The sequence below is a fragment of the Ranitomeya imitator genome, chromosome 5, assembly GCF_032444005.1.
Source record: "Ranitomeya imitator isolate aRanImi1 chromosome 5, aRanImi1.pri, whole genome shotgun sequence".
Classification (NCBI taxonomy): domain Eukaryota; kingdom Metazoa; phylum Chordata; class Amphibia; order Anura; family Dendrobatidae; genus Ranitomeya; species Ranitomeya imitator.
Window position 1 is genome coordinate 128,795,160 of NC_091286.1, and position 576,716 is coordinate 129,371,875.

Consider the following 576,716-nt stretch of genomic DNA (forward strand, 5'->3'; position numbering starts at 1 on the left):
GGGGACGCGCATCACTAGTGCGTGCCATTTTCGATGTGCTGGTCCCTTCCTTTCATCATGGGCCTTGTTGACCTCTCTCCAAATATAATGTACTAGATGGTGGCCCGATTATAGCGCATCGGGTATTCTAGAATATGTATAGTAGTATATAGCACAGCCCATGCAGTATATAGCACAGCCCACGTAGTATATAACAGCCCACGTAGTATATAACACAGCTCACGTAGTATATATCACAACCCATGTAGTATATAGCACAGCCACGTAGTATATTGCACAGCCACGTACTATATAGCACAGCCCATGTAGTATATAGCACAGAGACGTAGCATATAACACAGGCCACGCAGTATATAACAGCCCACATAGTATATAGCAATGTGGGCACCATATCCCTGTTAAAAAAAGAAAGACTTAAAATAAATAATAGTTATATACTCATCTTCCAGCGGCCCCCGGATCCAGTCTAGGTCATTTCCAAAATGCATTCTTGGGACCGGAGCGTCGCAAGGCGCCGGAAGGTGAGAATATAATGATTTTAATTATTTTTAACATTAAAAAGTTTTTTACTATTGATGCTGCATAGGCAGCATCAATAGTAAAAAGTTGGTCACACAGGGCTAATAGCAGTGTTAACGGACTGCGTTACACTGCAGCATAACGGACTGCTAAAACCCTATGTGGCCGTTGACTGGAGGGGAGTATGGAGGGGGCACTGACTGGAGGGGAGTAGGGAGGGGCCAATTCGCAGCCAGACTGTGCCAGTCGCTGATTGGTCGCGGGCGGCTGGCCATGGCCAATCAGCGACCCGGGATTTCCACGGCAGACAGACGGAAGTACCCCTTAGACAATTATATATATATACTAGCTATTGAACCCGTTCTACGCCCGGGCGGCTAGCATCTATATTGATATATGGTCTCCATCCTGGTATGTGCTGCTCCATCCTGTGTCCCCATCCTGTCATGAGCTGCTCCATCCTGCGTCCCCATCCTGACATGTGCTGCACCCATCCTGCACCCCCTTTCTGACGTGCTGCTCTCATCCTGCACCCCCATTCTGACATGTGCTGCTCCATCCTGCGTCCCCATCCTGTCATGTGCTGCACCCATCCTGCGCCCCCATCCTGCCATGTGTTGCACCCATCTTGCGCCCCATTCTGTCATGTGTTGCACCCATCCTGCGCCCCCATTTTTTATGTGCTGCTCCCATCCTGCGCCCCCATTGTGACATGTGCTGCTCCCATCTTGCACCCCCATTCTGACATGTGCTGCTCCCATCCTGCGCCCCCATTCTGACATGTTCTGCACCCATCCTGCGCCTCCATTCTGACATGTTCTGCACCCATCCTGCGCCTCCATTCTGTCATTTGCTGCTCCCATCCTGTCATGTGCTGCTCCCATCCTGTGCCCCCGTTCTTTCATGTGCTGCTCCCATCCTGCGCCCCTGTTCTGTCATGTGCTGTTCCCATCCTGCGCCCGTTCTGTCATGTGCTGCTGCCATCCTGCGTCCCCGTTCTGTCATGTGCTGCTCCCATCCTGCGCCCGTTCTGTCATGTGCTGCTGCCATCCTGCGCCCGTTATGTCGTGTGCTGTTCCCATCCTATGCCCCCGTTCTGTCATGTGCTGCTCCCATCCTGTGCCCCCGTTCTTTCATGTGCTGCTCCCATCCTGCGTCCCTGTTCTGTCATGTGCTGCTCCCATCCTGCGCCATTTCTGTCATGTGCTGCTGCCATCCTGCGCCCCCGTTCTGTGATGTGCTGCTCCCATCCTGCGCCCGTTCTGTCATGTGCTGCTGCCATCCTGCGCCCGTTCTGTCATGTGCTGCTGCCATCCTGCGCCCCCGTTCTGTCATGTGCTGCTCCCATCCTGTGCCCGTTCTGTCATGTGCTGCTCCCATCCTGCGCCCCTGTTCTGTCATGTGCTGCTCCCATCCTGCGTCCGTTCTGTCATGTGCTGCTCCCATCCTGCGCCCCTGTTCTGTCATGTGCTGCTCCCATCCTGCGCCCGTTCTGTCATGTGCTGCTGCCATCCTGCGCCCCCGTTCTGTCATGTGCTGCTCCCATCCTGCGCCCGTTCTGTCATGTGCTGCTGCCATCCTGCGCCCGTTATGTCGTGTGCTGTTCCCATCCTATGCCCCCGTTCTGTCATGTGCTGCTCCCATCCTGTGCCCCCGTTCTTTCATGTGCTGCTCCCATCCTGCGTCCCTGTTCTGTCATGTGCTGCTCCCATCCTGCGCCCGTTCTGTCATGTGCTGCTGCCATCCTGCGCCCGTTCAGTCATGTGCTGCTGCCATCCTGCGACCCCGTTCTGTCATGTGCTGCTCCCATCCTGCGCCCGTTCTGTCATGTGCTGCTCCCATCCTGCGCCCCTGTTCTGTCATGTGCTGCTACCATCCTGCGCCCGTTTTGTCATGTGCTGCTGCCATCCTGCGCCCCCGTTCTGTCATGTGCTGCTCCCATCCTGCGTCCGTTCTGTCATGTGCTGCTCCCATCCTGCGTCCCTGTTCTGTCATGTGCTGCTCCCATCCTGCGCCCGTTCTGTCATGTGCTGCTGCCATCCTGCGCCCCCATTCTGTCATGTGCTGCTGCCATCCTGCGCCCCCGTTCTGTCATATCCTGCTCCCATCCTGCGCCCGTTCTGTCATGTGCTGCTGCCATCCTGCGCCCCCATTCTGTCATGTGCTGCTGCCATCCTGCGTCCCCATCCTGTCATGTGCTGCTGCCATCCTGCGCCCCCGTTCTGTCATGTGCTGCTCCCATCCTGCGCCCGTTCTGTCATGTGCTGCTGCCATCCTGCGCCCGTTCTGTCATGTGCTGCTGCCATCCTGCCCCCATTCTGACATGTGCTGCTCCCATCCTGCGCCCCCATTCTGACATGTTCTGCACCCATCCTGCGCCTCCATTCTGACATGTTCTGCACCCATCTTGCGCCCCCATTCTGTCATGTGTTGCACCCATCCTGCTCCCCCATTCTGTCATGTGCTGCTCCCATCCCGCGCCCCCATTGTGACATGTGCTGCACCCATCCTGCGCCTCCATTCTGACATGTTCTGCACCCATCCTGCGCCTCCATTCTGTTATTTGCTGCTCCCATCCTGTCATGAGCTGCTCCCATCCTGTGCCCCCGTTCTGTCATGTGCTGCTCCCATCCTGTGCCCCCGTTCTGTCATGTGCTGCTCCCATCCTGCGCCCGTTCTGTCATGTGCTGCTGCCATCCTGCGCCCCTGTTCTGTCGTGCTGCTGCCATCCTGCGCCCCGTTCTGTCATGTGCTGCTCCCATCCTGCGCCCGTTCTGTCATGTGCTGCTGCCATCCTGCGCCCCCGTTCTGTCATGTGCTGCTCCCATCCTGCGCCCGTTCTGTCATGTGCTGCTGCCATCCTGCACCCCCATTCTGTCATGTGCTGCTGCCATCCTGCGTCCCCATCCTGTCATGTGCTGCACCCATCCTGCGCCCCCATTCTGTCATGTGCTGCTCCCATCCTGCGCCCGTTCTTTCATGTGCTGCTGCAATCCTGCGCCCGTTCTGTCATGTGCTGCTGCCATCCTGCGCCCCCGTTCTGTCATGTGCTGCTCCCATCCTGCGCCCGTTCTGTCATGTGCTGCTGCCATCCTGCGCCCCCATTCTGACATGTTCTGCACCCATCCTGCGCCTCCATTCTGACATGTTCTGCACCCATCCTGCGCCTCCATTCTGTCATTTGCTGCTCCCATCCTGTCATGTGCTGCTCCCATCCTGTGCCCCCGTTCTTTCATGTGCTGCTCCCATCCTGCGCCCCTGTTCTGTCATGTGCTGTTCCCATCCTGTGCCCGTTCTGTCATGTGCTGCTGCCATCCTGTGCCCCCGTTCTTTCATGTGCTGCTCCCATCCTGCGCCCCTGTTCTGTCATGTGCTGCTCCCATCCTGCTCCAGTTCTGTCATGTGCTGCTGCCATCCTGCGCCCCCGTTCTGTGATGTGCTTCTCCCATCCTGCGCCCGTTCTGTCATGTGCTGCTGCCATCCTGCGCCCGTTCTGTCATGTGCTGCTGCCATCCTGCGCCCGTTCTGTCATGTGCTGTTCCCATCCTGCGCCCCCGTTCTGTCATGTGCTGCTCCCATCCTGTGCCCCCGTTCTTTCATGTGCTGCTCCCATCCTGCGCCCCTGTTCTGTCATGTGCTGCTCCCATCCTGCGCCCCTGTTCTGTCATGTGCTGCTGCAATCCTGCGCCCCCATTCTGTCATGTGCTGTTCCCATCCTGCGCCCCCGTTCTGTCATGTGCTGCTCCCATCCTGTGCCCCCGTTCTTTCATGTGCTGCTCCCATCCTGCGCCCCTGTTCTGTCATGTGCTGCTCCTATCCTGCGCCCGTTCTGTCATGTGCTGCTGCCATCCTGCGCCCGTTCTGTCATGTGCTGCTGCCATCCTGCGCCCGTTCTGTCATGTGCTGCTCCCATCCTGCGCCCGTTCTGTCATGTGCTGCTCCCATCCTGCGCCCCTGTTCTGTCATGTGCTGCTCCCATCCTGCGCCCCCGTTCTGTCATGTGCTGCTCCCATCCTGTGTCCGTTCTGTCATGTGCTGCTCCCATCCTGCGCCCCTGTTCTGTCATGTGCTGCTCTGTTGTGATAGGCAATTCAGTAACACAATGTACATAGCGATCAGAGCACATACAGTGATCTGACAATAACCCAAAATAATAGAACGAGCTCTGAGACGTGGGAACTCTGCAGACCGCAATTCCTGATCCTCTCCAAACACAACTAGAGGCAGCTGTGGATTGCGCCTAACTCTGCCTATGCAACTCGGCACAGCCTGAGAAACTAACTAGCCTGAAGATAGAAAAATAAGCCTACCTTGCCTCAGAGAAATACCCCAAAGGAAAAGGCAGCCCCCCACATATAATGACTGTGAGTAAGATGAAAAGACAAACGTAGGGATGAAATAGATTCAGCAAAGTGAGGCCCGATATTCTAGACAGAACGAGGATAAGAAAGATAACTTTGCGGTCTACACAAAACCCTAAAGAAAACCACGCAAAGGGGGCAAAAAGACCCTCCGTACCGAACTAACGGCACGGAGGTACATCCCTTGCGTCCCAGAGCTTCCAGCAAAACAAATAGACAAGCTGGACAGAAAAAATAGCAACAAATAGCAAAGAAGCACTTAGCTATGCAGAGCAGCAGGCCACAGGAATGATCCAGAGATACACAAGTCCAACACTGGAACATTGACAGGAAGCATGGATCAAAGCATTAGGTGGAGTTAAGTAGAGAAGCAGCTAACGAGCTCACCAGATCACCTGAGGGAGGAAACTCAGAAGCTGCAGTACCACTTTCCTCCACAAACGGAAGCTCCCAGAGAGAATCAGCCGAAGTACCACTTGTGACCACAGGAGTGAACTCTGCCACAGAATTCACAACAGTACCCCCCCCCCCTTGAGGAGGGGTCACCGAACCCTCACCAGAGCCCCCAGGCCGACCAGGATGAGCCACATGAAAGGCACGAACAAGATCGGGAGCATGGACATCAGAAGCAAAAACCCAGGAATTATCTTCCTGAGCATAACCCTTCCATTTAACCAGATACTGGAGGTTCCGTCTTGAAGCACGAGAATCCAAAATCTTCTCCACAATATACTCCAATTCCCCCTCCACCAAATCCGGGGCAGGAGGCTCAACAGATGGAACCATAGGTGCCACGTATCTCCGCAACAATGACCTATGGAATACGTTATGTATGGAAAAAGAATCTGGGAGGGTCAGACGAAAAGACACAGGATTAAGAACCTCAGAAATCCTATACGGACCAATAAAACGAGGTTTAAACTTAGGAGAGGAAACCTTCATAGGAATATGACGAGAAGATAACCAAACCAGATCCCCAACACGAAGTCGGGGACCCACACGGCGTCTGCGATTAGCGAAAAGTTGAGCCTTCTCCTGGGACAAGGTCAAATTGTCCACTACCTGAGTCCAAATCTGCTGCAACCTGTCCACCACAGTATCCACACCAGGACAGTCCGAAGACTCAACCTGTCCTGAAGAGAAACGAGGATGGAACCCAGAATTGCAGAAAAACGGCGAAACCAAGGTAGCCGAGCTGGCCCGATTATTAAGGGCGAACTCAGCCAAAGGCAAAAAGGACACCCAGTCATCCTGATCAGCAGAAACAAAGCATCTCAGATATGTTTCCAAGGTCTGATTGGTTCATTCGGTCTGGCCATTAGTCTGAGGATGGAAAGCCGAGGAAAAAGTCAATGCCCATCCTACCACAAAAGGCTCGCCAAAACCTCGAAACAAACTGGGAACCTCTGTCAGAAACAATATTCTCTGGAATGCCATGCAAACGAACCACATGCTGGAAGAACAAAGGCACCAAATCAGAGGAGGAAGGCAATTTAGACAAGGGTACCAGATGGACCATCTTAGAAAAGCGATCACAGACCACCCAAATGACTGACATCTTTTGAGAAACGGGAAGATCAGAAATAAAATCCATAGAGATATGTGTCCAAGGCCTCTTCGGGACCGGCAAGGGCAAAAGCAACCCACTGGCACGAGAACAGCAGGGCTTAGCCCGAGCACAAATCCCACAGGACTGCACAAAAGTACGCACATCCCGCGACAGAGACGGCCACCAAAAGGATCTAGCCACTAACTCTCTGGTACCAAAGATTCCAGGATGACCAGCCAACACCGAACAATGAAGTTCAGAGATAACTCTATTCGTCCACCTATCAGGGACAAACAGTTTCTCCGCTGGGCAACGATCAGGTTTATTAGCCTGAAATTTTTGCAGCACCCGCCGCAAATTAGGGGAGATGGCAGACACAATTACTCCTTCCTTGAGGATACCCGCCTGCTCAGATAAACCCGGAGAGTCGGGCACAAAACTCCTAGACAGAGCATCCGCCTTCACATTTTTAGAGCCCGGAAGGTACGAAATCACAAAGTCAAAACGGGCAAAAAACAACGACCAATGCGCTTGTCTAGGATTCAAGCGCTTGGCAGACTCGAGATAAGTCAAGTTCTTATGATCAGTCAATACCACCACGCGATGCTTAGCTCCTTCAAGCCAATGACGCCACTCCTCGAATGCCCACTTCATGGTCAGCAACTCTCGGTTGCCCACATCATAATTTCGCTCAGCAGGTGAAAACTTCCTGGAAAAGAAAGCGCATGGTTTCATCACTGAGCAACCAGGACCTCTCTGTGACAAAACAGCCCCTGCTCCAATCTCAGAAGCATCAACCTCGACCTGGAACGGAAGAGAAACATCTGGTTGACACAACACAGGGGCAGAAGAAAAACGACGCTTCAACTCTTGAAAAGCCTCCACAGCAGCAGAAGACCAATTGACCAAATCAGCACCCTTGGTCAAATCGGTCAATGGTTTGGCAACACTAGAAAAATTGCAGATGAAGCGAGGATAAAAATTAGCAAAGCCCAGGAACTTTTGCAGACTTTTCAGAGATGTCAGCTGAGTCCAATCATGGATGGCTTGGACCTTAACCGGATCCATCTCGATAGTAGAAGGGGAAAAGATGAACCCCAAAAATGAAACCTTCTGCACACCAAAGAGACACTTTGATCCCTTCACAAACAAAGAATTAGCACGCAGGACCTGAAAAACCATTCTGACCTGCTTCACATGAGACTCCCGATCATCCGAGAAGATCAAAATGTCATCCAAGTACACAATCAGGAATTTATCCAGGTACTCACGGAAGATGTCATGCATAAAGGATTGAAACACTGATGGAGCATTGGCAAGTCCGAACGGCATCACTAGATACTCAAAATGACCCTCGGGCGTATTAAATGCAGTTTTCCATTCATCGCCTTGCCTGATTCTCACCAGATTATACGCACCTCGAAGATCTATCTTAGTGAACCAACTAGCCCCCTTAATCCGAGCAAACAAATCAGATAACAATGGCAAGGGGTACTGAAATTTAACAGTGATCTTATTAAGAAGGCGATAATCTATACACGGTCTCAGCGAACCATCCTTCTTGGCTACAAAGAAGAACCCTGCTCCTAATGGCGACGATGACGGGCGAATATGCCCCTTCTGCAGGGATTCCTTCACATAACTGCGCATAGCGGTGTGCTCAGGCACGGATAAATTAAACAGTTGACCTTTTGGGAATTTACTACCAGGAATCAAATTGATAGCACAATCACAATCCCTATGCGGAGGTAGGGCATCGGACTTGGGCTCATCAAATACATCCCGGTAATCAGACAAGAACTCTGGAACCTCAGAAGGGGTGGATGACGAAATTGACAGAAATGGAACATCACCATGTACCCCCTGACAACCCCAGCTGGACACCAACATGGAATTCCAATCCAATACAGGATTATGGGCTTGTAGCCATGGCAACCCCAACACGACCACATCATGCAGATTATGCAACACCAGAAAGCGAATAACCTCCTGATGTGCAGGAGCCATGCACATGGTCAGCTGGGTCCAGTATTGAGGCTTATTCTTGGCCAAAGGTGTAGCATCAATTCCTCTCAATGGAATAGGACACTGCAAGGGCTCCAAGAAAAACCCACAACGTTTAGCATAATCCAAGTCCATCAAATTCAGGGCAGCGCCTGAATCCACAAACGCCATGACCGAATACGACGAAAAGGAGCATATCAAGGTAACGGACAGAAGAAATTTTGACTGTACAGTACCAATGGCGGCAGACCTAGCGAACCGCTTAGTGCGCTTAGGACAATCAGAGATAGCATGAGTGGAATCACCACAGTAGAAACACAGCCCATTCAGACGTCTGTGTTCTTGCCGTTCAACTCTGGTCATAGTCCTATCGCACTGCATAGTCTCAGGTTTAATCTCAGGTAATACCGCCAAATGGTGCACAGATTTACGCTCACGCAAGCGTCGACCGATCTGAATGGCCAAAGACATAGACTCATTCAAACCAGCGGGCATAGGAAATCCCACCATGACATCCTTAATGGCTTCAGAGAGACCCTTTCTGAAAATGGCTGCAAGCACAGATTCATTCCATTGAGTGAGCACGGACCATTTTCTAAATTTCTGGCAATATAGCTCTATCTCATCCTGAGCCTGACCAAGAGCCAGCAAATTCTTTTCTGCCTGATCTACTGAATTAGGCTCATCGTACAGCAATCCAAGCGCCAGGAAAAACGCATCGATATTACTTAATGCAGGATCTCCTGACGCAAGAGAAAATGCCCAGTCCTGAGGGTCGCCACGCAAAAAAGAATTGACGATCCTAACCTGTTGCGCTGGGTCACCAGAAGAGCGAGGTTTCAAAGCCAGAAACAGTTTACAATTATTTTTGAAACTCAGAAATTTAGTTCTATCTCCAAAAAACAAATCTGGAATAGGAATTCTCGGTTCTAACAAAGAATTCTGAACCACAAAATTTTGAATATCTTGAACTCTTGCCGTGAGCTGATCTACACATGAAGACAGACCTTAAATGTCCATTGTAACACCTGTGTCCTGAAGCACCCAAATGTCTAGGGGAAAAAAAAGACAAATCACAGTGCAAAGGAAAAAAAATGGTCTCAGAACTTCTTTTTTCCCTCTATTGAGAATCATTAGTACTTTTGGCTTCCTGTACTGTTGTGATAGGCAATTCAGTAACACAATGTACATAGCGATCAGAGCACATACAGTGATCTGACAATAACCCAAAATAATAGAACGAGCTCTGAGACGTGGGAACTCTGCAGACCGCAATTCCTGATCCTCTCCAAACACAACTAGAGGCAGCTGTGGATTGCGCCTAACTCTGCCTATGCAACTCGGCACAGCCTGAGAAACTAACTAGCCTGAAGATAGAAAAATAAGCCTACCTTGCCTCAGAGAAATACCCCAAAGGAAAAGGCAGCCCCCCACATATAATGACTGTGAGTAAGATGAAAAGACAAACGTAGGGATGAAATAGATTCAGCAAAGTGAGGCCCGATATTCTAGACAGAACGAGGATAGGAAAGATAACTTTGCGGTCTACACAAAACCCTAAAGAAAACCACGCAAAGGGGGCAAAAAGACCCTCCGTACCGAACTAACGGCACGGAGGTACACCCCTTGCGTCCCAGAGCTTCCAGCAAAACAAATAGACAAGCTGGACAGAAAAAATAGCAACAAATAGCAAAGAAGCACTTAGCTATGCAGAGCAGCAGGCCACAGGAATGATCCAGAGATACACAAGTCCAACACTGGAACATTGACAGGAAGCATGGATCAAAGCATTAGGTGGAGTTAAGTAGAGAAGCAGCTAACGAGCTCACCAGATCACCTGAGGGAGGAAACTCAGAAGCTGCAGTACCACTTTCCTCCACAAACGGAAGCTCCCAGAGAGAATCAGCCGAAGTACCACTTGTGACCACAGGAGTGAACTCTGCCACAGAATTCACAACACTGCTCCCATCCTGCGCCCGTTCTGTCATGTGCTGCTGCCATCCTGCGCCCCCGTTCTGTCATGTGCTGCTGCCATCCTGCGCCCCCGTTCTGTCATGTGCTGCTCCCATCCTGCGCCCGTTCTGTCATGTGCTGCTGCCATCCTGCGCCCCCATTCTGTCATGTGCTGCTGCCATCCTGCGTCCCCATCCTGTCATGTGCTGCTGCCATCCTGCGCCCCCGTTCTGTCATGTGCTGCTCCCATCCTGCGCCCGTTCTGTCATGTGCTGCTGCCATCCTGCGCCCGTTCTGTCGTGCTGCTGCCATCCTGCCCCCATTCTGACATGTGCTGCTCCCATCCTGCGCCCCCATTCTGACATGTTCTGCACCCATCCTGCGCCTCCATTCTGACATGTTCTGCACCCATCTTGCGCCCCCATTCTGTCATGTGTTGCACCCATCCTGCTCCCCCATTCTGTCATGTGCTGCTCCCATCCCGTGCCCCCATTGTGACATGTGCTGCACCCATCCTGCGCCTCCATTCTGACATGTTCTGCACCCATCCTGCGCCTCCATTCTGTCATTTGCTGCTCCCATCCTGTCATGTGCTGCTCCCATCCTGCGCCCCCGTTCTGTCATGTGCTGCTCCCATCCTGCACCCGTTCTGTCATGTGCTGCTGCCATCCTGCGCCCCCATTCTGTCATGTGCTGCTGCCATCCTGCGTCCCCATCCTGTCATGTGCTGCTGCCATCCTGCGCCCCCGTTCTGTCATGTGCTGCTCCCATCCTGCGCCCGTTCTGTCATGTGCTGCTGCCATCCTGCGCCCGTTCTGTCATGAGCTGCTGCCATCCTGCCCCCATTCTGACATGTGCTGCTCCCATCCTGCGCCCCCATTCTGACATGTTCTGCACCCATCCTGCGCCTCCATTCTTACATGTTCTGCACCCATCTTGCGCCCCCATTCTGTCATGTGTTGCACCCATCCTGCTCCCCCATTCTGTCATGTGCTGCTCCCATCCCGCGCCCCCATTGTGACATGTGCTGCACCCATCCTGCGCCTCCATTCTGACATGTTCTGCACCCATCCTGCGCCTCCATTCTGTCATTTGCTGCTCCCATCCTGTCATGTGCTGCTCCCATCCTGAGCCCCCGTTCTGTCATGTGCTGCTCCCATCCTGTGCCCCCGTTCTTTCATGTGCTGCTCCCATCCTGCACCCCTGTTCTGTCATGTGCTGCTCCCATCCTGCGCCCGTTTTGTCATGTGCTGCTCCCATCCTGCGCCCGTTCTGTCATGTGCTGCTGCCATCCTGCGCCCGTTCTGTCATGTGCTGCTGCCATCCTGCGCCCGTTCTGTCATGTGCTGCTGCCATCCTGCGCCCCCGTTCTGTCATGTGCTGCTCCCATCCTGCGCCCATTCTGTCATGTGCTGCTCCCATCCTGCGCCCCTGTTCTGTCATGTGCTGCTGCCATCCTGCGCCCCCGTTCTGTCATGTGCTGCTGCCATCCTGCGCCCCCGTTCTGTCATGTGCTGCTCCCATCCTGTGCCCCCGTTCTTTCATGTGCTGCTCCCATCCTGCGCCCCTGTTCTGTCATGTGCTGCTCCCATCCTGCGCCCCTGTTCTGTCATGTGCTGCTGCAATCCTGCGCCCCCATTCTGTCATGTGCTGTTCCCATCCTGCGCCCCCGTTCTGTCATGTGCTGCTCCCATCCTGTGCCCCCGTTCTTTCATGTGCTGCTCCCATCCTGCGCCCCTGTTCTGTCATGTGCTGCTCCCATCCTGCGCCCCTGTTCTGTCATGTGCTGCTGCAATCCTGCGCCCCCGTTCTGTCATGTGCTGTTCCCATCCTGCGCCCCCGTTCTGTCATGTCCTGTTCCCATCCTGCGCCTCCGTTCTGTCATGTGCTGCTCCCATCCTGCGCCACCATTGTATTATATGCCCCCCATAAGATGCTCCATTATATATGCCCCGTATGCTGCTGCCATATATATAAAAAAAAATACCATACTCACCTATGGTCGCTGGGCGCCGAGTGCTGGGGGGCCTGAGCAGGCGGGAACACCAGCGCGCTGTGGGGGTCAGGTGCCGGAGTCACCGCCAGCTCAGGCCCACAGCACTTGCTATACTCACCTGTCTGTCCCGTTCCAGCGCTGCGCGCCGCCATCTTCCCGGTCCTCTGGCTGTGACTGTTCAGTCAGAGGGCGGCGCCGGCGCGCATTAAGCGCGTCATCGCGCCCTCTGAACTGGGAACGTCACAGCAGAGGACTCGGGAGACGGAGCCGCACGCAGCGCTGGAACGGGAGACAGGTGAATATACTTACCCTCCTGGCGGTCCCTGACTCTCCGGTGGAGATCGCGGTGTGCGTTCAGTGTTTACGCATACCGCAATCTCCTGGGAGCGTCACTCTGTGAGGCCCAGACTGCGCCGGCGCTTGCGCTTGTGCAGTCTATAAAGGCTTCGGACAGAGTGACGCTCCCAGTGTTATATTATAGATATATATATATATATACATACACTAGATGGTGGCACGATTCTAACGCATCGGGTATTCTAGAATATGCATGTCCACATAGTATATTGCCCAGCCACGTAGTATATTGCCCAGTCACGTACTATATTGCACAGCCCGCGTAGTATATTGCACAACCCACATAGTATATAGCAATGTGGGCATCATATACCTAAAAAAAAAAAAAATTAAAATAAAATTATATACTCACCTTCCGTGGATCCAGGAAGCGTTTACCGACGCTCCTCGCGCGCTCCGGTCTCAAGAGTGCATTGCGGTCTCGCGAGATAACGACGTAGTGGTCTCGCGAGACCGCTACGTCATCATCTCGCGAGATCGCAATGCATGGACCGGTCACCGGAGCGTCACGAGGAGCGGGAAAGGCGCCGGAAGGTGAGTATATGATGATTTTTTATTTTTTTTATTATTTTTAACATTAGATCTTTTTACTATTGATGCTGCATAGGCAGCATCAATAGTAAAAAAGTCAGTCACACAGGGTTAATAGCAGCGTTAATGGAGTGAGTTACACCGCAGCATAACGCGGTCCATTAGCGCTGCCATTAACCCTGTGTGAGCGCTGACTGGAGAGGAGTATGGAGCGGGCACGGACTGCGGGGAGGAAGGAGCGGCCATGTTGCCGCCGGACTGCGCCCGTCACTGAATGGTCATGGGAGTTTTGCCACGACCAATCAGTGACTTGGATTTCCATGACAGACAGAGGCCGCGACCAATGAATATCCATGACAGACAGAAATACGGAAGTGACCCTTAGACAATTATATAGTAGATATGGTTGTGGCCAAAAAGTTCAATTTTGGCGTCATCACTCCAAATTACCTTGTTGCACAAGTTTTGAGGCTTGTTTCTGTGCTGTTTTGCATATGGTAGGAGAGATACTTTGAGGCATTTGCGCAACAATGGCTTTATTCTGGCGACTCAACCATGCAGGCCATTTTTCTTCAAGTGCCTTCCTATTGTGCATTTTGAAACAGCCACACCGCTAGTTTTCAGAGAGTCCTGTATTTCAGCTGATGTTATTTGTGGGTTTTCCTTTACATCCTGAACAATTTTTATGGCAGTTGTGGACAACATCTTTGTTTTTACAGAGCCGCTGATATTCCATTTGTTAATTATAATTTGAACGCTGCTGACTGGCATTATCAATTCCTTGGATATCTTTTTGTATCCCTTTCCTGTTTTATAAAAACTCTACTACATTTTCCCGTAGATCTGTTGACAATTCTTTTGCTTTCCCCATAACTCACAATCCAGAAACGTCAGTGGCTGGATGAAAGATGCAAGAGTGTCTGGATCCCAGAAACTCACTCAGTTTTTATGCACACACTGATTACAAGCAAACAGGTCATAGGTGAGGATGTTACCTCTAGTAGCCATTCAAACCCATTTGTGTCAACTTCTTTGCATGTTATCAGGCCAAAATAACCAGGGTATGCAGGGGCGGATTATAAGAGGGTTAATCTTGGCGGTAGCCCAGGGCCCAGTGGTGTAGGGTGCCCTGGGCTACCGCACAGATTGCCCGCCAGCCGCCGCCATCAGGGCATTACTACTGTCTGCACCGGCCCCTGTCAGACTGCAGTGGTGGCGTATGATCATTTATGGGCCGGCCCCTGGACCCGATGGACAGAGAGAGGGGGCCCGCACCGGGCCCCGTCTCATCTGCTCACCGGCCCCTTATCGGCGCTGCGGCGGTTTCCTATTGACGTGCGGGTGCGCGCCTGCACGTCAATAGTTAACAACAGCCGCCAGCCAATTGGAGGCAGGCAGCTGAAGTCGGCCATGCGCAGCGCACACGTCGCCGGCGTCTGACATCATTGTCAGTCGCTGGCGAGTGCGCGCTGCTGTAGGGAGCTCGCCGCCTGGAGTGCTGGTCAGGTGAGGAGAACTCAGTTTGTTTTTTGTTGTTTTTTTTTTTATAACCTAACGGTGGACACACTGGGGGCAATGCTGGAGGACACTGGAGCAGATGATTGCTGGACACACTGACTTGGGCAATGCTGGAGACACTGGGGCAGATTGCTGGACACACTGGGGGCAATGCTGGACACACTGGGGCAGATGATTGCTGGACACATTTACTGGGGCAATGCTGGAGACACTGGGGCAGATTGCTGGACACACTGGGGCAGATGATTGCTGGAGACACTGGGGCAATGCTGGACACACTGGGCAATGCTGGACAATTGGACATACTGGGGCATATTGCTGGACAGGAGACACTGGTAGTAATATGCTGGACACTGGGGGCAGTGCTGGACATAATGGGGCAGATTGTTGGACACACTGAGGGCAATGCTGGAGGACACACTGGGGCAGATGATTGCTGGACACACTGACTTGGGCAATGCTGGAGACACTGGGACAGATTGCTGGACACACTGGGGGCAATGCTGGACACACTGGGGCAGATGATTGCTGGACACACTTACTGGGGCAATGCTGGAGACACTGGGGCAGATTCCTGGACACACTGGGGCAGATGATTGCTGGAGACACTGGGGCAAATTGCTGGACACACTGGGGGCAATGCTGGAGGACACACTGGGGCAGATGATTGCTGGAGACACTGGGGCAGATGATTGCTGGAGACACGGGCAATGCTGGAGACACTGGGGCAGATTGCTGGACGCACTGGGGGCAATGCTGGACACACTGGGGCAGATGATTGCTGGAGACACTGGGGCAATGCTGGACACACTGGGGCAATGCTGGACACACTGGGCAATGCTGGACAATTGGACATACTGGGGCATATTGCTGGACAGGAGACACTGGTAGTAATATGCTGGACACTGGGGGCAATGCTGGACATACTGGGGCAGATTGTTGGACACACTGAGGGCAATGCTGGAGGACACACTGGGGCAGATGATTGCTGGACACACTGGGGGCAATGCTGGACAATTGGACATACTGGGGCATATTGCTGGACAGGACACTGGTAGTAATATGCTGGACACACTGGGGGCAATGCTGGACATACTTGGGCAGATTGACAGACACACTGGTGGTAATATGCTGGACACACTGGGGCTGATTGCTGGACACACTGGGCAATGCTGGACAATTGGACATACTGGGGCATATTGCTGGACTGGAGACACTGGGTGCAATGCTGGACATACTGGGGCAGATTGCTGGACACACTGGGGGCAATGCTGGAGGACACACTGGGGCAGGTGATTGCTGGAGACACTGGGGCAGATTGCTGGACACACTGGGGGCAATGCTGGAGGACACACTGGGGCAGATGATTGCTGGAGACACGGGCAATGCTGGACACACTGGGCAATGCTGGACAATTGGACACACTGGGTCATATTGCTGGACAGGAGACACTGGTAGAAATATGCTGGACACACTGGGGGCAATGCTGGACATACTGGGGCAGATTGTTGGACACACTGAGGGCAATGCTGGAGGACACACTGGGGCAGATGATTGCTGGACACGGGCAGATTGTTGGACACACTGTGGGCAATGCTGGACAATTGGACATACTGGGGCATATTGCTGGACAGGACACACCTGTAGTAATATGCTGGGGGCAATGCTGGACATACTGGGGCAGATTGCCGGACACACTGGTGGTAATATGCTGGACTGTTATGGACCTGGTGGTTAGGAGCACCCGGCACGACCTGATAGTTAAACTCACACAGGACTAGCTCTGGGATGTGGGAGCTCTGCTGACCGCAAGCCCTAATCCTATCACAACAACTAAAAATAGCCGTGGAGCGTTCCTAACTCTCCCTAGACGCCTCTTCACAGCCTAAGAGCTAGCTAGCCCTAGAGATAGAAAATAAAGCCTACCTTGCCTCAGAGAAATTCCCCAAAGGAAAAAGCAGCCCCCCACATATATTGACTGTGAGTAAAGATGAAAGTTACAAACGCAGAAATGAAACAGGTTTCGGCAAAGGGAGGCCAGACTTACTAAACAGACAGAGGATAGGAAAGGTATCTTTGCGGTCAGCACAAAAACTACAAAAGACCACGCAGAGTGTGCAAAAAGACCTCCGCACCGACTCACAGTGCGGAGGTGCCACTCTGCATCCCAGAGCTTCCAGCTAGCAAGACAAAATCATGATAACCAGCTGGACAAGGAAACAATGAACAAATAATAACTATCAGGAACTTAGCTTCTGCTGGAGAAGACAGGTCACCAGAAAGATCCAAGAGCGAACTGAACCAATGCAGGAACATTGACAGCTGGCATGGAGCAACGATCTGAGGAGTTAAATAGAGCAGCCAACCAAAGGATAAACCACGTCACCTGTGTAAGGAACCTCAGAAGCAGCAGCTTCACTCACAGCCACCCGAGGGAGTCCATGGACAGAACTCGTCGAAGTACCATTCACCACCACAGGAGGGAGTTCGACAACAGAATTCTCAACACTGGACACACTGGGGCAGATTGCTGGACACACTGTCTGGGGGCAATGCTGGACATACTGGGGCAGATTGTTGGACACACTGAGGGCAATGCTGGAGGACACACTGGAGCAGATGATTGCTGGACACACTGTGGGCAATGCTGGACAATTGGACATACTGGGGCATATTGCTGGACTGGAGACACTGGGGGCAATGCTGGACATACTGGGGCAGATTGCTGGACACACTGGGGGCAATGCTGGAGGACACTGGGGCAGATGATTGCTGGAGACACTGGGGCAATGCTGGAGACACTGGGGCAGATTGCTGGACACTGTGGGCAATGCTGGACAATTGGACATACTGGGGCATATTGCTGGACAGGACACACTGGGGGCAATGCTGGACACACTGGTGGTAATATGCTGGACACACTGGGGGCAATGCTGGACATACCGGGGCAGATTGCTGGGCACACTGTTATGAACAGGTGATTCAGAACCACAATGGACCTAGTGGTTAAGAGCACACAAAGTGACCTGATGGTTACTAACATAGGACGAGCTCTGAGACGTGGGAACTCTGCTGACCGCAATCCCTAATCCTATCATACCACACTAGAGGTAGCCGTGGATTGCGCCTAACGCTCCCTATGCAACTCGGCACAGCCTGAGAAACTAACTAGCCCTGAAGATAGAAAAATAAGCCTACCTTGCCTCAGAGAAATTCCCCAAAGGAAAAGGCAGCCCCCCACATATAATGACTGTGAGTTAAGAAGAAAATACAAACACAGAGATGAAATAGATTTAGCAAAGTGAGGCCCGACTTACTGAATAGACCGAGGATAGGAAAGATAGCTTTGCGGTCAACACAAAAACCTGCAAACAACCACGCAGAGGGGCAAAAAGACCCTCCGCACCGACTAACGGTACGGAGGTGCTCCCTCTGCGTCTCAGAGCTTCCAGCAAGCAAGAAAAACCAATATAGCAAGCTGGACAGAAAATATAGCAAACAAAAGTAACACAAGCAGAACTTAGCTTATGCAGGGCAGGCAGGCCACAGGAACGATCCAGGAGAGAGCCAGACCAATACTGGAACATTGACTGGAGGCCAGGAACAAAGAACTAGGTGGAGTTAAATAGAGCAGCACCTAACGACTTAACCTCGTCACCTGAGGAAGGAAACTCAGAAGCCGCAGCCCCACTCACATCCACCAGCGGAAGCTCATAGACAGAACCAGCCGAAGTACCACTCATGACCACAGGAGGGAGCTTGACCACAGAATTCACAACAGCACACTGGTGGTAATGAGCTGGACACTGGGGCAATATGTTGGACATTGGGGCAGATTGCTGGACACACTGTCTGGGGGCATTGCTGGAGACACTGGGGCAATGCTGGAGACACTTGGGCAGATTGCTGGACACACTGTGGGTAATGCTGGACAATTGGACATACTGGGGCAGATTGTTGAACACACTGTCTGGGGGCAATGCTGGAGACACTATGGCAATGCTGGAGACACTGGGGCAGATTGCTGGACACACTGTGGGTAATGCTGGACAATTGGACATACTGGGGCAGATTGTTGAGCACACTGTCTGGGGGCAATGCTGAAGACACTAGGGCAATGCTGGAGACACTGGGGCAGATTGCTGGACACACTGGGCAATGCTGGACAATTGAACATACTGAGGCAGATTGCTGGACACACTGGGGGAAATATGCTGGAGTCAGACACTGGGGCAGATTGCTGGACACACTGGGGGAAATGCTGGACACACTGGGGCAGATTGCTGGACACTGGGGCAATATGGTGGACATACTGGGGGCAGGAATGGAGGCATGGGCAGAATGTAAATACGGGGCATGATTGGAGACACGGGGCAGAATGAAAGACATGGGGCAGGATGGATACAATGGAGACAGATGGGGCAGGATGGGGAGATCATATGGGGTAGAATGGATACTCATGAGGGCAGGATGCGAGAACATATGGCTGGAGCCAGGAATGAGATAAACGTGGCCAGGATGGTGAATATTACCATAGGGGCTAATTAAGGGATATTATTACTGCAGTGATGTATTTATTTTATTTTTTGAGTATACTGTTTTAAATGGGGGGGCAGTCTTGTTTCTGTGTAGAGTGACACTATATCGCCTTTTTTTCTTCATGTGGTGTAATGTAGAAGTTGTAAAAAATTAAGTAATGTGTTCTACAAGCGGAGCTCGAGATAACTGTTATTTCCTGCAGAAACGAGTGCTGGCTGGAAGAAATGATGGCGGTCTGTGCTGGATGAAAGATGAAGGGCTTCACCTAGAGACGTCACTGGTGAGTCAGTGTTACCTATACACTGACACTATACACTGTATACTATATACAGAGCTCCTGTGAATACTGGCCTTTATGGTGATAGTATTGTGTTGTTGTTTTTTTATTACTGATCAGTATTGTAGTATTCAGTCACTATGTGGTCTGGAAATGGTGTTGTAGTATTTGTCAAGCAAAGAAAAAAGTGGTTCCAGCTTCTATTAAAATCATGAAATTTTAATCCAACATATTAAAATGGAGGTAACTCCTGGAACAACACCATGGCACTTGCGAGGTAAGCGACGCGTTTCGACCGACACAGCGGTCTTTGTCACAGCTGATCTACTTACTGGTGTCTGTATAAAAGGAATCAGACACCAATGAAATGGTGAGAAAATCCTCACATGACCCGAAGGTCCTAAATGCTAACAATAGAATTAAATGCAACATGGACAATACAATACATATAACAAATATTATATGCTAATTTGTATATCTTGCATTGATGAGTACAAAACACACAATATGTATAAAACGAATGTGAAAAATAAAAAATACTTTTATACTGTTTGTGAGAGCTATAATAGTGGAACATCAGTTCGTTCCTTTTGTTCAGACCATTTGGAAACCTTGTGCCCAGATTGAAAATCCAAAAGGCCTCTCTGGTAAGCAAAGCTCTATGGATATCGCCTCCACGTGAGGTTTTTTTTATTTTTTCAATTTCCGTCACCCTCAAAGAAACTGTACTCCGTGAGTGGTAATCAATAAAATGTTTAGCTGCAGATGAAATAGTATGGCTATTGTTAGTGGTACAAGAAATATCATACAGATGTTCCGATATGCGATTTTTTAACTTTCTAATAGTGCAACGAATATACAATTTGTTGCATAGAACGCAATCAATCTTGTATACAACAAATCGTGTATTGCAATTACCGTATATACTCGAGTATAAGCCGAGATTTTCAGCCCAAATTTTAGGGCTGAAAGTGCCCCTCTCGGCTTATACTCAAGTCACGGTAGCGGTGGGGTCGGCGGGTGAGGGGGAGAGGGCGCTGAGGCATACTTACCTAGTCCCGGCGATCCTGGCGCTCCCCCTGCCGTCCCACTGTCTTCGGGTGCTGCAGCTCTTCCCCTCTTCAGCGGTCACGTGTGACCGCTCATTAGAAAAATGAATATGGACTCCTCTCCCATAGGGGTGGAGCCACATATTCATTTCTCTAATCAGCGGTAACGGTGACCGCTGATAGAGGAAGAGGCTGCGGCACCGAAGACCAGCTGTCCGGGAGAAGGAGCCAGGGACGCCGGGAGCAGGTAAGTATCTCATATTTACCTATCCCCGTTCCACACGGCGGGCGCCACTCCATCTTCCCGGCGTCTCTCCGCTCTGACTGTGCAGGTCAGAGGGCGCGATGACGCATATAGTGCGCGCGCCGCCCTCTGCCTGATCAGTCAGTGCGGAGAGACGCCGGGACCGGACGCTGGGAGCTGCAAGCAAGAGAGGTGAGTATGTGTTTTTTTTTTTTTATTGCAGCAGCAGCAGCAATGGCAGAGCTTTCTATGGTACATCAATGGGGCAATAATAAACGGTGCAGAGCACTATATGGCACAGCTATGGGGCAATAATGAACGGTGCAGAGCACTATATGGCACAGCTATGGGGCAATAATGAACGGTGCAGAGCACTATATGGCACAGCTATGGGGCAATAATGAACGGTGCAGAGCACTATATGGCACAGCTATAGGGCAATAATGAACGGTGCAGAGCACTATAATTACCTAATGTGGTCGCTCTTGCTACAATGTTACAACCCTCATTTAAAATTTGGGCAAGAGTGGGATCTTCATGCAAAATAGGTATGGCTTTGTTGATAATAGTTTTAATTTTATTAAACTGTGGGCTGAATTGCAAACAAACAAGGTCTATTTGTGATATTGTTTTTACTAATCGTTTTGTTTTTTTCTGCGGTTGATTTTGTTGGAGATCTATTCCCGAAAAAATAAGATTTTTTTTAATCTTTTTTATTTACCAAATGTAGCGCTCTGTTGAGCATCCAATTAGGATACCCACGCTGATGAAATTTTTTGCATGATTTAATAAGGTCATTTTGGAGTCCATTATTATTGTTACAATTACGTGTTAACCTGGTGAATTCACCCACAGGGATGGATTTAACAGTGTGTCTCGGATGGCTACTCCTGGCATGTAAAATAGTATTCCCTGCTAATGGTTTTGTATAAGTTCGTGTTGAAATCAATTTATTAGAAATACCCGTTAATTCTAAATCAAGAAAAGAAATTTTTGAATCAGCATGAACATGTGTAAATTTTAAATTAAAATTATTATCGTTAATGTAGTCCACAAAATCCCGTATGGCAGATACATCGCCTTGCCAAATGATTAACGTATTGTTGATGTATCTGCCATACCAATGGATAAAAGAAGAAAAAACGTTGGATGTGGAAAATAAATGTAAATATTCCCAGTGAGCCATAACTTAATTTGCCAATGATGGTGAGAATTTGGCCCCCATCGCTACATCGGTACATTGTAAATAATATCCAGAATCAAATGAGAAAAAAGTGTGAGTTAATAAGAAAAAAGTGACCTGCAAAATATAATTAATGAGATCCTGTGAATATGAGCTGTAATTATTCAAATGAAATTGTAGTGCCGACATTGCTACATTGTGTGGAATACAGGTGTATAGCGAAACTATGTCGCAACTTAGCCAAGTGTAATCTGACTTCCACTGTTTGTGTGTTAGAATACCCAAAATATCCTTAGTATCCTTAATATACCCCGGAGTTCTTAAAACTAATGGCTGCAACAGAGAATCAAGCCACTGGCCCAAATATTCGTTAATTGACCCTATACTAGAGACTAGGGTTGAGCGATCTTGACTTTTTTAGAGTCGAGTCGGGTTTCGCAAAACCCGACTATCTCAATAGTCGGGTCGAGTGAAATCGGCCGATTATGACGTAAAGTCGGGATCGACCGAAACACAAAACCCAATGCAAGTCAATGGGGCAGCATAGTCGGCAGTGAGTGGGGGCCAGGAAAACACCTAGAGTGCCCATTTTAATGCCAAAACCATGCATTCTTCTTAATGAAGCTTGTCAATCTTAATTTCCCTTATAATAATAGTTAAGGTAAGGTAAGTATTTAAACTTTGCAAGTGCTGTGATCCTGAGCAAGCAGGGGGGGCCCACTCGTTGGCACTGGCACAGGGCCCCTCAAAGTACGGCGGTGTGTTTGCACGGCGGGGGCGCCTCCCACCGGCAGCGACACTTTTGCGTACTATGAGGGGCCCTGTGCCAGTGACGTCGCCAACGAGTATTCCTCCCCCCACCTGATGAAGGAACCTGCACTTTCATCTGCACCTTCCTCTTTGTCCCCGTGTAAGGTGGTATGGTATGCGGGAAGAGGAACCTGACTTTCAGCAGGGTCACAATCTTGCTGTGTAGCGTGCACGGGGAATGTTGCGTTATGGGTCAATGTACCAGCAGACTCATCTATCACTGGCTGGGCAATGGGCAGGATGAGGAGGAAACACAGATATAGGCCCAAAGAATAAAGTGGTTTAAATGCAGTTCAAAATTGGTAAGAGGACTAACCAGGGGGCATTGCTTTGTTCAGTGGAGGACAACTGTAATGAGAGGCTGACACAGAGAGTAGGCCCAAATCAGTAATTAGTCTAAATGCAGTTCGAAATTGGCAACAGTAGTAAACAGGCGGCACAGCTTTGTTCAGTGGAGGAGAACAGCAAGGAGCGGCAGACACCAATAGTAGGCCCCAACCCAACTAGTAGGCCAAATGCAGTCTAACATTAACAACTACTTAACGAGAGCCTGAAAATGGAATTTCAGGACAGGAAACCAGGAGAACAGCAAGGAGCGGCAGACACTGTTAGTAGGCCCCAACCCAACTAGTAGGCCAAATGCAGTTGTTCCATTTAACAACTATTTAACAAGAGCCTAAAGATAGAAGCTCAGGAAAGGCAACCTGGAGAACACCTTGGAGCGGAAGACACCGTCTCTACAACCCAGACCCAACTTGTAGGCCGAATGCAGTGTTGTTTTCAACAGCTACTTAAGAAGAGCCTCAAGATTGAAGCAATGGAGAGGCAACCTGGGGAACACCTTGGAGTGGAACACACCGTCTCTACACCCCTGACCCAACTTGTAGGCCAAATGCAGTGTTGTTTTCAACAACTACTAAACAAGAGCTTTAAGATTGAAGCAATGGAGAGGCAACCTGGAGAACACCTTGGAGCGGCAGACACTGGTAGTAGGCCCCAACCCAAGTACTAGCCCCACTGCAGTTAGATTTACAAAAAAATACTAAACGAGAGCCTGAAGATCAAAGCTCAGAAAAGGCAACCCGGAGAACACCTTGGAGCGGCAGACACTGGTAGTAGGCCCCAACCCAAGTACTAGCCCCACTGCAGTTAGATTTAAAAAAACTACTAAACGAGAGCCTGAAGATCAAAGCTCAGAAAAGGCAACCCGGAGAACACCTTGGAGCGGCAGACACTGGTAGTAGGCCCCAACCCAAGTACTAGCCCCACTGCAGTTAGATTTAAAAAAAACTACTAAACGAGAGCCTGAAGATCAAAGCTCAGAAAAGGCAACCCGGAGAACACCTTGGAGCGGCAGACACTGGTAGTAGGCCCCAACCCAAGTACTAGCCCCACTGCAGTTAGATTTTAAAAAAACTACTAAACGAGAGCCTGAAGATCAAAGCTCAGAAAAGGCAACCCGGAGAACACCTTGGAGCGGCAGACACTGGTAGTAGGCCCCAACCCAAGTACTAGCCCCACTGCAGTTAGATTTAAAAAAAACTACTAAACGAGAGCCTGAAGATCAAAGCTCAGAAAAGGCAACCCGGAGAACACCTTGGAGCGGCAGACACTGGTAGTAGGCCCCAACCCAAGTACTAGCCCCACTGCAGTTAGATTTTAAAAAACTAGTAAACGAGAGCCTGAAGATCAAAGCTCAGAAAAGGCAACCCTGAGAACACCTTGGAGCGGCAGACACTGGTAGTAGGCTTTAAACCCAAAATTTTGGTCAATGGAGTTTATAAAATGTTCCAGGGGTACACAGGCAGCATTGGTGTGGTAAGCGGAGGACAATTTCTATTTGGGACTGCAGACAGACTTAGTAGGCTGTCCCCTGTGGACCATGCATCCACAACATTAACCCAGTGCGCCGTAATGGACATGTAACCTTTCGTGGACATGCCTACTGGTCCATGCATCTGTTGTCAGGTGCACCTTTCTACTATTAGATAGCCTGAGAGCATGGACAATGCGGATTTTTACATGATGGTGGAGGGCTGGAATGGCTTTTCTTCCAAAAGAAGTGACGACTAGGTAGCTCTTACCGTGGTACAGCGTAGTCCATCTGGGCTTTATAATTATAAATTAAAGAAAAAAGTAGGCTGTATGCACTTTGAAATAGGTTCCAGGGGTACACGGGCAGCAGTGGACTGGTCACTGGAGGACTAGTGGAAGGAGGGACCGCAGACAGGCGTAGTAGGCCTAACATTATAAAATTGGGCTGTAGGCACTTTAAAATAGGTTCCAGGGGTACACGGGCAGCATTGGTCTGGTCAGTGGAGGAGTAGTAGAAAGAAGGGACCGCAGACAGGCTTCGAAGGCCTAACATAAAAAAAATTGGGCTGTAGGCACTTTATAATTGGTTCCAGGGGTACACGGGCAGCAGTGGTCTGGTCAGTGGAGGAGTAGTAGAAAGAAGGGACCGCAGACAGGCTTCGAAGGCCTAACATAAAAAAAATTGGGCTGTAGGCACTTTATAATTGGTTCCAGGAGTACACGGGCAGCATTGGTCTGGTCAGTGGAGGAGTGGTAGAAAGAAGGGACCGCAGACAGGCTTCGAAGGCCTAACATAAAAAAAATTGGGCTGTAGGCACTTTATAATTGGTTCCAGGAGTACACGGGCAGCATTGCTCTGGTCAGTGGAGGAGTGTTGTGGATTCTGTTTTTGGGCTCCCTCTGGTGGTTACAGATGGTACTGGGTGACTTGTGTTCTCTGTGGTCTCTGGTGTCCACCTGTTCTATCAGGATATGGGAGTTTCCTATTTAACCTGGCTTTCTTGTCATTTCCTCGCCGGCGATCAATGTAATCAGTGTGTCTTGTTACCTCTGCTTTCCGCTTCAGTAATATTCAGGACAAGCTAAGTTTTTGATTTTCCTGTTCCACGTTTTGCTTTATTTTTGTTTTAGTCCAGCTTGCAGTTATGTGATTCCTTGTTGCTGGTTGCTCTAGTGGGCTGATATTACTCCTCATGTTCCATGAGTTGGCACATGAGTTCAGGTAATTTCAGGATGGTTTTTTGTAGGGTTTTTCGCTGACCGCGCAGTTCACTTTTGTATCCTCTGCTATCTAGTTTTAGCAGGCCTCATTTTGCTGAATCTGTTTTCAGTACTACGTATGTGCTTTCCTCTCATTTCACCGTCATTACATGTGGGGGGCTGCTATTTCTGTGGGGTGTTTCTGTGGAGGCAAGAGAGGTCTTTGTTTCTTCTAATAGGGGAAGCTAGTCCTTCGGCTGGCGCGAGACGTCTAGAATCATCGTAGGCACGTTCCCCGGCTACTGCTAGTGTTGTGAATTAGGTTCAGGATCGCGGTCAGCTCAGTTTCCATCACCCTAGAGCTTGTTCTGTTTTTTGTGTGCTTGTCCTTTTGTGATCCCCTGCCATTGGGATCATGACAGAGGAGTAGTAGAAAGAAGGGACCGCAGACAGGCTTCGAAGGCCTAACATAATAAAATTGGGCTGTAGGCACTTTATAATTGGTTCCAGGGGTACACGGGCAGCAGTAGACAGGTCAGTGGAGGCCTAGTGGAAGGAGGGACCGCAGACAGGCTTCGAAGGCCTAACATAAAAAAAATTGGGCTGTAGGCACTTTATAATTGGTTCCAGGGGTACACGGGCAGCATTGGTCTGGTCAGTGGAGGAGTAGTAGAAAGAAGGGACCGCAGACAGGCTTCGAAGGCCTAACATAATAAAATTGAGCTCTAGGCACTTTATAATTGGTTCCAGGGGTACACGGGCAGCATTAGACAGGTCAGTGGAGGCCTAGTGGAAGGAGGGACCGCAGACAGGCTTCGAAGGCCTAACATAAAAAAAATTGGGCTGTAGGCACTTTATAATTGGTTCCAGGGGTACACGGGCAGCAGTGGTCTGGTCAGTGGAGGAGTAGTAGAAAGAAGGGACCGCAGACAGGCTTCGAAAGCCTAACATAATAAAATTGGGCTGTAGGCACTTTATAATTGGTTCCAGGGGTACACGGGCAGCAGTAGACAGGTCAGTGGAGGCCTAGTGGAAGGAGGGACCGCAGACAGGCTTCGAAGGCCTAACATAAAAAAAATTGGGCTGTAGGCACTTTATAATTGGTTCCAGGGGTACACGGGCAGCATTGGTCTGGTCAGTGGAGGAGTAGTAGAAAGAAGGGACCGCAGACAGGCTTCGAAGGCCTAACATAATAAAATTGGGCTGTAGGCACTTTATAATTGGTTCCAGGGGTACACGGGCAGCATTAGACAGGTCAGTGGAGGCCTAGTGGAAGGAGGGACCGCAGACAGGCTTCGAAGGCCTAACATAAAAAAAATTGGGCTGTAGGCACTTTATAATTGGTTCCAGGGGTACACGGGCAGCATTGGTCTGGTCAGTGGAGGAGTAGTAGAAAGAAGGGACCGCAGACAGGCTTCGAAGGCCTAACATAAAAAAAATTGGGCTGTAGGCACTTTGTAATTGGTTCCAGGAGTACACGGGCAGCATTGCTCTGGTCAGTGGAGGAGTGTTGTGGATTCTGTTTTTGGGCTCCCTCTGGTGGTTACAGATGGTACTGGGTGACTTGTGTTCTCTGTGGTCTCTGGTGTCCACCTGTTCTATCAGGATATGGGAGTTTCCTATTTAACCTGGCTTTCTTGTCATTTCCTCGCCGGCGATCAATGTAATCAGTGTGTCTTGTTACCTCTGCTTTCCGCTTCAGTAATATTCAGGACAAGCTAAGTTTTTGATTTTCCTGTTCCACGTTTTGCTTTATTTTTGTTTTAGTCCAGCTTGCAGTTATGTGATTCCTTGTTGCTGGTTGCTCTAGTGGGCTGATATTACTCCTCATGTTCCATGAGTTGGCACATGAGTTCAGGTAATTTCAGGATGGTTTTTTGTAGGGTTTTTCGCTGACCGCGCAGTTCACTTTTGTATCCTCTGCTATCTAGTTTTAGCGGGCCTCATTTTGCTGAATCTGTTTTCAGTACTACGTATGTGCTTTCCTCTCATTTCACCGTCATTACATGTGGGGGGCTGCTATTTCTGTGGGGTGTTTCTCTGGAGGCAAGAGAGGTCTTTGTTTCTTCTAATAGGGGAAGCTAGTCCTTCGGCTGGCGTGAGACGTCTAGAATCATCGTAGGCACTTTCCCCGGCTACTGCTAGTGTTGTGAATTAGGTTCAGGATCGCGGTCAGCTCAGTTTCCATCACCCTAGAGCTTGTTCTGTTTTTTGTGTGCTTGTCCTTTTGTGATCCCCTGCCATTGGGATCATGACAGAGGAGTAGTAGAAAGAAGGGACCGCAGACAGGCTTCGAAGGCCTAACATAATAAAATTGGGCTGTAGGCACTTTATAATTGGTTCCAGGGGTACACGGGCAGCATTAGACAGGTCAGTGGAGGCCTAGTGGAAGGAGGGACCGCAGACAGGCTTCGAAGGCCTAACATAAAAAAAATTGGGCTGTAGGCACTTTATAATTGGTTCCAGGGGTACACGGGCAGCAGTGGTCTGGTCAGTGGAGGAGTAGTAGAAAGAAGGGACCGCAGACAGGCTTCGAAGGCCTAACATAATAAAATTGGGCTGTAGGCACTTTATAATTGGTTCCAGGGGTACACGGGCAGCAGTAGACAGGTCAGTGGAGGCCTAGTGGAAGGAGGGACCGCAGACAGGCTTCGAAGGCCTAACATAAAAAAAATTGGGCTGTAGGCACTTTATAATTGGTTCCAGGGGTACACGGGCAGCATTGGTCTGGTCAGTGGAGGAGTAGTAGAAAGAAGGGACCGCAGACAGGCTTCGAAGGCCTAACATAATAAAATTGGGCTGTAGGCACTTTATAATTGGTTCCAGGGGTACACGGGCAGCATTAGACAGGTCAGTGGAGGCCTAGTGGAAGGAGGGACCGCAGACAGGCTTCGAAGGCCTAACATAAAAAAATTGGGCTGTAGGCACTTTATAATTGGTTCCAGGGGTACACGGGCAGCAGTGGTCTGGTCAGTGGAGGAGTAGTAGAAAGAAGGGACCGCAGACAGGCTTCGAAGGCCTAACATAAAAAAAATTGGGCTGTAGGCACTTTATAATTCGTTCCAGGGGTACACGGGCAGCAGTGGTCTGGTCAGTGGAGTAGTAGAAAGAAGGGACCGCAGACAGGCTTCGAAGGCCTAACATAAAAAAAATTGGGCTGTAGGCACTTTATAATTGGTTCCAGGGGTACACGGGCAGCATTGGTCTGGTCAGTGGAGGAGTAGTAGAAAGAAGGGACCGCAGACAGGCTTCGAAGGCCTAACATAAAAAAAATTGGGCTGTAGGCACTTTATAATTGGTTCCAGTAGTACACGGGCAGCATTGCTCTGGTCAGTGGAGGAGTGTTGTGGATTCTGTTTTTGGGCTCCCTCTGGTGGTTACAGATGGTACTGGGTGACTTGTGTTCTCTGTGGTCTCTGGTGTCCACCTGTTCTATCAGGATATGGGAGTTTCCTATTTAACCTGGCTTTCTTGTCATTTCCTCGCCGGCGATCAATGTAATCAGTGTGTCTTGTTACCTCTGCTTTCCGCTTCAGTAATATTCAGGACAAGCTAAGTTTTTGATTTTCCTGTTCCACGTTTTGCTTTATTTTTGTTTTAGTCCAGCTTGCAGTTATGTGATTCCTTGTTGCTGGTTGCTCTAGTGGGCTGATATTACTCCTCATGTTCCATGAGTTGGCACATGAGTTCAGGTAATTTCAGGATGGTTTTTTGTAGGGTTTTTCGCTGACTGCGCAGTTCACTTTTGTATCCTCTGCTATCTAGTTTTAGCGGGCCTCATTTTGCTGAATCTGTTTTCAGTACTACGTATGTGCTTTCCTCTCATTTCACCGTCATTACATGTGGGGGGCTGCTATTTCTGTGGGGTGTTTCTCTGGAGGCAAGAGAGGTCTTTGTTTCTTCTAATAGGGGAAGCTAGTCCTTCGGCTGGCGCGAGACGTCTAGAATCATCGTAGGCACGTTCCCCGGCTACTGCTAGTGTTGTGAATTAGGTTCAGGATCGCGGTCAGCTCAGTTTCCATCACCCTAGAGCTTGTTCTGTTTTTTGTGTGCTTGTCCTTTTGTGATCCCCTGCCATTGGGATCATGACAGTATCGCCGGCCAAAAAAGTGGTAATCATATTGGCTGAAGTAGGAGGAAAAGTAGTCTGAGGAAGTTTTTTTTTTTTTTTTCCTTCCCTCAGAGTTTGCTGCGTCTTACCTCCTCTTAATCCTTGAATGGCTCTGACCTCAGCTGTTTATCATGGACGTCCAGAGTTTGGCTTCCAGCCTGAATAATCTTGCTGCTAAGGTTCAAAATATACAAGATTTTGTTGTACATGCTCCTATGTCTGAACCTAGAATTCCTATCCCAGAGTTTTTTTCTGGAGATAGATCTAGTTTTCTGAATTTTAGGAACAATTGCAAGTTGTTTTTTTCTTTGAAATCTCGCTCCTCTGGAGACCCTGCTCAGCAAGTCAAAATTGTAATATCTTTCCTGCGGGGTGACCCTCAGAATTGGGCATTTGCATTGGCACCAGGGGATCCTGCGTTGCTCAATGTGGATGCGTTTTTTCTGGCATTGGGTTTGCTCTATGAGGAACCTAACCTAGAGATTCAGGCTGAAAAAGCTTTATTGGCTCTCTCTCAGGGGCAAGATGAAGCAGAATTATATTGTCAGAAATTTCGGAAATGGTCGGTGCTTACTCAGTGGAATGAGTGCGCCCTGGCTGCAAGATTCAGAGATGGCCTTTCTGAGGCCATTAAAGATGTTATGGTGGGGTTCCCTGCGCCTACAGGTCTGAATGAGTCTATGACTATGGCTATTCAGATTGATCGGCGTTTACGGGAGCGCAAACCTGTGCACCATTTGGCGGTGTCTTCTGAACAGGCACCTGAGACAATGCAATGTGATAGAATTCAGTCCAGAAGTGAACGGCAAAACTATAGGCGGAAAAATGGGTTGTGTTTTTATTGTGGTGATTCAGCTCATGTTATATCAGCATGCTCTAAACACACAAAAAAAGGTTGATAAGTCTGTTGCCATTAGTACTTTACAGTCTAAGTTCATTCTGTCTGTGACTCTGATTTGTTCATTATCAGCCATTTCCGTCGATGCCTATGTGGATTCAGGCGCTGCCCTGAGTCTTATGGATTGGTCATTTGCCAACCGCTGTGGGTTTAGTCTGGAGCCTCTGGAAGTCCCTATTCCTTTGAAAGGAATTGACTCTACACCTTTGGCTATGAATAAACCTCAGTACTGGACACACGTGACCATGCGTATGACTCCCGTTCATCAGGAGGTGATTCGCTTCCTGGTACTGTATAATTTACATGATGTCTTAGTGCTTGGTCTGCCATGGTTACAAACTCATAACCCAGTCTTGGACTGGAAAACGATGTCTGTGTTAAGCTGGGGATGTCAGGGGGTTCATGATGATGCACCTCCGATTTCTATCGCTTCATCTACTCCTTCTGAGGTTCCTGTATTTTTGTCTGATTATCGGGATGTTTTTGAGGAGCCTAAGCTCAATTCGCTTCCTCCTCACAGGGATTGCGATTGTGCTATAGATTTGATTCCTGGCAGTAAATTTCCTAAAGGTCGTTTGTTCAATCTGTCAGTGCCAGAGCATACTGCTATGCGAGATTATGTTAAGGAGTCCTTGGAAAAGGGACATATCCGTCCATCTTCGTCTCCTTTGGGAGCAGGTTTTTTTTTCGTGGCCAAAAAAGATGGTTCCTTGAGGCCTTGTATAGATTACCGTCTTTTGAATAAGATTACGGTCAAATATCAGTATCCTTTGCCATTGTTGACTGATTTGTTCGCTCGCATTAAGGGGGCTAAATGGTTCACTAAGATTGATCTTCGGGGTGCGTATAATCTTGTGCGGATTAAGCAGGGTGATGAGTGGAAAACCGCATTTAATACGCCTGAGGGCCATTTTGAGTATTTGGTGATGCCTTTTGGACTTTCTAATGCTCCTTCTGTTTTCCAGTCCTTTATGCACGATATTTTCCGTGAATATCTGGATAAATTTATGATTGTGTATTTGGATGATGTTTTGGTTTTTTCTGATGACTGGGAGTCCCATGTTCAGCAGGTCAGGAAGGTGTTTCAGGTCCTGCGGGCCAATTCTTTGTTTGTGACAGGTTCAAAGTGTCTCTTTGGAGTCCAGAAGATTTCTTTTTTGGGGTATATTTTTTCCCCTTCTACTATTGAGATGGATCCCGTCAAGGTTCAAGCTATTTGTGACTGGACGCAGCCTACATCTCTTAAGAGTCTACAGAAGTTCTTGGGCTTTGCTAATTTTTATCGTCGTTTCATAACTAATTTTTCTAGTGTTGTTAAGCCTTTGACGGATCTGACTAAGAAGGGTGCTGATGTTGCTGATTGGTCTCCTGCGGCTGTGGAGGCCTTTCAGGAACTTAAGCGCCGGTTTTCTTCTGCTCCTGTGTTGCGTCAGCCAGATGTTTCGCTTCCTTTTCAGGTTGAGGTTGATGCTTCTGAGATTGGAGCGGGGGCGGTTTTGTCACAGAGAAGCTCCGATTGCTCGGTGATGAAGCCATGTGCGTTCTTTTCTAGAAAGTGTTTGCCCACTGAGCGGAATTATGATGTTGGTAATCGGGAGCTTTTGGCCATGAAGTGGGCATTTGAGGAGTGGCGTTATTGGCTTGAGGGTGCTAGACATCGTGTGGTGGTCTTGACTGATCACAAAAATCTGATTTACCTTGAGTCTGCCAAGCGTCTGAATCCTAGACAGGCTCGTTGGTCACTGTTTTTCTCCCGTTTCGATTTTGTGGTTTCATACCTGCCAGGTTCAAAGAATGTGAAGGCGGATGCTCTTTCTAGGAGTTTTGTGCCTGATTCCCCTGGAAATTCTGAGCCCACTGGTATCCTTAGGGATGGGGTGATTTTGTCGGCTGTCTTCCCAGACTTGCGACGTGCTTTGCAGGAGTTTCAGGCGGATAAACCTGATCGTTGTCCGCCTGAAAGACTGTTTGTTCCGGATAATTGGACCAGTAGAGTCATCTCCGAGGTCCATTCTTCTGCGTTGGCAGGTCATCCTGGAATATTTGGTACTAGAGACTTGGTGGCCAGGTCTTTTTGGTGGCCTTCCTTGTCGAGGGATGTGCGTTCTTTTGTGCAGTCTTGTGAAGTTTGCGCTCGGGCTAAGCCTTGCTGTTCTCGGGCCAGTGGATTGTTGTCACCTTTACCTATCCCGAAGAGGCCTTGGACGCACATTTCCATGGACTTTATTTCGGATCTCCCTGTCTCTCAAAAAATGTCCGTCATCTGGGTTGTGTGTGACCGCTTTTCTAAGATGGTTCATCTGGTACCCTTGCCTAAGTTACCTTCCTCCTCTGAGTTGGTCCCTCTGTTTTTTCAGAACGTGGTTCGTTTGCATGGGATTCCGGAGAACATTGTTTCTAACAGGGGATCTCAGTTTGTGTCTAGATTTTGGCGGACGTTCTGTGCTAAGATGGGCATTGATTTGTCCTTTTCGTCTGCATTCCATCCTCAGACGAATGGCCAGACGGAACGAACTAATCAGACCTTGGAAACTTATTTAAGGTGTTTTGTTTCTGCTGATCAAGATGACTGGGTTACCTTTTTGCCGCTTGCCGAATTTGCCCTTAATAATCGGGCTAGTTCTGCTACCTTGGTTTCTCCTTTCTTTTGTAATTCGGGGTTTCATCCTCGTTTTTCCTCTGGTCAGGTGGAGCCTTCTGATTGTCCTGGAGTGGACATAGTGGTGGATAGGTTGCATCAGATTTGGAGTCATGTGGTGGACAATTTGAAGTTGTCCCAGGAGAGGGCTCAGCAGTTTGCTAATCGCCGTCGCCGCGTGGGTCCTCGACTTCGTGTTGGGGACTTGGTGTGGTTGTCTTCTCGTTTTGTTCCTATGAAAGTCTCTTCTCCTAAGTTCAAGCCTCGGTTCATCGGTCCCTATAGGATCTTGGAAATTCTTAACCCTGTGTCGTTTCGTTTGGATCTCCCGGCATCGTTTGCTATTCATAATGTGTTCCATCGGTCGTTGCGGAAGTATGAGGTACCTGTTGTTCCTTCGCTTGAGCCTCCTGCTCCGGTGCTGGTGGAGGGAGAATTGGAGTATGTTGTGGAGAAGATCTTGGATTCTCATGTTTCCAGACGGAAACTTCAGTATTTGGTCAAGTGGAAGGGTTATGGTCAGGAGGATAATTCTTGGGTGGTTGCCTCTGATGTTCATGCTGCTGATTTGGTCCGTGCATTTCATAGGGCTCATCCTGGTCGCCCTGGTGGTTCTCGTGAGGGTTCGGTGACCCCTCCTCAAGGGGGGGGTACTGTTGTGGATTCTGTTTTTGGGCTCCCTCTGGTGGTTACAGATGGTACTGGGTGACTTGTGTTCTCTGTGGTCTCTGGTGTCCACCTGTTCTATCAGGATATGGGAGTTTCCTATTTAACCTGGCTTTCTTGTCATTTCCTCGCCGGCGATCAATGTAATCAGTGTGTCTTGTTACCTCTGCTTTCCGCTTCAGTAATATTCAGGACAAGCTAAGGTTTTGATTTTCCTGTTCCACGTTTTGCTTTATTTTTGTTTTAGTCCAGCTTGCAGTTATGTGATTCCTTGTTGCTGGTTGCTCTAGTGGGCTGATATTACTCCTCATGTTCCATGAGTTGGCACATGAGTTCAGGTAATTTCAGGATGGTTTTTTGTAGTGTTTTTCGCTGACTGCGCAGTTCACTTTTGTATCCTCTGCTATCTAGTTTTAGCGGGCCTCATTTTGCTGAATCTGTTTTCAGTACTACGTATGTGCTTTCCTCTCATTTCACCGTCATTACATGTGGGGGGCTGCTATTTCTGTGGGGTGTTTCTCTGGAGGCAAGAGAGGTCTTTGTTTCTTCTAATAGGGGAAGCTAGTCCTTCGGCTGGCGCGAGACGTCTAGAACCATTGTAGGCACGTTCCCCGGCTACTGCTAGTGTTGTGAATTATGTTCAGGATCGCGGTCAGCTCAGTTTCCATCACCCTAGAGCTTGTTCTGTTTTTTGTGTGCTTGTCCTTTTGTGATCCCCTGCCATTGGGATCATGACAGAGGAGTAGTAGAAAGAAGGGACCGCAGACCGGCTTCGAAGGCCTAACATAATAAAATTGGGCTGTAGGCACTTTATAATTGGTTCTAGGGGTACACGGGCAGCAGTAGACAGGTCAGTGGAGGCCTAGTGGAAGGAGGGACCGCAGACAGGCTTCGAAGGCCTAACATAAAAAAATTGGGCTGTAGGCACTTTATAATTGGTTCCAGGGGTACACGGGCAGCATTGGTCTGGTCAGTGGAGGAGTAGTAGAAAGAAGGGACCGCAGACAGGCTTCGAAGGCCTAACATAAAAAAAATTGGGCTGTAGGCATTTTATAATTGGTTCCAGGAGTACACGGGCAGCATTGGTCTGGTCAGTGGAGGAGTAGTAGAAAGAAGGGACCGCAGACAGGCTTCGAAGGCCTAACATAAAAAAAATTGGGCTGTAGGCACTTTATAATTGGTTCCAGGGGTACACGGGCAGCATTGGTCTGGTCAGTGGAGGAGTAGTAGAAAGAAGGGACCGCAGACAGGCTTCGAAGGCCTAACATAATAAAATTGGGCTGTAGGCACTTTATAATTGGTTCCAGGGGTACACGGGCAGCATTAGACAGGTCAGTGGAGGCCTAGTGGAAGGAGGGACCGCAGACAGGCTTCGAAGGCCTAACATAAAAAAATTGGGCTGTAGGCACTTTATAATTGGTTCCAGGGGTACACGGGCAGCATTGGTCTGGTCAGTGGAGGAGTAGTAGAAAGAAGGGACCGCAGACAGGCTTCGAAGGCCTAACATAAAAAAAATTGGGCTGTAGGCACTTTATAATTGGTTCCAGGAGTACACGGGCAGCATTGGTCTGGTCAGTGGAGGAGTAGTAGAAAGAAGGGACCGCAGACAGGCTTCGAAGGCCTAACATAAAAAAAATTGGGCTGTAGGCACTTTATAATTGGTTCCAGGGGTACACGGGCAGCATTGGTCTGGTCAGTGGAGGAGTAGTAGAAAGAAGGGACCGCAGACAGGCTTCGAAGGCCTAACATAATAAAATTGGGCTGTAGGCACTTTATAATTGGTTCCAGGGGTACACGGGCAGCATTAGACAGGTCAGTGGAGGCCTAGTGGAAGGAGGGACCGCAGACAGGCTTCGAAGGCCTAACATAAAAAAATTGGGCTGTAGGCACTTTATAATTGGTTCCAGGGGTACACGGGCAGCAGTGGTCTGGTCAGTGGAGGAGTAGTAGAAAGAAGGGACCGCAGACAGGCTTCGAAGGCCTAACATAAAAAAAATTGGGCTGTAGGCACTTTATAATTCGTTCCAGGGGTACACGGGCAGCAGTGGTCTGGTCAGTGGAGTAGTAGAAAGAAGGGACCGCAGACAGGCTTCGAAGGCCCAACATAAAAAAAATTGGGCTGTAGGCACTTTATAATTGGTTCCAGGGGTACACGGGCAGCAGTAGACAGGTCAGTGGAGGCCTAGTGGAAGGAGGGACCGCAGACAGGCTTCGAAGGCCTAACATAAAAAAAATTGGGCTGTAGGCACTTTATAATTCGTTCCAGGGGTACACGGGCAGCAGTGGTCTGGTCAGTGGAGTAGTAGAAAGAAGGGACCGCAGACAGGCTTCGAAGGCCTAACTTAAAAAAAATTGGGCTGTAGGCACTTTATAATTGGTTCCAGGGGTACACGGGCAGCATTGGTGTTGTCAGCGGAGGCCGATTGTAATGAGTGTCTGCCAGTTAGTAGTCCCAAACAAATACATGTTAATCTCTCGCATGATAACAAAACGAAACCACAATCATTCGGTACTGGGGTGGGCTCCTCTGCGGAGTTTCAGACCTAGTAATTTGGCGCAAAGTATTTACTTGGGCAAATATAGGACACTGCCCCGGACTATGTTAAGTACCATCATACATGTCAATACAATGGTATTGTCAGTGGCTGGAATTTAAGGATGTCAGCGCATAGACTAAACATTGGTGGAACTGTGAGATATAATTGTGCAAGTGGTTTAGCAATGTTTGAGCTGGGGGTGGAGGAAATCTCTTGTGGCCGGCGGTACAGGCCCAGGGCCCCTCATGTTACAACAGTGTGTCTGACGTTGGGTGCGCACCACCACCGCCAGAGACACTTTATTGTACTATGAGGGACCCAGTGGCAGTGCCGTCGACAAAAAGCGGGCACACCCACCTCTTCAGACAAACAGCACTCTCACGGGTGCTGGCGCCAAGTGGCGATACCACGGCCCCGTGTGGGGAGTATGGCCATTTAGGGAGGTGTAAACATGTCGTATGCTGGACAATCAGGTGCTGCAAATTACGAGATTGGAAAAGTCATTCAGAATAGTCCACAGGCAAGACCTTTTCATAGGAAAGCTAGGTGTCGGCCGGGCAAGGTGGGGCAAAAGATTTCGAAATCCAGTCGTGGTTCATTTTAATGAAGGTTAGATCATCTACATTTTGGGTAGCCAGACGAGTCCTTTTTTCGGTTAATATTGAACCTGCAGCACTGAATACTCTTTCTGATAGGACACTAGCTGCCGGGCAAGCAAGCTCCTGCAATGCATTTTCTGCCAATTCTGGCCAGGTGTCTAATTTGGATGCCCAGTAATCAAATGGGAATGACGGTTGAGGGAGAACGTCGATAAGGGATGAAAAATAGTTAGTAACCATACTGGACAAATGTTGTCTCCTGTCACTTTGAATTGATGCTGCAGTACCTGTCCTGTCTGCAGTCATAGCAAAATCACTCCACAACCTGGTCAGAAAACCCCTCTGTCCAACGCCACTTCTGATTTCTGCCCCTCTAACACCTCTGGTCTGCTGGCCCCTGCAGCTCATGTGAGAACGATCACGGGCGCTGTGTGCTGGGAATGCCTGAAGCAAACGGTCAACAAGAGTTGATTGGTTGCTAATATTAGTTCCAAGTTCTCATGTGGCATTATATTTTGCAATTTGCCTTTATAGCGAGGATCAAGGAGGCAGGCCAACCAGTAATCGTCATCGTTCATCATTTTAGTAATGCGTGTGTCCCTTTTGAGGATACGTAAGGCATAATCCGCCATGTGGGCCAAAGTTCCAGTTGTCAAATCTGCGGTTGTGCTTGGTTGAAGGGCAGTTTCAGGCAAATCTACGTCAATTGTGTCCCTCAAAAAACCAGAACCCGGCCTTGCCACGCCACCAATTTCCAGTGGCCCCGGAAAAGCTTCCTCATTAAAAATATAATCATCCCCATCATCCTCCTCCTCTTCGCCCGCTACCTCGTCCTGTACACTGCCCTGGCCAGACAATGGCTGACTGTCATCAAGGCTTTCCTCTTCCTCTGCTGCAGACGCCTGATCCTTTATGTGCATCAAACTTTGCATCAGCAGACGCATTAGGGGGATGCTCATGCTTATTATGGCGTTGTCTGCACTAACCAGCCGTGTGCATTCCTCAAAACACTGAAGGACTTGACACATGTCTTGTATCTTCGACCACTGCACACCTGACAACTCCATGTCTGCCATCCTACTGCCTGCCCGTGTATGTGTATCCTCTCACAAAAACATAACAGCCCACCTCTGTTCGCACAGTCTCTGAAGCATGTGCAGTGTTGAGTTCCACCTTGTTGCAATGTCTATGATTAGGCGATGCTGGGGAAGGTTCAAAGACCGCTGATAGGTCTGCATACGGCTGGAGTGTACGGGCGAACGGCGGATATGCGAGCAAAGTCCGCGCACTTAGAGGAGCAGGTCGGATAACCCCGGATAACTTTTCAGGAAGCACTGCACCACCAGGTTTAAGGTGTGAGCCAGGCAAGGAATGTGTTTCAGTTGGGAAAGGGAGATAGCAGCCATGAAATTCCTTCCGTTATCACTCACTACCTTGCCTGCCTCAAGATCTACAGTGCCCAGCCACGACTGCGTTTCTTTCTGCAAGAACTCGGACAGAACTTCCGCGGTGTGTCTGTTGTCGCCCAAACACTTCATAGCCAATACAGCCTGCTGACGCTTGCCAGTAGCTGCCCCATAATGGGAGACCTGGTGTGCAACAGTGGCAGCTGCGGATGGAGTGGTTGTGCGACTGCGGTCTGTGGACGAGCTCTCGCTTCTGCAGGAGGAGGAGGAGGGGGTGCGAACGGCTACAGCCAACTGTTTCCTAGACCGTGGGCTAGGCAGAACTGTCCCAAAATTGCTGTCCCCTGTGGACCCTGCATCCACAACATTCACCCAGTGTGCCGTGATGGACACGTAACGTCCCTGGCCATGCCTACTGGTCCATGCATCTGTTGTCAGGTGCACCTTTGTGCTCACAGATTGCCTGAGTGCATGGACGATGCGCTCTTTAACATGCTGGTGGAGGGCTGGGATGGCTTTTCTGGAAAAGAAGTGTCGACTGGATAGCTCGTAGCGTGGTACAGCGTAGTCCATCAGGGCTTTGAAAGCTTCGCTTTCAACTAACCGGTAGGGCATCATCTCTAACGAGATTAGTCTAGCTATGTGGGCGTTCAAACCCTGTGTACGCAGATGCGAGGCTAAGTACTTCCTTTTTCTAACCATAGTCTCATGTAGGGTGAGCTGGACTGGAGAGCTGGAGATCGTGAAACTAGCGGGGGTGCCGGTGGACATGGCAGACTGAGACGGTGGGAGATGGTATTGTTGCCGCCGGTGCCCTAGATGCAGTGTTTCCTACTACGAAACTGGTGATTCCCTGACCCTGACTGCTTTGGCCTGGCAAAGAAACCTGCACAGATACTGCAGGTGGTGCGGAAAATGGTGGCCCTACACTGCCGGAAGGGATGTTGCGTTGATGACTAGCTTCATTGGCCGAGGGTGCTACAACCTTAAGGGACGTTTGGTAGTTAGTCCAGGCTTGCAAATGCATGGTGGTCAAATGTCTATGCATGCAACTTGTATTGAGACTTTTCAGATTCTGACCTCTGCTTAAGGTAGTTGAACATTTTTGACAGATGACTTTGCGCTGATCAATTGGATGTTGTTTAAAAAAATGACAGACTGCACTCTTTCTAGCATCGGATACCTTTTCAGGCATTGCAGACTGAGCTTTAACCGGATGGCCACGCTGTCCTCCAACAGGTTTTGACTTTGCCACGCGTTTTGGGCCAGATACGGGCCCGGCAGATGGAACCTGTTGCGATGTTGATGCTGCGGCCCCTCCTCCTCCGCTTCAGAACTACTGCCACCTGCACCCTGTTCCCCCAATGGCTGCCAATCGGTGTCAACAACTGGGTCATCTATAACCTCCTCTTCTAGCTCGTGCGCAACTCCGTCTGTGTCACCGTGTAAGTCGGTGGTAGAGCGTTCGTGACAGGGCAACATAGTCTCATCAGGGTCTGATTCTGGATCAGTACCCTGCGAGGGCAATGTTGTGGTCTGAGTCAAAGGACCAGCATAGTAGTCTGGCTGTGGCTGTGCATCAGTGCACTCCATGTCAGATACAACTTGTAATGGGCATGGCCTGTTAACTGCTTCACTTTCTAAGCCAGGGACGGTATGTGTAAAGAGCTCCATGGAATAACCCGTTGTGTCGCCTGCTGCATCCTTCTCTGTTGTTGTTTTTGCTGAAGAGGACAAGGAAGCGACTTGTCCCTGACCGTGAACATCCACTAACGACGCGCTGCTTTTACATTTACCAGTTTCAAAAGAGGAGGCAAAAGAGCTAGAGGCTGAGTCAGCAAGGTAAGCCAAAACTTGCTCTTGCTGCTCCGGCTTTAAAATCGGTTTTCCCACTCCCAGAAAAGGGAGCGTTCGAGGCCTTGTGTAGCCAGACGACGAACCTGGCTCCACAGCTCCAGACTTGGGTGCAATATTTTTTTTCCCACGACCACCTGATGCTCCACCACTACTACTACCCTCATTACCAGCTGACAATGAACGCCCCCGGCCACGACCTCTTCCGCTAGACTTCCTCATTGTTTTAAAAACGTAACCAAACTAACGGTATTTGTTGCTGTCAAACAACTTACACGTTGAGCTATAACTTCAGTATGATTTAGATACCCCTTTACAGGTGGGTGAGACCGCAAGGAAAAGCAGGCACAATGTTACACACTCTGTTTTTGGTGGCACCAAATGAGAGAGATGCCACACACGCAGGACTGTCACTCAAGCACAAATGTCAATATTAATCTCCCACTGTTTTTTTTATTTGTTTTCTAAATTCTTCCTGAAAAAATAAAAACAAAGTGATTTTTTCAGAGAGAATTTAGAAACCAAAAAAAAAGGCATTCTATGGCCCACTTTCTGAGAGAGAGAGATGGCACACCCAGGAGTCAGGACTGGCACACAAGCAGAAAGGCCAATATTAATCTTCCACTGGTTTTTTTAAATTTTTTCAGGGAGAATATAGAAACCCCCCAAAAAATAATGATTTTTTAAGGAAGAATTTAGAAAACAAATAAAAAAAAAGTGATATTTTCAGAGAGAATTTAGAAACCAAATAAAAAAAAAAATAGGCTTTCTATGGCCCACTTTCTGAGAGAGAGAGATGGCACACCCAGGACTCAGGACTGGCACACAAGCAGAAAGGCCAATATTAATCTCCCACGTTTTTTTTTTTATTTTTTCAGGGAGAATTTAGAAACAAAAAAAAAAAAGATTTTTTTAAAGGAAGAATTTAGAAACCCCCCCAAAAAAATGATTTTTTAAAGAAGAATTTAGAAAACAAATTTAAAAAAAGTGATTTTTTTCAGAGAGAATTTAGAAACCAAAAAAAAAAAAAAAGGCTTTCTATGGCCCACTATTTGACAGAGAGATGGCACGCTCAGGACTGGCACACAAGCCCAAAGGGCAATATTAATCTCCCACAGTTTTTTTTTTCAGGGAGAATTTATAAAACCAATAAAAAAATAAATAGGCTTTCTATGGCCCACTATTTGACAGAGAGATGGCACGCTCAGGACTGGCACACAAGCCCAAAGGGCAATATTAATCTCCCACTGTTTTTTTTTTTCAGGGAGATTTTATAAAACCAATGAAAAATAAAATAGGCTTTCTATGGGCCACTATTTGACAGAGAGATGGCACGCTCAGGACTGGCACACAAGCCCAAAGGGCAATATTAATCTCCCACAGTTTTTTTTTTTCAGGAAGAATTTATAAAACCAATAAAAAAATAAATAGGCTTTCTATGGGCCACTATTTGACAGAGAGATGGCACGCTCAGGACTGGCACACAAGCCCAAAGGGCAATATTAATCTCCCACTGTTTTTTTTTTTTCAGGGAGAATTTAGAAACCCCACAAAAAAAAAAAACAGAAAAAAAAATTAGGCTTTCTATGGCCCACTATGTGAGATGGCACTCGAGCAGAAATGCCAATCTTAATCTCCCACAGCTTTTTTTTTAGGGAGAATTAAAAAAAAAAAAAAACACAGGGACTGTCCTACAATTACTATCTCCCTGCAGTAATCTCAGCCAGGTATGGCAGGCAGCAATAAGGAGTGGACTGCTGCACAAATTAAATAATAAGTGTGGACAAACAAACAAGGTAGCTGTGCAGAAAGGAAGGAACAACAGGATTTGTGCTTTGAAAAAAGCAGTTGGTTTGCACAGCGGCGTACACACAGCAATGCAGCTATCAGGGAGCCTTCTAGGGCAGCCCAATGAGCTACAGCGCTGAGGGAAAAAAATGTAGCTTCCACTGTCCCTGCAAACAAAGGTGGTGTTGGACAGTGGAAATCGCTACAGCACAAGCGGTTTGGTGGTTAATGGACCCTGCCTAACACTATCCCTGCTTCTGAAGAAGCGGCAGCAACCTCTCCCTATGCTCAGATCAGCAGCAGTAAGATGGCGGTCGGCGGGAACGCCCCTTTATAGCCCCTGTGACGCCGCAGACAGCAAGCCAATCACTGCAATGCCCTTCTCTAAGATGGTGGGGACTATGTCATCACGCTGCCCACACTCTGCGTCCACCTTCATTGGCTGAGAAATGGCGCTTTTCGCGTCATTGAAACGCGACTTTGGCGCGAAAGTCGCGTACCGCATGGCCGACCCCGCACAGGGGTCGGGTCGGGTTTCATGAAACCCGACTTTGCCAAAAGTCGGCGACTTTTGAAAATGAACGATCCGTTTCGCTCAACCCTACTAGAGACTATAGGTCTCATTGGAGGAAATTTGGCTTGCTTATGGATTTTGGGCAATCCATACAGGATGGGCATGACGGGATGGGAGACTTGCAAAAAATCCGCCTGTTTATTGGTCAATACTCCTAAGGAAACTCCTTCCTTGATTACCTTATCTATTTGTTGTTTGAACAGAATGGTGGAATCAGAAGATAATTTTTTATAGACATTCTCATCAGAAATCAACTTAGTGATTTTGTTTTTATAATCTAGGGAGTTCATGATAACAATTATACCTCCTTTATCACTGGTTTTTATGACTATATCATTCATATCTTTGATGTCCTGAATGGCTTGTCTATATTTCTTCGACATTGTTTTTATAATTAATAACTGAATCATTATTCTTGAGAATTTTGAGTTCACATTCTACCACTTCCTGAAATTTATTCATGCAATCCGCATGTGATTGAATGGGATAGAAGAACGGATTCTTAGTCTTAAAATTATCCGATTGAGCAATACACTCAGTTTCTGTGTCCTGTCCTTGTAATTCCTGTAAGGTTAACAAAGAGACCTGTTCGTGAAAGTCTAATACATGGAAAACATTTTCGACGATATTTTTATTTTCTATATGTCCAACATTATCCTCTGACCAAAAATGTTTTTTTAATGTTAAATTGCGGACAGATTTGTTAATATCCAATATGGTTGAAAACAGATTGAAGTCCTGATCTGGTACGAAATTTAGTCCATGAGCCAGTAGCTGATCGTGTGAAAAAAACTTTGATGATAAATTAACCACGTTAGTACTTATCTCATCATGCTTTTTTGCGGTGGGTCTGCATGCCAAAGTTGTTTTCTATGCTTCCTCCCGCCGCGCCTTTTGCGTTTTTTGGTTTATTAAATTGTTTAGCAGAGCTGCAGCTTGCGGACTCATTGAGAGAAATATCAGATGCACTGAAACCATTGTCATCAGAGTCCCCTTCTCGTGAGCTGAAACTTACATATCGTTTATTATGTTTTCTTTTGTGGTTAGAAAATCGCAAGATAGATCTTGGGGTTCTGGAGGAATCATCCCCTTCATTCCAATTATAAATTTTATTAGACGCATAATCGTCCAGATCACGTTGACATTTACGCTTTTTTCTTTGTATAATTTCATCCTCTAATGTTGTTAAATCCTCTTGAATTTTCTTATGAAAGTCATTATTTTCAACATTAACATCCATAGATTTCAAAGCTTCTTTAGAACTGTCAATTTCCTTCAATATGTCCGAAAGTTTTGCCTCCTCATATTTAATAATGAGGCGCATGAGGTTTAGTGAGCAAGTACTAAGAATCTCATTCCACTCATCGGAAAATGATTGTCCAAAATCGGTGGTGGCTTTTTTCTTAATCCATAGACCTCTCGGAATCATGTCTTTAGAAACGTAATTCTGAAGGGTGGTAAGATCCCACCATATCTTGGTTTCTTGAGTCATGATTTTTTGTAACTGAGTCCACATGTTGGAAACGTCAGGAGTCAGACTAATCTCATCAGGTGTGCCAGAGAAAACCTTTGCAGCTTTTTGCATGCGGTTTCTAGCCAGGTACATCATGATGCAGTAAAAAATTGTGTGTTGTGACAAAAGTAGATGAAAACCTCGCTAATTATTCAGTGCGGTGAGTCCCAAATGAGGAGTTAAAATCGGGTGCACAGCAATCAACATTGAAAGCAAACAAAGAAAGCTTTCTTTGTTTGTGGTATTTGTCCCTTGTATGTGCTATTTGGTCACCAAGAGGTGGTAATATGTGGTCTTGACATGGTGCGGTGGTATTTGTTCCTTGTATGTGATATTATTCGAACACTGTGGTTGTAATTTGTGGTCTGGTCATGGTGCGGTGGTATTTGTTCCTTGTATGTGATATTATTCGATCACAGTGGTTGTAATTTGTGGTCTGGTCATGGTTTAGTGGTATTTGTTCCTTGTATGTGATATTGGTCAAAATATACCTAAATTGTATTGCATATTTTAACAAATATTTAATAGGTTACAGTAGAGTAGGGCCCGGCCATTTTTCTGGAATAATCTGGTTCAGGTATCACATGATCCCCGTCACATGACCGGGGGGACCCACAGTGTCTGAACAACCCGGGGCCCTGGCTACCCTTAATCCACCCCTGAGGGTATGTGAACTTTTGATCAGGGTGATTTGGATGTTTTGGGTTGTCATTATGATTTAAAAAGAGAAAACACAGTAGTGTGACAATAAATGGCTTCACCTAACCATGAGTGGAGAAAAGTTATGGTGTTATTTATATTCTCTGATAAAAGGCCAAGAAAGCAAAAATTCTGCCGGGGTATGTAAACTTTTGAGCACGGGTGTATATAAGCAGCCTGTCGATGCTGCTTAAAAGAGGCGCTGGAGGGCGTAGTCTCCTTCCTTCTCAGATAGTAGCAAAGATGTCAACAGTCCAAATTTTCCTGGACAGTCCATAAAAATAAGGCACTTTTTTCCCCAATCCATAAAAATTTTGATGCGTCTGATTTTTTGAAGCCTGAAAAACATTCAAATTATTGAGCATACTTTTCATTTTTTTTTAATTCACAGTGAATGCAGATAATGTTTTCATATCAAAATTAATGACTTTAGACATATACAGTGGGGCAAAAAAGTATTTAGTCAGTCAGCAATAGTGCAAGTTCCACCACCTAAAAAGATGAGAGGCGTCTGTAATTTACATCATAGGTAGACCTCAACTATGGGAGAGAGAAAAAAAATCCAGAAAATCACTGTCTGTTTTTTTATCATTTTTTTTGCATATTATGATGGAAAATAAGTATTTGGTAAGAAACAAACAATCAAGATTTCTGGCTCTCACAGACCTGTAACTTCTTCTTTAAGAGTCTCCTCTTTCCTCCACTCATTACCTGTAGTAATGGCACCTGTTTAAACTTGTTATCAGTATAAAAAGACACCTGTGCACACCTTCAAACAGTCTGACTCCAAACTCCAGTATGGTGAAGACCAAAGAGCTGTCAAAGGACACCAGAAACAAAATTGTAGCCCTGCACCAGGCTGGGAAGACTGAATCTGCAATAGTCAACGAGCTTGGAGTGAAGAAATCAACAGTGGGAGCAATAATTAGAAAATGGAAGACATACAAGACCACTGATAATCTCCCTCGATCTGGGGCTCCACGCAAAATCCCACCCCGTGGGGTCAGATTGATCACAAGAACGGTGAGCAAAAATCCCAGAACCACGCGGGGGGACCTAGTGAATGAACTGCAGAGAGCTGGGACCAATGTAACAAGGCCTACCATAAGTAACACACTACGCCACCATGGACTCAGATCCTGCAGTGCCAGACGTGTCCCACTGCTTGAGCCAGTACATGTCCGGGCCCGTCTGAAGTTTGCTAGAGAGCATTTGGATGATCCAGAGGAGTTTTGGGAGAATGTCCTATGGTCTGATGAAACCAAACTGGAACTGTTTGGTAGAAACACAACTTGTCGTGTTTGGAGGAAAAAGAATACTGAGTTGCATCCATCAAACACCATACCTACTGTAAAGCATGGTGGTGGAAACATCATGCTTTGGGGCTGTTTCTCTGCAAAGGGGCCAGGACGACTGATCTGGGTACATGAAAGAATGAATGGGGCCATGTATCGTGAGATTTTGAGTTCAAACCTCCTTCCATCAGCAAGGGCATTGAAGATGAAACGTGGCTGGGTCTTTCAACATGACAATGATCCAAAGCACACCGCCAGGGCAACGAAGGAGTGGCTTCGTAAGAAGCATTTCAAGGTCCTGGAGTGGCCTAGCCAGTCTCCAGATCTCAACCCTATAGAAAACCTTTGGAGGGAGTTGAAAGTCCGTGTTGCCAAGCGAAAAGCCAAAAACATCACTGCTCTAGAGGAGATCTGCATGGAGGAATGGGCCAACATACCAACAACAGTGTGTGGCAACCTTGTGAAGACTTAAAGAAAACGTTTGACCTCTGTCATTGCCAACAAAGGATATATTACAAAGTATTGAGATGAAATTTTGTTTCTGACCAAATACTTATTTTCCACCATAATATGCAAATAAAATGTTAAAAAAAACAGACTGTGATTTTCTGGATTTTTTTTCTCAGTTTGTCTCCCATAGTTGAGGTCTACCTATGATGTAAATTACAGACGCCTCTCATCTTTTTAAGTGGTGGAACTTGCACTATTACTGACTGACTAAATACTTTTTTGCCCCACTGTATAATTTCCTTGTATTTTTATGGCTTACCAATATGGCCATAAGAAATATTGGCTCTACATTATTTTTTCAAAAGCTGTCCAGAAAAAAAATGAATTTGGCAACTATTGCTTAGGCGGTTATCAGAAGTGACTAAACTTGACTAGGGCTGTGTGCTACTGGTGTAACCAGACTGGGTGGTCTCACAGCCACTGAACTGTACAGCTGCAGCAACGTCATGTGCGCCTCTTCTCCAGATATCCCATGCCATAGTTCGGGATGGATGGAGGATGCAGGCACATTCACCAGATGCCTTCACTTTAACCCGACTCTGAGTAAGATGTCCCCACAGTGCATTCTCCCTTTCACAATTAACTCCACACACAGAATAATCCCTCAAAGTGCATTTCCCCTTTTGACATTCACACAAAATGTTGCCCCATGATACAACCTCCACACAGTCAGCCCAGCATGTTTTCCCCCACACAGTATGATGCCACTGCAGTACATTTCCCCCAAACTAAGATGCCATCAGTCCCCCTCATCCTGCGATATGTAGCCACACAACCCCTTCACACACAATGATGCTGAACAATTTATCCCAGTAGTAGAAGACACGCAGTAACCCAACACATGAAGATGTCCCTATAGTCCCCCCACAAAGTATTATGCCTCCATAGTGCATTCCCCCCATACAATGTAATGTACTCACAGTGCATTCCGCCCATGCTGTACAATACCCTCATGGTTCATTCTGTTAGTTTCTCCCACGGTATGATGACCCCATAGTGCATCCAAACAGTCTGATACCCACACATTAAAATGCCCCATAAAGTGCCCCTAACATATTGATACCCATGCAGTTTCCCTCTTCCCCACTTTGAACCGTAAAAATCTTTGAATCTTAAAAATAAAATACTCACCTGAGCCATGTCCCATGATGAACTGCTCTAGTCTGTGCCGTGTGGTTCTGCACAGCCTCAGGTGTGATCGAATGACAACACTGCACCTGCTGAGCCAAGACTTCGATGCACAGGCTGAATGATGTGGGAGCCATCACCAAACTCAACTGTGTCATGTGGATGCAAGAATGCCCCAACTCATGAGCCTCATAAGCAACTGCTTGGTGGTACGCCACAGAGGTAAGATATAAACAATGAAAGTAATTGTTTTGAAACACTGGTTTTATTTTTACCAAGCATCATAAAATCCACATATTACAGATACAGCATGCTTCCAAATAATTTTTTAATCGACCTTTAACAAAACAAATGGATTTGAAATGTTCTAAATGTACAGACGTTTCTCTTATAACATATACAAAAACATAAAAAGTGCACCAGAGAAAATGAAAAAAGGCTCATCCATAGGACAAGATGTTAATTAAGGTCAACTTCAAACATGAAGCCAAAACAAACATCTATATACAAATTTTGACCTATGTATCTATACAGAATAGTGCAGGCACCCACCACAGCATATCCATCTTCTAACATGTACAGTAGGACTACAATAGTCCATTTAGGAATAGTGAAAATCTACAGCTAACTATAATACAAGTGCACAGAAATTACCGTATGTATATTGCTACTAACGTTTAAACACTTAATGCCTGAAAAGCCATTTTCCTTCACAATGACTTTTCCTACAGTCCATAAAGCCTTTTCCAATTAATGCAATCATCTAATGGACTTATATTTGCTGATCCCCCTAAAGCAAACCGGATCTACGGTATGAAATGTAATAGAAAGTTTCGAAAGTGAATCTTTAACATTTAAAGACCTTACCAGTGAATATAGAAATAATTAAAGGCTATGTGCTGAAGATATCTCATCAACCCAGTCTCTCTTACCTGGTCTCCATTTTATCCCCATGTGCTTTGTTTTGCAAATACCATAAAATGGGTTTCATTAGTTTTTTATTTATTTTTGGGGGGCGCGAAAACTTCATTACTGAATAGCAGTAACAGAAAGCAAATCTTCACTGTTTAGGTAAAAAATTCTGTCATTTTTTTCTTAATAAAGCATAGTAGTGTTTCAGTGACCGGTCATTTGCTAAAAAAAAAATTAAAGTTACATATCTTGTAAATATCCCTGGACTTCCCAATTCTGCTGCTCTTTTTTGTTTTATGCACTTTCCCTCCATTGCAGAGACTCTCACATTTCTTCTGGAACACACTGTGAAATCTCTGTTTGCAGTACAACTGGACACTTTTTCATAGTCTTCTTTGGGGCATGTGCTTTCACCCATTGCTCTCAGATGCTGCCAATCACCACTTGTCAGCTGATCTAGCAGTCTATCAATCTTAGACGCTGCTGGATTGTGATTGACAGCCTCACACAGAAAGTACAGAGCCCCAGAGAAGACTGTGAAGAAACACCAATTTGGAATGCAAGCAGAGATTTCACATAGTGTGCTTCAAATTAACAAATGGGAATATCTCTGCAAAGGATTGACACAGCACAAAACGGAAAACAGTGGTAGAATCAGTGCAGCTCAGGAATGTTAACGAGGCATTTAACTCAATTTTTGAGCAAGTGACAGGTCCCTCTTGAACATAAAAATCTAATAATTTAAACATTGACATGACTATGTATAATATAAGTGGCACTCATTCCATGAAATGAAAAAAAAAAATTGGATAACATATGCATCATTGCTCTGTTAAAGAGTAGAGAAATTAGATTCTCAATTAAATTACATAACGTGTGGTCAGTGTTCAGATATTTACAGGTTATTGTACAAAGGAATGGTAATAAAACAGTATTGACCCCTTTGTGATATGCCAGCATGAACAAAATGTGTGGAATGTATGGATATTATATCACAGTGCACAAACATGCAGAACCAAGACACGTTTAGGATTTAATAATCCCTGCAATATGGAAGGCCACAGTACGATATATTGTACAATGTACTAGGTGCTACATAGTTGCATAAGCGTGTAGATTATTATAGTATTAAAAGGTAATGTTACTACACAATAGTAAGGTGCAGTATGTCATGGTGGTTTTCACATCTATGTCAGGAACTTCCATAGCAGATTGTATCAAAATTGCAGAATGAAATAGCCAGCTTTTTGTCTGGGAGAATGACAGACACCATGAGGAAAGTCTTAGGGGCTCCATTATAGTCAATGGGGTCCATCAGGCTGTTGTGCATCTTGTGATCTATTTCGTTGTTCTATTCCTATGACCAATGTGAACATAGCCTAATAGATATACTATGCTGGCCAAAAAGGTCATAGCTGGCAATGCTCAGGAGCTGATACTTTCATTGAGGTCTTAAACAAATATATCACTTTTGTCAGCAAAGAGTTGGTGGGCACCACTCAGTTGATAACCATCAGGGGCATTGTTGTAGCTTAGGTGTGCATGCACTACTATCTCTAAGCAAAAAAGAAAAAAGGATAAATCCACAATACATCAGGAGTCCTTGTTCAAAAACTACCACTCTCCAGACATGTATCGTCTTCTGATAAAAATGCCAGAAAATGCTAAAGAGGACAACAACCTAGAACAATGAAATGTATAATATTTTGTATACTTTGTTACATTATTAAAATCTGAAGCTTTTGTTGGTGAACAGGGCCTCATCAAGTTTTCATGTCATTCTGTATGAATGGTTGAGAACATCTAGCCATAAATAAGAAATTGTATCATCAACTTGGCCAACAGGTTACAGAACTATAAATCATTGGTTTGTATGTGCTGATGAATTAGTCTTCTTCCCAACTTCTGTCACGTTTATTGTGCTTATCGTAATCCTTATGCAAGTCAGTTACTTGTACAAGTATGTGCATAAATCATATTACTGTTACCAGTATATAAATGAGAAAACTATTCATTCTAGCCATTTAGGAGCAGGCGTACAGTACAGATATATGGAACTCCATGCCAAATGTAAACAATACAATGCAACAAATGCCTACCAGTGCATGACATTAAGCTGAAATACAGAAGCTACAGTACTTTTTCTAAAATGACAAAATAATATGTTCAAGCAAAACTACTTGAGCTAAGGCATTGGAATTTTTCCCTAAGAGACTGGACAATATTCTGCTGGTTGGAAGATGGTGCCCTCCACAGATAGTCATTAAGTTTACCTACTTCATCATAACCTGCTACATCAGCATCAGGTGTCTGTTTTTCACTTAGAGACTTTACTGGGGTAGTGGGCATGCTAAAGGAAAATGGTGTACTGTTGCTGCATGGCGTTTGAACGTGTTCAGAGTGGCTACGCAAATTAAGTTTTATAGGCTTGTTGGAAGCTAACTCCAGCGCATCTTCCTCATCATCAGACTTGATCTCTACATAGTCATCATCATCATCATCTCCAGCACCATCACTGTCTTTAAAATTTGCAAAATAGTTAAGAGTGGCAATTTGAGCATTTAGAGAAGAGAGCTTGTTTAACACCAAGATCTTCTGAGAGTCTTGCAAAGTCATATCTGAATCCTCATCCGAATGTCTTTTTTCCTCCATAAAACTGCCACCAAAGTCATAAATATCTGATAATCTCTCAGGCTTTGAGTTATGCTGAGACTGTGGTGAAGCTGGGGTTTTAGTTGTTTTGACTGGCTCTTTTGACTTGTGGATGAACATGGAGGAGGATGACTGCGAGAGAATATATGGCTGAGTTTTTTCAAAGGCCACTTGCCTTCCTAAAGAATGATAAGCTTGTTGCGGAGTGGCATTTTCATCATGTTCTTGACCAATTGTACTCCACCTTTGTAGATGTAGGCTTGATGGACTAGCTTTAATCAAGGATGGAACAGAGCACGCAGAAATGATGTTCCTTTGTTGGCATTTGAGCCTATTTGCTGAAATATTAGACTTTGCTTTGAAGTCTTTTATGTCAGGCCAGGTAAAAAAATCTCCAGCATCTCCATTGAGTTGTGCAGAATGCAAACTTGTGTTACTTTGCTGCAAAGATTCACTCTGTGGAGCAACTTGGTGAATGTGCTGCTGCTTATGTTCTGGCCTGAGTACAGGGGAGTTTTTTGGACTAGTTTTTACTTCCTTAGGAGTTTTTGCTGGCGATTCACGGAAAATAATCTGGTCATACAGCTGAGAGTATTCTGCAATTCTAGCTCCTGCAAAAAAACAAAAATATTAAATTTGTAAGTTATGTATACAATTTCAAGGTATTGTGCAGGCCTTAAATTTATTGATTATCATTAACGATGCACGATGATACAAAAATATTATGCAAACATGATCATATTTTTAATCACATAATTGGCTAAAGAACATTATCTGTGCTATTTAATCATGCATAGTATAGGATAATAAAAATTTATTTTTATTATCTTTATAATAAATATTTGCAAAAATGTAAAAATATCTGTTCCTGTTAAGGCTCATTCAGATGTCCATGCAAATCAATCCAATCTCGCCAATGCACAGACTGGCGACGGCTCTCCAGACCTGAGTGCGATAGCCTTCTAGAAATACATGAAGCTCTTGTGCTCTGGTTGTGAGACTATGGCCAGTCCAAACATTGCAGTCTGAGATCAGATTTATTTGCACCGATGTTTGAAAGAACCCTTATAACCATGATCAACTGACATGCAGAATTTAGTGAATAAGGATCCCTTTGACAGTTATCTTACCTATTGCTGTCCCTCCTTGTTTCTTTTCTTCCATTATAGCTGCAAGGTCTTTTGATTTCAGTTTGTGTGATTTACAAGGATGTTCTTGTTCTGGACTTTTAATTTTTAACATTTGATTGGCTCTCTTTATCTTTTGACTGTATTGTCTAGCCATCAGGAACACCTTATTTTTGGACTTTTCAATGTTGTCCAATCCCTGAGCAGCATTCATAGAATCTGTGTAAGTTAATGTACTTTGAGATGAAAAGAAAGGGGAATCCATGAATGTCATTTCACTCGTAAGGGATGTTCTCTTCAAACTTAGCAACGAGCTGCTAGGGGAGGCTGGAGGGCTTGGCTCCTCTTTACGGACACTTGGAATGTTACTCACCATTGCCCTTGGCAGAGTTGAATTATCTGGTAAACATAGAGATGATATTGAAAATTTTGATTCTTTGCTAAAATGAGACCTGCTGACTATATGTCTCTTTTCCCGGACATCATCTTTGCTCACTGGAAAAGAAGCCAACAATTTTTCACTTTTCTTTTCTTCGTTCTTTTTTATGTAATTTTCCAAGTCATTCCAGATTTCATCTACTTCTTCAGATATCTTGTCAGCAGCTGTTTTGTGAGAAGCTGAACTTGAGTTTGAGGGAGTGTTGAGCAGATGAATATAGTCATCTCCTACTGGTACTCTGTGGTCCAAGGATTCATCCTCACTGAACTGAAGGCTTTCTTCTGAAACATAATGATCTAGATGGCCAAAACACTGAAAATCTCCATCTAAGCCCAAAAAATTGTTCCTCTCTGAAGGTGAATTCCTTCTTATATGCTCTAGAGATTGTTCTGGAACGCGTATGGAATCATAAATATTTTCTTCTATTATTCGAAGCTCATGAGAACTAGTATTAGGGGTTCCCCGTTTCAACTGTGCTCTCTCCATGTTTGGCATTGGAGTGCTCTTAGCCTTTTCATGTCCATTGGATGTCCAAACATTAGTGTTGACCTTACTTTTAATGTCTGCATTGCGCTTGGGATTATTTTGCATGTAATCAGATTCATCTCTTCTTGTGAGGCCCATCTGTTTGAGATCATCATAACTAATATTATCATAGACATGTTCAATATCATCAATTGTCAACTCCTCTGAGGAACCATGGGAGGAGGACTTTTGTTCAGGTTTACTTAAGATTTCACAATGAGTAAGCTGGTGTCTAGTGTTATTCTCTCTACTTTTCAAATTGCTAGAGCCCAATTTATTTTCTCCTACGCTGCTGGCTCTCCTGACAATTTTACAGTATGAGTTATTAGCACCATCATCTTGTATTAGACCCAAGTGCCAACTACATGGTCGACTGGATGCACCTCTTTCTTCCTGTAACCTTGATGACTCTTGTTTGGAACATTCATTCGTCATAAACATTTGATAATCATCATCATCTTCCTCATTGTCTTGAGGTATTCTTCTAGAGGGAAAGAGGGCTTGTCTAATTTGGTGATCTGTCCAGATATTTCGCAGAGCTGTAGTACCCCCAAGGATATTCATTATTATAGAGTTAGTGTGTGACACGCTTTGCTGTCTGTCCAAGGGATGAACTGCAGAACGTGAAGACAGCTGGTCTCTGCTCAGTTGTGACAACTCTTCATCTGACTGGTCTTTTGAACTCTAAGGTCAAAATACAAAATTAATAAGTCATTAAAATATGAATACAGAAAATCCATTAATTTTAAAAATTGCTTTGTAATTAGTGTTACATGTTTTCTCAATGCTTTGAATAAATATGGATTACATATTCAGATCTACGCAACAGCGTGGTGGTCTATATTACATTCGCTCCTCTCAGCCTGTGTGGCCAATCCATGGACCTGTCTAAAAATCACACTTCAAATCAAAGTAGCCCTTTATGTATGTAAAATCGCTTTTATATGTGAAAGGTGTCCATATCCTTTACACATGCTTATTTTCAAGTATATTAACCACTTCATGACCTTGGGATTTTCCGTTTTTCTGTGTTCGTTTTTCACTCCCCTCCTTCCCAGAGCCATAACTTTTTTTTCTGTCAATATGGCCATGTGAGAGCCATATTGGTTTTACCATGACGTGTACTAGAACAAAATTCCAAGTGCGGTGAAATTGCAAAAAAAGTGCAGTCCCATGCATGTTTTTTGTTTGGCTTTTTTGCTAGGTTCACTAAATGCTAAAACTGACCTGCCATTATGATTCTCCAGGTCAGTACGAGTTCATAGATACCAAACATGTCTAGGTTATTTTTTATCTAAGTGGTGAAAAAAATTCCAAACTTTGCTTAAAAAAAAAAAAATTGTGCCATTTTCCGATACCCGTAGCGTCTCAATTTTTCGTGATCTGTGGTTGGGTGTGGGCTTATTTTTTGTGTGCCGAGCTGACATTTTTAGCGATGCAATTTTGGTGCAGATACATTTTTTTGATCGCCCGTTATTGCATTTTAATGCCATGTCGCAGTGACCAAAAAAAAATGTGATTTTGGCGTTTTGAATTTTTTTCGTGCTACGCCGTTTAGCGATCAGGTTAATCCATTTTTTTATTGATAGATTGGGCGATTCTAAACGCTGCGATACCAAATATGTGTATATGTTATTTTTATTGTTTTATTTTGAATGGGGCGAAAGGGGGGTGATTTAAACTTTTATATTATTATTTATTTCACATTTTTTTTTACTTTTTTTTTTTTTTTTTTTTTTTTTTTTACTTTTGCCATGCTTCAATAGCCTCCATGGGAGGCTAGAAGCTGGCACAACTGGATCGGCTCAGCTACATAGGAGCGATCATCAGATCGCTCCTATGCAGCTGAATTACAGGCTTGCTATGAGCGCCGTCCACAGGGTGGCGCTCACAGCAAACCGGCAACAGTAACCATAGAGATCTCAAGGACCTCTATGGTTACTATCCTGACGCATTGCTGACCCCTGATCATGTGACGGGGTCGGCAATGCGCGCATTTCCGGCAGCGCTGCCAGAAGCGGTAGTTAAATGCCGCTGTCAGCGTTTGACAGCAGCATTTAACTAGTTAATAGCGGCGGGTGGATCGCGATTCAATTCGACCCAAATTGCAGGCACATGTCAGCTGTTCAAAACAGCTGACATGTCGCGGCTTTGATGTGGGCTCACCGCCGGAGCCCACATCAAAGCAGGGGTTCTGACCTCGGACGTACTATTCCGTCTAAGGTCAGAAAGGGGTTAATCAGTCAGGCATGCCTAACTACTAACCATATTAAAAGAATGGATCATACCAAGATGTACAGTGGGTATGAAAGTATTCAGACCCCTTTAAATTTTTCACTCTGTTTCATTGCAGCCATTTGGTAAATTCAAAAAAGTTCATTTTTTCACATTAGCGTACACTCTGCACCCCATCTTGACTGAAAAAAAGCAGAAATTTAGAATTTTGTGCAAATTTAATGAAAAAGAAAAACAAATATCACATGGTCATAAGTATTCAGACCCTTTGCTCAGACACTCATATTTAACCCCTTCACCCCAAAGCCTGTTTTCACCTAAGTGACAGGGCCAATTTTTACAATTCTGACCATTGTCACTTTATGAGGTTATAACTCTGAAACGCTTCAACGGATCCTGGTGATTCTGACACTGTTTTCTCGTGACATATTGTACTTCATGATAGTGGTAAAACTTCTTCGATATGACTTGCATTTATTTGTGAAAAAAACAAAAATTTGTCGGAAATTATGAAAATTTAGCAATTTTCAAACTCTTAGTTTTTATGCCCTTAAATTAGAGAGTTATATCACATAATATAGTTAATAAACAACATTTCCCACATGTCTGCTTTACATCAGCACAATTTTGGAAACATAATTTTTTTTTGTTAGGACGTTATAAGGGTTAAAAGTTGACCAGCGATTTCTCATTTTTGCAACAAAATTTGCAAAACCATTTTTTTACGGACCACCTCACACTTGAAGTGACTTTGAGGGGTCTATATGACAGAAAATGCCCAAAAGTGACACCATTCTAAAAGCTGCACCCCTCAAGGTACTCAAAACCACATTCAAAAAGTTTATTAACCCTTCAGGTGCTTCACAGGAATTTTTTGAATGTTTAAAAAAATTGAACATTTAACTTTTTTTTCACAAAATTTTTACTTCAGGTCCAATTTGTTTCATTTTACCAAGGGTAACAGGAGAAATTGGACCACAAAAGTCGTTGTACAATTTGTCCTGAGTACGCCGATACCCCATATGTGGGGGTAAACCACTGTTTGGGCACATGGCAGAGCTCGGAAGGGAAGGAGCGCTATTTGACTTTTCAATGCAAGATTTGCTGGAATTGAGATCGGAGCCCATGTCACGATTGGAGAGCCCCTGATGTGCCTAAACAGTGGAAACCCCCACAGGTGACACCATTTTGGAAAGTAGACCCCCTAAGGAACTAATCTAGATGTGTGGTGAGCACTTTGAACCTCCAAGTGCTTCACAGAAGTTTATAATGTAGAGCCGTAAAAAAAAATTTTTTATTAATTTTCACAAAAAATGATCTTTTTGCCCCAAATTTTTTATTTTCCCAAGGGTAAAAGGATAAATTGGACCCCAAAAGTTGTTGTGCAATTTGTCCTGAGTACGTCGATACTTCATATATGGGGATAAACCACTGTTTGAGCGCATGGCAGAGCTCGGAAGGGAAGGAGTGCCATTTGACTTTTCAATGCAAAATTGGCTGGAATTGAGATCGGACGCCATGTCGCATTTGGAGAGCCCCTGACGTGCCTTAACAGTGGAAACCCCCCACAAGTGACCCCATTTTGGAAAGAAGACCCCCTAAGGAACTTATCTAGATGTGTGGTGAGCACTTTTAACCCCCAATTGTTTCACTAAAGTTTAGAATGTAGCATTGTGAAAATTAAAAAATCATTTTTTCTTTCCACAAAATGATGTTTTAGCCCGCAATTTTTTTTCCCCAAGGGTAACAGGAGAAATTGGACCACAAATGTTATTGTCCAATTTGTCCTGAGTACGCTGATACCCCACATGTTGGGGGGAACCACCGTTTGAGTGCATGGCAGAGCTCGGAAGGGAAGGAGCACCGTTTGAAATGCAGACTTAGATGGAATGGACTGCAGGTGTCATGTTGCATTTGCAGAGCCCCTGATGTACCTAAACAGTAGAAACCCCCCACAAGTGACCCCATATTGGAAACTAGACCCCCCAAGGAACTTATCTAGATGTGTTGTGAGAGCTTTGAACCAACAAGTGTTTCACTACAGTTTATAACGCAGAGCCGTGAAAATAAAAAAAAATTTTTTTCCACGAAAATGATATTTTATCCCCTATGTTTTTATTTTCCCAAGGGTAACAGGACAAATTGGACCCCACAAGTTGTTGTCCAACTTGTCCTGAGAACGCTGATACCCCATATGTTGGGGGGAACCACTGTTTGGGTGCACGGCAGAGCTCGAAAGGGAAGGAGCGCCATTTGAAATGCAGACTTAGATGGATTGGTCTGCAGGCGTCATGTTGCATTTGCAGAGCCCCTGATGTACCTAAACAGTAGAAACCCCCCACAAGTGACCCCATATTGGAAACTAGACCCCCAAAGGAACTTATCTAGATGTGTTGTGAGAGCTTTGAACCAACAAGTGTTTCACTACAGTTTATAACGCAGAGCCGTGAAAATAAAAAATAATTTTTTTTTCCACGAAAATGATATTTTATCCCCTATGTTTTTATTTTCCCAAGGGTAACAGGTGTTGTGAATTCTGTGGCTGAATTCTGTGGCTGAATTCACTCCTGTTGTCACAAGTGGTACTGCAGCTTCTGAGCTTCCTCCTTCAGGTGTTCTGGTGAGCTCGTTAACTGCTTCATTACTTAACTCCGCCTGATGCTGCTATCCTTGCTCCTTGTCTATGTTTCAGTGTTGGATCTGAGCTTCTCCTGATTGTTCCTGTGACCTGCTGCTCTGTATAGCTAAGTGCTTTTTGCTTTTTTGTTGCTTTTTTTCTGTCCAGCTTGTCTTTTGTTTTGCTGGAAGCTCTGAGACGCAAAGGGTGTACCGCCGTGCCGTTAGTTCGGCACGGTGGGTTTTTTTTTTGCCCCCTTTGCGTGGTTTTGCTTTAGGGGTTTTTTGTAGACTGCAAAGTTCGCTTTACTGTCCTCGCTCTGTCCTAGAATATCGGGCCCCACTTTGCTGAATCTATTTCATCCCTACGTTTTGTCTTTTCATCTTACTCACAGTCATTATATGTGGGGGGTTGCCTTTTCCTTTGGGGAATTTCTCTGGGGCAAGTCAGGCCTATTTTTCTATCTTCAGGCTAGCTAGTTTCTTAGGCTGTGCCGAGTTGCCTAGGTAGTTGTTAGGCGCAATCCACAGCCGCTTTTAGTTGTGTTTAGGATAGGATCAGGTGTGCAGTCTACAGAGTTTCCACGTCTCAGAGCTCGTTCTTGTATTTTTGGGTATTTGTCAGATCACTGTGTGCGCTCTGATCGCTATGCACACTGTGTTTCTGGATTGCCTTCATAACACCTGTCATTAGCTAACATAACAGTACAAGGAGCCAAACTAATGATTCTCAATAGAGGGAAAGAAAAAGTTCTGACATTTTTTTTTTTTTTTTTTTCTGCTCTGTGTTCATTTTTTTTTTTTTTCCCCTAGACATTTGGGTGATTCTGGACACAGGTGTGGACATGGATATTCAGGGTCTGTGCTCTTCAATGGATAATCTCGTTATAAATGTACAAAAAATTCAAGATACTATTGATCAGAAATCTATGTTAGAACCAAGAATTCCTATTCCTGATTTGTTTTTTGGAGATAGAACTAAGTTTCTAAGTTTCAAAAATAATTGTAAGCTATTTCTGGCCTTGAAACCTCATTCTTCTGGTAATCCTATTCAACAGGTTTTGATTATTATTTCTTTTTTGCGCGGCGACCCTCAAGACTGGGCATTTTCTCTTGCGCCAGGAGACCCTGCATTGAGTAGTGTCGATGCGTTTTTCCAGGCGCTCGGATTGCTGTACGATGAGCCTAATTCAGTGGATCAGGCTGAGAAAAATTTGCTGGCTTTGTGCCAGGGTCAGGATGATATAGAAGTATATTGTCAGAAATTTAGGAAATGGTCAGTACTCACTCAGTGGAATGAATCTGCGCTGGCAGCTTTGTTCAGAAAGGGTCTCTCTGAGGCTCTTAAGGATGTCATGGTGGGATTTCCTATGCCTGCTGGTTTGAATGAGTCTTTGTCTTTGGCCATTCAGATCGGTCGACGCTTGCGCGAGCGTAAATCTGTGCACCATTTGGCGGTACTGCCTGAGGTTAAACCTGAGCCTATGCAGTGCGATAGGACTATGACTAGAGTTGAACGGCAGGAATACAGACGTCTGAATGGTCTGTGTTTCTACTGTGGTGATTCCACTCATGCTATTTCTGATTGTCCTAAGCGCACTAAGCGGTCCGCTAGGTCTGCCGTCATTGGTACTGTACAGTCCAAATTCCTTCTGTCCATTACCTTGATATGCTCTTTGTCGTCGTTTTCTGTCATGGCGTTTGTGGATTCGGGCGCTGCCCTGAATCTGATGGATTTGGATTATGCTAAACGTTGTGGGTTTTTCTTGGAGCCTTTGCGGTGTCCTATTCCATTGAGAGGAATTGATGCTACACCTTTGGCCAAGAATAAACCTCAATACTGGGCCCAGCTGACCATGTGCATGGCTCCTGCACATCAGGAAGTTATTCGCTTTCTGGTGTTGCATAATCTGCATGATGTGGTCGTGTTGGGGTTGCCATGGCTACAAACCCATAATCCAGTATTGGATTGGAATTCCATGTCGGTATCCAGCTGGGGTTGTCAGGGGGTACATGGTGATGTTCCATTTTTGTCGATTTCGTCATCCACCCCTTCTGAGGTCCCAGAGTTCTTGTCTGATTATCAGGATGTATTTGAAGAGCCCAAGTCCGATGCTCTACCTCCGCATAGGGATTGTGATTGTGCTATCAATTTGATTCCTGGTAGTAAATTCCCTAAAGGTCGATTATTTAATTTATCCGTGCCCGAACACGCCGCTATGCGCAGTTATGTGAAGGAATCCCTGGAGAAGGGACATATTCGCCCATCGTCATCACCACTGGGAGCAGGGTTCTTCTTTGTAGCCAAGAAGGATGGTTCGCTGAGACCGTGTATTGATTACCGCCTTCTTAATAAGATCACTGTTAAATTTCAGTATCCCTTGCCATTGTTATCTGACTTGTTTGCTCGGATTAAGGGGGCTAGTTGGTTCACTAAGATAGATCTTCGTGGTGCGTATAATCTGGTGAGAATCAGGCAAGGAGATGAATGGAAAACTGCATTCAATACGCGCGAGGGTCATTTTGAGTATCTAGTGATGCCGTTCGGACTTGCCAATGCTCCATCTGTGTTTCAGTCTTTTATGCATGACATCTTCCGTGAGTATCTGGATAAATTCCTGATTGTTTACTTGGATGACATTTTGATCTTCTCAGATGATTGGGATTCTCATGTGAAGCAGGTCAGAATGGTTTTTCAGGTCCTGCATGCTAACTCTTTGTTTGTGAAGGGATCAAAGTGTCTCTTCGGTGTGCAGAAAGTTTCATTTTTGGGGTTCATCTTTACCCCTTCTACTATCGAGATGGATCCAGTTAAGGTCCAAGCCATCCAGGATTGGATTCAGCCGACATCTCTGAAAAGTCTGCAAAAGTTCCTGGGCTTTGCTAATTTTTATCGTCGCTTCATCTGTAATTTTTCTAGCATTGCCAAACCATTGACCGATTTGACCAAGAAGGGTGCTGATTTGGTTAATTGGTCTTCTGCTGCTGTGGAAGCTTTTCAGGAGTTGAAGCGTCGTTTTTGTTCTGCCCCTGTGTTGTGTCAGCCAGATGTTTCTCTTCCGTTCCAGGTCGAGGTTGATGCTTCTGAGATTGGAGCAGGCGCGGTTTTGTCACAGAGAGGTTCTGATTGCTCAGTGATGAAACCATGTGCTTTCTTTTCCAGGAAGTTTTCGCCCGCTGAGCGTAATTATGATGTGGGCAATCGAGAGTTGCTGGCCATGAAGTGGGCATTCGAGGAGTGGCGTCATTGGCTTGAAGGAGCTAAGCATCGCGTGGTGGTATTGACTGATCATAAGAACTTGACTTATCTCGAGTCTGCCAAGCGCTTGAATCCTAGACAGGCCCGTTGGTCGTTATTTTTTGCCCGCTTCGACTTTGTGATTTCGTACCTTCCGGGCTCTAAAAATGTGAAGGCGGATGCTCTGTCTAGGAGTTTTGTGCCCGACTCTCCGGGTTTATCTGAGCCAGCGGGTATCCTCAAGGAAGGAGTCATTGTGTCTGCCATCTCCCCTGATTTGCGGCGGGTGCTGCAAAAATTTCAGGCGAATAAACCTGATCGTTGTCCAGCAGAGAAACTGTTCGTCCCTGATAGGTGGACTAATAAACTTATCTCTGAACTTCATTGTTCGGTGTTGGCTGGTCATCCTGGAATCTTTGGTACCAGAGAGTTAGTGGCTAGATCCTTCTGGTGGCCATCTCTGTCACGGGATGTACGTACTTTTGTGCAGTCCTGTGGGATTTGTGCTAGGGCTAAGCCCTGCTGTTCTCGTGCCAGTGGGTTGCTTTTGCCCTTGCCGGTCCCAAAGAGGCCTTGGACACATATTTCGATGGATTTCATTTCTGACCTTCCCGTTTCTCAAAAGATGTCAGTCATTTGGGTGGTCTGTGATCGCTTTTCTAAAATGGTCCATCTGGTGCCCTTGGCTAAATTGCCTTCCTCCTCTGATTTGGTACCTTTGTTCTTTCAGCATGTGGTTCGGTTGCATGGCATTCCTGAGAATATTGTTTCTGACAGAGGTTCCCAGTTTGTTTCAAGGTTTTGGCGAGCCTTTTGTGGTAGGATGGGCATTGACCTATCCTTTTCCTCGGCTTTCCATCCTCAGACTAATGGCCAGACCGAACGAACCAATCAGACCTTGGAAACATATCTGAGATGTTTTGTTTCTGCAGACCAGGATGATTGGGTGTCCTTTTTGCCGTTGGCTGAGTTCGCCCTTAATAATCGGGCCAGCTCGGCTACCTTGGTTTCTCCATTTTTTTGCAATTCTGGGTTCCATCCTCGTTTCTCTTCAGGACAGGTTGAGTCTTCAGACTGTCCTGGTGTGGATTCTGTGGTGGATAGGTTGCAGCAGATCTGGACTCAGGTAGTGGACAATTTGATCTTGTCCCAGGAGAAAGCTCAACTTTTCGCTAATCGCAGACGCCGTGTGGGTCCCCGACTTCGTGTTGGGGATCTGGTTTGGTTATCTTCTCGTCATATTCCTATGAAGGTTTCCTCTCCTAAATTTAAACCTCGTTTTATTGGTCCGTATAGGATTTCTGAGGTTCTCAATCCTGTGTCTTTTCGTTTGACCCTCCCAGACTCCTTTTCCATACATAATGTATTCCATAGGTCGTTGTTGCGGAGATACGTGGCACCTATGGTTCCATCTGTTGAGCCTCCTGCCCCGGTTTTGGTGGAGGGGGAATTGGAGTATATTGTGGAGAAGATTTTGGATTCTCGTGTTTCTAGACGGAAACTCCAGTATCTGGTTAAATGGAAGGGTTATGCTCAGGAAGATAATTCCTGGGATTTTGCCTCTGATGTTCATGCTTCCGATCTTGTTCGTGCCTTTCATGCGGCTCATCCTGGTCAGCCTGGGGGCTCTGGTGAGGGTTCGGTGACCCCTCCTCAAGGGGGGGGTACTGTTGTGAATTCTGTGGCTGAATTCACTCCTGTGGTCACAAGTGGTACTGCAGCTTCTGAGCTTCCTCCTTCAGGTGTTCTGGTGAGCTCGTTAACTGCTTCATTACTTAACTCCGCCTGATGCTGCTATCCTTGCTCCTTGTCTATGTTTCAGTGTTGGATCTGAGCTTCTCCTGATTGTTCCTCTGACCTGCTGCTCTGTATACAGGTCCTTCTCAAAAAATTAGCATATAGTGTTAAATTTCATTATTTACCATAATGTAATGATTACAGTTAAACTTTCATATATTATAGATTCATTATCCACCAACTGAAATTTGTCAGGTCTTTTATTGTTTTAATACTGATGATTTTGGCATACAAATCCTGATAACCCAAAAAACCTGTCTCAATAAATTAGCATATCAAGAAAAGGTTCTCTAAACGACCTATTACCCTAATCTTCTGAATCAACTAATTAACTCTAAACACATGCAAAAGATACCTGAGGCTTTTATAAACTCCCTGCCTGGTTCATTACTCAAAACCCCCATCATGGGTAAGACTAGCGACCTGACAGATGTCAAGAAGGCCATCATTGACACCCTCAAGCAAGAGGGTAAGACCCAGAAAGAAATTTCTCAACAAATAGGCTGTTCCCAGAGTGCTGTATCGAGGCACCTCAATGGTAAGTCTGTTGGAAGGAAACAATGTGGCAGAAAACGCTGTACAACGAGAAGAGGAGACCGGACCCTGAGGAAGATTGTGGAGAAGGACCGATTCCAGACCTTGGGGAACCTGAGGAAGCAGTGGACTGAGTCTGGTGTGGAAACATCCAGAGCCACCGTGCACAGGCGTGTGCAGGAAATGGGCTACAGGTGCCGCATTCCCCAGGTAAAGCCACTTTTGAGCTACAGAGAAGCAGCACTGGACTGTTGCTAAGTGGTCCCAAGTACTTTTTTCTGATGAAAGCAAATTTTGCATGTCATTCGGAAATCAAGGTGCCAGAGTCTGGAGGAAGACTGGGGAGAAGGAAATGCCAAAATGCCTGAAGTCCAGTGTCAAGTACCCACAGTCAGTGATGGTGTGGGGTGCCATGTCAGCTGCTGGTGTTGGTCCACTGTGTTTCATCAAGGGCAGGGTCAATGCAGCTAGCTATCAGGAGATTTTGGAGCACTTCATGCTTCCATCGGCTGAAATGCTTTATGGAGATGAAGATTTCATTTTTCAGCACGACCTGGCACCTGCTCACAGTGCCAAAACCACTGGTAAATGGTTTAGTGACCATGGTATTACTGTGCTCAATTGGCCTGCCAACTCTCCTGACCTGAACCCCATAGAGAATCTGTGGGATATTGTGAAGAGAAAGTTGAGAGACGCAAGACCCAACACTCTGGATGAGCTTAAGGCCGCTATTGAAGCATCCTGGGCCTCCATAACATCTCAGCAGTGTCACAGGCTGATTGCCTCCATGCCACGCCGCATTGAAGCAGTCATTTCTGCAAAAGGATTCCCGACCAAGTATTGAGTGCATAACTGAACATTATTATTTGTTGGTTTTTTTGTTTGTTATTAAAAAACACTTTTATTTGATTGGATGGGTGAAATATGCTAATTTATTGAGACAGGTTTTTTGGGTTATCAGGAGTTGTATGCCAAAATCATCAGTATTATAACAATAAAAGACCTGACAAATTTCAGTTGGTGGATAATGAATCTATAATATATGAAAGTTTAATTGTAATCATTACATTATGGTAAATAATGAAATTTAACACTATATGCTAATTTTTTGAGAAGGACCTGTAGCTAAGTGCTTTTTGCTTTTTTGTTGCTTTTTTTCTGTCCAGCTTGTCTTTTGTTTTGCTGGAAGCTCTGAGACGCAAAGGGTGTACCGCCGTGCCGTTAGTTCGGCACGGTGGGGGTTTTTTTTGCCCCCTTTGCGTGGTTTTGCTTTAGGGTTTTTTGTAGACTGCAAAGTTCGCTTTACTGTCCTCGCTCTGTCCTAGAATATCGGGCCCCACTTTGCTGAATCTATTTCATCCCTACGTTTTGTCTTTTCATCTTACTCACAGTCATTATATGTGGGGGGTTGCCTTTTCCTTTGGGGAATTTCTCTGGGGCAAGTCAGGCCTATTTTTCTATCTTCAGGCTAGCTAGTTTCTTAGGCTGTGCCGAGTTGCCTAGGTAGTTGTTAGGCGCAATCCACAGCCGCTTTTAGTTGTGTTTAGGATAGGATCAGGTGTGCAGTCTACAGAGTTTCCACGTCTCAGAGCTCGTTCTTGTATTTTTGGGTATTTGTCAGATCACTGTGTGCGCTCTGATCGCTATGCACACTGTGTTTCTGGATTGCCTTCATAACACCTGTCATTAGCAAACATAACAAACAGGACAAATCGGACCCTAAAAGTTGTTGTCCAACTTGTCCTGAGAACGCCGATACCCCATATGTTGGGGGGAACCACTGTTTGGGCACACAGGAGAACTCGGAAGGGAAGGAGCCCTGTTTTACTTTTTCAAAGCAGAATTGGCTGGAATTGAGATCGGACGCCATGTCGCGTTTGGAGAGCCCCTGATGTGCCTAAACAGTGGAAACCCCCAATTATAACTGAAACCCTAACCCCAACCCTAACCCTAGCCCTAACCCTAACCCTAGCCCTAGCCCTAGCACTAGCCCTAACCCTAGCCCTAACCCTAGCACTAATGGGAAAATGGAAATAAATACATTTTTTTACATTTTATTATTTTTCCCTAACTAAGGGGGTGATGAAGGGGGGTTTGATTTACTTTTATAGCGTTTTTTTGGCGGATTTTTATGATTGGCAGCTGTCACACACTAAAAGACGCTTTTTATTGCAAAAAATAGTTTTTGCATCACCACATTTTGAGAGCTATAATTTATCCATATTTTGGCCCACAGAGTCATATGAGGTCTTGTTTTTTGCGGGACGAGTTGACGTTTTTATTGGTAACATTTTCGGGCAGATGACATTTTTTGATCGCTTTTTATTCCGATTTTTGGGAGGCGGAATGAACAAAAACCAGCTATTCATGAATTTCTTTTGGGGGAGGCATTTATACCGTTCCACGTGTGGTAAAATGGATAAAGCAGTTTTATTCTTCGGGTCAGTACGATTACAGCGATACCTCATTTATGTAATTTTTTTTATGTTTTGGCGCTTTTACACAATAAAAACTATTTTATATAAAAAAATAATTGTTTTTGCATCGCATTATTCTGAGAGCTATAACTTTTTTATTTTTCTGCTGATGATGCTGTATGGCGGCTTTTTTTTTGCGGGACAAGATGACGTTTTCAGCGGTACCATGGTTATTTATATCCGTCGTTTTGATCGCGTGTTATTCCACTTTTTGTTCGCCTGTATGATAATAAAGCGTTGTTTTTTGCCTTTTTTTTTTTTTTGCGGTGTTCACTGAAGGGGTTAACTAGTGAGATAGTTTTATAGAGTGGGTCGTTACGGACGCGGCGATACCAAATATGTGTACATTTATTTATTTATTTATTTTTTACATAAATAAATGGGTTTATTGGGAAATGTTTTTTTTTTTTTATTTCGGGATTTTTTTTTATACATTCTATTTTTTTTTTTTTTTACTTTCTAACATTGTCCCAGGGTGGGACATCTCTGTATTAGATCAGATCGTTGATCTGACACTGTGCATAGCACACTGTCAGATCAACGATCTGACAGGCAGCTTACCTGGCTTTCCAGCGCCTGCTCTCAGCAGGCGCCGGCTAGCCAGGTCACTTCATGACCCGGAAGGAGTCAGGCGGCCATCTTGGATCCGGGGACTCCTTCCGGGTCACCGGAGCAACGCGATCTCCTTGCGTTGCTCCGGTGGGAGAGCGCAGGGAGCCCCCGTCCCTGCGCGATCCCCCTCTATGCCGCTGTCACTACTGACAGCGGCATCAGAGGGGTTAAATGCCCGCGATCGGCGATAGCGCCGATCGTGGGCATTGCTGCGGGGTGTCAGCTGTCATATACAGCTGACACCCGCACCCGATCACCGCGGTGATCGGTGCACCGTACTAGTACTGCTGCTGGCACTAATGCAGTGCCGGCAGCGCAGTACTAGTACGGCGCGTGTCGCGAAGGGGTTAAGTCACATGCTGTCCATTTCCTAAAGAAGAACCCCAGGATCACTGTGGCTGAGCTCCAGAGATGCACTACGGAGATGGGCGAAAGTTCCACAAAGTCAATTATCATTGCAACCCTCCACCAGTCGGGCCTTTATGGCAGAGTGGCCCGATGGAAGCCACTCCTTAGTGCAAGACTTATGAAAGCCCGCATAGAGTTTGCTTAAAAAAAAAAAACACATGAAGGACACCCAGACTATGAAAAATAAGATGCTCTGGTCTGATGAGACGAAGATAGAACTTTTTGGTGATAATTCTAAGCAGTATATGTGGAGAAAACCAGGCACTGCTCATCACCCACCCAAAACAATCCCAACAGTGAAACATGGTGGTGGCAGCGTCATGTTATGGGGGTGTTTTTCAGCTGCAGGGACAGGATGACTGGTTGTCATTGAAGGAAACATGAATGTGGCCAAATACAGAGATATCCTGGATGGAAACCTCTTCCAGAGTGCTCTGAACCTCAGACTTGGCCGAAGGACACAGCTAAAGCACACAGTTAAAATAACAAAGGAGTGGCTTCAGAACAACTCTGTGACCATTCTTGACTGGCCCAGCCAGAGCCCTGACCTAAGCCCAATTGAGCATCTCTGGAGAGACCTGAAAATGGCTGTCCACCAACGTTCACCATCCAACCTGACGTAACTGGAGAGGATCTGCAAAGAAGAATGGCAGAAGATCCCCAAATCCAGGTGTGAAAAACTTGTTTCATCATTCCCAAAAAGACTCATGGCTGTACTAGCTCAAAAGGGTGCTTCTACTCAATACTGAGGAAAGGGTCTGAATACTTATGACTAGAGTTGAGCGACCTTGACCTTTTTAGAGTCGAGCCGGGTTTCGCGAAACCCGACTATCTCAAAAGTTGGGTCGAGTGAAATCGGCCTATTATGACGTAAAGTCGGGATCGACCGAAACACGAAACCCAATGCAAGTCAATGGGGCAGCATAGTCGGCAGTGAGTGGGGGCCAGGAAAACACCTAGAGTGCCCATTTCTAACATTGTCCCAGGGTGGGACATCTCTGTATTAGATCAGATCGTTGATCTGACACTGTGCATAGCACAGTGTCAGATCAACGATCTGACAGGCAGCTTACCTGGCTTTCCAGCGCCTGCTCTCAGCAGGCGCCGGCTAGCCAGGTCACTTCATGACCCGGAAGGAGTCCGGCGGCCATCTTGGATCTGGGGACTCCTTCCGGGTCACCGGAGCAACGCGATCTCCTTGCGTTGCTCCGGTGGGAGAGCGCAGGGAGCCCCCGTCCCTGCGCGATCCCCCTCTATGCCGCTGTCACTACTGACAGCAGCATCAGAGGGGTTAAATGCCCGTGTCAAAACCAAATCCATTCTTCTTAATGAAGCTTGTCAAGCGTAATTTACCTTATAATAATTGGAAGGCATTTGAAATTGGGGGTCATTTGGCTAAAGTTGTGGTGGGTAGGGCTGGTTCAAGTAATTAGTGGGCCCAGGAAATCTGGACCACGTCACGGCAGTGGAGCAGGGAGAGGTAAGTATTTCAACTTTGCAAGTGCTGTGAACCTGAGCAAGCAGGGGGGGCCCACTCGTTGGCATTGGCACTGGCACAGGGCCCCTCAAAGTACAGCGGTGTGTTTGCACGGCGGGGGCGCCTCCCACCGGCAGCAACACTTTTGCGTACTATGAGAGGCCCTGTGCCAGTGACGTCGCCAACTAGTATTCCTCCCCCCACCTGATGAAGGAACCTGCACTTTCATCTGCACCTTCCTCTTTGTCCCAGTGTAAGGTGGTATGGTATGCGGGAAGAGCAACCTGACTTTCAGCAGGGTCACAATGTTGTTGTGTAGCGTGCACGGGGAATGTTGCGTTATGGGTCAATGTACCAGCAGACTCATCTATCACTGGCTGGGCAATGGGCAGGATGAGGAGGAAACACAGATATAGGCCCAAAGAATAAAGTGGGCTAAATGCAGTTCAAAATTGGTAACACAGGAATAACCAGGGGGCATTGCAGTGGAGGACAACTGGAATGAGAGGCTGACACAGAGAGTAGGCCCAAATCAGTAAGTAGTCGAAATGCAGTTCAAAATTGGCAACCGTAGTAAACAGGCGGCACAGCTTTGTTCAGTGGAGGAGAACAGCAAGGAGTGGCAGACACCGATAGTAGGCCCCAACCCAACTAGTAGGCCAAATGCAGTCTAACATTAACAACTACTTAACGAGCGCCTGAAAACGGAATTTCAGGACAGGAAATCAGGAGAACAGCAAGGAGTGGCAGACACCGATAGTAGGCCCCAAACCAACTAGTACGCCAAATGCAGTTGTTCCGTTTAACCACAATTTAATGAGAGCTTGAAGATAGAAGTTCAGGAAAGGCAACCTGGAGAACACCTTGGAGTGGAACACACCATCTCTCTCCACCCCATACCCAATTTGTAGGCCTAATGCAGCCTACTTTCCGACAACTACTAAACGAGAGCCGGAAGATCGAAGCTCTGGAAAGGCAACCTGGAGAACACCTTGGAGTGGAACACACCATCTCTCTACACCCCATACCCAATTTGTAGGCCTAATGCAGTGTAGTTTCCAAGAACTACTAAACAAGAGCCGGAAGATCGAAGCTCAGGAAAGGCAACCTGGAGAACACCTTGGAGTGGAACACACCATCTCTCTACACCCCATACCCAATTTGTAGGCCTAATGCAGTGTAGTTTCCAAGAACTACTAAACGAGAGCCGGAAGATCGAAGCTCAGGAAAGGCAACCTGGAGAACACCTTGGAGTGGAACACACCATCTCTCTCCACCCGATACCCATTTTTTAGGCCTAATGCAGTGTAGTTTTCTACAACTACTAAACGAGAGTCGAAGACCGAAGCAATGGCAAGGAAACCTGGGGAACACCTTGGAGTGTAACACACCATCTCTCTCCACCCCATACCCAATTTGTAGGCCTAATGCAGCCTACTTTCCGACAACTACTAAACGAGAGCCGGAAGATCGAAGCTCTGGAAAGGCAACCTGGAGAACACCTTGGAGTGGAACACACCATCTCTCTCCACCCCATACCCAATTTGTAGGCCTAATGCAGCCAACTTTCCGACAACTAAACGAGAGCCGGAAGATCGAAGCTCTGGAAAGGCAACCTGGAGAACACCTTGGAGTGTAACAAACCCTCTCTCTACACCATGGAAGGGCTGATTCTTAGGAAGGAAGGCTGTCGGAAAGAAGCAGGGCGCGTCCGAGGGTGATTATATTCTTACTAGGTATATAGTCACCCTGGGACGCGCCCTGCTTCTTTATTTGTAATGAATGTTTATTTGCAATGTGGTTTTGACTTACTCTATTTTTTTGGTAAATAATGATATTATTTTCATTGTTTTGCATCTTCTTGGCAATAATAAAAAGAAGACGCGACAGGACAACACTCGGTGGATGCCATATCTGTGTTTTAAATTGAAAAATCCTTTCAGTTAACTACTTGCAGGAGAAAGTAATTGTAGCTGGTGGCCATTTTTAGTACTGTACCAGATTTTTGTTGTATGTGTTTGTTTTTAATGTTAAAATGTCTGCATTTGATATCTCTCCAGTATTTTCTTTTTTTTGATGTTGGTTCCAGGGGTACACGGGCAGCAGTGGTGTGGTCAGTGGAGGCCTAGTGGAAGGAGTGACCGCAGACAGGCATCGAAGGCCTAAAATAATAACACATGGCTGTAGGCAATTTTAAATTGGTTCCAGGGGTACACGGGCAGCAGTGGTGTGGTCAGTGGAGGCATATTGTAAGGAGTGACCGCAGACAGGCATCGAAGGCCTAAAATAATAACACATGGCTGTAGGCCATTTTAAATTGGTTCCAGCGGTACACGGGCAGCAGTGGTGTGGTCAGTGGAGGCCTAGTGGAAGGAGTGACCGCAAACAGGCATCGAAGGCCTAAAATAAAAAAATTGGGCTGGCTGTAGGCAATTTTAAATTGGTTCCAGGGGTACACGGGCAGCAGTGGTGTGGTCAGTGGAGGCATAGTGGAAGGAGTGACCGCAGACAGGCATCGAAGGCCTAAAATAATAACACATGGCTGTAGGCAATTTTAAATTGGTTCCAGGGGTACACGGGCAGCAGTGGTGTGGTCAGTGGAGGCCTAGTGGAAGGAGTGACCGCAAACAGGCATCGAAGGCCTAAAATAAAAAAATTGGGCTGGCTGTAGGCAATTTTAAATTGGTTCCAGGGGTACACGGGCAGCAGTGGTGTGGTCAGTGGAGGCATAGTGGAAGGAGTGACCGCAGACAGGCATCGAAGGCCTAAAATAATAACACATGGCTGTAGGCAATTTTAAATTGGTTCCAGGGGTACACGGGCAGCAGTGGTGTGGTCAGTGGAGGCCTAGTGGAAGGAGTGACCGCAAACAGGCATCGAAGGCCTAAAATAAAAAAATTGGGCTGGCTGTAGGCAATTTTAAATTGGTTCCAGGGGTACACGGGCAGCAGTGGTGTGGTCAGTGGAGGCATAGTGGAAGGAGTGACCGCAGACAGGCTTCGAAGGCCTAACATAACAAAAATGTCAATACAATGGTATTGTCAGTGGCAGGCATTGAAGTATGTCAGCGCATAGACTAAACATTGGTGGAGCTGTGAGATAATTTTGCAAGTGGTAGAGCACTGTTTGAGCTGGGGGGGGAACTGTCTTGTGGCCGGCGGTACAGGCCCAGGGCCCCTCATATTACAACGGTGTGTCTGACGTTGGGTGCGCACCACCACCGCCTGAGACACTTTATTGTACTAGGAGGGACCCAGTGGCAGTGCCGTCGACCAAAAGCGGGCACACCCACCTCTTCAGACAAACAGCACTCTCACGGGTGCTGTCGCCAAGTGTCGATACCACGGCCCCGTGTGGGGAGTTTGGCCATTTAGTGAGGTGTAAACATGTCGTATGCTGGACAATCAGGTGCAGAAAATTACGAGATTGGAAAAGGCATTCAGAATAGTCCACAGGAAAGACCTTTTCATAGGAAAGCTAGGTGTCGGCCGGGCAAGGTGGGGCAAAAGATTTTGAAATCCAGTTGTGGTTCATTTTAATGAAGGTTAGATCATCTACATTTTGGGTAGCCAGACGAGTCCTTTTTTCTGTTAGTATTGAACCTGCAGCACTGAATACTCTGTCTGATAGGACACTAGCTGCCGGGCAAGCAAGCTCCTGCAATGCATATTCTGCCAATTCTGGCCAGGTGTCTAATTTTGATGCCCAGTAATCAAATGGGAATGACGGTTGAGGGAGAACATTGATAAGGGATGAAAAATAGTTTGTAACCATACTGGACAAATCTTGTCTCCTGTCACTTTGAATTGATGCTGCAGTACCTGTCCTGTCTGCGGTCATAGCAAAATCACTCCACAACCTGGTCAGAAAACCCCTCTGGCCAACGCCACTTCTGATTTCTGCCCCTCTAACTCCTCTGGTCTGCTGGCCCCTGCAGCTCGTGTGAGAACGATCACGGGCGCTGTGTGCAGGGAATGCCAGAAGCAAACGGTCAACAAGAGTTGATTGATTGGTTGCTAATATTAGTTCCAAGTTCTCATGTGGCATTATATTTTGCAATTTGCCTTTATAGCGAGGATCAAGGAGGCAGGCCAACCAGTAATCGTCATCGTTCATCATTTTAGTTATGCGTGTGTCCCTTTTGAGGATACGTAAGGCATAATCCGCCATGTGGGCCAAAGTTCCAGTTCTCAAATCTGCGGTTGTGCTTGGTTGAGGGGCAGTTTCAGGCAAATCCACGTCACTTGTGTCCCTCCAAAAACCAGAACCCGGCCTTGCCGCGCCACCAATTTCCAGTGGCCCGGAAAAGCTTCCTCATTAAAAATATAATCATCCCCATCATCCTCCTCGTCCTCCTCCTCCTCTTCGCCCGCTAACTCGTCCTGTACACTGCCCTGGCCAGACAATGGCTGACTGTCATCAAGGCTTTCCTCTTCCTCAGCTGCAGACGCCTGATCCTTTATGTGCGTCAAACTTTGCATCAGCAGACGCATTAGGGGGATGCTCATGCTTATTATGGCGTTGTCTGCACTAACCAGCCGTGTGCATTCCTCAAAACACTGAAGGACTTGACATGTCTTGAATCTTCGACCACTGCACACCTGACAACTCCATGTCTGCCATCCTACTGCCTGACCGTGTATGTGTATCCTCCCACAAAAACATAACAGCCCGCCTCTGTTCGCACAGTCTCTGAAGCATGTGCAGTGTTGAGTTCCACCTTGTTGCAACGTCTATGATTAGGCGATGCTGGGGAAGGTTCAAAGAACGCTGATAGGTCTGCATACGGCTGGAGTGTACGGGCGAACGGCGGATATGTGAGCAAAGTCCACGCACTTTGAGGAGCAGGTCGGATAACCCCGGATAACTTTTCAGGAAGCACTGCACCACCAGGTTTAAGGTGTGAGCCAGGCAAGGAATGTGTTTCAGTTGGGAAAGGGAGATGGCAGCCATGAAATTCCTTCCGTTATCACTCACTACCTTGCCTACCTCAAGATCTACAGTGCCCAGCCACGACTGCGTTTCTTTCTGCAAGAACTCGGACAGAACTTCCGCGGTGTTTCTGTTGTTGCCCAAACACTTCATAGCCAATACAGCCTGCTGACGTTTGCCAGTAGCTGCCCCATAATGGGAGACCTGGTGTGCAACAGTGGCAGCTGCGGATGGAGTGGTTGTGCGACTGCGGTCTGTGGACGAGCTCTCGCTTCTGCAGGAGGACGAAGAGGAGGAGGAGGGGGTGCGAACGGCTACAGCCAATTGTTTCCTAGACCGTGGGCTAGGCAGAACTGTCCCAAAATTGCTGTCCCCTGTGGACCCTGCATCCACCACATTTACCCAGTGTGCCATGATGGACACGTAACGTCCCTGGCCATGCCTACTGGTCCATGCATCTGTTGTCAGGTGCACCTTTGTGCTCACAGATTGCCTGAGTGCATGGACGATGCGCTCTTTAACATGCTGGTGGAGGGCTGGGATGGCTTTTCTGGAAAAAAAGTGTCGACTGGGTAGCTCGTAGCGTGGTACAGCGTAGTCCATCAGGGCTTTGAAAGCTTCGCTTTCAACTAACCGGTAGGGCATCATCTCTAACGAGATTAGTCTAGCTATGTGGGCGTTCAAACCCTGAGTACGCGGATGCGAGGCTAAGTACTTCCTTTTTCTAACCATAGTCTCATGTAGGGTGAGCTGGACTGGAGAGCTGGAGATCGTGGAACTAGCGGGGGTGCCGGTGGACATGGCAGACTGAGAGACGGTGGGAGATGGTATTGTTGCCGCCGGTGCCCTAGATGCAGTGTTTCCTACTACAAAACTGGTGATTCCCTGACCCTGACTGCTTTGGCCTGGCAAAGAAACCTGCACAGATACTGCAGGTGGTGCGGAAAATGGTGGCCCTACACTGCCGGAAGGGATGTTGCGTTGCTGACTAGCTTCATTGGCCGAGGGTGCTACAACCTTATGGGACGTTTGGTAGTTAGTCCAGGCTTGCAAATGCATGGTGGTTAAATGTCTATGCATGCAACTTGTATTGAGACTTTTCAGATTCTGTCCTCTGCTTAAGGTAGTTGAACATTTTTGACAGATGACTTTGCGCTGATCAATTGGATGTTGTTTAAAAAAATGCCAGACTGCACTCTTTCTAGCATCGGATACCTTTTCAGGCATTGCAGACTGAGCTTTAACCGGATGGCCACGCTGTCCTCCAACAGGTTTTGGCTTTGCCACGCGTTTTGGGCAAGATACGGGCCCGGCAGATGGAACTTGTTGCGATGTTGATGCCTGCTGCGGCCCCTCCTCCTCCGCTTCAGAACTGCTGCCGCCTGCACCCTGTTCCCCCAATGGCTGCCAATCGGGGTCAAGAACTGGGTCATCTATTACCTCTTCTTGTAGCTCGTGTGCAACTTCGTCTGTGTCACCGTGTCGGTTGGTGGTATAGCGTTCGTGATGGGGCAACATAGTCTCATCAGGGTCTGATTCTTGATCATTACCCTGCGAGGGCAATGTTGTGGTCTGAGTCAAAGGACCAGCATAGTAGTCTGGCTGTGGCTGTGCATCAGTGCACTCCATGTCAGATTCAACTTGTAATGGGCATGGACTGTTAACTGCCTCACTTTCTAAGCCAGGGACGGTATGTGTAAAGAGCTCCATGGAGTAACCCGTTGTGTCGCCTGCTGCATTCTTCTCTGTTGTTGTTTTTGCTGAAGAGGACAAGGAAGCGACTTGTCCCTGACCGTGAACATCCACTAACGACGCGCTGCTTTGACATTTACCAGTTTCACGAGAGGAGGCAAAAGAGCTAGAGGCTGAGTCAGCAAGATAAGCCAAAACTTGCTCTTGCTGCTCCGGCTTTAAAAGCGGTTTTCCTACTCCCAGAAAAGGGAGCGTTCGAGGCCTTGTGTAGCCAGACGACGAACCTGGCTCCACAGCTCCAGACTTAGGTGCAATATTTTTTTTCCCACGACCAGCTGATGCTCCACCAGTACCACTACCCTCATTACCAGCTGACAATGAACGCCCCCGGCCACGACCTCTTCCACCAGACTTCCTCATTGTTTTAAAAACGTAAACAAACTAACGGTATTTGTTGCTGTCACACAAATTACACGGTGAGCTATAACTTCAGTATGATTTAGCTACCCCTTTACAGGTGAGTGAGACCACAACGAAAATCAGGCACAATGTTACACACTCTGTTGTTGGTGGCAACAAATGAGAGAGATGCCACACACGCAGGACTGTCACTGAAGCACAAATGTAAATATTAATCTCCCACTGATTTGATTTTTTTTTTTTTTTTCAGGGAGACTTTAGGAAAAAAAAATAATAGAATAAAATGATTTTTTCAGGAAGAATTTAGAAACCAAATAAAACAAAAAAAGGCTTTCTATGGCCCACTGAGTGAGAGATGACGCACACAGGAGTCAGGAGTGGCACACAAGCCCAGAGGCCAATATTTATCTCCCACTGATTGATGTAGTGATTTTTTCAGGTAGATTTTGGAACCTAAATCAAGCTAAAAAAATAATAGGCTTTCTATGGCCCACAATTGGAGAGAGAGAGAGAGATGGCACACCCAGGAGTCAAGACTGGCACACAAGCAGAAAGGCAAATATTAATCTCCCACTGATTGATTTATTGATTTTTTCAGGTAGAATTTAGAACCCAAATAAAGCAAAAAAAAAAAAAAAAAGGGCTTTCTATGGCCCACTGAGTGAGTGATGATGCACACAGGAGTCAGGAGTGGCACACAAGCCCTGAGGCCAATATTTTTCTCCCACTGATTGATGTAGTGATTTTTTCAGGTAGATTTTAGAACCCAAATCAAGCAAAAAAATAAATAGGCTTTCTATGGCCCACTGACTGAGAGATGGCACACACAGGAGTCAAGAGTGGCACACAAGCCCTGAGGCCAATATTTTTCTCCCACTGATTGATGTAGTGATTTTTTCAGGTAGATTTTATAACCCAAATCAAGCAAAAAAATAAATAGGCTTTCTATGGCCCACTGAGTGAGAGATGGCACAGACAGGAGTCAAGAGTGGCACACAAGCCCTGAGGCCAATATTTTTCTCCCACTGATTGATGTAGTGATTTTTTCAGGTAGATTTTATAACCCAAATCAAGCAAAAAAATAAATAGGCTTTCTATGGCCCACTGAGTGAGAGATGGCACAGACAGGAGTCAAGAGTGGCACACAAGCCCTGAGGCCAATATTTTTCTCCCACTGATTGATGTAGTGATTTTTTCAGGTAGATTTTATAACCCAAATCAAGCAAAAAAATAAATAGGCTTTCTATGGCCCACTGAGTGAGAGATGGCACAGACAGGAGTCAAGAGTGGCACACAAGCCCAGAGGCCAATATTTTTCTCCCACTGATTGATGTAGTGATTTTTTCAGGTAGATTTTATAACCCAAATCAAGCAAAAAAATAAATAGGCTTTCTATGGCCCACTGACAGAGATGGCACACACAGGGATGGCACTCTAGCAGAAATGCCAATCTTAATCTCCCACAACAAAAAACGGAGTGTCCTACAATTACTATCTCCCTGCAGTAATCTCAGCCAGGTATGGCAGGCAGCAATAAGGAGTGGACTGATGCACAAATTAAATAAAAAGTGTGGACAAACAAAAAAGATAGCTGTGCAGAAAGGAAGGAACAAGAGGATTTGTGCTTTGAAAAAAGCAGTTGGTTTGCACAGCGGCGTACACACAGCAATGCAGCTATCAGGGAGCCTTGTAGGTCAGCCCAATGAGCTACAGCGCTGAGAAAAAAAAAAAAATGTAGCTTCCACTGTCCCTGCACACCGAAGGTGGTGTTGGGCAGTGGAAATCGCTACAGCACAAGCGGTTTGGTGGTTAATGGACCCTGCCTAACGCTATCCCTGCTTCTGACGAAGCGGCAGCAACCTCTCCCTAAGCTCAGATCAGCAGCAGTAACATGGCGGTCAGCGGGAACGCCCCATTATAGCCCCTGTGACGCCGCAGACAGCAAGCCAATCACTGCAATGCCCTTCTCTAAGATGGTGGGGACCAGGACCTATGTCATCACGCTGCCCACACTCTGCGTTTACCTTCATTGGCTGAGAAATGGCGCTTTTCGCGTCATTGAAACGCGACTTTGGCGCAAAAGTCGCGTACCGCATGGCCGACCCCGCACAGGGGTCGGATCGGGTTTCATGAAACCCGACTTTGCCAAAAGTCGGCGACTTTTGAAAATGAACGACCCGTTTCGCTCAACCCTACTTATGACCATGTGATATTTCAGTTTTTCTTTTTTAGTAAATTTGCAAAAATTACTACATTTCTGTTTTTTTCAGTCAAGATGGGGTGCAGAATGTACATTAATGAGAAAATATGAACTTTTTTGAATTTACCAAATGGCTGCAATGAAACAAAGAGTGAAAAATTTAATTGGGGTCTGAATACTTTCCGTACCCACTGTACTTTTGTGACACTTAAATTGGGTTTCTCACATACAAAATACATATTAATCAATGGATCTTGCAATAAGATTTCACAATTAGATGTATTAAAAAATGTTCTGGTGCTGAGATAATCTTATAAATGTGACCCTGATATATGCTGTTATTTGCTGTGCCTGACCAGCTCCAGGTCCGGGAAGGAAGCATAAGTCACTTATATGATAACTTAATATTCAGTCTAAACAGCAATTGATCACATCTGCTCCTTTCTCAGGTAAAATATTTCCCTGCCTGTTTATCACAGGAGCAAGAGTTGCTGCTACATCTCCAGCTTTGAGTGCATAAAAAAATCAAGTTAGTGATGTTGCAACTCCAGTGGATGCGGAGTTTATATGTCACTGACTTTATTTATCATGAGCTCACAAGAGGACTGGTGACAAGGCAGAAACACTCACTCCTCCGTCTACTAACCTTTCTCTACCTGACATTAAAATTACCTTGGAGGGTTCAACAATAGCTCCCAAGCAGCATGCCCGCTGTCTTCGGGTTATATTTGACACTCAATGTTCCTTAATTCCCTATATCCAATCACTCACTTGCTCATGTCACCTGCATCTTAAAAACATCTCCAAAATCCAACCCTTTTCTCACAGTTCAGACTGCTGAAACCCTTACTGTCGCTCTTATTCACTCTTATTCACTCTCTTCTAGACTACTGCAACTCTCTTCTGATTGATCTCCCTCTTACTAAACTCTCTCCCCTCCAGGGTCGTATTTCTGTCTATCTGCTTCACCGAAGCCTCCACTTTGTGCCAGTCATTACGCTGGTTACCCATTCCATACAGAATACAATATAAACTCCTATCTCTCACTCACAAAGCTCTCCATAGTTCTGCACCACCCTATAGCTCCTTCCTCAGCTATGTCTATCGCCCTACACGTTCTCTTCAATCTGAAACTGACCCAAGACTAACATCCTCCATAATTCGAACCTCGCACCTCCGTCTCCAAAACTTCTCCCGTGCTATGCCAGTTCTCTGGAATGCACTAACCCAAATGATCCGACTGTTACCACGTGTCTTTAAACAAGCCTATCAACTCACTAACCTAACTCTTCCCTGTTCCTTCCTTCTAAAAATTATTCAGAATCTGCTCTCTCCTATTCATTTGTCTGTACACCCTCCATGCACATGATAACTGCACTTGATAATTATACTTAAACACACTGGATGATGACTGGATCATGCAGCTTTATATGAAAATTCTGATTACAATTGCTGGATCTGAAATAACAAGCACTTTTAACCAATTGTGTCCCCCTTATTTCCTGGTAGATCGTGAGCTTGCTAGCAGGGCACTCACTCCCATTTTAACCATTTAGCTGTCTTACCTTGTATTGAATTTATTGTCTGTACCAGTCCCTGCTTAATTGTAAAATGCTACAGAATATGGTGGCACTATATAAAATAAAATTATTATTAATATTCTAGACCAGACCAGCAAGTATAGATAGATCGATAGATATTTGCACAAAGAAACAGGTCTGGCATCCTGCTATTTTACCTGTATACTCCCAATTGTGGAAACTTGTTATTTTGAGATCTGATATTTTCAGGGGAAGAACCTCTTTAAAAATGTGGTAAATCACTGGACTTCAAAGCGGGAGTGCAACCACAACTGGCAGTTGGGTTGTGTGGACCCTTAGCTCTACACCTTTGTAAGATCAGGTTGATTTTCAAGTATGAGATTTCTTATACAATAAGCTTACCATTAAATAACACTTACCTGGCCGTCACATAAGCTGAGGTTAATACTTCTACGTTTCTCAACATTTTCTGAGGACTGGCTATTCAATCTCTTTCTTCCACCTTTAATTTTTTGCTGAGAGCCATGCTGTGAATATGGAATTTAAAAGACTTGCATAAATATATGCAATTATATATGTAATTAATGAAGACATTGTAACCAAAGGTATTTTATCTCACAATATATACACATGCAATTGACATTTTCATAATATAATTTAAAAAACCATGTACAGACCTGTTCAGAATCTTCCTCATCATCAGCGTCAGTCTGTTCCCCAGGTCGGAGATGCAATTTTTTGCCCTTATAGGTATGCTGAAAAAACTCCTGTGAGCTGCTCATATCAGTACTGTGAGACAGTGCCGCTTTTCTCATTCCAGGGCTCAGGAGCATATCCCTTGATCCTAGTTGAGCTGCTTGACAAAGCAAATTGCCCTGCATGCTGATACGCTGAAATATAGAAATGCAAAAATATTCTTAGATATGAAGTATTTCCATCTACAGTCATTTTTATATCAATGAAATTACCGTAAAAACCATCCTTAAATACTATTTATGGTCCCTTATTGATATCTTGTAATAGAACTCTCAGACTTAAAGGTCACACTTACAAATCACTGATAAATTTAACAAGAGACTGCTCTAACAACCCTATACTGCCCTCCAAACAATGCTTGAACGCAGTTTTTGTGATCTGGAACCATTTTTATTCAAATTTCCTACACAGTTTATGGAACGAATTGGAAGATTGAGAAAGGAAGTAGTGTCCTCCAAAATTTTGCATGTGTGTGATCATGTGCTCATGCCAGTATCCCTGCAGATTTGAAGATTTTCTGGATTGGGTTGGGGTTTATGGAGCAGAAGTGATCAGAAGAAATGATCAAATTGTTGAATGATATTCATAAATCCATCAGCCTACTATGCAAAAAATAAGCCTTCACACAGCTCCATCGATGAAAAAAAACCCATTATGGGTCTTGGAAAATTACAACAGAAATCTAAATTATTTCTCTTTTTCCAAACTTTTGAATTTTGTTTCACGACTTAAATGAACCTTGAGAACCATATTTCAGAGTCATTATTACTGTACATTGAAAAATATTTAGAATTGAGAGTCCTCAGTCCTTTTCTATCCACTGGCTAACACGGTACCAAGATATATTTCTTTCCTGTACTGTACATTGAACACAGTAAAACAAAACCTATGGCAGAATTGTATTTTTTTCACTATTTCGTCATGTCACCAGGTGTTTGCTACCGTATGTCAGAGCAGCATGATGTGGAGACTCTGACTTTGCTGTCAGATTCTTTTTCAGTAAACTGTGTGGTCAAATGAATGGTATCATCCTAAACTACAACACAGCCTGAAAAAAAAAATTACAAAAAGTTATACCTCTCAGAAGAAGGAGAGGGAGAGACAAAAGCACGTAAATGGACTTCTGATGTATGGACTGGCACAATGCTATAGAACAAGTGGCTTATACTGTTTCTGTGTGCCAAATGTGAATCTACTATATAATTGTCTAAGGGTCACTTCCGTCCTTCTGTCTGTCCTGGATATTCATTGGTCGCGGCCTCTGTCTGTCATGGAATCCAAGTCGCTGATTGGTCGTGGCAAAACGCCCACGACCATTGCCACGACCAATCAGCGACGGCCACAGTCCGGCAGCAATATGGCCGCTCTTTCCTCCCCAAAGTCAGTGCCTGCTCCATACTCCCAACCAGTCAGCCCTCACACAGGGTTAATGCCAGCGTTACCAGAGCGCGGTGTAACGCACTCCGGTTACGCAGCTATTAACCCTGTGTGACCAACTTTTTACTATTGATGCTGCGTATGCAGCTTCAATAGTAAAAAGAACTAATATTACAAATAATAATAATTAAAAAAAAAACTTTATTCTCACCCTCCGACATGGCGCTGTCCTCGGCAGTGCAAGCGGCAGGTTCCGGTGCTAAGGATGGAATGCGAGAAGGACCTGCCATGACGTCACGGTCATGTGACCGTGACGTCATCACAGGTCCTGCGCTCATACCAACCCTGGGACCGGAAGCTGCCGCATGCACCGCACACAGGCGAGAGGACTTCAAGGCGCCCTCAAAAGGTGAGTATATGTTTCTTTTTTATTTTTTAACCTGTTACATACCTAGCTGGGCAATATACTAAGTAGCTGGGCAATATACTACGTGACTGGCCAATATACTACGTGTCTGTGCTGTATACTACTTGGCTCTGTGCTGTATACTAAGTCGCTGTGCAGTATACTACGTGCATGGGCAATATACTACGTGGCTGGGCAATATACTACGTGGCTGGGCAATATACTACGTGGCTGGGCAATATACTACGTCACTGGGCAATATACTACGTCACTGGGCAACATACTACGAGGCTGGGCAATATACTACGTGGCTGGGCAATATACTACGTGGCTGGGCAATATACTACATGGCTGGGCAACATACTACGTGGCTGGGCAACATACTACGTGGCTGGGCAACATACTACGTCACTGAGCAACATACTACGTGGCTGGGCAATATACTACGTGGCTGGGCAATATACTACGAGGCTGGGCAATATACTACGAGGCTGGGCAATATACTACGAGGGCTGTGCAATATACTACGTGGACATGCATATTCTAGAATACCCGATGTGTTAGAATCGGGCCACTGTTGTGAATTCTGTGATCAAGCTCCCTCCTGTGGTCACGAGTGGTACTGCGGCTTCTGAGTTTCCTTCTTCAGGTGATGAGGTTAAGTCGTTAGGTGCTGCTCTATTTAACTCCACCTAGTGCTTTGATCCTGGCCTCCAGTCAATGTTCTAGTATTGGTCTTGCTTCCTCCTGGATCGTTCCTGTGGCCTGTCTGCTCAGCATAAGTTCTGCTTGTGTTACTTTTTGTTGCTATATTTTCTGTCCAGCTTGCTTTTTTGGTTCTGCTTGCTTGCTGGAAGCTCTGAGACGCAGAGGGAGCACCTCCGTACCGTTAGTCGGTGCGGAGGGTCTTTTTGCCCCTCTGCGTGGTTGTTTGTAGGTTTTTGTGTTGACCGCAAAGCTATCTTTCCTATCCTCGGTCTATTCAGTAATTCGGGCCTCACTTTGCTAAATCTATTTCATCTCTGTGTTTGTATTTTCATCTTTACTCACAGTCATTATATGTGGGGGGCTGCCTTTTCCTTTGGGGAATTTCTCTGAGGCTAGGTAGGCTTATTTTTCTATCTTCAGGACTAGCTAGTTTCTCAGGCTGTGCCGAGTTGCATAGGGAGCGTTAGGCGCAATCCACGGCTACCTCTAGTGTGGTTTGATAGGTTTAGGGATTGCGGTCAGCAGAGTTTCCACGTCTCAGAGCTCGTCCTATGTTTTGTGGTTTTTGTCAGGTCACTTGTGTGCTCTGAACTTCAAGGTCCATTGTGGTTCTGAATTACCTATTCATAACAGGCCACCATGTAGTATTAACATAATGGCTGTGGGTTTTCCACAATGAAAAAAAAGTTTATCATTAAATATACCGTACTGCTTGGTTTTGTTTTTGCCAGTAATTGGTTAATTACCTTCTGAACTTCAGGGCTCACATCTGAAAAATATAAAAATGTAAATTAGACAAAGTCAAGAAAATCAAATATATGACAACTACAGGTGCCTCTCACAAAATTAGAATATCATCAAAAAGTTAATTTATTTCAGTTCTTCTATACAAAAAGTGAAACTCATATTGAACAGAGTAATTACAAACAGTGATCTATTTCAATTACTTATTTCTGTTAATGTTGATGATTATGGCTTACAGCCAATGAAAACCCAAAAGTCATCTCTCTAAATTAGAATACTGTATAACACCAGCTTGAAAAAATTATTTTAACCCCTTCCCGACCTTTGACGCACCGTATGCGTTATGAAAACCTGTGCCAATCCGACTTGTGACGCAGCATATGCGTCATGGTCGGATCACGCTCCTGCAGGCCGAGTGAAAGGGTTAACTGTAATTTCACCCAACCTGCAGGGACAGGGGGAGTGGTACTTGAGCCCAGGGGGGGTGGCTTCGCCCCCCCCGTGGCTACGATTGCTCTGATTGGCTGTGGAAAGTGACGTTTCACTTTCAATCAGAGCGATAGCAATATTTCACCAATGAAAATTGGTGAAATATTACAATCCAGCCATGGCCGATGCTGCAATATCATCAGCCATGGCTGGAGATCGCGATCTGCCCACCGCCACTGTTCTCCTCCCCTCCGTCCTGTCATCTGTCCTCCGCGGCCCTTTGTCCTCCTGTCGGCTCCCCCCGCATTCCGATCTCCCCCCCTGCTGTCCGATCCCCCCCTCATACTTACCGACCTCTGGTGTCCCTCCCGTCTGTCTGCTCCATGGGCGCCACCATCTTCCAAATTAGCGGGCGCATGCGCAGTGTGCCCGCCGAATCTGCCAGCCAGCAGATTCGTTCCAGGTACATTTTGATCGCTGTGATAGGTTCTATCACAGCGATCAATATAAAAAAAATAATAAATAACCCCCCCTTTATCACCCCCATAGGTAGGGACAATAATAAAATAAAGAAAAAATATTTACTTTTATTTTTCCACTAGGGTTAGGGTTAGAACTAGGGTTAGGGTTAGAATTAGGCTATGTGCACATGGTACGGATTTGGCTGCGGATCCGCAGCGGATTGGCCGCTGCAGATTCGTAGCAGTTTTCTGGCTAGGGTTAAGGATAGAATTAGGGTTAGAATTAGGCTATGTGCACACATTGCGGATCTGGCTGCGGATCCGCAGCGGATTGGCTGCTGCGGATTTGCAGCAGTTTTCCATCACGTTTACAGTACCATGTAAACCTATGGAAAACCAAATCCGCTGTGCCCATGGTGTGGAAAATACCACGCAGAAATGCTGCGTTGTATTTTCTGCACTCAATTCTTTGTGCGGATTCCACAGCGTTTTACACCTGTTCCTCAATAGGAATCCGCTGGTGAAATCTGCACAAAAAAACACTGGAAATCCGTGGTAAATCCGCAGGTAAAACGCAGTGCGCTTTACCTGCGGATTTTTCAAAAGCTGTGTGGAAAAATCCTCACACGAATCGACAACGTGGGCACATAGCCTTAGGATTAGGGTTGGAATTAGGGTTAGGGTTGGAAATAGGGTTAAGATTAGGGTTCGGGGTGTGTTGGGGTTAGGGTTAGGCTTGTGGTTAGGGTTATGGCTAGGGATGTGTTGGGGCTAGTGTTGGAATTAGAATTGAGGGGTTTCCACTGTTTAGGCACATCAAGGGTCTCCAAATGCGACATGGCGCCACCATTGATTTTCAGCCAATCTTGCGTTCAAAAAGTCAAATGGTGCTCTCTCCCTTCCGAGCCCCAACGTGCGCCCAAACAGTGGTTTACCCAAACATATGGGTTATCAGCGTACTCAGGAAAAATTGCACAACAACTTTGGGGGTCTAATTTCTCCTTTTACTCTTGGGAAAATAAAAAAATAGGGGCTAAAAACTTATTATTGTGGAAAAAAATGTTTTATTTTCACGGCTCTGCCTTATAAACTTCTGTGAAGCACTTGGGGGTTCCAAGTGCTCACCACACATCTAGATAAGTTCCCTCGGGGGTCTAGTTTCCAAAATGGGGTCACTTGTGCGGGGGTTTCTACTGTTTAGGCACATCAGGGGCTCTGCAAACGCAACGTGACGCCCGCAGACCATTCCATCAAACTCTGCATTTCAAAACGTCACTACTTCCCTTCCGAGCCCTGACGTGTGCCCAAACAGTGGTTCACCCCCACATATGGGGTATCAGCGTACTCAGGACAAACTGGAAAACAACTTTTGGGGTCCAATTTCTCCTGTTACCTTTGTGAAAATAAAAAATTGTGGGCTAAAAAATATTTTTTGAGGAAAGAAAAATGATTTTCACGGCTCTGCGTTATAAACTTCTGTGAAGCACTTGGGGGTTCAAAGTGCTCACCACACATCTAGATAAGTTCCTTGGGGGGGTCTAGTTCCCAAAATGGGGTCACTTGTGGGGGAGATCCAATGTTTAGGCACACATGGTGTCCGCTAAAGATTGGAGTCAATTTTTAATTCAAAAAGTCAAATGGCGCTCCTTCCCTTCCGAGCCCTGTCGTGCACCCAAACAGTGGTCCCCCCCCCACATATGGGGTATCGGCGTACTCAGGACAAATTGTACAATAACTTTTGGGGTCCAGTTTCTCCTTTTACCCTTGGGGAAATAAAAAAAATTGTTGCTAAAAGATTGTTTTTGTGACTAAAAAGTTAAATGTTCATTTTTTCCTTCCATGTTGCTTCTGCCGCTGTGAAGCACCTGAAGGGTTAATAAACTTCTTGAATGTGATTTTGAGCACCTTAAGGGGTCCAGTTTTTAGAATGGTGTCACTTTGGGGTATTTTCAGCCAGATAGACCCCTCAAACTAACTTCAAATGTGAGGTGGTCCCTAAAAAAAATGGCTTTGTAAATTTTGTTGTAAAAATGAGAAATCGCTGGTCAAATTTTAACCCTTATAACTTCCTAGCAAAAAAAAATGTTGTTTCCAAAATTGTGCTGATGTAAAGTAGACATGTGGGTAATGTTATTTATGACCTATTTTGTGTCACATAACTCTCTGGTTTAACAAAATAAAAATTCAAATTTCGAACATTGCTAAATTTTCGCCAAATTTCCGATTTTTTCACAAATAAACGCAAAAATTATTGACCTAAATTTACTACTAACATGAAGCCCAATATGTCACGAAAAAACAATCTCAGAATTGCTAGGATCCGTTGAAGCGTTCCAGAGTTATTACCTCATAAAGGGACCCTGGTCAGAATTGCAAAAAATGGCCAGGTCATTGAGGTCAAAATAGGCTGGGTTATGAAGGGGTTAAAATCCGAAATGTTGGCCTACTGAAATTTATGTTCAGTAAATGCACTCAATATTTGGTCGGGGCTCCTTTTGCATCAGTTACTGTATTGATGCAGCGTGGCATGGAGGCGATCAGCCTGAGGCACTGCTGAGGTGTTATGGAAGCCCAGGTTGCTTTGATAGCAGCCTTCAGCTCATCTGCATTGTTGGGTCTGGTGTCTTTCATCTTCCAATTCACAATACCCCATAGATTCTCTGTGGGGTTAAGGTCAGACTAGTTTCCTGGCTAATCAAGCACAGTGACACTTGTTTTTAAACCAGGAATTGGTATTTTTGGCAGTGTGGACAGGTGCCAAGTCATTCTAGGGAATGAAATGTCCATCTCCAAAAAGACTGTCGGCAGAGGGGAAGCAGCATTAAGTGCTCTAAAATGTCCTGGTAGACAGCTGCACTGACTTTGGTCTTCATAAAGCACAGTGGACCTATACCAGCAGAAGATATGGCTCCCGAAACCATCATGGATTGTGGATACTTCACACTGGAGCTTAGAAATCAAGGTCCCAGAGTCTGGAGGAAGAGTGGAGAGACAGACAATCCAAGCTGGGTGAAGTCTAGTGTGAAGTTTCCACAATCGATGTATTGGGGAGCCATGTTATCTGCTGATGTAGGTACACTGTGTTTTATCAAGACCAAAGTCAGGGCAAGCCTTCTACAAGTAAATTTTAGAGCACTTTATGCTTCCCACTGCCAACCAGCTTTTTAGAGATGGAAATTTCATTCTCCAGCAGGACTTGGCACCTGTCCACACTGCCAAAAGTACCAATATCTGGTTTAAAAAGAACAGTATCACTGTGCTTGATTGGCCAGCAAACTCATCTGACCTTAACCCCATAGAGAATCTATGGGGTATTGTAAAGAGGAAGATGAGATACTCCAGACCCAACAATGCAGACAAACTGAAGGCTGCTATCAAAGCAAGCTGGACTTCCATAACATCTCAGAAGTGCCACAGGCTGATCGCCTCCGCATTGATGCAGTAATTGATGCAAAAGAAGCCCTGACCAAGTACTGAGTGCATTTACTGGACATATATTTCAGTAGGCCAACATTTCGGATTTTAAAATAATTTTTTCAAGCTGTTTTCTAATTCACTGAGCTAATGACTTGAGATTTCATTGGCTGTAAGCCATAATCATCAACATTAACAGAAATAAACACTTGAAATATATCACTCTGTTTGTAATGACTGTATATAATAAATTTATTTCAGTTCTTCAATACAAAAAGTGAAACTCAAACTTTGTTGATATTCTAATTTTGTGAGATGCACCTGTATGCTTCCGTATGTATATACGTACATCTGCTATGAACTTACCATTAGGTTTCATGACTTTATGGATATTAGATGACGGTTCTGAAAAACAGCATCAAAGCAACAATATTAAATATTTTCTTCTACACAAATACTATTACATTGAGCTTAGAAGAAAGACATTCCTCCTCTCCTGGCTGCCTAATTTCGCGGCATACCGCGACAGAGGGACCAGAAGACCGTGATGTCTGTATTCACAAATTCCTTCACTGGCTAGAAGCACTTCACCATCCTATTAAACAATGCAGTTGTTTTCCTTGCTAGCAGTGCAAGGGTTAATCTGTTCAGTTGGAGCTCCTGGAGCTTTCCAACTTGGATTGGATTGCATTACATTTTCGGGAATTTTTCCTACATGCAGTTTAAGGAGCTGTAAAATATTTTTTCATTGGATATACAAAATCATTATGCTTTTTTTCATGATACTTGAGGCCTAATTTTCTGTCATTTTCATATTCTTATTTTTTGGAAGTATCTGAAGGATAATAAAGGAAATACGGGTATGTTTTTCATTTTTTTTAATAATTACAAAAGGACTATGGAACTTTGGGCTGTATGATGTTGTAATGTGTGATTGATTACTAAAATTTAAGAGGGGACTGGATGCCTTTCTTGAAAAGTATAATGTTGCAGGGTATATATACTAGATTCCTTGATAGGGCGTTAATCCAGGGATCTAGTCTGATTGCCGCATGTGGAGTCGGGAAGGAATTTTTTCCCCAATATGGAGCTTACTCTTTGCCACATGGGTTTTTTGTCTTCCTCTGGATAAACATGTTAGGGCATGTTAGGTTAGGCTATGGGTTGAACTAGATGGACTTAAAGTCTTCCTTCAACCCAAAAAACTATGTTACTATTAAAATACATTTTAAATTGTATATTTTTTTTTTTTCCAACAGGGGTAGGGCTAGACATGGCCATTTGGATTGGCAGCAGATGTCACTCGTTTAACGCTACAGAGGAGCCAAAAGACCGCAGCATCTGATTTCTTCTACTCCTTCACTGATTAGAAGCACTGCACCTTCTTATTAAACGGTGTATAATTATTTAAGAAATGCAGGGGTTAATCTGTTTAGTTGAGCGCTCCTGGAGCATGAGGGTATGTGCACACATTGCGGATTTTTCCTCACAGATTCTGCAGAATAAGCAGGTAAAAAGCCCTGCGTTTTACCTGCGGATTTTGTGCGTTTTTCATGTGGATTTTGCCTGCGTTTTTACACCTGCGGATTCCAATTATGGAACAGCAGTAAAATGCTGCGGAATTCGCACAGAGAATTGACATGCTGCGGAAAATAAACCGCAGCCTTTCCATGTGGAATTTTCCGCAGCATGTGCACTGTGGATTTGGTTTTCCATCGGTTTACATGGTACTGTACACCGCATGGAAAACTGCTATGGATCCACAGGACCAAATCCGCAATGTGTGCACATACCCTTAAGGCTCTCAGCAGTGCGCTATTAGCTATTCCCATCTGCTATATAATCTGGGCCCTGGCTAGCACTCAGAAATAGCTTTTGCTGCATGGCTGGAGGTGGTTGTTGGTGGTTATTGGAGAAGCTGTTTGGTGGATTTATCTGTGACTTTTGCTAGGTTTTGAGTGTGATAATTCCCTTTCTTCTTCTTTGGTTTAATTCCATCATACACGCCCTGGTACATTCCTCTGTTGTTTATGTGCGAGTATATACAGGTCCTTCTCAAAAAATTAGCATATAGTGTTAAATTTCATTATTTACCATAATGTAATGATTACAATTAAACTTTCATATATTTTAGATTCATTATCCACCAACTGAAATTTGTCAGGTCTTTTATTGTTTTAATACTGATGATTTTGGCATACAACTCCTGATAACCCAAAAAACCTGTCTCAATAAATTAGCATATTTCACCCATCCAATCAAATAAAAGTGTTTTTTAATAACAAACAAAAAAACCAACAAATAATAATGTTCAGTTATGCACTCAATACTTGGTCGGGAATCCTTTGGCAGAAATGACTGCTTCAATGCGGCGTGGCATGGAGGCAATCAGCCTGTGACACTGCTGAGATGTTATGGAGGCCCAGGATGCTTCAATAGCGGCCTTAAGCTCATCCAGAGTGTTGGGTCTTGCGTCTCTCAACTTTCTCTTCACAATATCCCACAGATTCTCTATGGGGTTCAGGTCGGAAGAGTTGGCAGGCCAATTGAGCACAGTAATACCATGGTCAGTAAACCATTTACCAGTGGTTTTGGCACTGTGAGCAGGTGCCAGGTCATGCTGAAAAATGAAATCTTCATCTCCATAAAGCATTTCAGCCGATGGAAGCATGAAGTGCTCCAAAATCTCCTGATAGCTAGCTGCATTGACCCTGCCCTTGATGAAACACAGTGGACCAACACCAGCAGCTGACATGGCACCCCACACCATCACTGACTGTGGGTACTTGACACTGGACTTCAGGCATTTTGGCATTTCCTTCTCCCCAGTCTTCCTCCAGACTCTGGCACCTTGATTTCCGAATGACATGCAAAATTTGCTTTCATCAGAAAAAAGTACTTGGGACCACTTAGCCACAGTCCAGTGCTGCTTCTCTGTAGCTCAAAAGTGGCTTTACCTGGGGAATGCGGCACCTGTAGCCCATTTCCTGCACACGCCTGTGCACGGTGGCTCTGGATGTTTCCACACCAGACTCAGTCCACTGCTTCCTCAGGTTCCCCAAGGTCTGGAATCGGTCCTTCTCCACAATCTTCCTCAGGGTCCGGTCTCCTCTTCTCGTTGTACAGCGTTTTCTGCCACATTGTTTCCTTCCAACAGACTTACCATTGAGGTGCCTTGATACAGCACTCTGGGAACAGCCTATTTGTTGAGAAATTTCTTTCTGGGTCTTACCCTCTTGCTTGAGGGTGTCAATGATGGCCTTCTTGACATCTGTCAGGTCGCTAGTCTTACCCATGATGGGGGTTTTGAGTAATGAACCAGGCAGGGAGTTTATAAAAGCCTCAGGTATCTTTTGCATGTGTTTAGAGTTAATTAGTTGATTCAGAAGATTAGGGTAATAGGTCGTTTAGAGAACCTTTTCTTGATATGCTAATTTATTGAGACAGGTTTTTTGGGTTATCAGGAGTTGTATGCCAAAATCATCAGTATTAAAACAATAAAAGACCTGACAAATTTCAGTTGGTGGATAATGAATCTATAATATATGAAAGTTTAATTGTAATCATTACATTATGGTAAATAATGAAATTTAACACTATATGCTAATTTTTTGAGAAGGACCTGTATTTGTATGTTTGGTATTTTTCATTACCCCTGTTCATATTTTCTTGCTAGTTTGGTTGGTGTACTATGGTACATTACTACTCCCCTTTTCACTGGGTGGGGGAAGGGTACAGACCGAGAGCAGATTCAGGAGCTAAGGCAAAGTACATGGTCCCGGCGTGAGTTAGGGCATTAAGGACAGGGAAGGAGCCCCTAGTCCCGGGACACTTAACATGACAGCAGTTTTTATTTTATTTTTTTCCTGCCTCAATTTATTTATCTTTTATTTATTTCACACAGTGTGTTTCCCATAAGGTCATAAAAGACATTAGAGGAGGAGTGGTGGTATTTGAACATTGAAGTACTTTTTTTTTCTTTTACCTGATTTCTGATGTAACTGAGGCTGGCATATTCACCCCAGTTACAGTGCAAATTCAGCTTCCTGGGTCTATAACAGCTGACTGGGTCCTAGGACCTTGCAGTTTCTGCTCTTTCATTACACTCCACAATCACATGGTCACTGGGTCCTGAGGAAGACGAGCTTCCTACACTAAATACACAGCAGTCGGGAAAGCAGAGATGGCAGCATTCAAAATAAAACAATAAAAAAAAAATATTTGGTATCTCTGCATTCAGATTCGCCCTGTCTATCAATATAACAAAATAATTAACCCGATCGCTAAACGGCGTAATGAGAAAAAAAAGTCAAAACGCACGAATTATGTTTTTTGGTTGCCAAAACATTGCATTAGAATGCAATAACGGGTGATCAAAAGATCGTATCTGCACCAAAATGGTTTTTTTTTGCAATTTCACCGCACTTGGAATTTGTTTTCCCATTTTCTAGTACACGACATGTTTAAACCAATGGTGTCAATCAAAAAAGTACAACTCGTCCTGCAAAAAACAAGCCCTCATATGGCCATTTTGACAGAAAATTAAAAAAAGCTATGGCTCTGGGGAGAAGGGGAGCAAAAAACAAAAATGCAAAAAAAAAAAAAAAAAACCACCTCTGTTAACACATACTTGCTTGTGCTGGGTGTGCAGATTACGGTAATTCACATGTTCATACAACTAAAACAGATTGCACATAAACCAGCTCTTCTCGGTATATCGCGTTCTAATCATATGGACGTGTGACCTCTGCAGCCTGTCCGTGGTCTCAGTGCCACATAAGTCAATGAGGAAACTACAAATTGGCTGCAGCAATCAAAGGCCCTTCCTACAGGAAAAGGAAGCAAGACGTCTAGAGGACCAGACAACGCTAGGAGAAAAGCCGGACCAAAAAAAGGTGGTAAAACCCTTTTAAGACACCATACTGTCAATGTGAGGTCTTAAGTAATCTTGATACTACCTTAAAGTAAACTTTTTTAGCTTTTTCTTCACGTCCAAATTATTCTTGCAACTGAGTCAAAAAGAACATACCGGTATATAGTATGCTTAGCACTTACCAGACTTCCTCCGGACTCTGCTGGAGACAAGCTCTTCTTTTACAATTGATGTTTTTCTTTCTCCTTCTGGAGTGTAAGAAAATCCTGGATGATCTAAGAATGAACAGCAGATTTTTAGTGTTGTAAAGCTATATGCAAACAAGATGGAAGCTTAAAAAGGACATATCACATCTTGTGAAATAGGAGTAAAAAACAACCAAATATAATCATTTTCAAACATAGAGTAAATATTATATGATATATAATAATTTTTTACTCAGAATGTGTGAAAAAAATTATATATTTGGTACCAAACTGTGTAGGGGATATTGAAAGTGTGCAGCATGTGATCTGAACTGCTATGTTATTTTACATGGAATGAAATTATATAAGAAACAATGCAAGATGGCTCCAAACAGCTGTGTCCTCTCTTCGCAGAAGAGCACTTTAGAAACAGCTATGTTTTCCTGTACTAGCAGCAGCTATATTCTCCTATGACATCGGAGCTATAAAATATACAGAGGATTTACAGTGGTGTTTGAAAGTTTTTAAAACCTTCAGAATTTTCCATATTTTTTTTAGATAAGTTTGACCTAAAACTACATCAAATGTAATCACAAGTCCAAAAACTTGATGAAAATATCCGAAACAAAAATTAATAAAAAAAAAAAAATTGGATTTTTTTTTATCCCCTTCATGACCCAGCCTATTTTGACCTTAAAGACCTGGCCGTTTTTTGCAATTCTGACCAGTGTCCCTTTATGAGGTAATAACTCAGGAACGCGTCAACGGATCCTAGCGGTTCTGAGATTGTTTTTCGTCACATATTGGGCTTCATGTTAGTGGTAAATTTAGGTCAATAAATTCTGCGTTTATTTGTGATAAAAACGGAAATTTGGCGAAAATTTTGAAAATTTCGCAATTTTCACATTTTTAATTTTTATTCTGTTAAACCAGAGAGTTATGTGACACAAAATAGTTAATAAATAACATTTCCCATATGTATACTTTACATCAGCACAATTTTGGAAACAAAATTTTTTTTTGCTAGGAAGTTATATAAGGGTTAAAATTTGACCAGCGATTTCTCATTTTTACAACGAAATTTACAAAACCATTTTTTTTAGGGACCACCTCACATTTGAAGTCAGTTTGAGGGGTCTATATGGCTGAAAATACCCAAAAGTGACACCATTCTAAAAAATGCACCCCTCAAGGTACTCAAAACCACATTCAAGAAGTTTATTAACCCTTCAGGTACTTCACAGCAGCAGAAGTAACATGGAAGGAAAAAATTAACATTTAACTTTTTAGTCACAAAAATTATCTTTTAGCAACTATTTTTTTATTTTCCCAATGGTAAAAGGAGAAACTGAACCACGAAAGTTGTTGTCCAATTTGTCCTGAGTACACTGATACCTCATATGTTGGGGTAAACCACTGTTTGGGCGCACGGCAGGGCTTGGAAGGGAAGGAGCGCCATTTGACTTTTTGAATGAAAAATTGGCCGCACTCTTTAGCGGACACCATGTCACGTTTAGAGAGCCCCCGTGTGCCTAAAAATTGGAGCTCCCCCACAAGTGACCCCATTTTGGAAACTAGACGCCCCAAGGAACTTATCTAGATGCATAGTGAGCACTTTGAACCCCCAGGTGCTTCACAAATTGATCCGTAAAAATGAAAAAGTACTTTTTTTTCACAAAAAAATTCTTTTAGCCTCAATTTTTTCATTTTCACATGGGCAACAGGATAAAATGGATCCTAAAATTTGTTGGGCAATTTCTCCTGAGTACACCGATACCTCACATGTGGGGGTAAACCACTGTTTGGGCACATGGTAAGGCTCGGAAGGGAAGGAGCGCCATTTGACTTTTTGAATGAAAAATTATCTCCATCGTTAGCGGACACCATGTCGCGTTTGGAGAGCCCCTGTGTGCCTAAACATTGGAGCTCCCCCACAAGTGACCCCATTTTGGAAACTAGACCCCCCAAGGAACTTATCTAGATGCATATTTAGCACTTTAAACCCCCAGGTGCTTCACAGAAGTTTATAACGCAGAGCCATGAAAATAAAAAATAATTTTTCTTTCCTCAAAAATGATTTTTTAGCCTGGAATTTCCTATTTTGCCAAGGGTAATAGGAGAAATTGGACCCCAAATGTTCTTGTCCAGTTTGTCCTGAGTACGCTGATACCCCATATGTGGGGGTAAACCACTGTTTGGGCGCACGGCAGGGCTCGGAAGGGAAGGCACGCCATTTGGCTTTTTAAATGAAAAATTAGCTCCAATCATTAGCGGACACCATGTCACGTTTGGAGAGCCCCTGTATGCCTAAACATTGGAGATCCCCCACAAGTGAACCCATTTTGGAAACTAGACCCCCCAAGGAACTTACCTAGATGCATATTGAGTACTTTAAACCCCCAAGTGCTTCACAGAAGTTTATAACGCAGAGCCAAGAAAATAAAAAATAAAAATTATTTTCTCAAAAATGATCTTTTAGCCTGCAATTTTTTATTTTCCCAAGGGTAACAGGAGAAATTTCACCCCAAAAGTTGTTGTCCAGTTTCTCCTGAGTACGCTGATACCCCATATGTGGGGGTAAACCACTGTTTGGGCACACGTCGCGGCTCAGAAGGGAAGTAGTGACTTTTGAAATGCAGACTTTGATGGAATGGTCTGCGGGCGTCACGTTGCGTTTGCAGAACCCCTGGTGTGCCTAAACAGTAGAATCCCCCCACAAGTGACCCCATTTTAGAAACTAGACCCCCCAAGCAACTTATCTAGATGTGTGGTGAGCACTTTGAACCCCCAAGTGCTTCACAGAAGTTTATAATATAGAGCCGTGAAAATAATAAATACGTTTTCTTTCCTCAAAAATAATTATTTAGCCCAGAATTTTTTATTTTCCCAAGGGTTACAGGAGAAATTGGACCCCAAAAGTTGTTTTCCAGTTTCTCCTGAGTACGCTGATACCCTATATGTGGGGGTAAACCACTGTTTGGGCACACGTCGGGGCTCAGAAGGGAAGTAGTGACTTTTGAAATGCAGACTTTGATGGAATGGTCTGCGGGCATCACGTTGCGTTTGCAGAGCCCCTGATGTGCCTAAACAGTAGAAACCCCCTACAAGTGACCCCATTTTAGAAACTAGACCCCCCAAGGAACTTACCTAGATATGTGGTGAGCACTTTGAACCCCCAAGTGCTTCACAGACGTTTACAACGCAGAGCCGTGAAAATAAAAAAATCATTTTTCTTTCCTCAAAAATGATGTTTTAGCAAGCATTTTTTTATTTTCACAAGGGTAACAGGAGAAATTGGACCCCAGTAATTGTTGCGCAGTTTGTCCTGAGTATGCTGGTACCCCATATGTGGGGGTAAACCACTGTTTGGGCACACGTCGGGGCTCGGAAGTGAGGGAGCACCATTTGACTTTTTGAATACAAGATTGACTGGAATCAATGGTGGCGCCATGTTGCGTTTGGAGACCCCTGATGGGCCTAAACAGTGGAAACCCCTCAATTCTACCTCCAACACTTACCCCCCACACCCCTAACCCTAATCCCAACTGTAGCCATAACCCTAATCACAATCCTAACCCCAACACACCCCTAACCACAACCCTAACCCCAACACACCCCTAACCCTAACCACAACCCTAATTCCAACCCTAACCCTAAGGCTATGTGCTCACGTTGCGGATTCGTGTGAGATTTTTCAGCATCATTTTTGAAAAATACGCGGGTAAAAGGCACTAAGTTTTACCTGCGGATTTACCATGGATGTCCAGTGTTTTTTGTGCGGATTTCACCTGCGGATTCCTATTGAGGAACAGGTGTAAAACGCTGCGGAATCCGCACAAAGAATTGACATGCTGCGGAAAATACAACGCAGCGTTTCCGCGCGGTATTTTCCGCACCATGGGCACAGCGGATTTGGTTTTCCATAGGTTTACATGGTACTGTAAACCTGATGGAAAACTGCTACGAATCCGCAGCGGCCAATCCGCTGCGGATCCACAGCCAAATCCGCACCGTGTGCACATAGCCTAATTCTAAAGGTATGTGCACACGCTGCGGAAAACGCTGCGGATCCGCAGCAGTTTCCCATGAGTTTACAGTTCAATGTAAACCTATGGGAAACAAAAATCGCTGTACACATGCTGCAGAAAAACTGCACGGAAACACAGCGGTTTACATTCCGCAGCATGTCACTTCTTTCTGCGGATTCCGCAGCGGTTTTACAACTGCTCCAGTAGAAAATCGCAGTTGTAAAACCGCAGTGAAATGCGCAGAAAAAACACGGTAAATCCTCCATAAATCCAGAGGACCAGAATATGTGTGCACATACCGAAACCCTAACCCTACCCCTAACCCTACCGGAAAAAAAAAATTCTTTATTTTTTTATTGTACCTATGGGGGTGACAAAGGGGGGAGGGTCATTTATTATTTTTTTTTATTTTGATCACTGAGATAGATTATATCTCAGTGATCAAAATGCACTTTGAACGAATCTGCCGGCCGGCAGATTCGGCGGGCGCACTGCGCATGCGCCCGCCATTTTGGAAGATGGCGGCGCCCAGGGAGAAGACGGACGGACCCCGGCAGCATCGGTAAGTATGATGGGGTGCGGGGGGAGCACGGGGGGGGGGATCGGAGCATGGGGGGGGTGGATCGGAACACGGGAGGGGTGGAACGGAGCACCGGGGGGGTGGAACGGAGCACGGGGGGGTGGAACGGAGCACGGGGGTGAGCGGACAAGAGCACGGGGGGGAGCGGAGCACAGGACGGAGGGGAGCGGGGCAGTGTACCGGGCAGATCGGAGGGCTGGGGGGGGCGATCGGTGGGGTGGGGTGGGGGCACATTAGAATTTCCAGCCATGGCCGATGATATTGCAGCATCGGCCATGGCTGGATTGTAATATTTCACCCGTTATAATAGGTGAAATATTACAAATCGCTCTGATTGGCAGTTTCACTTTCAACAGCCAATCAGAGCGATCGTAGCCACAGGGGGGTGAAGCCACTCCCCTGGGCTAAACTACCACTCCCCCTGTCCCTGCAGATCGGGTGAAATGGGAGTTAACCCTTTCACCCGATCTGCAGGGACGCGATCTTTCCATGACGCCACATAGGCGTCATGGGTCGGATTGGCACCGACTTTCATGACGCCTACGTGGCGTCATGGGTCGGGAAGGGGTTAAATCATGAAAATGATACAATATCACATGTCTGAAAGTGGCAAAAGTATATGATGATTAGCAGATACCGGTAATTTAAAGATTAAATTATAGTCTGGTGTTTTCAATCACAAGTGACCAGTTTTATTTAGGCCGGTTTCACACGTCAGTGTCTCCGGTACGTGAGGTGACAGTTTCCTCACGTACCGGAGACACTGACACACGTAGACACTTAAAAATCACTGCATCTGTTCAGATGTCAGTGATTTTTTACGGACCGTGTCTCCGTGTGCCAAACACAGAGACATGTCAGTGTTTGTGGGAGCGCACGTATTATACGGACCCATTAAAGTCAATGGGTCCGTGTAAAACTTGTACCGCACACGGACGTTGTCCGTGTGCAGTCCGTGTGCCATGCATGGGACAGCGCTACATTAAGCGCTGTCCCCCCCCACTGGTGCTGAATCCGCGATTCATATCTTCCCTGCAGCAGCATTTGCTGCAGAGAAAATATGAATAATAGTGTTTAAAATAAAGATCTATGTGCCCAAACTGTGCGCCTCCCCCCCGCTGTTCTGAAAATACTCACCCGCCTCCCTCGTTGGCTGTCACTGCTTCCTGGTCTGGCTGCATCTTCTCCTGTATGCGGTCACGTGGGGCAGCTCATTTACAGTAATGAATATGCGGCTCCACCTCCCATAGGGAGGGCACATAGATCTTTATTTTAAACACCATTATTCATATTTTCTCTGCAGCAAACGCTGCTGCAAGAAAGATTTGAATCGCGGATTCAGCACGATGCAGGGAACAGCGCTAAACTTTAGCGCTGTCTCCTGCACGGTGCGTGTGGTACCCAGTGGGCACACGTGTGCCACACTGATGTGCCACGTGAGCACACGGACACGGATAACTCCAGTACCGATTTTATACGGTACTGGAATTATCTGGACGTGTGAAACCGGCCTTAAGGAAATCTCAGAGTCTGACCTTCATAACACATTTGGAGAAGTTTATCATGGCACCAACAAAGTAGTTTTGATGACCTCACAATAAAAGTTGCCAATTCTCATCAGGTGGAAAGGGTCACAATATTAGCCCTAATAAATTTGTGCTCCACCAATCCACAGTCACACAGAATGTGTACAAGTGGAGGAAGTTGAAACCAATAATACCTTCCCCTTGAGTGGCCTAACAACAGAAGTCACTCCATAAACAACATGTGCAATAGTCTTTCACATTAATGAATGCTAATGTTCATGAGTGAGTTCGCCATCAGGAGAGCACTGAAAAACAAGTGTGTATGGTAGGACTGCAAGGAGAAAGACACTTCTCTCCAAAAAGAACATTGCTGCTTGTCTGCAGTTTGCTGTAGATCACCTGAACAAGTAAGAAGGCTGTTAGAACAAAGTTGTGTGTATGGATGAGACCAAATTAAAGGTTGTTGGTTTAAATGAGAAGAGTTATATTTGGAGAAAGAAAAACACTGCATTGCACCATACGATCTGTGACACGGCAGCTTCTTAGTTTGGGCCTTTTTAGCTGAAAAAGCACTAAAATGCTCGGGTCGAGCAAATTTGACGAACCCAATGTAAGTGTATGGGAAAACTGAGCATTTTTCATGTGACCTCCCCCCGGTCCTTTTAGGGTCTAAAAACATCTGAAATCAATGCGAACAGTGCTCAAATGACATGGTAACATCATGGGGAATGCCCGCCGGAAGAATTTCTGACTCCCAGATCACAGCTGTGAACAATGTTGTCACAGTCTTATGCCACTTTTTACAGGCACACAATAAAACATACACAAACAAAACCAAAGTGGATTTTCCTGGGAAATATGTTAAGCAACATCTTTTCCAGGGTAATGATTTGTTTGTAAGGCAAAAAAAATAGCCCAAAACAAAAATGCTCCTCCACCACTTGGGCTATGTTCACACGTAGCGTCTTTAATATGTTCTTCAACTTTAGCATTGCTTTCAACCAAGACAAATGCATTCACTGGGAAATGTCATTTTAACATTTTACAACCTTATTTAGCCATCTGGTGTGTGACACATCATCAGACGCATCCCGTTTCATTTATGAAGGAGGGACTCAATGTCACAAAGTCTATTTTTATAGGGCCAGCAGTCGGCCCTCACTATTCTTAGAGAGTGATCAGCTGGCTATGCTTTGTTGTTTCCATTATTAAACAGTGGGTCATACATAGTAACATAGTTAGTAAGGCCGAAAAAAGACATTTGTCCATCCAGTTCTGCCTATATTCCATCATAATAAATCCCCAGATCTATGTCCCTTATACTGTTTTAACATATGCAGTGAGTGGCAGGGCAACCCAAAATTTGGACGCACCCCAACAACTCATTGAACAGACGTCATGGATGACCACATGCAACTAAAGTTCCCAGTATTCATTTGGTACTCCCATACTGTTTGCTTATACATTGAATGCAAGGCCTGGCATGTCCCAAAGTTACATGCACCCCAATAAGCTTTTGAACCCACGTACTGGATAGCCACAAGAAAACAGTTCACATTCATTTGGTCTTCCCATACGGTTTGTCTATGCATTGCCTGCCCTGCCCCAGAGTTACATGCACTCCAAAAAGCCTTTGAACCCATGTACTGCATGGCCACAGGAAAACCAAGTTCCCATTATTCATTTGGTCCTCCCATACTGTTTGCCTATGCATTGAATGCAAGGCCTGCCCTGCACCTAAGTAACACACAACAATGAGACCTTTGAAATAACGTCCTGGATGTCCAAATGAAACCAAAGTTCCCATTATTCATTTGGTCCTCCCATACGGTTTGCCTATGCATTAAATGCAAGGCCTGCCCTGCGCCAAAGTTACATGCACCCCAATAACCCTTTAAACCAACGTCTTGAATGACCACATGAAAACAAAGTTCCCATTATTAGTCATTTGGTACTCAAAGTTTGCCCATGAAGCGAATGCAAGGCCTGCCACAAATTTACATGCATTTATTGGAATAAATGTGGACGATGGCCTCCTAAAAATTATTTTCCCAATTTAAAGGAGCGGGTCTCCTATACTTGTAATGCCCATACACTAAGTGTATGGGCTGACAAACATTTTCCCCTTGGGGTTAAACCTCAACATACTGTGTAACCATTTTTTTCAGGGGCATTATAAACAACCTTGGAAAAAATAACTTGGCTGTTGCATCACAGACCACAGTCACCATGGTGATTTAGTGGTGGTGGCTGATGAGGAGGAGTAGAATGAGGAGGATAACAGCAAATAGGCAAAATCTGGAAGCGTATACCAATGTGTGGGTGTGAAGAGGTGCATGGGAATAGACCTCCCAAAAAAATGACACTGGATTTGAGGTTATGTTTCGCTGTTATCATTTGGTGGTGTAGGGAAGTCAGGCCCAATCCAGCCCTTGTTCATTTTTATAAGAGGCAGCCTGTCAGCATTTTCAGTTGACAAGCGGATGCGCTTATCAGTTATAATTCCACCAGCGGCACTAAAAATCCACTTTGACAAAATGCTAGCGACAGGGCAGGCCAGGACCTCCAAGGCGTAGAGAGCCAGTTCATGCAACATGTCCAGCTTGGATACCCAATAATTAAAAGGCACAGAAGAATCACGGAGGACGTTAGTACGGTCAGCAAGGTACTCCCTCAGCATCTTCACAAACATTGCACTACTTGTGCCTCCGGGCCAGTGTGATGGGAGGGTCTGAGAAAACTCTCCCAGGCCTTTGCCAATGTTCTCCTGCCTCTGCTGGATCGGAGTTGTGCCTCGGTCACCTGTACTCCTTGGTTGTCCAGTCCAATGAACTGTGAACTCTCCCACCAGCTTTTTCAGATGGGATTTTTTTTAATAATTCCGCAACAATGGCCTTCTGGTACTGCACCATTTTAGTACACCTGTCTGCCTCTGGAAGAAGAGGTTGAAAGTTCTCCTTGTAGCGTGGATCTAGAAGTGTCACCAACCTATAATGACTGTCACCCATAATTTGGAGAATACAAGGGTCACAGGAAAGGCAGCCATGCAGTATGCAATGAAGTAAGCCACATACACTCCCTGCCTACCTAGCACTGCAATCTATATACCCCATAATTAGGTCTTAGGATTGTCAGTTTAGCTGAATTTGTGTATTTAATTACACTGGTCTACAATAAAAAAAAAAATTCTGGCATGGATTTTAAGAACAGTTTTAGACTAATTTGAGGGTGCTGAATTCAAATCTGATCTTATAATTTCTCTATCACATCACGTTTTTGCATTATAGGTATATAGCCCATTTTCATGAATTCCATGATAAATATAAGTAGTGTATGAAAAGTGCCGGTTTATACGGTTCGCTAAGATAAATTTAGTTTTCATTTAGTCTCCCAATAAATGTGAGAATATCTTTGTTTTCTTTGAACAGGCATAATTCCCATTTGTTATGATAACACCCTTGTTTTCTGTGCTACTGGGACAGTAGAGCTACAGCAGAGCATCGGGTGAAAACTGAATGGCCTCAGTGACAGAGTTTGGCATCTGGCGATAAGAATGTCAACCATGATCCTCTAGTGGATAGGAAGGACATTGTCTTTCCTCCCTTACACATAAAGCTTGGATTGATGAAGCAGTTTGTCTAAGCTCTCAATCACAGTGGAGAATGCTTTAACTATATATGTTCAACTTTTCCTGGTCTTAGTGAAGAGACAAAAAAGGCTGGAATATTTGATGGACCTCAAATAAGGACACTTATGAGAGACCCAAATTGTATCACATCAATGAATGAGACAGAAGAAAGAGCTTGGAATGCATTTTGTAATGTGGTGCAGAATTTTCTAGGGAATAAGAAAGCAGACAACTATGAAGAGATTGTGGAAAAGCTACTAATGAGTCTGCGAAATCTTGGACGTAGAATGAGTATCAAGAGTCACTATTTACACAGCCATTTGGACATTTTTCCAGAGAACCTTGGGGATGTAAGCGAGGAACAAGGGGAGCGTTTTCATCAGGACATTAAAACAATGGAAGAACAGTATCAAGGCCGGTGGTACTCACATATGATGGCTGACTATAGCTGGAGCTTGATGAGAGACAACCCAGAAGCTGTACATCACAGATCAGCCAAGAAAAGAAAGTTCACATAACTGCTATTTGTCATTCATCTGTGTGCCATATATATGTGTTTTTATATTTTGTAGTTTAATTCTGTAAGTATATTTGATTTGCTGTACATAGATTTGGTAATCTTTGTTATTCCTTGATTTAAAAAAAATACAAAATGTAGTACCGAAAATCATGTGTTTTTATCATAAAACATTAGGAGAAATTTTCATCAAAAATTGAAAATATCTCGAAATCCTGATGTGAGCCAAAAACGGAGTTCATATTTGTAATCAGCAGCCAAAATAGACTTAAAATATGTTTTAAAACCTTTTGCCAGAAAAATTATGTTGACTAGTGTTATGGTATACCCCAAGTAACTATACACCACCTATTTTGTACCTATTGCTGCAGCAACTCTCCCTACACTGGTGATTTCGGAGCTGACTGTGCCGAGCAGGGCAGCGCCAGGTCTGATATAGACCTGATGACGCTGTGCAGCCACCCAATCACTAATGCCACAACCAACATGGCTGCGGCATTACAGTGCGTGGCAGACAATCCTGCATGTTTATTGGCGCTCTAAAGAGTGTCACACATGCAGGGTGGAAAAGAAAACAGAAAACAAGTGACTAGCACACTCCTAGGAATTGTGATGCAAAATGGAGGGGTTTATTTACATATAAAGTCACAAACGTTTCGGTCAACTCTAGACCTTCATCAGTGTGCTAAGTACACCTGTATGTAAGATAGAGCCCCAAATGGAATGTAAATAAATGGCATAAAAAAATATAACTGGTAAACTCGAACCAGGACAAACAAATTGGAGATGTCTAATGGAAAGGGTTAAGCCAAGGGGAGGGGAGAAAACCCTTATAGCTAAAGAGCTTTTCTATATATCAAGGTTTGGGCACCTATCGACTGTGCACCTCCCCCCTCGGCTGTGCTTTGCATTTTCTATATCACATGCAGGGTGGAGACCTATGCTCGCACCGAATAATCCCGGAAATACTTGGCGCTCGCAGAGCACCACGAGTACAGCGATGCTCGGGCAAGTACTGAGCATTACAGAGTATGCTCGCTCACCACTAGTCATGATATCTTTCCATGAGCAGGATCTCATAACATGTGTCATACCTCAACAACCCAAAGCACGTAAGTGGTTTTAGAACAAAAAAATGGTTAAAGAAAGTAAAGGTTTTGGAATAGCCAAGTAAAAATCCTGACCTTAAGCCTATAGAAATGTTTTGGAAGGACCTGAAGAAAGCAGTCCAAAGGAGAAAACCCACCAAAATACAAGTTGAAGCTGTTTTGTATGGAGAAGGGGATAAAATTCCTCCAAGTCGATGTTCAGGATTAGTCAACATATACGGAAAACGTTTAGATGCAGCTTTTGCTGCACAATGGTGTCACATCAGCTACTGAAAGCAAAGGTTCACATGCTTTTACCACTCACACACGTGATATTGGATCATTCTCGTCAACAACAAAAATGGCAGTAATGTTTTTGACTCTTGTTTCCTTTGGTACTTTTAGATTGTGTGTGAAAATCTCATGTACTTTTAGGTCAAATGAATGCAGAACTATGGGAAAATGCTGAAGGGTTCACAAACTTTCAAGCAACACTATTGTCTGAAAAAAATAGCAAAAAGTTCAGGCTCCTAGTGTTCAGTAAGTTTTTTTTTCTGATTTGCATTTCAGATTCACTGTCCCTTGAGATGCATTATTAAATCCATTCACCAAGTTTGTGAATCAGTCTAGGTGAACTGAAGACAAAAATAAGGGAATTGATTTTCCCATTACATTCTATGGATCAGTGACTACAAAATGGCTAAATAGAATAAATATGTTCACCCCATGTCCTTTAGGTCTGAGCACAAGGCTCCATTCCCCATTCAGATGCTGTATAGTACCAGATCCCCACCACAGTTGGTGCCTCCAAAAAAAAAAAAAGAGGATAATCAGCAGATTTTGTGCACACTCTGGTAACATGAACAATTCTGCTCCTTGGTAATACTGATTTGATTTGCTAATATCTTTGATAAAATGCTTCTAACTTCATCTGCTCTTTCTTTCCGATGTCCACATATCTTAGTAGAATGCATTATTACTGTATTCCCAGAGAACACTTGTTAAAGAGAAACTGTCATCACTCCACTAAATGAATTGCATTCTTCATTTAATAAGAATTCTAGTGTCGTTTTTTCTTTACATTGCTGTGTTCCTCTGCTATTCGTCCAAGACAAGAAATTCATGACAAATTAACAAGTGGGTCCATTAATGTGTGTGTTCCTGCAGTCTGGCATTGCTAGGCCTTAGTCACACAACAATATTTGCTGCACATATCAAGATGGCCGTAAAGAGTTGTCAATACATCCATCCCCAAGGCCGTAGAAGGGCTTTTTGTTTTTTATTTTTTATACTTGCTGGTGAGATGGAGGGACACCATGCTGTGGTGATGGGGGGCACTCTGGGGACATCATACTGTATGTGGGATGACTATGCAGACATCATACTATGTGTGGGCATAATACTGCATGGAAATGAGACTGTGGGGGTATTACACTTTGTTGGAGAACTGCGGGGACAACATATTGTCAGGAATTAATGTGGAGGTATCATATTGTGCATGGGGGAAACAATGGGGGCATCATGTTCTGTGGTCATCATACTGTATTGTTGAATCACTTTGGAGGCATCATACTGTAAAAGAAGGCAGAGTGTGTGAGTGGCAGCTTTTGAGCATCATACTGTATGAAGGCCATAAAAGGGTATGAATCTGTATGGGAACACTAAAGGGTTTTTATTAGGTGAAAAATGTCTGTCTGGCAATACAAAAACCACTGGGCAGAGTTGGAGATGTGGATTAGTGGTAAAAAAAAGTCACTGCCTGATGCAAAAGGTGTCCCTCGTTCTCATACTTCAGAGATGGGAGTTATGGTAGAGCTGCTGCCGCTTTGAATTGCATTGATTTCGATCAATCACTATAAAAAACAGAATCTAGAAGTGTCACTAAAGAGTTAATCCCCAGATCATAACTTAATCCCCTTACTGCAAGTAGAAGATAACTTGCTGATCGCTGGAACCCACAGCTATCCTGAGATCAGGTAGGAAAGCTAGAGAAAGGGGCTCTAGAACCCAGTCTTGAATGGAGAAGAGGTGTGCATGCTTGACCTATGCTCCTTTTATTGTCAATGGGACTGCTAGAAATAGCTGAATACAGAGCTCACTTTTTCCAGCTGTCCCATAGACAAGGAATAAAGTGGAGGTCAAACATGTGCCCCTCCGCTCCATTCAAGAGAACCACCTTCTCGGTATTGATGGGGGTCCCAGAAGTCAGATCCCAAGCAATCAGGAAGTTGTCCTCCATTCTGTAGATGGGGAATAATTTTGGATTTGGGGAATGACCATATATTCTCTTTTAAGTATTAAAGAGTTTATCTGTCAGTAGGATCAACCCTCCTAAGCCAGCTATATGGGCATGTAGATCATAAGAGGCTGAATTCTAAAGACATACTGATAGGAATTATAGATTGTGAGCGCCGATGAGGACAGTGCCAATAGTGTTTGTAAAGTGCTGTGGAACTAATGGCGCTATATAATGAGTAAAATAAAATTAAAAAATACCATATCTCCGATTCAATGTTTTATTTCAGAGAAATCCATATTTTTCTTATATGTAAATGAGATGTTAAGATCTATGGGCCCGATACTGATCTGCATGAGAATCTGCCTCCAGAGCTTGTTATAAATGAAAGGGGACGTCACCAGTGTGAGACAAGTAACAGACAGAACAGGAGAACTGAACTTTGTCTCATTACAAGCAGGGCCGTATTTGGCCTTTATGCTGCCCTAGGCACTTTTTGTGGTCGCGCCACTTACTGATGTCACACACTGAGTCGGTGCACACCACATCTACTTAAGGCAGATCTACTCTGTAAAACGCTTTAAAAAGCTCTAATTAAACACTAAAACAATGAACGTCTGCACTTGCTGCGCATAGGTTCAGTATTTTTTTTTAACACCTTCAGCTTTTCAAAGTCATCAAGAGATTGAAATAGGTGACCTAACCATTGCTTCAGTGAGGAGAGGCCTAGTTATATAGAGACATGCTGTCTGCTCATTCACCTCTCCTCTTTACTGAAGGTGGTCAAAAGGAAGCCAATGCACAGGTAGCAGGCATCAGAGCGAGCTTTCAACCGCATTGTGTGCACCCACAATGACACTTGGAGCGCGCTGCTGCACTCATCCAGTGTCGGTGGTTTCACACTTGATTTTTTTTTTTTTTTTAAATCAGGAAATATCAGGTTTTTCAGCCAAATCCTGATCCTTTCAGGATCAAGTTTTTGCCCATTCACTTTAATGGTGTCAGGTAAAATCCAGTTACTTCAGGTTGCTTCCGGACACCATTAAAATGAATGGACAAAAAACTGGATCCTGAAAGGATCAATATTTGGCTGAAAGTCTTAGGTACTTACCGTTACCGGTATTTTTCAGAGCCCATAACAGCACCAACGAAAGAGGGTATCCGCCCTTCAAGAACAGGAAACCTACAAATACAAAAAAGGGTGGCACCTCTCCCACGCATCAGTTGGATTACAGAGCTCGAGAGGACCACCATGGTTAATGGCAAATAATATGTACAATACTCAAATTACTAACTATTTCACACAAGTGAACATCATAAGAGGAAGAAGTGCACACCCAATGTGAAAAAGGAAGGAATGTAAGGGTGCCGTCACAGGCACCGAAAAATACCGTTAACGGTAAGTAACTAAGACTTTATTCGCTTGCCCATGACAGCACCAATGGGAGAATTACAGAGAAGTAATAATTACTTAGGGAGGGATCACAGCCTGCAGCACCCTTATGCCGAAGGAGAGGTCTGAGGAGGCACCCAAGTCTAACCTATAATGATTGTAAAAAGTGGACGGAGAAGACCAAATAGCCGCCTTACATATCTGGTCAATGGAGACTTCCGACCTCTCTGCCCACAAGGCTGCTGTGGATCGAGTGGAATGCGCCCTCAATTTCTCTGGTGCTGGCCTGCCACTCGATGTATATGCTAAAGAAATATCCTCCCTAATCCACCTAGCGAACGTGCTTTTAGACACCCCAAGACCCTTCCTGGCACCTTGAAAGGAGACAAACAAGGCATTGTCTCTCTTCCAAGAATCAGTGACCAATAGGTACTTTAGAAGAGATCTCCTGACATGCAGAGTATGGAGCTTCCTCTCTTTTTGGTTAGTAGGGTTGGGGAGGAAAGATGGAAGGACTATTTCCGGAGACCTGTGAAAACCAGAAGCTACCTTAGGCAAGTAGGCTGGATCCGGCCTAAGTACTACCCTATCATCTTGGAACTGTGCATATGGTGGGAGTCTAGAAAGTGCATGGATGTCACTCACCCTTTGTGCTGATGTAACTGCCACCAGGAAGGCTACGTTAAGTGATAGTATCTTCACAGAGGCCAAAGAGATGGGCTCAAAGGGGGCCTCCATCATGGCCTCGAGTACTAAGTTTAAATCCCTGGGCATAAACTTTATTCTATGTATGGGTCTGGACCTGCCGACTGCCTTAATAAATCTACTGACCCAGTAGTTACCAGCAATTTCACAACTGAATAGGGCCCCCAGGGCTGACACCTGAACCTTTGGGGTACTGGTGTAAAGACTCATGTCCAGACCTTTCTGCAGAAATTCCAGGATTTGAGCGATTGGAATCCCCTCCCCGGCTCTAAACTCTGGAATGTAAAAATTTCTTCCAGGTCCTAGCATAGATCCTGGTTGTCCTTCCTACTTTTAACAAGGGTAACCTCTAGCTCTCAGCAGCAACCGTTCAAACTCCACGCCGTCAGATCGAGACATGCCACTTGAGGATGGTATACTGGACCCTGGGAGAGGGTCCTGAGACATGATAACCATGCCCTCTGGGCCAAAAGGGAGCAATCACTATTCTTGTTTCGTCCTCCCTGACCTTTTTCAGTACTAGAGGCAACAGGGTTAAGGGGGGGAAGCGTAAGTCAGACTGAAGACCCATTTTATCAGGAAGGCATCTACGGTCAGCGGACCTTCTCTGGGATCCAGATAACAGAATTGATTCACCTTTCTGTTCTTCCTGGTGGCGGAGAGGTCCACGTCTGGCCGACCCCATCTCCGTACAATCTGGTCGAAGATGGATTTCTTTAGCGACCATTTCCCCTGCCTTGGCAGGCTGCGGCTTAAAAAGGCTGCCCTGGTATTGTCTTTTCCTTTTATATGTAGTGCTGTCAAAGATAGAAAACGCTGCTCTGCTAACTGGAAGAGGCATTCTGTTGTTTCCATTAGAGGTCTGGAAAGAGTCCTGTCCTGGTGGTCGATATAGGCCACTGCCACCTGATTGTCGGAAAGGACTCGCTCGTGATTACCCTGCAGATATACAAGGAGTCTCTTAACTGCCAGCCTACTGCTGTTAATTCCTTTAAGTTAGAAGAACTCTCTAACTCATGGTGCTCCGATAGACCCTGGACCATGATTTCTCCCAAATGAGCCCCCCATCCCGAAGGGCTTGCGTCTGTGGTGACTATACGGGCTATGTTATTGTTCCCAGGAAGCCCTCTGGATAGGTTATCCCGATCTAGCCACCAACTAAGGGATTTTACTGAGGCCCAGAATAAAGTCACCTGACCCTGCAAAAAACCCCAAGGCTTCTATCATTCAATAAGACGTCACTCTGTAGAGTCATTGTATGAAACTGTACCCATTTGACCACAGGGATGCAAGATGATAGGGAACCCAATAGGGACATAGCTTTTCTGAGGGACATGGTAGAGTTGTTAGAAGCCCCCAGAACCTGCTGATGAAGATGAACCAATTTGTCGGGGGGCAGACGACATTCCTCAGGCGTGTGGCGAAGTAGGAGGGAGAAACATGAGGTTCTGCAATCTAATCTAGAGGCTAACTGTCCCCCCTTTACCCCCTCACAGTTTGATGTACACAAGGCTGACAACTTTTTTGGGAAAGAGTCTGGCAGGGGGCATCTACACAGTGCACACGCCCTGTGTCTCGATTTCCCAGAACATTTCTTCCCCTAGTAATACAGAAACTAAGGGGGAAACTGCATCACCGAATGTACTTTCAGGAAGATCTCTTACCCATGTTGCAGTTAATAGGTACCGGATCACTAGGGGGACATCTCTCAGCCGATGCTGCCGATTCCTCAACTCTGGAGGAGCTCCTGACGATGGATTGACCACTTGTCCGGCTACTACCCGCTTCCCAGGTTTTTTGTCAGACTGTCCGGGGCTTCTGAAACATCTGTTGCTCCATAGCCTGCTGCTGCTGGACCTCCTGCTGCTCAGAAGGAGCTTCTGTCACGCCCATCATAAGAATGGCACAGAAGATCAGATGCAGGTGTTCCCAGGATTTTTAAGGGATCTCCCCCGCCCCCCCCCCCCCCCGACATCATACCCAGTGCTGCAGCATGAATGCAACAGCAGCCTCCATGTTGAGCAGTAGGCCGGCATCTGGCTTCCAGGATGGACCCTAGGCCCCGCCCACTCGATGCATCACCATCGCGCCGAAGGATCGCCCAAGGACGTTACCAGACTGGCCACCGACATGCCATGCTACGTCACCCAGCATGCCCCCAATGCCTCCAGACCCGGAGAGCGCAGGCCAGGAGGCATCAGGACCATCAGGGGGAATACTTACCTTCCGGCGCTGGCCCACCAGAGTCGGTAATCCCCCAGACACCACTCCACCTGCTCGCTCACTGCTGTGGAATCATAACATAGTAACATAGTTAGTAAGGCCGAAAAAAGACATTTGTCCATCCAGTTCAGCCTATATTCCATTATAATAAATACCCAGATCTACGTCCTTCTACAGAACCTAATAATTGTATGATACAATATTGTTCTGCTCCAGGAAGACATCCAGGCCTCTCTTGAACCCCTCGACTGAGTTCGCCATCACCACCTCCTCAGGCAAGCAATTCCAGATTCTCACTGCCCTAACAGTAAAGAATCCTCTTCTATGTTGGTGGAAAAACCTTCTCTCCTCCAGACGCAAAGAATGCCCTCTTGTGCCCGTCACCTTCCTTGGTATAAACAGATCCTCAGCGAGATATTTGTATTGTCCCCTTATATACTTATACATGGTTATTAGATCGCCCCTCAGTCGTCTTTTTTCTAGACTAAATAATCCTAATTTCGCTAATCTATCTGGGTATTGTAGTTCTCCCATCCCCTTTATTAATTTTGTTGCCCTCCTTTGTACTCTCTCTAGTTCCATTATATCCTTCCTGAGCACCGGTGCCCAAAACTGGACACAGTACTCCATGTGCGGTCTAACTAGGGATTTGTACAGAGGCAGTATAATGCTCTCATCATGTGTATCCAGACCTCTTTTAATGCACCCCATGATCCTGTTTGCCTTGGCAGCTGCTGCCTGGCACTGGCTGCTCCAGGTAAGTTTATCATTAACTAGGATCCCCAAGTCCTTCTCCCTGTCAGATTTACCCAGTGGTTTCCCGTTCAGTGTGTAATGGTGATATTGATTCCCTCTTCCCATGTGTATAACCTTACATTTATCATTGTTAAACCTCATCTGCCACCTTTCAGCCCAAGTTTCCAACTTATCCAGATCCATCTGTAGCAGAATACTATCTTCTCTTGTATTAACTGCTTTACATAGTTTTGTATCATCTGCAAATATCGATATTTTACTGTGTAAACCTTCTACCAGATCATTCTACCTTCTACCAGAATCCTCCCTGGACCCACTGTGGTGCTTCCAGGGACCCCTCACCAGCCGAGGTAGGGGACCCCTGCTACCTAAATCCAACCGGCGGGGCCTGGGATCCTGATGAATCCTCCAGGTATCTTGTAGGAACCCAGTCATTTTCAAGAACAGGAAACCAACTGATACGTGGGAGAGGTGCCGCCTTTTTGTATCTGTAGGCTTCCTGTTCCTGAAGGGCGGTTCCCCTCTCTCATTGGTGCGGTCATAGGCGACCGAATAAAAGCCTGATTTTCCCTGCCTTGAAAAAAACACAAGTGTGAAACCAGCCTCAGTGAGTAAGCACAGACTTGCAAGCTGATTTTAGACAGCACTCACGTTTACTAACAGAGAGCTGACAATAAACACAAACTTTAGTATACAAATATGAGAGTGCTGCTAAACACCCTCATTTGCATATTAAATAAAGTAAAATTTACTTTATAGCGCCAGTAAAAACTTCTATAGGAATATGCCCCCTAATCCCCATTCTAAAGTGACAGACTCCCCTATTCACCAGTATATAGCAGCACCAACCTCCCCTGTTCCCCGGTATACAGCAGCTCCAGCCTCCCCTGTCACCAGTATATAGCAGCCTCCCCTGTTCACCAATATACAGCAGCACAGGCCTCCCCTGTTTACCAGTCTACAGCACAGCCTCCCCTGTCACCAGCCTCTCACCAGTATACAGCAGCATCCTCCCCTGTAACCAGCCTCCTCTCATCAGTATACAGCAGCAGCCTCCCCTGTCACCAGCCTCCTCACCAGTATACAGCAGCAGACTCCCATCAGCAGACTCTTCTCACGAGTATACAGCAGCAGCCCCCTCTCACCAGTATACAGCAGCAGCCTCCCCTGTAACCAGCCTCCTCTCACCAGCATACAGCAGCACCGGCCTCCCCTGTTCACCAGTCTACAGCACAGCCTACCCTGTCACCAGCCTCCTCTCACCAGTATACAGCAGCATCCTCCCCTGTCACCAGCCTCCTCTCACCAGTATACATCAGCAGCCTCCCCTTTCACCAGCCTCCTCTCACCAGTATACAGCAGCAGCCTCCCCTTTCACCAGCCTCCTCTCACCAGTATACATCAGCAGCCTCCCCTGTCACCAGCCTCCTCTCACCAGTATACAGCAGCAGACTCCCCTGTCACCAGCCTCCTCTCACCAGTATACAGCAGCAGACTCCCCTGTCACCAGCCTCCTCTCACCAGTATACAGTAGCAGCCTTCCCTGTCACCAGCCTCCTCTCACCAGTATACAGCAGCAGCCTCCTCTCACTAGTATACAGCAGCCTCCCCTGTAACCAGCCTCCTCTCATCAGTATACAGCAGCAGCCTCCCGTCACCAGCCTCCTCACCAGTATACAGCAGCAGACTCACGTCAGCAGCCTCCTCTCTCACCAGTATACAGCAGCAGCCTCCCCTGTAACCAGCCTCCTCTCACCAGTATACAGCAGCAACCTCCCATGTTCACCAGTATGCAGCACAGTCTCCCGTCACCAGCCTCTCCTGTTCACCAGTATACAGCACAGGCTCCCCTGTCACCAGCCTCCCCTATCTTCTGTATATATAATTGTCTAAGGGTTTTTCCGTCTGTCTGTCTGTCTTTGTCTGTCCTGGAAATCCCAGGCCTCGACCAATCAGCAACGGGCACAGCGACGATGTAATAAAGGACGTAGACATCTCACGTTTCTGATTCAGCGACGGGCACAGTATCGATGTAGATGTCATAATGGTTGCCATGGCGACGATGATGTCATAAAGGTTGCCTCGACCAATCAGCGACGGGCACAGTGTGCCGCGAATTCTGGAATCATCATTGTCCATATACTACGGGGACATGCATATTCTAGAATACCCGATGCGTTAGAATCGGGCCACAGTCTAGTACACCAATATACAGCAAAGCCTCCTCTGTCACCAGTCCCCCCTGTTCAACAGTATACAGCAGTAGCCTCCCGTCACCAGCCTTCCCTGTTCACCAGTATACAGCAGCAGCCTCCTCTCACCAGTATACAGCAGCCGCCTCCCCTGTAACCATCCTCCTTTCACCAGTATACAGGAGCAGCCTCCCGTCACCAGCCTCCTCTCACCAGTATACAGCAGCAGCCTCCTCTCACCAGTATACAGCAGCAGCCTTCTCTCACCAGTATACTGCAGCAGCCTCCCGTCACCAGTATACAGCAGCAGCCTCCCATCACCAGCCTCCTCTCACCAGTATACAGCACACCCTCCCATCACCAGCCTCCTCTCACCAGTATACAGCACACCTTCCCGTCACCAGCCTCCTCTCACCAGTATACAGCACACCCTCCCATCACCAGCCTCCTCTCACCAGTATACAGCACACCTTCCTGTCACCAGCCTCCTCTCACCAGTATACAGCAGCAACAGTGTCCCCTGTCACCAGCCTCCCCCTCATCTTCAGCTCTATGAGCGCTCACCTGCTCCTGTGTCCACCTTCCATGTTGTCTTCCTCCTCCTCTGCTGTAATGTCTGCAGTGAGAGATGATCTCATCCTCCTCACATGCACAGATGCTGCAGCACCTCAAATGCAGGGACCTTTTTGACCCCGCAAGTTGCGGCGCCACTACTTCCTTGGTCAGTCAGCTCCCTGCATCGAGGTGAACATGGAGGTGCGCGCTTAATCCCCCCCACCCGAAAAGACAACAGATTTCCTGGATTATCTAATGGAGGGGAGGGGGAAGTTAAAAAAATTCCCTGTCTTGGTGCCGTGCCCAGTGCCAAACACACGTACCCTTCAGTGCCTAGTGGCAAATACGGCCATGATTACAAGCGCATTTGCTGCAGCTCTCACAGCTCTGCTGTATTGCAACATTGGCTGCCTGTGAGATGGAAGCTGAAGCTGAGAGGAACCTGCAGATGTGTCAGGTATAATCATACAGCTCTGCAGTGAGATCAGGAGAGCAGCCATTACACATCACACTGTAACTCTCCCATCTATGTATATGATTTCTGGGGGCACATTCTCATGCGTGAGTGTCTGGTCTACAGTCCTGAACAGCTTAGTTACATATAAAAATGTGGAATTGTCTGGAATAAGACAACATAACGCAGGTATCATTTTATTCTGCTTCCTATGACCTACATTGCCATATAGACGACTCAGAAGGGTTGATCCCATCACAGAATCCCTTTAAATTGTCCTCAAGGTTTATAGAATCATCAGGAAAAATATAGACAACATAAAAGAACTTACGGATAGCATCCATTTCCAAAATTGCTTGTTTTGCCTACAAATAAAAAATATGAAATATTTCACTCAAATAGTAGGCAACAGTATAAATCCATATATTAAAATATAATAGCAGGTAACCGATAAGTCAGTTTAATTATATGGCATTTCTAAGCCTATAAATGTATTAAAATCATCAATAATTAAACTAAGATCTTTGTACTAGTCACTTTCCCTGCAAATGGTGCAATGAACAGACAGTATAGTATAGTATACAGCTGTAGAGCTGTGATCAGTGTTTAGCATTAGAGACAGTTTTCACCAGCCAAATAACATTTAAAGTATTATACAGTAATATTCTTTCACGTAAAGTCAGCTTTTATGGCTACAATATTTGTGTGATCTGGTTGATCAAAACTGTGTCCCTTTTATTTTTACCATAGTAACAGCAAAATTGTTTTTACCACTAGATGGCAGTAACATACTGCGGTCGTCACAACGTCAGGGAGGGAGAACTAGGGTATATGCGGTTATTTTAAGTAATAAGTCTTAAACTATAATTCTATGTCCCACGGACTAATATTTTAGAATGATGAAAAGAACAGAATGATTTTTAGATTAGCATTTTAAAGCTAAGAATTATGTATTAGAATGGTCATGCAGGTTTCACTACGGACCGCACAATCTGTCGGTTGCTTTGGCAGGGATTTCTAAAACCTGGTCTTATTTAAAGAATTGTAAACGCTGCTGGATTGATGAGAGAGCTGCAAGAAAAAGGACTTTCAAGTTTTTAGTATTTTTTCAATATTTTACTGTTACAGGTAAATCTCTGTTCATGTAACAACCCTGCTGGCATCACTGCATGGCCTCCCATTCCCCACCTGCCTTACACTTACTGCTCCAGGCCATGCTGTGAGTTCTATCTGCTGCCAGCTCCATGTTGTGTACCTCATGTCTCCTGTCTGCTCCTTGCATACTTCCTGGCTGTGTGCACAGGGCGTCTCCACCGGCACTTCCTGAGTCATAGGGTATGTTTCCACGTGCAGGAAACGCTGCGTGTCTGATGTTGCATAGAGCCGCAGCGTCAGACACGCAGCGTCCAGATGTTACAGCATAGTGGAGGGGATCGAATGAAATCCCGTCTCCACTATGCGTGGTAACGCACGCGGCGGCCCTGCGACTCCGGACATGCTGCGCGTCTTTTCAGATCGCAGCATGTCCGTATATCTTGCGGCGACGCTGCATCGCCGCAAGATATAGCACAGGGCCCTATGCGATGGGTGCGATGATGCCGGATGTGTGCTATGAACACATCCGGCATCATCGTGTCCCAGAAGGGGGCGGGGCTTACCGCAGAGCGGCAAAGCCGCTCCGACGATACCGCCTGCCATCCTGAAAGTGGACACATACCCTTATGGGGATGGTGTGCACCTTCCTAGGTGTCCCCAGCCAATTGCCATGAAGTCTCAGGTACTTAAGACATCCCCACTAGGGTTGAGCGAAACGGGTCGAACATTTTCAAAAGTCGCCGACTTTTGACAAAGTCGGGTTTCATGAAACCCGATCCGAGCCCTGTGCGGGGTCGGCCATGCGGTACGCGACTTTCGCGCCAAAGTCGCGTTTCAATGATGCGAAAAGCGCCATTTCTCAGCCAATGAAGGTAAACGCAGAGTGTGGGCAGCGTGATGACATAGGTCCTGGTCCCCACCATCTTAGAGAAGGGCATTGCAGTGATTGGCTTGCTGTCCGCGGCGTCACAGGGGCTATAAAGGGGCGTTCCCGCCGACCGCCATGTTACTGCTGCTGATCTGAGCTTAGGGAGAGGTTGCTGCCGCTTCGTCAGAAGCAGGGATAGCGTTAGGCAGGGTCCATTAACCACCAAACCGCTTGTGCTGTAGCGATTTCCATAGCCCAACACCACTTTCGGTGTGCAGGGACAGTGGAAGCTACATTTTTTTTTTTTTTTTCCTCAGCGCTGTAGCTCATTGGGCTGCCCTAGAAGGCTCCCTGATAGCTGCATTGCTGTGTGTACGCCGCTGTGCAAACCAACTGCTTTTTTCAAAGCACAAATCCTCTTGTTCCTTCCTTTCTGCACAGCTATCTTGTTTGTTTGTCCACACTTTTTATTTAATTTGTGCATCAGTCCACTCCTTATTGCTGCCTGCCATACCTGTGTGCGTCCTCTCTCACTCAGTGGGCCCTACAAAGCCTATTTTTTTTTATTTGTTTTCTAAATTCTCCCCGAAACAATCATTTCATTTTATTTGGTTTATAAATTCTTCCTTAAAAAATCATTTTTTTTTTATTATTTTTTTTTCTAAAGTCTCCCTTTTAAAAAAACAAAAACAAATCAGTGGGAGATTAATATTTACATTTGCGCTTCAGTGACAGTCCTGCGTGTGTGGCATCTCTCTCATTTGTTGCCACCAACAACAGAGTGTGTAACATTGTGCCTGATTTTCGTTGTGGTCTCACCCACCTGTAAAGGGGTAGCTAAATCATACTGAAGTTATAGCTCACCGTGTAATTTGTGTGACAGCAACAAATACCGTTAGTTTGGTAACGTTTTTAAAACAATGAGGAAGTCTGGTGGAAGAGGTCGTGGCCGGGGGCGTTCATTGTCAGCTGGTAATGAGGGTAGTGGTAGTGGTGGAGCATCAGGTGGTCGTGGGAAAATATTGCACCTAAGTCTGGAGCTGTGGAGCCAGGTTCGTCGTCTGCCTACACAAGGCCTCGAACGCTCCCTTTTCTGGGAGTAGGAAAACCGCTTTTAAAGCCGGAGCAGCAAGAGCAAGTTTTGGCTTATCTTGCTGACTCAGCCTCTAGCTCTTTTGCCTCCTCTCGTGAAACTGGTAAAAGTAAAAGCAGCGCGTCGTTAGTGGATGTTCACGGTCAGGGACAAGTCGCTTCCTTGTCCTCTTCAGCAAAAACAACAACAGAGAAGAATGCAGCAGGCGACACAACGGGTTACTCCATGGAGCTCTTTACACATACCGTCCCTGGCTTAGAAAGTGAAGCAGTTAACAGTCCATGCCCATTACAAGTTGAATCTGACATGGAGTGCACTGATGCACAGCCACAGCCAGACTACTATGCTGGTCCTTTGACTCAGACCACAACATTGCCCTCGCAGGGTGCTGATCAAGAATCAGACCCTGATGAGACTATGTTGCCCCATCACGAACGCTATACCACCGACCGACACGGTGACACAGACGAAGTTGCACACGAGCTACAAGAAGAGGTAATAGATGACCCAGTTCTTGACCCCGATTGGCAGCCATTGGGGGAACAGGGTGCAGGCGGCAGCAGTTCTGAAGCGGAGGAGGAGGGGCCGCAGCAGGCATCAACATCGAAACAGGTTCCATCTGCCGGGCCCGTATCTTGCCCAAAACGCATGGCAAAGTCAAAACCTGTTGGAGGACAGCGTGGCCATCCGGTTAAAGCTCAGTCTGCAATGCCTGAAAAGGTATCCGATGCTAGAAAGAGTGCAGTCTGGCATTTTTTTAAACAACATCCAATTGATCAGCGCAAAGTCATCTGTCAAAAATGTTCAACTACCTTAAGCAGAGGGCAGAATCTGAAAAGTCTCAATACAAGTTGCATGCATAGACATTTAACCACCATGCATTTGCAAGCTTGGACTAACTACCAAACGTCCCTTAAGGTTGTAGCACCCTCGGCCAATGAAGCTAGTCATCAACGCAACATCCCTTCCGGCAGTGTAGGGCCACCATTTTCCGCACCACCTGCAGTATCTGTGCAGGTTTCTTTGCCAGGCCAAAGCAGTCAGGGTCAGGGAATCACCAGTTTCGTAGTAGGAAACACTGCATCTAGGGCACCGGCGGCAACAATACCATCTCCCACCGTCTCTCAGTCTGCCATGTCCACCGGCACCCCCGCTAGTTCCACGATCTCCAGCTCTCCAGTCCAGCTCACCCTACATGAGACTATGGTTAGAAAAAGGAAGTACTTAGCCTCGCATCCGCGTACACAGGGTTTGAACGCCCACATAGCTAGACTAATCTCGTTAGAGATGATGCCCTACCGGTTAGTTGAAAGCGAAGCTTTCAAAGCCCTGATGGACTACGCTGTACCACGCTACGAGCTACCTAGTCGACACTTTTTTTCCAGAAAAGCCATCCCAGCCCTCCACCAGCATGTTAAAGAGCGCATCGTCCATGCACTCAGGCAATCTGTGAGCACAAAGGTGCACCTGACAACAGATGCATGGACCAGTAGGCATGGCCAGGGACGTTACGTGTCCATCACGGCACACTGGGTAAATGTGGTGGATGCAGGGTCCACAGGGGACAGCAAGTTTGGGACAGTTCTGCCTAGCCCACGGTCTAGGAAACAGTTGGCTGTAGCCGTTCGCACCCCCTCCTCCTCCTCCTCGTCCTCCTGCAGAAGCGAGACCTCGACCACAGACCGCAGTCGCACAACCACTCCATCCGCAGCTGCCACTGTTGCACACCAGGTCTCCCATTATGGGGCAGCTACTGGCAAACGTCAGCAGGCTGTATTGGCTATGAAGTGTTTGGGCGACAACAGACACACCGCTGAAGTTCTGTCCGAGTTCTTGCAGAAAGAAACGCAGTCGTGGCTGGGCACTGTAGATCTTGAGGCAGGCAAGGTAGTGAGTGATAACGGAAGGAATTTCATGGCTACCATCTCACTTTCTCAACTGAAACACATTCCTTGCCTGGCTCACACCTTAAACCTGGTGGTGCAGTGCTTCCTGAAAAGTTATCCGGGGTTATCCGACCTGCTCCTCAAAGTGCGTGGACTTTGCTCACATATCCGCCGTTCGCCCGTACACTCCAGCCGTATGCAGACCTATCAGCGTTCTTTGAACCTTCCCCAGCATCGCCTAATCATAGACGTTGCAACAAGGTGGAACTCAACACTGCACATGCTTCAGAGACTGTGTGAACAGAGGCGGGCTGTTATGTTTTTGTGGGAGGATACACATACACGGGCAGGCAGTAGGATGGCAGACATGGAGTTGTCAGGTGTGCAGTGGTCGAAGATTCAAGACATGTGTCAAGTCCTTCAGTGTTTTGAGGAATGCACACGGCTGGTTAGTGCAGACAACGCCATAATAAGCATGAGCATCCCCCTAATGCGTCTGCTGATGCAAAGTTTGACGCACATAAAGGATCAGGCGTCTGCAGCTGAGGAAGAGGAAAGCCTTGATGACAGTCAGCCATTGTCTGGCCAGGGCAGTGTACAGGACGAGGTAGCGGGCGAAGAGGAGGAGGAGGACGAGGAGGATGATGGGGATGATTATATTTTTAATGAGGAAGCTTTTCCGGGGCCAGTGGAAATTGTTGGCGCGGCAAGGCCGGGTTCTGGTTTTTGGAGGGACACAAGTGACGTGGATTTGCCTGAAACTGCCCCTCAACTAAGCACAACCACAGATTTGAGAACTGGAACTTTGGGCCACATGGCGGATTATGCCTTACGTATCCTCAAAAGGGACACACGCATAACAAAAATGATGAACGATGACGATTACTGGTTGGCCTGCCTCCTTGATCCTCGCTATAGAGGCAAATTGCAAAATATAATGCCACATGAGAACTTGGAACTAATATTAGCAACCAAACAATCAACTCTTATTGACCGTTTGCTTCTGGCATTCCCTGCACACAGCGCCCGTGATCGTTCTAACACGAGCTGCAGGGGCCAGCAGACCAGAGGTGTTAGAGGGGCAGAAATCAGAAGTGGCGTTGGCCAGAGGGGTTTTCTGACCAGGTTGTGGAGTGGAGTGATTTTGCTATGACCGCAGACAGGACAGGTACTGCAGCATCAATTCAAAGTGACAGGAGACAACATTTGTCCAGTATGGTTACTAACTATTTTTCATCCCTTATCGACGTTCTCCCTCAACCGTCATTCCCATTTGATTACTGGGCATCAAAATTAGACACCTGGCCAGAATTGGCAGAATATGCATTGCAGGAGCTTGCTTGCCCGGCAGCTAGTGTCCTATCAGAAAGAGTATTCAGTGCTGCAGGTTCAATACTAACAGAAAAAAGGACTCGTCTGGCTACCCAAAATGTAGATGATCTAACCTTCATTAAAATGAACCACAACTGGATTTCGAAATCTTTTGCCCCACCTTGCCCGGCTGACACCTAGCTTTCCTATGTAAAGGTCTTGCCTGTGGACTATTCTGAACGACTTTTCCAATCTCGTAATTTGCAGCACCTGATTGTCCAGCATCCGACATGTTAACACCTCCCTAAATGGCCAAAGTCCCCACACGGGGCCGTGGTATTGCCACTTGGCGCCAGCACCCATGAGAGTACTGTTTGTCTGAAGAGGTGGGTGTGCCCGCTTTTGGTCGACGGCACTGCCACTAGGTCCCTCATAGTACAATAAAGTGTCTGGCGGTGGTGGTGCGCACCCAACGTCAGACACACCGTTGTAATATGAGGGGCCCTGGGCCTGTACCGCCGGCCACAAGACAGTCCCCCCCCCAGGTCAAACAGTGCTCTACCACTTGCAAAATTTTCTCTCACAGCTCCACCAATGTTTAGTCTATGCGCTGACATCCTTCAATGCCTGGCACTGTCAATACCATTGTATTGACATTTTTCTTATGTTAGGCCTTCGAAGCCTGTCTGCGGTCACTCCTTCCACTAGGCCTCCACTGACCTGTCTACTGCTGCCCGTGTTCCCCTGGAACCAATTTTAAATTGCCTACAGCCAGCCCAATTTATTATGTTAGGGCTTCGAAGCCTGTCTGCGGTCCCTCCTTCCACTAGGCCTCCACTGACCTGTCTACTGCTGCCCGTGTTCCCCTGGAACCAATTTTAAATTGCCTACAGCCAGCCCAATTTATTATGTTAGGGCTTCGAAGCCTGTCTGCGGTCCCTCCTTCCACTAGGCCTCCACTGACCTGTCTACTGCTGCCCGTGTTCCCCTGGAACCAATTTTAAATTGCCTACAGCCAGCCCAATTTATTATGTTAGGGCTTCGAAGCCTGTCTGCGGTCCCTCCTTCCACTAGGCCTCCACTGACCTGTCTACTGCCGCCCGTGTTCCCCTGGAACCAATTTTAAATTGCCTACAGCCAGCCCAATTTATTATGTTAGGGCTTCGAAGCCTGTCTGCGGTCCCTCCTTCCACTAGGCCTCCACTGACCTGTCTACTGCTGCCCGTGTTCCCCTGGAACCAATTTTAAATTGCCTACAGCCAGCCCAATTTATTATGTTAGGGCTTCGAAGCCTGTCTACGGTCCCTCCTTCCACTAGGCCTCCACTGACCTGTCTACTGCCGCCCGTGTTCCCCTAGAACCAATTTTAAATTGCCTACAGCCAGCCCAATTTATTATGTTAGGGCTTCGAAGCCTGTCTGCGGTCCCTCCTTCCACTAGGCCTCCACTGACCTGTCTACTGCCGCCCGTGTTCCCCTGGAACCAATTTTAAATTGCCTACAGCCAGCCCAATTTATTATGTTAGGGCTTCGAAGCCTGTCTGCGGTCCCTCCTTCCACTAGGCCTCCACTGACCTGTCTACTGCTGCCCGTGTTCCCCTGGAACCAACATCAGAAAATATAAAAATAAGTATTTTGCTTATAAAAAAGAAAATACTGGAGAGATATCAAATGCAGACATTTTAACATTAAAAACAAACACATACAACAAAAATCTGGTACAGTACTAAAAATGGCCACCAGCTACAATAACTTTCTCCTGCAAGTAGTTAACTGAAAGTTTTTTTCAATTTTAAACACAGATATGGCATCCACCGAGTGTTGTCCTGTCGCGTCTTCTTTATATTATTGCCAAGAAGATGCAAAACAATGAAAATAATAAAATCATTATTTACCAAAAAAATAGAGTAAGTCAAAACCACATTGCAAATAAACATTCATTACAAATAAAGAAGCAGGGCGCGTCCGAGGGTGAGTATATACCTAATAAGAATATAATCACCCTCGGACGCGCCCTGCTTCTTTCCGACAGCCTTCCTTCCTAAGAATCAGCCCTTCCGTGGTGTAGAGAGAGGGTGTGTTACACTCCAAGGTGTTCCCCTGGTTGCCTTTTCTGAGCTTCGATCTTCATGCTCTCGTTTAGTAGTTGTTGGAAACTACACTGCATTAGGCCTACAAAATGGGTATAGGGTGAAGAGAGATGGTGTGTTACACTCCAAGGTGTTCTCCAGGTTTCCTCGCCATTGCTTCGATCTTCAGACTCTCGTTTAGTAGTTGTAGAAAACTACACTGCATTAGGCCTACAAAATGGGTATAGGGTGGAGAGAGATGGTGTGTTCCACTCCAAGGTGTTCTCCAGGTTGCCTTTCCAGAGCTTCGATCTTAGTGCTCTCGTTTAGTAGTTGTTGGAAACTACACTGCATTAGGCCTCCAAATTGGCTATGGGGTGGAGAGAGATGGTGTGTTACACTCCAAGGTGTTCTCCAGGTTTCCTCGCCATTGCTTCGATCTTCAGACTCTCGTTTAGTAGTTGTAGAAAACTACACTGCATTAGGCCTACAAAATGGGTATCGGGTGGAGAGAGATGGTGTGTTACACTCCAAGGTGTTCCCCAGGTTTCCTTGCCATTGCTTCGGTCTTCCGACTCTCGTTTAGTAGTTGTAGAAAACTACACTGCATTAGGCCTACAAAATGGGTATAGGGTGGAGAGAGATGGTGTGTTCCACTCCAAGGTGTTCTCCAGGTTGCCTTTCCAGAGCTTCGATCTTAATGCTCTCGTTTAGTAGTTGTTGGAAACTACACTGCATTAGGCCTTCAAATTGGCTATGGGGTGGAGAGAGATGGTGTGTTACACTCCAAGGTGTTCTCCAGGTTTCCTCGCCATTGCTTCGATCTTCAGACTCTCGTTTAGTAGTTGTAGAAAACTACACTGCATTAGGCCTACAAAATGGGTATGGGGTGGAGAGAGATGGTGTGTTCCACTCCAAGGTGTTCTCCAGGTTGCCTTTCCTGAGCTTCTATCTTCAGGCTCTCGTTAAATTGTGGTTAAATGGAACAACTGCATTTGGCGTACTAGTTGGTTTGGGGCCTACTAACAGTGTCTGCCGCTCCTTGCTATTCTCCTGGTTTCCTGTCCTGAAATTCCGTTTTCAGGCGCTCGTTAAGTAGTTGTTAATGTTAGACTGCATTTGGCCTACTAGTTGGGTTGGGGCCTACTATCGGTGTCTGCCACTCCTTGCTGTTCTCCTCCACTGAACAAAGCTGTGCCGCCTGTTTACTACGGTTGCCAATTTTGAACTGCATTTCGACTACTTACTGATTTGGGCCTGCTCTCTGTGTCAGCCTCTCATTCCAGTTGTCCTCCACTGCAATGCCCCCTGGTTATTCCGGTGTTACCAATTTTGAACTGCATTTAGCCAACTTTATTCTTTGGGCCTATATCTGTGTTTCCTCCTCATCCTGCCCATTGCCCAGCCAGTGATAGATGAGTCTGCTGGTACATTGACCCATAACGCAACATTCCCCGTGCACGCTGCACAACAACATTGTGACCCTGCTGAAAGTCAGGTTGCTCTTCCCGCATACCATACCACCTTACACGGGGACAAAGAGGAAGGTGCAGATGAAAGTGCAGGTTCCTTCATCAGGTGGGGGGAGGAATACTAGTTGGCGACGTCACTGGCACAGGGCCTCTCATAGTACGCAAAAGTGTTGCTGCCGGTGGGAGGCGCCCCCGCCGTGCAAACACACCGCTGTACTTTGAGGGGCCCTGTGCCAGTGCCAATGCCAACGAGTGGGCCCCCCCTGCTTGCTCAGGTTCACAGCACTTGCAAAGTTGAAATACTTACCTCTCCCTGCTCCACTGCCGTGACGTGGTCCAGATTTCCTGGGCCCACTAATTACTTGAACCAGCCCTACCCACCACAACTTTAGCCAAATGACCCCCAATTTCAAATGCCTTCCAATTATTATAAGGTAAATTACGCTTGACAAGCTTCATTAAGAAGAATGGATGGTTTTGACATTAAAATGGGCACTCTAGGTGTTTTCCTGGCCCCCACTCACTGCCGACTATGCTGCCCCATTGACTTGCATTGGGTTTCGTGTTTCGGTCGATCCCGACTTTACGTCATAATCGGCCGATTTCACTCGACCCGACTTTTGAGATAGTCGGGTTTCGCGAAACCCGGCTCGACTCTGAAAAGGTCAAGGTCGCTCAACTCTAATCCCCACCCCTAGGGTGGGGCCTGAGCAACGTACTCCTGTCAGTCTGTACTTTGTTGCCAAGTTGTCAACTCCTGTCCTGTCTCTGCCTTCTCTGGGGACTGCATACCCAGACCCGTTACTGTGCTTTGTATGTTTTGTTTCTGCCTCCCTGAGGGCTGCATACTCAGGTCTGTGTCTTACCCTGTTCCTGTACCTGAACTAGTCTGAACTCAGTCCTATACCTGTGTCTACTTGTTACCTTGTCTCCAGCCTTCTCTACCCTGCTGGGTGTATCCTTGTGCTCCGCTTTCTCTGTTTTCTTCTGCTCTGCTCTGTTCCGCTCCTTGCGACTCCGCTCATTTGCGGTCCTGTCTTGCTCTCGCTCCGTGCTTTGCGGTTCTGTTCTGCTCTCGCTCCGCAGTTCCGTCCCACTCTGCGTTTGTCCCCTCGCTCCGCGGTTCCGTCCTGCTCTCGCTCTGCGCTCTGTGATTGTGCCCTGCCCCAATCCTTGCGGTTCTGCCCTGCTCCGATCCTTGCAGTTCTGCCCTGCTCCTTGCGGTTCTGCCCTGCTCCAGTGTGAACAGGTCCCTGTTTCCATATACTATGCATACCTGTCTATGTTCCAGGTCTTACCCATTCCGGTTCTAGTCCCGTTAGCTGTGCCCCCCCTTGCCAGTGTCTCAGCCATGCCCGCCTGCCAGTGCCCAGCCGTGCCCGCCTGCGTCTCAGCCCCACCTGCCAGTGCCTCAGCCATGCTCACCTGCATCTCAGTCGTGCCCGCCTGTCTGCCAGTGTTCCATTCCCCAGTGGGCTCAGCAGCCACAGCCAGACTCCACCCTGGAGTGGTACTTGGTAGCTATCTGCCTCACAAGTCTGACCTCACCATCAGAGGCTCCAGTGAACACCAAGGAATCTGCTTAGTTACGCCCCTTCAAAGGAAATCTGGTTTGAGGTACAGTGGGGTCACACCCCGCGCCAACCATTCAGGGTGCGAGCATTACAATTTGCTTAGGCCATGGTCCCCGCTGAGTCCCATGGGCCATCGCTCTCTGAGCAAGAAGAACTCCTTTCTTGCCAGTTTGAGCAACAGAATTTTTTTTTTACCCGATCAGAAATCTGGACCATCAATGGACCAGCTTGAATCACAGTCTCTGATATTTAATCAGCTTTCTGCTTATGAAAAACTTCTTCCAACGCCTCCACCAAGATACTTTGGAGATCCAGAGGAGTGCATGGAGTTCCTGGAGCATTGCTTGCTGTATTTCGAATGGAATGCTTCTGATTTTCTCTCCCATCGGGTCAAGGTGAGATTCCTAATGTCTTACCTAGCAGGAGATGCTTTGAGATGGATCAACCCCCTCTGGGAAGCAAGGGATCCTATCCTATCTGACCTTGAGGCCTTCCTTAAAGCTTTTAATGTGCCTAAACCAGCTTCTCCTGCAAAGTCTTCCCTCTCAAGGTCTCAGAGGCGGTCCAGACGGGTGAAACCCGTGAGAAAACTGCCATGTCTGTGTTCCTCAACCTGTTAAAGCAGCTACCCAAGCTAAACCCAAGATGACTGATAAGAATGGACTGGTAGAGCAGCAGCCCAAATCCAGTCATAAGAAGTGAATGCGGTATCACTGTGGTTGTGAGGAACATCCTGACGGACTCTATCCAGTGAAGCCTTTACTCCAGAACCTTGGGCCTGTAGGAGAGGCTGCCCTTGGTGTGAGTACTTCCTCTCTACTCAAGTCAATTACTGTCTCTTTGTCTGTTTTGAGCTTTGGTGTAGTAAAGCAGCTAGCCATACAGAGTCGGTGTGTGATCTCTGTTCTACAGCTCCAGAACCCGGTAAGGGTATTGTCTAATGATGGCCAAGCCCTACTTAAGAGCAGTCTAGTCCTGCAAGGACAATTACAGCTCCAAGTCGGAGCTTTATACTTCCATATGCTGTCTGGTATGCCCATGGGTCATCCAGAGTCTAAGACTTTACCACCTATTCCAGTCTGGAGACCGAGAAAGGTGCTTCGTTTGGGACAACCAAGTCAGTCAGCAGTATTGTCTTCTGCTTCATCTGGTCTGCTAGTCGTCGAGTCAAGGTGTGCTGATGTCTCCCAAGAAGAAGCGGAGGCGTTCTCTCCACACATCCCCAACGACTATACCGGAAACCTGTTTCCAGTAACATCCCTGCCTCTAGAATTTTTTCCTCTGGATAACGGGCAGAAGACGGATCCTGAGAGTGTCCTTTCTGCTTCCATATGGCCGGTTGGTGAAGATACCAAGATGGAAGCTGACCATGTTGGGCACAGGAGAACTTGGTACTCTGGGACTCCTGATATCACGCCTGCCTCTTTCTACCCAAAGGATGACGTGATGGGCTGGACTGTGTGTGGTCCTACAGTCCTCCTGCAGCTCATCCTAGCAGGCTTGAAGAAAAGGGGGCATGAAGGGGGTGTACTGTAACAACCCTGTTGGCATCACTGCATGACATCCCATTCCCACCTGCCTTACACTTACTGCTCCAGGCCATGCTGTGAGTTCTGTCTGCTGCCGGCTCCATGTGCACAGGGCATCGCCACCGGCACTTCCTGAGTCTTATGGAGATTGTGTGCACCTTCCTAGGTGTCCCCAGCCAATTGCCATGAAGCCTCAGGTACTTAAGACATCACCAACCCTAGGGTGGGGCCTGAGCAATGTACTCTGTCAGTCTGTAGTTTGTTGCGGAGTTGCCAGGTCCTGTCCCGTCTCTGCCTTCTCTGGGGGCTGTATACCCAGACCTGTTACTGTGCTTTGTATGTTTTATTTCTGCCTCCCTGAGAGCTGTATACTCAGGCCTGTGTCCTTGCCCAGTATCTGTTCCCGTACCCGTTCTTGTCTGTACTGTGTCCTACTCTTGTATCTTACCCTGTTCTTGTACCTGATCTAGTCTGAACTCAGTCCAATACCTGTGTCTACTTGTAACCTTGTGTGTAGCCTTCTCTACCCTGCTGGATGCTCCCATCCCACCTCATCCCAAACCTCACCACAGTCTTCATCCCAACCCTAACCCACCTCTTCAACCTATCACTAACAACTGGTGTTTTCCCCTCAAGCTTTAAATATGCCTCCCTCACACCTATCCTCAAAAAGCCCTCTCTTGACACATCCTCTGTATCTAGCTATCGTCCTATATCACTTCTCCCTTATGCCTCCAAACTACTGAAACAACACGTTTACCTTGAACTGTCCTCCCATCTCTCTTCTTGCTCCCTCTTTGACCGCTTACAATCTGGCTTCCAGTCACACCATTCCACTGAAACTGCCTTAACTAAGGTCACCAATGACCTCTTAACTGCCAAGAGCAAGCGACACTACTCTGTCCTCCTCCTCCTGGACCTGTCTGCTGCCTTTGACACAGTGGACCATTCCCTAATATTACAGACCCTCTCATCCCTTGGCATCACTGACTTGGCCCTATCCTGGATCTCATCATACCTAACCAACCGGACATTCAGCGTCTCCCACTCACACACCACCTCCTCACCTCGCCCCCTATCTGTCGGAGTCCCACAAGGATCAGTCCTTGGGCCCCTGCTCTTCTCCATTTACACCTTTGGCCTGGGACAGCTCATAGAATCTCATGGCTTTCAGTATCACCTCTATGCTGATGACACACAGATCTACATCTCTGGACCAGATATCACCTCCCTACTAACCAGAATCCCTCAAATGTCTGTCCACTATTTCATCCTTCTTCTCCGCTAGATTTCTGAAACTTAACATGGACAAAACAGAATTCATCATCTTTCCCCCATCTCACGCGACCCCCCAAACGAACCTATCCATTACAGTAAATGGCTGCCCACTCTCCCCAGTCCCACAAGCTCGCTGCCTTGGGGTAATCCTTGACACTGATCTCTCCTTCAGACCACATATCCAAGCCCTTTCCACTTCCTGCCGACTTCAACTCAAAAATATTTCATGCATCCGTTCATTCCTCAACCAAGAATCTGAAAAAACCCTAGTCCAGACGTGTCAAACTGCATTCCTCGAGGGCCGCAAACAGGTCATGTTTTCAGGATTTCCTTGTATTGCACAAGGTGCTGGAATCATTCTGTGCAGGTGATTAAATTATCACCTGTGCAATACAAGGAAATCCTGAAAACATGACCTGTTTGCGGCCCTCGAGGAATGCAGTTTGACACCTCTGCACTAGTCCATGCCCTCATCATCTCTCGCCTTGACTACTGCAACCTCCTGCTATGTGGCCTCCCCTCTAACACTCCCGCACCCCTCCAATCTATTCTAAACTCTGCTGCCCGACTAATCCACCTGTCCCCCCGCTATTCCCCGGCCTCTCCCCTCTGTCAATCCCTTCACTGGCTCCCCATTGCCCAGAGACTCCACTACAAAACCCTAACCATGATGTACAAAGCTATCCACAACCTGTCTCCTCTATACATCTGTGACCTCGTCTCCCAGTACTTACCTACACGCAACCTCTGATCCTCACAAGATCTCCTTCTCTACTCCCATCTTATCTCCTCTTCCCACAATCGTATGCAAGATTTCTCTCGCGTATCACCCCTCCTCTGGAACCCTCTACCACAACACATCAGACTCTCGCCCACCATCGAAACCTTCAAAAAGAACCTGAAGACCCACCTCTTCAGACAAGCCTACAACCTGCAGTAACCACCGATCGACCAAACCGCTGCATGACCAGCTCTATTCTCACCTACTGTATTCTCACCCATTACTTGTAGATTGTGAGCCTTCGCGGGCAGAGTCCTCACTCCTGTACCAGTTATGACTTGTATTGTTTAAAATTATTGTACTTGTTTTTATTATGTATACCCCTCTTCACATGTAAAGCGCCATGGAATAAATGGCGCTATAATAATAAATAACAATAATAATAATAATAATGTATTCTTGTGCTCCGCTTTCTGTGTTTACTTCTGCTCTGCTTGCCGCACCCTGTGGCTTTGCTCTGCTCCTTGTGGCTCCGCTCATTTGTGGACCCGTCTTGCTCTTGCTTTGCGGTTCCGTCCTGCTCTCACTCCGTGCTCTGCGATTCCATCCTGCTCTCGATCTGCAGTTCTGTCCTGCTCTCGCTCCATGCTCCGCGGTTCAGTCCTGCTCTCGCTCCACGATTCTGTCTTGCTCTCGCTCCGCGCTCTGCGATTACATCCTGCTCTCGCTCCGCTCCTTGCGGTTCTGCCCTGCTCCGCTCCTTGCGGTTCTGCCCTGCTCCGCTCTCATTCCACACCTCGCAGGTTTTTGTCCTGCAGTCTGATTAGGTCCCTACCTGTTCCCATATATTTCTCATACCTGTCAGTGTTCCTGTCCTCCCTGAATCTGTCGCTTCTCCTCCAGTGTGAACAGGTCCCTACCTGTTTCCATATACTATGCATACCTGTCTATGTTCCTGAATTACCCGTAACAGTTCCAGTCCCTTTAGCTGTGCCTACTTGCCAGTGTGTCAGCCGTGCCCGCCTGTCTGCCAGTTCCTCAGCCGTGCCCGCCTGCCTGTGCCTCAGTCGTGCCCACCTACCTGCCAGTGACTCAGCCATGCCCACCTGCCTGCCAGTGCCTCAGCCATGCCCGCCTCCCTGTAAGCGTTCCGTTCCCCAGTGGGATCAGCAGCCACAGCCAGACACCACCCTGGAGTGGTACCTGGTAGCTACCTGCCACACAAGCCTGACCTCACCATCAGAGGCTCCAGTGAAGACCAAGGAAGCTGCTTAGTCACGCCCCTTGAAGGGAAGTCTGGTTGGCACAAGCATGGGGTGTGTGGCCCCACTGTGCCACAAACCAGTCAGGGCACGAGCGTAACCGTTCACGTGTCTGTACTGATGTGTTAGGAACAGACAAACGGAATAAGTGATCTGTTGCACCATTTGGGCAAATGAAAGCAGAGGGGTTCATTGATTATTATAGGGTCTGCTTGGTATCAGTTTATAGAACTAAAAAAAGTGTTTCCTGAAGACTTCTAAAAAAAACAATCCAGACAGATCCCATATAAAAATACTAAATATACCTTGTACCAATAATAATAATAGGAATAATAATAATAAATGGGTTCACTTTCCTTCCAGTTGCATAACTGATGCACCAGATCACTTATTCAGCTTTGTCAGGACATGTGAATAGAGCCCAACATGATCCTGCAGTAAGAATAGAATCCGTGTTTGCATTACCTGATTGCATCTATATATGAATGCAGGGTTGCCAACCTTCCAGAAATTCCTGGACAGGCTATGAAAATAACACTTTGTCCACCGGTTTATAAATATAATTGATGCGTCTGCGATACTTTTGACTCTATAGAAACTTGTCCAGATTATGACAATAATTATTTCACAGTGAATGCTGTGAATGTGTTGGGCTGGAGACATAGCACATATAATCCTAATGGTTTATTATGGTCTTCCATTGTGTCCCTAAAAATATTGCCTGTAATTTTTTTTTTCAGAAATTGTCCAGAAAAAAAAAAATGAAGTTGGCAACCCTGCATGCATGCTAAATAGCCAGCCCATCTTTATACGAGTGTCCTTTTTAGTTTACAAGGCGGTAACATCCTCCGCTAGGTCACAGGTTTGTTCCAACTTTGCAGAACCTTCAACACTCTGCAATAATGACACTCTGGCAAGGCAATATATAGGCAGAGTTGATATAATGAAGCTTGCTGCCTTCTTTCATGTAATGTTTGGTCACAAACCTCCTGATATGTTACGTTACATGTAACTTTTTTCGTGCGTCGAGTCCGCCATTTTCAACCACACATGTGCGGCCAAAACTCCGCCCTCTCCTCCCCAGACATTATAATGGGGCAGCGGTCACGTTGAAAAACTGCATCCGCTGCCCCCATTGTTTATTTATTTCACAATGTGCGGCAGTACGTCGGCCCGACCCATAACGACGGGCCCGTACCGATGCAAGTGTGAAAGTAGTCTTAGTAAGGAGGGGGAGAGGCCAATTAGGGCAGACATAATAATTATAGTTTACACTACCATGGTGGTGTAAATGACAGAATTCTACTCCAGTTACCAACTGAAGTACATTTCTTGTGGTGATGCACAGCAGCCGAAAGATGCACCAAATTACTTAAAATGCAAATTGCCTCTTCAGAGAAGAAGAGGACTTGAACTCTAGCGTCAATATAGATCCTTTAACAACCCTTGCCACACTACTTCGGATTAAAGCCAAACCAGAATCTCAGTTTGCAGACAGGGTTGTTTCAGGATGTTGCCCCTCATCAGTGCAAAGTGTGGAATCTGATTTGGTTAGGTGAAAGGCTTAAGACTGGGATCAAATGGGTAATGTTTCTCCTTGTGGAGAGTGACAAGCAAGGCCTGGCATGTCAGAGTGAGGAAACTTATATGCCATGCATGCTCCTGTGGGAAATCAAATTATGTAATTCTTAAATTCTTTAAAAGGCACGTGCCTCATTTAATTTTATCATACTGTTGATTAAAACTAGTGTACAAATCACACAAAACGTCACTCTTGATGAATCAGTCTCAGGAGTCTGCTCAATTCTTTTCAAACTCCTAGTGCAATTTTTTTTGTGCCGCTTTGGCTATTAGGAGGATGGATTCGTTGTGTAACGTATTCCCCTTTAATAAGAAATACTTTTTAAGCTGACATATCCATTTTATTACAGATTTTTATATGAAAATACTGAATCAGATCATAGAAATCTAACAAACCCCAGAAACATCATCGTCCCCTGTAACACAGGAGACCGGGCAAATCCTGTGAAATTAACATTTGCTAATTAAGTAATTATATTCGATGGAAGCAGTTTCTGTACTGGAGCTACCACAGGTTTCATCATCCCGGTGTAAGCATGTAATTTGGGAAAATATCACTATGTATTTTTCACAGTTCTGGTCCATTTACCTTAGCTGGTATTTTTGCTGGGTGATTTTCTAAAATTAATCTCTTCAAGTGTAGAATCCAGAGTCGTTTATCCTGCTGCGATTTGGCCTGCAAAATAATAGCAAAATTTACCTGAAATAATGGAAAAATGTGGTTGGCAGTACGTAAACCTACTATCCAATCACTATTGAAGAATTTTACTATGGTCTATAACTCTTTTCCAAATATAGTTTTTCTGGTTCATTTCTGTAAGTGAATGTTTAGATACCCCTTACTACTAAGAAAAGCCTGACAAAAGGTTCATAGGACACTCCATGTCTATAATTGGCCATGACCACCAATTCGATGCTTACTATTATCCTGAAGAAGTCATGATGGCAAATCACACATCAAAGCTTGTTTGTACGGGTTGTTTTGTGGTGATCTCAGCATTCTCGCCAAGTCTGATTTATGAGGCTATCAGTGATCCAGAATAGTGGAGAGGAACTGAGTGTATTTTTTTGTGGTATATAATGTGGTTCTATGGAATATAGAACATGTGGCCATGCTCTTAAATTTAACTATCAATTAATCAGTGTGGGGTCAACTTTCAGGATATTTGCCGATCAGAACAATGAAGGGGCCAATAAATAAGTTAAGCTGCAGTGCCAGGCCGCTAAAAAACATGAGAGTCACGAAACAATGAAGGCACTGGCAAATGTGTCTTACTTGCCAACATTCCCGATTTTCCCAGTGCAGCCCTATAAACCGGGACATAAGGTGTGGGGATTTGAAAAATGTTACGCTGGCAAGTATTGTTTTGCTGGAATCTTAAAGTCCAGTTTCCACCATGGTCTCCAATATCAAGTCTTATAACAGTCCATGCTAGACAGCTATTCAATCATTGTACCCTACATGTAAACATGATCTTTTATGTATTATGATCCCACAGCATTAAATATGGATATACTTTTCTGATGCGTTAGTAAAAGCATCTTAGGAATCCTGTCACTCATGATTTTTTTAAATTAATTATTAAAGTTTAATTTGGAGAATTGTAAAGAGGGGATTGTCCAGAATTTCTAGTCCCCAAAACAAGGGTGGTCATTATTCTAGGACATCACACAGGAATTCTTACATGACATTCTTTTATGTCCATGGTAAATCTACAAGACCGACCTCATTTAAATTGTCATAATAATTGGGCTGATATTTGTCCCACTTTTTTTTTCACTATAATTAATCCCTTGCTGACCAAGCCAATTTTTACAATTCTGACCACTGTCACTTTATGAGGTTATAGCTCCAGAACGCTTCAACGTATCCTACTAATTCTGTGAATGTTTTTATGTGACATATTGTACTTCATGATAGTGGTAAAATATCTTCAATAAGACTTGCGTTTATTTATGAAAAAAACTGAAATTTGGCAAAAATTTAACATTTTGCAATTTTCAAACTTTACATTTTTGTGCCCTTAAATCAGAGAGAGATGCCACACAAAATAGCTAACATAACATTTTCCACATGCCTACTTTACATCAGCACAATTTTGGAAGCACTTTTTTTTTGTGAAGAAGTTATAAGAGTTAAAAGTTGACCAGCGATTTCTTATTTTCCAACAAAATTACAAAACCATTTTCTTTTAGGCACCACCTCAGATTTGAAGTGACTTTGGAGGTTCAATATGACAGAAAATACTCAAAAGTGACACCATTCTAAAAACTGTATCCCTCAAGGTGCTCAAAACCACATTCAAGAAGTATATTAACCCTTAAGGTGCTTCACAAGAACTAAAGCAATGTGGAAGGAAAAAATGAACATTTAACTTTCTTCACAAAAAATTTACTTTAGAACCAAACTTTTTTTTTATTTTCAGGGTACCAGGGGAAAATGGACTACAAAATTTGTTGGGCAATGTCTCCAGAGTACGCCGATATCCTGTATGTGGGGGAAAGCCACTGTACGGGCACATGGCAGGGCTCAGAAGGGATAGCACCGTTTGACTTTTTGAACGCAAAATTGGCTGGAATCAATGGCGGGCACCATGTCGCATTCTGAAACCCCCAATTACAACTCCAACCCTAACACATACCTACTCCTGATCCTAAACACAACCCCAACATCACAACCATAACCCCAACACCACAACCGTAACCCCAACACCACAACTGTAACCCCAACACCACAACCGTAACCCCAAGAACACAACACCAGAACCCCAACACCAATAACCCTAACCCTAGGTCTAATACTAGCCCCAACCCTAACCACAAAGAATGTAAAAAAAATACATTTTATTACTTTTACCTAACAAAGGGGGGATTGATTTACTATTTTTTTTTATTTTGATCACTCTGATAGACCCTATCACAGTGATCAAAATGAACTAATATGAAAAATCTACTGTTACTGGCTGGCAGATCTCGGCAGGTGCACTGCGCATGCGCCCACCATTTTATTCTGGGAAAATGACACAGGGGAATGGAGCTGGAGGGTCTGGAGGTAGCAGAAGTACCGGGGGGTGCCCTGGGGACCCCATCTCTTCTCTGGTATGCTATATCATATCAGAGGAGAGAGAAATGAATGGGAAATCTGACTTTTTTTTTGCGATCACAAGACTGAGGACGGTAAAAACCAACCCGAATAATGTTCTCCGGTAACCGAGACTCAGGAGTTTTCTCAGCGACGTTAAAAAGTGGCGCTGAGGAATAAGTACCCTTAACTGCTGCCTTTAAAAGGTGTATCGTCGGATGTTAAGGGGTTAAGGTGCTACATATCTTAAAGAATCAGTAAGGGAAATTGAATCGCTCTTTGAATCCCTACATCACACAAGGTCACTTCATGGCCATTTATAACTATGCTTTCGAATGACCAAACAAATGAGAATCCTGGCTGCTCAGATAAATGGAAAAATTGGTCTTAACACATACAACCAAAGATCAGTGAACAAAAAAAGCAAAACAAAAGAAAAAAAAAAAACACATGGCATAATGAATTTATAGTCATTTGAATTGTAGTAAATGAGAAAATTATTAATTGCTATTGGTTGCAATTGGAAATATCACGACTAGAAAATAAGTGCCTGTAATTTTTCAACAGGATTGATAAATCTTCAAATTCAAAACTTGCATATGACTTATGTAACCATACTAGTAATAACTTAATGTGAATTATCTTTTCATACTTAAGGAAAATCTGCCATGTTCATAAAAAAATATATATATTAACCTGCAGATATGGGGTTAATCTGCAGAGTAATATCGTTCTGATGCTGTCGGGTGCCCACAATAAAAGCTCCGCTGCCAGGAGAAAATAAATGTAATTTTGCCAGGCAGCCTCGGACGTACAGTCATTAGGTTAACCCGTATAGTTTCAATCACCACTCAGTGAATAGTGAGCTACGGCTGTATATACATGTTCTATTTAGTTCTGGCTGTCTGTGGCCACCACTGGAGGGAGCTTCTTTGCTTACTGCATACTGGGTTATAATGGCTTCAGTGTAGATGTAAGGCCTCTTTCACACTTCCATCTTTTCTCTCCCATCGAAATCCATCGAGTTTTGAAAAAACAGGATCCTGCAAATTTTTCTGCAGGATCCTGTTTTTTCCCATAGACTTGTATTAGCGACGGATGACCATCCTTTTCATCCGTCGTGCACTGGATCTGTCGGAAAATAGCGGTCTGTCGTGCGGAGAAAACGTTCAGAGGAACGTTCTTTCTGCAAGTCGGAAAATCGCTCAGTGACGGGTTCTGCGCTGTCCATCGTCGGCTATAATGGAAGCCTATGGACGCAGAATCCGGCGCTGACCGTCACACACAGGAATCCAGCGATACATCACATTTTTTCACTCTGAGCATGCCCGGAAGGATTTTCAAGTCAGGGGAAAAATCTCTCTCTCCCTCTCTCTCTCTATCCTTCCCTGGAAATTTCTCCATTGAAATTCAGGGAACACCACAAACATCGCATCTGTCAAAACACTGGATGCGTTACACACGTTTTTCACAACGTCCGTCGATACGTCACAACAACGCATTACGACGCCCACCAGCAGACGGATGTGTGAAAGAGGCCTAACAGCATGCAGCAAGTTCTAAAGCGCCCTGCAGCAGTGGCTCCAAAAAGACATGTTTGTATCCTAAATGTATACAAGCAGGTCAGAACTTTGAATCAGAAAAAATGACGACTATGAAAAATGCTAGTACATTGTTGATTACTTTTCTTGATCGCCATGTTACAGTTTTTCAACTCATATGTCACTTCTGATTATAAAATAATTAAGTACCTGCACTGTGTGTTGGAGTTTTGGGTTCTTGTAATGAAAGACACTAAAGCTTAGAGGCTCCTTTGGAATCACTTCTACCAGCATTAGGTTGCAACACTGCAGGAGACAAGACAGATAAGTGCAGATTTTAGATGCTATTCATTAATGGCATTTCATGTTCAAACTTTTCATTCATGTTACTTGTTGGAACTAGCAGGAAATTATCTGAAAAGTGTTCTAAATAGAAATGATGAAATCAATAATAGTTTCACGTGGTCAACAGCAAAAACGCAGCACTCAGTACTAGAAGAAGACATGCACCGATTGCGGTCCTGTTGTACTCCATGAAGACGCAGCACTCACTAATCTATATAACTCCATGAAGTAGCCATAACCCCTGAGTTATAATACTTCATGAAGAGGCCGCACTCATCGACATATGACTCCATTAAGATGCTGCACTCCGTGACGTACACTACTCCACGAAGAGGTTGTACTCACAGATGTACTCTACTCCTTGAGTATGCCGAATTCACGAACATATACAATACTCCATGAAGAAACTGCTGTAGACTACTCCAAGAAGAGGCCTCACTCACTGATGTAAACTACTCCGAGAAGAGGCCGCTTTCACCGATGTAGACTACTCCGAGAGGACACAGCACTTAATTGTATACAGTAGTACTTCATGAAGACACTAGACCCATGTACATACGGTTGATGGGTCGAGTGTCTTCATGAACATTAATCGTTCATGTTGTAGACTGCATAGTCTTTTTGGCATAACTATTGTGTTCCAATATATCCATTTTTTTACCAAATAGCTCAGTTACTAAATGTGTGTCACACATTAACCTATTTCTCTTGTACGAGAAGATTCAAGAAGAATTCTGAACAAGAACAGTAGTTTATTTGTGCCATATTAAATTGGCCATATTCTCTAACACAAACTTCTGTAATGTCCGCTTTACTAATAGTTGTTTTCAAGTGTGTTACAAAAAGCTTCATGTGATCACTGAGTCACGGCTTGGCTGTCAGATCACCACAAAGGAAACCTTGTTACAATGAATGAGATATGGCACGGCAAGCACTTCAGAGCTGTGACCTACCAGGATATGGGCTTTGTATGTGTAAGAGTCGTCTCTTTTCTTTGTGATGAGGAGCAGCCTGTCAAATAGAAACAAAGTGCGCTCGTTCTTGGCTCGTTGAAAACGAAATGTGCCCTCCAAAACTAGCTCTCCATAACTTGTCAAATCTGGTCCTTTCCAGTTAGTGAGCAGGCTCTGGATCTCCTAAGAGTGACATCAAATGACATTTTAGAAATCAGAAATCTTACATTTTGTTTCATCATCTTTGTCTTATTGTAATATATAAAGCCATAAAACTCAAGACGTAAAATATTACACAGCATATACAACCATGTGCATTTATAAAAGCTTTTAAAATGTTCTAAAACCTGTACCACACTAATTTAGGAAGAGGATGTTCATATTTTATAATTGATAACGTTTGCATTACAACAAGGAAAGTCATAAGAACGAGACCCTTATTTACTTTACAAGAAATAATCCTGTCATATTTAATGTGCTGTGGGCTTCATGGTATAAAGCAGAAGCAGCTGAGCAGATGGATATTCAATAAATCTTGTATTTTATTCATTTGGATCCCTAAATATTTTGCGCTCAGGAGTCCAAGGTGTATCAGAGACTGACGGCGCTCTGTGTATGAGGGAGCACCAGGGTTGTCAACCATCCAGAGATTCCAGGACAATCCATAAAAATTGGGCACTTTTTTTGTGCGTGTAAAAAAAAAAATGAAGGTGTCCGTGCTTTTCTTGAAGCTAAAAAAACCTATGCAGATTATTTTGACTGTGATTATAATTTTAATGCTTACAATGAATGAAGCTAATGTCTTCGTATTAGAATTATGGGCTGTGGACATGTATCACTTATAATCAATATTATTTGTGTGTCCAAGAAAAAAATATTGTATGTCCATGATTTTTGGAGAACCTGTCTGGGAAAAAAATAAAAAGTAAAATTGACAACTCTGGTGAATACACTGTGGACACCCAAGTACACTAACGTGGTATCAAGCAAGATGTACACAGTAATGAGCATGTACAGTAAGTACAGCCTAAACAGCCATAGCAGGCTCAGGATTATAATGTACATTGTTGTACAAGCTACCGTACATTGTATTTTTTATAGGGAAATTTTTTTCTATATTATTCCACTATTTGGGTCCGAGTTTGGATAGAAAATTAGCTTTGCAGCGTTACAGTGCTACCATACTTTACTGTTGAATAAAAAATGGCTACACTCCCATTTGTTAAGCTCAGCTACAGTAATATATATTGTAGAAATTGAGTAAAGGAATTGTGGTACACATATTACACACATAGGTAACAGACGTAAATAAATATCAATAACTAATGATAACAAAATGTGATGTACTATGTGTGTATATAGGGACTAATTTAGCAGGGACAACTGTACAACAGAAATCCTATACAACCACAGAAAGAACACAGTCAAAATGTCCCAAAAAAATACAAATCTTTATTAAATATACATATATAAAAGACTGGATCAGAACAAGTATATATAATGCAAATGGGGCTAGTAAAAACCAACCAAATGTAGCACCACAATACACATAAAAGGGCTACATGGTGCCCCCCATAGAACAAGACACACCCAGGATATTACTAATAATCAAATGGTTAATACCGGATATACACGGAAACATGGGCCAAGTATAAAATATCCTATAGTGGACAATAATGGGGAACAACAATGGACATATACAAGAATCAATTGCAAATGCAAATGGGCACAAACGCCCCATATATAGAAATAAAATGCTAATGTAAATTGGCACAAACGCCCCACATGTCCACATTTGTCCCCATATAAATATCGAGCCCTAACCAGGACATGGCCACATGTACTCACACCGATTACCTGGTAGTGTGTCAGTAAGGGGGGAACCAGAGCCCACCCCGACGCGCGTTTCGGAGCGCTACAAAGGCTCCTTCCTCAGGGGGTGTCTGAGGAAGGAGCCTTTGTAGCGCTCCGAAACGCGCGTCGGGGTGGGCTCTGGTTCCCCCCTTACTGCCACACTACCAGGTAATCGGTGTGAGTACATGTGGCCATGTCCTGGTTAGGGCTCGATATTTATATGGGGACAAATGTGGACATGTGGGGCGTTTGTGCCAATTTACATTAGCATTTTATTTCTATATATGGGGCGTTTGTGCCCATTTGCATTTGCAATTGATTCTTGTATATGTCCATTGTTGTTCCCCATTATTGTCCACTATAGGATATTTTATACTTGGCCCATGTTTCCGTGTATATCCGGTATTAACCATTTGATTATTAGTAATATCCTGGGTGTGTCTTGTTCTATGGGGGGCACCATGTAGCCCTTTTATGTGTATTGTGGTGCTACATTTGGTTGGTTTTTACTAGCCCCATTTGCATTATATATACTTGTTCTGATCCAGTCTTTTATATATGTATATTTAATAAAGATTTGTATTTTTTTGGGACATTTTGACTGTGTTCTTTCTGTGGTTGTATAGGATTGTAGAAATTGAGTAGATATCTATTTATGTATATCTAATGCCTTGAGATGCTGATTATTTTTTTTATTTTTTACATTTGGATGGACTACTTGTATGCAAACTCCTCAACATTGAAATTGAAACATCAAGATGAAAAAGTCGTGGCGTTATGGAAATCACAAGATCAATAGGCAGGTTGATGAAATGCAAATTTTCAAAACAACTTGATTTATTCAGCCTCGGGTATCAGCTCCATGCAAAGAAATGTATACATTTACACTAATTGGGGTTATTAGAGGAACTCAAGTCTGGAGATGATGCATGCCTCATGAAGGCCTCTTTCCCATGTGGTCTCATCAGATTCGATTAATGTTGAGTATTCCATCCATTCTGACTTGCAAGTGAAGTTAGATGCCACATACCAAGCCTAAGACATCAAACAATGTCTACACGAACCATCAGAAGATGTGTGCACAACACTGGCCTAGGAGCCAGATCTCCAGCTACAAGTGTTCTACGGACCTCACACTGCCGCTATCATGATACAGAGCAAAACGGCAATGTAGGATGAAATGGCGGTTTATCCTCTACAGTGACGAGTCCCACTTTTGCCGTGCATGCAATTTGGGCAACACCATGAAGGGCTTCACTATGGAAGGTCTTTTAGGAGCAGTTTTTTTCAACATAACACCTAGGCCACATATTGGTGGTGGTATGATGAGCAGGCTGCATGGCCTAAAAGTGCTGTTCTGGCCTTAAGCATCTTCGGTCTTGTATCCCATCAAAAACATCTATGACGTCATTGGTCAGCAATTGTAAAGGGAGCTGCCAGCATCAGACCTTGAGGATTTGTGTGTCCATGTACAGTCATGGTAGAACATTTCTCAGACCACATTACTAAACTCATTGATCGCAGGGAGTCCAAGTGCATGTATTTCTGAATAAATCGAAATGTTGAAAATTAGGTTTCTGTTTTATTCATCATTTACAGTGGGGATAAAATGTATTTAGTCAGCCACCAATTGTGCAAGTTTTCCCAATTAAAAAGATGAGAGAGACCTGTAAATGACAACATAGGAAGACCACAACTAAGAGACTCAACATGAGAAAACATTCAGAAAATCACCTTGTTTGATTTGGCAAGATTTTACAAATTATGGTGGAAAATAAGCATTTGGTCATTAACAAAAGTTCATCTCTATATTTTGTTATATATCCATTGTTGGCAATGACAGAGGTCAAACGTTTTCTGTAAGTCTTCACAAGTTAGGCACACACTGTTGGTGGTATATTGGCCCATTTCTCCATGCAGATCTCCTCTAAAGCAGTGATGTTTTGGGTCTGTTGCTGGGCAACATGGACTTTCAACTCCATCCAAAGGTTTTCTATAGGGTTGAGATCTGGAGACTGGCTAGGCCACTCCATGACCTTCATATGCTTCTTACCAAGCCACTTCTTCGTTGCCCTAGTGATGTGCTTGGGATCATTATCATGCTGAAAGACCCATCCACGTTTCATCTTCAATGCCTTTGCTGATGAAGGTTTGCACTCAAAGTCTCAGGATACATGGCCCCATTCATTCTTTCATGTACACGGATCAGTCGTCCTGGTCCCTTTGCAGAGAAATAGCCCCAAAGCATGATGTTGCCAACCCCATGCTTCACAGCAGGTATGGTGCTTGGATGCTCAGGATTCTCTCTCCTCCAGACACGATTAGTTACCTATGTCCTATTATCACTGTCCTCCATCCTTATCTCTTCATCTTCCCAAGACAACACAACCTCATTATTGGTCAAGGTACAGCCAACTAACTACCTAAAAGTTCATCCACTGCATCTTTCCTGGATCATCCACCTGCAGCTGATCAGACTAATGAGGGGATAGTGAGTAACCCATCTGCCATTGCTTGTACAGAGACCTGTGCTCACATCTCTCACCTATGTATATTGGAGTCACCTAAGGCCAGTTCTCACTAATTATTGTGACTTTTCTATCAAAATAGATCGTAGGTTATAAGAATTAAGTGGTGTTTATAACAGCACGCAAAAAGGAAACTTTTTTTTTAATGAAAAAGAAAAATTATATGATATGGCCAGAATTGTAGCAGAAAAAAAATGTGCAAAACGGGGACAAAATACATATAAAATTTTGTCCAAAATCTTGGTCTTCGCAATTGTCCCATAATAAAATCCCATAATAAAATCATACAAGTTAATTATTAAAGTAAATAAACTTCAGAAAGTTGACATTAAAAGCTATAAACTATCTAGCAAAAACCAAGCCCTTCATACATCTAACCTGATGGAAAAAAAAATAAGCAAAAATGGCTAGTGAAGTGTGAGAATAAAATGATGGGGGGAAAAAACGCTATTGAAATCCAACAATAAAGAAAAAAAAAAAACAACAAAAAATCCAATCTGCACTAAAAGACTCCCAAAATGCTGGGTCCAAAGGCCTTACTTTAAAGGTATTGCTATTACTAATGCAAACCTAATAGATTGCTTTTTATTGGATGGGTTATTGTACAATTCACCTCTGTGACCAAACATCTTCCAGATTCAGTAAATAGGTTGCATTGGGAGAATTACCGTATGTATTACATAACATCTCAGTGAAAGGCCACATTTTGTACATGGAAATAAATTATCTAATTACTCGGATAGTTATCTATACCTGAAGTCTGATGTCATGTTCATGTTTCCTTTTCATGTCATTAATATGCCATGCCACTCGCTGCATTGTGTCAATTGCATCAAGGACAACATCATACCCTTCTGTATCCTTGTACAGGTGGTTGGATATCTCCTAAAACATTGAAGAAATAGCAGCATAATACATTCTTCTGCATTTTCATATGGTCTTTTATAATATATTTATATTAAATTATATTTCATTGTATACTATAAAAGTGCCATTATAATGACAACAGATAATCACTAAAAAGGGTTGTAAGAACTGGAAAACTCTACAATGTGGCCCCAGTTTTATGCTACACCGAAAATGTAGCATGAGACTTTGACAATTCAAATGAGTTAACGACCAAATAGTATAATGTCAAGGAGAATCTACATAGGGAAGAAACTTTTTGTTGAGCTTTTCCCTTGGTCTGTTAATATGTACTATAGCATATTTTAACCCCTGGTATGACTGCCACATAGATATAACAGGTTTATTATTATGATCTGGGATTTCCTTTTAGAATACAAATAAATTAATAAAATGACAATGAAAGTCTTGAACTTAAATATTTACCAGTCAGTGTTATTTCTGGCAATACTTTAATAGGTTTCAATTTTCTTGCTTTATACTTCGCACAAAAGTTAATTCTCTAAGCCGAATGATTGAAATTGTTTAGAGAGTATTGGTGGCAGAATCTCCGACACCTTCTAGCAATAATAATAAGCAAACAATGACTTGCCTTAAGTCATCAAACCCATAAGCCTTTGTAATCAAGACCATGACTTTCACTGCCGGTCACACCTAGTAACTGATCATAAGCCAAGCTGTCATACTCTCAGTCTCCATTTTAGTTTTGCAAAAATCTCTAGAAATCATTCAATAACTGAACACTTACATGTAGTAGTAGATGATACTTAAGGATCCTTTGAACAGGCTTCAGAAGGTAAGATCCCAGAGGAAGACTATGCTGCAGGACTTCTTGTCTTTCTCTGAAGAATTTTGCAAGGACTTTGTTTCTCATGCATTCTGTTAGAACGGCTACAGACCTGCAAATTAATAGCAGTTGGTTCAGGTATACAGGAGTTATGTCAGCCATTCAATCAATACCAACTACATGATGTGCAGAAAGTCGGGAACTATTACCGTGCATTCTGATAAATTACATTAGAATTGATAAGTAACAATGTCCTATATAGGGTTGAGCGAAACGGGTCGAACATTTTCAAAAGTCGCCGACTTTTGGCTAAGTCGGGGTTTCATGAAACCCGATCCGACCCCTGTGCGGGGTCGGCCATGCGGTACGCGACTTTCGCGCCAAAGTCGCGTTTCAATGACGCGAAAAGCGCCATTTCTCAGCCAATGAAGGTAAACGCAGAGTGTGGGCAGCGTGATGACATAGGTCCTGGTCCCCACCATCTTAGAGAAGGGCATTGCAGTGATTGGCTTGCTGTCTGCAACGTCACAGGGGCTATAAAGAGGCGTTCCCGCCGACCGCCATCTTACTGCTGCTGATCTGAGCTTAGGGAGAGGTTGCTGCCGCTTTGTCAGAAGCAGGGATAGCGTTAGGCAGGGTCCATTAACCACAAAACCGCTTGTGCTGCAGCGATTTGCACTGTCCAACACCACCCTCGGTGTGCAGGGACAGTGGAAGTTTTTTTTTTTTTTTTTTCCCCTCAGCGCTGTAGCTCATTGGGCTGCCCTAGAAGGCTCCCTGATAGCTGCATTGCTGTGTGTACGCCGCTGTGCAAACCAACTGCTTTTTTCAAAGCACAAATCCTCTTGTTCCTTCCTTTCTGCACAGCTATCTTTTTTGTTTGTCCACACTTTTTATTTCATTTGTGCATCAGTCCACTCCTTATTGCTGCCTGCCATACCTGGCTGAGATTACTGCAGGCAGGGAGATAGTAGCTGCCTGCCATACCTGGCTGAGATTACTGCAGGCAGGGAGATAGTAATTGTAGGACATTCCCTGTTTTTTTTTTTTTTTTTTTTTTGGTGGGAGATTAAGATTGGCAATTTGGCATTTCTGCTAGAGTGCCATCCCTGTGTGTGCCATCTCTCTCACATAGTGGGCCATAGAAAGCCTTTTCATTTTTCTGTATTTTTTTTTGTGGGGTGTATAAATTCTCCCTGATAAAAATACAGTGGGAGATTAATATTGGCCTTTGGGCTTGTGTGCCAGTCCTGAGTGTGCCATCTCTCTCACAAATAGTGGGCCATAGAAAGCCTATTTTATTTTTTTTTGGGTTTTATAAATTCTCCCTGAAAAAAAGGGAGATTAATATTGGCCTCTGGGCTTCTGTGCCAGTCCTGAGCGTGCCATCTGTGCCAGTCCTGAGCGTCCCATCTCTCTCACAAATAGTGGGCCATAGAAAGCCTATTTAATTTTTTTTTTGGTTTTATAAATTTTCCCTGAAAAAAGGGAGATTAATATTGGCCTCTGGGCTTGTGTGCCAGTTGTGAGCGTGCCATCTGTGCCAGTCCTGAGCGTGCCATCTCTCTCACAAATAGTGGGCCATAGAAAGCCTATTTAATTTTTTTTTTGGTTTTATAAATTTTCCCTGAAAAAAGGGAGATTAATATTGGCCTCTGGGCTTGTGTGCCAGTTGTGAGCGTGCCATCTGTGCCAGTCCTGAGCGTGCCATCTCTCTCACAAATAGTGGGCCATAGAAAGCCTATTTAAATATTTTTTTGGTTTTATAAATTCTCCCAGAAAAAAAGGGAGATTAATATTGGCCTCTGGGCTTCTGTGCCAGTCCTGAGCGTGCCATCTGTGCCAGTCCTGAGCGTCCCATCTCTCTCACAAATAGTGGGCCATAGAAAGCCTATTTAATTTTTTTTTTGGTTTTATAAATTTTCCCTGAAAAAAGGGAGATTAATATTGGCCTCTGGGCTTGTGTGCCAGTTGTGAGCGTGCCATCTGTGCCAGTCCTGAGCGTGCCATCTCTCTCACAAATAGTGGGCCATAGAAAGCCTATTTAAATATTTTTTTGGTTTTATAAATTCTCCCAGAAAAAAAGGGAGATTAATATTGGCCTCTGGGCTTCTGTGCCAGTCCTGAGTGTGCCATCTGTGCCAGTCCTGAGCGTCCCATCTCTCTCACAAATAGTGGGCCATAGAAAGCCTATTTTTTTTTTGGGGGGGGTTTTAGAAATTCTCCCTGGAAAAAAAAAGGGAGATTAATATTGCCCTTTGGGCTTGTGTGCCAGTACTAAGCGTTCCATCTCTCTCTCTCTCTCTTAGTCAGTGGGCCATAGAACGCCTATTTTTGGTTTTATTTGTTTTCTAAATTCTCCCTGAAAAAATCATTTTATTTTATTTGGTTTCTAAATTCTTCCTGATAAAATCATATTTTTTTTATTATTTTTTTTTCTAAAGTCTCCCTGAAAAAAAAAAAAAAAAAAAAAAAAACAGTGGGAGATTAATATTGGCCTTTCTGCTTGTGTGCCAGTCTTGACTCCTGGGTGTGCCATCTCTCTCTCTCTCTCTCTCTCTCTCTCTCCAATTGTGGTCCATAGAAAGCCTATATTTTTTTTCCTTGATTTGGGTTCCAAAATCTACCAGAGAAAATAACTCCATCAATCATTGGTAGAAAAATATTGGCCTCTGGGCTTGTGTGCCACTCCTGATTCCTGTGTGCGTCATCTCTCAGTCAGTGGGCCATAGAACGCCTATTTTTGGTTTTATTTGTTTTCTAAATTCTCCCTGAAAAAATAATTTTATTTTATTTGGTTTCTAAATTCTTCCTGATAAAATCATATTTTTTTTATTTTTTTTTTTTCTAAAGTCTCCCTGAAAAAAAAAAAAAAAAAAAAAAAACAGTGGGAGATTAATATTGGCCTTTCTGCTTGTGTGCCAGTCTTGACTCCTGGGTGTGCCATCTCTCTCTCTCTCTCTCTCTCTCTCCAATTGTGGTCCATAGAAAGCCTATATTTTTTTTCCTTGATTTGGGTTCCAAAATCTACCAGAGAAAATAACTCCATCAATCATTGGTAGAAAAATATTGGCCTCTGGGCTTGTGTGCCACTCCTGATTCCTGTGTGCGTCATCTCTCACTCAGTGGCCCATAGAAAGCATATAGTTTGTTACATTTGTTTTCTAAATTCTCCCTGCAAAAATCAATTTTTTTTTTTTGGGGGGGTTTCTAAAGTGTTCCTGAAAAAAATAAAAATAAAAAACAAATAATAGTGTGACATTAATATTAACATTTGTGCTTCAGTGACAGTCCTGCGTGTGGGGCATCTCTCTAATTTGCAGCCACCAAAAAAAGAGTGTGTAACATTGTGCCTGATTTTCGCGGTGGTCTCACCAACCTGTAAAGGGGTAGCTAAATCATACTGAAGTTATAGCTCACCGTGTAAGTTGTGTGACTGCAACAAATAACGTTAGTTTGGTTACGTTTTTAAAACAATGAGGAAGTCTAGTGGAAGAGGTCGTGGCCGGGGGCGTTCATTGTCAGCTGGTAATGAGGGTAGTGGTAGTGGTGGAGCATCAGGTGGTCGTGGGGAAAAAAATATTGCACCTAAGTCTGGAGCTGTGGAGCCAGGTTCGTCGTCCGGCTACACAAGGCCTCGAACGCTCCCTTTTCTGGGATTAGGAAAACCGCTTTTAAAGCCGGAGCAGCAAGAGCAAGTTTTGGCTTATCTTGCTGACTCAGCCTCTAGCTCTTTTGCCTCATCTCGTGAAACTGGTAAAAGTAAAAGCAGCGCGTCGTTAGTGGATGTTCACGGTCAGGGACAAGTCACTTCCTTGTCCTCTTCAGCAAAAACAACAACAGAGAAGAATGCAGCAGGCGACACAACGGGTTACTCCATGGAGCTCTTTACACATACCGTCCCTGGCTTAGAAAGTGAAGCAGTTAACAGTCCATGCCCATTACAAATTGAATCTGACATGGAGTGCACTGACGCACAGCCACAGCCAGACTACTATGCTGGTCCTTTGACTCAGACCACAACATTGCCCTCGCAGGGTGCTGATCAAGAATCAGACCCTGATGAGACTATGTTGCCCCATCACGAACGCTATACCACCGAACGACACGGTGACACAGACGAAGTTGCGCAGGAGGTACAAGAAGAGTTATTAGATGACCCAGTTCTTGACCCCGATTGGCAGCCATTGGGGGAACAGGGTGCAGGCGGCAGCAGTTCTGAAGCAGAGGAGGAGGAGGGGCCGCAGCAGGCATCAACATCGCCACAGGTTCCATCTGCCGGGCCCGTATCTTGCCCAAAACGCGTGGCAAAGCCAAAACCTGGTGGAGGACAGCGTGGCCATCCGGTTAAAGCTCAGTCTGCAATGCCTGAAAAGGTATCCGATGCTAGAAAGAGTGCAGTCTGGCATTTTTTTAAACAACATCCAATTGATCAGCGCAAAGTCATCTGTCAAAAATGTTCTACTTCCTTAAGCAGAGGTCAGAATCTGAAAAGTCTCAATACTAGTTGCATGCATAGACATTTAACCACCATGCATTTGAAAGCTTGGACTAACTACCAAACGTCCCTTAAGGTTGTTGCACCCTCGGCCAATGAAGCTAGTCATCAACGCAACATCCCTTCCGGCAGTGTAGGACCACCATTTAGCGCACCACCTGCTGTATCTGTGCAGGTATCTTTGCCAGGCCAAAGCAGTCAGGGTCAGGGAATCACCAGTTTCGTAGTAGGAAACACTGCATCTAGGGCACCGGCGGCAACAATACCATCTCCCACCGTCTCTCAGTCTGCCATGTCCACCGGCACCCCCGCTAGTTCCACGATCTCCATCTCTCCAGTCCAGCTCACCCTACATGAGACTATGGTTAGAAAAAGGAAGTACTTAGCCTCGCATCCGCGTACACAGGGTTTGAACGCCCACATAGCTAGACTAATCTCGTTAGAGATGATGCCCTACCGGTTAGTTGAAAGCGAAGCTTTCAAAGACCTGATGGACTACGCTGTACCACGCTACGAGCTACCCAGTCGACACTTTTTTTCCAGAAAAGCCATCCCAGCCCTCCACCAGCATGTTAAAGAGCGCATCGTCCATGCACTCAGGCAATCTGTGAGCACAAAGGTGCACCTGACAACAGATGCATGGACCAGTAGGCATGGCCAGGGACGTTACGTGTCCATCACGGCACACTGGGTAAATGTGGTGGATTCAGGGTCCACAGGGGACAGCAAGTTTGGGACAGTTCTGCCTAGCCCACGGTCTAGTAAACAGTTGTCTGTAGCCGTTCGCACCCCCTCCTCCTCCTCCTCCTCCTCGTCCTCCTGCAGAAGCAAGAGCTCGTCCACAGACCGCAGTCGCACAAACACTCCATCCGCACCTGCCACTGTTGCACACCAGGTCTCCCATTATGGGGCAGCTACTGGCATACGTCAGCAGGCTGTATTGGCTATGAAGTGTTTGGGCGACAATAGACACACCGCGGAAGTTCTGTCCGAGTTCTTGCAGCAAGAAACGCAGTCGTGGCTGGGCACTGTAGATCTTGAGGCAGGCAAGGTAGTGAGTGATAACGGAAGGAATTTCATGGCTGCCATCTCCCTTTCCCAACTGAAACACATTCCTTGCCTGGCTCACACCTTAAACCTGGTGGTGCAGTGCTTCCTGAAAAGTTATCCGGGGTTATCCGACCTGCTCCTCAAAGTGCGTGGACTTTGCGCACATATCCGCCGTTCGCCTGTACACTCCAGCCGTATGCAGACCTATCAGCGTTCTTTGAACCTTCCCCAGCATCGCCTAATCATAGACGTTGCAACAAGGTGGAACTCAACACTGCACATGCTTCAGAGACTGTGCGAACAGAGGCGGGCTGTTATGTTTTTGTGGGAGGATACACATACACGGGCAGGCAGTAGGATGGCAGACATGGAGTTGTCAGGTGTGCAGTGGTCGAAGATTCAAGACATGTGTCAAGTCCTTCAGTGTTTTGAGGAATGCACACGGCTGGTTAGTGCAGACAACGCCATAATAAGCATGAGCATCCCCCTAATGCGTCTGCTGATGCAAAGTTTGACGCACATAAAGGATCAGGCGTCTGCACCAGAGGAAGAGGAAAGCCTTGATGACAGTCAGCGATTGTCTGGTCAGGGCAGTGTACATGACGAGGTACCGGGCGAAGAGGAGGTGGAGGATGAGGAGGATGATGGGGATGAGTATATTTTTAATGAGGAAGCTTTCCCGGGGGCACGGGAAATTGGTGGCGTGGCAAGGCCGGGTTCTGGTTTTTTGAGGGACACAAGTGACGTAGATTTGCCTGCAACTGCCCCTCAACCAAGCACAACCGCAGATTTGACAATGGGAACTTTGGCCCACATGGCGGATTATGCCTTGCGTATCCTCAAAAGGGACACACGCATTACAAAAATGATGAACGATGACGATTACTGGTTGGCCTGCCTCCTTGATCCTCGCTATAAAGGCAAATTGCAAAATATTATGCCACATGAGAACTTGGAACTAATATTAGCAACAAAACAATCAACTCTTGTTGACCGTTTGCTTCTGGCATTCCCTGCACACAGCGCCCGTGATCGTTCTCACACGAGCTCCAGGGGCCAGCAGACCAGAGGTGTTAGAGGGGCAGAAATCAGAAGTGGCGTTGGCCAGAGGGGTTTTCTGACCAGGTTGTGGAGTGATTTTTCTATGACCGCAGACAGGACAGGTACTGCAGCATCAATTCAAAGTGACAGGAGACAACATTTGTCCAGTATGGTTACAAACTATTTTTCATCCCTTATCGACGTTCTCCCTCAACCGTCATTCCCATTTGATTACTGGGCATCCAAATTAGACACCTGGCCAGAATTGGCAGAATATGCATTGCAGGAGCTTGCTTGCCCGGCAGCTAGTGTCCTATCAGAAAGAGTATTCAGTGCTGCAGGTTCAATACTAACAGAAAAAAGGACTCGTCTGGCTACCCAAAATGTAGATGATCTAACCTTCATTAAAATGAACCACAACTGGATTTCAAAATCTTTTGCCCCACCCTGCCCGGCTGACACCTAGCTTTCCTATGAAAAGGTCTTGCCTGTGGACTATTCTGAATGACTTTTCCAATCTCGTAATTTTCTTCACCTGATTGTCCAGCATACGACATGTTTCCACCTCACGAAATGGCCAAACTCCCCACACGGGGTCGTGCTATCGCCACTTTGCGCTTGGACCCTTGAGAGTGCTGTTTGTCTGAAGAGGTGGGTGTGGCCGCTTTTGGTCGACGGCACTGCCACTGGGTCCCTCATAGTACAATAAAGTGTCTCTGGCGGTGGTGGTGCGCACCCAACGTCAGACTCACCGTTGTAATATGAGGGGCCCTGTGCCTGTACCGCCGGCCACAAGCCAGTTCCCCCCCCCCCAGCTCAAACAGTGCTCTACCACTAGCAAAATTATCTCTCACAGCTTCACCAATGTGTAGTCTAGGCGCTGACATCCTTCAATGCCTGGCACTGACAATACCATTGTTTTGACATTTTTGTTATGTTAGGCCTTCGAAGCCTGTCTGCGGTCACTCCTTCCACTAGACTTCCACTGACCATACACTGCTGCCCATGTACCCCTGGAACCAATTTAAAGTGCCTACAGCCAGCCCAATTTTGTTATGTTAGGCCTTCGAAGACTGTCTGCCGTCACTCCTTCCACTAGACTTCCACTGACCATACACTGCTGCCCATGTACCCCTGGAACCAATTTAAAGTGCCTACAGCCAGCCCAATTTTGTTATGTTAGGCCTTGGAAGCCTGTCTGCGGTCACTCCTTCCACTAGACTTCCACTGACCAGACCACTGCTGCCCATGTACCCCTGGAACCAATTTAAAGTGCCTACAGCCAGCCCAATTTTGTTATGTTAGGCCTTGGAAGCCTGTCTGCGGTCACTCCTTCCACTAGACTTCCACTGACCAGACCACTGCTGCCCGTGTACCCCTGGAACCAATTTAAAATTGCCTACAGCCATGTGTTAATATTTTAGGCCTTCGATGCCTGTCTGTGGTCACTCCTTCCACTAGGCCTCCACTGACCACACCACTGCTGCCCGTGTACCCCTGGAACCAATTTAAAATTGCCTACAGCCATGTGTGATTATTTTAGGCCTTCGATGCCTGTCTGCGGTCACTCCTTCCACTAGGCCTCCACTGACCACACCACTGCTGCCCGTGTAACCCTGGAACCAATTTAAAATTGCCTACAGTCATGTGTTATTATTTTAGGCCTTCGATGCCTGTCTGCGGTCACTCCTTCCACTAGGCCTCCACTGACCACACCACTGCTGCCCGTGTACCCCTGGAACCAATTTAAAATTGCCTACAGCCAGCCCAATTTTTTTATTTTAGGCCTTCGATGCCTGTCTGCGGTCCATTCTTTCAACTACTACTACACTGACCAGGGCACTGCTGCCCAAGTACCCCTGGAACCAATTTAAAATTGCCTACAGCCATGTGTTAATATTTTAGGCCTTCGATGCCTGTCTGTGGTCACTCCTTCCACTAGGCCTCCACTGACCACACCACTGCTGCCCGTGTACCCCTGGAACCAATTTAAAATTGCCTACAGCCATGTGTGATTATTTTAGGCCTTCGATGCCTGTCTGCGGTCACTCCTTCCACTAGGCCTCCACTGACCACACCACTGCTGCCCGTGTAACCCTGGAACCAATTTAAAATTGCCTACAGCCAGCCCAATTTTTTTATTTTAGGCCTTCGATGCCTGTCTGCGGTCCATTCTTTCAACTACTACTACACTGACCAGGGCACTGCTGCCCAAGTACCCCTGGAACCAATTTAAAATTGCCTACAGCCATGTGTTAATATTTTAGGCCTTCGATGCCTGTCTGTGGTCACTCCTTCCACTAGGCCTCCACTGACCACACCACTGCTGCCCGTGTACCCCTGGAACCAATTTAAAATTGCCTACAGCCATGTGTGATTATTTTAGGCCTTCGATGCCTGTCTGCGGTCCCTCCTTCCACTAGGCCTCCACTGACCTGTCTACTGCGGCCCGTGTACCCCTTGAACCAACCTAATAAAATATTTAAAAAATTAATTTGATTATAAAAAATAAGATCGTGTTGAGATCTCAAATGCAGACATTTTAACAATCAAAACAAACACACAACAAATATCTGGAACTGTACTACAAAGGTCCAACAGCTACAATTTCTTTCTCCTGCAAGAAGTTAACTGAAAGTTTTTTGGAGTTGTTAACACAGATATGGCATCCACCGAGTGTTGTCCTGTCGCGTCTCCTTTAAATTATTTCCAATAAGATGTTAAACTATTAATTTAATAAAATCAATAATTAAAAAAATTATTGAGTAAGTCAAAAGCACATTGCAAATAAACATTAATTACAAATCAAGAAGCATGGCGCGTCCGAGGGTGAGTAGATACCGAATAAGAATATAATCACCCTCGGACGCGCAATGCTTATTTACAACAGCCTTCCTTCCTAAGAATCAGCCCTTCCGTGGTGTAGAGAGAGGTTGTTGTTACACTCCAAGGTGTTCCCCAGGTTGCCTTTCCTGAGCTTCGATCTTCCGGCTCTCGTTTAGTAGCTGTTGGAAACTACGCTGCATTAGGCCTACTAATTGTGTATGGGTGAAACAGTGGCGCATCTGCGGTCCCTCCTTCCACTAGGCCTCCACTGACCTGTCTACTGCGGCCCGTGTACCCCTTGAACCAACCTAATAAAATATTTAAAAAATTAATTTGATTATAAAAAATAAGATCGTGTTGAGATCTCAAATGCAGACATTTTAACAATCAAAACAAACACACAACAAATATCTGGAACTGTACTACAAAGGTCCAACAGCTACAATTTCTTTCTCCTGCAAGAAGTTAACTGAAAGTTTTTTGGAGTTGTTAACACAGATATGGCATCCACCGAGTGTTGTCCTGTCGCGTCTCCTTTAAATTATTTCCAATAAGATGTTAAACTATTAATTTAATAAAATCAATAATTAAAAAAATAATTGAGTAAGTCAAAAGCACATTGCAAATAAACATTAATTACAAATCAAGAAGCATGGCGCGTCCGAGGGTGAGTAGATACCGAATAAGAATATAATCACCCTCGGACGCGCAATGCTTATTTACAACAGCCTTCCTTCCTAAGAATCAGCCCTTCCGTGGTGTAGAGAGAGGTTGTTGTTACACTCCAAGGTGTTCCCCAGGTTGCCTTTCCTGAGCTTCGATCTTCCGGCTCTCGTTTAGTAGCTGTTGGAAACTACGCTGCATTAGGCCTACTAATTGTGTATGGGTGAAACAGTGGCGCATCTGCGGTCCCTCCTTCCACTAGGCCTCCACTGACCTGTCTACTGCGGCCCGTGTACCCCTTGAACCAACCTAATAAAATATTTAAAAAATTAATTTGATTATAAAAAATAAGATCGTGTTGAGATCTCAAATGCAGACATTTTAACAATCAAAACAAACACACAACAAATATCTGGAACTGTACTACAAAGGTCCAACAGCTACAATTTCTTTCTCCTGCAAGAAGTTAACTGAAAGTTTTTTGGAGTTGTTAACACAGATATGGCATCCACCGAGTGTTGTCCTGTCGCGTCTCCTTTAAATTATTTCCAATAAGATGTTAAACTATTAATTTAATAAAATCAATAATTAAAAAAATAATTGAGTAAGTCAAAAGCACATTGCAAATAAACATTAATTACAAATCAAGAAGCATGGCGCGTCCGAGGGTGAGTAGATACCGAATAAGAATATAATCACCCTCGGACGCGCAATGCTTATTTACAACAGCCTTCCTTCCTAAGAATCAGCCCTTCCGTGGTGTAGAGAGAGGTTGTTGTTACACTCCAAGGTGTTCCCCAGGTTGCCTTTCCTGAGCTTCGATCTTCATGCTCTCGTTTAGTAGGTGTCGGAAAGTAGGCTGCATTAGGCCTAAAAAATGGGGAATGGGGTGGAGAGAGATGGTGTGTTACACTCCAAGGTGTTCTCCAGGTTTCCTCGCCATTGCTTCGATCTTCCGACTCTCGTTTAGTAGTTGTAGAAAACTACACTGCATTAGGCCTACAAAATGGGTATCGGGTGGAGAGAGATGGTGTGTTACACTCCAAGGTGTTCCCCAGGTTGCCTTTCCTGAGCTTCTATCTTCAGGCTCTCATTAAATTGTGGTTAAATGGAACAACTGCATTTGGCGTACTAGTTGGTTTGGGGCCTACTATCGGTGTCTGCCACTCCTTGCTGTTCTCCTGGTTTCCTGTCCTGAAATTCCATTTTCAGCCTCTCGTTAAGTAGTTGTTAATGTTAGACTGCATTTGGCCTACTAGTTGGGTTGGGGCCTACTATCGGTGTCTGCCACTCCTTGCTGTTCTCCTCCACTGAACAAAGCTGTGCCGCCTGTTTACTACGGTTGCCAATTTTGAACTGCATTTCGACTACTTACTGATTTGGCCCTACTCTCTGTGTCAGCCTCTCATTCCAGTTGTCCTCCACTGCAATGCCCCCTGGTTATTCCTGTGTTACCAATTTTGAACTGCATTTAGCCCACTTTATTCTTTGGGCCTATATCTGTGTTTCCACTTCATCGTGCCCATTGCCCAGCCAGTGATAGATGAGTCTGCTGGTACATTGACCCATAACGCAACATTCCCCGTGCACGCTACACAACAACATTGTGACCCTGCTGAAAGTCAGGTTGCTCTTCCCGCATACCATACCACCTTACACGGGGACAAAGAGGAAGGTGCAGATGAAAGTGCAGGTTCCTTCATCAGGTGGGGGGAGGAATACTAGTTGGCGACGTCACTGGCACAGGGCCTCTCATAGTACGCAAAAGTGTTGCTGCCGGTGGGAGGCGCCCCCGCCGTGCAAACACACCGCTGTACTTTGAGGGGCCCTGTGCCAGTGCCAATGCCAACGAGTGGGCCCCCCCTGCTTGCTCAGGATCACAGCACTTGCAAAGTTGAAATACTTACCTCTCCCTGCTCCACTGCCGTGACGTGGTCCAGATTTACTGGGCCCACTAATTACTTGAACCAGCCCTACCCCCCACAACTTTAGCCAAATGACCCCCAATTTCAAATGCCTTCCAATTATTTTAAGGTAAATTACGCTTGACAAGCTTCATTAAGAAGAATGGATGGTTTTGACATTAAAATGGGCACTCTAGGTGTTTTCCTGGCCCCCACTCACTGCCGACTATGCTGCCCCATTGACTTGCATTGGGTTTCGTGTTTCGGTCGATCCCGACTTTACGTCATAATCGGCCGATTTCACTCGACCCGACTTTGGACATAGTCGGGTTTCGCAAAACCCGGCTCGACTCTAAAAAGGTCAAGGTCGCTCAACTCTAGTCCTATATATACAGTACCTTGCGAAAGTATTTGGCTCCCTGGAACTTTTCAACCTTTTCCCACATATGCTTCAAACAAAGATACCAAATGTAAATTTTTGGTGAAGAATCAACAACAAGTGGAGCACAATTGTGAAGTTGAACGAAATTTATTGGTTATTTTAATTTTTTTGGGAAATTCAAAAACTGAAAAGTCGGGCGTGCAATATTATTCGGCCCCCTTACTTTCAGTGCAGCAAACTCACTCCAGAAGTTCATTGTGGATCTCTGAATGATCCAATGTCCTAAATGCCTAATGATGATTAATATAATCCACCTGTGTGTAATCAAGTCTCCGTATAAATGCACCTGCTCTGTGATAATCTCAGGGATCTGTTTGAAGCACAGAGAGCGTCATGAAGACCAAGGAACACAACAGGCAGGTCCGTGATACTGTTATGGAGAAGTTTAAAGCCAAATTTGGATACAAAATGATTTCCAAAACTTTAAACATCCCAAGGAGCACTGTGCAAGCGATCATATTAAAATGGAAGGAGTATCATACCACTGCAAATCTATCAAGACCCGGCCGTCCCTCTAAACCTTCATCTCAAACAAGGAGAAGACTGATCAGAGATGCAGCCAAGAGGCCCATGATTATTCTGGATGAACTGCAGAGATCTACAGCTGAGGTGGGACAGTCTGTCCATAGGACAACAAGCAGCGGTACACTGCACAAATCTGGCCTTTATGAAAGAGTGGCAAGAAGAAAGCCCTTTCTCAAAGATATCCATAAAAAGTGTCATTTAACGTTTGCAACAAGCCACCTGGGAGACACCAAACATGTGGAAGAAGGTGCTCTGATCAGATGAAACCAAATTCGAACATTTTGGCAACAATGCCAAACAATATGTTTGACGTAAAGGCAACACAGCTCATCACACTGAACACACCATCCCCGCTGTCAAACATGGTGGTGGCAGCATCATGGTTTTGGCCTGCTTTTCTTCAGCAGGGACAGGGAAGATGGTTAAAATTGATGGGAAGATGGATGGAGCCAAATACAGGACCATTCTTGAAGAAAACCTTTTGGAGTTTGCAAAAGACCTGAGACTGGGATGGAGATTTGTCTTCCAACAAGACAATGATCCCAAACATAAAGCAAAATCTACAATGGAATGTGTTATGGCTGGCAATCAGGCAACACAGCGTGCAGTAATCAGCGCACATACAGAGATCTGGCAATAACTAAAAACAATAGGACGAGCTCTGAGACGTGGAATCTCTGTAGACTGCAGTACCTGATCTATCCTCACACAACTATAAGCAGCAGTGGATTGCGCCTATCACTACCTATGCAACTCGACACTGCCTGAGGAGCTGACTAGCCTGAAGATAGAAATACAAGCCTGACTTACCTCAGAGAAATACCCCAAAGGAATAGGCAGCCCCCCACATATAATGACTGTTAGCAAGATGAAAAGACAAACGTAGGAATGAAATAGATTCAGCAAAGTGAGGCCCGATATTCTAGACAGAGCGAGGATAGCAAAGAGAACTATGCAGTCTACAAAAAACCCTAAAACAGAACCACGCAAAGGGGGGCAAAAAGACCCACCGTGCCGAACTAACAGCACGGCGGTGCACCCCTTTGCTTCTCAGAGCTTCCAGCAAAAGTTAATAGCAAGCTGGACAGAAAAAACAGAATACAAACTAGAAGCACTTATCTAGCAGAGCAGCAGGCCCAAGGAAAGATGCAGTAGCTCAGATCCAACACTGGAACATTGACAAGGAGCAAGGAAGACAAACTCAGGTGGAGCTAAATAGCAAGGCAGCCAACGAGCTCACCAAAACACCTGAGGGAGGAAGCCCAGAGACTGCAATACCACTTGTGACCACAGAAGTGAACTCAGCCACAGAATTCACAACAGGAATAGTTCACAAATAAACATATACAGGTGTTAGAATGACCAAGCCAAAGTCCAGACCTCAATCCATTCAAGAATCTGTGGAAAGAGCTGAAAACTGCTGTTCACAAACTATCTCCATCAAACCTTACGAGCTCGAGCTGTTTGCCACGGAAGAATGGGCAAAAATTTCAGTCTCTTGATGTACAAAACTGATAGAGACATACCCCAAGCGACTTGCAGCTGTAATCACAGCAAAAGGTGGCACAACAAAGTATTAAGTTAAAGGGGCCGAATAGTATTGCACGCCCCACTTTTCAGTTTTTGAATTTCCACAAAAATGTAAAATAACCAATAAATTTCGTTCAACTTCACAATTGTGTTCCACTTGTTGTTGACTCTTCACCAAAAATTTACATTTGGTATCTTTATGTTTGAAGCATAATATGTGGGAAAAGGTTGAAAAGTTCCAGGGAGCCGAATACTTTCGCAAGGAACTGTATAAGGACATAGATCAGCCATATAAATATGAGAATTCTCTCTCAGTCTAAACAATTATTTCCCTATGTAAGAAGCAGGGATTAGATTTTTTCCCATATAACATCCCAAGATGTGTCAAGTAGCTGTTTATGGAAAATTCCAACATACCCAAGATGGTCATAGCAACCTTAGATCTTTAGAAACCAAGCCATCTAGCATTAGCCCCATTGAATAACACAGAACAGGTCAAGGGGATCCCATCTACGAATGTGCAGTGCCATGTATAGTGTTATTCAATACAGACCACTGATGGACGGGTCTGGGCAAATGCCCTTCCATCAGTAGCTATGTTTAGGATTGGAGCATCGTAAAGCAGACTGCACTAACAATGAATGACACTTCACAGAGGATGACTTGGGACACAGCTGCTAATAATACATTAGAAAGTGGCACAGAGTACCATTTACAGCACAAATGTGAAATTAATAAGAAAGTGGCCATCTGTGTTATTATTCCAGCATCAACAAATAAAGCCCCCCCATAAACTTTAGATAGCTGTACGACAATGATGGTTCAGCCAGTAGCTACAGTATATCACAAAAGTAAGTACACCCCTCACATTTTTGTAAATATACAGTACAGACCAAAAGTTTGGACACACCTCATTTAAAGATTTTTCGGTATTTTCATGACTATGAAAATTGTAAATTCACTCTGAAGGCATCAAAACTATGAATTAACACATGTGGAATTATATACTTGGCAAAAAAGTGTTATATTCTAGGTTCTTCAAAGTAGCCACCTTTTGCTTTGATGACTGCTTTGCACACTCTTGGCATTCTCTTGATGAGTGAGAAGGATTGAGCAGTTAGATTTAAAAAAAATTGTAGATGACAGCTATCCAAATGTATAGCTAGTTTTATTTTATCGCAACCAAATTGGCAGCATACATACATTCAATATGATGAAGACATACCTTGGATAGTTTGTGCAATATTGTGTGTAGATGTGAAATTCTTCACTCTGAAAAAGACAATTACATAATCATTAATTGTTCAAATAAATTATTAGAATTTGTTAGTTTAAGTGGGCTGTCATTAATATTGTAACACAAAGGCCCATATCAGATCAATCAGGGTTGGATCCTAAGGCCGTGATCACATGTCCAGTTGTCATCTGTTTGTAATGGATGCAGCATTAACCCCTTAGTGACAGAGCCAATTTGGTACTTTATGACCGAGCCAATTTTTGCAATTCTGACCACTGTCACTTTATGAGGTTTTAACTCTGGAACGCTTCAACAGATCCCACTGATTCTGAGATTGTTTTTTCGTGACATATTGTACTTCATGTTAGTGGTAACATTTCTTCGATATTACTTGCGATTATTTATGAAAAAAATGGAAATATGGCGAAAATTTTTAAAATTTTGCAATTTTCAAACTTTGTATTTTTATGCCCTTAAATCAGAGAGATATGTTACGAAAAATAGTTAATAAATAACATTTCCCACATGTCTACTTTACATCAGCATAATTTTGGAAACAAAATTTTTTTTTTGTTAGGGAGTTATAAGGTTTAAAAGTTGACCAGCAATTTCTCATTTTTACAACACCATTTTTATTTAGGGACCACATCACATTTGAAGTCATTTTGAGGGGTCTATATGATAGAAAATAATGAAGTGTGACACCATTCTAAAAACTACACCCCTCAAGGTTCTCAAAACCATATTCAAGAAGTTTATTAACCCTTTACGTGCTTCACAGGAACTGAAACAATGTGGAAGGAAAAAATGAACATTTAACTTTTTTTTGCAAACATCTTAATTCAGAACCATTTTTTTTATTTTCACAAGTATAAAAACAGAAATGTAACCATAAATTTTGTTATGCAATTTCTCCTGAATACGTCAATACCCATATGTGGGGGTAAACCACTTTTTGGGCGCACCGCAGAACTTAGAAGTGAAGGAGCGCCGTTTGACTTTTTCAATGCAGAATTGGCTGGAATGGAGATCGGACGCCATGTCACATTTAGAGAGCCCCTGATGTGCCTAAACAGTGGAAACCCCCCACAAGTGACCCCATTTTGGAAACTAGACCCCTTAAGGAACTTATCTAGATGTGTGGTGAGCACTTTGAACCCCCATGTGCTTCACAGAAGTTTATAATGTAGAGCCGTGAAAAAAAAAAAAAAAAGATCTTTTTGCCCACAAATTTTTATTTTCACAAGGGTAACAGGAGAAATTAGACCTCAAAAGTTGTTGTGCAATTTCTCCTGAGTACGCTGATACCCAATATGTGGGGGTAAACCACTGTTAGGGCGCACCGCAGAGCTTGGAAGAGAAGGAGTGCCGTTTTACTTTTTCAATGTAGAATTGGCTGGAATTGAGATTGGACGCCATGTCGCGTTTGGAGAGCCCCTGATGTGCCTAAACAGTGGAAACCCCCCACAAGTGACACCATTTTGGAAACTAGACCCCTTAAGGAACTTATCGAGATGTGTGGTGAGCACTTTGAACCCCCATGTGCTTCACAGAAGTTTATAATGCAGAGTCGTGAAAATAAAAAATATTTTTTTCTTCCACAAAAAAGATTTTTTAGCCCCCAAGTTTTTATTTTCACAAGGGTAACAGGAGAAATTGGACCACTGAAGTTGTTGTCCAATTTATCCTGAGTATGCCGATGCCCCATACAGTTAGGTCCATATATATTTGGACAGAGACAACATTTTTCTAATTTTGGTTATAGACATTACCACAATGAATTTTAAACAAAACAATTCAGATGCAGTTGAAGTTCAGACTTTCAGCTTTCATTTGAGGGTATCCACATTAAAATTGGATGAAGGGTTTAGGAGTTTGAGCTCCTTAACATGTGCCACCCGTAACCCTAATGCCAACCCTAACCCTAATACCAACCCTAATCCAAACCCTAACCCTAATCCCAACTCTAACCCTAACTTTAGCCCCAACCCTAGCCCTGACTTTAGCACCAACCCTAACCCTAGCCCTAAGGCTACTTTCACACTTGCGTCGTTTGGCATTCCGTCGCAATCCGTCGTTTTGGACAAGAAACGGATCCTGCAAATGTGCCCGCAGGATGCGTTTTTTTGCCCATAGACTTGTATTGCCAATGGATCGTGACAGATGGCCACACGTCGCGTCCGTCGTGCACTGGATCAGTTGTGTTTTGGCGGACCGTCGGCACAAAAAAAGTTCAATGAAACATTTTTTTGTACGTCGCATCCGCTATTTCTGACTGCGCATGCGTGGCCGTAACTCCGCCCCCTCCTCCCCAGGACATAGATTGGGCAGCGGATGCGTTGAAAAACTACAGCCGCTGCCCACGTTGTGCACAATTTTCACAACATGCGTCGGTATGTCGGGCCGACACATTGCGACGGCCCCGTATCGACGTAAGTGTGAAAGAAGCCTCACCCTAAATTTAGCCCCAACCCTAACCCTAAATTTAGCCCCAACCCTAACCCTAAATTTAGCCCCAACCCTAACCCTAGCCCTAACCCTAAGCCTAGCCCTAATTTTAGCCACAACTGCTGTTCTCCTGCCGGCCAGCAGATGGAGACAGATGGAGGGCGCACTGCGCATGCGCCCGCCATTTTCTTTTGCCGGCGGCCAGGAGGAGCAGCAGGAGGATCCAGGGACACAGGTGAGTATGATAGGGTCCCTGAATCCCCCTATTTCTCTGTCCTCTGATGTGCGATCACATCAGAGGACAGAGAATTACACTTTACTTTTTTTTTTTTTTTTGCGGTCGCCGGTAAACAGTTAATTACCGGCGATCGCAAAACAGGGGTCGGTAAAACCGACCCCAAGCATGCTCTTTGGGATCTCGGCTACTCCCGGCAGCCGAGACCCCAAAGATTTTCGCGGGGCCGGACGGCGGGCGCACTGCGCATGCGCCCGCCATTTTGAAGTTGGTGGCGCCCACCGGGAGACACGAGGAGCACCGGGGGAGATAGGTGAGTATTGGGGGGCTACCTGGGACCCCTTTTCTCTGTCCTCCGATGTGCGATCACATCGGAGGACAGAGAAATTAAAAAGAGATCGCGTTTTTTTTTTTTTTTTTGCGATCGCCGGTAAACGGTTAATTACCGGCGATCGCAAATGCGGGGTGGGTAAAAAAAAAACCCCGAATCATGTTCTCTGGGGTCTCGGCTACCCCCGGCAGCCGAGACCCCGGAGAAAATCCGACTCTGGGGTGGGCTATTTACTTTTTCCACAGCGCCGTTAATTAACGGCGCTGTGCTTTAAGTACCCTTAGCGGCCGCCGTTAAAAGGCGTATCGGCGGTCGCTAAGGGGTTAATAAAAGAACCAAAACAAACACAAATCTACATTCATTGTAACCAATAATCGTTCTGTTTTTACTAGATGCGTTTACCGGAGCACATTCAATGTTCTGGGCATGTGCAGTACTTAAAATAAGGATCCATTAATGAATGATATAACATATGACTAACCATTATGATCTGGTTCCTAAAGACTTTAATGTGAAAAAAGGGATCAAGTTGCCATTTTTTTTTTTACTGTTAAAATAAACATTTGGGCAAACTGTTTTTGATCCAGCTAAAAATGGATTACATCTAAAATGCAGTCAAACTGAAAATATGTTAGGACATTTGCACTATTTTTAAGAGAAATGGATCTTATACTTGAAGATTTTAGTTTCATCCTTACAAAATGGATCGCAAAATCGGCAATAACTACTAGACATGTGAACATACCTTTAGTTCGGAGACCAAACAAAACTCCAGAGTAGGCTTACCAAGCAGTGCATTTTTTTACTGATAGTCATGCATGTACAATGTGTACTATCAGAATACAAAAGTACACTAAAGGGGTATTCACAACCCAAGATAATCGTGAATGAGCGTGGTTAAAAAGGTTAATTTCACAATTATCTTGCCAGTTATCTCTGTACTACTTCTAACTACAGTACATTATTTCTATGACCTGGTGCAGCATCTTCCAGATAAGGTTGTACTAATGCTTTGTAAAATATCAAGAGAGTTCATGCCTCTATTAATGGTTTTACCAGTCACTTATTGGCATTCCATGTTATTTAGTCTGTGATCTACAATCACACCAAGATCCTTCTCTACAAGTGACTCTCCTAGTTTTACTCCCACTAGAACATATGGGGCCTTCGCTGCCAAGATACATTACTTTAGATTTATCCACATTGACCCTCATCTGCCAAGTGGATGCCCAAACACTCAGTTTGTTCAAGTCAGCTCATGACTTCTGTACTAGACTATATATACGCTCTTCAACACTGAAATTGCAACACTAAAAAGGAAACATCATGGAATGGTGTGATTTTACTGTCATAAACTTGAACATTTAACATGCTCAGGCCTTTGGAGTTTGAGTTTTATGTCTTGGGTTTTCTGCAATTTTTCTTAATATTGCATGGTCAGACCTTGGATTGAGTATGGTGGAACGTCCACTCGGAGAAGATTTTTGACTGTTTTAAATGTTTTCTGCTTATGAATAATCTTTCACTGTTGAATGATGAATTTCACATTGATAGGACATGATCTTAATACCCTTCCAAGATTGATGTGCGGCATAAATTTCTTCTCTCACATTATTGCTGAAGTCTTCCCTCCTTGGCATTGTGTTAACATAAATCGGAATGCTCGAGATCAGCAAATTGACAAAACTTATGCTTGTACAGAAGTGGTCACACTTGCTGATGAACAATTAATAAACGGAATTTGATTAACAGTACCTGGCTGCTACTTACGCTCGCAATTCCTAGCAAAACTAAGGTTGTATTTAATTTGCCACACAGATTCTACATTTTTGTCTAGTTTTTGTAAAAAAAAAAAAAAAATAAAATTATATATATATATATATATATATATATATATATATATATATATATATATATATATATATACACACACACAGTATATATGTGTATATATATATATATATATATATATATATATAATGTGCACAACATATAATTTGTCCTTTTTGTGTCTATTTGCAAACTTTTAAGACATTCTGTGGACTTTTTTTTTTTATTACCCAATCATACATAAAGCCACAGAATTATCGGAGGGTATGCTTAGCTTTTCTTATGACTGTGTAAATAAGCTGGTTGCTATAAATATTGTACGTATATGCTGGTAACCTTGTGTAATAGTCTATACTGTAATCTTTAACTTGCTTAAGCAATTTTAAAGTCTTGCTAGCTAAGGGAGTGTGATAAGCACTATTCAAACACACATATACATTTGTATCATTAGATAGAACACTGAATAAAATGTGATAAATGAGAAAAGAACAAATGATTATGTCATTTAAAGTTCATTGTATTGGGTAACAGGAGATTTAAAGGTAAGAAACACATATGAAATGCTTTAGGTGTGGTTCACCAAAGAAAGAAAAATACTGTACATTGGATTCTAACGATATCCGTCAGAGAAGGGCAATATTTCTACAAAATATAATTAACTACTAAAAAGGAATATACCTTATCGTGAAAGTTAAATAAAAGGGCTGTTAAGTTTACAAAAAAAAAAATTTAGACACCACATTGGGGAATTATGGAGTTCTGTTCAGAATCTATATCAATTCAGCCAGATTAGAGATTTGGTACAAAGGGTCTTGCATGCTCTCCTTGGAGGACCGGTCCTGCCCATTCTCCTAGGAGGATCTGACCTACCCTTTGTTACAATCACTGATTTGACTGAGGACAATTACTGCTGGGTTTAATCACAACTTACAGCGGAACCTTAGGGGTCCACTTTTAGATCAACGTAATGCCAATAGAACTTTCTATCAAGGTAGGATTGTCCAAAATAGAGTTCCCCTGTAATACGCCTGCTAAGTGGCTGGAATAATTTCTAAGCTACATATATTTAAGATTCTGGAAAGTAACTTTCATACGTTCTTCAAGAAGTCATAAACCATAATATTTGATATTTTAATTGGCATCCGCTATGTCACTATATAGAGAAAGGAGGGGTGCATATAGAAAAAGAAAGGGTGCAGCTATAGATTCTCACTCATGGTTTACGTTATATATTAAGATGAGAGGCATCTGATCAACTATCACAGCTATTTTATCACTTACTTAGGAAGCTTGAAGAGATTTACAGAAATCCTTGCCTCCCATCCCCCCAAAAAGTGCAACTTAGACAAATTTTTGTTTTTGATGTTTAGACAGGTATGCTTTATGTTTAGTTGTTCTCCATACCATCTGAAATACACACATACCGGTACACAGGCGATATAAAAGAAATAAAAATAATTAATATGCCATATTTTACAAATATTAGCCAGAATGCTAAAGTTGAGATTTTCACGAGAAAATCCTATGTTGCACACTGATGACTATGCATACTAGCAAACTGAGCCAATTTTCTAGGTGTGTCTCTTGTATCACTAAGGGATTTTTCAGACACCAGTGATTTTTATTGTAAGCAAAAAATGGTCCAAGATTCATCTGTTTCTGAATAATAAAAAAGGAGGTTTCTCAAGCTTTTCCTATCAATCCGTCTGTGAAATATGGAGAGCACAAACACAAAAAGCATCCGAGTGCTGTCCGAAATTTTCATCAACCTACACGCTTACATTGTTGAGTTTGAATCGAGACTCAAATCAAAATCGGACATGTCTCCGTGGTTTTGTACGGACCACTTGGTCCTCAGAAATACTGTACACAAACATGTGAATAGCTCCACAGACTATAATAGATCTGAGCTTTATCTGTGAAAAACCATGGACAGAATGTGTATGAGAAAAACGGACATCTGAATGGACCCTAAATAGGTAAGAAGAACTTGAATTCTACACATGTGAAAATATTGGATCAGGCAATTTAACTACAAGGCAAAGAAAAGCTTTACTTGTTGAACGTATGTCTATCTGCCTATGTTCATATCATGCCACTAACGCTGATATGCTGTAAAAATAAAATGGAATAGTGTAGTAGACTCTCCTATTCCATAAAGGAATGCAGTAATAATGTACGCTTAGCAGTATACTTTTATTTGTTAGAATGAGACCATATGCCTATATAGTGAAAGACAATGCATAGTACAGTGAACAAACTGATTAATAAAATATTTATCTTATTATTTTAACCCACACATCTTTAACTGTAAGGCAAAACTATGAGGTTAATTGCTACAGACAGACAAATTAGAGCTACTCATGGCTTCCTATCTGTATATGGGAGACATTGTGAAAATTACCTTTGAAACAAAACATTCTGCAATTGCAACTGGGTCATTGTCACAGTTTTCAAGCTCTTGGAGAAGTTCACTGAGGAAAAAAATACAAAAGGATTATTTAAAAAAAAGCAAGTAGTGACTTGTTAAAGCGGACCTGATATTTCAGGTGACTTCTCATAAGGAGTTGTCATGTGTGTCTACAGGTCCCCTCTTCAGTAATCCCTACTACAACCACTGGCAAAAATTTATAATTTTTCCCCTATGCTTGGTTAAAAAAGTAACCATTACTGACTACCTCAATATTTGTTCTTGATCTCTTTTAGTGTTTCTTAAAGCCACAAAGTTGCCATTTGAAATGACTTTAGTTGTGTGCCATGGCTGTGATCTGCTTTTTTTCTAAAAAATTAAACAACTGAATGAACATCCTCCAAGGCCGGTGATTTCATAATTTTTGCCAGGGGTTTTAGTTGGTAGTGTGTAGAGAGTAGCTATCAAGAGGTCTTCCATGCATCAGCAGCATGGGGAAAATTATACCGCAGTACTGAACAGTATTGCTGCGATTCCAGCACTGGTGTGAGATGAAACACCAGTGCTGGATTCACTTCTGTTTGTAAAGCTCTACTTCTTTCTCACATCTCCATGGGCTTCAATAGGCAGCTCTAATCTGATCCTTCAATGTGTCTGCACTCCAGTTTAGTGTAGTGTTGAGCAAGATGGATCTGGGCTGTATTTCAGGCGGAGTTCAGGAGGCAAGGGGAGGAGAAGAAGTGGCTCAAAGAAATAAACATTTTACATTTCTTATATTTGCTTGTACTATTGACTTGTGCGAAAGTTGTTAAAACAATGATAGTAAGACTTTTTTTTTCTAAAGTAGAACTCATTTTGGAATTTCAGTGTGGACCACATGTCTGAGCTTAGGGTATGTTTAAAATGACGACAAGTCGCAACAAAACCAAAAAGACATCCTTTTCATACATTTATTTTACTTTATATTTAATTTATATAAGGAAACTTTGATCCCAGATAAAGCGAATACCTTCATATTTTCTCAACACACCTGTTGAAATTGTAGATATCATGTATATTTCCAAATAGGGCCGATCGCTCTTCTGCTCCTAAGGAAAGTCTTGTCTGGTCAGAGATGCAGGTGAGATAATCCTGAAAAAAAATGAATAAATAACATGGGAAATAGCAAAGTAATGGCAGTAGCCAATAGATCCATTACATGGCATATCACGTGAGATAAAAATATAAAACATTTATGCTTTCCACCAATCAAACAGCTGAAATCAAAATGTCAGGCGTTGCTCATGCTTCCCCTAGGTTAGTATTATTGATCCACAATACAGGAGTCCATGAGTAATAGTTGATCTAACGCCAAGCAATTAGTGTTAAGGTTTCCAGTGTTCAGGCGCAGGGGTGGCGCCGGAACGGTTTCAGTCATCGCTCTGTGTACAGAGACTGATAGCTGTAACCGCTGTTCGGCAGTGGTTGTGGTGGGGAGTGCAGTTACAGCCACCGCTCTCTATACACAGAGCAGTGGCCGATCCTATGCCGCCTCTATAACAAGATGCCAAATGCTGCCAGGGATAAAAGTTCACTTCCTCCTGGCGGGGCTCTAAGTGCGGGTGCCAGGCAGGATCAGAACAGTATTGAACAGCAGATTTTTAACCCTATATCTGCAGGTTAATAGTGTTTTTTTCCTCAACAGGTTCCCTTTAAATGCCACAAATTGACTAGTGTATATGCATCATACTTGCTTTATGGTAAGGTATGTACTCAGACGGGGAACTCTTGGTTTCACCACTATAAGTGACTCCACCAGATAGATATTTAGATAGATCGTGTGCACATCTATTATTAATTACATTGTAAACTTGGACAAGTCTGATCCTGTAAGTAGTTCTAAAATCTACCAAGAGAATAAGCAAAATGCAATAAAGAGCTGAACTAAAACAAATTTTACCCTTAACAGCTAAATGGCTGTAAAGATGCCCATACATCACTAGTCTAAGGTTAAAGGGGTTGTCTGGCCTTAGGGTACAAGTCTGCAATCATTCTATAAGGCTGTAGACTTGTGAATCCTCACATTGCACACATTGCCGGCGGAGTGATTTGCATACATGTGGTTACGTGGCGACTAGATGGGATAGGCACGGCCTCACTCAATGCCAGAGTATTGAGCGAGGTTGGACACAGTCTAGTCAGAATGTGGCTGGAAGTATGCAAATGGCATACATACGATCACATGACCGCCTGCTGGAGAATTCTCACAGTGTGAGGATTCACAAAGTGACTGCAGACATTTAGCTTAAGACTAGACAACCTTTTTAATGAAATTGGACAACTTTAACCTTAGTCAAGGTTTGTCAAGTGAAATTTTGTATCAAAAGACATGTTACCAGGGACGGCATCAGCACCTGGGCAAGTGTCGGGGCCCTAAGCAGGTGGGGGCCCACTCGCTGTCGGGTACATCGGCACACTATGGGGGCCTGGGACCAGCACCCACGAGTGGGCCCCCTGCTTGCTCAGTGCCCCGGTACTTGCAATACTTACCTCTCCCTATTCCTCTACTGTGTGGACCCCACTAGTGTGCACCCTCTTCTCTGAACAGTGCAGAGAGCTCGAAGACGGCGACGCTTAGGAGTCTGGATTAAAGCAGCAGTCAGCAAGGAGAGGTGAGTATTTAATTTTTTTTAATGTTTGGGAGCAATATATAGGGCCCATCATATACTGGAACAATATATGGGGCCCATTAAATATGGAGAATTATTTGGGGCCCATTAAATATGGACAATTATTTGGGGCCCATTAAATATGGAGCATTATTTAGGGCCCATTATTTATGTAGCATTATATGGGGCCCATTATTTATGTAGCATTATATGGGGCCCATTATTTATGTAGCATTATATGGGGCCCATTATATATGGAGCCCATTCTATATGGAGTCCATTCTGTATGGAGCATTATACGAGGCCCATTCTGTATGGAGCATTATACGAGGCCCATTCTGTATGGAGCATTCATTATACGGGGCCCATTCTGTTTGGAGCATTATCCGGGGCCCATTCTGTTTGGAGCATTATACGGGGCCCATTCTGTATGGAGCATTATACGGGGCCCATTCTGTTTGGAGCATCATACGGGGCCCATTCTGTTTGGAGCACCATACGGGGCCCATTCTGTATGGAGCATTATACGGGGCCCATTCTGTATGGAGCATTATACGGGGCCCATTCTTTATAGAGCATTATACGGGGCCCATTCTGTATGGAGCAATATACGGGGCCCATTCTTTATAGAGCATTATACGGGGCCCATTCTGTATGGAGCACTATGTGGTGCCCATAATACTGTATGGAGGACTATACTGTCCAGTTTCTGACCTATTGTACCATGTACAGTAGATATCACTCATGTAATGTGAGAAGTGAAATCTTTGGCATTGTACTATACCTATATTTCTCTGCTGTATCTGTGCATCATGAATTGTGGTATGTGGTAAAGGGGCCCACTGAGATGCTTTCACCCTGGGGCCCACAAAAACCTGGAGCCGGCCCTGCACGTTACACCCATAAAATCAAGTAAGCAACCTAAAAGACTGGTGCATAGAGGGAGAAGACCCTGCCTTTACCAACTTACAATCTTATTATGAAACTGCTTTTATAATTATTACTATCTGATAGAAAAAAAATTATTTGACCAAGTAAACAGAAAATGTAACATCTATGTGTGGGAAACCAAAAACAAGGCATTTTTCACCAGAAGTCACTGTGTGCTCAGACTCATTTGGAAACACAGTATACACTGACACCTGTGAGACTCTGCCTGGAGCAACTATCTTTTCAAGATCCCAAATGTGGATCTGAATTATGTATGCAAAGTTAGTCAAAAGAAATTCCCGAGGGGCAAGAGATGACCTTGCTTGTATCAGGCGTTCCTCTGAAGCACATACCGGTTCATAACAAGAATAATTTAATGGGTGAACGGAAAGACACATGACATATTCCAATACACAATGTAAAATCAGAGCACATTGAACTAGATATTTAGGATTCAGTTTCACTTACACAAATAAACCAAGTCTGGAGGTCCGATAACTTGTATTATTTAGCACTGTCAAGTTTCAGACTGTGCAGCGCTTTCATGTTATATTTTATTTATATAATTTAAGACATCTGTAACATGTTTGATATTCCTTATGCTAATGTGGCACCCAGGAGTCGGGTTGCCACAATGGCATTGTCAGCCTCACGGGGGGAGGGAGGGTGATGTCATGCCTGGAGGTAAGGAGGGATCCCCTGACTACAGTCCAGAATGAGGAGCTCTAAACCCAGTTTCAGGGGAACTTCCCTATAAGTTCTGGTCTGGAGGAGGGGTTAGAGAGAGTAGTGTGAGACAGTGAAGGGAGAGGAAGGATGTGAGGGGAGAGACTGGGAGTGGAGCTGTGATTGAGCTTTTCCCAGGAATAAGCGCAAAAGAAACCGGATGGCAGAGTCCGTGGTTGCACGGGGACTAAAGGCCCAGCAACTAGAACCAGAGGGCAGGAGATTGCAGGTCTCCTGGCCCATCTGACACCTGGCACCTCAGCAGTCTATGAAAGTCTTGTTCTGGCTCTCATAGACTTAGGCTGGTTTCACATTTGCGTTTAAAAACGCAGCGTTTTAAACGCAAACGCATTTGGTGCAAAAACGCGTTTAAACGCTGCGTTTTTTGGACGCAAGCGTTTTTGCATGTTTTAATACAAACGCGGCGTTTTGACGCGTTTACATGCATTTTTTCCTGCGTTTGCGTTTTTGAAATGCATGATGAGAAGTGTGTGACAGCTGCCAATCATCAAAATCAACAAGAAAACCCACTATAAACAGAAATAGCTAGGGTTAGGGTTAGGATCCCTAGTAACCCTAGGGATCCTAACCCTAGCCCTAAGGGATCCTAACACAAACCCAAACGCTAAGGGATCCTAACACTAACCGTAACCTTAAGTGATCCTAACCCTAAGGGTTAGGGTTAGGATCCCTTAGGGTTTGGGTTAGGGTTAGGATCCCTTAGGGTTTGGTTTAGGGTTAAGGTTAGGATCCCTTAGGGTTAGGGTTTGGGTTAGGGTTGGGGGTTGGCTTATCAGTGTGTTCTTGTGTTTTTCTATTAAAACGCATGCAAACGCATGTGCTTAAAAACGCATGCGTTTACATAGCCATCAATACTTTTGTTGCCGTGAAAAAACGCATGCGTTTTTTTGCGGCAAAAAAACGCCGCTAGAAATTACTACATGTTGCATTTCTGCAACAAAACGCATGCATAGAAACGACGCATGCGTCGTCAAAACGCGGCAAAACGCACGCAAAAAACGCATGTGTTTTTAATGTTAAGTATAGGAAAAAAACGCATGCTTTTTTTGCTTTTTTTTGCGGTAAAACGCAAAAAAAAAACGCAAATGTGAAACCAGCCTTACATTGAAAAGTGACTTCCAGCTCGTACAGCAAACTGCAGGGATACGGCAGGTCATAAACTGCAAGACTAGTGCGGCAGTGATAACACATGAAGATGGCAGCTCATAAGTAAGACTAAGGGCAGTAAAATTACATTTGTATTGAAATAAAAATAAAACCTAGAATGATGCTTTCAACATTAAGGCTGTCATGCAGGTTTACAGAGCAGTAGTGAGCTATCCATTTGAGCAAAGGCTTGGTCATTTTTGACTGGGCAGAACTGGGTTGACATTACGTTGGCTAAAGGCTATTCAGTAGGTATGGACTATCTGTCAATTGGGAGGATGCAGTTGTGTTGGGGGAAAGAATGGTTAAATGGCTGGAGAAGTTTGAAAACTAGAATCAGGGAATGGGGAGTTGTACAAAATATGGGTATAGATAAAGCAAGTTGAGAATGGGAAACAGTTTGTCTGAATGAGGATTTAGATGGAGCTGGGACTAGCAAAGAAAGTAGGTAGATGATTAGAAAAACATAGACCTTGGGGCATCACGGAGGCTCAGCGATTAGCCTGGGGTCCTGGGTTCAAATCCCACCAAGGACAACTTCTGTAAGGTGTTTGTATGTTCTCCCCGTGTTTGCGTGGGTTTCTTCCAAGTACTCTGGATTTCAACCACACTCCAAAGACATACTGATAGGGAATTTACATTGTGAGCCCCATTGGGGACAGCGAGGACAATATATTTTAAGCAATGCATAATTAATAAATAAATAATGGACTCAGGAATTATAATTGTGCAAACAGCATTAGAAGTCTGTTGGCAAATGCAAGGTCTTGCAAACAAAATGCATATACTGGAGATTTAATGCATGTCACAGATTATGATGTGCGGATGTGCGGAGCAGTACCTGGCTGGCAAGATGTGGACAAGAGCCATGACTGCCTGACAAATATGGAGAGTTTCATCATTCAGAAAAGTCAAAGAGGACGAGGGGTGTGTGCTTGAATAAAAACCAGCTTAAGAACTGTGATCATTAATGGCATTTGGGGAAGTTGTGCGAGGGTTAAAATCCATGAGTGACAATAGTGGTATGCTACTAATTAGAGTCTGCTATAGTCCTCCTAAAATAACTGAACAGGAGGAAGAGAAATGCTGCAAAGAAAAATGGCAAAGGCAGCAATAATAATAGGGTCCTTATGGGGGTAAATGATCCAGACCTTCAATGGGACAGAGTCTGTTGGTTGTGCAAAAAGCTACAAGTTGTTATCCACAGTTAAAGACAGCTTTCTCCCTCAGTTGGTTGACGAACCATCCATGTGTGATCATTTTTGGGATCTGGTCCTGTCAAACAGACCAGATTCAATATCAGATCTGCTGGTCCAAGAGCATATGGCGGCAAGAACCATAATATTATAAGTTTTAAATAAATATTCAGCAAAACATTACAAGAAGGGAAAAATAAAAACTTGAAACTTAGGGTGCACTTGCATTAACCCACTTTAAGGTGCTAAACGACCACTGACCAGAAAATATTTATCAATTGTCAGTCAGTCGTCTAAAATCTTATTTACACATGCAGACTGCGCTTCCGAATGATCCGTAATAGAATGATCTCTTTACACCGAACAATGTGCTGCAGAGAGTGATCATCTATGGAGTAAACCACGTTTCACCCAACCAGCGCTATGCTTGTTTATCAGGTGATTGGCAGCCGGTTTATTATCGTGAAACCAGCATTCCTACGAAAGATGGGTTCATGATAATCAAACAGTATAAATGCGCCTTCAGTATTGTAGACTAGAGTCCTGTCCTAATAAATGGGAATACTGAATATAAATGGGGGATTGTTAGAAGTATATTCCAAGAATCCTGCAGTAATATATCTCTGGTAACAAAATGTCCAGGAGAAAAAAGAAACGATTATGGTTAAATAGGTCAGAAATGGCTACAATGAGAAAAAACACAACAGAAGAAGGCCTTTAAAAGTTTGAAGGCTGAGAAGATAGAAATATCATTCCAGGCATACCAAGGACAAATATGAAAGAAAATCAGGCTAGCAAACTTAGAAACAGAAAAACAAATCACAAACAATAAACTAAATTTAAAAAAAAACCTATACAAATCCCGTAGAATGCAAGGACAGGGTCCTCTCCCCTCTGTACCACTGTCATTGTAAATTTGTTTACTGTAAACGTTATCTATAACCCTGTACGTAACCCCTTCTCATGTACAGCACCATGGAATGAATGGCGCTATATAAATAAATAATAACAATCTACTCATTCTAAAAAGGAAAAAAAAACATGGTCTTGATTACTTAAAAGAGGACCCTAGTAATAAAGAATTGCTGAGATATATAAAAAAAAGTACCTTTAATTTTTGATCAACAATGAGCCACTTTGGCAAAATTTTCAGCAAGGCAGTAATAAGAGTTCAAGACCAAAATATCACTACCTTAACACAAAAAGATGGCTGCCTCTGAGCACATTAAATATTGAAAAATCGCATGCGCCAGATGGGATTCATCCATGGTTATTAAGGGAGTTGAACAAAGTAATTGACAAACCACTGTATCTCATCATCTTGACTTTTTTGTAAGATGCTCAGTGCTAGGAAATTGGAAAATTACTGTTGTGGTACCGATATTCGAGAAGAGTAAGAAGGTGGATCCCTGTTCGGTAAGTTTGATATCTGTGTTGTGAAAATTTTGAGAGGGCATTATAAGACTTACAATTGAAAAATAAATTGCAGAGAACAATATAATAATGGACAACCATCATGGATTCATGAAAGGCAAGTCATTTTTAACCAACATGTTGGGTTTCTGTTAGGACCTACGTACAAATCTGGATGCTGGTCATGCGACTCATGTGATATCTGGATTTTGCAAAAGCATTTGATACTGTACCACACCACAGACTTGTACTAAAGCTTCAGAATCAGGGACAACTATATTGAGAGGAGTAAAAAACTGGTTAACTCGATGGATAGTTGATAATTTATAATAATAGGAAAACGCCTTTAATTTAAAAATTGTAAGAAACACAGAATCTCATGTGCGCATAAGAAATGTGATGGATACTTTTGGTGCTGAAATCTGAAGCAGCTGTCGGTATTTAACACTATGGAGACTCAAATGAACATAAAAATAATCCCTTCTTTCAGTTACGAGTCTAGTGTTGCCCCAGCACCACCTGTTTTCTGCTTTTACCTCTGCAAGTAACACCTCAAGGCAAACAGTGACATGAGTTTTCCTAAATGTCTCTAGAACATAAATAACACTTGAGTGTGTTGTCTTAAATGACCTCTTGGTACAAAAGAGGAGATGGTGAGAAAAATCGTTATCAGCATGACCACCGAGGTTAAAGATTTAGAGTTTCAAAATCTAAGAAGAAAAACCAATAAGAAAACAATGCACCATGTATTTAAGGATCCATTTCACTCTACAGGAAGTATTACATGCTGTGACATAGGATATTACACGTCTTTGTCATGGTGCTTTCTCATGTAACCAACTCATCATTTTTGTTTCTTACTGAAGAAATTTAACCCTCAATTGACAATGCATAGGGTGGCCTTGCTAGAGCGAAACCACAGGCCTTAACCGACAGGGCTGACTTTTAGATGAACCATACTAAGTGGGCTCAAACTAGTGTTCCTCATGTCCTTTCGCAGTCATTGTCACATGTAACTTGCAGCTTAAGGTGGTTGACCCCTGAAAAATATAAGATCACTAGAATATGGGGTTCAAAGCCCCCATTCTGTAGAAGTATAACCGTAGAGGTCATCTACTGCTCCATTCAATGTTTATGGGACTGATGGAGATGAGCATGAGGCTCCATTAACACTCCATTCACACAGGATCAGGCTGGTTCTAGTCATTTGTGGTACTCCTCGTCGTAATCAGTATGTTTTTTTTTGGGGGGGGGGGGCGAGCAAGGAGGCTTTCATTTTAAGGAGTCATTAACAGGAACATGATATAAAACTGGGAGTAAAACCACATTTACATCATTTCACATATGCTAAAGCTTTAATACTAGAGATTAGGATCATCCCGAATAGGGTCGCCTTGACATGGCGGGATAAATTTTTTTTTTTAATCAAAATTATGTTAACTAAGTATTCTGTTCGGCCCTTATTCATATTTACATCATTTTGCATAAGGTAAGGTTTTAATACTAGAGATCAGGATCATCCCGAATTGCGTTTCCTTCATATAGTAGGATGGCTTTTACATTTTTTTTTGTAATCAAAATTATGTTAACTAAGTACCCTATGTTGTTTTCACGCACTATTGCTATTTATTTACTGCAGGATATTTGCTCATTTTGTTTTTGTCTTAGGATTTGTTTCCAATACAGCATAAGGCTACCTTCACTACGTTCAAAGTTCTCTGAAATGGAGGATCAGGGTGGTTCTAGTCATTGGAATTAGTATGTTTTTTTTGGTTGGTTTGTTTGTTTCTTGGGGGCTAGGAGGCTTTACTTTTAAGGACTCATTAATAGGAACATTATATAAGACTGGAAGTTAACTAATTGAGATTAAAAATGTCCGTTACAGGTTATCAGTGATGGAAAACTAGATGGATATGATTTGCCCAATTAAAACGTAGTAAAATTAGGTCACCAGTACGATGTGCAAATAATGGCTAACCTGCAATACCACAAATAGGCTACTGACAAGAGTGGTGCTGTGTCTAGAACAAAAGAAGACCTCTTTAATTGGGTTTTACAGCTTTAGATGATGTATTGATATATCTGAATACAGAGTCCACTTTACTGTATATGCAGTCAAATTTAGGTATTTAGAAGGGTTCTCTGGACATACTGAGGACCCATCTTTTAGAAATGTCAGCAATAATCAGATAAGTGGGAATCCAACATCAGGCACCTCAACCTACCAACTGCTGGTATCCCCGAAGGCGGCCAGGAGTAAAATATTATACATAGCTCCACTGCGCATCTTGACAACTATGAAGACATTCATTATTTGTCATAATACTCAAGTTTAATATACAAAAAGGTGTCCAGAGCCTGGAAATAATTCCTGTACCTTTTATTGAAATTGTAACGTGTCTTGTAATTGCTTAAACCAAGCTCTACTTTTCCTTTTGAACTTTCAAAAAGGTGAATCAAAGTATTAATGGCAAGTAGTCAATGGAAAAATAACCTGTTAGATCATAGTTTCGCCAGACACTGTATAAACTTCACGCTTTCTGCTTAAGCAGGTGCACAAGGAACACAAGAATAAACAGGCTTACAAAGGACAATGACTTCACACTGGTCTTTCATTCATATTTTCTACTTTATGGCTCTCTGGACTGTTTACCCATTATAGTGTAACAAAGGAGTTTGGCTCCTTTCACACATCAGTTTTTTGCCGTCAGTCACAATCTGTTGGCTCATCGAATCGACGAATCTGTCGCAGATTGTGAGAAAAACTGATGCGACGGATCCGTTTCTTGGATGGATCTGACTAGCGTATCTGGCTAATTGGATCGGAGCATCCTCACTTAAAAAAAACGGAATCCGTTGCCGTATTCCATCATTTGACGGATCAGGTGTTATAGGCTTCCATTGTAGCAAACAACAGATTGCGATGGATCCGTCGCTGTCCGTTTTTTCAACGTACACAAAAACGTTACTTCGTCCATTGTTTCCGGCCACCGGACAAACAATTTGACAGATCCGGGGAACGACGGATGAAACATGAGGCCATCCGTTGCAATCCGTCGCTAATACAAGTCTGAGAAAAAAAAGGATCCGGCGGCATCAGTCGCTGGATCCGTCTTTTTCAAAATTCGACGGATTGCGACTGATGGCAAAACACTGATGTGTGAAAGGGGCCTCAAGAAGATAAACTAGGTACAGTACAGACTACATCCTTCTACAACTTGCCACAGTTATCAAAGGAAAAGCAGTACAAAATTACAATCAATAGCCAGATAAATTATAGTCATCACTTATGTGAGGGAAACTGATGATCTTTGCCTTTTTTGCTAATAATGCAAGGTAAAAAATGCTGGTGTGTTGCTCCAGCACTCTTCAGTAAACCCAATTCTACACAAATCAAACCACCAATGCATTTCTTTGTGATGACTCCAAAATGGTTTGTCATCCAGTATGGATTTAAAGGGAACTGGACAGGTGAAAAAAACACTATTAACAAATAAGCAAATATGGTGTTAGTCTGCAGATTGTTTAACAGCATTCTAAAGCTGCGTGGTTTCTGCACTGAGAGGAGGGAGGAAACAAGCTTTATCCCTTCCGGCAGTCTCCGGCTTTCAGTCATAGAGGAACTACCACCACAGTTTTTGTCACTGCTCAGTACTTTGTGAGCAGCGGCTGTAACCACCCCTGGCACTGGATGACACCGGGCTCAGCAGTGTATCTGTGCAGAGCCAGCTGTCAGTCTTAGGAGCGTAGTTACAGCTGCCGCTTACTATGTACAGAGAGAGGACTGAAGCTATGCTGGATGCACCTCTATGACTGAAAGCTGGAGCCTGTGGGAGGAATAAAGCTAATTTCTTCCCACCAGTTGGGCTTTCAGTGTGGCAACCAAACGGCTTTCGAAAGTTATAAACCTGCAGATTAGCCCCATATCGGCAGGTTAATAGTGTTTTTTTTTACATGACAGGTTCACTTTAAAGAAAGTCTAAATAGGGACATGTTAAATGTTGGTAGTTTATCTGGTCATTTCCCAACTGCAACAATTGTAGAAATAAAAAAAATGACCGTACAACAAAATATTATACATTAATATACTACTGATAGGCAAAATTTATAAAATCTAAAAATTAGGTTTTTTAGTTAATGATTTGATAAGAATGAATAAAGCCCAGCTACTTCATGACAAGCATCTCAGTGAGTCCCTAACCTTAAAGGTGCAGTGCTATGCAGTGATATCATGCCAGCAGGGTGAGAAACGCAGATGCCTCACAGAATCCATGCTGACAGACAGAGCCCCCTATGGCTTCAGGAGACACAAGCCCACTGGCACAGTCTCGTTGCTAACTGTCATGGCTTTGTTCAGCTTTTATTGACAGCTTTGAGCAGAATGCTGGAGAAAGGCCTTATGTGGGACAAGGCCAGTCTTAAGATCCCAGAGTCACGTGCATGTAAGTGCTGCCAAAAAAGCCACCAGGAAATGAAAGGACAAATAATCAATTGTTCAAATTCAGGACTTCATTTACAGCATGTCAAAAGTTGTGATCAGTGGGAAGTGGGATTTGTAAACATGACAAGTGAGCAAAACGCTGACTTATCAGGTGTTCTTATCATTCAGGCGGCAAAAAAAAAAAAAAAAATGTAAACAGGGGATATGCTGAAAAACAGGATACTGTAGTGAAACAGAATGATCATATTAACGACCAATAAATGAGCGCTAAACCACTTGTGTATAGTCAATCAGTGCTCATTAATTATGCATTTACTGGCCAAAATCAGCATGTCTAAATGCAAGATTGCCTTGTGCAGGCGTGTACTACGGAGGACAGAGAATGAACTTCAATCCAATATTGCGGCCAGCATGCAGCCAGCGGGTAAGGAAAGGGTGAATCAAACACTTGAAAACTCCGCCCATATGACCGAAAACCGGTCCCGCCAAATTCAGGTGACAGGTTCCCTTTAATGACCATACGTTGGATGAAATGTAACAATTATTTTCTCCCACTGATGACACGCCATGATCATAATATGATACCAAGTTGGTCACATTTTCATTTTTCGTTTATCAATGGCTGCTCAACCACCAAACTACTTTCATCTAATGTGTATAGCCACATTTGAAGACAACAGGTTGTAACATGTTTGCGGGTCGGACTATAGACTGGAATATTGGTGTGGTCACGAATCAAACAAGGAAACATTCTTCCAAAGTTTTGCTCTGTTTTTAAGCAGTCAACTAAAGTTCCATACGAGTCTGAAAGGACTGCTTTTATTTGCAATTCACATGAACCATTTTCGACTCTAGACGAACAGCCAGAATAATTTTATAGGACTCGGGTTCAATAGTGTAACAAAAGCTCCTAAAAGGGCCTCACAGAGTATGTGTGTAACATTACCCCGGCCCACACTAGGTGGTTATTTTCACTACATGTAATGGAAATCCTATAAAAACATAATATTTTGACTGTGGCTGTCCAACACTTTCATGTTATCTTCTCTAATTCAGAAGTTCATTTTCTGGATATCCAAGAAGTCCTCGATCTTTGATATTAACTATCTTCGTTGAAAATTACATAAACAAACAATAATGGATTAAAGAAGTTTTTCCCATATAACACAAAGTCATATTTCCTTGCTTATTTCATGCCGCAGCACATTTTCGTTTTCCATTTTTTTCTTCCCAGAGCCATAACCCTTTTATTTTTCTGTCCAGAGACATATGAGGGCTTGTTTGATTGCTGTATGAGTTGTACTTATAATTAATCCATTCCTTTTACTACATAGTATAACTCGAAAACGGGAAAAAAATTGTAAAAAAAAATATTCTGACATTGTTTTTTGGAAATTGCTTTTACGGTGTACATTTTGTGATGAAAGTGACCATGCAATAAGATTCTCCACATCAATACGGTTATGGCAATACCAAACATGTCTAGTTTTTTATTATTATTATTTTAGTGGTGAAAGAAAAATCTGAAATTTGCAAAAAAAAAATTTTTGGAGTGGTGTCGTAATTTTCCGAGACCCATAACATTTTTACAATTGAACTGTATGATAGCTTATTTTGTGAGGGAGACAACGGTTTTATTGGTGCCATTTTGGGACACATGTGATTTTTTGATCACTTGTTGCACCATTTATTGTGGAATTGTGGTGACCCAAAAACTTTTTTTTTTTTACTTTTTACATAGGGGGCTTTAAAGGGAACCTGTCACTCCCCCAGGCGTTTGTAACTAAAAGAGCCATCTTGTGCAGCACTAATGCTGCATTCTGACAAGGTGGCTCTTTTATTTCAGTGGTTACAGCAACAAGAACCAATCATTTAAGAAATTTGTCCTTCATACCTTGAAATCGTCCTGGGGGCAGGTCTTTCCCTCCTAATCCAGATGCACCACAGCTGTCACTCATGGCCTCTGCGCACCGGGCGCTGCCTCCTCAGCGTTATTCAATTGTCCTGGCGCCTGCGCTGTCATATTAGGCCTTGGGCATGTGCAGTTAGCGCTGCCCGTCCACTGATATCACTTGATGTCTTGCTTACTGCGTCTTTGCGCACACGCAGCCCGAGATCCCGGCCCGCAGTCTCTTAGGATTTATTCACACTGCGGGGCTGGGAATCTTGGGCATACGCAGTACTTATTTGCGGCTCTCCCTCTGCCTCTTTCCTACTGTGCAGTGTCATAGGAATCTGATGATATCTGACGATTCCTATGACGTTGCACAGTAGGAAAGAGGCGGAGGGAGATGAGGGAGAGCCACAGATAAGATTTTTACCTTGAATTTTCATGCAAATCCACAGTGGAAAGTTCACGGCAAAATAAAGTAATAGCAATGTGGATCTCGCCTGCAAAACTAACAGGAAGTGGGTGGATTTCAAAACACTTTGGATAGAGGTTGCTCAAACTATGTTTCGGCTGGCTGCAGTCTTGCCCGACTTTCCCATATACAGGAGTGCTAAGGCTGCCGAACAGTCATGTGTTTTCTATGAGAGAGTCACTCTGGAGTTTAAGGCTACGTGCACACGTTGCGGATTAGCCTTAGGAATTTCTGGTGCGGATTCTGCCTCTCCTGGCAGAAAACGCACCTGTGGTTTTGTCGCATTTTTTGTGCAGTTCCGCAGCGTTTTTTGTGCGTTTTTGCTGCGGTTTTCTTGCAGATTTGCTGCGTTTTTTACCCCTGCGGTTTTCTATAATGGAATGGGTATAAAAACGCTGCAGATTCACAAAAAAGAAGTGACTTATAAGTGAGATATATATATAGATATAGATATTTATTAAAAAAAAAAAATCACATTTTTAGTAGAAATTATGCCAGCTCAAGTTTGCCACATATTATTTAAAACTGTTTAAGACTTGTGTCAATACTATATGAGCATTGGCGACTGTAGTCATCTGTTATCCTCTACCTTGAAACGTATTCAGACTCCAACAAGGCCACTTGCGAGCATTACAGTCTAGACTATGCTCCAAAGAGCCATGAATTCATCATTTTACCATGGAACCCGTCACTGTACAGTATATATCTACAAGTCAATGGCTTACAGAGATTCTCAGGACAGTAATGACCTGACTCCCTTTAATCTTTGAGGATATACAGAATAACAGATACCAGCTGGAAAATAAACATCATGGTACAGTAGGCTATCACACAAATAAAAGCGGTCATCTCTACAGAATTTCTCCAGTTCACTGAAGCATTAATTTACTTGGTGAAACCATCAGGGTAGATCTTTATCTCCCACTCATCCAGCTGCAGAGATGTGCAAAGCTCCTATAAAGTGAAAACACCAGGTCAACAAACTCATTAAAAGTTCTACATTAGATTTCATTCACACGCCTGTACCATGGCCCTCTGTGCGAACCCCATAGTCCTCAGAAAAAGTGAGATTGGATATAATTTGCAGGAAGCAGAAAAGATTTTCTTAAACAGATTTGGAGAGCCCGCTAGAGCCGTGGGGATACTCTGTAGCGGACCGGTTCTTAAAGGGGACGTGTCAAGGCAGCAGTAACCCGGTCATGCCATGGGCATCCAATAAAAGGGGAATAAAGTTTATGGGATAAATGTTCATGATGCCACCTGTGGTACTTTGCAAATAAGAGATGTTAGCCGACGCTGCTTAAAGGGTCCACTGGGACTAATGGTGATGCAGCAGAGTTGGTACAGCTCTCCACAGGCAGAGCTTTAGTCCCAGGGCACTCAAGTTGTAATATGGTGGCGTTGGCAGTTGTGGTAGTTGTAGTGCAGGGTGAATGGCTCCGTAAATAAATGTGAGGACACAGCGTGGTGCAGTTTCCAAAGCTTTACTCACCGTTCTTAGTTGCCCCAGCCGGGGTGCTGTGTCCTCCAGGACTGTGGTCCAGCCAGCTCTTAAACAATTTGGGTACACTTTCCAGAACCCTCTGAGCTGGACCACAGAGTGAAGGCAAAAGGGCCAACAAGTGCTAAGCATCTCTGGGAACTCCTTCAAGATTGTTGGAAGACCATTCCCAGTGACTACCTCTTAAAGCTCATCAAGAGAATGCCAAGAGTGTGCAAAAGCAGTCATCACAGCAAAAGGTGGCTACTTTAAAGAAACTAGAATACAAGACATTTTCAGTTGTTTCACACTTTTTTCTTAAGTATATAATTCCACGTGTGTTAATTCATAATTTTGATGCCTTCAGTGTGAATGTATAATTTTCAGTCATTAAAATACAGAAAAATCTTTAAATGAGAAGGTGTGTCCAAACTTTTGGTTATATATTTCTGGCTTGGAGGAGGAGTTTGTCAGTCTGTGAGGAGTCTGTAGGAGGGAGAGACAGAGAGAGGAGTCTGTCATAGAGACAGAGAAGAGTGGAGGCAGGCGGAAGGGAAAGTAAGAAGGAATGGGGCCGTGCAGCCACGCGAGGTGTTGCAGCTCCTGTAAAGGGAAAGAACGGAACAAGTTGTAGAGATAGTGAAGGAGGAAAAGAAGCAAAGGAGAGTAAGGAGCTGGAGGGGAGCTGTGACTGGGCTCCCTCTATGTTGAAGCGCAGATACCGGTAGCCGGAAGACCAAGGTTGTGGGGGTAACCTCATGCCTCACAGCAGAAACCAGCGGACAGCTAGATTTCAAGTCACCTGTCCACCATTAACACCCAAAGACACAGTAGCACAGAGAGCCCACCGTAATCTGAGAGACCCTGTAAAAAGGCTCTAGTTACCTGTCATACGGGTAGTGTCCTACCAAAAGGTGGACAGAGAGAACGTGAGGACCTTGTGTGAAGCCTAAGGCAGCAAGGGACTACAACACAGTGCGTAGTGGAAGGCTTCCAACCCCACCTGGTTAAGGGGATTTCTGAATCGCTTCCAAGCTGGCCGGACCAGTACCTGTGATCCGGTACCCTGGACTGTGGCTGCCTTACACCACTAAAGAGGTAAAGAGACTGCAACCCTGTGTCCTCTGATTCTTTCTACACCATCTACCATCTTTATCTATACACCGGGAGCCCTGGGAACCCAGCTTCACCTGTGTATACTATCCCCACTGCCACAACATCACCCCCAGAGGACCCCTTTATGCAGCATCGGTCATCCCTGAGCGATTACCACAGGAGGCGTCACAAAGAAACTTTATTACCCATTTCAAATCCCCTTTTATAGGAGGCCCAGGGCCACGGACCGGGTCACTGCCACCATGACACGTCCCTTTAAGTACCAGCCCAGTACCGAGTACCCCACGGCCCTGGCGGGTGCTCCAACTTGGCATCACGAACAAGATGGACTGACCCAGCAAACTGGGCCTTGTGCACCTAAGAGACCTTGATTTGTTCAGAGACTATTGAATTGCAAATTGCTACCAAAACTGCCGCCATTATAGCACCATGTGGCGCACAGGAGGAGAAGGGCGTGTTGTTATGGTTGGAGCTTGGAGGAACGGTGTGGAAGCTATGGCCGCCACTAACCAATACTACTATGTGAGAGAAGTATGCCCATCAACTAGAGAAGTACGCCTCCTGGTCTGGGATGGTGGGAAGAAGAAAGAACCACCCACGAAGACAGGCATGGTGGAGTGAAACCGTGGTAAACCAGATCGAGGAGGAAGTGCTGGAAAGCAGCATGGTGGAGGGAGGTGAGCGAGGACCGGAGCATGGGATGGAGCAGGAGGACTCCCCCAGCCGGGACCCGCAAGAACCCTACCGGTCTCCGATGTTGGATCTGGACCTCCTGCGGAAGGAAGTGGAGGAACTCACCCGGCAGCTTGTGCAGCTGCAGCTGGAGGCTGTGGCCAGATGGAAAGTGGCCTTCCTCGGACACCTTACCGGGTGACCGCCAGCAACCTTGTACGGTCCAGAGCGAGAAAAGAGATCCTGTGCTCCGGAAGGAAAGGCAAGGGGTATGACCCTGGCGGCAGAAAGTCGGATGGCTAGGCCCGAGTCACCCCCACCACTGTACACACCCGACCAGGGTTTTGGGTCACCGCCCACTGAGGGTACCCTGGCCTCAAGTCCCGCTGCACCAGTAGACACCCTGGTGGGCCCCCTACTGACCCCAAGGCCTGGAGGAGTATGCCATCGGCTACACTGGGAGCGGGGGGATAAGCAGCTTGGGCCAGATGGCAGCCCTGCTAATTCCAACCTGTGGGCCCAGGGTTAACTGTACTGAACCCATGGTGTTTGTAGAGGGACCTGTGGAGGAAGACATGATTGCGCACCAAGAGGAAATTTCCATCATAACATGGCGGGAGCATTGTAGACTGCAGGAGGAGCAAGAGAGACGGCAATCCCTGGCCCAGCAGGCAGCGTATGAGGAGAGAAACCTGCAGGCAAATGCCTGAACTCAAAATCCCTTGGGCAGAAAGGGGACCACTATGGCAGGGAGAAGGAGTGGTGTTCAACCAAAAGAGAGGCTGGGGTTTCATTAAGGAAACGGCAATGATATACAAAATTTTCATTACCCGGAGAGATGTGGAATCCCAATTAATGGAAGGACACCCTGACAGGAACCATTGAGGAAACTGTTTATTGATGTTTGCCTTAAAAAAGTTGTTTTGTCTTACAGGGACCGAGAAGAAAAACCCATTAGGCGTGGCCGAAGAAGCGGTCCAGAAAGGAGACCACTTATGCCTTGCAGTCCGCCCAAGTCCTACGTTGGGGGTTTGGAACGGGTCCCCTGCATACATCCATCGCTGCTGTTGTTGGTGAGAGAGTTCTCACAGTCCACAAAATGAAACTGTTAATGAGACTTGAATGTTTGCACTTTTAAAGGTTGCCCTACCTCAGTTCCTGAAAATGTCTGGACTTTGTTGCACTTTATAGCAAGTGCTAGTATTTGATGTTGCTAAAGACAGTACCCATAAAGGGTGATCTGTTGTGAATTCTGTTGTCGGGCTCCCTCCTGTGGTCATGAATGGTACTTCAGCTGGTTCTGTCCATGGACTTCCTCTGGTGGGTGTTTCTGAGTTTCACAGGTGACGAGGTTAATTCGTTAGCTGCTGCTCTATTTAACTCCACTTAGATCTTTGCTCCATGCCACCTGTCAATGTTCCAGTATTGGTCTAGTTCACTCCTGGATCGTTCTTGTGACCTGTCTTCCCATCAGAAGCTAAGTTCCAGCTTGTATTTCTTTGGTTTGCTATTTTTCTGTCCAGCTTGCTATTTAATTTGTTGTCTTGCTTGCTGGAAGCTCTGGGACGCAGAGGGAGCGCCTCCGCACCGTGAGTCGGTGCGGAGGGTCTTTTTGCGCCCTCTGCGTGGTCTTTTTGTAGGTTTTTGTGCTGACCGCAAAGTAACCTTTCCTATCCTCGGTCTGTTCAGTAAGTCGGGCCTCACTTTGCTAAATCTATTTCATCTCTGTGTTTGTATTTTCATCTTTACTCACCGTCATTATATTTGGGGGGCTGCCTTTTCCTTTGGGGAATTTCTCTGAGGCAAGGTAGGCTTTATTTTTCTATCTTCAGGGCTAGCTAGTTTCTTAGGCTGTGCCGAGTTGCATAGGGAGTGTTAGGCGCAATCCACGGCTATTTCTAGTGTGTTTGATAGGTTTAGGGATTGCGGTCAGCAGAGTTCCCACGTCCCAGAACTCGTCCTTATTATCAGTAACTATCAGGTCATTCTGTGTGCTCTTAACCACCAGGTCCATTATTGTCCTGACCACCAGGTCATAACAGTGATCATCATTTCATATTTAATATTTAGTGTCATAAAAAGTTCTATTTTTGAAAAAGTTATTTTCTACCCTGTATTAAAGTTTTGCAACGTTCAAGGAAACAGCCTCCCATAAAGGGAAGAAAAGTTTTGTACCTGTTGATATGCATATCAAAAATGTTTTGCACATATCTTTAACCTGTTATTGTTGTTTTTGTTTTCCCAGTCTGGGAGTACTGGATTTAATGGGGGGGGGGGGTTAGCGCAGCACCCCAGGTTCCTGGTTGTTACAGTGGTATTGCCTTCTTCTCGGGGAGGGTTATGCCATGCTTGGAAGTGGGGAAGGATCCCTTTAAGGCCGGTTTCACATGTCAGTGGCTCCGGTACGTGTGGTGAGAGTTTCTTCACGTTCCGGAGACACTGACTCACGTAGACACATTAAAATAAATGTGTCTCTGCACATGTCAGCGTGTTTTCATGGACTCTGTGTCCGTTTGCAAAACACGGAGACATGTCAGTGTTCGTGGGAGCGCACGGATCACACGGACTCATTAAAGTCAATGGGTCCATGTGAACACGTACCGCACACGGATGCTGTCCGTGTGCCATCCGTGTGTGTTTTTCCTGTCATTGGGTTAAAATTGTAAATAATTTTGCAATACACGGACACACGTACAGCACACGAACCCTAAAAACGTACTCACAGATATCACACGGATCCCACATGGATGGCATACGTGAGCACACTGACACACGGACATGGATAACTCCTGTACCGTTTTCTCTGGTACCGGAATCATCTGGACGTGTGAGACTGGCCTAACAGGTATTCACATATATGCAACATGTCCTGACTCCAGGCCAGAAGGGGGAGCTCTGAACCCGGATTCAGGGAAGCTTCCCTAGATAGATATATGTATATATTCCGGCTTGGAGGAGGAGTTAGTCTGTGAGAGGAGTCTGTAGAAGGGAGAGACAGAGAGAGGAGTCTGTCAGAGGGACAGAGCAGAGTGGAGGCAGACTGAATGGAATGAGGCCATGCAGCCACGTGAGGTAAAGAGACTGCAACCCTGTGTCCTCTGGTTATTTCTGCACCATCTACCATCTTTATCTGTACACCGGGAGCCCTGGGGACCCAGCTTCACCTGTGGGAAGCTATACCATCCCTGCTGCCACAACATCACCCCCAGAGGACCAATTTAAGCAGCGTCGGTCATCCCTGACCGAATTCCACAAGTGGCATCACGAAGAAACTTTATTTCCCATTTCAAATCCACTTTTATTGGACACCCAGGGCCATGGACCGGATCACTGCCACCGTGACACGTCTCTTGTCTCTTTAAGTACCGACCTGGTACTGAGTACCCTATGGCCCTGGCAGGTGCTCCAGCATACCATTGTCACACAATCCTTGCGGCCAACCACCTTCGACACTGCTGGAACAGCGAAGACACTGAAGGGGAGGTAGTGGACAACACCTTTAAAAAAAGGTGTTACATTTATGGTATAACATGATTCAACTAAAAATTGGATTTGTCAAAAATGGTAGGGAAGAATTTTGATACATATACCTAATGTGGTTATGCTCCAGGAAGTGGCATTCTAGCCTGGGACGGCTCATAGAATCTCACGGCTTGCAGTATCACCTCTATGCTGATACACAGATCTACCTCTCTGGACCAGATATCACCTCCCTACTAACCAAAATCCCACAATGTCTGTCTGCTATTTTATTCTTCTTCGCTAGATTTCTGAAGCTTAACATGGACAAAACAGAATTCATCATCTTTCCCCATCTCACTTGACTCTCCCAATAGACCTATTCATTAAAGTAAATGGCTGCTCACTCTCCCCAGTCCCACAAGCTCGCTGTCTCGGAGTAATTCTTCAAACCATGTATCCAAGCCCTTTTCACTTCCTGCCATCTTCAACTCAAAGTTATTTCCTGGATGCGTACATTCCTCAACCTATAATCTGCAAAAACTCTAGTGCATGCCCTCATCATCTCCCGCCTTGATTACTGCAATCTCCTGCTCTGTGACCTCCCCTTTAACACTCTCGCACCCCTCCAATCTATCCTAAACCCTGCTACCTGATAAATCATCCTGTCCCCCACCCCCCGCTTTTCCCCGGCATCTCTTCTCCGTCAATCCTTTCATTGGCCCTTTATTACCCAGAAACTCCAGTTCAAAACTCTAACCATGTCATACAAAGTCATCCACAACCTGTCTCCTCCATACATCCCTGTACCTACCAGCACGCAACCTCTGATCCTCCCAAGATCTCCTTCTCGACTCATCTCTTCTCACATACGCAAACAAGATTTCTCCCGCGCATCCCCCCCTACACTAGAACTCTCTACCCGAACATATCAGACTCTACCGTGGAAACCTTCAAAAGGAACCTGAAGACCTACCTCTTCCATCAAGCCTACAATCTGCGGTAACCACCGCTTCACAAAACCACTGCATGACCAGCTCTGCCCTCACCTATTGTATCCTCACCCATCCCTTGTAGATTGTGAGCCCTCGCTGGCGGGGTCCTCTCTCCTCCTGTACCAGTCGCGACTTGTATTGCTTAAGATTATTTTACGTGTTTTTATTATGTATACCCCTCCTCACATGTAAAGCGCCATGGAATAAATGGCTCTATAATAATAAATAATAATACATTTGGTTCAAATGCATTAAAAACACATCTGCTTTCATATGTCAAGTATGTGGGCGAACCTTCAGGGCCCGGATTGGACTCATCAGCCACCTCCGGACCCATAACTATTAATTCTCTTCTTATCCTTCGAAAACGAAGGACGAACATCACTAGATGTATGCAAAATTAGACCATAAAATAAAAAATAAATAAAACTCTTATTGTGCCTAATATGGCACCAGTGGATTTTCTGTTTCCTATACAATATGGTGACACATAAGAACAATATGTCTTGATTCTTCAAGTTCTTCACTAAGGATATTGATGTCCTGACAGCTTCACACCGCCAGGCGCGGGCTGGGCCGGGTGGAAAAGGGGCATGTGCCCCCCGGCAGGCGCGGGCTGGGCCGGGTGGAAAAGGGGCATGTGCCCCCCGGGCCGGTCACCAAGCAGCTGATTCGGGCTGCTGGGCGCTGTGTTCTCTATGTACTGGCTGCTGCCTCACGGTGGAGCAGACACGCCCCCTGCTCCCTGTGTGCGGCCGGCTCCAGAGGTAGAGGAACACTGCTGCATGTAACTGCTGGAGATCTGCATGTGGATGGCTCAGATATCAGTGAGTACCTTCAGCTCTGTGTGCGGTGAGGAGATGGACGCTGCTGCTCACCTCCCGATAAGTCCAGGGCCGGTCTCTATAGTATCAGTGGCCGCTCTGCTGATGCTCACAGATTTATTGCAGGGGTCTGAACTTTCACCCTCTGTCAGTGCCAGGTCATCGGCTCCAGGGTCACCAGACTGCAGGAAAGTTCAGCCTCCTGCAATAAATCTCCCTATACCGAGAGTGAGCACAGACTGTCTACAGAATCCAGCACTGGAGTGATCAAGCCTGAACCTGGTGACCAGACATCACATGCTATATACATGGTCCTGTATATATACAGTGCATGTATGTCCTGGGCCAGGTGCAGGAATGATCCATCCAGTGTATATAACATTGTATATCTGTGCCTATGGTATACCACTATCAGGGGCGTAACTACAGAGGTTGCAGCAGGGCCCGGAGTGTTAAGGGACCCCTAAGCACGCGGAGCTACTCTAAATCCTCTGCACAGGCCCTGGTGCGTGCTCTTTTGGTGAACGCACTGACCAAGGCCGTGGCGGCCCACATGAGCACAGCCCTCATTCGTGCTTGCGTACACGGCTGCAGCCTTTGTCAGTGAAGGCAAACAGGAGAGCGCACGCACCAGGGCCTGTGCAAAGGTTTGAAAAGGCCGCCACCACACGCAGAGACACCTGAGCCTCACCGTGTCTGACCCTGGCCAGAACCAGCGTCAGAACAGTGCTCTCCTCACCAATCCCCGGCCGGCATCTGCCCCACGCCCTTAGCACCTCCGATGCCGGCTGGACAGTGGACTCTCCTCATCCTCCACTATCTCAGGTGAGAACCAAGATGAAAACTTTTGTAAGCATATGCAGCATTTGCAGTTTGACCTGTCTAATGTATATTGTATACTGTTGTATATACATTATATAGGTGAAACTGCGGTACGTACATTATACAGGTGATACCACTGTGTGTAATATACTGCAACCGCTGTGTATAGGCCATATAGGTCAGCCGCAGTGTTTATGTGCGTGTGTGTGTATATATATATATATATATATATATATATATATATATATATATATATATATATATATATACACACAGACACACACATTTGTACACACACAGCGTCTGGCCTTTATGGGCTATACATAGCGGTCGCAGTATATTACACACAGTGGTATCACCTATATAATGTACATACCGCAGTCGCGGTTTCACCTATATAATGTATGTGTGAGTGAGTGTGTGTGTCTATGTATGTGTGTGCGCGCGTGCATGTATGTATGTGTATGTATGTATATATATACCGTATGTGTGTGTGTGTGCGCATGTATGTATGTGTGTCTTTGTATGTGTATATGTGTGTGTCTGTGTGTGTGCATGCATGTATGTATGTGTGTCTATGTATGTGTATATATAGATATGTGTGTGAGTGTGTGTGTGTGTGTGTGTGTGTGTGTGTGTGTGTGTGTGTGTGTGTGTGTATATATATATTATATATATATATATATATATATATATATATATATATATATATATATATATATATATATATATATATATATATATATATATATATATATATACATACACACGTAATTGTTGGATTATAAGACGCTACGGTTTATAAGATGCACCCCAAATTTTGAGGAGAAAAATAAGAAAAAAATATTTTTTAATAAAATGGTGGTGCTTCTTATAATCCATGCGTCTTATTGCTTACTGGGTGCAGTGAAGGGGGGTCTCAGGGTCGTTGCTGGAGGAGGCAGGAGTGGGGTGATGCTGCAGGCCAGGATGAGGGGGGCACTGATGTGCGGCGTGATGGTGTGGGGGGTCTTGTGCTGGTGCATGTCTGGTGCTGCTGCTGGGTGTCTCTGGGTGCCTGGCGGTTGCTGGCCGGTGCTGCGGGTGTCTCCGGTGCCCAGCAGTGCTGCGTGGGTGTCCGGCGCTGCCATTTTGCGACAGGCAAGAGCCCCAGTAATTCCACGGTTCCCTGTGTGTGTGCGGTGGACTCCGAGAATATGGTCGAGAATATGGGCTAATAAAGAGTCCACTGCTTAAAGGGATTGTCTCCCACTAGGACAACCTCGTCTTAAACTAAATGTTCGGCCGCGATAAATTAATAAAACCTATACTCACCTGCCGTGCCAGCGCCGTTCCCACAGAGGCTGTTATGTGGTGTTATGACACGTGATGCCTGGAACCAATCAGTGCTGGTGTCACTGTCTTCGCCTTCAGACAAACTGAACATGAAGAGGAAGTGCAGGATGAGCTGCTTGATCCCGGACGTCCTCTTCATGTTCAGATTGTGCGAAGATTGAGACAGTGACACCAGCACTGATTGGTGCCGGGCATCACGTGTCATAACACCACATAACAGCCTCTGTGGGAACGGCGCTGGCACGGCAGGTGAGTATAGGTTTTATTAATTTATCGGTGCCGAACATTTAGGGGTTGTCCTAGTAGTGGACAAGCCCTTAAATATTTGGTGCTGCTCAGTTTTATATACTGTATATAGCCTGCGTGGTGTAAATCTAAGTATCTGTGTATGTATCACCTCTATGCTGACGACACACAGATCTACATCTCTGGACCAGATATCACCTCCCTTCTAACCAGAATCCCTCAATGTCTGTCCACTATTTCATCCTTCTTCTCCGCTAGATTTCTGAAACTTAACATGGACAAAACAGAATTCATCATCTTTCCCCCATCTCACGCGACCCCCCCAACGAACCTATCCATTACAGTAAATGGCTGCCCACTCTCCCCAGTCCCACAAGCTCGCTGCCTCGGGGTAATCCTTGACGCTGATCTCTCCTTCAAACCACATATCCAAGCCCTTTCCACTTCCTGCCGACTGCAACTCAAAAATATTTCACGAATCCGTTCATTCCTCAACCATGAATCTGCAAAAACCCTAGTCCATGCCCTCATCATCTCTCGCCTTGACTACTGCAACCTCCTGCTCTGTGGCCTCCCCGCTAACACTCTCGCACCCCTCCAATCTATTCTAAACTCTGCTGCCCGACTAATCCACCTGTCCCCCCGCTATTCCCCGGCCTCTCCCCTCTGTCAATCCCTTCACTGGCTCCCCATTGCCCAGAGACTCCACTACAAAACCATAACCATGACGTACAAAGCCATCCACAACCTGTCTCCTCCATGCATCTGTGACCTCGTCTCCCGGTACTTACCTACCCGCAACCTCCGATCCTCACAAGATCTCCTACTCTACTCCCCTCTTATCTCCTCTTCCCACAATCGTATACAAGATTTCTCTCGCGTATCACCCCTACTCTGGAACCCTCTACCACAACACATCAGACTCTCGCCTACCATCGAAACCTTCAAAAAGAACCTGAAGACCCACCTCTTCAGACAAGCCTACAACCTGCAGCTACCACCGATCGACCAAACCGCTGCATGACCATCTCTATCCTCACCTACTGTATTCTCACCCATCCCTTGTAGATTGTGAGCCCTCGCGGGCAGGATCCTCACTCCTCCTGTACCAGTTATGACTTGTATTGTTTAAGATTATTGTACTTGTTTTCATTATGTATACCCCTCCTCACATGTAAAGCGCCATGGAATAAATGGCGCTATAACAATAAATAATAATAATAATAATAATGTACACCGCACAGTGCCACTCCTCCTGTCCTGTATATATACACCGCACAGTGCCACTCCTCCTGTCCTGTATATATACACTGCACAGTACCACTCCTGCTGTATATATACACTGCACAGTACCACTTCTCCTATCCTGTATATATACACTGCACAGTACCACTCCTGCTGTATATACAGGTCCTTCTCAAAAAATGAGCATATAGTGTAAAATTTCATTATTTACCATAATGTAATGATTACAATTAAACTTTCATATATTATAGATTCATTATCCACCAACTGAAATTTGTCAGGTCTTTTATTGTTTTAATACTGATGATTTTGGCATACAACTCCTGATAACCCAAAAAACCTGTCTCAATAAATTAGCATATCAAGAAAAGGTTCTCTAAACGACCTATTACCCTAATCTTCTGAATCAACTAATTAACTCTAAACACATGCAAAAGATACCTGAGGCTTTTATAAACTCCCTGCCTGGTTCATTACTCAAAACCCCCATCATGGGTAAGACTAGCGACCTGACAGATGTCAAGAAGGCCATCATTGACACCCTCAAGCAAGAGGGTAAGACCCAGAAAGAAATTTCTCAACAAATAGGCTGTTCCCAGAGTGCTGTATCAAGGCACCTCAATGGTAAGTCTGTTGGAAGGAAACAATGTGGCAGAAAACGCTGTACAACGAGAAGAGGAGACCGGACCCTGAGGAAGATTGTGGAGAAGGACCGATTCCAGACCTTGGGGAACCTGAGGAAGCAGTGGACTGAGTCTGGTGTGGAAACATCCAGAGCCACCGTGCACAGGCGTGTGCAGGAAATGGGCTACAGGTGCCGCATTCCCCAGGTAAAGCCACTTTTGAACCATAAACAGCGGCAGAGGCGCCTGACCTGGGCTACAGAGAAGCAGCACTGGACTGTTGCTAAGTGGTCCCAAGTACTTTTTTCTGATGAAAGCAAATTTTGCATGTCATTCGGAAATCAAGGTGCCAGAGTCTGGAGGAAGACTGGGGAGAAGGAAATGCCAAAATGCCTGAAGTCCAGTGTCAAGTACCCACAGTCAGTGATGGTGTTGGTCCACTGTGTTTCATCAAGGGCAGGGTCAATGCAGCTAGCTATCAGGAGATTTTGGAGCACTTCATGCTTCCATCGGCTGAAATGCTTTATGGAGATGAAGATTTCATTTTTCAGCACGACCTGGCACCTGCTCACAGTGCCAAAACCACTGGTAAATGGTTTACTGACCATGGTATTACTGTGCTCAATTGGCCTGCCAACTCTCCTGACCTGAACCCCATAGAGAATCTGTGGGATATTGTGAAGAGAAAGTTGAGAGACGCAAGACCCAACACTCTGGATGAGCTTAAGGCCGCTATTGAAGCATCCTGGGCCTCCATAACATCTCAGCAGTGTCACAGGCTGATTGCCTCCATGCCACGCCGCATTGAAGCAGTCATTTCTGCCAAAGGATTCCCGACCAAGTATTGAGTGCATAACTGAACATTATTATTTGATGGTTTTTTTGTTTGTTATTAAAAAACACTTTTATTTGATTGGATGGGTGAAATATGCTAATTTATTGAGACAGGTTTTTTGGGTTATCAGGAGTTGTATGCCAAAATCATCAGTATTAAAACAATAAAAGACCTGACAAATTTCAGTTGGTGGATAATGAATCTATAATATATGAAAGTTTAATTGTAATCATTACATTATGGTAAATAATGAAATTTTACACTATATGCTAATTTTTTGAGAAGGACCTGTATACACTGCACAGTACCACTTCTCCTATCCTGTATATATACACTGCACAGTACCACTCCTGCTGTATATATACACTGCACAGTACCACTCCTCCTGTATATATACACACTGCACAGTACCACTCCTCCTGTCCTGTATATATACACTGCACAGTACCACTCCTCCTGTCCTGTATATATACACTGCACAGTACCACTCCTGCTGTATATATACACTGCACAGTACCACTTCTCCTGTCCTGTATATATACACTGCACAGTATTACTCCTGCTGTATATATACACTGCACAGTACCACTTCTCCTGTATATATACACTGCACAGTACCACTCCTCCTGTCCTGTATATATACACTGCACAGTACCACTCCTGCTGTATATATACAGTGCACAGTACCACTTCTCCTGTCCTGTATATATACACTGCACAGTACCGCTCCTCCTGTCCTGTATATATACACTGCACAGTACCACTCCTGCTGTATATATACACTGCACAGTACCACTTCTCCTGTATATATACACTGCACAGTACCACTTCTCCTGTCCTGTATATATACACTGCACAGTACCACTCCTGCTGTATATATACACTGCACAGTACCACTTCTCCTGTCCTGTATACAGTGCCTACAAGTATTATTCAACCCCCTGCAGATTTAGCAGGTTTAATAAGATGCAAATAAGTTAGAGCCTTCAAACTTCAAACAAGAGCAGGATTTATTAACAGATGCATAAATCTTACAAACCAAAAAGTTTTGTTGCTCAGTTAAATTTTTATAAATTTTAAACATAAAAGTGTGGGTCAATTATTATTCAACCCCTGGGTTTAATATTTTGTGGAATAACGTTTGTTTGCAATTACAGCTAATAATCGTCTTTTATAAGACCTGATCAGGCCGGCACAGGTCTCTGGAGTTATCTTGGCCCACTCCTCCATGCAGATCTTCTCCAAGTTATCTAGGTTCTTTGGGTGTCTCATGTGGACTTTAATCTTGAGCTCCTTCCGCAAGTTTTCAATTGGGTTAAGGTCAGGAAACTGACTAGGCCACTGCAACACCTTGATTTTTTGCCTCTTGAACCAGGCCTTGGTTTTCTTGGCTGTGTGCTTTGGGTCGTTGTCTTGTTGGAAGATGAAATGACGACCCATCTTAAGATCCTTGATGGAGGAGCGGAGGTTCTTGGCCAAAATCTCCAGGTAGGCCGTGCTATCCATCTTCCCATGGATGCGGACCAGATGGCCAGGCCCCTTGGCTGAGAAACAGCCCCACAGCATGATGCTGCCACCACCATGCTTGACTGTAGGGATGGTATTCTTGGGGTCGTATGCAGTGCCATCCAGTCTCCAAATGTCACGTTTGTGGTTGGCACCAAAGATCTCGATCTTGGTCTCATCAGAGAAGGAGAACCTTGAACCAGTCAGTCTCAGAGTTCTCCAAGTGATCTTGAGCAAACTGTAGATGAGCCTTGACATGACGCTTTGAAAGTAAAGGTACCTTACGGGCTCGTCTGGAACGGAGACCATTGCAGTGGAGTACGTTACTTATGGTATTGACTGAAACCAATGTCCCCACTGCCATGAGATCTTCCCGGAGCTCCTTCCTTGTTGTCTTTGGGTTAGCCTTGACTCTTTGGACAAGCCTGGCCTCGGCACGGGAGGAAACTTTCAAAGGCTGTCCAGGCCGTGGAAGGCTAACAGTAGTTCCATAAGCCTTCCACTTCCGGATGATGCTCCCAACAGTGGAGACAGGTAGGCCCAACTCCTTGGAAAGGGTTTTGTACCCCTTGCCAGCCTTGTGACCCTCCACGATCTTGTTTCTGATGGCCTTGGAATGCTCCTTTGTCTTTCCCATGTTGACCATGTATGAGTGCTGTTCACAAGTTTGGGGAGGGTCTTAAATAGTCAGAAAAGGCTGGAAAAAGAGATAATTAATCCAAACACGTGAAGCTCATTGTTCTTTGTGCCTGAACTACTTCTTAATACTTTAGGGGAACCAAACAGAATTCTGGTGGGTTGAGGGGTTGAATAATAAATGACCCTCTGAAAAGACTTTTCACAATTTAAAAAAAAAAAAAATAAACAAAGAAATAACATTCTTTTTTGCTGCAGTGCATTTCACACTTCCAGGCTGATCTACAGTCCAAATGTCACAATGCCAAGTTAATTCCAAATGTGTAAACCTGCTAAATCTGCAGGGGGTTGAATACTACTTGTAGGCACTGTATATACACTGCACAGTACCACTCCTGCTGTATATATACACTGCACAGTACCACTTCTCCTGTCCTGTATATATACACTGCACAGTACCGCTCCTCCTGTTCTGTATATATACACTTCACAGTACCGCTCCTCCTGTCCTGTATATATACACTGCACAGTACCGCTCCTCCTGTCCTGTATATATACACTGCACAGTACCACTCCTGCTGTATATATACACTGCACAGTACCACTTCTCCTGTATATATACACTGCACAGTACCACTCCTCCTGCCCTGTATATATACACTTCACAGTACCACTCCTCCTGTCCTGTATATATACACTGCACAGTACCACTCCTGCTGTATATATACACTGCACAGTACCACTTCTCCTGTATATATACACTGCACAGTACCACTCCTCCTGTCCTGTATATATACACTGCACAGTACCACTCCTGCTGTATATATACACTGCACAGTACCACTTCTCCTGTATATATACACTGCACAGTACCACTCCTCCTGTCCTGTATATATACACTGCACAGTACCACTCCTGCTGTATATATACACTGCACAGTACCACTTCTCCTGTATATATACTGCACAGTACCACTCCTCCTGCCCTGTATATATATACTGCACAGTACCACTCCTCCTGCCCTGTATATATGCACTTCACAGTACCGCTCCTCCTGTCCTGTATATATACACTGCACAGTACCGCTCCTCCTGTCCTGTATATATACACTGCACAGTACCACTCCTCCTGTCCTGTATATATACACTGCACAGTACCACTCCTGCTGTATATATACACTGCACAGTACCACTTCTCCTGTATATATACTGCACAGTACCACTCCTCCTGCCCTGTATATATATACTGCACAGTACCACTCCTCCTGCCCTGTATATATGCACTTCACAGTACCACTCCTCCTGTCCTGTATATATACACTGCACAGTACCGCTCCTCCTGTCCTGTATATATATACTGCACAGTACCACTCCTCCTGCCCTGTATATATATACTGCACAGTACCACTCCTCCTGCCCTGTATATATACACCGCACAGTACCACTCCTCCTGTCCTGTATATATACACTGCACAGTACCACTCCTGCTGTATATATACACTGCACAGTACCACTTCTCCTGTATATATACTGCACAGTACCACTCCTCCTGCCCTGTATATATACACTTCACAGTACCACTCCTCCTGTCCTGTATATATACACTGCACAGTACCGCTCCTCCTGTCCTGTATATATACACTGCACAGTACCACTCCTCCTGTCCTGTATATATACACTGCACAGTACCACTCCTGCTGTATATATACACTGCACAGTACCACTTCTCCTGTATATATACTGCACAGTACCACTCCTCCTGCCCTGTATATATATACTGCACAGTACCACTCCTCCTGCCCTGTATATATGCACTTCACAGTACCACTCCTCCTGTCCTGTATATATACACTGCACAGTACCGCTCCTCCTGTCCTGTATATATATACTGCACAGTACCACTCCTCCTGCCCTGTATATATATACTGCACAGTACCACTCCTCCTGCCCTGTATATATACACTGCACAGTACCACTCCTCCTGCCCTGTATATATACACCGCACAGTACCACTCCTCCTGTCCTGTATATATACACTGCACAGTACCACTTCTCCTGTCATATATATATATATATATATATATATATATATATATATATATATATATATACACATACATACATACATATATATACATACATATACATATACATGCACACACAGTCATGGCCAAAAGTATTGACACCCCTGCAATTCTGTCAGATAATACTCAGTTTCTTCCTGAAAATGATTGCAAACACAAATTATTTGGTATTATTATCTTCATTTAATTTGTCTTAAATGAAAAAACACCAAAGAGAATGAAGCAAAAAGCAAAACATTGATCATTTCACACAAAACTCCAAAAATGTGCCAGACAAAAGTATTGGCACCCTCAGCCTAATACTTGGTTGCACAACCTGTAGCCAAAATAACTGCGACCAACCGCTTCCGGTAACCATCAATGAGTTTCTTACAATGCTCTGCTGGAATTTTAGACCATTCTTCTTTGGCAAACTGCTCCAGGTCCCTGATATTTGAAGGGTGCCTTCTCCAAACTGCCATTTTTAGATCTCTCCACAGGTGTTCTATGGGATTCAGGTCTGGATTCATTGCTGGCCACCTTAGAAGTCTACAGTGCTTTCTCTCAAACCCTTTTCTAGTGCTTTTTGAAGTGTGTTTTGGGTCAATGTCCTGCTGGAAGACCCATGACCTCTGAGGGAGACCCAGCTTTCCCACACTGAGCCCTACATTATGCTGCAAAATTTGTTGGTAGTCTTCAGACTTCATAATGCCATGCACACGGTCAAGCAGTCCAGTGCCAGAGGCAGCAAAGCAACCCCAAAACATCAGGGAACCTCCGCCATGTTTGACTGTAGGGACCATGTTCTTTTCTTTGAATGCCTCTTTTTTTCTCCTGTAAACTCTATGTTGATGCCTTTGCCCAAAAAGCTCTACTTTTGTCTCATCTGACCAGAGAACATTCTTCCAAAACGTTTTAGGCTTTTTCAGATAAGTTTTGGCAAACTCCAGCCTGCCTTTTTTATGTCTCGGGGTAAGAAGTGGGGTCTTCCTGGGTCTCCTACCATACAGTCCCTTTTCATTCAGACGCCGACGGATAGTTCGGGTTGATACTGTTGTACCCTCGGACTGCAGGGCAGCTTGAACTTGTTTGGATGTTAGTCGAGGTTCTTTATACAACATCCGCACACTTGCGTTGAAATCTCTTGTCAATTTTTCTTTTCTGTCCACATCTGGGCAGGTTAGCCACAGTTCCATGGGCTTTACACTTCTTGATGACACTGCGCACGGTAGACACAGGAACATTCAGGTCTTTGGAGATGGACTTGCAGCCTTGAGATTGCTCATGCTTCCTCACAATTTGGTTTCTCAAGTCCTCAGACAGTTCTTTGGTCTTCTTTCTTTTCTCCATGCTCAATGTGGTACACACAAGGACACGGGACAGAGGTTGAGTCAACTTTAATCCATGTCAACTGGCTGCAAGTGTGATTTAGTTATTGCCAACACCTGTTAGGTGCCACAGGTAAGTTACAGGTGCTGTTAATTGCACAAATTAGAGAAGCATGACATGATTTTTCGAACAGTGCCAATACTTTTGTCCACCCCCTTTTTTATGTTTGATGTGGAATTATATCCAATTTGGCTTTAGGACAATTCTTTTTGTGTTTTTTCATTTAAGACAAATTAAATGAAGATAATAATACCAAAGAATTTGTGTTTGCAATCATTTTCAGGAAGAAAATGAGTATTATCGGACAGAATCGTAGGGGTGTCAATACTTTTGGCCATGGCTGTATATATACACTGCACAGTACCACTCCTGCTGTCCTGTATATATACAATGCACAGTACCACTTCTCCTGTCCTGTTCTCGGATAGGCGACATTGGTCTTTGGGAGTGTTAATATTGGTTTATTATTTTCAGGAATACTATGGGAAAATAAAATATATATATATATTGGAAAACACATTTAAATGGATTATACCAAGTAATCCCCTTTCCCGAGAACTTTGTAGTTGCTGGGGTCCGAACGCTGGGACCCCCATGATCTCGAGAACCGGCGCTCTAAAGAAGCGATCAATCGTGCGCACTGCGACGGCATTCAAACATAGCTCTTCCAATAACGCCTTTAAGAGGAGCGTTGAAGAACACAACACAGTATAGGAAAATCCACTGATCGGGTGTCGGGGAGTGTTATAGTCTGTGGGCTGGTGGGGTTTGTGTGGCATTGCTCCTTTTTTGTTCCAGTACGGCCCTGGACAGCTCTGCAGGGAGGCTGCCATACTTTGTACTGGTTTTATTCCCTGCACATAGTAGGGCAGCTGAAGGGTTCAGGTAGCAGTGTCATCGCCCTGTGTTGTTCTGTAGCCCACATTCCCACCCTGACTATATACAGTGGCAACTAAGGGGTAGACAGCAGTTCCTTATGAATAGTAGGGTCAGTGGGTAAATGTGTCTACCTGTTTTACAATGGTATGGCCCAAATGTGAGCTGAGGTAAAACATTGCCAGAAGCTAAGAGGCACTAACATGTCCATACACAGGCACTAATGCCCTCACACTTCTGCCAGTATGTACTGCTGTGTGTGTGGCAGTAGTTTTTCTAATAGTCTTATCACACCTGTCTGCCATACTTCCTTGAGGCGGGATGGGAACTAAAGTTGACGTGTTCTAATATTGAGCTCCCATTTCCCAGCTCTGGAAATTCACCACTTACGGTTGGAGGATTGGCAGTGATTACATGGTTTAGAGGAGCACACTTCCATTTATAAGGGGTTGACCCTGTCAGGCTGGGTTTACAGGAGGGATACCCTCCGCTAGGCTGGAGGTTGTGGTGTGTATACAGAATGTAAACTTCACTCTCGTGAACCCAGCCTACAACTAATTATGTAATGGTGCATGTATTACTAATGCAGATGACGTTTGCGTGTGTCGCCATTTCTAATTCATCTATATATTTTGGCATGGGGGGACCCCATTTGACAGTTCGCAGCGGGGCCCATAACTTTAGTAGTTACGCCACTGCTCTGTAGTAAGCTCTGTTCTGCTCCCATATCTCTGGAGTAAGATCAGTTCTGCTCCCATATCTCTGTAGTAAGCTCTGTTCTGCTCCCATATCTCTGGAGTAAGATCAGTTCTGCTCCCATATCTCATAGTAAGCTCTGTTCTGCTCCCATATCTCTGTAGTAACCTCTGTTCTGCTCCCATATGTCTGTAGTAAGCTCCGTTCTGCTCCAATATCTCTGTAGTAAGCTCTGTTCTGCTCCATTATCTCTGGAGTAAACTCGGTTCTGCTCCCATATCTCTGTAGTAAGCTCTGTTCTGCTCCCATATGTCTGTAGTAAGCTCTGTTCTGCTCCCACATCTTTGTAGTAAGCTCTGTTCTGCTCCCATATCTCTGTAGTAAGCTCTGTTCTGCTCCCATATCTCTGTAGTAAGCTCTGTTCTGCTCTCATATGTCTGTAGTAAGCTCCGTTCTGCTCCCATATGTCTGTAGTAAGCTCCGTTCTGCTCCCATATCTCTGTAGTAAGCTCCGTTCTGCTCCCATATGTCTGTAGTAAGCTCTGTTCTGCTCCCATATGTCTAGTAAGCTCCGTTCTGCTCCCATATCTCTGTAGTAAGCTCCGTTCTGCTCCCATATGTCTGTAGTAAGCTCTGTTCTGCTCCCATATGTCTAGTAAGCTCCGTTCTGCTCCCATATGTCTGTAGTAAGCTCCGTTCTGCTCCCATATCTCTGTAGTAAGCTCTGTTCTGCTCCCATATGTCTGTAGTAAGCTCTGTTCTGCTCCCATATGTCTAGTAAGCTCCGTTCTGCTCCCATATGTCTGTAGTAAGCTCCGTTCTGCTCCCATATCTCTGTAGTAAGCTCTGTTCTGCTCCCATATCTCTGTAGTAAGCTCCGTTCTGCTCCCATATTTCTGTAGTAAGCTCTGTTCTGCTCCCATATGTCTGTAGTAAGCTCCTTTCTGCTCCCACATCTCTGTAGTAAGCTCCGTTCTGCTCCCATATCTCTGTAGTAAGCTCTGTTCTGCTCCCATATGTCTGTAGTAAGCTCCTTTCTGCTCCCATATGTCTGTAGTAAGCTCCGTTCTGCTCCCATATGTCTGTAGTAAGCTCTGTTCTGCTCCCATATGTCTGTAGTAAGCTCCTTTCTGCTCCCACATCTCTGTAGTAAGCTCCGTTCTGCTCCCATATGTCTGTAGTAAGCTCTGTTCTGCTCCCATATGTCTGTAGTAAGCTCCTTTCTGCTCCCACATCTCTGTAGTAAGCTCCGTTCTGCTCCCATATCTCTGTAGTAAGCTCTGTTCTGCTCCCATATGTCTGTAGTAAGCTCCTTTCTGCTCCCATATGTCTGTAGTAAGCTCCTTTCTGCTCCCATATCTCTGTAGTAAGCTCCGTTCTGCTCCCATATCTCTGTAGTAAGCCCTGTTCTGCTCCCTTATCTCTGGAGAAAGCTCAGTTCTGCTCCCATATCTATGCAGCAAGCTCAGTTCTGTTTCCATATCTCTGTACCAGCATGTTTTTAAAGCCTGTTATGTCTGCTGCTTTAATGCAATGGCCAGAGGTAAGCAGGAAAAAGGAGGGCCACCGCAACTGAAGGGCCACTGCCTTGTGATTGCCCCCCAGGCTGAAAAGTGCCAGCCAGCCCCTGCACACCGCTCTGGGTTATAGACGTGTAAGATTTCATGACCCCTGCCCTTTGGAAAGTTTTTTATTTTACAAATGTTTCCCACCACATTGAAAAAGTCTAGTTCAAAATCACAGTCCAATAAAGCAGTCTTCATCTTGTCCACACCTGACCTACACAGTGACCCTTCACCTGAACAGCTGGTCCATTTATGGGCACAGTTTGTAGAATTACTTTTTACTGTCAATTATTTTAAGCTAGCAATTTCACCTTTCTAGAGAAGAATCCTAAAACATGAAAAGCCGTGACCAACTAATTATTTTATTGCCCCAATGTATCTAAAATGAAAAGTAACGTAGCTTTGCAATAAATACAGATTAAAAACAATTTAGATTTTTTTTCCTAAGTGAGAGGTGGAAGGTAATAGTATCATTGCAGGACCAGACTACACAAGTTTTGCTGTTACCACAGAGACTCATAGGTTTCCGTAAGTGCTGTTGAAAATTTTTAATTAAAGATATGTTGCAAAATTGTTACAGTTTTTGGATCGATTTGAGAAATAAAAATAGCAAAATTTGAAAATTCTTTAAAATTCATGAACAGTGAATGGATTGTGATCAGCAATTTGTTAGTAAAAATTGGGGCAGCACGGTGGCGCAGTGGTTAGCACTGCAGCCTTGCAGCGCTGGGGTCCTGGGTTCTAATCCCACCCAGGACAACATCTGCAAAGAGTTTGTATGTTCTCTCCGTGTTTGCGTGGGTTTCCTCCGGGCACTCCGGTTTCCTCCCACATGTCAAAGACATACTGATAGGAATTCTAGATTGTGAGCCCAATCGGGGACAGTGATGATAATGTGTGCAAAAACTGTAAAGCGCTGCGGAATATGTTAGCGCTATATAAAAAATAAAGATTATTATTATTACTGCCATAATAACTTAAATTACAAGTGCAAAATTTGGGGGTTAAAGGAAGAAGATATACAAATTCCTGATATCTGCCATTTAGTAAGACTATATTCTGTCAATAGGCAAAGACATTTCTTTTGGAGCCTTATATGGCGCATTCATTAATGCACATAACTAATTATCAGGATTAATTGGGTCCTAGTAGTCAGATTAATGCTTCTTAAAACGCGATGATGGGAACTGGTCTTGAATTTTTGCAGTGTAGGGAAGTTGCCTATGATGGTGCACATTGGCTTTAAAAGAGAAGGTCACAGATAATGTATTATACTAATAACTTTTATTCTCTAAATTACTTTTAGTTTGAGAGATAATTTCAGAATATGACAGCAGATTAGTTTAATTCCAGCTTCAAACTATTGATTATTAGTATTTTTATTTTTATTTTAAAGCACCATTAATTCTATTATTCTGTTCATGTAAAGAGGGATAACATACATACGGTATATAAAATAGTCCAATAAACATGACCTTACAATGACAGAACTTGTGAAGAGGACCCTGCTCTCATGGATTTACAAACTGTAAATTATTGGGGAAGGATTTAGTATGTTAAGTGGTTGAAAAGCTCAAGTGAAAATTAGGTGACAACAAGTTGATTGCAAGTTGTAGGCTGAAGAGATGGGTTCTCAGCTTGGGTCTGAAGTCTTCAATTGGGGAAGACAATAGGATGTGTCGAGATAGTGAGTTTTAGCGTATACGCGATGCTCAGGAAAAATCTGGGAGTTAGTTGGGTGTAGGGGCAGAAAAAAGGAGAACTTGTGGAAATCAGAAATTACGTGTGGGATGTAATGTTGAATTATATCAGATGTATGGTGGGAAGGGGTGGGGTAGCTTGTGGATGGTCTTCTAGGTTTTTATTAATATTTTCAAATGAATTGTCTACGAAATTGAAAACCATAGAAGAGAAGGGTAGAGATATGGACCATAATGTGTGTACTGGTCTCAGGTCTCCTGACCTAAACAACAGTTTTAAATGCCTAGGAGGCTGTTGAGTTCAGGTCAATAAACCCGAGGCCAGCCCTTACATCTGACCCATGAATGTCGGATATCTGAAGCCATCCTAAAAGGTGCCCATACACTTTAGATAACAGTCAGGCTGGCCATCAGCTATTCTTTCTGATTTCTCCTCCCAAAGTATGCATCTAAAAGACACATTTAGTTGCAGCTTATCTCAACTAAACTAAACTCAACTAAAGCAGGGCCGCGCTTAGTAACCCGATGTTTACCATGGTTACCAGCGTAAACATTAAAAAAACAAACACTACATACTTACCTTCAGCTGTCTGTCCTCCGGCGCTCTGCTTTCCTCTGCACTGTCAGCGCCGGTCAGCCGGAAAGCAGAGCGGTGACGTCACCGCTGTGCTTTCCGGCTGGCCGGCGCTGACCCAGGATGCAAGAGGAGTGCAGAGAAGCAGAGCGCCGGGGACAGACAGCTGAAGGTAAGTATATACTGTTTGTTTTTTTAACGTTTACTCTGGTAACCTGGGTAAACATCGGGTTACTAAGCGCGGCCCTGCGCTTAGTAACCCGATGTTTACCCTGGTTACCAGTGAAGAGATCGCTGGATCGGCGTCACACACGCCGATCCAGCGATGTCAGCGGGAGATCCAGCGACGAAATAAAGTTCTGGACTTTCCTCAGCGACCAACGATCTCCCAGCAGGGGCCTGATCGTTGGTCGCTGTCACACATAACGATTTCCGTAACGATATCGTTGCTACGTCACAAAAAGCAACGATATCGTTAATGATATCGTTATGTGTGAAGGTACCTTAAGAGTAGACTAAAGGTACCGTCACATTTAGAGACGCTCCAGCGATATAGACAACGATCCGACCTAAATTAGATCGCTGGAGCGTCGCTGTTAGGTCGCTGTAGAGACGTCAAACACAGCAACTCCAGAACGATGCAGGAGCGATCCAGTGAGGTACTTATCGTTCTCACTGGTTGTTAGCTCCATGAAAAAACATTGCAGGCATTGTTGCTTTTGCGGTCAAACATGACGAATCACGCCGACCTGACGACCAAATAAAGTTCTGGACTTTCAGCTACGACCAGCGATGTCACAGCGGGATACAGATCGCTGCTGCGTGTCAAACACAACGAGATCGCTATCCAGGATGCTGCAACATCACAGATCGTTGTTGTTCTCGTTGTAAAGTTGCCGAGTGTGACGGTACCTTAAGTCTATTTACGTAGGTCTATAGAACAACAAACAAAAAACAAGTGTGGGATTGCACTTTTTTACAATTTCACCACACATGGAATTTTTTTCCCATTTTCTAGTACAAGATATGGTAAAACCAATGGTGTCGTTCAAAAGTACAACTCCCGCAAAAAATAAGCCCTCACATAGCCATATTGATGGAAAAATAAAAAAAAAGTTATGGATCTGGAAAGGAGGGGAGCGAAAAAAGGAAACACAAAAACGAAAAAGGGCTGCGGCTTGAAGGGGTTAAACAGAAAAAGAAATAGAGGCGACCAATATAAAATGTCTATTAAATCAAGCACTGTACTCATTTATTATAGTCATGTTTTTAGATATTTTAGGGATTAATCTGTAATTTTCACATGTAAAGCGCCATGGAATAAATGGCGCTATAAAAATTTATAAAAATAATAATTATTATTGAAGTCAGCAAATGTGTATTCCAGCCTAGCTTTCCTTGTTTATCTACATGTCACCTGATTGAAGATTACCAGATCCCTTGTACCTTCACATGGGGCAATTTGACTGTTGCATACCAGCTGCTCTGGTCATATTCAAGAGCAACAAATAGTGTGGGGGTCCCACTTAGGTTTTGCATACAGCATCAAAAGTAATACATTCACAGTTTTCTTTCCCTGATGTTAATATCACAAGAAAGTAGTGTGTACAAAGAGTGGGAGGTCATTTATAGACACAAGCAAAAATTTATTGTAAATTTATCATCTATACTTCATGCCTATGTCAAATTTACACCAGAAGTAATCATTTATGCACTAGAGAATTTGAGCTAGGATATTTTGGAGTTCACCATGTACAACAATATGGAAGTATTGTATATAGATCTGCACTTGTAGCTTTACATGTTAATATTTCTGTTACTGCAAAGTGCCCGAAATGGCCAAAATGCAGCTTGTGAACATACCAATGGGCGAATTCAGTAGGTGCTAAGAGCTCTGCAACCACCTCAGATCACCTAGCCGTGTTCTTATAGAAAAACTTTTATTGGAAAACTCCAGGTCTCTCAACTCACTAGAACATGACCAAAAACTTGGCTTCACTGTTGTGTGCACGTGCATGTGTGTGAGCGAATACAGGATAGTGAAATTAGGGAATTTCAGTTCATGAAACTGCTCTCATATTATATGATGAACTGTGAGTGTTATTATTGAAAAATGTAATTGGTTAGGAAACCACAGAAAGTTACAAAGTAGAGATTGTGGAGGTTCATGATGCATAAAAATTACCAACATTCTGCTAGTTCAGTGCAAACCTTACCTAGCTTCAAAGCATAGCTTCCCATGGCCAAGAAGCTACATATGTAAGTCATACATCTCAATGCACAAAGTATCGTGTGGGATGGAATTGTATACAAGCATATTGCCACTGGACACTGGAGTGGAGGAAACCAGTTCTGCGAAGTGACAATTCATGCTTCTCCATCTGTGATAAGTCTGGACTTGGTAAACGGTAGGAGGATAATGCTGTAGCGTTTTTCAGGGGTTTTGTAGACTTCTTAGTTCGAGAAGGAAAATCCTAACCCTTCAGCATCCCAAGACATTTTGGACAACTGTATGCTTCTAACTTTGCGGCAACAGTTTTGGGGAAGCCTCTTTACTCTTCCCCATAACTATACCCCAGTGTACACAGCAAGGTTCATACTCGCATGGTAGGGTAAGTTTGGTGTGGAATAACTTGACTGGCCCACAAATACTTCATTACCATTGAAAACTTTTGGGATGAACTAGAATGAAGATTACAAGCTATTTTCTATCGTCCAACAAAAGTGTTGTTTAATGTGCAAAAATTCCCACAGACACTGCAAAATCTTGTAGAACGCCTTCCGGGAAGAGCGGTAGCTGTTTTAGCTGTAAGGTGGGAACAACGCCATTTCACGACCTATGGATTTCGAATTTTGAGGTCATAAAAACGCTAATAGGTGTAATGTATAGGGGTTACAAAAGTTTTGTCGATATAGTGTACTTTTGCATGAAATATCTTCTGGAAGTAGGATCGACATTTAAAAAATCCAATGAATTCCAAAGAGTGCATATAACAGGAGGGCACCAAATAAAGCCCTGCTGTATTTCTCTAAAAGGATCATTAGTCTTACTATTTAACATTGCCTTCTTTCGCTGTTGGCCGGAGTGACACACTGCCACTAATGGTATAGCAATTACCACTGTATGAAAACATTTTTCATCCTATCATTCAGTTCAATCAGACCACCCTTGTGTTCCACAGAAGAAGAGAGTAAAATGTATCACACCAAATCATACACGAAACACTTTCAAGTTTATCTACGGCTCCAATGTCCTTGGCATTTCGCAAAATACCAGAAAAATGCTTGACATAGGGGAAAAAAAGACAGATTTTAGGATAATGCTGACATCTACACAATCTCTATGCACGTTACATTTTGCCTGCATGTACAGAACAAAATGAGTGAAGTAATAATGATTCACGTATGCAGATCCTAGAGAATTATTGAGATACGAGATAAACCCACAAATGGACCAAATAGAAAAGATTTGATAGGGGAATCATTTACGGTACTTGAAGTTATGGCGTCTACTTCATTGGTCCGATAAGGAATACTTTAGCAGCCCTTATAAAATCACCCCTAGAGAACATACACAATTGGTACTTATCTCTACAATGATTTTAACAGTGCTTCCACTGAAACAGTCACACAACTATCTAAATAGCCAAATGGAATAGCTCTACAAAGTTTTTATTCCGGAATTCCTGCGCACAATAACACTTTACTTAGTCACCTAGCATTTCTTACACATATACTTATTAATTTCCTTGGAAGTGAGGTCATCGTTGCAGTGAGCCTTACACGATTAAGTTGATTTCTTTCCACCACATTGTTCAATATTTGTACAACTCATAACCTGGTCATGAGTCACAATATTAATATCTGCATAAAACACCAGAAACTTTCAGTACCGGAGACCTATAAATTTCAAACTGGTATCATGAAAGTGGAAAAAGGGGCCAAACAGACAAATTATTGAACATGGCGTAATGTTAATGATTCAAAGAATATTTGCCCAGACAAGTGCAAACACATCTGTGAAAGCATTTTCTAGAAACAGTGAAGGATTCATTTCCATTTTTATTTCCCTGTGGCGTCTAGAAGAACATAAAATGTTATGGTGCCAATATACTTTCAATAGTTGTTGGACTAACGCTCACTCATCTGACATATTTCTCCCAACCTTCCCTTACGCATGCATGTTTGAGTCAGCCAATAGGGGAATGTAGAATTGACTATCAGGCCCCTCTGGTGGCAGCGGCTTCTGTTCCCTCAGAACATAAGGATTGGGCGTTAAAATTCAACATGCCCTATCCTTTTCTCCATCATGAAGTCATCTGTTGAGGGGAATCTGGAGCCCCACAAACACAGAAGTTATTTAGCCAGTCCTCAGTTCTAGTTTGGCCCTAGGAGTTTGGAAAGCTTTGCTTTTATGTGTATAGGCACCTTTAACCTCAGGAAGCCTTTCCAGGCAGCCAGCAATAGAGACATATGCCACTCAAGCCCCCACCTTAGCCACACTCCTGTATTGTCTCCTATTGCAGTTTGTATTGTGTGGGGTCCAAATCGATTAGGCTGCAGTCACTCCATGTGACTACAGAGTTATGAATCCCCAGCGCACGCACTGTGTGCTGCGGGGATTCACTGGTTTCTAAGGCAGAACGGAGGGTACGTATGCGCCATACTTGCTTTCGGCCAGAGTCAGTCTAGTGGGCGTGGTCTTGCTCTATATACTTGCATTGAGCAAGGCCACGCCCAAACTATTGATGCGGCTGTCCACTGGGCGTGGCCGACTAGAGGGCATGACCTTGCCACATACAAATGTATGGCGCAAGGTGCGTCCACTGAACAAGCTCTTACATATACATACATTATATATATATATATATATACATACATTATATATACATACATTATATATATATATATATATATATATATATATATATATATATATATATATATATATATATATTCAAATTCCCACAGTGCACGTGTTGGGGGAAGTCTGTAGTCACACAGAGTGAATGCAGACTTATCTATTTGGACCAGACAACCCCTTTAACGACCAGAGGTAGTTTTGGTTTTGCATTTTCATTTTTTGCTCCCCTTCTTACCAGAGTCGTAACTTTTTTATTTTTTGGTAAAAATGGCCATGTGAGGGCTTGTTATTTGCAGGATTGAGTTGTAGTTTGAATGACAACTTTGGTTTTAACATATCATGTACTGGAAAACGGGAAACAAAATTCCAAGTGCGATAAAATTGCAGAGCAGTGCAATCCCGCAGGGTTTTTTTCTCGTTTTTTGAACCATGTTCACTAAATGCTAAAACTGACCTGAAATTATGGTTCCCCGGGTCATTATGAGTTTATAGACACCAAAAATGTATAGGTTCTTTTTTATTTAAGTGGCGAAAAAAAAAAATTGCGCCATATTTGGATACCCGTACCATCTCCATTTTTTGTGATCTCAGGTTGGGTGAGGGCTCAATTATTGCATGCCAAGCTAACATCTTTAATGATACCATTTCGGTACAGATATGACCTTTTGATTGTTCGTTATTGCATTTTAATTTAATGTTACGGCGACCAAAAAACCGTAATTCTGGAGTTTTGACTGGGGCGGGGGGGGGGGGTGGGCGGTCCGATTTAAACTTTTTTATATTTTTTATATTTTTAAAAAACAAAACTTTTTTTTAAACTTTTGGCATGCTTCAATAGTCTTCATGGGAGACTAGAAGCTGCCATAATCCGATCGGCTCTGCTACATACAGGCAATGATCAGATCGCCTGTAAGTAGCAGAATTGCTCACTTGATATGAGCGCCAACCATCAGGTGGCGCTCATAGCAATTCTGCAGTGACAACCATAGAGGTCTGCTGGAGTCCTCTGGTTGTCATGCCAACCCATCGATGACCCGCGATCACTTGACGGGTCACCGATGGGTGGGATTTCTGGAGTACTTGCCAGAAGCAGACGTTAAATGCCACTGTCAAAGATTGACAGCGGCATTTAACTAATTAACAGTCACAGGTGGATCGCGATTCCACTCGCAGCTGTTCGAGTCACATATCAGCGGTTCAAAACAGCTGAAATGTGCCGGAAAAGATGTGGGCTCAGCCCCAGAGCCCACATCAAAGGCAGGGAGTCTGACATCAGCATACTATTCCCCCCAATGTCGGAAAGCGTTTATTAGTCACTTTGGCACAATATAATGTCAAAGGAATATTTAAGCTTAAGAACATGTTTTGTTTATGATTATTTTTGCAGAATTTATGAAGCCTTACCTCAACAATGCTTTTCAAGTCTTGTACATATGTCCTCTCAGTCTGGAGGATTTCTTGGACTACTCGATCAACATACATGAGCTTTGGGCTGGTGGACTCCACAACTTCAGCTTTTGAACAGTTTTTTACAGATCCTTTGGATTCTTTCCATGGTGTAGTCCTTTTATCAGAGAATATTTCCCTATGACTTTCATGGTCCTGTTCTCTGGTGTGGTTAGTCTGAATGTCATCATTTAACAACTGTCGGGAAGGTACAAGCTCAAGTTTTATTGCTCCAGCTTCCTTATCCTGGAGAAATAAACCCATGTGGCTGTTTGATGCCAAGGTCATTCGACTCCCAAATGAACAGTGACTATCCCGAGAAGAGGCAGATGAGGAAGTTGAACCGAAGCTAACTGGTCTATCACTGTCTGAGAGCTCCATGTTTTTGGTTCCACAATAATGGAAATGTCTGTTTGTCCGCTGCAGATCTACCCCTGTCGTTCTGGGACTTGGAGGTTCTGTAACAGACGTTAAAGGATTAACTGGTAAGTGGTAGTCATCTGTAAAATAAAACAAAAATGACATTAATATTAAAATCCTTTATGAAATACAGTTAAATTTTTTATTGTCATCAAAATCCACTTTATTCTTTGAGAAACCATAAAGGTATGTGCACACGTTCAGGATTTTTTGCAGAAATTTCCTGACAAAAACAGGACATTTCTGCCAGAAATCCGCATGCGTTTTTACGCGTTTTTTTTCCCGGAGCTTTTAATGCATTATTAAATAGCGGGAAAAACGTGAAAAATCCGCAAAATTAATGAACATGCTGCTTTTTTTACCGCCATGTGTTTTTTTTCCCGGAAAAAAACACATCATGTGCACAAAAATTGCAGAATGCATTCTAAATGGTAGGATGCATATGTATGTGTTTTTTATGCATTTTTATCTCGAAAAAAACTTGGAAAATCCTGAACGTGTGCACATACCCTAAAAGTTCCAAATCACACCTCCATTACTAGATTAGGCAGATGAGAGAATTGTGCTCCATACTAGAGTAACAGTTCCCTCTTCTTTTTTTTTTTTAAGCCAGACACCCCCTTTCAAATATATTACGTACAGTACCTTCAAGGGAATCATAGCATCTATTCCTCACACATTGTAATTACCCCCTGGAAAAATTACATTTACACTCCTGGTATACAAAAAGTTTTTAAGCTAGGCTGTACATTACATCTAATTTTTCAGGAGAATGTAAAAACGAGGGGTTGGTTTTCACCAGTCAGATAACTGCTCCTTCGCCCAATTTCTACTGCCACCCTCCGTTGCTCTCCCTTCTTTTGAGGTACACTCTATGCACATCTACTCCCCCTCCAACCTTCAACTGACAGTCATTTACCAACTCCCAAGGCCAGCGAACATCTTTATCGACCACTTCATGACCTCTCTACTTCACTTCCGTTCCGCTGATTTCCCCACTATTATCATGGGTGACTTCAAGATCCCCATTAATGCTTCCCACTCAGCTGTTTCTAAGCTTCTCTCACTTCCTCCTAAGGTCTTGCTCAATGCTCTTCCACAGACCTCATAGTCACCTGCCTCTGTTCTCTATCTAGCCTCTCTAACTCACCTCTCACTCTTTCTGATCACAATCTACTTACGTGCTTTTCCCTGTGTTCTCGGGTGCATAATCCCCTCTCCACAAACTTGCGCAACCTCACAGAAATCTTAAAGACTTTGATCTACACTATCTGAATCCCTTCTCCCTCTTGCAAACATACTGTATATACTTGTGTATAAGCAGAGCTTTTCAGCATATTTTTTGTGCTGAAAATGTTCCTCTCGGCTTATACACAAGTCATTGTCCCAGAAGATGGCGGGGGAGGGGGGCAGTGGAGCCGTGGGTCACAGGAAGCAGGAGCCGGCGGCTGCGGCTAGAGCCTGTGCCCGCTGCTAAAGCGAAAAGAATATTCACAGCACTGGCAATGAATATAATTTCTCTTATAGCGCGCACAGTTACAGCCGCAGCCTTCCATCAGCTGCCGGGCTATCACGGGTGCTCGTTCATTAAGGTAGTGAATATTCACCTCTCTCCACTCCCATAGGTGTGTAGAGAGGTGAATATTCATTCCCTTAATGAGCGGGGACACATGATCGCTCGGCCACAGGAGCTGTTGGCACCGGAACGAAATGCTGCGAGGGTGCACAGGGAAGGTAAGTAAGATCTTTTGCTTTTTTTATGTTTTTCTCATGGGGGGCCAGACACATAAAAAAGTTGGGGATGAGGAGCCATGCAGACAAGGATGGGAATAAAGAGCCATGCAGACAAGGATGGGAATATGGAGCCATGCAGACAAGCATGGGAATAAGGAGCCATGCATACAAGGATGGGGATGAGGAACCATGCATACCAGGATGGGGATGAGGTGGCAATGCATACCTGGCTTATACTTGAGTCAATAAGTTTTCTCAATTTTTTGTGGCAAAATTAGGTGCCTTGGCTTAATCACAAGTATACGAGTATAGATGGTACATTCCTTATACAATACAGAGGCTTCCACTTTATATAACACCACAACAGCTGCAGCTCTCAAATGGGTCACCACTAAAGTTGAGCGAATTTGATAGGGTCCCTGCTTATTCAGCAAGATATAGTGCTATAGCAGGGACTCGATCAAATTCGCTCAACTCTAGTCACCACCTCACACATACCAAAACTTGCACAATCAACAGGCAATTTCTTGACCGCTTACAATCTGACTTCCGGCTGCATCACTCCACTAAAACTATGCTGACTAAAGTCACCAATGACCTACTAACAGCCAAATCAAAGCAAAGCTCTGTCCTCCTCCTCTTGGACCGGTCCTCTGCTTTTGACACAGTGAACCATTCCCTCGTACTACAGATTCTGTAATCTCTTGGTATCAGAAACTTGGTCCTATCTTGTATCTCGTCATACCTAACAGATGGCATTTTCTGCATCTCCCACTCACACACCACCTCCTCATCTGGCCCCCTATCTGTCACTGTCCCCTAAGGTTCAGTTCTAGGGCCCCTGTTCTTCTCAGTTTACACCTTCAGCCTGGGACAGCTAAGAGTCCCAAGGCTTTCAGTATCACCTCTATGCTGATACCTTTCTGGACCTGTTACCACATCATTACTAACCAGAATCCCACAATGTCTGTCCACTATTTCATCCTTTTCTGCTAGATTTCTAAAACTTAAAGAGACTGTCACCTGAATTTGGAGGGAACAATTTTCAGCCATAGGTGCCGGGTTTTTGGGTGTTTGATTCACCCTTTCCTTACCCGCTGGCTGCAATATTGGATTGAAGTTCATTCTCTGTCCTCCATAGTACACGCCTGCGCAAGGCAAGATTGCCGTGTGCAGGCATGTACTACGGAGGACAGAGAATGAACTTCAATCCAATATTGCAGCCAGCATGCAGCCAGTGGGTAAGGAAAGGGTGAATCAAACACCCGAAAACCCTGCCCCTATGGCTGAAAATTGTTCCCTCCAAATTCAGGTGACAGAGTCCCTTTAACATGGATAAAACAGCATTCATCATCTTTCCCCCATCAGACCTATCCATCAAAGTCAATGTCTGCTCACTCTCTCAAGTTCTGCATGCTTGCCGCCTCAGTATAACCCTGGACTCTGATCTCTTCTTAAAACCACATATCTAAGCCGTTTCCACTTCCTGCCGCCACTAACTCAAAAATATTTCCCGGATGCGAACATTCTTTATTCAAGAATCTGCAAAACCTCTAGTCCATGCCCTTATCTCCCGCCTCGAGTACTGCAACCTCCTGCTCCGTGGTCTCCCTTCTAACACTCTTGTACCAATTTATTCTAAACTTTGCTGCCCGACTAATCCACCTGTAACCCCGGCTATTCCCCAGCCTCTCCTCTCTGTCAATCCCTGCACTGACTCCCTATTGCACAGAAACTCCAGTTCAAAACTCTAAACTCTAGCTCAAAGCCATCAACAGCCTGTCTCCTCCATACATCTGTGACCTTGTCTCCCGGTACTTAACTACATACAACCTCCAATCCTCACAAGATCTCCTTCTCTACTCCCCGCTTATCTCCTCTTCCCACAATTGCATACAATCTCCTGTGCATCACCCATACTCAAACTCTCTACCTCAACATATCAGAATCTCACCTACCATGAAAACATTCCAAAGAAACCTGAAGTCCCACCCCCTCCGACAAGCCTACAACATGCAGTAACCCTTGGTCCACCAAACCGCTGCACGACCAGCTCTGCTCTCGCCTACTGTATCATCACCCATCCTTGTAGACCGTGAGCCCTCGCGGGCAGGGTCCTCTCTCCTCCTGTACCAGTCATGGACTTGTATTGTTTAAGATTATTGTACTTGTTTTTTATTATGTACACCCCTTTCACATGTAAAGCACCATGGAATAAATGGCGCTATAATAATAAATAATAATGTATTGCGATGAATAGTACGAAATATACATTGAATCATTGTCATGCAAACTGATCATGTGAATGCCATTAACTCGATCTATAGCTTATTTAAAAGGCCTAACAAAAGACAATGTAATCTCTATTTAAACAAGGAAAATGTGCTTATTTAGTCAAGTAAAACAAAATCTATACGTGTTTTATCTGGCCATTGATAAGAGGGTACACACTGTACACACACCAGTAAGTGACATTACATTTTACCGAAATGGACACTGGGAACCATCAGAGTTGCAATAAGATAGCATAAACTATTCGACTAGATGAAGGACAAATATTTGTTACAAGACATTGATTCAAGTGAGTAGTCAGGAAAATGACATAATTGCTATTTAAGCAGCACTCAGTATCCTTGTGGCGGACTGCTCCCACTCCACCAACTGAATAGCACAAAGATGGACATTATACGCTTTTGTGTATGTCTACATTTATAGCACAGAAGGAGATTGTACTGTTAAAAGTCAACAAAAAATTGCTACATGAAATCAACTGTCTGAGGTCACCTACCAGAAACACTACAGCTGACCTTGTTTGTTTATTACATGATACCCCTTGGCAATTGTTTTCATGGGGTCATGTCATGGCCATTTGTTAAAAGAAAGTTATAACTAGGATGACTGTAGCTTTGTTTGGGAAAACCAGTTGTTAGATGTATTAATGAGGCCAAGTTATAATTTACAGAATTTAAGGAGTTTAAAGAGAACCCATCACCAGGTTAAAAGTGGTCATTTTTTATTTTATCCCCACTGCGTCACTAAGTATTCTACTATCTATATCGATCTCTATATCTATCTCTCTCTATATATAATTCCAAATATATGAACCTTTTTAGTTAGTGCGTTTTTTATGGTCTTTACAAAAGGGCGTGACTCTTAGGCTTTTCTGGAGCATTGCTCCCATGGTAATAAATGTGGGGCAGCCCAAGTACACACTGCAGAGAAGCCTAGGATCAAAGCCTCCCTGGTAAAGACCATAAAAATTCTTGGGAGCCTCATGTTGGATGTTAAAATAGAGAAAAAGCTAAAATTCCCAGGGAAGCAGCAGGAATAAAATAAGAGCAACAACTTGCTAATTTTGACCTGGTGACAGGTCCAATTTAAAGCCTACAAGATTTGTATGCTGTTGGTCTAGTAAGGCTTTGTGCATTCAGAGCAACAATTCAAAAAAAGATGCCAAGACGTTATATAAATGAATGCCCAATACATTTATCATTGATCACTTTATTATTATACATTTTTATAGCGCTATTTATTCCATGGCACTTTACATGTGAATACGGGGCAAAGATAGACAAATACAATAAACATGAGCAAAAAAAAGGCAATAACAGGTACAGAAGGAGGGAGGACCCTGCCCGCGAGGGCTCACAGTCTGCAGGGGATGGGTGAGGATACACTAGGAGAGGGTATAGCTGGTTGAGGATCACTTTTTCCATTTACACTCATCAATTGCTGCAATTTTTGGTACTTGGAAACAGGACCCCCTCACACTAAGGCTAATGCTCGATATTCTCCATACAATGAAATACAAAATAAAGCCTTAAAGAATTGAGTCATAATTGACATTTCTTCCTCATTTACCTGCAGTGAGACTCTGCCGCAAAAAGCGACACACAATCGCCATGTGTTACATTCAAATCTTTGCTGAACTATTGTTTTGATTGTGGATTTGCTGTGAACTTGTAGGACATTTCCCTTGCAAGTCTGCGTGTAACACATTTCAACAGTATCACAGAATGGGTTAGCGCATGTAGCCCTTGGACCTCCCTCCTCCTGTTCTTAGACTCCATTGGTTATTTTTTTCAGCCCTTAAAAGGGTTATATATTTATTGTGTTTACTTATATAGCGCCATCATATCACACTTTACAGATATTGTACTCGCTGTCCCAAATGGGGCTCACAATCTAACCCCTATCAGTAGGTCTTTGGAATGTGGGAGGAAACCCACGCAAACACGGGGAGAACATACAAACTCCTTGCAGATGTTGTCCTTGAGGGATTTGAACCCAGGACCCCAGTGCTGTAAAGCAGCAGTGCTAACTTGTAGAAACGAGAATCTTTGCAATTTACTGCTTCTTAAAAATCCTCTCCATTCTGAAAAATACATAGATAGGACCTTCACTTTTTCTTGCTCAAGTTTTCATAAACCTTTCACATAACCAGATTAACCTCTGCCCCAATTTTGCCTTCACTCTACACATACAAATTGTATGAAAATATAGCAAGATGTCTGTCAGTTTGGGACAAACAATGGCGTAATGAGCTGCTCAGACACATTCCCAAGGAAATGTCATGTGTCCCTAAAATAAGTCTCATTATTGTTTCAGTCTTCCATGAATTTAGTTACACTTCCCACCCTTGGCAGGCTACACCCTTTGCTAGGCCATATAGCTGAACAGAAAGCCTCTTGAAGGATGCCACAGTTACACAATTGTATCCTTTGGGGATGCATTCATGCCTGAATGATTTATTCTGCACCTTGAGTTAGCCCATACAAAACAGGTGAACTTGTTCATATATCTTAGAAGTCAGGCAAGACCAGTAAGAAAGGCAAAAATCTGCACAACCTGCCAGAGCCAAGTTACTAGGAATAATGCAATATGCAGCTTTGTGTGGAACTCCGTAATGGGATTCCCCGTCTTTTTATTCTGGACAGTGGAAAATGGGATTAGAACTTCAGATCAAGCGGAAAGTATTCTTTTGACTTCTCTGCACAAGAAAATTCAGATGGGTCCTGTACTGTATTTAGAAGAATAAAATAATTCAATAGTGTTTAGAATTGTACATTATTCAGTTATTTATCTATTCTTCACCACAACGGGTGTGAATCAAAGGAACCGTCATGGCTGACACTGTAGCAACGCTTGATCTTTGGACAATCTTTTCAAAAGCCAAGCTATTTTTACTAGCATTATTCTTCACTTTGGAAGGACATTATTACACTTTGTTTTCTTTCATGCTTTTTGTTTGCATACATTCCATAAAATTTTTTTTTTTAATGCCTCACGTGCAGTATACAGTGGCTTCCAGAATCACTAGGTTTTGGATTATAGGTCCCAATTCATCATTTACATTTTTTTAAGTCACGTTTCATTTCTGGCTTGTGGTATACACTAACCTTGACAGTACAATATTACAAAACAATCTGGATAAGATGTCTGAATGGGCAAAAATTTGGCAAATGAGATTTAATGTTAAGAAATGACTGCTTTTAAAAAAAAAAGGGCTGGATGATTCCCTCAGTACACACAACATTGTGGGTTATAGATAAATTTAGTGACAAAATGTTTAATTGGTGGAGAAAAGTTGAACTTTATGGACCTAGGTCTTTTTTCAACCTATGCAACTACGTATCAGCTGATATATATTGTGCCAAATTCATCAAAATGGCAAAAGTGGTTCATGAATTTCGCATGGTCTTTTTTCCCAAACCTGAACTTTTTTTTTTTTTGCATCTTTTCAAAATGTCACAAAAATTAGGATTTTTGCTTATATTGTAGGTGGGTATAGGAGTAGAGTTGCACCAAATTTTTAAAAAAGTTGTATATACTCGGGTGTCCTCTGAGTATTTGTAAGTGCTCGGAGATTTAGTTTTCCTTGCAGCAGCTGAATGATTTACGGTTACTAGCCTGCTTGATTACATGTGGGGGTTGCCTGGTTGCTAGGGAATCCCCACATGTACTTATGCTGGCTAACAGATGTAAATCATTCAGCTGCGGTGAAGAAAACTAAATCTCCAAGCACGAAAAAATACTCGGAGGACACCCGAGCGTGCTCGAGAAATCTCGAGTAACGAGTATATTCACTCATCACTCGTTAAAATAACAAAAAAATGCATTGCTTGCAGACCTCAAATAATGCAAAGAAAACAAGTTCATAATCATTTAGAAACAACAATACTAATGTTTTAACTCAGGAAGAGTTCAGAAATCAATATTTTGTGGAATAACCATGATTTTTAATCACAGCTTTAATGCTTCTTGGCATGCTTTCCACCAGTCTTTCACACAGCTTTTGGGTGACCTTATGCTCCTGGTACAAAAATGTAAGCAGTTCTTCTTTGTTTGATGGCTTGTGACTATCCATCATCCTCTTGATTACATTCCAGAGGTTTTCAATGGGGTTCAGATCTGGAGATTGGGCTGGCCATGAAAAGGATTTGATGTGGTGGTCCTTCATCCACATCTTGATTGACCTAGCTGTGTGATATGGCGCGTTGTCCTGCTGGAAAAACCTGTCCTCAGAGTTGGGGAACATTGACTGAGCAAAAGAAATCAACCGATTTTCCAGGATAACCATGTAAGCTGCTTGATTCATACGTCCTTCGTAAACATCAACCTGCCCAATTCCAGCCTTGCTGAAGCATCCCCAGATCATCATCGATTCTCCACCAAATTTCAAAGTGGGTGCAAGACACTGTGGCTCGTACGCCTCTCCAGGTCTCCGTCTAACTATAAGGCTATGTGCACATGTTCAGGATTTCTTGCAGAAATTTCCTGAGCAGTACCGGACATATTCTGCAAGAAATCCGCATGCGTTTTTCTTGCAGTTTTGTCGCGTTTTTGACACGTTTTTTGTGCGTTTTTTCCCCGGAACTTCCCAATGCATTTAATAGTGGGAAAAATTTGAAAAATGCACAAAATTAATGAACATGATGCGTTTTTTATGCGCTTTGTGCACAAAAATAGCGGAATGCATTCTAAATGATGGGATGCATAATGTATGCGTTTTTAATGCGTTTTTATAGCGAAAAGACGCAACAAAAACGAAAAAAATCTGCAACGTGTGCACACAGCCTTAGACGACCAGTTGTTGGGCAAAGCAGAAAATAAGACTAATTAGAGAAGATTATCTTACTCCAGTCCTCTATGGTCCAATCCTTATGGTCTTTGGAAAACTTCAGCCTGGCTCTCCTTTGCTTCTCATTGATGAAAGGCTTTTTTTCTAGCTTTACATGACTTGACTCCTGCCTCTAGGAGCCTGTTATGAACTGTTCTTGGCGTGCACTTCACCCCAGCTGCGGTTTGCCATTCCTTTTGGTCACTTGATGTCATCATGTGGTTACTGAGTGACATTCGAATAAGATGACGGTCATCCTGGTCAGTGGAGAGTCGTTTTCGCCCCCTGCCGGTCTGTAGCTTTGTTGTCCCCAATGTCTGCTGCTTCACCTTGTTGGAATGGACTGCAGTCTTAGAAATTTTAAGGATGGAGGCAACATGATGCTCACTGTGTCCCTCTGCTAGTAAAGCCAGAAGTCAGCTCTTTTTTTTCCTCACTCAAGACTTTCCTTTTCAACTCCTTTGGTTAAAAGTTATTTTTTCATTCCTATTACTTTTGGGATATTACTAGTACTTGTTTTGCCGTTCAGCTTGTCCTATTGCATGAGGACTGTGAACACCACAGCAGGGTTTATTATACTTTCCTTCATTAAATAGGATTTGGTTCAGGTGATCACCTAATCAGAAGCACATTAAGTAGAATGAGGTGCACTCTGGTTGGAATTCAACTGACAATGGATTGGAATGGCTGTCAGACATGCAGAGAAGCTGATTTTAATAAAACTGTGCAGTGGTCTCTTACTTTTTGCCAGAGCTGTATAAAACAGACTTAAAAACAGGTGCAATGGCAATCACAGTCATAGTGTCAATCTTTATACCACCATAAGGGAAGAGTAAGATGGCCTTATAACTCGGACGATGATTGCAACACAATGCTCAGACTGGCCGGTGCCTCTCCCGACCCGAGCATGATAGCTGCAGAGAAATAGACGCTTGGGTCAGGAGAGCCGCTGGCCAGTCTGAGCACTGTGTTGCGATCACCGTCCAAGTTATACTTCCATATGACTCTTCCCTAGTACTCATTTTATATCTGCCCAAAAAGTAATACTTCTATGGAAGAAGACTTTCATAATATATAATCCAAGAGAATATTTTGACAACCGTGCATGCAAAAAAAGCGAGATACAGTTGGGTCCATATAAGACAGACCTTGTATAGAGAAATAACTTGGTTGTATTCAGGAACATAATCACTTCCATTTTTTACACCATCACCTACATACAGGTTTGTACTGGCCTTCCACAGGGCCTTCCAATGTGTCATCACAGAATGACGACACATCACTAACGCATGCTGATTATGACATGCGTTAGCGGTGTGCTACATAATGGTAGTCAATGGGTGCGCTAACGCATCCGTGACATTAAGTCAGTGCCGCTGTGTAACGGATGCCGTCAGCGCATTGCCATTGACGCAATGTGAACCCTGCCTAAGTCTCCTGTACACTGCTGGTCACTGAGAAAGGAAAACTCTGGCACCATCTGCATCCCGAGACTAAAGCCCAGCATCAGGACACGTGAATTGTAAGCAGAACATCGTAAAGCTATCTAATCTAATAACAAACTCTCTCTATGGCCACAATGGTGTCACGTTATGCATAGGAATTCTTGAGTAGGAATGAGCGAATATGTTCAGAAAACGATCACCGAATCTGAATGAGCCATATTCGTGCCGATTTTATGTTTGATGATCGTTTCCATATATTCATTCATCTGTACTTCCATTGACTCCAATGGCGTTCGGCGAATATTGCAGATACAGCAATTGCATTTTGAACCGAATATTGAAATATTCACTCATCTCTATTACTGAACTGCTAGACAGTGTGCGAGTCCCTAAGAAAAAAACTTTGAGAGTTTTGCTCATGAATATTTGAGCGCCTTCAATAAAGTTCAAGCCACTAATGGATATTGGAGCGTCAGCCACAAATGCCTCCATGGGTAGGGTCCGGTCCCATGTCGGACTATAAACTATGTAACTCAAATGCTGTATTAATATATGGGGCACCGTAAAAATTACTTTTAAGTTACAAAGGGTGTCTGGCAAAGAAGGATCGTGAGTTAAAAGCTCAAAAAAAGAAGAATCCCAACCAAACAATTTCTCATATTTTTTTTGCATTCTTGACCGATAAATCCAAAAAAACAGTTAAAAATAAAAGCTATTAATTGTTATAATTAAATTCCATTAGACTTTAGGATTAGAAAAAAAAAGGAAAGCGTTAATGTCATTTAGATAAAGGCTTTCTGTTTCCTATCAAAGGTTTACACATGGCCAAACAGCCTTGTACATAGAAGAGGGAGAGGGTTTGACTGTATCTCACCACAGAGGAATGTCCTTGTACAGTGAAGGAATCAATCCCACAATCCCAGGCCACATCATAAAGCTCCTCTACAGCGGCCTGCTGTGATCTAGCAGCCTACAGCAAGCGCTATGGACAAATCAAACCTTGCCTTCATCTGTGCCAGAATTACCTCATTTGGCTCTCTGGTAAATCGAGAGTCCTCAGCGAGCTCAACCTGTTCACCATTGGGACAGAATATATGACAGAATATAACATGAGTCAGCTTTTACTTAGGAGAATGGCAACACAATAGGTTTGAAAAAAAAAACGATTTGCAAACCAGCTTTCCACATCTCCTAATACCAGCACCACCTCCCCTTAATGTGAGGAACTTCAGACTTCAGCAAGGATAAGAGCCTTAAATGAAACATGACATCATTGAATTCAGCACAGAACAATAGCCATCACTGTGGGTAGCCTTAAATAATACACTTCACTGAACACCACCCTTCCAGATTCTTTCCTGCAGAAGGCTGTGCTCCAAAATCTTAGGCAATTTAAGTTCCCCAGCTTCATTTTACAGTAAGTGATAAGAAGCTTTCAGACATTAGGAATGTCTACTACACCTGGGCCATGAGCAATGGTCATTATTAACAATGCCACTCTGTATCTGCAATGTGCCGGCATCTAATGAGCAGCTATTACATTACAGTATATTTCATACTTTACTGTTAACCCATTATTTTACTTCCCATTTACATGAACCGACCTAAATGACCACCGATCAAAATTTTTTTAAATCGATCGACAATCGTTTAATAGCCTGATTACAGAGGCAGAACGTAGTTTATATGCCGACGATAGTTTATATGCTCATATATGCTCTTTTAAAGAAAAGTCCAGCAATACCTTTACATTACTGAGAGATTAGTTTTGAATTGTTATGCAAATAAGGCTCAGTGCTATTGTAAAGCTGAAGCCTCTGTCACTCCAGCTCTATTCTTCCCCCAGCACCACATCCTCCTGATTGACTACTGATGACTTTTTGCCTGAAGTCACACAGCATAGAGCCTGTCAATCAAGCAGGAGGTGGCAGCACTGGGCAGGGTATAGAGGAGGAGTGACAGAGGCTTCAGATGACCTCTTCAATGACCTCTTAACCGCCAAGAGCAAGCGACACTACTCTGTCCTCCTCCTCCTCGACCTGTCGGCTGCCTTTGACACAGTGGACCATTCCCTATTATTACAGACCCTCTCATCCCTTGGCATCGCAGACTTGGCCCTATCCTGGATCTCATCATACAGACCGGACATTCAGCGTCTCCCACTCACACACCACCTCCTCACCTCGCCCTCTATCTGTCGGAGTCCCACAAGGTTCAGTCCTTGGGCCCCTGCTCTTCTCCATTTACACCTTTGGCCTGGGACAGCTCATTGAATCTCATGACTTTCAGTATCACCTCTATGCTGACGACGCACAGATCTATATCTCTGGGCCAGATATCACCTCCCTTCTAACCTGAATCCCTCAATGTCTGTCCACTATTTCATCCTTCTTCTCCGCTAGATTTCTGAAACTTAACATGGACAAAACAGAATTCATAATCTTTCCCCCATCTCATGTGACCACCCCAACGAACCTATCCATTACAGTAAATGGCTGCCCACTCTCCCCAGTCCCACAAGCTCGCTGCCTCGGGGTAATCCTTGACGCTGATCTCTCCTTCAAACCACATATCCAAGCCCTTTCCACTTCCTGCCAACTTCAACTCAAAAATATTTCACAAATCCGTTCATTCCTCAACCATGAATCTGCAAAAACCCTAGTCCATGCCCTCATCATCTCTCGCCTTGACTACTGCAACCTCCTGCTCTGTGGCCTCCCCTCTAACACTCTCGCACCCCTCCAATCTATTCTAAACTCTGCTGCCCGACTAATCCACCTGTCCCCCCGCTATTCCCCGGCCTCTCCCCTCTGTCAATCCCTTCACTGGCTCCCCGTTGCCCAGAGACTCCACTACAAAACCCTAACCATGACGTACAAAGCCATCCACAACCTGTCTCCTCCATACATCTGTGACCTCGTCTCCCGGTACTTACCTACACGCAACCTCCGATCCTCACAAGAACTCCTACTCTACTCCCCTCTTATCTCCTCTTCCCACAATCGTATACAAGATTTCTCTCGCGTATCACCCCTACTCTGGAACCCTCTACCACAACACATCAGACTCTCGCCCACCATCGAAACCTTCAAAAAGAACCTGAAGACCCACCTCTTCAGACAAGCCTACAACCTGCAGTAACCACCGATCGACCAAACCGCTGCACGGCCAGCTCTACCCTCACCTACTGTATCCTCCCCATCCCTTGTAGATTGTGAGCCTTCACGGGCAGGGTCCTCTCTCCTCCTGTACCAGTTATGACTTGTATTGTTTAAGATTATTGTACTTGTTTTTATTATGTATACCCCTCCTCACATGTAAAGCGCCATGGAATAAATGGCGCTATAACAATAAATAATAATAATAATCCCCCTTTTCCTCATAGTTTGCAAGCTTGCGAGCAGGGCCCTCATTGCTCTTGGTATCTATTTTGAACTGTGATTTCTGTTATGCTGTAATGTCTATTGTCTGTACAAGTCCCCTCTATAATTTGTAAAGCGCTGCGGAATGTGTTGGCGCTATATAAAAAAATCTACCATCACTATTTCCATATCAATTTAAACACGGATTTCTCAATAATGGAGAAACAGACCGGCTATGTAAAAGGTATTGCTCGACTTGTCTATGAAAAAGAGATACATGAGCACATAAATAGTTTATGGTGTGAAATCTTGCTGACAGATTCCCTTTAATAAGTTCTCAGCACTCAACCTGTTTTTTAATGTTGGATTTTTGTATTATTATTATTGTAGTTTGGAATACAGGGTAGTTATCCATTTTTAAGCCTAGGTATAGCATAATCACTGTGAAGTGCACCATTCTATGATTGACCACCACGACCATATCTATCCACAAATCTTTATTGCCATAGCAACCACAGCACAGCTTTAATTTCATAAGTCACCGGACAACCGCATGTCCGAATAGTCTCCCATGCGGCTCGGTTCCCAGCAGATATTAAACTATGCTTTTCTCTGAAATGCCGCAGTATTTCAGAGATAAACCTAAATGGCTGGCATCATGCAGCCCATGGATGAGGTAACACGTTTCAGCCTTTATCACCTGTCAGGTTCCCTTTAATAGGAGATCCGCTCAGCTTCCCCTCAGTGTATAGAGAGCGGCGGCTGTAACTGCATACACGGCACTGACTGACAGCTGGCCCTAATGCTGAACTGCTGTCAGTCAGTGAGAGGGGCGTGGTTACAGCCACCGCTCTCTATACACTGAGCGATAACTGAACCCGCACCAGTGCCACCTCCGTAACTGACAGCTGGCCCTAATGCTGAACTGCTGTCAGTCAGTGAGAGGGGCATGGTTACAGCCACCACTCTCTATACACTGAGCGATAACTGAACCTGCACTAGTGCCACCTCCGTGACTGAACACTGCCAGAAGGAATACATTTCATTTACTCCTGCAGAGGGATTTAAATGCTGATGCCAGGCAAGTTCAGAATGCTAATAACCAGCAGATTAACCCCATATATGCACGTTATAAGCGCTTTTTCACGTGATGGATTCTCTTTAAACCATATGTTAGATGCCAAAAATACAATAAAAAGATAAAAACGTCATATGTAATTCAAAATGGTATGAAAAAAAAAAAAAAAAAAAAAAAGTACAGCAAGCACGCACCCAGGTCCATAAATGGAAGGTTCTGAATTTATTTTAGAATTTTTTTTTAAAAAAAGTATAAAACTTTGGTTTCACCGTTATTGTATTGACTTGGAGACTCGACCTATAGCCAGGTCATTTGTACCACACAATGAACGACTTAAAGATAAAACCCAAAGAGAATGTCAAAACTGAGGCATTTTTTTTCTTCACCATTTCAATTTGTGTCTGTTTTTAGGATATTGTATGGTAAAAAGAATGGCGTCATTGAAAACTACATCTCATCCCACATCTCATATGGCAATGGAAAAATAATGAAAAAAAATTCTCGAACTTAGAAATAGGGGAGGGAAAAAGGAAAAGAACCAAAACACAAAAAAAAACAGCTATTTAAAGGGTTAATTAGCAGATCATATCTATATTTGTATAACGGTTAGGGCAGACAGCCTTTTTTTTCCCTGTCAGACTGCGATCTGACAAAACATTGGATTGAACTTGGACCAATGCCATTTTATGGGGTCATGCACATTTCAGATCTCTCCAGAAGGAGACTGTCCGAGGAAAAAAAAATTGCAGCATGCTTGATTTGCATTAAATAGTTTGATCGCACTTAGCCATGCAAGTCAAAGACTCGGTGGTAAACATCGGACTGCACTTGGATGGCATCTGAGTGCAGTCCAATTTTCATGGGCTGACACAGTGGAGAAGACAGAACCCCCCATCATCTCCTTATCCTAGAAAATTGGATCCCACTATGATCAGAGTGCGATCAGTGTGATCCTAGCCTAAGAAAGAAAAATTAACTGCATGTCAGCCAGAATAAATTTAAAGGGACTCTGTCACCTGAATTTGGCGGGACTGGTTTTGGGTCATATGGGCGGAGTTTTCGGATGTTTGATTCACCCTTTCCTTACCCGCTGGCTGCATGCTGGCTGCAATATTGGATTGAAGTTCATTCTCTGTCCTCCATAGTACACACCTGCACAAAGCAATCTTGCCTTGTGCAGGTGTGTACTATGGAGGACAGAGAATGAACTTCAATCCAATATTGCAGCCAGCATGCAGCCAGCGGGTAAGGAAAGGGTGAATCAAACACCCGAAAACTCCGCCCATATGACCCAAAACCAGTCCCGCCAAATTCAGGTGACAGGTTCCCTTTAAGTTCTTCTTGACATCATTGGGGGCCATAAGTACACTGCAGCCTGGTTTACGACTGCTTTCGTTCCCATCTTCAATGCTTTTGGGAACAGGTTAAAAAGTATGAACCCAAATTCTTCTAATTTAGTCGTTAATATTGTGTGCTGTATTGTCTAGTGCTGCATTAATATAAGTTCAGAAAGATACCATTACTCATGAGAATAAAATGAATCATTCAGGAGTCACAAAAAAAAAAATCCTGGTTCTTGTTGCCTAACCAAGGTCACCTTGACGTCATGTGCCGCCCGTACTCGGTTCTGCAGCTTTGTCTGCAATGCAGCACTTGCTTGTTGCAGGAGATTTCGTATAAACATGCAACCGCAAAGTAGGAAGAGCCGATCCATTAAAACCAACCCACATCATCCGTCAGTCATCCATTCCTTCCATGGTGAAAAAGCAAATGGGTCGTGATAGTAGCACTTAGTGATGACCATATGCTAATTCTGTAACCCCGAGCCTCCAAATATAAGCTCTCAAATAAAAACAAACAATTGCCTTTTGCTATAGGAACGGCTCATAAAACAGTCTGCAACAATCTGGCCGTGAAGGGTTTATAGGGACAAGTATTCATCTAACAGCGGTGAACAAATGGCGCTAGTTCACCTCCCATTGAGCTCTGAAGTCTGTCTAGTCCCCGTTGTTTTTGGAGAAAACGGTCTCTTCCAGCTATGAAGTTTATACCCATCCCTGCATTGGCTGCGAGATAAAACTCCCACGTACCAACATGTAGGTTAGCTTAATGGACTGCGAATTGCGCCCTTATGAGCCAGTGGTTAGCAAATTATTTGGAAAGTTCAACTCCGACAAAGATTGATTTCTCTGAAAGGTATATGTGGCAATCAAAAACCCGCTACAGCATCATCTGCTGATGGCCTGACATCATGATATGGCCGACGAGGAAAGCTGCAGAATAAACCTTACAAATATACAGGTAGTCTTCTTGATCCCGATACTTTGATGCATAATACTACAGCTGCGGCATAGGGGATGTTAATTGGTAGATAGATTTTGGGCATAATGGATGCGGAGAATTTTTAGAGGCTTGTGCATCAATAAGCCACCAATATGGTAGGTTCCAGGATTTCCAAATCTTTCAAACCCAATCATCTGATCTAGGCCAGGTGGAGATGAGCGTAATCTCCTTCTGAGTGCAAAGCCTGGGATTGTCTCAAACCTATGATATTCCATAGGGCCGCGCACATGTCCAATTTTGACCTCGGATACAGTGAATCCAAGGAAAAAAAAATTTGCAGCATACCCAAGCTTGATCGGATATTTGGATCACACTCGGCCATGGAATTCAATAAATGAATGAAAAACATCAGACTGCATTTGGATGACAACGGAGCGCAGTCTGATTTCCAGGGACTGATAGAATGGAGAAGATGGAAACTTTTTTTTCTCCATCTTCTACCCATCAGAGAGAGCAGGTCAAACTCTGATCACATTGTTTAGAGTGTGATTTGCATTATCAGCCTGATTCGGATGAGAGAATCTACGCTCGTCTGCATCTGGCCTTATATTATCTATTCAAACTCTGTATAAGTGGGCATGCACATAGATTAATGTTGGCTTAAGCCGCACATCGCCCAATGTGGCATTAAACAACCAATCAGCTGATGTTTGCTGCCGACAGGTGGTTGTTTAACAGCCTGTTTAGCCTGGCCAACCGGGTGCATAGGCCGCCATTGTTCCCAGCAGCACAGATCCTGGTTACAAAGGACAATGTGCTGCTGAGAACATGATTTTTTTTAAGCAAGTCAAAAGGGCATTTCACCCAACAAATGAGCTTTTTGATGGATCATTGGATGATCCGAAACCTGATGTTACAAATAGAGATGTTCGGAGTGCTTCACTCAACCCCGGTCCAGCTCAGCGATCTCTGGCCGTGGACAGGAACGGTGAAAATTTCCTGAGCTTCCAGGTTCCTCCAGACAGTGTTCGATTTACTAGCCTGGCATGATGTCTTCTGTGTGGCTAATCATATGTTAGACCCTGGGGGTAAGGAAATTCTTGCAGCTCCTGTCAATGGCCAGAGTGTAATGACCTGGACTGTGGACCAAGGTTGCATAAAGCGATCTGCTCATCTCCATCTGCAAGTTTATCTGGAAACAAGAATTCCCAATAACGTTGCAGTTTTTGGCTTATTTTACACTTGCCGTGATTTTGCGGCCTCAATAGATTTCTATGGGGCCGCAATAATTCCACGACGTGCCATGCGCCGAATGGCCGTATTTACGGCCATGAAAAAAGTTCGAGCCTGCTCGATCTTTTTCACGGCTTACCGACATGGCCCCCATTGTAAATCAATGGGGCCGCAAAAACAGCGGAAGGTTGTTTTTGCGGTGCGCCGTGACTTCCGGTTTTGCGGACCTCCGTTTTTCTTTCCCAATACTTTTGGTATAGTATTGGGAACCTGGAAAAAGCAATCCACAAGTTTTTGGCGGCCCGTTATTGCAGCAGACCATAAAAATTGCGGAGATAAGGCTCGCAATAACAGGCCGCAAAAAACACGGCAAGTGTAAAAGGAGCCTTAAGTGCAGCCAAAGTCACTGTAATATCAATACAATTTGGTTATTATTGATCTATTCCAAACAACTAGGAGCGAAGCCTATAATATAACATAGACTTGCAAGTTGGAAGCCATACCGACATGGAGATGGGTGAAAATGTGACATCTGATGTGTGAAATTTGTATAAAGCGTGAACAGATAAACAAGACCATTTGTGAGGGGTCAAAGTTCAATATGTAGCTACAGAACAAAGTACTTACGCTGGAGGACCTTAAGAAGGGCATGATTTTCACTGACAACTAATGTGGCAAGGTTGATAGAAAGGGTCAAGAAGGAGTCAATAAACAAAATATATGGTCTAATAACAAAAAAAAAAAAGACAAAATTCTCAAGCGGGGCACATACGAGTTAACATAATCATCATTTTTTTTTATATATAGCGCTAACATATTCCGTAGCGCTTTATAGACATTATCATCACTGTCCCTGATGGGGCTCACAATCTAAATTCCCTATCAGTATGTCTTAGGAATGTGGGAGGAAACCAGAGAACCCGGAGGAAACCCACGCAAACATGGAGAGAACATACAAACTCTTTGCATATGTTGTCCTGCAAGGCTGCAGTGCTAACCACTGAGCCACCGTGCTGCCCCTATTGACATTATAAAAGCCACAAATGACAGCTCGTGGTAATTTTGAGATCCATGAAATGCATAACCACCCAGTGCGTATATTGTAGTGCCAACTAGGAACCTCTGTGGCGGAGATGTTTCACCAATACCTAGTGACTACCGATTCTGGACTCCTCAGTCTATAGACAGCGATATTACTGAGAAATGTTCGGAGGGGCGTGGAGCTTCTGCGCATATAGAGCCAAGGAATAAAACACAATTGTTGATAGGGTGTTGATCCAGGGAACTAGTCTGATTGCCGTATGTGGAGTCGGGAAGGAATTTTTTTCCCCAATGTGGAGCTTAAGGCCCCTTCACATTAAGCGACGCTGCAGCGATACCGACAACGATCCGGATCGCTGCAGCGTCGCTGTTTGGTCGCTGGAGAGCTGTCACACAGACAGCTCTCCAGCGACCAACGATGCCGGTAACCAGGGTAAACATCGGGTTACTAAGCGCAGGGCCGCGCTTAGTAACCCGATGTTTACCCTGGTTACCATCGTTAAAGTAAAAAAACAACCACTACATACTTACCTACCACTGTCTGTCCTCCAGCGCTGTGCTCTGCACTCCTCCTGTACTGTCTGTGTGAGCACAGCGGCCGGAAAGCAGAGCGGTGACGTCACCGCTCTGCTTTCCGGCTGACCGACGCTCACAGCCAGTACAGGAGGAGTGCAGAGCACAGCGCCGGGGACAGACAGCGGTAGGTAAGTATGTACTGTTTGTTTTTTTTACTTTTACGCTGGTAACCAGGGTAAACATCGGGTTACTAAGCGCGGCCCTGCGCTTAGTTACCCGATGTTTACCCTGGTTACCAGTGAAGACATCGCTGGATCGGTGTCACACACGCCAATCCAGCGATGTCCACGGGAGATCCAGCGACGAAATAAAGTTCTGGACTTTGTTCAGCGACCAACGATGGCACAGCAGGGGCCTGATCGTTGGTCGCTGTCACACAACGATTTTATTAACGATATCGTTGCTACGTCACAAAAAGCAATGATATCGTTAACAATATCGTTATGTGTGAAGGTACCTTTACTCTTTGCCACATGGTTTTTTTTGCCTTCCTCTGGATCAACATGTTAGGGCATGTTAGGTTAGGCTATGGGTTGAACTAGATGGACTTATAGTCTTCCTTCAACCTTAATAACTATGTTACTAGATTTAGACATCCATACACTTACGGTAATTGTCAGTAGGGCACCATTTCCTTCTACAGGTCTATAACTGTCAATTTAGCACCGGACGGGTATCTTAAAACAAGGACCAACTTATCAAGTAGTTGGAAGATCAAGAACATTTTAGAGTCAAGTACCTGATAATGCTCTTAAAGAGACTGACCTTATAGATTTGTCAAGAGCCCACATAAAGCAAAAACACCTGGGGACAGTGACAATCCTGACGGCACATTACTCAACAATGAATATTACTTAAAGGCAATGCCAGATCTCACAAAACTGACCCTAATGTTCAGGCAATTCCTAGAGTGTGAGGATTTGTCCGAAGATCTAATTTCTGGTTTCTAACTAATGATTACTTTCCATTAACATTTCCTCTCATGAGTGCTTGGTTCAGCAGTTTCTATCATACAATATAAAAAATATTGAATTGATCATTGAATTTTAGACATTGGAAACTGTGCCAAATTCCTTTATTTCTGCACTTTAAGAGACATGCAACAAGACTGAAAGCCATTGTCAGAGTATCCCAAGTAGTTGAAACATGGCATGTCGGATAAGTATTTTCATTAATAAAGTTTAACACCTATAAATATTCAGATAACCTCTTCAGAGACTTGAACTCTAGCGCCACCTATTGGAGACAGCAGTACCAAAAGTCAATATCGACCATTTAACGCTCTACACACGGAGAAGCGTTTTTCCCTTAGCTCCCCAGTCAGAGGACACTCACATTGCCAAGTCAGATCTCATGCTTTGCACATAGGATGGGCAAAACCCCCAAACATGTGTCTGCAAATGGAGTTTTTGGTTTGGCTTCTTATCCTAAAGGTACCTTCACACATAACGATATTGTTAACGATATCGTTGCTTTTTGTGACGTAGCAACGATATCGTTAATAAAATCGTTCTGTGTGACAGCGACCAACGATCAGGCCCCTGCTGGGTGATCGTTGGTCGCTGAAGAAAGTCCAGAACTTTATTTCGTCGCTGGATCTCCCGTGGACATCGCTGGATCGGCGTGTGTGACACCGATCCAGCGATGTCTTCACTGGTAACCAGGGTAAACATTGGGTAACTAAGCACAGGGCCGCGCTTAGTAACCTGATGTTTACCCTGGTTACCATCCTAAAAGTAAAAAAAAAAAAAACAGTACATACTTACCTACAGCCGTCTGTCCTCCAGCGCTGTGCTCTGCACTCCTCCTGCTCTGGCTGTGAGCGTCGGTCAGCCGGAAAGCAGAGCGGTGACGTCACCGCTCTGCTTTCCGGCCGCTGTGTTCACACAGACAGTACAGGAGGAGTGCAGAGCACAGCGCCGGGGACAGACAGCGGTAGGTAAGTATGTACTGTTTGTTTTTTTTACTTTTAGGAAGGTAACCAGGGTAAACATCGGGTTACTAAGCGCGGCCCTGCGCTTAGTTACCCGATGTTTACCCTGGTTACCGGCATCGTTGGTCGCTGGAGAGCGGTCTGTGTGACAGCTCTCCAGCGACCAAACAGCGACGCTGCAGCGATCCAGATCGTTGTCGGTATCGCTGCAGCGTCGCTTAATGTGAAGGGGCCTTAAGTCATGTGGCAAGGCTCAAAGAGTTAATATTGACTTTTAGGATTGCTACATCCAATAGGTGACATCAGAGTTTAAGTCCCATCCTCTCTGAAGAGGCTATTTGCATATTTATATTCCCAGAGGAACATTGCATGGCGCAAACGCTGCGTTGTTTATTCCGCAGCATGTCAATTCTTTGTGCAGAATTCCGCAGCGGTTTACACCTGCTCCTCAATAGGAATCCGCAGGTGTAAAACAGCAGGTGGAATCCGCGGAAAAAACGCAGTAAATCCACGGTAATTCCGCAGTGCGGATTTACCAGAATCAGTGCGGACAAATCCGCACACAACCCACAACGTGTGCACATAGCCTCAAAAAGAATCTCTCATTAGTTTTTTGCCACCTATTCTGAGTGCAACATAACGTAGAGAGAGACCCTGATTCCAGTGATGTGTCACTTATGGTACCTTCACACATAACGATATCGTTAACGATATCGTTGCTTTTTGTGACGTAGCAATGATATCGTTAAGGAAATCGTTATGTGTGACAGTGACCAACGATCAGGCCCCTGCTGGGAGATCGTTGGTCGCTGAACAAAGTCCAGAACTTTATTTCGTCGCTGGATCGGCGTGTGTGACACCGATCCAGCGATGTCTTCACTGGTAACCAGGGTAAACATCGGGTTACTAAGCGCAGGGCCGCGCTTAGTAACCCGATGTTTACCCTGGTTACCAGCGTAAAAGTAAAAAAAAACAAACACTACATACTTACCTACCGCTGTCTGTCCCCGGTGCTGTGCTCTGCACTCCTCCTGTACTGGCTGTAAGCGTCGGTCAGCCGGAAAGCAGAGCGGTGACGTCACCGCTCTGCTTTCTGGCCGCTGTGCTCACAGCCAGTGCAGGAGGAGTGCAGAGAAGCAGAGCGCCGGGGACAAACAGCGGTAGGTAAGTATGTAGTGTTTGTTTTTTTTTACTTTTACGCTGGTAACCAGGGTAAACATCGGGTTACTAAGCGCGGCCCTGCGCTTAGTAACCCGATGTTTACCCTGGTTACCGGCATCGTTGGTCGCTGGAGAGCGGTCTGTGTGACAGCTCTCCAGCGACCAAACAGCGACGCTGCAGCGATCCGGATCGTTGTCGGTATCGCTGCAGCGTCGCTTAATGTGAAGGGGCCCTTACTGGGCTGCTTATCGCAGTTTTGATAATCTCCTGCTAATTAAACAATGATTTTATCACTAGAGGACCAGTAAACCTGCAGCTGTGCAGTCCTCCATATCCTTGAGCTCTGAACAACCCCGCCCCCATCACTGACTGGCAGCTTTCTGCCTATGCACAGTGTACACAGAAAGCCACCAGTCAGCACCGTGGGTGGAGTTATACGGAGCTCAGTATTCAGAGAACTAAGAGTAAGGTTAAAGTACCTCTGAAGTCACGCGCTACACTTCTGGGGACACCAGTGAAGCAAGCAACGGCCACGGATAGGAGGCAATGGAGGCCAGCTGTCACACTGTACGAGCGACACTGGCTCCTCCATAATATGCATGCACAGTGCTGAGCTTGGGGCTCAGGCAGCGCTTTCTCTGGCAATGTGAGATCTGTCAGCCTATTTGCCTGACTTGCCTTTGAAATAACGACATGCGCATATAAATAGTTTCCGTGGTGAAATCCTGCGGATCCCTTTCAAGTAGACCTGGAACCCAGGAATTAAACACAAAAAAAAATACATGACTATGGATAAGTTAAAAAAATGTATTAAGAAATCAATTAAAGGGGTTTCAGCACTGCTTCAACACCGCACTAGTGCCGCTGTGTCATTTTTTTCTTTTCAGGCTGCAGTGGTGACGCTATGGCTACGGTACACATTACTACTGCTAGCGTCACACTGTGATGCCAAGGCCCCATCAGTGACTGCGGACCCACTGCTCAGCTACATGCAAATATTACATTACCCTAATTCAAAAATGTTCTTATGTTTCTATGTCATGATACACTCGGGAGTTTTTTTTTAACCCCTTTCTGCCAGCTGACGGAATAGTATTTCAGCTAGCAGTATCCCCCGCATTGAGGTGGGCTCCGGCGGTGAGACCACCTCAAAGCCGCGACATGTCAGCTGCTTTCAACAGCTGACATGTGCCTACAATGGGCGCGAGTGGAATAGCGATCCACCGATGTCAAACTGACAGCGGCATTTATCAAGCGCTGCCAGCCGCGCTGCCGGAAGTACACGCACCGCTGACCCAGGTACGTGATCAGGGGTCATCGGTTCGTTGCCATCACAACCAGAGGCCTCTTTGGGACCTTTATGGTTGTTGATGACTGATTGCTGTGAGCGCCACCCTGTAGTCGGTGCACATAGCAATGCTGTAAGGCTACGTTCACATTAGCGTTGCGCGCCGGTTTGTCGGCGACGCAACACGCGACGCACCAAAAACGTGCGCAAAAACGCTGCGTTTTGCGACGCGTGCGTCGTTTTTTGACGAAAATCGGACGCACGAAAAATGCAACTTGTTGCATTTTCGTGCGTCCGACGCTAGCGTCAAACGACGCACATGTCGAAAAACGCTAACAAAAAAACACACGCGTCCGCTATGTTAAACATAGGGGCGCGTCGCCGCTGCGTCGCCGACGCAACAGCGATGCACATTAGCGTAACGCTAATGTGAACGTAGCCTAATTCAGCTACATAGAGGTGATCTGTGCATCACCTCTATATAGCAGAGGCGATCGAGTTGTGCCAGCTTCTAGCCTACCATGGAGGCTATTGAAGCATGCCAAAAAAAAAAAAAAAAGTGTTTAAAAAAATTGAAAAGTTCAAATCACCCCCCTTTCGCCCCAATCAAAAAAAAAAAAAATCAAACCTACACCTATTTGGTATCGCAGCATTTAGAATCGCCCGATCTATCAATAAAAAAAAAGGATTAACCTGATTGCTAAATGGCGTAGCGAGAAAAAAAAAAAATGAAAAAGCCAAAATCACATCAATCAAAAGAACATATCTCCACAAAAGTGGTATCATTAAAAACGTCAGCTCGGCACGCACAAAATAAGCCATTACCGACCTGAGATCACAAAAAAAGGAGACATTAGCGGTATCGAGAAATTGCGCATGTTTCTTTTTTTTTTTTTTAAGGGAACCTGTCACCCCCAAAATCGAAGTTGAGCTAAGCCCATCAGCATCAGGGGCTTATCTACAGCATTCTGGAATGCTGTAAATAAGCCCCCAATGTTACCTGAAAGATGAGAAAAAGAGGTTATATTATACTCACCCAGGGGCGGTCCCGCTGCGGTCCGGTCCGATGGGCGTCGCAGTCCGGTCCGGGGCCTCCTATCTTTTTACGATGACGTCCTCTTCTTGTCTTCACGCTGTGGCTCCGGCGCAGGCGTACTTTGTCTGCCCTGTTGAGGGCACAGGTAGGGCGGCCGCACAGGCGCAGTCAGATAAACTGCATATGAGGACAGACGGGCAGCGCTCACTGCGCCTGCCCAAGGCATGACAAAAGAGCGCAGGCGCCGGGTGATTTCAAAACAGCGCTGAGGAGGCGGCACCCGGCGCCGAGAAGACTTGAGTGACGGCTCTGAGGCGTCTGCAGCGGGGGGGGGGGGGGAAGACCTGCCTCCAGGACTGAAGACAGGTATTTCCGACAAATTACAAGACGGACTATTTCTGCATTTACAGCACCAATAACTAAAAGAGCCACCTTGTCAGAATGCAGCATTACTGCTGCACAAGGTGGCTCTTTTAGTTTCAAACGCCTGTGGGGGGGAGGGGTGATACTTCCCTTTAAGTATAAAAGGCTAGTTTTGATAAATCGGGCACAGTCAGACGGTTATATAAATTGGAGAGAAATCAGTGCACAGACTGGTCGGCAACTCTGCGGCCCGAGCGTGACAGCTTCACGTATTTCTATGCAAGTACACAACTGTCATGCTCGGGTCCGTGCACTGGGTTCCAATCTCGCTCTGATTTATATGGCTGTCTAACTGCGCCCTCATAGTGGCCTCATCCGAATCTATGCCCCTGTTAGATACTAAGACATATACGGTACTTGGATTCTTAGAGGCATAGCCCATAACCATGGGAGTAGATGTAAGAAAAATGCCACCCTGGTCAACAACTAAAATGACAAGAACAGACAGCATCAGTCTATTGTGTGACGGTACACAATTTCTTCTGGGAAGGCAGGGGTAAATGGAGAATGTTGCGCAGCATTTTATAGCAATGTTAAATTGTGAATAATTAAGATAAGTGGAAAATAAGGCACATGACATTACAGATGTAATGCTGCATGATTGCCATGGTACTCTATGAACAGGACAGTGTTCATATAAACAGACAAGAATCAAAACAGCAGCCCCTGCAAAGCACAACCGGGCATGGATGGAAAAAACAACCCACCCTTTAACACTCAATTCTAAAGTGTCTAAACAAAAGCTATCAAAGTAAAGTCATGGCTATAAATAGGGGAGAAATACCCAGCAGAGGAACAGAGGTGAAAAGCAAGCAGTAAAGTGATTAACAGGAGGCAAAACCTGGCACCACCATAGCAGACCACTATAAAACGTGATAGAAACCGGGTGGGAGCCAGGAGGGTGTAGGACAGAAACAACAAAAAAAAAATGAACTCTTTAAGAGTATGTGCATTTTTTTCTGCAGTAACATTTCATGTGTTCCATGTGGATTTTGCTGCTGACTTTGTAGTCAATGAGCATTTTGATGTTTGAGCGCTCCACCTTGCAGACACCGCATGAAAATAGTTGAAACTCATCTGCTTAGCTATACAGCAAAAGCACAATGTGAACATGGTTTAAAAAACAAAACAAACAAAAAGAAAACAGCTTCAGCTCTACTATAACAGGTTCTTCATTCATTTTAGAAAACCACACATAATAGAATGATAGGGACAGCATGGTGTCTCAGTGGTTAACGCTGTTGATTTGCAGTGCTGGGGTCCTCTGTTCAAATCCCACCAAGGACAACATCTGCAAGGAGTTTGTATGTTCTCCCCGTGTTTGTGTGGGTTTCCTCCCACGCTCCAAAGACATACTGATAGGGAATTGATATTGTGAGCTCCAATGGGGAGAGTGATGATAATGTTTGTAATGTGCTGTGGAGTATGGTGCTAAATAAGTGAGCAAAAGTAATGATATAGAACATTATTGCAAACCCATCTGTATTATAGGTAGTAGTGGCCGTAGACCAGTACTATGCTCTATATACTTTACTATTATAGCTGACAGTAGGCTCCATAGAGTCTTTCTACATAACTGAAAAAATAAGGACCAGGGAGCAAATTGTACAACCGGGCGATAGAAATGCAAATGAACAGAAATGTTCCTGCAAACGTCTCTAATTAAAACACTGCAGGAGGCTACGATGGCTCAGAAGCCACAGGATCCTTGAATGCTTGCGCAAATAATTACTCCTCATTTGCTACAAAAGATTATTGCAGCTAATCTTTAAAACGATGACAATTATGCACAACAGGCGCCAGACATAGGGCGCCAGCGCATAGTCTAGAAAAGGGCAAAATCTCAATTTATATCCAAAAATAAGAAGTGGAACTCCAAGGCGGACCTCTTCCCATTAAACGTGTTCCTTTTCAGTTTACAATGGGATAGGGCAGAAGCCAGCTAACAAAGGGTCCACAACTTTCATACTTGGCAATCTTTTATTGCTTCGACAAGAGTCGAGAGCAAAAAACTGTCAAAATTGTAGTCCAAACATAAGACTATAACATTTACAAAGAAGAATAAAAATAAAAAAGGAGAAAAATGTAAAGTGCAATCTGGTGCAAAAACTAGGTCGCCCTCCTACAATAAGTCACTACTCACCTGTAGGCATTTTGGTGTCAGATCAGAAATGGGGTCTTCTAACAAGGGGCTATCCTTGCATTGTGTCTATACATTCATATCGCTAGGTAGTTCAGCCACAGGTGCTTTATAGTAAAAACGGAGTCAATTTTAACATTCCACGAGGATTTTAGAACAGCTCGACTGTCTTCTCAGCTTTCTTCAGACCAACATAGGCAAATCCCCCTGGAGGAACTCTCCACAAGACAAGCAGAAACCATATGAGTGGTGAAAAGATACCCAACCTGTTTGAGATTGTAAAAGTGAATAGTCAGGCCTCCCCTCCCCCGGCCTATCCCTCCCACCCCTAAGAAAAGCTGCCAGTTCCCAATCCATCTCTCTCGCCCAGCCTAGACATATTTGTAGCTGCCCAGGAACTTTTTCTAAGAGATGAACAATGCGGCACATTGAGCTGTGAGATGCAAGGCTTGAAGGCCTAGCCAATGGTGTTATGTCTGTCAGCCCGGGCCTATGACAACAGCCATTAGGCGACATGCTCACTTTTCAAACCATAATCTCTGTGGAAACCTCTCTCTACCATTGTTCCAGCACAAAGCGACACATGTTAGAAAGGGAAAGGGTTCACTTGATTGTCCTGCCTTTTTCTATTCCACTCAACACTCTAAAAAAGGAATTCTATTTTAATGGCTAAAAAGTGCGCTTTGCCCCTAAAGGTAAAGGAGGCTCATTAACATAATGCAGATTTATAATCGATTAACTCCCTGTGAATTAATAGCTTGGTTTTATTAGAGAGTTAACATCAGTAAAAGCAATTAGGCATCGCACTTAATAGCTGTTTGTGGAAGCAATCAGGGATAATGGCCTGGGGTTTCATTGCCGCCCTTCATGTTTGTAAAGGAGGCACTGACTGCTGGGTCCCTGTGTCCTAAGCAGTGAAGTGCTTTAGGCTGGAATCACACAGGCCGTTTTCAATGCAGTTTTTTTTTTTGCAGTTTTTTTTTCCACCAAAAGCCAAAAGTGAATGTGACAAATATTAAGGAAAATACTTCTATGTCCCCTGTATGTTGGATTCTCTTCTGGCTTTATAAAACTGCATTAAAATATGTGAATATTAATGGAAAAACGGCTATGGATTTTGCTGCACATCCACTGCAAAATCCGCATGAATCCATGACAACCACAGATCAGTGCTGACCCCTGAGGAAGCCATATTTGGAGGGTGATACACATGGGGCAGCTTGTGCTCGACACTCAGTCATTGGTATCTCTTTTATGACTAGATTTAATGTTTCTGGCTCCAGGATGGAGAAATACATTGTCAATATGGTAATAGCTCTTCGGTATTCACTACTATATTTTCTTGCATTGCTATTAAACATTTATTTATTATGTCATCCTGAATGGTGGTTGTACTAGGTATTTATTGAATAAGTTACTATCTATACTAGCTATTGTATATTTTGATTGCATCTTATAATATTTCATTGGTTATGTGTATAGGGAGGTTCATGCAGTTTTTAATTGTTTTTAGTTTCTCTTAATTTAATTTTTTTTCTGTTTTTATTAGGTTTGCCTTTGCTAGCATTTCTTCTGCGGTGTTGCTATCAGTGTGTCAACAGTGGGAGAAGAGGGTTGCATTGAAAATCCAACACAATGGGCAGCACTTTGAACACATTTTATAAGCGGTCATAAACTTGTAAATAACTCATGAAAGAATAAAGTTACATTAAAACCAAGCACACCATTGTTTTTCTTGTGAAATTCTAAATAAGTTTGATGTGTCACATGACCCTCTTCCCTTTGGAAAATATAAAGTTGGATCCAAAATAGCTGACTTCAAAATGGCCACCATGGTCACCACCCATGTTGAAAAGTTTTCCCCCTCTCATATACTAATGTGCCACAAACAGGAAGTTGATATCACCAACCATTCCCATTTTATTTAGGTGTATCCATATAAATGGCCCACCCACCCAGAATAATAACACCAGCCCACAGCTGTCTACTTTCCCTCAGCTGGTTATTAAAAATAAAGGGGACGCCAAGTTATTTTTTTAATTGTAGATTTATTAGCTAAATACATGTATAGTAAACTCCACACTACACTAATTATATATGTCACTGACATTTTTCTATCTATTCTATTCTCTTGAGTCACGTTGTACTTGGATGAAATGTCAGGCTTCCTATGAGATGTGTGCGGAAAAATTGGACGGCGCACGGTCCATGTGGCGTGTGATTTTTTTTTTCTCTCACCCATTGACTTGCATTGGCAAGTCTCACCCGATATAAGCAGCCACTCGCAGCATTCTGCAATTTTTTTCTCAGTCCGATCCGAGCGGAGAAAAAAAAAATCACAGATGAACAGTGAATCGGTGAATAACAATGGTCGGAGTGCAACTCGATTTTTTTATTGGATTGCTCTTGTCGGATTTATACACAGATGAATATGAGCTCCCATGATGAGCTTTTGGTGAGTTTTTGATGTAGATTTTCTGAACAATTTCTGCACCCATTAAGTAAAATAGGTTACTTACAATTTTTTCGAAAATCCACAGCATAAAAAAGTCACCAAAAACTCATTGTGGGAACGTAGCCTTATGCGTGAATTTTCCCCAAAGAATTGGATTAGATGCGCCAAATCTGCAGGTAAAAAAAAACGTGCGTTTTTACTGCATTTCTGTTGCGCTAAAAATGCATGCAAGCCGCAAATTACCGGTATGTTTTGTCAAAGTCAAATACAGAAACAATAAGGCCGGCTTCACACTCAGCGTATGAAAATACGGTCCGTATATTACGGCCGTAATACGCTGAAAAGTCCCAAAAATAGTGGTCCGTAGCTCCTCCGTAGGCAGGGTGTGTCACTGTTTTTTGCGCATGGCATCCTCCGTATGTAATCCGTATGGCAGCCGTAATGCGTGTTTTTATCGCAGGCTTGCAAAACCGACATACGGCTATACAAGGGATCCATGTGTTATAAAAAAAAAAAAAAACATATATACTGTCTATATATATATATATATACAGTGGGGCAAAAAAGTATTTAGTCAGTCGGCAATAGTGCAAGTTCCACCACTTAAAAAGATGAGAGGCGTCTGTAATTTACATCATAGGTAGACCTCAACTATGGGAGACAAACTGAGAAAAAAAAATCCAGAAAATCACATTGTCTGTTTTTTTTATCATTTTATTTGCATATTATGGTGGAAAATAAGTATTTGGTCAGAAACAAACAATCAAGATTTCTGGCTCTCACAGACCTGTAACTTCTTCTTTAAGAGTCTCCTCTTTCCTCCACTCATTACCTGTAGTAATGGCACCTGTTTAAACTTGTTATCAGTATAAAAAGACACCTGTGCACACCCTCAAACAGTCTGACTCCAAACTCCACTATGGTGAAGACCAAAGAGCTGTCAAAGGACACCAGAAACAAAATTGTAGCCCTGCACCAGGCTGGGAAGACTGAATCTGCAATAGCCAACCAGCTTGGAGTGAAGAAATCAACAGTGGGAGCAATAATTAGAAAATGGAAGACATACAAGACCACTGATAATCTCCCTCGATCTGGGGCTCCACGCAAAATCCCACCCCGTGGGGTCAGAATGATCACAAGAACGGTGAGCAAAAATCCCAGAACCACGTGGGGGGACCTAGTGAATGAACTGCAGAGAGCTGGGACCAATGTAACAAGGTCTACCATAAGTAACACACTACGCCACCATGGACTCAGATCCTGCAGTGCCAGACGTGTCCCACTGCTTAAGCCAGTACATGTCCGGGCCCGTCTGAAGTTTGCTAGAGAGCATTTGGATGATCCAGAGGAGTTTTGGGAGAATGTCCTATGGTCTGATGAAACCAAACTGGAACTGTTTGGTAGAAACACAACTTGTCTTGTTTGGAGGAAAAAGAATACTGAGTTGCATCCATCAAACACCATACCTACTGTAAAGCATGGTGGTGGAAACATCATGCTTTGGGGCTGTTTCTCTGCAAAGGGGCCAGGACGACTGATCCGGGTAAATGAAAGAATGAATGGGGCCATGTATCGTGAGATTTTGAGTGCAAACCTCCTTCCATCAGAAAGGGCATTGAAGATGAAACGTGGATGGGTCTTTCAACATGACAATGATCCAAAGCACACCGCCAGGGCAACGAAGGAGTGGCTTCGTAAGAAGCATTTCAAGGTCCTGGAGTGGCCTAGCCAGTCTCCAGATCTCAACCCTATAGAAAACCTTTGGAGGGAGTTGAAAGTCCATGTTGCCAAGCGAAAAGCCAAAAACATCACTGCTCTGGAGGAGATCTGCATGGAGGAATGGGCCAACATACCAACAACAGTGTGTGGCAACCTTGTGAAGACTTACAGAAAACGTTTGACCTCTGTCATTGCCAACAAAGGATATATTACAAAGTATTGAGATGAAATTTTGTTTCTGACCAAATACTTATTTCCCACCATAATATGCAAATAAAATGTTAAAAAAACAGACAATGTGATTTTCTGGATTTTTTTTTCTCAGTTTGTCTCCCATAGTTGAGGTCTACCTATGATGTAAATTACAGACGCCTCTCATCTTTTTAAGTGGTGGAACTTGCACTATTGCTGACTGACTAAATACTTTTTTGCCCCACTGTATATATATATATATATATATATATATATATATAATGTCAGTAGACACATATATGTATACTAGATTGTGGCCCGATTCTAACGCATCGGGTATTCTAGAATATGCATGTCCCCGTAGTATATGGACAATGATGATTCCAGAATTCGCGGCAGACTGTGCCCATCACTGATTGGTCGAGGCAACCTGTATGACATCATCGTCGCCATGGCAACCATTATGATATCTACGTCGAAACCGTGCCCATCGCTGAATCAGAAACGTGAGATGTCTACGTCCTTTATGACATCATCGTCGCTGTGCCCGTTGCTGATTGGTCGAGGCCTGGCGGCCTCGACCAATCAGAGACGCGGGATTTCTACGTCGATGCTGTGCCGGTCTCTGATTGGTCGAGGCCTGGCGGCCTCGACCAATCAGAGACGCGGGATTTCTAGGACAGACAGACAGACAGACAGACAGACAGACGGAAAAACCCTTAGACAATTATATATATAGATATATTAATATTTCATCCAGCTCGATATAGCAGAAAGCCGATAATTCAATTACCGGCTTTTGCTTTCTCCTTCCTAAAACCCGACATGATATGAGACCTGGTTTACATACAGTAAACCATCTCATATCCCCATTTTTTTTTTGCATATTCCACACTACTAATGTTAGTAGTGTGTCTATGCAAAATTTGGCCGTTCTAGTTAGTAAATTAAGGGGTTAAATGGCGGAAAAAATTGGCGTGGGCTCCCGCACAATTTTCTCCACCAGAGTGGTAAAGCCAGTGACTGAGGACAGATATTAATAGCCTGGAGAGGGTCCACGGTTATTGGGCCCCCCCCTGGCTAAAAACATCTGCCCCCAGCCACCCCAGAAAAGGCACATCTGGAAGATGCGCCTATTCTGGCACTTGGCCACTCTCTTCCCATTCCCGTGTAGCGGTGGGATATGGGGTAATGAAGGGTTAATGCCACCTTGCTATTGTAAGGTGACATTAAGCCAAATTAATAATGGAGAGGCGTCAATTATGACACCTATCCATTATTAATCCAATACTAGTAAAGGGTTAAAAAAAAAAAAAAACACACACATTATTAAAAAATAATTTAATGAAAAAAACACAAAGGTTGTTGTATTAATTTATTTTACTCTCAATCCACTCACTGAAGACCCTCGATCTGTAAATAAAAAAAATAAATAAACCAAGAATATACATACCTTCCGAGGATCTGTAAGGTCCAACGATGTAAATCCATCTGAAGGGGTTAAAATATTTTGCAGGCAGGAGTTCTGTTAATGCAGCGCTACTCCTGCCTGCAAAACCCCAGCGAATGAAGGTAAAGTAGGTCAATGACCTATATTTAGCGTCATTTGCAGTGAGGCGCCCTCTGCTGGCTGTTCCTAGATCGTGGGAACTTTCCTAGAAAGCTCCCTGGCTCGAGTTCATATGAGGACAACCAGCAGAGGGCGCCCTCTTTTATTGTTAAATCTATCTAAAAACTGGTGCACACAAAACCATCACCAAAAGAAAAATAATATTTAATAGAAAAGACCTTAGGGGGTGCCTGACCTTAATGGCCTAGCACTCTTTTGCACCCTGCCTTCCAGTGGAGGTTGGCACCCTTGATCCTGCGCACTGGCGCCCAAGCTCACCGTTGGCTATCCCTTCTACTCTTATAGTCCCTATAGGGAATGGGTGGAAAAACAGGAGCGTTATAACAATGTGGTTGATTAAATTAGGGTGTTATGATCCACGGGATATGAGTAAGCCTTCATTGTGACCCTGACTCACAGCGGGGGTTGGCACCATAAATTATTCACGATATGTGGTGCCCCCACTCCTCGCCGGCTGTCCCAATGCTGACCCTAATAAAACAGCATTCAAAGGGACTATCAAAAAAGTGCTTGAGTGCTAAAAAAATGTAGCCAAAAATAGTGGCCAGAGAAATGGGCTTATGGTTGTTAATATATTCAAAGTGCAATAGTATTAACAAACTATTCTCTTATAAAACAGTAATATTATTAAATATCATGGTAAATCACACAAAAATCCATAATGAGGATGAAAAAAATTTGGCCCTTGTTAAAAAGTGGTCCCAACCCGAGAGAATCCAATGATCAATATCAAAAATCAACCATGCCCCAAAGGGTCCAATGTACCACACAACATGTATATACGATAGAACTCAACGCGTTTCCCCTCTACACAAGGTTCATCAGGAGTAAATACACACCTTGTTAATGACTGCTGCTTAGCTTAGGTGGTATCAGATGTCCTTAGGGTCACAAGCACATAGGGTAGGTACCCTCAAGATAACGTGCCCAGGGTAAAGTGCCCAGACCACTCAAAATATAGACTCCGCTGGTAGGCAGGGTGCAAAAGAGTGCTAGGCACCCCCTATGGTCTTTTCTATTAAATATTATTTTTCTTTTGGTGATGGTTTTGTGTGCACCAGTTTTTAGATAATTATTGAACATGTAACTGTTTTCTCTGGTGCAGATCTACCAGTTCTCTAAATGCTGAGCTCCGCATAAACCCGTTGGTTGGCAGCTCTTCTGTACACCGGGCATAGGCAGAAAATTGATAATCAATTTTGTGGATGGGGTTATACAGAGCTCATGAATAGGAAGGACTACATAGCAGCAGGTTTACTAGTCCTTTTGCACATAGCACAAGAGGATATGGGAAGTACACTTTCCCTTTAAGTAAGTCATTAACCAAAGCAGATCAACTGCCTGGCAGGAAAAAGAAAACACGTACAATAAATAAGTAGAAAAAATGATTAAAAAAGTTGTCCATGTGGAGTTGGATTTGCAATCGGGGTAATTGAAATATTTATCTAAGTGATAATATTATTTGGTTAAAGACGTCCCAAGGTCGAGCTTCACTTTATTGTAAAATGATGGAATGTTGCAGCACCGTTACTACACTACTTTCTTATATTGTAACCCACCGCAAAAGAAGCTTATGCCGCACTGAGCCAGCTCTTCGACCATATGGTGCCTTCCATTACACTGCAAGAATGTTTTGCCTTATGTCATTTAGCTGAATAAGCCTTATATAAACATACTGGAAAGGTGAGCGGTGGAGGCGGCCTTCATTTGGTGGCAGCACTCGGAGCACATGCTCTATGTCACATACCCGCTACCCCACCTTTTAAGTACACCACTCACAAGTAGCACTTCTTATACTTGTCATCTGAAAGCATGACTAAAATAACATAGGATGAGTGTGAATGTGTGTTTCTTAGCACTTCTCATTGAGAACAGGTTATGACTAGAAATCACCCATGTTCCACTGATGGAGCATAAGGAATGTGTCACAGTTAGGGTGGACAACTAGGCTTTTTTAGACTGTCCATAAATCTGGGCATGCTCTTCAGGTATGGTGGGACCAGCAGATGGACAATGAGACATCTGAGGCAAGGTTAAGACACACAGTTCTATCCTCTGAACTCTGTGTCTGGGTTTTGGCTGGAATCCCCAATGAACAAGATTCTGACAGTAGCCCTGATGGAGCCATTGACTATTACGAGACTGATAATCATCTTGGACACCGTCTATCATTCTACTTTGGTAGTTATCATCTTTTTCAGATGTACAAAAAAAAATATTGAGACCCGTAGAAGGGCGGAAGCGCGAAACGGCCGTCGTCTTTTGTCCACATTCTCCCCAAGTGTGCCTGCACATGTTCTGAATAAAGGACTATCGCACAAGAGACCGGTGAGTGCATTTCTGTTTTTTCTTTTTCTTGGAAAAAAAAATATTTTTCTGCATGTCTGAAAAACAATCACTGTTTGAATGAAGGCCAGTGTCCGAAGTGACTCAAAACAGTGACCGGTTCTGTCGGGGTTTTCGTCAGAATTATGTCTTCTAATGGCTTTTGTGGAATATATCAACAATACAGACAAAACCAAAACCTGGCTTTGACCTAGTGTAGGAAGGAAATACTTTATCAAGGTAATGTAAGATGATTGGAGTCATCTTCCTGTGGGATGCCCCTTCTGCTCTAAAAGAGATCTTCCTGTCTGCATCTATTGTATCAAATGACAAGACTTCCTGTCTTAGCGGCATCACAGTCTTGTCATCTAATAGACCATTGTGATTGCACTGAAGCAACAGAAGGCTCCAGACCAGAAGAAGTGACAGAATATGACGCCTTGTCATGGACCAAGATGGGAGGGTGTGATCTAAAACATGGATTGAAAATAAGTAAAATTAACCATCTCCATAGAGCTAATGGTTCTGTTAGATTGGTAAATTGGAGGTTTTAGTTGGGAATATTAGCTTTAAAGTCACCACACATAAGGCACTAATAACATTAAAGCCACACAACTTAAATGTATGTAAAATTTTTATCAGATCTCTCATAATACTGTAATTTCCCTATAAAATGATCCCCTGCTTTTTATTTGTCGAAGACAATGAAAAAATGTTATTAGCATTTTACTTTTGCTTTCAATTATGTGAACGATCAATGTGAGAGCTGTATAGTTTCTGCCAGAAGTAGGATTGAATCCTAGTAGTGGGATGCAGGGAAGATCCTCCAGATCTAAAGCCTCCCTGCTTCCTTTTTTTATGAAATATGGAAGACACTATGGCTCTCCCAAATATTTGTGAGAAATGTATCGCCCATGGTGAAGATTTTTCTAATCTCTTAGAGTTGTGATTGTCCATGTGTTAGTATCCAAGTACTCCTCTACAAATAACTATTATACTATCATTGTAATAGTGTCATAAGAGCTCTTAAAAGCCACTATATGATCAGGTAAGGACCTGTTTTTCTTGTTTAGGTTGACTGCACCCTTTCTCCTCTGTTGGTTTGTTCAACTCAACTTGACATCATTATTAGTTGGGTAAGGATATATTCACCTGCTTCTATCACAATGTATGCCCCCTTGTCTTGTCATAGAGGTTTCTAGCCTGTAACAATGAATCTATAGCTTTACAAGATGGAACTGTTTTTTTATTCATTAAATATGTGTGTATAAATGCATGTAATGTAGTGTGAGGATATTTATTTACTCACCTACCCCTGCTCTCTCCGGTGTCCAGCGCCGTTCTTCTCCTCTTCTCAGTGACGTCTGGACAATGGAGAGAGCAGCGGGTGATTATACAACCACTTTTTGCAGTTTTTTCATTGTATTAGAAATGTATAGTATTTTAGTGTCCTGGAAAATGATGTTGAGATGCCCTCATGCTTTTCTGCTCCATATATTATGGCTTTTTTGTTGCAACCAACTTTCACTTTAGAATTAATAATGATGGCAGCAAATGCTAATTATATGCTGAGGTATACAGCAATGTTCGGCTATGATATTATTTGGGTTATCAGCTAGTACGCTGTTGCAGCCCGTCATTGGTTAAATAGTCCATGTGTAGAAGCCAAGCATGGTGCTACACTGCTCTTGATAAAGAAGGAACTCAGGCTACAAAAACAAGCTGATATTGTGACATTTGTGGGAGTGATACAACTGAAAAAAGAACACTGTCTAAGGCCACATTCACATGTTGAGTATTTGGTGAGTTTTTGGCCTCAGTATCTGTAAGCCAAAACCAGGAGAGGCACAATCAGAGGAAAAGTATAATAGAAACACGTCACCACTTCTGTATTTATCCTGGTTTTGGCTTCCAAATCCTGAAGTAAAAAAACTTACGAAAATGCTCAACGCGTGCACGTGGCCTAACAAAGATGCACAACCCATTAAGCACCAAGTCCTGATGGTGAAATTGCCAGGCAGGGTAGACGTTTCCAACTTGTCTAATGGGTTAGGAGCTACATTTTTGAGTGCCACAAAGGTTAGAGTTAGTAGAAGAGGTCCAGCCAAGACATGAGATGTCAGATACAGTTGAGAGAGAGAGAGAGAGTGAATAGTACCACAGGGAGTGACAACAATTTGCTATGCGTATAGTGGTCACAATTGCATTATTGATGGCCGGTGGGATTGAAGGAAAATTATTCTGCACAGTAAGCCTAAGACCCCTAAACTGTCACTATAGTCCTACATAAGGCCTACATAGGTTTGCACCTTGTAACAATCAAGAGTGTAGCTCCAATGAGTTGAAAGCATAAGTGTGTACAGCAGCTTTTGCAACCATAAAGATCTGTGCTCTTTGTAATTGACAAGCTTGTGCCTCGTGTTAACTTCTACGCTCTTCCTTCACTACTCTGCTTTAAGTGTTCGTTTTCAGTATCTACATGCATAAGAGAATCACCCACTACCCATCTTGCTTACTAAAAGCCTCCACGGAGGATACATATATAGAAGCCTCTGAATATCTTGTCGGTGGATAAACAAGTACAACAACAATTCTACTTCAAGTCTTTTAAAATATGCTGTCAGAGACTATGTTGCTGTTGTAAAACATATGGCACATAGAGCGCTACAGTTGTTCCATCAATTACCGTAATAGTATTTTGTATATGCAGACCCATAATGACCAAGATCATTAGGTACATATACAGTACAAGCCAGGAAAGGACACCTGAAGGGATAAAAGGACTCAAGTCTTGTACATTCATTATCATGGGAAAGGCAGCTTAAAAAATGTGAAGAACTTAACACCCTTTTGGCAGCAAGGCAGTTGGCCTATATAAACAGATCTACCAGAAGGCTGGCCATTGTGCAAACTGATGAGTCTAACAGCTGAGATATTGGGTACAATGTAAATACATATGTCGGAGTATAAACCATATACTAAACTAAAAAAAATGCAATTAAGGTGCATGAATGATGTTTTAGGGAGCAATGTATAATCTTTTTCACTTTTTCTTTAATTTTGTTACATTACTTATTTTAAGGCCCTATGCATATTAAAATAAAGACATCCGAAATCGCCGATAGTGACTGGTTCAAAAGACGGTCATATGTGTATGGGCGGTGCCAATAACTGATGGTCAGGGGACATGTCTGTGATGGCGGTGGGTGTGGACTCATTGCAACACTGACCGGGCTTACCCTGGAGGGGTGTAGCTAAGTAGCTACCTGGTCCTCACTAGAGCCTCTGATGGTGAGGTTAGGCTTTGACCGTTACGGTAATCACCAGGTGCCACTACAGGGCAGTACCCAGATCTGAAGAAGCTGACCGAAAGGTCAGAGGCACAGATGCGAAGCACAGAGGGCGTAACCAGAGACAAGGTTAGGAAGTCCAAGGTTGGAGTGGGCAGCACAGGTTCAGAATACGAAGCTTCTGTTAGGGGCGGTGAGGACAGGCAAAACGAGTACACAAGCCAGGTTAGTAACGGGAGAGTCAAAACAGGAATGCTCTAAGATCGAATACTAGGAAGGAACTGCAGCTAGGGACCTCCGTTCAGGCAAGGTGTAGATGGAGGAGTTGCCTAATCCCCTGCTGGCGCTGGATTGGCCAGGGAAGCAAAAAACTGCAGGACACAGCAGAGTTAAATTTCTGCAGTGTCTGGCTGCGCTGTACCTCCCTATAGCCAGGTATAGAGAGAAGGAAGAAGTAGCAGTGCTGAGAATACTCCCAGAGGCAGCTCAGTTGAACGGCCTGTTATGAGGAGGAGCAGAGTGGAGAAAGCATTGAGTAGGAGGGAGCTGAGAAAGCTGTGTATTACCGGAGTGACAATGTTGGTCACGCATGTCCGATTTTGCACTTTAATACTACTACCCACACAAACATTAAAGGGAATCTGACAGCAGTTATTTCCTATGTAATTAACACTTTAATACTACTACCCACACAAACATTAAAGGGAATCTGTCAGCAGTTATTTCCTATGTACGGTAATTAGATCAGCAATGATGTAGGGTCCAGAGACCCTGATACCAGTGATGCATCACTTAGTAGACTGCTCGTTGGGCCACATGCACACGTTGAGTATTTGGTGAGTTTTTTACCTCAGTATTTATAAGACAAGACCAGGAGTGGAACAATGAGAGGAAAATTATAATAGAAACATATGCACCACTTCTGGTTTTGGCTTATAAATACTGAGAGAGAAAAACTCACCAAATACTCCCCGTGTTCATGTGGCCTTGTAGTTTAAATAAAATCAGTGTTTTATCAGAAGGAAATTTTCACTACCGGGATAATTGTCTTGTGAAATGTAGTCCTCCTGATCCCTATAACTTTGCTCCATTACTAATTGGTAGCTTTCTGCCTATACACAGCGTAAACAGAAAGCTGAAAAATCTGTAATGTGGGAGGAGTTATGCATGGCTCAGCATTCAGAGAACTGCTAGATCTGTAGCAGAGAAAACAGGGATTTTATGAAAACTTCACCAAGCAGCCCAGTAAGCGATACATTGCTGGAATCAGGACATTATGCTGCTCTCGGATTACATAGCAAAAACTTGGAGACAGATCCCTTTTAGCTAAGTAAGAGATGCTTTATGAAGCATCTTAACATAAGGCATGTGGTTGATAATTTGGGGTTAAACCTGGGCAATAACAATGAAAGGTAATAAAACCCTAAAAGTATAATACGATAGCTTTGGACGATAGATATAATATTTCTATTACGAGTATTGTTAAAAATGCACTGCAATGAATGAAGTAAGATGAAAATGGAGGAGTCTGCGGCACTGCACTGTGCCTTCCAGCATTCACCTTATTGGTTAATATAATGAAATGCTCTACTTAGTAAATTACATTTCCTGTAAAGGCACTCTGCTTGAGTAAGATCTGAAGTAATTGTCTATTCAGGGAGACAGGGCAAGCAATCAGTGATCACAGTGGGAGGTTTATAGTATCACTGCAGGCGCCTGTCATTGCCACTTTATGCATCATAAAAGCAAAACAAAAACAGTTTGTTACAACTCGTGCTTGCTTCTTATTATTGATCATCAGAAACCCAGAAGAAAAAGTATAAAAGAGGCCATGGATGAAAAGATTAGTTACTTAAAGGGAACCTGTCACCCCGTTTTTTGAGATTGAGATATAAATACTGTTAAATAGGGCCTGCGCTGTGCGTTACTATAGTGTATGTAGTGTACCCTGATTCCCCATGTATGCCGAGAAATACATTACCAAAGTCGGCGTTTTCGCCTGTCAATCAGGCTGGTCTGGTCAGGTGGGCGTGTTCACAGCGTTCTTTTCTTCCCCAGGTTTCCGTTGGTGGCGTAGTGGTGTGCGTATGTCCAAGGTCCGGATTCCCTGTGCCCACGTGAAGACACAGCGCGCGATCTGCGCTGTCATTCCTTTCATCGGTGCGGGCGGCCATCTTCCTGGGGCCGCGCGTGCGCAGATGTAGTGCTCTGCTGCACGGGGCTTCAGGAAAATGGCCGCGGGATGCCGCGCGTGCGCAGAAGAGATCGCGGCGGCCATTTTCCCAAAGCCGAGTTTGCATCTCGGCTTTGGGAAAATGGCCGCCGCGATCTCTTCTGCGCACGCGCGGCATCCCGCGGCCATTTTCCTGAAGCCCCGTGCAGCAGAGCACTACATCTGCGCACGCGCGGCCCCAGGAAGATGGCCGCCCGCACCGATGAAAGGAATGACAGCGCAGATCGCGCGCTGTGTCTTCACGTGGGCACAGGGAATCCGGACCTTGGACATGCGCACACCACTACGCCACCAACGGAAACCTGGGGAAGAAAAGAACGCTGTGAACACGCCCACCTGACCAGACCAGCCTGATTGACAGGCGAAAACGCCGACTTTGGTAATGTATTTCTCGGCATACATGGGGAATCAGGGTACACTACATACACCATAGTAACGCACAGCACAGGCCCTATTTAACAGTATTTATATCTCAATCTCAAAAAACGGGGTGACAGGTTCTCTTTAAAAAGAACTAATAAAAAAGGCATGCGAGGAGGTATAAATAGCTGGCCTTAAATATTTCTAGCAGACAAAAATAAATCCCATTGCTATGAAGACAAGGCAGACAGCAGAGGGTTAATGTGCACAAATGGTATATAGACCACGTGTTAATACACATCTTGCACTGTGCACGGTCATAAACTGAAATCGAGATTTTCATTATCATTTTGGCTATTTTCTGGTCTAGCGTATGGTAGGACCATAACTGGCCCACCAACTAAGGCTACGTTCAGATTTGCGTTGTGCGCCGCTGCGTCGGCGACGCAACGCACAACGCAAATAAAAACGCACCAAAATGCACGCAAAAACGCTGCGTTTTGCGACGCATGCGTCCTTTTTTGCCGAAATTTGGACGCAAGAAAAATGCAACTTGTTGCATTTTCTGCGCCCAACGCTTGCGGCAAAAAAACCGCATGCGTTGCACAACGCAGCACAACGCATGTCCATGCGCCCCCCATGTTAAATATAGGGGCACATGACGCATGCGTTGCCGCAGCGTTTCCCGACGCAGCGTCGGGAAACACTAATGTGAACGTTGCCTAATTCTCTCCCACATTTTAGCAAGAGTGATGTAACATATAAATTCACAAAACACTTTTTTAATAACAAAAAAACCCACAGAAATATATTAATATATAGCATAAATGATTCCCCCAATAGTTTTGAGGCTTTAAGTGTTGTTAAGGGATTGTCCACGACTGGGTAATCCCCAAATCTATCCTCATCTCCCAGATCAGCACTTCTCCTCTGCGCTCAGCCCTATTTCAACTCTTGGTCTCCTGACAAACAATATCTTGTGCCCGCTGCAGCCAATCACCTGTTGATGATTGACTGCAGCCTTCATATTTCCGTCCATGAGGAAAAAACACTAGAGTGAAATATCCCTTTAATCCTGTTGACGTTTTCTTTTGTAAGTTAATTTATATTTTTTGACAGAAAGCTTTAAGCTGAATATTCCGTATGATAATAAAAGTAATTTACTGCTAAAATCAATATGTTATTCTGCTTTGGAATATTTTGCATGTTAAAGATTTTGGTTGTTTCATCATCAAAGCTGTCAATCACACTAGGAAGTCAGTCCCACCATTATACAACTGTTGACATAGTTCAGTACTAAATAGGAATTATTTTATTTCGCATGCGTTTTCATTTACCTACTGTATAATTGTATATCATATCGCAAAAGTTACACCTTCAATAACAAATGGTCAAAGGCAGACCTGGGCAAAGTGCGGCCCGCGGGCCACATCTGGGCTTCTGGCTGCCTCAGTCTGGCTCGTGGACCGAGACAGCTGTGGGGCTAAAAACCTGAGGTCCGCACCGTGCCCGCCCGCTCGCTCGCTGTTTCCCACAGTCAGCATTGAACAAACACAACAAGGCAGCCTATGGTATGATATACTAATAATGATTAATATAAAAAAATTATATATATATATATATATATATATATATATATATATATATGTGAGCAATAATTCTAATACCATACCGATCCTTCAGACGGAACCTGAAAACCTATCTCTTCAGGAAAGCCATTCTGCCGCCTCACCAACTGCCCGAGCTGCCGCCACATCACCGACCACCCGAGCTGCCACCATGTCACCGACCACCTGAGCTGCCGCCACGTCACCGACCACCCGAGCTGCCGCCACGTCACCGACCACCCGAGCTGCCGCCACGACCACCCGAGCTGCTGCCACGACCACCCGAGCTGCCGCCTCACCACCACCAGTGCTGCAGCACACCAACCTCCTGTCTCTTCCCCACTATCCTGAAGAATGTATGTCCACAAGGACAGGGTCCTCTCCCCTCTGTACCAGTCTGTCATTGTAAATTTGTTTACTGTTAACGATATCTATAACCCTGCATGTAACCCCTTTTCACATGTACAGCACCATGGAATTAATGGGGCTATATAAATAAATAAATAATAATAATAATAATAATAATAATAATAATAATACCATATAGTCACCGTGATGTGCAACCAAATAACTGGAAACCACTCCAGGGGATAAGTGAAAAACCAAGCTCCGAATTAGATACGACCAGGAACAGACAAAGCAGAAAATAATAAGGAAAATATATATTTTATTTCATCTCATATTATTAATGACAATAGAGCAAAAAATAAATAAAAAAATTGGGCACGTATCCGAATTATAACAAGAGAATATATTTAATTAACCATATATAAAATATTTATATATGTATATATATATATATATATAAGGATCAATGTATCCTATGGCAGACAAGGTACAGTATAGAGGGTGTATAATTTATCTCATATCCCACCATATTTGTAGCTTCATAGACTCACAAATAAATGACACACACATCTATATGTGAAATAACCAAATCCAAAGTTATGTATAGCCAAGTGGCTACAAAGCTAGTGCAAGTGTTTGCAAAAAAGTATATATATAAATTAGAGGGTAAAATGAAAAGGGAACTCCAAATACTAAAGTATACCCATGTACAAATGCATACTAAGTGAGAAAAGTGCTATAAAAGTGACATGTGCATGATGCATAAAAGGATTATAAAAACGGCGGATAAGACTATACCTTTCAATATTGCCCAGTCCGGATACTGTGCACCCCGACGCGCGTTTTGGACTGAAAATTCCCTCGTCAGCGTGTGAAACAGCAGGCGCAATGACGTGTGTACTGCCGGAGAGTCAGCGCATCGGAGACAGCAACAGAAGCAGAAGCATGGCACCTGGGAATGGTACCGAGGTGAGTATGTGGTGTTTTTTTTTTCATGTGTATGAACATGGGGATTCTATGGGGTGAACATGGGGATTCTATGGGGGCGAACATGGGGATTCTATGGGGGCGAACATGGGGATTCTATGGGGTGGACAATGGGATTCTATGGGGGTGAACATGGGGATTCTATTGGGTGAACATGGGGATTCTATTGGGGTGACATGCAGCACATGGGGAGGCTATGGGGGTGACATGGTGCACATGGGCAGGCTATGGGGATGACATGCTGCACATGAGGAGGCTATGGGGGTGACATGCTGCACATGGGGAGGCTCTGGGGGTGACATGCTGCACATGGGGAGGCTATGGGGGTGACATGCTGCACATGAGGAGGCTATGGGGGTGACATGCTGGTCATGGGGAGGCTATGGGGGTGACATGCTGCATATGGGGAGGCTCTGCGGGTGTCATGCTGCACACAGGGAGGCTAGGAGGTGTCATGCTGCACATGGGGAGGCTATGGGTGTGTCATACTGCATACAGGGAGGCTATGGTGGTATGGTACACATGGGGAGGATATGGGGGTGACATGCTGCACATGGGGAGGCTATGGGGGTGACATGCTGCACATGGGGAGGCTATGGGGGTGACATGGTGCACATGGGCAGGCTATGGGGATGACATGCTGCACATGAGGAGGCTATGGGGGTGACATGCTGCACATGGGGAGGCTCTGGGGGTGACATACTGCATATGGGGAGGCTCTGCGGGTGTCATGCTGCACACAGGGAAGCTATGAGGTGTCATGCTGCACATGGGGAGGCTATGGGTGTGTCATACTGCATACAGGGAGGCTATGGTGGTATGGTACACATGGGGAGGATATGGGGGTGACATGCTGCACATGGGGAGGCTATGGGGGTGACATGCTGCACATGGGGAGGCTATGGGGGTGTCATGCTGCACACGGGGAGGCTATGAGGTGTCACGCTGCACATGGTGAGGCTATGGGAAGGCTGTAAAATGTCATACAATATATGGGGAGGCTGTGTGGGGCTCAATCAGTATATGGGGAGGCTGTGGGGGCCTCACGCAGTATATGGGAGGCTGTGTGGGGCCTCAGTCAGTGTGTGGAGAGACTGTGGGGCTCATGCTATATATAAGAAGGCTGTGTGGGGCTCATGCAGTTCATGGGGAGGCTGTGTGGGGCCACATGCAGTATATGGGGAAACTGGGGCTCATGCAGTACATGAGGAGGCTGTGTGGGGCTCATGCTGTACATGGGGAGGCGTTGTGGGGCTCATGTTGTACATGGGGAGGCTTTGTGGGGCTAATGCTGTACATGGGGAGGCTGTGTAGGGTTCATGCTGTACATGGGGAGGCTTGTGGGGCTTATGCTGTAAATGGGGAGGCTGTGTGCTGCTCATGCTGTATATAGGGAGGCTGTGTGGGGCTCATGCTGTATATAGGGAGGCTGTGTGGGGCTCATGCAGTTTATATAGGGAGGCTGTGTGGGGCCCACACTGTACATGGGGAGGCTGTGTGGGGCTCATGCTGTACATGGGAAGGCTGTGTAGGGTTCATGCTGTATATGGGGAGGCTTGTGGGGCTTATGCTGTAAATGGGGAGGCTGTGTGCTGCTCATGCTGTATATAGGGAGGCTGTGTGGGGCTCATGCTGTATATAGGGAGGCTGTGTGGGGCTCATGCAGTATATGGGGAGGCTGTGTGGGGCCCACACTGTACATGGGGAGGCTGTGTGGGGCTCATGCTGTACATGGGAAGGCTTTGTAGGGGCTCATGCTGTACATGGGGAGGCTGTGTGGGGCTCATGCTGTACATGTGAAGGCTGTGTGGGGCTCATGCTGTCCATGGGAAGGCTGTGTGGGGCTCATGCTGTTCATGGGGAGGCTGTGTGGGGCTCATGTCGTATATATAGTAGGCTGGGTGAGGCTCATGCTGTATATAAGGGGCTGTGGGGGGGTTCACAGATATACAGGGGGTGTCAGCATACTTAATTATGCTCAATATTAAGTGATACAATTAATATTAATAAATTAATATTGAGTAGAATTAATTTCACGCTATTAGTTTGGGCCTCCACAACAGTCATGGTCTCTCATGTAGCCGCTCGGGAAAATTAATTGCCCACCCCTGGTCAGCATAAAAGAGCTTGCTTCTTCAAATAAAACATTTGTTATTTACTTTTCTCAATAGCCAGTGCCAAATTTTGATATAAGAGTGCAAATTAAAAGTGCAACAGGGGGTCGTGACGAAACTGCAGAGACGGTGAAACGCGCGTTGAGGTGCGGTTACAGAACTTTATCCTACTCATCATGGTCACAGGTAATGGATCCTAGGATCTATTGATATTACTCCACATTGGTAAAGTGTGTTAGCTCACTGTGGCTATTAGATCACTGCAACTATACATATTTTTGCACATATAGCTGTGACTGTGTGGCCTCATATCCACCTATGAACATCTATATCAGCAACAACATTAAGCATATTAACTAGTTATTGATAAGGACTACTGTATAACCTTTTTATTATGATTTTATACTGATATCCAAGATCATGGTGCTATTTGAGAATTTATTTCAGTAGGATATAATGGTCTGATCTCTTAGTATTTCTGTCACTGCCTGCATGTTCCATGTATGACAAAGAGTACCAGGCTTGTCATTTTTACATCGTATTTTGTATATTAAGTTTCATTAGCATTATGTAATAAAATGTTGCATATTTTAATAAAGACATTACATATTCGTCATTCTATGTTGTGATGATTCAATAATGAGCAATTGTGGTCATCAACACTACTTTGTTAACACCAGACATGTGGTGTTAACAAAGTTTTTGTTACAAATATATGACATCTTGGCACTTGAAGGGATAAAGTAACGCAAAGAAAATATCCAATGAATCCAGATAAACAATCCAGAGTAATGAACAACACCATTCAACCAGCGGTGCATGTTGCACCAACCACAGAGCTATACTTTTTTTAATATGCATCTTCCCCAGCAAGCCGTTCCATTCTGATGAAGGTCCAGACATAGGATTGAAACATTAATCTTACTAATACTCTGTATTGGATTGCATAAATAAATATTTTCTATTTTCTTTGCTTCACTTTATCTCTTTGATCGCCGAGTTTTCATATCTTTATCAACATGGATTGGAACCCTCATGCACCAGTTCATCTTCATGGAGGGAGGTATATTACCATTTATTAACTAAGCTGGTTACGTTTGTTGTAAATTCAAACATAAAACCATGGTGCACCAAAATGTTTCCCCAATATATTGGCACCTTCAGGGGCACATAACTTCCAAACTCTCAGGAGCTGCAAAACCTTTTTAGTCCTTCTATAACCATGTCATCAGAAAGAGATCTATTCAACAGGCACATTACCCAACACAAGTCTATATGCCTCTACACTTTTTCTTACGTGCTGGTAAAACTACAAATGTGCCAGATAGATGCAATGACATTTATGCTTATAGTCACAGACTCAAAAGACCAGTCTACTGTAATGGCTCAAAGACTCAGTCTTTTCAATATCTGGATAAAACTTGGTTATACACCTAGATTGTGCGTTTGTTCAATCCTCCAAAAAGTAGGCTCTATGATAGAGGGGCTCACTCGGTTGTGCAAGGAGGTAGACAAGGGTACACTGTGGCTTTAAGAACTTCCTTTGGTTTATTATAGGCAGCATAAACCAAGGTGTAGTAAAGAAAATACAGCCCTCTGGGAAAACAGGAAAGCAAAGCAAAGTGGTGGCAGAACAAACACAAACACAGTTATTCTGTGAGCAGGGTCCCTTCCGCTCACGGCTGACAGAACACACGCTGTTCAGGTTCACTAGTCCATGCAGCACTTTCCTTCTCAAGGCGCACACACTGAACTCTGAAAGCTCTTTCCCTCAACCATTTAAGCTCAGATCATGTGACTCCAGAACCACGTGACTGATCACATGACTGTTACCTCACCAAGGTCCAATCAGCACACAGTGGTGCCGACTCTGTAGGTGGAGATATGGGGGGACACTCTCCCACCCGCTCTATGAATGTTCCCCTAAAAACCAGTCCATTACATATGTTAACTTAACTCTCGCAACACTTACTCTGCTGGAGGAAATACAACTCTGGATTTTATATCACTGATGCCATTAGGTGTAGTGAAACATATATCCCCTCTATTACATTACCAGTGACTCTGTCACAGCTCATATACCTAGAATAATAAATCCTAACATCCTAAACTTTTGAAACGGTCACAAAATAGAAATTTCCACTGAATGGGGAATGTTATAGTATTGTATGTTAACTACTGACATGGCTTGAGTCAGCCAGAGTAATAACGATTGATTGTAAGAAACTTTTCAATCTGCAAACCTTCATTTTCATTTTCATGAAACTGCATAGTGGTTGGTTGCTACCAGACCATGGTGTGCAGTCTTACATCTGAAACCATTGTGACCATCTTGCAAACATGCACAAAATATAGCTGAATCTCCTTTTTTCTAACAGATGACCTTTAGTGACTATTGTAGCACAAAACCCCATAACTTTTTAATGAGATCAAACTTGTCTTTACAAATAATGTTATCTTTTTAACTTTGACCATTAAGGAAAAAAACTTCTTAAGGATTTATGAGAACTATAAAACTAATGGCACACTAAATCAATTGATGTGTCTGTAAATTATTACAAGGTTAACCAATCGACCTTCCTCAAAGCGACAAATCATCATTTGCTTCTGCTCAGTAACTCGATTATTTAATAACTTATAATGTAAGGGCATAACAATATCTCAAGAATAAGTTCCACGTCTATGTAGTCTTAATATATACACTGGTTTATAGAATATTTGGTTAGGTTTCTGCTGCAAACAGTAGAGTAATAAAGCTAAGTCGGGCCCTAATTTACTAATTTTTGTGGTATTTGCCCTCATATTGTAGATCGGTTGTGGTTGACATGACGAGACAACCCTTTCAATAATAATGTGGCTCCAGATTAAATTGCAACCACATTAATTAGCTGACAGGTTGGCACCTGCTTTACACTACTTTTGCCTATTACTTTGTTGGCATATTTTTCATGCAGTTTTCAGCATTCCTTTTTAATCACGTGTTCATAATACCTTTCGTGGCAACATGCCAGTTGTGCTACTTTATTAATGATGACAGCCATGAACAAAAGTGTAACGAGGTGAATTTCTTCCATTATTTGCAGCCTCTGTTTTAAAGTAGATGTATCAAATGTTATTAATAAGATGTGATTTGCTGACGATGCGCACTGGGTAGCACGCAGAAGACTCAATGCCAGCTTACTATACCAATCAGGAAATTAATCTTTAGATTAGGAGATTATGTCTGAAATATGCCTCAAGTCATGCTGAATTTATGATTGCTTGGGTTTGGACTAGCACATGACAGATTTAATTCATCCAAACGAGAGCTGGAAGTTATTAAAGTCAAGTGCCGAGTTAAGAAATGACATGTGGATAGCAGTAAATGCAACATTTGAATTTTTTTTCTTGAAGAATATTTAATAGTTCAAAAATTAAAGATCTTTGAGATATTGGAGGAAAGTTAAAAAGATTGCCTTGTTTAGAAAAACTATTTTTAATGTCACAGTAATTAGAAGGGGGGTTCCTTATTAGGACCCTCATCTTTTTAACAAATATAGTTGGCCCACCATATGGGAAATTGATTTAAACTGTAGTGGTGTTTAAAGACATCACTTTCTCAAAAAAATTGAGTTAAATACATTGTAAAAAAACATATATTCCCATGATTCTGCCAGTTTTTATTTAGTTTTTTGTTTCATGCTCCACTACAGAGGAATTCATGTTTGTTGCATTTGGAATGCAGTATGTGAAATTTCTACTTACAGCCCAACTAGGAATTTCATTGGAATTTTTTTGGAGAATGTACTTTCACACCTCCCTCCCAGACACTGCCAATCATAAGATGCTAAATCTGCTGCTTAGCTGTGATTGGCAGTGTCTGGGTGGGAGGAGTTAAAGAGCATGCCCCAAAGAAGACTCTGAAGAAACACTACAAGCAGAACTTTTAGATACTTCACTTTAGAGGTATCAAATGTGAATATCTATACCATGGAGTGCAAAATAGAACAGAGTAGCAGAAGCAGGGGAGCTCTGAAATGTTCCCAAAGTATTCAACTCAATATTTTAAGTAACGGGTCCACTTTTAAGAGGAAAATAAACAATTTGATTTCCCTATAGAAGTGAATATGTTCTGCATTTTTTACAGTGGTGCTTGAAAGCTTGTGAATCCTTCAAAATATTCTGTTCATAAATTTAGCCTAAAACTATTTCAGATTTTCGCACAAGTCCTAATAGTAAATGAATAAATCCAAATAAAATAAATGAGTCAAAAATATTACTTTGTCATTATTTATAGGGATGGGCAAATCCGAATGGTAAAGTTTGGGGTCCGTAACGAGCACCTAGTGTCCATGCATGGACCCTGAACACGGACTTCTCCGTGTTACTGTTCGGATTTGGCAGCCTGAACAAAGCTTGTTGAAGCACTGTGTAATGAAAAAAGTGCATTCTTGTCTATTTTTGACAACCAGTGCAGGCAAAGCCGACAGCTATGGGCTGCAGACCCCAAGCTGTGAGCTTTATCTTGCATGGTTATCAAAAATACAGGGGTCCCCATGCTGTTTTTTTAGTATTTACATGCATAATAAAAAACCAAGTACGATATCTCCCATCCTGTTGGCTGACAACCAGCCAAGCTAAAGCTGGCAGCTGGGGGCTGGTATTCTCAGACTGGAAAGGGGCCACGGATATTATTGAATAAAGACAGATATAAAGTCCTTTAATTTAAATAAACACACAGACTTCTTTATTTGAAATAAAAAACTCCTGCCGATCAGAGCCGTGTTTCTCACGCTGTCACACAACAGTGTGGGCAATGCCGGATGCTTGGGCTTCCCATTCATTTGAATGGGGTCAGTGTTCAAGATCTGGTACCAGAACTTTTTTAATGTTCGGCCTAACCCGATGGACACAAACATCTATGAGTCTGCCCTTCACTAAATATTTACATTAGGAAAATTATCCAATATCACGTCTGTGAGTGGCACAAGAATGTGAATATTTAGCAGTAGCAGATAATAATAATATAATAATATTTATTTATATAGTGCCAACATATTCCGCAGCGCTTTACAATTAAACAGTTTCAAACACAACACTCATAAGTAACAGCGTTAACAATAATATAATGATTAAAGCAAAATAAAACAACCCTGCTTGTGAGAGCTTACAATCTACAATGAGGAGGGGGAGATACAAAGTAAAGGTGTGTATTTACAATGATGTATTTACAGTGAAGGTCCAGCCATCTTCAGGGGGTGGGGGATAGGTGGAGATAGTGAATGGGCTACACACGCACACTTCCACATAAAATGACTTTGATTAGGGAATGTGATAGCCCGCTCTGAACAAATGTGTTTTGAGGGAGCGCCTAAAATTGTGCAAGTTGTGGCTGGTCCTAATTTCTTGGGGTAGAGCATTCCAGAGGATTGGCGCAGTGCGGAGAAGTCTTGGAGGCGGGAGTGGGATTTACGGATTAGAGGAGAGGTTAGGCTGATAGACAAAAATGAGGGAGGAGATGTAAGGGGGTGCCGCACTATGGAGAGCTTTGTGGGTGAGAACAAGTACTTTGAATTGGATCCTATAATGAATTGGCAGCCAGTGTAATGACTGGTGAAGAGGAAACGCGTCCGAGTAACGATTAGCCAGGTAGATGACCCTGGCTGCTGCATTAAGGATGGACTGGAGAGGGGGAAGTTGAGTAAGGGGGAGGCCAATTAATAGAGCATTACAGTAGTCCAGGCGGGAGTGGATCAGGGCGACAGTGAGGGTTTTTGTTTCCATGGTGAGAAAAGGGCGAATTCTAGAGATGTGCTTTAGGTGTAAGTGGCAAGAGTGGGCTACAGATTGTATATTGGAGATGAAGGACAGATTGGTGTCAAACATAACACCCAGACAGCGCACCTGCTGCCAGGGCGTTATTATGGTACCAGATAAATTAAAGGTGAATTTAGAACTTGGTGTTTTCAATCAATGGAATGACAATCAGGGCGACCTCTTTTATTCCAAGAACTGGTACCTATCAAAGTCTTATCTACACAACACATTTGTAGAAGTGTGTCGTGGAATGAACAGTAGAATTTTCAGGACATCAGAAGGCTGAAAACAAGGTTATAAAACCATCTTTAAAAAGATTGGAGTCCATCAATCCACACTCGAGCATATTGTGTATAAATGGAGGAAATTCAGGGTCCTTTATTAACCTCTCAAAGACTGGTCCACCAACAAAGATCACTCCAAAAACAGTGTATATAGTAGTCCATGAGGTCACAAAGGAACCTATGGAGTAAGATTGCTTACTGCAGCCGGAATGCATCGACTGAGTCATGTCGACCATGCAAATTTTTCTTTTGTACGCACTATATTTTCTTTTGAAAAATAAAAGGAAAATCCAGTCCTGTTGAGCTGGACTTCAATTTTTTCTATTATCCTTGATTTGAGGCCAGGGCGAGGCCGATGTCTGAGCCCCAGCTGGATCAGCATAGAGCAACTAGGTGAGCTGTAATAAAGTTTATATAACCCAAGGTAACCTCTAAGCAACAAAAGGCCTCTATCATATTAGTTAATGTTAATATTTATGAGTCCACCATCATGACACTGAACAACAATGGTGTGCATGACAGGATTGCAAGGAAAAAGCTACTGCTCTTCAAAAAGAAAATTGCTGCCCATCTGCAGTTTTATCAAAATCACCCGCACAAGTCAGAAGGTTAACAGAACAATACTTTGTGGAGAAACATTGCATAACAGCATAAAAACCTCATAACATCTGTTAAAAACTATGGTGGTAGTGTCATGGTTTGGGCCTGTTCTGATGCATGTGGGTCAGACGACTTTCCTTCATAGATGGAACAATGATTTCTGAATTATATACCGCAATCAAATTCTAAAAGAAATGTAAGGACATATGTCCATGAGCTGAATCTCAAGAGAACGTGGATTATACAACAAGACTGCAACCCAAAACACAAGTCCATCTACAACAGAACAAAGTAAAAGTTACTCACAGACAAAGTGATATTGGATCATATTTTTAATTGGACAAAGTCTAATATTTTTCATTTATTTATTTGATTTGAAACTAATGTGGGCAAATAATGCACTTTGACAACAATTATTTGAAATTTTGATTCACCTCTTTATGGTCATTTATTAAATTGAATTGGAAGTAAATTTAATTAGTGATTATTTGGAAAACATTTTTAAAGGATTTCTCTCAACAAATCAAAACATTTCTTTAACCATTGGTTAGTTATCAGAATATCTTGACAGAAATTGAAGAGGTTTAGAGGTCAGACAGAATATATACCATGTAAAGTGCAAAGTCCTGGTTTCATGTAGTTTTTTGGTAGGCCATTGACAGTAGTATTAATCTTAGACATTAGACAGATAATGTATGAACCATTTGATCTCTGAACCACTGACTTTACAGCAGTGCGTTATCTCCTTTGTGACATTGGAAATTTGTTTATCTTGTGTAATTACTGGTCTGACAATTACACATCAAAACACAGCACATGTGAAATGTACATATTGTAAATTAGTCACTTGGATTGCCATTTTCCATGTTTGCAGATATAATTTGCTTACAGCAATTAGAGCAGACTTAAAATCATTTACAGTATGTTAATATGACTTTGAAGATCACGCTTTACTTAAGTTACAGATACAGTATTAAAAACCTAATAATTTTTTGATTGTTTATTCAAATTATACATTTTACCATTTATATGCCATACAACTATTTGTATTCATTATTTCAAAAATTGTGTATTATCCCCTTCATGGCATATGATGTATATTTAAATCGTATGTCATGTCACTGCCTTTGAGGTGGGCTCACAAGATGAGCCTGCATCTTTTCCCACACATGAAATCAGAGTTAATCAGTTGTTATATGCCTTTAACAGCTGCACGTGGATCAGAGCTCCACCCTCCTCTGTTAACTTGTTAAATTTGCTGTCAATCACTGATGGCAGGATTTAACACGTACCGGCCAGAAGCGTGTCATATATCCTGCCGATCGGAGCCCCTGTCACGTGATCACGGGGCACTGATAGGTTGTCATGACAGCAAGGGGTATGCAGATGACCCTGGTACCTGTCGTTACAACACTCCTGTGAACACCGGCTCTCTGCTGGCGCTCATAGGAGATCATCATTTCTGCTCTACATAGCAATGCTGAAGCACTTCCCTGTATGGCACAAGCGATCGGATGATCACAGCTTAAAGTCTCCTATTGAAGACCATAAAAAGGGAAATAAAAGTTTTTATCCTCTTAATATATGGCAAGCATCATACTATACGACACTGTGTACTTACAATTGCTCATTTTGCCTTTCTACCCAGCTAATTCTTCTGTTCTCCATTATGATGATTGAAATATATTCAGAGGACAAGAACTTTGATGTGTTCTTGTAACGCAGTTCATGGAATTAATCACAGGAAATGGAAAATGAATGTGAATAAACTTAAACTTGGCATGCTCTGGTCCTGCCTCTGTTTCCCCAGTATGATTGTCACGGGGTTACCACAACAGAGAGGAGCCAGAACACCACAGCGTCTGATTGTCCCTATGTCTACACTGAAAAGAATCACTTCTCCTTTTTGGCGGAACAGGGGTTAATCGGCTATGTTGGAAACTCTGGGAGTATGAGCTCTCAGCTGAGCTCGGTTAGCCCTCCAATCCCCTTTAAAATCTGGGTCCTGATTCAAACCTATGTCAGAGCTAGGTTTGGATGCATGGCTTGGAGGAGAGGTGTTTATAAGAGAATGAGTTTTGGAGGGGTTATCTGTGACTGTTGCGTGGTTTGTAAGTGTGATAATTCCCTTCCCTCCTCTTACTTTGGTTATTGCCATGTCCTCAACTCTCTGATGCATTCCTCTGTTATATGCGAGCAAATATTTATATGCTTGGTATTTTCAGTTTACCCTGGTTTGTGTTGCCTTGTACTATGTACTGTGGTGCACAGTAGCTCCCCTCTTACCTGCGTGGGGGAAGAGAACAAATGGAGGGCTGATTCAGGAGACAAGGCAAAGGGTGGTGCCCCTACCTGGCATCTTTACCTTCAGAAGTATCCCGGAGAAAAGGACAAGCTAGGGCATCCGCTAGTGGTAAGGACAGGGAAGGAGCCCCTGGTCCCGGGTCACCCGACAGCTGGGTCATGACAATGATTGTACAGTGACATAATGTGATAGTGTGCCAAAATGTCTTCCTATGTAGCATCATGATCTGAGTCATGGGGGAAGCCCTGAGAGACTAGGAGGGTATGAAGAGTAGGTGCAAAACAGGTACATTACTTTTCAAGGAAATCCACAACAATATACTCCATGAATGGAATGCTTGTACGGTATAGTTTTTCCCACACCACAGCACCCTTTATGAACACGGCCTTAAACAGGCAAAATTAAGAACATAGTTTCATAGCACAATGACTATTACACATTATATAGTTATTATTTATTAACATTAACATCAATCCATCTAAACACACAACAGCTTAGACTTCTTTCACACTTCCGTGTGACGTGCCGACGGAAGTCGATAAAATAGTGATACAATGGAGGCAACGCATCCAGTGTTATGACGGATGCGTCAGCTGAGCTTTTCCGGTGTAGATATGGGACTTGGTATTCCGGGGATGAGAGATAGAGAGAGATTTTCCTGGAGTTGAAAATCCTTCCGGGCATGCTCAGAGGAAAAAAAGTGATACGTCGCTGGATTTCTGTGTTTGACGATCAGCGACGGATCCTGCATCCATAGGCTTCCATTATAGCTGACGACGGACAACGCAGGACCCATCGCTGACCGATTTTCCGACTTGCAGAAAAAACGGTCCTCTGAACGTTTTCTCTCCACGACAGACCGCTATTTCCCAATGGATCCAGGGCATGACAGATGAAACGGATGGCCATCTGTCACAATCCGTCGCTAATACAAGTCTATGGGAAAATGCAGGATTTTTTTGCAGGATCCTGCATTTTCAAAAATTGACAGATTTCGACGTGAGACAAAAGATGGAAGTGTGAAACAGGCCCTACCTGTAAGATCACTTGCTGTCTTCTACAGATAGGCTTACTCTCTGATAGTCCTTCCTGGTGATGCAAGTAAGTTTAAGATCTACTTTATATTACATTTGTATACATGCAGGAGTCAGTTTCTGTACAATTTTTTTCTGCCTTTACAACCTTTGATTAAATAAATGTACCTTGTAACAAGAACAAGAAAGTAAGGAGTGGCCCATCCGCAGTGTCTGGGTGAAATGACCTATTGTAACAAGTGAGCGGTACAATGGCAATATTTACAATTCATGAGCTCATTTGTCTACCTATATATGGAAACTATTGCAAACATTGAACACATCATGAAATCAACGTTTTCCTTCTAATTTTATATTGGTCCTTGGGCTATGGCAGGGGTGGGAAACCTCAGGCCCCAGGGCCATTTATGGCCCTCAATAACCTTTTATCAGGCCACCCCCCTTCCCGACCAGATTCTCAGGGACCACATTCTTGGGCAGGGAGCTGTATTTTGATTGCCACCAGTTCATTAATTTCTTCTTGCTCTGTTAGCACACACACACACACACACGCAGTGTTCACTACTGAACACTGAAGGACATGCAGTGAAAGATTACGTCCTGACACCAGTGCCAGAGTCGGGATGTACTTTGTGGGTGGAGTTTGTACAGGATGGTATAAATATCCAAATGGCCCTTCGCAGAAAAAGGATTCTCCACCCCTGGGCTATGGGATAAACAATAATTAATAATTGCTATGTTTATTCATAGATCTTAGTTCATGATTTTCGAGTTTCTGAATTTTAGAGTTAGAGTGAATGTACATGCCAACATAAGTTTTCATTCACCCTAGATAGGTCCAAAAATATGTGTTGATTAATTTGCTAATAAATTTCTCTCCTGGTCATAACTCTATTTTTGTGATATATGTCTCAAAAACCTCTTCATAGACATAGACTAAAATGATAAATGCCAGGCTGTTTGCAACTGTTGCTAAAAAGAAGAAACTTGGTAGTTTGCTATGTACTGTTCTATTATTACAGGGGTTGTGCAGATTTTTTTAAGTAATATAACTTCAGTAACACACTAAAATGTAAAGTTGCATTTACACTTTCTGATAATTGTGAATGAGCTCGGCTGCTAACACCCAACAAATGAGCGAAACGTTCATTTGGCAGGTGAAATAATTTTAAGTCTGCTTAAAATCATCATACTCAGCAGCACATCATTCTATATTAATAGGACATGTACTGCTGAAAACAATGATATTCTATGCTCCCAAAATGAACATGTCAATGATAGTTCTGTGCGTATGGAAATAGGGTAGCCTGTTTAAACAGGCTACTAAATGATCGCCAATCGGCTTCCTGATGCTATTTGGCTATGTAAATGTAGCCTAGCACCGTACCTTGATAAAATAATAACTAACAAAAATAACCTTTATAAGTTGCCCACTGCTCCTGCGGTGCTACTCAAGGGATCCCCACAAGTTTCTATTTATTTAACCAAGGCAGCCATCACTGAATTCAGCAATGATATTTAACTACTCTCTGAGAGATGCAACAGTGGGAAAAGTGGTGAATAGAGGAGTAATAAAGGTGGTCTAGAGAAGAATATGTATAGCTAAAAATGTGGGAACCTGAAAGATTTTCAGATCTCCATGAAAATTAATATGTGATCATGGTTGCACTTTTGTCAGGATCCCCAAATGTATGAGTGTAATGTTTCTTTAAAAAAGTCAATAGAACTGATTTACAGTTTGTAGGTCACAAGGAAATCACTGTAGAATCAGTGCCAAAATCTGCAGACATAACTATCATAAAAATAATAGATTAGAGTTTTAATTGAGTTGGGAAATTTTCTTATCTTTTAGTTTATAAAACAAATGGAAATGCTATTTCACCCATAAATCACAAGGGGTATCTCAATGGCACCACATCTTCATGGTCTATGGGGCAATTAAACGTATCTGAGCTAAATGGAGCATAGATTGGTTTGGTGCCATCTACATTTCAGGTAGAATATAGAGTGATTTTTTTTTTTTAAATTAATTTTCTAACTAGGCCCTCAATATGTGAATTTCAGCCACCTCATTTAGCAGCTTATTTCAAAAGCATTTGAAAATTCATGCATTTCTTCACTTTAGCTATGTCATGTGATCTCATTGTGAGATGCCTCTATGATGAAATCGCATGGACTGTATCACTGAAGTTTTGCATAAGTCGAAAACTCCTATCACAGTCACTGATGATGATTAGACAGATCCTGTGATACAGCTATAATGTAGAAGATGACCTCTCATCCTCCCTTATAAAATAGGAGAATATAAAGGAAAAGATAATCACAGTGTAATCCTAGCAGGCAGAGATAAATTCTTGTACTCAAGATGGAGTTTCAATAAACGCAAAGAGACTGAACTGTAGAGAAAAAAGTACATTATATATAGAAACCTCCCACAAATGTGATAGACAATTACTTGGGGTGCAAAGATGGAAGGATTTTCTTAGCTCTACCTAGACTTGCATGTTAATTTTAAAGTCCAGCTTCCAATCATATACCCATTATTGAACACCATTATATATAATGCATGTTACATTGAGTCAATAATTATTGGAAAAAGGGTACTGCATGCATACAAGGCAAGTGTATTAATTCCATTAACCATAAAGACACGGCCACATCTCAGAAATATTTTTCGCAGCTTCAGAGAATATAAAACAGGATTTTGCTGTTATCAGACGGCATCAAATCGTAATAAAATGATAAAAAATCCAGACTTGTAAGACAGAATTAATGAATTATGCTTATCTAGGTTTCAGAGATACTTCTACCTTAATTATAACATTCCTGAAAGATGTAAATGCTTGGATTTTGTGGAAAGGAGGGCATGCCAGTAAATTTATTACATTTACTCAGATTTCTCATCTCCTGTAACAAGTACTTAGAGCAGATCTTGTTTCTAAATATGTTTGAAGAGGTGTAGCTGACTGGAATATTTAACACTTACTGGCCATATGCCAGGGAAATGCCATAGAGACCATTGTATTCCGTCGTGTCTGCACTCCACAGACAATGCACAGTAGACATATCCGTACTTAAATCTGAAGTTTCACTTAGTAAAAATAGTTTCATCCAGGAACATTCAACAAAAATATAACCTGATATAAAAGGCCTAACATTCTACTTCTAACATAAGTTGGTATTCAGTGGGCACGCCATATGTTTTGTGGAGCTTTGCTTGTGTTTTGTTAAGCTTTTGTAGAGCTAGAGGTATGAGAATCATCTCCAGTGGAGCCAAGCAAATATTAATATAAAAATAACTTGGCAAAGTATTTCTACACTAGTAGCTCTGTTGTTGATTCATTTATTGGAGAATTCAAACATTTTGGCAACCATAACCGTCAGATAACACATCCATTAACACCTTAGGAGATTGTACTATTGTATTTCATAGACAAAGACACCGCTAGGGAGCTTTTACTGCATATTCTTTTACCATTGAGTTTAATGCATATACACAGTTTACAGCAAACTCCTAAACTACCATTAAAGGAATATTCCCATCTCCATGATCCTATCCCAATGTGTAGTAGGTTCAATAATAATAATTTTAGCAAATACCTCCAATTAGAAATGTAGTATAGTTCTTCTGGTTCACTATTGTAACACTATTGCTAGCGCCTCTGTATGGTTTCCCTTCCGCCTCCATGCGGTGGAACTGGCAGACTCACTGCTCTGGCCTCGCTGCCTGGTTCCCGTCTGTTGGCATGTCTCCTGCTTGTGCATGTCTCACTTCCTGGTGGCGTGCCTAGTGTGTGTGCACGAGTGCTCCCCCGTTGTTAAAGGTGGAGCACGTGCACAAAGTAAAATGCCCCCAGGCAATAGCTGTGAGGCATTTAGTATGAGAGTACACCTGCAAGATGGCTCCCATACAAATGCTGGGAGCAGAGGTGTAGCTAGGGTTTTGGTTCAGGGGGGGGCGAAGCTTCTGAGTGGGCCCCTAACCAGGTAGCCTTGATAACAACTCGGTTACGTGCCCTAATAGTGGATGTAGGAGAACCTCAGCAGATGACCGTGCTGTTACTGAAGATAATCTAATATATAATTGCCTAGAATACTACTTCCTGCAATTTGTGCCAACTTCCTGTCCGGAGCTAATGTCCGGAGCTAATGTCCGGAGATAAGTGACGTCAACAGTGTCCAGTGTCTGATTGGTTGCCGCCTGCTGCAAGCGACCAATCAGAAACGTGCCGTACTGTGACACACTCCGCCCGCCATTTTGGTGTGATTTTTGAATTTTTACCTCACAGCAAGTTTCTACTGCGTGGAGGCGGGCCCAGTGACGTTGCTCTTCAAGCTCCTGCCGAATTTCGTCAAAAAAATGATAATACCATTTACCAAAACTATATATATTTAGTTGTGAAGTGGTTCAGTGACATTTTCACACCAATTTTGAACTTTTGTTTGGTGTTTTCTCCGTATACTGCCTATTATTCACTGACTGTTATACTGAGAGACTGCCGTTTATTAACCTCTTCTTTGCCACATTGGGTATATTGCTCTATTATTTGCCACATAAGGACATTGTCCATTATTGCCCAGCAATTTCTCTGCAATATAAACTGCCTATTTATTAATATCTGCATTCCTGCAAAGAACTATTGCCTATTATTAACTGGCTATTTTCCTACTACCTGACATTGTTCTTAAGCAAAGAACCGTTGTTGTGGCATTTGCCACAACACGCAAAGTTGTCGTCTGATGTCTTTCATCCCTCCCCTCATAAGCATGTTCATGGATCCTGTGTAACTGTACCTTAAATAACAAGAATTGTCAAGAGCTGGTGAGTGCAGCCATTTTTTGTTCTTTCTTACTATTATTTATTAATTGTATTATTTTTACATTTGAATAAATAAAGTATATATGGATTCTAGACTCCCGATTCTTTAGAATCGGGCTGCCATCTAGTCTAATATATAAAGCTGAATGTGTGTGTGTGTGTGTGTGTGTGTATGTCCGGGATTGGCATCTGCACCGTCGCAGCTACAGCCACAAAATTTTGCACACTCACACGTCTGGACCCCGAGAGCGTCATAGGCTATGTTGTGAGGCGAAATTTTAACCCCGCGCGTTCCAATTCACCAAACAATTTTGTCCCTATCTACATAATGGGGAAAAAAGTGAAAGGAAAAGTGTTGGAGGCGTCGCAGCTACAGCCACAAAATTTTGCACAGTCACACGTCTGGACCCCGAGAGCGTCGTAGGCTATGTTGTGAGGTGAATTTTTAACCCTGCGCTTTCCAATTCACGAAACAATTTTGCCCCTATATACATAATGGGGAAAAGTGAAAGGAAAAGTGTTGGAGGCAAATTGACAGCTGCCAGATGTGAACAAGGGGGACTTAAAGAGTGAGAGCGATGGCGCCAAAGAGTATATACCGTACAGTTGCTAAGGTGGGGTCCCGACATGGGATACTCACCACACACGGGGATATGAACACACACACAAAATGCGCCACACACTACCACGTGCTTGAACACATATTACCCTCAGCACACATTTCACCACACATACACCAACCTCGCCACATAAAAGTCGAAACACAAAAGTCGGCGCTCAAAACTCGCCATGTGCAAAACCTGCCACATGCAAAAACTAGGCTCACGCAAAACTCGCCACAGGTGCAAAACTCACCTCATGGAAAACTCGCCACATGCAAAACTTGCACACGCGGAAAAAATGCCACATGCACAAAAGTTGCAACACATGCAAAAGTTGCCTCACACAAAACTTGCACATACTCAAAAGGCAGCACACATAAAACTCGCCACGCGCAAAACTCGCCATGCGCAAAACTTGCTGCACACAACTTGCTACACTAACCTGTCACATGCAACTCGACACACAAAAAGTTGCTACACGCATGTCGCCACACAAAACTCATCTCACAAAAGTCGCTACATGCATGTCGCCACACGCAACTCAACACACAACTTGACAAACGAAACTAGCCCTAAAACACACAAGAGTCTGGTATTATCCTTCAAAAATAAAAATCTGATTAATAAAGCAGACAAACTACAAGAGCAACAAATGTACCATATAGGAAATACGGCAGCTGTCAGTCACATGACCTGTCTATTATGTGTATGTGTGAGCTAATATATACTGGCAGAGGGGAGGGCTTCCTATTGGCTAGGGATTTATCATGCTGCCAATTTAGCTTACAAATACTGAGGTAAAAATACTGAGCAAATAACGTGTGAACGAGGTCTAATACAGGAGGAGATGACACACAGGTATGTACTATATACAGGGGAGATGACACACAGATATATACTATATACAGGAGAGATGACACACAGGTATATAGTATATACAGGAGATGACATACAGGTATATGCTATATATAGAAGATGACATACAGGTATATACTATATAAAGGGGAGATGACACACAGGTATATACTATATACAGGAGATGACATACAGGTATATACTATATACAGGAGATTACATACAGGTTTATACTATATATAAGGGAGATGACAAGCATGTATATACTGAGGTGAAAATGAGAGGTGTGAGGTGAAAATGAAAAGGTGTGAGTGCAAAATGAGAGGAGTGAGGGAAAATAGTGGAGTGATCAGAAAATGACAGATGTGAAGTCGAAATAACAAGTGTTAGGGGGGAATGAGAGGAGTGAGGGAGAAAATGAGATGTGTGATGGAGAAAATGAGAGATGTGAGGGGGAAAAAGTGAGGTGCTATAACTAACCACAGATATTTACTATGCCCAGGCAACGCCGGGCTCTTCAGCTAGTCTCTATATAAAAACCAACATGGATATTACCGCCATATGGTCAGTGGTAGATACGAGCCCTACAGAACATATAATACAGATCACTGCACAGTTACAGATAATGTCTTAGCGCTGACATCCTTTCTGTTGGAATCATTCCCTTTTCCAATCTTTTCCATCTGGCCCAGACCGACATGACAACTTCTTCCAGCCACGACTCAGCTGCAGAGAATACAACAAAGACACATTTCACTTCTCGTATTCCAGCCCCATCACCATCTTTTCCCAACCTGCACAAACTCCTCATCCTGCTGATACCCCAATCCTGAGCCTCTGCTGCCGCATGTGTCTCTATTACTGCACCTGATACCCCAATACTGAGCCGCTGCTGCCATATGTGTCCCTATTACTGCACCTGATACCCCAATACTGAGCCGCTGCTGCATATGTGTCCCTATTACTGCACCTAATACCCCGATACTTAGCCGCTGCTGCCGTATGTATCCCTATTACTGCACCTGATACCCCAATACTGAGCCGCTGCTGCCATATGTGTCCCTATTACTGCACCTGATACCCCAATACTGAGCCGCTGCTGCCGTATGTGTCCCTATTACTGCACCTGATACCCCAATACTGAGCCGCTGCTGCCATATGTGTCCCTATTACTGCACTTGCTGTGTGGTTCTCTGTGCCCTCTAAATTCTAAAGCAACTCTCTCCTCTCCCCCGCACCTAATCCTCTTTCCTGACGCCTCTCCGCATAATGTCTCACACCGCTTTAAGCGAATAAAGGACACTATCTTCAGCAAGATTCTGGTGAGTGCTACATCTTTTGTTATATAATACATGGAGCCGCATGCTCCACTCCGGAGTGCTGGTGCCAGAGCTTGTTCTTAAACTGCGAGACTCAGCCGTATCTCGCTGTAGTGTGACTCCGGCCTAAGGGTAGTACCTGGGGTATACCTGCTGTTCAGCCTGTGTCCACCATCAGATGCTCCAGTGAACACCAGGTAGTCACTTAGCTAAGCCCCTTCCTAGGCAGGACCAGCCCCGTTGCACACTGGGGCCACGAACCACGTGTGGCACCATTGGGCATGACAGCTATGTTACTTACCCATGTGCAGGCATTGCAGTAGCTTAGGTATCCATGGTTATGACCACTATCAACTAACTGTTACTATATGAGTGTTCGTAACCATGAAGACCTAAGCTACTGCAATGTCTGCACATGGGGTAAGCGACATAGTGAATCATTAGGATAGGTCATCAATGTCTGATCAGTGGGGGTGCAACACCCGTCACCCACACTAATCAATTGTTCCTGCTGTCAGAGGGGGTCGTAACTGCTCAGTTATGGAGCTACACTATTCTATTGACTGTATGTTGGCCGCAGCCGGGCACGGCATATCTGCCCGCTGTTCAAATCAACAGTGGGTGTTTGTGCAATATGTGGCCGCTGCAACAATAGAGTTATCGGAGCTGCACTGTGCAGCTCCATAACTGCAATATCGAGTGCCAACTGCCCCTGGAACAGTTGACCGTCGGGGGTGCCTGGTGTCGCACCCCCACCGATAATGATAGTCCATCAATGCTAAAGTATCCTGCTCCAGAAAATTTTGAATATTCTTTAGAAAGTGTGTAGATTTTAACTTCTGCCTCTTGTACACATAGTGGTAACCTTTTAAATTATTGGATTAAGATTCATGCATGGAAAAAGAAACACAACATAAAACGTCTCTCTTTAGTTTTTGCCGACTATGTATCTTGCTGTCATCTAAAGTCAAAACAGCCATTATTAATACCAGACTTGTATTCCCATGGCTTACATGCAGACACCGCAGTCAGCTGTCTGTCTTCATGGCAAAAAGACCTTAGGAGGCAACTTTTCATTGCTCTAAAATCAGCATGTTCTTAGACTAGTAGTGATCAGAACGTGATACAACTAGTCAATGGGAGGCACAGATAATTTTACACATTGATTAGGCATGGCTTATCAACTGGTTTTCACAAACTCATAGCCAAGACACCAACTATCTTGACCCTCTGTTACGCCCATGCCTGCACCTCCACAAGGCCCCCGTCGGGGCTCCCGCTCTCTCTTTGCTCACCGGCATCCTGCCACGGTCTCTGGGCTTCCTCCTGCTTCCTGGCATGCGGCCAGCACTTCCCCGGGCATGGTGCTGAGGGCGCGCACCTGCTCCTGGTCTCTTAAAGAGACAGCGCACATTTTTAAAAATATGCTATTAACCAACCATGTTATGCTGTGTGTTATTTCTGGCCACTCTGCCATTGGGAGAGCGCCGGAGCAACAAGTGATTCCTGTTGCTAATTTCTGGTTTAATGTTCCATTTGCTCTGAGCCCTCCTGTGCCTTGCTTGAGTCCTCCCTGTATATGGCTAATACTGTTTGTCTCCTCAGACTACTGGTGACTCCTTACTCGGAACCTGGAATGATACCAGCACTGCCTCTACTACTGCTACCCGGTCCAGCCGTTCTACTAACCCGGACCCAGGACCACGACAGTATTGCCTGAGCCAGCTCTGTCCTTTGCTTGCGCTACCAGTAATTCGACTACTACTACTCTATCTGTTATCCCTGCTTGAATATCTGCACCGCTGGGCCAGATCCACATGACCAGCCTCTGTCTGTAGGTAGCACCTGCATCCCCTGGGCATTCCATTCTGACTCTGTTCGAGGGGTTTTACCTATGGGTGTATGGGGCTCGCATAGTTACGCCCCATGCAGATATCTCGGATTGTGGTCCTGTGGTTCCACAAAATTGAAATAAAGGAATGTGCACTGCAACATCTGTGCCTCCGCTTTCATTCATTACACCCTCTACTGCAATACTATTATAATATGCACTTTGTATGTGGCAAACTGGACAATTTCTGAGACGCCCTATGTTATTTAGCATTTTAAGGTGGTATGTTGGGGGATTTGAATTGTATTATATTGGCTCCAAGAATGTTATACTTGGAATCTGCATTTTGAGCACTTTATGGTGGATAAACATGCACTTATTTCGTGAGAATCTATTGAACAGAATTAACAATCTATCTGTTTTGTTTGAGATCAGTCATCCAAGGTTGTATAAGGAAATCCATAGAAATAAAATCACTGCTTTTGCTTGATCCTACGGAACCGATATAATGTCAATAGTTGGCTTACACCTCAGATAGCAAGGAAGTGCTATAGATCCAATACATACAGCCAAGTGGGCAGAAATCCTCTCTCTGTCAGGGTATCTCTTACTAAGGTCGAATGTGGGGATTTTAGAGTGATCATCTAGGCTCTTGGTTTCTGGCTACCAATCAAAATTCCCCCCCTTTATATCCTATGGGTCTCATTAAAGAAAGCCACATAGTAATCTTGTTTTTTTAGAATTTGGTTGCTAATGTAAGCATTTATTTGAATTTTTCTACTGATCTGAATCTGAAGGAATACAAGAATATCTGAAAATACATAATATTGAAACCATATGAACCAACAATGAACTACTGTGATGTATAAAAATACACTATTGAGGTGAAATCGAACTGCAGGAACTTTATAGGACTGAAAATTGCTGTTTTTAAAATTCTAATATTTTTCCTGACTATGCAGAACCAATTTAAACTAAGTCAATTTGTTATGTGAAGTCAAAAGGTGTCAACAGTTTTGTATCACGAAATGTACACAGTGAATATTGATGCAAGTTTCTCTAGGAAAGAAATCTCTAAGGACTTCCTTGTTGACTTTGTTTCACTGGTGAATTCTGATGAAGAGGTTGCTCAGCTCAACTGCTACAGACACAGTAGAGCTATTTTTTTCTTGTCATTGTTTGTACATGCTCTACAGAACCAATCAATAATATTTTAACCACCTGCCATAAAACAATCAAATTACAGAGTCTTCTGTAGAACAGATGATGTCAGATCATCTTGGATCTTGTTTGTTGACTTCTGAGAATCATACCGTATTAGCTCACTGGGATGATAACGCTTTGTTATCAATCCAAAAAAGTTGGCTGCAGCAGAGGCGGCACCTGCACATGAAAAGGAAAGGAAAGAACGCATTTGTAATCATCACCAAGGCAATTAAGGAATACTTAAGCGGAAGTTATCTACCGTATATACTCGAGTATAAGCCGACCCGAGTATAAGCCAAGACCCCTAGTTTTGCCACAAAAAAATGTGAAAAACTTATTGACTCAAATATAAGCCTAGGGTGGGAAATGCAGCAGCTATTGTAAATTTCAAAAATAAAAATAGATAACAATAAAAGAAAAATTAATTGAGACATCAGTGGGTTAAGTGTTTTTGAATATCCATATTGAATCAGGAGCCCCATATAATGCTCCATACAGTTCATGATGGGCCCCATAAGATGCTCCATACAAAATACGCCCCATATAATGCTGCATAAAAGGTTAATGATGGCCCCATAAGATGCTCCATATTAAATTATGCCCCATATAATGCTGCATAGAAGGATAATGATGGCTGTTGTGAATTCTGTTGTCGAACTCCCTCCTGTGGTCGTGAATGGTACTTCGGCGAGTTCTGTCCATGGACTCCCTCTGGTGGCTGTGAGTGGAGCTGCTGCTTCTGAGGTTCCTTACACAGGTGACGTGGTTTATCCTTTGGTTGGCTGCTCTATTTAACTCCACTCAGATCGTTACTCCATGCCAGCTGTCAATGTTCCTGCATTGGTTCAGTTCGCTCTTGGATCTTTCTGGTGACCTGTCTTCTCCAGCTGAAGCTAAGTTCCTGCTAGTTATTATTTGTTCATTGTTTCCTTGTCCAGCTGGTTATCATGATTTTGTCTTGCTAGCTGGAAGCTCTGGGATGCAGAGTGGCATCTCCGCACCGTTAGTCGGTGCGGAGGTCTTTTTGCACACTCTGCGTGGTCTTTTGTAGTTTTTTCTGCTGACCGCAAAGATACCTTTCCTATCCTCTGTCTGTTTAGTAAGTCTGGCCTCCCTTTGCTGAAACCTGTTTCATTTCTGCGTTTGTGACTTTCATCTTTTCTCACAGTCAATATATGTGGGGGGCTGCCTTTTCCATTGGGGAATTTCTCTGAGGCAAGGTAAGCTTTATTTTCTATCTCTAGGGCTAGCTAGCTCTTAGGCTGTGAAGAGGCGTCTAGGGAGTGTCAGGAACGCTCCACGGCTATTTCTAGTTGTTGTGATAGGATTAGGGCCTGCGGTCAGCAGAGCTCCCACATCCCAGAGCTTGTCCTGTGTGAGTTTAACTATCAGGTCGTGCCGGGTGCTCCTAACCACCAAGTCCATAACAGATGGCCCCATAAAATGCTCCATAGAATATTATGCCCCATATAATGCTGCGCAAAGGTTGATGGCCCCGTAAGATGCTCCATAGATTATGCCCCATATAATGCTGCACAAAGGTTGATGGCCCCATAAGATGCTCCATAGAATAATATTATGCCCCATATAATGCTGCACAAAGGTTGAAGGCCCCATAAGATGCTTTATAGAATATTATGCCCCATAGAATGCTGCAGAAAGGATGATGGCCCGATAAGATGCTCCATAGATTATGCCCCATATAATGCTGAACAAAGGTTGATGGCCCCATAAGATGCTCCATAGATAATGCCCCATATAGTGCTACACAAAGGTTGATGGCCCCCTAAGATGCTCCATAGCACATTATACCCCATATTCTGCTGCTGCTGCGATAAAAAAAATTACATACTCACATGTCGTCGCTTAGGCCCCCAGCACTTGCGATATTCACCTGTCCCCGTTCCACTCTCTGCAGTGACTGTTAAGGCAGAGGGCGCACACTAAACACATCATTGCACCCTCTGACCTGAATGTCACAGCCAGAGGACGCGGAAGACGGAGCCTGGCGGTGGAACGGGGACAGGTGAATATCGCAATGCTCACTCTCCCCGTCATACTCATCCCCTCCTGGAGCGGTCCCTGCTTCTCTGATGCGATGGTCTCTGGCGCCGGCAGCTTGTTCCTGTGTTCAGCAGTCACATGGTACCGGTCATTAAAGTAATGAATATGCGCTCCACCCCTATGGGAGTGGAGTCGCGTCCATATTCATTACTTTAATGAGTGGTACCACGTGACCGCTGAACACAGGAACAAGCTGCCGGTGTCAGTGACAATCTGAGAAGCAGGGACCATGCCAGGAGCAGGTGAGTATGATGTGACAGCCGCTGCTCCCCCTCCCCGCTGACCCCCTGGGACAATGACTCGAGTATAAGCCGATAGGCAGGGCCGGACTGGCCATCGGGCACTTCTGGCTTGTGCCAGAAGGGCCGTGCCAGTCGTGGGCCGCTCTATCCGCCTCCCCCCGCCGCCGCCGACTCACCCCCCTGCCGTCGCATTCAACTATGATGCCGGTACAGTTGAATGCAATGATGGAGGAGAGAGCATCTACAGACGCTCCCTCTCCCATCATTCCCCGCTCTGCCTCTGACACTGCGAGTGTGCGATGACGTCATATCATCGCGCACCTGCTGTGTCCCGGGCAGACTGGAGCCGCTGAGACAGGAGCAGGAAGCAACGTGGGGCACGAGGAAAGGTGAGGAGAGTGTTTTTTTTTTTTTTTGGCTGGACTGTGGGGACATTCTCGGGGGGAGGAGGAGAGATGTGGGCTGTGCTGAATATACCACTGTGCGAGCTGTGCTGGATATACCACTGTGCGGGCTGTGCTGTATATACCACTGTGTGGGCTGTGCTGGATATACCACTGTGCGGGCTGTGCTAGATATACCACTGTGCGGGCTGTGCTGGATATACCACTGCGGGCTGTGCTGGATATACCACTGTGCGGGCTGTGCTGGATATACCACTGTGCGGGCTGTGCTGGATATACCACTGTGCGGGCTGTGCTGGATATACCACTGTGCGGGCTGTGCTGTATATACCACTGTGCGGGCTGTGCTGTATATACCACTGTGCGGGCTGTGCTGGATATACTACTGTGCGGGCTGTGCTGTATACTGTTGTGTGGGCTGTGCTGTATACTGCTGTGTGGGCTGTGTTATCTACTATGCGGGCTGTGCTATATACTATGCGGGCTTTGCTATATACTATGGGGAGTATATTATCTTCTATGTGGAGGCCATGTTATGTACTATGTGGCTGTGGTATATACTATTGTGGGGGTATATTATATTCTATGGAGGAGGTTGGGTTATATACTATATTATGGGGAGGTGGGCTGTATTATATTCTATGGGGTTACATTATACTCTGTGGAGTGGCTGCATTATACTCTGTGGGGTGGCTGCATTATACTGTGGGGTGGCTGCATTATACTCTGTGGTTGCCGCATTATATTCTGTAGGGTGGTGGCTACATTATTATTATTATTATTATTATTTATTTATATAGCACCATTGATTCCATGGTGCTGTACATGAGGGTTGCAGGAGCTCCGGTGTTGGTGAGGCGGTAGCTCCGGTGTTGGTGAGGCGGCTACATTATACTATATGTGGGCTGCATTATACTGTATCGAGGACTATGGGGAATACGTTATACTACATGAAGAACTATGGGGTGCATTTTACTATGGGAAGTGAATTGTACTACATGGATGACTATGGCGGTGCATTATACTATATGGAGCACTATGAGGAGTGTATTATGCTATATGGATTACTATGAGGAGTGTATTATACTATGTGGAGGACTGTGCAGTGTATTTTAATATATGGAGGACTATAGGGAGTGTATTATACTATATGGAGGACTGTGGGGTGTATTTTACTAAACAAGTAAAATGCTGCATATTCAGATTGTTTTTGCCAGAACAAAAATCATTGTTCTCAGCAGCACATTACCGCTGTAAACTGTAGATGTGCTGCTGATAACATGATACTGTATGGGGATCGGTTAGTGATCTGTTAGTGATCGTTCTGTCCCATCATTCTTTCTCAGACGGTGGAAAGAGGCCGGGAAACAAGTGTTGAACAACTTCAGTATTGTCGATCAAACTCATTTAGCGGCCTGAACTCAGCGCTTGTAAATACAACCGAAATGCTTTTGTGTGATGTGCAATATGTTAGCATTTTGGGCCCCATTTTAAACTTTGCCTAGGGCTCTACTTTGCCTAAAACCGGCTCTGCCTACAAGTGTACAAAGATATTATACAGTCACCATGTGACAAGTGGGCCTGTGTAACTTCAAATGCCAGGGCTGAATTTTAGTCCCAGTCCGGCCCTGCCGATAGGGGCACTTTTAGCCTAAAAGAATGGGCTGAAAATCTCAGCTTATACTCAAGTATATACGATATACTTGTTTCCAGTTTTTTGTCCAACCCCTGTGTATATATACAATACAGACCAAAAGTTTGGACACACCTTCTCATTTTAAGATTTTTCTGTATTTTCATGACTATGAAAATTGTACATTCAAGATTTGGAAGTGGTTCTGCCGCTCCTGTGGAGAGACCTCAATAGACACTTCCCTCCCGGACATTCCTAGGATCCTTGACTTCCTGCAGTCAGGTTTCAAAAAAGTCCAAGTACTGTAAGGGTACAGATCTCGGCCATTAGTGTATTTCTTGACTCTCCCCTATCTTCTCATCCCTGGATAGCTAGGTTTTCTAGGGCTCTACAGAGACTGAAGCCTAAAGTCGGTCCCACCATGGGATCTAAATTTAGTGCTAAACGCACTGAGTAAACACCCATATGAACCAGCAGGCGACATGGACATTAGTAGACATCATTCAAGACTGCCTTTCTAGTAGCGATCACATTGTCAAAAAGATTAGGGGAACTATAGGCCCTATCTATTCAGGACCCATACTTACAGGTGTTCGAGGATCGACTAGTCTTGAGGATCGATCCAGCATTTCTCCCTAAAGTTGTTTCAACTTCAAACAAGAATCAGGAGGTTGTTCTCCCCTCTTTCTGCAAGCACCCTAGAAACCTGACAGAAAGACTCTTTCATTGCCTAGATGTTAGAGACAGTTCTTAAATACGTAGAGGCAACTAAGGACTGGAGGCAGGACACAAACTTGTTTCTGCAGTATGGGGGTGCAAATAAAGGTAAAAGGGTGGCCAAATCCACAACAGCTAGGTGGATCAGATCCACGATCACTCTAGCCTACGAGGCTCAAGGAAGATCTCCCCTGGATACTCATAGAGCACATTCAACTAGAGCAATAGCTATTTCATGGGCTGAGAAAGGGGGGCTTCAGCGGACTAGATTTGCAGAGCCGCAACTTGGTCTAGTCTAAATACTTTCACAAAACATTATAAACTAGACGTACAGTGCAGACCAAAAGTTTGGACACACCTTCTCATTTAAAGATTTTTCCAGATTTCCAGTGGTCTAATGTCCATTCCCTGTGTTCTTTAGCCCAAACAAGTCTCTTCTGCTTGTTGCCTGTCCTTAGCAGTGGTTTCCTGGCAGATATTTTACCATGAAGGCCTGCTGCACAAAGTCTCCTCTTAACAGTTGTTGTAGAGATGTGTCTGCTGCTAGAACTCTGTGTGGCATTGACCTGGTCTCTAATCTGAGCTGCTGTTAACCTGCGATTTCTGAGGCTGGTGACTCAGATAAACTTATCATCAGAAGCAGAGGTGACTCTTGGTCTTCCTTTCCTGGGGCGGTCCTCATGTGAGCCAGTTTCTTTGTAGCTCTTGATGGTTTTTGCCACTGAACTTGGGGACACTTTCAAAGCTTGCCCAATTTTTCGGACTGACTGACCTTCATTTCTTAAAGCAATGATGACCACTCGTTTTTCTTTACTTAGCTGCTTTTTTCTTGCCATAATACAAATTCTAACAGTCTATTCAGTAGGACTATCAGCTGTGTATCCACCAGACTTTTGCATAACACAACTGATGATCCCAACCCCATTTATAAGGCAGAAATCCCACTTATTAAACCTGACATGGCACACCTGTGAAGTGAAAACCATTCCCGGTGACTACCTCTTGAAGCTCATCAAGAGAATGGCAAGTGTTGTGAATTCTGTGGCAGAGCTCCCTCCTGTGGTCACAAGTGGTACTTCGGCTGATTCTCTCTGTGAGCTTCTGTTGGTGGAGGGAAGTGGTACTGCGGCTTCTGAGTTTCCTCCCTCAGGTGATCTGGTGAGGTCGTTAGGTGCTTCTCTACTTAACTCCACCTAATGCTTTGATCCTGGCTTCCTGTCAATGTTCCAGTGTTGGACTTGCTTTTCCCTGGATCATTCCTGTGGCCTGCTGCTCTGCATAGCTAAGTTCTTCTTTGCTATTTGTTGCTATTTTTTCTGTCCAGCTTGTCTAATTTGTTGCTGGAAGCTCTGGGACGCAAAGGGTGTACCTCCGTGCCGTTAGTTCGGTACGGAGGGTCTTTTTGCCCCCTTTGCGTGGTTTTCTTTAGGGTTTTGTGTAGACCGCAAAGTTACCTTTTCTATCCTCGATCTGTTAAGAAAGTCGGGCCTCACTTTGCTGATTCTATTTCATCTCTACGTTTGTCTTTTCATCTTAACTCACAGTCATTATATGTGGGGGGCTGCCTTTTCCTTTGGGGTATTTCTCTGAGGCAAGGTAGGCTTATTTTCTATCTTCAGGCTAGTTAGTTTCTCAGGCTGTGCCGAGTTGCATAGGCAGAGTTAGGCGCAATCCACGGCTGCCTCTAGTGTTGTTTGGAGAGGATTAGGGATTGCGGTCTGCAGAGTTCCCACATCTCAGAGCTCGTTCTATGATTTTGGGTTATTGTCAGATCACTGTATGTGCTCTGACTGCTATGTCCATAGTAGTACTGAATTGCCTTTCATAACAGTACAGGAAGCCAAAAGTACTAATGATTCTCAATAGAGGGAAAAAAGAAGTTCTGAGACCATTTTTTTTTTCTTTGCACTGTGTTTTGCCTTTTCTTTCCCCTAGACATTTGGGTGGTTCAGTACACAGGTGTAGCGATGGACATTAGAAGTCTGTCTTCATTTGTGGATCAGCTCTCGGCAAGAGTACAAAAGATTCAAGACACTATTGATCAGAAAGCTATGTTGGAACCAAGAATTCCTATTCCTGATTTGTTTTTTGGAGATAGAACTAAGTTTCTGAGTTTCAAAAATAATTGTAAATTATTTCTGGCCTTGAAACCCCGCTCCTCTGGTGATCCAGTTCAACAGGTTTTGATTGTTATTTCTTTTTTGCGCGGCGACCCTCAGGACTGGGCATTTTCTCTTGCGCCAGGAGATCCTGCATTGAGTAATATCGATGCGTTTTTCCTGGCGCTCGGATTGCTGTACGATGAACCTAATTCAGTGGATCAGGCAGAGAAAAATTTGCTGGCTCTTTGTCAGGGTCAGGATGAGATAGAGGTATATTGTCAGAAATTTAGAAAGTGGTCCGTGCTCACTCAATGGAATGAATCTGCGCTGGCAGCTATGTTTAGAAAGGGTCTCTCTGAAGCCCTTAAGGATGTCATGGTGGGATTTCCTATGCCTGTTGGTTTGACTGAGTCTATGTCTTTGGCCATTCAGATCGGTCGACGCTTGCGTGAGCGTAAATCTGTGCACCATTTGGCGGTATTACCTGAGCTTAAACCTGAGCCTATGCAGTGCGATAGGACTTGGACCAGAGTTAAACGGCAAGAACACAGACGTCTGAATGGGCTGTGTTTCTACTGTGGTGATTCCACTCATGCTATCTCTGATTGTCCTAAGCGCACTAAGCGGTTCGCTAGGTCTGCCACCATTGGTACGGTACAGTCAAAATTTCTTCTGTCCGTTACCTTGATCTGCTCTTTGTCATCGTATTCTGTCATGGCATTTGTGGATTCAGGCGCTGCCCTGAATTTGATGGACTTGGAGTATGCTAAGCGTTGTGGGTTTCTCTTAGAGCTCTTGCAGTGTCCTATTCCATTGAGAGGAATTGATGCCACGCCTTTGGCCAAGAATAAGCCTCAATACTGGACCCAGCTGACCATGTGCATGGCTCCTGCACATCAGGAGGTTATTCGCTTTCTGGTGTTGCATAATCTGCATGATGTGGTCGTGTTGGGGTTGCCATGGCTACAAGCCCATAATCCAGTATTAGATTGGAAATCCATGTCGGTGTCCAGCTGGGGTTGTCAGGGGGTACATGGTGATGTTCCATTTCTGTCAATTTCGTCATCCACCCCTTCTGAGGTTCCAGAGTTCTTGTCTGATTACCGGGATGTATTTGATGAGCCCAAGTCCGATGCCCTACCTCCGCATAGGGATTGTGATTGTGCTATCAATTTGATTCCTGGTAGTAAATTCCCAAAAGGTCGACTGTTTAATTTATCCGTGCCTGAGCACGCCGCTATGCGCAGTTATGTGAAGGAATCACTGGAGAAGGGGCATATTCGCCCGTCATCGTCACCATTAGGAGCAGGGTTCTTTTTTGTAGCCAAGAAGGATGGTTCGCTGAGACCTTGTATAGATTACCGCCTTCTAAATAAGATCACGGTTAAATTTCAGTACCCCTTGCCATTGTTATCTGATTTGTTTGCTCGGATTAAGGGGGCTAGTTGGTTCACCAAGATAGATCTTCGTGGTGCGTATAATCTGGTGCGAATCAGGCGAGGAGATGAATGGAAAACTGCATTTAATACGCCCGAGGGTCATTTTGAGTATCTAGTGATGCCATTCGGACTTGCCAATGCTCCATCAGTGTTTCAGTCCTTTATGCATGACATCTTCCGAGAGTACCTGGATAAATTCCTGATTGTGTACTTGGATGACATTTTGATCTTCTCGGATGATTGGGAGTCTCATGTGAAGCAGGTCAGAACAGTTTTTCAGGTCCTGCGTGCTAATTCTTTGTTTGTGAAGGGATCAAAGTGTCTCTTTGGTGTGCAGAAGGTTTCATTTTTGGGGTTCATCTTTTCCCCTTCTACTATCGAGATGGATCCTGTTAAGGTCCAAGCCATCCATGATTGGACTCAGCCGACATCTCTGAAAAGTCTGCAAAAGTTCATGGGCTTTGCTAATTTTTATCGTCGCTTCATCTGCAATTTTTCTAGTATTGCCAAACCATTGACCGATTTGACCAAGAAGGGTGCTGATTTGGTCAATTGGTCTTCTGCTGCTGTGGAAGCTTTTCAAGACTTGAAGCGTCGTTTTTCTTCTGCCCCTGTGTTGTGTCAACCAGATGTTTCTCTTCCGTTCCAGGTCGAGGTTGATGCTTCTGAGATTGGAGCAGGGGCTGTTTTGTCGCAGAGAGGTTCTGATTGCTCAGTGATGAAACCATGCGCTTTTTTTTCCAGGAAGTTTTCGCCTGCTGAGCGAAATTATGATGTGGGCAACCGAGAGTTGCTGGCCATGAAGTGGGCATTCGAGGAGTGGCGTCATTGGCTTGAAGGAGCTAAGCATCACGTGGTGGTATTGACTGATCATAAGAACTTGACTTATCTTGAGTCTGCTAAGCGGTTGAATCCTAGACAGGCTCGTTGGTCGCTGTTTTTTGCCCGTTTTGACTTTGTGATTTCGTACCTTCCGGGCTCTAAAAATGTGAAGGCGGATGCTCTGTCTAGGAGTTTTGTGCCCGACTCTCCGGGTTTGTCTGAGCCGGCGGGTATCCTCAAGGAAGGAGTAATTGTGTCTGCCATCTCCCCTGATTTGCGGCGGGTGCTGCAAAAATTTCAGGCTAATAAACCTGATCGTTGTTCAGCGGAGAGACTGTTTGTCCTTGATAGGTGGACCAATAAAGTTATCTCTGAGGTTCATTGTTCGGTGTTGGCTGGTCATCCTGGAATCTTTGGTACCAGAGAGTTGGTGGCTAGATCCTTTTGGTGGCCGTCTCTGTCGCGGGATGTGCGTTCTTTTGTGCAGTCCTGTGGGATTTGTGCTCGGGCTAAGCCCTGCTGTTCTCGTGCCAGTGGGTTGCTTTTGCCCTTGCCGATCCCGAAGAGGCCTTGGACACATATCTCTATGGATTTTATTTCTGATCTTCCCGTTTCTCAAAAGATGTCAGTCATTTGGGTGGTCTGTGATCGCTTTTCTAAGATGGTCCATCTGGTACCCTTGTCTAAATTGCCTTCCTCCTCTGATTTGGTGCCATTGTTCTTCCAGCATGTGGTTCGTTTACATGGCATTCCAGAGAATATCGTTTCTGACAGAGGTTCCCAGTTTGTTTCAAGGTTTTGGCGAGCCTTTTGTGGTAGGATGGGCATTGACTTGTCTTTTTCCTCGGCTTTCCATCCTCAGACTAATGGCCAGACCGAACGAACCAATCAGACCTTGGAAACATATCTGAGATGCTTTGTTTCTGCCGATCAGGATGACTGGGTGTCCTTTTTGCCTTTGGCTGAGTTCGCCCTTAATAATCGGGCCAGCTCGGCTACCTTGATTTCGCCATTTTTCTGCAATTCTGGGTTCCATCCTCGTTTCTTTTCAGGACAGGTTGAGTCTTCGGACTGTCCTGGTGTGGATACTGTGGTGGACAGGTTGCAGCAGATTTGGACTCATGTAGTGGACAATTTGACCTTGTCCCAGGAGAAGGCTCAACGTTTCGCTAATCGCAGACGCCGTGTGGGTCCCCGACTTCGTGTTGGGGATCTGGTTTGGTTATCTTCTCGTCATATTCCTATGAAGGTTTCCTCTCCTAAGTTTAAACCTCGTTTCATTGGTCCGTATAGGATTTCTGAGGTTCTTAATCCTGTGTCTTTTCGTCTGACCCTTCCAGATTCTTTTTCCATACATAACGTATTCCATAGGTCATTATTGCGGAGATACGTGGCACCTATGGTTCCATCTGTTGATCCTCCTGCCCCGGTTTTGGTGGAGGGGGAATTGGAGTATATTGTGGAGAAGATTTTGGATTCTCGTGTTTCTAGACGGAAACTCCAGTATCTGGTTAAATGGAAGGGTTATGCTCAGGAAGATAATTCCTGGGTTTTTGCCTCTGATGTCCATGCTCCCGATCTTGTTCGTGCCTTTCATGTGGCTCATCCTGGTCGGCCTGGGGGCTCTGGTGAGGGTTCGGTGACCCCTCCTCAAGGGGGGGGTACTGTTGTGAATTCTGTGGCAGAGCTCCCTCCTGTGGTCACAAGTGGTACTTCGGCTGATTCTCTCTGTGAGCTTCTGTTGGTGGAGGGAAGTGGTACTGCGGCTTCTGAGTTTCCTCCCTCAGGTGATCTGGTGAGGTCGTTAGGTGCTTCTCTACTTAACTCCACCTAATGCTTTGATCCTGGCTTCCTGTCAATGTTCCAGTGTTGGACTTGCTTTTCCCTGGATCATTCCTGTGGCCTGCTGCTCTGCATAGCTAAGTTCTTCTTTGCTATTTGTTGCTATTTTTTCTGTCCAGCTTGTCTAATTTGTTGCTGGAAGCTCTGGGACGCAAAGGGTGTACCTCCGTGCCGTTAGTTCGGTACGGAGGGTCTTTTTGCCCCCTTTGAGTGGTTTTCTTTAGGGTTTTGTGTAGACCGCAAAGTTACCTTTTCTATCCTCGATCTGTTAAGAAAGTCGGGCCTCACTTTGCTGATTCTATTTCATCTCTACGTTTGTCTTTTCATCTTAACTCACAGTCATTATATGTGGGGGGCTGCCTTTTCCTTTGGGGTATTTCTCTGAGGCAAGGTAGGCTTATTTTCTATCTTCAGGCTAGTTAGTTTCTCAGGCTGTGCCGAGTTGCATAGGCAGAGTTAGGCGCAATCCACGGCTGCCTCTAGTGTTGTTTGGAGAGGATTAGGGATTGCGGTCTGCAGAGTCCCCACGTCTCAGAGCTCGTTCTATGATTTTGGGTTATTGTCAGATCACTGTATGTGCTCTGACCGCCTTGTCCATAGTAGTACTGAATTGCCTTTCATAACAGGCAAGAGTGTGCAAAGCAGTCATCAAAGCAAAAGGTGGCTACTTTGAAGAACCTAGAATATAAGACATATTTTCAGTTGTTTCACACTTTTTTGTTAAGTACGTATATAATTCCCCATGCAGGCGTGTACTACGGAGGACAGAGAATGAACTTCAATCCAATATTGCGGCCAGCATACAGCCAGCGGGTAAGGAAAGGGTGAATCAAACACCTTAAAACTCCGCCCATATGACCGAAAACCGGTCCCGCCAAATTCAGGTAACAGGTTCCTTTTAGGGGCTGTTTCGGAGGTGAGACTTAATTGTCACAATTTTGTTTACTGAACTACTGGAATGCTCTTTAAGGAACTACTGGAATGCTCTTTAAGGCTGTGTGCACACGTTCATGATTTTTCGAGTTTTTTGCGTTTTTTTGCGGTTTTTTTTTCGCTATAAAAACGCGATAAAAGCATGAAAAAAAGGCATACATATGCATCCCATCATTTATAATGCATTCCACAACTTTTGTGCATATGTTGCGTTTTTTTCCCCGTGAAAAAAATGCATCGCGGTAAAAAACACAGCATGTTCATTAATTTTGCAGATATTTTGCGGATTTCCCACTATATTATTGCATTGGGAATCTCCGGAAAAAAACGCAAAAAATCTGCAAAAAAACACACAAAAAACACGAGAAAAACCTATAAAAAACGCATGCAGATTTCTTGCAGAAAATGTTCGGTTTTGTTCAGAAAATTTCTGCAAGAAATCCTGATTTGTGCACATAGCCTTAAGAAAATGTATCTACTATATTATTTATTTAATAAAACTAAGAATTTATAATAAGCCATGACCGAGAAACATTCTTTTTTTTATCACTTTTTACTTTCTCTTTTTATTTACACTTTTCTTTATTATCTTTTTACGTGATATGAACGGAAGTTATTTTTGCTAAACTGCTGTTAACTGCATTTAAAAAGTTTACCTATGGTCACTGGACTGCTACTCCCATCAGCTGACAGCTGCTGCCGCTAGTAGCAGCAAGAGCAGGGGCAGCTGATGGGGAGTATTTATCAGCTGACGCCTGCGCTCTAAATAATTAAAAAAATAAAACAGCATGGGCTCCCCTGTATTTTTGATAACCAGCCAAGCAAAACTGGTTATCAAGGCTGGTTATCAAGAATGGAGAGGTCCCCACGCTGTTTTTTTGTCCATTTTTGACAACCAGCCTTGCTAAAGCAGACAGGTGGGGGCTGGTATTCTCAGGCTGGTAAGGGCCATGGATATTGGCCCCCGCCCAAAAATAGCAGCCCGCAGCCACCCTGAAAAGGCACATCTATTAGATGGGCTAATTCTGGCACTTTGCCCGGATTTTCCCTCTTGCTCTGTGGTGGTGGTGGCAAGTGGGGTTCACATTTGTGACGTTGATGTTACCTTTGTATTGTCTGGTGACATCAAGCCCACGGATTAGTAATGGAGAGGCGTCTATAAGACACCTCTCCACCACTAATCCTATACTTATATTGTATAAAAACACACAGCAAGCATAAAGTCCATATTTTGAAATAAAAACAAAACACACTTTTCCATGTTTATTTAAAAATGACAAACACAGTTATACTCACAGCAGCAGTGACGTCATCGAGGTTACCATGTGTCACTGAGGCTACGTTCCCAGTCGGGTGAATTGCAGTGAGACTCACTGCCTTTTTCTCACGGTGCTGAGCTCACAGCAGCTTATTTATCAGTGGTTCTCAGCCTGGACGGTTGTATCTTGGCACCGTTTAGGTTGAAAATGATTTATCCCCAGACATGGATTACAGCGGGGAAAGAACGACGGACAGGTGAGGGATATTGTTTTTATTTTCTATTTATTACAGGAGACGAGGGATTCAATGGAATGGGCGTTAGATGAGTATAACTGTGGTTGTTATTTTTAAATAAAAATGGAAAAGTGTGTTTTGTTTTTATTTCAAGTAAAGGACTTTATACTTGCTATGTGTTCATTTACAATGCAACTATAGGATTAGTAATGGATAGGCATCTTGTAGACGGCAAAGTGCCAGAACTGGCGCATCTAATAGATGTGCCTTTTCTGGGAGGCTGCAAGCTGCTATTTTCAGACTGAGGGGGCAATATCAATGGCGCATTACCAGCCTGAGAATACCAGCCCCCAGCTGTTTGCTATAGCAAAGCTGGTTGTCAAAAATGGGGGGATCCCACAATGTTTTTTGAACTTATTTATTTAAATGATAATATTTACATTATTTAAAAAAACAGCAAGGAGAGCCCTCTATTCTTGCTAACCAGCCTTGCTGAAGCTGACCGCTCAGGGTTGCAGCCTACAGCTGTCAGTTTTGCCTGGCTGGTTATCAAAATTACAGGGGAGCCCACAACGTTTATTTTTTTACTATTTATTTAAAAGTGCAGGCGCCGGCTGATGAATACTTTTCCAAACAAGTTCACTCAACTTGTTTGTTGACAAACAAAGGATAGTTCATGACTGGTGGTGGATTACTGTGTTATCTAAATCGATGAAGGTCTTGATGAGGGTCTGGACTACTTCTATTGTATTTTGAGCAAAGCTGATTTAAAGGTACCTTCACACATAACGATATCGTTAACGATATCGTTGCTTTTTGTGACGTAGCAACGATATCATTAAGGAAATCGTTATGTGTGACAGCGACCAACGATCAGGCCCCTGCTGGGAGATCGTTGGTCGCTGAGGAAAGTCCAGAACTTTATTTTGTCGCTGGACTTCCCGCTGACATCGCTGGATCGGCGTGTGTGACGCCGATCCAGCGATGTCTTCACTGGTAACCAGGGTAAACATTGGGTTACTAAGCGCAGGGCCGCGCTTAGTAACCCGATGTTTACCCTGGTTACCAGCGTAAACGTTAAAAAAACAAACACTACATACTTACCTTCAGCTGTCTGTCCCCGGCGCTCTGCTTCTCTGCACTCCTCCTGCAACCTGTGTCAGCGCAGGCCAGCCAGAAAGCAGAGCGGTGACGTCACCGCTGTGCTTTCCGGCTGACCGGCGCTGACAGTGCAGAGGAAAGCAGAGCGCCGGAGGACAGACAGCGGAAGGTAAGTATGTAGTGTTTGTTTTTTTAACGTTTACGCTGGTAACCAGGGTAAACATCGGGTTACTAAGCGCGGCTCTGCGCTTAGTAACCCGATGTTTACCCTGGTTACCGGGGACCTCGGCATCGTTGGTCGCTGGAGAGCTGTCTGTGTGACAGCTCTCCAGCGACCAAACAGCGACGCTGCAGTGATCGACATCGTTGTTGGTATCACTGCAGCGTCGCTTAGTGTGACGGTACCCTAAGTCAATTGCTATCAGAAATCTTTGCTATCCAGAAGCTGATATTAACCAATGGTTTCCTAATAGCTTAAGAAACTATTCTAGTTTTTCTTTACTAGCTTCATAACTTATTACGACATTGGATCATGTCTATGGTTATGGCAATAGGGATTGCAGAGTCACACTTGGGACTTGTTGTTTGAATGGGCCCAAGCCACCAGTTTTACAAATAGCACATGTTACAAGAGGCCTTTGTTAGGGATTTCCAGGTTATGCCTTTGACCATATCTGAGAAAATAGATGCAGTCAAGCCATGGTTTATGGATATTTTTTTGTATTTAATCTTTGCGATGAATGAACATAGTGACCAATGTTTGTGGTTAAGGAAAATAAAACTTCAAAAAGCATAAGTTACTTTTTATGCAGGAAAACAATTGAGAAATATTATTTTTATTATTAAAAATAAAATAATCCTCTTTTAAATGTGGTTTAATAAAGACGTTTTAGCAGAACGTGCTGTTCTCCGTGTAGTACATACCACACCCTTTTGAAGTGCTTTTAAATGTTCCTTCTTACATAAAGAACAAAGTTTCTCAGACATTTCCTTCAGTGCCCTGAAAAGACCAGGTTTAAAGTATTTACTTTGCGGGTACTTATAGGACAATGGTTTCTTTAATCATCTAAATTTAAACAGCTTTTAGGAATCAGGAAACTTAGCATTGTATTTTGATGGTGGGCATGGGACTTAAAGTGGGTGTCCCTCGAACAAACTACATTAGAATCAATATATTTTTGAATAAAAATAAGTTCCCCCCAAAAAATGTTCCGGTGCTGAGATAATCTTATAAATGTGCCCCTGCGTGTACTGTGTATTGCCTGTGTCAGACTGACTGACTGAATTATTTTAATTCCAAGATTTATTAATTAAAATTAATTTGTTTGTGGAAAAACCCCTTTAAAGGGAACCTGCCATAGGAGCCTATAGGCATTCCTTGTTGCTCAATTATCTATGCAACATGTATCCACTAAATGTACAGTACTTAGCGGTAATCAAGGAGCTGAATATATTTGACTAAAGAGTCATGGAGTCAACTTCCTAAACATGCTTAACTAACAACAACAAGTCTATAGAGGCTTCTGCTGATGATTATAATGATGTCCCGGCCTCAAGGATTGGGTATGCCTAGGGTATGTTCGTTGGGACTCGAGCTAAGTGATTTACATATAAAAAATATTCAATATTCAAATACTGTCTTATACATTGCCGAGCAACAAACAATACATAGAGAACATGGTAAGAAATTGGTACTGACTGGGTCCCGTTAACAAATCTACTGACTTACATTGTCCAATGATCTTAAACCAACAATGAATTATTAACTTTTGCCCCTATCTACAAACTCTGTTCCCTAATGAAAACAAGCTAGTAATATAGCTTGATTGCAAATAGGCAATAATGACAGACAGTTTAACCCCTTCGCGCCATGCGCCGTACTAGTACTGCGCTGCCGGCACTGCATTTGTGCCAGCAGCAGTACTAGTACGGCGCACCGATCACCGCGGTCTCGCGCTGAGCGCCGTGGTGATCGGGTGCGGGTGTCAGCTGTATATGACAGCTGACACCCCGCAGCAATGCCCACGATCGGCGCTATCGCTGATCGCGGGCATTTAACCCCTCTGATGCCGCTGTCAGTAGTGACAGCGGCATAGAGGGGGATCGCGCAGGGACGGGGGCTCCCTGCGCTCTCCCACCGGAGCAACGCAATGAGATCGCGTTGCTCCGGTGACCCGGAAGGAGTCCCCGGATCCAAGATGGCCGCCGGACTCCTTCCGGGTCATGAAGTGACCTGGCTAGCCGGCGCCTGCTGAGAGCAGGCACTGGAGAGCCAGCTAAACTGCATGTCAGATCGTTGATCTGACAGTGTGCTATGTACAGTGTCAGATCAACGATCTGCCCTGGGACAATGTTGGAAAGTTCAAAAAAAAAAAAATAGAATGTGTAAAAAAAAAAAAAAAAAATCCCCAAATAAAAAAAAAAGACATTTCCCAATAAATCCATTTATTTATGTAAAAAAAAAAAACAAAACAATAAATGTACACATATTTGGTATCGCCGCGTCCGTAACGACCCGCTCTATAAAACTATCCCACTAGTTAACCCCTTCAGTGAACACCGCAAAAATAAAAAATAAAAAACAAGGCAAAAAACATTGCTTTATTATCATACAGGCGAACAAAAAGTGGAATAACACGCGATCAAAACGACGAATATAAATAACCATGGTACCGCTGAAAACGTCATCTTGTCCCGCAAAAAAAAAGCCGCCATACAGCATCATCAGCAGAAAAATAAAAAAGTTATAGTTCTCAGAATAATGCGATGCAAAAACAATTATTTTTTTATATAAAATAGTTTTTATTGTGTAAAAGCGCCAAAACATAAAAAAAATTACATAAATGAGGTATCGCTGTAATTGTACTGACCTGAAGAATAAAACTGCTTTATCCATTTTACCACACGTGGAACGGTATAAACGCCCCCCCTAAAAGAAATTCAGGAATTGCTGGTTTTTGTTCATTCCGCCTCCCAAAAATCGGAATAAAAAGCGATCAAAAAATGTCATCTGCCCGAAAATGTTACCAATAAAAACGTCAACTCGTCCCGCAAAAAACAAGACCTCATATGACTCTGTGGGCCAAAATATGGATAAATTATAGCTCTCAAAATGTGGTGATGCAAAAACTATTTTTTGCATTAAAAAGCGTCTTTTAGTGCGTGACAGCTGCCAACCCTAAAAATCCGCCAAAAAAACGTTATAAAAGTAAATCAAACCCCCCTTCATCACCCCCTTAGTTAGGGAAAAATAATAAAATGTAAAAAAATGTATTTATTTCCATTTTCCCATTAGGGCAAGGGTTAAGGCTAGGGTTAGGGTTAGGGTTAGGGCTAGGGCTAGGGTTAGGGTTAGGGCTAGGGTTAGGGCTAGGGTTAGGGCTAGGGTTAGGGCTAGGGCTAGGGTTAGGGCTAGGGTTGGGGTTAGGGTTTCAGTTATAATTGGGGGTTTCCACTGTTTAGGCACATCAGGGGCTCTCCAAACGCGACATGGCGTCCGATCTCAATTCCAGCCAATTCTGCTTTGAAAAAGTAAAACAGGGCTCCTTCCCTTCCGAGTTCTGTGTGCCGAAACAGTGGTTCCCCCCAACATATGGGGTATCAGCGTTCTCAGGACAAGTTGGACAACAACTTTTGGGGTCCAATTTGTCCTGTTACCCTTGGGAAAATAAAAACATAGGGGATAAAATATCATTTTCGTGGAAAAAAAAATATTTTTTATTTTCACGGCTCTGCGTTATAAACTGTAGTGAAACACTTGTTGGTTCAAAGCTCTCACAACACATCTAGATAAGTTCCTTGGGGGGTCTAGTTTCCAATATGGGGTCACTTGTGGGGGGTTTCTACTGTTTAGTTACATCGGGGGCTCTGCAAATGCAACATGACGCCTGCAGACCAATCCATCTAAGTCTGCATTTCAAATGGCGCTCCTTCCCTTCCGAGCTCTGCCGTGCACCCAAACAGTGGTTCCCCCCAACATATGGGGTATCAGCGTTCTCAGGACAAGTTGGACAACAACTTTTGGGGTCCAATTTGTCCTGTTACCCTTGGGAAAATAAAAACGTGGGGGCTAAAATATCATTTTCGTGGAAAAAAAATATTTTTTATTTTCACGGCTCTGCGTTATAAACTGTAGTGAAACACTTGTTGGTTCAAAGCTCTCACAACACATCTAGATAAGTTCCTTGGGGGTCTAGTTTCCAATATGGGGTCACTTGTGGGGGGTTTCTACTGTTTAGGTACATCAGGGGCTCTGCAAATGCAACATGATGCCTGCAGACCAATCCATCTAAGTCTGCATTTCAAACGGTGCTCCTTCCCTTCCGAGCTCTGCCATGCACTCAAATGGTGGTTCCCCCCCACATGTGGGGTATCAGCGTACTCAGGACAAATTGGACAATAACATTTGTGGTCCAATTTCTCCTGTTACCCTTGGGGGAAAAAAATTGCGGGCTAAAACATCATTTTGTGGAAAGAAAAAATGATTTTTTAATTTTCACAATGCTACATTCTAAACTGTAGTGAAACAATTGGGGGTTAAAAGTGCTCACCACACATCTAGATAAGTTCCTTAGGGGGTCTTCTTTCCAAAATGGGGTCACTTGTGGGGGGTTTCCACTGTTAAGGCACGTCAGGGGCTCTCCAAATGCGACATGGCGTCCGATCTCAATTCCAGCCAATTTTGCATTGAAAAGTCAAATGGCACTCCTTCCCTTCCGAGCTCTGCCATGCGCTCAAACAGTGGTTTATCCCCATATATGAAGTATCGACATACTCAGGACAAATTGCACAACAACTTTTGCGGTCCAATTTATCCTGTTACCCTTGGGAAAATAAAAAATTTGGGGCAAAAAGATCATTTTTTGTGAAAATTAATATAAAATTTTTTTTACGGCTCTACATTATAAACTTCTGTGAAGCACTTGGAGGTTCAAAGTGCTCACCACACATCTAGATTAGTTCCTTAGGGGGTCTACTTTCCAAAATGGTGTCACTTGTGGGGGTTTCCACTGTTTAGGCACATCAGGGGCTCTCCAATCGTGACATGGGCTCCGATCTCAATTCCAGCAAATCTTGCATTGAAAAGTCAAATGGCGCTCCTTCCCTTCCGAGCTCTGCCATGTTCCCAAACAGTGGTTTACCCCCACATATGGGGTATCGGCGTACTCAGGACAAATTGTACAACGACTTTTGTGGTCCAATTTCTCCTGTTACCCTTGGTAAAATGAAACAAATTGGACCTGAAGTAAAAATTTTGTGAAAAAAAAGTTAAATGTTCAATTTTTTTAAACATTCAAAAAATTCCTGTGAAGCACCTGAAGGGTTAATAAACTTTTTGAATGTGGTTTTGAGTACCTTGAGGGGTGCAGTGTTTAGAATGGTGTCATTTTGGGGCATTTTCTGTCATATAGACCCCTCAAAGTCACTTCAAGTGTGAGGTGGTCCGTAAAAAAATGGTTTTGCTAATTTTGTTGCAAAAATGAGAAATCGCTGGTCAACTTTTAACCCTTATAACGTCCTAACAAAAAAAAATTATGTTTCCAAAATTGTGCTGATGTAAAGCAGACATGTGGGAAATGTTGTTTATTAACTATATTATGTGATATAACTCTCTAATTTAAGGGCATAAAAACTAAGAGTTTGAAAATTGCTAAATTTTCATAATTTCCAACAAATTTTTGTTTTTTTCACAAATAAATGCAAGTCATATCGAAGAAGTTTTACCACTATCATGAAGTACAATATGTCACGAGAAAAGAGTGTCAGAATCACCAGGATCCGTTGAAGTGTTTCAGAGTTATGACCTCATAAAGTGACAGTGGTCAGAATTGTAAAAATTGGCCCTGTCACTTAGGTGAAAACAGGCTTTGGGGTGAAGGGGTTAAATGACAGGTCTCTGTTTGCATTTAGTTTGTCTTATTCATAAGTTAGATATAAAGGTACGTGCTTATGTATTACATCAATATAGAAGTCATGGAACATACAGTATGGATATGTCTTTATGAAACAAACCCTTACTATTCTTCAATGTATACACCATAAAAAAAATCCTTTAGACAAAATGTCCTATCTATGGATAATATGGATGTCCACCCTTAAAGATTTGGTATCTATATAAGCTAATATTCTGAGCTGCTGATTAATGTAATTGTATATCTATATAGGGAATTTATAGTCCTTCTAAAACTGAGCTCTAAAATCATATGCTTCTGTTTATACATCCATAGAGTGAAATGATAAAAGTTTAGGAGTCACTCCCTCACTGTATACAGTTTTATACATTGAATTTCTCAATATATCTGTATGCAGAAAGCTCCAAAGAGCCCCCTGGTGGTGGCTGGAAATAGCCAGAATGTTTTATTTAAAGAAACACTTCCACTATTTTTAATCCACTACATTTTTGTAAATGTTAGTGTAGTGTAGTGTCAATGTTAATATATGCCCGGATTACCGTCTTCGCGGGTATCTAGCGCCATTCCGCTCCTCTACTGAGTCATGTTACGGCAATTCAGACTCTCCATATCACTGCATGCTCTGTGCATGAAATGGAAGTCTGTTTTACAATTTCAATCTCAGAATCTCGTTCTGACACTCCATTGTATTACACAGTAAAAGCCACTTCTGGCTCATGTAGGGCACATTGTGATCTGGAGAGTCTGAATCACCATCACGTGACTCAGAAGAGAAGCGGAAAAGATGGCGATCGGTGAGTATATTGATGCGCTGAGACTACACTCTCAGCGCAGGTTTAAGGAATTAAAAAATTAACGGGAGTGTTTTTATAACAGTACAATGGGATTCAGGATTTATATTGTTTGAGATATATAATTTTCATATTGTTTATATTTGAATAAATTTGGCTCCATTAAATTATTTTTTTTCATTTTAGTTAATAATTTTTTAAGTACGTTTTCTTAATTAGTTGGTAGGGATAATGATTTTATTTTTTGCATTCTTTCCATAAAGCCTTTAGAATAGTGGTAATGGTGACTTTACTGCAATATAATAATAAGCACCAGCAACTCGCTGCCACTTTTAATAATATAAGACTATAACACGTTTTTCATTTTTTCATGAGCATATTTGCCATTCCAACACTAAGCCTTATTGTATAGCACTTGGCCTAAAACTTTCCCATAAACAATGAATGTAACTCCATCTAGATTGTAGATGAATCAGCCCTTCCCATACTATTCACCTTTTCATGGTCTCCTTTAGTGTGGTCCACTCCAAGGTGGAATTTCCCCACTTGACTCTAGAATGCTTATTGTTCCTCCTTATCCTTTCTCTGTAATATGTGTCGGGCTATTTAGCATGTCTAAACCCTTACCTTTGCATATGTATATTTAAGTACTTGTGGTGAAAGCTAAGGCCAGTGTGGGAAAGTGCCACTAGAAGGCTACAAAAGAGAGCAGAGCACTTCACAGTAACCCATGAAATGTCTAATCTTCTATTCATCACATTCAGCCTAAATAGTACATTTCATGCACATGTAATAGCAACTTTATACAGTTTATACAGTTGGAATAATTTTGTATGTAATACTTTCCATTGCATTAATACATTCTGTTCTCCTTAAAAGGCAATGCGAAACACTTTTTTTGCTCCAATCTTTCTTAGGGTCCATTTACACTGGCCAACTGCAGATCAGCTAATTGTTATTTGATCGTCGTTTAATAGCCTGTTTACACTGGCAGATCACCTCTCAGTTTGTGATAGATCATTTAGTGCACTTAGGCTACCATAGTTCTCTGCAGCACAGGTCACATTTACACACCATGATGTGCTGCCGAGAACAATGATCTTTTGTGTAAATTTAGTGTAAACCAAAAGATCATTTCAAACAAGCGTTTTTTGCTGATTGGCAGCCTGTTTAGATGAGGTAAAGAATAATAATACACTGTAAGTGGACTTTTAGTGAAAAATATCATATGTTTCCATGTGTACAGCTCCTCTGCACTGTGCTGTTCCCCAGATATAATTACTATTCAGCCGTTAGGTTTGCATATTTTACAGTATACGTTTTGCATTGCTTCACTAGTTAGGTGTATTACTATTGTTAGACATATTGCTATGCGCCATCTGCTGACCAATATTTGTTACTCATTATATCTGTGATTCTAATTTGGTATTCATGTGGGTGTGTGTTAGGGGTCGAGTTCCCACCTCTGCACAGGGGGAATCTTGGGCTATCTCCGCTGCGGTCTCCCATTCTTCTCCTGCCGCAGTGGAGTCTGCTCAGTGGAGACGTCAGTCCCAGCGTCTCGCTCAGTCTGACTCTGTGCAAAGGGTTACTGCTGCCTTTCCAGCTTCTGCCATTGTAGCCAGTACTGGGCAGCGGCGAGCAGACGCTTTTGGGACTAAGTCCTGCTTTTCCTCTTCTGAGCATGCCCAGGGTAAGATCTCTTGGTGGAGATCAAGGGTCACATGCTTAGATACTGCAGCTAATCCCATTGGTCCTCTAGGAAGGTCCTGAAGGTGCTCAACTTATTTGGCAGCCTCCCATTGGTCCTTCTGATACTTTCTGCAGCTATAAATGGTTCGCATGACCGCTCGGCAATGCGCAAGTATCAATCCAAGTTATGTGCTTTGCGCCAGTGTGGTTATGTGTGATTGCATTTAGGGACCCGGCTGAAATAAGCCCCTAGAATACTGGCATCTCCGGTGAGGAGATTGTGTGTTTGCATGACCACTGACTGCTATCAGTTCGGCAGTTAGTTTGTGCTCCTGTGAGTCTAAGGGTATGTGCACACGTTAGGATTTCTTGCAGAAATTTCCTGAAGAAAACCGGAAATTTTCTGCAAGAAATCTGCTTTTTTTTTTGCGTTTTTTTCGCTTTTTTTTTTAGCATTTTGCAAGTGAAATTAGCTTGCAGAATGCTAAAGTTTTCCAAGCGATCTGTAGCATCGCTTGGAAAACTGACTGACAGGTTGGTCACACTTGTCAAACATAGTGTTTGACAAGTGTGACCAACTTTTTACTATAGATGCTGCCTAAGCAGCATCTATAGTAAAAGATAGAATGTTTAAAAATAATTAAAAAAAATAAAAAAAATGGTTATACTTACCTGCAAACAGCCGATCTCCTCAGCGGTGTCCGTTCCTATAGATGGTGTGTGTGTGCAGGACTTTCGATGACGTCACGGTCACGTGAGCGGTCACATGAGCGGTCACGCGACCAATCACAAGACGGCGACATCATCGCAGGTCCTTCACACAGAGCATCTATAGGAACGGAAGCGGCAGCGTGCACCGATGAGAGGCGGGAAGACTCCGGGGCCATCAGAGGGTGAGTATATGACTATTTTTTATTTTAATTCTTCTTTTTTACCAATTATATGTTGCCCAGTCCGTGGAGGAGAGTCTCCTCTCCTCCACCCTGGGTTCCAACCGCACATAATCTGCTTAATTCCCGCATGGTGTGCACAGCCCCATGCAGAAAGTAAGCAGATCAATGCATTCCTAGGTGTGCGGAATCCCCGCAATTCCGCAAATTTAATGAACATGTTGCTTTTTTTTCCGCAATGCAATTTTTTCGCGGAAAAAAATGCAACATTTGCACTAGAAATGCAGAATACACTTTAAATAATAGGAGGCATATGTAAGCGGTTTTTTCACGTTTTTATAGCGAAAAAACGCGAAAAAAACCGCGAAAAATACTGAACGTGTGCACATGGCCTAACAGGGCGCAGTGCTTTCCTTTCATGGCTATTCTGTGAAGTAACAGAGCTAGTCTATACCGCCAAATAGTGCCACCATTCACTAGTAGCAGGTTCCTCCTGCACGGTGGACCACGGGCTGCAAACGCACCAATAATAATAAACATCTCTATTTACTCGATGCGTTCCGCTAGCCCTAACAGTGTGTCTTCACTGCAGTTCATGGGTCACTTGCTCTCAGCAGCCATTTTCTTTTCTTCATGCTGTGAGACAGGACACACATTTACTGAGCTTGTGAAGGCATCAATTTTTATCTACCACCAAACATCAGCAAACAACTAAAACCTATGCCAGTGACTTTAGAGAAAGTTATTGCATTGTACCCACAAGTATTGTGCTGTATCCAGGTTCTAATAAACCAAGATTTGAATTGTACCAACGCTGTGGTTCTGCATTCAAGTCTGCGGATGCTGAGTAATCAAATGGTTCTGTCTGCTCATCATCTAGGAAGACGGAAGTAAGGATTCTCACAGCCCCCTTATCAGTCAGCTAAACCTCAATTCGCCCTACGTGGAGACAGAGCATGCATATCTACAGTATGTATCTAGATCAGGAATGCACAATCTTTATTGTCTGAGGGCCACATTGTCTGGTTAAAGTTAAGGTACCGTCACACTGAACGATATCGCTAGCGATCCGTGACGTTGCAGCGTCCTGGCTAGCGATATCGTTCAGTTTGACACACAGCAGCGATCAGAATCCTGCTGTGATGTCGTTGGTCGCTGCAGAAAGTCCAGCACTTTATTTAGTCGCTGGACTCCCTGCAGACATCGCTGAATCAGCGTGTGTGACGCCGATTCAGCGATGTCTTTGCTGGTAACCAGGGTAAACATTTGGTTACTAAGCGCAGGGCCGCGCTTAGTAACCCGATGTTTACCCTGGTTACCAGCGTAAAAGTAAAAAACAAACAAACACTACATACTTACCTTCCGCTGTCTGTCCCTCGGCGCTCTGCTTCTCTGCCCTGTGTAAGCACAGCGGCCAGAAAGCAGAGTGGTGACATCATCGCTCTGCTTTCCGGCCGCTGTGCTTACACAGGGCAGAGAAGCAGAGCGCCGAGGGACAGACAGCGGAAGGTAAGTATGTAGTGTTTGTTTTTTTTTTACTTTTACGCTGGTAACCAGGGTAAACATCGGGTTACTAAGCGCGGCCCTGCGCTTAGTAACCCGATGTTTACCCTGGTTACCGGCATAGTTGGTCGCTGGAGAGCTGTCTGTGTGACAGCTCTCCAGTGACCAAACAGCGACGCTGCAGCGATCCGGATCGTTGTCGGTATCGCTGCAGCGTCGCATTGTGTGACGGTACCTTAAAACTAACGCATTAGGACACAAAGGAGGGGAAATTGTCTTATAAGACATTCATAAAAAGGGGAATAAATTATTTAAAAAAGCATGATTGTCTTATAAAGGCATTTATTATGTCCATCTATTTGTAGGATGAGGGTCTTCTTTTTTATTCACAAACCAGGATGGAAGAAGCCATGTAAGCATCCTGCAGCTTGTGTGAGATGCAGTAGTAGCCGAGTAGATCACCATCCCCATCATGTTACGATGAAGATAGCCACATTCATGCATAGCTGGCGTTCTACCTCATCCACTTGACATTGGAGTGCCACTCAGAGGACAGGCATCTTCATTTTAGAAGATACATGGGAGTCCCAAAGATGACCACAGAGTGCACAATTACTGTCTACTCAACATTGTTTTCGAGCTTCATGTTACTCCACTCTGACATAGAAAAAAATTGTGAGCAAAGACCACACATTGACAAGCATGTCATTACCAGATTGATGAGGGCTCTACAAAATGGCATAGTGGGCTGCATGTGGCCTCCAGCCAGCACGTTGTGAACCCATAGTCTGGATTATTACAGATTGCAGACAAACCCTGTGTGTCCTGTAATCCTATGCTGCTTTCTCTTTTACTGTATGTGGGCCCAAAAATAGGAGCAGTAGTAGTGGTTTAACACATTGCAGATTTAACTTGCAGAATATTTTTTTGCATTTTGTATTTATGGACATACATACAGTACAGACCAAAAGTTTGGACACACCTTCTCATTTAAACATTTTTCTGTACAGTATTTTCATGACTATGAAAATTGTACATTCACACTGAAGGCATCAAAACTACGAATTAAAACACGTGGAATTATATACTTAACAAAAAAGTGTGAAACAATTGAAATTATGTCTTATATTCTAGGTTCTTCAAAGTAGCCACCTTTTGCTTTGATAACTGTTTTGCACACTCTTGGCAATCTCTTGATGAGCTTTAAGAGATAGTCACTGGGAATGGTTTTCACTTCACAGGTGTGCCCTGTCAGGTTTAATAAGTGGGATTTCTTGCCTTATAAATGGGGTTGGGACCATCAGTTGTGTTGTGCAGAAGTCTGGTGGATACACAGCTGATAGCCCTACTGAATAGTCTCTTAGAATTTGTATTATGGCAAGAAAAAAGCAGCTAAGTAAAGAAAAATGAGTGGCCATCAACACTAAGAATTGAAGGTCAGTCAGTCTGAAAAATTGGGAAAACTTTGAAAGTGTCCCCAAGTGCAGTGGCAAAAACCATCAAGGGCTTCAAAAAAACTGTCCCACATGAGGACTGCCCCAGGAAAGGAAGACCAAGAGTCACCTCTGCTTCTGAGGATAAGTTTATCCGAATCACCAGCCTCAGAAATCGCAGGTTACAGCAGCTCAGATTAGAGACAAGGTCAATGCCACACAGAGTTCTAGCAGCAGACACATCTCTACAACAACTGTTAAGAGGAGACTTTGTGCAGCAGGCCTTCATGGTAAAATAGCTGCTAGGAAACCACTGCTAAGGACAGGCAACAAGCAGAAGAGACTGGTTTGGGCTAAAGAACACAAGGAATGGACATTAGACCAGTGGAAATCTGTGCTTTGGTCTGATGAGTCCAAATTTGAGATCTTTGGTTCCAACCACCGTGTCTTTGTGCGACGCAGAAAAGGTGAACAGATGGACTTTACATGCCTGGTTCCCACCCGTGAAGCATGGAGGAGGAGGTGTGATGGTGTGGGGTTGCTTTGCTGGTGACACTGTTGGGGATTTAGTCAAAATTAAAGGCATACTGAACCAGCATGGCTACCACAGCATCTTGCAGCGGCATGCTATTCCATCCAGTTTGCGTTTAGTTGGACCATCATCTATATTTCAACAGGACAAAGACCCCAAACACAGCTCCAGGCTGTGTAAGGGCTATTTGACCAAGAAGGAGAGTGATGGGGTGCTACGCCAGATGACCTGGCCTCCACAGTCACCAGACCTGAACCCAATCGAGATGGTTTGGGGTGAGCTGGACCGCAGAGTGAAGGCAAAAGGGCCAACAAGTGCTAAGCATCTCTGGGAACTCCTTCAAGATTGTTGGAAGACTATTCCCGGTGACTACCTCTTGAAGCTCATCAAGAGAATGCCAAGAGTGTGCAAAGCAGTCATCACTTTTTGCTAAGTATATAATTCCACATGTGTTAATTCATAGTTTTGATGCCTTCAGTGTGAATGTACAATTTTCATAGTCACGAAAATACAGAAAAATCTTTCAATGAGAAGGTGTGTCCAAACTTTTGGTCTGTACTGTAGCTCTTCACATGAGCTGTGTACATAGAGTAAGGCTTTTGTTGTTTTTTGTGTGCCTCTTTGCTGCATTTTTTTGCCAAATGATGTGTGTCATTTGTCTACATCACATGCATAATAACATAAGTTTTATTCACCAAAAAATATAGCAAAATCAAAAGGTTGCACTTCCTGCAGCGTTTCTGCATACTTTTATTGATTTCTGTGAGTTAAAAAAATGCTACAAATGTGCTGCAAAAACACTGAAAGAATTGACATGCTGCAGGTTTACAAAATGCTGCAGTTCCCCAATCAGGAAAAAAAACCTTTGTGCGTGAGATTTTTGAAATCTCATGGCTTTTGCTGGTACTGAAAAAAAAGCAGGTTTTAATTAACATAGAAAAAAGCTGCAAAAAAGTAAAATGTGAACATAACCTAAAGTTTTTAATGTATTTTTATCGAAATTATTAAATGGTCATATTTAAACTTTAAGATAGAAAAATAATATGTTTCAAAGTTACATAGAAGGAATATAATTAGCGGCCTTTGTGAGAACATTATAAGGTATTGAGGGGAAAAAAAAGTTTTAAATATCTTATTCCAATAGACGCACTTAAAATCCTGCAAGGTTGTAATCGATAATAAAATTCCATGTTAGTGCATTGTAGGTGTCATCGGCAGAATCCAGGTTGCGTATAAATCTGAATATTTAGAATGTGACTGATGTTAGGGCTCATGCTCACAGTCGTATTACGGCTCCAGTGTAAATGGCTGCCATAGAGGCGCATGGTGTCTCTATTGCATCTCTCATACAGATTGCTTGCTGTCTACTTTATTTTGGACTGCCACACTATACTTTGTCACAATGATATATGTTATGGTTACCAAGACTTAAAGAAAGAAACTAAAACTAACAAGATTGTTAAATTTACAGGAGCTGTAAATTGAGCTGTCAGTATGTTGTAAGTTACACATGCAGACTCCTGCCCAACATCTTAAAATAGGTAGGTAGTCATGTGGGGGGAATATAAGTAGTTGGGCAAATGTTCTCATGTCACAAGTCATATGAGTGTCCCAGCAGAAAGTGAGCCTCCTCCTTTTCCAACACACTCATTAAATGTAAAAAAACCAGTATCTTTTATACATTTCTTACCTTTTTCCACTTATTTTATAGTCAATTCTCAGATGGAAACTATTCGCCACTATGGCAGGTTTTACACTATATACCCTGCTCCTGGACTGGAGCCATCCACGTGCATATACAATACGTGTTTGGCAAAAGATTTCCCTGAAAAAATAAACTGTTTGCTAGTACTGGACCTTCATGGTAGATCCGTGAATTAGAAATAAATAGAACAATGCAACTATAGCCAATGTCTTTATTCTTTCAAAATTTACAATCGATAAAAGGATGGAACTTGGCCAGATAATGACCAAGCACCGTAAATATATGGCACTTGTTCCTATGATTTAATCCTGCTCCACTGAAAAAGTTCTGCTAGTGGCTAAAGCTCCTGTTCTTGCAATCCGGCAGTAACAGGTCTGCTCCCTAAGGCCGGGATCACACATACGCGAGATACGGCCGAGTCTCGCAGGTGAAATCCCTCCTCCGGAGCGGAGCAAGCAGCCGCGCAGCAATACATGGAGCTGCACGCTCCACTCCCAAGTGCCGGCGCCGGAGCAGGGTTTTCACCTGTGAGACTCGGCCGTATCTCGCGTATGTGTGATCCCGGCCTAACTGTCAGACACATTTGGGAAGACAGAAGCAATTTATTATCATTCCTGTCTTCTCCTTTTCCAAATACATTGTGCTATTATTTTTCTTCAAAGCAAGTAAGTATGCGGCACTCACCCTTTTTTTGCTGTGTATTCGTGCTCTTTATTGGATATAGCTTGTACAAGTTTATACATCCATGTTAGGACATCAGGTTCACAGGAGGGTGCGGTAGTGGAGAGTGGACGACGGCCGTTTCGCACGGAATGTGCTTCAACGGGTCCACGGGAATGAAGCACATTCTGTGCGAAACGGCCGTCGTCCACTCTCCACTACCGCACCCTCCTGTGAACCTGATGTCCTAACATGGATGTATAAACTTGTACAAGCTATATCCAATAAAGAGCACGAATACACAGCAAAAAAAAGGTGAGTGCCGCATACTTACTTGCTTTGATGTTCATTCAGCTATACGCTTAAAATTGCAGAGCACCGTATACCCTGTCAATTCGTGACAACTGCAGATCAGTTATTTATGAGTCCAAGTCCTAAAGAGTCTGCATTCCTCTTGTGCCGTCCTTTTCATTAACTCTCTATTATTTTTCTGCTGATGCTTCTGTAGGACCTGACAATCACTTGATCACCGGATGTGTGCAAAGATTGATTAGTACTCATATGCTGCCATTGTTCTCGGCAGCACGAGTCCTGTTTACACAAGAAGATGCGCTGCTCAGAACGATGATCTTTTCTGCCACCCAAAAGATCATTTCACCAGATGAACATACATTTTGCTGGTTCATCAGGTGATCAGAAGCCTATTAACACTGCCAGATTATCATGAAATAAGCGTTCCTCGGATAACGTGTTCACAATAATCTTTCAGTGCACATGCACCTTTAGCCTTTGGGACATTTATATTAATATACCCAATAGGAGCTAATTTAATTTTGATGCCTTTTTAGCATGGATATAAGTGAAATATATCTAACACTGATTTGTTAGTTTTTCGTAACACCCTTCAGATAGTAATTTAGGGACACAGAGAGGTGGGAACTGGAACTGAACAATAGCTTGTGGAAGGGGACTCTCAGCAGGAGTCTGAGAATAACATCTTGAAACTTTGGAAAGTTACTTGAAGATCAGAGCAAACATTTGTATAGAAAGGCTCAGCAGGACCTTTGGAAAGATCAAACTTTGATATTACAATGAGGGAAATCTGGTGATATACTGTCTAGGAACAGTGCACTGGACAGTACATTCTAGAATTAAAATAAAAACAGAGCTTCTCATTTCCATAGTTACTTTATTAGGTCACTCCATAAACAAGAGAAAAGTTTTAAAAATATGACTTAACAATTTTTCCAATTCTGAATCACTACAAACTTCACAATCCGATGTCAGATTGGAGTACATTGAGGCCATTTCTGAGACAGTGTTTTTTTTACGATTCTAAAAATCTACTGAAAAAAAACTAATTGTAAATTTGAATGGGTATTTGTTACTGCTAGTTTGCAATAAACTACTGTATAAAACGCTCTTTTTACACTTAGAGGGTTAAATATTTGTTTAAGGGTGAGTTCACGCTAGGTGTTTTTTCAGGTGATTTTCATGCAAATTTTCAGCGCCATTTTACAGTACCAGCTATGTCTATGAGATTCCAGAAATCTCATGCACACACCTTGTGTTTCATGGTTTCATGGTTTTTTTCAAGGTTTTGCACCCATTGACATGAATGGGCCATGAAAAAATGCTGAAAATCTGCAGCAAAAACCCAGGTATCAAGTTTTGCTGCAGTTTTCTGTGCAAAAACCTGATTTTGAAGAATATGACTTTTTTTTAAATAGCGAATGCAAGGAAGGTGGCCTAACAAGCACCTCATCTTGGCATCAATGAGTGTTGATGTGACCATTTCCAAGCTGATTTCTACTTTATGGCCTTCTCCTGTCTTATCATTGACAGGAAACAGTAAAGTAGTAGCAGCTTTCATATCAACAAGGTCAAGTGGGTTAAAGAGGGCTTTTCATTTCTTACAAACCTGAGATGAAGAGTTTTATGGCTTATATCAGAATGGTCACAGAACTGAGGAAATATAAGTAGCAAGGAAGCTTAGAAAATAATCTTAGGGCAAACATGTATGTAGTTACCCATATGCCTGCATTTAAAGGGAACATGTCATGTTCAAATGGTATCTGATCTGCAGGCACAATGTTGTAGAGCAGGAGGAGATGATCAGATCGATGTACATTTTTCAGTAACCCTTGCATTCTTTTCATTTTAATCTCTGGTGTTTAATGCATCAGTGTGCAGGGTGCAGTAGGCAGTCCTATTAAGTGAGTGGCAGTCTTCCCTTTATGACTATCTATCACCGGGTAGGATGGCCCATTGGACTCATATCCAAGCAAATATTAGGGATGTCAATGAATAAAATATAACTTATGCAGAATATTTCCAGTAAATCTATGTATCAATCAGCTCAGATTCTCCTTCTCTATCCCACCCTATGCAGAGTTTGGACTGCATGATGACGCATTCCCTTTAATATGATGTCATTCCCCTAACGGCACTCCTGCTTAATTTCTGTATGTCTGGCTGTAGCCATGGGAAGAGAAGACATTCTGGGCTCAATAGAATTTTCTGCAGTTCCTCTATTGTGCTGCAGAGGGCCGAGTCATGATAGTGTGCAATGTGCATACTGTCAGGATTCCCCCTTCATTTTCAGTGCGAGTGGATGGTCACGTGACCGCGAGCATGGAATTTGCATACTTGCAGTCAGGTGCCTACTAGCTTCTCATCCACTTTCCGGATACTCTACATAGAGTGACTGCAGAAATTTCTTTTGAGCACACAAACCCCTTTAAGAATGTCTTTTTGGCCCCAATATTGGCTTCAATATTGCTGGGCTTATGAATAATAAAGGAGTAAGCAAAGGAGTTAAAAAGTAGTATAGTAGAAGTGGTTTGTGGTCAGACCTGATCTTTGTGAAATTGCCGGCCCCCAGAAAGGTGATTGCACAATGGATGTGGGCCTGGGTGAAATCAATCTTAATTGACATACGTTCCAATAATAAATAATAAATAATAGACTGGCAGAATGTATGGCTGGAGGCTTTACAAGACTAAACATATCCAGGAGCAGCTAGAACTACTCAGATCTATGGGTTATAAAGACATTATACACAACAACCACTGTTGGGCTACACCTAAGTCCAGGTTTTCCAATGAGCTACCAAAACCATAACAAGTGATTTTTCGAGATATTTTTATTATACTCTGTGGAGGGATAAAGTAGCTACTCCTTTAAAATATTGTATTCTTTTTTATGTAAGAGATCAAGCACACAGTTGTATTAAGGCTCCATAGAACATTACACCTACGGTATATGAAAGACACAAGCCCCTCACAATAGATACGACAGAAGAAACATTGAGGAGCATTTTTTTGCCTTTAGGGGAAAATATCGATATTATGGAGCTGTACAAATGTACTCTATAGTGAGAGATGAAAAGATGAATGTGGGCTTTAACCCCTTCATGACCGGGGGATTTTTCATTTTTCCGTGTTCGTTTTTCACTCCCCTCCTTCCCAGAGCCATAACTTTTTTATTTTTCCGTCAATTTGGCCATGTGAGGGCTTATTTTTTGCGGGACGAGTTGTACTTTTGAACGACATCATTGGTTTTAGCATGTCGTGTACTAGAAAACGGAAAAAAAAAATTCCAAGTGCGGTGAAATTGCAAAAAAAGTGCAATCCCACATTGGTTTTTTGTTTGGCTTTTTTGCTAGGTTCACTAAATGATAAAACTGACCTGCCATTATGATTCTCCAGGTCAGTACGAGTTCATAGACACCAAACATGACTAGGTTATTTTTTATCTAAGTGGTGAAAAAAAATTCCAAACTTTGCTAAAAAAAAAAAAATTGCGCCATTTTCCGATACTCGTAGCGTCTCCATTTTTCGTGCTCTGGGGTTGGTTGAGGGCTTATTTTTTGCATGCCGAGATGACGTTTTTAATGATAGCATTTTGGTGCAGATACGTTCTTTTGATCGCCCGTTATTGCATTTTAATGCAATGTCGCGGCGACCAAAAAAACGTAATTCTGGCGTTTCGAGTTTTTTCCCCGCTACGCTGTTTAGCGATCAGGTTAATACTTTTTTTTATTTGATAGATCGGGCGATTCTGAGCGCGGCGATACCAAATATGCGTAGATTTGATATTTTTTTAATTGATTTATTTTGATTGGGGCGAAAGGGGGGTGATTTAAACTTTTATGTTTTTTTTATTTTTTTCACATTTTTTTAAACTTTTTTTTTTAACTTTTGCCATGCTTCAATAGCCTCCATGAGAGGCTAGAAGCAGGCACAACGCGATCGGCTCTGCTACATAGAAGCGATCTGCTGATCGCTGCTATGTAGCAGAATTGCACGTGTGCTGTGAGCGCCGACCACAGGGTGGCGCTCACAGCGACGGGCAATCAGTAACCATAGAGGTCTCAAGGACCTCTATGGTTACAATATACAAGCATCGCCGACCCCCGATCATGTGACGGGGGTCGGCGATGACGTCATTTCCGGCCGCCCGGCCGGAAGCGGTAGTTAAATGCCGCTGTCTGCGTTTGACAGCGGCATTTAACTAGTTAATAGGTGCGGGCAGATCGCGATTCTGCCCGCGCCTATTACGGGCACATGTCAGCTGTTCAAAACAGCTGACATGTCCCGGCTTTGGTGCGGGCTCACCGCGGAGCCCTGCATCAAAGCAGGGGAGTCGGCATCGGACGGTATAGTACGTCCGATGCCGGTAAGGGGTTAAAGGGCGTCTGTAACCGATTTTTGTTACCTCATATGAGAGCAGCATGAAGTACCCTGATTCCTGTAATGTGTCACTTACTGGGCTGCATGTTGTATTTTTCATAAAATTGTGACAACATAATTTGTAGGAGCCGATATCGCCACCTCCTGCACATCTCGCGCATGCACGCCGCTCAATTCAGCAGCATCACTGTGCTTCTCTAGGCGCATGTACACTTCCTGGCTTTAGAAGCGCAGTGCGCATGACCGGAAGTGCAGAAGATGGCTCACGTCCATGGAGGAGACGAAGAACAGCCGGACTCAGCAGGAAAAAAACTCAGCTGGCACAGTGACGTGATTGAAAAACCTGCGTGCATGCACGAGATTTGCAAGAGCTGGTGATGACTTCGGCTCCTGCAAATTATGTTATCACGCCCACAGTGGCTCGATAACATGGAAAGAGGGAGGACTAGTCTGGGGCAACTAACGCTCCATCAACTAGTCAAATCCCTAATTAGCATAGGAAGCAGGGACCTTATAAAGGCTTTTTTTTAAACCTCGTTTTCACTGAATAATGTTATACAGGGCTGGTTGGGCAGGGAATTTAGTAATGCATAGGTGACTGCTGCAGGGATGGAGGGCAAGGGTGACCTGACAGGTTTCCTTTAAATGGAAAAAGGAGACATCCTAATGAAAGTGTTCAGATAGAATATTTTAATTAGGATTTTTTAGTGGAAAGACAAGTGTGTATGTAGTAAGCTCTCTATTAAAATTAATGAGGGTAATGGATTAACCATCATCCTACTAATTTATTAGGCCAGGGGAAAACCAGGAGAATAAGCAAGGTCTGATAGGTTATAGAACAAAGAGAAAGACAGAACCTATAAAATTTAGCCTTTAATGTATTTGATCTAAAAAGCTCAAACATATATAAAAATATAGGTGAGTGGATCAGGCAAAGGTCACAAATAGTCCCGTATATGGACAAAGATACATATATTTATCAAAGAAAATATCTAAGGGAACAGAAAATAGTCCTTCGTTCCCCTACTTGGCATTGGAGTTTGGCACCATATGGGAACGTAATGGCGCTCTGCTCCACGTGGACTAACCCTGTCTGACCCTAGAAGGGAATCCCTCACCAAGCCATCACCAACACCCTTAAAGTGCTTAAGTGCATTACAAAGTTTCTGAACCTGACACTATAGTTTTTGTATGATCAGTGGGTGCCAAGATTACACATGTATCCAAATAAAGTGCTCACTGTATCCTTGGAATATATTTTGATAAATTAGAGAATATTGCTCTTATTCATGGCTGCCTATTGAAAAGGCCAATCCCAGCCAGACAAGTAGTCTTTAGACTTGGATAAGGCCAAACGTAATAAAAAAAAAAAAAAGTGCTATTCTCACCTTCCGGCGTCCCCCACAGCGTTCCCGATGCTCTCGATGCTGCCAGCAGCTAGCGTTTCCAGTAATGCCTTGCAAAATGACCCGATGACGTAGCAGTCTCGCAAGACCACTACGTCATCACAGGTCATTGTCTCGCAAGGCATTACTGGGAACTGGAGTGGCCGGGAGCATCTCTAAGGCCTGGGCTGGATCCGGGGGCCGCCAGAAGGTGAGTACATAACTATTTTTTGTTTTAATTCTTTTTTTAACAGGGTTATGGTGCCCACACTGATATATGCCATGTGGGCTGTGTTATATGCTATGTGGGCTGTGTTATATACTATGTGGGCTGTGTTATATGCTATGTGGGCTGTGTTATATGCTACGTGGCTGTTATATACTACGTGGGCTGTGTTATATGCTATGTGGCTGTGCTATATACTATGTGGGCTGTGTTATATACTACGTGGCTGTGCTATATACTATGTAACTGTGCTATATGCTACGTGGGCTGTGTTATATACTATGTGGGCTGTGTTATATGCTGCATGGCTGTGCTATTTACTACGTAGCTGTGCTATATGCTACATGGGCTGTGTTATATACTACGTGGGCTGTGTTATATGCTACTTGGCTGTGCTATATACTGTGTGGCCGTGCTATATACTGCGTGGCCATGCTATATACTGCGTGGCCATGGTATATACTGCGTGGCTGTGGTATATACTGTGTGGCTGTGCTATATACTGCGTGGCTGTGCTATCTACTACATGGCTATGCTATATGTTACACATTTTGTACTTTTACAAATGTTCTACGTTAATACTTTGTAATGTTTACTTTAAAAAGTTTTCCATTAAAAAATTGTCATATTCAATGTATGCAATTTTTTCTTTGCAGCAAGTTTAGCAAACAATAAAATGCCTACTGGTTACTGAGGAAGAGGGAGTAGGTCACAAAAATTGGCATATAGGGGGTCGACTTATATAACGCCCCTCTGCTGTATGGTATTGTAGAATTTACAATAGCTACAGTACCACTAATGTAAGATGTGAAATCTGGCATTGTACTATACCTATATTTCTCTGCTGTATCTGGGCATCAAGAATCGTGGTATCTGTTAAAGGAGGGGCCCACTGAGACTCTTTCGCCCAGGGCCCTCAAAAACCTGGAGGCGGCCCTGCTCATGGGCAGATAAAGTAAGTAAAGGTATAACATGCCAAGGTTCTTCACTAAGACCATCAGTAATATTTCACCAGAGTAAAGTCATCCCTAGATATGATGTCACTGTAACAAGGGGAAATCGGGGTGGTAGTCCTGACCGAGTTCACCCACTAAACACAGTCTGTAGACACCCTGGCCCCCTGTACATGCAATGCAGGGCTGACACAGCCTTTCTCTAGAGGTTACCTTGTCTTCTGGCCACAGCAGTCCAGGCGATTCGAAGTTCACAAATACAACTGTTGTCCATCAGCAAAAAGAATTCTTTAATGACAGTGATAAAGAAGGAGATGAAGAAAGGCACAAGTACAACACTGGTTTTCCTACTCTCTCCCTGTCACACTCTCCAACTGCACCCACAGGCGCTGCAGCAGCCAAAGATTAGAGGAATTCCATGCGCCGGGATAATCCCTTCAGAAGCGGGGGCCCTTCCAGAGTCCTGGGACCCGTGATGCAGTACTTAGCCCTTTTGTCCAGTCCTTGGTCCTTAGCTCGGGGCAACAGACCTGTCCCGTCTGGGGGATCTGGCAGTGCTCCGTCTGTAATACACGCCTTCCCTGGCCAATGTATCCAGGCAGTTCTCAGGAAGCAACAGCTTCCTCTCCTGGCTGCAAGTCCAGCCTCCTATTTTAACTATTGCTTGTCCCTAACTCTGCTATAGTGACACATGTAGCAACATTGTACATTGCACATGCAACACAAAGGGAAACATCCCAATACTTTACAGGTACATACTGTAACACTTACAGCATAATGACACAATAACATACAGGGTACATCACATACCTTGCAATAATGAACATATCTATATCAAGTGCACGGAAGGTCATAAGAAAGGAGGAGGGGGCACCACTGAGGGAACCAGCCACCTCCTTACATTACAGTAACACACTGAATTGGGTCTTATGATAGTTGGATAGTATCACCCATAAGTGTGGTATCACACAGATTTTATAATAAAGTAGGTCAAGGAATAATAGTAATGTGATATATTCTGCACTAAGACACACACTGAAGTTTCACCAGGGTAAAGAAACCCCTAGATATGATATCACATTAACAGACTAGGTCTTATGACAATAGGGCAGTGTTACCCATAAATGTGGTATCACAACAACAGAGCATAAAGCCTTACAAAACACATTTCAGTCTGTGTTCAGTGAGTACTGACAAGGCAGGTTTCATATATCAGATACAAAATATATTGGAATTTTCATAAATCCTTCATGTAGACATGATAAGGTCTATTTAAATCACTTATCTTTAAATAGAAACCACATCCCGATTCAGTTTCCACCTCGTAAATAAAGTAAGGGGTTCATTAGGGGATTAATGAATAAGGGGCTCTAAGCAGTTCCTGCCACTAAGACCGCATGTGTCACAATGGAGTCTTGAATGTGTGCGCGAGATTTGCGAGAGCTGGTGATGACATCGGCTACGACAAATTATGTTATCATGCCCACAGGGGCGCGATAACATGGAAAGAGGGCTGGTTAGTCTGGGACAAGTAACGCCACATCGACTAGTCAAAACCCTGATTAGCAAAGAAAATGGGGACCTTATAAAGGCTTTTTGAAACCTAGTTTTCACTGAATAACATTATACAGGACTGGTTGGGCTGGGAATTTAGTCCTACGTAGGTGACTGCTGCTGGGTTGGAGGGCATGAGGGACCTGACAGGTTCCATTTAAATGGAAAAAATTGACATCCTAATGAAAGTGTTCAGAACATTTTAATTAGGATTCTTTAGTGGAAAGACAACTGTGTTTAGTAAGCTCTCTAGTAAAAGTAATGGTGGTAATAGATTAACCATGATCCGACTAATTTATTAGGGCTACATGCAGACATTTGTAGCATGACTTTCCAATATTTGCCATTGAGTAAATAGGAGTACGTGACCACTGGGTCCCTTATCGAGTGTTGTCATAGGACCCACTTTTCTATGATCACCCTTAGCTGCAATGAACAGTTTATATTTATTTCTGCACATGATGCACACAGTAAAGATACAGCACTGGGTTTCTGCAAACCCACACATACATTGTGACATCACAACATGAGAAAATCATATAAAGAGGTCATATGCAAAAATAATGTAGGTAAGGTGTTTCAGCAGTAGAAAAATGTAAAAAGTAATGATACAGAAAAGGGATGATGCACATAGCAGGATTAACAAAGGGGCTCCATAGTAAAATTTAGGATAGAGCTGCATTCAGTTTTTCACACCCTCTTCAATCATCCATAGCTATCACTAACTCCACCTAAATGAAAATGTGCTCCCCTTAGTAGTTGTCCCTATACCAGTACTTTTGCACTGACAGTTATGTCCATGTATTAACTAAAAGCAGCTGTCCACCGAAGGAAACGAGCGTCACAGAACTAAACTGCTCTGTAGCTTGACAAAGGCTGTTCTACCAAAATCCCCCATGAAGCTCCTACCTTACACACAGGCTCGGACTGGTGCACAGAAGAACAGGAGAATCCGCCGGTAGGCCCCTGTAAAGGAGTGCTAATAAGTAGTGCTATTACACTTAATTCACAATTGGCAGAAAAAAGGTATAATCTAATCAATCATTGAACAAGCTAGCCACGTTAATAATACATAGAAGCAAAAGTACATTTGTGTACTAGGGTCAGCTTATTTTTACATGTAATTGAAAAGTGGGCCTCACGAATCAATGTTACGGGTGGACCTTTGCCAACCCAATCCATCGCTACTTACACATCATGAAGGCACCCTTAGGTCATAGATATTCTCGCTTAGGGCTTGTGCAGACAATCGTAATAATTGAACAAGTTCTATTCATCATTTTGACAGATAGCATTCGTCTCCATGTTATTGTTTGGGGCAGTGCATTTGACTGATTTTTTTCCTTGGACCAAGTCGATACAAGGAAAAAAATCACAGCATGCAAGAGTTGCCTCTAATCAGATGGCATTTGCCCATTCATGTCTATGGGTCTGTGCAGAACAATGGACCACACTTGGATCACTTTTGAGTGCAGTCCAATTTTCATGCATTGATAGAATGGATAATTTTTTTTTAACTCTCCACATCCGAGAAAACCACTCTGACCCCACTCTGATCACACTCTGACCACAATCTGACCACACTCTGGACAAAGGCTGGCCACACTCTGGCCACACTCTGACCACACTCTGATAACACCCTGATCACACTCTGGCCAAACTCTGATCACACTCTGATCACACTCTGATCACACTCTGATCACACTCTGGATAAACTCTGGACAAACTCTGGACACACTCTGGACACACTCTGATCACACTCTGGACACACTCTGATCACACTCTGGCCACACTCTGGCCACACTCTGCTCACACTCTAGACAAAGTCTGATCACACTCTGGCCACACTCTGGCCACACTCTGGACAAAGTCTGATCACACTCTGATCACACTCTGATCACACTCTGGCCACACTCTGGCCACACTCTGGCCACACTCTAGCCACACTCTAGCCACACTCTCATTAATCAGAGTGTGATTAGCTTAATCAAACAGATTTTCTCCAAAGAGAGAAAGTCTGTTGTGACCCCAGCCTTAGAAGGAATAATACAAATGTAAAATACTGTAAGTCCATGTCATGGCATCGGAGTAATTGCCATAATTATTGGTTTATAGTTGCTTGCATGCTACTATACAATATTGATAGAAGGCACAATATAATTTTTAATGGGAAGTGACAATAAAAAGAAAATTTATTGAAGTAACACATAATTTAAATATACTGGAACTGTGCATTCCCGAGTTTCCCGAAACTATGCACTGCTATATTGTATTGCAGTACAGCTGGGAAACAGAAAGGCTTCTCTCCATCAGCAACACAATACTCACCTTCATTCTGCGATGTGGTTTCTGTACCCTCTGGTGTTTTATCTGGCATCTCTGTTGAGACCTGGTTGGCAATACCTGCAGGACACAAAGAATGGAAAGGATTCTCACACAGAGCCAAGACATTCCAGTCAAAGGACACCTTTGCACAGTGCTAGGGCTAATGTTTCAGGATAGGTTTCCATTAATTTTTCTCTTTTTTGTCTTGCATCTTTACAAACTGAAAGGATCTGTCCCCGTCATTTAGGATGTGTATAGGCATGGCCAACAGAAAAAGAAGAGAACTGCTCAATAATTGCTCTAAACTGGTAGGTGGTCATACATCTATTAAATACAGTCAAGCTTTCAACTCTTCCCATAGAGCGGTATACTTGCTACTGATTATTGCTATGATTTTTTATGGCCTTGTCCAGTTCTATAATGCCTGCTGTATTTCATGTTCATCGGGACAGTTTGGAAGAACTGACAATTGACAATAGGATGAGCTGTTCAGAATGAATGCGGACATTACAAAAGAGAGGCTTTATGTGGGGTTCACATATTTTTAATAAAAGCGGTTAAAGTGTAAACGCCATTTTAACTTTTATTTTAAAAAAATCAAGTGAACACGTGAAAACAAGCCACTTTGTAATATATCTTATCATCTTTCTCCTCCTGTATTGAACTTTCACTCTTAATTCAAGGGTAAAATCCAAGATCCTATCCCAATATGTAGTAGGTGTAATAATAATAATAATAATATTAACAAATACCTCTAATTAGAAATGTAGTTTAGTCTTTTGATTTGCTGTCTCTTTCCCCATGTGCAGGCATTGCAGGACCTTAGGTATCCATGGTTACGTCCACTGATGAAGTGAGTTAGTTAGCTTGTTGCTAGTTGTCGTAACCAAGAATACCTAAGGTCTTGCAATGTCTGCACATGAGGAAAGGTCATATCGAATCAAAAAAATCTATACTATATTTCTAATTGGAGATGTTTGCTAACATTATCATTACTATAACGCCAAAAAGACCGAAAACGAACGGCACTGTCTGTGAAACAAGGTTATCCAAAATTTCGGGCCCAGGTGTTAATAAATAATTATCCTGGCATCAGCCGCACATCAAGATCACAGGTGCTCTAATGAAAATACACGAAATTCCATGACCATATGCGAGAAGAAAGAGACGGCACTCACCGATCTAAAATTCCCAAATTTATTTCGTCTTCATATTAACATTCCATGGCCGGGGAGTGAGGAGCAGAGCTCTTGTGAGCAGGAGTAGACGACGGCTGTTTCACGCTGTGCTTGCGCTTCCACAGGTAACTGACCCGTGGAAGCGCAAGCACAGCGTGAAACGGCCGTCGTCTACTCCTGCTCACAAGAGCTCTGCTCCTCACTCCCCGGCCATGGAATGTTAATATGAAGACGAAATAAAGTTGGGAATTTTAGATCGGTGAGTGCCTTCTCTTTCTTCTCACATATGGTCATTATTTATTATTATTATTATTACACCTACTACATATTGGAATAGGATCTTGGTATTTCCCATTACTGAGATAGGAGATTACAGTTGGTGCTTATAAAATTATATGGAGACGAGGGAAAAGCTATAGGCAGAGACATTGCACTGCAGGTTCTCCTGAGATGACCATTACAGTTCTTCATAGAACTTTATGAGCACCAACTATCAACTATCTCAGTAATGGGAAAGTCTGTATTCACTGAAGACAGATTTTACCTGAGAATTGAGAAATTTGAGAAAAAATGATCAGTATAGGTCGAGAAATAAGTAGATTACTCTGCTGAGATATATTATAAAGTTTCTTATTTTCATGTGTACTACTGATTTATAAAAAAAAAATATTTAAAACCACAATTATTCTGTAGGCAATTCATGTTTTTTTTCATGAGATTCAAATGTGTGACAAAATAACATCAATTTGGTTAGTTCTATCAAAATCATTTTTTTTAGGTACATGGTGGAAATTGAATAGTCGGGAGCAGCAGGAATAAAATAAAAGCAAGAATTGTCCACTCTTGACCCGGTGGCAGGTCCTCTTTAGGGATGTGTATGAACATGGGTATGTCTTATTCTCATTACTTCTTGGGAATAAAGGTAAATTAGCTCTCTGATCGCAGATTGTCACCCAGATTTTGCACACATGTTCTTCATTTCTATTTCACATTGATATTGTTCATGTGTTGCTTGAACTACGAAAATTTCAAATCTTACCAACGAACTAATGTCACGCATCAAGTTCATTTCATTTTCTACACTTTCTGCAGGTGTCATCCTGGAATTTCACTGCACAGTTTTATGTCCATAAAATTATTGCTATGTAAATACTGTATGTCTCCTCGTGTGTGTAAGAAACTTGATAGCTTCTAGATAAAGCCACGAAAACGACAGCGATAAACAAAGCACACTAAAGGTACCTTCACACTCAGCGACGCTGCAGCGATACCGACAACGATGTCGATCGCTGCAGCGTCGCTGTTTGGTCGCTGGAGAGCTGTCACACAGACAGCTCTCCAGCGACCAACGATCCCGAAGTCCCCGGGTAACCAGGGTAAACATCGGGTTACTAAGCGCAGGGCCGCGCTTAGTAACCCGATGTTTACCCTGGTTACCAGCGTAAAAGTAAAAAAAACAAACATTACATACTTACCTACCGCTGTCTGTCTCCGGCGCTCTGCTTCTCTGCTCTCCTCCTGCACTGGCTGTGAGCACAGCGGCCGGAAAGCAGAGCGGTGACGTCACCGCTCTGCTTTCCGGCTGACCGACGCTCACAGCCAGTGCAGGAGGAGTGCAGAGAAGCAGAGCGCCAGAGACAGACAGCGGTAGGTAAGTATGTAATGTTTGTTTTTTTACTTTTACGCTGGTAACCAGGGTAAACATCGGGTTACTAAGCGCGGCCCTGCACTTAGTAACCCGATGTTTACCCTGGTTACCAGTGAAGACATCGCTGGATCGATGTCACACACGCCGATCCAGCGATGTCTGCAGGGAATCCAGCGACGAAATAAAGTTCTGGACTTTCCTCAGCGACCAACGATCTCCCAGCAGGGGCCTCATCGTTGGTCGCTGTCACACATAACGATTTCCTTAACGATATCATTGCTACGTCACAAAAAGCAACGATATCGTTAATGATATCGTTATGTGTGAAGGTACCTTAAACCTTTTGTAATAGATTGTCCTGTGGGCAAAAGCTGCCATTGTTCTCGGCAGGATGATGCTTGATGGTCAAGAACAAAAAAACTAAAGATCTGATGAGCAAGCGTTTTGCTCGTTCATTGAGTTGTCGGCAGCCTGTTTATACTAAAAGATTATCTTGTCAGCTGGATTGTGCACAGTAACCTACACAGTGTCAGGTCGGTGCTGTTATACTGATTACAATGATATCTTGGTTGATGAAATCCGTCTTGTGGTTTTTGTTTAATCTTTATTTTCAGTTTTCAGTTAATGAGTGTGGAGACACGGGGGTCAGTGGGTGCTCTTGTTCGCTGGCCCTGCTGTCTTTAAGGAATGCTGCATGGACCAGGGCTCATACCACTGAACACCCGCACTTTCCCGATGGGCAGAACACTATGCAGACCACACAGGGTGAGGGTAAAACAGTGTGGCAATAATGTATTGATCCACCATCACACAGTAGATTATAGGACAGTCCCAGCAAGTTATTATTATTTATTATTATACATTTTTATAACACCATTTATTCCATGGCGCTTTACATGGGAAAAGGGGGAAATATAGACAAATACAATAAACATGAGCAAAAAACAAGGCACACGGGTACATAAGGAGGGAGGACCCTGCCCACAAGGGCTCACAGTCTGCAGGGGATGGGTGAGGATATACTAGTAGGAGAGGGTAGAGGTGGTTGTGCGGCGGTTTAGTAGGTTGAGGGTCACTGCAGGCTGTAGGCTTGTTGGAAGAGGTGGGTTTTCAGGTTCTTTTTGAAGGTTTTTATGGTAGGCGAGAGTCTGATGTGTCTACCACAATTAGGAGGTAACGACAAGCTTAGGAAGCTGACAGACCATTGATGTATGAGGCCAGGTGACTTGATTGTCCCAACCTGGATACTCTTAAATGTCTTTGAGGGTTCAGTGATGGTCAATGAGGCAGCTCTGTATTTCTTCAGTTGGAGTGTTGATGCCATGACGTCTGTAATGTAGACTCTCTGAACCACAGGCAGATTCTCCTTTTTATAAGTCACAACTGTTCATACAGTAATTTCACCACAGGCTTGGGGGAAGGTGGAAGGAGGCCATCCCTCACTGCTGGAGTGTTCAAACAACATGCATAGATTGTCCTTCGTACTTCAGAGCACCAATGGGTCATCAACATATTAACATTTGTTTCCAAAAGGTAGTAGAACAATAATAGGACTGCAATACAAGGACAGATACAATATAGCTAATCAGCAGCCAGTCAACAAATGGTAGCCATTGAACATTAATTCAATGACAATAAGGATCAAGAGTCATTTTCACATGAACTCTAGCTCATATCCCCGTGCCTACTGAAATAATACAGCACGTCTGGATAATTTAGATTAAATGCGGTCACTACCATGAGATTCTCGTGCTCTGGGGCGGTCTGTGGACGGGGCTTTGGGCGGACCTTTATACGGTGCTCTGATTAGATATTCATCTGTATAGCTCAGTGACCTGCCCCCTATTTTACATACTGAATATAATATGGTTTGAAAAAAAATATGGTGGATAATATGCATATTTTCGTTTTATTTAGACATATAGTTTTTTTTAAAAAACAAAATGGCGCCAAATGTATCATGACACAGCGCAGGTGCCACTGCTGGCGCCTGCATGATGAATATGATTTTTTTGGTCAAACCATATTATATTCAGTATATAAAAAAGGGGGCAAGTCACTGAGGGATCAGTGACCTGTCATAAGCCATAAAAATGAATATGTAAGCAAAGCACCATGCAAAGACCCCCCCCCCACACATGCTTCCACAGGATCACCCACAGCCCCGCATAGCCCCGCCCTGGAACACGAGCATATCATTAACTGAAAACTGAAAATAAAGATTAGAGAACAACCACAAGATGGATTTCATCAACCAAGGTATCATTTTAATCTATATACTGTAACTGCGCCAACCTGACACTGTCTGAAGGTAACTCAGCACAATCCTGCTGACAGGTTCCTCCCAAGATGACACCGCCTGCGCAATAGCAGCTCTTGGCTATCTAAAATTATCCTGGATATTTTACAGAAACAGAAAATGGTCTAACTAGAAGCTTGTGGGCCCTAATGTAAAATCTCTAACAGGGCCCCCAACTATCATGGATCTTTAATAATATTGGTTTCCTTATATGGACCAAAGAGACCTTTCACACTCCTCTCCAGGCTCCAGGAGGAGGGTGCAACCCTCCCCTGCACCACACCCACTACAGTGACCTCCCAGTTGAAAGGAACATTGTAGACACAAGATTCACTGTGATATGACTTGTGCTTGGTCTAATGGGGCAGTATTTGACACAGTGATTCTAAAATTTTGCAATCCGTCTCATTTGCAGCCCCCTTAGGCCTTGCACTAGGTATACCACGAGATATCTGTCTATCTACACTGTTTCTTTGTATGACATGACATGTTCATCATGATGTATCTCAGTCTTATGCAACAGGATGAATTGTTGAACTCCAACTTAGAAGCATCTAATATATACAAAATATATATACATATACAGTACAGACCAAAAGTTTGGACATACCTTCTCATTTAAAGATTTTTCTGTATTTTCATGACTATGAAAATTGTACATTCACACTGAAGGCATCAAAACTATGAATTAACACATGTGGAATTATATACTTAACAAAAAAGTGTGAAACAACTGAAAATATGTCTTATATTCTAGGTTCTTCAAAGTAGCCACCTTTTGACTGTTAGAATTTGTATTATTGCAAGATAAAAGCAGCTAAGTAAAGAAAAACGAGTGGCCATCATTACTTTAAGAAATGAAGGTCAGTCAGTCTGAAAAAATGGGAAAACTTTGAAAGTGTCCCCAAGTGCAGTGGCAAAAACCTCAGAAATCGCAGGTTAACAGCAGCTCAGATTAGAGACCAGGTCAATGCCACACAGAGTTCTAGCAGCAGACACATCTCTACAATAACTGTTAAGAGGAGACTTTGTGCAGCAGGCCTTCATGGTAAAATAGCTGCTGGGAAACCACTGCTAAGGACAGGCAACAAGCAGAAGAGACTTGCTTGGGCTAAAGAACACAAGGAACGGACATTAGACCAGTGAAAATCTGTGCTTTGGTCTGATGAGTCCAAATTTGAGATCTTTGGTTCCAACCACCATGTCTTTGTGCGACGCAGAAAAGGTGAACGGATGGACTCTACATGCCTGGTTCCCACCGTGAAGCATGGGTGAAGCATGGAGGAGGAGGTATGATGGTGTGGAGGTGCTTTGATGGTGACACTGTTGGGAATTTATTCAAAATTGAAGGTATACTGAACCAGCATGGCTACCACAGCATCTTGCAGCGGCATGCTATTCCATCCGGTTTGCATTTAGTTGGACCATCATTTATTTTTCAACAGGACAATGACCCCAAACACACCTCCAGACTGTGTAAGGGCTATTTGACCAAGAAGGAGTGTGATGGGGTGCTACGCCAGATGACCTGGCCTCCACAGTCACCAGACCTGAACCCAATCGAGATGGTTTGGGGTGAGCTGGACTACAGAGTGAAGGCAAAAGGGCCAACAAGTGCTAAGCATCTCTGGGAACTCCTTCAAGATTTTTGGAAGACCATTCCCGGTGACTACCTCTTGAAGCTCATACAGAAAATGCCAGGAGTGTGCAAAGCAGTCATCAAAGCAAAAGGTGTCTACTTTGAAGTATAAGACATAATTTCAGTTGTTTCACACTTTTTTGTTAAGTTTATTATTATTATTATTATTATTTATTGTTATAGCGCCATTTATTCCATGGAGCTTTACATGTGAGGAGGGGTATACATAATAAAAACAAGTACAATAATCTTAAACAATACAAGTCATAACTGGTACAGGAGGAATGAGGACCCTGCCCGCGAAGGCTCACAATCTACAAGGGATGGGTGAGAATACAGTAGGTGAGGGTAGAGCTGGTCATGCAGCGGTTTGGTCGATCGGTGGTTACTGCAGGTTGTAGGCTTGTCTGAAGAGGTGGGTCTTCAGGTTCTTTTTGAAGGTTTCGATGGTAGGCGAGAGTCTGATGTGTTGTGGTAGAGGGTTCCAGAGTAGGGGTGATACGCGAGAGAAATCTTGTATACGATTGTGAGAAGAGGAGATAAGAGGGGAGTAGAGAAGGAGATCTTGTGAGGATCGGAGGTTGCGGGTAGGTAAGTACCGGGAGATGAGGTCACAGATGTATGGAGGACACAGGTTGTGGATGGCTTTGTACGTCATGGTAAGGGTTTTGTAGTGGAGTCTCTGGGCAATGGGGAGCCAGTGAAGGGATTGACAGAGGGAAGAGGCCGGGGAATAGCGGGGGGGACAGGTGGATTAGTCGGGCAGCAGAGTTTAGAATAGATTGGAGGGGTGCGAGAGTGTTAGAGGGGAGGCCACAGAGCAGGAGGTTGCAGTAGTCAAGGCGAGAGATGATGAGGGCATGGACTAGGGTTTTTGCAGATTCATGGTTGAAGAATGAACGGATTCGTGAAATATTTTTGAGTTGAAAGCGGCAGGAAGTGGAAAGGGCTTGGATATGTGGTTTGAAGGAGAGATCAGCGTCAAGGATTACCCCGAGGCAGCGAGCTTGTGGGACTGGGGAGAGTGGGCAGCCATTTACTGTAATGGATAGGTTCGTTGGGGGGGTCGCGTGAGATGATGATGAATTCTGTTTTGTCCATGTTAAGTTTTAGAAATCTAGTATATAATAACATGTGTTAATTCATAGTTTTGATGCCTTTGATTGTGCCTTTTTTGATGCCTTTGATTGTGAATGTACAATTTTCATAGTCATGAAAATACAGAAAAATCTTTAAATGAGAAGGTTTGTCCAAACTTTTGGTCTGTACTGTATATATATATTTTTTCCTAAGCCATCGCCACATTTTCACTATGGAAGATCCAAAATGTTCCCCTGATAAGCAGGGCGTGTAGGCACTACAATCTACCAAGCTATGCATATACAGTACGAATGGCCAAAAGGTGGCAAAGTTTTCTTTATGGCAAAGCTTTCTATACCACTGACTGCAAATAGCTACCGAATTTCTCAGAGATTGCTACTCCACAAAGGTACAGTATATCATTTATGGCATGGGAAATTATGCTATACAGCACTGCCAATGATGTCCTCAATGAATTTGGCACACATAATAATCTAATGGACCTTTCAGCAAGACTGAAGCACATAACACCAGTCTTGATGAATCAGAGTCAAGGTGTTGATTACTGCCCTCTGGGGCCACAATAATGTTCAGTCTACCTAGTGCTTTCAGCGGTTATTTTTAAGGTAACACTGCTAATATACTTCCTTTAAGACTAAAAGCTTTGGCAGAGATTTATTACAATCCTAGTTTCCTGTCTTTGCTAAATACTAGTAAAATTGTGAAGTTCTCATTCAGCTTTAGCCAATAATTTGTCAAGCTTTATATTTCATACTGACTTTTTCAAAGTCACTTTTGCTACATTACAAGGTCAATACACAGTAAAATCACTGTTCAATTAAATTTTCTCCCCCTCAGCAGATAATTTTCTCTTCACAGAGAACACCGGCTGTCTTGTCCTTTTAGACAAATAACATACTCTGTGCTCACATACGTTCCTTTACACAATGCATGTCCATTTTTCTTTTTAGATTAAAAATGAATAGCCCAAATTAAATCTGAATAGCAAAAACATGGCAAAAACAGCCAAATAATTCCAAAAGTACCTGCTTCAATATAAGAACTATGGTAATAGGTGAAGACATTTATCGCATGTCACTAGATTGGTCATGAAAGTCATCCAATCGTAAATATGGGAATTCAGATTCCTTGCTTCTCGCTGACCCAAAGAAAGAGATAGTATCAGCCATCAACAAAAAGTACAAACACTAGTAGCCATCACTTCACCCAATAACCTCAGTATCAGTGGCGTAACTTGATGCCTTTGGGCCCCAATGCAAAAACATGTCCTTAATAGTAATGGTCTTTTCGCATGGGCTAAATTGACCCCTAGGTTCCAGGGCCCGATGCAATTGCAACCTCTGCATCTACAGGTGCTTCTCACAAAATTAGACTATCATCTAAAAGTTAATTTATTTTAGTTCTTCAATACAAAAAGTGAAACTCATATATTCTATAGAGTCATTTTAATCAGAGTGATCTATTTCAAGTGTTTTATTTCTGTTAATGTTGGTGATTATAGCTTACAGCCAACGAAAACCCAAAACTCAAGTATAAGCCGACCCGAGTATAAGCTGAGGCACCTACTTTTGCCATGGAAAACTGTTTAAATTTATTCACTCCTGTATAAGCCGGGTATGCATTGTCCCCCTTATCCCTGTCCTGCAATGTGTGGCTCCCACGTCCTGTCCTGGTATGTGGCTCCCCTCATCCTGTCATGTGGCTCCCCTTGTCCTATCCTGGTATGTGGCTCCACCTTTCCTGGTATGTGTGGCTCCCCGTTGTATGCATGGCTCCCCCGGTCCTACATTGCTCAGCTCCCCTGGTCCCGCATTGCTCAGCTCCCCTGGTCCCGCATTGCTCAGCTTCCCCGGTCCTACATGGCTTGGCTCCCCAGGTCCCACATGGCTCAGCTCCCCCGGTCCCACATTGCTCAGCTCCCCCGGTCCCACATTGCTCAGCTCCCCCAGTTTGCATGGCTCGGCTCCCCCGTTCCCCTGGTAGTATGCATGGCTCACATTGCACCCCCACCCATCATACTCACCCTCCTCGCGCCTGCATCTCCGTTGTCCCGCTGCCAGTGGCTCTCCTCTCCTTTGCTCAGCAGTCACGTGGTACCGCTCATTAAGGTAATGAATATGCGCTCCACGCGTATGGGAGTGGAGACGTGTCCATATTCCTTACCTTAATGAGTGGTACCACGTGATCGCTCAGCACAGGAGATGAGAGCCGCAGGCACCAGGACAACGGAGATGCAGTGATGGAGGGTGAGTTTGACGGGGAGGGGGGGGCGCTGTGAGCCATGCATACTACCAGGGGAAGGGGATAGCCAAGCCATGCGGACCAGGGGAGCTGAGCAATGGGTGACCGGGGAAGCTGAGCAATGCAAGAGTCTTCTGTTAGCCGGCGGCTGCAGCTGTTACTGTGCCATAGCCGCCAGCTCCAGGCTCTGCTACGCCACTCCCCCTCCCCCGCCAGCATTCTGGACAATTGACTCGTGTATAAGCCAAGGCTGGCGTTTTCAGAACAAAAAATTGTGCTGAAAATCTTGGCTTATACATGAGTATATACGGTAGAATAATTAACAAAAAAACACATGCAAAGGCTTCCTAAGCATTTAAAAGGGTCCCTTAGTCTGTTTCAGTAGGCTCCACAATTATGGGGAAGACTGCTGACTTGACAGATGTCCAGAAGGCAGTCATTGACAAACTCCACAAGGAGAGTAAGCCACAAAAGGTCATTGCTAAAGAAGCTGGCTGTTCACAGACTGCTGTATCCAAAGCATATTAATGGAAAGTTAAATGGAAGGAAAAAGTGTGGTAGAAAAAGGTGCACAAGCAACTGGGATAACAGCAGCCTTGAAAGGATTGTTAAGAAAAGGTCATTCAAAAATTTGGGGGAGATTCGCAAGGAGTGGACAGGTGCTGGAATTGATTTAAGAGCCATCAAACACAGATGCATCCAGGACATGGGCTACAAGCATTCCTTGTGTCGAGCCACTCATGACCAATAGACAATGCCAGAAGCATCTTACCTGGGCCAAGGAGAAAAAGAAAAGGACTGTTGCTCAGTGGTCCAAGGTGTTGTTTTCAGATGAAAGTACATTTTGCATTTCATTTGGAAATCAAAGTCCCAGAGTGTGGAGGAAGAGTGTAGAGGCACACAATCCAAGCTGCTTGAGGTCTAGTGTGAAGTTTCCACAATCAATGATGGTTTGGGGAGCTATGTCATCTGCTGGTGTAGGTCCACTGTGTTTTATCAAGACAAAAGTCAGCGCTGCCATCTACCAGGAAATTTTAGAGCACTTCATGCTTCCCTATGCTGGCAAGCTTTTTGGAGATGTACATTTCATTCTAAAGAAGAACTTAGCCCCTGTCCACACTGCCAAAAGTACCAATACCTGGTTTAAAAACAACAGTATCACTGTGGTTGATTGGCCAGCAAACTTGCCTGACTTTAACCCCATAGAGAATCTATGGGGTATTGTAAGGAGAAAGATGAGAGACACCAGACTCAAAAATGCAGATGAGCTGAAGGCTGCAATCAAAGCAACCTGGGCTTCCATAGCACCTCAGCAGTGCCACAGGCTGATCGCCTCCATGCCACGCTGCATTGATGCAGTAATTGATGCAAAAGAAGCCCCAACCAAGTATTGAGTGGAATTACAGAACATACATTTCAGTTGGCCAACATTTCAGATTTTAAAATCATTTTTCAAGCTGCTGCTATAAGGTATTTTAATTTACTGAGATAATGACTTTAGGGTTTTCATTGACTATAAGCCATAATCATCAACATTAACAGAAATAAACACTTAAAATAGATCGCTCTGTTTGTAATGACTCTATATAATATGAGTTTCACTTTTTGTTTTGAAGAAATGAAATAAATTACCTTTTCAATATTCTAATTTTGTGAGAAGCACCAGTGTTATAGTTATGTCCCTGCTCAGTAATAAGTAGCCATATGCCACTTTTAGTTCTATAGACTAAACACCTGAAAAGGAGAAGGAGACTGAACCACCACCATGGAGTATAATTCTTAAAAAATTACAATTTTATTAGATGAAATAATTAGACAAACAGAATAAAAAGCTGCTGTACACGAACTTGCAGCAAACAGGTTACCAATAAAATGCAAAATAAATGCAAATAATAGATGAGCAAAACAATTGCAACAGCAAGTGCAAATGACCACGTAAGATTAGCAGCAATAATAAAAAAGTGCAAATATAATGATAAACAGTATCAGTACATACTGTATGGCGGTAATATGCAAGTGCTCAGCCGCAAAGTGATTTAAAAAAACTAAATTAGAGCACAAATAAATCATAGAATGGAAGCCAGAGCCAGCTAACCAAAGTGGGAGGAACCATCAGTAAGGTAATAATACTGTGAAAATCACAAGGTAACATTAATCATAATTAAAGTGCCAAGTGCTAGCAAGTTAAAAGCCTAGTGGCATAGCAGATATAAGGAAACGGAGGGCAAAAAGGCAAACCTAACCGTACTGCGAGCACTGCACCAAAAGAACAACTAAGGCTGGGTTCAGATTGCATTTTAGCAGTCCGTTAGACGGACTACGTTACACCACAGTATAATGCGGTGTAACGCAGTCTGTTAACGCTGCCATTTAGCTCTATTTTGGGTGCATCGCAACCGCACGCCCAAAATGGGAGATGTGCCGTCATTGAATGACGGACCCAGGGACGCGGGCTCCAGCGTTTCTGGGTCCGTCACTGCTTGCGCAGATAGAGCACCTGCTAGCTCTATCTGTGCTAGTGATATGACATATCGGCACTTGCGTTAATAGCAGCCCATTAACGCATTTGTTGTACGGGCTGCTGTTAATGCAATGTGAACCTAGCCTTACTGTAATAGATGTGGTAACCTGGGGAGTCTCTGCCATCCTATTTAATTTACATTTGGGACCTTTTGTGTTAAAAATGTTAGTTCTATAGGTCTAGTGCTTCTTTTGACATGGGGTCAGCCAAAACTTTTGCAAAATTATGGCAGCCTCAGAATATCTTCACTGGGAGAAAAGTTGTACACCAATTGCAAGCATTATAGCATGTCCAGTATACTTTCAATGTTACAAGTTGTCCGCAATTTTTTTCTTTGAGCAGCACTAGACAAAATTATTATTTATTAAAATTTATTGGGACTCTTACATCTTAATGGAAACATTGCTTAGGATCTGTTTGCTCTAGCATCATGGCTTCCTTTTATGCTAGTACCATGACATTTATAAAGAATCTGTTTTTGAATGGATCTCAATAAATTCTAACAAATGCCATTGATTTTTCTACAGGAAAGATATATATCTTGGTACCGTGTTAGCCAGTGGATAGAAAAATATTTAGAATTGATAGTCCTCAGTGGTTGATACCTTTTAATGGCTAACTGATAAGATGGTAACAAATTGCAAGCTTTCGAGACTAATTCAGTCCCTTCATCAGACACAGACTAATAGAAATTCCGAAGAATCACATATTTATGCACAACACAGCACAGAAAAATGCCATAGATAAGAGAGGTGACGTGAAGCAGAACTACCATTATGTGAGTGATAAATAGTTATGTTCATAAATATTGGAACAGTTCATAGATAAGGAGTGTGAATGTTTTATTGTCCTCTGATTGGGGTCTGGTTCTATGTTATGATGCTCCACATGGTCTGAGGAGCAAATTCCTTAATTGATGTAAAAAGACATAAATCCATGTGACACATTCATTCCTGCACTGAGTGTCAAAGGTCATCATCAGCTTATATTCCCAGACTCTTCTGTTTCTCTGAGATTTGAAATTACCTTTTAATACAAGTAATTTCATGTCCATAATGCTATGATCAGGGAGACAAAAATGTATTGCCACAGGTAGATTCTTTTTTTCTTATTGTATGGCAATGAGAGTTCATCTTTGTTCTCAGTTTTTGTCCTGCCTCCCCTACATATAGACCCCCAGTTGGACATTTAGTACAAATAATTAAGTACATCACATTAGAAGTGATGCAGCTGAAAGTACCTGGTATCTTGTAGTCCTGATGTGAATTGGGGATCTTTATCTTGTCCATGGTCACTAGAAATGGACAGGTTTTAAATTTTTTTCTGGTTGCAAGGAAGGGTTCCTGCAACTGTTTGAGAGGACAGGGAGCTTCTGCCAATGATACTTCTTAGATTTGGGGGCTACCTAAAACACAGTAGTGGGGGGTCTGGAGAAATGGATTGTAAGCGGGCATCTTTTTGTAGTAAAGGTTGTAATATCCGTGCAGCTCCCCTTAGCACCTCCAGAGTTGGATTGTAGGTGACTACTAGAGGCACCTGATTATTTTCTTCTTTAGCTTTGTAATGTAACAGGTGATTCTTGATATTCTAGTTGCTCTTGTAATTTGGTTTTGAATTGCTCTTGGATGGTAGCCCTGATTCAAAAAGGTCTTTCTGAGGCGACCATGGGGTTCAGTTACCAGTGTGAGACATAAGTAACACAGAACAGTAGAACTGAAATTTATCTTCTTACAAACACATTTGCTGCAGCTCTCACAGCTCTGCTGTATTGCACCAACATTACAACGCTGTCTGTCTGTGAGATGACAGCTGAAGCTGAGGGGAACCTGCAGATGTGTCAGGTACAATCACACACAGCTCTGCAGTGAGATCAGCACAGCAGAGAGCGGCCATTACACATCTCATTGTAACGTTCATTTATAATAATACCTGAAGGCAGATTCTCATAAGATCAGTATCCCGCCCATAGCCCTGAACAGCTCTTTTACATATAAGAGAAACATGAATTTCTCTGGAATAAGACATTTGATCGTAGATATCAAGGTATCATTTTAATCAGCTTCCTATGACCTACAAACCCATATGGGTGGCTTAGGAGGGTTTATCCTATTGACAGATTACCTTTAAAGAGGTCGTCCTCTACTTTAGTGTTAATGACCTATCTTTAGAATAGGTCATCAATGTCTGATTGGTCAGAGTCCGACACCCTGCACACCCGCCACTAAGCTGTTATCAGTGTCGCCACAGGGTACTACACATCCACTTCCCACTGATTTGAATGTGCAGTACCCTGCCTCAGCCACTATCAGAAGATGACCAGCTTCGCAAGTGAGTACTTCCGACCAATGGCTGCCGACACCAATAACACCTGAACTACGGGGGCACCAGGTGTCGGATTCTGACTGATCAGATATTGATGACTTATCCTAAGGATTCATCATCAATGCTAAAGAAGTGGGCAACCTCTTTAAATAAATGTCTAATGACTGTTTTCAATTATAGCCAGCAGAATTGTGACTGGATAACCATATGCTGTAATAAATGCATAATTTAGGTAATTTAGGTTTTCATATCTTTATGGAAAACTGTAAAATGACATTAACAAGATAAACCTTCAAAATTTATTATACAGATCAATTTTCCTTTGTTTTTTTTCTGCTGGGAATTTCTATATCTTTCCGTTGGCACCACTGTCATTGTGTACGTCGCTTGTCTTTATGTATTTAGCTGTAAATTATAAAGCCCTTTGTTCTTTGTTAGCTCTATGTAGGAATAAAGAGCGTATTATTGTTTCCATCACAAAACCAAACAACGTTATATTTCAGTAAACATTTATTTTGCGGATGGGATCAGAAACCTAGTAAATGATTGTATTCATCAGGTACGTGCAGAGCAAACTATGAGACATGAAGCTTTACCTTTACTTAGAGAGTACGAAAACATAACAATATTCATAGTTATCACCAAGCCCTATGATATCATGCAATTACCAAACTTGTCCAGCAGCATTTTTAGGAATTCTTCCAAAAAACAAGAACAGTTAATTGTTCATAACTTATTGATGAGAACCTCACAACATTGTGTAATAGTGATAACAATACTACTGTGCATTGTGTATTGTGTGCAGACCGTATATTTTCCTTCTATGGTAGCCAAGCTGGAAAGCAAGGAAAATGTATATGTCTACAGCTAGAAGTTATGTTAGAGTACAGCTACCATATGTTTGTAACTTGATTCTTTCAATACAGTCGTATTACATTGAAAGGATATTTTGGTCAACATAAATGTTCACCTATCCACTGGAGACTAGTTATCTTCATGAGGGCCCTATCACTAAGACTCCCACCAACCATCACTGTTCCTCATTCTTCCATGATTTTTCCAGTGTTATAGCCAGAGATGTTGGTCATGCATTCACCCTGCCAAGCCAAAGTCATTGAAGATACTAAGATAGTTGGGTAGTGATGGGCGAAACCCTAGATGTCCGGGTTCGAGCAAACAGTTAAAAAAGTTTGCTTCAGGTACTATTCATGTGAATGGGGGGCCTGAACATCCAGTGTTTGCCATGCTGTCAAATGCATGACAGCGCAGCAAACACTGCCTCTGTTCGGCGGTAAAATCATTACCACTGGTCAGAAAGCCATGGTTCCCATGCTGTCAAATGACAGCGTGAGCCCGCAGTTATGACTGGAGGTAATATTTTTACCTCCGGTCACTGGCGTCAGTTGATAGGACTACTACCCTCATCAGCTTATGCCTGCTGCCACTAATAAAAATGAGAGTATGCGGCGTCTAATGGAAGTATTCATCAGCCTACGCCAGTGCTCTAAATAAATAAATTAAAAAAAACTGGCATGGGTTCCACTGTACTTTTGATAACCAGTCAGGAAAAACAGCTGCAGGCTGCAACCATTTAACAAGGCTGTTTATCAAGAATAGAGGGGTCCCCAGCCATTTTAAAAAAGAATTTAAACAAATAATTAAAAAAAATTGTGTGTGGTACCCCTATTTTTGACAACCAGCCAAGCTAAAGCAGACCGCTGTGGGCTGGTGTTCTCAGATTCTCAGATTGCTAAGGGGCCATAGATATTGGTCCCCAGCCTAAAAATAGCAGCCCCCAACTGCCCAGAAAAGTCGCATCTATTAGCTGTTCTCAGTTGCAAGTGGCGTTCATATTTTTGGAGTTGATGTCACTTTTGTATAGTCCAGTGACATCAAGCCCATGGCTTAGTAATGGAGAGGCGTCTATAAGACACTTATCAATTACTAATTCTATAGTTATATTGTACGTAAACATACAGCCAGAATTAAGTCCTTTAGCTGAAATAAAAAAAGCACTTTTACTCTTTTATTTAAAAATAACAAACACTGTTATACTCACCTAATGCCCAATTCCACTAAAGCCAACGTCCACTAAAGCCAAGCTCAGTGGTTCTCAGCCTGGACGATCGAATCTTGGCACTGTCCAAGTTGAAAACTGGTTATCCCCAGACATGGATTACGGAGTGGGACAGAACGATGGACAGGTGAAGGATATGGTTGTTTTTTTGTTTGTTTTCTTTTTTTGCAAAAGACCGTGCCTTCAGTAGAATGGGGGTAAGGTATTTTTGTTGTTTATTATTTTCTGTTTTTTTTTTACAGGAGACCATGGCTTCTGTGGAATGGACATTAGGTGAGTATAACTGTGTTTGTTATTTTTAAATAAAAAGTAAAAGTGTGTTTTCTTATTTCAAATAATAGACTTTATTCTTGCTCTGTGTTTATTTACAATACAACTATGGGATTAGTAATGGATAGGTATCTTATAAATGCCTCATCATTGCTAAGCCGTAGGCAAGATGTCACCGGACAGCACAAAGGTGACATCAACCCTACAAATGGGAATCCCACTTGCCACCACCACAGGGAAGTGGGAAGAGCTGGGCAAAGCACCAGAATCAGTGCATTTAATAGATGCGCCTTTTCTGGGTGGCTGCGGGCTGCTATTTTTCGGCTGGGGGCCAATATCAATGGCCCTTTACCAGCCTGAGATTACCAGCCCCCAGATGTCTGCTTTAGCTGGTTGTTAAAAATGAAGGGAGATCCCACATCATTTTTTAAAGTATTACTGATAAGGGTATGTTCACACGTTCAGGATTTCCATCCTTTTTTTTTCAGGACAGTTTTTTTTAAAAAACTGCAGCTCTTGGCAGAAAACGCAGGTCCTTTTTTTGGTCCTTTTTTTGTCCTTTTTTGATGCGTTTTTTGATGCGTTTTTTTATCCTTTTTTTATGCAGTTTTCTATGCAGAGACTGTGTGTTTCCTAGGAAGCTTTTTAGGGCTAAAATGGCTGAAAATACCCTAACCCTACCCCTAACCCTAACCCTACCCCTAACCCTACCCCTAACCCTACCCCTAACCCTAACCCTACCCCTAACCCTAACCCTAACCCTACCCCTAACCCTACCCCTAACCCTAACCCTACCCCTAACCCTACCCCTACCCCTATTCTAACCTTAGTGAAAAAAAAAAAAAAATTCTTAATTTTTTTATTGTCCCTACCAATGGGGGTGACAAAGTGGGGGGGGGGTGTCATTTACTATTTTTTTATTTTGATCACTGAGATAGGTTATATCTCAGTGATCAAAATGCACTTTGGAGCGAATCTGCCGGCCGGCAGATTCGGCGGGCGCACTGCGCATGCGCCCGCCATTTTGCAAGATGGCGGCGCCCAGGGAGAAGACGGCCGGACGGACACCGGGACGCCGGGTAAGTATAAGGGGGGGAGATTAGGGCACGGGGGGGGCATCGGAGCACTGGGGGGGGCATCGGAGCACGGGGGGGGCATCGGAGCACGGGGGGGCGGGATCGGAGCACGGGGGGGCAGCCACACTCCGCCCACACACTTCCGCCCGCTCCCCCGCACTTCCTGCTGCAGCGGTTCTGCACATCAAATCGCAGTAAAACCCGCAGATATATTTTTGATCTGCGGGTTTTACTGCGATTTTGACCTCACAATGGAGGTCTATGGGTGCAGAACCGCTGCGGTTCAGGAAAAAGAAGTGACATGCTCCTTCTTTTTTGCCGCAGCTATTCTGCGCGGCTTTTTAAACGAAATTACGGACCATGTGCACAGCAGTGACTGTTTTCCATAGGGTTACATTGTTATGTACCCTGCATGGAAAACTGCTGCGGAACCGCAGCGGCAATACCGCTGCGGTTCCGCAGTAAAAAACGCACTGTGTGAACATGGCCTAATAGTTTTTAAATTATTTTTGATAACCAGCAGTGAAAAAGCTGATAGCTGAGGGTTGCAACCTGCAGCTGTCAGTTTTCCCTGGCTGGTTATAAAAAATACAGGGAAATCCACACCATTTTTTTATTATTAATTTAGAGCGCAAGCGCCGGCTGATGAATAATCCCATCAGCCGCGCGTGCTCTTGTTGTTATTACCGACAGCAGTTGTAGGCTGATGGGAGCAGTAGTCCCATCAGGCGACGCCAGTGACAAGAGGTGAAAATTCTACTTCCAAGCTGCTGGCTCACGCTGTCATTTAAGAGCGTGGGAACCGCGGCTCTCTGACTAGCGGTAATGATCTTAAGGCCGATCAGACCCTCCGGTGTTTCTAAAGCTGTCATGGAGAAGACAGTGCAAGAAACACCTGATGTTCAGGGTGCCGAACCCAAACAGTAACACAAACTTCCTAGTGAAGTCAGTGTTCAGGGTCCATGTTTGAACAGTAGCTGTTCGGTACGGATCCCAAACTTTACTGTTCGGGTTCGCCCACCTCTATAGCTGAACACAACACTGTGCTGGCTATCTTCAGTACCATGGACTTAGAATAGAGTGGTAGGATGCATGCACAAGACAGCCTTTTCAACTCCTCCAAGCCATAGTCTTGAGGGAAGAAGAGGGGACACTGTCAGTGATCTATTGGGGAGAATAGGCAACACTGATGAGCGGTCAGTTCCAGCAAGTGGTTGGGCTCCCAGTTCAACTAATTTCATAAGATGAATATAAACTTTACATGGGTGGTCCAAAACTAAATTTTATTTTAATCCCAAATCTATTTAATATCATAATCTAATATACTTTAATTAAAAAGTCCATGCCGTTCCTTCAATATTCAATATTTTTTTATACTACTTCCTCTTTGATGATGCTTTTGAGAATCTCATGCACTGCATTTCCTGCATGCCATGTAATCTTTTTACATAATGCACTGACAGTACACTCTCTTGCCAACTCGTCACTTCTCATCAGAGCAACCGAGGGAGTGCACCGTCACTGTTCTTAAGGCTCAGTGACAAGAATTCACTGAGCATATGTGTTGACAACTGACATATACCCAGCAGAGCAGAAACTAGGCCACCCCTTCAAATAGATGTCACTCATGATGCTTTGTTTCAGTGAGAGGCCAGAGGCTGCCCCTGATGATGACTAGTTTAAGTATCCCAGCATGCTCTGAGATTCTCAAATGAAGTGTCATCAAAGACGAAGTATGGGCAAAAAAGGGAAGGATATGGACAAAAGAGATGAGATTATGACATTAAATATATATTTAGGAGTTAGATAACATTTTTAATGTTGTATCACCCTTTAAGCATGTTTTAGAGATGTTGAAAGAAAATAAATTAGTCAACAGAAACTCCCAAGAAAATAAGGGAAAAATTATAGGCTCCCAACAGATGTTGCCCTGCCTTGGCCACATCAAATCCTTGGCCGTAGTGCTTGCTATTGAGTCATTATGATGACGCCCTCTGTGTTTTTTACTGTTTTGTTCTCGGTGTTTTTCTATGAAAATATAAAATAAAGCTGATATGACATGTACAGCAGGGAACTCCACTCCCACAGCTTAATAATATATTATGATATACACAACCCACATGTTCTGTATGTAAAACTTGTCTAAATTTGGCCAGATTCACCAGTGTACCGATTTCATTGCTCTCTTAACATAATTAACCTTCATTCCAATTTAATCAGGTGCCCGTTTTCATCCGCAGACAAGGTTGGCTGCTTCTGAATAGTGAAGCTGCTTTACAAAAGGTATTCATGACAATCTTATTTCAAGTGCATTGATAATATTGGCCTGGTTCCCCTCTCTCTTGTGCAGCTGACAGATAGTAAGCTTGATTTATCTGGCTTCAAATGCTCACTGCACTGGCTATTGAGAAAGAAAACAAAGCTAATGGCTATGGACTGTTTGGGTGTTTAACGAAAGAACGGACAATTACACATCGAAACAGAGTCCACATGAAAGAAAAGTCAGATTATAATTTCAGGACGGAAGAATGGAGCTCTCCTTTATTCTGCTCTTTTCACTTCTTACTTTGTAAGCCTTTACATCTTTTGGATATTAGGCAGAGAGATTATCTACAATTTGTAAATTGATAATTAAAAGGTCATTGTGGTTAGGTATGAAAATTCATGCCCATTGGATGCACCATTTTGGCGGTTGTCTTCGAGCACCACCGTGCAAGTTTAGGGCCACCTGACTCTCCCCTAACAGTTGATGACAGGGGAGAGAAGGATCGGGCAGTTTAAATTTAAGAACCTTGTGTTCTCAGGGAAGGTAAGTTGCTACTAGAGATTTGTAGCCACAGCTTACTCTCCTTTCTCTAATAAAAGGAGATGAAAAAGCGGGAATCCAGAAGAGATAGCTGCTAGCTAAAATAGCGTTTGGCTAAAAATCTAAGGTGTATGGGTGCCATTAATGAACCCCTGTCATGTCAAATGTGGCCAGTTTTTGCTCTGATTTCATTCCCCCCAGACAATGCGTTTTTTTAACTTATTTTTAATGACAAATATTAATAAATAATTAATACTCTTTATTTAGTACTATCTTTTTGGTCTTCACCAAGTGAGTGTGATACATAGAATTCTTTGGGGCATGTCTATAGGCTGCTCTGCATTATTAGGGTGCATTCATGCATCCGTGTGAATGTCGGTTTGTAGCCAGATTTTTTTATCGCCAGCACACAAATCCAATGAGTATATCCAAGTCTGAACCTAAGCATTGGATAAAGATAGGACATGTCCTGTTTTTCACCAATCTTATTTAAGGACCCATCATTTTCATGGATGTGTGAATGGATCTGTGAACTTTATAAGTCTGATTGCTGTCCGAAAAAATATCGGACAGCAGTAGGACATTTCACACTGATATACGAATGCACCCTTAACCTGTGAGCAATGTTCCCTTGGTAAAGAACATAATAATTACCACTAAATTAAAAAGAGCCAAACTGTATGGCAAATAAAAAAATGGAATACTCAGGGAAGCAGTGGGAACAAAATATGAGCCAAAACTGGCTCCTTTTTACTTGACGACAGTCGTCTTTAAAGCTATGGCTTATGCCTCCTGTTTTACATGTAAAGCAGGTTGACAACTAATCCATGATGATCGCATCCAGTAGCTTTTGTTTTGATTTAGTCCAAACTACCATCAACACCTTCAGGAACATGTGGGAGAGGAATCCTTCAACTATTTTAAGAGTTTTTAAGCATTGTTCTAGTTAAATTCCACAGTTCCCAGGATCTTTTGACCCTATACAAAGCTGCATTTCTAAAACACTTCAAATGTCCAATTCCTGGCAAGGTTCTATGGTGTGGTCATTCATTCAACCAGAGTTCTTAAGAATACACCAAGCCTACTAAGTACGTTTTCAAGCTCTTAATCACAATCCATTCACTGAACATTGAATCTTCTTAATAAACCAACAATCCTAAGTGTTTTTTTTATTCCAGAGAATGTCTAAATATTTCAAGATAGTCACAAGTGGCCAATATACAAAACAGTCCAGTGCACTGCAAGTCTGCCAGGAGTAGTAACCATCAAGAGCTGTCATATTGTCTTCCACTGTGTGACCTATGTCCCAATGTCTTATATTTACAACCACTTTGGACGGCATGATTTACCTTTATAGAGGTTCTTCACCTAAAGACATCTGTCAGCTCAAAGGATGCAAAACTCTATACAAATCATTTCAGTTTATATTTAAAATATAATGATAAGTTTTCCAACCCAGCACAATGAGTTTAAAAAAATATATATTTATTATGACTTCATTAAAATAAGTAGCATAGGCATACAGAAATATACTAATGTGTTTCGAGTCTAATGATTCTTAATTGCAGGTTGCCTATGATTAAGAGTCAGCTAGACTCAAACTGCGTTAGTTATATTTCTGCATACCTGTGCTATGTATTTTAATGAGATAATAATAAAGATTTTTTTTTTACTTTTAACTCATTGTGCAGGATTGGAAAACTTAACATTATGACTTTGATCACAGCTTCTTAATAGCTCACAAGCCTCATCTGCGCAGAGGGTAGTGGATTACCCAAGAACCAGTACAAACTACACATATACATTGGATGGGGTGAGCTGTGTCTAGGAAAATTATATATATATATATATATATATATATATATATATATATATATATATGTATATACAGTATATGTGTTATATGTGTATATATACAGCTCTGGCCAAAATTAAGAGACCACTGAAAAGTGTTCAGTTTCTCAGATTTTTCTTTTTATAGGTTTATTATATTACTAGCTGAAGAGCCCGGCGTTGCCTGGGCATAGTAAATATCTGTGGTTAGTTATAGCACGTCACTTCTCTTATTTTCCCATCACGCCTCTCATTTTCCCAATCACATCTTTAATTTTCCCCCTCACATCTCTCATTTTCTCCCTCACACCTCTCATTTTCTCCCTCACTCCTCTCATTCCCCCCTAACACTTGTCATTTCGACGTCACATCTGTCATTTTCCGATCACTACACTATTTTCCCTCACTCCTCTCATTTTGCACTCACACCTTTTCATTTTCACCTCACACCTCTCATTTTCACCTCAGTATATACATGTTTGTCATCTCCCTTATATATAGTATACACCTGTATGTCATCTCCTGTATATAGTATATACCTGTATGTCATCTCCCCTGTATATAGTATATACCTGCTGTGTGTCATCTCCCCTGTATATAGTATATACCTGTATGTCATCTCCTCCTATATATAGTATATACCTGTATGTCATCTCCTCCTATATATAGTATATACCTGTATGTCATCTCCTTCTATATATAGTATATACCTGTATGTCATCTCCTCCTATATATAGTATATACCTGTGTGTCATATCCCCTGTATATAGTATATATCTGTGTGTCATCTCCTCCTGTATATAGTATATACCTGTATGTCATCTTCTATATATAGCATATACCTGTATGTCATCTCCTCCTGTATATAGTATATAACTGTAGGTAATCTGCTCCTGTATATAGTATATACCTGTGTGTCATCTCCTCCTGTATATAGTATATACCTGTATGTCATCTCCTCCTGTATATAGTATGTACTTGTATGTCATCTCCTCCTTTATGTAGTATATACCTGTGTGTCATCTCTCCTGTATATAGTATATACCTGTGTGATCTCCTGTATTAGACCTCGTTAACACGTTATTTGCTCAGTATTTTTACCTCAGTATTTGTAAGATAAATTGGCAGCCTGATAAATCCCCAGCCAACAGGAAGCCCTCCCCCTGGCAGTATATATTAGCTCACACATACACATAATAGACAGGTTATGTGACTGACAGCTGTCGTATTTCCTATATGGTACATTTGTTGCTCTTGTAGTTTGTCTGCTTATTAATCAGAATTTTATTTTTGAAGGCTAATACCAGACTTGTGTGTGTTTTAGGGCGAGTTTCGTTTGTCAAGTTGTGTGTGTTGAGTTGTGTGTGGCGACATGCATGTAGCGACTTTTGTGAGATGAGTTTTGTGTGGCAACATGCGTGTAGCAACTTTTTGTGTGTCGAGTTGCATGTGACAGGTTAGTGTAGCAAGTTGTGTGCAGCAAGTTTTGCGCATGGCGAGTTTTGCGCGTGGTGAGTTTTATGTCTGGTGCCTTTTGAGTATGTGCAAGTTTTGTGTGAGGCAACTTTTGCATGTGTTGCAAATTTTGTGCATGTGGCAATTTTTCCGCATGTGCAAGTTTTGCGTGTGGCGAGTTTTCCATGAGGTGAGTTTTGCACTTGTGGCGAGTTTTGCGTGAGCCTATTTTTTGCATGTGGCGAGTTTTGCGCGTAGTGAGTTTTGAGCGGCGACTTTTGTGTTTCGACTTTTATGTGGAGAGGTTGGTGTATGTGTGGTGAAATGTGTGCTGAGGGTGGTATATGTGTTCAAGCACGTGGTAGTGTGTGGCGCATTTTGTGTGTGTGTTCATATCCCCGTGTGTGGTGAGTATCCCATGTCGGGGCCCCACCTTAGCAACTGTACGGTATATACTCTTTGGCGCCATCGCTCTCACTCTTTAAGTCCCCTTTGTTCACGTCTGGCAGCTGTCAATTTGCCTCCAACACTTTTCCTTTCACTTTTCCCCATTATGTAGATAGGGGAAAAATAGTTTGATGAATTGGAAAGCGCGGAGTTAAAATTTCACCTCACAACATAGCCTATGACGCTCTCGGGGTCCAGACGTGTGACTGTGCAAAATTTTGTTTCTGTAGCTGCGACGCCTCCAACACTTTTCCTTTCACTTTTTTCCCCATTATGTAGATAGGGGCAAAATTGTTTGGTGAATTGGAAAGCGCGGGGTTAAAATTTCGCCTCACAACGTAGCCTAAGATGCTCTCAGGGTCCAGACATTTGACTGTGCAAAATTTTGTTTCTGTAGCTGCGACGCCTCCAACACTTTTCCTTTCATTTTTTTCCCCATTATGTAGATAGGGGCAAAATTGTTTGGTGAATTGGAAAGCGCGGGGTTAAAATTTCACCTCACAACGTAGCCTATGACGCTCTCAGGGTCCAGACGTGTGACTGTGCAAAATTTTGTTGCTGTAGCTGCGACGCTTCCAACACTTTTCCTTTCACTTTTTTCCCCATTATGTAGATAGGGGCAAAATTGTTTGGTGAATTGGAACGCGCGGGGTTAAAATTTCGCCTCACAATATAGCCTATGACGCTCTCGGGGTCCAGACGTGTGACTTTGCAAAATTTTGTGGCTGTAGCTGCGACGGTGCAGATGCCAATCCCGGACATACACACACACATACACACACACACACACATTCAGCTTTATATAGTAGATATACACACAGTGGGAAAAATAAGTATTTAGTACACTGATGATTTTTCAAGTTTTCCCACCTACAAAGAATGTAATTTTTATCCTAGGTACATTTAGAGACAGAATTGAAAAATAATGCTAGAAAATCACATTGTATGATTTTTACATAATTTGCATTTTATTGCATGAAATAAGTATTTCATACAATAGAAAAACAGAACTTAATATTTAGTACAGAAACCTGTTTGCAATTACAGAGGCCAGACGTTTCCTTTAGTTCTTGACCAAGTTTGCACACACTGCAACAGGAATTTTTGCCTACTCCTCCTTACAGCTCTTCTCCAGATCATTCAGGCTTCGGGGCTGTCCCTGGACAACATTGAGTTTCAGCTCTCTCCAGATTTTCTATTGGGTTCTGGTCTGGAGACAGGCTAGGTCACTCCAGGACCTTGAAATGCTTCTTACGGAGCCACACCTTAGTTGCCCTAGCAGTGTGTTTTGTGTCACTGTCATGCTGGAAGACCCAGCCACAACCCATTTTCAATGCTCTTACTGAGGGAAGGAGGGTGTTAGCTAAAATCTCGCAATACATGACCCCATCCATCCTCGCTTCAATAAGGTGTAGTTGTCACATCCATTTTCCAGAAAAGCAACCCCAAAGTATGATGTTTCCCACACCATGCTTCACGGTTGGGATGGTGTTCTTGGGGTTGTACTCATTCTTCTTCCTTCAAACACAGTAAGTGCAGTTGATACCAAAAAGTTCTGTTTTGGTCTCATCTGACCACATGACTTTCTCCCATGCCTCCTCTGGATCTCCTTAGTCTGCATTTTGCTATGAATGCTTCGATTTACAGTACATAGCTCTAACCATCCCTGACATGGAATATATATCATTTTACCTTCCGAGGTCATTATGATTTACATCCTTTGATGATGATTAAAATAGGATTGGACCTAAACATTTAGGTCATTCTACTCCCTTATACTCCTACTTTCTGTTGCAGGCAGTGACTTTAACATCCCATGGGCACCTGGTAACCTTCTTTTCAGTTGGATGAAAGCACATTTATGGCTGTCCTACAACAGGCATACGCCGATGCCTTCTCACATTTTTTGCAAGGACAGGGCCTTTCTAGTGGCATTTCACGGCCACTGCGCATGTGCAAAATATAATACACTGAGACTATAGTGCAGCTGCGCACCTCATAGGACTACTTTCGGAACGCAATGTGCGTTCCATGGTGGCTCTATGCCCCTGCTTCTGGTGTGCGACTGAGCCCCACCATGCCTTCTGGGCATCACCGGCTTTCCTTGACATGGCTGAAACATATCAAGAAACTAATTTTGTTTTTCTATATATACTTTCAAACGAGCCCACAAGCAATTATAACATCCCTGATGAAGCCTCCCCTTTTGAGTGGCGATATTTGTGCGGCTTAGGGTTTACTTCCTTTCTATATATATATTACCATTCATGTCAGTTTTTACCCGTATCCTTATTCTGCCAGCAGCATAGACAGGACAGGTGACTATATGGCCCTATTGGTTACACTTTGGCTTGCAATACATATGGTATTTTTGAGTGTTGATATTTTCTACATGTGAACTTTATTGCTTATTTGCACATTATTGGTGATTTGCACGTTACTTATAGGAGGTTTTCTGCAAGTGAATAGATACCTCAGGTTATTCCTGCCTGAACTTCTGTGATTTTCTTTCTATCCAGTTGGCTTTAATTTTCCCATGCTATACATATAACTCTGACCTAATGTTGGATGTAGCATATGACACTATACTGCATGGTTCCCAGCATACTGTTCCATGTTGCGCTTTTTAACTGTTTTTAATCATGTTGTTTGGCTTGTTGTTAATAAAAATATTTTTTACTCATTTGGTGATCACTGTCCTTTACATAGAACCTTTTCTCTTTATATACTATTCATGCACTTTCTCTGGACTATGTGACATGTAGATCCCTTTTTTGTATTTATGGTTGTGCTCTCTTTCTCTAGTTTTATTTTTAACAGTTGTTGCCTTCTCACCAAGCTGCTTGCCTATTGTCCTGTAACCCATCCTAACCTTGTGCAGGTCTACAATTTTGTCCATGGTGTCCTTAGACAGCTCTTTGGTCTTGGCCATGGTGGAGAGGTTGGAGTGTGATTGATTGAGTGTGTGGACGGGTGTCTTTTATAAAGGTAACGAGGTCATACAGGTGCAATTAATACAGTTAATGCAGAGTAGGAAGGCTTCTTATAGAAAAACTAAGAGGTCTGTGAGAGCCGGAATTCTTGCTGGTTGGTAGGTGATCAAATACTTATTTCATGCAATAAAATGCTATTAAATTATATAAAAATTATACAATGTGATTTTCTATTTGTTATTATTAGATTCTGTCTCTGACAGTTGAAGCGTACCTGCGTTACAAAATTACAGACTTTTCCTCCATTCTTTGTAGGTGGGAAAACTTTCAAAAATCGTCAGGGTATAAAATACTTATTTTCCCCATTGTATATATTTCAATTAAGCTGTATATGACATGTGTCTAACCCTAAGGTTGTAGGACGTGCAGTGGACATGGGGAGCATCACAACATCTGGTTTCTTACTTTTAATTATGGTGGGTTTGTTTTAAGTAAACATGAAGCACAAAAAAATCATGTAAAATGTGCACTGTATTGCGTCATGATTTTCAGTCATGTGCATATTATCACTCAATGACCAAAGTGGGCTAAACTAGTCTAAGTGGTCTTCATTCTCCTATAAGGGTCCCCCTACAAAATGATAGCTGTTGGCCAAATGATGGTTCGATCATTTGGCCAGCAGCAATCTCCCATGAATCCTTCATGCACCAGAATAATTGTTATTCCCAATGCACCTCTGTTCTTTACAATAGGGCCACTGCCAGACTCTTCTAAGAGGGATCAGCAGTCCAAAATCAGACATTCCTTATCTCCCCCATCATTCATGGTAAAATGTCGGCTGAGCCTGCCAATTCCAATTCCAACAAGTTTGTCTGACATTAGTCTAATGTATTTGGGGGCCTTAAGATATAAAGACTGCTTAACTTCAAATTTATAGGGAATCTGTCAGCAGGTTTTTGCTTTGTAATCTGAAGCCAGCTGTTAAAACACAATTTTTAGCAATGCCTTTCTTATCACGCGTCTTATCAAGCTCTGTGCTGTTGTTTATTTGCAATGATTTTTTTTAGCCCCAGGAACTTATTATTGCTCAGAACCAGCAGCAGCACGTGAGCTCAAGACCGACTCCGCTCCCTCCTGTGATAAGCAGCTCACTGTCTATAGACATTGTACACTGAGCGTCTGGTGTGGTTGGAGTTAGCTTTCTCAGCTCTGCTGTATTGCTAAATCTGAAAACTCTAATTGTGTCAGAATCACAATACACAGTAAACAAAGTATCACATAGTTGGATTCAGCTTCTCTTTGCTTACACTGTCATTCTGTTTTTTTAAATGCCAGCCACAAAACAAAAAATGTTTTTGTTGTCTAGCTACATTATTTATCTATTCTGCAATTACCAAGTTATCCATCTATCTTTTATCTATCCATCCTTTTATCTATCTAATTGTATATCAATCTATCTTACCTTGTATCTTTCTAACCTGCTAATAACAATCTGTCTATCCATCGACTTTTTATTTATCTAACTTTCCTTTATTGATCTGCTTTTCCTTTTATAGCACAATAATGGGCCTACTGTTAAATGCATGCCTTATTGCTAATTATGTCCTCTAATGAAAACAAGTTACACATTGTATAATTGCGGCTCAATTGATCCTGACCCTTCTGTTTGCTTTGATTGTACTCCATCAAATTTTCATGTTTCATTTATTACTGGAAACAGATGGTATTAAGCTTGGTAAATGGCCTCACGTACAATAGGTTCTTTTAAAGCCACACTTCTTTCACAAACTGAGCAGTCTATGATGTGACAAATACAAGTAGGAATTGTTCAAATAATTTTGGCTAGAGAAAGAAATTCCTAGGCATAGGTTTCATTATATTGACGTAATTATATGATCTAGTACTGAAAGATATAAATTACTATGTCCATGCCTATATGAGGTAACATGGTAATAATTATAACTGAGTGCAGTCCTTTATTTTAGGAACCTTACTTACAATCTGGGTGGGATCTTAGAGAGGGCAAATGGGGTAATTGCATGGAGCCTTCATTAAAGGGAACCTGTCACCCCCCCAGGTGTTTTTAACTAAAAGAGACCCTTTGTGCAGCACTAATGCTGCATTCTGTCAAGGCGGCTCTTTTAGTTGGGGTCTCTGCCAACGCTGAAATATTCATTTTTATAGTTTGCCCCTCATACCTGTAAATGCCTCCCAGCCATCACTCAGGCCCTCCGCGCGCCGCCTCCACTTCCTTCATTAACGTCTGCGCTGTAAGTTTTTTTTTTCAGGCATGTGCAGTTTGCGCTGCCCTTCGACTCCCATCACATAATGGGAACTTACGATGCACGCGCCGGGGACGTTAATGATGGAAGTGGAGGCGGTGCCCTGTGCACGGAGGGGCTGAGTGATGGTTGGGAGGCGTTTGTGTCCGGGGGGAAAAGATATGCCCCCCGGACAAACTACAGGTATGGGGGGCAAATTATAAAAATGAATAGTTCAGCGTTAGCAGGGACCCCAACTAAAAGAGCCACCTTGGCAGAATGCAGCATTAGTGCAGCACAAGGTGGATCTTTTGGTTAAAAACGCCAGAGGGGTAACAGGTTCCCTTTAAAGGGAATCTGTCACCAGGCTTTTGTTACCTCATCTTAGAGCAGCACATTGTAGGAAAGCAGACCCTGATTCCAGCAATGCATCACTTAGTTTACTGGGTGCAGCAGTTCGGACACAATCAGAGTTTTTTGATGTAGCATGTAGGACAGCTCAGAAAGCTAACCCTGCTCACATGTAGGGGGTAGACGAAGATGTTGTGCCAAGTAGCATTTAATGTGAAGTGTGAGTTACTGTTAAACTGTAAAGCGCTGTGGAATATGTTAGCGCTATATAAATAAAGATTATTATTATTATTATGTGTTATATGTTTGATAAAGAGTGTTGCATTTTATCCTTATGGACGGTTTGTGTCTCGTTTCTCCTGGAGGCTTTGCCTCAAGGCCGTTCCTAGGGATTGGGGTGGTCTGTTCACTATGGGGGAACCATTACAAAGGATAGGGATATAGTTTGCACCACACAGGGTAGTATAGAGCTAACAGCTTGGGATTAGCCCACTAGTTGGGAGGGGTTAGATCAGTGATTAAAGGAAGCACTTCTTGCTTTAAGGCATTAGTCAGAGAGTGTGGAGTTGGGAGAGAGTCAAGTTCAGACTCAGAGTGAGTGGGGTGCAAAGGGAGTACTAAATAGCGTTCTACAGGTTCCAAGAAAGAGGATTCAGCATAGTCGAAAGGGTCCTCTCAGGGAAGGTGTCCAAACAGTATGAGTACACATCTTAAACTTTGTTTGGACGCCGGGGCAGTTTGGGTCTTGGGCCCGGAAGAGGTCTTGAGACAATGGTGGGCCTCAGGGAAGCTGTTGTGCCAGATAGAAGGTCCCTGGTACCAACATGAGTTGTTGAGACAGGTCAGGCAGAACAGAGTTAAGAACTGATAGTACACTGGACAAAGGGAACATCATCCGGAGGGTACTCTGTGTGCCACAACCGCACATATCCGAATTGCGCAGTAAAGCTGAACTTGTTGAACCGGACCTAAGGTATTCTGTCATATCTGTATCTGTAACCGGTACCATGGACAGGGAGGTAACAAGGACTCCCGTACTACAAGTGAGTAAAGAAAGCAACCCACAGCACATCACATTCTACTCTGATTCCTGTTTAGAAGAGGGGTTTCAGGGCAAAGAGAACTCAGTTCCAGCCCACAGCAACCGACCCTGTGCTCCCCATCCACAGCTCTCTATGTACATTGTCTATTGACAGTAAACTGCTAATAAGAGAAGGATGCGGCTTCAGACGAGGGCTGACACAAACTGTAGTCCAGTCACTGATAATCTCATTGTAAAATATTAATTGCATCTCAGCCCCTACCTCATGCTGTCCTCAGATTACATAGCAAAAATCTGCTGAAAGATTCCCTCTATCCTGTGGTGGCATTCACTATCCCCTGGTTAAGTATCATATAAACAACTGAGGAGAATCAGTCAAAACAGGTTATAAAGTGATATAATAGTGATAGGGACGACACTGCTCAGCCTGCAGGAAAGTTGCAAAAACATAGGTGCAACTTGTTGGCAGCTTACTGTCACATTTGCTGTAAAACTGTAAAAAAAAAAAAAATCAGCCAAATCAAAGACGGCAAGAAAAAGTACATTGCGGTCTAAAGGCGTGTAGATCAAAATATAACAATATTCAAATTTTCTGCAACATATGAGTATAGCATTTTAGTATTTTTAGGTCACGAGTATCAACGTGAGCCCATTGAAAATCATTAGATTTGATGTCACAATCCAACACTGCGATCTTCATCTCGCTTGACTCGTGGTACCTGTAGTGTGTCACCTACTTTCAGAGAACACTGAGTAACAGGCCATTGATATATAATATTTACCACAATGTATGACATGAGAAATAAGTTATTTATTATTATTATTATTATTTTATTAACAGAATTGATCATCTTTCCCCCATCTCACTCTACCCCTCCACCAGACCTATCTATCAATGTCAATGGCATCTCACTTTCCCCATTCCCACACGCCTGGTGCCTCGGGATGATCCTCGACTCTGCCCTCTCTTTCAAGCCACATATCCAAGCCCTTGCCTCCTCCTGCCATCTCAAACTCAAAAATGTCTCCGGATCTGCGCATTCCTTGACCGCGACACCACAAAAACACTAATGCATGCCCTTATCTCTCGCCTCGACTTCTGCAACCTCCTACTCTCTGGCCTACCCTCTAGCACTCTGACACCACTCCAATCCATCCTACACTCTGCTGCCAGACTAATCTACCTTTCTCCCCGCTATTCCTCAGCCTCTTCCCTATGCCAAGCCCTTCACTGGCTTCCTATTGCCAGAGGCTCCAGTTCAAAACCTTTAAAATGACATACAATGCCATCCACAACCTGTCTCCTCCATACATCTGTGACATGGTCTCTCGGAACACACAACCTCCGATCCTCTCAAGATCTCCTTCTCTATTCCCCTCTCATCTCTTCTTCTCACAACCGCATCCAAGACTTCTCCCGTGCTTCCCCCATACTCTGGAACTCTCTACCTCAACACATCAGACTCTCACCTACCATAGAAACCTTCAAAAAGACTCACCTCTTCCGACAAGCCTACAGCCTGCAGTGATCCTCAACCTACTGAACTACCGCACAACCAGCTCTACCCTCTCCTAGTGTATCCTCACCCATCCCCTGCAGACTGTGAGCCCTCGAGGGCAGGGTCCTTCCTCCTTATGTACCCGTGTGCCTTGTTTTTTGCTCATGTTTAATGTATTTGTCTATATTTGCCCCCTTTTCACATGTAAAGCGCCATGGAATAAATGGCGCTATAAAAATGTATAATAATAATAATAATATTACCCCTATGATCATTATAATGACATGAATAGAAATTATTGGACACACAGTTCTACATATTATCTCTATCTCTGTTTCTTCTACAAAAAATGGAAGCATCCTGATATAATGTTTTGTTCAAACATCTTCAATTCATTATACAGTAAAAATCTAACAATGACCCCCAAACTGTACAATGATCTTAAAGTAATATTTGGGACAAGCTGAATCCTTCACAGTGCAGAAGTGTAAAAGTGTTGAAGGTGGGATCAGCATTTCTAGGCTGGCATGTCTTGAATCAATCCCAGTGCACTTCTGTGTATTTTAATGAAAAACAGGTCTCCTCCAGATAAACTGCAAAAAGGACTCAGAATATAACATTACCTCTAGTGACCTACAGGAAAAAATATGGCATACCCAAGTTATGATTGTCTGGTTTGTCTAAGCAAAGAATCGACTGCCAAGTTCTTCCCTTTAGGGAAAAGTTTAAGGTGTTGAGCAGATTGTTATTCTGAGTTTAAAAGATAAAACGCAGAAATATCTTATAGAAATTTAGAAGTTTTTCAAAGTATGTGGTCTGGAACGTAAATGGGCTGAGAATGAAAATCATATGGTACCGTAGTTGTGTCTGAAATATACACCGAGAGGATATACAGCATTGTCTGAATCATCACATGGACATAGCTCCTACACTCGTTAAGCTTGCAACTAGCAAATACTTTTTATTGACTCAATGTTGGTGCAAGTATCTACCAACATTTTTTATTTTATCTCTCCCTTAAAGAGGTTGTCCACTACTTGGCCAACCCCTTCTCATTCCACATTTTTGGCCAAGATAAAATAAAAAAAGCTTTACTCACATCTCGTGCCGACACCGTTGGGTCCAACGCCCAATCACCACTGGCATCACTGTCTCCTCCTTCAGACATATTAGTAATCAAAGGGAACCTGCACTGCCCACCTCCTGATTAGTTTTACGCCTGAAGGAGGAGACAGTGACACCAGCGGTGATTGGGCGCCATGCTCACGTGTCAGAACTACGACACTTGAGCCCCGGGATCTTGTGCATTGGCATCACTTGAAAGGTGTTGACATGGGAGGTGAGTATAAGCTTTTTTATTTTTTCGGGGTCAAATATATTTTTTTAAATATGATAGATAAAAGAGAATCATTCAAAACATTACAGATTATGCTTTGTTTGATTTCTTCAAAATGTTCCACCCCCCAAAACTGTATTCAAGTTCATATTACTTTCAGAAATATAATGCACCTTCATTTTGTAGATTGTGAGCCCTTGCGGGCAGGGTCCTCTCTCCTCCTGTACCAGTTGTGACTTGTATTGTTCAAGATTATTGTACCAGTTTTTATTCTGTATACCCCTCCTCACATGTAAAGCGCCATGAATAAATGGCGCTATAATAATAATAATAATAATAATATATAGACACTCTTTTATATAATATAAATAGACCTCTAGTTATGCAGTCTTTTGCATCCTGACTGAAAAATGACTGTTTTGAATGATAGGCAAATAAGGCTTAGGTGCTTTAAAGCACTTCCTATACCTGTGCCTCCCCGAGTCTATTCCCTGCCAAGCCATACCTTCCTCTGATTGGCTGAAAGGTGGCAGTGACTATGTAGTCAAACATGTATAGTGAGCTGTCAGCCAAGCAAAGGAAGGTAGGGTTTGGTGTGTAATAAAGACAAGAAGGAAACCCTTTCTTAAATACTACATTCCCCAATGTAAAATAAGAACGCTATATACTAACCTCCCATACCGGTGTCATTCCAGGGATGAGGGGCGAACCTCAGCTGTCAGAAGGAAATGTCAGTACAGATGAGCATTAGTGACCACTGATTTGCTGCAGTGTTTGCATGGCATCATAATGTCAAGCAAGCCCTGGGACACCTGGCACTGACCATGCACCGATACAATAGGTGAATACAGTGTGTTTTTACTTTACATTGGGTAATATAGTAAATAAGAATGACTTGTCTTAGTTAATTTGGCACATCATTTTGCTAAATGTTTGACTTTTCATAGATAAAAAGTTGCAAAGCCAGTTAAAGACAGAAAAAAAGACAAATTTGGGTTTTGCACAAAATTAATGAATCGTGTGAGCCTTTTTGATGAACTTGTCAAAACCCACAAGTCAAGAAAGTAAAGTGATGCAAATAATGAATATGTAGCGCAATGTATATCTACCGCTATTTACAGGAATGTCAGTGGAAACTTCCCTTGAAATGTATTAGAAAAACATTGTACAACTACTACTAGTAATAATTAATAAGAGTAACTAATGTGAATTAGTATTAACACCGATGATACAGCCACACAATCTGTCCTAGCCCTGTCCTGCCTGCAGACTTCTCGCTTTTGTTGCAGACTGAAGCATACTATTAAACTTAATAAAATAAATGTTCCCTTTCCTTGTACTCTGGTAAAACAGTGGTCTCATTCACTGGCAAACCAGATGGAAAGTAACTACATGTTGTAGAAAATGTGATTTCCTGACTCTGAAAGAGAGTTTTCACTGCATGGCATCCGGAGGGCCAGGAGGAAAAAAGAGAGAACATTAACCCACATATCAATTGCAATAAGTTATTTGTGGATTGTAGCCAAGACTAGCCGCTATCACTGAATGCAGGGGGATTGCAATTAATCTAATATTTCCAGAATATTTTATGCTTAGTTTCATTCTCTGTCATTATAATAAGACATTAGAATTCATATTACATAGAGCTATTGAAGCCATGCCCGAATAGATACTATAATGGCAATGTATAAATGTTTTACGTCTGGCTCCAGTAATAAGTGTCGGGAGTTTATTTCAATGACACCTTGTATTAATAATACACAGTAGACGGACCCACCATAATGCATTTTTTTGGTTGTTTTGTAAAGACCAGTGCAGGAAACTGAACTTTTTAGATTGCATGGGTGGCGGCAATCCTAAAGATAGAGAAAAACTAATTATTCGGGCATAAGACTTTAAAATGACGCGCTCTACCACAACAACTTAGAATTTGCCTAGTATTTACAAATTTTCCAAACCAGTCGCTACATGTCATTATATATTCCTCATATTAAGGTTCCCAAATATAATTTAAACTCAGAAATGTTGACTTTCCTACAAACATTTTTTGCCTTGCAAACATGTCTTAGGTTGGAACAGGATTTGCTATCCATTTTTTTTTTCATTTACATTTTCTTTAGATATCATAACATTTTTCCTACGACTAAAGTTACATAGTGTTATTTAATAATGTGTATGCCCCAAAAATGCAGATTTTGGGATCTGTTGAAGCACTTAATTAATAGAGCTTAACAATTCCATTGAATACGGTATTTTCAGTTTCTGTCAATCTTAAATTTGGGGAGTGGGAATTTTTCTCCTGCTTCTACTACTGTAGTGTAATTTATGGGCTACACAACAGTACTACATTTTTGGGGACAGGCAAAAGGAAATTTTAGAGATTTATCTGACAATCGTAAACCAATTATTTTCATGCATGACCTAAACTTTTCTACTGGTCAGTATGATCTTTGTAGATTTCTTCTTATCGGTTGCTTCCACATTACTTTATACAACCTGCAGGTCAATATCTGACATATTTTATCTAAAGGAGGTACAGCCTCCACTATAGGCCCAAATTGCATAAACTTGTTTAGATAGGTAGGCCGCATTTCCAATGCCCACGCAACAATCAATAATAGATCGCTGTCTAAGGCTACTTTCACACTAGCGTCGGAATCTCCCCGTCGCAATGCGTCGGGCAGAGATTCCGACGCTAGCGTTTGACGCACTGCACAACGGGTGCAGCGGATGCATTTCTCCAGCGCATCCGCTGCCCTATTGTAAGGTGCGGGGAGGTGGTGGCGGAGTTCCGGCCACGCATGCGCGGTCGGAAAAAGCGGTCCGTCAGGAGCAAAAAACGTTACATGTAACGTTTTTTGCTCCCGGCGGTCCGCCACAACACGGCACAACCGTCACACGACGGTTGCGACGTGTGGCAAAGCGTCGCAATGCGTCGCTAATGTTAATCTATGGGGCAAAAACGCATCCTGCAAACAACTTTGCAGGATGCTTTTTTTGCCATAAACGACGCATTGCGACGTCTGGCAAAAAACGCCAGTGTGAAAGTAGCCTTAGCCGTCATTGTTCTCGGCAGCACATGTCTTGTTTACACAGGATGAAGTGCTGCCAAGAATAATGATATTTAAGCCTGCTTAGAAAACGTTCTCACCCGACAATCAAGTGTTTCGTAATTTTCAGCCTGTTTACACTTCTTAATTATTGAGAAGCGCGTTTCCAATAACCTTACAGTGTAAATCCAGCTTAAATGAAGAGGCTACATAAAGCAAATTGGTCTGGAAAACTCTAGTCTTTATTGTAAATCCAATACAATTGAGTTTGGACTATAGTAGGTTTTTGAGTACAATATTGTATATTGTGTTTTATCATTAGTTCTGTGTGCAATGGTATACTTGAAACATTTCAACCATTTCCCTAATATAAAAACAGACAAGACAGAAGAAACAAAATGTCAAGCCATGAAAATGCTACAGAATAAAACTCTAAATCCTGTATAGAAAAGAGCCGTGCAATATTACCATGAAAGGCAGCAGAACAATCCAATATGTGTTCCTTCAGTCTTGTTAACATTGTAATTGTGTGTGAGTGACAGCTATTAGGTTAGTTCTAGAGGTCAATCAATTGTTACAGAAATCCAAGTTCATGTCCTCGCGGGAGGGAAGGCATCTTGCATTTATCTCTCCTTGACAGACTAGGTCATATTGATGATGTTCCAACTTCACCAGGCCCAGAGCCCACATCCCAGATCCCAGTGAAAAGTCTTCCTATCCAGTTGGCAAATAACTACATAACTGTTCTAGTGGTGGGTGCCAAGTCTGAAACAAGCATAATAGGAACACTTATCAGCTATGTCCAGCGCAAAGGATCTCCTGGCTGGATCTGAAATCGCAGTAGCGTGAGGCCGCTTTGTCATCATTGAGTAAATCTCTTTAGCAAGGAGATGCATTCCTCACTTTATCTCCCATAATCTTCAATATAGTAAGACAAATTACCTTAGGTGTAGTCATGCATTTACAGTAGCTTAACGTAAAGAACACTTCAGCCTGTCATACATTTCTCTATTATGCTTGTCGTCTACAATTTAGATTTTTTTTGTTTTAGTTTTTTTTTCATAGTTTTTTTTATATCTTGTTCTAAGAGGAGGAGACGTAATCAATAAGACATGCCAATTAGATTTACCATCAGAACAATATCTTCCCACTTTATTATTATTTATTATTATTATTATAGCGCCATTTATTCCATGGCGCTTTACATGTGAGGAGGGGTATACATAATAGAAACAAGTACAATAATGTCCGGCTCCATGAGCTGGGTGAAAGCGCAGCCAATAAAGTACATTCCCTCTCAGAAAGTCACCAGTCACTGTGCCCCTAAATCAGCGCTTTTTTTTATTTCAGCCCTATTTTGTAAGTGTAAATTTGTTCAGTACTGATAAGACATTGATTTTATTAGCATGTTTCAGATACATAAATTTGGTCAGTTGTGTCTACATTTTCACGATTGCACTCTTGCCGTCTTGGGTTACAGCAGCTGTTAATTCTCTGAAGTATTTGAGAACCAATGTCTTAACAGGACAAAATGTGTTGACTCAGCACATGCTACCTACTATCAGACATATTTAGCTGAAATCATAAAAAACACTGACACAACCACCAAGGTGATATTTTCCTGGGGTGTTCTGTTTCTTTTCTGTCTGTACATGTGAATAATTAGAGTCAAAATAATAATATACGGTACATGAAATATTGCAACATAATTAATCCTATTAACAGCAAGAGCGATACAAAAAAAGGTCAGCAAAACGTAAAGTGATTGTTTTACAAGTTGCAACTTATCACCTATTCATATGGAGTCCAAGCAATCATGAGAGGGGGTCCATCATGTGTCCCCCAAAGAAATGAATTGGCCATCACACATGTACACCAATTCTCCAATGAGTTAATAAGTTAATGGGTTTATGAGAAATCGCTCCTGTCAAACCAATCTAATCAGTTTTTATGAAGAGGTAAGCTATAGGCTGGACCACGGTGAGTCATTGGACGTGGTATATCTCGATTTTTCCAAAGCGTTTGATACTGTGCCGCACAAGAGGTTGGTACACAAAATGAGAATGCTTGGTCTGGGGGAAAATGTGTGTAAATGGGTTAGTAACTGGCTTAGTGATAGAAAGCAGAGGGTGGTTATAAATGGTATAGTCTCTAACTGGGTCGCTGTGACCAGTGGGGTACCGCAGGGGTCAGTATTGGGACCTGTTCTCTTAAACATATTCATTAATGATCTGGTAGAAGGTTTACACAGTAAAATATCGATATTTGCAGATGATACAAAACTATGTAAAACAGTTAATACAAGAGAAGATAGTATTCTGCTACAGATGGATCTGGATAAGTTGGAAACTTGGGCTGAAAGGTGGCAGATGAGGTTTAACAATGATAAATGTAAGGTTATACACATGGGAAGAAGGAATCAATATCACCATTACACACTGAACGGGAAACCACTGGGTAAATCTGACAGGGAGAAGGACTTGGGGATCCTAGTTAATGATAAACTTACCTGGAGCAGCCAGTGCCAGGCAGCAGCTGCCAAGGCAAACAGGATCATGGGGTGCATTAAAAGAGGTCTGGATACACATGATGAGAGCATTATACTGCCTCTGTACAAATCCCTAGTTAGACCGCACATGGAGTACTGTGTCCAGTTTTGGGCACCGGTGCTCAGGAAGGATATAATGGAACTAGAGAGAGTACAAAGGAGGGCAACAAAATTAATAAAGGGGATGGGAGAACTACAATACCCAGATAGATTAGCGAAATTAGGATTATTTAGTCTAGAAAAAAGAAGACTGAGGGGCGATCTAATAACCATGTATAAGTATATAAGGGGACAATACAAATATCTCGCTGAGGATCTGTTTATACCAAAGAAGGTGACGGGCACAAGGGGGCATTCTTTGCGTCTGGAGGAGAGAAGGTTTTTCCACCAACATAGAAGAGGATTCTTTACAGTTAGGGCAGTGAGAATCTGGAATTGCTTGCCTGAGGAGGTGGTGATGGCAAACTTAGTCGAGGGGTTCAAGAGAGGCCTGGATGTCTTCCTGGAGCAGAACAATATTGTATCATACAATTATTAGGTTCTGTAGAAGTACGTAGATCTGGGGATTTATTATGATGGAATATAGGCTGAACTGGATGGACAAATGTCTTTTTTCGGCCTTACTAACTATGTTACTATGTTACTATGTTACTATGTAATAATGGGCGAGTATGGGCACAAAATTCTAATTGTTGACATGTTGTACTTGAACGTTAAACTAAAACCATGCTGTTTTAAGTTCAATGTAGAATGGCATTAACTTAGTTGTCCCATTAGGAGAACCCATATCCATGTTCTCTTGTTCTATAAAACTGTGGTAGCGAGTCGCCCACCAGGGCAATGGGGATACTCGGTACCGGGTCCTGTCACTCTTATAAGGGATGTCACAGTGGCTGCGATCCGGTCCATGGCCCTGGGCACTCAATTAAAGGGAAAAGTCTTTAAAGGGAATTTGGTAATAAAGTTTATTTGTGATGCCACATGTGGCTCTTGGTCAGAGGGACCGATGCTGCTTAAAGGGGTCCTCTAGGGTGATGTTGCAGCAAGATGGTGATGCTTCCTACAGGTAAAGCGGGGTCTCCAGGGCTCCCAAGGTGTATGGCAAGGATGGTGGGTTGTTGGTAAATAACAGATGACACAGAGTTGCAGTCTTTATCTGGTTTACTGATGGTAACAGGCCTCAGTCCAGAGTACCGGCAATAGGTGCAGGAGTCCAGGCAGCCTGAAAACAAGTAGTAATCTCCCTTGGCAGGTCAGGTTGGGAGCCTTCCTCTATACACTGGTTTTCTGGTCCCTTGCTACCTGTAGTTCGCTGGCAAGGTACCCCTTTCTCTCTTCTGACCTGGGACAGTACCTGCACTGCAGGCAGCTTGAGCTGTTCTTCTGGGGGTCCCTGACAGAGTGACTCTAGGCTCTATCTGCTGTTGTACCTCAGGTATGGTATGGGCAAATAACATACAGTCCTATGCCCTCTGATTCTACTGTGGACCTTGCAGTTATCCACAATCTCGGGCTCCCGATGACCATTTTCTGCGCTCTGGCTTACAGGAGGCCCAATCACAGCCTCCCTGAGCTCCTAATCACTCCTCTCCCTTCACTGTCTGCTCCAGACTGAACTGACTGCTCCTCCAGATCAGGATGGATATAAGGGAAGTTCCCCTAAAACAGGGTTTTGAGCTTCCCCTTCTGTCCTGGAGTTAGAATATGCTGTGTGTAAGATTTACATGCCAAAGGGATCTCACTTGTCTTCAGGCATGGCACTACCCTCCCGGAGAGGAAGGCAACATCACTGTGTTACCCGAACTCCTGGGGTGCCACATTAGTCCTAATATTACATGTATTGCCATCTGAATGGCTGGCATGCAATAATAAATTTCCCTGCAGAACCTGGTAGGCTAAAACTAATGTCACTTAGGGAGCAGCTCATCACAATAAAATAAAAATAATAAAATGGCATGGAATAAGGACTAGAGAAGTAACTTCTAGTATGTATGTCATATATTCTCTGCCAGAAGTAAATAAGTATATGCCAAGATGATCAAGAAAGAAGGAGACTGGGATATTAACATGTCCGGTGAGAATGAACCCCTTTCCTCAACAATTTTGCCAATTTTTGTTTCTACACTCTTTTTCTCCAAGAGCCATTAATTTGTTATTTTTCTGTTGACATAGTCATATGAGGGCTTGTTTTTTTTTTGCAGCATGACGCCACTCGTTTGAACATTCAATGTGCTCGAAAACGGCCAAAAAACTCCTATTGCAGAAAAATTGCATAACAATGCAATTCCTCCATAGTTTTTCTTGTTTGTAACCATGTTCATTTTGCAGTAAATATTATTATCCAGGTCAGTATGATTATGGCCATTTCAAACTTATATAGATTTTTTTCATTTAAGTGGAAAAAAAATTCAGAAATTTGTAAAAAATAAAAAAAATGGTTTGTGTCTCAAATTTCTGAGACCAATATCGTTTTTATTTTTCCATTGAATTGGAGTTTGTGAGACTTTATTTTTTGCATGATGCGCTCATGACTAAAAAATGCAATTCTACCATTTTGTTTTTTTAAAATTCTTACTTTTCCAGCTAATTAATTATAAATTTGGATAGATCAGACTTTTATGAATGTGCGATTACCCGATGTTAATTTTATTTACATTTTCTTAATTTTATTTTTAATGGAAAATGAGTGGAAGTTTTATACTTTTTTTTTATACTTTATTTTTAGGTCCCCACAGGGGTCTTGAACCCGCAGTCAGCCAACTGCTTAAATGATATACTGTAACATATCTCTTTCTTTCACTGCAATAGCGGCTGCAGTGGGTTGTGGGTAAACATGAGCGAATATCTTCGGCTCCCTCCTTACCTGGAGCACTCCCTATAATCAGCTGTTTGGCGCTGCAGCTGCATGTGTCGCGGCTGTGTGACAGTCACAGCAACCAGGCTCTCTATGCATGTGTTGTGACTGTCAGCCAGCCTCGAAATATGCAGCTGTGGTGCCGGACACCTGATTATCGGAGCGTTCTGGCCATCCGGGCTCCCGCTACAGCTTCTTCGGTATAGCTTGCCGAATAAGGAGGGAGCCGAAGATATTCGCTCATGTCTAGTTGTGGGATCACATACTACATGCCGGGATTCCACAACCGTATAATTCATGGCCGACTTAAACAGAAAGTCAGGATTTTGAAGGACATTCGTGGCACTTAATAGTGTTTCTGCTGCTACATGATTTTTTAGAAAGACCACCAATCTTTGGCAACCCACAGTTTTGTTGGGGATTAGTACCCTTTAAAGAAAGGAGGTTGAATTATTCATCAAAGTTTACACTGGAATAAGAATACCGTATTTTTCGCTTTGTAAGACGCTCCGGATTATAAGACGCACCCCAAATTTTGAGGAGAAAAATAGGAAAAAACTATTTTTTAATAAATTGGTGGGGCGTCTTATAATCCATGCGTCTTATTACTTACCAGGGGTTGTGGTTGTGGTGGATCAGGGTCCCAGGCTCGTTGCCGGAGGCAGGAGTGGAGCATTGCTGCAGGCTGGGATGAGGGGGTCTGCAGGGGGCTCCTGTGCTGCAGGGGGGCTCCTGTGCTGCAGCCTGGGATGAGGGGTCTGCAGGGGGCTCCTTTGCTGCAGGCTGGGATGAGGGGTCTGCAGGGGGCTCCTGTGCTGTAGGGCTGTCTCCGGTGCTGCGGGGGGCTCTGGCGACATTTTGTGAAAGACCAGAGCCCCCCGGCAGTTCTTCCATGCGTTCCAGTATGACTAATTCCGGGAAAATGGCCGCCGGAATCTCGAGAGATGAGATCTCAGCGCTGAAATCTCATCTCCCGAGATTCCGGCGGCCATTTTCCCGGAGTCAGTCATACTGGAACTAACTCCGGGAAAATGGCCGCCGGAATCTCGAGAGATGAGATCTCAGCGCTGAAATCTCATCTCCCGAGATTCCGGCGGCCATTTTCCCGGAATTAGTCATACTGGAACGCATGGAAGAACTGCCGGGGGGCTCTGGTCTTTCACAAAATGTCGCCAGAGCCCCCCGCAGCACCGGAGCCTTCAGCATCACCCGGGGCAGCAGCGGACAACCCCGGCAGTGGCGGCGGATGACAGCGGCGGCAGGCGGTAGCGGCGGCGGACACCCCCTCCTCCCAGCCTGTAATGGTAAGCGGTATATCCGCTTTGTTAGACGCACCCACATTTCCCCCCCAAATTTGGGGGAAATAAAGTGCGTCTTACAAAGAGGAAAATACGGTAAGTTAGATAAATGCTAGAAAAATAAGAAAGGAAAAAGCTGTAGTTATTTTTATCCCAATAGTTTAATAATCTAGGATTTATTCATGACTCTACCAAATCATCAAACTGTTTTTCCTTGCATAGTTTTAAAATGAGTATATCCTTAGGCAAAATGTGTTCAAGTTTCAAGCTTTGCTGTACAACATTGCGTCTGGTTTATCAAATCCCGTGCACCTGGAGGCAAGGTTATGTGCTTCCTTCTGCCTTCTTGTGGTAGAATATACCAGGACTTCTACTGTGTTGTTACAAAGGCTACAGAATCAAGAAGTTCTCAAGGCTATATATATATAAAACTTTAAAATTATTCCCAGAATGCCTGACTATTAGGTTTATGTGGCGACATATCAAGGTCTCTGGAATTCATTGCTCTCGGTGTTTCAGCAAAGAAAATGCATAAATACTAACAAACTGATCTGTAAGGGGTATTATCCATATCTTTTGATAAAGGGGTTGTCCACTACTAGGATAACACCTTCTTAAACTAAATGTTTGGCTCCGATAAAATAATGAAGCCTATATTCTCCTCCTGTGCCGACACTGTTTCCATGGGGTCGAAACTCGTTCTCCCCAGGGCAGTGATGCGGCGTTGTGGCAGGTGACGCCGGCTCCCAATCAGCACTGGTGGCACGGTCTCCGCCTTCATCGCTGAACATGAAGAGGAACCCATGGCTGCAGCTCATCCCAGACTTCCACTTCATGTTCAGTTTGTCCAAAGGGGCAGACAGTGACACCAGTGCTGACTGGGTGCCAGCGTCACGTGTCATTCCACCGCATCACAGCCCGGGAGAGCGAGCGCCGTCACCCCTGGAATGGAGCCAGCATAGGAAGTGAGTATAGGCTTTATTATTTTATCGGGGCCGAGCATATTGTTTAAGAAGGGATTGTCCTAGCAGTGAACAAACCCTTTAATTATGTAGCTAATCATTTTAGGCAATTTATTCTCAATTCGTTTTTCTTCACATTTAACACAGATGGATTAAAGGTACATTAGATTAATGTTATCCAAACACATCGATTTTGGTTAGGCCGACCTGACTCCCCCAAAGAATGTGAAAATTCAATTTAAATAACAGATTCTTTTGTTTCCTCAAGAAATAAGTCTATGTGTCTGGAAGTGGCTTATTTCAGAGCAGAGCATGCATTTAAAGGAGTCTAAGGTATACAGGGACCTTTATGCTGACTCTCCCATACATGCACTTGTTTGACCGAGCGCTGCTGGTTCTCAATGAGAAAATTGCCAATAGATATCTTTGCCGGTGGTTTACTTCCATGAGAACAAAGAGATTGCCAGTCCGAAATCAGACACGCCTGGTTAACATCTCACTTGATGACCAGTTGCCCAGGGTACCAATTACACATTATATTGTTGGGTGAACTCACTGCTATCTTCCTTAAGTCTATGGAATGTAAGTAAAATAATCTTAGTCCTACCATCCAATGCCTAGACTGAAGGCAGCACAGCTGTACAATTGGCTTCTAGGAGCCAATCAGTTTTGATCTATTTTAATAGGAAAGAGCCAGAGGCGTAGTTAGGGTTTTGGTTCAAGCTTCTCAGTGGGCCACTAACCAGGTAACCTTGATTACAACTCGGTGACGCACCCTAATAGTGGAGGAGAACCTCAGCAGATGACAGCGATATTCCTGAAAATAATCTGTATACAAAGAGAAACATTGATATTACCGCCATATGGTCAGTGTAAATACCAGCCCTGCAGAACATATAACAGATCAAAGTACAGTTACAGATGGTGACTTACCGCTGACGTTCTTTCTGATGCAGTTGTTCACTTCTCCGGTCTTTTCCATCTGGCCCAGACCGACACAACTTCTTCCACCCAAGCCTCGTCTGCACAGAATACATCAAAGACACATTTCACTTCTCATATTTTCAGCATGTCACCATCTATTGCCAACCTGCACAAAATCCTCATCCTACTAGTACCCCAATGCTGCTGCTGCCGTATGTGTCCCTATTACTGCACCTGCTGTGTGGTTCTCTGTACCCTCTAAATTCTAAAGCAACCCTCTAGAATATAGTAATGCCCTAGAAAACAGTGCCCACATTTTGCTCCCTATAAAGTAATATTGCCCTTTGTGCCCCTTTGATAGTCACAGTAACCTGAGTTCCCCTATAACAATAAGTGCCCACTTAACATTGACTAATGTATCATACAATTAGGTTCTGTAGAAGGACGTAGATCTGGGGATTTATTATGATGGAATATAGGCTGAACTGGATGGACAAATGTCTTTTTTCGGCCTTACTAACTATGTTACTATGTTACTATGTAATGTCTCGAGTCTCCCCATGTACAGCTCCCCTATACACAGTATGATGTCCCCTCACTGTATTGTACCACCCAAACAGTATACTCACCCCTTAGTATCCCCCAAACTGCTTGATGGCCCCAACATTGTGTGATGGCCCCTTCACTGTAATCCCCCACACTGTATGATGGCCCCCTAGATAGCCTCAATATAGTATAATACATTCCCCATAGGCCTATATAGTATAATGCACTCCCCATAGGCCTGTGTAGTATAATGCACTCCCAACAGGCCTGCATAGTATAATGCACTCCCCATAGGCCTGTATAGTATAATGCACTCCCCATAGGCCTGTATAGTATAATGCACTCCCCATAGGCCTGTATAGTATAATGCATTCCCCATAGGCCTGTATAGTATAATGCATTCCCCATAGGCCTGCATAGTATAATGCACTCCCCACAGGCCTGTATAGTATAATGCACTCCCCATAGGCCTGCATAGTATAATGCACTCCCCATAGGCCTGCATAGTATAATGCTTTCCCCATAGACCTGTATAATATAATGCACTCCCCATAGGCCTGCATAGTATAATGCACTCCCCACAGGCCTGCATAGTATAATGCACTCCCCATAGGCCTGCATAGTATAATGCACTCCCCATAGGCCTGTATAGTATAATGCTTTCCCCATAGACCTGTATAATATAATGCACTCCCCATAGGCCAGCATAGTATAATGCACTCCCCACAGTCCTGAATAGTATAATGTATTCCCCATAGGCCTGAATAGTATAATGCATTCCCCATAGGCCTGTATAGTATAATGCATTCCCCATAGGCCTGTATAGTATAATGCACTCCCCATAGGCCTGTATAGTATAATGCACTCCCTATAGGCCTGCATAGTATAATGCACTTCCCACAGGCCTGCATAGTATAATGCACTCCCCATAGGCCAGCATAATATAATGCACTCCCCATAGGCCTGCATAGTATAATGCACTCCCCATAGGCCTGTATAGTATAATGCACTCCCTATAGGCCTGCATAGTATAATGCACTCCCCACAGGCCTGTATAGTATAATGCACTCCCTAGAGGCCTGTATAGTATAATGCACTCCCCATAGGCCTGTGTAGTATAATGCACTCCCCACAGGCCTGTATAGTATAATGCACTCCCTATAGGCCAGCATAGTATAATGCACTCCCCATAGGCCAGCATAATATAATGCACTCCCCATAGGCCTGCATAGTATAATGCACTCCCCATAGGCCTGCATAGTATAATGCACTCCCCATAGGCCTGTATAGTATAATGCTTTCCCCATAGACCTGTATAGTATAATGCACTCGCCATAGGCCTGTATAGTGTAATGCACTCCCCATAGGCCTGTATAGTATAATGCTTTCCCCATAGACCTGTATAGTATAATGCACTCCCCATAGGCCTGTATAGTATAATGCACTCCCTATAGGCCTGTATAGTATAATGCACTCCCCATAGGCTGGTACAGTATGATGCACCCCCATAAGCAACCAGTACAGTATAATGCACCCCCATTAGGCAGTCTGTATAGTATAATGCACCCCCATAGGCAGTCAGTACAGTATAATTCACCCCCATTAGGCAGTCTGTATAGTATAATGCACCACCAGTAGGCAGCCAGTACAATATAATGTAGCCCCATTAGGCAGTCTGTATATTATAATGCACCACCATTAGGCAGTCAGTACAGTATAATGCACCCCCATTAGGCAGCCTGTATAGTATTTTGCACACCCATTAGGCAGCCTGTATAGTATAATGCACCCCCACTAGGCAATCTGTATAGTATAATTTACGCCCATTAGGCCGCCAGTATAGTATAATGCAGCCGATAAAAAAAAAAAAAATCCAATAGTCACATTTCTTCCTTATTGTTCCCACAGTGTTCTGAGCGCCCGCTCATCTCCAGACTGCGGACGCCGGGTAACATCATCGCGACCCCTATCAGTGTCAGCGTCAGTGACGTCAGACGCTGACAGGGGGATGATTGGAGAGGGAGCATAACGTTCCCTCTCTCATCAATGCAGTTGGCTGTATCAGCTTCTAGCCGATACAGCTGACCCTGCGATGACAGGCGGGGGACCCACTGCTGGCACAGGGCCCCCACCGCCTGCTCAGGGGCCCCATACTGGCCGGACGGCAGTGCAGGGAGATCGTGTCTCCCTGCTCTTCTGCAGAATGTAACTGTATCGGTGCGCTGTGCACGCCAATACAGTTACATAGCGTAGCTTGTCCCCTCTGCCCTCCCCGGTAGCTACACTACTGTAAAGAGCTAATACTTACAGCCTAATATTGACAAGTCTGAGTGGTTGTAAAGTCTGCTTTTTCCAGTGGGATGGTGTGAGTGGACTAGAAAAGCTATTCTTTTCAATACGTCCCCTAGCCTCAGTATTGCATTTTCTTGGGAACATTTTATGCATCCTGATTCCCCACCAATAGCAATACCCGATTTGGGGGAAACATAACAATTTTGAAGAATACAGTTCTCATTTTTAAATATTTACATGGTCTATATAGTTACCTGACTTGCAGGGTGCTGAGTTCTCTGCAGCTAAGAACATAATTCTTAAAGGGAACCTGTCAGCTGGTTCATGCTGCCCTTGGCAGGTATGAATCAGAGCCCTACTGAACAATTGACAGATTTTTTTTTTCACTAAAAGGGTCCAGTGTCTCATAGAAAATATAGCAAAAAGATCTGGTACGTGCGTATAGCCAGACACAAGAGAATTGCAGCACTGCCCTAGGCTGGCTTCTCTCTTCCTCACTCCTTGTGATTAACAGGTCTTTCACTATTGGATCTTCTAACTGTATGATAACTAGATTAATGCTTCCTGTGGTTTGGGCAGCATGAATAAATTGACAGGTTTCCTTTAAAGAGGACTTTTCACTAAATTTTTCATGCTGAACATGATAACATGATGTAATAGATGCTGCAGAGTGGTATAATACATGATGTAATGGTTGCTGCAGAGCGGAATAAAACATTTGTTTTTGCTGTTGTTGTTAAATTCGCCTATCCACTGCTGAGAGGTTAGCAATCAAAGTAATATAACCCCACAATAGCTGAGAGCAGGTTTCTCAGACTTTTAGATGTAATGACAGACAGCTATGATCTCCTGGTCTAACCTTTTCCCCTAGCACTTTCTAATTCTACAAGAGTACACAAGACTTATACCTATCAGATAAGGTCCCTGTGGAGGAAAGTGCAGCACAGCTGAGTTTAGTTGTGTCACATTACAAAACCCTTTATCATCTGTCCTCCTTTCATAGTACTGTCACCTTTGCTGTACTGCACCCCCTCCTACACTGTCTGTCTTGAGATGAGATCTTAAAGATGTCATAAACACCCTCATGTTTGTTGTGTTGATCTTGTACTTGCTCTGCAGTGAGATCATGGCTGTTATTATGTCTCACACAGAACAAATCTAACCATTCTATACTGCTTCTGTGTGAAATATAATGACAGCCTGCTTTTATCTCATTGTAGAGTGATTACAAGATGAGCACAACAAACATAAGAAAAATTACTGACATTTTTGAGAAATCAGTTCAGATGACAGTGTTATGAGAAGAGGAGAGCTGAAAGGGTTTGTAATGTGACACAGCTAAACTCAGCTGCTCTGACCCTCTACCCACACTGACTCATGTAGGAAGTTATCCAATATAAGAAGAACTTGGCACTCAAGTATAATGCGAGAAAATCATTTTAATTGCAATCCACAATAAAATATATGACGTTTTGGTCTATTGCAGACCTTTTTCAGACAAACAGATTGCCCATAGAGTATGTGACACAAAAAGATGCCGAGAACTTGTATGAAATGCAGCATGAGGTGATAGTGGAATCCTACTGCAGTTTGGTGCCTAGGAAAGTAAGCTAACTCTTCAAATCAAAAGTAATAGGAAACAGAAAAAAAATCAAACAATTAAGTAACTTTGATTTTACATTTGTATTGAGAATTTAGGAATATCTTGGAAACCTCCTTGCAATTCCATGGTGCCCTGCATAGTTGCATTCTTGTTTTTCCTGTTTAAATAGGTTTGTCTTTGATGAATAGAGGATGAAGACAACATTGTTGTAAATTACATTAATCATAAACTGATTTGCCTGGCAAATCCAATGCACTGAGAGATATGACAAGAAGTAGCAAATATTCTACACACTAGAAATAGGCTCGATCCTATCGCATCGGGAGTGCAGTGAAATTAACATCTGTGTATGCTTAGTGGTGCTGACAGGAGCAACGGAGATGTCTCACACCATTTGCGCTTTCCAACATATCTCTTCTACACTGTGTGCAGAATTATTAGGCAAGTTGTATTTTGATCACATGATACTTTTTATACATGTTGTCCTACTCCAAGCTGTTCAGGCTTGAGAGCCAACCACCAATTAAGTAAATCAGGTGATGTGCATCTCTGTAATGAGGAGGGGTGTTGTCTAATGACATCAAAACCCTATATAAGGTGTGCTTAATTATTAGGCAACTTCCTTTCCTTTGGCAAAATGGGTCAGAAGAGAGATTTGACGGGCTCTGAAAAGTCCAAAATTGTGAGATGTCTTGCAGAAGGATGCAGCAGTCTTGAAATTGCCCAACTTTTGAAGCGTGAATACTGAACAATCAAGCGTTTCATGGCAAATAGCCAACAGGGTCGTAAGAAGCGTGTTAAGCAAAAAAGGCGCAAAATAACTGCCCATGAATTGAGGAAAATTAAGCGTGAAGCTGCCAAAATGCCATTTGCCACCAGTTTTGCCATATTTCAGAGCTGCAACGTTACTGGAGTAACAAAAAGCACAAGGTGTGCGATACTCAGGGACATGGCCAAGATAAGGAAGGCTGAAAAACGACCACCTTTGAGCAAGAAACATAAGATAAAACATCAAGACTGGGCCAAGAAATATCTTAAGACTGACTTTTCAAAGGTTTTACGGACTGATGAAATGAGAGTGACTCTTGATGGGCCAGATGGATGGGCCAGAGGCTGAATCAGTAAAGGGCAGAAAGCTCCACTCCGACTCAAGATGCCAGCAAGGTGGAGGTGGGGTACTGGTATGGGCTGGTATCATCAAAGATGAACTTGTGGGACCTTTTCAGGTTGAGGATGGAGTGAAACTCAACTCCCAGACCTACTGCCAGTTTCTGGAAGACAACTTCTTCAAGCAGTGGTACAGGAAGAAGTCGGCATCGTTTAAGAAAAACATGATTTTCATGCTGGACAATGCTCCATCACATGCCTCCAACTACTCCACTGCGTGGCTGGCCAGTAAAGGTCTCAAAGAAGAAAAAATAATGACATGGCCCCCTTGTTCACCTGATATGAACCCCATAGAGAACCTGTGGTCTCTCATAAAATGTGAGATCTACAGGGAGGGAAAACAATACACCTCTCGGAACAGTGTCTGGGAGGCTGTGGTGGCTTCTGCAGCAATGTTGATCGTAAGCAGATCAAGCAACTGACAGAATCTATGGATGGAAGGCTGTTGAGTGTCATCATAAAGAAAGGTGGCTACATTGGTCCCTAATTTTTGGGGGGTTTTGTTTTCGCATGTCAGAAATGTTTATTTCTAAATTTTGTGCAGTTATATTGGTTTACCTGGGAAAAAAACAAGTGAGATGGGAATATATTTGGGTTTTATTAGGTTGCCTAATAATTCTGCACAGTAATAGTTACCTGGACAAACAGATATCCTCCTAAGATAGCCAAATCTAAAAGAAACCCCACTCCAACTTCCAAAAATATTAATTTGATATTTATGAGTCTTTTGGGTTGATTGAGAACATAGTTGTTGATCAATAATAAAAATAATCCTCTAAAATACAACTTGCCTAATAATTCTGCACACAGTGTATACCATCCCTCTGAATTTTGTGCACGAACTGACACGTCACCGTTATTCCCGTGCATTTGTAGTAACGATGCGGCTGTTCGTGGCCTTGCGCTACCCTCTCATTTTTTCAGGTTTTATCTTTTCTTTTTCCTTTCAATTTTTTTCATTTTCTATTTTTTCATTTTCTTTCCTTTTTGATCTTTAGTTTTTTATACTGTATATTTTTTGTTTTCATTTTTTCATTACCTCATTTCTTCAAGCTTTTTATTTATTTTTTTGTCTCCATAAATCATTTCATCTTCAAATTCCTTTTCTTATTTTCCTTTTCCACTCTCTGTATTCCATTCCTGTTCTATCCATTCCCTAAAGGAAATTGGCTTTACTGTTACCATTCTTATTCTCATCGCCCGATACTTAGCCATACTTCCGCAGCATTTAACCTCCACATACACCACGCACGTCTACATCTGCTTACATACCGATTGTGCATGCTTTAAGGACCTTGCATTCCAAACCTCTCTTCTATTTTTCTTACGCTACATGTGCCTGGCTTCCGGCACTTTAGATAACACTGTGCATGCGCCCGCACTCCAAACCTCGCTCGAACTTCCCAGGCCAACATGGATGCCCCTCCTCTCTCTTAAGCCTCACTCCCGGCACCCTGCTACCGGAAGATGATGTCATACATCTCTATATATAACCTGCGCATGCACGTCACCGCTATTCCCGCGCATAAGTAGTAATGACGTGGTTGTTACTGCGCCTGCGTGGGAATAGGGGAAACGTGTATGTCACTTGCCGCGGTGACGCAATAACACTGCCGCAGTACCTTATGGGATTCGGGGACAGCTGACGGAAGTTCCATCTGGTGATTATTATATAGGATACAAGTACAGCATATAGGTATTAGTATCTTAACATTTTATGTAGTTTAACTTCTCAGTCCTCCATATTTACAATCTCCCATATTTTTAAGTGAGATAGACTAAAACTCTGATTTGATGCATGAATGTAATCGCTCTACTAGAGTCAGAATTCTAGTAATGACTCCTGGCTGAACCATATTTTGGCGACTGTGCTGTGGTATATAGAGTTCTCAGAGGATCCAACCTAGAAACCATGGAATCTTTAAGTCTTCTATATAGGGCTCTGATTTTAGTGGGTTCACTTCCCAATGTTGTAAGTTAAGCTATATATGCAGTTCAGGGGAGTACTATGACTGCAGGTGTCACTTAGTAGTTAAGGAGGTTGTCCTATCTTATGGATGGGTTATATCAATATCACTTTGGTGGGGATCTCAAAATTGAATAGGGACTGAGCTGCAGTTCTCATTATTGATCACTACAAGGTGAACAGCGCAGTGCTGTTCTGGTTAAAATCACTGTTAACATTTGGATGCCAGAGCTGATCGGTGGAGGTGCCAGATGTCAGATGTCCATTGATCTTATATTGATGATGTTTCCAATAGATTAGCCTAGACAACAACTTGAAATGGGATTTTAAAAATCTACATTAATAGAAAGATTAACCAATATTGACCTGAAATCACTAGCTGCTACAAAATGCCACAGGGGGTTTGTGTGGTCTTTGTCTACGTTTCTGCAACAATGATGTCAAGTAAACCCATGTGATCAATACAGCCACAATTGTGAGGCTGGCAAGTATGACATGAGATCGCTGAGGCTAGTGGGTGGCTGCAATGGTCATGTGCATGTATGATGTATCATCACTGTTAGTATGGACCACCAAGGCATTAAAGAGGTTGTCCACTACAATCCTTTCTCAATCGACATTTTCCCCCATGTAAAATATTAATAGACTGTACTAACCTCTGATGTTGGAGCCATTCCAGCAATGATGGCGCTGCATCTCCCGGGGCACGTGCATCGTGTTGTGAGCCCTGCAGCCAATCAGCAGCTGATCGATAACGGACTGCTTCACTCTCACTTCCCTTGGATGAAACTGATATCCGTAAGAAGTGAGAGCAGCAGCACCTCTGATTACTTCTGGATGTCAATTACGTCAGAAGGAAGTGACAATGAAGCAGTCCATTGGTGACTGATGATTGGTAGCAGGGCTCATGTGACATATCCACATTATGCGAGCTTTGGGAGATCCAGTGCCAACATTACTGGTACGGCACCAGTACTGGAGGCGAGTCCAGACTGGTGTTAATTTACGTAGGGGGAATTTTGTGGTCCAAGTAGTTGACAAACCTTTTAATACTATACTGGCGGGGAAGTGTACAGATGATAATTATTGGTTTCTTTTCTTTAGTGATTGAAACATTACAAAATTCTGGAATGTTTTTGTTATATATTCTGCAGATTTTAATGATCAAATTTCCTTCATTGTTATTGAACTTGCAATCCACCTGTATTTAGTGTAAAAATGCTTAGATTTCTCAAGAACCCTAAGAGTAATAGACTTTTTTTAAAAACTACCTTAAAACTGTATTACTTAATCCACCCTTTATCAATAGTAAGGGTTAACAAACCCAAAACATGGATATCATCTACAAAGAACCCTCCACAACATGACAAAAAGGAGAGCCAAGGAACATAGTGCAATAGCCTAAAGTAAATGACGGTGGTGATGACAGTCTCAACAGCTTAATAACTAGCAGTACAGGATAGGGTCAGAAAGCATGAGTAATCTGAAGCACACCTGGTAAGCAGGACCAATTTCACCGAAGCAGATGGAACACAATACAGCTATTTATATGCATGTCCGCTGCATAGCTAGAGGGCCTTTAGTTCATTTTAATGGAATGTCTTGAAATCTGTCCCAGCAGTAAAGGGGTTATGCATGTCCTGTAAGGTCACAGTCTACCAAAACAGATAAACTGTATGCTTTTCTTGTTGCAAAAAAGCAACAAATGTCAATAAAAAAAAATAATTGGAAAAATACATTTTAGTGACATCTGATTGTTACCAGGGTCATCAGGAAAAAAATCAAAAAACAATGTACCGTATTTATGGAATGGAAGAAAAAAATTAAAATGGAGCAATTACCCATCGGAGCTCATGCAATTACGGTATTTATTTTATTTTCTAGGAGAGTTGTGATCTTTTTTTCATGAATCTCAAAAACCACACTGCAAGAATTTGAACATATGGAACATACGTAAGTTCCATGTAACTATGGGGTAAACCCTGAAGACATGGAAAAGTATTTTTACGTTAATTAAATTTTTTAAAATTGCAACCATTTCCACATTTTTTTTGGCCAAGATCAGAAACTTATCACTGCAGAAGGAAAGTCATTGTCAAAGTTTTTCCATCTTCCATCATTTTGTTGTAGGCTTTATATTAAAATCTGATTGCAGCATTTTACATTAAAAAGCAGTGGGAAAAAAAACAATATAAACACCACAAATGAACAAAAAAAAAAACACTACTTTGTTATTCAGAACTTTTCGGCAATAATGAGTTTTACAAGCAAAACATAATGCAAGTTCGGAGGAAACAATAAAAATGTGCGATGAAAAATGCAGTACAGCTTCCAATACTGAGGAATCAGTTGGGTTCCAGAACTTTTTATTAAACAGATATATCGCCAACATGTTTCATAGTTGCACTGACTGCATCAGGACATTCTCATACTATAGCATCAAATTTAAATGTTTAAAATATGACTCCAAAAACTGGTAGGGCGTTACTAAGAAGTTCAAACGCATAAATGTCATACATTGGTGAAAATGTTAAAATATTATGAATGAATGTTTTGTACATCCTGATAAATGGGTTGGTGTGACCCTAAAACATACTTATTCTATATCCCCAGACTAACACTTATAAAAGGTTGAATGATGGAATTCATAGAATTGGTATTGGGCAGGTGGATCCAGAATTCCAGTTATAACTAGGATATTAAAATATTAGGAGTTACGGTTTCATACTAGCCTGAGGTCACAAGTTGAAGATAAACACAATTTCAGACTATTGAGTGATTTGATAACAATCAGCCTGGAGACTTTCCAAGAAATCTTGACCACTGGAATTTTTAGACAAACAGAATATTAAGAAAAAAAAAGGTTCATTAATCCAAAAATAGCAGTGCGCTCCACAGCAAAATAGAAAACATTTGCAGGGATAATGATAGTGAGTGGTAGGCACAGATATGTTTCCTTCTGCACTGGACATCTGCAGCTATTTTTCTTCCAAGTGTCTCTGTAATCCTATAAAGCTACAAGCACCACTTTCCTCGCTGACATTTCCATTGTACTGACAAGTGATCACGGAACAACATACACTTCCTCTTTTAGCCACGAGATAAAAAGTCTGCTTGGGTGACCTCCTTTTTAACATAAGGGAAATGAGTGGGCAACCTTGATTATGATACAGCTGTTGTTTTGTACTCTACATCCTGCGCAGGAATGAAACAATCCCCAACATTTTTTTTGTTAGCTCGTAGTAAGTAGGGGGTATATTTGGGAACATTTCCTAAACAACACAGGTGCAGATGACATAATGGAAAGATACTTTAACCCAGACACTGCCTTAAATTATAAGGCAGCGTAGATCACATGGAGCTCATTGTTGTACTGTGTAATACACCAGTGTTGGTCACTGGTCAACAGCAGCTGAAATCTGGGAACTGATGACCATCACAGTTAGAAAACTATTTTCTTGAGAACCTGAAGCCTTGAAGAATATGCATGTTTTTGACTACTGGAAATTGGCTGGGCTTCAAGAATTTTTGTTCTTGTGCAGGTGTTTTATTAGAAACATATGAATAGCTAGAAATATCCGCAACCATAAAATGGTCCTAAATGTGCAACAGATACTGGCACAGTCTCAATATACCACTTGTAAAAGATGAACTAAAAGATGAATTCATAGTTCAGGGATAAAGTAATGGTTGTATTTTTTTTATTTTCCATCAACCTATTAAATCCAGTCATGCATGTGAGGATTACATACAGAACATAGCATGAAACTGAATCTGCCACCTGATTCATGCTGCCTAAGGCTAGGTTCACACTGCGTTGGTGCAGTCCGTTCAACGCATGTCGATTATCACATGCATTAAGGTACCTTCACACATAACGATATTGTTAACGATATCGTTGCTTTTTGTGACGTAGCAACGATATCGTTAATGAAATCGTTATGTGTGACAGCGACCAACGATCAGGCCCCTGCTGGGAGATCGTTGGTCGCTGAATAAAGTCCAGAACTTTATTTCATCGCTGGACTCCTGCTGACATCGCTGGATCGGCGTGTGTGACACCGATCCAGCGATGTCTTCACTGGTAACCAGGGTAAACATCGGGTAACTAAGCGCAGGGCCGCGCTTAGTAACCCGATGTTTACCCTGGTTACCATCCTAAAAGTAAAAAAAAACAAACAGTACATACTTACCTACAGCCGTCTGTCCTCCAGCGCTGTGCTCTGCACTCCTCCTGCACTGGCTGTGAGCGTCGGTCAGCCGGAAAGCAGAGCAGTGACGTCACCGCTCTGCTTTCCGGCCGCTGTGCTCACAGCCAGTACAGGAGGAGTGCAGAGCACAGCGCTGGAGGACAGACAGCGGTAGGTAAGTATGTACTGTTTGTTTTTTTTTACTTTTAGGATGGTAACCAGGGTAAACATCGGGTTACTAAGCGCGGCCCTGCGCTTAGTTACCCGATGTTTACCCTGGTTACCGGCATCGTTGGTCTCTGGAGAGCGGTCTGTGTGACAGCTCTCCAGCGACCAAACAGCGACGCTGCAGCGATCCGGATCGTTGTCGGTATCGCTGCAGCGTCGCTTAATGTGAAGGTACCTTTAGCGATCTTCTACATCATGGCAGTCAATGGGTGCGCTGAAGCATCTGTTACATAGCGTTAGTGCCGCTGTGTAACGGATGCCTTCAGCGCATTGCCATTGACGCAATGTGAACCCTGCCTAAACAACAGGCACCCTGAATAAGAATCTGGATCCATGATTGCAACCAAGTATATTTTTCTCTGAAACACTGTGACCTTTAAGAGAAAATATACGGTATGTGGAGAGACAGGTAGGTCAGCGAGTGCCTTTGTCTGCTAGCAGAAACCGCAGGGACTAGGGATCATCCCACCGAATGCCCGCTCTCCTTTCACCGAGGGCAGAAAACTACTCAGACAACACTGGGTGAGGGTAAAACAGTATGACAATACTTTATTGAACTACAAAACAGTCAAATAGGATGTAGAACAGTCTCAGCAAAATACCCAATATGGTACAGAGCATCACTCTTCCGCTGACTCGCTGGGATAAGAGCAGCTGTGACTTCAGGGCTTACAGGGTCAACTACACCTCATGTGGTACACAAAGAAAGGAGGTAACGGAAAGCTTAGGAAGATGACAGTCCATTGGGTACAATGCCAGTTAACCAGAGGATTACAACATGGCTTCTCTAAACATCTCCATGGAGCCAAGCAACTGGCAGGTCCCATTCCTGGCCCCCACAAATGTATCCATGGGGCTCAGGCAGCCAGTGGGTCCAAATCCTGACTACCTCAAATGCATCCATGGATTTGTGATGGTCAATGGAGCAAATCTATATTCTTCCAGCTGGGGCTGTGGTCCCCTAAGCTGGCATTCTGTAGAATGACAAATCTGTGTCCCTCGTGATGGAGCAATGATGCCTTGGCTGTTGTCCTCTAGAGAGTCTCTGGTTCTTTGGATCTCTTGGCTGTCTGGATGTCTGGAGGTATACCTGTATGTCTCTTGTTACAGAGGCATATAATCTTTTTTTATAGTTAATAACTGTCCATCCCATATTCACAGATAAAAGGGAAGAATTGTGATGAGACCAACTCATTATTTGATTATGCAATCTATTTTCATAGTTATTCCTCCTCTGTTTTGCAAGTCAACAAACTAACTGGCCTAGACAATGTGTAATCTGCATATCAGCAGATATCGATAACAGCACAATATGTTGCCTTAAATGTCAACATACAAGTGTTTTGTGTGTTTTCTTGACCAACCAGAAAGAAACACATACATTCAACAGTCAACTAAATAGATAACAGCCAATTCCTCCTGGCTTGCTGAAAATAGTTGTCTGGTTAATTAAGATAAAATGCTGTGTCATCACAATATACTTTAAAGAGCTCAGTGTGTTGTGTAATGGCCACTCTCTACTCTCCTGACGTGAGTATGTGAGTATTCCTGATACATCTGCAGGTTCCTCTCAGCTTCAGTTTCCATCTCATAGGCAGACAGTTGAAGCGATGGCCGGGGACCACCACGGCGCAAGGAGACTACCGTACACAAGATGAGGTGCAAACAACAAAGGGTAAATTTATTGGAAGTCAAGTTATGAAGTGGATGAGGAAGGTGCAAACAGGGGTATGCACTGGTCAAAGGTAATTTACAAGAGCTGTATTCCTTAGCTTGGCCGTCAAATAGCACGATGCTCCATCTATTACAGAATCAACATATGTCACACAAGCAAATGCAAACAATAAACAAAGAATGATGCTACTCAACGTATAGCCTCCCAGGCCTCTACTAAACAGGTCACACGGCTGCCATGTTCTGTCTATTGAAGCCTACTCAAGGCCCTGACGTGTGCACAAAAGATGAACAAACTCACAGTGATGTTGGGGACTCAGATCCAGTCCCGGGGGCCCCCAACAGTCTAGTACTAGGTGCGCATGGCTTTCTGCCAGCTCCGTGAAACGTGGTCTTCGTCTTGCTTCAGGGTCCTGGAGGTGCTCCTGGAAACTGTAAATCCCTTTCTCGGTATCTTCGTGGCTTCTCAAACTAGCACAGAACAGCCACCTTTTCTACACCCAAAGAATCTGTCCAATATCATGAGTCCACTCCGTCCCAGGCTGTGGGACCTCTTAGCACCGACGTTCTCTGCAGCAGCTTCTGATCTGCTCACACACTCCCAAGTCTCAACTCCTCCCCCTAGCACAGGGCAGTTCAGTTTACACAGTCTATTGCAGGGGAAGCAGAACATTCCATCACACCAAGGGGGTGCTGGCTCTTAAAGTGGCAGCATATTCCTACTGTCCATAACAGCATCACCCCCCCTACACAGTGGTGCAATATTGCTACAATACAGCAAAGCTCAGAGAGAAGCAAAAAATGTGTTGGCAAGAAGACAAAGTTAATTTGTCCTGTTCTGCGCTAGTTACTTGTCTCACATTGGTAACTCCCAGTTTTACTTCTAATAAGCTCTGGAGGCAGAGTTATCTTGTAGGCAACATCCTCCCGATAGCCTGGAAGAGGTTATTTACATATAAGAAAAAATGTGGATTTCTCTAGAACAAGACATCTGGTAGCAGATATCAAGGTATCATTTTTTTTCAGCTTTCTATGACCTACATGCTTATATAGATGGCTTAGGAAGGTTGATCCTACTGATAGATTCCCTTTAAGAGGCACATGCCTCTTAATTAATTTGGTGTGTATGACAAGCGGCATGTGCCTTTCCTCCAATGTTACTCCAGTCATGGACACCACAGCTCATCATGAATTAGACTAAATGTGTCATCATGCCCTCATTCCACCATGTCCTGCTCCACCCATTTTTGCAAGGCTGGGTGAAACGACAGTGAAAACACCATAGTTACAAAATCTTTCAACAACTCACATTGCACAACAATTTTGTAACATTTTATCCAAGTGCAGTCCAATGTTTTCCACACATCCATAGATTTGATTGGGTGAGTGTGATCTGATTTACACAGTAACTCGCTACATGCTGCAATTTTTTTCTCATGCTGAATCGGCATGAGAAAATAATCGCAGACCTGCTCTGCCCCATAGAAAAATATTGTGCCGAGTGCTATCTGATAAAACATCGATTCACTCTTGTTTGTTGTACACACTCGTGTGAGTGCAAAAAATGATTATATGATCAAAATACTCAGTTGTCTAATAATTATGCACACAAGCTACCTATAGATTTTATACAAAAGAATCTGGAGGTTTCATTAGCCAGGGATTTTTAATAAATAAGTCATATACAAGAAAAAAATCCTTTGTCATATTATGGGTATGAGTATACAGTATATTTCTTCCTGGCAATGCCATTTTAATAGGGTGCAGCACAGAGGCTTTGATATTTTGAAAAGAAAGGATACAATTGGTCATTGTACTTATTCTTTTCAAGCAATACTAATGTGTACAAGAGGCCTAAGGAGGTTCCAAAAACGCCCAACAAAAGTACTTATATGTGCGCAAGCTATTAGAAGAAATCTTTTTAATCATTCACAATCTTTCAGTTAACATGTTAAGTCAAGCAACAACAAAAAAAGCAAAATAGAGGTGTCAGCATATGTGACTGATCCAACGTAATCGCCACCTTTACCTGATCTTGCTACAACTTGCAAATTCCTTTGAGTCTAAGTGGTACTTAGCTCATGCAATGTTATGTTGTGCAGTCATACAATTAAAACACTTTATAAAGATGATTTTGAAATATACAGTTAAAAGGATTTGTAGCAAGCAAGTCAGAAAAAGCTGACTGCACATTTCCCATTTTTTCACCTGCCCCGAAAGATGTGGCAGCTTTACGGGATTAGTACTTGATTATAGCACATGTAGCGGTTTAGGACATGACATAGTTATGAAGGCAGCACACTTTTCACTATTATTTTTCTTGGGGGGGGGGTTGATACCCTTGTTTTAGCAAGAGTATGTTCAAGGTAATTGCAATTACAAAGCCATCTATGCTTCCTACATATGAAGCCTTTTAAAGGGGTAAAATAGGTATTACAGGTTCTCCTGTGACCAGTCCATCCACTTTTTCCAATTGAAAAGTGCTTCACATGGGAAAGCTGCATGATGCATTTAAAGGATTTTAAATTAAAAGGCGGAAGTATTGTATATACTCGAGTATAAGCAAACCCAAGCATAAGCTGAGGCACCTAATTTTACCACAAAAAAATGGGAAAACTTATCGAGTATAAGCCTAGGGTGGGAAATGCTGCAGCTACTGGTAAATTTCAAAATAATAATAGATACCAATAAAATTACATTAATTGAAACATGGGTCCCAAAAGATGCTCCATACAAAATATGCCCCATAAAATGCTCCATAAAGTTGATGATGGCCTCATAAGACACTCCATAAAAATATGCCCTATATAATGCTCATAAAGTTGATGATGGCCCCCATCAGATGCTCCATACAAAAATATGCCTCATATAACGCTCCATAAAGTTGATGATGGCCTCATAAGATGCTCCATACAAAAATTTGCCTCATATAATGCTCCCTAAAGTTGATGATGGCCCCATAAGATGCTCCATACAAAAATATGCCTCATATAATGCTCCATAAAGTTGATGATGGCCCCATAAGATGCTCCATACAAAAATATGACCCATATAATGCTCCATAAACTTGATGATGGCCCCATAAGATATCCATACAAAAATATGCCCCATGTAATGCTCCATAAAGTTGATGATGGCCCCATAAGATGCTCCATACAAAAATATGCCCCATATAATGCTCCATAAAGTTGATGATGGCTCCATAAAATGCTCCATACAAAAATATGCCCCATATAATGCTCCATAAAGTTGATGATGGCCCCATAAGATGCTCCATACAAAAATATGACCCATATAATGCTCCATAAACTTTATGATGGCCCCACAAGATATCCATACAAAAATATGCCCCATATAATGCTCCATAAACTTGATGATGGCCCCATAAGATGTTCCATACAAAATATGCCCCATATAATGCTCCATAAAGTTGATGATGGGCCCCATAGGATGGTCATATAATGGTCAATAATGCAGTTTATGATGATCATATACCCTATATTGCTGCTGCAGTTAAAAAAAGACATACTCACCTCTCGGCGCTGACCGCTGCTCTTCGGCGTCTCCGGCTCTCTGCAGTGACTGTTCAGGCAGAGGGCGCTCACTAATCACGTCATCGCGCCCTCTGACCTGAATGTCACAGCCAGAGGGCGTGGAAGACACAGCGCAGCGGTGGAATGGGGACAGGTGAATATCACAGGGGGCCTGAGCAAGCGGAGGCACAGGCACCTGGCCCCCATAGTGTGCCGATGTCCCTGTCTGCTCAGGACCCCGACACTTGTCCCGATGCTAATACCGACCGCCGGCCCTGTCAACAGCCACCGGAATACTTACCGATGCTGCAGGGGAGCGCGCAGATGATCTGGAGACATCGGAGACCTCTGCATTGCATCAGAGAACAGGTAAGTGGGACCGTGACTCGTGTAGAAGCTGAGGGGGGTCTTTTTTAGCAAAAAAAGTGCTGAAAACTCGGCGTATACACGGGTATATATGGTATTTTGAGTGTCATAATTGTCAGGGAGTAGGAGGCAAACACATTTAAAGTGACAATAAAAAATATTTATCACCACAGGATAGGGAATAAATATATGTTCATTGGAGGTTCAAATCTGCTAGTACTTGCAATCATAAGAACAGGAGAATTGCATTTCTTGTGTAAATGGAGCCGACTTGGTGGGACGATCCCTGGTCCATGCGGTTTTGGCTAGCGGACCGGGGCTCCAAAGTCTCCACATAGTGTTAAATGTATTTTGTAGGATAATCCCTTTAATACATTATTAGAGCATTGACATGGATGACACTGATACTTTTTCTCCTCATTGCCGCTAAACTTAATTAAAAAGTTATTTTAGCTGAAGCCTATCTCAATATAACCTTCATTAGATTGAATATTACTGTGTATACGTATACATTACATACTGTATATACACATATGTCTGCAGTCTCCAACATCATGTCTTCTCTCTATCTGAAACTCAACCTCTCCAAAATTGAACTTCTTCTGCTCCCGCCATCTACTAACCTCCCTAAATCTGACATTTCCCTCTCCGTGGGTGCCACCATAATAACACCGCGGCAGCAGGCGCAATGTTTGGGTGTTATGTTTGACTCCGATCTCGCCTTCACCTCCCATATACAATCTCTTGCCTGCTCGTGTCGCTTACACCTAAAGAACATCTCTAGAATCCGCCCTTTTCTCACCATGGAAACAACAAAAACCCTCACTGTCGCCCTGATCCACTCCCGCCTGGACTACTGCAATGCTCTACTAATTGGCCTCCCCCTTACTCTACTTCCCCTCTCCAGTCTATCCTTAATGCAGCAGCCAGGGTCGTCCATTTGGCTAGTCATTACTTGGATGCGTCCGCTCTTCGCCAGTCGTTATACTGGCTGCCCATTCATTACAGGATACAATTCAAAGTACTTGTTCTCACCCACAAAGCTCTCCACAGTGTGGCACCCCCTTACATCTCCTCCCTCATTTCGGTCTATCGGCCAAGCCGACCACTGCGCTCTGCAAATGACTTTCGACTAACCTCTGCACTAATCCGTACCTCCCACTCCCGACTCCAAGACTTCTCCCAAGCTGCGCCAATCCTCTGGAATGCTCTACCCCAAGATATTAGGACCATCCACAATTTGCATAGTTTTAGGCGCTTGCTCAAAACACATTTGTTCTGAGCGGCCTATCACATTCAGTAACCAAAGTCATGTTATGTTTGTGTGTGTGTAGCCAATTCACTATCTCCATCTATCCCCCACCCCCTGAAGATGGCTGGACCATCATTGTAAATACATCATTGTAAATACACACCTGTGCTTTGTAGCTCCCCCTCCTCATTGTAGATTGTAAGCTCTCACGAGCAGGGTCATCATATTTCGCTTTAATTATTGAATTGTTAACGTTGTTACTTATATGACTGTTGTGTTTAAAACTGTTAAACTGTAAAGTGCTGCGGAATATGTTGGCGCTATATAAATAAAGATTATTATTATTATATGTTACTACATTAATACATTATATTTATATGCGTATTTATCAGGGGTGGACATACTATTGGTGCAACCTGTGCAGGTGCACAGGGGCACATGAGGTCAGGAGACCCATTTATCCCTCCAAAGCAGGTGGAATTGTGCATTATAATGAGCTATTGGCCCATACATTGTTCCTGGACATGGGCCTCTTCTGTCTATGTCCACTCCTAGTATATAATGCATGTACTGTACATAGTGAAATTGAGATCTCATAACGAAGGTCATATCTGCAAAGGCTTCAAACCCTAATTCCACCTTTAGAGCATTACTAAGGGGGAAAAATATCCATGTATATTGTATATACATAGTAAAATTCAAACTTCAAGATGAAATTCATATATATTAATGTTATATTCCAGGAGTCTTAGGACTCTCAAGGGCACTTGTACTCCTTAAGTTTACAATAATAAATAGAACAGGATAGTTGACGACCTAAATTTTTAGTTCCATTGTCAGTAACTTTGCTACCACTCAGCATGTTCATAGCTGCCTTAGCAGAAGGGAACGTGGAAATGGAAAAAAACATAAGTATTTCATTTTAATAGCGCATCGTGATAAAATTCTTGCAATCAAACAATAAACCCGAGCATCTGATGTTCCTAAGATCACAACACCGATTATGGATTTACCAGGGTTTATATTAAGAAGCTCGAATGTGCCGTGATATTAGTAATTTCAGACTTCTCATATTTTCCTGTAAAACCTTGTTAATTCTCCTTCGATACAAAACAATTTAACTGGTTATGACAAATACCTTAATCATATTTCTTCTTTTCACACTTCCAATAAAATACAACAGATTTCCTATACAGACAAATTCAATAACTGGCTAAGCACGCTGGTGAAACTTACACAACTCACTGTGAGGACTTCGAAAGTTGTTCCTGCTGTTTGTTCCTGCGCCAAAAATAACAGAATTCCTCCACTGATCCAGACTACACTGTGTTTTGCTTACAGTAATTTATATGAAACAACCAATGTTTTTAAGACAAGCCCCTTGGCACATGGGTCTAGCTCACTTTTTAAACCTTTTACAGTGTACTGTCCCCTTAAGAACACAAAAACAAACAAGAAGATGAAAAACACAAGACAACTTTTCATAAAATTTTTTGACTTTCATGGCAATTTGTAGAAGAAACACTGTTGAATTGTTTGTCTAAGTTGCTTTGATGTTTGCAACGAATGGTTATCCAAGATAAGCGGCAATATTTAGAATTTCAAGCCACATCTGGGTTACATTGGGCTGTTATTCTGTGCACACAAATACACAGCAAATGCTTTATCTTAGCAGATGGAAAACACGTCTAGAGCCTTAATAAGCAATCTCTGAATAAGATGAATAGACATGGCAGGAGAACTAACAACACCATGCACTCAGCATACCCTGTACTGGCAATTGGCCTAATAGCACATTGTGTCTGGCCAGTAAAAAAATCTAATCAAATAAATGATTGGGGAATTTGTGAATTACTGCAGAAGGACCTGTACTAAACCCTTCAAAATAATCTTAAACTCTTGTCATGGATCCAATTCTTCCTGTTTGTGGATCGTGCTGACCTAGATCACAATGCACTTCTAAGAAAAACAGACTGACAATTGACTGATGCCATCTCTGGGACTGATCTATTGCTTATTTTTCATGGAAGTAAGAGTAAAATTTGTGGTGGTATATATACAGGAGCATCTCACAAAATTATAATATCTTCATACAGTTAATTTGTTTCAGTTTTTCAATACAAAAAGTGAAACTCATACTGTATATTATATAGAGTCATTACAGAGTGATCTATTTCAAGTTTTTATTTCTGTTAATGTTGATGATTATGGCTTACAGCCAATGAAAACTCAAACGTCATTATTTCAATAAATTAGAATACCTCATAACACCAGCTTGAAAAAATGATTTTAAAATCTGAAATGTTGGCCTACTGAAATGTATGCTCAGTAAATGCACTCAGTACTTGGTCGGGGCTCCTTTTACGTCAATTACTGCATCAATGCGGCGTGACATGGAGGCGATCAGCCTGTGGTACTTCTGAGGTGTTATGGAAGCCCCGGTTGCTTTGATAGCAGCCTTCAGCTCGTCTGCATTGTTGGGTCTGGTGTCTCTCATCTTCTTCTTGACAATGCCCAATAGATTCTCTATGGGGTTATGGTCAGGCAATTTTGCTGGACAATCAAGCAGAGTGATACTGGTGTTTTTAAACCAGTAATTGTTACTTTTAGCAGTGTGGACAGGTGCCAAGTCCTGCTTGAGAATGAAATTTCCATCTCCAAAAAGCTTGTCGGAAGAGGGAAGCATGAAGTGCTCTAAAATTTCCTGGTAGATGGCTGCTCTGGCTTTGGTGTTGATAAAACACAGCAGATGACATGCATACATACATACATCATTGATTGTGGAAACTTCACACTAGACCTCAAATAGCTTGGATTGTCTGTCTCTCCACGTTTCCTCCAGACTCTGGGACCATGATTTCCAAGGTCTTGTGTGAAGTGGTTTGTATATCCATACAAATGAATGGGAATTATGACATCTTCTATGTTAATAAGGCCATGTTCTTAAGATAGGTGCAGGTCACATTGATGGAACCCACATCTGCTATACATTTATGACATATCCTGAGGATATGGTATTAGTGTACAATATGGTAATCACCCTTATAGGGGTTTTACCATGGACAAAAGTTCATTTTAATCAATAGATCTTTGAATATTAATAATTTCCACAATTGGTTGTGGAAAATAAATAAATAAAATGTTCCTGTACTGAGATAATCTTATAAATGTGCCCCTGCTGTGTACTGTATAATGGCCGCGTCTGACCATACAGGAACATGGTCTGATTATATCACAGCTCCTCACCAGGAGGGGAGAAAAAAATTGTACAGACATTACAGCAAGACATTGCAAAGGATTCTTTCTTTTAAGTAAAACAAATACGAAGATTGAGATTGCTTTGTTAAAACATTACAGCAACAAGGACGTATACAAATTTTAAAATTATGTTACTAAAAAGACATAACTTTGCCTTTTTGGGGGTAAATATTGGTCTTAGATATTCAAATTCTTTCCTTTTTCTTTGGAACTATTATATAAATTAAAGGGGTCTGGCAGTTTTATGGAAGGGTTTGCACAGTTGAGTTGAACAGTCTTCTTCCACGGTAGCACAGTTGAGTTGAACAGTCTTCTTCCACGGCAGCCGGACCAGGGTACTCTTCACTTCTGCAATAGCAAATTTGGCCCAGAATTCGTGACTCCTCTGATGTTTACTAGTCCTCATCATGTCAAGACCTTTTCTAAAGCCTAGTCATTGGTCCTCAAGTGACGTCATGATGTCAAGGGGCCTTGCAAAGGCCTCAGGCACCCATGATGCTGGGCAAAGAATGACAAAGTGAAGACTACTCAGATCCATCTGCTCAGAAGACCAGACTAAATACAGAGGCAGGGCAGAACAAATCTTTTTTTTTAGTATAGTTTGCAGATGTGAATGTAAATGGCAACAAACTGAGTGAAATTGCGCAAAATAAATCTAAAAATTAAACAACTTGAACATGCAAAAAATGTCTTGTTAAAACCAAATCAAATAGGTTTATGTTAGGAGTCGAGTTTCCTCTGCTGCACAGGGGGAATCTCGATCCGTGTCTGCTGCGGTCTCCCATTCGGTATCGTCTCGCTGGGGCTGATTCGGTGCATAGGGTCACTACTGCCTTTTCTGGCTTTCCTATGGTACCCTGCACTGATCTGCGGCGAGCGAGCCTCTCTGGGACTAAGTCCTTGTTTACTCACACTGATCATGCCCAGGGCAGGGCCTCCCATTGGAGGTGGAGGGCCACATGTTCGGTCACATGCTCAGGTGCTGCAGTACATGCCATTGGTCCTTCTGGAAGGTCCTGAAAGGGCAAAACATGCTCAGGTACTGCAGCACTTTCCATTGGTCCTTCTGGAAGGTCCTGAAAGGGCAAAAACTTCAGTAGCAGCTTCCTGTGCTGCAACTATATAAACTGCGCATGACCGCACGGCCATGCGCTAGTATTGTCTTATGTTATGTGCTTTCCGCCAGTGTGGTCACATGTATGTGTGTTCAAGGACCCGGCTGAAATAAGCCCCTAGAATGCTGGCTCCTCTGGCGAGGAGATTGAGTCTGAGTGTATTCAGGGACCCGGCTGAAATAAGCCCCTAGAATGCTGGCTCCTCCGGCGAGGAGTTTTGTGTGTTTGTGTGACCACTGACTGCTCTCTGTTTGGGCAGTTAGCCTGTGCCTCTGTGGAGTCTAACAGGGCACAGTGCTTTCCTTTCACGGCTACTCAGTGAATTAACTGAGTTAGTCTATACCGCCATCTAGCTCCGCCGTTTGCTAGCAGCAGGTACTCCTGCACGGTGGACCCCGGGCTGCGAACGCACCAATATCAATAAACATCTCTATTTACTTGGTGCGTTCCGCTAGCCGTAACAGATATATATATTTAGGATTAGGTTTAAGAAAAAAAACAATTTATTTCTGTTTAATCAGCCATTAATATTCAAATTTCTTCTTAAGTACTAACTTAGAAGGTTTTTCCGATTTTTTGACAAATCTTTATGGTGTTTACAATTAGCCCTCTACAAAGGCATAAAAGATATCATTTGTGTTTTAGTATGCCAACTTTATCAAAAGAGTCTTTGTACCTTGCTGAAAACTACAAAGTACTCTTAATAAAATATATAATGAAACAATAAATTATGCCAGTTGACATTCACGATCTCTAAATGGGAAAATTGTGTTAGGATTTCAGAGAAAAACAATGTTCGTGCCCGGGTTTGTTATAGCAAGTATTCCTAAATCAAACTTCATAAGTTGGTGAAGGCAATAATTTATACCTTCAGTACCCATGTAACACATTTTAATTAATAAGGACTTTGGCACAGCCAGGTAGACGATTCAAAGCAGCGAAGCAATCGTTAAAAATGAAATGATGAAAGACTTTGGAAGAAAAAAGCAGTGCAGTGATCCAAAATTGTATCAATCACATTTAATGAATAATAATTTAGCCTTCTGCCCAAGACAAAAGCCAATGTACAAAATTATCCATCGTGTTCCAAAAGGTTCAATTGCATTTGCTACACATATGAAAAGGTGTATGTTATAGATGTGAAAAAGTAAGAGAAGAGCAAAAAGTGCAACATCTAACAACCAATAATTACCATAACTGCAACAAAAACATTAGGTGAATGTAAACCTTTCATAGAAGGAAGTGTTTCAAAAAAGCGTATATACAGTATGTAAAAAAAATATATTTTTTAAAATTATCAATCCAATAAAAACAGAAGAAAGGTACAGAAAAAGGAAAGAGGATCCTGAGTCTCTGATCTACATGTGCCTGTCATGTCGCTCGGCTCCGTTTCATTGCTTGGCGGCGTCACTAGTCACATGATCGGAGCTGGGATTCCTCATTTTCATTATGCGCCGTATCTAGCTTACGCATGCGCCGCTGTAGCCAGCAACTGTTGACGCCAATAACACATGATTTTCTGATAGGATGAATGCGGTATTTAAGCCCACACACCCCCTGCCTTAGAAACCTCCAAAGAAGCAGGGCGAAACGTATGCGTCGGGACCATGTTTAATCTTTCCAACACTGCATATAACTTCAGGCAACAAACTCTAAACAGTACCATGCCATTACTAACATGCTGCCTTCATACATAGAGTGTAATTTACCTCCAGTTTGCCTTCCTTTATGCATTTAAACCATTTAATTGGTAATGATATAGATAGGAATGGGGTTTCTATTGCCTCTAAATGTATTGGTCCTCAGGGCATCTAAAACTATTTAATAGGTAATGATATAGATAGGAATGGGGTTTCTATTGCCTCTAAATGTATTGGTCCTCAGGGCATCTAAAACTATTTAATAGGTAATGATATAGATAGGAATGGGGTTTCTATTGCCTCTAAATGTATTGGTCCTCAGGGCATCTAAAACTATTTAATAGGTAATGATATACAGTAGATAGGAAAGGGGTTTCTATTGCATCTATATGTATTGGTCGTCAGGGCTTTGTGCACTATAGTTGATACACAAAGTTCCGTACTATCAAAAATGTATATGCACATTTAAAAAAAAATAATCAGTATCATAGCATTTTTTGCACTTCACTTTGATTTTCAAAGCCATTTTATGTACCCTGTTAGTACTTTCTATTTATTTCATATGGTATGGCACCAAAAGACATGACTCAATTACTAGTTAAATAGATATTCTTAAGGTTAAGTGCAATAGAGACTATTCAGTAAGTTGTATTGATTTTTCATTTTTTCATTTTTTAAGTACTTTGAACCCAGAATTATTTTTGGTATAATCATGTCTATTTGATGCACTATAAAAAGTTTGAAATACTTACCTGCTGCAAAACTTATTTGTATACTCTGGTCGCTCTATCTTCATCCTTTTTCTGTACCTTTGTTCTGTTTTTATTAGATTGATAATTTAAAAAAAGTATATAGTTAAAATAATATTTTTATTAAAATGTTTTTTTTTTAAAGTATATATTTAAAAAAATATATTTTTATTGAAACACTTCCTTCTACCAAAGGTTTACATTCACCTAAGGTTTTTGTTGAAATTCAGTTAATTTTTGAGAAGTGGGCTTACCCTTAAATATGTTTTTTTTTGTATCATTAGGATGTTAAGTTAAACTAACATTAATTACCATAAGTATATTAATGGTGGCAAACAGTGAACCGTTTGCCTTTATTGGGGTCATGGTTTTTTGGTATTGTTGGTTTTCCTTCTACACTTTTTAGGGCAGCTTTCTTACAGATTGCACAGTGAACCATTTCATTTCCCAAATTGGCCACCAATGGAGAGGCATGGATCCAGACTTGTCCGTCAGCCTCATCCAATTAAAAAACATTTCACATTTCACATCGGAAAGTTGTTTTCCAATTGGGGGAGACTGATGGACAGGACTGATGACACGCTCCTCCACTTCTGTTTTGAGAGTTTTGCATCCTGTAGGAAAAGCTCCACTAGGAAAAGCTGACACAAAAGTGACACAAAACCATGACTCCATCACATTTCTCCGGCATTACCTACTTATTTGGTGGTGCCCGGTCACTTTCTCTCTTTATGTGCTAGATATTTACTGTTTGGAACTAATGGTTCGGATGCTTTACTTCTAATGTCTTGGAGGATATTCTGATACCTGGCTACTAAAACAGCTCTAATTGGCTCCTAAAATCTAAAATTATTGCTTCATCTAAACATGCTTTACTTTATTTCACGCATTCTCATTACATTCACAATCATTATGGTTGTCCTTGGAAACAGTCAGCGGAATAGTTGCCTATAACCACTAAACACCCCCATGTAAATTAGATATCAGTGGCATTAATGACAGTTCGGCCGAGATCTATCTCTCATGACACCTTCATACACAGGAATGCTTGGCTCAGCCGTGGGTTTCTTTGCTCTCCCCTGGATAGAGCTGGTAACCCCCATTGGTAAATTCCCTTCTATGTGTCTTGCCATATGCAATATCTATATTATCTATGCCAATTGCATTACGAAGGGGGCATTGATGAAATACAGTGATATTGAGCATTCAGGTCACTTCAGGATGCTCATTTGAAAAGCTAAATCGCAATAATTTCATTTTGACCTATGAAGACTGTTTTACTGTCCATTTCTTTTTGGTTGTTGGTTACAAAACCTTCATTTCTTGATGTGCAACATTCCATTGTTTCATTTATTTCAGCTTTACCATAGAATTGCTGCTTTAGCAAATCACTTGATGATACACTGAGTATGACTAACTGGCTGAAAATCTGCCCTCAACCCCAGGCGATCATAATAGTCCATATAAGTTATACAAACCGACTTCCCACATATCTGAATATCATTTTCACTATGAACATAGATGTACTTGTTAGATCACACAGCCCATGCCTTTATTTTATTCAAAAGATAAACTCACCGGCCAGGAGTATTTTTCGGCAAAGTCCTCAGTAAACACGTCTAACACATTTAGACTCAGGAACGGTTTATCAAACATTTGCTGCTGATTAGCAAGGGATTACTGAGGACATGGCTAAGCCCGGAGCCAGCAGACAGAATGGAAACGTTACTACTGATGTAAACAAAAGGAAAATTGTGCCAAGACCACCAATACTACGCTCCTGCTACAATGAATGTTATTTCACTTCACAGTCCCAGATTCCGCAGTATGGCTTCACAAATATTCCTACAGATGGCACATTAAAAAACATTCTTGACAGCTAGTGAAACCAGCTCCATTTTTATAAGAATTCAGACTCAAATTTCAATTAAAATTAAAATCGGAAAATGTGTGGCAAAATAAGGAAGCAATGATCAGAATTTTAACAAGCTATAGGAATGTTTTAAATACTTGAACCAGCATATACCAGAAAAATACTTAAATAATAAAAAAAAATATTTTTATTGCTCCTCTGTGATGTCTTGGATTTGATTTTTTTTCATCACTTATCCATTAGAGATCGGGTGATCTCCATGCATTATTGTGCATACGAAAAGGGAAGTCCCATACATCCACATAAGATGGTACTGCTGAAATTTGGCTGACATTTAAAGAATCACTCCCATCAAAGTTTATATCCTCTTAATATATTGCAATCATCATATTATATACCGCTGTGTACTTACAATTGCTCATTTTGCTCTTCTACCCATCTATTTCTTCTCTTTTCCATTAGGTCTATGACATCATGTGACTAAAAACTGACTAGCTGAATCCTTCTAAGCTCTATGTACAAAAAGGAGGTCAGTTTTTTCCTGTATGACTCATCAGTCACTGCAAAAGTCAATGGCATGGGGAGGAGTGGAGGAGCTGGGTCAGGAGTTGAAAATGGGAATGATTTCGGTAGCGATAAAAGACTTCCTGTTTATATATAAAACAGAGAAAAGAGAATAATTAGCAGGGTAGTAAGGCAAAATGAGCAATTGTAAGTACACATTGCTATATAATATGATGATTGCAATATATTAAGGGAATAAAAACTTTGATAGGAGAGCTTCTTTAATGTTTTACAATTTGTCAGAAAAGAACAAGACAAGGGCTTAAATTTTCATTTCAGGCTGTCAGGAAATACTGAGAGCTTTAGTTTTATAGCAGCCCAAAGGCCATTGGTTGGAAAACTCGCTTATTAGAAGAAATTTGAAGGAGGAAGAAAGATAGGAACACTTTGATCAATTAAAATATATAAGTATCTGCTAAAACCCCAGAAATCATCATTCAAGCTTCATGCTGATGTACATTTTCCCTACAGTAACCACTGCAAAGGTAAATGTAATATTACATGGTGCATCTAATGGTGGACAACAAAGCAAGCTAAATCCTTCAGAATAGACCTTTTCTTTAATCCTATAAATCCATTTTCCCTAGTTTAGACTCATTTTCTCCATTGTAACACGGGCATAATTTAACACTGTATCATGACCCTAACCTCTGGATCAAACTCATGTTCTTATGGATCCAAAAGGAGCCTGGACATTTCAGTAGTGTGGAGACATGTTCAATGCATTGGGAAAAATGCATCTGGTTGTATTGTGATTTGCTGCTATTTTGCAATTCAGTAATTAACCTACCGTAATTGTTTTAATAGGTGAAACACGTAAAAATGCCAAATATTGCATCACAAAATCATATTGCAAAAATCAGCTGCTTCACCTCAACCAATGTGTGACTTTCACTCCAATTGGAATAGTCAGTGAATCAATGTGTGATTATGCTCTTAAATGAAATTTAAGTGTATTTTCAGGTGTGCAGTTATTTTAGGCAAAACTAGAATGAAAGGGAAAAGGAAGAATTTAGTCTTCTCTTTTCTGCTAGATCCACTTTTTGCTTAAAAAATAAAGGGGCATCAAAACACTTACCGCTTAAAGAATTGTCCATTCCTCTTGAAAACATGAAAATCCCATGGACTCATGTAAGACTTCATAATGTCCTACCCAATGCACCTTGCATGAATATTCTAATTAGATAGCTCTGCTTACATAAAGCCTTATGTGTGTATATATACAGCAAAGGAAATAATTATTTGATCCCTTGCTGACTTTGTAAGTTTGCCCACTGACAAAGACATGAACAGTCTATAATTTTAAGGGTAGGTGAATTTTAACATTGAGAGACAGAATATCAAAAATAAAATCCAGAAAATCACGTTGCATAAATTATATAAATTTATTTGCATTTTGCAGTGAGAAATAAGTATTTCATCCCTCTGGCAGAGCAAAGTACTGCAGTGCGCAGGCACCGGGAAAGGTCAGAGAGGCCCGGCACCTGCGCACTGCAGTGTACTTTGCTCTGCCCTCAACAGGGCAGACAAAGTATGCCTGCATCGGAGCTGCAGCATGAAGACAAGAAGAGGATGTCATCGTAAGAAGATGGAGGCCCCGAACCGGACAGCGAAGCCTATCGGATCGGACCGCTCGCCCAGGTGAGTATAATCTAACCTCTTTTTCTCATCTTTCAGGTTACATCGGGGGCTTATCTACAGCATTCCAGAATACTGTAGATAAGCCCCTGATGCCAGTGGGCTTAGCTTACCTTCGATTTTGGGGGTGACAGGTTCCCTTTAAGGGAACTGGTGGACTGCAATACCAAGATAGGCTATTAAACTTGGGGTGATTCAGTTTGGAAAAATGGAGGCTTAGGGGCGAAAAATGGAGGTTTAGGGGCGATACAATTTACAAATATATGAGGGGTCATCTTTTTACACATATGCCAGTGACAGGGACAGGGGGCATCCTCTACGTCTCGAGGAAGGAAAGGTTTAATCATAATCAGAGATGCAGATTCTTTACTGTGAGAGCAGAGAGACTATGGATTTCTCTACCACAATGTGTTGTAATGGTTAATTCACTAAAAAAGTACAAAGAGGGTATGGATGCATTTCTTGTAAAATATATTATTACAGGTTATGAGTATTAGATTCTGGGATGGGACATTGATCCGGGGATCTAGCCTGGATATGGTATTAGGCAGATTCTCCAAGCCTCAGGTCTGGGTGAGCACACGGACCCCAGGCATTGATGTAGCAAGCAGGAATGCACGTGGGCGGCGAGGAATCTCAGGAGCAGCAGGGCAGATAAAGTGAAACCCAGGAGGGATGAATGCTAGCATAAACACAAAAAGCACAGATTGTGGAGCACAGCAAACATAGGACTAGAGTCTCAATCCCAGGACACAGGTATGAGTCTTAATGGGCCTTAAGTAGGTCTAGGGAGATTATGTCATTGATTCACAGCAGGACACTTGTAAAAGCCATCATGGAGCTCAACAGAGGGCAGCTGTCCCAGGGGAAGGAGGTGAAACCACGGAAACATCCCAGAAAACAGTCAGTAAGGAATTTTTCCCATAATATGTGGCAAATGGCATTTGCATCATGAGATTTTTGCCTCCTCTTGTTAAACATGTTAGTGTATAGGTTGAGCTCCAAGGACTTGTGTCTTTTTTTACCCATAAAACTATGAAATTATGAAATATATCAATAAATGGAATAACTACACAAAATACATTATTTTGGCTGTCAAAATGGCCACAGCTTTATTTAAATCACAGGATTAAAACAATCACAGTAGGAGTCAGGTGAAGTGCTAGTACATTGGAATTCACAAGTACTGTGATACCCCCAGCTGTCTGACATACAGCACCAGGACACACAGCCATAAAGGGGCGGCACACACTGGCTTGCCATTCAAGCAGTGTCAGTAAACTTTCAGAGCACCAATGACCTTATTATCCTCACTTCTGTGATTAACCACCATGCCTGCCCTGATTGACATTACCATTACAATGTCCTCGAGGCTAGCCACCAAAGCCTATCCTGTTCATCATCATGAGGTTTTACATCCTCTATTTGTTAAAATGAGTCCACTTTAACTTGTCTGCAACTTCCACCTGACTCCTAAACTGCAAAGCTGTGATGTGTTATAAATTCCAAGCCTCATATGGTTGATTGTGACTTGTAGGATCGCTACTTCCAACAGGTGGCGCTATAAAGTTTAAGTCCTCTTTTTCTCAGAAGAGGCTATTTGCATATTATAAGTCTCATATGACACTTTTAGCCATTTTTTTTTTTATAAATTAAACATCTATTTCACGTCATTACATTTATAAAATAGATGCCCCTGCAAAAGCATTAAGGGGTCTAAACTTGGTAAACCTCTGACTCACAAACAGTCATCCTACAACACTCAGGAGAGGAAAAACCCTTGTGGAGGAAACCTCTAGGGAACCATGGCTGAAAGATTGCCCTTCCCTTGGGCATGGAAGGTTGATTCTAATGTTAACTCTTTATAGCCATGAAAAAAATTGGACCTGGTGCAGAATATAAAATGGCTAATTAAACAAATACAATAAAGCATTCATCATTATACAAGTAATGGTTAAATAAAGCATTGTAGGATAGTGATAATAACAGGGTGAAAGAGTGGGTGATGTTTCCTCCAGTTTTCCGGTGAGAGAAAGAGGGAGAGAGATAGACAGAGAGTTACCTCCTTCTTTTTAAGCCCCACCCTCCTCACAGAAACACACCAGGCACAGACATACTGTGCTCCATCCTCATAAAGCAACATTATTGTTAATAAAAGTCTTCAAAGCTATACAAACAAAACTGCAGGTGTTAAAGGCCCACGCCTCTCAAAGTCATGTCCCCCTCTGCTTAGTGCTTCGGGGGGTTTCTTTAATCTCCGTGGCTGCATCTTCCTTCTGGGGAGATGAGGGATGAGCAATTAGCAACTGCTCAATCCATGTTCTAGGAATCTAATAGCAGAATTCTCTGCGCTTCCTAAGAAGATACACACACTCAGCCAGGCCAGGCTTGCATGTATATGGCTGGTTCAGGAAAGCTGGAATCTTTTATCAAGTTATCTATATACATAATTGTCTAAGGGGTACTTCCATCTGTCTGTCTGTCCTTCTGTCACGGATATTCATTGGTCCTGGCCTCTGTCTATCATGGAAATCCAAGTCGCTGATTGTACGCCGCAAAACAGCCACGACCAATCAGCGACGGGCACAGTCCGGAAGAAAATGGCCGCTCCATACTCCCCGCAGTCAGTGGCCGGCGCCCGCTCCCCGCAGTCACTGTCCCTGGCGCTCCGCAGTCAGTCCCCAGCGCTTCCCTCCCCGCAGTCAGTGGCCGGCGCCCGCTCCCCGCACTGTGTCCTCGGCGCTCCGCTCCCCGCCCTGTGTCCCCGGCACTCCGCTCCCAGTAGTCAGTGTCCCCGGCGCTCCACTCCCCGCACTGTGTCCCCGGTGCTCCGCTCCTCGCGCTGTGTCCCCGGCGCTCCGCTCCCCACACGCTCCATACTCCCCTTCCGGTCACCGCTAACACAGGGTTAATGCTGGCGGTAACGCATTCCATTACCGCCACTATTAACCCTGTGTGTCCCCAACCTTTTACTATTGATACTGCCTATGCGGCATCAATAGTAAAAGAAAGTAACGTTACAAATAGTGCAAAAAAACTGCTCCTCCTCCGTTGTCCGCTGAGCCGCTGCCGCCAGCCGCCATCTTCCTTTGCCACCGATGCTTTGCAAAATTACCCATAAGACCTAGTGGTCTCGCGAGACCGCTAAGTCATATGGGTAATTTCGCGAAGCATCCTGGGAACGCAAGATGGCGGCAGCCGCGCGCCCATCTGCACAGGACCCCAGCAGGCGGAGAGACAGGACGCAGAGGAGCAGCGACGAGAATGGTGAGTATGTTCCACTACAAGGGGCCCTCGGATCGTGAGGTGAGTATGTTTATTTTGTATTTTTTGAACCTGTGACATACGTTGCTCGGGAATAGAGTACGTCACTGTGCAATATCCTATGTGGCTCTGTGCTGTATACTACAAGGCTGGGCAATATACTACGTCGCTGTGCCATATACTACATGGCTGGGCAATATACTACGTGGCTCTGTGCTGTATACTACGTGGCTGGGCAATATACTACGTAAATAGCCAATATACTACGTGGCTGGGCAATATACTACGTGACTGGGCAATAAACTACGTGGCTGTGCAATATACTACGTGACTGGGCAATATACTACGTGGCTGAGCAATATACTACGTGACTGGCCAATATACTACGTGGCTGGGCAATATACTATGTCGATGGGCAATATACTTCGTGGCTGTACAATATACTACATGGACATGCATACCTGACGCGTTAGAATCGGGCCACCATCTAGTCTAATACAGTGGGGCAAAAAAGTATTTAGTCAGTCAGCAATAGTGCAAGTTTCACCACTTAAAAAGATGAGAGGCGTCTGTAATTTACATCATAGGTAGACCTCAACTATGGGAGACAAACTGAGAAAAAAAATCCAGAAAATCACATTGTCTGTTTTTTTAACATTTTATTTGCATATTATGGTGGAAAATAAGTATTTGGTCAGAAACAAACAATCAAGATTTCTGGCTCTCACAGACCTGTAACTTCTTCTTTAAGAGTCTCCTCTTTCCTCCACTCATTACCTGTAGTAATGGCACCTGTTTAAACTTGTTATCAATATAAAAAGACACCTGTGCACACCCTCAAACAGTCTGACTCCAAACTCCACTATGGTGAAGACCAAAGAGCTGTCAAAGGACACCAGAAACAAAATTGTAGCCCTGCGCCAGGCTGGGAAGACTGAATCTGCAATAGCCAACCAGCTTGGAGTGAAGAAATCAACAGTGGGAGCAATAATTAGAAAATGGAAGACATACAAGACCACTGATAATCTCCCTCGATCTGGGGCTCCACGCAAAATCCCACCCCGTGGGGTCAGAATGATCACAAGAACGGTGAGCAAAAATCCCAGAACCACGCGGGGGGACCTAGTGAATGAACTGCAGAGAGCTGGGACCAATGTAACAAGGCCTACCATAAGTAACACACTACGCCACCATGGACTCAGATCCTGCAGTGCCAGACGTGTCCCACTGCTTAAGCCAGTACATGTCCGGGCCCGTCTTAAGTTTGCTAGAGAGCATTTGGATGATCCAGAGGAGTTTTGGGAGAATGTCCTATGGTCTGATGAAACCAAACTGGAACTGTTTGGTAGAAACACAACTTGTCGTGTTTGGAGGAAAAAGAATACTGAGTTGCATCCATCAAACACCATACCTACTGTAAAGCATGGTGGTGGAAACATCATGCTTTGGGGCTGTTTCTCTGCAAAGGGGCCAGGACGACTGATCCGGGTACATGAAAGAATGAATGGGGCCATGTATCGTGAGATTTTGAGTGCAAACCTCCTTCCATCAGCAAGGGCATTGAAGATGAAACGTGGCTGGGTCTTTCAACATGACAATGATCCAAAGCACACCGCCAGGGCAATGAAGGAGTGGCTTCGTAAGAAGCATTTCAAGGTCCTGGAGTGGCCTAGCCAGTCTCCAGATCTCAACCCTATAGAAAACCTTTGGAGGGAGTTGAAAGTCCGTGTTGCCAAGCAAAAAGCCAAAAACATCACTGCTCTAGAGGAGAGCTGTATGGAGGAATGGGCCAACATACCAACAACAGAGTGTGGCAACCTTGTGAAGACTTACAGAAAACGTTTGACCTCTGTCATTGCCAACAAAGGATATATTACAAAGTATTGAGATGAAATTTTGTTTCTGACCAAATACTTATTTTCCACCATAATATGCAAATAAAATGTTAAAAAAACAGACAATGTGATTTTCTGGATTTTTTTTTCTCAGTTTGTCTCCCATAGTTGAGGTCTACCTATGATGTAAATTACAGACGCCTCTCATCTTTTTAAGTGGTGGAACTTGCACTATTGCTGACTGACTAAATACTTTTTTGCCCCACTGTATATATGGCCAGCCTAATTCTGAATGCTGTCTACAGTCGTATCCCTTGTGGGCAATCCTCTGTGAGATACATACATCCACAGCATAATCCTCTCTCATACACATACTGAAGCTTACTGTACCATATCGGCACCTGGATTCCAGACAAAACCAATTCTGCATTATTATGCCTAGTGGTATGTTCAGGGGGTGCAGCATGACATAGAGAATGAAAAAATGCTAAAGGGATATTATCTATATATCATATACCACGCCCTTAGGTCAGACACTAAACATAACACAATTATGTCCAGAGTGTCCCTTTACATTAAACAGGATTTGCCTAGACTGGATTCAACACACAGCCACATATTTATTTCCTATTCAATTAATGCAATAAATTGAAGCAAAAATGTTTTATTATGCTGTTCTGGTAGAACTGAAATCTATTATTGTTCTTTTTTACATGACAGATGTATTGCATTGAAGTAAATTTGTGATTATTACTCAACAAACCGGAAAAAGATATAAAAAAGCCTATCAAACAATACATAAAAAGAAATTCTCTTTTTAAACTTTGGTCAGAACAATAGTTCCTCCTCTGAGTCCTGTGGGACCTCTAAACATTGTTGAGGATGTTTTGACTTCAACTAGGTGGATACATTTATTTAGGTTAAAGAGGTATTCATATCTTAGAATGTAATGGTATTTCACTGGGATATGCCGCACTTAATGATCATTGAAGATGTGACCTCGGGGACAAACACCAATTCTGAGAATAAAGGAGCTGCAGCATTGCTTGCCCTCCATGGTTTTATCTCTGCACAGGGGGGTCCTAACCACCAGCTGCAGCATGTCTCCATGTAAATGAATGTTGTCAGCTATAATTCCCTATACAGCTGCTGTGCAGAGAAACACAGTTAGGGGGCCGCAGTGATGCTTCAGGTCTACAAGCCCTTCATTCTCAGATTCGGGATCCTTCTCAAGAACAGAATTTTGGGTGCCTCAGGGAAGAAGATTGTAATAGATTTTGCATAAATTAGTAGATTCATAAATAAGTAACTAATAAAATATTTGAATATGTTTTTTTTCTAAGGCTACTTTCACACTAGCATCGGATTCGGCCCGTCGCAATGCATCGGGCCGAGATTCCGACGCTAGCGTTTGATGCGCTGCACAACAGAGGCAGCGGATGCATTTCTCCGGCGCATCCGCTGCCCCATTGTGAGGTGCGGGGAGGTGGGGGCGGAGTTCCGGCCGCGCATGCGCGGTCGGAAAAAGCGGTCCTTCGGCAGCAAAAAACGTTACATTTAACGTTTTTTGCTCCCGGCGGTCCGCCAAAACACGGCGCAACCGTCGCACGACGGTTTGAGACGTGTGTCAATACGTCGGAATGTGTCGGTAATGTTACTCTATGGGGCAAAAACGCATCCTGCAAACAACTTTGCAGGATGCATTTTTTCCCCTAAACGACGCATTGCGACGTATTGAAAACAATGCTAGTGTGAAAGTAGCCTTAAATCAGACAACTCCTGCACTCCAGAGAAAAAAAAAAAGTATTTTGCTCCATTTGTATTGGACATCAGGTAAATTGTTATGCAGACAAACTCCTACTGATCGATAAATTCCTGAATTATCAGCTGCGATAAGATCTGTAGATGCAGGATATTTTGATCCAATATTTGCCAACAGTCTTGAATTTGCCAGAAAGGTCCTGCTTTTACAGATAGTGTTTCATACTAGTGTTTGGCAGGGCTGCGGACAAATGCCTTCTTCCTCCGTGAAGCCCCACCCACTGCTGCGCCTCTTCCTTCAGCTCCGTCTACGTCTGCATGCGTCCTGCGTACCCTATCTTTAACACTGGGTACGCAGGCCATGCGGATGAGTGCAGATGCCACTGCATGCCTCGTTTTGAAGCTGCGCTGACCGCAACAAAATCCTAACATGTTGCGTTTGATGCAGGTCAGCTCAGAGTCAAGGCATCCGCATACATCCACATGGCCTGCATACCCAATATTAAAGATAGGATACGCAGGACGCATACCAATGCAGGCTGAGCTGAAGGAAGAGGGTGTGGCTTAACAGATGAACTACGCAACCCTCCGCAAAGCCCTCATCCGCAAATGTGAAACCAAGTCCTGCTTGAACATGGGTAGCCCTAATCAGTTTGAAGCATTTCTGGGTGAGATTGGGCAACACCAAGTTGGTAAGTATGGAAAAGTAGAGTAAGAATCCAGAATGTGGTGCAGAGGTGTGATGATCTGTAGCGGAAAGTTGTCTCTAGAAAATCAAAGGCCTAGCAGATGGAAGAGAGGCTGATGCCAAGGGTAATGCCCACTGAGTGTGGAGCCAAGGCCTAGCAGGTGGGAGAGGTAGGCTTCTGACCTGATGCCATTAAGATATCTTCTGAAGTGTTATACCCTAAAAAGCAGAGATGTCATTGAGAGTAAGCCAGATGCTTAAAGCCTGTGCTATGAACCTCACTCTTAGAGATGAATGGGATGATCAGACAAAGCTAGAGAAATGGCAGGAATAATATGATGTGGCTTCACTAAGAGCATCAGCTGGAGAACATATGGGAGCTGTGAAGAAGATAGTGAATAAAAGTCTTAGGCTAAGTTCACACTAGGCATTTTTGTTAATTTTTGATGCTTATTTATGCTAATTTTCAGCTTTTTTTTACAATACTAGCAAAGCCTATGAGATTTCAGAAATCTCATGCACACACATTGTTTTTTTTGTCAACAGTATTTTGTGCTTTGCATGTTTTATGGACATAGAGCATGTCACTTTTTTCAGTGTTTTTTTAAGCGCTTTTCACTCATTGAAGGCAAGAAAGAAGCAAGTACAGCAATATATGAAACCCATTTATTTTCAAATTTTTTCCAGGTTTACCATCTTGTCTTTCTCACCTGAGATGGCAGTTTGAATTAGTACAGTTTGATTAAATTAGTGATTCATAAAAAATCACAAAGGTGTGAGATTAAACAATGCCTGTGGCTGACCAAGGTGTGAGATTGAACAATTCATGAGCAATTTAATGGCTGACCAAAGTATGAAAGTTAAACAGTGTCCCACAAACTCAATGCACTGCCAGTGTCTTAGGTAAATTATTCCAGACCAATTCACCTTCCCCAGTTGTTACATTTGTGTATTTTTTTCATGAACATATGTCTTGTATTGGTGACCTGTGTTCATGGTCCTACTATGGAAGCAAAGCTGAACTTTGGGATCCTGAAAAACGCAGCAAAAGACACACCAAAAACTGCACCAAAAATGTGATTTTGATGCTGCTTCTTTTCTGCCAAGAGTGCAGGTTTTGCTGCAGAAAAAAACTCAGCAAAAACAGCAAGTGTGAATTTAGCCTTAAGGCGCACTCTGGGAACTGTTATATAGTCCTTGAGATGCAGCATCCTCATGTTAAGAGATTGTAACCATAAGCATTGAAACCCTGTAAATATGTTTTTTAGACTGCTGAGCTCTTTATTTAAGCTTTCCTTTGAGGTGGAAATGTTAAAGGGAATCTGTCAGGTCAGACAACGCTCTTAACCTGGTTAATAGTGTTATGAAGGTGCCTGGCCGCCATACTGAAGTCCGGCACCAGAGAGAAAATTAACTTTTTTTCTCCCTGGAGCCGCCGGCTTTCAGTCATGCAGGCGTGAAATTAAATAGTATGGCCAAACAATGTCTGAGAAACAGGCGCCCAGCCACAATCAGCCATACTGCCCTATTTCTATCTTATGTCTATAATAAGCTTTTGACCTTAGGCCGGGGTCACACTTGCGAGAAACTCGCACGAGTCTCGCACCTCAGTAGCCAGCACTGCCACCGGCACTCAGACTGGAGCGTTCAGCTGCATACAAATACATGCAGCCACACACTATGTTCTCAACTGACAGCGTCAGTGATGGGTATTGAGGTGCAAGACTCGTGTGAGTTTCTTGCAAGTGTGACCACGGCCTTACTGTGATACCAAAAGTATACTGGATAACAGAGAACAATGAGTACTTTAAAATGAGTCCGTCACCTCCAAAATTAATTTTAATGAGCTTTACAGTACTGTAGAGGACTTAGCCCTAGAACAATCGTACAAGCTCTCTACCTGTTATTGAAGAGGCCTTTGTGCCCCCTTGGCGTGGCCAAGAGTTTGGTGCACCATTATGGCTCCTCATTCACATATTGTGGCTTTTCTCCCTCTTCTGATCGACAGTGATAGCTTCTCAGAGCATCTCAATGCTGCCGACGAGTGTGGCTACTCGGGTCCTCCCTGTCTGCATTCTTTTGATGCCGAGCGTATTAGTATAGCAAGTGGCATATGAAGGAAGAAGGCAGGGAAGTGAGCAATGTCAATCAGAAGCAGGGGAAGGGCCTCAGCATGCAAATGAGGAGACGTAACAGTGCACCAAACTCTCGGCCACACCAAGGGGGCACCAAAAGCACCTAAGTAACAGGTACATTGTTAGTATGTTATAGGGGTTAAGTCTCCTACAACACTGTATACTCAATTTAAAATGCATTTTGGGTGTGGAAGACCCCCTTTAAGGCCGGCGTCAGAAAATCGGGACGAGATCTGAATCTGAGCATGCGCCGCCCCCAGCGGCCATTTTCCCGGAGGCCACCGCATTGCAGCAATGGAGCTGTCGAGGCCTCCGGGCTTTGAGGAAGTGCTGGAGGAGCCGTGACGTCATGGAAGGTCCTTCTCGCATAGCATACTTGGCACTGGAACCTGCCGCTTGCACTGCCGAGGACAGCACGCCACGTCGGAGGGTGAGAATAACCTTTTTTTTCATTATTATTATTTTTAACATTAGATCATTTTATTATTGATGCTGCATACGCAGCATCAATAGTAAAAAGTTGGTCACAAAGGGTTAATAGCTGCATTAATGGAGTGCGTTACACTGCGGCATAATGCGGTTTATTAACGCTGCCATTAACCCTGTGTGAGGACTGACTGGAGGGGAGCAGGTACGGACTGGGGCTGAAATTCAGCCCTGGCATTTGAAACCACACAGGCCCAAGTTGTCCCCGTCCCCAAGAACCAGATGGGATATATTACTAATATTACCCTGGATGGAGGAAAGAAAGATTTACTACAAGACCAATATTTCAAATGATACCCATGGCATGCTGGGGTAAGTGACGGAGTCAGTGACCTTGTGCTTCATCACAACTGTTAACAGTATAGGTGTCCTGAGAACATCGATTCTGTTAACAATGTAGCAGACAAGGCAGCCCACAGCCAGACAGGCCCTTCTGGCATTTGCCAGAATTTCCCAATGGCCAGTCCGGCCCTGGAGGGGAGTATGGACTGCGGGGAGGAAGGAGCGGCTATTTTGCCACCGGACTGTGCCCGTCGCTGATTGGTCGTGGGCGTTTTGCCATGACCAATCAGCGACTTGGATTTCCATGACAGACAGAGGCCGCGACCAATGAATATCCGTGACAGACAGACAGATAGAAAGACAGACAGACAGACGGAAGTGACCCTTAGACAATTAAATAGTAGATATATATAGACTATATATATGTTTTCACGAATATGTGAGACCATGAATCCATTCTATGTCCGTTTTGCAAGCCGGCGAGAAAATCTTGCTGTGCGGATGCCATACAGATTACATACGGAGGTTTACATGCGCAAAATATGCAGTCACACCCTGCCTATGGATGACATACGGATCACTGTTTTGGGATCATTTCTGCGTATTACGCCTGTAAAATATGGACCGTATTTCCCTACGCCTAGTGTGACGCCGACCTAATACTATAAAGTTTACCAGATTCATACAAGTAAATGGATTGGTTTGGATTCAGGCTATCTTATTGTGAAGAGATGCATGGCATGGGTCATTAATTGGGACCACCATTCACCAGCCACAGTAGCAAGAATGCCCGTCTATGCAGATCACAAACATCATGGGGCATACATATGTCATAGATAGGTCCCATTCCCAATAGTAGCCAGTGGAGGGCCAATAATAATGATCCAGCCCAACCACAGATTACAGGAATACCTGCCATGCAATACTACCATTTCTATACATGTTCCTCTATATAACAATTTTTGACATATTCCGTTCTTATATAACATCCTGAGATTGGCACTTGAAACCAAATGATAACTTAATGAATATTAGTAAGTATGATTATAGATGGCTTTAAAGAGTAATCGATGTCTTAATTTTTATTTCAGAAATCAGTAGTACAAGCAACTTTGTAATATATCTTTTCAGAGAAATCTGGTTCTTTCTCCTCATGGATTGATTTTCATTCTTAGTTCATGGGTAAAATCCATATTCAGTGAAGACATACTTTCTCACTAAGACAGGAGATGACAGTTGATTCTTTTAAAATTCTACAGAGAGAGGAGGAGGAGCTAGAGACAGGTTCAAACATTCTCCTGCAAGTTCCATAGAAATTTATGAGCACCAACTGTCATTTTCTAGCTCATTAATGGGAAGTCTGTATTCATTGAAGACATATTTTATCTTAGAAATGAGAAATTGGATAATAAATTATGAGTTCCAGTGGAGGAAGAAACAGACTTGTCTAAGAAAATATAATACAACTCTTACTTTCACATCTACTATTGATCCATAGACTAATAAACAAGATTAAAACAATGGTTCTCTTTAAAGGGGTTGTCTGCTACTTTATCATTGATGACCTATTCTTGGGATACGTCATCAGTGTCTGATCGGTCAGGGTCCAACACCTGGCACTCCTGCAGCTCTTGGTGTTGGCGACTGTGACTGCCGGCCGGAGCTTTTCATGTGCTGAGGTGATCAGTCTTCTGATAGTAGCCGTGGCAGGGCACTGCACATCTGCCTTCTATTGATTTGAATAATTGGATGTGCAGTACCCTGCCGTGGCCACTATCAGTAGACTGAGCAGCTCAGCAATCGAGAACAACTGATCGACGAAGGTACTGGGTGTCGCACCCCGACTGAACATACATTGATGACCTATGCTAAGGATTAGTGATGAGCGAATATACTCGTTACTCGAGATCTCCCGAGCATGCTCGGGTGTCCTCCGAGTATTTGTAAGTGCTCGGAGATTTAGTTTTCATCGCCACAGCTGAATGATTTACAACTGTTAGCCAGCTTGATTACATGTGGGGATTCCCTAGCAACCAGGTAACCCCCACATGTACTCAGCCTGGGTAGTAGCTGTAAATAATTCAGCTGCAGCGATGAAAACTAAATCTCCGAGCACTTACAAATACTCGGAGGACACCCGAGCGTGCTCGGGAAATCTCGAGTAATGAGTATATTCGCTCATCACTACTAAGGATAGGTCATCAATGATAAAGTAGTGGACATTCTCTTTAACCATAACCCCATGACTCTTGAAAAGTGTACTGTAGGTACAATATTTTGAGTACATGACGTAATCGTGTATGCATGAGCGTGAATTTCTATTTTCTACCCTGAATACTGAAATTATAAAGTGACTGCTTCTGCGATCGGTAAGTACAACAATGCAATCCCCACATGACAGCAGACATTTCCTGCTATTAAACGATAAAGAAAAGGCTGCTAATATATTCACTGGGATGAAATAGATAATGGATAATGGTTCATTGAAAGGACTTCATGGTGCACCGTGAATCCAGGCTGATTTAGCTCATATCTTTGACACATTGAAGCCGCCTTTCACACACAAGCAGCACAGACAATAAAAATAAAGTAAGTCCTAATCTTCGCTGGGCAATTGCAGTCATTACTTGTCTTTTAAGCCTTTCGAGGAGCTTTGGATTACATGACTCAGGGTTACTGCAAGCCAACAAGATAACCTAGTCTAATTGGTCTAGTTTCAGGCTGTTATCAATACAGGAAGAAAAACTCAACTTCTGTATAGCTCAATGGTCAGAGCGAGGTTGTGCTTCGTCATAGATTTAAAGCCCTTCTAAAACCCACATTTAGGGCTAATTCAGACGACACTGAACTTTCTCAGATGCAAAAAAAATGGTCCAAGGTTCATCAGTTTTTGATAAGATTTTCATCAGAGTTTGGACTGGGATCATTTTTACCATCTAAGTTTGATCAGAGTTTCATCAGTTTTTCTCCTATGGAAAATAAAATGATGCAGGTTTCTCAAGCGTCTATCAATCTGTTCTATCTGTGAAAACTTGTACCTGAAAAACTGCCATCTGAATGCGTTCTTACACCTGGCATGACACAGACAAAGTACCAAGTATATGATTAGTACTGGGGTCATCAGTGTCATTTACAGCAGAGCTAAGTTTCTCAGATGTAGCAGGACAGAATTTATCTTGCACTGACTTACAATGTGTTATACAACAATGTGATATATACACTATGATTTTACATAGGACTGCAGTTGAAACCTGCTGCATTATCTTAATTCACAAACTTATCGCAATGCCCGAGCAATACAGTTGTGAAACTGGAAATGGCAAATTCCAAAATTCTACATCAGGGAGTCATAAGACGTTGTTTTAAATTCTGAAATTCTGTAACCTTCAGTCATATTTCATCTTTGCTCGCCGCCAAAGAAACTAGGCGTGATCGGTGTTTCTTTACGTATAGAGCTCGGTCTTTGCTACAGAAAATGCAGTGGTAAAGCGTATCGAAATTATTGTACTCCCTATGATTTGCCTGTAAATAGGCTGAGGATTTCCTGTTAGTGCCAAAGAACCCTTTAGTTTCCAGCTGCAGTAGTGGCAGAATACACAGACTGCAGTGGAGCAAGACAGAACCTGTCCATTCAGCCAGACCCAAAAATCTCCCACGTATGTCTCTTCCCGAACGATGATCAATTAGGGCCGGTGACACTTATGTTAATCAGATATCTGCGTTTAAAGAAAACAGATTTACCTTTTTATGTCCAACTCTTTATCCATATAATCCAGAGAAGCCCCAATTTCAAAGTAGAAGAATTAGACAAACTTCTGTGCACCAGGATGTATCTCTGCCATCAGTTGGATTTAAAGAGCCTGTTGATATCCTCAGTGGAGTAATCTCAGCACATGCAGCCCATACACAGCAGACTTATGATTTCAGCACTGTCCAAACACCCAGCATACAGTACCATGCAGCCTCTGTACTGACTCCTGTCCCTCCTCTAAAGCCAGCCCTTCCCTCCCCTGCCGCAGCAGCTGATCCACACAAGAAACCTACCCCTCCTTTTCCTTCCCTTCCACTCCCCAGCCAAAGGGTTGAGGCTGTAGGATATGTCTCTGGAGAACTGCCAATTCAAAGCAGTCAAATTATTTCTCCAGTCCTTGAGGAGTCAAACACTGTTTTCAAGCCGTTCTGCTTAATACAGATGAAATGAACATGTTTTTTTTCTTGTGTCTTTTTTATAGTGGAAAGTTTTGTGTTTTTGGTGATAATTTGTTATATACGCTAGTTATTTTCCTTCTTTATTTAGCAGTGGTGCACAGAGTGGGGCTCGCAAGGTCTCCTGTCCCCAGCGAGGCTCATAATGTTATTTTCCTATTAGTACAATCCACAGCCAATTAACCTCACTATGTTTTGGGCTTGATTCACACGTTCGTACTTAAAGGGAACCTGTCACCCCCAAAATCGAAGATGAGCTAAGCCCACCGTCATAAGGGGTTTATCTGTAATGCTGCAGATAAGCCCCCGATGTATCCTGAAAGATGAGAAAAAGAGGTTAGATTATACTCACCCAGGGGCGGTCCCGCTGCGGTCCCGGGTCTGATTGGGCGTCGAAGATCTGGTCCGGGGCCTCCTATCTTCATAGGTTGAGGGCAGAGCAAAGTACTGCAGTGTGCAGGCGCCGGGAAAGGTCAGAGAGGCCTGGTGCATGCCTATCAGAAGATCGGTGTAATAGATGCGTCTGTGAGACTCGGCCTAAAAAATGCCCGTCAAAAATATGGTGCCAAAGATGCACGTGTCTGTCTAAAGGGCAAAGTGCAACTTGTTAATGACATGCTGAATTAGAGAAAGCAGATCAGTGTTGGAGTAAAACCAAACAAACTGATGGGTGTTTGTGAAATAAAGATTATTATTATTATTATTAAAAAGAACATGTCACCCCCAAAATCGTATATGAGCTAAGCCCACCCGCATCAGGGGCTTATCTACAGCATTCTGTAATGCTGTAGATAAGCCCCCGATGTACCCTGAAAGATGAGAAAAAGAGGTTATATTATACTCACCTGGGCAAGCAGTCCGGTACGATGGGCGTTGCGGTCTGGTCCGGCGCCTCCCATCTTCATAGGAGGGCATCCTCTTCTTGTCTTCACGCTGCGGCTCTGGCGCAGGCGTACTTTGTCTGCCCTGTTGAGGGCAGAGCAAAGTACTGCAGTGCGCAGGCGTCGGACCTCTCTGACCTTTCCCAGAGCCGCGGCGTGAAGACAAGAAGAGGACGTCATCCTATGATGATAGGAGGCCCCGGACCGGACAGCGAGCCCATCTGACCCGGACCGCAGCGGGACCGCCCCTGGGTGAGTATAATCTAACCTCTTTTTCTCATCATTCAGGATACATCGGGGGCTTAGCTACAGCATTACAGAATGCTGTAGATAAGCCCCTGATGATGGTGGGCTTCGATTTTGGGGGTGACAGGTTCCCTTTAAGCAAGCCAGTGAAAAAAATGGAACCAGTTGCATCAGTGTTTTGCATCTTTGTGTCATTTTTTATCATCAGAGTGTCATCCGTGTTTCTGTTTTTACCCTCAGTGTGTTATCTTTGTGTCCTTTGCTACCATCAGTGTGTCATCCGTGTTTCTGTTTTTTACCATCGGTGTGTCATCCATGTATCTGTTTTTACCATCAGTGTGTCATCCGTGTGTCCATTTTTACCATCAGTGTGCCATCCGTGTTTCCGTTTTTATCATCAGTGTGTCATCAGTGTCCATTTTCACCATCAGGGTTTCATCCGTGTGTATTTTTACAATCAGTGTCCATTTTGACCATGACCATCAGTGTGTCATCCGTGTGTCCGTTTTTACCATCAGTGTGTCATCCGTGTGTCCATTTTTAAAAATTGCATGTCTTTTTGCTAATGTATTGTTGTTTTCTTTTTCCAGTCCCGGAGTACTGCGGGTGGTGCAGCACCCCAGGTTCCTGGTCGTTGCAGTAATGTCATTCTTCCACCAGGGGGAGTGATGTTACGTCTGAGGGCAATAAAGGAGATCTCTTTGTCAGGTATCACAAACCACACAACACACTTTACTCTCCAGTCCACCAGGGGGAGCTATGCTCCTATTTATTAGGGCACTCTTCACAATTAGGTAAAACTGGTGGTCTGGATAGGAAGTTAGACAGAAGCTGTCTGGGCTTCACCCAGTGAGCTGCTATCTGAGCTCCGCTCAGGTAGTTGGTCCCTGACAGGGGTGGGATCCTTTCAGAGGCCTAGACAGAAGGCCACGGAGCTGCGACTGCCTACCGATGTGGCAGCATCCTAAGAAAGAGACAAGAACAGCGAATTGTATTGTAGAGGGTGAGAAATGAAGTCATAGCAAAAGGAGGGGAAACCAGAAGGAGTTCGGCCCTGTACAGGCTGCCTCCTTCTGAGGCGCAGGATCCGGTAGCCGGAACACCGAGGGAGCAATCGTCTCCATGCCTTGCTCCAGAGACCGGCAGGACAGCTAATTCCATGTTACCTGCCCGACCTATACCCAGGAGGCACGGTGGCAACTTGTGGGGGCTGGGGCGTGCTAGAGTCCCTGTAAAAAGCCTCAGGCCATCAGTCATACGGGTTCGTTCCTATCCATCTGGGGGACAGAGAGAGAGACATAACATCTACAACAGTTGTGAGGACCTTACCGAGAAGCTTAGCAGGAGGGGACTACAACACCCAGGCGCTAGAGGAAGGCTACTGATTTCCACCTGGATAACAGGACTCTGGATTTGCCTTCAGACCAGCTGGACTCTGCCTACCCTGTGATCTGGTGCTCTGGACTGTGGATGCTGAAGTCTTCAGTAAAGGTAAAGAGACTGCAACCTTGTGTCCTTGTTCTTCACTGTGCCTCACACCATCCACCATCTACACACTGGGAAGCCCTGGGGACATACTTCACCTGTGGGAAGGTATACCATCTAGTTGCCATAACATCACCCCCTTTGAAGACCTTTCCCCCCATTTACAGCGGATGTCCCTAGGGCCACGGACCGGGTCAGCCACCGTGACATCCCCCTTGAGAACTGAAGGGCCCGGTACCGAGTACCCCAGTGCCCTACGGGGGCAATCCACATCCATGTGTCCATTTTACCATGAATGTGTAAGGGGGACGACGAGACCACGGGTACCTGCGTGCTGGGTCTGGAACTAAAAAGGCTGCATCCCCTGTTCCCTGGGGGAAGTTTCAGTGAGGCGGAACTTCCCCTTTGCCCTGGGGGAAGCTTGAGCGACCTTCCTCCTGAGAGAGGTGGAGGGGGGATAAATAGGCAGAGGGCACGCAGCAGGGGAGCTTTGGCATGAACCTGGGGCAGCGCAAAGTAAGAGGAGCGCTGCGCCCCATCCACACACAGTGCCGGCGCCGCAGCAGAGAGAGGGCCAGGCATGCTGCAGCAGACCAGGAGGAGTGCTCTTTCTGGGTAGCACCAGCATCGTGCAGGCCAGCATCCGCCATCTCCTGCCACCAGCAGCGGAGATCAGAGAGAGAGAGAGGTGCAGCATGCCTAGTGACTACAGAGAGAAATGCAGTGTGCTCGGTGACTACCAGAGAGAAAGGCGCCGTACGCTCAGTGTCCATGAGTACAGGACACGTGCCACATAGGAGGGACCGCATACGAGACTGACATTTGTGCCCTGATGTTGCCAGTGAATATTTGCCCAGATACTGGTGCCCTGATGTAGCCAGTGAATATTTGTCCAGACACTTGCGCCCTGACTTTGGCAGTGTATATTTAGTGAGCCACGTTGGGCTCGTATAGTGGCTTGTCAGCCACTGCAGTGTATGGACTAGACTCAGTGGAAGGTAACAGAGATCAACCACTGCCACCAGAAGACTGGGCATTGTTGCCCACAGGACCTTCCTGGAAAAGACACCGCGCGTGTCAGCCATTGCCGGTGCTATTGAATTCCCTGCAGGAGAGACAGTTCGAGGAACTCCTGACACGAGTGCTTCACAGGTACTGCCATTACCTGGTCCTTTATTCTTCATCTCAAAATATCCTTTGCCATTTATCCTGTTGTAATCCCTTGTTTAACACATTACCTCCCTGAGCCTGAGTGGAGTATTCCCCTGTTATTAAACTTGTTAACCCTTGCTCTGCCTCCTGCCTGTCACTGCATCCCGCGCACCTGCTCACAAGTGTGTCAGCTGTGTGTCCGTTTTTACCATCAGTGTGCCATCCATGTGTCCTTCTTACCATTAGTGTGTCATCTGTGTGTATTTTTATGATCAGTCTGTCATCCCTATGTACTTTTTACCATCAGTGTGTCATTCTTGTGTCCTTTTTACCATCAGTGTGTCATCCATGTGACCGTTTTTACCATCAGTGTGTCATCCCTGTGTCCTTTTTACCATAATTGTGTCATCTGTGTGTATTTTTACCATCAGTGTGTCATCCATATGTCCTTTTTACAATGAGTGTTTCAGCCATGTATATTTTTATGATCAGTGTGTCATCCCTGTGTCCTTTTTGCCATCAGTGTGTCATCCGTGTGTCCGTTTTTACCATTAATGTGTCATCTGCGAGTCCTTTTTACCATCAGTGTGTCATCCATGTGACCGTTTTTACGATGTGTCATCCGCGTGTCCTTTTTACCATCAGTGTGTCATCCGTGTGTCTGTTTTTACCATCAATGTGTCATCCAAGAGTCCTTTTTACCATCAGGGTGTCATCAATGTTTTCGATCAGTGTGTCATCCGTGTGTCCATTTTTACCAACAGTGTTTTTCATGGATGAATGAATAAATTGCAATGTTAAATACATACAGAATATGGATGGCACATGGATGGCATCTGTGTGCTGTGCATTTTTTTCACTGACCCATAGATTTGTATTGGCCCTTCTCATTTATGCTGCCAGAAAAAACAGAAATACAGTACAGACCAAAAGTTTGGACACACCTTCTCATTTAAAGATTTTTCTGTATTTTCATGACTATGAAAATTGTAAATTCACACTAAAAGCATCAAAACTATGAATTAACACATGTGGAATTATATACTTAACAAAAAATTGTGAAACAACTGTAATTTTGTCTTACATTCTAGGTTCTTCAAAGAAGCCACCTTTTGCTTTGATGATTGCTTTGCACACTCTGGGCATTCTCTTGATGAGCTTCAAGAGTTAGTCACCGGGAATGGTTTTCACTTCACAGGTGTGCCCTGTCAGGTTTAATAAGTGGGATTTCTTGCCTTATAAATGGGGTTGGGACCATCAGTTGTGTTGTGCAGATGTCTGGTGGATACACAGCTGATAGTCCTACTGAATAAACTGTTAGAATTTGTATTATGGCAACAAAAAAGCAGTGGCAATCATTACTTTAAGAAATGAAAGTCAGTCAATCCGAAAAATTGGGAAAACTTTGAAAGTGTCCCCAAGTGCAGTTGCAAAAACCATCAAGCGCTACAAAGAAACTGGCTCACATGAGGACTGCCCCAGGAAAGGAAGACCAAGAGTCACCTCTGCTTCTGAGGATGTTTATCCGAGTCACCAGCCTCAGAAATCGCAGGTTAACAGCAGCTCAGATTAGAGACCAGGTCAATGCCACACAAAGTTCTAGCAGCAGACACATCTCTACAACAACTGTTAAGAGGAGACTTTGTGCAGCAGGCCTTCATGGTAAAATAGCTGCTGGGAAACCACTGCTAAGGACAGGCAACAAGTAGAAGAGACTTCTTTGGGCTAAAGAACACAAGGAACGGACATTAGACCAGTGGAAATCTGTGCTTTGGTCTGATGAGTCCAAATTTGAGATCTTTGGTTCCAACCACCGTGTCTTTGTGCGATGCAGAAAAGGTGAACGGATGGACTCTACATGCCTGGTTCCAACCGTGAAGCATGGAGGAGGAGGTGTGATTGTGTGTGGGTGCTTTTCTGGTGACACTGTTGGTGATTTATTCAAAATTGAAGGCATACTGATCCAGCATCGCTACCACAGCATCTTGCAGCGGCATGCTATTCCATCCGGTTTGCATTTAGTTGGACCATCATTTATTTTTCAACAGGACAATGACCCCAAACACACCTCCAGGCTGTGTAAGGGCTATTTGACCAAGAAGGAGAGTGATGTGGTGCTACGCCAGATGACCTGGCCTCCACAGTCACCAGACCTGAACCCAATCAAGATGGTTTGGGGTGAGCTGGACGGCAGAGTGAAGGCAAAAGGGCCAACAAGTACTAAGCATCTCTGGGAACTCCTTCAAGATTGTGGGAAGACCATTCCCGGTGACTACATCTTGAAGCTCATCAAGAGAATGCCAAGAGTGTGCAAAGCAGTCATCAAAGCAAAAGGTGGCTACTTTGAAGAACCTAGAATATAAGACATAATTACAGTTGTTTCACACTTTTTTGTTAAGTATATAATTCCACATGTGTTAATTCATAGTTTTGATTTTCAGTGTGAATTTACAATTTTCATAGTCATGAAAATACAGAAAAATCTTTAAATGAGAAGTTGTGTCCAAAACTTTTGGTCTGTACTGTATCTTCATGTGATTTCACGGACACACAATAAATATAAAAACATGGACATAGATTATAATGGGTACTCATGGTATCTGTGAAAAAAATTGGATGGAACACGTAACACAGACAATGAGGCCTTGAAGTGTGAAGAAGAACAGTGGACACTCAAAAGTTCCTGCACTTATACAGTATATTGTGTGCTTCAGGGGTGGGCAGTACATTTTCCCAATGGGCTATATGAGAAATTGGGAATATTATGAAGGTAATTGAATGGATAGCAGTTTATGAGAAAAAAAATTTAAAAACCGGAATCAGTGCTGCTATGCATGCATTTGCTCCTGAACTTTATCCTGCAAAAAGAAAAAAATATTATTATATATTGTAAGCCAAAAATATATTAACTTTCTTAACATTCACAATACACACGTTGAGTGCGGGTGTAAAGCGCTGAGCCCACACCATACCAAGAATCTGCCTGTACCAGCAGAGAACCTGTAAACCTAAGCTCTGATCACTGCTGTTAACCACTTATAAGCTGCTATCAATTTCTGACATCAACATTTAAATTGAGCAAACTCGAGGATGCGCCATTTTAGAATTTCCACCCCACAGAAAAATAATAAAGTTATGGTGACACAAACAAGAGTTTTAGCTTACCAATTTCTACATTTCTCGACAGTATTAACAGCATGGCAACGTTATTGTTACCCCCTGCCAACACTTTTGTGTGCCCACGATGCACACAGAATAATAGTCAATCATATCCTGCAGGACATACTGAACATTTGCCCTGAGCATATTAAGTCAGCTACACTACAGCTGGGGAAGATTTGTCGCCACAGCCATGCACACAAATGAATTCCTGCTAAATTCAATTCATGTTGTATCCCTCACAAGGCGAACAGATGATTGGAGTCAAATCTTCCCACTCTGCCTAGTTGCGCTATTATCATGTTGTCCCTATCACTTGCTGGTGACATAAGTGCTCTACTGTACATGCGCAGTGGAAATTTATAAAAAAAAATTGAAGGGTCATGTTTTTTCCGCCAGATACTACAGATGACAGAAATAAACACTAACTTTTGCGGACTGCCCTCGAATTTATGGACAATTGGCGCATAACTAAGTTCTAACTCATTTTATGACCGTCGCTGGGCTCTCCCACTCTCATTCCTGTTCCCAAGGAAATGCTCATCATGTCACTACCAGGCCAATCTGATTTCTCCATCTTCTGTCTGTGTCCTCTCTTGACACTAGGACAGAACAGGACACTTTGGTCTTTTTTTTTTGCCTGCCCTATATCTCTGACTTGGTGGACAGAGACAGCCAATGTGGTCTGAGGGGCATGAAATGCCCAGTGTTTTAAATGCTTACTAGACGTCTACACATTACTTATAGAAAATGCAGACAACAATACCTTTAATAATATAAGAACCATTTACATTATGAAGTTGCCAAGTGTTCATTCTTGGCAATTGTGTACATTTTAGGCTCTTATATTGTATTTCCCTGAGATATTTCATTCTACTGTGGAGTGCTCTCGTTCTGCCAGTGATTTTATCTAAGTGCTGTGATGACCCCAAAGGCTGATATCTAATGGTGAGTAAAGAAACGCTAGTATCTCATACATGGAGTAATCAATAATTGCATTATCTTATATGATAATGCTACTAGTAAACCTACTTTTCTGTACGCTAATCCTAGAGTACTCTAATGACCAGCTTTTAGTTGCTGATACCCCTCAGATCCACTTTCTCGTTGTTCTAATGCCTCGCTCTTCCCATCAGAAAGGTGCCACATTGAATATAAAGTCCAATCAGGGAAGCAAAGGAGATTAATTTATGCTCTTGCTCATCAAATGGTTAAAAAACCGGGGCAGTGTCTGTGTATAACAGGGATTGGTACTGTATGCAACGATAAGTGAATAAACTAAATATCAAAAGTCATACAGTCCCATAAAAATAGTAATAATCACTTAGAATTGTCTCATACTGTATTAAAGCAAAGTGCATTTATATAGAATTAAAAGACCAAAGCAACGCATCCCTGTAGGCATCTGTGTGGGCCGGGAGTTCCTAAGCGTGGCACCAACTATATCAAAGGGTAGTATGGCTCCAGGAAAACATACTCAGAAGGGAGGTAAGAACATTTCTAAAACAATCCACAGCGAGGAGATTGGAACAAAACAAAATCCTCTAAACTGCATGCTTGCAAACGCCAGAAGCCTGACAAACAAGATGGAAGAACTAGAAGCAGAAATATCTACAGGTAACTTTGACATAGTGGGAATAACCGAGACATGGTTAGATGAAAGCTATGACTGGGCAGTTAACTTACAGGGTTACAGTCTGTTTAGAAAGGATCGTAAAAATCGGAGAGGAGGAGGGGTTTGTCTCTATGTAAAGTCTTGTCTAAAGTCCACTTTAAGGGAGGATATTAGCGAAGGAAATGATGATGTCGAGTCCATATGGGTCGAAATTCATGGAGGGAAAAATGGTAACAAAATTCTCATTGGGGTCTGTTACAAACCCCCAAATATAACAGAAACCATGGAAAGTCTACTTCTAAAGCAGATAGATGAAGCTGCAACCCATAATGAGGTCCTGGTTATGGGGGACTTTAACTACCCGGATATTAACTGGGAAACAGAAACCTGTGAAACCCATAAAGGCAACAGGTTTCTGCTAATAACCAAGAAAAATTATCTTTCACAATTGGTGCAGAATCCAATCAGAGGAGCAGCACTTTTAGACCTAATACTATCTAATAGACCTGACAGAATAACAAATCTGCAGGTGGTCGGGCATCTAGGAAATAGCGACCACAATATTGTACAGTTTCACCTGTCTTTCACTAGGGGGACTTGTCAGGGAGTCACAAAAACACTGAACTTTAGGAAGGCAAAGTTTGACCAGCTTAGAGATGCCCTTAATCTGGTAGACTGGGACAATATCCTCAGAAATAAGAATACAGATAATAAATGGGAAATGTTTAAGAACATCCTAAATAGGCAGTGTAAGCGGTTTATACCTTGTGGGAATAAAAGGACTAGAAATAGGAAAAACCCAATGTGGCTAAACAAAGAAGTAAGACAGGCAATTAACAGTAAAAAGAAAGCATTTGCACTACTAAAGCAGGATGGCACCATTGAAGCTCTAAAAAACTATAGGGAGAAAAATACTTTATCTAAAAAACTAATTAAAGCTGCCAAAAAGGAAACAGAGAAGCACATTGCTAAGGAGAGTAAAACTAATCCCAAACTGTTCTTCAACTATATCAATAGTAAAAGAATAAAAACTGAAAATGTAGGCCCCTTAAAAAATAGTGAGGAAAGAATGGTTGTAGATGACAAGGAAAAAGCTAACATATTAAACACCTTCTTCTCCACGGTATTCACGGTGGAAAATGAAATGCTAGGTGAAATCCCAAGAAACAATGAAAACCCTATATTAAGGGTCACCAATCTAACCCAAGAAGAGGTGCGAAACCGGCTAAATAAGATTAAAATAGATAAATCTCCGGGTCCGGATGGCATACACCCACGAGTACTAAGAGAACTAAGTAATGTAATAGATAAACCATTATTTCTTATTTTTAGGGACTCTATAGCGACAGGGTCTGTTCCGCAGGATTGGCGCATAGCAAATGTGGTGCCAATATTCAAAAAGGGCTCTGAAAGTGAACCTGGAAATTATAGGCCAGTAAGTCTAACCTCTATTGTTGGTAAAATATTTGAAGGGTTTCTGAGGGATGTTATTCTGGATTATCTCAATGAGAATAACTGTTTAACTCCATATCAGCATGGGTTTATGAGAAATCGCTCCTGTCAAACCAATCTAATCAGTTTTTATGAAGAGGTAAGCTATAGGCTGGACCACGGTGAGTCATTGGACGTGGTATATCTCGATTTTTCCAAAGCGTTTGATACCGTGCCGCACAAGAGGTTGGTACACAAAATGAGAATGCTTGGTCTGGGGGAAATTGTGTGTAAATGGGTTAGTAACTGGCTTAGTGATAGAAAGCAGAGGGTGGTTATAAATGGTATAGTCTCTAACTGGGTCGCTGTGACCAGTGGGGTACCGCAGGGGTCAGTATTGGGACCTGTTCTCTTCAACATATTCATTAATGATCTGGTAGAAGGTTTACACAGTAAAATATCGATATTTGCAGATGATACAAAACTATGTAAAGCAGTTAATACAAGAGAAGATAGTATTCTGCTACAGATGGATCTGGATAAGTTGGAAACTTGGGCTGAAAGGTGGCAGATGAGGTTTAACAATGATAAATGTAAGGTTATACACATGGGAAGAAGGAATCAATGTCACCATTACACACTGAATGGGAAACCACTGGGTAAATCTGACAGGGAGAAGGACTTGGGGATCCTAGTTAATGATAAACTTACCTGGAGCAGCCAGTGCCAGGCAACAGCTGCCAAGGCAAACAGGATCATGGGGTGCATTAAAAGAGGTCTGGATACACATGATGAGAGCATTATACTGCCTCTGTACAAATCCCTAGTTAGACCGCACATGGAGTACTGTGTCCAGTTTTGGGCACCGGTGCTCAGGAAGGATATAATGGAACTAGAGAGAGTACAAAGGAGGGCAACAAAATTAATAAAGGGGATGGGAGAACTACAATACCCAGATAGATTAGCGAAATTAGGATTATTTAGTCTAGAAAAAAGACGACTGAGGGGCGATCTAATAACCATGTATAAGTATATAAGGGGACAATACAAATATCTCGCTGAGGATCTGTTTATACCAAGGAAGGTGACGGGCACAAGGGGGCATTCTTTGCGTCTGGAGGAGAGAAGGTTTTTCCACCAACATAGAAGAGGATTCTTTACTGTTAGGGCAGTGAGAATCTGGAATTGCTTGCCTGAGGAGGTGGTGATGGCGAACTCAGTCGAGGGGTTCAAGAGAGGCCTGGATGTCTTCCTGGAGCAGAACAATATTGTATCATACAATTAGGTTCTGTAGAAGGACGTAGATCTGGGGATTTATTATGATGGAATATAGGCTGAACTGGATGGACAAATGTCTTTTTTCGGCCTTACTAACTATGTTACTATGTATGTTACTATGTTAGATGCCATTTTTTACACCTAATATGATTAAAGAAATCATCAGTGTATTGTATTGTTGCTGTTGTGTTGCTCTGCAATAAGTTTTGCCTTTCAGAAGTTTGTCCTCCCTGTCTGTCTCCCTAGTTCTGATGTCATCAGCACCCTTTTTCCTCACTGAGAGTTTGGTAGCCATCTTAAAAAGCCACATGTCCTGCAGCTGTGATTCAAAATTGTCTTTTTTACCTACTGTAGCTGTTACAGCTACTAATATTGTAATTGTACATAACTACAAGAATGCAGCATCAAAATAAACGTTTTTCTGGATCTTCATATGAGCCTCTGCAATCAATTTCAAGCAATCTGACGTTATCTCTTCTTGAGAGTAATGGTACATAGAGACAGCCTAAGAACGTTGTCTCAAGTGCCCTACACTCTCAGCCTGGATATGGAGACAGAATAAACAAAAAACGACCAATTGTTTACATCAGGTTTTTGTGTTACATGTATATTGTTTTTTTATTTCAAGTCCTTTTATTTAAAAAATCAAAATGAGTAATCTTGCAGTTTTTCACACTGGCCAACAAGAATATTTTAGATGTGTTGCTCCTGACCTATCAGGAAGAATTTTCAGCATGGTAGCTATCTTCAGAGGCACCCTTCTAAACGCTGGATAAGACCTACCATAGATCTACCATTGACAACATTGTTCAACAGCCAGTTCAGAGACAAAAATAGTTTAAAAAAACAAATTTTGTGGTACTGAAAACGAATATGATACTTACATTTGCTAATTGGCTTTAATTTTCAAGATCCAGAGGAGATTGTAATTACTTATGAAACTTTTCATGCAGGCTTTTGGAAAAAATATGTCTTTATCATTTTCTCATCATTATTGCATTGTTAGTTGCTAGTCTATTACGTTATCTATTTAATCTATTGAGCCTTCAGTATTCTATGATCTTAGGGTGACCAATCAGCTCCAATGACATAATCCTATTTACAGATGCATTGCCTACTTTTATAAATGCTCTCTGCCTAAGGTATACAGTTTTAGGATTTCTTAGCTTAGTTTCTTAGCATAGTGATAAGTTTCTATGTGTTTTTTTCAGATATACCTCATTCTTGCAATAACAAACTGAAGAGTTTTTGCTACATATGCGGAGAAGTCATATTTGTGTCACAAAGGTGAAACTTGATTACCATGATAAGGAAAGCCTACAACCTGTATTTTGGCTGCAAAATAGGAGACCAGAACAAGAATTGGGCTTTACACATGCTGCAATAGATGTGCATCACATATTACCCAGTGGTTGCATGAGAGGAAGCAATCTGTGTCTTTTGCAGTCCCAATGATCTGGAGAGAGCCAACGGATCGCACTACCGATTGCTATTTCTACATGGTGCCCTCCATTAGGAAAGGTGTTTCAAGGAAGAACTGGATTTTACAGTACAAACATTCTATCGGCAATACACCCAGCATCACACACAGAAGAACTGCTGTTTCCAAACGCACCAGAAACATTTTCAGTCAAGTCAAGTGAGGGAGAATGGGGCGCTTGGACCTCTAACGACCCAGACTTTCTGTCAGCAACCTCAACTGAACCACACCTTATAGCACAAAGTGAATTGAATGATCTTTTTAGAGCTTAGTATCTGCCCAAAGGTAAGGCTTAGCTCTTAGGTTCCAGGTTACAGCAGTAGAAACTCCTAGCGGGTGATGTTCTGATTTCTTAGTTCCGCAACCGTGATAAAGATCTTGTCCAATACTTCTTCATGGAGGGCGATCTTGTGGCATGCAACAACAAAACAGTTTAATGGAAGCTCTTAGGATAAGTCATAATCCTGAGGAATGAAGGCTCTTCACTGATTCATCAAAAACAGTCTAAAAGCCGTCTTGCTGCATAATGGCAATGTGCAGTCCAAATCAATGACAACATGAAACAGCTATTGAGGTACCTGATCTATGACCAACATTTGTGGCCCTTCTGTGGTAACCTAAAAGTGGTTGCCCTATTACTTTGTGTCATAAATTGGGTTTGTTTGGTTACCTGTTGTGAATTCTGCTCTTGGGCTCCCTCCGGTGGTTATGAGTGGTAGTGCTGCTGTCTGTGGATCGCAGCATTTATCAGGTGTGCTCACTTTTTGCAATTTGGACTCAGCTATTTAGTCCTGCTTGATCCTTTAGTCAGTGCCAGTTGTCCATTGTTTTTGGAGGATTCACATCCCTTACTGGTCTCTCCTGTTTGCTGTGCTTTTCAACAAAGATAAGTCCTGGCTTTGTTTCTGCTGTCCACATGCTGTGGGCCTTATAGTTCAGTGCATTTTCATGTTTTGTCTTGTCCAGCTTGTCTGTGAAAGGATTTTTTGCAGCCAACCGGTATCTCTGGAGATGCAGATATACCCTCCATGTCTTTAGTCAGATTTGGAGTTTTGTATTTTCTGTGGTGGATATTTTCTAGTGTTTTAATACTGACCGCATAGTTCTCTGTCCTATTCTTTCTTTTTAGCTAGTAAGGCCTCCTTTGCTAATCCTGATTTCAGTCTGCGTTTGTCATTTCCCTCTCCTCTCACAGTCAATATTTGTGGGGGGCTGTCTATCCTTTGGGGACTTTCTCTGAGGCAAAATAGTTTTCTGTTTCTATCTTTAGGGGAAGTTAGTCCTTAGGCTGTGACGAGGTGTCTAGGGAGTGTTAGGTACATCCCACGGCTATTTCTAGTTGCGCTGCTAAGTTTAGGGTCTGCAGTCAGTACAGGTACCACCTTCTCCGGAGTACGTCACATGCTGCTCCTAGGCCACCAGATCATAACAGTTACCCTCAGTTCTACATCAGGGATTTATTATATCCCACTTCCCAGTTCCGGTTTGGAACTTGCAGCTCTCTGGCGCCCCTCATACCTTCAGGTCAGTCCAGGAACCTTACCTAGGATAAGTAGTCGCCAGAAAGGCTGCCTGGTCGTGTACTGGCTATTGGGCACACTGAAGTGATGGCATTATAACTACTCCCGTCTCTCAGGCGGGAAATACACTTATAAACCTCCATCAGTCACTGCCAGAGTTCTCCCAAAAGCTCAGAGACACTTCGCTGCCTCCAGCTCCTATTCCTATGACTAATAGCGGGACAGGAGCCAACCCAGTAGCGTAATTTACTTCAGATGACATTGGGGGTACATTTTAGAGCAAGGAAGACAAAATTAGTAAATATGATATCTTTTACTCCAAAAAAAAAGATTAGGCATTGTTTACAAAAGTATATAAAAAGATGTTACAAAATGAGACAATTACAATAAGTACAAAGTGATTACAAAATAAAAAGATTAAAAGAAGAACTTACATATCTCAGTACATGCAAGCCATGTGGAGATGGTTGGTAGTGGGAGGGGTTCCCAAAGGCAGAGATTCAGTCCCCCAGCATGGATGGTATATGCTCACCCCAGATCTGACTAACTCCAGAATGAGCCGTCTAGCATTATAATTTTCCCTGGGTGAACTCACTGGGGGGGGGGGGGGGGGGGGCTGGGGGGGTGGCAGAGCTGTGGGAGCACTACCCTTTTCAAAAGCTACCAAGAACTCCACTAAAACTCATAACTGTCATAACTCAAGCTGGAAACATCATAGAGCGACGATGGCAGTATTACATGTCTTCTCATGAGATTAACTTACATTTAAGTCTAAAAATAGGGTAGCTGTATGACCTGGTTAAGTAGAAATCCATTTCTTGGATTCTGCTGGTTCCAGAGCCAAGAAAATTCACTGATGTGTGGTTCTGCTGGGGCACATATCAAAGTGTAATTTTCACCCCTATATCACTACTTGGTGTCAAGTTATTTACGTTTTCAAGAACAGAGAGCGGCCCATGTGCTTTGGGACAAAGGACTGATTCCTGATCACCAACACATTCCTGAGGGAGGGGTGAGAATGAGAGCTGCTTTGTGCAGGCGAAGGGGCAGTCGGGGGGATAGTAGTTGCAGAATCTTTTCACAGACCTAATGGGGGGTTAGAGAGAGACAGAATTACACGCAGGCTTGTGCCTGCAAAGGGCTTTGGGCTTGTATCAGTGAATGCAGTGGAAAGTTCTGGAAGTGTACTTTGAATATGGGCATATTCATTTCATTGCGACACTTGGTCTCCAGGGTGGATACACAAAGTATTGCTGTTTTCTTCATGAGTGGGATCGTCATGCGAGCGAACATCACTACCATAAAAGAGACTTGTCTCGCCTCTCCAACATTGATTTCAGCCAGGAAGTAAAAATCTTCTGCATCCAACACTTGCTGACCCACATAAGATTTTGTTACCACCATCACCATTTCATATCAAGTTGGGACTAATGAAGAACATTGTAAAGGCAATGGATACAAATACAAAAGTATTCCCTCTCCCTTCTGTCAATCCTTTCACTGGCTCCCCATTGCCCAGAGACTCCACTACAAAACCCTAACCATGACGTACAAAGCCATCCACAACCTGTCTCCTCCATACATCTGTGACCTCGTCTCCTGGTACTTACCTACACGCAACCTCCGATCCTCACAAGATCTCCTTCTCTACTCCCCTCTTATCTCCTCTTCCCATAATCATATACAAGATTTCTCTCGTGTATCACCCCTACTCTGGAACCCTCTACCACAACACATCAGACTCTCGCCTACCATTGAAACCTTCAAAAAGAACCTGAAAACCCACCTCTTCTGACAAGCCTACAACCTGCAGTAACAACCGATCGACCAAACCACTGCATGACCAGCTCTATCCTTACCTACTGTATTCTCACCCATCCCTTGTAGATTGTGAGCCCTCGCGGGCAGGGTCCTCTTTCCTCTTGTTCCAGTTATGACTTGTATTGTTTAAGATTATTGTACTTGTTTTTATTATGTATACCCCTCCTCACATGTAAAGCGCCATGGAATAAATGGCGCTATAACAATAAATAATAATAATATTCAAGTCTCTCATTGATACATTTCCAAGGTTGATTGAAGCAAATATAAAGGAAAGAGTGTTTATTGGATCTTAGATTCGCAAGCTTCTTCAAGCTGAGGAGTTTCTCTGTTTGTTGCAGGGCAAGGGTGCATGAGTAGCATTCGCATTATTGGTAACTACATTTTTGGGAAACTCAAGAGCAGATAACTTTGAAAAGTTGGTGGAAAATTTCCTCAAAACATATAAGGATCTTAGGCTGGTTTCACACTTGCGTTTTGATCTGCAGCGTTTGTACGGCAAAAAAACGCACGCGTTTTTTTTCCTATGTTTAACATTAAAAACGCATGCTTTTTTATACGCATTTGGTCGCGTTTTTGAATGCATGGGTTTTTTGCTGCATGCGTTCATTTGCAGAAATGTAACATGTAGTAATTTTCAGAGGCTTTTTTGACGCATAAAAACGCATGTGTTCGTATGCGTTTTTTTGCGGTAAAAAATGCATTGGAGTCAATGGAAACGCATGCGTTTTTTACGTACATGCGTTTGCATGTGTTTTTAAACGCATGCGTTTCAATTAAGATAAAGATGTCTAGACACTGATAAGCTACCCCCTAGCTTCAAGGTGATAAAAGGGAGCTTGGGGGAAGTTTCAGGACACTTCTCATCAGACTCTGAAGAAGACAAGACACTGTCAGGCCGCATTTTGGAGGACAAGACCCAAATCAATGTGAGTATATCCTAGCCAATGCCTTTATTTTCTATTTTTTGGCTCTACGTGTCCTAATTTCTTCCATTTCTTTCTACATGCATCAGAATGTCTTCTGCGGAGTCTTCATCTGTGGAGGAGTACCAGCCACGTGAGTCGGAAGTGGAGCATGTCAGTGAGGTGAGTGTTTGTCTCGTCAGATTGGTAAGTATTCACTGTCACATCGACACGTGTGACAACTTGATTTTTACTTTTTTTTAGAGCACTTCTACTGAGGCACAGACCGGGCAGGAGCAGCGGAGTGAAGGTCCGGTGGGAATACGGCAGCGGGTATGTATACAAGGCTGACTGTCCTCATTGTAATATTCTTGAATCTTCCTTTCTTTACACTCGTATTTCTTTAAATTTTTCTTCTGGAATCCTTTAGTATGTTGACTTTCGTATTCATGCCATTTCTCAGCATCTGTTCTCTTTCTTTTCCTTATGTGATTGAGCAAACTTTAATTAATTTCTTTTAATTTTAGGTTTCACGACGGGACGATGACCGTATTGACAGCGACCTCCTGATAACCCTGGTCCAGGAGCGAGTTCCGTTGTGGGACAGCCGGGATCCACAGCATGCAATGAACAGCACGCTCCGCCGTTTATGGAGTGAGGTGGCACAAACGTTGTGGGATGGCTGGGACAATGCCCCGCCACGGGCCCGTCGTGCATTTGGTAAGTATTGCACTGCAGTGTGAAGCAGCAGAGACCTTGGCCGTGCTCTCTTGACTGTGTGATGAAAGAAACTCTGCGGAGTATCTTTCATCACACATAGTTGTCTTTGCACGGCCAAAAGTCCATTTACTGATCATTATATTTTATTTTTATTTAACAGTGGACAAACTAAGAACACGTTGGTGTTCCATGAAGGACCACTTCAACAAGGACCTTCGCGAAGAGAGTCGTGTTGCCAGTGGTTCAGCAGGAAGGATCAGACCATACAAGTACCATCGTGTGCTGTCATTTTTAAGACCGCTCCTTCTCATGAGAACGTAAGTATTTCTCACATGCTTTCGGTTGTATTGCATTGACATAATATGTATTTTCAAATTCCACAGGATTTAGCGTCTGTTTATTTTTTGGTATTAATTTTCTGTTTCCTTTTTTCACAGCACACACAGCACGACTGTCGCCTCAGGTTCTGGAGCGGTCCTTCAGCCGGCAGCCACGGACCTATCCCAGCCATCCAGCAGCGCAGCAGCAGGTGGGCTTTCCACACTTACTGGAGACCAGGGAGCTGGCCCATCAGGTCTTCCCCTTTTGCAGTCCTCTTCCACTGCACCATTTTTTGCGGGCACATCCCGGCAGCGACAGAGGGCTTCGGACAGGTCACTCATGCCCGAGTTTTTGCACTTGAGCTCGGTTTTACATGAAGCAATCAAGGCTTTAGGTTACCGAATGGATGTGTCTCATAACCTCTTAAATTGCCGTATCCAGGAGGTCACCAAAAGCCTTGATCAAGTTAAAGCCGACCTCCAGAGGCCAGCTCATCATTTTTTCAACCAAATTGAGCAGCGCATGTCAGAACACCTTAGCCCTGATCTCCAGCTCAGTGTGATGCAGGCCTGCAATGCTGCTTTTGTGCAGGCTATGCAGCAGAGTCGCAATTTACAGCAGACAGTGGCAGCATATCCAACTGTGCCGTCACTGTCACGATTAACCTCCATTCCTACCTCTGCTGCATACCACTGCACGGCCACCTCAATTCCTTCCACAGGTGGACTCCACTACAGCGGCAACACCATTACAAGTGCTGTTGGACATCCCACCGCCACCACCGTGACAACCGCTGCTCCGGCTTGGACCTCCTCCACTGACACCACGATGCCGGAGGACCCTGGCATGGCTTTTCGGACCGCCCCCCCCCCCCGATGCAGCAGGACCCAGGCATGGCTTTCCAGGCAGGATCCCCCCCCCCGATGCAGCAGGACCCAGGCATGGCTTTCCGGGCAGGACCCCCCCGAAGCAGCAGGACCCAGGCATGGCTTTCCGGGCAGGACCACCCCCGATGCAGCAGGACCCAGGCATGGCTTTCCGGGCAGGACCACCCCCGATGCAGCAGGACCCAGGCATGGCTTTCCGGACAGGACCCCCCCAATGCAGCAGGACCCAGGCATGGCGTATCGGACCGCCCCCCCCGGTGCAGCCGGACCCAGGCATGGCCTATTGGGCCGGCCCCACCACGATGCAGCAGGACCCTGGCAGGGCTTTATGTTCCCCCCAGTGATGCAGCAGGACCCTGGCAGGGCTTTATGTTCCCCCCCACTACGATGCAGCAGGACTCTGGCGCGGCCGAGCGATCGTCAAGCACAATGGACTATGACACAGTGCAGCCGGACCCTGACCCCGCCATTACGCTACAGCATATGAGCCCACCAAGACGTCCCCCTACCAGGCAAACCCAAACAAAAACTAATAAAATATGTGTCTGTATTGTCAGTTTTGTCTCACCCTTCCAGTGCATCTCAAGCCTCTCATGTGTCAAGCCCCATCCCCGAACTTCCAGACCCTTCCAGTTTCATTGCCCCTTCTCCTGCCACCTCTGCGTCATCCACGGTTAGCCAGGCATCAGTTCTTCACACCCCCCGTTTACAACACTCTACCCCAAGCTGTTGCGGTACAATCCGTCGCGGTACAAGCCGTCGCGGTACCAAAAAATTAGTTTTACAATTTGTTAACTAAATAAAAAAAAATTAATTTGCCACAATTATGTTTGGTTTATTGTGTCTATCGCCGCCGGCAATACACACCGTGCGCCAAGAAACTTCGACATGCACATATTCTTTGGGCCACAACATATCTCCATTAGTTAAAAATACAAGACTGCAGCTATATGTGTGTCTTTAGTATTGAGATATGAGGTGGCCCAAAAAATATAACATTTATTTCCATACTCTTTTTTTGTATATGCCTAGTGTGACAGTACGAAAAGAATATGGTGAATATACAAGGCAGTTATCAACTCAATAGGTCAGGTGTCCAAAAACTCATAAGTTACGACACCTGACCTATTGAGTTGATAACTGCCATGTATATTCACCATATTCTCTTCTTTATACCTAATCTATTACACACCAATTGAGGTGACAATGGTTGTCTCACGCTACATATCTATGCTCGCCTGCCCAGGTGTAAGAAATTGTGAATTCATGACCCTGTATATGTTTATCATGAATTCATTATTTCTGACACTTGACTTGATGAGTATAGATAGCGTGACAGTGATTGTCTCAGTCTTGACGCAATGACGTCAACAAGCTTACCAATAAATCAACATGGTTGCTATTATTAGAAGTATGTGGCCAGTGTTTTATATCATTATTTGTAAACCAAAATAGGGAGTGAAACTATAAGAGGTCAATTATGATATTAAAATAATAACTATTACCTCTGCGTCTATCACCCACTCCTGGTTTTGGATTACAAAAAATGATATTACATACATATGTACTGGCCGTTTTTGGGCAACCTTTGTTTGGAGAGGAAAAAGATAAGAGACACGGTAAACACAACCAACACTAAAGTTTATTAATTTGAAATATTTTTTATCATTGTAGAAAATTACTGGTAAAGATAAAGATACAACAAAACATTTATACAACATTGTCCTGCCATGACACACGTCCAATATCTGAAACAAAATAGGCCGCAAATTGGTCCCGCATGAGACCAACGGCTGCAGTTGACCGCAGCGGGTGATGCTGAAAATCAGGCAGTGGGTGGTGTTGTGAATTCTGTGGCAGAGCTCCCTCCTGTGGTCACAAGTGGTACTTCGGCTGGTTCTCTCTGTGAGCTTCCGTTGGTGGAGGAAAGTGGTACTGCGGCTTCTGAGTTTCCTTCCTCAGGTGATGTGGTGAGGTCGTTAGGTGCTGCTCTATTTAACTCCACCTAGTGCTTTGATCCTGGCCTCCAGTCAATGTTCTAGTATTGGACCTGTTTCCTCCTGGATCGTTCCTGTGGCCTGCTGCTCTGCATAGCTAAGTTCCTCTTTGCTATTTGTTTGCTGTTTTTTTCTGTCCAGCTTGTCAATTTGTTTTTTACTGCTTGCTGGAAGCTCTGGGACGCAGAGGGTGTACCTCCGTGCCGTTAGTTTGGTACAGAGGGTCTTTTTGCCCCCTTTGCGTGGTTTTTGTAGGGTTTTGTGTTGACCGCAAAGTTACCTTTCCTATCCTCGCTCTGTTCAGAAAGTTGGGCCTCACTTTGATAAATCTATTTCATCTCTACGTTTGTCTTTTAATCTTAACTCACAGTCATTATATGTGGGGGCTGCCTTTTCCTTTGGGGTATTTCTCTGAGGCAAGGTAGGCTTATTTTCTATCTTCAGGCTAGCTAGTTTCTCAGGCCGTGCCGAGTTGCATAGGGAGCGTTAGGCGCAATCCACGGCTGCCTTTAGTGTGGTTGGAGAGGATTAGGGATTGCGGTCAACAGAGTTCCCACGTCTCAGAGCTCGTTCTTGTTTTTTGGGTTATTGCCAGGTCACTGTATGTGCGCTGACCTCTATGTCCATTGTGGTACTGAATTACCTTTCATAACAGTACTGGAGGCCAAAGTACTAATGATTCCCAATAGAGGGAAAAAAGAAGTTCTGAGACCATTTTTTTTTCTTTGCACTGTGTTTTGCCTTTTTTTTCCCCTAGACATTTGGGTGGTTCAGGACACAGGTGTAGCAATGTACATTAAAGGTCTGTCTTCATGTGTGGATCAGCTGACGGCAAGAGTACAAAGTATTCAAGACTTTGTGGTTCAGAATTCTATGTTAAAACCGAGAATTCCTATTCCTGATTTGTTTTTTGGAGATAGAACTAAATTTCTGAGTTTCAAAAATAATTGTAAACTATTTCTGGCTTTGAAACCTCACTCCTCTGGTGACCCAGTTCAACAAGTTAGGATCGTTATTTCTTTTTTGCGTGGCGACCCTCAGGACTGGGCATTTTCTCTTGCGTCAGGAGATCCTGCATTAAGTAATATCGATGCATTTTTCCTGGCGCTCGGATTGCTGTACGATGAGCCTAATTCTGTGGATCAGGCAGAGAAGAATTTGCTGGCTCTGTGTCAGGGTCAGGATGAAATAGAGGTATATTGTCAGAAATTTAGAAAGTGGTCCATACTCACTCAGTGGAATGAAGGTGCGCTCGCAGCTATTTTCAGAAAAGGTCTCTCTGAAGCCCTTAAGGATGTCATGGTGGGATTTCCTATGCCTGCTGGTCTGAATGAGTCTATGTCTTTGGCCATTCAGATCGGTCGACGCTTGCGCGAGCGTAAATCTGTGCACCATTTGGCGGTATTACCTGAGCTTAAACCTGAGCCTATGCAGTGCGATAGGACTTTGACCAGAGTTGAACGGCAAGAACACAGACGTCTGAATGGGCTGTGTTTCTACTGTGGTGATTCCACTCATGCTATCTCTGATTGTCATAAGCGCACTAAGCGGTTCGCTAGGTCTGCCACCATTGGTACGGTACAGTCAAAATTTCTTCTGTCTGTTACCTTGATCTGCGCTTTGTCATCGTATTCTGTCATGGCATTTGTGGACTCAGGCGCTGCTCTGAATTTGATGGACTTGGAGTATGCTAGGCGTTGTGGTTTTTTTTTGGAGCCCTTGCAGTGTCCTATTCCATTGAGAGGAATTGATGCTACGCCTTTGGCCAAGAATAAGCCTCAGTACTGGACCCAGCTGACCATGTGCATGGCTCCTGCACATCAGGAGGTTATTCGCTTTCTGGTGTTGCATAATCTGCATGATGTGGTCGTGTTGGGGTTGCCATGGCTACAAGTCCATAATCCAGGATTTGATTGGAAATCCATGTCTGTGTCCAGCTGGGGTTGTCAGGGGGTACATGGTGATGTCCCATTTCTGACTATTTCGTCATCCACCCCTTCTGAGGTTCCTGAGTTCTTGTCTGATTACCGGGATTTATTTGATGAGCCCAAGTCCGATACCCTACCTCCGCATAGGGATTGTGATTGTGCTATCGATTTGATTCCTGGTAGTAAATTCCCAAAAGGTCGACTGTTTAATTTATCTGTGCCTGAGCACGCCGCTATGCGCAGTTATGTGAAGGAGTCTTTGGAGAAGGGGCATATTCGCCCGTCATCGTCGCCATTAGGAGCAGGGTTCTTTTTTGTAGCCAAGAAGGATGGTTCACTGAGACCTTGTATAGATTACCGCCTTCTAAATAAGATCACGGTTAAATTTCAGTACCCCTTGCCATTGTTATCTGATTTGTTTGCTCGGATTAAGGGGGCTAGTTGGTTCACCAAGATAGATCTTCGTGGTGCGTATAATCTTGTGCGTATTAAGCGAGGCGATGAGTGGAAAACTGCATTTAATACGCCCGAGGGCCATTTTGAGTATCTAGTAATGCCATTCGGACTTGCCAATGCTCCATCAGTGTTTCAGTCCTTTATGCATGACATCTTCCGAGAGTACCTGGATAAATTCCTGATTGTGTACTTGGATGACATTTTGATCTTCTCGGATGATTGGGAGTCTCATGTGAAGCAGGTCAGAACAGTTTTTCAGGTCCTGCGTGCTAATTTTTTGTTTGTGAAGGGATCAAAGTGTCTCTTTGGTGTGCAGAAGGTTTCATTTTTGTGGTTCATCTTTTCCCCTTCTGCTATCGAGATGGATCCTGTTAAGGTCCAAGCCATCCATGATTGGACTCAGCCGACATCTCTGAAAAGTCTGCAAAAGTTCCTGGGCTTTGCTAATTTTTATCGTCGCTTCATCTGCAATTTTTCTAGTATTGCTAAACCATTGACCGATTTGACCAAGAAAGGTGCTGATTTGGTCAATTGGTCTTCTGCTGCGGTGGAAGCTTTTCAAGAGTTGAAGCGTCGTTTTTCTTCTGCCCCTGTGTTGTGTCAACCAGATGTTTTGCTTCCGTTCCAGGTCGAGGTTGATGCTTCTGAGATTGGAGCAGGGGCTGTTTTGTCGCAGAGAAGTTCTGATTGCTCGGTGATGAAACCATGCGCCTTCTTTTCCAGAAAGTTTTCGCCTGCTGAGCGAAATTATGATGTGGGCAATCGAGAGTTGCTGGCCATGAAGTGGGCATTCGAGGAGTGGCGTCATTGGCTTGAAGGAGCTAAGCATCGCGTGGTGGTCTTGACTGATCATAAGAACTTGACTTATCTCGAGTCCGCCAAGCGGTTGAATCCTAGACAAGCTCGTTGGTCGTTGTTTTTTGCCCGTTTTGACTTTGTGATTTCATACCTTCCGGGCTCTAAAAATGTGAAGGCGGATGCTCTGTCTAGGAGTTTTGTGCCCGACTCTCCGGGTGTATCTGAGCCGGCGGGTATCCTCAAAGAGGGAGTAATTGTGTCTGCCATCTCCCCTGATTTGCGGCGGGTGCTGCAAAAATTTCAGGCTAATAAGTCTGATCGTTGCCCAGCGGAGAAACTGTTTGTCCGTGATAGGTGGACGAATAAAGTTGTCTCTGAGGTTCATTGTTCGGTGTTGGCTGGTCATCCTGGAATCTTTGGTACCAGAGAGTTAGTGGCTAGATCCTTTTGGTGGCCATCTCTGTCGCGGGATGTGCGTACTTTTGTGCAGTCCTGTGGGATTTGTGCTCGGGCTAAGCCCTGCTGTTCTCGTGCCAGTGGGTTGCTTTTGCCCTTGCCGGTCCCGAAGAGGCCTTGGACACATATCTCTATGGATTTTATTTCAGATCTTCCCGTCTCTCAAAAGATGTCAGTCATTTGGGTGGTCTGTGATCGCTTCTCTAAGATGGTCCATTTGGTACCCTTGTCTAAATTGCCTTCCTCCTCTGATTTGGTGCCATTGTTTTTCCAGCATGTGGTTCGTTTACATGGCATTCCAGAGAATATCGTTTCTGACAGAGGTTCCCAGTTTGTTTCGAGGTTTTGGCGAGCCTTTTGTGGTAGGATGGGCATTGACTTGTCTTTTTCCTCGGCTTTCCATCCTCAGACTAATGGCCAGACCGAACGAACCAATCAGACCTTGGAAACATATCTGAGATGCTTTGTTTCTGCTGATCAGGATGACTGGGTGTCCTTTTTGCCTTTGGCTGAGTTCGCCCTTAATAATCGGGCTAGCTCGGCTACCTTGGTTTCACCGTTTTTCTGCAACTCTGGGTTCCATCCTCGTTTCTCTTCAGGGCAGGTTGAGTCTTTGGACTGTCCTGGTGTGGATACTGTGGTGGACAGGTTGCAGCAGATTTGGACTCATGTAGTGGACAATTTGACTTTGTCCCAGGAGAAGGCTCAACGTTTCGCTAATCGCAGACGCTGTGTGGGTCCCCGACTTCGGGTTGGGGACTTGGTTTGGTTATCTCCTCGTCATATTCCTATGAAGGTTTCCTCTCCTAAGTTTAAACCTCGTTTTATTGGTCCGCATAGGATTTCTGAGGTTCTTAATCCTGTGTCTTTTCGTCTGACCCTTCCAGATTCTTTTTCCATACATAACGTATTCCATAGGTCATTGTTGCGGAGATACGTGGCACCTATGGTTCCATCTGTTGATCCTCCTGCCCCGGTTTTGGTGGAGGGGGAGTTGGAGTATATTGTGGAGAAGATTTTGGATTCTCGTGTTTCAAGACCGAAACTCCAGTATCTGGTTAAGTGGAAGGGTTATGCTCAGGAAGATAATTCCTGGGTCTTTGCCTCTGATGTCCATGCTCCCGATCTTGTTCGTGCCTTTCATATGGCTCATCCTGGTCGTCCTGGGAGCTCTGGTGAGGGTTCGGTGACCCCTCCTCAAGGGGGGGGGTACTGTTGTGAATTCTGTGGCAGAGCTCCCTCCTGTGGTCACAAGTGGTACTTCGGCTGGTTCTCTCTGTGAGCTTCCGTTGGTGGAGGAAAGTGGTACTGCGGCTTCTGAGTTTCCTTCCTCAGGTGATGTGGTGAGGTCGTTAGGTGCTGCTCTATTTAACTCCACCTAGTGCTTTGATCCTGGCCTCCAGTCAATGTTCTAGTATTGGACCTGTTTCCTCCTGGATCGTTCCTGTGGCCTGCTGCTCTGCATAGCTAAGTTCCTCTTTGCTATTTTGTTTGCTGTTTTTTTCTGTCCAGCTTGTCAATTTGTTTTTTACTGCTTGCTGGAAGCTCTGGGACGCAGAGGGTGTACCTCCGTGCCCTTAGTTTGGTACGGAGGGTCTTTTTGCCCCCTTTGCGTGGTTTTTGTAGGGTTTTGTGTTGACCGCAAAGTTACCTTTCCTATCCTCGCTCTGTTCAGAAAGTTGGGCCTCACTTTGCTAAATCTTTTTCATCTCTACGTTTGTCTTTTAATCTTAACTCACAGTCATTATATGTGGGGGCTGCCTTTTCCTTTGGGGTATTTCTCTCAGGCATGGTAGGCTTATTTTCTATCTTCAGGCTAGCTAGTTTCTCAGGCCGTGCCGAGTTGCATAGGGAGCGTTAGGCGCAATCCACGGCTGCCTTTAGTGTGGTTGGAGAGGATTAGGGATTGCGGTCAACAGAGTTCCCACGTCTCAGAGCTCGTTCTTGTTTTTTGGGTTATTGCCAGGTCACTGTATGTGCGCTGACCTCTATGTCCATTGTGGTACTGAATTACCTTTCATAACAGGGTGGGCAACTGGTTCATCCAGTTCAATGTGGGGTCGCTCCTTAGTAATTATGTAATTGTGGAGAACCACACAGGCTTTGACCACCTCGTTGACTGTTTCCACTTTTAGATTTATGGCTGTTGCAAGAATGCGCCATTTAGCAACCAGAATGCCAAAGGTACACTCTACTTTTCTCCGGGCCCTGGTCAGTCTGTAGTTGAAGATCCTTCTAGTGTGGTCCAAGTCCCGACTGGAATATGGCTTCAGCAGATTTTCACACATCTGGAAGGCCTCATCCGCAACCATAACAAATGGCAGCGGTGGGCCTTGAGTGTTGGGGAGAGGCTGTGGAGGAGGAAAATTAAAATTGTTGCCATACACACGACGGCCCATATCCGAGCTCTTGAAAGTCTGGGAATCATTGCCACGGCCAAAAGCTCCAATGTCCACGGCAAAGAAGAGACAGTCCGCATCAGCTATTGCCATGAGCACTACAGAAAAATATTTTTTGTAGTTGAAAAACTCCGATCCGGTTCTGGCAGGTTTGATAATGCAGATGTGCTTTCCATCCACCGCCCCTAAACAGTTGGGGAAATCAGACACATTCAAAAATTTATCTGCAATTTCGGGCCACATGTCCACGGTGGGTACTGGTATAAACTCCTCACGGAGTACATTCCATAAAGCCCGACAGGTGTCCACAACTATTCCGGACAGGGTGGATATTCCAAGCCGGTATTGGAAGTGGAGGGAAGATAAACTCTCCCCTGTGGCAAGAAATCTAGAAGAAAAACACAAACAAAAAACAACATTACAATCTACTCTTTTTATGGTGTGGTTAAAAAGAAAAAAAAAGAGGAAAACACAAAAAAAACTTGTCAGAATAAACAAAATAGGGACTGTCATTGGTTTAGATTTTGAACGTACCTTAATGTCACCAGCAGACGTTCCTCGGGTGGAATCGCTCTACGGAGCTGGGTGTCCTGCCGCCTTATGGCTCCTTGTACACGAGACAGCAAATCCCGGAGCGATTCTTGCGACATTCTCGTGTACTCCTGGAATTTCTCAGGGTTGGTATTCAGCTCGGCATAGAGCATGTGATAGGCTCCACGGCTCTCATGCACTTCTATTATGGGGTGCCTCCAAAAATGCCTACGTTGTCTCCTTCTCCAACTTTTGCGGTTTCGGTCTTGCTCCCAAGCAAAAGCACAGGCCAGAAAAATCTTGAAGCTGAAATCCAGGTTGAAATAAAAGCTCTCCATGCTAAGATCCATCATGACACAGGAAACAGTAGCAAGCTGTTAACATTTCAGTAGCCCTAGGGTCTATAAATAAAGAGCCCATCATATACGCCCTCTCTATTCCCATTGGTGGTGTCAGGTTATCTTTGTTTGGCTCCTGTGATATTTTTGGAATTGTGCAAAAAAAACGCAAACGCATGCAAAAACGCATGTAAACGCGTGTAAACGCGTGTAAACGCTGCGTTTTTTAAGACGCATGCGTTAACGCATGCGGCAAAAAAACGCAGCGTTGACACGCGTTTACATGCATTTTTGCATGTGTTTGAAACGCGTTAAAAACGCATGCAGATCAAAACGCAAGTGTGAAACCAGCCTTAGCTGTAACATATCCTTAAAGATTAATTTCTTACATTTGCATTTAGACTTCTTTACATCAAAACTGCAGAGCAATGCATAACAAGCATGGTGACAAATTTCACTAAGATATTGTGGCTGTGGAAAAATATATAGAGAAAAATGGAATTCATCAATGCTTGCAGATTACAGTTGGACATTTGTAAGAGATGATCCGATTCAGGAGTACAAGAGATAAGCAAAAAAACGTTGTCACTGATTGAGGACCAAATTTTGTAGTGCAATTTGTATAACTGTTCAAAATTCACAATAGAATTTAGGCATGTTCTAGTTATTTGAATAGTTGCTAAGTTTCCTCTAAATAAACATAAAATTGGCATAAAAAATTAGTGCATTTTTATATTTGCAAAAATAATAATTTTCCAAAGTACTGAAACTTTTATGCAATAATTATTTGATATCATAGAAACAAGAGCCAACTAAAAATTAGCATTGTCAGATTTGAATTCAGGAGGTCTAAGTCATTAAGAAATTGGTCATAGAGATAAGCAAGCATTACAATGCTGTGGTGCGCGTTGCTCGAACTGAGCCATTCCTAATACATTCGATTAACTAGTAGAATGGGAGTCAATGGAAATCCAAACTTTTTTCCAGCAGACCCTACAAAGAGGTCTTGGGGGGGGCAATGAAAATGTTCAAATCCATTGGAAAAACGCTGAATGGAAGGAGAACAGCATGATGAAGACCCCTGGAAGCATCTCTGAGTCCCATATCGCTGCTTTGAACAATGGTGTCACAATTTTACTCCACTTTAAGGAGTGACATTAAATAGTGATGAACGAATATATTTGTTACTCGAGATTTCTCGAGCATGCTCGGGGGTCCTCCGAGTATTTTTAAGTGCTCGGAGATTTAGTTTTTCTTGCCGCAGCTGAATGATTTACATCTCTTAGCCAGCATAAGTACATGTGGGGATTCCCTACGAACCAGGCAACCCCCACATGTACTTATGCTGGCTAACAAATGTAAATCATTCAGCTGCGGCAAGAAAAACTAAATCTCCGAGCACTAAAAAATACTCGGAGGACCCCCGAGCATGCTCGAGATATCTCGAGCAATGAGTATATTTGCTCATCACTAACAATAAAACATTCCAAACTAATGAGAAATTGCATTTTACAGGAAAAAAATGTTATGAATCATTTTTCCTGCTTAGTGACTTGTATATAAGGCCAAATTTACAAAGGAGTTAACAAAAATGAAACTTAAGTAAACTAGAATTGGTTTTAACCCCTTTCTGCCAGCTGACGGAATCGTACGTCAGCTGGCAGTATCCCCCGCTTTGAGATGTGCTCCGGCGGTGGGCTACGGCATTTTCAACAGCTGACATGTGCCCGCAATGGGCAAGAGCGGAATCGCGATCCGCCCATGCCCATTAACTAGTTAAATGCCGCTGTCAAACTCTGACAGCGGCATTTAACAAGTGCTGCCAGTCGCGCGGCCGGAAGTACGCGCACCGTTGACCCCGTCACGTGATCAGGTGTCATCGGTGCATTGCCATCACAAGCAGAGGTCTCCTGAAGTCCTCTATGGTTGATGATGATGGATTGCTTTGAGCACCACCCTGTCATCGGCGCTCAGAGTAATGCTGTAATTCAGCTACATAGAGGTGATTTGTGCATCACCTCTATGTAGCAGAGGAGACCGAGTAGTGGATGCTTCTAGCCTCCCATGGAGGCTATTAAAGCATGCCAAAAAATTTTTAAAAATGTGTTTATAAATATTTAAAAAAAAAAAAAAGTTAAAATCACCCCCCTTTTGCCCCAATCAAGATAAAACAATAAAAAAATCAAACCCACACATATTTGGTATTGCCGGGTCCAGAAACGCCCGATCTGTCAATGAAAAAAGGATTAACCTGATTGCTAAACGGTGCAGTGAATAAAAATCAAAATGCCAAAATTACTTTTTTTTGGTCGCCGTGACATTGCATTAAAATGCAATAACGTATGGCACAAAAGTGGTATAATTAAAAATGTCAGCTTGGCATGCAAAAAATAAGCCCTCATCCGACCCCAGATCACGAAAAATGGAGACGTTACCGGTATCGGAAACATTTTTTACCACTTAGCTAAAATAAACCTAGATATGCTTGGTGTCTATGAACTCATAATGACCTGGAGAATCATAATGGCAGTTTTAGCTTTTGGTGAACCTAGCAAAAAAGCCACACAAAAAACAAGTGTGGGATTGCACTTTTTTTGCAATGTCATTGCACTTGGAATTTTTTTTCCTGTTTTCTGTTACAGGATATGGTAAAACCAATGGTATCATTCAAAAGTAAAAATTATCCTGCAAAAAATAAGCCCTCACATGGCCATATTGACAGAAAAATACAAAAGTTATGGGTCTGGAAAGAAGGGGAGCAAAAAACAAAAATGAAAAAAGCTACGTGGGTTAAGGGGTTAATTAAAAAAACAGGAAATTTCACTTTAATTTATGAAGGAAGCAAAAATTGAAAATAAGGGACTCATAGAGACACAGTTACACCCTGTATTAAGCATAAAGGAGGGCTTCATACACATTCTGTTCAAATTCTCGTGTATTAGTACTCCTAGACACATAAATGCTATGCACTAAGTGCAATTCCTGCACCACATTACAAGCAGGGTCATCCATACACCCTTAAAGGCACCAACTGTATTGCCTCAGTCAAATATTGTGAACAAAGTGTAGTTCTAGAACTCCTACACTCATAAAGGCTTTGTACTTTGTGCAAGTATGGTCATCCATAGAGCCTAAAAGTCAACAACTTGCAGGCCTCATTCAAATATACAACATTAAAAACACTTTATGTGCTGCTATCATCTGGTGATGTGTAAAAGTCGGGTGTAAGCCTTTTTCCTCTTTGTCAAAAATACCCAGTGATGAAGATGTGGATGCTAGGAGGGTGTCAGGAAATTGGCCCAGACCTTTGACAGTGTACCCTGCCTCTGCTGTACCTGGTGTGTCGCTCCCTCACCTCTCCTCCTTGGTTTGGCCAGGAAGCTTGCCTCCTGCCACTAGCATTATCTGATTTTTTCAACATATTTTACACAATGGCCTTCTGGTACAGTATAGCACTATTTTAGAAGATCTCTCTGCCTCAGTAAGAAGAAATGGAAAGTTTCCCCTGTAGCGTGGGTCTAGAAGGGTGAGCAACCATTACTCTTTTTTGACCAAGATGAATGTAACGTGAAGGTCATGGAAAGGCAGTGGTATATAAAATTTACCATATGTACCATATGTGCAAAGATCTCTACAGCCAACACACTCCTCCATGTCACAGGCTTACCACGACAAAAAGGAGCAAAAAGACCGCAGCGTCGGATTTCTCTTACTCCTGCACTGATTAGAAGCATTTCGCCGTCATATTAAACTGTTCAGGTTTCTTTTAGCAGTTCAGGGGTTAATCTGCTCAGTTGAGAGCTCCTGTAAGATTTCCTGCATTAGGGCTCAGCTGTTCACTTTCAGCCACTCCCATCTCCTATATAATATGGGATCTGGCTAAGATTCATTGTCAAAGCTAGTTTTTGCTGCATGGCTGGAGGTTGTTGTTGGTTGTTATTTGAGAAGGCATTTGGTGGATTTATCTGTGACTGTTGCTAAGTTTTGGGTGTGTGATAATTTCCCTTCTCCTACTTTGGTGTATTATGGTACACTGCTACTCCCCTCTTCCCTGTGTGGGGGAAGGGTAGAGATTGAGGGTGGATTCAAGATCTAAGGCAAGGAACCTGGCCCCGGCATTTTCCCCACCAGAAATAATCCGAGGAACAAGGTGAGCAAGGGCGCCCTGTTGTGAATTCTGTGATCAAGCTCCCTCCTGTGGTCACGAGTGGTACTGCGGCTTCTGAGTTTCCTTCCTCAGGTGATGAGGTTAAGTCGTTAGGTGCTGCTCTATTTAACTCCACCTAGTGCTTTGATCCTGGCCTCCAGTCAATGTTCTAGTATTGGTCTTCCTTCATCCTGGATCATTCCTGTGGCCTGTCTGCTCAGCATAAGCTAAGTTCTGCTTGTGTTACTTTTGTTGCTATATTTTCTGTCCAGCTTGCTTTTTTGGTTTTACTTGCTTGCTGGAAGCTCTGAGACGCAGAGGGAGCACCTCCGTACCGTTAGTCGGTGCGGAGGGTCTTTTTGCCCCTCTGCGTGGTTGTTTGTAGGTTTTTGTGTTGACCGCAAGGCTATCTTTCCTATCTTCGGTCTATTCGGTAGGTCGGGCCTCACTTTGCTAAATCTATTTCATCTCTGTGTTTGTATTTTCATCTTAACTCACAGTCATTATATGTGGGGGGCTGCCTTTTCCTTTGGGGAATTTCTCTGAGGCAAGGTAGGCTTATTTTTCTATCTTCAGGGCTAGTTAGTTTCTCAGGCTGTGCCGAGTTGCATAGGGAGCGTTAGGCGCAATCCACGGCTACCTCTAGTGTGGTTTGATAGGTTTAGGGATTGCGGTCAGCAGAGTTTCCACGTCTCAGAGCTCGTCCTATGTTTTGTGGTTTTTGTCAGGTCACTTGTGTGCTCTGAACTTCAAGGTCCATTGTGGTTCTGAATTACCTATTCATAACAGTACTGGAGGCCCAAAGTACTATGCTTCTCAATAGAGGGAAAAAAGAAGTTCTGAGACCATTTTTTTTTCTTTGCACTGTGTTTTGCCTTTTTTTTCCCCTAGACATTTGGGTGGTTCAGGACACAGGTGTGGTGATGGACATTAAAGGTCTGTCTTCATGTGTGGATCTTCTCACTGCAAGAGTACAAAATATTCAAGACTTTGTGGCTCAGAATTCTATGTTAGAACCAAGAATTCCTATTCCTGATTTGTTTTCTGGAGATAGAGCTAAATTTCTGAGTTTCAAAAATAATTGCAAACTGTTTCTGGCGTTGAAACCTCGCTCCTCTGGTGACCCAGTTCAACAAGTTAAGATTATTATTTCTTTATTACGTGGCGACCCTCAAGACTGGGCATTTTCCCTTGCGCCAGGAGATCCTGCATTATGTAATATTGATGCGTTTTTTCTGGCGCTCGGATTACTGTACGATGAACCTAATTCAGTGGATCAGGCAGAGAAAAATTTGCTGGCTCTGTGTCAGGGTCAGGATGAGATAGAGATTTATTGTCAGAAGTTTAGAAAGTGGTCTGTGCTCACTCAATGGAATGAATGTGCTTTGGCAGCAATCTTCAGAAAGGGTCTCTCTGAAGCCCTTAAGGATGTCATGGTTTTTTTTTCTTATGCCTGCTGGTCTGAATGAGTCTATGTCTTTGGCCATTCAGATCGGTCGACGCTTGCGTGAGTGTAAATCTGTGCACCATTTGGCGGTATTATCTGAGCATAAACCTGAGCCTATGCAGTGTGATAGGACTTTGACCAGAGCTGAAAGGCAAGAACACAGACGTCAGAATGGGCTGTGTTTCTACTGTGGTGATTCCACTCATGCTATCTCCGATTGTCCTATGCGCATTAAGCGGTTCGCTAAGTCTGCCACCATTGGTACGGTACAGTCGAAATTTCTTTTGTCCGTTACTTTGATCTGCTCTTTGTCTTCCTATTCTGTCATGGCATTTGTGGATTCAGGCGCTGCCCTGAATTTGATGGACTTGGAGTTTGCTAGGCGCTGTGGGTTTGTCTTGGAGCCCTTGCAGTGTCTTATTCCATTGAGAGGAATTGATGCTACGCCTTTGGCCAAGAATAAGCCTCAGTATTGGACCCAGCTGACCATGTGCATGGCTCCTGCGCACCAGGAGGATATTCGCTTTCTGGTGTTGCAAAATCTGCATGATGTGGTCGTGTTGGGGTTGCCATGGCTACAAGTCCATAACCCAGTATTAGATTGGAAATCAATGTCTGTGTCCAGCTGGGGTTGTCAGGGGGTACATGGTGATGTTCCATTTCTGTCTATCTCATCATCCACCCCTTCTGAGGTCCCAGAGTTCTTGTCTGATTACCGGGATGTATTCGATGAGCCCAAGTCCAATGCCCTACCTCCGCATAGGGATTGTGATTGTGCTATCGAGTTGATTCCTGGTAGTAAGTTTCCTAAGGGTCGACTGTTTAATTTATCTGTACCTGAGCACGCCGCTATGCGGAGTTACGTAAAAGAATCCTTGGAGAAGGGTCATATTCGGCCGTCGTCATCGCCATTGGGAGCAGGGTTCTTTTTTGTGGCCAAGAAGGATGGTTCGCTGAGACCTTGTATTGATTACCGCCTTCTAAATAAAATCACGGTCAAATTTCAGTACCCCTTGCCGCTGCTATCTGATTTGTTTGCTCGGATTAAGGGGGCTAGTTGGTTCACCAAGATAGATCTTCGTGGTGCATATAATCTTGTGCGTATTAAACGGGGCGATGAATGGAAAACTGCATTTAATACGCCCGAGGGCCATTTTGAGTACCTAGTTATGCCATTTGGACTTGCTAATGCTCCATTAGTATTTCAGTCCTTTATGCATGACATCTTCCGAGAGTACCTGGATAAATTCCTGATTGTATACTTGGATGATATTTTGGTCTTCTCGGATGATTGGGAGTCTCATGTGAAGCAGGTCAGAATGGTGTTCCTGGTCCTGCGTGCTAATTCTTTGTTTGTGAAGGGATCAAAGTGTCTCTTTGGTGTTCAGAAGGTTTCATTTTTGGGGTTCATTTTTTCCCCTTCTACCATCGAGATGGACCCTGTTAAGGTCCAGGCCATTTATGATTGGACTCAGCCGACATCTCTGAAGAGTCTGCAAAAGTTCCTTGGCTTTGCTAATTTTTATCGTCGCTTCATCTGTAATTTTTCTAGTATTGCTAAACCATTGACCGATTTGACCAAGAAGGGTGCTGATGTAGTCAATTGGTCTTCTGCTGCTGTGGAAGCTTTTCAAGAGTTAAAGCGTCGTTTTTCTTCTGCCCCTGTGTTGTGTCAACCAGATGTTTCGCTTCCGTTCCAGGTTGAGGTTGATGCTTCTGAAATTGGAGCGGGGGCTGTTTTGTCGCAAAGAGGTGCTGATTGCTCGGTGATGATGCCATGCGCCTTCTTTTCCAGGAAGTTTTCGCCTGCTGAGCGAAATTATGATGTTGGTAATCGAGAGTTGCTGGCCATGAAGTGGGCATTCGAGGAGTGGCGTCATTGGCTTGAAGGAGCTAAGCATCGTGTGGTGGTCTTGACTGATCACAAGAACTTGACTTATCTCGAGTCTGCCAAACGGTTGAATCCTAGACAGGCTCGTTGGTCGCTGTTTTTCTCCCGTTTTGACTTTGTGGTTTCGTACCTTCCGGGCTCTAAAAATGTGAAGGCGGATGCCCTGTCTAGGAGTTTTGTGCCCGACTCTCCGGGTTTGCCTGAGCCGGCGGGTATTCTCAAAGAGGGAGTAATTGTGTCTGCCATCTCCCCTGATTTGCGGCAGGTGCTGCAAAAATTTCAGGCTAATAAACCTGATCGTTGACCAGCAGAGAAACTGTTTGTCCCTGATAGGTGGACGAATAAAGTTATCTCTGAGGTTCATTCTTCGGTGTTGGCTGGTCATCCTGGAATCTTTGGTACCAGAGATTTGGTGGCTAGATCCTTTTGGTGGCCGTCTCTGTCGCGGGATGTGCGTTCTTTTGTGCAGTCCTGTGGGATTTGTGCTCAGGCTAAGCCCTGCTGTTCTCGTGCCAGTGGGTTGCTTTTGCCCTTGCCGATCCCGAAGAGGCCTTGGACACATATCTCTATGGATTTTATTTCGGATCTCCCCGTCTCTCAAAAAATGTCGGTCATTTGGGTAGTTTGTGATCGCTTCTCTAAGATGATCCATTTGCTACCCTTGTCTAAATTACCTTCCTCCTCTGATTTGGTGCCATTGTTCTTCCAGCATGTGGTTCGTTTACATGGCATTCCAGAGAACATCGTTTCTGACAGAGGTTCCCAGTTTGTTTCGAGGTTTTGGCGAGCTTTTTGTGCTAGGATGGGCATTGATTTGTCTTTTTCCTCGGCTTTCCATCCTCAGACAAATGGCCAGACTGAACGAACCAATCAGACCTTGGAAACATATCTGAGATGTTTTGTTTCTGCTGATCAGGATGATTGGGTGTCCTTTTTGCCATTGGCTGAGTTCGCTCTTAATAATCGGGCCAGCTCGGCTACCTTGGTTTCACCGTTTTTCTGCAATTCTGGGTTCCATCCTCGTTTCTCTTCAGGGCAGGTTGAGTCTTCGGACTGTCCTGGTGTGGATACTGTGGTGGACAGGTTGCAGCGGATTTGGACTCATGTAGTGGACAATTTGACCTTGTCCCAGGAGAAGGCTCAACGTTTCGCTAATCGCAGACGCTGTGTGGGTCCCCGACTTCGTGTTGGGGATTTGGTTTGGTTGTCATCTCGTTATATTCCTATGAAGGTTTCCTCTCCTAAGTTTAAGCCTCGTTTCATTGGCCCGTATAGGATTTCTGAGGTTCTTAATCCTGTATCTTTTCTTTTGACCCTTCCAGCTTCTTTTTCCATCCATAACGTATTCCATAGGTCATTGTTGCGGAGATACGTGGCGCCTGTGGTTCCATCTGTTGATCCTCCTGCCCCGGTTTTGGTGGAGGGGGAGTTGGAGTATATAGTGGAGAAGATTTTGGATTCTCGTGTTTCGAGACGGAAACTCCAGTATCTGGTTAAGTGGAAGGGTTATGGTCAGGAAGATAATTCCTGGGTCTTTGCCTCTGATGTCCATGCTGCCGATCTTGTTCGTGCCTTTCATATGGCTCATCCTGGTCGGCCTGGGGGCTCTGGTGAGGGTTCGGTGACCCCTCCTCAAGGGGGGGGTACTATTGTGAATTCTGTGATCAAGCTCCCTCCTGTGGTCACGAGTGGTACTGCGGCTTCTGAGTTTCCTTCCTCAGGTGATGAGGTTAAGTCGTTAGGTGCTGCTCTATTTAACTCCACCTAGTGCTTTGATCCTGGCCTCCAGTCAATGTTCTAGTATTGGTCTTGCTTCATCCTGGATCGTTCCTGTGGCCTGTCTGCTCAGCATAAGCTAAGTTCTGCTTGTGTTACTTTTGTTGCTATATTTTCTGTCCAGCTTGCTTTTTTGGTTTTACTTGCTTGCTGGAAGCTCTGAGACGCAGAGGGAGCACCTCCGTACCGTTAGTCGGTGCGGAGGGTCTTTTTGCCCCTCTGCGTGGTTGTTTGTAGGTTTTTGTGTTGACCGCAAGGCTATCTTTCCTATCTTCGGTCTATTCGGTAGGTCGGGCCTCACTTTGCTAAATCTATTTCATCTCTGTGTTTGTATTTTCATCTTAACTCACAGTCATTATATGTGGGGGGCTGCCTTTTCCTTTGGGGAATTTCTCTGAGGCAAAGTAGGCTTATTTTTCTATCTTCAGGACTAGCTAGTTTCTCAGGCTGTGCCGAGTTGCATAGGGAGCGTTAGGCGCAATCCACGGCTACCTCTAGTGTGGTTTGATAGGTTTAGGGATTGCGGTCAGCAGAGTTTCCACGTCTCAGAGCTCGTCCTATGTTTTGTGGTTTTTGTCAGGTCACTTGTGTGCTCTGAACTTCAAGGTCCATTGTGGTTCTGAATTACCTATTCATAACAGCGCCCCTAGCGTTAGGGGCAAGACAGGGCACCCGACAACAGATTCGCAACATTAGCTCTGACCGAAATAGTATTTTAAGCCATTATGGATCCTATCACTATTCTGACAGGGCAACTCCAGCAGTTCAGCCTGGAGGTGGCAGATCTATGCACTGTTGTTTTGCAACACCCTAACACATCAGGTTTGAGGACCGTGACTCCCAGGCAACCCTTACTGGAGCCTAAGATTGCTTTCCCTGACAGGTTCTCTGGGGATGTGACAAATTTGTTGTTTTCAGGGAGGCCTGTAAACTATGCTTCAGGTTACATCCTTTTTCCTCAGGAACTGAGGAGCAACAGGTGGGAATAATAATGCATCCCGTCTATCTCTCAGTTAGTCCAGATGGTGGAGGATTTTTTTCTGGTGCTGGGTCATATATACGATGACCCGACCATGTCTCCCAGTCTAAGTCCACACTGTGTCAGCTTCAGCAGGGAGACCGGCTGGCAGAGGAGTATTGGTCCGAGTTTTGGAGATGTTCACTGACACTAAGTGGAATGACCCTGCGCTCCGTAGCCAGTTCTGTCAAGAGTTATCAGTAAGGGTGAATGATGCCTTAGCCCTGTATGAAACTACTGTTTCCCTTCAGGTGGCCATGTCTCTGGCTATCCGGGTGGATCGCCTTCTTCTCCAGAGACATAAAGAGACACCCAAAAGTGCGGGAGGTACAGGGCCAAGGGAAACCTGGTCTAAGTCATCTGAGGAACCTATGCAGTTGAGTGGGGAAACTCATTCTAGAAATCAGTCTGCAGTTTGGCGTAAAAGGGGTGTATGATTTTATTCCAAGAGAAAAAGCCATTTTGTGGATGCATGGCCTTTCCTACCTCACTGCAAATAGCTGCTGGAAAACTAAGGAACCCGGGTTGCGGGGAGGTTCACCACTTGGGTGCACATATCTCCTCCATGGGTAGGACATAATTTTTTCTGCCTGCTGAAATTCATCTGGGCAAAAATAAGGTGGTTATTTATGCCTTTCTTGGACAGTGTGGCGAGGTTTAACTGGATCGATGCTTGGTTCGTCCAGGACCTCAAACCACAAACATTATCCAGACCTATATTCCTATTCGCCATCAACTCCGCACCCTTGAGACAGGGGTATTTTATTCAAGTTGTCTGGGGTTACATTTACATGTTGTGGCCATGCACTGAGAAGGTACTGACTGTTATGTGCTTGTGGGTCTGCCTCTTCTATGGTTCTTTAACTACCTTGGCTCACTCTGCACAACCCTGTGATAGATTGGCAGATTTGGGAGATGGTAAAGTGGAGTGAGTATTGTCAAGGACTCTGCTTGGGCACTCAGCATGCAAGGGTGCATACCCAGTCTGTGCCTAAATACTTATCTGACTTTGAGGATGTGTTTTGGAGCAAGGTCAAGGTTTATGTCATCCCCAATAGACCAGTAGGTGATTCTCTACCAGAACATTTCCTGTGTCTACCTGAGGAAGCAGCTAAGTGTGTTAACCCCTTACAGCACATAATACTTTATGGATCAAATATATTACATTTTTTCAGCCCATCAAAATTTTTTGCAGCTATATATTTGCCAACAGATTACACAACCCTAATCCCTGTCTACAGACTGTACTCTGTCACTCTCCCTGTCTCACTCACAGCAAAGCAAACAATTAGCCTTTAGAAGGGCTGTTAGTATGATGGCTCAGCTTCATCACCATTACCAATACTACAGGCCTCTCATTCATTATACTGTGCACACACAGGACTAGACAAGCACTCTTTCTCTTTAATGCGGTGTCACAAAGCTGTGCAATGGAGTCAGTGCCAAGCCAGGAGTCGCCTGTTCTTTAATAACACCTGATGATGTCATATGGCTAGCAAATCACAGTAATGCCACAACCAAAAAGGCTACAGAATTACAGTAACACGCAGGAAATCCCCACAAGCTTATTGGCTGTGTAACTGGTGCCAAAAATGTGATGCAGAGATTTGAGTTTTACATACTTGCCAAGTACGAACATGTTTGAGCCCCCTGATACTCGAGTGATAACCGAGCATCACAAAGCACGTTCACTCTTCCCTACTCATTTCATAATGGTACCTGACAACTTTTGAAAATTTGTAGAATCAATAGGTGATGTCACATCTAGGGTTGAGCGAAACAGGTCGTTCATTTTCAAAAGTCGCCGACTTTTGGCAAAGTCGGGTTTCATGAAACCCGATCCGACCCCTGTGCGGGGTCGGCCATGCGGTACGCGACTTTCGCGCCAAAGTCGCGTTTCAATGACACGAAAAGCGCCATTTCTCAGCCAATGAAGGTAAACGCAGAGTGTGGGCAGCGTGATGACATAGGTCCTGGTCCCCACCATCTTAGAGAAGGGCATTGCAGTGATTGGCTTGCTGTCTGCGGCGTCACAGGGGCTATAAAGGGGCGTTCCCGCTGACCGCCATCTTACTGCTGCTGATCTGAGCTTAGGGAGAGGTTGCTGCCGCTTCGTCAGAAGCAGGGATAGCGTTAGGCAGGGTCCATTAACCACCAAACCGCTTGTGCTGTAGCGATTTCCACTGCCCAACACCACCTTCGGTGTGCAGGGACAGTGGAAGCTACATTTTTTTTTTTTTCCCCTCAGCGCTGTAGCTCATTGGGCTGCCCTAGAAGGCTCCCTGATAGCTGCATTGCTGTGTGTACGCCGCTGTGCAAACCAACTGCTTTTTTCAAAGCACAAATCCTCTTGTTCCTTCCTTTCTGCACAGCTATCTTTTTTGTTTGTACACACTTTTTATTTAATTTGTGCATCAGTCCACTCCTTATTGCTGCCTGCCATACCTGGCTGAGATTACTGCAGGGAGATAGTAATTGAAGGACACTCCCTGTTTTTTTTTTTTGTGGGAGATTAAGATTGACATTTCTGCTAGAGTGCCATCCCTGTGTGTGCCATCTCTCAGTCAGTGGGCCATAGAAAGCCTATTAATTTTTTTGCTTGATTTGGGTTATAAAATCTACCTGAAAAAATCACTACATCAATCAGTGGGAGAAAAATATTGGCCTCAGGGCTGGTGTGCCACTCCTGACTCCTGTGTGCATCATCACTCACTCAGTGGGCCATAGAAAGCCCTTTTTTTTTTTTTTTGCTTTATTTGGGTTCTAAATTCTACCTGAAAAAATCAATAAATCAATCAGTGGGAGATTAATATTGGCCTTTGGGCTTGTGTGCCAGTCCTAAGCGTGCCATCTCTCTCTCTCAGATAGTGGGCCATAGAAAGCCTATTTATTATTTTTTTTATTGGGTTTATAAATTTTCCCTGGAACAAAAAAAAAAAAAGTGGGAGATTAATATTGGCCTCTGGGCTTGTGTGCCAGTCCTGAGCGTGCCATCTCTCTCACAAATAGTGGGCCATAGAAAGCCTATTTATTTTTTTGCTTGATTTGGGTTATAAAATCTACCTGAAAAAATCACTACATCAATCAGTGGGAGAAAAATATTGGCCTCAGGGCTTGTGTGCCACTCTTGACTCCTGTGTGTGCCATCTCTCAGTCAGTGGGCCATAGAAAGCCTATTTATTTTTTTGCTTGATTTTGGTTCTAAAATCTACCTGAAAAAATCACTACATCAATCAGTGGGAGAAAAATATTGGCCTCAGGGCTTGTGTGCCACTCCTGACTCCTGTGTGCATCATCACTCACTCAGTGGGCCATAGAAAGCCCATTTTTTTTTTTTTTGCTTTATTTGGGTTCTAAATTCTACCTGAAAAAATCAATAAATCAATCAGTGGGAGATTAATATTGGCCTTTGGGCTTGTGTGCCAGTCCTAAGCGTGCCATCTCTCTCTCTCAGATAGTGGGCCATAGAAAGCCTATTTATTATTTTTTTTATTGGGTTTATAAATTTTCCCTGGAACAAAAAAAAAAAAAGTGGGAGATTAATATTGGCCTCTGGGCTTGTGTGCCAGTCCTGAGCGTGCCATCTCTCTCACAAATAGTGGGCCATAGAAAGCCTATTTATTTTTTTGCTTGATTTGGGTTATAAAATCTACCTGAAAAAATCACTACATCAATCAGTGGGAGAAAAATATTGGCCTCAGGGCTTGTGTGCCACTCTTGACTCCTGTGTGTGCCATCTCTCAGTCAGTGGGCCATAGAAAGCCTATTTATTTTTTTGCTTGATTTTGGTTCTAAAATCTACCTGAAAAAATCACTACATCAATCAGTGGGAGAAAAATATTGGCCTCAGGGCTTGTGTGCCACTCCTGACTCCTGTGTGCATCATCACTCACTCAGTGGGCCATAGAAAGCCCTTTTTTTTTTTTTTTGCTTTATTTGGGTTCTAAATTCTACCTGAAAAAATCAATAAATCAATCAGTGGGAGATTAATATTGGCCTTTGGGCTTGTGTGCCAGTCCTAAGCGTGCCATCTCTCTCTCTCTCAGATAGTGGGCCATAGAAAGCCTATTTATTATTTTTTTTATTGGGTTTATAAATTTTCTCTGGAACAAAAAAAAAAAAAAGTGGGAGATTAATATTGGCCTCTGGGCTTGTGTGCCAGTCCTGAGCGTGCCATCTCTCTCACAAATAGTGGGCCATAGAAAGCCTATTTATTTTTTTGCTTGATTTGGGTTCTAAAATGTACCTGAAAAAATCACTACATCAATCAGTGGGAGAAAAATATTGGCCTCAGGGCTTGTGTGCCACTCCTGACTCCTGTGTGCATCATCACTCACTCAGTGGGCCATAGAAAGCCCTTTTTTTTTTTCTTTTTGCTTTATTTGGGTTCTAAATTCTACCTGAAAAAATCAATAAATCAATCAGTGGGAGATTAATATTGCCCTTTCTGCTTGTGTGCCAGTCTTGACTCCTGGGTGTGCCATCTCTCTCTCTCTCTCCAATTGTGGGCCATAGAAAGCCTATTATTTTTTTAGCTTGATTTGGGTTCCAAAATCTACCTGAAAAAATCACTACATCAATCAGTGGGAGATAAATATTGGCCTCTGGGCTTGTGTGCCACTCCTGACTCCTGTGTGCGTCATCTCTCACTCATTGGGCCATAGAAAGCCTTTTTTTGTTTTATTTGTTTTCTAAATTCTCCCTGAAAAAATCATTTTATTTTATTTGGTTTCTAAAATCTTCCTGAAAAAATCATTTTATTCTATTATTTTTTTTCCTAAAGTCTCCCTGAAAAAAAAAAAAAAAAACAAATCAGTGGGAGATTAATATTGCCCTTTCTGCTTGTGTGCCAGTCTTGACTCCTGGGTGTGCCATCTCTCTCTCTCTCTCTCTCCAATTGTGGGCCATAGAAAGCCTATTATTTTTTTAGCTTGATTTGGGTTCCAAAATCTACCTGAAAAAATCACTACATCAATCAGTGGGAGATAAATATTGGCCTCTGGGCTTGTGTGCCACTCCTGACTCCTGTGTGCGTCATCTCTCACTCAGTGGGCCATAGAAAGCCTTTTTTTGTTTTATTTGTTTTCTAAATTCTCCCTGAAAAAATCATTTTATTTTATTTGGTTTCTAAATTCTTCCTGAAAAAATCATTTTATTCTATTATTTTTTTTCCTAAAGTCTCCCTGAAAAAAAAAAAAAAAACAAATCAGTGAGAGATTAATATTGCCCTTTCTGCTTGTGTGCCAGTCTTGACTCCTGGGTGTGCCATCTCTCTCTCTCTCTCCAATTGTGGGCCATAGAAAGCCTATTATTTTTTTAGCTTGATTTTGGTTCCAAAATCTACCTGAAAAAATCACTACATCAATCAGTGGGAGATAAATATTGGCCTCTGGGCTTGTGTGCCACTCCTGACTCCTGTGTGCGTCATCTCTCACTCAGTGGGCCATAGAAAGCCTTTTTTTGTTTTATTTGTTTTCTAAATTCTCCCTGAAAAAATCATTTTATTTTATTTGGTTTCTAAATTCTTCCTGAAAAAATCATTTTATTCTATTATTTTTTTTTCTTAAAGTCTCCCTGAAAAAAAAAAAAAAAAAACAGTGGGAGATTAATATTGCCCTTTCTGCTTGTGTGCCAGTCTTGACTCCTGGGTGTGCCATCTCTCTCTCTCTCTCTCTCCAATTGTGGGCCATAGAAAGCCTATTATTTTTTTAGCTTGATTTGGGTTCCAAAATCTACCTGAAAAAATCACTACATCAATCAGTGGGAGATAAATATTGGCCTCTGGGCTTGTGTGCCACTCCTGACTCCTGTGTGCGTCATCTCTCACTCAGTGGGCCATAGAAAGCCTTTTTTGTTTTATTTGTTTTCTAAATTCTCCCTGAAAAAATCATTTTATTTTATTTGGTTTCTAAATTCTTCCTGAAAAAATCATTTTATTCTATTATTTTTTTTTCCTAAAGTCTCCCTGAAAAAAAAAAAAAAAAAAAAACAGTGGGAGATTAATATTTACATTTGTGCTTCAGTGACAGTCCTGCGTGTGTGGCATCTCTCTCATTTGTTGCCACCAACAACAGAGTGTGTAACATTGTGCCTGATTTTCGTTGTGGTCTCACTCACATGTAAAGGGGTAGCTAAATCATACTGAAGTTATAGCTCACCGTGTAATTTGTGTGACAGCAACAAATACCGTTAGTTTGTTTACGTTTTTAAAACAATGAGGAAGTCTGGTGGAAGAGGTCGTGGCCGGAGGCGTTCATTGTCAGCTGGTAATGAGGGTAGTGGTAGTGGTGGAGCATCAGCTGGTCGTGGGAAAAAAAATATTGCACCTAAGTCTGGAGCTGTGGAGCCAGGTTCGTCGTCTGGCTACACAAGGCCTCGAACGCTCCCTTTTCTGGGAGTAGGAAAACCGCTTTTAAAGCCGGAGCAGCAAGAGCAAGTTTTGGCTTATCTTGCTGACTCAGCCTCTAGCTCTTTTGCCTCCTCTCGTGAAACTGGTAAATGTCAAAGCAGCGCGTCGTTAGTGGATGTTCACGGTCAGGGACAAGTCGCTTCCTTGTCCTCTTCAGCAAAAACAACAACAGAGAAGAATGCAGCAGGCGACACAACGGGTTACTCCATGGAGCTCTTTACACATACCGTCCCTGGCTTAGAAAGTGAAGCAGTTAACAGTCCATGCCCATTACAAGTTGAATCTGACATGGAGTGCACTGATGCACAGCCACAGCCAGACTACTATGCTGGTCCTTTGACTCAGACCACAACATTGCCCTCGCAGGGTAATGATCAAGAATCAGACCCTGATGAGACTATGTTGCCCCATCACGAGCGCTATACCACCGACCGACACGGTGACACAGACGAAGTTGCACACGAGCTACAAGAAGAGGTAATAGATGACCCAGTTCTTGACCCCGATTGGCAGCCATTGGGGGAACAGGGTGCAGGCGGCAGCAGTTCTGAAGCGGAGGAGGAGGGGCCGCAGCAGGCATCAACATCGCAACAGGTTCCATCTGCCGGGCCCGTATCTTGCCCAAAACGCGTGGCAAAGCCAAAACCTGTTGGAGGACAGCGTGGCCATCCGGTTAAAGCTCAGTCTGCAATGCCTGAAAAGGTATCCGATGCTAGAAAGAGTGCAGTCTGGCATTTTTTTAAACAACATCCAATTGATCAGCGCAAAGTCATCTGTCAAAAATGTTCAACTACCTTAAGCAGAGGACAGAATCTGAAAAGTCTCAATACAAGTTGCATGCATAGACATTTAACCACCATGCATTTGCAAGCCTGGACTAAGTACCAAACGTCCCTTAAGGTTGTAGCACCCTCGGCCAATGAAGCTAGTCAGCAACGCAACATCCCTTCCGGCAGTGTAGGGCCACCATTTTCCGCACCACCTGCAGTATCTGTGCAGGTTTCTTTGCCAGGCCAAAGCAGTCAGGGTCAGGGAATCACCAGTTTTGTAGTAGGAAACACTGCATCTAGGGCACCGGCGGCAACAATACCATCTCCCACCGTCTCTCAGTCTGCCATGTCCACCGGCACCCCCGCTAGTTCCACGATCTCCAGCTCTCCAGTCCAGCTCACCCTACATGAGACTATGGTTAGAAAAAGGAAGTACTTAGCCTCGCATCCGCGTACACAGGGTTTGAACGCCCACATAGCTAGACTAATCTCGTTAGAGATGATACCCTACTGGTTAGTTGAAAGCGAAGCTTTCAAAGCCCTGATGGACTACGCTGTACCACGCTACGAGCTACCCAGTCAACACTTTTTTTCCAGAAAAGCCATCCCAGCCCTCCACCAGCATGTTAAAGAGCGCATCGTCCATGCACTCAGGCAATCTGTGAGCACAAAGGTGCACCTGACAACAGATGCATGGACCAGTAGGCATGGCCAGGGACGTTACGTGTCCATCACGGCACACTGGGTAAATGTGGTGGATGCAGGGTCCACAGGGGACAGCAAGTTTGGGACAGTTCTGCCTAGCCCACGGTCTAGGAAACAGTTGGCTGTAGCCGTTCGCACCCCCTCCTCCTCCTCTTCGTCCTCCTGCAGAAGCGAGAGCTCGTCCACAGACCGCAGTCGCACAACCACTCCATCCGCAGCTGCCACTGTTGCACACCAGGTCTCCCATTATGGGGCAGCTACTGGCAAACGTCAGCAGGCTGTATTGGCTATGAAGTGTTTGGGCGACAACAGACACACCGCGGAAGTTCTGTCCGAGTTCTTGCAGAAAGAAACGCAGTCGTGGCTGGGCACTGTAGATCTTGAGGCAGGCAAGGTAGTGAGTGATAACGGAAGGAATTTCATGGCTGCCATCTCCCTTTCCCAACTGAAACACATTCCTTGCCTGGCTCACACCTTAAACCTGGTGGTGCAGTGCTTCCTGAAAAGTTATCCGGGGTTATCCGACCTGCTCCTCAAAGTGCGTGGACTTTGCTCACATATCCGCCGTTCGCCCGTACACTCCACCCGTATGCAGACCTATCAGCGTTCTTTGAACCTTCCCCAGCATCGCCTAATCATAGACGTTGCAACAAGGTGGAACTCAACACTGCACATGCTTCAGAGACTGTGCGAACAGAGGCGGGCTGTTATGTTTTTGTGGGAGGATACACATACACGGGCAGGCAGTAGGATGGCAGACATGGAGTTGTCAGGTGTGCAGTGGTCGAAGATTCAAGACATGTGTCAAGTCCTTCAGTGTTTTGAGGAATGCACACGGCTGGTTAGTGCAGACAACGCCATAATAAGCATGAGCATCCCCCTAATGCGTCTGCTGATGCAAAGTTTGACGCACATAAAGGATCAGGCGTCTGCAGCTGAGGAAGAGGAAAGCCTTGATGACAGTCAGCCATTGTCTGGCCAGGGCAGTGTACAGGACGAGTTAGCGGGCGAAGAGGAGGAGGAGGACGAGGAGGATGATGGGGATGATTATATTTTTAATGAGGAAGCTTTTCCGGGGCCACTGGAAATTGGTGGCGCGGCAAGGCCGGGTTCTGGTTTTTGGAGGGACACAAGTGACGTGGATTTGCCTGAAACTGCCCCTCAACCAAGCACAACCGCAGATTTGAGAACTGGAACTTTGGCCCACATGGCGGATTATGCCTTACGTATCCTCAAAAGGGACACACGCATAACTAAAATGATGAACGATGACGATTACTGGTTGGCCTGCCTCCTTGATCCTCGCTATAAAGGCAAATTGCAAAATATAATGCCACATGAGAACTTGGAACTAATATTAGCAACCAAACAATCAACTCTTGTTGACCGTTTGCTTCTGGCATTCCCTGCACACAGCGCCCGTGATAGTTCTCACACGAGCTGCAGGGGCCAGCAGACCAGAGGAGTTAGAGGGGCAGAAATCAGAAGTGGCGTTGGCCAGAGGGGTTTTCTGACCAGGTTGTGGAGTGATTTTGCTATGACCGTAGACAGGACAGGTACTGCAGCATCAATTCAAAGTGACAGGAGACAACATTTGTCCAGTATGGTTACAAACTATTTTTCATCCCTTATCGATGTTCTCCCTCAACCGTCATTCCCATTTGATTACTGGGCATCAAAATTAGACACCTGGCCAGAATTGGCAGAATATGCATTGCAGGAGCTTGCTTGCCCGGCAGCTAGTGTCCTATCAGAAAGAGTATTCAGTGCTGCAGGTTCAATACTAACAGAAAAAAGGACTCGTCTGGCTACCCAAAATGTAGATGATCTAACCTTCATTAAAATGAACCACAACTGGATTTCGAAATCTTTTGCCCCACCTTGCCCGGCCGACACCTAGCTTTCCTATGAAAAGGTCTTGCCTGTGGACTCTTCTGAATGCCTTTTCCAATCTCGTAATTTTCTGCACCTGATTGTCCAGCATACGACATGTTTACACCTCACTAAATGGCCAAACTCCCCACACGGGGCCGTGGTATCGACACTTGGCGACAGCACCCGTGAGAGTGCTGTTTGTCTGAAGAGGTGGGTGTGCCCGCTTTTGGTCGACGGCACTGCCACTGGGTCCCTCCTAGTACAATAAAGTGTCTCTGGCGGTGGTGGTGCGCACCCAACGTCAGACACACCGTTGTAATATGAGGGGCCCTGGGCCTGTACCGCCGGCCACAAGACAGTTCCCCCCCCAGCTCAAACAGTGCTCTACCACTTGCAAAATTATCTCACAGCTTCACCAATGTTTAGTCTATGCGCTGACATCCTTCAATGCCTGCCACTGACAATACCATTGTATTGACATTTTTGTTATGTTAGGCCTTCGAAGCCTGTCTGCGGTCACTCCTTCCACTATGCCTCCACTGACCACACCACTGCTGCCCGTGTACCCCTGGAACCAATTTAAAATTGCCTACAGCCAGCCCAATTTTTTTATTTTAGGCCTTCGATGCCTGTCTGCGGTGCGTTCTTTCTACTACTACTACACTGACCAGGCCACTGCTGCCCGTGTACCCCTGGAACCAATTTAAAATAGCCTACAGCCATGTGTTATTATTTTAGGCCGTCGATGCCTGTCTGCGGTCACTCCTTACAATATGCCTCCACTGACCACACCACTGCTGCCCGTGTACCCCTGGAACCAATTTAAAATTGCCTACAGCCAGCCCAATTTTTTTATTCTAGGCCTTCGATGCCTGTCTGCGGTCCATTCTTTCCACTACTACTACACTGACCAGGCCACTGCTGCCCGTGTACCCCTGGAACCAATTTAAAATTGCCTACAGCCATGTGTTATTATTTTAGGCCTTCGATGCCTGTCTGCGGTCACTCCTTACAATATGCCTCCACTGACCACACCACTGCTGCCCGTGTACCCCTGGAACCAATTTAAAATTGCCTACAGCCATGTGTTATTATTTTAGGCCTTCGATGCCTGTCTGCGGTCACTCCTTCCACTACGCCTCCACTGACCACACCACTGCTGCCCGTGTACCCCTGGAACCAATTTAAAATTGCCTACAGCCAGCCCAATTTTTTTATTTTAGGCCTTCGATGCCTGTCTGCGGTCCATTCTATCTACTACTATTACACTGACCAGGCCACTGCTGCCCGTGTACCCCTGGAACCAATTTAAAATTGCCTACAGCCATGTGTTATTAATTTAGGCCTTCGATGCCTGTCTGCGGTCACTCCTTACAATATGCCTCCACTGACCACACCACTGCTGCCCGTGTACCCCTGGAACCAATTTAAAATTGCCTACAGCCATGTGTTATTATTTTAGGCCTTCGATGCCTGTCTGCGGTCACTCCTTCCACTACGCCTCCACTGACCACACCACTGCTGCCCGTGTACCCCTGGAACCAATTTAAAATTGCCTACAGCCAGTCCAATTTTTTTATTTTAGGCCTTCGATGCCTGTCTGCGGTCCATTCTTTCTACTACTATTACACTGACCAGGCCACTGCTGCCCGTGTACCCCTGGAACCAATTTAAAATTGCCTACAGCCATGTGTTATTATTTTAGGCCTTCGATGCCTGTCTGCGGTCACTCCTTACAATATGCCTCCACTGACCACACCACTGCTGCCCGTGTACCCTTGGAACCAATTTAAAATTGCCTACATACAGCCCAATTTTTTTATTCTAGGCCTTCGATGCCTGTCTGCGGTCCATTCTTTCCACTACTACTACACTGACCAGGCCACTGCTGCCCGTGTACCCCTGGAACCAATTTAAAATTGCCTACAGCCATGTGTTATTATTTTAGGCCTTCGATGCCTGTCTGCGGTCACTCCTTACAATATGCCTCCACTGACCACACCACTGCTGCCCGTGTACCCCTGGAACCAATTTAAAATTGCCTACAGCCAGCCCAATTTTTTTATTTTAGGCCTTCGATGCCTGTCTGTGGTCCGTTCTTTCTACTACTACTACACTGACCAGGCCACTGCTGCCCGTGTACCCCTGGAACCAATTTACAATTGCCTACAGCCATGTGTTATTATTTTAGGCCTTCGATGCCTGTCTGCGGTCACTCCTTCCACTAGGCCTCCACTGACCACACCACTGCTGCCCGTGTACCCCTGGAACCAACATCAGAAAATATAAAAAAAAGTATTTTGCTTATAAAAAAGAAAATACTGGAGAGATATCAAATGCAGACATTTTAACATTAAAAACAAACACATACAACAAAAATCTGGTACAGTACTAAAAATGGCCACCAGCTACAATAACTTTCTCCTGCAAGTAGTTAACTGAAAGTTTTTTTCAATTTAAAACACAGATATGGCATCCACCGAGTGTTGTCCTGTCGCGTCTTCTTTATATTATTGCCAAGAAGATGCAAAACAATGAAAATAATAAAATCATTATTTACCAAAAAAATAGAGTAAGTCAAAACCACATTGCAAATAAACATTCATTACAAATAAAGAAGCAGGGCGCGTCCGAGGGTGAGTATATACCTAATAAGAATATAATCACCCTCGGACGCGCCCTGCTTCTTTCCGACAGCCTTCCTTCCTAAGAATCAGCCCTTCCATGGTGTAGAGAGAGGGTTTGTTACACTCCAAGGTGTTCCCCAGGTTGCCTTTCCTGAGCTTCGATCTTCATGCTCTCGTTTAGTAGTTGTCGGAAAGTAGGCTGCATTAGGCCTACAAATTGGGTATGGGGTGGAGAGAGATGGTGTGTTACACTCCAAGGTGTTCTCCAGGTTGCCTTTCCTGAGCTTCGATCTTCCGGCTCTCGTTTAGTAGTTCTTGGAAACTACACTGCATTAGGCCTACAAATTGGGTATGGGGTGTAGAGAGATGGTGTGTTCCACTCCAAGGTGTTCTCCAGGTTGCCTTTCCTGAGCTTCGATCTTCCAGCTCTCGTTTAGTAGTTCTTGGAAACTACACTGCATTAGGCCTACAAATTGGGTATGGGGTGTAGAGAGATGGTGTGTTCCACTCCAAGGTGTTCTCCAGGTTGCCTTTCCTAAGCTTCGATCTTCCGGCTCTCGTTTAGTAGTTGTTGGAAACAACGCTGCATTAGGCCTACAAATTGGGTATGGGGTGTAGAGAGATGGTGTGTTCCACTCCAAGGTGTTCCCCAGATTTCCTCGCCAATGCTTCGATCTTCATGCTCTCGTTTAGTAGTTGTTGGAAACTACGCTGCATTAGGCCTACAAATTGGGTATGGGGTGTAGAGAGATGGTGTGTTCCACTCCAAGGTGTTCTCCAGGTTGCCTTTCCTGAGCTTCGATCTTCCGGCTCTCGTTTAGTAGTTGTTGGAAACTACACTGCATTAGGCCTACAAATTGGGTATGGGGTGTAGAGAGATGGTGTGTTCCACTCCAAGGTGTTCTCCAGGTTGCCTTTCCTGAGCTTCGATCTTCCGGCTCTCGTTTAGTAGTTCTTGGAAACTACACTGCATTAGGCCTACAAATTGGGTATGGGGTGTAGAGAGATGGTGTGTTCCACTCCAAGGTGTTCTCCAGGTTGCCTTTCCTGAGCTTCGATCTTCCAGCTCTCGTTTAGTAGTTCTTGGAAACTACACTGCATTAGGCCTACAAATTGGGTATGGGGTGTAGAGAGATGGTGTGTTCCACTCCAAGGTGTTCTCCAGGTTGCCTTTCCTGAGCTTCGATCTTCCGGCTCTCGTTTAGTAGTTCTTGGAAACTACACTGCATTAGGCCTACAAATTGGGTATGGGGTGTAGAGAGATGGTGTGTTCCACTCCAAGGTGTTCTCCAGGTTGCCTTTCCTGAGCTTCGATCTTCCGGCTCTCGTTTAGTAGTTCTTGGAAACTACACTGCATTAGGCCTACAAATTGGGTATGGGGTGTAGAGAGATGGTGTGTTACACTCCAAGGTGTTCTCCAGGTTGCCTTTCCTGAACTTCTATCTTCAGGCTCTCATTAAATTGTGGTTAAACGGAACAACTGCATTTGGCGTACCAGTTGGTTTGGGGCCTACTATCGGTGTCTGCCACTCCTTGCTGTTCTCCTGGTTTCCTGTCCTGAAATTCCATTTTCAGGCGCTCGTTAAGTAGTTGTTAATGTTAGACTGCATTTGGCCTACTAGTTGGGTTGGGGCCTACTATCGGTGTCTGCCACTCCTTGCTGTTCTCCTCCACTGAACAAAGCTGTGCCGCCTGTTTACTACGGTTGCCAATTTTGAACTGCATTTCGACTACTTACTGATTTGGGCCTACTCTCTGTGTCAGCCTCTCATTCCAGTTGTCCTCCACTGCAATGCCCCCTGGCTATTCCTGTGTTACCAATTTTGAACTGCATTTAGCCAACTTTATTCTTTGGGCCTATATCTGTGTTTCCTCCTCATCCTGCCCATTGCCCAGCCAGTGATAGATGAGTCTGCTGGTACATTGACCCATAACGCAACATTCCCCGTGCACGCTACACAACAACATTGTGACCCTGCTGAAAGTCAGGTTGCTCTTCCCGCATACCATACCACCTTACACGGGGACAAAGAGGAAGGTGCAGTTGAAAGTGCAGGTTCCTTCATCAGGTGGGGGGAGGAATACTAGTTGGCGACGTCACTGGCACAGGGCCTCTCATAGTACGCAAAAGTGTTGCTGCCGGTGGGAGGCGCCCCCGCCGTGCAAACACACCGCTGTACTTTGAGGGGCCCTGTGCCAGTGCCAATGCCAACGAGTGGGCCCCCCCTGCTTGCTCAGGTTCACAGCACTTGCAAAGTTGAAATACTTACCTCTCCCTGCTCCACTGCCGTGATGTGGTCCAGATTTCCTGGGCCCACTAATTACTTGAACCAGCCCTACCCACCACAACTTTAGCCAAATGACCCCCAATTTCAAATGCCTTCCAATTATTATAAGGTAAATTACGCTTGACAAGCTTCATTAAGAAGAATGGATGGTTTTGACATTAAAATGGGCACTCTAGGTGTTTTCCTGGCCCCCACTCACTGCCGACTATGCTGCCCCATTGACTTGCATTGGGTTTCGTGTTTCGGTCGATCCCGACTTTACGTCATAATCGGCCGATTTCACTCGACCCGACTTTTGAGATAGTCGGGTTTCGCGAAACCCGGCTCGACTCTAAAAAGGTCAAGGTCGCTCAACTCTAGTCACATCTGACTCTGCTCACCAGTGTCATAACTTGAAGCTCATGGGCCCCAATCAAAAACTGCAACATGGCCCCCAATTATTGCAAATCTTTAATAGTATTCTTTTTTTCACATAGGCTAAATAGACTTTTTGGACCCTTTAGACCTTAGGACCTGGGTTTAATTGCAACCCATGCACCATTAGTATTTACACCCCTGCTGCTCTCACTCCCTGTACAATGACCTTTGCAAAGTCTCATTAGATACTTCAATACCAAATACAGGGTCAAAGTCAGTCTATTGTTGCTGATGTAAAAAAAAAACGTGCGCAGAAAGTATAGGTCTAGATTAGCCCTAGTGGACAGTGTTAGAACTGCAAGATTTCTCATTTTTTATTTGTAATAAGAATTGTGATATAGGAAATTAAACAACTCCCAAAGAAAAAAATGCATTTAACACAAATTTAAAAGAACGAAAGCAGGTAATTTTCCCATAACTGAACAAATGTATGCATAAACATGATAAAGACCAATCTTTACAGTATAATAAATTAAACAACTATTAATAACTATTATTATCAAACTACTGTACTTCGTTAGGATCTGATCCATACAAGAGGAGGAATTGTTATTCAGAGATAATAAACTGCTTCATTAACTATATTACTTAGAGAGATGCAGTTGCATTTTGTACATACATAGTTTTCCTTTTGGAGATTTATCAATACTACATGCAACCCATGCACCAGAGTGACACCATTTCTTGAAAAAAAAAAAGACCTTTTTTCCGATCTCATAGAACCCATTGAAGTATAATTCTATTGTTTTCACAGTCACAGGAAGTGTTGTAACATCCTTATTCTTGAATAGTCGGTTGTGTGGGAATTTTGGAAAAAAGACTCTGCTCTCTCTCCGATTATCAAGTAGAGCATATAGATCACAGTGTAAGGAACCGTAATCCAGATTTCTATCAAGGTTATGTTCACCTCCTAATATGCCAACATAGTCATAGATTATCAATAGCCAAATGTATTTAAACCCCCTGCCACCATTTTTTCCCTTCCTTACTTCCAAGTGCTATAACTTTTTTATTTTTCTTGCAGTCATATGAGGGCTAGTTGTATATGGAACAAGTTGTAGTTTTGAATGGCACCATCCAGGTTATCACTTGATGTACTGAAAATAATGGGGAAAAAAATTCCAAGCAGAGAAATGGTTAAGTTCAATTTTGACATTGTTTTTGGACTTTGACCTGGAAACACTATTCTCCAGGTATGATTATGGTGATATCAAACTTGTATAGTTCTTTTCCGATTTTAGTAGCTAAAAATAATTCAGAACTATGTAGAAAAAAGATTTGGTATGTGTCACTGGCCTTCATAAAATTACAAAAATGGCATCTTCACTGGACTCATGAGTAGGTTACCGAGTACCAAGGTAATCTTTCAACGCGCGATGATATTGCAAGCAGACCAAACACCTCCATTTAAATGCCACTGTCAGAGATTGACAGCGGTATCTAGAAGGATAAACCCGTATGACGGTGATGGCCTGAGGCTATTTTATAGGGACCCTGGAGACGCCCTTCCTCCACAATTGCCACCGTGTCTGCTTAGGTGTTTAGGTCGGACAGCCAACTTGGAATTGACTGCCCTGTCGGTCTCTGAAGTAAAGCATAGAGTCTATTACTCCCTCGGTGTTGCGGCCACCGGATCTGCGCTTCAGATGGAGGCAGCCTGCTTCTAGCTGGTCTCACACTGATGTTTCACTCCTGTTGCTATGACTTCTTTTCTCACTCACTACAGCACAATTCCTCCCGTGTCCTTTATTAGGATGCTGCCGCATGGGTTGCAGGCGCAGCTCCATGTCCTTCTTTCCTTTCTCCTCAGACTTCAGTCTGGATCTGACCAGGGATCACCCTAGCCATCTCGACCGGGAGATCTTTCTCGTCAGTCCCCAGCCAGGAGCTCTCCTCTCCTCCTTCTGACTGACTCACTAACTTCCTAACCAACCCTCCAGTTTTACCCTATGTGAGGAGTGGCCTAGTAGATATAACCCTTAGCTCCCCCTGGTGGACTGGCGTGTGAAATGTGTGTGTGGCTGTGATACCTGGCAAGGTGAACTCCTTTGGTGCCATCAGATGTAACATCACTCCCCCTGGTGGAAGAACGACATTACTGCAGCGACCAGGACTCTGGGGCGCTGCTCTCCCCCTCCCGTCCCCCCGTTAAATCCATCACTCCAGGGCTGGGAAAAGAACACAACAATTAGCAAAAGACATGCAAAATTTTTGAAATGCTTTAAAATAAATTAATTTAACAGTGCTTCCCCTTTATGGGAGGTGAGAACACTTGAATGTTACAAACAAGAACATATTTACATAGCGCGCGCTACTAAAACAATTATTATCTAGCTCTGTAATACAATTACCCATACAGGTATTCTATCTATTATCTACTAAGTGCTATCCTACAATAATAAATTAACATTCTCTTCATAAAACCTTTATTCTTCTTTGAGTGCAAAGTTTACTAACCATCTATCTATGGCTCTCAGAGGACTCACTAACCCCTACGGTTTCACTTTATTGAAATGCAGAACAGGTTTCACCCCCCTTACGGGCTAGACTGTATCTTTCTTCCAACTTCCTTTTGTCCTCAATTTTATTCAAAGTACATCATTACTTAACTGCATACTATCACTATGTAAAATATTATGACTATCTAACTTCTTAAGGCAACATTATCACTCTTTATCAAGGTGCAACAAATGAACATTCCCTTTAAGAGGGAAAACTCAAGTCTCTTTCCTGAGGTAGTAAAAACAATCAGCAAGTCACTTATAGGCCTTAAGACAATAGAAACTTTCACGAAGTTCTCAGGAACAGTTTCTTCGCAAAGTCTTCCTTCTTGTAAAACCAGTAGAGAGCACCTTTAAGAAGGTGCAAACTATTTACAAACAAGTTCTAATCATGCGCAGTTCAGGATTCCAATGTTCTGTGATGTAACAATGATGAAAACTTGAAACAATAGGGATCCCTGGTAAACAAAGAGATCCGTTTAAATGATAACCCTGGACGGGTTTGTAAAGCAGCAAAAGAACAGTTAAAGTTTGTAGCATGGCTAAAGGGTGTGTAGTCGACGGGAGGTATGTGTCACATAGGTGACTTGTCGCTGTGATGTAGCCCGGAGTGTTCTCTTTATTTCACATAACCATGTATATATATGTGTTTCAGGACCTGTGGTGATGTCAGACCTCATGTCTAATCATGTGATGGGTTCCTGGGTGTGGTTAGCTCTATATAAGACAGGCTAATGCTTTACACAGGAGATATATGTGGAGGTGAACCCTCCAGAGTGGGTTAAGGCTCCAGGACTGAGCCCGAAGGACTAGACACTTGCTTTTCTTTCCTGAGCCAAAGGCTATTTGTTTTCTGTTATTTTTGCGGCTACCAGGTGCTACATAAGGGGCTCCCTCACTCCAGACAGGGGTTTGCGTACTCACAGTCTTCTGCTTAGGAACAGCTGGAGCACAAACCATCACTGAAGTCATTTCCTTGGCTACCACAGTTGTAGTAGTGGCAACGGTACAGGTGGTGGTCCTGACGATGGCACACGTCGTGGTGACAATGGTGGTCTTCGTGACAGCGGAAGTCTGGGCACAAGGGGGCATTGTTGCCACAGGAGTTGATTGGGCTGGGGCTTTGGCCTGGTGCCCGACAGGATCCTTCTTTTTATGCACGTTTAGTGCAAACCAGCCCTTCTCACCGAAGTGCCTGGTATAGGTAATGGTGTCTCCCGGGTAAAGGTCCCAATCAGGGTGTCCCTCCCGCAGATGTGACTCCACATCTCGGCGGTTAACGAATACCTTCGCGTACAGTCCAGGCTCCTTAATGAAGCCCCAACCTCCACAGAGTCTGAAAGTCAGGACTTTGCCCTGCTTCCGCGGGGCCTGGTATGTGCTGGGGTCCTTGCGGGCACGGGCCTTGACCGCTAGGTCCTTCTGGTCAAAAGCCTGATGGTGGGCCTGATATTCCACCTCCTGCTCCTCCCACTTTCGGTCAAGTTGGGCCTGGTATTGCTCCCAACTGAGGACTTCCACCGTCTCCCCCTCTTGCTGTTCGGCCCCGGGGAACCCCATGAAATCTGGCCCGGGGTTCACCCAGCGGTATACAGTCCGCTCTGCGTAGACTTCACCCGGCAGGGTGGTGGGCGAAATTGGGGCCTTCAGGAACCATGGCTGGTCCGAATAACTAAAGCAATTGTTACCATCCACCTCTCGTGTCTCCCCTTTTCCTCATTGTTTGTAAGCTTGCGAGCAGGGCCCTTACTCCTCTTGGTATCTATTTTGAACTGTGATTTCTGTTATGCTGTAATGTCTATTGTCTGTACAAGTCCCCTCTATAATTTGTAAAGTGCTGCGGAATATGTTGGCGCTATATAAATAAAATTATTATTAAAAATTATTATTAACTGTTCCATACCCGTGGCCTGGTCCCAGGGCTCGAGGCGCTGGAGGCGGTGAGCACTGCGGGGAGGTGGCGCTGAGACAGGGCCCACTAGCAGGCCCTCCGTCACCGTGGCAGGATCAGCATTCCTACCTGCCACCACGGTGTCCTGGATGTTGAATGGCTCTGCCGGCAGCGGCGTCCGCACTGGTGTTGGTAGCGGCTCTGGTAGCGGTGCAGGAGGTGATGTCAGCGCCGGTGAATCTTCTGCAGGCGCCACCTGGTATGAGGCCTTAGTCTTCACCTGCAGCTGCAGGAGTTGATCTATTAGCTCCTCCATCCCAAGCTGCAGGGAGTCAACGTCCCCAGTGGAGGTTTGGCTGTGGTGCCCTTTCGGGTAGCTGGGGGAGTCCTCTACTCCGACCCCACGCTCTGGCTCCAGGGTGCTGGCCATGGCGTCCTCCACGTGGTTCACTTTCTCGTCCTTTTCCCACTCTCTCCTCCATGGGCGGTTCCTGTTCCATTGTCTCCGCCCACCATTGAGGATCAGGAGGCTGATATCGGCTGCTGACGGACACGTCCTCAAGGTACAAAGATATTTGGACTGGGCGGCCATGGTTTTTCGCGCTTTTCAGTTCATTCACGCCCACAACTCCACGCTCTTCTTCTTCTCCAGCGCTCCTCGTAGCGCAGTAATGGCGGTGGTTTTGGCAGGAATTTTGGCGGCAAATGGCAATACACAGTCTTTAAGCACAAGCAGTTCAAATACGATTCTGGCACAGTTCTTAGGCGCACATGACCCGATTTTCAGGCTTAAGTAGATCCAATTCGTGACGCCAAAATAATTGGATCGCCCCCATGTAAGGGCAATGGGGTACTCGGTACCGGGTCCTTCAGTTCCTTCAGCGGGGATGTCACGGTGGCCCGACCCGGACCGTGGCCCTATGAGGGGTGCCCATTTAAAAGGCAGAGTTTGTAGATAACGGTAGTGTTCGTGACGCCACCTGTGGTATTCGGTCAGAGTGACCGACGCTGCTCAGGGGTCCGCTGGGGTGGTGTTATGGCAGCTAGATGGTGTACCTTCCCACAGGTGAAGTATATCCCCAGGGCTTCCCAGAAGTGTAGATGATGATGGTGGATGATGTAAGGCGCGGTGAATAATGAGGACACAATGGGTGCAGTCTCTTTACCTTTACTGAAGGCTTCAGCATCCACAGTCCAGAGTGCCGGATAACAGGGTAGGCAGGGTCCGGCCGGTCTGATGGCAATTCCAGAGTCCCCTTATCCAGGTGGAAATCAGTAGCCTTCCCCTTGCGCACAGTAACGCAGTAGGTCCCTACTTGCATAGGCTACCATAAGGTCCTCACTGTTGTTACTTCTCTCTCTCTGTCCCCCAGATGGATAGGAAAAACCCGTATGACGGTGATGGCCTGAGGCTATTTTATAGGGACCCTAGAGACGCCCCTCCTCCACAATTGCCACCGTGTCTGCTTAGGTGTTTAGGTCGGACAGCCAACTTGGAATTGACTGCCCTGTCGGTCTCTGAAGTAAAGCATAGAGTCTATTACTCCCTCGGTGTTGCGGCCACCGGATCTGCGCTTCAGATGGAGGCAGCCTGCTTCTAGCTGGTCTCCCACTGATGTTTCACTCCTTTTGTTACGACTTCTTTTCTCACTCACTACAGCACAATTCCTCTCGTGTCCTTTCTTAGGATGCTGCCGCATGGGTTGCAGGCGCAGCTCCGTGTCCTTCTTTCCTTTCTCCTCAGACTTCAGTCTGGATCTGACCAGGGATCACCCTAGCCAGCTCGATCGGGAGAACTTTCTTGTCGGTCCCCAGCCAGGAGCTCTCCTCTCCTCCTTCTGACTGACTCACTAGCTTCCTTACCAACCCTCCAGTTTTACCCTATGTGAGGAGTGGCCTAGTAGATAGAACCCTTAGCTTCCCTGGTGGATTGGCGTGTGAAGTGTGTGTGGCTGTGATACCTGGCAAGGTGAACTCCTTTGGTGCCATCAGACGTAATATCTCTCCCCCTGGTGGAAGATTGACATTACTGCAACGACCAGGACTCTGGGGCGCTGCATATTGTGTTGTAATGTGTTTTTATTATGCTATGACTAAGGCCAGTATTGCCTGAAACACGTCAGCTTGTTTTTATGACGCTCTAATAAAGGACAAGATTTTTATTCAATATTTGCATGAGCTGGATAAGTGAGTGATTTACAGGAACAGCTGCACATCATATGGGCTAAGTCCTCCTAAGTCCAGGTGGGAGACCCCAGAAAAAGTGGTGGAGAATGAAAGGGTGAAAATATTATTATTATTTATTATTATAGCACCATTTCTTCCATGGCGCCTTTCATGTGAGGAGGGGTATACATAATAAAAAACAAGTACAATAATCTTAATCAATACAAGTCACGACTGGTAAAGGAGGAGAGAGGACCCTGCCCGCGAGGGCTCACAATCTACAAGGGATGGGTGAGGATACAGTAGGCGAGGGTAGAGCTGGTCGTGCAGCGGTTTAGTCGATCGGTGGTTACTGCAGGTTGTAGGATGTCGGAAGAGGTGGGTCTTCAGGTTCTTTTTGAAGGTTTCCATGGTAGACGATAGTCTGATATGTTGGGGTAGAGAGTTCCAGAGTATGGGGGATGCACGGGAGAAATCTTGTATGCAATTGTGGGAAGAGGAGATAAGAGGGGAATATTAAAGAAGATCTCGTGAGGATCGGAGGTTGCGTGCAGGTAAGTACCAGGAGACGAGGTTACGCATGTAAAGAAGGAATATGTGAAGCTGGAGGAATACCAGGGCCTCAATGGAGAACTGGAGATGTGAAAGGTGAAGGCAATACTGATTTCAGTGGTGATAGGAGCACTTGGAGCAGTGACCCCCTAAGTTGGGAAAATGGCTACAACAGATTCCAGGAGCAACATCTGAACTCTATGTCTAGAAAATGCTGGGAACAACTAAGATCCTGCGCAGAACTCTCAAACTCCCAGGCCTCTGGTAGAGGACCGAGAATGAGAAAGGACAAAAGGGACCACCCCCATTGGGGGTGAAAAGGAAGTGTATATATATATATATATATATATATATTCAGTGGGGCAAAAAAGTATTTAGTCAGTCAGCAATAGTGCAAGTTCCACCACTTAAAAAGATGAGAGGCGTCTGTAATTTACATCATAGGTAGACCTCAACTATGGGAGACAAACTGAGAAAAAAAAATCCAGAAAATCATTGTCTGTTTTTTTTTAACAATTTATTTGCATATTATGGTGGAAAATAAGTATTTGGTCAGAAACAAAATTTCATCTCAATACTTTGTAATATATCCTTTGTTGGCAATGACAGAGGTCAAACGTTTTCTGTAAGTCTTCACAAGGTTGCCACACACTGTTGTTGGTATGTTGGCCCATTCCTCCATGCAGATCTCCTCTAGAGCTGTGATGTTTTTGGCTTTTCGCTTGGCAACACGGACTTTCAACTCCCTCCAAAGGTTTTCTATAGGGTTGAGATCTGGAGACTGGCTAGGCCACTCCAGGACCTTGAAATACTTCTTACGAAGCCACTCCTTCGTTGCCCTGGCGGTGTGCTTTGGATCATTGTCATGTTGAAAGACCCAGCCACGTTTCATCTTCAATGCCCTTGCTGATGGAAGGAGGTTTGCACTCAAAATCTCACGATACATGGCCCCATTCATTCTTTTATGTACCCGGATCAGTCGTCCTGGCCCCTTTGCAGAGAAACAGCCCCAAAGCATGATGTTTCCACCACCATGCTTTACAGTAGGTATGGTGTTTGATGGATGCAACTCAGTTTTCTTTTTCCTCCAAACACGACAAGTTGTGTTTCTACCAAACAGTTCCAGTTTGGTTTCATCAGACCATAGGACATTCTCCCAAAACTCCTCTGGATCATCCAAATGCTCTCTAGCAAACTTCAGACGGGCCCGGACATGTACTGGCTTAAGCAGTGGGACACGTCTGGCACTGCAGGATCTGAGTCCATGGTGGCGTAGTGTGTTACTTATGGTAGGCCTTGTTACATTGGTCCCAGCTCTCTGCAGTTCATTCACTAGGTCCCCCCGCGTGGTTCTGGGATTTTTGCTCACCGTTCTTGTGATCATTCTAACCCCACGGGGTGGGATTTTGCGTGGAGCCCCAGATCGAGGGAGATTATCAGTGATCTTGTATGTCTTCCATTTTCTAATTATTGCTCCCACTGTTGATTTCTTCACTCCAAGCTGGTTGGCTATTGCAGATTCAGTCTTCCCAGCCTGGTGCAGGGCTACAATTTTGTTTCTGGTGTCCTTTGACAGCTCTTTGGTCTTCACCATAGTGGAGTTTGGAGTCAGACTGTTTGAGGGTGTGCACAGGTGTCTTTTTATACTGATAACAAGTTTAAACAGGTGCCATTACTACAGGTAATGAGTGGAGGAAAGAGGAGACTCTTAAAGAAGAAGTTACAGGTCTGTGAGAGCCAGAAATCTTGATTGTTTGTTTCTGACCAAATACTTATTTTCCACCATAATATGCAAATAAAATGTTAAAGAAACCGACAATGTGATTTTCTGGATTTTTTTTTCTCAGTTTGTCTCCCATAGTTGAGGTCTACCTATGATGTAAATTACAGACGCCTCTCATCTTTTTAAGTGGTGGAACTTGCACTATTGCTGACTGACTAAATACTTTTTTGCCCCACTGTATATATATGTATACATGTATATATCTGTAGCTTTGTCTCCATATAAGGAGGGGGCCCAGGCACATTTCTTGCACAGGGGCCCTAAGCTGTCAGTGTCCGCCCCTGTGTGTGAAATGAAGGGCACCATGTTCAGGTTATTCATAGCGCTCCAGTGACTGGTGATGGCAGCCTGGAAGTTAATGCTTTATATCTGGGTCTGGGGCATATATTTGGAGCAGGCTTAAAAATGTAATGCATTTTTCAGATACAGAAATTTATGTGACAAATTTGCAAAAAAAAGTTTTTCTGTTATTTGAAGCAGTTTCTTCTTTAGGTTTATTAAGATGTCAGCTCTGCTTCTACTGTGTACTGTAATTATAAGGACACAAAAAGAGCACAGTGAGGTCAAAATACTCTGCTGTAAAAAAAATCACAGCAAGTGCTTGTCAAAAGATGGAAAAAAACAGGGTATTTAGTTGATACGTTTTTTTGCAAAAAAAATGTATACTAAGCTGCTCCACCAATCGTCAAGGTATACCCTTATAGAGCAGTCCTATCTAATGTATATAATCCCTATCTGATGCATTTAAAACCTGATCATCTGTGTAGTACCTGTATAAGCAAGGTTCAGAGAGAGAATATCCATGTGGACATGCAGGATGGAACAACTTAAATGCAAATGACCCACAGAGGAGTGATGGACTCCCCAGTCTTGTAGAAACAAGAGAACAATTATAAAACCAGAAACACATGGGCTACTTGTACATTGAACAAGTCTGTAGGACTTATTACTGTGATTTTTTTCACAGCAGAGTATTTTTGACCTCACTGTGCTCTTTTTGTGTCTTCAAGCTTTTTGGCGGTGTGGACAGGTTCTTACAGACTTGTTCAATGTACAAGTAGCCCATGTGTTTCTGGTTTTATAATTGTTCTCTTGTTTCTACAAGACTGGGGAGTCCATCACTCCTCTGTGGGTCATTTGCATTTAAGTTGTTCCATCCTGCATGTCCACATGGATATTCTCTCTCTGAACCTTGGTTATACAGGTACTATACAGAAGATCAGGTCTTAAATATATCAGATAGGGATTATATACATTAGATAGGACTGCTCTATAAGGGTATACCTTGACGATTGGTGGAGTAGCTTAGCATAAATTTTTTTGCAAAAAAACGTATCAACTAAATACCCTGTATTTTTCCATCTTTTGACAAGCACTTGCTTATTACTGTGATTTTTTTTTACAGCACAGTATTTTGACCTCACTGTGCTCTTTTTGTGTCTTCAAGCTTTTTGGTGGTGTGGACAGGTTCCTACAGACTTGTTCAATGTGCAAGTAGCCCATATGTTTCTGGTACTGTAATTATGAGTTGGTAAAGAGCAAAAAAGAGAGTTCCCATTTATAGTCCTTCCAAGGATTAAACTACAAATTAATGTAGGTTGAAGGATTTATTTTTTTGCAAATGTAGATAAGTACCGTATATACTCGAGTATAAGCCGAGATTTTCAGCCCAAATTTTTGGGCTGAAAGTGCCCCCCTCGGCTTATACTCGAGTCACGGTAGCGGTGGGGTCGGCAGGTGAGGGGGTGAGGGCGCTGAGGCATACTTACCTAGTCCCAGCGATCCTCGCGCTGTCCCTGCAGTCCCACGGGCTTCGGCGCTGCAGTTTCTTCCTCTCTTCAGCGGTCACGTGGGACCGCTCATTACAGAAATGAATAAGCGGCTCCACCTCCCATAGGGGCGGAGCCGCTTATTCATTTCTCTAATCAGCGGTGCCGGTGACCGCTGATAGAGAAAGAAGCTGCGGCACCGAAGACAGGAGGGGACAGCGCGAGGATCGCCAGGACTAGGTGAGTATAGCATATTCACCTGTCCTCGTTCCAGCCGCCGGGCGCCGATCCATCTTCCCGGCCGGCGCCTCCATCTTCCCGGCGTCTCTGCTCTCTGACTGTTCAGGCAGAGGGCGCGATGACGCATACAGTGTGCGCGGCGCCCTCTGCCTGATCAGTCAGAGCAGAGACGCCGGGAAGATGGAGGCGCCGGAACGAGACGCCGGGAGCTGCAATCAAGGGAGGTGAGTATGTGGTTTTTTTTCTTTATTGCGGCAGCGGCGGCACAAATTTATGTGGAACATCTATGGGGCACAGTGAACGGTGCAGAGCACCGTATATGGCACAGCACAGCTATGGGGCACAGTGAACGGTGCAGAGCACCGTATATGGCACAGCACAGCTATGGGGCACAGTGAACGGTGCAGAGCACCGTATATGGCACAGCACAGCTATGGGGCACAGTGAACGGTGCAGAGCACCGTATATGGCACAGCACAGCTATGGGGCACAGTGAACGGTGCAGAGCACCGTATATGGCACAGCACAGCTATGGGGCACAGTGAACGGTGCAGAGCACCGTATATGGCACAGCACAGCTATGGGGCACAGTGAACGGTGCAGAGCACCGTATATGGCACAGCTATGGGGCACAATGAACGGTGCAGAGCACTGTATATGGCACAGCACAGCTATGGGGCACAGTGAACGGTGCAGAGCACCGTATATGGCACAGCACAGCTATGGGGCACAGTGAACGGTGCAGAGCACCGTATATGGCACAGCACAGCTATGGGGCACAGTGAACGGTGCAGAGCACCGTATATGGCACAGCACAGCTATGGGGCACAGTGAACGGTGCAGAGCACCGTATATGGCACAGCTATGGGGCACAATGAACGGTGCAGAGCACCGTATATGGCACAGCACAGCTATGGGGCACAGTGAACGGTGCAGAGCACCGTATATGGCACAGCACAGCTATGGGGCACAGTGAACGGTGCAGAGCACCGTATATGGCACAGCACAGCTATGTATGGGGCACAGTGAACGGTGCAGAGCACCGTATATGGCACAGCACAGCTATGGGGCACAGTGAACGGTGCAGAGCACCGTATATGGCACAGCTATGGGGCACAGTGAACGGTGCAGAGCACCGTATATGGCACATCTATGGGGCACAATGAACGGTGCAGAGCACCGTATATGGCACAGCTAGGGGGCACAATGAACGGTGCAGAGCACTATATGGTTCACACCTATGGGGAAATATGAACGGTGCAGAGCACTATATGGCACAGCTATGGGGAAATAATGATCTATTTTTATTTTTGAAATTCACCGGTAAATGCTGCATTTCCACCCTAGGCTTATACTCGAGTCAATAAGTTTTCCCAGTTTTTTGTGGCAAAATTAGGGGGGTCGGCTTATACTCGGGTCGGCTTATACTCGAGTATATACGGTACTTTAAATAATAATTTTCTGTGAATAGTATTGTTTTGTGTACATAAAAGGTATGTAACTCTGGCTCTTCTAATGTGCACACAGACTAGATAAAATAATGTTGTGCAGTGGAAGTGGGATTTGCAAATGTCCAGCACAAGTGGACCAATCTTTTTGCTCTGGGTATGCAGTTGGTCTGTGTGCACAGCAAAAGCAGATGCTTCAGAGTCATAAAAATGTAAGTGTTATTAATTTATGAGATCGTATCTTTGTGACAAATTATGTATAATTCCTTAAAGGGAACCTGTCATCCCCAAAATCGAAGGTGAGCTAAGCCCACCAGCATCAGGGGTTTATCTATAGCATTCTGTAATGCTGTAGATATGCCCCCAATATATACTGAAAGATGAGAAAAAGAGGTTATATTATACTCTCCCAGGGGCGTCCCGGTCTGGTTCTGGTCAGATGAGTGTCGCGATCTGGTGAGGCGCCTCTTATCTTCTTACGATAATGTCCTCTTCTTGTATTCATGCTGTGGCTCCGGCGCAAGCGTACTTTGTCTGCCCTGTTAAGGGCAGAGCAAAGTACTGCAGTGCGCAGGCACCGGACCTTTTCCGCAGCGTGAATACAAGAAGAGGACGTCATCGTAAGAAGATGGGAAACCCCAGGCCGGACCGCGATGCCCATCGTACCAAATCCAGACTGGGACCGCCCCTGGGTGAGTATAATCTAACCTCTTTTTCCCATCTTTCAGGATACATTGGGGGCTTATCTACAGCATTCTGTAATGCTGTAGATAAGCCCCTGATGCTGGTGGGCTTAGCTCACCTTCGATTTTGGGAGTGACAGGTTCCCTTTAAGAACGCAACCATTTTTAGTTTTAGAGGGTTATTCCCACAATCATGTCAACTTTCAAAAAGCAGAGTAACTGCATTATTGTTATTATACAAACTATGGTCAACATAACATTTCTTTCTTGCACATCTGTGTCTTATTTCATCTCTACCTGCCACTCCGTGCATTCAGCTTCCCATAGCTGAATATGCTATCCTAATATTATCTGCTAAACCACATTTCCCAGCATCATTTGCTTCTCCCCAGTGCTGCAGACTCCTCCCTCCATGTCCTGTGTGTTCGTGACTAGCGCCATCTCTCTGAATTATCAAAAAGCTCAGTGTAGGATTTACCTTGTGCTTGTGTGCACCGTCTGCTCCTGTACAGTTCCCTACCTGACAAATTTTATCTTGTGTGATTCAGTACATTTCAAGGAAACCTCAGAGTATTGCATGTCTCTTTCCGTACAATTGAACGTTTTGGATTATTATAATTTGAGGCATAAAGATTAGTTTTAAATCGTTTTTTTAATTCAATGAAGCTGGCAAATTCAAATTTCAAGAGATTTGCTTATCTATACTTTTTTAACAAACAGTCCAAAAATGATCCCTTTTATAGGAACAGCAACAAGCTTTCCGTTAGAAAAATTAAAAGACAAAAGCTTTTCAAAAAGCCATTCGAAAGTTTTCCGACCTCCTGATTGCAGTTTTATTTTGTTTCGTAGTATAACAGGTAGGATTTGTCATTATATAATAGTAGAATGTCATGGTAGACAAAAATGTATTTAGTCAATCTACATTCATGGTCAAAAGTTTTGTGACTGACACAAATTTTGGTTTTCACAAAGTTTTCCACTTCGGTATTTTTAGCTCTTTTAGTCAGATATTTCTATGGCTACTGAAGCATAATTATGAGCATTTCACAAGATTTTTTACTTTTATTGAGAAATACATAAATTTCTGTAAAGTTTTAGTACTTACAGTGTTAATGCTCATTTTCTAAGACTTCTGCAATTCGACCTGGCAGCTAGATATCAGCTTCTTGGATAAATCCTAACTGATGACAACCTATTCTTGCCTATTCATTGCTTGGAGTTTATCACAATTTCTGTCTTTTTGTTTGTTTTGTCCACCAACTTTTTGAGCATTGACCATAGGTTTTCAATGGGATTGAGATCTGGGAAGTTTCCTAATAATTAACCCAAATTTTCAATGTAGACTAATAAATTTGCCTGAGAACATTGCTATGAATAAAGAATGGCATCTAAACATCCTCCCAAGAGCAACTTCTCCCAGGAATAATTTCACGATGAACAATACTTTTTCCAACATAATGAAGCACCGATGTCACAAGTCAAAAATTCTCAATTTTTTTGTGAAACCTCAAGTTGCACAACATTTTTGTGATGTTTCAAGTTTTCAGTTGTGTCAAAAACCTTTTTGATTGGTCCCTTAGTGTTTATTTAAAAGTGTTAGCAATTTTTAAGAAAGCACCCTTCTAAGCCAGGAAATAGTAATTCTCTTCTGTCTTCTAGATTGTATTTCTGCAACAAATCAAAATGTTTAGCCATCTGACTTAATCTCATGATTATTGCGGAATCACAGACGTTTGAGGCCAAATACCAACCGAAGGAAGAAAGTATTATTGCAGCTATAATACATTTAGAAATAACACCATGCTATAGTGGGAAGAACTTACCTTGCCTGCCAACTCATGGCAGTGAAAGTTCTGGCAACCCAGCTGAGATAAACTTGACTTATATTTAGATAGCTAGCCTTTGCATTAACTTCTGTTAGTTTCTCCATATAATGGACTGTCACACAGGTTACAAATATCCAGCACCAGCATTGTAGTCAACCTAAGCAGCAGTGCCACATATTGTGAATACATTGTGATGCTCAAAAACTACCAACATATATGTTGTGCTCTAAGTTCTTGTATTCTGATGTTTGTTGCCTGATCTTGGATTTGTCTTTGACCATCCGTTTGCCTAATCCCTTTATCCACTACCTTACTAGAATAACCTCGGACCGTGACCTGAATATACTTCTGTCTTTCCCCTTTGTTTACGATGAGGTCTCTTGGTACCTTACCCCAGACCTCCTGAGTACCCTGCCCCATGGCTTGTCTGTGACTAATGACTAGCGTCATATAGAGTAAAACTCCCACTATACTTTAGATAGGTGTCAGTTAAATGTTGCCTCCTCTGACTCTCCCATACACAGGAGTGCTCTTCTGACGATGGCTCATCTATTAAAGAACAAGAAATCATCAGCCTGAAAATGGACATATTGGATCCCTCTGTCCCCCAACCTTATCTATTGAGGGACAATCAAGAGGCCCCCATACCATACCATCAACACCGGCGGGTTTCACTGACATTAATATAATGCTTATTGGGACTTAGACACACATCTCTTATGACTCTTTTTTTTATCCCTTTTCTGTATTTCCCTATCTGCAGGTGGAGTTATACTTTAATTAAATAGCTTTATTTCTAGGCATAGCTTCTTCTTTTCTACAGTGATTACAGCGAGGACTCTGACAGCGTGACATAGCACGAGCTTTTTCAGTCTGGCAGACAGATGTGTGCTTATATATTGCATTTGATTTATTCCAGTGATTTTTCAGCCAAATCTCTCAAGAGAGATAATTGGAAAATTGCTCAGAAGCAGGTCCCATATTCTGCTACAAAGAAAAATAAATCAGAAGCCTTATGTCAGCAAAAAAGCACAAAACCATATGATGACAATTTGTCTTCTATATCAGAAAGCATGAAGTGCAGTATAACACCATCTATAATGTGATAGGTCCTATGTCTTTACTCTGATTTAATCCATATTCCCGACTAAAAAATAAATCCCTTTTAAAAGCAACTATGGGACAATGTTACTTTACTTAGTCTTAGTACCTTGCATATATTTACGGATTCAGCTGTAAGGGTACGTTATGTTAATGTCAGAGTTTGAGCTGAGTGTCATCTTAGTGTGATCAAATTTTCTGGCATGAGCGAATCACAGCACAGGTATGAAGAAGATGGAGAATGTGATTTCTCCATTCTCTATGTCCGCGGATGTCGGACTGCACTCTGACAACATCCGAGTGCAGTCTGATATTTCACACGCACCCATAGACTTGTATGTTTGTGCGTGATCCGAATATCGAAGCCACTGACAGTATTCTGCTATTGCTTTCTCATGCTGAATCGGCATGATAAAATAATAGGAGCTCTGCACTGCTCCATATTATAACAATGGGCCGAATGCTATCCGATAAAACATTGCATAGCATTCGGCCGTGTTGTACACTAGTGTGGCATACCTTTAACCACTTAGTGACCGGGCCAAATTTATTAAATCTGACCAGTGTCACTTTATGTGTGTAATAACTCTGGAATGCTTCAACAGATCCCAATGTTTTTTTCATGGCACATTGTAATTTATGATAATGGAAAATTTAGGTCGATATTGTGTTGTGTTTATTTATAAAAAAATATCAGAACATTTGACAAAAATGTAAAAAAAATTGCAATTTTCAAACTTTGATTGATTATCCATTTAATCCATATAGTCATACCACAGAAAAACATTAATAAATATCATTTCCCTCATGTCTGCTTTACATCAGCACCATTTGTAAAATGTTCTTTTATTTTATTAGCCTTTTAGGAGATTTAAAACTGGAGCAGTAGTTTCTCATTTTTTCAATGAAATTTACAAAATTTATTTTTTTGAAGGACCTATTCAGGTTTGATGTGACTTTGGGGGTCCTATATATTGGAAAACCTCCAAAAGTGATACCATTTAAAAAATAGCACCTCCTGACATACTGAAAACTGCAGTCAGGTAGTTTATTAACCCTTCAGATGCTGTTCAGAAATGAATGCAAAGTGGCATAGCAGGAATGAAAAAGTGTTTTTTTACCATCTAAATGTCGCTAACTTCTGAACAGGTTACTAAAGCCAGCAGACTCTGAGGGTGTTTCCACGTTCAGGAAATGCTGCGTGTTTGACGCAGCATAGAGACGCAGGGTCAAGCACGCAGCATCCAGATGTTACAGCATAGTGGAGGGGATTTAATGAAATCCCGTCTCCACTATGCGTGGTAAAACGCATCCGGCGGCCCTGCGATTCCGGACATGCGGCGCGTCTTTTTAGATCGCAGCATGTCCGTTTACACCGGTGGGCTCCGGTGCTCAGGAAGGATATAATGGAACTAGAGAGAGTACAAAGGAGGGCAACAAAATTAATAAAGGGGATGGGAGAACTACAATACCCAGATAGATTAGCGAAATTAGGATTATTTAGTCTAGAAAAAAGACGACTGAGGGGGCGATCTAATAACCATGTATAAGTATATAAGGGGACAATACAAATATCTCGCTGAGGATCTGTTTATACCAAGGAAGGTGATGGGCACAAGGGGGCATTCTCTGCGTCTGGAGGAGAGAAGGTTTTTCCACCAACATAGAAGAGGATTCTTTACTGTTAGGGCAGTGAGAATCTGGAATTGCTTGCCTGAGGAGGTGGTGATGGCGAACTCAGTCGAGGGGTTCAAGAGAGGCCTGGATGTCTTCCTGGAGCAGAACAATATTGTATCATACAATTAGGTTCTGTAGAAGGACGTAGATCAGGGGATTTATTATGATGGAATATAGGCTGAACTGGATGGACAAATGTCTTTTTTCGGCCGTACTAACTATGTTACTATGTTACTATGTTACCTTGCGACGATGCTGTGTCGCCGCAAGGTATAACACAGGGCCCTATGTGTGGGGTGCGATGATACCGGATGTGTGAAATAAACACATCCCGCATCATCGCGTCTCCAGAAGGGGCGGAGCTTTGGGCGGAGCGATTTTGCCGCTCCGTCGAAACCGCCGGCCATCCTGAACGTGGGCACGTACCCTAAGGCCACTATTTGGCTGTGAATTTCTATGGCAAACATCAGAACCACACAATCATGATCTCAGGGTGCGGATAGGGATAAAGAGGAAGCCCCCACACTCCGTTAACCATTTATATGATGCAGTCACAATTGACAGCAGCATCTAAGGGGTTAAACAAATATGGACGGTACCAACACTGATCATGGCTAATGCAGAAAGTTGTCAGCTATAGTGTAAAGTTGACAGCTGCTGGATTGTTACCTGTATGGGGATGCTAGTCTCTTATACCTCAGGTCAGTAAAAGGACGTATTAGCAGTCATTAAGGGGTTAAAGGGAACCTGTCACCATTTTTCTGTCCTACCAGTTAAAAATATCATTTTATTCAGTACCAAGCTATGCATTCCCTAAATACTTATGATACCCCCTGACTCCCCATGTATCACCCATAAAAACCTTTTTATATTTCTGTATGCTAATAGGGTCCATCTGGTACGATGGGCATGGCTTCTGTCCAGTCACTCCACCCCTCTCCTCGGCTGCTACACACAGTTCTTGACGTGGATGACACAGATCGCTGTGAGATATCTCGTCTTCGCAGTGAAATGGTTTCTCGCGCGTGCGCAGGATGCTTTGCCCAACTGTGGGCAAAGCTAAAAAACCATTTGTCTGATGAGACACTGATGGTGAAAACTGACCCCGATCAAATACTAATGAAAATCTGATCCAACATACTGATGGTTATTGGTCCATTAGGCAGGTAAAAAAAAAGTTGACGTCTGAATGAAGCCTTAGTAAATGTTTCTGTGGACCATTTCCACTTTAGATAGCGGAAAATACTGTTGAGAAGTCCACAGTAGGGTTGAGCGAAACGGATCGTTCATTTTCAAAAGTCGCCGACTTTTGGCAAAGTCGGGTTTCATGAAACCCGACCCGATCCCTGTGTGGGGTCGGCCATGCGGTACGCGACTTTCGCGCCAAAGTTGCGTTTCGTATGACGCGCTTGGCGCCATTTTTTTCAGCCAATGAAGGGGCGTGGGCAGAGTGATGACATAGGTCTTAGGGGCGTGGACGCCTATCGCCATGTTGTCGCTTGTGCGCTGTAGCGATTTGCACTGTGTAACACCAGCTTTTCTGTTCAGGGACGGACGGGAGAGAGAGAGAGAGAGAGAGAGAGAGATCCCATTGGGTTTCGTGTTTCGGTCGATCCTCGACTTTTCGCCATAATCGGCCGATTTCACTCGACTCGACTTTTGAGATAGTCGGGTTTCGCGAAACCCGGCTCGACCCTACAAAAGTCAAGGTCGCTCAACCCTAGTCCACAGCAGTAAATACCACAACAGATATCTCTGTAAAAGTGGAGCAGTAACATCAGCAGCAGAAAATGACAAATTTGAAATTTGAAGTAAATTTATACTGCAGATATCCTCCACATTGTATGAATGAGAACTGAAAACTTCATGCTCAACATTGGTATTGTAAAATGCTGTGGACAGAAAATATGCTGCTTAAGAACAAACCCTAAGGCTGCTCACACCACACGTTTTGCTGCTTTATTTTTGCAGCCAATACCTATTCTCTTGGCAGTAAAATGCTGCTTTCGAAATACTCACTTTGCAATGCTTTTGCATAGTTTTTTGCTGAATCTTCACTGCTTTTTGGGGGTGCAGTGACTTGTGCTTTGTCTACTATACATGTTAAATTAGTTTTAGTCATCAAAAATGCTGCAAAAAGTTTGATGTGTTTTTTTGCAGCGCTTTTCCACATTGTCATTGCTTTCTCTGGGTGAAAAAATGTTGCAAAAATACCTATAATAATAATAATTTTATTTTTATAGTGCCAACATATTCCACAGCGCTTTACATTTTAGAAGGGATTTGTACATACAATAGACATTACAGCATAACAATAAACATATAGATCAACAGATACCAAGAGGAGTGAGGGCCCTGCTCACAAGCTTACAAACTATGAGGAAAAAGGGGAGACACGAGAGGTGGATGGTAACAATTGCTTTCGTTGTTCGGACAAGCCATAGTGTAAGAAATCAAGTGTTCATGTAAGGCCGGCCTCACACTAGCGAGTTTTACGGACGTATGAGAGGTGCAGAAAATATGGATTGCATACGGTACAATGATTCTCTATGTCCCAGCTCCTATCTGCCGTATTTTACTGATCCATATTATACGGTCTTCTACGGCCGTAGAAAATCGCAGCATGCTGCGTTTGTCACCGTATTGCGCAAAAAATACGCCAATGAAAGTCTATGGGGGCGAGAAAAATACGGATTACACACGGACCAATAGTGTGACTTGCGAGAAATACGCAGCGGTGTTCTAGCGAAAGGCCGGCAATTCAGTGCGGTGTATAGTAAAATCACACAGACAAGTTGGAATAGAATAGCTAAGATAAATGTCTACACATAGTATAGGGGTGTATATATATATATATATATATATCAGTGATACTCATATATGTATATATATTAATATTTCATACAGCGCTAGATAGCTTAAAAGCCAGTAATTCAATTGCCGGCTTTTCCTATCTCCTTCTCAAACCCGACATGATATGAGACATGGTTTACATACAGTAAACCATCTCATATCCCCATTTTTTTTTTGCATATTCCACACTACTAATGTTAGTAGTGTGCATGTGCAAAATTTGGGCGCTCTAGCTATTAAATTAAAGGTTTAAATCGCGGAAAAAAGTGGAGTGCGCGCAATTTTCTCCTCCAGAGTGGTAAAGCCAGTGACTGAGGGCAGATATTAATAGCCTGGAGAGGGTCCATGGTTATTGCCCCCCCGGCTAAAAACATTTGCCCCCAGCCACCCCAGAAAAGGCACATCTGGAAGATGCGCCTATTCTGGCACTTGGCCACTCTCTTCCCATTCCAGTGTAGCGGTGGGATATGGGGTAATGAAGGTTTAATGTCACCTTGCTATTGTAAGGTGACATTAAGCCAGATTAATAATGGAGAGGCATCAATTATGACACCTATCCATTATTAATCCAATAGTATGAAATGGTTAATAAAACACACACACGTTATTACAAAGTATTTTAATGAAATAAATACACAGGTTGTTGTAATATTTTATTATACTGGTAATCCACCTGAAGACCCTTGTCACTTGGAACAAATGTAAAAAAAACAAACAACCATATTCCATACCTTCCGATGATCAGTCTCGTCCCACGCTGTAAATCCATCTGAAAGGGTTAACTAATTTTACAAGCAGAAGCCTGCTAATGCAGCTGCCCCTGCCTGTAAAAACCCAGTGAATGAATGGAATGTAGGTGAATGACTTGTAGTTACCTCGAGTTGCGCTGATGCGCCCTCTGCTGGATGTCCTCATATGAACTCGAGCCTGGGAAAATATTCTGAAAAGTTCCCAGGCTCGAGGGTATGATTATGTGTGATGCTCAAAACCGACTGAGATGGTTCTCTCGACTGGTAGGGCAAGGTAACGTCTGTGACCTGTCTCGAGACCCCAGGTGTATGACAGGTGTTCAACCCCACAAGTTTGAACAGAGGGGGGGTATGTGATGCAGTGAACCCTGTGACAGCTAGGGGGCGCTGTGAGTGCTCCTTGGGATGTGCATGGAGACATATCTATTGTGATAATCGTGGTGAAACAGTGACTGCCTGTGTTGTGAATGGCCGATATGTGTCTGCGTGGTAAGTCTGATGCAATGTTGTTGTTCTGGGACCTGTAGTCCCTCAAGAGTGTGTATATGTATGGTGTAGTTGTAAGGGAGACTTACTAGGCTAGTTGTGTGAGATGGGTGGGACAAACTAGCCACACATCCACACTCCCACCCGGAGGAGTGGTTAAGGGTATATAATGTGACCAGGGTGTGGGTCACATGTTCCTGTGTGGTTCCAGTGGAAGGTCCTGGAGAGCCTGTGTGTTGGGAGGTCCTGGGAGTAGAACCAGATCCCTGAATAGCACACTGAACAACCTGAGTTGGATTTCCTGGGAGTAGGAATCCTGAAGAGCACATGGTGGGGCTTTGGACCTGGTGGCTTGGGGTGTTGGACAGAGGTCCTGAATAGCACCTGGACAGGTCACATGCTGGTGTGTTGGATTTCCTGGGAGTAGGAGTCCTGAATAGCACACTCGGCAACCTGTGTTGGAAGACCTGGGAGGAGACTTCCTGAAGAGCACATGCTGGGGTGTTGGGAGGTTCTGGGAGTAGGACCGGATCCCTGAATAGCGCACAGAAAGGCTATGATTCTGGATGGTCTATGTGGGGGAAGCTACCGTCCTTCGGTGGGTTTGGACTGACTAAGATATGCCGCCCAGGCAAGTTGGTGATCCCTGTGAGGCAGCTTTCCCGGAGGAGTGGACTGACAATGAGTCAGCAGGTGGAGCAGGAGCTCCCATCAGGTACCTATACAGACTGTTGGTGCTTGTAATGTTCTATGAACTGTGTGGTCTCCCACGGTGACTGAACGGAGTGAGGTTCGGCATGTTTAGAGACCGCGACCCAGTGTTATATGCGCTGTATGTGACATGGGACATTGGTGAAGTGTACGGCGTACAGACACCCATGGTAACTGGGCGAAGTAAGAGGTCAAGCATGTTTAGTGTCCGTGAGTCAAAGCCGTAAATGAAGTGTTAAGATAAAGCTGCAGGTTAATATCACCAGTTGGTACCTGTTGTGTTTCTAAGAAATGTATATAATGAACTGTGCATAACCCGGTTTATGACATGTTAATAAACCGCATGGACTGTGTTTAAGCGAAAAATCATGCCTGACTACGTTAATCCCGTGCCAAGCGAGTGTCCCCCAATACACTCTGTGAGAGCAATCTTACAATATAGATATATATATATATATATATATATATATATACACACACAGTATACGTCCAATTCACCCAAGTCCATGTAGTAATATAATAATATGGTGGACAGCCCCAAATAACACTGGACAAGCTAAGGGCTGGGTGTAACCCCCGCCGGCAGGAAGTTCCTATATGGGTATGACCTAAATAGTGAAGGCACCAAAACCTGGCCAAAAGTGCTGCAACTGCATGTAGATAGAAGTAGCCAAAAGGCAATAGAATGTATGCTCACAAAACTATGAAGATAAGCCCGAGATGAGGAAATGACAGCCGCAATGATTATATGGTCAAAAGATATTGCTAGTAACGGCAAACCCTTAAAATGTTGAAAGTGAAACTTGCCAGAATGAAACGGAGCGTCCAACCTAGGGGGAAATAAGATGGAAAGAAAGGAGTGGGGCGCCCCCAAAGATACCCAACACGTATTGCCGTAACCTGTACGGCTTCGTCAGGGAAAATGATTGTTAGAGTCACCAAAATGTGTATAAATACCTTAAAAATTATTGAAAAATCACACACCGGTGTTAGAAGCTTCAGCATGGTAGGGACGGCGTACAAGAACCGGAAATGAGCTCATGAATGCCATGTCAGGCATAGGCTTAAATCGCCCATGAACAAAGTACAACACAAGCAACCCCCATTCGAGACATAGAAGACACAAATGTTGGTGTGTATAAAGCGCATGCACAGCTCCCCGGAGACTAAGAAAAGCAACAGAATACATGTGAGAAGGATTATGGCATTACGGTAGTGCTTTATTGTTTTCAAATAAAAAACTCTAACTATGACGTACAAAGCAATCCACAACCTGTCTCCTCCATACATCTGTGACATGATCTCCCGCGACTTACCCACATGCAAACTTCGATCCTCTCAAGATCTCCTTCTCTACTCCCCTCTTATCTCTTCCTCCCACAACCGCATACAAGACTTCTCCTGTACTTCCCCCATACTCAGGAACTCTCTACTCCAACACATCAGACTCTCGCCTACCATGGAAACCTTCAAAAAGAACCGGAAAACCCACCTCTTCCGACAAGCCTACAACCTGCCGTGATCCTTAGTCTGCTGAACTGCCGCAAAACTAGCTCTACCCTCTCCTAGTGTATCCTCACCCATCCCCTGTAGACTGTGAGCCCTCACAGGCAGGGTCCTCTCTCCCTCTATACTTTTGTGTGCCTTGTTTTGCTCATGTTTATTGTTTTTGTCTATAATTGCCCCTTTCACGTGTAAAGCACCATGGAATATGGTGCTATAAAAATGAATAATTTTATTAATAATAATAATAATAATAATAATATGCGAATGTCCAATGTCCATATCTCCAAACAGACAAGAGAGCAGCTTCCATAAATGTCCAGAAAAAAGGATACAATAATCTGCAAACCTAAAATACATATTATAGAAAAAATTATCACAATCTGGTATCAAGTAGTTTAAAAAAATGTACTGTATGTGACACATTCCCTTAAAGAAAAATAAATAAAAATATACCTAAAAAAGAGTATTTGATATTTTAAGAAATGTTTAATAGGTTAGAGTAGAGTCGAGTAGGGCTCTGCCAAAAGAGACTACCTTGTCTTGGTGGCAGGCTTAAAAAATCATTTGGTCAAAACAAAAGCTGTTGGCTATGTATGTGATATGGTGTTTGATGGGAACTTTTATTGTGTGATTGGTGAGGACGTGGTGCAGAAGCTTAGTTTTTCCAAGAATAGACAGCGGGACTGTGGAAAGTTCGAGGGGTGGAGGCGGATCATGGGTGAAGTCAGAACTGGGGTGGAGTCTGGGCAAAGTCTCAAGGGGGCCCTAAAATTTGGCCAGTATGGGGCCCTGAAATTCCTAATGGCAGCCCTGATCTCAAGCCTTTGGTTGGGATAAATGAACGGTACTCCCAGTAGTTTGGCTGCTCAAATAGGATTCTATTCCTTTTTCATAAATTATAGAATAAAACTCAGCACTAAAGTCAAAGTGCTGATCAATGGATTTTTTTCTTGTATTCATAGTAACATAGTTAGTAAGGCCGAAAAAAGACATTTGTCCATCCAGTTCAGCCTATATTCCATCATAATAAATCCCCAGATCTACGTCCTTCTACAGAACCTAATAATTGTATGATACAATATTGTTCTGCTCCAGGAAGACATCCAGGCCTCTCTTGAACCCCTCGACTGAGTTCGCCATCACCACCTCCTCAGGCAAGCAATTCCAGATTCTCACTGCCCTAACAGTAAAGATTTTTCTTCTATGTTGGTGGAAAAACCTTCTCTCCTCCAGACGCAAAGAATGCCCCCTTGTGCCCGTCACCTTCCTTGGTATAAACAGATCCTCAGCGAGATATTTGTATTGTCCCCTTATATACTTATACATGGTTATTAGATCGCCCCTCAGTCGTCTTTTTTCTAGACTAAATAATCTTAATTTCGCTAATCTATCTGGGTATTGTAGTTCTCCCATCCCCTTTATTAATTTTGTTGCCCTCCTTTGTACTCTCTCTAGTTCCATTATATCCTTCCTGAGCACCGGTGCCCAAAACTGGACACAGTACTCCATGTGCGGTCTAACTAGGGATTTGTACAGAGGCAGTATAATGCTCTCATCATGTGTATCCAGACCTCTTTTAATGCACCCCATGATCCTGTTTGCCTTGGCAGCTGCTGCCTGGCACTGGCTGCTCCAGGTAAGTTTATCATTAACTAGGATCCCCAAGTCCTTCTCCCTGTCAGATTTACCCAGTGGTTTCCCATTCAGTGTGTAATGGTGATATTGATTCCTTCTTCCCATGTGTATAACCTTACATTTATCATTGTTAAACCTCATCTGCCACCTTTCAGCCCAAGTTTCCAACTTATCCAGATCCATCTGTAGCAGAATACTATCTTCTCTTGTATTAACTGCTTTACATAGTTTTGTATCATCTGCAAATATCGATATTTTACTGTGTAAACCTTCTACCAGATCATTAATGAATATGTTGAAGAGAACAGGTCCCAATACCGACCCCTGCGGTACCCCACTGGTCACAGCGACCCAGTTAAAGACTATACCATTTATAATCACCCTCTGCTTTCTATCACTAAGCCAGTTACTAACCCATTTACACACATTTTCCCCCAGACCAAGCATTCTCATTTTGTGTACCAACCTCTTGTGCGGCACGGTATCAAACGCTTTGGAAAAATCGAGATATACCACGTCCAATGACTCACCGTGGTCCAGCCTATAGCTTACCTCTTCATAAAAACTGATTAGATTGGTTTGACAGGAGCGATTTCTCATAAACCCATGCTGATATGGAGTTAAACAGTTATTCTCATTGAGATAATCCAGAATAACATCCTTCAGAAACCCTTCAAATATTTTACCAACAATAGAGGTTAGACTTACTGGCCTATAATTTCCAGGTTCACTTTTAGAGCCCTTTTTGAATATTGGCACCACATTTGCTATGCGCCAATCCTGCAAAATTTGTGCATTAAAAGCGTTTTCTCCTTTCAGGAAGTTACAGTCTTGCTTTAATCACCATCCTTGTGCCTTCCATTGAGTCTCCGCCACTGTCCCCAATGTAAGTTATTAGCTGCAGTGCTCATGTCACACCGACAAAGCAGAAGAAAATCTGTGAGCTTCATGCCGTTGCCCATTTAGACAGATAGCTCCACTCAAAGCCATTGAGCTCACTGACTGCCGCACTGCTAGCGTCACATCAGCGTTGCGAGCAATAACTGAAAATGGGAGCAATGGTGGAGACGCAGTGGTGGATCTACAGACAGTGAGAAAAGTGTAGTTTGGATTTTTGTAACAAACTGCACCCAGGGGTCTGGATTTTCTGAAAGGGAACAATGCCTTTAAATGCTGTTTTGGTCCTTTTTAGATACATGCATTGCAGAGAGGAAACTAAGAAAAAAAAACATACAAGCTAAGTAAAACATGGTGGTGATGACAACCACGTCACTACAATATGTGTGTTTGAAGAAGGTCCGATTCCAAGATCGAAAAGTCACTTAATGCACAAATTTGCTTGAATAAGAATAAAAATCTATTGATCACCTATTAATCTTCTGCAGACTACGCCTCTTAATGATGTTTTTCACATTATTTTAACTAAGAGATAAAAATATATAATTGCCTCTGATTTCAGGGTTAGACTTAACACACCCAAGATTATAATCATAGCACTGATGACATGCGACTAAATCCTTAAAGGTGAACAATTGTCTTAAAACAACTGGGCTTAACTGGATTTAAAATTGACATTTTTCTGACACAGTTTTCATTGATGTGAGATAGGTGATGAAGCATATGCCCCATGTTAAGAAACATTTATACTTAATTAGATTTTGTGGGCCAGGTCTTTGCCTTGGGTGCTTATAGGTAGATGATGACAGACGTTTGCATGTACATAATGACATCATCGCACATAGTTGTAACCAACGTTTCAATCGAAACCCAAGCCAAAAACTTTGGAAGCCCATAAAAACTTTAATTTGGTTGCACTGCTGGCAACATTTTGTGCATTACAATAAAATCAATTCTAAGGCATGAACAATACATCGAGTTCAAGGGAAGCTGACCATTATAACTGACATCTGTAATTACAAGGAATGAAGAAATCTTAGCACTTGTAATCCCATGTACTCCTTAAGAGGGATGTAGTGTTGCCACTGGCATTCTAGTTCTTCTAGAAAGGAACAGGAGATGCATATTAGTGTTTATTTCTGGCCTTGAAGGGTAAGGAATGGTGTCAGGCATCTAAGGTGAGGATTAAAGGATAACAACCTTCACCTCTAATGCATGAAATGAGTGTTTTTTACTAAACAGTTAGCAATTGCATTTTTTTTGCATTAGTAAAGAATAAGTGAATTATAAATGTGAGTTATATCAGTGAAATATACAAGTTTGTAAGGTTAATTTCAAGCTCACAATTTTAAAGAATAAACTATACTTAAATTTAAGAGGGGATTGGATACCTTTCTGGAAAAGTATAATGTTACCGGGTATATATACTAGATTCCTCGATAGGGCGTTGATCCAGGGAACTAGTCTGATTGCCGTATGTGGAGTCGGGAAGGAATTTTTTTCCCCAATGTGGAGCTTACTCTTTGCCACATGGGTTTTTTTTGCCTTCCTCTGGATCAACATGTTAGGGCATGTTAGGTTAGGCTATGGGTTGAACTAGATGGACTTATAGTCTTTCTTCAACCTTAATAACTATGTAACTATGTATGTAACCATGTAACTATACAAAATTGTAAATGGATATAGATTATTGATTTCATTTTTAAATTATTACAAGTATTTTTTACATCATGTGATTTTTATTTTCACTCTTTCACCCTGAAAGTCAAAATAATGACTGATGATTAGAGATGAGTGGATCAGGCAAGATTCAAGTTCACCTGGAAATTCAATTTACAGAGAAGTTATTCTCCGCAAATGTAATATCTCTTATTATGCTCTGGGACCTCTCCTGACTACAGAGCATGACAAATTAAAACCTACAAGAGAAAAAAGTGAGCAAAAACCCTGATGTAACCAAGTAAAAAAGCAAAAGTGCATTTAAATAACACAGAGATTTTAGTAATACTGTTTTTTTGATAAAAAACAGCACATAAACCATCCCACCACGTTAAGGTAACGCTAATAGAGACAGTCCTACACTGTAACATAGTAACATAGTAACATAGTTAGTAAGGCCGAAAAAAGACATTTGTCCATCCAGTTCAGCCTATATTCCATCATAATAAATACCCAGATCTACGTCCTTCTACAGAACCTAATAATTGTATGATACAATATTGTTCTGCTCCAGGAAGACATCCAGGCCTCTCTTGAACCCCTCGACTGAGTTCGCCATCACCACCTCCTCAGGCAAGCAATTCCAGATTCTCACTGCCCTAACAGTAAAGAATCCTCTTCTATGTTGGTGGAAAAACCTTCTCTCCTCCAGACGCAAAGAATGCCCCCTTGTGCCCGTCACCTTCCTTGGTATAAACAGATCCTCAGCGAGATATTTGTATTGTCCCCTTATATACTTATACATGGTTATTAGATCGCCCCTCAGTCGTCTTTTTTCTAGACTAAATAATCCTAATTTCGCTAATCTATCTGAGTATTGTAGTTCTCCCATCCCCTTTATTAATTTTGTTGCCCTCCTTTGTACTCTCTCTAGTTCCATTATATCCTTCCTGAGCACCGGTGCCCAAAACTGGACACAGTACTCCATGTGCGGTCTAACTAGGGATTTGTACAGAGGCAGTATAATGCTCTCATCATGTGTATCCAGACCTCTTTTAATGCACCCCATGATCCTGTTTGCCTTGGCAGCTGCTGCCTGGCACTGGCTGCTCCAGGTAAGTTTATCATTAACTAGGATCCCCAAGTCCTTCTCCCTGTCAGATTTACCCAGTGGTTTCCCGTTCAGTGTGTAATGGTGATATTGATTCCCTCTTCCCATGTGTATAACCTTACATTTATCATTGTTAAACCTCATCTGCCACCTTTCAGCCCAAGTTTCCAACTTATCCAGATCCATCTGTAGCAGAATACTATCTTCTCTTGTATTAACTGCTTTACATAGTTTTGTATCATCTGCAAATATCGATATTTTACTGTGTAAACCTTTTACCAGATCATTAATGAATATGTTGAAGAGAACAGGTCCCAATACTGACCCCTGTCTAATACTGTCTAATATTAAAACTTTACCATGTGTCAATGTTGACCTCAGTGTGAATAAGGGCAGACAAAAAGGACTCGGCCCAACCAGTGAAACACCAGACTGGGGAAGCCTTATATATAGTTTCTAGCTCAGAAACAGGGAGGCCACACCCCGGCTTGCACAGAATGCAACAATACAGAAAAAAAAACACAAAAATTGAGCTTAACTTGAGTTGGTACACATGCAGAGGTTATACGCATGTTCAAATTGGCCACAAAGCATTAAAACCTACAAGAGAAAAAAGTAAGCAAAAACCCTGATGTAACTAAGTTAAAAAGCAAAAGTGCATTTAAATAACACAGAGATTTTAGTAATACTGTTTTTTTGATAAAAAACAGCACATAAACCAACCCACTGCATTAAGGTAACGCAAATAGAGACAGTCCTACACTGTCTAATATTAAAACTTTACCATGTGTCAATGTTGACCTCAGAGAGAATAAGGGCAGACAAAAAGACTGGGCCCAACCAGTGAAACACCAGACTGGGGAAGCCTTATATATAGTTTCCAGCTCAGAAACAGGGAGGCCACACCCTGGCTTGCACAGAATGCAACAATACAGAGAAAAAACACATTCCAGTTAATTTCTTTATGTTTTTTTAAAATCTCCTTATCACCGCAGCAAACACTGATTTCCCAGGCCTCTTGGTGCTAGGCGAAAACAGCAATATATAATAGTTTAAATGTATCACATGATCCTACCAAAATCTTGAGAACATAGCATAAGCAGGAATTAAAACATAACTTTTAATGTATAACCAAATAAAGGAATATATTACATAAACTGTCACCCAAAAAAAGTGTATCGTTAAAAAAGTACTACTGGGTATACCCTGTCAGGGGACGTGCCATACAAAATTTAGTACTTATTCAAGATTTTTGTGCAGACACTGGCAGTGGTCCAGTGTCCTATCACTCAACCCAAGGTATCTGATTAAATAGAGATAATGCCTACAGAGGAAGCATTTATCAAATGCCAATACAGATAAACAGATAACCTTGGTTGCATTAGTATTAGCAGTTATCACAAAATAAAGGGAGGGGTAAGATCAATTGGAAAAGGTATGTACACAAATGTAATATTGGAACAATCTCACCAATTGTTGAGGATAGGTAAGGCAGAGCCCCAAGTCGCTTAGGTGGAGAAATCCTTCAAGCCACAACATCAGGAGACAATTCCCTGTCAGTCCCTGGAGGGCTATCAATAAATCTCAATCCCCGAGCTCCTGCCCTTACAAGGACAGTCCACATCTACCCCTAAGGCATAACATGCCCTGCACTCTCCCTATTTCCAGGTCCCAATGCGTATCTTTTTCTATTTTAAGCGCCGCACATATTGTCTGGCTCATTAGACCTGTCACATGATTTGGGTCTGACAGGTGATAGGCTATTATTGCCTTGTAGCACACTATTTAAGTGCAAACCAACGGTTCCTCCCACTCTCTGCAGTTTAGTATAGAGGGTGGTAACTCTATTTGTAGCACTGAAGCACCTTATCTCCCATGCAAGCTAGTCCCCTGATGATCCTGCTTGCAAAGAAAGGCTTTGGGACCTGGAAATAGGGAGAGTGCAGGGCATGTTATACCTTAGGGGTAGATGTGGACTGTCCTTGTAAGAGCAGGCGCTTGGGGATTGAGATTTATTGATAGTCCCCCAGGGACTGACAGGGAATTGTCTCCTGATGTTGTGGCTTGAAGGATTTCTCCACCTAAGCGAATTGGGGCTCCGCCTTACCTATCCTCAGCAATTGGTGAGATTGTTCCAATATTACATTTGTGTACATATCTTTTCCAATTGATCTTAAGGTACCTTCACACTGAACGATATCGCTAGCGATCCGTGACGTTGCAGCGTCCTGGCTAGCGATATCGTTTAGTTTGACACGCAGCAGCGATCTGGATCCTGCTGTGATATCGTTGGTCGCTGCAGAAAGTCCAGAACTTTATTTAGTCGCTGGACTCCCGCAGACATCGCTGAATCGGCGTGTGTGACGCCGATTCAGCGATGTCTTCACTGGTAACCAGGGTAAACATCGGGTTACTAAGCGCAGGGCCACGCTTAGTAACCCGATGTTTACCCTGGTTACCAGCGTAAAAGTAAAAAAAAAAAAAACACTACATACTTACATTCCGGTGTCTGTCCCCCGCTGTGCTTCTCTGCAGTGTGAGCGCCGGCCAGCTGGAAAGCACAGCGGTGATGTCACCGCTCTGCTTTCCGGCCGCTGTGCTTACACAGTGCAGGAAAGCACAGCGCCAGGGGACAGACAGCGGAAGGTAAGTATGTAGTGTTTTTTTTTTTTTACTTTTACGCTGGTAACCAGGGTAAACATCGGGTTACTAAGCGCGGCCCTGCGCTTAGTAACCCGATGTTTACCATGGTTACCAGGGGACCGGAATCGTTGGTCGCTGGAGAGCTGTCTGTGTGACAGCTCTCCAGCGACCACACAGCGACGCTGCAGCGATCGGGATCGTTGTCTGAATCGCTGCAGCGTCGCTCAGTGTGAAGGTTCCTTTACCCCTCCCTTTATTTTGTGATAACTGCTAATACTAATGCAACCAAGGTTATCTGTTTATCTGTATTGGCATGTGATAAATGCTTCTTCTATAGGCATTATCTCCATTTAATCAGGTACCTTGGGTTGAGTGATAGGACACTGGACCACTGCCAGCGTCTGCACAAAAATCTTGAATAAGTACTAAATTTTGTGTGGCACGTCCCCTGACAGGGTAAACCCAGTAGTACTTTTTTATCGATACACCTTTTTTGGGTGACAGTTTATTTAATATATTCCTTTATTTGGTTATACATTAAAAGTTATGTTTTAATTCCTGCTTATGCTATGTTCTCTTGGTGCTAGGAGAGTTCTGCACAAGAGCGTGCAAGGTCACAATATGATGATGTGTGCTGTGACCTTATCGGGATTAGTGTGAGAGGACCAAGAATTTCATGGTGATAAGAAAATTATTATTATTAATATTTATTTATATAGCACCATTGATTCCATGGTGTTGTACATGAGAAGGGGTTGCTGTTATCATTTGGTGGTTTAGGAACAACATGAGACAAAAGTTATGTTTTAATTCCTGCTTATGCTATGTTCTCTTGGTGCTAGGAGAGTTCTGCACAAGAGCGTGCAAGGTCACAATATGATGATGTGTGCTGTGACCTTATCGGGATTAGTGTGAGAGGACCAAGAATTTCATGGTGATAAGAAAATTATTATTATTAATATTTATTTATATAGCACCATTGATTCCATGGTGTTGTACATGAGAAGGGGTTACTGTTATCATTTGGTGGTTTAGGAACAACATGAGACAAGCTCTGAAGGAGGTGGTATCTGTACTGACTGCAGACCCTGAACCTAGCAGCGCAACTAGAAATAGCCGTGGGGGGTACCTGACGCTCCCTAGACCCCTCGGCACAGCCTAAGATCTAACTTCCCCTAAAGATGGAAACAGGAAACCTATCTTGCCTCAGAGAAAATCCCCAAAGGAAAGATAGCCCCCCACAAATATTGACGGTGAGAGGAGGGGAAAATAACATACGCAGAGATGAAATCAGATTTTAGCATAGGAGGCCAGTCTAGCTTGATAGATAGGACAGGAAAGGATACTGTGCGGTCAGTATAAAAACTACAAAACAATCCACACAGAGTTTACAAAATCTCCACACCTGACTAAAGGTGTGGAGGGTAAATCTGCTTCCCAGAGCATCCAGCTAACAGAAAAAATCCATAATGACAAGCTGGACAAAAATAGAATGCACAGAACAATACGTCCACAACATGTGGACTGAAATGAGCAAAGCCAGATCTTATCTTTGCAGAACTGGTCAGGAAACCAGGAGAATCCAAGCAGAGATGTGACTCCAGCCAGAAAACATTGACAAGTGGCATAGGCTGAAGACTAGAGCCAGGTTAAATAGCAGAGCCAGGAGAGACGATTAGTGAAAGCAGCTGCTAAAGCTAAACCCAAGGAGCGGCAGTTCCACTCAAAACCACCAGAGGGAGCCCAAGGGCAGAAAGAATTCACAAAAGTGTCATTTACAACCACCGGAGGGAGCCCAAGAACGGAATTCACAACAGGTTACATACAAATTACAGATATCACTTACAGTAAACAAACTAACAATGACAGACTGATACAGAGGAGAGAGGACCCTGCCCTTGCGGGCTTTCATTCTACAGGATGGTGGGGAAGGAAAAAGTAGGTTGGGGGGGGGTTGCAGCAGCTCTGGTGTTGGTGAGGGGATAGCTCCGGTAGTAGTGAGGCGGCAGCGGGGTCATTGCAGGCTGTAAGCTCTCCTGAAGAGATGGGTTTTCAGGTTCCTTCTGAAGGATCCGAATGTGGTTGATAGTCGGACGTGTTGGGGCAAAGAATTCCAGAGGATGGGGATATTCGGGGAAGTCTTAGAGGCGGTTGGGTGAGGAGCGAATAAGTGTGGAGGAGAGAAGGAGGTCTTGGGAGGACCGGAGATTACGTGAGGGAAGATATCGGGAAATTAGTTCAGAGACGTATGGAAGAGACAGGTTATAGATGGCCTTGTAGGTCAGTATTAGTAATTTGAACTGGATACGCTGAGGTAATGGGAGCCAGGGAAGAGATTTTCAGAGGGAAGAAGTGGAGGAGTAACGAGGAGAGAGATAAATAAGTTGGGCAGCAGAGTTAAGGATGGACTGGAGAGGTGCGAGAGTGTTAGCAGGGTGGCCACAGAAAAGGATTATGCGATTATGACTGGACAGGGGATAGTAACAAATGGAGGGGATGAAGAGGTGAGTGGTAAAGTGATTATACATTTTTTTTCTTTTTAACCAGTTGACGGCCCTTTACAGTTCAGAAAAATAGCAACCAGCGGCTGCCATTTTGCTAAATCCATGCAGATGTGAATTGCAAAAAAATACTGTTTCAAATATGAATGTGTATTTATATGCAAGACTCCTAACTTTCATTAGATGATGTTTGGGGAAACTAAATCAACGGAGTGAGGATTTAAATGTTTTATTTAAATAGCTAATCTGTTTCTATAGGGTGGGGATAGACTCCTCTGCTGCGGTGATAGACTCCTCTGACAGTGGATTATCAGTGACTATCTGATAGAGAAGGCATAGTGCACAGCTGAGCCGAGTGTTCCTGTCTAGGAAGTATTTGGGAGGGATAGCTGTCAGCCAAACGATAATTTGGCAAACAGTTATATGATGTGTATGGGGGCATTTATCATTAGGGTAGCCAGGGGAACTGGTAGGCACCACCCCCGTATGTCCCAATCTTAACTTCTCTAGACATACTCCTTGGTTTTTAGGCTCCCTCATTGGAGATTGGTGTAATGTTTTTGATTTTATCAACTTTATGTGTTATTGTATGTAGGCATCTACTTTTTATTCCAGCACCTTTCTTATTTACATAATTTACATTAAAGGTTTGTCCATGGGTTATGTCTGATACTGCAACTCTTTTTTTGTCAAAGTGATGGATATACATATAGAAACACATAGTCCCATTATAGTCAATATATAGTTCAGCAAATGGCCCATTTAAGAATTTTTAATGTGCTCATTCTCTGAAGTGCTTTATCAGTCTTAGACATAAAACTAGACAGCAATATGTTATTGTATGCATTTACCATGCATACCGTATATATATTTACACACTTATGCAAACCCTAGAATAGCTTTTATGCTATTTTTGATCAAAACACTACAGTATTATTAAAAACTCTGTGTTATTTAGATGCACTTTTTGCTTTTTACTTAGTGATAGCAAGGTTTTTGCTCATTTTTTCTCTTGTAGGTATTATATGTGTTATGGCAAATGTGAACATGCGGTTATGTGCTGCATGTGTACCAACTTAAGTCAGGCTCAATTTTTGTGTTTTTTCTTTGTTTTATTGCATTCTATGCAAGCCGGGATGTGGCACCCTTTTCTGAGCGGGAGATAAGGCTTCCCCAGGCTGGTGTTCTACTGGTTGGGCCCAGTCCTGTTGTCTTCCCTTATTCACACTAAGGTCATCATTGACACATGGTATGGTTGTTAATATTAGATAGTGTAGGACTGTCCCAATCAGAGTTACCTTGTCATGGTGGGATGGCTTTTATGCTATTTTTGATCAAAAACAGTATTACTAAAAACTCTGCGTTATTTAGGTGCACTTTTTGCTTTTTACTTATTTACAGCAGGGTTTTTGCTCATTTTTTCTCTTGTAGGTTTTATATATTTTATTGCCAATGTGAACATGCGGTTATGTGCTGCCTGTGTACTAACTTAAGTCAAGCTCAATTTTTGTGTTTTTTTTCTTTGTCCATGCGGATTACTGTGATTTTTTGAAACTGAGTGTTTTTGGTTTTACTATGCTCTTTTGTGTCTTCAAGTTTCTTGGTGGTGTGTGAGCATGTTCCTACAGACTTGTTCACTGTGCAAGTAGCTCATGTGTTCCTGTTTCCATAATTGTTCTCTTGTGTCTACAAGACTAGGGAGTTACCCACCACTCCCTTTGGGCTATCTGCACAAAAGCTGTTCCACTCAGCATGTCCACATGGACTTTTCCTCTCTGAACCCTGTTCACACAAGTAATATACAAATGATCAGGTTTTTAAATACATCAGATAGGGATTGCATACATCAGTTAGGACTGCTCTAATATGGGTATACCTTGACGTTTGGTGGAAAAGCTTAGTATACATTTTTTGCAAAAGCGTATCAACCAAAAACTTTGTTTTTTACATCTTTTTACTAGCACTTGCGGATTTCTGTGATTTTTTTAAACTGAATGTTTTTGGTTTTACTATGCTCTTTTGTGTCTTCAAGTTTCTTAGTGGTGTGTGAGCATGTTCCTACAGACTTCTTCACTGTGCAAGTAGCCCATGTGTTCCTGTTTCCATAATTGTTCTCTTGTGTCCACAAGACTAGGGAGTTACCCAGCACTCCTCTTGGGCTATCTGCACAAAAGCTGTTCCACTCAGCATGTCCACATGGACTTTTCCTCTCTGAACCCTGTTCACACAGGTAATATACAAATGATCAGGTTTTTACATACATCAGATAGGGATTGCATACATCAGTTAGGACTGCTCTAATATGGGTATACCTTGACGTTTGGTAGAGCAGCTTAGTATACATTTTTTGCAAAAAACGTATCAACCAACAAATACCCTGTTTTTTACATCTTTTTACTAGCTCTTGCGGATTACTGTGGACATGCTGAGTGGAACAGCTTTTGTGCAGATAGCCCAAGAGGAGTGGTGGGTAACTCCCTAGTCTTGTAGACACAAGAGAACAATAATGGAAACAGGAACACATGGGCTACTTGCACAGTCTGATATACTGTCTGATACTGCAGCTCTGTTGCATTTTTCCTTTTTTTTGTCAAAGTGATGGACATGCAAATATAAACACATAGTCACAATATAGTCAATATATAGTCCAGCAAGTGACATATTTAAGAATTTTTACTGTGCTCATTCTCTGAAGTGCTGTATCAGTGTTAGATATAAAGCTAGACAGCAATACGTTATCACATGCATTTACCATGCACACAGTATATATATTTACACATTTATGCAAACCCTAGAATGCCAACATTTCACTAAACCCTTCTCTGTACCATTTCACCTAGAGCACTGTGATAGAAGCACAGGAGAAGAAATATGATATCACAGCAAGACCTTTATCCACACATATCAACATCAATAAATTTCTGAATAGAGATGGGCGACCAGTAAAGTTCTTGGTTCATACCGAGCACCTACTGATTGGGTTTTGTAATGCCAATAAAAAATATACAAAGATAACATTCCCTTATTCAACCTGACCATTGTGAGAGAGGTTACCCCAACGCGCGTTTCACGTTAGGTTCTTCTTTCAGCGGCTCTTCCACATTTGTTTAATGGACTACACTTCTCTTTTAATTTAAAGGGAATCTGTCCAAAGGATTTCACGCTCCAATTTATATCTGTATGGAGTGCTTTCATGTCCAGCAATATCATTACGTGGCCCGTATGTTTCTTATTAATGAGAAATCAGTGATTGAATTGATATGCAAATAACTATGGTATATCCGAAGCCTCTGTCACTGCAGCTTTATTACCTACCAAGTATTGACTCCTCTGCAGCTGTAGTTCTCCTTTCACAGCACTGTCTGCGCAACTGTACTCTCCTCTACTTTCTGTGGAGGAAAGAAGTGTATTTAATCATTCTTACCTCTGCTCTATTCCCAATGCATTGTAACCACACACAGTCCTGCAGAGAGATCAGTGAAGGGAGCAGACTTTCTGTCAGTACATGCCTCAGACAGAAGAAAGCCTGCTCTAAGCCATTGTGGGGGTATATTCATCTTTGATCTGTGTGCTTCCTCCCTGTTTCTGATTGGTCAATGTTACACAAGGGAAAAATTACATGTCCCCAGAGACAAATCTTTGGTAGCACCAAGTTTAATTATAGCCTAAATTTTACAAGCTAATACATCCACAACTGATAGGAGCACCTAATAAATAAGAAATATGTTTTACTTAGATTTCCAGCCATTATTCCATGATATGGCCAGTTTATCACGCTAAACCTGGCAAAAGGTCCTAAATAACTGGTTTAACCTAATGCATACTGTCCAATAATGAAGAGTTTTTGTCTCGCTTTTCTTTTTTAGTGTAAAAATCATTGTATGTGCGGGCCTCTTGACAAGCTACAGAACTTGACTTCCACTAGCAGCAATAAATTATACAAAAGGTCACCTTGCTGCATAGACTGACTATAGTATTCTAGCAATTGGCACAAAAATATGCTAAGTAATCTGAAGGGTACTATAACTCAGCAAAAAATAGAGGAAGACGTGGAGAAGGCAATGTGAATCGAAAAACTGAATGAACAGCAATATTTTAATGAAGGTCAGATGAAGTAACATTGTCTACTGCAGTTTTCTCTTACCTGTGTAAATTCTGCATTACTAAATACTGCATCAGCTTTCATATAGTATTACACAACGATGCAGATTTTACTTACACTGTGTAAATGTAGTAAGTACGGTTGTTTGCTTTGGAAATTTTAAAAGTTTCCAACTCTTCCAACTCCAATTTCTAGGAAACCAGAGTGGCAACCAATACAGCTACCACTCTTGATTCTAACTTTCTTAGCAATTATGAGCAATATGGGGGAATTTACATGGATCAAATTTCTTGGATAAATTTCACTGACTTTTTCTTTTATCTGGATTGGTCTTAACCCCTTCAAGTCGCGGCCCTTTTTCATTTTTGCGTGTTCGTTTTTCGCTTCCCTCCTTCCCAGAGCCATAACTTTTTTATTTTTCCGTCAATATGGTTATGTGAGGGCTTATTTTTTGCAGGACAAGTTGTACTTTTGAAAGACACCATTGGTTTTACCATGTCTTTTACTAGAAAACAGGAAAAAAATTCCAAGTGCGGTGAAATTGCAAAAAAAGTGCAATCCCACACTTGTTTTTTGTTTGGATTTTTTGCTAGGTTCACTAAATGCTAAAACTAACCTGCCATTATGATTCTCTAGGTCATTATGAGTTCATAGACACCTAACATGACTAGGTTATTTTTTATCTAAGTGGTGAAAATAAATTCCAAACTTTGCTAAAAATAAAAAAAAAAAAAAGTGCCTTTTTCCGATACCCGTAGCGTCTCCAATTTTCGTGATCTGGGGTCGGGTGAGGGCTTATTTTTTTGCGTGCCGAGCTGATGTTTTTAATGATACCATTTTTGCGCAGATACGTTCTTTTGATCGCCCGTTATTGCATTTTAATGCAATGTCGCAGCGACCAAAAAAACGTAATTCTGGCGTTTCGGATTTTTTTCTCGCTACGCCATTTAGCGATCAGGTTAATGCTTTTTTTTAATTGATAGATCAGGCGATTCTTAACACGGCGATACCAAATACGTGTAGGTTTGGGTTTTTTTTTATTGTTTTATTTAGGATGGGGCGAAAGGGGGGTGATTTAAACTTTTATATTTTTTATATTTTTTTCATATTTTTAAAAACATTTTTTTTTTACTTGTGTCATGCTTCAATAGCCTCCATGGGAGGCTAGAAGCTGGCATAGCCTGATCGGCTCTGCTACATAGCAGCGATCATCAGATCGCTGCTATGTAGCAGAAATGCAGGTGTGCTGTGAGCGCCGACCACAGGGGGGCGCTCACAGCAGACCTGCATCAGTAACCATAGAGGTCTCAAGGACCTCTATGGTTACCTTCCTGATGCATCGCCGACCCCCGATCATGTGACGGGGGTCGGCGATGACGTCATATCCGGCCGCCCGGCCGGATGCGGTAGTTAAATGCCGCTGTCTGTGTTTGACAGCGGCATTTAACAGGTTAATAGCGGCGGGTGAATAGCGATTTCACCCGCCGCTATTGCGCGCACATGTCAGCTGTACAAAACAGCTGACATGTCGCGACTTTGATGTGGGCTCACCGCCGGAGCCCACATCAAAGGGGGATTCACGGCATGCGCAGTAGATGTACGGCGCATGTCGTGAAGGGGTTAAATAAATTTGCATGCTAGTAAGGAAAGTTCCTATGCCACAGCAGTTCATTTTGGTGAAGTTAAATGGATAAACTCATCTTCTGTGTTCAAAAGAGCACCGTTCCCATGCCTCCTGGCATTCTGCTTGCTGGGAACGGGTGCACTTCTAGTGATTGGCAGTTTAGACCAGCGGCATAGTCATCATGTTGCTAGTGAGAACTAAGGTCTTAAATGCTTCAAGAGGCAGCTTTGCTGAAAATAATCTCTATGCATAGACCAATACTGATATTACCACAATATGGTGACCATATAGTAGTAGATACCAGTCATGGAGAACATGTAAGAGTATAATCTAGTATTTCAAAACATGTTAATAGTCTATTTAGTAGTCTTGACTATTAACTAGTTTTTTAAATAAAGCTTTGAAGAATATCATCTGCCATCCATCTTTATCAGCAGTGCAGATTTGGAAACATACACCAGGTTTCCCCATTATCCTCACTTTTTGGACCGGTGTCCTACAGTGGCTGATCAATGCTTTTTACATGTTACTTAGTTAAAACAAAATAAGGTAAGCATATTTCACCCCGTAGCACCACATGTTTTTAACCAGATAAGACCCAATTTTGCGCTTTTTTTTTTACTTCTGCAGATTTTCTACTTCTAATAACAGTTCGTAATGCTTACAGCAAATGATATGTTAACCAGCAGGTGCCAGAAGCAGTTTGCAGCTAAGATACAACTGAAATACCTGGATGGTGGTTAGACCAAGACACTTGGCAACTGAACACTAGATTACACTGACTGAATACTCAGATACCTCATGTATGTCTATATGGACCTTAGAAGGTCTAGGATGATTACATAATTGAAGCATGCTAAAAAATTTGTAAAGCCTGAATTGGAGTCCAGCAAATGGCACTGGCCGTAAGGAAAGTGGGTTGAGACGAGCCAGAGGCATAGCAAGGGTTTTGGTTCGGTGAGGGTGAAGCTTCTGAGTGGGCCACCAACCAAGTAACCTTGATTACTACTATGGTGACACACCCCAATAGTGGATGTAGGAGAATCTCCACCGATAACAGGGTTGTTGCTGAAAATAATCTCTATACATAGACCAATACTGAAATTACCACAATATGGTGACCACATAATGGTAGATACCAGTCCTGCAGAACATTTAAGAGATTACAGCACATTTATACTGTATATAGTAACTTACAGCTGATGTTCAATCTGATGGAATCGTTCACTTTTCCTTTCTTTCCCATCTGGCCCAAACCTTCATGACAACTTCTTCCAGCCACGACTCGTCTGAAGAGATTACAACAAAGTCTCATATGACTTCTCACATATCCAGAACGGCCCCATCTATTCCCAACCTGCACAAACTACTCATTCTACTGATACCCCAGAATTGAGCTGTTGCTGCCATCACATGTGTCTCTCTTACTGCACCTACTGTGTACCCTCTAGATGGTAAAACAAACCTCTAGAACAGCGTTCCCCAACTCCATTCCTCAAGAGCCACCAACGGGTCATGTTTTCAGGATTTCCTTAGTATTTCACAGGTGATAAAATTCCTACCTATGAAGGTGATGCAATTATCACCTGGGCCATACTAAAGAAATCTTGAAAACATGACCTATTGGTGGCTCTTGAGGACCGGAGTTGGGGAACACTGCTCTAGAATATATTAATTCTCTGTGCATTTGCCCTAGAAAACAATGCCCACATTTTTCCACCTAGAAACTAATAATGCCCTCTGTGTACCCTTTTGACACTCTCAATAACCTTCGCTCCCCTATAACAATAAGTACCCACTTAGCATTTAACAATGCCCCTAGTCTCCCCCTTGTACAGTATGATGATCTCTTATACACAGTGTAATTCCCCTTCATTGTACAGAACACCCAACACAGTATACTGACCCCTTATCAGCCCCCCAAACTGTTTGATCGCTCCAACACTGTATGATAGCCCCCACATTGTACAAAGACCCCATATTAGCCCTCACACTGTATGATGGCCTCCTCACTGTCATCCCCACATTGTATGATAGCCCCCTAAATAGCCTCTATATAGTGTAATGCACTCCCTATAGGCCTCAATACAGTATAATGCACTCCTATTCATGCCACATAGTTCTCCTTATAGTATACTACACTACTTATAGGCCTCAATATAGTACAATGCACTCTTCATAAGCCTCTATATAGTATAATTCACTCTCCATAGGCCTCTATGCAATATATTGCACTCCTCATAGGCCTCCATATAGTATAATGCACTTCCCATAGGCCTGTATACGCTAATGCACTCCCCATAGGCCTCTATGTAGTATAATGCACTCCCCCATTGCCTATATATAGTATAGTATAATACACTTCCCATAGTTTTATATAGTATAATGCACTCCCCATAGGCCTCCATGTAGTATAATGCACTACCCATAGGCTTCAATATAGTATAATGTACTCCCCATATGCCTATACATATTATAATGCACTCCCAGTCATTAAAACAAACATGACACATCTCAAAGGTTAGACTTCCCAGTCACATTGTATTGTAAGATTAATCTTCATCATGTGATTAATAACACAATTACCTTCCCACTACGTGTAAGTCAGTTTTAAGTTGTTAAAAAATGGCATTTAAAAATCTCATTTACAAGGGCTCATAAAATAGAAAATAGAGGGGTATAATGTAACCTGGAGGGGTAAAAAATAGCACCTAAAATCTATCATCTCATTTGCAAGGGCTCATAAAATAGAGGGGTATAATGTAACCTGGAGGGGTAGAAAATGGCATCTAAAATCTATCATCTCATTTACAAGGACTCATAAAATAGAGGAGTATAATGTAACCTGGAGGGGGTAAAAAATGGCATGTAAAATCTATCATCTCATTATTATTATTATTTATTATTATAGCACCATTTATTCCATGGCGCTTTACATGTGAGGAGGGGTATATATAATAAAAACAAGTACAATAATCAGGCACTGCTCATCACTTGCCCAATACAATCCCAACAGTGAAACATGGTGGTGGCAGTGTCATGCTATGGTGCTATGGGGGTGTTTTTCAGCTGCAGGGACAGGATGACTGGTTGTCATTGAAGGAAACATGAATGCGGCCAAGTACGGAGATATTCTGGATGAAAACCTCTTCCAGAGTGCTCTGGACCTCAGACTTAGCCGAAGGTTCACCTTCCAACAATGACACTAAACACACAGCTTAAACAAAAATGGAGTGGCTTCAAAACAACTCTGTGACCATTCTTGACTGGCCCAGGCAGAATCAGGTTAGAGCATTTCTGGGCATCAGGGCAGACTGGGACTAAAATTCAGCCCTGGCATTTGAAGTTACACAGGCCCACTTGTCACATGGTGACTGTATAATATCTTTGTACACTTGAAGGTTACAAGAAGTGAGGGGAGTGTAACACGACTATATAACATATAATTACAGCTGTATCCAGCATTACAGCTCAGTCCTATTTATTGCTTTTAGTTGCAGTACCAAGAAAAGCCGCTACTTTACCTACATAACTGGATCTCGTAGATATTGAAGGGATTGAGAGGACCAAAGGCTATGGAACCTCATTCTGATGCTCCATAAACTTTGCCTACAGCCACTTTTGGTTCCGCTGTGCAGCACGAGACCTGGTGACTCTGAAGAGCGGTGACATCAGTAACTTCACCGCTCTTCAGATATTCCGAGTCTTGCGCTGAGCTTAGCGACTGTGAAGAGCGGTATTGTTACTACCGTCACCACTCTTCAGAGTCGCTGGAACTCACCAGGTCTGGGCTAGTAGTGGGGGTGTCTGATAGACACCTCTCCATTACTTACACCAAGGATTGATAGCAGCTGACAATACGTAGCTGACATCAACCCTAAAAATCATTACACATACCAGAATTAAATGCTCTGGCGGCTGGGAAAAGCAGTCGAGTTAGCGCTATTCCCAGGCACCGGGTACTAACTACAACTGTCATCATCCTTGCCTGGTCTCCCTGCGAAGCATTTCTGCTGTATTTACATGCGCTAACCTCAGGCTGCTAAACGAGTGTGATCGACAATAGTGAAGTCGTTCGCTTGTTTCCCGGCCTCTTTACACCAACTGAGAAAGAATGATGGGGACAGAACAATCACAATTAGATCAATCTGTCCCTATACAGTATCATGTTATTAACAGCACATCTAGAGTTTACACCGGCAATGTGCTGCTGAGAACAAGGATTTCTGTTCCCACATAAACAATCCAATCACTTGATGAATAGGCAGCATTTTGCTTGTTTAGTATGATACACCCCATAGTCCTCTATATATCATAATGTGCACCTCAGTCCTCCATATAGTATAATACACTCCTCAGTCCTCCATATAATATAATACACTCCCCAGTCCTCCATATTGTATAATACACTCCCCACAGTCCTCCATATAGTATAATACACTCCTCATTTTCCTCCATATATTAAAATACACTGTAATTGCTCCATATAGTATAATACACTCCTCAGTCCTCCATATAGTATAATGTACTGCCACAGTCCTCCATATAGTATAATACACTCCTCAGTCCTCCAAATAGTATAATACCTTTAACCCTTAAATTTAATAGCTTTCAGCAATTTAAGGGTTAAATCGCTAAAAAAATTGGCGTGGGCTCCTGCGCAATTTTCTCTGCCAGAGTAGTAAAGCCAGTGACTGAGGGCAGATATTAACAGCCTGGAGAGGGTCCACGGTTTTTGGCCCCCCCTGGCTAAAACCATCTGCCCCCAGCCACCCCAGAAAAGGCACATCTGGAAGATGCGCCTATTCTGGCACTTGGCCACTCTCTTCCCACTCCCGTGTAGCCGTGGGATATGGGGTAATGAAGGGTTAATGTCACCTTGCTATTGTAAGGTGACATTAAAGGGACACTGTCACCTGAATTTGGAGGGAACAATCTTCTGCCATGGAGGCGGGGTTTTTGGGTTTTTGATTCACCCTTTCCTTACCTGCTGGCTGCATGCTGGCTGCAATATTGGATTGAAGTTCATTCTCTGTCCTCCGTAGTACATGCCTGCACAAGGCAATCTTGCACAGCGCAGGCGTGTACTATGGAGGACAGAGAATGAACTTCAATCCAATACTGCAGCCAGCATGCAGCCAGCGGGTAAGGAAAGGGTGAATCAAAAACCCCAAAACCCCGCCTCCATGGCTGAAGATTGTTCCCTCCAAATTCAGGTGACAGTGTCCCTTTAAGCCAGATTAATAATGGAGAGGTGTCAATTCTGACACCTCTCCATTATTAATCCAATTGCATTAAATGGTTAAAAAAACACACACACATTATTAAAAAGTATTTTAATTAAATAAAGACACAGGTTGTTTTAATATTTTATTGTACTGCCAATCCACCTGAAGACCCTCGCACTGTAACAAATAAAAAATAATAAACCAACAATATACATACCTTCTGTAGATCTGTAACGTCCCACGTTGTAAATCCATCTGAAGGGGTTAAAATATTTTGCAGCCAGGAGCTCTGCTAATGCAGCGCTGCTCGTGGCTGTAAAACCCCGGGGAATGAAGGTAATGTAGGTCAATGACCTGTAGTTACCTTCATTCGCGGTGATGTGCCCCCTGCTGGATGTCCTCATATGACCTCGAGCCTGGGAACTTTTCCCATGCTCCAGGGACATCCAACAGGGGGCACATCACCACGAATGAAGGTAACTACAGGTCACTGACCTACATTACCTTCATTCGCTGGGGTTTACAGCCACGAGCAGCGCTGCATTAGCAGAGCTCCTGGCTGTAAAATATTTTAACCCCTTCAGATGGATTTACAACGTGGGAAGTTACAGATCTACGGAAGGTATGTATATTATTGGTTTATTATTTTTTATTTGTTACAGAACGAGGGTCTTCAGCCAGTGGATTGAGCGTACAATAAAATATTAAAACAAACGATGTGTTTATTTCATTAAAAGACTTTTTAATAATGTGTTTGTGTTTTTTTTAAACTCTTTCATGCAATTGGATTAATAATGGATAGGTGTCATAATTGACGCCTCTCCATTATTAATCTGGCTTAATGTCACCTTACAATAGCAAGGTGGCATTAACCCTTCATTACCCCATATCCCACTGCTACACGGGAATGGGAAGAGAGTGGCCAAGTGCCAGAATAGGCGCATCTTCCAGATGTGCCTTTTCTGGGGTGGCTGGGGGCAGGTGTTTTTAGCCAGGGGGGGCCAATAACCGTGGACCCTCTCCAGGCTATTAATATCTGCCCTCAGTCACTGGCTTTACTACTCAGGCAGAAAAAATTGCGCGGGAGCCCACGCCAATTTTTTCCGCGATTTAACCCTTAAATTTAAGAGCCAGAGCGCCGAAAGTTTGCATATACACACTACTAACATTAGTAGTGTGGAATATGCAAAAAAAATGGGGATATGACATGGTTTACTGTATGTAAACCATGTCTCATATCATGTCGGGTTTTGGCAGGAGAAATGAAAAGCCGGTAATTGAATTACCGGCTTTCCTGCTATGTCGCGCTGAAGTTAATATAAATATATATATATATATGTGTCTGAATGACATATATAGATATATAAAACGAAACCCGACTTTTCATTAGAGATCGCCGACCCCGACCCGATCCCACAGTGGGATCGGGTCGGGTTTCACGAAACCCGACTTTGCTAAAAGTCGGCGACTTTTGAAAAGTGCCGATCTGTTTCGCTCAAACCTAGTGTCAACCTTTCCCCCTGAGGTGGATACAGGAAAAGATGGTGAACAATGAGTGTCTAGATAGACCTAGCACTTTAGGATTTTAGCTTCCATGTAGAGCATAGGCCTGGAAAACTACTGGGCAATGCTGACACGCTCTATAAGATCCACTTTATGATTGTGGAAAGTGCTATGCCCCCCAGCTTTGGGCAGAGAGATGAATGCAAGATGGCTTCTAGACTCATTATTGAAAGGAGCTATGTTGCACAGATGTGGTTATCCTCAGTGATGCAAACTCGGAAGCAAGCTCCGGCATAGTGTTGAGAGTGCGTGAAAGGGTCAGGTTTACAAGCAGTCAGATCGATGGTTGGGACTGGATGCTCACATATCCCCACCCCGGGATGTGGAATGGTGGATATAAGAAAGTCCAGCTGTATCATTTTTGCACAGTGTGTGGAGGTAAGAAAGCCTCCTGTGTGATGTCTCCAGACTGAGTTTGTGTACTGGATGCTATCAAGCACGAGTGTACCAACATCAAAGTGCCATTATTTGGACTGTTTACTTTGTTATTTTTATGTCTGCACTGAAAGGCCATTTAGTTTCCTTTGTTTGAGGCATGGTTTATGGAGTCTAATGGACAATCTACTTGCACCACTTCCGGTGCCTTCCTTAAACGCAACCAAGTGAGTAGAAACATTACGGTAGAAGCAGAAAGTCTATTTTCCCAGCATGACTCATGAGTCACTGCAAAAGTACCTGGCAGGGGGGAAGAGGGAGCCTCTGGATCAGGAGTTGAAGAGGGGAATAATTTTTGCAGGGAAAAGAGATTTCCTATTCTACATACAGTAGATCAGAAAAAAGGAGAAGATTTAGCTGTGAAGAAAGGCAAAATGAGCAATTGTTAGTACACAGTGCTACATAATATGATGATTGCAATATATTAAGAGGATAACACCTTTTATTGGAGTTGAATAGATAAAGAATGATACCGTTAATGAGGTATTCCATTGGATAGGTGATAACTTCTAGATCGGTGAGGGTCCTACTGCTGAGGCTCTCACAAATCACTAGACTGAGACACTCTCTACATGTGTATTTTAAGACTTGTAAAAACACAAATACACCAAAAATTTCCAATAAACTATATTAATATATGTGCAAATAATTATTAATGAAACACTAATGGTGTATTGTGAAAAAATGGTGACTGAACACTGAAGATAGAGAACCAACCACAACTATAACATGAACAGCAGAGAAAGTGTACCCACGCAGAAGATTTTATCAAAATAGCCTTTATTTGTGGTGACAAGTGGCACAATAAAAATGAAAATAATTAATCAGTACGCGAACTATAACAGGACATTAAAAAAATATATATTTAAAGTCAAATAGGATATAAATAGGTGACCTAAAAAAAAATATGTATCTCATGCAGTTTTTGCCAAAAAATATAAATAATGGTCGATATAATAAAAAGACAGCTAAAAAAAGGTGGAAAAAATTAATTATTGCTTAAAATAGTGCAAAATCCAATAAACATATGTGCACCACTGCAGGGCACATAAAAAAACACCTACGGGATAGTAATGATTACAAATAAAGTGCAAAGAGTGCTGAAAAAGGCAGCTATATGGAGACACCTGCAGGGCATACTATGTGCCACAAGCGGGTCATTGAACAAACACCCAAAAAGTCCCCCTGACGAAGGAAGAGTTTCCGAAACGCGCGTCGGGGTGCGCGATAGCGGGACCTGGTGACACTCTCAATAAGGTATACTGTGGAGAAAATTGCCTCTTTTGATTTTATGGTCGTATTTTGTTGCACACTGCACTTTTTGGGTGTTTGTTCACTGACCCGCTTGTGGCACATAGTATGCCCTGCAGGTGTCTCCGTATAGCTGCTTTTTTCAGCACTCTTTGCACTTTATTTGTAATCATTACTATCCCGTAGGTGTTTTTTTATGTGCCCTGCGGTGGTGCACATATGTTTATTGGATTTTGCACTATTTTAAGAAATAATTAATTTTTTCCACCTTTTTTTAGCTGTCTTTTTATTATATCGACCATTATTTATATTTTTTTGGCAAAAACTGCATGAGATATATATTTTTTTGAGGTCACCTATTTATATCCTATTTGATTTTAAATATATATTTTTTTAATGTCCTGTTATAGTTCGTGTACTGATTAATTATTTTCATTTTTATTGTGCCACTTGTCACCACAAATAAAGGCTATTTTGATCAAATCTTCTGCGTGGGTACACTTTCTCTGCTGTTCATGTTATAGTTGTGGTTGGTTCTCTATGTGTATTTTAGGAGCAATTACAAGCTTTCCAGTATGGATATTATTCGCACTAATTTATTTGATGCAATTCAAATTTTTGTGAAAAATCTGGTGAATTAGAATTCAAATATTCGTTCATCTCTAGTCGGGGTCTCATAATTTCCTTTGTGTTATAACTCCTTTAATTTGTCTAATTAGGCATAAAACTGTTACTGGGAGATCTTCAACTGGAATATTACTCTTATTAGTCTAGGAAAATTACAACGATGACACATACTTCCCAGGTTCTAACTATTTCAAAATGAGACATTTAGCAAACAATTGATCAATTCTTTGAGCTACCCCGCCCCGCTCCAAGCCAAGGCAGTCCTACTCTAAGTTTTTAATATTTCTCACAAAAAAATTACTTCTAAACAGTGGAAACTTCCACAAGTGACCCCATTTTGGAAAATACACCCCTAAAGGAATGTATTTAGATGCGTGGTAAGCATCTTGAACCCTCAGGTGCTTCACAGAAGTTTATAATGTTGAGCTGTGAAAATAATAAAAATCACATTTTTCCCCACAAAAATGTTATTACAGCCCCAGATTTTGCATTTTCATAATGGTAACAGGAGAAATTGCACCATACAATTTGTTGTGCAATTTCTCCTGAGCACACTGATTCCCGATATGTTGGGGAATACTACTTTTGAGGCACAATGCAAAGCTCAGAAGGGAAGAGGTGCCATATTGGAGTACAGATTTTCTGGAATGGTTTGAGGGTGCCATGTCACTTTGGCAGAGCCCATGAGATGCCAGAACAACAGAAACCCCCTATATGTGAAATCATTTTACAAACTACACTCCCGAATGAATTCATCTAGGGGTGCAGTGATAATATTGACACCACATGTGCCTCACAGAATTTTATAACATTGAGCGGTTAATAGTGAATAAATTACATTTTTACCACTAAAATGTTGTTTTAGCCCCAAGTTTTTCATTTTTCTAAGGGCTAATAGGATTTTTTTTTACAACAAACTGAGGTTCATTTTTCCATAGTGTGCCAATACCCTACATGTAATCGGGAAACATTTTTCGGGCACAGTGCAAAGCTCAGGAGGCTAGGACCGCCAGATTTTACTGTTATAGTTTCCAGGTGCCATGACCCACTGGGAGAGCCCATGAGGGGCCAGAACAGCAGAACCCCCCCATAAGTGACCCCAAATTACAAGCTACACCTCTCAATGAATTCATCTATTTGGGCAGTGATCATATTGACACCATGGGTGTGCCACAGTGTTTTATACCATTGAGCAGTGAAAAAATGACAATTTTTACCACCAAAATTTAGTTTTAGCCCCAGATTTTACATTTTCACACAAGAAGTGGGTAAAAATGGCACCAAAATTTGTTCCACACTTGTGGCTGTACAGTACTATGTAGCAATACAGAGAGACTCAGGAGGAATGGAGGGCTATTTCAATTCTGGACCGCAGATTTTCCTAGAACAGTTAGAAGACTCCATATACATATATACTCCTAATTGCTAGAAGAGCAGAAGTCCCTATCAAGTGACCCAATTTTGGATATTATAACCCTTTGAGAATTTATCTACAGGTGTAGTGACGATTTTAACTTCATGGGTATTTTCCAGAAACAAACAGCAGTGAATGCTGCCGAGTGAAAATTACAAACTGCTGTTGTAGTGACCAGTACGCTGTAGTGACCAGTACATTGCAGTCACCAGTACATTATGCCCGGCCTGTGCTTCTAAGTGGGCTTTCATCCCTTCAGCATTCCCAAACATGTGGACCCTACACGTGGTTTAGATACACTGTGGGGCTTAGAAGGGAGGGGGGATTTGAATTTGGGAGCGCAGAATTTGGTGAATTTCTTTTGGAGGATTATGGAGCCATTTTGCTTTTCCAAAGTCTTTGTACTACTACCAGTAATGTGGAAGCCCCCTATATTTCTGTTAACAGATGACAGACCTGAGTGAGGGCTTCCTTGTTTGGGGATCGAGTTGAAGCTTTTATTGGGAACATTTTACATAACGTTAGGTATCACAATTATCCAGCGTTCTACGCTGAGCACTTACTATGTGGTTTCCATCTAAATCTCTGATTGACGTGATTCAGATGAAACCCCCGAGGAATCCATTTACTATAATGAGTAAGAAGAGTTACTCTGGACTTCGTCTCACCTCTGTTCAGCGGTGTCCTTCTTTTTCAGAAGTGCACAAAACTGTGGCCGATGGCACTTGTATGCAATCCTAAAAAATGCACACCGCTGGATCATAGGTCAGATGGCATCCACAGTGTATCCATCTGCCTCACTATAGGGAATCTTCCATTTGTGGTTCCGAGATTTACACAGAAGCAAGCACTCAGCACAGAGCGCAGGATAAATATGTGCCAAACCATACTGCGATCTTTGGGAGGCAGAATAAAAAAAATCAACAGCAGGTGAAGATTTTGTTTTATTTATTTTTTATGCCATTCCTTGTGCGCTACAAGTGATTAGGCGACTTTATTCTTCAGGTCAGTGCGATTACAGCAATACCAGATTTATGTTGGATTTTTAGAGAGCTATAATTTTTCCATATATTGGCCCACAGAGTCATGTGAGGGCTTGTTTTTTGCAGGACGCGTTAACATTTTATTGAAGCCATTTTCAGGCACATGACATTTTTTGATCACTTTCTATTCTGATTTTTGGGAGGCAGAATGAACAAAAATCAGCAATTCAGTTTTTTTGGGGGGAGGGTTTATGCCGCTGAGTGTGTGGTAAAATTGTTAATGTACTTTATTATTCGGGTCAGTACGATTACAGTGATACCTCATTTATATTTTTTTATGTTTTGGCGCATTTATACAATAAAAACTATTTTATAGAAAAATAATTATTTTTGCATCACTTTATTCTGAGAGCTATAATTTTTTTACATTTCTGCTGATGGAGCTATATAGCTTGTTTTTTGCAGGACAAGATGATGTTTTTAGTGGTACCTTGTCTACTATATAATTGTCTAAGGGTCACTTCCGTCTTTCTGTCTGTCACGGAAATCCCAAGTGGCAAAACAGCCACGACCAATCAGCGACGGGCACAGTCCGGCAGCAAAATGGCCGCTCCTTACTCCCCGCAGTCAGTGCCCGCTCCATACTCCCCTCCAGTCAGCGCTCACACAGGGTTAATGGCAGCATTAACGGACCGCGTTATGCCGTGGTGTAACGCACTCCATTAACGCTGCTATTAACCCTGTGTGACCAACTTTTTACTATTGATGCTGCCTATGCAGCATCATTAGTAAAAAGATCTAATGTTAAAAATAATTAAAAAAAATAAAAAAAGTTATATACTCACCGTCCGTCGGCCCCTCGGATCCAGAACAGGCCTTTCCCGCTCCTCACGACGCTCCGGTGACCGCTCCATGCATTGCGATCTCACGAGATGATGACGTAGCGGTCTTGCGAGACCGCTACGTCATCATCTCGCGAGACCGCAATGCACTCTTGGGACTGGAGTGTGCGAGGAGCATCGGTAAACGCTTCGCCTGGATCCGGGGGCCAACGGAAGGTGAGTATATAACTATTTTTTATTTTAATTTTTTTTTTAACAGGGATATGGTGTCCACATTGCTATATACTAGGTGGGCTGTACAATATACTAAGTGGGCTGTGCAATATACTACGTGGGCTATGTAATATACTACATGGCTGTGCAATATACTACATGGGCTGTGCTATATATTACGTGGGCTGTGCTATATACTATGTGGGCTGTGCTATATACTACATCGGCTGTGCTATATACTGCGTGGGTTGTTATACACTACGTGGGCTGTGTTATACACTACGTGGGCTGTGTTATACACTACATGGGCTGTGTTATATACTGTGTGCGTGAGCTGTGTTATATGCTACATGAGCTGTTATAAACTATGTGGCTGTGTTTTATGCTATGCGGGCTGTTATACACTCCGTGGGCTGTGCTATTTACTCCGTGGGCTGTGTTATATACTATGTGGCTGTGCTATATACTCCGTGGGCTGGGCTATATACTCCATGGGCTGGAGAATATACTACGTGGCTGTGCTATATACTACGTGGCCGGCCACGAACAATCAGCGGCAGGCACAGTCCGGCCGTGAATTGGCGCGGGATTTGAACCACGCTTCGCTAATTGGTCGCGGCCGGCCGAATCCTGTGTATTCAATGTATTATTCTAAAATCTTCATAAATAAACTACATACATATTCTAGAATACCCGATGCATAAGAAACGGGCTACCATCTAGTTTATTTAGATCTGTCTTTTTGATTGGGCTTTATTCCACTTTTTGTTTGGCAGTATGATGATAAAGCATTGTTTTCATTTATTTTTCTTATGGTGTTCACTAAAGGAGTTAACTAATGAGACAGTTTTATAGGACAAATCGTTGCGTATGCGGCAATACAAAATATGTGTACTTTTATTTTTTATATTTTTTTCTTACAAATATGTATATGATTGTTTGATTGTTGTCGCTTGATTTTTTAACATGTTTTATATATTTTTACAATTATTTAAAACTTTTTTTTACTTTTTTTTTCTTTTTTACTTTGTCCCACTATGGAACTATCATTTTTTGCAGGCTACAGCGGCATCCCTATACTAAGCAAACTGTCAGCTGTGCACTGACAGGCAAAGTTGCTGATCATGCACTGCGCATGACCTAGCAACTTTCCTAGCTCTGGTGACCCGGATGTCGTCATGTCAATGATCGGGACCCCGTGTCACACCGTGAAGTGTTCCATCCAAAGGCAAAGGGGCAGTCATCCCTCTGACGGTTCCTGGAATGCTGCGATCGCTTTTGGTCGCAGCATTCAGGGGGTTAAAGTACCGGGAGTGTTGTGTGACCACTCCTGGCACTTAGTGCCATGTGTCAGCTGTCAGAATCAGCTGACACCTGGCGGCGATTGCCCAGGCACCACCCGTATGCGCGGGCGATTGCGATGGCGTAATAATCCATCCCTTGTCAAATATACCCAGGTCACATGGATGGATTATTACGTCAGATGTGAGAAAAGGGTTAATATTAAAATCCTAGGAATATAATAAATGGCAACCTACCAGTATAAGATTCATTATTCGATACTACATAAGTCCACCATCAAGGCTATTGCTTTTTTTGCATTAGAGGACGGAAATGCCTTCTAAGATTCTATGTCACCTTCCTAAAGCAGTGATTGGGTAAAGAAGACTTTTCTTCACTGAATACGGTAGATACTTTTATATCAGCAATATATAATTTGGTCTTACATTTATCTGTTTTGAGCTTCATGTAGATAATATATATTTGTCAACAATGAAATTGCATCACCAAGAAGGAAAAGTTGCCTAATTATGGAAATCACTGGATCGATAAACATGTTAATGAAATGCAAATAATGAAAAAATGGAAACAAGCTTAAGCTCCCTTTGTAATTTCTGACCAGTAGTGTCCCATATGTGCACGGTGGGAGACAAATCGGGAGACACTGCAGGCCATGGTAGCACATTTAAGCCACGCAGACTACTCATTGTAGCTCAAGAAACTAGAATTTTTGTATTGAAAATCAGCTGTTGGGACACTTTGGAGACATGGATGCACCACTGGTTCCACAACCAAATAAATCATTTTAACACCAATCTGTGAGTGTACCTGGAATGAAGATTACAGGAGTAGAGCAACAACACATTATGTCACTCAGCTCCCCAATTCCAGGAGTATGTCAGGGTTGGCGTTCCCTTGTTAAGTCCTTTCCATGCCATTTTATATACGCCTGGCTATCATTATATTCAATACAAAAGCAAGACTCTTCACTGGAGGCTGTTCCAGCCTCAATTGCCATCTTGCTCTATGATAGTATTGAGAGCAATGGCATGACGTCAATGGAACTCCTGTAGCTGAACATTTCACTGAAAACCCAATGTCATATAAACACCTTCTGATGGTTTGTGTAGACCTTATTTGACACTTTAGGCTTGGTTTATAATGTCTAATTCCACTTGCATTACAGAATGGCTCAATTGTACAACCAGTGATACTGCCATTTCTTCAAAGTTTCCCAGCAGCCGGTTTCAACATGACAACATCAGGCCATAGGCAGTTCGTTCTACTGTGAGTAGGCAACAAGACCTAAGAATTCTACCATGGCCTGCAGCATCTTTGGACTTGTCTGCCATCAACCACATCTGAGACATCATTGGTCAGCAGTTGCAAATGGAGTTCCCAGCAACAGATTTAGTGATCTGTGAGCCCAAGTGCATTCAGCATGTTAGAACAGTCCTCAGACCACCATTAATAACCTCATTGATAGCAGCCAAGGCGTGTAAGTGTGTGTATTTCCGCAAGTGGCATTTGTACTCTATACTGAATAAATGGAGATTTTTGAAATTTGTTTTTCTTATTTATCAGCATTTGCATATCATAAACACATACAGTGCAGACCAAAAGTTTGGACACACCTTCTCATTTAAAGATTTTTCTGTATTTTCATGACTATGAAAATTGTACATTCACACTGAAGGCATCAAAACTATGAATCAACACATGTGGAATTATATACTTAACAAAAAAGTGTGAAACAACTGAAATTATGTCTTATATTCTAGGTTCTTCAAAGTAGCCACCTTTTGCTTTGATGACTGCTTTGCACACTCTTGGCATTCCCTTGATGAGCTTCAAGAGGTAGTCACCGGGAATGGTTTTCACTTCACAGGTGTGCCCTGTCAGGTTTAATAAGTGGGATTTCTTGCCTTATAAATGGGGTTGGGACCATCAGTTGTATTGTGCAGAAGTCTGGTGGATACACAGCTGATAGTCCTACTGAATAGACTGTTAGAATTTGTATTATGGCAAGAAAAAAAGCAGCTAAGTAAAGAAAAACGATCATTACTTTAACCCCTTTCTGACATTGGACGTACTATTCCGTCCATGTGGGCCCTAATTCCCAAGGACGGAATAGTACGTCCAGCGCGATCGGCCACGCTCACGGGGGGAGCGCGGCCGATCGCGGCCGGGTGTCAGCTGACTATCGCAGCTGACATCCGGCACTATGTGCCAGGAGCGGTCACGGACCACTCCCGGCACATTAACCCCCGGCACACCGCGATCAAACATGATCGCAGTGTTCCGGGGCATAGGGAAGCATCGCGCAGGGAGGGGGCTCCCTGTGGGCTTCCCTGAGACGATCAGTACAAGGCGATGTGCTCACCTTGTACCAAGTGTCTCCTTCCTGCAGGCCCCGGATCCAAAATGGCCGCGGGGCTACTTCCGGGTCCTGCAGGGAGTATTTCCGGGTCCAGAGCAGGCTCTGGTAACTAAGCAGCAGGGCACGTCAGATCGCTGATCTGAAACAGTGCTCTGCAAAGTGTCAGATCAGCGATCTGTCACTATACAGTGATGTCCCCCTGGGACAAAGTAAAAAAGTAAAAAAAATTTTTTTTAGATGTGTAAAAAAAAAAAAAATCCTAAATAAAGAAAAAAAAAATATTGTTCCCCTAAATACATTTCATTATCTAAATAAAAAAAACAATAAAAGTACACATATTTAGTATTGCCGAGTCCGTAGCGACCCGACTTATTAAACTGTCCCACTAGTTAACCCCTTCAGTGAACACCGTAAAAAAAAAACAAGGCAAAAAACAACGCTTTATTATCATACCGCCGAACAAAAAGTGGAATAACACGCGATCAAAAAGACGGATATAAATAACCATGGTACCGCTGAAAATGTCATCTTGTCCTGCAAAAAACGAGCTGTCATACAGCATCATCAGTGATGCAAAAATAATTATGTTTTCTATAAAATAGTTTTTATCATATAAAAAGCACCAAAACATAAAAAAATGATATAAATGAGGTATCGCTGTAAACATACTGACCCGAAGAATAAAACTGCTTTATCAATTTTACCAAACGCGGAACGGTATAAACGACCCCCAAAAGAAATTAATGAATAGCTGTTTTTTGGTCATTCTGCCTCACAAAAATCGGAATAAAAAGCGATCAAAAAATGTCACATGCCCGAAAATGTTACCAATAAAAATGTCAACACGTCCCGCAAAAAACAAGACCTCACATGACTCTGTGGACCAAAATATGGAAAAATTATAGGTCTCAAAATGTGGTAACGCAAAAATATTTTTTGCAATAAAAAGCGTCTTTTAGTGTGTGACGGCTGCCAATCATAAAAATCCGCTAGAAAACCCGCTATCAAAGTAAATCAAACCCCCCTTCATCACCCCCTTAGTTAGGGAAACATAAAAAAATTTAAAAAATGTATTTATTTCCATTTTCCCATTAGGGCTAGGGTTAGGGTTAGGGCTAGGGATAGGGCTAGGGTTAGGGTTAAAGTTAGGGCTAGGGTTGGGGTTAGGGTTAGGGTTGGGGCTAGGGTTGGGGCTAGGGTTGGGGTTAGGGTTAAGGCTAGGGTTGGGGCTAGGGTTAAGTTTGGAGCTAAATTTAGGGTTGGGGCTAAAGTTAGGGTTGGGGCTAAAGTTAGGGTTGGGGCCAAAGTTAGGGTTAGGGTTGGGGCTAAAGTTAGGGTTGGGGCTAAAATTAGGATTGGGGCTAAAGTTAGGGTTAGGGTTACATTTACGGTTGGGATTAGGGTTATGGGTGTGTCAGGGTTAGGGGTGTGGTTAGGGTTATGGTTGTGATTAGGGTTAGGGGTGTGTTGGGGTTAGGGTTTCAGTTAGAATTGGGGGTTTCCACTGTTTAGGCACATCAGGGCTCTCCAAACGCGACATGGCGTCCGATCTCAATTCCAGCTAATTCTGCGTTGAAAAAGTAAAACAGTGGTCCTTCCCTTCCGAGCTCTCCCGTGCGCCCAAACAGGGGTTTACCCCAACATATGGGGTATCAGCATACTCAGGACAAATTGGACAACAACTATTGGGGTCCAATTTCTCTTGTTATCCTTGGAAAAATAAAAATTTTGGGGAAAAAAATTGATTTTTATTTTCACGACTGCGTTATAAACTGTAGTGAAACACTTAGGGGTTCAAAGCTGTCAAAACACATCTAGATAAGTTCCTTAGGGGGTCTACTTTCCAAAATGGTGTCACTTCTGGGGGGTTTCTACTGTTTAGTTGCATCAGGGGCTCTGCAAATGCAACGTGACGCCTGCAGACCAATCCATCTAAGTTTGCATTCCAAATAACGCTCCTTCCCTGCCGAGCTCTGCCATGCGCCCAAACAGTGGTTCTTCCCCACATATGGGGTATAAGCGTACTCAGGACAAATTGGACAACAACTATTGGGGTCCAATTTCTCTTGTTACCCTTGGGAAAATAAAAATTTGGGGGCTAAAAAAACCTTTCTGTGGGAAAAAAAATTTTTTTATTTTCACGGCTCTGCGTTAAAAACTGTAGTGAAACTCTTGGGGGTTCAAAGTTCTCACAACATATCTAGATAAGTTCCTTCAGGGGTGTAGTTTCCAAAATGGTGTCACTTCTGAGGGGTATCTACTGTTTAGGTGCATCAGGGGCTTTGCAAATGCAACATGACGCCTGCAGCCCAATCCATCTAAGTCTGCATTCCAAATGGCGCTCCTTCCCTTCCGAGCTCTGCCATACGCACAAACGGTAGTTCCCCCCACATGTGGGGTATCAGCGTACTCAGGACAAATTGGACAACAACTTTTTTGGGTCGAATTTCTCCTGTTACCCTTGGGAAAATGCAAAACTGGGGGCTAAAAAATAATTTTTGTGAAAAATTTTTTATTTTATTTTCACGGCTCTGCATTATAAACTGTAGTGAAACACTTGGGGGTTCAAAGCTGTCAAAACACAGCTAGATAAGTTCCTTAGGAGTCTACTTTCCAAAATGGTATCACTTGTTGGGGGTTTCAATATTTAGGCGCATCAGGGGCTCTCCAAACGTGACATGGTGTCCCATCTCAATTCCAGTCAATTTTGCATTGAAAAGTCAAATGGCGCTCCTTCCCTTCCGAACTCTGCCATGCGCCCAAACAGTGGTTTATCCCCACATGTGTTGTATCGGCATACTCAGAACAAATGGCAAAACAACTTTTGGGGTCCAATTTCTTCTCTTACCCTTGAGAAAATAAAAAATTGGGGGCGAAAATATCATATTTGTGAAAAAATATGATTTTTTTTTATTTTTACGGCTCTGCATTACAAACTTCTCTGAAGCACTTAGTGGGTTTAAGTGCTCACCACATAACTAGATAAGTTTCTTAGGGGGTGTGCTTTCCAAAATGGTGTCACTTGTGGGGGGTTTCAATGTTTAGGCACATCAGGGGCTCTCCACACGCAACATGGCGTCCCATCTCAATTCCAGTAAATTTTGCATTGAAAAGTCAAACGGCGCTCCCTCCTTCCAAGCTCTGCCATGCGCCCAAACAGTGGTTTATCCCCACATGTGTTGTATCGGCATACTCAGAACAAATGGCACAACAACTTTTAGGGTCCAATTTCTTCTCTTACCCTTGGGAAAATAAAAAATTGGAGGCGAAAAGATCATATTTGTGAAAAAATATGATTTTTTATTTTTACGGCTCTGCATTATAAACTTCTGTGAAGCACTTGGTGGGTTAAAGTGCTCACCATACATCTAGATAAGTTTCTTAGGGGGTCTACTTTCCAAAATGGTGTCACTTGTGGGGGGTTTCAATGTTTAGGCACATCAGGGGCTCTCCAAACGCAACATGGCGTCCCATCTCAATTCCAGTCAATTTTGCATTGAAAAGTCAAACGGCGCTCCTTCCCTTCCGAGCTCTGCCATGCACCCAAACAGTGGTTTACCCCCACATGTGGGGTATCAGCGTACTCAGAACTAATGGCACAACAACTTTTGGGGTCCAATTTCTTCTCTTACCCTTGGGAAAATAAAACAAATTGGAGCTGAAGTAAATTTTTTGTGAAAAAAAGTTAAATGTTAATTTTTTTTTAAAACATTCCAAAAGTTCCTGTAAAACACCTGAAGGGTTAATAAACTTCTTGAATGTGATTTTGAGCACCTTGAGGGGTGCAGTTTTTAGAATGGTGTCACACTTGGTTATTTTCTATCATATAGACCCCTCAAAATGACTTCAAATATGACGTGGTCCCTAAAAAATATTGGTGTTGTAAAAATGAGAAATTGCTGGTCAAATTTTAACCCTTATAACTCCCTAACAAAAAATTTTTGGTTCCAAAATTGTGCTGATGCAAAGTAGACATGTGGGAAATGTTACTTATTAATTATTTTACATGACATATCTCTGTAATTTAAGGGCATAACAATTTAAATTTGGAAAATTGCAAAATTTTCTAAATTTTTGCCAAATTTCCATTTTCTTCACAAATAAACGCAAGTTATATCAAAGAAATGTTAACACTATCATGAAGTACAATATGTCATGAGAAAACAGTGTCAGAATCGCCAAGATCCTTTGAAGCGTTCCAGAGTTATAACCTCATAAAGGAACAGTGGTCAGAATTGTAAAAATTGGCCCGGTCATTAACGTGCAAACCACCCTTGGGGGTAAAGGGGTTAAGAAATTATGGTCAATCAGTCTGAAAAATTGGGAAAACTTTGAAAGTGTCCTCAAGTGCAGTGGCAAAAACCATCAAGCGCTACAAAGAAACTGGCTCACATGAGGACCGCCCCGGGACAGGAAGACCAAGAATCACCTCTGCTTCTGAGGATAAGTTTATCCGAGTCACCAGCCTCGGAGATCGCAGGGTAACAGCAGGTCAGATTAGAGACCAGGTCAATGCCATACAGAGTTCTAGCAGCAGACACATCTCTCCAACAACTGTTAAGAGGAGACTTTGTGCAGCAGGCCTTCATGGTAAAATAGCTGCTAGGAAACCACTGCTAAGGACAGGCAACAAGCAGAAGAGACTTGTTTGGGCTAAAGAACACAAGGAATGGACATTAGACCAGTGGAAACCTGTGCTTTGGTCTGATGAGTAGTGTTGAGCGATACCGTCCGATACTTGAAAGTATCGGTATCGGATAGTATCGGCCGATACCCGAAAAGCATCGGATATCGCCGATACCGATATCCGATACCAATACAAGTCAATGGGACACCAAGTATCGGAAGGTATTCTGATGGTTCCCAGGGTCTGAAGGAGAGGAAACTCTCCTTCAGGCCCTGGGATCCATATTAATGTGTAAAATAAAGAATGAAAATAAAAAATATTGATATATTCACCTCTCCGACGGCCCCTGGACATCACCGCGGGTAACCGGCAGGCTTCTTTGTTTAAAATGCGCGCGTTTAGGACCTGAGGAATGACGTCGCGGCTTCTGATTGGTCGCGTGCCGCCCATATGACCGCGACGCGACCAATCAGAAGCCGCGACGTCATTCCTCAGGTCCTAAATTCCTAGAATGAGGAGTTTAGTGCCTGAGAATGACGTCGCGGCTTCTGATTGGTCGCGTCGCGGTCACATGGGCGGCACGCGACCAATCAGAAGCCGCGACGTCATTCCTCAGGTCCTAAACGCGCTCATTCTAGGAATTTAGGACCTGAGGAATGACGTCGCGGCTTCTGATTGGTCGCGTCATTCCTCAGGTCCTAAACGCGCTCATTTTAAACAAAGAAGCCTGCCGGTTACCCGCGGTGATGTCCAGGGGCCGCCGGAGAGGTGAATATATCAATATTTTTTATTTTAATTCTTTATTTTACACCTCACTATGGATCCGATACCGATATCCGATATCACAAAAGTATCGGATCTCGGTATCGGAATTCCGATACCGCAAGTATCGGCCGATACCCGATACTTGCGGTATCGGAATGCTCAACACTACTGATGAGTCCAAATGTGAGATCTTTGGTTCCAACCACCGTGTCTTTGTGCGACGCAGAAAAGTTGAACGGATGGACTCTACATGCCTGGTTCCCTCCATGAAGCATGGAGGAGGAGGTGTGATGGTGTGGGGGTGCTTTGCTGGTGACACTGTTGGGGATTTATTCAAAATTAAAGGCATACTGAACCAGCATGGCTACCACAGCATCTTGCAGCGGCATGCTATTCCATCTGGTTTGCGTTTAGTCAGGCCATCAGTTATTTTTCAACAGGACAATGACCCCAAACACACCTCCAGGCTGTGTAGGGGCTATTTGACCAAGAAGGAGAGTGATGGGGTGCTACGCCAGATGACCTGGCCTCCACAGTCACCAGACCTGAACCCAATTGAGATGGTTTGGGGTGAGCTGGACCGCAGACTGAAGGCAAAAGGGTCAACAAGTACTAAGCATCTCTGGGAACTCCTTCAACATTGTTGGATGACCATTCCCTGAAAATGCAGAGAAATCTTTAACCCCTTTCTGCCATTGGACGTAATATTCCGTCCATGTGGGGTGGGCCTTAATTCCCAAGGACGGAATATTACGTCCAGCGCGATCGGCCGCGCTCACGGGGGGAGCGCCGCCGATCGCGGCCGGGTGTCAGCTGCTTATCGCAGCTGACATCCGGCACTATGTGCCAGGAGCGGTCACGGACCGCCCCCGGCACATTAACCCCCGGCACACCGCGATCAAAGATGATCGCGATGTGCCGGCGGTGCAGGGAAGCACCGCGCAGGGAGGGGGCTCCCTGCGGGCTTCCCTGAGACCCCCGCAGCAACGCGATGTGATCGTGTTGCTCCGGGGGTCTCCCACCTCCTTCCTGCAGCAAGTCCCGGATCCAAAATGGCCGCGGATCCGGGTCCTGCAGGGAAGGAGGTGGCTTACCAAGTGCCTGCTCAGAGCAGGCACTTGGTAACGCTGCACTGCTCTCAGACAGATCGGTGATCTGTCAGAGTGCTGTGCAAACTGGCAGATCACCGATCTGTATTGTCCCCCCCTGGGACAAAGTAAAAAAGTTTAAAAAAAAATTTCCAAGTGTGTAAAAAAAAAAAAAAAAAAATCCTAAATAATGAAAAAAAAAATATTATTCCCATAAATACATTTCTTTATCTAAATAAAAAAAAAAAACAATAAAAGTACACATATTTAGTATCGTCACGTCCTTAACAACCCGACCTATAAAGCTGTCCCACTAGTTAACCCCTTCAGTAAACACCGTAAGAAAAAAAAAAAAAAACGAGGCAAAAAGCAACGCTTTATTATCATACCGCCAAACAAAAAGTGGAATAACACGCGATCAAAAAGACGGATATAAATAAGCATGGTACCGCTGAAAGCGTCATCTTGTCCCACAAAAAACGAGCCACCATACAGCAACATCAGCAAAAAAATATAACAGTTATAGTCCTCAGAATAAAGCGATGCAAAAATAATTATTTTTTCTATAAAATAGTTTTTATCGTATAAAAGCGCCAAAACATTAAAAAATGATATAAATGAGGTGTCGCTGTAATCGTACTGACCCGAAGAATAAAACTGCTTTATCAATTTTACCAAACGCGGAACGGTATAAACGCCTCCCCCAAAAGAACTTCATGAATAGCTGGTTTTTGGTCATTCTGCCTCACAAAAATCGGAATAAAAAGCGATCAAAAATGTCACGTGCCCGAAAATGTTACCAATAAAAACGTCAACTCGTCCCGCAAAAAACAAGACCTCACATGACTCTGTGGACCAAAATATGGAAAAATTATAGCTCTCAAAATGTGGTAACGCAAAAAATATTTTTTGCAATAAAAAGCGTCTTTCAGTGTGTGACGGCTGCTAATCATAAAAATCCGCTAAAAAACCCGCTATAAAAGTAAATCAAACCCCCCTTCATCACCCCCTTAGTTAGGGAAAAATTTAAAAATTTAAAAAATGTATTTATTTCCATTTTGCCATTAGGGTTAGGGCTAGGGTTAGGGCTAGGGTTAGGGCTAGGGTTAGGGCTAGGGTTGAGGCTAGGGTTAGTGTTAGGGCTAGGGTTAGGGCTAGGGTTAGGGTTGGGGCTAGGGTTAGGGCTAGGGTTAGGGCTAGGGTTAGGGCTAGGGTTGGGGCTAGGGTTAGGGCTAGGGTTAGGGCTAGGGTTGGGGCTAGGGTTAGGGTTAAGGCTACAGTTAGGGTTGGGGCTAAAGTTAGGGTTAGGGTTTGGATTACATTTGCGGTTGGGATTAGGATTAGGGGTGTGTCTGGGTTAGAGGTGTGGTTAGGGTTACCGTTGGGATTAGGGTTAGGGGTGTGTTTGGATTAGGGTTTCAGTTATAATTGGGGGGTTTCCACTGTTTAGGCACATCAGGGGCTCTCCAAACGCGACATGACGACCGATCTCAATTCCATCCAATTCTGCATTGAAAAAGTAAAACAGTGCTCCTTCCCTTCCGAGCTCTCCCGTGTGCCCAAACAGGAGTTTACCCCAACATATGGGGTATCAGCGTACTCAGGACAAATTGGACAACAACTTTTGGGGTCCAATTTCTCCTGTTACCCTTGGGAAAATACAAAACTGGGGGCTAAAAAATAATTTTTGTGGGAAAAAAAGAGATTTTTTATTTTCACGGCTCTGCGTTATAAACTGTAGTGAAACACTTGGGGGCTCAAAGTTCTCAGAACACATCTAGATAAGTTCGTGGGGGGGTCTAGTTTCCAATATGGGGTCACTTGTGGGCAGTTTCTACTGTTTAGGTATATTAGGGGCTCTGCAAACGCAATGTGACGCCTGCAGACCATTCCATCTAAGTCTGCATTCCAAATGGCACTCCTTCCCTTCCGAACCCTCCCATGCGCCCAAACGCAGGTTCCCCCCCACATATGGGGTATCAACGCACTCAGGACAAATTGGACAACAACTTTTGGGGTCCAATTTCTCCTTTTACCCTCGAGAAAATACAAAACTGGGGGCTAACAAATAATTTTGAGGGGAAATTTTTTTTTTTATTTTCACGGCTCTGCGTTATAAACTGTAGTGAAATACTTGGGTGCTCAAAGTTCTCACAACACATCTAGATAAGTTCCTTGGGGGGTCTAGTTTCCAATATGAGGTCACTTGTGGGGGGTTTCTACTGTTTAGGTACATTAGGGGCTCTGCAAACACAATGTGACGCCTGCAGACCATTCCATCTAAGTCTGTATTCCAAATGGCGCTCCTTCCCTTCCGAGCCCTCCCATGCGCCCAAACGCTGGTTCTCCCCCACATATAGGGTATCAGCGCACTCAGGACAAATTGCACAACAACTTTTGGGGTCCAATTTCTCCTGTTACCCTCAGGAAAATACAAAACTGGGGGCTTAAAAATTATTTTTGTGGGAAAAAATTTTTGTTTTATTTTTACGGCTCTGCATTATAAACTTCTGTGAAGCTCTTATTGGGTCAAAGTGCTCACCACACATCTAGATAAGTTCCTTAGGGGGTCTACTTTTCAAAATGGTGTCACTTGTGGGGGGTTTCAATGTTTAGGCACATCAGTGGCTCTCCAAACGCAACATGGCGTCCCATCTCAATTTCTGTCAATTTTGCATTGAAAGGTCAAAACGGCGCTCCTTCCCTTCCGAGCTCTCCCATGCGCCCAAACAATGGTTTACCCCCACATATGGGGTATCAGAGTACTCAGGACAAATTGTGCCACAACTTTTGGGGTCCATTTTCTCCTGTTACCCTTGGTAAAATAAAACAAATTGGAGCTGAAGTCAATTTTTTGTGAAAAAAGTTAAATGTTAATTTTTATTTAAACATTCCAAAAATTCCTGTGAAGCACCTGAAGGGTTAATAAACTTCTTGAATGTAGTTTTGAGAACCTTGAGGGGTGCAGTTTTTAGAATGGTGTCACACTTGGGTATTTTCTATCATATAGACCCCTCAAAATGACTTCAAATGAGATGTGGTCCCTAAAATAAAATGGCGTTGTAAAAATGAGAAATTGCTGGTCAACTTTTAACCCTTATAACTCCCTAACAAAAAAAAATTTTGGTTCCAAAATTGTGCTGATGTAAAGTAGACATGTGGGAAATGTTACTTATTAAGTATTTTGTGTGACATATCTCTGTGATTTAATTGCATAAAAATTCAAATTTGAAAAATTGCGAAATTTTCAAAATTTTCGCCAAATTTCCGTTTTTTTCACAAATAAACGCAGGTAATATCAAAGAAATTTTACCACTATCATGAAGTACAATATGTCACGAGAAAACAATGTCAGAATCACCGGGATCCGTTGAAGCGTTCCAGAGTTATAACCTCATAAAGGGACAGTGGTCAGAATTGTAAAAATTGGCCCGGTCCATAACGTGCAAACCACCCTTGGGGGTAAAGGGGTTAAATGAGAAGGTGTGTCCAAACTTTTGGTCTGTACTGTATGGTGTAGCAATTTCTTTGTGTATAATTTTGTGGAACCTGCTGATAGTATCAAATATCCAAACCCACCACTGGAGGAAAATATGCATTAAATGAATTGAAGTTTCATTGTCTGGTACTATTTTTTCTCCCAAATTAAACTACACCGGAGACATCTGACAGCTTCTCATTTTATCCTGTCCTATTAAATAAAAATGGCTATGGACATTAGTTTTAAGTAATCTTTTTTTTTTTTTTTTCTAATCCTATCTAGCAGCTGCACCCATTTGAAAACAAAATCAATAATTTAGTAATCCGATTGAAGAAGACTACATGCAATGTTCTCTAGTCTGTATTGGCTTAACAGATAGCTGTAGAGTCTACGTAGTTATTTGTACGATTATATATAACGTAAGAATTGTTTCTACTATTTTTTACTTTTAAGTTTCTATGCTAGAACCTTTTTCTACATATTGTTCTGCTGTACAATACATTATTTGTACTGAACATACAAGTTTAATGCAATCTAAAGCAAACCATTATGCATCTTGATCTATAATAATATTTTGCAAATCTTTACAAGCCTCTCTATTAGTCATAATGGTTGCTTGAAATGTGTGAAAGCAATTGTCAGTTTGGTTTACAGTGATTGACAAGTAAAAGCTGGTCTGACCCCATGCCCTCTGCAAACTAACTGTCAGTGTTAGGATTCAGTCTCATGACCTGTGCAGGCAAAGGGTCAGTGACTAGAAGTAGAGATTGGGAGGGAAGATTCTGTGACCTTGAAAAGTGAGTGCAATCAGAGAGCCATGTCTACATGTGTTTGTCTAATAATACCACCTTTATTTATTGTATTGGCCTCTGTTCCATATGTTTCCTTTCCATACGTCCTATTAGAGCAAGTCAAGCTGGTTTAGCGGGTTTCTAATACTCGGGACCCCTCCATGAGTAGAGCTAAGAATAACAAAGTAGCTTTGTCGGGCTGCCATTGTCTATCAAATTCAGTACTTTCTTTCCTTTGTGGCAGAAGTTTTTGTGACTGCCTCATACAACTCAATAGAGTTTGTGAAAAATCTAATCACATATAGGGGAAAACAACTTCCTGTAGATGTATGGAGTAGATTTTCCATCACATAAATTTGCCTAGTTTAAAAAAAGCCTTTTTGGAGCATTTCACATTGTATTATATTTATATGTTTTACTATATTAGGAATAACATGAGGGTGATTCTAAGGTCTTCATATCTTATAGAATAAATAGGTCAATATCATAAAAGGAACATGATCCATGTATACCCCTGACAGATAAAATTAGCTCCTCTTAGGTAATAGTGTCTCATAATGTGCAGCCAAAGAGGTTTACTAAGTGTGTGCCTATTTGTAACCCAAGTACACCCCCCAACAAACTAACCAACTAATGTAACCAATATCTCCTTGTTCCTTGATTGTATACAATGGTACGCAATCAAATCTGATCAACTGCACCAGACCACAGTACCAATTACTCTATGGTGACCCATATGGCAATAAACCTACATACTCAACTGCTAGAATTCTTCTAGATAGCATAGCCTGCATGGTCTAAACTGGCTACCTTGGCTTGTATTGCCTTTGATCTTGTCTCCTGTCTGGCACATATTGTGCAGCAGTTGCCAATAAAGTTCCCAACAACAGATCTTAATGATTTCCATTCTTAAGTGCATTCAGCATGGCACAATAGTCCCCAGTGCCACTGAATAGGGCATCTGGGCTCTTCTAAAGAAATATCTCATAATAATTGTTCTACTACCCATTAAAAACTCTTAGAAGGCCTTTTCAAACCACGAAGGGATGTCAAGGAAGGTTCTGGGTAGGAATAGAGAACTTTTTATGGTGCGGCCCCCAGAAAGTTTGTCTTATATGCCAACCATATAATTAATCTATGATTACAAGGAGTACAAGGAGTATTGGTACATCTCAAATGTTTCCCTCTCCAATGTTCCACAAACTGGTTCTTCTACAGCTAAAGAAAAGATGTATGTGATTCGCATACAAGATTTCTCTCGTGCATCCCCCCTACTCTGGAATTCTCTACCACAACATATCAGACTCTCGCCTACCATCGAAACTTTCAAAAAGAACCTGAAGACCCACCTCTTCCGACAAGCCTACTACCTGCAGTAACCACCGATCGACCAAACCGCTGCACGGCCAGCTCTACCCTACCTACTGTGTCCTCCCCATCACTTGTAGATTGTGAGCCCTCGCGGGCAGGGTCCTCTCTCCTCCTGTACCAGTTGTGACTTGTATTGTTCAAGATTATTGTACTTGTTTTATTATGTATACCCCTCCTCACATGTAAAGCGCCATGGAATAATAAATAATAATAATAATAATACTGAGCCTCCTAGACATGTGCACAAGGGGCTTAACTGACAAAGTGGCTTTCACTGTACTCGCCTCAGTTTTGGAACAACATACTGAATATACAGATATCATCAAACAAGATTAAGATTAGATATACATTCTTACATTTTCTTGCCAATTCAAGTGAATAGAGAAATCAGTTAAGTGCTCTTTTGATGGATTCCAAAGGAAGTTTTCTCTGCCAGGAAAAAATGATTATCAAAGAAAGTGTTTTGCAGCACTTCACAGCTGTGTCTAATTTTTGTCACATAAGGGGCAAACTGAATTGTCCCATCCATTGAATACAGCAATCACAAATGTAAAGAACATTAAAGAAACACTTGTCCTACAGCTGAGACATGATGTCACTGAAATATAAACCAGTAATAGAAATAACAAAAAGGTCCAGATTTTTGATAATTTGCTGAAATATTTACAAACCTTCTTATAGAAAGTAAAATGTATCTTCAGGTTTTCAGCTGGACCTGTTGTAGCAGAGGTCAATTATTGAATGAGAGCCTTAGCTCACTAGAAGTTCTTGTGATTCTCTTGTGGCCCAGACTTAAGCACCTCATGGCCCCACCACCATACACAATAAATAATGCAGCGATAAAGAAGAAACTGTGGCAGCACTCACCGATCTTCTAAAACAGGTACTTTATTAGCCAAACTTCACGGCTCGGGGGTGTGTACAAAGAAGGTGGCAGCCGAACGACGGCCGTTTCGCGCCCTCCCGGCGCTTCAACGAGAACCGTTCGGCTGCCACCTTCTTTGTACACACCCCCGAGCCATGAAGTTTGGCTAATAAAGTACCTGTTTTAGAAGATCGGTGAGTGCTGCCACAGTTTCTTCTTTATCGCTGCATCATTGATGGTCCTATCTCTGGCTACAGCACCTCAGGTCTGCCGACCGGCCATAGTCTGTGGGTTTCATGCTTTTGGTCTGAGCAGCGGTAGTGCGGTCAGCTGTTCTCTTCCCCGCACGTATACACAATAAATAGCTGTTGGTTGAGGAATTATGTGGCTGACAGTGCTCTCTCCCGAGTTCCCAAAATATAGGACCACTAGGCTCGGCTGTGCACTCCAATGTTCTCTAGGAGAGAGCTGCTTCCAGGCTCATATGGCACAAGCTTATCTCCTGGACATTGAAAGGATTGACCTTTGGAAATTGGGCCTGTAGGATCCTTCTTTCAACCAATAAAAAGTCAGTGAAGTCTCTATACACATTAAGTGGTTGTCCAATCCCTTTAATATGCTATGTAATTTGAGTGCAGCAAGCTAAAAGGGTATAGACCCTGATCCCTGCAATGTATCACTCTCTGGTCTGCCTGTGTAGTTTTGATAAAATCACTGCTGTAGATCTACCATTTCTCTGAATGCTGAGCTCTGTATAACCCCACCAACACTCCACTGATTGACAGCTTTCTGTGTACATTGTGCATAGACATATAAAGTGTCATTTAGAGGTGGAGACAGGGTTACACAGAACAGAAGTACTACATGGCAGAAGACACCTAGTCCTGTAATGATAATCTCCTGGTGATAAAACACTGATTTTACTGAAACTAGAATAAGCAGCCCAATAAGGGACATAGAGTGGCATGTAAAAGTTTAGGCAACCCTGGTCAACATGACTTTTATTGTCAATGTTTTGCCTTCCTCCACTTATGGTGCTGTGTGTATTTCAGCATACGGCTAACTCTTATCCACTTCCCAGTAAACAGACTGTATGGATTCTTAAGTCTACAGTATATTTCTTGAGATGACGAACAGTGGACGATAATGTGTAAAAACTACAAAGGGAATAAACAGTGTATCAGTACTGGCAGATAACAGAGACAACAGCATGATACAGAGTGCAATTATATCAGTAACTCACATTACAGAGGCTGCACAGTAACTTTACAACACAGGAATGCAGTTATGATATCTAAGGCAAATATATGCTGCAACACTGTTCTGCTCTATACATAAATACAATCTATCTGCAAGCAATGCAAAGGCGTTATAATAAAGTGCAGGATACATTGCACAATATACCTATCTACGCAGTATATTGCACGGTGGCTGCATATACAGATTCTTACATAAAACACATATGTAGGTACATTTGACCCGCACCAGAATCTGCTAGCCTTCTAGCCCGGGAAACAAAGGGGGCGGTTCTAATCAGAACACGCTGCTTAAAGAGAAATGCTCATGCATCCAGGAACAGGATAAGTAGGCAACTATTGACATCTAATGGCTATAACTGGTACTACATTATGAAAATTACTTGCTGCTCATAAATGGACAGAACAGACACATTTCCTTTGTTATATATTTGTTATGTTATATATCTAATATATAAAGCTGAATGTGTGTGTGTATGTCCGGGATTGGCATCTGCACCATCGCAGCTGCAGCCACAAAATTTTGCACAGTCACACGTCTGGACCCCGAGAGCATCTTAGGCTATGTTGTGAGGCGAAATTTTAACCCAGCGCTTTCCAATTCACCAAACAATTTTGCCCCTATCTACATAATGGGGAAAAAGTGAAAGGAAAAGTGTTGGAGGCAAATTGACAGCTGCCAGGTGTGAACAAGGGGGACTTAAAGAGCGAGAGCGATGGTGCCAAAGAGTATATACCATACAGTTGCTAAGGTGGGGCCCCGACATGGGATACTCACCACACACAGGGATATGAACACACACACAAAATGCACCACACACTACCACGTGCTTGAACACATATACCACCCTCAGCACACATTTCACCACACATACACCAACCTCACCACATAAAAGTCGAAACACAAAAGTCGCCGCTCAAAACTCGCCATGCGCAAAACTCGCCACATGCAAAACTAGGCTCACGAAAAACTTGCCACACGTGCAAAACTCACCTCATGGAATACTCGCCACACGCAAAACTTGCACACGCAGAAAAATTGCCACATGCACAAAAGTTGCAACACATGCAAAAGTTGCCTTACACAAAACTTGCACATTCTCAAAACGCACCACACATAAAACTCGCCACACGCAAAACTCGCCATGCGCAAAACTTGCTGCACACAACTTGCTACACTAACCTGTCACATGCAACTCGACACACAAAAAGTTGCTACACGCATGTCGCCACAAAAAACTCATCTCACAAAAGTCGCTACATGCATGTCGCCACATGCAACTCAACACACACAACTTGACACATGAAACTCGCCCTAAAACACACACAAGTCTGGTATTGTCCTTCAAAAATAAAAATCTGATTAATAAGCAGACAAACTACAAGAGCAACACATGTACCATATAGGAAATACGGTAGCTGTCAGTCACATGACCTGTCTATTATGTGTATGTGTGAGCTAATGTATACTGCCGGGGGGAGGGCTTCCTGTTGGCTGGGGATCTATCAGGCTGCCAATTTAGCTCACAAATACTGAGGTAAAAATACTGACCAAATAACGTGTGAACGTGGTCTAGTACAGGAGGAGATGACATACAGATACAGTTAGGGCCAGAAATATTTGGACAGTGACACAATTTTCGCGAGTTGGGCTCTGCATGCCACCACATTGGATTTGAAATGAAACCTCTACAACAGAATTCAAGTGCAGATTGTAACGTTTAATTTGAAGGGTTGAACAAAAATATCTGATAGAAAATGTAGGAATTGTACACATTTCTTTACAAACACTCCACATTTTAGGAGGTCAAAAGTAATTGGACAAATAAACATAACCCAAACAAAATATTTTTATTTTCAATATTTTGTTGCAAATCCTTTGGAGGCAATCACTGCCTTAAGTCTGGAACCCATGGACATCACCAAACGCTGGGTTTCCTCCTTCTTAATGCTTTGCCAGGCCTTTACAGCCGCAGCCTTCAGGTCTTGCTTGTTTGTGGGTCTTTCCGTCTTAAGTCTGGATTTGAGCAAGTGAAATGCATGCTCAATTGGGTTTAGATCTGGAGATTGACTTGGCCATTGCAGAATGTGCCACTTTTTGGCACTCATGAACTCCTGGGTAGCTTTGGATGTATGCTTGGGGTCATTGTCCATCTGTACTATGAAGCGCCGTCCAATCAACTTTGCAGCATTTGGCTGAATCTGGGCTGAAAGTATATCCCGGTACACTTCAGAATTCATCCGGCTACTCTTGTCTGCTCTTATGTCATCAATAAACACAAGTGACCCAGTGCCATTGAAAGCCATGCATGCCCATGCCATCACGTTGCCTCCACCATGTTTTACAGAGGATGTGGTGTGCCTTGGATCATGTGCCGTTCCCTTTCTTCTCCAAACTTTTTTCTTCCCATCATTCTGGTACAGGTTGATCTTTGTCTCATCTGTCCATAGAATACTTTTCCAGAACTGAGCTGGCTTCTTGAGGTGTTTTTCTGCAAATTTAACTCTGGCCTGTCTATTTTTGGTATTGATGAATGGTTTGCATCTAGATGTGAACCCTTTGTATTTACTGTCATGGAGTCTTCTCTTTACTGTTGACTTAGAGACAGATACACCTACTTCACTGAGAGTGTTCTGGACTTCAGTTGATGTTGTGAACGGGTTCTTCTTCACCAAATTAAGTATGCGGCGATCATCCACCACTGTTGTCATCCGTGGACGCCCAGGCCTTTTTGAGTTCCCAAGCTCACCAGTCAATTCCTTTTTTCTCAGAATGTACCCAACTGTTGATTTTGCTACTCCAAGCATGTCTGCTATCTCTCTGATGGATTTTTTCTTTTTTTTCAGCCTCAGGATGTTCTGCTTCACCTCAATTGAGAGTTCCTTTGACCGCATGTTGTCTGCTCACAGCAACAGCTTCCAAATGCAAAACCACACACCTGGAATCCACCCCTGACCTTTTAACTACTTCATTAATTACAGGTTAACGAGGGAGACGCCTTCAGAGTTAATTGCAGCCCTTAGAGTCCATTGTCCAATTACTTTTGGTCCCTTGAAAAAGAGGACGCTATGCATTACAGAGCTATGATTCCTAAACCCTTTCTCCGATTTGGATGTGGAAACTATCATATTGCAGCTGGGATTGTGCACTTTCAGCCCATATTATATATATAATTGTATTTCTGAACATGTTTTTGTAAACAGCTAAAATAACAAAACTTGTGTCACTGTCCAAATATTTCTGGCCCTAACTGTATATACTATATACAGGGGAGATGACACACAGATCTATAATATAAGGCTGGGAGCGTCACTCTGTCCGAAGCTTTTATCGACTGCGCAAGCGCCGGCGCAGTCTGGACCCCACAGAGTGATGCTCCCAGGAGATTGCAGTATGCGTAAGCACTGAACGCACACCGCGATCTCCAACGGATAGCAGGGATGCGCCAGGAGGGTGAGTATGAGCTATATTCACCTGTCCCGTTCCAGCGCTGCCCGCCGCTCTGTCCTCCGGGTCCTCTGCCTGTGACGTTCACAGTTCAGAGGGCGCGATGACGTGCTTAATGCGCGCCGCCCTCTGACTGAACACTCAAAGCCAGAGGACCCGAAACACGGAGCGGCACGCAGCACTGGATCAGAGCCAGGTGAATATAGCAAGTGTCGGGGGCCTGAGCTAGCGGCGACTCCGGCACCTGACCCTCACAGCGTGCTGGTGTCTCCGCCTGCTCAGGCCCCTCAGCACTCGGCGCCCAGCGACGATAGGTGAGTATGGTATTTTTTTTTTATATATCGCAGCAGCATACGGGGCATATAATACTATGGAGCATCTTATGGGGCCATCAACCATAATGGAGCACTGTACAGGGGCATATACTATGGAGCATCTTATGGGGGCCATAAACCTTTATGGAGCAGTGTACGGGGCATATAAAATGGAGCATCTTATGGGAGCCATAAACCTTTATGGAGCAGTGTAGGGGGGCATATACTATGGAGCATCTTATGGGGGCCATAAACCTTTATGGAGCAGTGTACGGGGCATATAATATGGAGCATCTAATTGGGGCCATAAACCTTTATGGAGCAGTGTACGGGGCATATACTATGGAGCATCTTATGGGGGCCATAAATCTTTATGGAGCAGCGTATAGGGCATATGGATGGGAGCAGCAAATTACAGAACGGTGGCGCAGGATGGGAGCAGCACATGACAGAATAGGGCAGCACATGACAAAATGGGGGTGCAGGATGGCAGCAGCACATGACAGAACAGGGGTGCAGGATGGAAGCAGCACATGACAGAACGGGGGCGCAGGATGGGAGCAGCACATGACAGAACGGTGGCGCAGGATGGCAGCAGCACATGACAGAATGGGGGTGCAGGATGCAAGCAGCACATGACAGAACGGGGGCGCAGGATGGGAGCAGCACATGACAGAATGGGGGCGCAGGATGGCAGCAGCACATGACAGATCGGGGGTGCAGGATGGAAGCAGCGCATGACAGGATGGGGCGCAGGATGGGGGCAGCAAATGACAGAATGGAGGCGCAGGATGGGTGCAGCACATGTCAGAATGGAGGCACAGGATGGGTGCAGCACATGTCAGAATGGGGGCGCAGGATGTGAGCAGCACATGTCAGAATGGGGGTGCAGGATGGGAGCAGCATATGACAGAATGGGTCGCAGGATGGAGCAGCACATGACAGGATGGGGGCGCAGGATGGAGCAGCTCATGACAGGATGGGGACGCAGGATGGAGCAGCACATGACAGGATGGGGGCGCAGGATGGAGCAGCACATGACAGGATGGGGGCGCAGGATGGAGCAACACATAACAGGATGGAGACCATATTCCAATACAAATGCTCGCCACCCGGGCGTAGAACGGGTTCAATAGCTAGTACATACTATATACAGGAGAGATGACACACAGGTATATATTATATACAGGAGGAGATGACACACTGGTATATACTATATACAGGGGAGATGACACACAGATATATACTATATACAGGGGAGATGACACACAGATATATGCTATATACAGGAGAGATGACACACAGGTATATACTATATACAGGAGGAGATGACACACAGGTATATACTATACACAGGGGAGATAACACACAAGTATATACTATATACAGGAGGAGATGACATACAGGTATATACTATATACAGGAGAAGATGACACACAGGTATATACTATATTCAGGGGAGATAACATACAGGTACATACTATATACAGGGGAGATGACACACAGGTATATACTATACACAGGGGAGATGACACACAGTCATACACTATATACAGGGGAGATGACACACTGGTATATACTATATACAGGAAGAGATGCCATACAGGTATATACTATATACAGGAGGAGATGACACACAGGTATATACTATATACAGGAGGAGATGCCATAGAGGTATATACTATATACAGGAGGAGATGACACACTGGTATGTACTATATACAGGGGAGATGACACACGCATATACTATATACATGAGAAGATGACACAGAGATATATACTATATACAGGAGCAGATGACACACAGGTATATACTATATACAGGAGGAGATGACACACAGGTATATACTATATACAGGAGGAGATGACATACAGGTACATACTATATACAGGAGGAGATGACACAAAGGTATATACTATATACAGGAGCAGATGACACACAGGTATATACTATATACAGGAGGATATGACACGTATATACTATATGCAGGAGGAGATAACAAACAGGTATATACTATATAAAAGAGGAGATGACACATAGGTATATAGAGGAGGAGATGACATACAGCAGGTATATTCTATATACAGGAGAGATGACACAGGTATATACTATATACAGGAGATGACATACAGGTATATACTATATATAGGAGGAGATGACATACAGGTATATAGTATATACAGAAGAGATGACGTACAGGTATATACTATATACAGGAGGAGTTGACACATAGGTATATACAATATACAGGAGGAGATGACATACAGCAGGTATATACTATTTACAGGGGAGATGACATACAGGTATATACTATATACAAGAGATGACATATAGGTGTATACTATATATAAGGAAGATGACAAACATGTATATACTGATTGGAAAATGAGAGGTGCGAGGTGAAAATGATGGGTGTGAAGTGAAAATGAAAAGGTGTGAGTGCAAAATGAGAGGAGTGAGGGAAAATAGTGGAGTGATCGGAAAATGACAGAGGCGAGGTCAAAATGACAAGTGTTAGGAGGGAATGAGAGGAGTGAGGGGGAAAATAAGAGGAGTGAGGGGGAAAATGAGAGGTGTAAGGGAGAAAATGAGAGATGTGAGGGGGAAAATGAGAGGCGTGATGGGAAAATAAGAGGAGTGAGGTGCTATAACTAACCACAGATATTTACTATGCCCAGGCAACGCCGGGCTCTTCAGCTAGTCTAATATATAAAGCTGAATGTGTGTGTGTATGTATGTATATCCGGGATTGGTATCTGCACCGTCACAGCTACAGTCACGAAATTTTGCACAGTCACACGTCTGGTCCTCAAGAGCGTCATAGGCTATGTTGTGAGACGCAATTTTAACCCCGCGCGTTCCAATTCACCAAACAATTTTGCCCCTATCTACATAATGGGGAAAAGTGAAAGGAAAAGTGTTGGAGGCAAATTGACAGCTCTCAGATGTGAACAAGGGGGATTTAAAGCATTAGAGCGATGGCGCCAAAGAGTATATACCGTACAGTTGCTAAGGTGGGGCCCCGACATGGGATACTCACCACACACGGGGATATGAACACACACAAAATGCACCACACACTACCACATGCTTGAACACATATACCACCCTCAGCACACATTTCACCACACATACACCAACCTCGCCACATAAAAGTTGAAACACAAAAGTCGCCGCTCAAAACTCGCCACGCGCAAAACTCGCCACATGCAAAACTAGGCTCACGCAAAACTCGCCACACGTGCAAAACTCACCTCATGGAAAACTTGCCAAACGCAAAACTTGCACAAGCGGAATAATTGCCACATGCACAAAAGTTGCAACACATGCAAAAGTTGCCTCACACAAAACTTACACATACTCAAAACGCACCACACATAAAACTCGCCACGTGCAAAACTCGCCATGCCCAAAACTTGCTGCACACAACTTGCTACACTAACCTGTCACATGCAACTCGACACACAAAAAGTTGCTACATGCATGTCGCCACACAAAACTCATCTCACAAAAGTCGCTACATGCATGTGGCCATATGCAACTCAACACACACAACTTGACACATGAAACTCACCCTAAAACACACAAAAGTCTGGTATTCTTCAAAAATAAAAATCTGATTAATAAGCAGACAAACTGCAAGAGCAACAAATGTACCATATTGGAAATACGGCAGCTGTTAGTCACATGACCTGTCTATTATGTGTATGTGTGAGCTAATATATACTGCCAGGGGGGAGGGCTTCCTGTTGGCTGGGGATTTATCAGGCTGCCAATTTAGCTAACAAATACTGAGGTAAAAATACTGAGCAAATAACATGTGAACGAGGTCTAATACAGGAGGAGATGACATACAGATATATACTATATACAGGGGAGATGACACACAGGTATATATTATATAATATACAGGAGGAGATGACACACAGGTATATACTATATACAGGGGGTGCTGACACACAGGCATATACTATATACCGGAGGAGATAACACTTACATATACAGTGGGGCAAAAAAGTATTTAGTCAGTCAGCAATAGTGCAAGTTCCACCACTTAAAAAGATGAGAGGCGTCTGTAATTTACATCATAGGTAGACCTCAACTATGGGAGACAAACTGAGAAAAAAAAATCCAGAAAATCACATTGTCTGTTTTTTTAACATTTTATTTGCATATTATGGTGGAAAATAAGTATTTGGTCAGAAACAAAATTTCATTTCAATACTTTGTAATATATCCTTTGTTGGCAATGACAGAGGTCAAACGTTTTCTGTAAGTCTTCACAAGGTTGCCACACACTGTTGTTGGTATGTTGGCCCATTCCTCCATGCAGATCTCCTCTAGAGCAGTGATGTTTTTGGCTTTTCGCTTGGCAACACGGACTTTCAACTCCCTCCAAAGGTTTTCTATAGGGTTGAGATCTGGAGACTGGCTAGGCCACTCCAGGACCTTGAAATGCTTCTTACGAAGCCACTCCTTCGTTGCCCTGGCGGTGTGCTTTGGATCATTGTCATGTTGAAAGACCCAGCCACGTTTCATCTTCAATGCCCTTGCTGATGGAAGGAGGTTTGCACTCAAAATCTCACGATACATGGCCCCATTCATTCTTTCATGTACCCGGATCAGTCGTCCTGGCCCCTTTGCAGAGAAACAGCCCCAAAGCATGATGTTTCCACCACCATGCTTTACAGTAGGTATGGTGTTTGATGGATGCAACTCAGTATTCTTTTTCCTCCAAACACGACAAGTTGTGTTTCTACCAAACAGTTCCAGTTTGGTTTCATCAGACCATAGGACATTCTCCCAAAACTCCTCTGGATCATCCAAATGCTCTCTAGCAAACTTCAGATGGGCCCGGACATGTACTGGCTTAAGCAGTGGGACACGTCTGGCACTGCAGGATCTGAGTCCATGGTGGCGTAGTGTGTTACTTATGGTAGGCCTTGTTACATTGGTCCCAGCTCTCTGCAGTTCATTCACTAGGTCCCCCCGCATGGTTCTGGGATTTTTGCTCACCGTTCTTGTGATCATTCTGACCCCACAGGGTGGGATTTTACGTGGAGCCCCAGATCGAGGGAGATTATCAGTGGTCTTGTATGTCTTCCATTTTCTAATTATTGCTCCCACTGTTGATTTCTTCACTCCAAGCTGGTTGGCTATTGCAGATTCAGTCTTCCCAGCCTGGTGCAGGGCTACAATTTTGTTTCTGGTGTCCTTTGACAGCTCTTTGGTCTTCACCATAGTGGAGTTTGGAGTCAGACTGTTTGAGGGTGTGCACAGGTGTCTTTTTATACTGATAACAAGTTTAAACAGGTGCCATTACTACAGGTAATGAGTGGAGGAAAGAGGAGACTCTTAAAGAAGAAGTTACAGGTCTGTGAGAGCCAGAAATCTTGATTGTTTGTTTCTGACCAAATACTTATTTTCCACCATAATATGCAAAAAAAATGTTAAAAAAACAGACAATGTGATATTCTGGATTTTTTATTCTCAGTTTGTCTCCCATAGTTGAGGTCTACCTATGATGTAAATTACAGACACCTCTCATCTTTTTAAGTGGTGGAACTTGCACTATTGCTGACTGACTAAATACTTTTTTGCCCCACTGTATACTATATACAGGGGAGATGACACACAGGTATATACTATATACAGGAGGAGATGACATACAGGTATATACTATATACAGGAGGAGATGACACACTAATATATACTATATTCAGGGGAGATGACATACAGGTACATACTATATACAGGGCAGATGACACACAGGTATATACTGTATACAGGGGAGATGACACACAGGTATATACTATATACAGGGGAGATGACACACAGGTATATACTATATACAGGAGGAGATAACACTTTGGTATAAACTATATTCAGGGGAGATGACACACATATATACTATGTACAGGGGAGATGACACACAGGTATATACTATATACAGGAGGAGATGACTTACAGGTATATACTATATAAAAGAGGAGATGACACACATACATACAATATACAGGAGGAGATGACATACAGGTACATACTATATACAGGGGAGATGACACACAGGTATATACTATATACAGGGGAGATGACACACAGGTATATACTATATACAGGAGGAGATGACACACAGGTATATAATATATACAGGAGGAGATGACAAACAGGTAAATACTATATACAGGAGGAGATGACACACAGATATATACTATATACAGGAGGAGATGGCGCACAGGTATGTACTATATACAGGAGGAGATGACACACAGGTATATACTATATACAGGAGATGACATACAGGTTTATACTATATATAGGAGGAGATGACATACAGGTGTATAGTATATACAGAAGAGATGACATACAGGTACATACTATATACAGGAAATGACATACAGGTACATACTATATATAGGAGGAGATGACATACAGGTATATAGTATATACAGAAGAGATGACATATGGGTATATACTATATACAATAGGAGATGACACATAGATATATGCAATATACAGGAGGAGATGACATACAGCAGGTATATACTATTTACAGGGGAGATGACATACAGGTATATACTATATACAGGAGATGACATACAGGTATATACTATATATAAGGGAGATGACAAACATGTATATACTCATATACCTCAATGAGAGGTGTGAGGTGAAAATGAGGGGTGTGAGGTGAAAATGAAAAGGTGTGAGTGCAAAATGAGAGGAGTGAGGGAAAATAGTGGAGTGATCGGAAAATGACAGATGTGAGGTCAAAATGACAAGTGTTAGGGGGGAATGAGAGGAGTGAGGGGGGAAATAAGAGGAGTGAGGGGGGAAAATGAGAGGTGTAAGGGAGAAAATGAGAGATGTGAGGGGGAAAATGAGAGGCGTGATAGGAAAATAAGAGGAGTGAGGTGCTATAACTAACCACAGATATTTACTATGCCCAGGCAATGCCGGACTCTACAGCTAGTGTATATATATATATATATATATATATATATATATATATACCCTGTTGTAGGCAGCCCAATCTCCAGACCGGAACCTCATTGAAAACCTCTGGAATGTAATCAAGAGGATGATGGATAGTCACAAGCCATCAAACAAAGAACTGCTTAAATTTGTGCCAGAAGCAGTGTGGTGGAAAGCATGCCAAGACACATGAAAGCTGTGATCAAGGCTATGTGCACACGTTGCAGATTAGGCTTAGGAATTTCTGATGCGGATTCTGCCTCTCCTGGCAGAAAATGCATCTGCGGATTTGTTGCGTTTTTTGTGCGGTTCCGCAGCATTTTTTGTGCATTTTTGCTGCGGTTTTCTTGCGGATTTGCTGCGTTTTTTACCCCTGCGGTTTTCTATAATGGAATGGGTACAAAAACGCTGCAGATTCACAAAACAGAAGTCACATGCTACTTCTTTTAAACCGCAGCGTTTCCGCAGCGCATTTTCCGCAAAGTGTGCACAGCATTTTTTTTCTCATTGATTTACATTGTACTGTAAATCAATTGCGGATCTGCAGCGTTTCTGCACCTCACAAAACGCTGCGGATCCGCAGAGAATCCGCAACGTGTGCACATACCCTAAAAATCATGGTTATTCCACAAAATATTGATTTCTGAACTCTTCATTAGTTAAAACATTAGTATTGTTGCTTCAAAATTTTTATGAACTTGTTTTCTTTGCATTATTTGAGGTTTGAAAGCACTGTTTTCTTTTTTAAAATTTTGACCACTTCTCCTTTTCAGAAAAAAAATACAAAATTTATTGCTTGGAAATTCGGAGACATGTTGTCAGAAGTTTATAGAATAAAAGAACAATTTACATTTTACTCAAAAATATACCTATAAAGAGAAAAATCAGAGAAACTGAACATTTTGCAGTGGTCTCTTAATTTTTGCCAGAGCTGTATATATATATATTTTTTCTTTTTCATCTTTTTCATTTTGAAAATTTCAAAAAGGAAAATGGTCTGATGCAAATGTTTGTGCACCCTTGGAGATTTGTGTGCTCAGATAACTTTGACCAAGGTTTCAGACTTTAATTAGTCTGTAAGGCTTGGTTCCCATTGCGTTATGGCGGTACTTTTAACGGACTACGCTACACCGCGGCATAACGCGGTGTAACGTAGTCCGTTAACGCCGCCATTGCTTGTAATGGCGAACACATCGCCAGCAAACGCCCATATTGGGTGTGCACTAGCGATGTGCCGTCATTTGAGTGACGGACCGCGACTGCTGCTTGCAGCGTTCGCGGTCCATTCCTCGCTAGCGCAGATCGGGGATCTGCGCTAGCGGGATCGCCTAATGCGATCCCTTTTGGGATATTGAGTTAGCGCAGTCCGTAGCGCTATGCGCTATGCGCTAGACAGACTGCCCTAACGCAATGTGAACCTAGCCTTAGGGTTATGGCTTCTTTGCTGTCAGCACTAGGAAAGGCCAGGTGATGCAAATTTCCCAGCTTTATAAAAATCCAGCCTCCTCTTACCTTGTGCCAAAAAACAGCTGCCATGGGTTCTTCTAAGCAGCTGCCGAGCACCTTGAAAGTGAAAATTGTGGAGGTCCACAAAACAGAAGTCTATAAGAAGATAGCAAAGCATTTTCAAGTTGCCCTTTCCTCAGTTTGAAATTTTATTAAGAAATCGCAGTTAGCAGGAACAGTGGAGGTCAAGATAAGGTCTGGAAGACCAAGCAAAATTTCAGTGGGAGCTCCTCATAGGGTATGTGCATATGTTGCGGATTTCTTGCGCATCCGCAGCATTTTTTGTGTGCAGAAATGCTGCAGATCCACAAGTGATTTACAGTACAATGTAAATCAATGGTAAAAAAAAATGCTGTGCTAATGGTGTGGAAAATTCAATGCGGAGACGCTGCGGATTAAAAGAAGTAGCTTGTCGCTTCTTTTTTGCGGATCTGCAGCATTTTTGTACCCATTCCATTATAGAAATCCGCATGGCTAAAAAACGCAGTAAATCCGCAAAAAATCCACACAAAATCAGGAGCAAAACTGCACAAAATCCGCACAAAAATAGCGTCAAATCCGCACCTGCGTTTTCTGCCAAGAGATGCAGAATCCGCACCCGAAATTCCTAAGCCTAATCCGCAACATGCGCACATAGCCTTAGGATTGCAAAAGAGGCAAATCAGTACATTGTTCTACTATTCAGAGACACCTGCACAAATATGGCTTTCATGGAAGAATCATCAGAAGAAAACCTTTGCTGCATTCTCACCTTAAAATTCAGCATCAGAATTATGCAAAAGAACATCTAAGCAAGCCTAATGCATTTTAGAACCAAGAAGACCTGTGGACCTATGATGTTAAAATAGAACTCTTATGCCACAATGATCCTATGGTATGTGTGGAGAAACAAGGGCACAGAATTTCAGGAAAAGAGCATCTCGCCAACCATTAAAGGGAAATTTACATCAGAAATAACGCTGTTAATCTGCATATATGCAGTTAATCTGCAGGTTAACAGTGCTATTATGCTGTCAAGTGCCTGAACGTAGCTGAAAGCAGCAGGGAGAAAATTATCTTTATTCATACTGCCGGCACTTGGTATTTCGTCATGGTTGTTCTGTTTGATGAATCCTGTCATAAATCACACTCTGTGAGTATCTCCAGGCTCTTTATTCACATCATGTCTCAACCTCCATTACAAGAATTCCGAGTACAACAACATCCAACAAGTTCCAAACAAAGAATATAGAACACACATAAAAGTAGTGAGACCCCTAGAGGCCACATGAACATATAACATATTGCTACAATGGATGCGGGGGCGGCATGGGTTCAGTCATACTCTAAGTATACAGAGCGGCCGCCCTAACAGCCTGCCTTAATGTAGAGCCAGTGTCAGTCAGGGCCGGGGGCGCAGTTACAGCAGCCCCTCTGTACACCATATTCCAAGTTATTATGCAAATTGGATTTAAGCGTCATAAAGATTTAATTGTTTCGTTTTTCAAATAAACTCATGGATGGTTTTGTGTCTCAGGGCTCAATGGATGACTGAACTCAATCTTAAACACGTGATAATTAGTTTTCCAGGTGATTCTAATTAAAGGAAAACTACTTAAAAATTATGTTCCACATTATTTAGCAAGCCACAGTTTTCAAGTAACATGGGGAAGAAAAAAGATCTCTTTGCTGCCGAAAAGCATCAAATCGTGCAATGCCTTGGTCAAGGATGAAAACATTAGATATTTCCCAAAAACTTAAGCATGATCATCGTACTGTTAAAGAGATTTGTGGCTGATTCTGAGCACAGACATGTTCGTGCTGATAAAGGCAGAATGAGGAACGTTTCTGTAAGTTCATTGGATTAAGAGAGCAGCTGCTAAAAAGCCATTACAAAGCAGCAAACAGATATTTGAAGCTGCTGGTGCCTCTGGAGTCCCTCGAACCTCAAGGTGTAGGATTCTTCAAAGGCTTGCTGTGGTTCATAAACCTACTATTCAGCCACCACCAAACAGTGTTCACAAGCAATCGGTTGCAGTGGGCCCAGACATACTTGAAGACTAATTTTCAAAGTCTTGTTTACTGATGCGTGTCAAGCAACTCTGGATGGTCCAGATGGATGGAGTAGTGGATGGTTGCTGGATGACCACCATGTCCTAACAAGGCTGCAACGTCAGCAAGGAGTAATGTTTTGGGCCGGAATCATGGGGAAACAGCTGGTAGGGCCCTTTAAGGTTCCTGAAGGTGTGAAAATGACCTCTGAAAAGTATATAGAGTTTCTGACTGACAACTTTATTTCATGGTATGAAAAATAGAAATGTGCCTTCAGAAGCAAAATCATCTTCATGCATGACAATGCCCCATCCCATGCTGCAAAGAGTCATTGGCTGCTATGGGCATAAAAGGAGATAAATCCATGGTGTGGCCACCATCTTCCCCTGACCTCAACCCTATAGAAAACCTTTGGAGTATCATCAAGCAAAAGATCTATGAGGGTGGGAGGCAGTTCACATCAAAACAGCGGCTCTGGGAGACTATTCTGACTTCATGCAAAGAAATACAAGCAGAAACTCTCCAAAAACTCACAAGTTCAATGGATGCAAGAATTGTGAAGGTGATATCAAAGAAGGATTCCTATATTAACATGTAACTTGGCCTGTTAGGATGTTTTGGAGTTAAACAGCTTTTTTGTTCAGTGAATGTGACCTCCTAATGCTGCAAATTCCACAAATGAGCATTTTCAGTTCTTTAAAACATATCAAATGTTTAGAAATGCTACTGTGCATAATAATTTGGAACAGTGCATTTTGAGTTTATTCATTTTGGAGATTATACTATTATCATTGGGAGGTTTCTTTAATAAAATTCGGTATATACTCTAACGGGTAATGACTTTTATTAGACTGACTGTCATTTGCACCGACCATTTAGGAAAATCCGAGAAAAATATCATTTGCATAATAATTTGGAACATGGTGTATACTCAGAGTGTGACTGAACCCATGCCACCTCCACCTCCGTGACTGAATACCAAATGCTGGCAGGGAGAATAAAGATAATTTTCTCCCTGCTACATTCAGGTACGTGCAGGTGCCAAACAGCATAATAATTCTGTTAAGCTGCAGATTAACCGCATATCTTCAGGTTAACAGTGTTATTTCTGGTGACAGGTTCCTTTTAAGCATAGGGGTGGATTAATCATGCTTTGGGGTTGTGTTGCAGTCAATGGCACGGGGAACATTTCATGGGTAGAGGGAAGAATAGTTCAATGAAATTTGAAATAAATTCTTGATGAAACATAACACCATCTGTAAAAAAAAAAAGCTGAAATTGAAAAGAGGATGGCTTCTACAAATGAATAATGATACTAAGCACATGTCAAAATCAATAATAGACTACTTCAAAAAGCGCAAGCTGACGGTTTTACAATGGTCCTCACAGTTCCCTGATCTGAGCATAATTGAAAATCTGTGAGTAGACCTGAAAATAAGTAGTGTATGCAAAACGACTCAGTAATCTCACAGAACGGGAAGAATTTTCCAAGGAAGAATGGATGAAAATTCATCATACACGAATTCAAAGACTCTATGCTGGCAACAAAAATCATTTGTAAGCTGTGATACATGCGAAAGGGGTGCTACTAGTTACTATCTTTTTAGGGTGCCCAAACTTTTGCATAGGCACATTTTCCTTTTTGTAATTTTTAAAATGTAGAAGATGAATATACATATATATATATATATATATATATATATATAGATATATATATATACACTGCTCAAAAAAATAAAGGAAACACTAAAATACCACATCCTAGATATCACTGAATGAAATATTCCAGTTGTAACTCTTTATTCATAATATAGTGGAATGTGTTGAGAACAGTAAAACCTTAAAAATGATCAACGCAAATCACAACTAATATCCCACGGAGGTCTGGAGTTGTAATGATGCTCAAAATCAAAGTGGAAAATTAAGTTACAGGCTGATCCAACTTCAGTGGAAATGCCTCAAGACAAGGAAATGATGCTCAGTAGTGTGTGTGGCCTCCATGTGCCTGAATGACCTCCCTACAATGCCTGGACATGCTCCTGATGAGGCGTGGGATGTCTCCTGAGGGATCTCCTTCCAGACCTGGACTAAAGCATCTGCCAACTCCTGGACAGTCTGTGGTGCAACGTGACGTTGGTGGATGGTGCGAGACATGATGCCCCAGATGTGTTCAATCGGATTCAGGTCTGGGAAATGGGAGGGCCAGTCCATAACTTCATTGCCTTCATCTTGCAGGAACTGCTGACACACTCCAGCCACATGAGGTCTGGCATTGTCCTGCATTAGGAGGAACCCAGGGCCAAACGCACTAGCATATGGTCTCACAAGGGGTCTGCGGATCTCATCTGGCAAGCACATGGAGGGGTGTGCGGCCAGATGACCTGGCCTCCACAGTCACCAGACCTGAACCCAATCGAGATGGTTTGGGATGAGCTGGACCGCAGAGTGAAGGCAAAAGGGCCAACAAGTGCTAAGCATCTCTGGGAACTCCTTCAAGATTGTTGGAAGACCATTCCTGGTGACTACCTCTTGAAGCTCATCAAGAGAATGCCAAGAGTGTGCAAAGCAGTCATCAAAGCAAAAGGTGGCTACTTTGAAGAACCTAGAATATAAGACATCATTTCAGACGCAGACGCATCTGGGACTAAGTCCTGCTTTTCTCATTCTGAGCATGCCCAGAGTAAGATCTCTCAGTGGAGATCGAGGGTCACATGTTCAGATACTGCAGCTGAATCCATTGGTCCTTCAGGAAGGTCCTGTAGGTGATCAGGCTCTGTGGCTGCTTCTCATTGGTCCTTCTAGGAAGGTCCTGTGTTGTGAATTTTGTGGTCAAGCTCCCTCCTGTGGTCATGAGTGGTACTTCGGCTGGTTCTGTCTATGAGCTTCCTCTGGTGGATGTGAGTGGGGCTGCGGTTTCTGAGTTTCCTTCCTCAGGTGACGAGGTTAAGTCGTTAGGTGCTGCTCTATTTAACTCCACCTAGTTCTTTGTTCCTGGCCTCCAGTCAATGTTCCAGTATTGGTCTTGCTTTCTCCTGGATCGTTCTTGTGGCCTGTCTGCCCTGCATAAGCTAAGTTTTGCTTGTGTTACTTTTGTTTGCTATATTTTCTGTCCAGCTTGCTTTATTGGTTTTTCTTGCTTGCTGGAAGCTCTGAGACGCAGAGGGAGCTGTTGTGAATTCTGTGGCAGAGCTCCCTCCTGTGGTCACAAGTGGTACTTCGGCTTATTCTCTCTGTAAGCTTCCGTTGGTGGAGGGAAGTGGTACTGCGGCTTCTGAGTTTCCTCCCTCAGGTGATGTGGTGAGGTCGTTAGGTGCTGCTCTACTTAACTCCACCTAGTGCTTTGATCCTGGCTTCCTGTCAATGTTCCAGTATTGGACTTGTTTTCCTCCTGGATCGTTCCTGTGGCCTGCTGCTCTGCATAGCTAAGTTTTCCTTTGCTATTTTGTTTGCTTTTCTTCTGTCCAGCTTATCTATTTGTTTGCTGGAAGCTCTGGGACGCAGAGGGTGTACCTCCGTGCCGTTAGTTCGGTACGGAGGGTCTTTTTGCCCCCTTTGCGTGGTTTTTAGGGTTTTGTGTTGACCGCAAAGTTACCTTTCCTATCCTCGCTCTGTTCAGAAAGTCGGGCCTCACTTTGCTAAATCTATTTCATCTCTACGTTTGTCTTTTCATCTTACTCACAGTCATTATATGTGGGGGGCTGCCTTTTCCTTTGGGGTATTTCTCTGAGGCAAGGTAGGCTTATTTTCTATCTTCAGGCTAGCTAGTTTCTCAGGCTGTGCCGAGTTGCATAGGTAGCGTTAGGCGCAATCCACGGCTGCCTCTAGTGTTGTTGGATAGGATTAGGGTTTGCGGTCAACAGAGTTCCCACGTCTCAGAGCTCGTTCTATGTTTTTGGATTATTGTCAGATCACTGTATGTGCTCTGACCTCTATGTTCACTGTGGTACTGAATTGCCTAATCATAACAGTACAGGAAGCCAAGGTACTAATGATTCTCAATAGAGGGAAAAAAGAAGTTCTGAGACCATTTTTTTTTCTCTGCACTGTGTTTTGCCTTTTTTTTCCCCTAGACATTTGGGTGGTTCAGGACACAGGTGTAGCAATGGACATTAGAAGTCTGTCTTCATGTGTGGATCAGCTCTCGGCAAGAGTACAAAAGATTCAAGACACTATTGATCAGAAATCTATGTTAGAACCAAGAATTCCTATTCCTGATTTGTTTTTTGGTGACAGAACTAAGTTTCTGAGTTTCAAAAATAATTGAAACCTCGCTCCTCTGGTGATCCAGTTCAACAGGTTTTGATCATTATTTCTTTTTTGCGTGGCGACCCTCAGGACTGGGCATTTTCTCTTGCGCCAGGAGATCCTGCATTAAGTAATATCGATGCGTTTTTCCTGGCGCTCGGATTGCTGTACGATGAGCCTAATTCTGTGGATCAGGCAGAAAAAAATTTGCTGGCTGTTTGTCAGGGTCAGGATGAGATAGAGTTATATTGTCAGAAATTTAGAAAGTGGTCCGTGCTCACTCAATGGAATTAATCTGCGCTGGCAGCTATGTTCAGAAAGGGTCTCTCTGAAGCCCTTAAGGATGTCATGGTGGGATTTCCTATGCCTGCTGGTTTTAATGAGTCTATGTCTTTGGCCATTCAGATTGGTCGACGCTTGCGTGAGCGTAAATCTGTGCACCATTTGGCGGTATTACCTGAGCTTAAACCTGAGCCTATGCAGTGCGATAGGACTTTGACCAGAGTTGAATGGCAAGAGCACAGACGTCTGAATGGGCTGTGTTTCTACTGTGGTGATTCCACTCATGCTATCTCTGATTGTCCTAAGTGCACTAAGCGGTTCGCTAGGTTTGCCACCATTGGTACAGTACAGTCAAAATTTCTTCTGTCCGTTACCTTGATCTGCTCTTTGTCATCGTATTCTGTCATGGCATTTGTGGATTCAGGCGCTGCCCTGAATTTGATGGACTTGGAGTATGCTAAGCATTGTGGGTTTTTCTTGGAGCCCTTGCAGTGTCCTATTCCATTGAGAGGAATTGATGCTACGCCTTTGGCCAAGAATAAGCCTCAGTACTGGACCCAGCTGACCATGTGCATGGCTCCTGCACATCAGGAGGTTATTCGCTTTCTGGTGTTGCATAATCTGCATGATGTGGTCGTGTTGGGGTTGCCATGGCTACAAGTCCATAATCCAGTATTAGATTGGAAATCCATGTTGGTGTCCAGCTGTGGTTGTCAGGGGGTACATGGTGATGTTCCATTTCTGTCAATTTCGTCATCCACCCCTTCTGAGGTTCCAGAGTTCTTGTCTGATTACCGGGATGTATTTGATGAGCCCAAGTCCGATGCCCTACCTCCGCATAGAGATTGTGATTGTGCTATCAATTTGATTCCTGGTAGTAAGTTCCCAAAAGGCCGATTGTTTAATTTATCTGTGCCTGAGCACGCCGCTATGCGCAGTTATGTGAAGGAGTCCCTGGAGAAGGGGCATATTCGCCCGTCATCGTCGCCATTAGGAGCAGGGTTCTTTTTTGTAGCCAAGAAGGATGGTCCGCTGAGACCTTGTATAGATTACCGCCTTCTAAATAAGATCACGGTTAAATTTCAGTACCCCTTGCCATTGTTATCTGATTTGTTTGCTCGGATTAAGGGGGCTAGTTGGTTCACCAAGATAGATCTTCGTGGTGCGTATAATCTGGTGCGAATCAGGCGAGGAGATGAATGGAAAACTGCATTTAATACGCCCGAGGGTCATTTTGAATATCTAGGAATGCCATTCGGAGTTGTTGCCAATGCTCCATCAGTGTTTCAGTCCTTTATGCATGACATCTTCCGAGAGTACCTGGATAAATTCCTGATTGTGTACTTGGATGACATTTTGATCTTCTCGGATGATTGGGAGTCTCATGTGAAGCAGGTCAGAACGGTTTTTCAGGTCCTGCGTGCTAATTCTTTGTTTGTGAAGGGATCAAAGTGTCTCTTTGGTGTGCAGAAGGTTTCATTTTTGGGGTTCATCTTTTCCCCTTCTACTATCGAGATGGATCCTGTTCAGGTCCAAGCCATCCATGATTGGACTCAGCCGACATCTCTGAAAAGTCTGCAAAAGTTCCTGGGCTTTGCTAATTTTTATCGTCGCTTCATCTGCAATTTTTCTAGTATTGCTAAACCATTGACCGATTTGACCAAGAAGGGTGCTGATGTGGTCAATTGGTCTTCTGCTGCTGTGGAAGCTTTTCAAGAGTTGAAGCGTCGTTTTTCTTCTGCCCCTGTGTTGTGTCAACCAGATGTTTCACTTCCGTTCCAGGTCGAGGTTGATGCTTCTGAGATTGGAGCAGGGGCTGTTTTGTCGCAGAGAGGTTCTGATTGCTCAGTGATGAAACCGTGCGTCTTCTTTTCCAGGAAGTTTTCGCCTGCTGAGCGAAATTATGATGTGGGCAACCGAGAGTTGCTGGCCATGAAGTGGGCATTCGAGGAGTGGCGTCATTGGCTTGAAGGAGCTAAGCATCGCGTGGTGGTCTTGACTGATCATAAGAACTTGACTTATCTCGAGTCCGCCAAGCGGTTGAATCCTAGACAAGCTCGTTGTTCGTTGTTTTTTGCCTGTTTTGACTTTGTGATTTCATACCTTCCGGGCTCTAAAAATGTGAAGGCGGATGCTCTGTCTAGGAGTTTTGTGCCCGACTCTCCGGGTGTATCTGAGCCGGCGGGTATCCTCAAAGAGGGAGTAATTGTGTCTGCCATCTCCCCTGATTTGCGGCGAGTGCTGCAAAAATTTCAGGCTAATAAACCTGATCGTTGTCCAGCGGAGAAACTGTTTGTCCCTGATAGGTGGACGAATAAAGTTATCTCTGAGGTTCATTGTTCGGTCTTGGCTGGTCATCCTGGAATCTTTGGTACCAGAGAGTTAGTGGCTCAATCCTTTTGGTGGCCATCTCTGTCGCGGGATGTGCGTACTTTTGTGCAGTCCTGTGGGATTTGTGCTCGGGCTAAGCCCTGCTGTTCTCGTGCCAGTGGGTTGCTTTTGCCCTTGCCAGTCCCGAAGAGGCCTTGGACACATATCTCTATGGATTTTATTTCAGATCTTCCCGTTTCTCAAAAGATGTCAGTCATTTGGGTGGTCTGTGATCGCTTTTCTAAGATGGTCCATTTGGTACCCTTGTCTAAATTGCCTTCCTCCTCTGATTTGGTGCCATTGTTCTTCCAGCATGTGGTTCGTTTACATGGCATTCCAGAGAATATCGTTTCTGACAGAGGTTTCCAGTTTGTTTCGAGGTTTTGGCGAGCTTTTTGTGGTAGGATGGGCATTGACTTGTCTTTTTCCTCGGCTTTCCATCCTCAGACTAATGGCCAGACCGAATGAACCAATCAGACCTTGGAAACATATCTGAGATGTTTTGTTTCTGCTGATCAGGATGACTGGGTGTCCTTTTTGCCTTTGGCTGAGTTCGCCCTTAATAATCGGGCTAGCTCGGCTACCTTGGTTTCGCCATTTTTCTGCAACTCTGGGTTCCATCCTCGTTTCTCGTCAGGACAGGTTGAGTCTTCGGACTGTCCTGGTGTGGATACTGTGGTGGACAGGTTGCAGCAGATTTGGACTCAGGTAGTGGACAATTTGACCTTGTCCCAGGAGAAGGCTCAACGTTTTGCTAATGGCAGACGCTGTGTGGGTCCCCGACTTCGTGTTGGGGATCTGGTTTGGTTATCTTCTCGTCATATTCCTATGAAGGTTTCCTCTCCTAAGTTTAAACCTCGTTTCATTGGTCCGTATAGGATTTCTGAGGTTCTTAATCCTGTGTCTTTTCGTCTGACCCTTCCAGATTCTTTTTCCATACATAACTAATTCCATAGGTCATTGTTGCGGAGATACGTGGCACCTATGGTTCCTTCTGTTGACCCTCCTGCCCCGATTTTGGTGGAGGGGGAGTTGGAGTATATTGTGGAGAAGATTTTGGATTGTCGTGTTTCAAGACGGAAACTCCAATATCTGGTTAAGTGGAAGGGTTATGCTCAGGAAGATAATTCCTGGGTCTTTGCCTCTGATGTCCATGCTCCCGATCTTGTTCGTGCCTTTCATGTGGCTCATCCTGGTCGGCCTGGGGGCTCTGGTGAGGGTTCGGTGACCCCTCCTCAAGGGGGGGGTACTGTTGTGAATTCTGTGGCAGAGCTCCCTCCTGTGGTCACAAGTGGTACTTCGGCTGATTCTCTCTGTAAGCTTCCGTTGGTGGAGGGAAGTGGTACTGCGGCTTCTGAGTTTCCTCCCTCAGGTGATGTGGTGAGGTCGTTAGGTGCTGCTCTACTTAACTCCACCTAGTGCTTTGATCCTGGCTTCCTGTCAATGTTTCAGTATTGGACTTGTTTTCCTCCTGGATCGTTCCTGTGGCCTGCTGCTCTGCATAGCTAAGTTTTCCTTTGCTATTTTGTTTGCTTTTCTTCTGTCCAGCTTATCTATTTGTTTGCTGGAAGCTCTGGGACGCAGAGGGTGTACCTCCGTGCCGTTAGTTCGGTACGGAGGGTCTTTTTGCCCCCTTTGCGTGGTTTTTAGGGTTTTGTGTTGACCGCAAAGTTACCTTTCCTATCCTCGCTCTGTTCAGAAAGTCGGGCCTCACTTTGCTAAATCTATTTCATCTCTACGTTTGTCTTTTCATCTTACTCACAGTCATTATATGTGGGGGGCTGCCTTTTCCTTTGGGGTATTTCTCTGAGGCAAGGTAGGCTTATTTTCTATCTTCAGGCTAGCTAGTTTCTCAGGCTGTGCCGAGTTGCATAGGTAGCGTTAGGCGCAATCCACGGCTGCCTCTAGTGTTGTTGGATAGGATTAGGGTTTGCGGTCAACAGAGTTCCCACGTCTCAGAGCTCGTTCTATGTTTTTGGATTATTGTCAGATCACTGTATGTGCTCTGACCTCTATGTTCACTGTAGTACTGAATTGCGTAATCATAACAGGGAGCACCTTCGTACAGTTAGTCGGTGCGGAGGGTCTTTTTGCCCCTCTGCGTGGTTGTTTGTAGGTTTTTGTGCTGACCGCAAAGCTATCTTTCCTATCCTCGGTCTATTCAGTAAGGCGGGCCTCACTTTGCTAAAATCTATTTAATCTCTGTGTTTATATTTTCATCTTAACTCACAGTCATTATATGTGGGGGGCTGCCTTTTCCTTTGGGGAATTTCTCTGAGGCAAGGTAGGCTTATTTTTCTATCTTCAGGGCTAGTTAGTTTCTCAGGCTGTGCCAAGTTGCATAGGGAGCGTTAGGCGCAATCCACGGCTACCTCTAGTGTGGTATGATAGGATTAGGAATTGCGGTCAGCAGAGTTCCCACGTCTCAGAGCTCGTCCTATGTTAGTAACTATCAGGCCACTTTGTGTGCTCTTAACCACTAGGTCCATTGTGGTTCTGAATCACCTGTTCATAACAGTACTGGAGGCCCAAAGTACTAATGCTTCTCAATAGAGGGAAAAGAGAAGTTCTGAGACCATTTTTTTTTCTCTGTACTGTGTTTTGTCTTTCTTTTCCCCTAGACATTTGGGTGGTTCAGGACACAGGTGTAGTGATGGACATTAAAGATCTGTCTTCTTGTGTGGATCATCTCACTGCAAGAGTACACAATATTCAAGACTTTGTGGTTCAGAATTCTATGTTAGAGCCAAGAATTCCTATTCCTGATTTGTTTTCTGGAGATAGAGCTAAGTTTCTGAGTTTTAAGAATAATTGTAAACTGTTTCTGGCTTTGAAACCCCGCTCCTCTGGTGACCCAGTTCAACAAGTTAAGATCATTATTTCTTTATTACGTGGCGACCCTCAAGACTGGGCATTTTCCCTTGCGCCAGGAGATCCTGCATTATGTAATATTGATGCGTTTTTTCTGGCGCTCGGATTGCTGTATGATGAACCTAATTCAGTGGATCAGGCTGAGAAAAAATTGCTGGCTCTGTCTCAGGGTCAGGATGAGGTAGAGATATATTGTCAGAGGTTTAGGAAGTGGTCTGTGCTCACTCAATGGAATGAATGTGCGCTGGCAGCAATTTTCAGAAAAGGTCTCTCTGAAGCCCTTAAGGATGTCATGGTGGGATTTCCTATGCCTGCTGGTCTGAATGAGTCTATGTCTTTGGCCATTCAGATCGGTCGACGCTTGCGTGAGCGTAAAACTGTGCACCATTTGGCGGTATTATCTGAGCATGGACCTGAGCCTATGCAGTGCGATAGGACTTTGACCAGAGCTGAACGGCAAGAACACAGACGTCAGAATGGGCTGTGTTTTTACTGTGGTGATTCCACTCATGCTATCTCCGATTGTCCTAAGCGCACTAAGCGGTTCGCTAGGTCTGCCACCATTGGTACGGTACAGTCTAAATTTCTATTGTCTGTTACTTTGATCTGCTCTTTGTCATCCTATTCTGTCATGGCATTTGTGGATTCAGGCGCTGCCCTGAATTTGATGGACTTGGAGTATGCTAGGCGCTGTGGGTTTTTCTTGGAGCCCTTGCAGTATCCTATTCCATTGAGAGGAATTGATGCTACGCCTTTGGCCAAGAATAAGCCTCAGTACTGGACCCAGCTGACCATGTGCATGGCTCCTGCGCATCAGGAGGATATTCGCTTTTTGGTGTTGCATAATCTGCATGATGTGGTCGTGTTGGGGTTGCCATGGCTAAAAGTCCATAATCCAGTATTAGATTGGAAATCCATGTCGGTGTCCAGCTGGGGTTGTCAGGGGGTACATGGTGATGTTCCTTTTCTGTCTATTTCATCATCCACCCCTTCTGAGGTCCCAGAGTTCTTGTCGGATTTCCGGGATGTATTTGATGAGCCCAAGTCCAGTGCCCTACCTCCGCATAGGGACTGTGATTGTGCAATAGATTTGATTCCTGGTAGTAAGTTTCCTAAAGGTCGACTGTTTAATTTGTCTGTGCCAGAACACGCCGCTATGCGGAGTTACGTAAAGGAATCCTTGGAGAAGGGTCATATTCGCCCGTCGTCGTCGCCATTGGGAGCATGGTTCTTTTTTGTGGCCAAGAAGGATGGTTTGCTGAGACCTTGTATTGATTACCGCCTTCTAAATAAAATCACGGTCAAATTTCAGTACCCCTTACCGCTGCTGTCTGATTTGTTTGCACGTATTAAGGGGGCTAGTTGGTTCACCAAGATAGATCTTCGTGGTGCGTATAATCTTGTGCGTATTAAACAGGGCGATGAATGGAAAACAGCGTTTAATACGCCCGAGGGCCATTTTGAGTACCTGGTTATGCCATTCGGGCTTTCTAATGCTCCATCAGTGTTTCAGTCCTTTATGCATGACATCTTCCGAGAGTACCTGGATAAATTCCTGATTGTATACTTGGATGATATTTTGGTCTTCTCGGATGATTGGGAGTCTCACGTGAAGCAGGTCAGAATGGTGTTCCAGGTTCTGCGTGCGAATGCTTTGTTTGTGAAGGGGTCAAAGTGTCTCTTTGGTGTTCAGAAGGTTTCATTTTTGGGGTTCATTTTTTCCCCTTCTACTATCGAGATGGACCCTGTTAAAGTTCAGGCCATTTATGTTTGGACTCAGCCGACATCTCTGAAGAGTCTGCAAAAGTTCCTGGGCTTTGCTAATTTTTATCGTCGCTTCATCAATAATTTTTCTAGTATTGCTAAACCGTTGACTGAGTTGACCAAGAAGGGTGCTGATGTGGTCAGTTGGTCTTCTGCTGCTGTAGAAGCTTTTCAAGAGTTGAAGCGTCGTTTTTCTTCTGCCCCTGTGTTGTGCCAACCAGATGTTTCGCTCCCGTTCAAGGTCGAGGTTGATGCTTCTGAGATTGGAGCAGGGGCTGTTTTGTCGCAAAGAAGTTCTGATGGCTCGGTGATGAAACCATGCGCCTTCTTTTCCAGGAAGTTTTCGCCTGCTGAGCGTAATTATGATGTTGGCAATCGAGAGTTGTTGGCCATGAAGTGGGCATTCGAGGAGTGGCGTCATTGGCTTGAAGGAGCTAAGCATCACGTGGTGGTCTTGACTGATCACAAGAACTTGACTTATCTTGAGTCTGCCAAACGGTTGAATCCTAGACAGGCTCGTTGGTCGCTGTTTTTCTCCCGTTTTGACTTTGTGGTTTCGTAGCTTCCGGGCTCTAAAAATGTGAAGGCAGATGCCCTGTCTAGGAGTTTTGTGCCCGACTCTCCGGGTTTGTCTGAGCCGGCAGGTATTCTCAAAGAGGGGGTAATTTTGTCTGCCATCTCCCCTGATTTGCGGCGGGTGCTGCAAAAATTTCAGGCTAATAGACCTGACTGTTGCCCAGCGGAGAAACTGTTTGTCCCTGATAAATGGACGAGTAGATTTATCTCTGAGGTTCATTGTTCGGTGTTGGCTGTTCATCCTGGAATCTTTGGTACCAGAGATTTGGTGGCTAGATCCTTTTGGTGGCCGTCTCTGTCGCCGGATGTGCGTTCGTTTGTGCAGTCCTGTGGGATTTGTGCTCGGGCTAAACCCTGCTGTTCTCGTGCCCGTGGGTTGCTTTTGCCCTTGCCAGTCCCGAAGAGGCCCTGGACACATATCTCTATGGATTTTATTTCGGATCTCCCCGTCTCTCAAAAAATGTCGGTCATTTGGGTTGTTTGTGATCGCTTCTCTAAGATGGTCCATTTGGTACCATTGTCTAAGTTGCCTTCCTCCTCTGATTTGGTGCCATTGTTCTTCCAGCATGTGGTTCGTTTACATGGCATTCCGGAGAACATCGTTTCTGACAGAGGTTCCCAGTTTGTTTCGAGGTTTTGGCGAGCCTTTTGTGCTAGGATGGGCATTGATTTGTCTTTTTCCTTGGCTTTCCATCCTCAGACAAATGGCCAGACTGAACGAACCAATCAGACCTTGGAAACATATCTGAGATGTTTTGTTTCTGCCGATCAGGATGATTGGGTGTCCTTTTTGCCTTTGGCTGAGTTCGCCCTTAATAATCGGGCCAGCTCGGCTACTTTGGTTTCGCCGTTTTTCTGCAATTCTGGTTTCCATCCTCGTTTCTCTACAGGGCAGGTTGAGTCTTCCGACTGTCCTGGTGTGGATACTGTGGTGGATAGGTTGCAGCAGATTTGGACTCATGTGGTGGACAATTTGACATTGTCTCGGGAGAAGGCTCAACGTTTCGCTAACCGCAGGCGCTGTGTGGGTCCCCGACTTCGTGTTGGGGATTTGGTTTGGTTGTCATCTCGTTATATTCCTATGAAAGTTTCCTCTCCTAAGTTTAAGCCTCATTTTATTGGTCCGTATAGGATTTCTGAGGTTCTTAATCCTGTGTCTTTTCGTTTGACCCTTCCAGCTTCTTTTTCCATCCATAACGTATTCCATAGGTCATTGTTGAGGAGATACGTGGCGCCTGTGGTTCCATCCGTTGATCCTCCTGCCCCGGTTTTGGTTGAGGGGGAGTTGGAGTATATAGTGGAGAAGATTTTGGATTCTCATATTTCGAGACGGAAACTCCAGTACCTGGTTAAGTGGAAGGGTTATGGTCAGAAGATAATTCCTGGGTCTTTGCCTCTGATGTTCATGCTGCCGATCTGGTTCATGCCTTTCATTTGGCTCATCCTGGTCGGCCTGGGGGCTCTGGTGAGGGTTCGGTGACCCCTCCTCAAGGGGGGGTACTGTTGTGAATTCTGTGGTCAAGCTCCCTCCTGTGGTCATGAGTGGTACTTCGGCTGGTTCTGTCTATGAGCTTCCTCTGGTGGATGTGAGTGGGGCTGCGGTTTCTGAGTTTCCTTCCTCAGGTGACGAGGTTAAGTCGTTAGGTGCTGCTCTATTTAACTCCACCTAGTTCTTTGTTCCTGGCCTCCAGTCAATGTTCCAGTATTGGTCTTGCTTTCTCCTGGATCGTTCTTGTGGCCTGTCTGCCCTGCATAAGCTAAGTTTTGCTTGTGTTACTTTTGTTTGCTATATTTTCTGTCCAGCTTTCTTTATTGGTTTTTCTTGCTTGCTGGAAGCTCTGAGACGTAGAGGGAGCACCTCCGTACCGTTAGTCGGTGCGGAGGGTCTTTTTGCCCCTCTGCGTGGTTGTTTGTAGGTTTTTGTGCTGACCGCAAAGCTATCTTTCCTATCCTCGGTCTATTCAGTAAGTCGGGCCTCACTTTGCTAAAATCTATTTCATCTCTGTGTTTGTATTTTCATCCTAACTCACAGTCATTATATGTGGGGGGCTGCCTTTTCCTTTGGGGAATTTCTCTGAGGCAAGGTAGGCTTATTTTTCTATCTTCAGGGCTAGTTAGTTTCTCAGGCTGTGCCGAGTTGCATAGGGAGCGTTAGGCGCAATCCACGGCTACCTCTAGTGTGGTATGATAGGATTAGGGATTGCAGTCAGCAGAGTTCCCACGTCTCAGAGCTCGTCCTATGTTAGTAACTATAAGGTCACTTTGTGTGCTCTTAACCACTAGGTCCATTGTGGTTCTGAATCACCTGTTCATAACAGTCCTGTACGTGCTGCAACTATTTAAGGCTTGCATGGTCGCACAGCCATGCGCTAGGATTTTTCCAAATTATGTGCTTTGCGCCAATATGGTCATGTAAGGGTGGTTTCACACTTGCGTTTTTGTCTGCAGCGTTTTTTGCACAAAAAAAGCATGCGTTTTTTCCCCTATATTTAACATGTTCTGCTTCTCCCCTGCAATAATCGTTGCAATGAACTAGTCTGTGCAGAGTGGAGGTGTGGAGCTGGAGCAGCGTGTGTGAGCTGAGGCTGCTGCAGAGAGGACTTTTTGTGCTGATAGCTGAAAGAGAGAAGAACTGTGTCCTGATATAGCTGCAAAAGAGCCACGAAGATACAGAGAAAGGGATTTACAGTTTCCAGGAGGATCCATAGCATCCAGAAGCAAGGAGAAGACCACGTTTCTCAGAGCTGACAGAAAGCCGTGCGCACCACCGTATTAGACTGCTTGGGGCTCCCCTGGGACTGGATCTGATTCTCCAACATCACCGTGAGTTTGTTCCTGTTTGGTGCACCTGTTAGGGCCTAGTGTAGGCTTCAAAAAGTCAGTACACGGGAGCCGTGTGGCCTGCTTAGTAAGGGCCAGGGAGGTTATATGTAGAGTAGCATCATCACTTGTTTGTTGTTTACATTTGCTTGTTAGACATATTTTGATTCTGTAATAGCTGGAGCACCGTGCTATTTTACGGAAAAGATAAAGTTTATTACTCTTGTAAATTGTCTTTTGCCATAGTATACCCCTGTTTGCATCTTCCTCATCCAATTCATTCCTTGTCTTCCAATAAATCTACCCTTTGTTGTTTGCACCTGATCTTGTGTACAGTAGTCTTCCTGCACCGTGGTGATCCCCCGGCCATCGCTTCACCATGACCCCAGCACTGCAAAGCTGCAATGCTAACCACTGAGCCACCGTGCTGGCTAGACACATTTGTCATTTCCTATATGTGAGAAAGCTTGGTAGGAACAGCTGCAAAAACATAACTGAGCCAAAAATAAAAAATGTACAGTCTTCAAATATTATTTCATTATATGATGAACCCTCACCTTTCTCAATTAGAGTAGACGAGACAGCTGCTACAAAGAGAGTCTCTTTTTTTCTGGAGAACCTTGCATTCATTTTATGGACGGCCCATTGATTTTAGTAGGAACAATGTAATACTTAATTTTCTTCTGTGATGGCACTGCAGATGAATTAAAGATTTATTGCTAAGTTTCTTCACAGTCTACATCTGATCCCTGAAGATTTCAGTAAAGGGGAATTATTTAGACAGTTTATCATTGAGAAATCATTTTGTAAAAATGGATCATGCAAAAGTAGATTTCCTGTTTTTATAATTTTTCGTTGAAAGCATAACAAACACAAGTACTAGGGTGGAACAAGACATAACCATTCATCGTTCCATAGGAAATACAGCCTGATCTTGCACATTAATATTAGAAGGGATTCGTGCTGAATCTTCACAGAAATGCTGCTTTTAGGAAATGTTCCTTGTTATCCTGTAATAGATTCATTTGTCATCAGTAGTGTTGAGCGATACCTTCCGATATCGGAAAGTATCGGTATCGGTTTGGATCGGCCGATATTCAAAAAATATCGGATATCGCCGATACCGATACCCGATCCCAATGCAAGTCAATGGGACCAAAATATCGGAATTAAAATAAACCCTTTCTTTCCTTGTAGGTTCATTCTACCTGAAGGAAAACAACTAAGAATAATGTAGGATGTATGGGGGAGGTGGCGGAGACATTAAAGGCAATGAGGATTAGTCCAATCAAATAGAATAGCATGTTTTTTTTTTTTTTTAAAGAAGTTCGGATTGAAAAAGATATTGAGTATGTAAATTTTTTTTATTTTGTCAGATATTGATGTTTCACTATTCCACGCCCTTCCCCTTCTTTTTTTTCTTTTTTTTTTTTTTCTTTTCCCACACTTTCATCTTCATCATCATCAGCATCCTTGACATCAACTTCTTCACCTTATTCATCTTCTTCTTCATCTTCTACCTATTTTTTTTTTAATTACATTCTTCATATTCATTTTCTTCAACTATTATTATTCTTCCTATTCTACATATTCTTTTTATTCCACTGTTATTATTCTTCCTATTCTACTTCTTCATCATATTCTCATTTGTGACAGGCATTCCCGTAGTTGTTATCTATAAAAGTTGGAAGATTACACCTTCCGTTCTGCCAGTCACAAAAGTTACATTTGTCCGCGTTCAGTTTGGCCTGCAGCATCAGGCTTTATCCAGGGGCACCACGAGGAGGAACGGACTCACCCCCATACACTGCTTAGTCTTCTTCTGCATATAATTTAGATAATATCTTTTGCTCTGATATTAAGTCTTATGCTTAATGTTCTTCTGCTCTTTGTTCTGCAGCCTCTTGTTCTTCTGCTTCTCGGTCTTCCATGTTGTCGTCTCCAGGGTCTTCGTCTCCAGTGTCGTCATCTCCGCCGCCGTCGTCTCAGCCGTCGTCGTCTCCGCCGTCGTCGTCGTCGTCGTCATCGGGGTGGTCTTCCGGGTCGTCGTCATCGGGGTGGTCTTCCGGGTTGTCGACGTTAGGGTCTTCAACTTGGAAATGTAGCAGAAGGTACAAGAAGGCTGAGAAAATGCCAAGAACCAGCTGATGGAACTGGAACTCGGATGGCTACCCGAAGGTTCAAGAGCCTATGGAACTACCGAGGACCAGCTGACGTTACTGGAACCCGGTTACTAAGCAGGAGGTACCCGTGCTAAAAAGCACTACCAAGGACCGCCTGACGTTGGCGGAACTCGGATACCCAGAAGGAGGCACCTAAGCCAAAGGCTCTGCCCGGAACCAGATGACGTTACTGGAACCAGGATGGGGAGCAGAAGGTACAAGAGCAAAAGACACTGCCGAGAACCAGCTGACGGTACTGGAACCCGGATGGGTAGCCGAATGTCCAAGAGCCAATGGAACTACCAAGGACCAGCTGACGTTACTGGAACCCGGTTACTAAGCAGGAGGTACCCGTGCCTGAAAGCACTACCAAGGACCACCTGACATTGGTGGAACTTGGATACCCAGAAGGAGGCACCTAAGCCAAAGGCTCTGCCCGGAACCAGCTGACGGTACTGGAACCAGGATGGGGAGCAGAAGGTACAAGAGCAAAAGACACTGCCGAGAACCAGCTGACGGTGCTGGAACCAGGTGGTGGACCCGAAGGCCCACAGGAGAGGAGAGAACAGCTAGGCCGCGAGGCAGCCGCAGTTACCGAACCCCAACAGTCCTACAGGGGGAGCTGGGCCTACTGGCACTACAGAACCAGCCTTGACTACCAGTTCACGCAGCCCACATAGGAAGCTCCTAAACTGGAGGCACCCTGGAGTTGGCTAACTCGACCGCCCCACGACGGGGCAAGCATAGGCGTCTCAGTGAAGTTGACACAACCCGGAAACAGCTGACGGTGCTGAAACCAGGCTTGGCACGAGGGAGTACCTGTGACAAGAACACTGCCGAGAACCAGCTGGCGGTGCTGGAACCCGGATGCGTTGCCCCAGTGTGCAAGAGCCAATGGCACGACCGAGGACCAGCTGACGGTGCTGGAACCCGGTTACTAAGCTGTAGGTGCCCGCGCTTAAAAGCACTACCAAGGACCGCCTGGCGTTGGCGGAACTCGGATACCCAGGAGGAGGCACCTTAGCCAAAGGCTCGGCCCGGAACCAGCTGACGGTGCTGGAACCAGGTGGTGGACCCCAAGGCCCACAGGAGAGGAGAGAACAGCTAGGCCGCGAGGCAGCCGCAGTTACCGAACCCCAACAGTCCTACAGGGGGAGCTGGGCCTACTGGCACTACAGAACCAGCCTTGACTACCAGTTCACGCAGCCCACATAGGAAGCTCCTAAACTGGAGGCACCCTGGAGTTGGCTAACTCGACCGCCCCACGACGGGGCAAGCATAGGCGTCTCAGTGAAGTTGACACAACCCGGAAACAGCTGACGGTGCTGAAACCAGGCTTGGCACGAGGGAGTACCTGTGACAAGAACACTGCCGAGAACCAGCTGGCGGTGCTGGAACCCGGATGCGTTGCCCCAGTGTGCAAGAGCCAATGGCACGACCGAGGACCAGCTGACGGTGCTGGAACCCGGTTACTAAGCTGTAGGTGCCCGCGCTTAAAAGCACTACCAAGGACCGCCTGGCGTTGGCGGAACTCGGATACCCAGGAGGAGGCACCTAAGCCAAAGGCTCGGCCCGGAACCAGCTGACGGTGCTGGAACCAGGTGGTGGACCCGAAGGCCCACAGGAGAGGAGAGAACAGCTAGGCCGCGAGGCAGCCGCAGTTACCGAACCCCAACAGTCCTACAGGGGGAGCTGGGCCTACTGGCACTACAGAACCAGCCTTGACTACCAGTTCACGCAGCCCACATAGGAAGCTCCTAAACTGGAGGCACCCTGGAGTTGGCTAACTCGACCGCCCCACGACGGGGCAAGCATAGGCGTCTCAGTGAAGTTGACACAACCCGGAAACAGCTGACGGTGCTGAAACCAGGCTTGGCACGAGGGAGTACCTGTGACAAGAACACTGCCGAGAACCAGCTGGCGGTGCTGGAACCCGGATGCGTTGCCCCAGTGTGCAAGAGCCAATGGCACGACCGAGGACCAGCTGACGGTGCTGGAACCCGGTTACTAAGCTGTAGGTGCCCGCGCTTAAAAGCACTACCAAGGACCGCCTGGCGTTGGCGGAACTCGGATACCCAGGAGGAGGCACCTAAGCCAAAGGCTCGGCCCGGAACCAGCTGACGGTGCTGGAACCAGGTGGTGGACCCGAAGGCCCACAGGAGAGGAGAGAACAGCTAGGCCGCGAGGCAGCCGCAGTTACCGAACCCCAACAGTCCTACAGGGGGAGCTGGGCCTACTGGCACTACAGAACCAGCCTTGACTACCAGTTCACGCAGCCCACATAGGAAGCTCCTAAACTGGAGGCACCCTGGAGTTGGCTAACTCGACCGCCCCACGACGGGGCAAGCATAGGCGTCTCAGTGAAGTTGACACAACCCGGAAACAGCTGACGGTGCTGAAACCAGGCTTGGCACGAGGGAGTACCTGTGACAAGAACACTGCCGAGAACCAGCTGGCGGTGCTGGAACCCGGATGCGTTGCCCCAGTGTGCAAGAGCCAATGGCACGACCGAGGACCAGCTGACGGTGCTGGAACCCGGTTACTAAGCTGTAGGTGCCCGCGCTTAAAAGCACTACCAAGGACCGCCTGGCGTTGGCGGAACTCGGATACCCAGGAGGAGGCACCTTAGCCAAAGGCTCGGCCCGGAACCAGCTGACGGTGCTGGAACCAGGTGGTGGACCCCAAGGCCCACAGGAGAGGAGAGAACAGCTAGGCCGCGAGGCAGCCGCAGTTACCGAACCCCAACAGTCCTACAGGGGGAGCTGGGCCTACTGGCACTACAGAACCAGCCTTGACTACCAGTTCACGCAGCCCACATAGGAAGCTCCTAAACTGGAGGCACCCTGGAGTTGGCTAACTCGACCGCCCCACGACGGGGCAAGCATAGGCGTCTCAGTGAAGTTGACACAACCCGGAAACAGCTGACGGTGCTGAAACCAGGCTTGGCACGAGGGAGTACCTGTGACAAGAACACTGCCGAGAACCAGCTGGCGGTGCTGGAACCCGGATGCGTTGCCCCAGTGTGCAAGAGCCAATGGCACGACCGAGGACCAGCTGACGGTGCTGGAACCCGGTTACTAAGCTGTAGGTGCCCGCGCTTAAAAGCACTACCAAGGACCGCCTGGCGTTGGCGGAACTCGGATACCCAGGAGGAGGCACCTTAGCCAAAGGCTCGGCCCGGAACCAGCTGACGGTGCTGGAACCAGGTGGTGGACCCCAAGGCCCACAGGAGAGGAGAGAACAGCTAGGCCGCGAGGCAGCCGCAGTTACCGAACCCCAACAGTCCTACAGGGGGAGCTGGGCCTACTGGCACTACAGAACCAGCCTTGACTACCAGTTCACGCAGCCCACATAGGAAGCTCCTAAACTGGAGGCACCCTGGAGTTGGCTAACTCGACCGCCCCACGACGGGGCAAGCATAGGCGTCTCAGTGAAGTTGACACAACCCGGAAACAGCTGACGGTGCTGAAACCAGGCTTGGCACGAGGGAGTACCTGTGACAAGAACACTGCCGAGAACCAGCTGGCGGTGCTGGAACCCGGATGCGTTGCCCCAGTGTGCAAGAGCCAATGGCACGACCGAGGACCAGCTGACGGTGCTGGAACCCGGTTACTAAGCTGTAGGTGCCCGCGCTTAAAAGCACTACCAAGGACCGCCTGGCGTTGGCGGAACTCGGATACCCAGGAGGAGGCACCTAAGCCAAAGGCTCGGCCCGGAACCAGCTGACGGTGCTGGAACCAGGTGGTGGACCCGAAGGCCCACAGGAGAGGAGAGAACAGCTAGGCCGCGAGGCAGCCGCAGTTACCGAACCCCAACAGTCCTACAGGGGGAGCTGGGCCTACTGGCACTACAGAACCAGCCTTGACTACCAGTTCACGCAGCCCACATAGGAAGCTCCTAAACTGGAGGCACCCTGGAGTTGGCTAACTCGACCGCCCCACGACGGGGCAAGCATAGGCGTCTCAGTGAAGTTGACACAACCCGGAAACAGCTGACGGTGCTGAAACCAGGCTTGGCACGAGGGAGTACCTGTGACAAGAACACTGCCGAGAATCAGCTGGCGGTGCTGGAACCCGGATGCGTTGCCCCAGTGTGCAAGAGCCAATGGCACGACCGAGGACCAGCTGACGGTGCTGGAACCCGGTTACTAAGCTGTAGGTGCCCGCGCTTAAAAGCACTACCAAGGACCGCCTGGCGTTGGCGGAACTCGGATACCCAGGAGGAGGCACCTAAGCCAAAGGCTCGGCCCGGAACCAGCTGACGGTGCTGGAACCAGGTGGTGGACCCGAAGGCCCACAGGAGAGGAGAGAACAGCTAGGCCGCGAGGCAGCCGCAGTTACCGAACCCCAACAGTCCTACAGGGGGAGCTGGGCCTACTGGCACTACAGAACCAGCCTTGACTACCAGTTCACGCAGCCCACATAGGAAGCTCCTAAACTGGAGGCACCCTGGAGTTGGCTAACTCGACCGCCCCACGACGGGGCAAGCATAGGCGTCTCAGTGAAGTTGACACAACCCGGAAACAGCTGACGGTGCTGAAACCAGGCTTGGCACGAGGGAGTACCTGTGACAAGAACACTGCCGAGAACCAGCTGGCGGTGCTGGAACCCGGATGCGTTGCCCCAGTGTGCAAGAGCCAATGGCACGACCGAGGACCAGCTGACGGTGCTGGAACCCGGTTACTAAGCTGTAGGTGCCCGCGCTTAAAAGCACTACCAAGGACCGCCTGGCGTTGGCGGAACTCGGATACCCAGGAGGAGGCACCTTAGCCAAAGGCTCGGCCCGGAACCAGCTGACGGTGCTGGAACCAGGTGGTGGACCCCAAGGCCCACAGGAGAGGAGAGAACAGCTAGGCCGCGAGGCAGCCGCAGTTACCGAACCCCAACAGTCCTACAGGGGGAGCTGGGCCTACTGGCACTACAGAACCAGCCTTGACTACCAGTTCACGCAGCCCACATAGGAAGCTCCTAAACTGGAGGCACCCTGGAGTTGGCTAACTCGACCGCCCCACGACGGGGCAAGCATAGGCGTCTCAGTGAAGTTGACACAACCCGGAAACAGCTGACGGTGCTGAAACCAGGCTTGGCACGAGGGAGTACCTGTGACAAGAACACTGCCGAGAACCAGCTGGCGGTGCTGGAACCCGGATGCGTTGCCCCAGTGTGCAAGAGCCAATGGCACGACCGAGGACCAGCTGACGGTGCTGGAACCCGGTTACTAAGCTGTAGGTGCCCGCGCTTAAAAGCACTACCAAGGACCGCCTGGCGTTGGCGGAACTCGGATACCCAGGAGGAGGCACCTTAGCCAAAGGCTCGGCCCGGAACCAGCTGACGGTGCTGGAACCAGGTGGTGGACCCCAAGGCCCACAGGAGAGGAGAGAACAGCTAGGCCGCGAGGCAGCCGCAGTTACCGAACCCCAACAGTCCTACAGGGGGAGCTGGGCCTACTGGCACTACAGAACCAGCCTTGACTACCAGTTCACGCAGCCCACATAGGAAGCTCCTAAACTGGAGGCACCCTGGAGTTGGCTAACTCGACCGCCCCACGACGGGGCAAGCATAGGCGTCTCAGTGAAGTTGACACAACCCGGAAACAGCTGACGGTGCTGAAACCAGGCTTGGCACGAGGGAGTACCTGTGACAAGAACACTGCCGAGAACCAGCTGGCGGTGCTGGAACCCGGATGCGTTGCCTTGCCTATTAAAGATTGTCTTCCTAGAGCCCCAACTAGCGGTGTTGGAGCAAAGGGTAAGCAGGGGGAGATGAGTGTAGGCCGAAGCCTGCACTGGAGGCAGCTTTGTGTCTGCGTTGCGTTTGCAGGACACTTTGCCGGCTACACACTGGGGGAACAGCTGGCGTTGCTGAACCCCACTAACACAATGGCGTGTGTTTTTATCTGTGCAGCTAGCACTTGCGGGCAAAAACTTGCGATGTTAGAGCCCGTGTTGAAGCAGGAGGAGGAGGAGAGGAGCAGAGTGTAGGCCGAAGCCTAGTTGAACCAATTTCAAAGGAAACCTTTAACCCCCCCCTCAGGTGTTACAAAGTACAAGAGACACACCTTGTGCAGTATTAATGCTGCACAAGTGAAAGGTTGCTCTATTAATTTGTCTACTTGCACACGCTGAATGAAAGACATACACAATTTACCCCATTCTACAGTCAAACTGTAGTGGATGCGTGACTTGGTTTTTTGATGAGACGCAGCACAGGTGTCCAAAATAACGCCTTGGTGCTTGGCGCAGCTTCCTGAGCGTTGTTATTTGCTGTACAGGAGTCTGCGCTCTTGTGTTATCCCTTGGCAATGCCCTGTTAGCGCTGCCCATCTTATGACCTCATTTCATGTTGGCCGGTGCGGTTAACGATGGCCATAAATCCCAGACCCACAGTGTCTTTTCATAAAGCCACACTGCGGTGCTGGGATTCGTGGCCTTGAGCAGTAAATATTTTGGCCGCTCACACACGTCCTTACACCTGCTTCAGACTGGGCGGCCTCTGCTGATCCCTTCTCGCATGCCGCGGCCATGAGGCTGCACAGTCTGAAGAAGGCGGAAGGAGATGAGTTAAGACAGGCGAAGATATGCACTGCTCGTGCCCATCAATCACACCCTCGCAGTCAAAATAATTAAGACAACGAGGAGCATTTTATTCAGGCAGGGCGGACGAACAGGCGCAAGTAGCCAACCAATGATGTCAGAAGACGGGAAGCGCTACCAAGGGGGGTGCTGCGTATCATTAGAAAGGAAAGTCACACCTCAGGGACAGTGGAATGGTCTCAAAGAGACACATTTTGTACGTGTTGAGTTCCACGTGGGCAAGGAGAAAACGTCAGCCACCTTGTACAAATGCAGCAGTACTGCTGTACAAGGTGGCTGTTATACATAGAAACACCTGGGGGTGGTGGCCAGGCTCCCTTCAATTTCAGTTCATGTGCCTGCGTGGCGTTTGCAGGTCACGTTGCAAGCTGCACAGCAGGGGAACAGCTGGCGGTGCTGAACCCCACTAACACATTGGCTGGTGTTTTTCTCTGTGCAGCTAGCATGTCCGGGCAGAAACTGGCGTTGTTTGAGCCCAGGGTCAGCAGGAGGAGGAGAGGAGCAAAGTGTAGGCCGAAGCCTGCACTGGTGGCAGCTTTTGTTCTGTTGTGCCAGCGTGGCTTGTGCTGGACACGTTGCCGACTACACAGCAGGGGAACAGCTGGCGGTGCTGAACCCCACTAACACATTGGCTGGTGTTTTTCTCTGTGCAGCTAGCATTTCCGGGCAAAAACTAGCGGTGTTTGAGCCCAGGGTCAGCAGGAGGAGTAGAGGAGCAGAGTGTTGGCCAAAGCCTAGTTGAACCAATTTCAAAGGTTACCTTTAACCCCCCCCTCAGGTGTTGCAAGGTACAAGAGCCACACCTTGAACAGCATTATTGATGCACAAGTCAAAGGTTGCTCTATTTAATTTTGCTCCTTGCACACGCTGAATTAAACACGTACACTATTTAGCCCATTATACTGTCAAACAGTAGTGGAGGCGTGACTACTAGTCTTTTTAAGGAGACGCAGCACAGGTGTACAAATTTACACCTAGGTGCTGTGCGCAGATTCCTTACCGTTGTTATTTGCAGTACAGGAAACTGCGCTCTTGTGTTATCCCTTGGCAATACCCTGTTAGTGCAGGCCGTCTCATGACCTCATTTCATGTTGGCCGGTGCGGTTAACGATGGCCATAAATCCCAGACCCACAGTGGCTTTTCCTAAAGTCACACTGCGGTGCTGGGATTCGTGGCCTTGTGCAGTAAATATGTTCGCCGCTCACACATGTCCTTACACCTGCTTCAGACTGGGCGGCCTCAGCTGATCCCTTATCGCATGCCGCGGCCATGAGGCCGCACAGTCAGAAGAAGGCGGAAGGAGGGGAGTGAAAACAGGGGAACATATGCACTGCTCGTGCCCATCAATCACACCCTCGCAGTCAAAATATATGAGACAACGGGGGGCGTTGTGTCGGGCAGGGGGGACGCACAGGCACAGCCAGCCAACCAATGATGTCAGGAGACGGGCAGCGCTAACAATGGGGGTGCTGCGTGTCATTAAAAAGGAAAGTCACACCTCAGGGACATTGTAATGGTCTGTAATGAGACACATTTTGTACTTGTTGAGTTCCACGTGTGCAAGGAGAAAAAGTCAGCCACCTTGTACAAATGCAGCAGTACTGCTGTACAAGGTGGCTGTTATACATAGAAACACCTGGGGGGGTGGGGGGCAGGCTCCCTTCAATTTCAGTTCATGTGCCTGCGTGGCGTTTGCAGGTCACGTTGCAAGCTACACAGCAGGGGAACAGCTGGCGTTGCTGAACCCCACTG

At 43.6% G+C, this 576,716-nt stretch overlaps 1 protein-coding gene across 4 annotated transcripts; it reads right to left on the reverse strand.

Annotated features, from left to right (window-relative positions):
* Window positions 1–50,981: 50,981 nt before the first annotated feature.
* PLEKHG1 (pleckstrin homology and RhoGEF domain containing G1) lies at window positions 50,982–413,041 on the reverse strand. Of its 4 annotated transcripts, XM_069769146.1 has the most exons (20): window positions 412,793–413,038; window positions 322,979–323,053; window positions 321,560–321,616; window positions 213,702–214,243; window positions 168,924–169,024; window positions 167,888–167,957; window positions 160,628–160,674; window positions 144,885–145,035; window positions 143,984–144,115; window positions 138,849–139,031; window positions 137,761–137,856; window positions 133,517–133,603; window positions 115,521–115,554; window positions 93,306–93,398; window positions 88,617–88,655; window positions 83,949–83,971; window positions 80,633–80,845; window positions 80,375–80,482; window positions 52,816–54,460; window positions 50,982–52,296 (listed from the first exon to the last, which is right to left on the reverse strand). In XM_069769146.1, exons 4-20 carry the CDS (start codon window positions 214,122–214,124, stop codon window positions 51,200–51,202), a joined length of 4,542 nt encoding a protein of 1,513 aa, XP_069625247.1. In that variant the 5' UTR covers window positions 214,125–214,243; window positions 321,560–321,616; window positions 322,979–323,053; window positions 412,793–413,038; the 3' UTR covers window positions 50,982–51,199. The 4 variants fall into 4 exon arrangements, with proteins under 4 accessions (XP_069625247.1, XP_069625243.1, XP_069625246.1 ...); XM_069769142.1 differs by lacking the exon at window positions 321,560–321,616 and having other exon boundaries at window positions 412,793–413,023; XM_069769145.1 differs by lacking the exons at window positions 321,560–321,616; window positions 322,979–323,053 and having other exon boundaries at window positions 412,793–413,041.
* Window positions 413,042–576,716: the final 163,675 nt, after the last annotated feature.

Bases quoted from the DNA above. Each gene is read 5' to 3' on its own strand.
- PLEKHG1 (XM_069769142.1), bottom strand. From the start codon at position 323,027: ATGCCAGATAAAACACCAGAGGGTACAGAAACCACATCGCAGAATGAA. The intron at 137,857-138,848 runs GTAGGTCACAGC...TGTCTCCTGCAG, and splicing joins CATACAAAGCCCATATCCTG to TGTTGCAACCTAATGCTGGT. The intron at 115,555-133,516 runs GTAAATGGACCA...TTTTATTTGTAG, and splicing joins CAGCAAAAATACCAGCTAAG to GCAAAACAAGCAATTTTGGA.